Raw genomic sequence first — 463908 nt, forward strand, 5'->3', positions numbered from 1 at the left:
GCATTAGCAAACGTATTTCCAAAAAATGTTCTCAGCCTTGAAGTAAGTCTCAAAGAATCCTCCAAGCTATTATGGATAAAACAAGGCCAAAAATCATCTGCTGCAAGATACTGAAATGTTATCACTCACAATTTGTCTGAAGTATATCTGCGAAGAGGGCTGCCTGCCAGTAGGAGACTTTTCCACCAGAAAATGTAGTCTCATCTAAGCCTCTAATGTTTTGTAGAAAAAGCAAAAATTTTCTGTAGTAAAAAGTTTAACTGAATTGTTTCAACCTTCAGATTTAATTTTGGCAAATTTTGAATTTCTGTTATGTCTTTCAGATCAGATATTGTTTGGACTTCATAGTAATATAATGAATTAAGTTGATGATGATATCTTACGATGTCCTATGAAGTCCCCGAGTGTCTGAAGTTATTTCAGTGTTTTGACTTCTTGATACCAATTCAGCTGCATAAATGCAGGATTCTTGTCCTACTTGAAGTGCCCCAGACTTGGACACATGGCTAAAGTTGTGATACTTGAATCCTGGGGAGTACGCACCCTCCAGGATCAACACCCAAAAGCTAGCTGGGATCCCCCAGGGTTGCTCAGCACCAAGTGTTGACATTCAGGTACAGGACTGAGCCCCAAAGTGTCTATATTACAGTGGGCTGAATCCTCCTTATGCTTATTTGAGTGTATTGACTAAAACTGCAGAGATATGATGGAATTTTGGCCACCTAGTTCATGTGTAGGTATGTATGTGCAGGCATCCAAATTGTTATGTTTTAATCTGGGGCTGAATCCCACCCTTTACTACCTGAGCAAATATTTTTCAGAGTTGTACAAACCAGTGGAAGTGCATTCTGCTTTACCTATGATAATTTAAAAAATATATTTGAATTTTTAGCATAAGTCTTTTTGAAAATCTATGCATAGGATACTTTTCCTAAAGGGAGAAATACCACAAAAGAATGATGTGGAGGGCATGAATGGCTGGGAAAAAAAAATGTAAAAAATGCTGGCAATCAGATTCACCTGTTCTCTCAGGTGCTGAGTTAGAGTGGAAGGCGAAACCTGCATTTTGAATGGAAAGTGGTTCCAGTAACAGAGCAGAACGTTACTGGGAGCAAATGTCTTCCTGAAAGACAATAATGGACAGTGCAAATTATGACATCAGAAGCTCTCACAGTTTTGCCTTTAATTTAGTCCAGGAAAAATATTACCATTTCAAACAACCACATTTATGTTGAAGCCAACCAGCTACCACTTTCCCAGCAAAGCGGGTAATAGCAAGACCAGCTTTCACCACTGGGTCTTGTCTCCCTTGGGACTAGCCTTTGGAGAGGGGTGGGCTTCTTCAAAAGGGTGGGTGATTCAGAGAATGAGGTAAGTTTACCACAATACATTTTACATTTTCCTAGATTATCCATTTTCCAGAGCAAAAGATATCAAGTAGAGGCTTGCTAACTTGTTCTCTAAGAAACAAAACCCAAGCAGTTTGCCTTTTCAAATCCTTCCTGAGTTTTCACATGCTAGATCACACTCCAGCCTCAACTCCAATATTATACAGTTAACATAGTCTCAAGTCTTGTGTCTGGGAGAAGCTTAATTTTTTTACCTGACACTAGATGAAGAAGGATTGAGCAAAACTTCAGCCTCTCTCAACCAGCTAGTGCAACAAACATGGCATGCAGGAGCTAGTCAGCAAGCAGGAATCAGCGATCAACTAACTAATTGCTGTTCTTATCCCCTATCTCCCACTGGGCCATGAGATAAGTAGGGAAGGTACTATTATGGTTCAGGAGTTATGTCATCTGGTAGGATAAGGCAACACAACTTTCCTTAATCAAAGTGATGCCTAAAATACAACCTAGCCTACAGGGTATGGTGAAGATTGTGAGGATCACAGACACTGGTGCACTGGAGTAGTGGTGCCACTGACAGAAAACAGGGAAAAGCACAAAGGCCTGGCCTGTTATTCTTGACCCTAAATCACCTCATCACCACTCTTCAATCACCTGCAGTGGGAGGGGGAGTCAGGAGGACACCTCATGCATCCTCCTCCTGCTTGGGCTGGTGAAATGACCAGTGGGAGCAAACAGATGCTGACCCTGCCTCTGAACTTGGTCAACAGGAGCCCACCTACCATAAAGCTTCTTGATCTTCCAAAGAGCTGGAAAACAAAATCTTATCTTTCTAAATAAAGGACAACCATTTGTCTGACACAGTTGTGCACTCTGGGTAATGTTTTGAGCAAATGTTTAATTACAAAAGGATGGTGCCTAAATTGTCATAATTAATCTGAACCTGTGCTAGAGTTCACAGCAGCCTGTGCATAGATTCACACTGGTGAATCACTCTCATTGAAATACTCTGTGCTTAAATAGCAAGAAAAGCTGCTATTAGAAATCTCTGTAATAGCTTTTATGAAAGCTCTGGCTAATTTAGAGCCCAATTAAACCCAGAAATCCAATTATTTCTGAATAACATAATTGCAAGAAAGTAACTAGCATTGTAAGTATGCGCTAGTTATTATGGAAGATGCTTTAATAAAAGAAAATCAGTTCTCAGCAGCTGAAAAGACATGTTCTTAGTTATCACAAGGATGGTCTGCAAATTTCAGAATTTAATTTTCACTGCTCTGCAGCAGGGGTAAGTAAACCCTCTTGGTGCTCTGTGACTGTTACTATGTGCATTTCATGGGTCCAACTGGAGAGCAGATAAAAGATGCTGGAGCAGTCTCATTTACACAGATGCTTGAATAATCTCTATTGAATGAGGTCCTTACCAATCAGTAAAACCAAAGCCCCTCCAACCTCCTCTTTCCACAAAAAAAAAAAAAAAAAAAAAACCAAAAAAAAAAAAAAAACCAAAATAAGATTGCTGTGACTTTATGTTGTGGTTTGAGCTGAGAAGGCAACTGAGCACCATGCAGCTGCTCACTCCCCCCTTCCTTGTTCGTTCTAAGAAGGCGAAAATAAGCAAAGGCTTGGGATTTGAGATAGGACAGGGAGGAATGAATCACCCATTATGGTCATGGGCAAAAGGCAGACTAGTTAGGGGAAGAAAAAAAGAACATGGATTTATTACAGACAACACTCAACAGAGTAAGACAGTGAGAAACATTGCCACATCTTGAGAAGGACTTCCTGCCACCTCTCCCTTCTTCCCGGGCTCAGTTCTGCTCCCAGTACCTCTACCTCCTCCCCTCAGCAGCACAGAGGGCAGGGGATGGGAGGTGCAGTCAGTGCTGTTGCTTCTTCCACCTTTGGTGAGGGGAGCTTCTGGAATTTCCTCCCCCTTCTCCAGCATGGTTCCATCTAATAGGAGATGGAACCTCCTCAACAACTTCTCTGTGATTTGAGTCCCTCCCACGGGCCGCAGCATTTCCCTAGCTGTTCTAGTGTGGGACACCAACATTCTCCAACTGGAGTCAATCCCACGGGCTGCAGCCCTTCTCAAGTTGCTGTGGCGTGGGACACCCCTGCAAGCTGCAATTATCCCAGCACCAAACTACAACAGCAGGGGCTTCTTCTTCCCACAGGGTCCTGGCTGCCTTTGGGTGCACTCAGCTTAATTGGATTTATGGGCCTCCCCACAGGCCATATACCAGTGTCTGCTTCACCGTAGATCTTCATGGGTGGCAGGGGGGGCTACCCTGCCATCTCACCACAGGATACAGGGGGATCTCTGCTCTGGAATACCCCCCCTTTCCCCTCCCTCCACTCCCCCTTCCTTCCTCTGTTCCTCCAGTGACCTTGTTGTTCACATAGATGTCACAACTCCTCTTCACAAGTCCAACTCCTCCTCCCAGGTCCCTTCTTAAAGATGTTATGGCAGAGGCGCAGCTGATGGGCTTAGCCTTGGTGCAGAGGTGGGTCTGACTTGGATCCAGGGGAGCTTTGAGAAGCTTCTCACAGGGGTCACCACTGTAGCCCCCTCCCCTGCTACCCAAAAACCCCACTCACCACTCACTCAAACTCAAGACACTTTAGTATTAAAAAAGATAATGATTTCTATGATAGAAAACTAACCTGATAATGTTGAGTAATATTGGATGTAAACTAACAATAAAGATGATGCTGGAAATAGAAAGTGTCCATGTAAATAAGAAGCAGTTTGATAATATGGGCTTGGGCAGATCAAGATGGGAAACCAGATTCAGCTGGCAGCTACAAAGATATTCAGTAATTATTAATTAACTGTGGGTGTAACTGTGAGCTTGGTGACTTGTGCACATAAAAAGGTTGGAGAAAATATGGCAGACCAAGCTCCTACCACAGACTTACAGTTTTGCTACCGGTGGGAAAGGGAATCACTTATAGGCTGCCCATGGTGTTGCTGCTGTCCCAGTGGGCAGTGGTGGAAACCCACTCCTGAACCGCTGCCCCTGGAGCTCTGTGGCTGCAGCTGGGGAACTCATGGGGTCACTGACCTTGTAGCATGTTTGCCTAAGATCTATGAGGGCAACACTATAGCATCCTGCTGCTGGAAGGATGTTCTCAAGAGCCCTGATAGTAAGCCAGAATGGAGATATTCTGTTCACCTTTCTCAGCGTTGCAGGAGATGTTACCTACGGTTTTGTACATTAGGGACTTTGCATGGATATAGGTACAACTGAGTGAGGAGGAATTATGATGGTGGTGTAAAATACTTCATAAACCCAGGGGTAGGCCCTGGCATTGACATTTCCACAGAAGTAAGAGAAGTGGAGGTAGAAACTTCACCTAACTTAGATATTTGCAGTAACTGTACGTTTTTTTACCCCCAAAATCGCAGTTCAATTTCCAGTTCCTATTTAGGAGAAACTTCCCTCTTGAATCAACTGGAGTTTTGCTTGAGAGAAGATTTGCCATGTTAAAATTCAGCTTACTGATTTCATCACGATCAGTGTCCTGAAAGAAGACATGAATAAGGTGCTGACCCTAAGGGAAAGTGGGAGAGGGTGAAAGAATGCCCTACTGAACGAGTAAGGATTTTTAATTTGTTATATATGTTAATCATCTCATCTGCTCACTCATATGCAAAAAAAAATATATTTCAAGAAATAGTTGGGTTCCATTACACAAACACTTGCTAAACAAACAAACTCTTCAAACGGGTAGAGGGCTGGAGCAAAAAGGTTATCAGCTCAACACGTCTACTGTATATAAAGCTTTGCACACAGTGTCTCCCTATTTGGTGAAGGCCAAGGTCATTCAAGCTAAAAGACTGTTTTTTTACAGACATCTGAATTCTGAGCACTTAAACAACTATCTGCTCAGAGTTGACAGAAGGAATTTATTATTTCAGTTCTGGAAACATGATAAAAGAAATGAAATAAAGTCTAACTCCAAAGTGTAAATTAAGAAAAGAAAGCACTCATCTTCCAGCAGTGTATAAGTTCCTGTCTATTTGGCATGCTTAGACACAGTGGTTTTGCTTAATATATGTTGGGAAATAATTGCCCTGAAGGCAATCAGATATATAGAATGTAAGGCACTAGTTTTACATTTTTATTTTAGAAAGCTAGTAGACCTTTAGGATTTACAAAAATAACTTTATACTGCTTAGGAACAGAGCTCACAATCCCAATTCAAGACCATTTCAGTGCTAGAAAAACATTTTTTTGTTCATGATGCTTTAAGCTTGAGGGAATCTTTGAAAACTGCATTTGCAGATATAAAGGCTAGATGAAGGATTTCGCCAGGAATGATCAAATCAATGATCAGAAAAAGGTTACACAAATGGAGTGCATTAGCATTGTCTCCTTGGTAAAACAAACTGAAGAAATCATCTCAGTGAAATTGAATAATTTTACTAGTTCAAAGTATAATGTTTTGTGTGGTTGAAGGAACTCAGCCAGAATCTAGTTTCAGTGAATTATAGGTCTTTATAACCAAGTACTTTGTTGAATTTTTTTTTTTAATTTGGTGTTGGCATCATGTCAAATTTACATGTTTGAGGTATAATTAGCCAGTCTGATTACAAAAAAATCTACTATAATTTAAAAATATAAATTAACATAAAATGACAAGCATTAAAAGTTAATATCAACTCAATGTTCATTCTTTTGCATTCAAATGAGTCTTATTAAGTTATTAAGTCCATCTAAATATCGGTATAATTTTCAGCTAATACACAATGAGTTCCATAATCTGCCTCTCTCCCTAACCCTCCATTAGCTCTATTGTTTCTCTACAGTTTGTTACTCCAATAAACCATTTTAGAATTACATTATTTAATTTTTCATCTAAAGTGCATAACTTGAGTTTAGAAATACTACTTTGATGCAAGCTAGACCTCTGGTGACCATGTACTCTCTTGATTCCAAATACAGTGTTACATGGCCTTTCTTCAAAATGCACAGAAAGAAGCAATGTCTGAATTTAAACAAGCAAATCAAGCCAATTGGTTTAGAATTATGATGCTTGGTTTTCTAATGCATATTCAGACTGGTAGAAAAGAAAGTATGAAATTTAATTGTACCATAAAACTGTCAGGAGAAAATATATACTGAATACCAAGCAGGATTACATTTCTTCAGTAGTTATAATCTGTGGAAAACTTTTATTCAAAGAACTGCTACATTTTTTAATGCTGTATTTCTGGACAGAAAGCAGATTTTAGAACCTCGTCACTGAAAAAAAAGTGACAAAATATGATACATTTTGTTCAGTCTCTAGATTAGGATGCAGAATGTTTTTGCATACCCTCTGTGTTACTAATGTTTGTTTAGCACAAAAGACAAAATAGCAAAAAGGATAAAGCAGCTTATGTAGTGTTTTCTGTTTTTACAACAGTAGCATAAAACCAGTAGCAGTCTGCAAGCTACAAAACCAGAGAAGTATCAGCGGATATCTGGAAGGGCCCTTTGGAGAATTTGTATTATTTATGTGCCAGAGAGAATAATTATAAAATTTATACTGTACCCCATTACATTTGGAAACACACTTTTCATAATTCTTATTACCTTGCCAGCAATTCATTTTATGCACACACACGAACTCAGCCACTGAAACTATTTTTTATCTTCATACCTCTTTAAAAAAAAGTAAAATTATTGGCTGATACATACAAAATATAGTTCTTGTATATACACCATGACATGTGTACACATAAGTATCCACCAAAACATCTCTGAGAAATGAGTTTTCATTTTTTAGTAAAATGTTTTTTCATCTGTAAATAGACATGCTGCATGAATCTGACTTAAATTTCTGGGAGACCTAGGAAACAGTCCTGAGCTGAGCTGAATGGGCTTTAAACTGAGTCCTGCCTGTTACTACTGATTTCACCAGGCTGAAAACATAAATGAACCCATTAGGGAATCAGTAAGTTATATTTACTGATCATGCTTCCAGTCACATACATTTAAGTGCATAGCTAGTTACTGTAATAAACTATGATGGCAACTAATGATCCAAAACCATTAAAGAGAAATAATATTAATGATATTGTATCTTGTCACTGCAACACCACTAAGTTTAAGGGAAAGAAGATACAGTACTCCTCACTATTTCTCTAGGCATTTTTTACCAAACAAGGGACTCTATTGTGGAGTCAGTATTTTTAAGTTACTTGCATTTTTTTTTTTCTTAAGAGAGAGGTATAATTTCTGTACCGTTTTTGCATATGGCAGTATTGAGAAGAGGTTCTTTACTATCAGTGCCTTAATCTCAAAAACATAAGATCCAGTTTGAAAATCTGCCCATATTTATCTCAGCTGCATTATGTGAAACATTTCTCCTCTTCCTGATACAGAGAGATGGCAGCAGAGAAGTTGTGTTCTTTATTTTCACATCTTCTTCCAGGGGTGATTGAAATTGGGAGGTGCAGGTGTTCATGAAAGCGACCTCCGTGCTGTGGTCACAAAGAAAAATAATCTGAGTGGAAGTCTTTGATCCAGGTAGTGCTGACATGGTGCGGTTTTCCTCAAGTGTAAACAAAAAAACCCTCATGAAAAATTTGGTGCTTGAATTTGGAGGAAGAGGCTTTCGAGGAACTCTGTCATCTGTCTCCATCTGCCTTTCTCTTAGCCGAGAAGTCTTCCCATCACCTGTCAGTGACCTTGTGGATGACCCTTGTGAGCTGTGGAATACACCTGCAGAAGCAAAACCTGCTGACAAAAAAACCCGAACAATTTAATCAGTGATAATCCGGAACTCTCTGTCAGAGATCACTATCTTCATAACAAGGCACTTACTAATTTGCATAACTTTCTCCTTGAAATGATTTGTATCACTCGAACTCGCTTGCAAGCCATACTTCATCAAGTGCCTTGGGTCTTTAGACTCCTGTGGGATGTATTCAAGGGTTAAACTTTTAGTGTGGCCTTTGCTTTTCAGTATGCCAGAACAGAGACCGATCTCCCTGTCAAATCAATGAGGAATAATTCCTAATACTAGGACACATGGGTGCTTCTACCCTCTGGCCACTGGTTAAAATCCAGCACAGTACCCAGACCTATTTCGTGCCAAAGGCTGTTACTAAGTGACAGGGGTCTGGTGGCCTAGGTTTAATGAGCAAGTTGTATCGGCCCTTTTCTAGTGGGAGGGTGCTCACGTGGCTGCTAACTGATCTCCTCACAGCAGAAATACAGGGTACCTAAATGCCTCTGAGAGTAAATTACTGTTTCAGCCCCAAAGCAAGTCTTTCCATAGAATATTTTCTTCGAGGCACAGGCCGGTTTGCCCAAATCTTGGTTTTCTTATGCCTTTTCTGAAAAACAATAGGATTATCAGCTGGGTATTTTGTGAAAGCACTGAATAGATTTTGAAATAAAATATTTGCATTTTTCCAACGCATACAAAGGAAATAATATCTTATTGCCTTTATGCAGTTCACCTTTTATATTTCTGAAATATTTTTGCTGATAAACAGTCTTCTGGATTTTGAGAGGACATGCGGCCATATGTTTGTTCACTAAAGCCACTTGCTCCTCCAAGGAGATAAGAATCTAAGAAGCAAAAGGCACAGTGAGAACGAGGGCAAGACCAAAGTGAAATAATCAAGTCATGATGAGTTGTGTTTTCATCATATATCATGCTTCCTATTGTGTACGTGACTTTGAGGGCTTTTTCATAAAATATATAGGCACTAGCAAAAGTGTCCCTTATATGACAGGTGGAGGCTGAAGCAGGGAGATCGGGACAAGGGCTATGTAGATAAAGGCTGTAATTATGTTGTGTGATGTAGGAACATACAGAGAGTTTGTGCTAACAGGGGAGTTTGAGAACCTGCTTAGTGACTCCTCAAAGAAATCCATTCCTGCACACTATTTCCAGACAATCCTCCATGCCCCATGTCTGTGAGAGAGGACACACAGAAATATTAATTTTCCTTCCCATAGTTGGATCTAGATGCCTTTGTTTAGAGCTAATCTGTTCCATGAGTTTCAGCAGACTCAGTGCAATGTGGCACACCAGTGAACCAACACACTTGTTAGCTGGGAAAATACTCCTGTCTTCTCTAAGAGCAAACCACAGATCATTCACAGCACAATAGAGAGATAGAAGCTGCCTTATTTATTAAAAGTGTGGTAGTGTGCCTGATTACATTTACATTCATAGTTAATTCCTGGCACTGCTGAACATATGAAAAGATAATTATGACAATGGTGCCAGTTATTTTTAAATGGCTATATGAATATACATTTTTTAAATGACAACGTTAAGTGCATGTCTTTATCAAATGAAAAATGTATGTCTGCTATTCATTCATTAGCAAAAATTTGCATCCACAGTAAAATATTTGGCTTTGACTAAAAGAAGGTTCATTACACCTCCAAAGCAAAAGTGTAGAATGAAGTGGAAAAATTCTCTGAGTTTTTGTTGGCAGTGTGCTAAAACTGTGAGTAACACAGCTGGGAGTGCTGAGGACTCCAAAGACTCCTAGTGTCTATAACCCAGATGTTGTTCATGCCTCTGCTACTCCCGCTAGCAGAAGGTAAATGTGTTTGTGTAAGGAAAGGGCAAACAGACCACTGAATGTGTATTGAATTTTTAAAAATATATAATTGAAAATGTACACTGAGATCCATTTCAAAACATACTAGCAGGGCACTGAAAGTTATGTTCTGAGACTCTCTAGTTAAGCTTCTTACTTCTTAATCCACTGTCAAAAAGATTGCTGACCATCTTGCAATGCAAGAGTAAGAAGGTTGAGTGATAAGATTTCTGACCTCTCTGTCACACATGAGGACACTTACCTAGAGGGAAAAGGCTTGTATGTATTTAGCTTAGGAAGAGAACTTCATTGTCGAGGAAATGAATAAATGCATGTGTTTCAAAAGAGTGTAATTGAAATTTTGTGACTCTTGGACTGGCAGACAAATTAGTAAAAGAGAAGAGATGAACAGTAAGTGTGTAGGGTGAGGGAATATCATGCTTGGAGGCATGATGGAACGGATATCCAGCAGTGTGGTTTCTATTTGCAATGCTAGTTTCCTACTCTGAAGCCTCTGAGTAGCAATAACTTAAAAAATGTTCTTCAAAAATCTCTTTCTTCATGTACGCTGGACTGACACAGGGCAGGGAAAGTTAAAAAACTGTTGCCCTAACACACTGACTGACAGCATGCAATGTACCAACACCAATGTCCAAGAGCACATGCCCTTCAAAACTTCAGTAATTTGTTGGTTTTGAGTGATTCTATGAAAACTTTTAATGCTGGTGGATTTTTTTGGCAAATTCAAATTAAATATTTTTCTTTGCATTTTTTTTTTTTCCCAAACAGTCCTATGATGTACTTGGTGCTGCAGCAAGACTAACATTGAAAATGTAGGTTTAATTAGTAAGGGTGAACTTCTGCTACATGATGTCACTAACCTGTCTCTGTGATGTTTTATTGGTGTAGGACCGCTTCTAACAGCAGAAGGATATGTGCAAAGCCTGTTGAAGTCTGGGAGTATTAACAGGCACACTGAATGCAAAAATGATGTCCCTTAAAATGGGAGCTAGTAGGATACTTCCGAAGCAGTCATTCTGTGTTTTGCTGAAAGCTGGAACTTCTTCAGGCTAAGTGACAGTACGAAGAGAACACATCTTTTGAAAAAAAAAAAAAAATCTTCAGATTTCATTTCTATATAGGGTAATAATAACAATAATAACCTTCCAGTCTACTCTGGTGTACAAGTTACTTGCAGTTTTGCTAGTGATATTCAATGGCAATAGGATCAGCCTCATAGTGAAGGAAACCTTTACAATAGCAGCTAAGGGAAATGAGAGGAATGAACCATTCTGGTCCCTAAAGTCTTTAAATCCTCCAAACATTTTCTTTATCCTTGTTCTCTTTTGGGGGGATGAGGGGGGAGCGGAATTCATCCCTGTTCCTGGACTTGAAGTAGAGGTCAGCTGCCTGGGTGATTATACAAGGGATTTAGAGATCAGTCAGCATCCAAATTCAAGCTTCAGCATCTCAGTTCCTCTATGCAGTAAGTGATTTTTTTATATGAAAAGGCAAAAAGCTGTATCATTGAAATCAATGACAAAACTCCTGCTGCCCTCAGAGAGGCTGAATTTCAATCTATAAAGAGCTGGCATGTTTAATGCTACTGAAATGAAGAGTTTGAATAGGATTCTCCTAGTAAACTACATTTTATCTGATCCTGGACAGCATCATGAATAAAAATTAATGTAATGATTCAGATCACAAAGAAAATGAGATAGACTTAAAAATTCTGGGAACAATAAAAGTAAAGAAATACATTCCTTAAAAACACTTGACATCTGTCACTGGAACTATTCACACTCACTTGCTTACCTGTGCAGAATACCCCCCTCACCCAAGAGCCCTATAAATTTGCTTATCCTAAAGAAATAAGGAATTCACTTTTGATCAATGGCTTGAAGAACTAAGATTTTTAAAGTAGTAATAAAAACATGATGGCTGGCAGGTCATGGGCCTACAGGTAAATCACTTAACATGTGCTTTCCATTGTGTTCCTGAGCACAAGAAGCGGAGCAGGCGCATTGCCTCTCTGCACCCAGTGTTGATGCTTGGCTCTGGGGAGAGGAAGGACTATGGGACTCTGAGGTAGGATGGTGGGAACCAGGTCCCTCATGAGAAACAGGTTCTGCAGCTGGCCACTTGGGCAAGCAGGGCATGCATATGAGATCCTGACAGCTAGATTAGGAGGAAGGGCAAGGGAAACAGTGAGTAAGTATAAGCTGAGGACACATAGATGGTAGAAGGGCAATAGAATGCTTGTGAGGGTTTGGGGAAGCAGGGGCTGGAATTAGATGGGGCCCTAGATCCTGTTCTGAGTATTACAGGACAACAAACACATAGGTGCCAAACTCACTGGTCAAATGTGGGCATCAGTAAATACAAGGGCTGCTGGGTAAAGAGGGAGAAAACCTTGCTGTTAAAACAAGTACAGGTCTGTGCTGAGGGTCACACACACAAAACCACCTGAAATGTGAGAAGTGAGGTTACTGATACAAGCTGACAATCCCCAGACATCACACTGCCTGTGCACACTCTGGTATGTGTTGTGGGCTCACCCTGGCCAGCAACGAAGCACCCACACAACTGCTCACTCACCCCTCTCTCCCAGCAGAGCAGGGGAGAGAATAGGAAAGGCAAAAGCAAATAAACTCATAGGCCAAGATAAAGACAGTTTAATAAGTGGGAAAAAAGAGGCAAAGCCAAGTGATGCAAAGGCAATCACTCATCAACTCCCACCAGCAGACTTATATCCAGCCAGCCTCAGAGCAACATATACCTTGGAAGCCAAAGCCCCTCCACCTCTTTCTTCCTCTAACCCAGTATTATTACTGAGCATGATGTTACACAGCATGGAGTATACCTTTGGCCAGTTTGGGTCAGCTGTGCCAGCTGTGTCCCTTCCCAAATTCTTGACCATCCCCAGCCTACTCACTGCAGGGTGACAAGAGGGCAGAGTGGGAAAGAGAGAAAGCCTTGATGATGTGCAAGCACAGCTCAGCAATAGCCAAAATACTGATGTTTTCTGGACACTTTTTTAGCCACAAATCCAAAACTCAGCACCGTATGGGCTGTTATGAAGAAAGTTAACTTCATTCAGGGCAGATTTATTACAGTATGACATGATGTTTAATTGTATTATTCTGGGATTGAGCAAAGCCTTGCTGAATATCAAAATTGATCTTGATTCTCTGTGGAATAAATAGAGGAGACAATATTGTTGTAATCTAGAGCACAGTGCTACCTTCAAACCTGGCACAGGCAATGAGCCAGGAGATCTCAGGTGAGGCTGCAGTATGTCTGTGGGATTTCATGGACTAACTCTGTGCATAGCTACTCTGACACTTCCAGTTCACATCATACTTACTACATGTGCATGAACCATCTGTGTACCGCACATGTTGTTAATCTGGCAGACCTGGGGGTGGCCAGATTTCTGGCTAGTCAGATGAATTTACTGTGTAGGTGTTCCCATAAGTTGCCACATGTCTGGCAGTCCAGCAAATGCAACAATCTCTTTTCTCCCTCAAATTCTTCCCAGCTAAAATTTCCAGAAAATAACCACCATCTGCATCCACCAGTCTGATTCATGGTAGCCATGCTTTCAAGAACTTTTTCAGTTTTATAGTTTACTGTTTCAGGAAAATAGGTATATGAGAGAAGGGGGAAAAACATGTATGCTTTATACATAGAAACAGTGGTTACTCCAGTGTTTTTCAGTTGATGTGCCCAATTTTCTCAACAGAAAATTTTGTAGCAAACTTTTGTGAATGTGTGTGCACGTGTAATGGAAGCTTGAGAGAATAATACAATGCAACATAAGAAGAGTATAGATTACTCATCGCAAAGATAATACTAAGAAGATGAGACTATTTAGTTGTCGTATACTTGAAAACAGAAAAAAATACCATTATGTTGTGAAAAGCCTTCTAATTTTTTCTCATATGTTGCTTTGAAAATGCTCTATGGCCATCTCTGTGAGCTCAGTTGGATAGTGAAACATCCCCTGGGGTCTACTGCCCAGACACAAGAGTGCACAACAGTTCTGTAACACATTAACTTCACTTGTTGATCAATATGAAAGATCTGCTTCATTTAGCTTTAGAGTGAATAAGGGTGGTAGCATAGAATTGTACAACAAATTCCCACTGCTTTCTTCACCAGCACAAGCAGGACAGCCAAGGCATTGGGACTTTTTCACTTTCTCCCATGCACTGATTTTCCTGCCTGAGTTGCCTTGTGCCTGTCTAAGTAACTTTGGGAACAGCAGGGAAGTCCTGTCGAGGACTGATATGGAGATGCTGTGTACTTCCAGCAACCTGGGCTGTGGTGGGGGTTGTCCCTGTTCAGTGTTGGAAGCGAGACACAAGAAAGAGTTTACCCGTTGGAAGGTTGCAAGGCTGCAGCAGAAATAGGGACGGATGGACCCCACTATACCCAGCCTAAGAAATGCCTGCCCCTGCACAGCAAAAAAGACAAGTTAGAGCCAGCCAGCAAAACACTACATGACCCTGGTATAAAATTAACTGATATTTAGGGGACACATTGCAGAGTGGAAAGAGGGCTGGAACAGATGTTTAGTCCTGGATGAATTTATAGAAACAGTACAACGTTCTTGTTCTGTTCCTGTTAAAGAGACTTAGGCCAGACTAACATCTATTTCCCTCTTTAATTTCTTCTGCTTCTAACAGAATCAACCCACTGAACACTTGAAAATTGGCTAGCTGGGTATCAAAATTGGATAAGGGTGTCAATGACAGAGTCAGAGGCAGGTTTTTTTTTTGAGGACACTGGGTCCATGCAGTGCAGAGAATAACAGTGAATCAGGCAAGAAAGAATATACAGCTTGCTTAAAAGTGGAATCGTTCATTCATTTGCCTGGTCGTGACAGACATCTTGTGATGCAGATATGATCCTTCCCATCAACTTCAGCACTTCATCTGCACTCACTGGTTGACCGGTCTGTAAAACTCCTTCATCTTGGCTTCCGGAAGTTGGAGGGGTTTTATGAAAAATCAAAGCGTGGTCTTCCAATCAAAACTTGTGTCATGAGGTGCAGCAGGAAGAAAGAGAAACTGAGGTTGCACAGAAGTACCACAAATTTCAAAAGTATCATAAGTTTCAAACATGAAAAGGAAGCCTACAGAGGGTGAAAGCAAGGACAGGTAGACTGGGAAGGATACAGAGAAACTGTCTGAGCAGACAAGGATCAGGTTAGGAAGTCCTGGTAGAATTAAATCAGGCCAGGGCTGTCAAGGGCAACAAGAAAAGCTTCTATAGGTATGTCTTCTATAGACAATAAAAGCAAGACTAAGGAAAACGTGGGACCTCTCTGGAAGGAAGCCAGAGACCTGGTTACCTGGGATATGGAGAAGGCTGAGGTACTCAATGACTTTTTTGCCTCAGTCTTCACTGACAAGTGTCCCAGCCACACAGCCCAAGACATAGAAGGTAAAGGTGGGGACTTGGAGAATGAAGAACTGCCCACTGTAGGAGAAGATCAGATTCGAAACCATCTACAGAACCTGAAGGTGCCAAAGTCCATGGGACCTGATGAGATGTATCCATGGGTCCTGAAGGAACTGGTGGATGAAGTGACTAAGCCACTATCCATCATATTTGAAGACTTGTGGCAGTCTGGTGAAACTCCCACTGACTGGAAAAGAGGAAACATAATCCCCATTTTTAAAAAGAAGATCTGGGGAACTACAGGCCAGTCAGTCTCACCTCTGTCCCAGCAAGACCATGGAGAAGATCCTCCTGGAAATTATGCTAGGGCACGTGGAAAATAAGGAAGTGATTGGTGACAACTGGCATGACTTCACCGAGGGCAAATTATGCCTGACAAATTTAGTGGCCTTCTATGATGGGGTTACAGTGTTGGTGGATAAGGGAAGAGCAACTGACATCATCTACCTGGACTTGTGCAAAGAATTTGACACTGTTCTGCATGACATCCTTGTCTCTAAATTGGAGAGACATGGATTTGATGGATGAACTACTTGTTGGATAAGGAATTTTCAGGATGGTCACACTCAAAGAGTTGCAGCCAATGGCTTGATGTCTGACTGGAGACCAGTAATGAGTAACATTCTTCAGAGGTTGGTATTGGAACTGGTGCTGTATAACATCTTTGTTGGCAGCATGGACAGTGGGATCAAGTGCACCCTCAGAAAGTTTGCTGACAACACAAAGCTGTGTGGTACAGTTGACACACCTGAGGGATGGGATGCCATCCAGAGGAACCTTAAGAATTGGGACCATGCAAACCTCATGAAGTTCAACAAGGCCAAGTGAAAGGTCCTGAACATGGGTCAGAACAATTCCAGGCACACATACAGGCTGGGTGATGAGTGGATTGAGAGCAGCCCTATGGGGAAGGACTTGGGTGTATTAGTGGATGGAAAACTGACTATGAGCCAGCAATGTGTGCTTGCAGCTCCGAAAACCAACTGTGTCCTGGGCTGCATCAAGAGAAGTGTGGCCAGAAGGTCAAGGGAGGGGATTCTTCCCCTCTGCTCTGCTTTTGTGAGACCCCCACCTGGAGTATTGTGTTTAGCTCTGGGGCGCCCAGTATAAGAAGGTCATGGGCCTCCTCAAGAGAGTCCAGAGGAGGGTCATGAAGATGATCAGAGGGCTGAAGCACTTCCCTCAGGAGGACAGGCTGAGAGAGGTGAGCTTGTTCAGCTTGGAGAAGAGAAGGCTCTGGGGAGACCTTATAGCGGCCTCCCAATACTTAAAGGGGGCCTACAGGGAAGATGGGGAGGGACTCTTTATCAGGGACTGTAGTGGTATGACAAAGGGTAATGGCTTTAAACTGAAAGGGGTAGATTTAGATTAGCTATAAGGAAGAAATTCTTTATTTTGGGGGTGGTGAGACACCGACTGGAAAAACTAAATACCTAAATGGAGAAGCTGTGGCTGACCCCTTGCTGGAAGTGTTCAAGGCCAGGTTGGACGGGGCTTTGAGCCACCTGGTCTAGTGGAAGTTGTCCCTGCCCATGGCAGGGGGGTTGGAACTAGGTGATTCTTAAGGTCACTTTCAACCTCAACCATTCTATGTTTTTATGAAATCTCTTATTTTCTAATTTTTACAATTATTTTATTAGCATTTTGGTAATTATTTAACACCAATAAGGGGATGGAAGAGAAAGGGAGAAATGATAGGCTAAGAGGATCCAAAGGTTTGGAAAGGCCAGTTAGTTAGAAAAACTCCTTTCTGAACAGAGTTTAACATCGTTAGGAGCAGGTTGAGGGGCAGCAGGTGACAGCATTTTTCCTTGTGGGTGGAAGTCAATAAACACTGGTCATGCAGAAAACCAGTGTTTTACTAGCTGTGCTATACCTTCATTTGTTTGCATGTATTTTTCATACTGCTCATGAAAGTCCCATTTGAAAACACTTTTCAAAAGGATTAAAGCTCATGGTCATGGATTACTACTGCTTCATATCCAGAGAGAGTGAGTTATTGATTTAAAAAAATAGGGCTTTTGATTTCATTGAATGTGAATGTGTATTTATTAATATTTACACACTCCTCTGGGGGTGCCTGGTGCTGTGCAGACCACTGAGATGACAGGGTCCGTGCCCTAGGATTCTTACAAGACAGACAACACAATGAATTACATCTGCTAAGAAGGGTCACAGAGAGGGTGAAAGAGGAAAGGAAACAACAGAAAGCAAAAGAAAGGGAATATGTTCCATGAAAGAACCATTATTTACAAAGCATGGCCATCAGGTAATTTGATTCCCTTTGGCTTTTATTTTGGATTTGTTTTTCACTTTGTTTTATTATGTTTAATAATCAGGCATGGGTGAGATAGTGCATAACACTAGAGCTGAGATTAATGATGAAAGGCTAAGAGAAAGCTGTGGCTCTCGAGGAGGGATTTGAGGAAGAAAAGCATTTGGTTTTTCCCTCATTAGAAGCAGGCAGGCTCAGGCAAGGAAGAGTTTCACACTTGCGTTAAACTTTAAATTAACCACATGTGTAAGTCTTTGTGGGAATAGGGGACTAATTGGGTAGATTAGAATACAATTAACTGTGAAGTCTGGCTAGCACTAACTGACAGTGTCTAAAGAGTGGAAAAGCTGATAAAATCCTTCCTAGTTAAAAAATAGCTATGAAGACATTTGGGGAGGGAAGGGAAGGAACCCTTTGCCATTACAGGATGAATGCCAGCAACAGAAGTGCAGATTAACTTGGTACTCTGTATTGTTGCTGTAACCTTACTTGGCTATACTGATTTTTCTCCCAAGATCCATTTCAATTATCTCCTCCTAACTAAGCCCATTGCTGACCCACAGAAACCTTCATCATGCCCAGACTTCACAAACAGGAAGATGCTGTGCTGCCCTAGAGCTGGCAGGGCAGGGTCAGCTAAGGAACACCTTCTCCAAAATTTAGTACTATTTCATCACAGTATCTCTTGAAAGGTCCTAAATGCTTTTAATTAGTTTGGGAAATAGCCACAGTTATCCAAGCATTAGAGCTTTGTGGGCATGCTTGCTGAGCACTTAGCCATCTAACAAAACATAACTAAAAAGTTATGCCAGAACTTGCTGAGATACCAAGTAGTTTATTACTACATAATATTTAGTAATATGTTAAAAAGCAGCCCCTTTCCAAAGTATGTATATTCTACCTGTCAAAGATGTAAAAAAACCATCTTCATATTGTTGGAATTGCTTCAAATTTTATGAATTCTTAAAAGAATGCTTGGCTTTCCTAAGATTATCCATCAGAGGAGGCAACTTACAGAGGGGTTTTATGTCTGGTATCTGCAGAAACCTGAACTTTGTGTTGCTAAATCTTACACCATTTTCAAAACAGTTAGTGGTGAAAAGTGTCTAAACATTTTATCTTTTGAAGGGATGACATGGAAGAGTTGGACCCTGTATTTGGATCTATTTGACCTTCAGTGGTTAACTGCCCTTCACAATGCTGTGTGTAAACACCTCTGTGTCTGAAGAAGCTCTGACTGAGGGGGTGTACTGGGTTTGTGTGGCAAGGTTTTGGTAGCCGGAGGGCTACAAGGGTGGCTTCTGTGAGAAGTTGCTAGAAGCTTCCCCTGTGTCCAACAGAGCCAATGCCAGCCGGCTCCAAGATGCACCCACTGCTGGCCAAGGCAGAGCCCATCAGCGACACCAGTAGTGCCTCTGGGATAACGTATTTAAGAAGAGGGAAAAAAACTTGCACAACAGTAACTGCAACTGAAGAGAGGAGAGATAATATCTGAGAGAAACAACCATGCAGACATCAAGGTCAGTGAAGAAGGAGGGGGAAGAGGTGCTCTAGGCACCAAAGCAGGGATTGCTCTGCAGCCTGTGGTGAAGACCATGGTGAGGCAGGCTGTGTCCCTGTGTTAGCAGTCACAATCACAAAAGAACTTAGCTACACAAAGCAGATAAGCAGGCACTTCTTTATTCCAGTACTGAGGAACACAGGGGATAGCTCCACCAAAGACATGTTCACGGACAGATACAAAGCACAACATATTTATACATTTTTTCAGCTGTGTCATGGTTACATAAGATCAACAAAATTAATAAAGTTTAGTTTGACCTTAATAATGATTGGCTTTCAGTTACCTCACCTTACCTATGTTCCTATTCTACAGAAATCATTGGTCATCTTTACTGATTGACTTGAATAGAGTAAGGGGAGGGTAATGATCAGTATACTCATGTTATTTCCTGGAAATCATTATCATATGTAATTATCTCTAACGCATGCTTGGTTATGTTGGATGGGAGTCCTCTGGTGGTCGTCCTCACTGTATCTGCTGATTGAACTCCATCCTTGCGCATGCTCAATTCATCTTTGGCCGATGCTCATTTCTTCTTTGGCTGATCTTCCAAACCAAACCCAGTATCTTCTGGTACCTATTGTTTTGACTCAAGATCCATAACCAGTACCCATTGTTTTAATTCAGAGTCCATAACGATTCGTACAGTGTTCAAGGCACACACCATACTAGCTACCTATTCCTAAAGGCCTTAGTGTGCTTTATATTCTCATAGCTGCTAAAACTCCATTTTAAAATAAAAATCATATTCTAAACTAAAATCAAAATAATATTCTAGGATTCAAGCTATTTTATTAAGGTAACTGCAACACCTGCAGCCCATGGAGGTGCATGCTGGAGCAGATCTCCACCTGCAGCCCATGGAGAACTTCACATTGGAGCAGGTGGATGTGCCCAAAGGAGGCTGTGACACTGTGGGAAGCCGACACTGGAACAGGGTCGTGGCAGGACCTGTGGCCTGTGGAGAGAGGAGCCTACACCGGAGCAGATTTGCTGACAGGACTTGTGACCCCATGAGATCTGTTCCTGAAGGACTGCACCCCATGGAAGGGACCCAGGCTAGAGCAGCCTGTTCTTGAAGAACTGCAGCCCATGGTAAGGACTTCTGCTGGAGAAGTTCATGGAGGACTGTCTCTTGTGGGAGGGACCCCACACGGGAGCAGGGGAAGAGTGTGAGGAGTCCTCCTCCTGAGGAGGAAGGAGCAGCAGAGACAACGTGTGATGGACTGACCACAACCCCCATTCCCTGTCCCCTTGCACCACTGAGGTGGAGGAGATAGAGAAAATTATGAGTGAAGTTGAGCCTGGAAAGAAGGGAGGGGTGTGGGGAAGGTGTTTTTAAGATTTGGGTTTATTTCTTATTATCCTACTCTGATTTGATTGGTAATAAATTAAACTAATTTCCCCAAGTGGAGCCAGTTTTGCCCATGATGGTAATTGGTGAGTGATGTCTCTCTGTCCTTATCTCAACCCATGAGCCTTTCATTACATTTTCTCTCCCCTGTCCAGCTGAGAAGGGGGAGTGATAGAGCAGCTTTGGTGTGCACATGGCATCCAGCCAGGGTCAACCCACTAGGAGGAAGAAAAGCATATGGTGAAATGTCTCCAATGATGGCACTGCTTGAATTAAGAAACTCATTAATTCAACAGTGATAAAGCTTTAGATGCTTGGTGTTTAGAGAGAATAGTGTATGTGGAAGTTACTTTGAGCACCATATGTTAATGAGAATTTTTTTTTTTCCAAAATAATAAAAATAAAGCAGTACATTTAAACATCTGACCAATACAACTTTTGGACTTCTTAAAGACAAATTATTATGCCTGATCTCTGTTTTGCCTTTCTTCCTAAACATGCATTCAGCCGCATATATGACCATACAGATAGTCGCATACACAGGTGGGTATATAGGCATAACCAAGGACCATTATCTTCCATTCTTATATCCTGAGTTAAGGTCATAACTACCACGAATCTGAAGAGAGGACTATATTCACCTGCATAGACTATAAATCATGTTGCAAAAGAATAGTTATGCTTAAATAAAGCATAAAAATTACAATATCTGAGTGAAAGAGTCAAAATTACTTTTGTTGTCTCCTCTGCCATCACAGACTTGCCGTTATCAGTGGAAAACTAACCAATCCAAACGGACATTTCAAAATTAACCACTCCAGTTTCACAGTGATTTTAGGAAAAATAATTTGAAAAAAATTAAGATATTTCCAATACTGATGCCATTCTTTTAAAAATTTGGCTTTGTTACACTCCTAATTTGACAACATAATATTTGTAAAAGTGGAGCCCTAAGAGTTGTGCATTAATGGTGCTCCACACTTACCTTATTGCATATTGTCAGATGAAGAGTCTATTTCAAGGATATCTTTGTCCTGTCAAGTACTTACTCACCTAAGAAGTATCAGTGAAACCAAAGTGTCTCCTGCTTCAGTACAGGCTGAGCAATAAGGGTGAGGGCTTCACTGTCTGCTCCTGAGGACAAATTAATAAAAGGAGAGGAAGCAAAGTCTCCAGTTGCATTTATTTTATGTATTATCTGGATTTTATTATGGTTAAAATTCACTTAAGAAGAGTCATCTTTGATTTTTATGTACAAGATATAAAGAAATCCAGCACCATGATTATGTTTGTATTACATAATCTGAACACATTAATGAATGCAATGTCCATAAAGCTAAACTGCTGTTGCAGTGACTGCTCTTATTTTAGTGCACTTGGGTTGCTGTGTGCCTTATGTTCCTTTACTCCCATTTGTGCTTGCCAGTCTCAATCCTCTATACTTTCCAAATTAAAATAACTTCTCCCTTTTGCCACAATCTCTATTAACTACTTTTCATTAGTCTGCTTGGTATTGTATTACTTTAAAAAATCTCATGCAAAAGATTAATCTGATATGACTTTGAATTTTATTAATAGCAACAAAAGGCCTGAATATAACCAATTGTGTATGCTATAGAATATAAATTCCTATGTGAAAAGTATTTCATCACTGGATTCAGCTATAGTAGGTGAAATCTTGTGATGTATAACCTGGGTGTGTTCTTATTTAAGCAGGGAATTTCCATTGCTGCCAACAAAGGAGAAGACCTTCACAGTTAAAGCAACAGTAAAATTCTTGTCCCTCAATTTTTCAGTGATTTAAAGTATACTGAAATATTTTCTAAAAAGACGCCTTTTTACAACAAGCATTAAAGAAAACCCCAATTCTGACAGTCTTAAATAGGACCTTTTTTTGCTGTCATAAACATTAGTTCTTAATGTGAATTTGAGCATTTAGCTAATTTAAAATTTATTTTTAAACTGCTGAGAGGTTTATATTTGGAAACAGCTGCTGAGCATGGCCCTGTAGCTACCTTTAGCAATGTTTTATTATCTTGACTGAGTTTATAATGGTGATTCTCTGCTCTACCACTGACATCTTAATGGCTGCCTCACCAATACTGATGTTGTAGGACGTATATGGGACTGACTTTTACATCTATAATGATATGGTAATGTGAACCATTACAATGTCAGTGGTGGTTTATTGGTATTATGGTTTAAGATTATGAGGGTATTACAATGTCATTGCAAACAAATACTGCTGTTTTTAAAATAAGCAGATGAAACACAGAAAAGTGCCAAAATAGTTGTAATATTAAATTCACAATAGCAAGATAGTGTTTGCTTAAGGCAGCCACTACCCTAAAATTCATCTGTTATCTGCATAATTCAGCAATGCATACTGTGCAGTCATCTGCTGGAGATTCCACAGCATCAGGCAGAAATAACAAATGACCCAGGGTAAATACATTTGCCCATTTTGTGCTTTATAGGAGTCAGTCTAATTTTAGACCCTATCAGCTGGAGGATCAGAGCCTGTAGTCAGAAACTGTCTGATACTGGGGAGACTATCTGTGAATTTCCAAAGCCAGTGGAGTATAAAACAGAATGGTCTTAATTATTCTTTTTTCTCCTGTTTTTCCAGTTCTAAGAGGACAGTTAGAAACAGAAATAGGAAACAGCAGAAATCAGACATTATCTCGTAAGAGCTTTTGTAAATCAAACCAGCAGATCTGTGAACATGAACTTGGGCTAGACTGCAAACTAACCTGAAAATCATATATGGCTGAGGTTTCTGGAGGAGGATTTTGAAAAGCATTTCAGGCAAGCCTGTTCCCATGCAGTCCCTTTTTACATGCTGCATTGGGATTTCTTATCTAAATTTTTTTCCAGGAAAGAAAATGAAAAAGAACAGTTTTTAATTGACTAGATACTAAATACTTTGATTAACACTTCACAGGAAATTTGGAGCAGGCATAGTGAAGAACTCCCAAGAAAAGGTCAAAGAAATTAGTTTTACACTGATTTCATGTGTTCTGAGGGACATGGTCATTTTTGCCTCGAATATAGCAGCTTCATCTACATAAGCTAGTACTGTGTCACAACAGGAATAATCTATAAAACAAATCAGTTGGAGCTGCAGAACCAGTATCCACACTATTTACATTTTGGAGCATTACTGCAGATTAGTTTGGATCAAATTCTTCTGGTCTTGAGGACTGAACACTTGTTACTGGTTGGAGAGCATCACTTATACTTCTGGAATGCATCTTCTGGTCAATTTCATCAGAAATAAAACCAGTTCATGCTTGTGTGTGATAGCTTTGCACAAAGTCAAGCACATTTAAGTAGGGCTAATTGGGAGATTCACTTAAAAAATGTGTCCCTGATCTGAGTAAAACACTAATAGAGATACACCAAGTGAGTTCCATGTACCTGGCCCAGTGCTACAAAAACTCATTTTTTTGTGCCTTTGACTCTTCTCTCTCTCAGTGGCTTCATATCTCTGGTGGAACATAGCTTTTGTGGGAAGTCAGAGTTGATGAAACTATCTCAGCCCTGAATTTGAGGGTAGGGTTAGTTCTGCAGAGTTCTCCAAGTGCAACAGGAGAGAAGGCTGCAGGAGACAGAAATCATTATCATGTACCATGACGTATAGAACAAGGGGCAGAGGATTCAGATGAACATTTGGTGTTGAGCCTAACCCCCTATTATCACTAACCTTACAAAGCTCTGAATAATCCTGCTGTAGAACTGATCACTGTATCTTAAAAAGAGCTGAGATATTTATTATCTCTGTTACTTTTACTCAGAGGTGACAGCAGAGATCTACTCCTCTCATAGTTAGAAGGATTTTAATTTCTGTATGAAGTTTATTCAGGCCAGTATATACCCATTGTCCCTGGGTCAGTGTTGTGTCTGTGGAAATAATTCTTATTTCTCTCAGAAAGATTTGCAGAGAAGATTCATGTCACCTCTCAGCCTTGCAGTATCAAACTGCCATGGCCAGGCTTTGTCACAACCTATCAGAAGATGGGCTTTCTGTCCTTTGATCGCCTTTGCACTGGTGAGCCCATCAGGATGAATTTCCCTTCCTGGAGCATGACCCTGCTGGACATACTGATAGATCTTCAGATTCCTCTAGTGTCTTTTTTGTTGCCATAGCATACTAGCACTTCACAGACACCATGCATTTACCTAGTATGGCCAAGTCTTTCTCCTTCTCTCTTATTTCCAACAGGGGTGCTCCCAGCTTTTAACAGAAACTTTTTCTGTAATAGAATATCTTTACAGGCATAACCTTTCATGTCTATAATTAAATTTCCCATATTACTTAGGTTTTCAGGGTTACAGAGTCCCAGTATGGCACTGCACTCTGGACCTTTTCTGCAAAGTTTGCCTCAGCAAATTTTAGCAGCATGCACTTTATTTTCTGTGCCTTGTTCCTGCACAAAACTCCCTCCAGCCCAGGAGTTCATTTTCCTTTACAAACAGTATCATCTTTCCTTCAGCTAGTTAGATATGCAATATAGAAATCTCATATTAATGTTTGTCTTTTACTGTTTAATAAATAATTTTCCATTTGACATTGTAGCTTATACTTTTCTGAAGATTCTTGTTAACTGTATTTAATCTGTCTAAGAGTTTAACACGTAAACTGCTAAACAGATGATATTAACAAATTAAACTCTTTTCAGTCAAGTGAAGTTCTGTATGGAAACATGAGGCCCATGCATGCATCACCAGCTCTAGCCATGTCTGTGTTAGGAAATATATAGTCTACCAGTTAATCAAGGCAGCAGTGGACATTTTACTACTGACATGTTTTGCATATCTGGAAAGTTTAAAGAATCTGGAGGCCCCAGAAATCAGAAGAACTTTGTTGGTAGCCTGGTCTGAGAATGAAGGAGATGGTGAAGAAGGTTTTTGTATCATTCACCTGTGTTATCGGGGTCATCTCAGGTTCTGCTTGTCTTTTAAATTAGATATGCTTTTCCAATTTTTGGGTTGGGATATTGAAGGTATTTCCAAATTACTTATTAAAGGGAAAGTAACAAGAACAACAACAAACCCAAAGAATACATAATGTTACTTCTATATTAATCTCACTCTGACTATATTAAATGTGTAACAGTTCTTCCAAGGTCCAGAGTTACAGTATGGAAAATAACTGCAGAATTTGAAGAGTTCTTTTCAGCCTGGAAAGCAGAGCAGGTCAGCAGGTACTTTGTGATTCAGTGTAACAGTCTTCACAAATAGTTTACCACCATCAGGAGGGTTTTGTTAGTTAACAAACAGCAGCGCTCACTGCAGGCTTAACTGAAAGGAGAGTTATCTGTGTGTGTTGACAGAATCTTGGTAGAGAAGTCTGACATGGGTAAAAGGATGTTCCACCCAAAGCACAAGATCTTTTCATGGTGGCTTGACTGAGACCTGAAGATGGTGGCTGCGGGATTGCTCTGGAAATTTTCTGCTTGGGTCTTTGCAGTCTTGTTTAAAAAGGAGTTAAATTTTAGGTGGGAGTTTGTGAGATGGCACTGAGTAGTTAATTTTCATTATTAAATCCTGATGGACTATGTTATGATTGGAAATTAATCCTCAACACAGGACATATCAAAAATGTCTGTGAGCAGACATCACTCTTCCCTTGTGTGTCATGTTTTTTCTTTCGTCTCCCACAGTAGTTTTCAGTTCTTTAGAGGTACAAACTTGGTAGAGGTGTGGAACTTTGTAGACGTTTCACATATACAGCTCCTTCTACAGCATATAGAAATTAGTTTTTCTTGATCACCTTTTGCAAACTCCTCTGAAGCTGTGCACAGACTCCTAGAGGGTCTTCTAATCTGCCTGAACTAACTGTGATTAGTAATACAGGTCATTTAAGTTACGGGATCCTGTTATATGTAGATGGACACAGTCCCATCACAGGCTGAACATTTCTGTAATGCTACTAATAATGAGGACTGTAGTAGGAAAGGAAGATTCTTCATTTATACTTCTCTAAAAGCAAGAAAATATTGGACCTACGAGGCCAGCGGAACTGGACTGAACGTGCTTTCTGAGGATGGTACAAGATTTTTTCAGACTGATGAAGGGGGAAGAAGTGTTGTTACAGTTGCCATGAATCCAATGAAGGAAAGTTCAGAACAACAGCAAATTCTGAAAAGTGGAAATTGTAGTTATTGGGAGGAATTAGGCTAGAGGAGCACCGTGGAGAGGAACAAAAGGACAATGTGCATTGCTGTTCAGCAATGTGGGAATCCAAGGGTCTTTTTTCTGGTCAAGAGGTGGAAAATACACATTCAACAAAATGCTCACTGCCTTTTTCTAGAGTTAGATTAGCAATTGTAGCATTTCTAACAACCCATTTGAAAAAAAACATTTATGCAGCAAACCTCCAGGCAAGATATATAGAAACGACAGAGGGACATGCCAGCAAAACTGAAAAGAGAGGCTTAGAGGCTAGAATAGGAAACCTACTGAGTGGCATAATATGCCTGGCATGTAGATACATATGCATAGCTCCTCATCAGATCTTTCTCTTTCCCTCCATCTCAGCAAGGGGTAGCTAGTTATCTCACCCACTGACCTATGTCTGTCAGCAGGCTGCTTGGCACAGGCAGCTGGGAAACTAATTCTTCTCTGCAATAGGAGAGGTGGAAATGCTCTGAGGGACTGCGTGACACAATCAAATAAAATGCATGAGCAGAGGTAAGAGCCTGTCTGCAGTGTCTAGAAAAAACATCACCCGTTTCTTCAGTCCCTGTATCCAGCTGAGAGCTCTGTCAGCTCAGCTGGTGGCAGTGATCAACAGAAATTGCCAAACAAAGAGCAAAGGACACAGAGGAGGGTACCAGCAGGCTCTAATGTGGCATGTGCTTCTGGGGTGCCAGAACCCTACCATCCTACTAAATTCTCCATGAGACAAAAGTCTGATCTTGGGATCTTACAATCTCCTTTCAAAGCCCCAAGCCATCACTAACATGCAACCACGTTTTCACAAGTATCATTTACATTTGGAAGTGTTGCTAAGTTGCTCTGCAAACCCATCAACAAGATATTGCAACTAGCTTTTTCAAGAATATTAAATTTCCCTGAAAGAGCCGTCCAGCCTGTCTTGTTTTCCAGCATGAGTTAGAGAAGGAGAAGTTCAGTAATCTCAAAACTCCACTGTTTTATCAGCTCTGCTCAACTGCCAACAGCCAAGCTACTTCCAGGGCTCCACAAGACTCAAACCCAGGATCTAGACTGGGAAACCACCAGCTCATTTCACATACCAACAGGCCACAGTAAAGCCACTGGACACTAACAATTTTCAGTAACTACCAGATTGGATTAAATTCCAACTAGTGACCTAAAGGTCAAATGCCTTAGCACTCCTCAGGCGGACCCTTGTTCTTATTACTTCAGTGGAGACTGTATACATAACCATATTCTCACATGGCTAAGCATGCACAAATAAATCAAGAGCTAAAAGTACAGGGTCAGCACTCTGCTTCATCCAGGAGATGCAGCATCTCTCCATCAGAGAGACTGCTAGCTGGGGCTGCCAGACCCTAATGCAGCCAAAGGAGAGATGTAGAGGTCAGGGGAGCTGAGGACTTTCAATGTGGGTCTTTCAAAGCCTTCCAGAGGGTAGGATACCTAACTCTATATAATTTTAATATGAAGTGACTTTCCAAATCCCTCAAGATTAGCATTGTTGCTAATCTTCAAAGGAAAATGCCTTTATATTTAACTCCTGAAAGCCTTTGAGAGAGTATTTTGAGGTGGAATTGTCACGACATTAAGAGTATTCAGAAAAAAATTATCAGCTTTGTTGCAATAGCTAGCAACTTGCCTTGCGTATGTTTTTCACACTCTTCTACTCATTGTATTCATCTATTTCATAGGATGGTTAGGGATCTTCATTTGAGAATTTGGCTTTTTCTTGTATCAGTGATCTGTTCTTGTATTTACCTCTGGTGCATTCAGACACCTCTGGTCTTTTAATTTTTAGTTTGATACAGAGTGCTGAGAAATAATTCATTGTCAATGGTGATCAAGGCTTTGTGAGACAGATGTTCCAGGAACAGCAGACCTAGAAGAACATGAACTTTCTATAGTCCTATACATTTTTTACAGACTAAACTGTTATTCTATATTGTCTTTGATTGCTGGGCACTTGACTCAATAATCTGTGTGATCTCTCGCAGACTTATGTTCCAATATTCCCAGAAATGCATGATGATTTTAAATACCTGCTTCATGCCTGAAACAGCAAGCACTTCCTGTCTCTCTCATTTTAACCTATTAATTACGAGTTTATCAAACACATTGGTCCCATAACTCAAATGGCTAAAAAATTCAAGTTCCACGTTTCAGTAACAATATTAACTGTGAAGCTGGTGGTTAGTCTGGATAATGGCTGGCTAGTGAGAGCATTAACAGTCTGTGGCAAATCTTGTTAGCTCTAAATACCTTGAGAAAAGACACTAGACTGCTGATAAAGACTGCTTTGTCAAGAATTATTGATAAAAGGATTTTTAAGGAATAAAAAAATCACTCATGTGAAGGAAGAGGGTTTTTTTCCTCCATATAGCTTTTAGGATCATTGGAGATGATACTGAAAACTTAGGAAGTGGGAAGCTGACACTGACAGTCGTTTAATTTTAAGGATGCTGAGTAGGGCGGCTGGTGTTTAATCATGATGGAAGGTGGTCTGTGCTGTGTCAAAACTCACAGCAACATGATCCTCATCCTCTCTTCTTTTTTGCTAATAAAAAAATAAGTACATCAAATTTTTGAAATGAGAAGTTCATTGAATGTGTTGAATTGCTTGAAGGGTTATGTTTCTCTTCATTGTGGCTGCATATATCAAGAAGACATATTACCAGAGAACATCTAAGCTGAAGCCCAGAGAAGTCTGATTGTTGATACACAGCAGTGGTTTTGCTCCCTGGCACTTTCAGAAAGAGTAATTAACCCATAAAGGCTCAGAATATAAAAGCTGTATATAGAATGCAGCTAAAGGGAGCAGAATAGGCAGCAGATCGAGATCTTTATCTTACAGTTTTCCAACACTTTCTACATATTTTACTCTTCTAGACAACTGTGATCAGATGGTCTTTACACAGAAACAAGTAAGATGCTGTCATGAACATCACACTGTGCCCCAGAACCCAGGCAAACCCTTTATCCTTCAAACTGGAGGTGGTGGGATGTTTTGACAGAAACTTTTTGAAGAGGAAAGAAGAGAAGAACAGCAAAGCTCGTCTGTTTGAAAGCTGCTTTCAATGTCCCAAAGATTACAGGGACAGACATTTGCAGGAAGTTGTAAGCAGCCCTCTGCTGCCAGTCCAGTGGCCCAACACACCAAAGAGCAGGGAAATACTAGGGTTTGGCAAAATACTTTTTCTAAGGAATTAAAGCAGATACCTTTTCTGTTTGATCTCTGCAGTTGTTCTCCACCATTGAGTTTTCACAGTTAGTGGGTCAGATTACATTACATAAAAATCAGATTACATTACAAAAATTGAGACTGTCTAAATCCATAGTTAGGATTTGTAATCAGGTGCTATTAATAAAGATTGTTTAAATCTATCAAAGGCCCAAGAAGTGGAGTTCTGCAGTTGCTATTCACCACAGCAAGTTCTTGCCATTTTTTAAATGAAGTTTTCGTCTCTAATTCTATTTCTCCTTTGATAAGGCACTCTTACTGACTGTACAGCAGTACCAGTGGAGATGCTTCTGTCAAGATATTTGTTCAGGATCTTGCAGCTGTAACAAGAAAGTCCTATGATTGAATGGAGTAGGGGAGCTGTATTAACACATCTGAATGACACTTAGCAAAGCCTGCCACATTCTCTTATTGATGTGCTTACTAACTTCCTTGAATGTTATTGGAAAAGATACATGATCACTGAGGAATGAAAAAAGACATAACTCATTTAAAGCAGATCCATTGTTTTTGTTGCACATATTCTAACCCATTTCTTCTTACAGCCAAGAGCCACACACTTGCCCATGTCTTCTGTACTCATTGACTATGTCTCGGTTTCTCACGTAACGTGTTGCTTAAAGTTGTGTCTTACCGTTTTTCCTTGCTTTTTCTTTTTCTGAACCGTAGGCTAAATGCTACAACTTTTATTTTAATAAAATGGCTTCGGTGTTATTTCTTTTCATGAGAGTGGGTCAGAGATTTCTGGGTAAAATTGTCTAGCAACATGTATGAACAGAGACTGACAGAACTGGCTGTGTATCACAGAGAAATTGGAAGGGAAAAGGGGAGGCTTGCTTTGCTTTCAAAATATTTAACTGTAGCCATGTTTTTTTATATCAACTTTAATTTTGCTGGTTTGCTATGTTGAGGTACCAGACTACATTATAAAATGACAATTCATTCATGGGAGACACATCTTTGCCCACCATCACATAGCCATGCATCTTTTGTTTGAGACAGCCTTTGATCTCTCTCCCACTCTCAGACCTGATGAGCCAAATGGCCATGCCTGTTGGTACCATGATTTGTGGAGTAACTTTGATTTGTGAGCCCAGCAAGCTCAGGTAAGTTACAGAATCTGAACTGAGCCTCCTCTCTGGTGGTTATGGTGCCTGTGGTCCTTGGGGTCTGCCTTCTCCCCTCCCACAGCTGGCAGGCAGGAGGAAAGCATCCACAGCTTCAGCTCCAATCCTTCATCCAAGCTGCCTTGGGTGGTAGGGGGAGGCGAGGACTGCCAGTGTTTGACGCCATTGACACACATATGAGGGAAAGATGTTTTTGGAGGTTAGGTGAGCTGGTGCCATACTGGGGGTCATGTTGTCCCCTCAGACAGGGCAGCTCTGGGAATCAAAGCTTGCTCCAAGACACGTGTATCAGTTCATACTCGGAGGTTTTGTGGAACGTAGGAGAGGCACATTCCCAAACTCCAAGTCTCAGAATGCAAATTTTCAGTCTAGAAATGGGCTCAAGTTAAGTTGGTAGAAATAAATAGAATGAGTGCACAGGTGAGCCATGGTGTTAGACTATCATTGGGATCCTGTTTTGCTGCAGAACTAATTCCTCTTTCTAATATTAAGGGTCCCAAATCTTGTCTGTATATTGACTTATTCATTAATAGTTTGTGTGTATGAATAATTCACCATCTACATACTATAGCTCTACTTTAAATGCATTACAAAGCATATATTAGACAGAGATTGACCTCTACTGTGGTTAACATCGAGATTTATTGTTCCAGGAAGCTCCAGATATATTGACTTGAATCAAAGCCTGGAGGTTCAATTAAAGTTGATACTGTATTAACAAAAGGCCACAAGTCACATTTCTTCTGTACTCTGCTTTGTGAAGGATGTCAGTTCTCTTTCTTTATTTCTTTTTTTTCCACTGAGGCTGGAGTGTAACTGTAATCATAAGCTGCTTGCCTAGTTCAGCCTAGCTTTCCTGTTTTATTTACCTGCCTCTGGGATCCTTGCTAAATCATTATTAATGGGATGCCTTGCTCTAGCTTGAAAATAATATTTGTGTTTTCATCTACGCTAATAAATACTTTTCTTTCTAAATCCTTTATTTTGGTGTAATGTGTCAGAGCCTTTGCTTTTTTCCCTTAACCCAAGAGCAAGAAGATCCTATTCCAGTGTTCGGGAATGGAATTTCTAAAAGTAAGGCAGGAGCGGGAACAAAACACTTTGAATTTCCCTCCTCTTTTGTCTCTCAGTGTTGAAAGTAAATGAGGAAAGAAGATTTCAAGGAAAGGCTGGGGGTGTATGACCTCCTTTCTAGCTGCTGCACCTGATAATGTTCCAATTTTTCTAGTGATTATTAGTGTGACCTTCTTATTCCTTTCCTTTTCCTTCTAAAAAAAATGCTCTGGTATCTTTGCACCATCACCATGTGCAGCACATTTCATTGCTAAGCAACAATGAGCAGTGCACAGCCTGGCCAACATGTATGAACTTTCACTTTCATCTCCAAAGTAGAGGAACTTTCGCTTGTATCGTTGAAGCTGATCCTCGAAGGATGTGCTCCTGAAGTGGGGGAATGTGGGGAGCCAACACTCAGACTTGTGTGTGTGTGCACTCCAGCTCCACAGTGGTGCTTTCATGAGGAAGCCTTCCTTAATTAGACATGTGCACATGTGCTCCCACCCATGCACCGATGTGGAAGGAATATTAAGGACTAGAGTCACATCCAAAGAACAGAGACCATCCTGACTTGAGGATGGGAAGTGTCATGGGAAGAATAATTATGAAAACCAAGGAAGAGAGGAAAGTAAAGGCTGTTCCATTTCTTTCAAACCAAAGCTCTCCTACATATACCAGCTTGGAGTATGTATGAGACCTTCCTGTACTTCCAGCAGCACAGAGCTAAAATAGGAAAGGGAAACCAAGGTGTGTTCAATAGGAAATGGACTGAGCAGGATCTTCAAATTTTGGCTGGTAGCAGGAAGGTGGTTATGAAATTTACAGTTGCTGAGGAAAGCAGATGTTTCTTAGTGTATGAATATAAATCTCACCAGAGAGAATTTAGTCCTAGCAACAAAACACACAAAATCTGGGGTAAGGAGTAGTATTTTCATGTCAAATAGATGTTCTTCTTGAAGAATCTGCTGAAAAAAAAACCAGACTACAGGTCACTCAATGTTTTGAACCTTCTCAACTTTAGTCCTGGTACAATAGTATTTCCTCAGATTTCGATTCTGAATTTTTACATTTATTACACCACAGAGAGGTCACAGAGAAGACAATCAAACTGACTTTCCAGAGAGACTGTAACAGACTGATTCTGCCACCTGATTTTGGTCAGAGACTCCAACATAAAGGGGGAGTGAGTCCTGCATTGGCTGCAATGAGAGGAGACCAAAGTAAAGCAAACATGATACAAATGTCTCTGACCACACTGGTGGCTTCTTACACTGCTATGAATCCAAAGACATGGTGTTAACAATATTTCCAGGTAATCAGAAGTTGATACTAGCTAATAGAAGTGGGAGAGCTGCTGTAAGCAGTAGTTAGTTATCCCCATGAGGTCACTCACTGTTACACTTTAGCTAGAGTGCCTGAACCTATTAATAAATCTTACTCAAAGTTCAGACCCTGGTCTCTTGGCGTATGCTTATGAGTCTCAGTGGGAACTGGTGTAAGATACTTTGTATGGGACTATAGGGAAAAATTCAGCTTCTTGCCCAATATAAAGCAAGCGGGAGAAATTCCAGTACCTGCAGGACAGATTCCCGATAATGAAGGGTGTCTGATATATTGCTTGTTGTAATGGATGGCTCCAAGCAAACTATACTCAGACTGCTTTTAAGGATCTGGTTTAATTGCTTCATCTTGCACTCAGCTTGTGGTATATATGGCATTGCCCTGATTGTAAAGTACTAGGAGTAGATAACTGCAAACCACAGGCCATTATCTATAGCTTTTCTTCATGATGAGACTCTGCTGGGCAGATGGGGACTTTCAAATCCATTCCTTCTCTTCTGGCCATGACGAGTCCTCAGAGAGTATGTGCTTGCACTGCCTCATCTAGGATTTAAAGGTGGGCTATGGTTCTTGCTAACTACACCTAACTAACATGTTCTAAAAACCTGCCCTTCAGAAGGCAATGCCCCTTAACACAGTTGAAACTGGTGCATACTCTTGTTAATAGAAGAGGATGCACAGTAACTGTCCTGCTCCTTTCTGCCTCTTGAAAAATGTGAATGCTTTAATATCTGGCTCATTCTTTAAAGTACAAATACCGACAATTTAATTGGATGTGCCAGTACTTTAGATCTGATCATAAATATCCCAGAAAGCATGGCTTTTGAGCAGTAGAGTGCTGGATCTACAAGAGCATTGTATCTGGTCTTACTTCAAAGGCAAGAGAGTCTATTCTACAAACCACTATTACATTAGTAGAGTGATGGTATTGTTTCTATTCCTGGTAAAAAGCAAGAAGGTAAATGATAAAATCATAATTAGTTCCTTCAAACAGGTAGGTGACACAGCAGTTTCAAAGTCACTACCAGAGCCATGTCTGGTTGAAGTATGTTGTGGGGTTCTTCTGTGTTCAGTTTTTAGATGGAAATAACAGGCTACTCCCACTGAAATAAAAGCACAGATATAGTCTCAGGTACCTGTTACCTTTAGTGGAAGTAGCACACACCAAAAATCATTCTTTCGTCATGAACAAATAGTTGTGCTTTGAGAGTCCTGATTCTAAAAAGCCTTTGGCACAGCACACACTGGAGGCCTTCTGATGAGTAACTAACATTGTTCCACACTCCCATACAGAGCTCTGCTTGGGTTGCTGGCCCCAGTGCAGGGTCTGACATGCCAGGGTGGGCCTGAGGCCATGGTGGTTCATGCAGAGAATGTTGTTTTTATTAGAAGAAGCCAAGGACATTAATATTCATTTGCCCATGGCTGGGTGGGCTTGCCATGGTGTTGCACAACCTCAGTTTAAAATACGGTTGATAGGGAGGTAGCTTGCTGACCTGTGAAGGCAAAATAATGTTTGTCTAGCAAGATGTGTCTAGCAGGTGTATTAACCTTTTCCAATCCCTTTACAGAAAGTATGAGCCATAACTTCCTGCTCTAAATGTGAGGCTGTGCTTTGTGATTCCTGTATAGGAAGAGAACCCCAAGGGCAGAGATCGTAACAACACCCCAACTCTACATGGGTCAAATCCACAGTTGAAAAAAACATGCCCTACCTCCAGAACTGTTGGCAAAATGGAATCTTTAGAAAACAATATTACAAGCTCTTTTTTTCCCAGGCTCTGGAAAAATTGGGGTTGGAAGATCTCTGAACTAGAATTGTCTGATGGCATTTTTTTTTTTGTCAGGCTTTTCTCTACACATTGTTTTTGCAATTCTTTACTGAGACTTTTGAAACAAGCAAGCTATTAGAGCCTTAACTTCTTTGTTTATAATGGAAATGCTCACTGGCCCTTGACTGTAGAGATGCTCTTGCACCACTGTAATAAATGCCAGGCACATCTAACATATGTGCAATCCAGGAATGCTCTGGCTCCTTGCCAGCACACTACTTTATGCCTGGTATCTAATCCTACTGTGGCAAAAACAGTTGGGGAATTAGATATATTGTGAGCAGTTTTTCTTTTTAGTACCTATGTGTGTATCTGAAATGCTACTTGTCTCTACATTTTAATTGTTCCAAGGAACAGAGAGTAATACGTTTACTTAGCTCTTTTTTTTTATTTGTCTTTCTAAAGATTTTTAGTACTCTTCAGTTCTCCACTAGAAATTAGCAGGAAATCTTATGCAAGATGTGGCACAAAGCATCTGTGAACTTCTGTCCCCAGTGAAACTGGTGGCAGCCTTGCCATTTTCTTTCAAGGGGCTAGATTTCTCTGGGGGACTTTTCTGCCCTGTTTGATAAGCTTTTCAAATCATTTTAGCTTAGTACTTCTTTCTGGCTCTGGGAAATGGTGTAACACTTAGGGTGAACCAATCTAAATATCTGGTGTCCCTCCATCTTCATTTCCTGGTTGCAGGCTGTGCTCTCCCACTGATTCCCAAATAAATAGACAAGAAAAGTGACAGTCCCCTCTGCCCTCCAGGTTTCTGCCAGTTCAGTGAGCTGAATGGGCTTATTAAGGCTTCAAGAAGGGACAGGACAACAAAGGCAGGAGGTGGAGGGAAAGCAAGGGGGGGGGAGCAGGGACACTCTCTGAGAGGCATCTAGCCATTATGGCAGCTCCTTTGACACACAAAAGAGGACCTTTGGTTATTTCTTACAAGTCAAGACATTTTCACCTCCTTTAACTCATTCATTTGTGTAAGGAATATCTGAATGCTCTTAGCTATGTGTCCTTTTTGAAATGGGTGCTCAAGTCCTGAGCTTTGTGCTCAGGGTGCCCCACTCCTTTCAGGCCTCCTTTGATCTGCAGTATCCCATGAGGTGGGCAACCCCCAAGCTGGTGTCACCACTGACCCTTGGTAGCACACCAAGTCCTTGTCCCTTCTCTGATGTGTGTGCCAAAGCTGCGCACCACCAGAAACACACAGACTGTGTAAACTAGATATCTGTGTAGAAGCTGGGAGGTGGCTTGTGCATTTAGTACCATCAAGATACATCTGGGACTTCAAGGGAAGCTAGACCCTGTATTTGCGTGAATTTCACCCCTTTTGCTGTCTATATCCACCTCACCTTCCTTTCCCTGCCTTGTGTCTGGACTTATACATTCAAGGGTCTGCGGCCCTAAGAGAGCAGTCTGGATTAATTCTCAAGGGTTTATTTAATGAAATTTTTGGAACTACTTGACTGCTTTTGTGAATGTTTTACAAATGCTGAAAATGTTTCCAACCTAGCTGAGAATTTTCTGATGTGTTGACATTTGCAGTCTTTTCCATTAAGATGACGAAGTGTTGGTGGTTGTTACCAGCATCTAGAGATCTGTAGTTTCTTTATCTTGCCTGTAGCTTTGATCTACAATGGTACAGTTTAAATAGTGTTAAATCAACATATATAAATATACATTCCCCCTCTTGAATTCATAACTGTCATAATGACCTTAGCCTTGGACCTCTCCTGAAGTTTAATGACCAGTTGGGGTTAATGGCCCAAAGTTCCACCTCAGGCTATTAACACTCTCAGGCAGTCATTAATTCTCACGAAATGCTCAGGGTCTTTATTGCTGTTGCTTAAGTGATGCTCAAATGCCTGTGAATATTTACACCCCTGCTGTGGACATAAGAAATAGAAACCGTGCACTGTATTTCAGTTGTCTCACTGTTCAAAATGATCTGAATACCTGGTAGTAATCACTTTCACATCTGAGGTTAATGAAGTCATTCAATTGACTACCAACAGTAACAGTTAAAATTGTGGGTACTTGTGTAGATGTGTACTTTGCTTTAAAAATAATTAATGTAGTGGCAGACTCCATGCCTTGAGGAGCTTAGAGCCTGAAGTTCTTCTAAACATATAGTTAAGTTTATCTTTATTTAGCGTAGTTGCAAGGAGTATCAGACATGTACTTGCTGTTACACAGATACTTTTAAATATAAGCCAGTCTTGCTTACAATTTTTTTTCATCATAACACCTTATGTTTAATGCTTTCTGTGAGATGAGGTGCAGGGCTGAGCTAGTCAAGCTCCTCACCAGAGAATATCCTTTTCCAAGAAGACATCATGACATTGGCTGACAGGTTACTTAAGCAGTCAGTTTTTGAAGAGACAATGTTGCTTAATTACTAGGTATTATTATTTAGGAAGGAACATAGTACTGGGATTGACCTTGTGGGGCATTGAGTCAAGTTTCTGTTCTCTTAAACAGTGATGTTAGATCACTCACTGTTAATAAACTGACCAAACTCATCTTGAAGAGACTTAGAGGTTTTCATCCCAACATCCTTCTTATTGGTTATTTCAGAATCTCAGTGCCCTGGGGATTGGAAACCTTCTTCTAATTCCCAGTGTAAATGTATTCATGGCCAGTTTGGGTCTCTGTACTTGTGCCAGTATTGGCTTTTAGACTAAATAACTCTTCCTTTCCCTGGTGCTCACTTATTGGATGTGTTTACAAAGAGGTATGATATCCTCTCTCAGCTTTTATTTTCCCAGGCTTACCAGACAAGCTCTTGACTCTGTGTTCCCCTGAATATGATCCACACCTGCTCCTGTCTGAGAGTCCTGAAAGGGCACACAAGAGACCGGGATCTTCCCAATGCTTTGCATAGTGAAGCTCATGCTGCCTTGTCTCTACTGAGACTCTCCTGGTCTATCTAAAATTGCAGGAAACTAAAGTGTCAGCTCTTACTCAGTCTCTGATAAACTTGGATTTTCTTCTGTGTTGTTTCTGCCTTGTATGTTCATGTTATTACTGTAATTCTTGTTATTAGCTATTTGAACTGAAAGAGGGTAGAATTAGGTTAGATATAAGGAATAAAGTCTTCATTGTGAGGGTGGTGAGACACTGACACTGGTTGCCCAGAGAAGCTGTGGATGTCCTCTCCCTGGAAGTGTTCAAGGCCAGGTTGGATGGAGCTTTGGGCAACCTGATCTAGTGAAAGGGGCAGGGGGGGTTCAAACTAGTTGATCTTTATGGTCCCTTCCAACCTAAACCATTCTATGATTCTTTGATTCTATATACATCAGTTATATGTGCTATCTTGAAATTAATGCTATGAGGCATCATCCCATTTCCATTACCTTGCAAAGTTGTTTAATTCTTAGACCAAAACTGTACACTGCTTACAACAGGTGGGACAGGAGCTACTGTCCATCTGCTTGACAAAATATGAAAGGCTGGAGGAACATTTAAAGTGGCACCTGTTTAGGCCAGGATCTTGTTCCTGTTGTTACCCTGTGTGTCCTCTCTGCTGTTCATAGGGTCCTTTGTTTGCCATTCTACTTCCACAAGGTTGTATTCAGTGTGTAGTTTGCACCATGTTTGGAGATGACATCTGCTTATTCCTGTTCCTTCATTCTTTCTGTTTTATTCTTGAACTTCTTTGGATTGCATTACCCCTTTTTCACATTTTTTTTTTTTAAATCATGGATGTCTATATAGCAGTGGGTAGATATTCTAGAGTTTTCCTATAGTAACTGTTCATACTCTAATGAATTTTCCATAGTAAGTCATGTTTCTTCTGCATTTTGTTCATTAGAGATATCACTAATAGTGTCACCAAGAATGGCACATATTTTAGGCCCAGATCACTTGATTCTGTTTCTAAATCTACCACAGAGGCTTCCTTGTGACTCAGTCAAGTTACTTAAACACTAAATATAAGAGGAGGATAGTATTTCTATACCTTCAAAGACCATTTAGACACTAAGATCTATTAACATTTTTTAACAGTTCAGACACCAAGTGACCCTAAGATGTGCCTTCACGCTGAAAAGTTTGATTAATTTTCCCAGCCATACCAGTTGGTGTAATAAAAATTTTATCTCAACCAGCAAACTTGTCGTGCATGTATCCTTAGACCACCCCAGCTACAACAAAGTACTTGTATCTATAGTGTAACTGAAATAGGTACTTATTATGGGAAATATAGAGACATACACCAAGAAACAAGGAGCACCCAGCAAATGCACTCTATTTTTGTCTGAGACTAGGGCCATGTAGAAAAGCATTTTGCAATGTTGTTAATGTTCTGATAAAACACTCCAGTTGCCTAAATAAAGCCAGATCCTAAGGTGACGAGCACGGTATAAATACTTAGATAGAAAGAAGAGAAAGGAAAATAGGGTTTTTAATCTACTGTCAAAGTTTTAAAGGAAAAAATCACCCCAGAATGGAAAAGATAGTAATAGTAGTGGAAGCAGTAATCTGCTGCCAAGGGGCAAAATTAGTATTACAGAAAGGGACCTTCCTACAAAGAAAAGTCTTTTCTAGAGATTTGTTTCACCTGAATCCTTGGAGTATAACTATTCTAGGACAAAGTCTGTTATGATAGATAAGAAGAGCTTTATATTGCAGAAGACAGTGTGAGGGAAGAAGAAGGGAAACTAGGGAGTCAGCTATACTACCAATCACCTTCTTTTAATACAAAGAAAGTAAAATAAGTCAGTGAGGATGTACCAAAGATAAAGGAATATCAGAAAGCAGGAAACACAGGGGAAGAAATGTCTCCAAACCCCAGTGACTAGAGGGACAATAAATCAGTGTAAATATTATAATTAACCTAGCTAGGAAACCAGATAAAGTGAGATGGCAATAACAAATCCAACAAAGCAACTTGCACACTAAAAGAAGAATTAGGCTTATTGGGGCATGACATGAAACAGGATATTAGAGGGATAACAGAAACATGATAGAATACTAATTGCAACTGGAGTGCAAGTACTGCAGAGTACACACTGTGAAAGGGATGCAGAAAGAATTGTTGAGATAATGTGGTAGCATTATATATTAGGAATATGTCTGGCAGTAAAGAAATGTTAGTTAATAGTATGGATAAGAGAAGATCAGTTTGTGTCAAAATGTGTTAGGAAAGGATTCTGAAACAGACTGTAGTGGGAAAGGGATTGGGCTCTACAATGAACATTGGATTTGAGATTGCTTTAGCATCTTGACTGAGATAAGCTACCAGGTGATTGTATCATTGCAGGAGACTTTAAATTTCACAGTCATAGACTGGAGAATGGATGCTACATCCACAGTAGAACCCAGTAATTTCTCAGAGTGGAAGATGAAAAGCCTCCTTTTCCAAGGAGCTGTGGAACCGTTAAGAGATTATAGTATTTTATGTTGGTGATAGACAAGTAGCAAAGATATAGAGAAGGTAGTAGAGAAAATAGTACACTATTAACTGATGACAGTACTGACCAAATTTCAGTTTAAATGAAATGGCAGTACATACAAAGCCAAGTTGGTAGTTAAGGCTTTTAACTGTAAAAGGGCAGACTATATCATCGTGAAGCAGACTGAAGAGTAATGGCAGTGGATTGTGGTAGAGTGCTGGTCTGAAACTTGTATTCTCAGGCAAGAGAGCTCCAGACATCACTGAACAAATAATTCTAATAAATAGGTTATTGGGATTTCCTAAATATTCTGGGTTGAGTGAGTGGTGGGGTTTTTGTTTTGGTAGCAGGGGAAGGAGCTATAGGGGCAGCCCCCTGTGAGAAGCTTCTCGAAGCTCCCCCAGCTCCACGTCAGCTCCACTTCTGTTTGGGAAATTGAGCCAATCAGCTGCACCTCTGCTATAATGTATTTAAGAAGGGACGTGGTGACGGGCAGTCGGACTTGTGAGGAGGAGTTGCTGCAGCTGCGTGAACACCAAGGTCAGTGGAGGAACGGAGGAAGATAGGAGGGGGGAGGTGTGCCAGAGCAGAGACCCCCCTGTATCCTGTGGTGAGACGGCATGGTGCCCCCCCCCTGCCACCCATGAAGATCTACGGTGGAGCAGACATTGATTTATGGCCTGTGGCTTCCGCCTGGATTTAATCAAGGTGCTGTGCCCAAAGAAGGCCGGGGTCTCGTGGGAAAAGGTAGCCCTGCTGCTGTAATTCAGCGCTGGGAGGATTGCAGCATGTGGGGGAGTCCCACACTGGAGCAGCTCGGGAAGGGCTGCAGCCCGTGGGAGGGAATCCAGTCGGAGAAAGTTGGTGACCCATGATGGAGCAGTGTGGGGAACGCTGCGGCCCATGGGAGGGACTCACATCAGAGAAAGTTTGTGGAGGACTGTCTCCAGTGAGAGGGGGACCACAATGGAGCAGGGGGGACAAGTTCCAGAAGCGCCTCCCACTGAAGATGGAGAAAGTGGCAGCACTGACTGCACCCCCCATTCCCTACCCCTGCACCACTGGGGGAGGAGGTAGAGGTACTGGGAGCAGAGCTGAGCCCGGGAAGAAGGGATGGGTGGGGGGAAGGTGTTCTCAAGATGTGGCAATGTTTCTCACTGTCCTATTCTGTTACGTGTGGTTAGTGTCTGTAATAAATGTATGTTCTTCAAGAATCAAGCCAGAACTTGGAGGATTGAAAGTGAAAAATTAAAATACAAATTGTGAACATCTGGTATAATTTAGACCTTGAGAAATCAGAAGAAAGGATTAAAAATTCCTCAGCCATAAAGAATAAAGAAGTAGGAAAAAGTAAGAATCCTATTTAAAGCTATTTTAAGGGTGGCCCCCAAAACATTTAATACTTTGCCTCTGCCTCTGAAGATGAGCAGGTGGAATACAGATGAAATAGCAGGACTGTTTATGGGGAATAGAATTATGAAAAATGGAAATGGCCCCATAAAGGTTGGATCAGAACCTGTCAAGATGACATGCCCATCTGAACGGAGGCTAGTGAATGTGATACCTTCAGATGAAAAAAGGTGTTAAGGGGAAAACCTAGCAACTATAGACCAGCCATTCTCATATGCAAGATTTTAGGGAAATTTAAAAACACGGGGAGTATTAGTTGTCCTAAAATACAATATCAACTTACTAAAAGAGGATCAAATTTCAGGCTTCTTCAATAACTGATTATTTTTAGCCAAGGGAAACATAGTAACACACTAGCTGAAGCCTACCTGTTCTTCAGTAAAATATTTCACATAATTGCTAGGTATTCTGTGAGATGAGAATTAATACAAGGAGCAGTTCAAAGGGCAGACAGTGATGGATTATGCTGAAAGGGAAACTAGTACTCATGAGTGAGATTCCAAATGATGTTCCTTAAACACTTTTATTAGTGATCAAGAAGTGGATGTGCACTAATTAGATTTGTTGAAGGTATAAAATTGGGAAGCACCCACCCATATCAATAGGGCAAGTTCAGTAGGAATCTGGTTAACTTGCGGCCCACAGTAATAGGGCAGGATTAGATGAACTAGAACAAAATCCAACATCATGCATTTAAGAACCAATAACAAGATTGGTTGCTATCCACTGAAAATGGGAAGGAAAAAAAAAAGATGAATTTGTATTTGCCAGTCACAGGATGTCTCTGAGCCGTTGGTGTGAAAAAAAAAAAAAAAAAAAAAAAAAAGAGATATATTAGGCAGTAGCAGGAGAAATATTTCCAGTAGAGGGGGAATCACTGGCACACTGTAATATGTTACTTTGAATCACTATGCACGTTTTTGGTCACCTACATTCTAGAAGAAAAAATTCAAACAAAGAGATGCAGAAGAGTGCTACATCACAATACCGCAGAAAAAGAGAACTTACCATACAGGAGTAAGAGGCTTTTGTTGGGTTTGGTTAGTCAAACAAAAGAACAGACTTAGAGGAGATAGGATTACTGCTTATACATTCACTGAAGTGGTGAAACCAAGGAGGCTGTTTAGCTGACAGTGTTGAAACACACACACAAAAGCCCAGGAATAAATTTATGCTAGAAATTAAAAGTAGGCTACTATTTACCAGTGCAGTTTGTAGTGGATAAAATCCTGTATTTTTAAAAGATAGATCTTGATAAACGTAGGAAGGGGATTATGTGGGTTGACAGAAATATCAAAAGCTGGATATAGGACCCAGGAAGTCCCTCCCAGCTTATCCCTGGTTTTCCTAAATTTCTAAAATGAGTGAATTCTGCACTTGGAATGTGATCATTTGACCCGTAAAAGAAAGTTATAGAGCCCAGTTTAGATGAGCTTAGTTTAAGCCGTAATATATGCACACAGGACTAAAACTTGCTTATGCTGTTCTGGGGAAGCTGCACACCGAAATTTCTCTATGCAGGGTTGAAGGCAGAAGAATTACTCCATTAGAAACCACACTTTCTGGCTGCACATCCTCTCATGTGCAGATGGAGTGCAGAGCACTGTTTCCTAGCAACTACTAAGGACCACTGGCTTTATAAATCAATCTCTGCCAGGATATCGCAGAAACCACGATAAATGGGAAACATTTAGTAGTCAGAAGGCTTTCTACTTCCTCCACTTTCTGGTCTGCACAGAAAAGTCTTTTCAAGAAGTAGATAATATCAGAATTTCTTCATAAGTGAACTGAATTCAAATCCCTGTTCAGGTGGCTTGTTTTTCAGCTCCCCTGAGGTACATGTCCTCATGTCCATGAATGGTCTTTCTTTAAGATGTCAGTTACCGGGCTTTCTCAAAGATAAAATTATTTGAAACTTCAATTGAAAAAAAAAAAAAAAAAAAAAAAGAAAAGAGAAGAAAATTAAATGCAGATAAAGAGGGAATGAATAGCACTGTAAAGAACTCTAAAGAGCCCTGGGAAGAGGGAGAGTGATAACAGTCAGTCAAAGCTTGCAGATGCAACTTTTCCTTTCTATGCAATAAATTAACTACCAGTGTCATGTTCATCTGTAAAATTTAAGTAACATCTGATTGACAGCAACCTTCAATCCTTCTAATTTTTTCACTTGTAAGGATTTCTACTAATTTTTCTGTTTGTTTATCCTCTTAATTTTGCAAGCTTCCAGCATCTTCGGATGCAGCTAACAGGCTTAACTGGGATCTTCCATGTTAGTGCACTGGAAAATCCCATTTTCCTTTTGTGTAAAAGACAGGAGAGATGCTCCCCCTGTCTAGCAGCACTTTCATCAGGGTTTTGCTTCAGAAATACACCAGAGGTTTCGTCACTCTGGTAACACCGGAGTTACAAAATTAAAGTGCTAAGAAACTCCCAGTAATATGTAAGGGGAGAAATAGGCTCTCTTAGTGCATTTACCAATAAATATTACTAAATGTCTCATTAAATAAACAATTAATATTTTAGTGTATAATGTGATTATTATATGTTTCAGTAGCCTGATGGGACAATCTAACTTCTGTCTTTTGTAACAGTATTGATTATTTCATTTTTAGCACAGAGTTGTGTCTGCTGCAGTCACAGCATCAGTCTGAGAATGTTCTGTGTGACATTTTTTTCATGAACACTAGCAGAACAGGAGCAGCAGGTGAGTTAAAGGTTTGTTTCAGAAAGGGAGTACTCAGGATGTTAAACTTTGTGACTGATGATAGCATTTGACAAATCTGATGCTTAGACTATGAGCTCTTTAAAGTGGGAAATTGCTTATATATCACAGGAAACATTCGTGGTGAACGTTTGTGGTGCCATATAAATAGTAAGCAGTCATTCTGGAAGTAAAATTAGGATGAGCTAACATCTTGCTTTTCAATTTTTTCCTCTCTTTTTAGAAACATTTTAGAAGATTCTTTTTCACTAACTAATTCTGTTTTGTTGTAATTAGTAATGCATTGTTGTAAACTCACAAGATAATTCCTCTTTTATTTGTACTGTTTATAACTTCAGCTGAATCACTCTATTCAGAGTTGGGTTTGTGTTACACTGGCATCTCAGATTATTCTTTGCCTTTTTTGTTGCTGAGTTCTTTTGAAGCAAATGTGTTTATGTCCCCATTGTTCAGTCAACAAAGTATGCAATTACAAATCTTTGGTCTTCTGGTGTGTTTAGCAAATCTTTTCAATGTATGATTTACCACCTGTGGCTTTTCTTCATCTCTGAAAAATGCTATTATCTTAAATGGCCTATTTCTAATTGCAGTGGGTTTAATTGCTTGGATACACAAGGGTCTGTATTGGCTACTCTTGTTTTCTGGACATGTTCAGAAAAAAAAAGGTATCTATGTACAGATGCGTCTAGAAGGGGCAGGAATTTTACTGCATGTTTCTCCTTAGTAGCAATGGATGTCAGCAGGTTTATGATAACATTCCTGGAATTATTGCCCTCCTGAGAAGAATTTCCATTTCAGACCATCTCTATGGGATATCTCTATAAAGATGCTGCCCTGCCATATCTCTTGTGCTCTTTAAAACGTGTGATGTCACTGGAAAACTCTATCTCAAGCCAAATGTGCTGCTTCTGGTTTCAGAAAAGTGTTTGACTGTGTTGTATGTGACAATATTTCTTCATTTTAAGAAGGGAGATAAAAAAAGTAATTCAAAAGGAAGGAGGTCTTGTAAGCAGAAAACACCTGGAAGCATGCTCAGTTGAAGACCGTGTCTATATATTCTAATTTATTTTCCAATAAATGTATAGTGTCATAATTATTTGTAAAGTCATGTTACTGATTTGCAAACATTTGGAGAACTGTCAAATGTTTGTGTGAATATTTATGAGCCCTCACTGTTTCATCGCTTTTAGCACAGGTGGTAATTTGCCCCAAAATTCCTCCAGGAAATGTACAATTTACTGTTCACTGTTCATTCTTCTATTGCCTAAAAAGTTTGTCATCCAGTTAGGGAACAAAATAAGTAGCCTGTAATGCAGGACACAGAGCAACCCTTGCAGTGGACAGCTGAAATGAATAACTTCAAACAAGCCATGTGCAGAAAATTATTTCTCTAAGCAACTAAGCAAATATTTATCAACTGCAAGGCCTCCGGGGCACATGTTATCTTTTTTTTTCTATTTATTCATCATCTACCACAATGGAATTGAAAACCTTGTGAAGATTTTTAGGCATTATTGTAATAAAAGTATACAATATCAAAGAATAACAAATGCTATTTAAGAACTCTGTATCAGATAGTAGACAACTCAGAAATAGAAATAAAGCTATATTAGAAAAAAATTTCCCTAAAGTAGATTTTCTTCAAAATAAAAATATTGCCAAATCCTTCTTCTTTTACTCACATGAGTCCTCAAGCTGAAGAAAATCTTCTAAAGCAGATAATAATATTTCACTCCATAGACTGGGAATTTGTATTTTAACAAACCAGTATGGAGTCTACAGAACTGTGAGCTGTCTGAAATGAGCTCCAGGAAGTAGTTTCAACGATCAAAAAAAAGAAGACAGACCTAAAACTTTTGAAATGTATTTTGGCTTTGCATTTTAATTCTGAATTTTGATTTTTGTCCAGCCATTAGTGTTCAATGACTATAAAGTTAAAGAGGAGCAGAAAACTATTTAAAAATACTTTTTATGAATAAATCTCCTAACACACAAAGGAGCCTGCTGCATACTTTGGGCTTGCCTTGTAACTACTCACACACTGTATGTTGACCATGAGATTAGGTATACAAGTAAGTTACATCTTGTGGCTAAAAATGTTAGTAGTTAGTGATATTTAATTAATTATCTATCTCCTGTAGTTTATGAGCTGTCATAGGTCTATTAGATTTATTCACATGTCTTTGCAGCAAGGTAAAAAACAAATTTTATTTTACAGTTTTCTAGCAAACTTCCAAGACCTTGTTACCCCAGGCTGATTTAAAACTGTTGGGAAATTTTGTAATCATAGATGGCAAGAGTAATCAGTCAGGCTTTTATGAGTCTTCCAGAGAACCAGAACCCCCAGACAATGACATTTAAATATAATCACTTAAAAGATTATTAACTTCAACCTTTGCTTTGGCGGTCCCCAACCCCTCCAAAGGAACCTATGTTATGTCAACCTGGTCCTAACTATTCTGTGGAGATAATGTTCAGAGACCTTTGTTTCTTGTCTTTCCGATGTTTGACTGGAAGACAGATAGCACCTATGGTGGGGAACATTAAGGTCAAGAGATCTTGAGTCCTCCTGGGTCTGGCAGATGTCTGGTTTTCAGGCCTTTCCCACTCCATCCAATTGTGAGGTAAAGTCCCAAGGGTTTTCATTAAGTGAGTTTTTGTAAATGAGCTGGGTTTGTGCTCTTACCACTGCTGCCCCTGTAAAGATGATGTTAGCTGCAAAAGGTCCTTGTCTAGTATGTACTTGAGAACAGCAGTGAATAAAATTCCTTACAAAATGCTGCTTCTGTGTTTTTTTTTTGGGGGGGAGTTCATTTTCTAAAACTGAATTCAATTAATTTGCTTAATCAATTCAATTGCCTAGTCAATTCAATTGCCTAATTACAGGCAACGACTTGAGATGCCCTGGGGTACCACAGGCATCTGCACAGAATGCCGTGCTGAGGGCCCACATCTCTGCAGAACAGGGATAACCCAGGGAATCTCAGACACTACCAGACATTATGTACAGTTAACTGAGAGTCCTGATCAGCAAAAGGAAGAGAGTTAGAGAGGCTCTATTTGATTGGGTTGTTGTTATGTGGCCCCTGGGTGTCTGCCTTGGGGCAGAGTGAATTGCTCTCTGGGCTCCCAGGATCTCCTGGCTAGATCTCCAAGGACTTCAAAGAGAATTTATGTTCCAAGGTCACAACCCAACTCTACTTTGGTTCTCCCTGTGCCTTTCCCTGGAACCTGAACTTTGCTCAGTTGGTTGTTTGAAGGATACTTTTCTGAGATACTTAGAAAGGGTACAGTGTTCCTGCCAAAGCATAGTATTTCTGCATTCAGTTTAGGTGTACACATCAGCCCATCAACATCTTTTGGGCGTAAAAGTCTTACAGGGCAATTTGTCCTGCCTTGTAACTTCAGTTCTTCCATATCCAGTCCAGTGTACCAGCGATGTGAGACATTCTTATGCTCTTCAACATCAGCAGTAAACTTACTATTATTTGAGTTGCCTAGCCATGTACTCCTCCATGTTCCAAGGCCCAGAAGGTGATGTCTGTCATAGGCTGAGTACAGTTGTGAAAATTGCAGGAGCACACTGGATACTAGGAATATGCACATGGAACATGCAGGTTCTTCACGCACCAATGCTGTTGTTTACTAAGAGAAAAAACGTTGTCTAAAGTTGGGGCAGCACATTGCTGGTATCCTTAACTATGCTGATCTAACTGCTCTGTATGTTGTCAGGAGATGCACATCAGCTGTGCGAGATACTGCATCACACCCAGAATAGCTGCTGCTTCTGTACAGCCTGGGGGAAAATGTCACCTTTCTCACTAGCTTCCTCACACTTCTACATAGAGAGCCAGTGTGAGCTATTTTTGTAGGAGCTTCTAAATCCTGCTTTGGTTTCACACAGACAGACTGAGAGTAGGACCTGTTCCCACTTTACCCACACTTCTTAACAGCTTTGGAGACATCTTTTTTACTGTATACCACTTCCCATTTTTTCATAGAAGTGGTAAAATTCAAATCTATCCCTTTTTTAAGGGCAGGGGGTGAAAAAGCGAAGCAAAAATCATTTTGGAGCAGACTCCAAATTCACGTGAATACAGCACAAAGGCGGGATTGGAAAGAGGAAACATGTAGGGCTCTTCTCACCTCTCCAGTGCGATCTTAGTCCCACTGAAACTGATGGAAATCTGCCTGGCTTCAAGACTCATTGAACCTGGGCATACTGAAGAGCAATTAAAACTCAGTATTTTTTACAGAAGATGATCCTGCCCTGAAGCCATCAAACAAACCAAACAGAGGCTAGTAAATCCTCTCTTGTGTAACAATGGTTCTCTGCTTATCAACCCTTCAGAATTCCTGTTTATCAGCACCAGGTTGCTGCTGGACTCTTTTGATTCTGCTTGTTAGTGTCTGATCAGAGGCTGTCTTTGTCTAGATTTAATTATGCATGAAACCTGAACAAGCAGAAATAATGGACAGAATTTCTTCCATTGTTTTAAAAAAGGGTTGTATAATTTTGTGGGACAACAAGAGGAAGCACAATTATTGGCTTACTGTCAAACATAAGAAATACAACCAGGTTTGGCCATAAAAATAGGGCTCTTTCAATTTTTTTTACTTTTTTTCTTGTTGCTGCAGCTTCTGTTTTTAACAATCTCCTGGTGAGGCAGATAAGATGCTAATTCTATTAATGTTGTTATCAAAATTTGTAAGGTAACTGAAGCTTCCAGTGTAGTGATTTTTTATCCTAAGCAAGGTAGGTAGACTGTGTCTTTCATGTTCCATAATCAGCACTAGAAGAACATTAGACTCCTAAGGAGAAAATTTTCTGCTTACCATTTTTTACTTGCATAAAACTCTTGATCAAACAAGTGAAGTGTCTTTTTTTTTGACTGTGATCATTTTTAAATACTAAAGAATCCAAATAACAAATTTATATAAGCATGGACTCCACTGATGCCAACTTATGATGATATAAGAGCCTGTACATTTTAGAGAGGTCAGAAATGCATTAGTGTCCTGGTTGGGGCTGGACTAGAGCTCCCGTTGGTCTGGCAGCAGGAGGAGCTGCAGCCCCCTGAGACCCCAGGGGCTCCCCAGGCCCCAGTGCCCTCACCTGTGTGCGGGGGCGGGGGGAGCACAGCTGGAGGGCTGGGCCCCGATTGGCCGATAGTCCATGTCACGTGACATTGTGCTCACTATATAAAGGCAGGAGTGGGCTGGGAGGGGCTCTCACTTCTGGGAGTGTGGCTGTGGGGCCTGTGTGTTTGGGATTGCTGGCCTGGAGCAGGTGAGTGTTGGTCGGTGAGCAGCTGTGTTGTACATTACCCATTGGTGCTGCTGTCAGCGTATTATTCTGTTACTGTTATTAAACTGTTTTTCTCTCAACCTGCAAGTCTCCCTTTGCCCCTCTGATTCCCTCCCCATTCCCAAGTGGAGGGAGGGTGGGTGAGGGATTGTGTGGTGTTTAGCTGCTGACCAGGCTCAAACCACAACAATTAGATAGAATAGTGCTAACTCTGAAAAAATGGATCACATCATGTTCTCAAGCTCCCCAGTCTGAAGCAGAATTAAGAGTACCAAATCTCCTTTGTACATGCTTTTCAATCCTCTCACATCAGGCCTTTGCTAATATACATCCACTGATTTTATAAATGTATGTCAGTATTATCATAGGAAACAAAGGATCGTATTTAACTGATAGCTCTACTGGGCACATCCTGAGGGGAAGAAACAAACTCCAGGAGCTTTGAAAATCTTTTCTTTAAACTTGTGTTACATAGAAAGAACATACAAAGGTCTAAAGATTCTGCCAGATCTTGCTATATAGGTATCATATTCTACAAGAAAGGGCTTTGGTTTGAATATTTCAGTTTTGCTTGGACAGTCATGTGATCAAGTCAGAACTACTTCAGCACAGTCATGAGATTAGTCAGATACAACTGTTATTTGTAAAGGATATATGGTGCCTGCCAGATTGCAGGAAGCAAACACTGATGACAATTGCTAAAATCATAAATTGGATGTTATCAATGCTTGACATTTCCTCTGGGACTGGGGAAAAGTTCAGGAATATTTGTTGAGATCCTAGTGCAATCGCAAATATAATCACTGACATCCCCTCCAGATATTGATTAGCTGCAGAATCATCTTTTTTGTGCTTTTGTTGTATGAAGAAACTGAAAAAAATCCAGACAAATTTGTGCTGGTACTCCCCACATATGTTGGTACATGTGTTGGTTGACCAATCAAATTGCTTAAAATGCACACGGGCACACTAAATTGTTGTTTGTCAGCAAAAAGTAGATTAAAAATTCAGATTTTGTGGGGTTAATTCTCTGGATAGAAGGATGTTATTGACTGATTTTCTTTATGCCTATAATTCATACAAGGGATGCTTCAGACTCTGGATATTCTGTATATACATGAATCCAATCTGTGTCAGTTAGAGAGATGTAAAATATGTTCCCCACTATTTGTGGTCACTAAAGGACCACTTTTTATAAATCTGTTGTTGTAAGTTTCTCCTTGGCTTTACAAGTGGCCTGCCTTAATGTTACCTTTCATAATCACAATTTTCTAAATTAGTTCCCAACATTCTTCTTAAAAAGACTCCGTGACACTACTTTGCAAATATGGTAATATAGCAAATATAGTAATATAGCAAATATAGTAATCACAGTAGTATTTTAATAATGATGAAATTATTCCTGTACATGTACCAGTTTGGAACCTGTCAGACGGGAGGGACTCCTACAGTGGAAGGCGGCATTTTTACTACTGATAATGTTTTTTAGAGGGGTGGTACTACCATTTCAGGATATTCTAATTTTTGACATGCAGTGTGACCACCTTGTTGGTATCTTGTATTAAATAAAAACACTTTCAAGTCTATAATACATTCTTTTGATGATCCACATCAAAGTAGAAGATGAACACTTTAAGAATTGAGAGGAGGTAATAGTACAGATGAAATTGTTCTCATATTTCTTAGATGTTTTTTTCCTGAGTCTCAGTGAGGTGAATGTAATGATGAGATTATCTTTTACAATCACTATTACTTAGAATCTTGAGGTCTGTGCTGTATTTATCCCACTGTATTACCAATATACGATGATTTAGACATTTGTTTTGGCTTTTAATCTTTGCTCATATATATATATATATATATATACACACACACACACACCCCTCCAAAATAAAAACCAGTGGAGAATGCACTCCCATAAATCTGTCCAGACTTCCACTTTTCTGAGATATTTCAGAAAGATCTTGATGCTTGTAATCAGAACTAGGTTTGGATGCTGCCTTCAATCCATTCAACAAACACACTTCCCCCCTCCCCCCTTCATCCCCCCCTCAACCTTTTCCCACCCCATTCCCTTCTCTTTGGCTCATTTTTAAGCCTGAAGATTGCCAGGAAAAAGAACTCATCAGAAGATACCTTAGGAAGAAACCTGGAAGCAGAAGGAGATGCATTGTTAGACTAAGCTTTGGTTATTTTCTTTTACACCGAAAGCACACTGGTTTAATATATTTCATGTACTTGTGCTATAGTGAACATTGCATATTTTCCACTCCTCAGAGCTTCCCATCTCCATATGCTGCAAGGCACTTGTTCTATCTTTTCAGCTACTGCTGTCTCACAGTGCCTCCTTAACTCTGTTGTGTGAAGGCTTTGCTAGGCTAAACAAGTCTGGTGAGAAGTCTTGGGGCAACCCAACAGCTACCTGCAACTACTTAAAGCCAGTTTCAAATGCATCCTTTCCTCATTAAATAGTTAATGATATAATATGGGGGAGCAGCCACAAATCACAGCAGCTCATGAGGTTCAGTCTGGACATTAGGAAAATCATCGGGAGAACATCACAACACTGAACACGTTACCCAGAGATGCTGTAAATTTCTACAACTCACCTCTTAATGCTGTGGGAGCAGGAGAAGTAAGAACCAGTACCTTAGCATAGCACCCAGCAGTGTAGGTGGGAGGAGACCAGCAGCACCTCCTAGGCCAGCTGGCTGGGGGCATGTCACCATGCCAGGACAGTGTGGTTGGTGATAGAAATTGTAGCAGTGGACTTACAAAAAACATTCAGATCAAGTGGGGTTTTGAAGGCTATTGGATGGTTCAGAGATTTACCTCTCTGGGAAGGACAGGATCACTTGCACAGAGTTTATGTTTTCACAGGACTCTTCCTTTCAGTCTCACTTCTCTCTAGTTAACATTGAAACCAAAGAAAGGAAAAAAAAAATATTTGTACACTACATGAAGAAAGGCAGCATTTATAATAGTATTGCAATTGGTCTGGCTAGGCAAATTTTCAGTTAAGTCAATGCTATGTGGTGTGTTCAGTATAAAGAGTTCATGCTTTGAAACACAAATTACCTCTGTGTAATCTATTTGTGCAGCTCCATTGGTCAATAACTCCTATTTAACCCAGAGAAAATGTCCCACTTGAAAGGAATGATTTCAGTTTAGTTACTCTGGATTTGAACAGTGTATTTGAGATCAGAACCTGGCCCAGAGGCTATAGGAATAAATGGGACTGGGAAAATATATTGTTTTGAAAAGGAAAAGGCAATTTGATATACTGGGCAGCAGAAGAACTATTACTGTGATTGAAGAGTTTTTTCCTTCTAAGTTTGTGTTTGCTGGATGTATCATTTATTGCTGGGAGATGGTAGATTATTAGATTTTTCAAAATCATTTTGGTATTTTATTATGAAGCCAAGTTGCTCTTTTGAGACTTTCCTGGATATAGTGCATTGTTGTTCAGCACAGAAATTTCATTGGTTTGTGTTCTTTAGAAAAATAAACACATTGATATTATTACCAATATTGAAAAATGAAAGTTATACTGTATTGGGAAATGTTTCCTTCTAAAATGACATGTTCTTACTCTTTGAAAGGTAAAGTTAAAAAGTAAGCACAGATGCTTTTTTTTATAATTTAGGAAATTTTGAAGGTCTAATTAAATAACCAACTAAGTATTCATAGCTTTCTTCCTGTTCTATCCTTTTCAAAGTTGCAATTTTCTTGCCACCTGGTTATTTTTTCAGACTGCTTATTCTGTATCTGCTATTTTTCTTTGTATTTGCTCATAAGGCAGTAGGTTCTTCTGTAATCGACTAATTTTAATGACAACTTAAGAATATCACTAGATATTATTTGCGATCACACAATAAGCCTTTTAAGTTCTTGCCAGATGGAGCAAAGAAATCATTAGAAGTTATCCAGCAGACACGGGTGTCAGAATGCCATAGATTTATTTCTTTCATTTGCCTTTGGGTAAAAATAAACGCAGAACATTTTCTGTCAAAGCCTGTTTTGACAGAACTGGCCAAAAACATGTTGATGAACAGTCTTCTCTCAGAGACCAGTTTAATTTCCACTGAAACAGCCTGTGACAACCTATCCATTTCTAGTGCTTCTTTGTTGTATGAAAATTTTGAAGTGATGAGGTTTGACTTTCCTGTTTCATTTTGTGATACTTTTAAGTTCGTGCATTTTATTTTGCAGCTGAAGTGGTCTAAGAGTATGCATCCAGTTGTATATCATTGCTCAGTGAACATGCAGCATCTGGCTAAGCCATAGGAACTTGATTGTGTGTAATGAGCTCAGAGCATTTTTCTGTGGTTTTGGAGGACAAGAGCTTTCACTGGTCTTTTCACAGCTAGCCAGCACTGATTGTCCATCAGCAGTCAGGACTTGAAATGCTCTTGTTTCAAAGAGATGAGAAGGGCAGGTCATGAGTGTTTGGGGAAGGGGCCTGGCCATTCGTATTGCTTTCCGTCATACTGCTGCTTGGTGCTGGAGCCAACCTCTTTCCCTCTTTGAGGTAGGTCTCATCAATGTGTGTTCCTCAGTTTTAGGTGAAATCACCAAGAGGCAATTTGAAGCTTGCTGCTCCGTCATTATCTGGGAAGTAACACACCAGCTAAAAGTCAAAGTTTTCCAGAGTCAGTACGTGAAAGGGTTCCCTGATGTGAGATTGCATTCAGGCAAGGATCTGGAAACTTTACATGTATTTCCATGTAAGAGAAAAACTGCCAACCCCCACTGTTTGAAGGGGAGCGGTTAAAGCTGATTCTGAATTAGTCGTACTAGCCCCGAGCAGTCTGCCTGCACCAAGGGAGCCAGGAGAATGATGCTGGCAAGCTGTCCTGAGCAGCGAGACGGCAGCAGAGTGAGACTGCGGGCACAGCTGTGAGCAAGTGGGCCTGAAGAGATGCCACATGTTGGACTCTGGAGAGCCCTCGTGATGCTCTTGTCACTAGATGCAATGGGCTGAGGTGCTTGTGTGGGTAGGCACAGTCCTGAGCATAAGTCCCTAAATCCCTCTCAAGGCCAGGGGGACTCTAACTAGACTGTTTTCTCCCCAAAAGCAGACTTTGCAATCTGTTTCATGTTCTGTGTGTTCGTGCTTGGAGAGCAATCAGAGTGAACATGATAAAAGAAAGCCATTAGAATGGGCTAAGGGGCTACTTTCACATAATGTTAAAGAGTCTTGCTATCTTTTTATCTGTCTCTAACCACACGTGAATTCATGTAATATTTAAAGAAGAACTGCTAACTTTTGACACTGACAATCATTTATTTTTTCAAATATAGTGAAAGTTTCAACTGCCAATAGATCTTTAAGAGGCAGAAGGTAAAGGAGAGAAAAGGAGAGATAAAGGCATTGGAGAAAGATCACAAGGTTGATAACAGAAAGACCTGCAGTCGAACTTGTCTGTTTACACACTAAAAAAAAACAGGAGTGGTATTTGTTCCTCATGCTTCAAAGATTTTTATCAGTTCTTTGTCATTTCAGAAAAGAAGTCTCTGCTGCTTCTCCCAAGGCATGTCTGCAATCAGCCATTCCACTGCAGAACGTGAAATCACACCATCACAGAGCAAAAGAGAAAAACAAAGGTGAAAACTTGGGAAGAAAACTTGGGAGGGGTGAACTGAGAGAACAGCAGATTCAGTCTTTTCCTGGCTCTCTGATCTGCTGTTGTCTGCTTATCCAAGGCCCCCAGACAGGCATAACCTCAACTTACCTATGGTGCTTAAACAGTTTTTGCTTGATTTTTCCCTTTATTGCTCCCAGAAGGCTACCCTGTCAGGTGCTAGTCTAGTTGCTATTGCTGATGGTGTGTCAGGGTGCTGCACAGGGGAGCAGGGCAGGGCTGCATCTGTATCTATGTCTATATGATATTCGCCCTACTTGTAAGTAAAATAACAAAAAAGAGATTTGCCAGCTGGTGTGGAGAACAAATGGAGGCAGGATCTGCTTTCGATTGCCTGCGAGGCAGGACATTTTCCATTTGCCTCTCTCAGTACCTGGTGGTGGTCCTGCACTCACTACTGCTTCCCTAACCCAGGGCTCAGTTCTCTTCTGAGTGTGGCACCAGTATGGAACTAATTAGACTTCTTCCCTTTCATGGCACACAGATTAATTGCTTTGCCTTCCTCTCCCATGCCTGCCTCCCCTAGTTATGATCCCTTGCATCACTTCTTATTCTGCTGATCCCACTGATACTGCCACAAATTCATTAAAGTGACTTCCCATTTAATTCTATCTTCCTGGCTGTCAAGTCAAAGCAATGGGGGTGAGTTGAATGACCCCTTGCTGATTTTGCCATGGAGTCAGAATAATATGCGATAAAAAGATTTCTGGTAATAGATAATCTGTCTGTCTATAATTACAACATATTACCTAGTGGTACATCGAGTTTAGGTTTGGATGTCTGTGCAACGGCAGCTTCTTTTGGCAGTGGGCACCCATTTTACTTGTCCTTTCTCTCAGGTGTTGACTGAGTTACCGCTCTGTCCCTATGCAAGGACTGACGGTTTCTTACAGTTTCACTAAGATTTGCCCATAAGATGATGCCCACCATCACAAACACCTATTATTCCAGAAGACATAAGCTGACAAACTGCTTTTCAGAAATATCCTTGCTTTCTGAGAGACAGATGTGAGGGTCTGAAAAAATCATAGGCAGGGGAGTCCATACCAAAAACAACTTGGGAGAAACTAGGGTAATTATGGCTACATGGTTACAGTCTCGAAACTTACAGAACACTCCATAAAATAAAAAGCCAGTAATTTGAAAATTTCTTTCTTGTTAAAGAGAATGATATGGAATGATTTTCAAGAACTGTATTCATTAAGAATGAGGAGCACATTGTGCAGATGTGAGGGTGAGGGGCTTCAGTTTATATTTGCACTTGGAGTGACACATCATGTGCATTAACTATTTGCTGAGGTGGGGAGCAAACCTCCTCTCTGTGGAAGTGATGAACACCTCAGGCTGAAATATTAGCCAAAGGCAGGCAGAGATTATTGAACCTACACAGAGGATGAACAATGAGATGAGTGGGCTTTCGCAGGGCTGGTGGTGTGACCAGAAGGCTGGATAATCCACACCATTGCAAACACAAGTTGGCTTTTAGGAAAGAGAAATACAGCGCTACTCCAAACTCTCTTTGGAGAAGCAAATACTTATCTGCTACTACCTTCAGGGTTAATGAAGCCAGGATACTCTCACTGCAAATGATTTTTTCACATGTGTCAACACCACCACACAGAAACAGAAATGTCTGTGACACAGAGTCAGCCTCTGAGATAGGTTTTTTGCCTCTGGCAAGGCAGCCTGTGCCTTCGGTGTGGGACCAGCCACAGCGCGGGCGTTTGCTGGCAACAGCAGCCCCGATGGCATGTGTTCCCCACCACGGGAACTCCTCTCCAGCCCCTCTGGGGTTGGATCAGTTTAAAAGCATTTCCAGGGAGTGGAACTAGAGAGCAGGCACAGGCATTCAGTTCACTGCATTAAAGTTACACATCAGGTTTTCCTCCTGCAAATCTGAATATGTTTTTGCATTAAACTTTAGAGGATGACACCAATTCTGGTGTTGTGGTTGCTCTCTCCCAACTCCACATGTGTCAGGGAGGGTCTAGAGCACAGTGGCTCTTCAAGATTAATTACCCAGTATTGTTCCAGCTTTTTGTGAATTAAATCATTGTTCTGGAAGGCTGGAGTGTGACTGAGGCTTTGCAGCCAGAAACACATGGGAAAAAAAACCCCAAACCACTGAATTCTTCATCTCTTCTCCAGTTCTGAGTCTTGTGCAGTATCTAACTAAATGTTAGAGTCAAAGGTGGAACACCAATGCCATTTTAAATCTAGCCTTTTTTTCTGAAGCAAGTGTAGAGTTATATGTAGCGCATGTTCTAAGAGCTTCCACTGTAGAGGAGAGTATTACTGTTTACCCCAGTATGTTCAAAGTCAAAGCCAGCCTACATATGATGAAATGCTATATCAGTACTTCAGATTCATAAACCAGGAGTCTCTACAGGGAAACCTAGTGCTAAAAGAACCCACACTGAGATAACTTTAGTTCCATACTCATCCTTTTCAATCTCAGGATGACTGGTGTTTCCTTTGCAAACTGTTATGCCCGTTAGAGACAGCAACATCCCTCCCTTCTTATAACCACTCATTTTGGTGTTTCCACAGCTCACATGGCTTGGGTAAGACTGCCAACGTATCCAGAATTTGTTCTATTGACACAACAACATCACATTAGGCCCTTATCTTAGGCTACATGGAAAAAACATATTCCACATAGACAAGATTACTGACCTGCTGCAACACATTTTTATAGAATATTCCACTACACATTTCCACAGAAACAAGAGTTTTCCTTTCCCGCGATTAGCCTTTTCTCCATATTGAAAGAAGATCCACAGGGAAATGTTATTCTTCATTATTTTTATTTCCCATGAAATATATATATTAGAGTATTGTTCAGGAACTCTGCTAGCAGGATCAGTGCAGTATCAGTGATTTTGTATTGAGTAGTATTGACTAAACTGTGACCTGTTTTGTACTTGGTATTCTGGAACAGGATAGGATTTCCAAGCTATGTTTACCACAAAGCACATTTCATACCCATGACCATCCAAAGTGCTTCAAAATGGTAGTATCACCAATGCAGTGACTACACAGGCAATACAACAATGTATGCTTTGCAGTAATCCATAGGTCCATAGGTAGGCAAAGGAATTGAAAAATTTACTAAGGCAAAGGTTAGCAGATTAGTCCCTGAGAGTACATTCAGTCTTTTCCAAAAAATGCTGAGTACTTTCTAATTAAAACATGTACATTTTATAAGTTCCTACATGATTTTTGTATTCCACTAAGAAGCGGGAGCTTCACTGTGGAAGAGCAGTGCCTCTGTCAAAGCAGCCTCTGCTTGTCTTGGATCTGTGGGCACTGGGTGTAACCTCTCCTATGTGTACAGGAGTTGTACAGGTGATTTGTACAGCAACTGCTTCTAAAGCATAAAAACCCTCTGATGAAAAGCCAGGTAACGGATGAATAATTCAGATGTACATGATGTGCAGGATTGAGTACTTCTGACTAGGCTGTGAAAGCTACATTTCTCATAGGTCTTATACCATTTATATGACCTTGGTAATTTCATATCTAATTTTTAGAAGGAAAATCACTTACATAAGAAGCAACTTAATTGTGCATTTTTTTCCCCATGAAAATAATTCATTCCTCCGCATACTTTCAGTTATGCAGGTGAGCACTGCAGAAAAAAAAACTGTAGCTGTTGAGGGAAATATTGCAGACTCTTTTGCAAATACCTTTTTTGATCTGAGTTTTATCTCTGTGGTCCCATATCTGCATTCCATTGTTCATATTCTTAACACACGAAAGGATCTCTTTAGAAAAATCAAATTTTGGAAAAAAATATATTGTATCAATCAGTCCTGGGTTTTAAAGTTTCTAAAGCTTGACACCAATGCATGAAAGGAGGAAGAAGGGAAGGGAAGGGACATCAGAAAGAACCTTCTGGAAAGCCAGAGCTCCTCTGAAATCTTGTTTCCTGCTTCAGACAAATGTTTCTTTCACTCTCCTGCCTGGGCTGGATCAAAGCAACTGTTTTTTGGGGAAAAAGTGCAAGTTTTGTGTTTCCCCAGTCCCTAGAGCCTGAACAGGAGAGGAAAAACACCACCTTCTTTTTGCCTATCCCTGGATCTACTACCAACAAAGAACTTTGTTTCAATATTACATTCTGACCGATGATTGTCTGTGAAGTGGTATGTTTCTTCATGAATTATTTGACTTATGTAAATATTAACAAACTTTATTCTATATATAAAAGAAGACTGATAACAAAGACTGTGTATTATGCAAATATTGCACTACACTTGATCAATTTTAAACCCCATTAAAACAAGTGTTTTTTCTGTATATAGAGTAACTCTCTGAGAAAACTCTATTTTATTCATTGTATTTGACAGTCACAGTCACATAGTAAATGATCACATTATATGCAGCATCCTAATGTGCAGGATGTAAATGCTGAGGAGGATAATGAATAGGGCAATTGGAGAACAAAATTACATTTCCTACTCACGGCTCTGATCAGCCCTAGTTAGCATGCTCATAAGTAAAGAGTTAGTTATGGAAAGGTGGTTGATGATTAAATGAGTGAAGAAACACATTCATTTTGACCAGCAGAAGACTGGTGAATATATGGGTGCATTAGAAATCCCAGTGGATGGGATGCACAGGTGAATGCCGTGTAGAAAGGGACATGTCTTTTTATTAGAGCATACTGAATAGTTACAGTTCATTGAAAGGTCTTTTCTGTTGTCAGAACAGTTTCTGCATGCTACTCAGTATCTTTCTTCCCATGCATCTTTAACAGAATTCAGATCTCCTGCTTGACCTCCACTGAAATTTGCTGTAAGAGTCTTCACCTGATCATATTTCCTTGAGATATTTAACTTCTGGGGTAATGTGGAGAATCAAGAAGCGTCAGTGCTGTTCAGGGAGAGAAAACTAAACTAATTCTGTGTTATTTTGTCATTGTTATCACCAAAATTTTTTCTCCCACTTGTGAATAAGAAGTGTCTACTGACTTTACTGACTTCTAACTGCAATGCCTTTTCTGTGCCCTCTTTTTTTTTTAGTACATGATCTTTCCAAGTTCTCCCACACTTCTGGATTCTCTTTCTTTGCATTTTTAGCCAAGAACCAGCAATTCAAGCACAAGGTAAAGCTTTGAAAGGGGACGGGAAGCATGGTTCATAAGCCAGCTTCACGTCCTCATCAACAGCTACTGTACTGCTACAGCAACAAATTGCACGTCCTCTCAGATGTGGTGGACTTTGCATAACCTGAAACTGCTTTTGAGTGAGTGGGGATGAGGGGAGGGAATTGCAAAAACAACAAAAAAATTAATAGATGTCACTGGTTTTCATGTCAGCTCCAGAAACCACAGCTAGTTGTGGCACTGCAATGAGTGTGATGGCAGATTTCTATTGCATAGTAACCACCTACACCAATTTATTGCTCTCAAATATAAAAGAACTGCTTTGGAGAAGTGATGTATGTGAAATATGTGTTATGTACATTGTAACACTGGGCAGCAACCTTTAATGTGCTCCACTAATCTGGAAGAGTGTTGTACTTAATCACCCTCTATAATCCTGTACTAATGTTGTTAAGTTTAAACTGTGTTTTCATGATGTAGAATTTCCTGAGAACTCCACTGAGTGGGAAGAGCTAGAAAAGTACATCTGAATGAACTATTAGTATTGGTTAAAATGGGTTTGTTAAACTGCATTGATCCCCATTATAGACATTCTTATTCAGCAGCATTAAAACAGCCCTAATTCAATTCAGTTTGATTCACTTTGGCAGTGAAGTAGAGAGAACTGACTTGCATTGGTTAAGTGCCCAGACCCTGCTGAATTCAGACACTGAGCCTGTGCAGACCTCTTAGAACATACCTGCATAGATCTAAATACCTGTCCTAGGCTGAATAACCTTTAGGTCACCTTAGGCCATCTTTACATTTGGCATGTTTAGTGGGATTTTATCTAAGAATGCCTTTGATGATTGTCTGTTTGCATCAGAAAAGATTAACTGTTGAACTGCTATGACTATGATGTTTCTCTTACAGACTGTATTTTGTCTCATTGTCTTGTGAAATATGCATCATTGCTAATGGACACATACAACAAATATTTTTCTTGATTATTATAGGGGGATTAGGGTAATCCTATAGATGTTTATACTTAATATAAACCAAACAGGTGATTCTGGCAGAATTTGAGAAACAGACAAACATCAAGAAGGACCATGGAGCCTTCAAATATCTTGACTTTGTTCAGCCATTTTGGACTGCTGTGGGGTAGTTCTATGCCTTTACAAAAACATTACTGTAAGAGACCTCATCTCACAGTGGAGGATGCTGTGCCAGGACATTCAGATCACCCCTTCTGGGTTCACCACTTGTCCCAGGAGTCATTTTTCTCATCCGTTTTTCTTCGACCTGTAGATCACATCTGGCTGATAGTGCTGCTCTTCTCCTTCATGTTCTTGTAAAAGAAGAAGAGTTCCCTTGACTAGAGGAAGTAACAACAAGAAATTAGGGACAATCTGCTCTCAGATTGAATATAAGTCAGCAATATACTCTTGCATCAAGGAAAGATAAGGGTATCCTGGTCTGCATTAGGAGGAGTGTGGCCAACAGATCAAGGGAGGTGATCCTTCCTTTCCCCCATGATGGAGTACAGAAATGTGTAAGTAGCAGCATTCCCGTTATTGAAAGAGGTTCTAGAGTAGAACAGAGGCAAAGGCACAAGTAAAGGAAGGCCAAGAGAAGTGGAGTGGGAAGGGTTAGGTTACAGAAAGTAATGCAACATGGGGCATGAACAGTTTTGATACTGCAGTGGTATTGACGTTTATTAGTTCAGGTATCACTGGGATTCTAGAGATATAAAACAGCTGCTAGTATGGAAATGCTATATAACTATATGAATAAAAACACCTAATTCTCTTTCTGAAATATCTAAACAAAATAAATCCAACTCTAACAAGTGTGAAGAGGTGGTATATTTTCAAATGAAACTAAGAGCTCTAAAGCAAGTTGCTTTTAGTGCTAAATTAGTAGCTGTTAATGTAAAAATTTTTACAGTCTCCAATCCTTTTTATGTTTTGTAACAATAATTGCACTGCAGATGACAGCTAATACCAAGATGTTAACCACTTACTCCTTCTCTTTCTGATTTGTGTAAATTAAATTAGTCGCATAGAGTTATATTAATATTTCTACAGAATTCTTTCCTCTACAAAATGCAGAAGCTGTACTCATTTTTATTTCTGAGATCTGACAGCTACACCTTACATGGTGCCTTTGGGTTAATGTTTCATGGAGAGAAATATATTCTCTCCAATGAGTTTGTGGTGCTACCATTAGATTGTCCACATTAATAGAAACTGCATTCACACTCCAACAGAAAATATTCTGTATTATCATAATTTCTTGGCTATCCAAATAGGAAATGTGAGATAATCTAATGACTACCAAAACAGTTGCACATTTCATAAAACATTCCCTTACAGGAACACAAAATATTAAACATCACAGGCCTGATCCTGCCTCCAGAAAAGTCAATGAAGGGGTCATGGTGATATTGAAATTAAATTGACTTGGACTCCCAATTTTCATCTCATCTATCCTTTCACTCTGTGCCACATTGAGATGTGGGAACTTACTTGACTACAATTATGCTACCTCTTCTGACTGGAAAGAGATATTATCGTATTTTCAAACCTCCTCTGTCTGCAAAAGCTCCCTTTAGACTGAGTCCTGTCAGAGAGCATCCAAAAAACACTTTTCAGTCTTCCCTCTTAAACTCTCTTATGATACTTTCAACTAGTAAAGGGACACGGACAAGAAAACTACTAAAAATACCATTCTTATACTCCTCTGTCTTTGTAAACACAATATTGACCCATTCTTCAAGTAATTTTCAAGTGAGTGTGTATGTTTTCTCTTCTACAGTTTCTTGTACTAAAGTGATGGAGCAAATAATCCTGAAAATCATTTACGAAAGCATGAAGGACAAGAGGGTGTGTGGGAATAATCAGCATGAATTTATGAAGGAGAAATCATGCCTGAACAACCTGACAGCTTTCTGTGATGAGATGACTTGCTTGGTGAATGAGGAGCGAGCAGTGGATGTTGTTTATATTGATTTTAGTAAAGTTTTCAGCACTGTCTGCCATAACATCCTCATAGATGAACTGATGAAGAACAGGCAGCGTAAGTGGACAGTAGGTGACTTGAAATGCCATGCTCTAAGGGTTGTGATCAGCTGCACATGTCCAATTGGAAGACAGTCACGAGTTGTGGAACCCTAGGGTGGGTATTGGGGTCAGTACTATTTAACATCTTCATTAATGACCTGGGTGATGGGGAAGAGTGCACCTTCTGCATGTTTGCAGATGATACAAAGCTGAGAAGAGTGGTTGATAGACCAGGTTGTTGTGCTGTCATTCAGAGGGACATGGACAGGCTGGAGAAGTGGGCCAACAGGAATGTCCTGAAGTTCAGAAAAGAGAAATGTGAAGTCCTGCACCTGGAGAAGAATAAACCAAATAATCAGTATAAACTAGAGACAGACTGGCTGGAAAATAGCTTGGCCAAAAAGCACCTGGGGAGTCTGGTGGACACCAAGTTGAATATAAGCCAGCAATATACTCTTGCATCAAGGAAAGATAAGGGTATCCTGGTCTGCATTAGGAGGAGTGTGGCCAACGGATCCAGGGAGGTGATCCTTCCCCTCTACTCAGCACTGATGACGCCACACCCAGAGTCCTGTGTCCAGTTCTGCATTCTCTGGTACAAGATAGACATGGACTTACTGGGGACAGTCAAGCAAAGGGCCATGAAGATGATTAAGTGACTAGAACATCTCTTCTATGAGGAAAGACTGAGAGAGATGGGACTGTTCAGCCTGGAGAAAAGAAGGGCCAGAGGGATCTTATTTAGTGAAAAATGTTCATGTTGGGAATGTGCAAATAGATGGAGCCAGGTTCTTCTCAGTGGTGCCAATTTAATGGACAAGGGGCAATAGGCAAAAATTAAAATACAAGAAATTACGTTTCAACATAAGAAGGAGATATTTACAGTGAGAATGGTCAAACACTGGAACAGGTTGCCCAGAGAGGTTATGGAGTCTCCATCTTTGGAGATATACAAAACGGGTTAGACTAGATGATCTCCGGAAATCCTTTCCAACCTCAACTATTCCATGATTATGTGATTCTGTAATGATGGAAATTTCTGCCTCTATCTTCAGTGTATTTCACATGAAGAAAAATTTCCTGTAATATAAATTTTTTGTGATGTCTAGGTCTGATAATCCTAAATTGACAATGATAATCATACTACAAGACTTTTTTTTTTTTTTTTTTTTCACAGACAACAAAATAGCCATCATTGCCTAGTCATTAGACATATGGTGAAGTATTTTGAAGAAAACAGTGACTAAATGAACATACAAATCATGGTACCAAATACCTAAGTTACATCATGATCAATGCCATAAAACTTAATTTTTTAGTATTGCATGAGTCTCTGATAAAATTCAGAACGTTATACAGAAATGTGAGCTGAATCTTAGCCATGCTTGTGGTAATCTGGCTGTAGAAGACAGCAGTATATTTACCAGTCTTATCCTATTTTAAGTAAGTACCTCTACACATCTGAATGTTGTTAGGATTCTCAGCTCTCAAACTGGACAATTTCAGATGTCGATGATTAGTCTTCCGGATTCTCACTGTATAACTGAATTTCTTCTTGATGATTTACTCCATTCAGACCAGGGACTTCTTACTCATTCATGCTTTAACATTCTTTGTCTCCATGTGGAGACCTTCTAGATGTGTCCAAGCCATTTTGCCTGCAGTTACCCCTTTCTGTCTTTCCTGGAAAATTCTGTGACAGCTTGGAGGGAGAACTGTTTTTTAGTTCAGCATCTCTTGCTTGACTTACTGAAGGTTACTCTCCCTGACCAGGTAGCTTGGAAACCTGATGAGAACAACTTGCTCCACTGAGCCAAGTTACTGCACCATTAAGATCTGAATGATTATTTGTGGGGGACTCCCAGAGATAAGCTGGAGAGAAGCTCTTGTGCTTGAGTTGACTAAGCTGGTACCCAGGAATAAAGTAAGGTTGAATAAATAACTGTCAGTAAAGACTCCTTCTCACTACACTAACTGAATAAAATTATACTGTCAATTTATTTGTCTGCTTGCTGCTCTTCTGATCCCATTAAAGCTCTTCTCATGAATTAAAAAGACAGGATCACCTTATTGAATGGTGGGAGGCATGTTTTACCTGAGCTATTAATAACACCTTATATTATTAAAACCGGAAGAAATTTTGTAAGCTATATCACTATCACCATGGATGTGTAGTTCATCAGCTTTAACAGTAAATTAAAATATCTAATTTTTTCTAGAACTTGATTCTCTCTTGAGCTGCCCTTATGGGCCCAATTCACCTAATACAGAAATCAGGGTAAAAGTTCTGTTGTCCTGAATGGGATCTGGATCAGGCCTATGGGACTACTTGAGACAATACATGCTTACAAGATTAGGCCCTTTCTTGTTCACACCCATTAGTGCAACACTGCTGTTTCTTCAGCAAATGCTGAAGTACATCGTAACACTCCTATTTTCTGTGTAATTTATTTTTAATCCCAAGAATCTGAGAAAAGGTTTCATAAAAAATTATTTTTCCTCAAAATAAATTTCCAGAAGTAAATAGTTCTGTCAAAATCATTTTAGTTGTGGTTTTAACAATATCTTTTGCTTTCTTCCAAATTATTTTTTTTCCTTTTTCTGTATCTCAATTTGGTTTTAAAGGTGACAGCACAGGTAATTTTTAAAAGATGTAGAAAATGTATATGAGCTTAAGGTTATTCAAGGAAAATCTGAAATTAAAAAAGGAACTTCAAAGCATATCCCAAATAAACCAGATATTAAGGGGAAAAACATTAATAAGCTTTTATGATGACTTTAGTCCTTTTGTTTCCAAGCTAAATCACAGGTCTACCTAGTTGAAAGGTGAAGATGGCTCATCTGTTAAATAGCTATTGGAGTTGGATGATATATGATGATTAATTTTAATATGCAAAGTCTGTCCCAGGTGTACAGACCTCATAAAGCCAAAGATGACACAAGTGGGTTATTAGCTCCCATCATAGTAGTAAAATAAGCCAACTTGTGATCTAATTATAAATTTTTTTTTATATATCTGATTACAATGAGTCTTCTGACAGTATGTAAAGACAGAATTTAAGTATTCATGTTTTTATCTGTAGTCTTCCATTTGTTTTAATTTCAAAATGTAATGCTTGATTTGCCAGCAAATCTAGAAAATATGGTTCCAAACTCTCTATGATTTTTACTGTATTTCATGCTGAGGCTGCCCCTGGGAAGGTATTTATTTCTCTCCTCCTTGTCAATAATGAATGACCCTACATAGCAGAAACCTTATTAGAGTCTATGTTTAATGACTGCCCTAGTGATATGAGTGGCCTGATAACAAATTGAAATGTCAGACACTCTATGACCCTCAAATAATATTGAAATCTGCTAGCCCCTATTAAAATGCCTTCAAACTATATTATCCTGTCGTAATAGATCAGTTACGTACCCCAACTAATATAGTTATCATGTGGGACTCTGCAGCATGATCCTTTTAATCAAAGGAGTCAAAAAAGCAGTGGAACAGTAGGTAAAAATGAGGTATTGTCATAGCAAGTCATGATGAAGCTGCTTCATTAAGGCGGAAAACTGCCCGGGAAGAAAAAAGGCTGTGATTGATATTCATTCTGGTGTGTCATATTGTAAAAAGAAAAAAGAAACTTTAAATTTGAATGAACAGGATCTTCTCTCCCTCTCTTGCCATCTCCCTCCTGCTGTCTCCGTTTTAGTGGATTATCTTATTGTATAAGCCATAAGCTACTTTTACAGATCCAGGTGCCATACAGTGTGTTCTAGTGTTGCCATAGGGAAAAAAAAAGCACCCAAGAAACAGAAAGACTTTTTCATCATTTTTTCAAACAGCTCCTCTGGCACTTTTACATGAAGAGTGTGGCAGTAATTTTTTCCTGTTTACAAATATATACAATAAGGAGTATCAATAAAAAAAAAAGTAATATTCATCATCATAATTATAGCAAGGAAAGCAAAAGTAACAGCAGTGGTAATCACTGAAAAATCAGTATTACATCCTTCTTCCTTAGGACTTGCACCTCGCTGAATTATGTTAATATGTAGAGGTCATATTTACACATCATCAGTAACTGCACTTGGAGCACTAGGCATAGATTTACCCTTAAGATTAGAATGATAAAGAGATCTCTTTGTAATACCAGACTGTCTCAGAGCGCTTGATACTCTTGAAGCTAATGGGAACCTGTCTTTCTGCTGAGGAAGATGCTGAATTATTCTTGCCTGTGGGATTCTCTATCCCATTCCTTACTATGGAAAGGAAGATAGGCTTAGATGAGGAGTCTGACAAGTTATAACTTCCAGGTCTTCCACTTTTTAAAAGGAGGTCAGCTAAATTGTGACCTTCTGAGCCAGGGCATAGCTCTGGACTAGCACTTAGTATTTTTACATACATACACTGAGGATCTCAAGGTCAAATTTCAAACCTTATGATTTTCAAGCTGAAATACCTGTGGAACTGACCCTACAGCTACTCTACTGAAATGCATAGGAGCATCTAAGGGTTGTATTTCATAGGATACCTAAAGGGAACGCTTACTTGACAAGTGGGCTGCTCCTGGGACCTTTTGCCTTTCTCCTCTCCATTTCCAAATACCGTATCAGCCCTTCTGGTAAAGGATTTGTAGCTGATGTAGCAAATAATTCAGTGTCCTTCCTAGGGGAGTCTTGAGCAGTGTAAGGGAGATATGTAGGAGGTCTATGCTGAGCCTGAGTCCAGGTTTGCAAGTAGCTGAGTATGGGAATCCTCTGGGCTTCAGTACTCTAGGATTTAAGCTTAAAGTTTCTACACCTTAAACACCTAGATGAAACATCAGGATGGTAGTGTTTATCTATTAAGGATATGTGCATGAGCATGGACCACTTGCATGGAGAGGAGCATCAGCCTGCTTCTCTGGCTTCTTCCCTGACCTGCAGCAACCTCCAGCAGTGCCTTCTCCTATGTGATTTCTACACTGCCTTAGTGTCTCATCATGTACCTCTATGCTAAAGTTTTGGATGGACCTTTAATCAAACTAATGAATCATAACTCCCAGTTATCTTTCCTCCATAAACCATTTAAAATTACATCCCAGAGCAGGAGCAGTGGGCTCTCTAAAGCTCACACAGTTATAACTGACCCTGACTCATGGCTATAACCCGAAGGATGAAAGTTACAACCCGGCTTCAGAAGGATCCTCTGCAGGAGCTGAAAACTGTGAGAAGATTTTGGCAGGAGTTTTGTAGGAGGTGTAATTAAATTCAGCTCTTTTTGTGAAAAAAAAAAAAAAATAGCTTCATGTTTTTATCAAATAGACCTATCTTACAAATAAAAAGTTGGATATTGTATCTGATATTCCTGCAAATTCACTGTGGGCTTTTGCTGTCAGCCATAGCTTCTCTCCATTTCACCTATCATCAGTAGCAATAAAGACCTGCAGGCCAAATTAGCCCTCTTGGTATGACTGTGTAACACACTGGCTTCCAACTGTGCTCTCATCAACAATCCTGCAGCCCCCTTCATTGCAGTGGTTTTCCACAGGTAAAGCCGGCTGAGCTTAGTGACTATTTCACTGAGGATGTACAAAAGGTGTCAGGCCCTGTAGCTTACAGCTCTTATCTGCCTTACTCTATAGAGAGAACAGTAGGGAAAAAGAAGTAAGCTCTAAAAATCATTTATATCTTAATTGTCATGCATTGTATTCATATTTGATTAATTCTGCAGAATTTCTTTCAGTGGTTTAACAGACCTGAATTGCTTCTGACTATCTGAAAAATACATGAAAGCTTGATTTGCTTTCCCCCAGGTTCGGCTTTTGATTGTGAGCTGCATTTGGAAGGACTCTACCCTACAGTGAAACCTGCCGGAGGACAGAGAGCCGGTGTGGCCTCGTTGCCAGGCTGAGACCTCTGCTGCTCCCACAGAGATGGGTTTCATTCCTCAGCTCAGTTTCACACACTGCCCGGAGCTCCAGTGAGTTGCCTTTGGAGCTAAAGGCAAAGGGATCACTTGCTGGGCATAATGTTAAGCACATGCATAGCATAGAATCAACCTCAAGATTCCCATATTTATTCCACTGAGTCCAGAGTTGTTAATCGTTTGGATTTTCAAATTAAAATTTCAAATCGACTATCCAAGAATATTTGAGACAAAATATTTATAATAAATTTTTCCAGCTGAGATTTGCTTGGTGACATTTATCCATAACATTGGATATGCTTCCCTGTATTTCTGAGTACAGAAATAATTAGGCAAGACATAAACAGTGTCAGAAAAGTCAGAAACACACTCACTCATGGATAAATTTTTTTTCACACTGTTTGTCCAGCTTCACTGAAACTCTTGACCTGAGTAAACTTGAAAGTGCAAGATAAAATATGTTGTTATTTTGTTGTCATGTACCTGATTAGCCTGGTTAGAAACCAAAGAAGTTCATAAACATTCTTGTCTACTTTTGTATTCAGCATCCTGTATTAATCCACATCCTTGACCTGAACATTTATTAAGTATCCTCTAGATTTTGTCATGTAGTTCTTCATAAAGGGTAAATTCTACTTCCAAATGCCCTCTTGTTTTGGTAATTTTCCTTTCATCCCTGGTGGCCATTTTCACTCTTGCGATATCTATCGTGAGCTGGCATATGTAACCTTTGGACATGTAGAATATTAATCCATCTTTGGTCGCATTCCCTTGTGTATCCTTCCCCACTGATTTCTGATTTGCTTCCAAAATAAACTCTGAAGTAATTAAACATCTTTATTTTTATTACTGTGACCAGTTCACTTTAGTTTTAGTTAACAACACTGGCTCCATTAGGTTTTTGGTTGGTTTGTTTGTTTTGTTTTGTTTTGTTTTAAACATTTCTCTCATGCTTGGATTCTGGATACTTTAGAAATTTCTTCTTTTATTGCTTTTTGTTTTTATTTATCTGAATCCCCGTTTGCTTCACAGAAGTAAATATCAGAATACACATCTGTAACACAGATCTTCTAAACTTAGTATAACAGATATCAAAGGAGAAAAAGGCTTTTTCCATTTTCACCTCCCTGTCAGTGCAGAACTGCTTTTCCTGAGTGATTTTGCTAGACACCCCTACTCAAAAAGCATCCCACAGGTAAGGTCTTCCACTCTTTCAGAGACTACAACTACTGTACTGTAGTAAATAATAATTTTTGGTTCTTGCATCTTACTCAACATGACAACAGTAGAAGCTATTATTCCTTTTGCAGGATGTGATTGCTCTTTTTCCAGGTATTTGTAGGACTTTCCTTCACTGTGCCATATTCTGTTAGCTCATGTAAGTGTTCTTTGTTACTTTCTACCATCCTTGAATCACTATTGTTCTCTGAGCTCAGTCCACCTTGCCAGCCTTCAGATTCTGTTTCCCAAACACTAGAGACAATTTACACACCAGAAAAGATGTGTAGAAATTTCCCCTCACAAATACATCTGAGATAAGAGAATGTCATGTATATATGTCTTGAAGCTAAATTGGTATCCTGAATAAAACCCAATGGCATGAATCTCTCTGTCCATAAGCCAGTGCCTCTGCATAAGCAGCCCACAATTGTGTTACCCTTTTACACCCATCCTGTAGGCAATGCTCCTCTGTAATTTGCTGCCCACTGTCGCCTTGAGGTTTCTGCCTTCTATTGAATTTGTGGCTTCCCCCAGCCCAAGTTATTCTTCCCTTATGGCATGCATTAGCTTGCTTTTTTACAAGCTGAATCTCATTTTGCTATTCTCAGCCTGTATTTCACTGAGCTGCTTTATATTACATTTCTTGATCTTGACTTGTGTAATATCTCCCAATTTAGCATCATCTGCAAATTTAATGAATGTGGTTTTATTTGCCACCTTCATGATTATTTATAAAGATGGTAAGTAAATATTGGTCCTACTATAGGGCTGTGTGGGTCTGCACACCCTCCTTCACATCTGTTCCCCATTCCCCTGCACCCCAAGCTCTCTGCATTGCACTGTCTGACAGTACTCTCTCGTTTCAGCAGTTCCAGTTCCTTTGTGTACTTCTACATAAATCTGTGATACAGACTGTACCTCAGACACCCAGAAGATTGGAAGATCCAACAAAATGCAGTAATGAGTTCAATCTCACAGGTCTGTTACCCAGCTCTGATGTAATGTCAGATCGCAATACTGCAGCTCTGATATTGAAATCAGTGACAGTTTAACAGTGTAACGGGTTTTGTCTCCTCATTAGTTTTGCTAAACCATGATTTCTGCCCCCCCCTTCATCCCCCCCCCCCTCTTTCTTAGGTATAGAGTATAGTTTTTAGTGTGGATTCAGTTAGGCCAGGTTGCAGGTATCTTACACCCTCTGTACATGTATTCTTCTAGAACAAGCATCCTGATACTTCTCCAAAGCGTGAGATAACAGGGTGGTAAAAATTCCTTGTTTGTGTGTGACTTTGCTAACTTTTACAAGTTTCTGTAGCATGGCAGAATGTGGCTGAAAAGTAACCCTGTTCAGTGGCACAGAATCTAAGCATATGTGGATCTTTACTGGCAGAATAAGCTTTTTTTCACAGATACTGTCTTCAGAGAGTTTCCACAGGTTATGGCAAAATAATGTTGGGGGTTTGTTTTTCTTTTCTTTTTTTTTTTTTTTTTTTTTTTTTTTTGCATAAGATGTGTCTTTCCAAGAAGGCTTTATGCAAGGTTTGTAGGTACTTACAATTTCCTCTCTCAACAAATGTATCACCCCATATTTAGGCCAATAATTGATAGGAGGAAAAGAGAGAATAAGTAATAAATATGAAGTAATATAAGTGCCAGGCAGCAGTGATAGCTTCTTCTGATTCAGTTATCAGCATTAGGATCAGACTATTTTAAAACTGTGGAAGCCACAAAAGAAAGAAGAAAATGAGATAGAAGAAAAAAAAAAAGGCCAGGTGATCTGGTAGATGGGTCATTAGTTTACATCTTCAACAAAACGCATACAGTTTTCTGTTAAGGCCCACACATGCCTACACACATGCCTTCAGCAAATTATATTATCTCTCTATAAAATGGATCTGTGTCATTAAATGTATAGAATAATTTGAGACCTGTAGATAGTAGAATGGACAGGCAGTAATTTTGACATGAATCTATCTGCTAGGTGTTGCAAAGTAAACATAGACCAAGTTTTTAGTAAGTAATTTCTTCTCTTTTTTAGTAAATTAAGTTTTTATAAAGGCAATGTAATTAGAAATTACATTCAAGTCATGTTCAAGCAGATAGGCTTCTAGGTACCATCTGCAAAATATTCCATCCCACAGTTTCTCTCCAGTTGTGGTGCAGACTGCTACATCAACCAAATAGTCATGACTGGTGGAAAGTATAACAAGTCTGCATAGTTCTATGCCTGTGTAGCTCTTCAGGTTTCCTAACTGCAATTCTGTAGTGAAAAATAGATTAAAACCCAACAATATACTATCAGTCACTTAGGTGTACCTGGTTATTTTTAAAACAGCTTTTTCTTGCTAGTTTTCTTCCCAATTTTTTTTTTCTCATTGATATATTTCTAAGAGTGCTTCTCTTTTTCTTTGTACCTGCAGCTGGCATTTACCCTTACTTTTTCCTTTCTCAGCTGTGGTTGAATATTCTTGCTTCATTGACTCCTTCCTTTTTCATTTCCAGTTGACAGCATCATTGTAAAGGTGAACTAAAAAGAAAATTGGAAATTCTGTTTACTTCACCACTATGCACTGAATGCCCCACCTATGCAGTCTAACAGAGAAACTCATAATGAGAATACGCTGCACCAACAGACATGTCTTTTCTCTGCAGATCTCAACATATCTTGCAGGGACAGTTAATGTTTAGCATTACTGTTGTGTTGCTGTGCAAAGGTGGCCTTGAGCACATTGATACAGGACAAGATTCATAGGTGCCACTATATCACATAAGCATTTCAAATCTTATTTCTTATTTATCTCTACTTATCACTCTTTTTATTTTTGAGGTAAATCCTGATACTTTCCCATCAAATGCGTAATGTTTTTTCTGACCAAACTTAATGTATATGGTGAGGTGAAAAATACTTCCTGAGGCTATTTCAGTGGGTTGCAAATATCTGTCATAGAGTTATGTCCTGTTTCAAGGGACATGTGCATGGGAGGCAGCAATACTAAGTGTGTGTCTGATGGAGTTCAGGTGTAAATCATCAAGAAAATATCTGCTGCTTTAAAGTCTTGCCTCTGTTTTGGGAGTATTTCTGGAGGAGAAGGACAGAAAGGGGGTAAATAATATAAAGAATTATTTAATTTTTGCCCAGTCTATGAGATCTGTATCTTTCTGAGCAGTGAGAGTTATTTTTAGTGAGTTGCATCCCTGGTTCTTGGCAGCCATGGATCCTCTTCTACCCAGCAAAAACAGAGAAAGGAGAGAAACCACGCTTCACTGTTACCCTGGCCTCTCTTTGCTGGTTTCTGTCCCCCCACTGCAACAGGTTTAGGTTTAGTACAACTGCTTTTGGAGCCTCACACATTTTCCCCTCCAGGTTCCCAGCTCCACCATAACCCGAAGGAATGAACTTCAGCAATGAGGTTTCCCCATCCTGTATTTTATTATGTTTTTCATATTGTCACCTGTATTTACTCTTCATTATGATAGCTTTCTCAGTCTTGGATTAGCATATCAATGAGACATACACAGAACCATGGGGTGAAACCATGGCCAGTCGTATGGGAAATGCCAAGAATGGACCTCAACTTTTTCATCCAGAACCCATAGCTCCTCCTCAGTGTTTAAGTTTGTAGGCCTGAAAACAAAGGCGTTTTTTTTGCATAAAATAGTTCATTTTATAAAGCAGAAAAACAGATGCGTGGGAATGAGATGAGCTTTGGTATTTCTTAGCAGAAAAGCAAAGAATGAAAAAATTATTCTGTATTTTTTCCAATTCTAAATGTGTGAGTCTGTCACTGACTTTGTCTGCCAACACTTTAGCACAAGCCACCAAACAGCTTGTCCAAAAGGACAAGGCAATGCCCTTTGGTCACTATTGACTTGGCAGAATTGTAACTAACGGTCCAGAAGTGAGATTACTTGTCATATTACCCATCTATTAAATGACCATCTTCCCCCATTGTAATCATTATTGGATATCTATATCAACTGTTATCTGTTAATTTATAAACCTCTCGTACAACATCTGTTATTTATGAATGTGCTGATTTGTTTCTGTATGGAAATGCAGCTATTATATTAGCAAAAAACTTGCTTAAAAAAGACAGCTAAAGAAGGAATCAGAAAGAGGCACACTATAATTGTTGTGAATAAAGAGCAAATGGAGGGAAGTTGGGAACAGGCCTATCCTGTAATTTCTTGGTGACTGCTGTATCTTTAAGAGATGAAGCATCAGAAGAAGTGAATCAAAGTCTGGACACAATAAATATAGTTGTGGATTTACTAGCAGACACTGCTATTACCTGGGCTTCTGAGGAAGCATGAAAGGGGCCAGTAGAGACATCTGCATTGTTTGTGTTCAATGTCAATTCCATTTCAAAAGATCCAATATACCCGTTAATTCATGCTTTGGTTTTATTCTTGGAAAGTACATTCATAATGCACACAAGCAGTGCTTTGGGGGACAGATGATGCCAATTTATTGTATATTCAATGTTTTTGGAAGACACCACATGCATTCTCACATTTTTGTGTGGAATTATCCACTATGAGTTGCTGAAGTGACTGAGATTACTCAACTGACTCCTCAGAAAACTTCCACCCAGGATTCTGTTAGGTTGTGTTTGGCAGCAATTTCACCCTCAGAAATTGTGATGCCCAACACAAGAGACATCTAGTATTTAAATATTGCAGGATGGAGCCTCAATAGCAAACCTTTCCAACAGAATACCTATTGTTCTTGGCAATTCAAAATAATTGTCAAATCTGAAAGGTGGCATTGTGGTATGTCTCTAAAAATGGATGACTGCTACAAAGACTACTTAAGTCCTGTAAATATATTGGGCAAAATGGACATTTATAAAGAATATAATTTAACGAGGGTAAGGAAATTAAAATATGAAGATATAAGAAAATCTGATATACTTTGTCTTGATGATATATATCTACTCCTGGTTCTGCTTCCTGGACAGTGTTGGACCCTGTTCCTCTAGCCTACAATACAAGTTATCGAGGCCAGGATTTTGTCTGTTGAATTTTAAATATATTTGTTGAGTCAAAGAAAGGGTTGACTGCTTAAAAAGTTAGATTTTCAGTAGGGGCTTAGAGATGGGAATTCTGGAGTGTCATAAAACAGGTACCATTTCATTCCTGGCTAGCCTGATAGGATCAAAGTTAGGAAATACTGTGTCTCCTGAGGGAAAGTGATCTCTGCTTTCCAGAGGGGTAAGAGGCACTTTATGTCTTATCTTTCTTATCTGTCTTTCCTATCTCTAGCTATATTCATATGAACATGATATAGACCTGGGACTATTCTCATGAAATATACATTTTTGTGTCAACTTATTTCTCCTGAGTTGTATGATTTAACCTTGTTGGGGAGATATCTGTAAAATAAATTCCAGTATTTTAATAGATAAAGAAGGACAGAGTCTAAATATTAGGCTTACTATGTGTACAGGCACAAAAATAATGTTTCCTGGACTAAACTATATCTCTTTGCCCCTCAGCAGCTCATCTGAGAGTAATTGTATATACCTAGCTAAATCAAAAGAGAGACACAGCTTGATGCAAGAGATGGGATTAGAGGCTATGACTGAGGTATCTCAGGTCTCCCTGATCAACGCAAGCTATAGAGCAGGCATCAGAAAAGAAAGAAGGCAGATGAGGGAAGCCATGACTGAGAATAAACATCACAGATATAATAATACAGACAGGAGAGACCTTTTGCCATATGCCTTGTGAACAAATTCCATGCAAGATTATGTTGTGTATTTGTAGCAATGCTTGTATTTCTGTGTGAATAGAAATACTTCTTCATGTAGAGGGATTACAAAGGATCAAAATTACAGTTAAAAAAGACCAAGCTTTTCAGAAGGTTTAAAACCAGTAAAAATAGTTTATTCAAGCAATAATCCCCTTAGAATTGGTTATTACCACTATTAATGACTTGCTAGTTAAAATATTAATTGATCATAATCAAAAACTGCTGGTAATGATGGATTTCAAAGGCTATTATTGCTTAATTAATGACAGTTCACCTATCTGCAGTCAGTTTTGTAGGTATCCATTTTACTGTCTGTTTCAGGATACTAAAACCAGTTGTTACATGTGAAGGAAACACCATAGAGAGACAAAATAGCTGCTTACTTTCTGGTTGTTTTCTATTTTGTGGCCTGTCATCTAACTTGCATCTGAATTTACTTGTCTCCTATTAGTATATGGCTTCTTATTAGGAATTTTATGCACGTTGAAATTGCATGTTGAAACTATATTGAAGAGCAATGCATGTTTTTGTGAGAGAGAGGTAGATGGAAATTTAAAATACATATTTTAAATCATTGGTTTATAGATCACCTCTTTTCGCTCCCTTTGATCTGAATGACAATTTCTTTCACAATATCCCAATTTCATACATTAGTTTGTCATGTCCTGTTCAGGAACCTTGTTTGTCATGTTGTTACCATGATTGCGCTAGTTTGTAATTTACACATCATTTTGATTACAAAGGGTATGTTGTAGGAATACAACTGGTGGAAACGAAGTAAGCTGAAACGCTACATGGCAGGATGACTATAAACTGTGGAAGGTTGATAAAATTTCAATATACTTAATAATAAGTCTCAGACTTTGATTTCTTATGAGTCGCTGTGTGTCCACTGCTCCTTGTGCTTGCAGCTGTTACGCTTAGAAATAGGACATAATGCAAATCCTCTGTAACAGGCACTTTTAACTTCACTAGCCTAATTCCTGCTTGTCCCTGTAATGCCTCACACACTGAACAACAGCAGTGAGAAAACACTTCCATACAGGGACTTTCCATGGTCACAAAACTAGCTGTGTTTGTACTGTGTGGTTTGGACATCTTCAGCTCTTCTATGGCTATGGTTTCTCAGGAGCCATTTCTTCAAGCCCTTACAAGATTAATCTTATTCTCCCAAATGCTTCCAGGTCACATTTCTGGGATCTGTAAAGATGATCATTCCCTTGACCATAAATCTGACTGTGATCTCAAGCTTTTAGGTACTCAATAATGCTTTCAGTGAGCCATATTCTTCTTTAAAAACTGTAGCAGCTCGTGGAATTATTGACAAATTATTCTAGTGTATTTCTGGTATTCATTCTCCTCTAGTGGAGTATTCCAGAAAAAACAAAACTTGAGTGTATACCACTTCACATTGAATAGCTCTTTAACTTTCAGTTATTAAAATTTTCTTTTAAAGTCAGTTTTGATCAGTTCTGCTGAACATCTCTCCAGCCTGTCTTATTTCAAGATCCCATGTTGAGAGACTAAGAGCTTTGCTAAATGCACAGGGAGGACTGTGGCGCACACACAGATGGTAAAACCTCAGATGAAATGAAAATAAAATAAAATATTTAAATTAAAGATAATCTTTCATTGTCTAAGAAAATATGGTAACCATACAACAACACGATTGTTCCTTGCAATCCTGTGGGCTTTATTGCTTTCATTTAAAAAAATTTTAGGTTACCAAAAGATGATAATTTTAATTTGAGATGAAGGACTACCATCTGTGTACATAGTGGACTCCTCTCCCTTATGTATTATCTATGCAAATAACACCCATTTTATTGTATGGGGAATGAGGTGAAGATAATAAAAGTGAATAGAAACAGGTGCTGATCAAACCGATGTTATTTTAGTCTGACTTCCTCTACCTGACTCATCAATGTTCTTCAATGTAGACATACATCACTACCAATATTTTAAGTTTGAGCTAACACTACTGGCTTGCATTGCGTTTTATTGGGTGAACACAAAGGAATAGACATTTTCAAACTCCAGGGTTTTTTGTTGGACATATCTGGAGGTGGAAAGCTACTGCAGACTTCCAGAGGGTCACTTCACCTTTGTCTCTTGCAACAATCAGTCTTCCATTAATCTTACCCTTTAATTTTTTTTGTCTGTACCAACATTTTCAAATGAGTGAAATGAGAGGAACAGCACACATATATTGAGGAACATTTACACAGGTAACTCTGCTCTATAAAACAAGCAGTACCATATAATCTATATCTGAACTTCTTCAGATATAGAATAAATTATCTCAATGCAAGTCATGCAGAATGTAGTCTAAAGCTGATTTTAATGCTAAACTAAACCTCTTTTGAATTCATTTCAGTGAGATGGTTTAATTAACTAGTCCACTTCTCATAGCCCCGTGTACTCAATGCAAATTAATGGCAGTTGGAATACACATTCTCTCACTGTCTTGCTGCTGTTTGCTGCCTGTGAATCCTATCTCCCATCCCACACCTTGCACTTGCACAAATGATTAACTACCTCCAGAAGTCATTTCCTCCTAAGTGGCTTCACAGTATTTTTCTTCCATGGAAGGAAAATATGGTGGGTAAGCCAGCACAAAACCATTTGCAAAGGTGTCAGTACTAATGTGCCAGAGTATTGTTTCTGATAACTTATGCTACAATATAGAATACAAAAGAAATGTTATATTACCTATTTACTTCATACTGTATCACTTACATGAGGGCAGAGATGAGGTGTCTATTTTGTATTAAAAATATGCTGTTTGTGCTAGAAGGTGGGGGTAGGAATTTTAGACAGACTCAGAACTGAACATTTTTTAATATAGCATCTAGGTAAAGACAGTCCGAGAAATGACATAGCGTTCTTGCAGGGACAGCAAGCAGCCCCTCTTCTAAATGTGAATGGTGTTGAGGCCATGATATGGACTAAGTCACTCTTGTGCCCTTTGTTGCCGAGAGGGAATGCAGTGTAAAAGCTGGATTTTCTGCTTCATGAGATTCCCATATGAGCCTCATTTTTTTTTTTTTTTTTTTTTTTTTTCCTTCTTGCCAGAAGGGAATAAGAAACAGAACTGTTGAAAATCCTTTCAAGTCAAGTTCTGACAACACCCAACCTTCTCAGTTCTTACCTGAAGAGCACTGCCAAAATGTCAAATTGAGATGAAAACACGACAGGTCACTTTGGTGCAGGCTGTAGAGAGAGACCTTTGAAAAGCTGTCTTTGTTTCCACATGAGCATCAGACATGAAATCCTATTCTGCCTCTTAAGCTCTTAGTATTCCTGCAGACCCCTACAAGACAGTGCAGCTCTAACAACTGGGTGCTGTATTAAATCTCTAACACGAGAGTTACTGCCCAAAAGGACCTCACATTAAAAGGTCAAAAGGACACAGAAGGTGACATGGAAAAATGCTGCTGTACTTACTGGGACTGAAACAAGAGCCATCCAGATCCTTTCTTCCACCACCAACAGCGGGCAGAGGTTCTGATACAAACACGAGACCTCAGCATATTGCCAAGTGGCAAGGTCCAGTGCAGACGGTCTGCAAGCACTCAGCAAGAGGAAGGCAGCCATCAGTCTGGAAGCAGATAGCAAAGAGTCAGGAAAGCCACCCCATCGCTGCCCAGAGCAGCAGGGTGGCATGTTCCTGTCCTATGCTTCACCTTTGCTGTCAGATCTGAAACCTCAGAGAGGCTGGTGGAGAATGGGAGATAGTTGCTTACACAGGACAGATGATATGAAGGGAGAACACCACTGGCCTCATTAACACAAGGAGCAGTCCTAAAGGGTACTTTTTTTTTTTGGTAGAGGCTAATCCTGATTGGAAATCCCTACTGGAAACAGTGACTTACTGTGATTTGCATTTTGTAACGTCTGGGCTTCTCAAATGTCAATGCTATATTAAAAAGTTACTATACAACTGAAGAATTTCTCAGAAATTCTAGTTGAAAATATAGGAATGCTTTTCTGTCCAACTTTGCAGCATTTTCCAGATGTGATCCTTGTGGAATTATTTGCCAACAAATGTAACGTTTTGTCTTTAAGTGTGGAAATATCCTTCTCACATATGTCACAAGTAGTCACTACTCCTTACATCCTCAAAGTGTTTGTATGCAGCGTTATGTAAACTGTTACAAAGAAAAATGGTGTTTCAAACATGCAAGTGAATCTTATGCTTGCAAAAATGAGCTCCTACAGGGTTCAGCTCATTATAGACCCAGGTCATGGCCCCCTGGATGCTTCCTCTGCCCACCTGGCTGCACATTGGATCATAGGGCTGACTTCACCTTTTGGGAGGAGACTCAGCGCCGTCTCCTGCAAAGGTGTGGTTTTGCCCACATAGTCCCATCCCATTTGCACTGTTGCCCTAATGCGGTGAGAGGGCAAAGCTGGGGCAGCTTTGTGAGACCCTTTTGCCTCTTCTTGACTCCTCCATCCATTAAGCAACTCCTGCAAAAAGGAATAGCAATTTATATCATCAGAGTTGTTAAGAGAAAAATTGAGCTTTGTGTGTTATAAAGCTCTACCTATTGCACAGCTGATATGCAGTCCTGTACAATACTGCTAAGCACAGAACAATCCAAGGCTCATTTATGTCTGACATTTTTCAAGTATCTACTGCTGTGCAGTTCACTTAAGCCAAGATGGCATACTTATTATTATTACTAGTTATAACAATAAATTCAGCGGTGTTTTATATATTACCAACATAACTGATTGTCATGAAAGAAAAAAACAGCTGGTGAAGACAAATAAACCTAGTTGAAGAAAGTAAAGTTTATTAATTTTTAAATGTTTTTTCTTGAATAGGAGGGTGGGTTAACTATCTGCTGGAAAGGCAGTGTAAATCATTTCACATCATAACTTGTAGAAGAATAGAAAAGATGTGTCTCTAGAAGGAAAAGCAATCAACAGAAGGGGTGGAGAAAATGTATAAATCAGGATGGTTTATGCTTTCTTCCACCTTGTTGTAGATTACTTTTCCTTCTGCAGCATCCCTCCCTCCTTCTCCCCCTTCCTCTGTCCTTCACTAACAACTCAGCTTACCTCCACATATACCTTCTGACAACATTTAAATGTGTTATAAGAGTAAAAGCACGGTTTATAGAATGGGCTGAGTGTTGTGTTACCTCTCTTTTTGTTTTAGACAGAGATATGTCCAGCTCACAGGAAGTTTTGCATCAGTAAGAACTCAGATTGAATTTATATTTTTCTATGGAGCTATGGACTAGAGCTAGCTGAACTTTGTTTCTAAACTATCTGAATCCCAGTGCTATAGCATCCCTATACTGCTATGACAGCACAAGGCCATTTTGTATCTTCTGAAGAATGCTTGTAGTCTTTGACATGGACATCATCCTAGTCCAAGCCATAACCAGTGAGAGATTGCATTGCTGATATAACTGCTAATATGACTTGTCATGGGACAGAGACAAAATGTGGGACCCTACAAAAGAACAGCTTCTGCTCTTCCGGGGAGTATGTTTATTTTTGTGTCCATTACACTTAGGTGCCAAATTCCTGTTCTTCATATTTTTACAAAGTGTTGAAACACCTGTTTTGAAGAGACCTGCCACTGAGATTATACTCTCTTTTTTTTGCGATCTCAGTTTGAAAGGACAGTCTTAGTAGGATTCCAAGTCTTAGTTCTGTCTCTGAGTGATCTTATAACAATGTGTGACAGCTGCAATCCTTCAGTTCTAGTAACTAATTCAATTTCAATTTTGAGGAGAGAACTGCAACATTCACACATGTTCCTTGTGATCAAACTGTAATAAAAATCTTCAGCTCTGTCTTCATAATCCTCTTACAAAAAGTAGTGGATGATAGCACTCATCCAGATATACCATTATCAGGCAGAAATGCATGTTAGTGTTTCTGAGAGGAAGGATCGGGAGTTACATTACAATGCAAAGGCAAGGCCCATAGTGATGGATGTACTTGTGCTAACATGTCTGATAGAAACATGAGACTTATTTCAGAGGGGTGAATGCAGTCCATGAAAATAGAAAATGCAGTCTGTAAATAATTAGAAAGATTATCTCAGCTAGACTTTTTCTTTCCTGCAAATCTTGCTTAGGTGCCTTGTTTAAAGAGTGCAATCAACAAATTTCCAATAAAGTCTTATACCTTTGCAGGTGTCAGCCTAACAGATAAAATATATTGTACAATAAGGTCTGAAAAGGGAATCTAAGTTTCCTTAAGATTGTTTTGTTCTTTAATTCAGATAGCAACTTTACTTTTCAGTCCTGTTTATTGAAAACATATTTCACAGAGCAGCTTAGGTGATATCACAGTTTTATGTTGAAATGTGAACACAACTGCTGTAATGTGGCCTGATTTACTGAATGTCTACGAGGACAAGCAAAACCAACATCACATTTCATGGATTTTTTGTTTCCTGTGGGGAAACAAATACTTTAAAGAAAGTGATATACAGTGAAGCCACACATGGGACTTCAGAGTTTGGTCCTTTGTTATAAATCCTACAGTGGCTCCCTTACTCCAAGACGAAGAGGTCTAGGTGGCTGATGATATTTCTACAGACTGATGTGTTCATCTGTGCTTTTAAAATAGACTTCAAGAGCTTCATCACAGGAAAATCTGTGAACTTGCTGCTATTGGTGGCAGTTATTTGTGTTTCCTTCTGGCATTGTCATCTTAATCATATGGGATAAATCTCTGAATTTATATATATCAAGACCATATCATTTTGTACAACTGTTTCATCTTCCCTCCAAGTTCTTAAAACACTCTCAAACAAGGCTGAATTTAACCAGAAAGGAGGCAAGAGTTTCTATTCTCATTTTACAGATGGACAAATCAGGGCATGGTTAGGTTTCCTGGTGTACATAATGATGACACAAAAAGTTTTGACAAAAACAGGAAGAATGCAGACAAAGAGGAAAAGAACAGTTTTCATTTTACAGATACCTGCAATATTATTTTTTTGTCTTTCCCCTAGAGAAAAGAGCAAGGTGATTAAGAGAAAAGATAGAGAAATGTAACACAAATGTCTTTTTTTCTATATGGTATCCAAAATACCCATGTCATTCAATTTTTGGTTTACTTTTTAAAATTTACATTGAAAAAAAATAACATTACTAAGATACCGTGGGAGGTAAACTTTCCCATTAAGTATTTTAATGGTTAAAAATAAAAAGTGTAATGATTCATTATGTGGGTTTTTTTAAAGTATTTAACCCTTCCTACCACAAGAACTATGTAGCTAAGCACATAGGAAGAGACAATAGAGAGGAAAGGAATATTTCTTTTCTTTCTCTTTATATGCTTTCAGAGATAAGACATAAATTACAGTGAAGTTAACAAACACTGAGACCCTTTGGCATTTGACACAAGAGCCTTTTCTCTTTAATTTGGCATCCTAATAATGCTCAGAGTCCCTTCGTTCGAGCAAGTCACTGGCAGATGCTTTATTGGGTCTGTTGTTTCTCCTCTGGGGCTGTACATTAGGTTAAAATATCACAAATAGCTGCTATTAAAGTGTGAGTCACAGTAGCTATAATTTTTCATGACAGCCAAAGAAAATGTGACATGTTTAGGAAACTCTGTCATTGATGCTAACACTCAGATCTTCAGGCAAATGTTTAATGACATACTCAGCATGCTGTGCTAACTCCAGTATCTACCAAACAAAGGTTACTACTAGAGAACTATAAATATTCGGAAATGTCACTAAACAATAGGAGCTCTTTTCTTCCTGATCACCGAAGACAAGATAGAAATCAGACTGATATGAACTGTAAAAAAGGAAAGGCTTTTTACATAAGCAGTTATTTTTGTTTGGCTCCTGTAAATACCCTGTTTTAGCATATCTACCATCTGTGCTTAGTGCAGAACCATGCTTTCCTCTTTTGTTTTGATTTAAGTTTTTGTCTGGCAGTGAGTATCCAGGCTTACTACTGCTCAACTGCTTTTATTCTACTGTACAGGGAAGTAGGAGATAACTAACACACACATGCATACACCCTCTGAAACTGCACAGCACAAAGCAAGAAATCCTTTCTGCAAGCAGGTCCTGTGCTACTCATAACACTGCTAGTGAGCTTTCATAGTCGCATGACTCATCACCATTTACCTTCTTAAATTAGACACTGTATATTTATTCAGTCCTTATGACTACTGTTAGAAATGTGGCTATCTTAAGAATACCCAAATGACAAATAATATATTGGGAAGACCTATGATTTACAGATTTTAACATGAGTAATGCAAAGTGATGCACTGTGATCTAAAAGTCATAAGAACAATGTAAGTTTATGGTCATTTAAAGTCACTTCAAATTATCAGTGGTGTGAAGGAGAGAAAGGAAATTATTCTGTTTCATCCACAAAGACCAGCAAGTCTGTGAACAGCAGAATTAGAAGTACAGAATAAACATGACCAGGGAACGGTGCTATAATGCTGTAAAATGCCAGGGAAACTACCCACTCGGCTTCCTTCTGTTTCATGTGGGGGGCAATAGATTTTGCCTTTCACTGAGCGAGAGAGAATGTCCAGTGGTGAAGGAGATGGGCTTTCGACCTGTTCAAACGTATGATGAGTCTTAATCATGGTATTATGACAGGTTAAGAGTTTAAGCCTGGGCAGCTTGGAGATGATGAAGCTGCCTGGGGATGGGAACTCACTGCAGCATATTAGCACCTAAATCAGGGTTATGAGATCTCGGGCAAGGAAAGAACTGAACAAAAAAAGCAAGAGCAGAATGTACAGATATCCCTGTAGATTAAAGCAAAGGAAACAGTTTCATACATTTATTTTCTTGGAGGGCAAGGATTGCTGATTGATTTCTTCATCTCCAGAGAAAGTGACAGAGATTTCCACATTTTAATTTTGAGGGGAATAATATCACTTGTGCAGAATTCTCCTTTTTAGGCTGTCTCTACAGTTCCCTTGACAAGGAGTATGGGAGCTGTAGGATTCATTGTAGTACTGTTACAAACCCAAGCTCAGGGGAGAGGAAGGGCCTCTGCAGCAATATTTCCACCAGGTCAAAATGAGTTGCTATTGCAGACACAGCTTAGATAGTTGTCTGCTTTTCTGTGTTTCTGAAGTGCACAGCTGAGATACCAAACCATCCAAAAAGCAATGTGAGCTGAGATTTGTGTGAGTTTCGGTTCTCACTCAAAGCACAGTGTGAGATGATCCTCATGTTACAAGCTTCTCTGCCCTACATAGGAGCTCTCCTGGGCTTTTTCCCTTGGTGTCAGAGTTGCTTCAGTGCAAGGAAAAATGTTCACCAAAGGGCAAATTTATAGCAGATGACAACTGTGATGTTTTTCAGCACAGTTCTAACAGCAGAATCTGTAGTGGAGTCTTGGAGACTGTGGATATCTGTCTCCAGATGAGTGTTTTGGGAAATTAATCCCCTGTGAGCTTTGTGTAGTTTACACAGAGACATGCAAAATCTAGAGGAAAATATGCTTTAGGATTCATTTGTCTCCTCATTATGCAATTTCCTAATTACATATTTTACATCATGTTTTCCTGAACACTATAACATTGGATAACTACATATATACTTTTTCACTTTAGTCAGCGAAAGCACATCAGGCAGCCTCGTCACTGGATGGGACATTTGCTTTTTCAATCTGGGCAGGTACTGGCTTTAAAAGAAGCTGAGGAGAGAACAATTTCAGGCTGAGTACAACTGCTTTAAGGAGCTAAAAACTTTTGCAGTGGTAGTTAGAAGACAATGAAGAAAGGGAGAAAAAAAAAAAAAAAGGAATTTCTTCTACACTGTATTAGAAGCTGTATTAGAATTTCTTCTACACTGTATTATTCTACACTGTATTAGAAGCATGAGAACTAGGAGAAGGGATGAAGGTACAGACCATCTTCAAAGAAGTGCAGAATGTAGGGCCAGGCATTTTTCTGTATTTATATGGCAGGAAGGGCATAAATGAGAAGTAAACCTGATCATGGGAATTTGCTTCTTGGCAAAAAGAGAAGCTTGAGCCTGTAGATCTGGAGCTGTCTGACCACCTTTACATGATAAGTGGGGTTGGAACTGGTGATACATCTTCCTCCATAATTCTGTATTATCTGCATGTAGAAATGCCATGAGGGTGCAGCCATGAGTGATATGTCCCAAGCTGGACGGACCAAAGTGGCTGAACTCACCCTCTATTAAAGCCTGAAAAGTTCAGAAACCTAAAAGGATAAATGTATAGGAGAGGCTGTTCAGAGCAATGGTTATGTCTTGAGGGAAGCAATGGTTATCCAAATGGCATCAGTATGCCATTTTCAACAATTGTTAAAGAATGCAAAATATTGCAAAGCCTTACCTAAAAATATTTGATGATCCCTGATGCCAGCACACTTGTACAGAGGTGCAGTTCGGATATTACCAATGCCTTTGCAAGCAGCCAGAGAGAAGCACTGGGACCCCAGGAGGTCCTGGAGGCCTAACGTTGTGCTGCAAACAAAGTACAACAGAGGAAGATTGTCAGACATTAGAGAATTACTGTCTGAGCTAACATCAATGGAAGCTTTGATGCAAGCCTCTTTCAGGGAATTACAATAAAAGGTAGAGTGACTGAAGTTGAGGCAGGCTTAAACAAGCATTCAGATACAGTTACTGATACAGATAAGAGACTTCAGGATCTTGAAAGCAAGGACCTAAAAAATAGATAATTTGGAGAACTAAGAGAGAAGAAATAACACAGCATTGAAATAAATCCCAGACCAGACTGACATGAAGGAGGAACTCTTCAAAAAAAGTGTTAAATTCCCACAAAAAAAACCTCTTGAGAGAGGGGGAGAGAATTTCATGGGTATATGTAGGTGGGGCACCTTATATACACTGCAGCCAGCCGTGGGCTTTCACTCTAGCATCCATGGCTTTTGCACTATACTCTGTACCACACAGCACCAGTGAAAAGAATACAAGCACTTAACAGGAATCATTAAACTGTGAAAAATAATATATCCCACTTAGTTTCCATGAGAAACGAGCATGGAGTTCAGCAGAATAAGAGGGGAAGCAGTGATCAGAGAGAAAGGATGCCCAGAAACAAAGGGAGAATCCTAAGTAAGCCTAGTATTCAGCGTATGAGGACTTAAGTGCCACAAAATAGCAAGTCCAAAGAGCCAAGACACTGAGCTAGAAGGTTTCTGCTGAAGGTAAGGGAGCTGAGTGCCATGGTGCCATACTGGGACTTGAGTTCCCTGCCTCTGTGCTACCTGGGAGCCTGTAGCCAGCTCTTCATGACATATGCCCACCATTTTTCCAATAGCACCAAACATGGTTCATTTCTCTCTGCAAAAGTCTGACAGCTGAGAGTAGAGGAAAAGGAGGTGATCACATCCAACCGTATCTGCCCACAAAATGAGAACTGAGGTATTGCAACACTGCTTTTCCCAACCCAGAAATGCTGCTCTCAGCACTGCTTTTGATTTTCTATTCAAAAGTCATGATCCCAGGAGCAGTGATTAAAATGCTGGCCTCTTCACTCCCAAAGAAGTGAAGGTACTTTTAGGATACAGGTGCGTTCCTTCTTTCTCTTTTTCTCTTGTCCAATAAATCCTGAGATTTGAAGGAGATCTGAATCCCCTTGGGGAGACAGAGAAGTTGGGCAGGTTTCCCTTTTCCTGCAAGAATGTGACAGCCATTAGGTCAACACATACAGAGATTTCCTATTGCCATTGCTGATATAAAAGAAAGTTTGGAACATCTCTTTATTTTGTAAAATGTGTCATTCTGCCAGGATGTGTTAGACATGGTCTGAGAATATCTACCAAGTCATGCTTCTGAGGTCCTGGGCAGTGGGACACCTGGATCATATGCCAGCTAGTCAGTCCCATAAAGAAGGAAGAAGCTAGACACTACTGTAAATAGGAAGTAAAAATAATAATAATAATAAAAAAAAGTAGTTTAGTTAACCCAAGGAATACTTACGCAGAGACTATAAGAATTGCAGCTTTGCATGTTTTGTATCTATGAAGAACTTACATTTTAAGAGCTTAAAATCCTTCCTTGATCCTAATAGATGCATTACCACATTTTGTCCTCAGCAAAACAGAAAGAATCACCATTTCATACATTTAGCAGGGTATTCTGAGGTGATTGTTGTGGTTTGAGCCCAGAGGGCAACTGAGCACCATGCAGGTGTTCACTCACCCCTTCCCCCTCAGATATGGGAGGGAAAAAATAAAGTAAAAGGCTCAGGAATCATGATAAGGACAGGGAGGGGTGGTTCACTCTTGGTCATAGTCATAAAACAAACTCATTAGGGGAAGGAAAAACCCCACATCACTTTAATTCAAACACTGGCAAAACCAACACTTAACAGACAAGGTAGGACAATGAGAAGTGCCACCACATCCAAAAAACACCTTCCCCCACCCCTTCCTTCTTCCCTGGCTCAGCTCTGCTCCCAATATCTCTACCTTCTCCCTCAGAAGCACAGGGGGCAGAGGATGGGGGCTACAGTCAGCTCGCCACTCCTTCCTTCTCAGGAGGTTGGGTGAACACTGCACATTCCTCCCCTGTTCCACATGGCTCCCCTCTCACTGGAGACAGTCCTATATGAACCTTATCTGGCATGAGTTCTTTCCACAGGATGCACTCATTCCCATGCTGTTCTGGCGTGGGTCACCCCCATATGTTGCAATCCTCCCAGTATTTAACTACAAGAGTGTGGGCTGCTTCTCCCCTCAGAGTCCCATCCTCCTTTAAACACAGATGCCTGCCTTGATGTAGGCTCCTCCACAGGCTTCAGGTCGGCCTCTGCTCCACCAGGGACTTCCATGGGTGGCAGGGTGGGTGGCCCTGCTGTCTCCCCATGGTATACAGGGGTCTCTGCTCCAGCACACCCCCCCTTCTTCATTTTCCTTCCTTCCACTGACTTTGGTGTTCACATAGGTGTCTTTCTCACAACCCCTCCTTACAAGTCCCAACCCACTCTAAGGTTCCCCTTTTTAAATACATTATCACAGAGGTGCAGCCACTGTCACTAACTTGTTCAGCCTTGGCTGGAGGTGGATCTGACTTGGAGCTGGGGGAGCTTTCAAAAAGCTTCTCACAGTGACCACTGCTCTAGACCCCTCCCCTGCTACCAAAAACCTTGCCACTCAAACCCAGCACAGTGTGTTAAATAAGGTATACTTCAGAGGTGTAATCACCAAGCATGTTCATTTGCAAACGGTTATTCCCATCCAGTGAAAACTGATAGGATGGGTAAAGAAGTTTTAAAAGCTCAGACTGCACACTAAGGTTAACATCTGACATCGCAGTAATTCAGATAATGGGTGAAAAACAATTAGGAAATCTTAACAGAAATAAATGTGAAGGAATATGTGAGGAAATGGTAGAATGCTAAAAAGAGCAGGAAGAAAAGCATTACTGAGGCATTAGATAGAGTAAGGTTTTGGCTCACAACTCTGTTAAGTTGTTTTCCTGGAACCCCAGAAAATTTCAAAATCAATAGAAGCTCGTCTTTAATTGACTTGAATCCTAACAAAGACAAATTTGATTTTGCCTCTTGTAAGCCGGTGTACTTGCTCTGTATTGATGTTGAGATGTTCACCAATGTGCTGGCTAATAGGTTGGACTCTCTGCTGCCTGATCAGCTGGCAGAGACCAGAGAAACTGCTTTCAAGGGCATTAATTAGCAGTTAGTATATAAAGAGGTGTAAGCATATGAAAGATATGCCATTGTCATGTGATGTAAAGGAAGTCTTAAAAGAGGTTGAATTAGGTGATTTAGAGAGGAGTCCTGGATTGCATGGATAATGGGAAAACATCACAATTATTAGATCAATAGGTATGCTTCCATTATAAAACCCCGTTGGCTGGAGTCAAAGTTAAGCACTGTTCTTTGTATCTTCAGCATACACTTCCTTTTTGCAATGATCCTGTCACTTTTGCAGAAATTATCACAAAAATTCCATCGTGCAGGTATAAAATATAAGAGGTTTGGAGAATAAAGTCATGCAGAATATAAATGACATTTTAATGATGATTGCTGATCCACTTCTTGTGATGGCCATAGTAATGAAAGAAATTAGGAAAGAACTTGTTAAGTTTATAGAAGATTCAGGGCTTAGTCAATTAAACCACACTTCTAGTATTAGTATTTCAAACAAGCCAGGATACTCACAAATCATTACAAGACAAATGTGAAGTCAGTGAGAAAAATCTTAATCAACTCCTGAGGAGTTTCTAGCACTTCCCTCCTGTGAAAGACATGATGCAAATTACATTTCTATAGCAGAAAAAATGGGAAAATATTTAATATAAAGGAACAAGCCAATAATACTGTGAACTGCTAGAATAGCAGGAGTGAATCTCTCACTGTGTTACTTCAGACACTTCCACTGTCTCTCCTTATTCACTTGGAGAGGAGCTCTAGTCCTCCATTTTAGGTATCATCTAAGCAGACGAATAAGTCATCCTCAATTCAAATATTTAATGTAGGGCAGAACTGAGGAGGAAAAAAAAAGGCAATTGGAGTGTTAATCCTCACCAACTGTGAGTGCAGCCAGATCATAATGCATCCCTTTGGAAAAGCATCCAGTACATGAGTACCCAGCCCAGGTGATTTATACATCTGTTCCTGTATAAAGCTGATGCTCCAACAGCATAAGAGTGATAGAAGACAGTCTGAAACAAAACAATTCTTTCTTCTATTTATGTAGTCTATGCCAGTAGAGTGTAATTAAGATATGGATGTAGCTGGGCTCTAAACATCTCCCTAGTGGCTCTTGGAGGGCAGGCCGATAAACAGAATGGAAACGTTTGGTGTATTTTGCATGTAATCAAGACCAAAAAAAAAAAAAAAAAAAAAAAAGCCAAATATTTAAGATCTTTACTGGAAGCAAAAAATCTTCAGTGCTTTTATTTTGGAAACAGGAATGTTTTTCAAGCAGGGACATTGCAGTATATCCAAAATGCAACATGCTTTTCTGCAATCTGCCAGGCAGATGGAAATGGAGCCAAGCTGTCCATGCAGCCAGCTTGCTGTCAGGATGAGGGCCAGCAAAGAGCCAGACGTCTGTGAAACAGGGGTGACAGCAAGCCAGGGGTAGCCTATCATGAGACATCAACCATGAGGTTTCTCAGGAATTCTTGTTGCCCACCAGACCATTTTGATGGGGAACACAATGTCCCAGGAATATGGGAGTCCACCAGCTTCCCTGGAAAGCTCTAGAGACCTGGAGGATCTCTGACCCACTTTCAGAGCAGCCTGCCAAATCACCTGTTCAGAGGCAGTAGATGGAAATGCCCGTGGACTGTATTTTCAGCTTAGAAACCGGGTTACACACAAATTTGGGTGAAATTTTTTGCTACAGTCTTCACCAGCAAGCACTCCAGCCACACCACTTAAGTCACAGAAGGCAAAGAATTCAGCAAGCTGTGTGGTGCAGTCGACACACTTCAGGGAAGGGATGCCATTCAGAGGGACATTGACAGACTTGAGAGGTGGGCCCATGCAAACCTCATGAAGCTCAAGGCCAAGTGCAAGGCCCTGCACATGGGTCCGGTCAATCCCAAGCACAAATACAGGCTGGGTGATGAGTGGATTGAGAGCAGCCCTGTGGAGAAGGACTTGGGGGATATTAGTGGATAGAAAACTGACTATGAGGCAGCAATGTGCGCTCACAGCCCAGAAGACCAACCGTGTCCTGAGCTACAGCAAGAGAAGTGTGGCCAGCAGTTCAAGGGAGGTGATTCTCCCCCTCTGCTCCACTCTCATGAGGCCCCACCTGGAATATTGTGTCCAGCTCTGGGGCCCCCAGCACGAGAAGGATGTGGACCTGCTCAAGCAGGTCCAGAAGACAGCCATGAAGATTACCAGGTGGAACACCTCCCTTATGAGGACAGGCTGAGAGAGCTGGGGTTGTTCAGCCTGGAGAAGAGAAGGCTCTGGGGAGACCTTACGTCGGCCTTCCAGTACTTACAGGGGGCTACAGGGAAGATGGAAGAGTAGTGATAGTATGAGGGGTAATGGTTTTAAACTGAAAGAGTGTAGATTTAGATCAGATATAAGGAAGATATTATTTCCAGTGAGGGAGTTAAGACACTGGCACAAGTTGCCCAGAGAAGCTGTAGCTGCCCCCTCCCTGGAAGTGTTCAGGGCCAAGTTGGATGGTGCTTTGAGCAACCTGGTTTAGTGGAAGGTGTCCCTGCCCATGGCAGGGGGGTTGGAACTAGATGAACTTTAAGGTCCCTTCCAACACAAACCAATCTATGATTCTATGACATTCAGTGGCCTTGATATCCTCCCAACACAGGGGAAAAAAATCAACTTCAAAATGTCTAACCTGCTTTAAATTTCAAAAAGATACATGTTTTTAGAGAGCCTTGCCATTTTCATGTCTGGAAGTTGTGAAATGCTCTTCTCACCTACAGATGATATGTCTGACACATCATTTGAGGGATGCCTGACAGACAGTTGTAGTGACAGGTTTTTCAAGCTAGAACCTTGTCATTGCTCTGGATCTTCGTAGTGGTACAAAAAAGCAATGAAATCTGCTCTGTGTATCTCTATCCCACACAGAGATCCTGAAGTAAAGGGCAAATAGGAGAAGTGGTTAGGAACAGATCACCCTGCAGATACCAGTGAATCACAGAGGTGATATCAAAACTGCAGCTCTTATATCAAAACCTTTTACCATCTGTACCAAAATAACCTGGATGTCAAATAATAAATCAATAGTTTAATGTCTGTACTTCTAGCAATCTGCACTGCCAGCAGCTACATTTGTTTTCATTCGGGAAACAAATTAATGCACTCCCTGTACCCCAGCTAAAACTAGATTCAAACATTGCTAGCGATTACTCTCTATAGGGTCTGTACAGGCACAAGTTAAGATTACAGTCAAGGTCTAAGAGATGGGACCACAATGGGATGCCCTGAAGGCTTTTAAAGTTCTGGTCCTCAAAAATCTCAAGTGATCTGTCACCTACTGGAAATTTTCCTCAATAAGGCTGCAAACTGCCTGGAAGGGACTCAACAGCAAGGGACTCATTTTATGTCCCTTTGACCATCTGGATCCACAGAATAAGCTCATGTGTAGGACAGCATGTCTCACACTTACAGTTTAACCCAGTGGTCTCATGAGCTCACCAATTAGATAAGACACCCCAAACCAAGCAGAAAATTAAGCAGCATTGCCTTGGATTAAGAGTTCCGTAGTAGACATGTTCCCTGGGCACCGCTGTTCCTATTTTCAAGTGGAGTCTGGAGCCACAGCTCCCACATGGCTCCAGAAATATTTTTGTGGTCAGGGTATGTAGCCTTCTGTGCTGCAGGGGCTGGTGGACTGCATGTGTGCCTGTCCTTAGCCCTCATCTAAATGAATTGAATATTTATGGTGGGAAGAGAAGAGCTAAAGCATGAGAGGCGTTTCACACCGTCTGGCAGCAAGGGTATTGGGCTACCAGTTCGAGCTACAGAATTATTTGATGGGGATTAAAAACAGGGGGGCCTCCCAGTTTCTTGATGGGAGTTGGGAGCATGTCCCATTTGGCCAGTGAGTGCTGCTATACCATGCAAAGTACAGTATTTCTTCCTCACTCTTGTCCTGGGGCTGCTGCCAGCCTGGTGACAGGAGCAGTGACTTTGGCAGAGCAGTTGAGGTGGGAACTGAAGTCCCACGGGCAAAGGTACCAGCTGGCCCCAGGAGTCAGGAGGTGTCTTGGCCCATCTCTGTCCTTGTTACGCTGTAAGAAGAGTCAGCTTTAAGACATACCTTCTATTCAGTTTTTCCTCTTGACTACTTGAAACACACTCTTCCACCCTAAAATTCAGTCAGTGCAACATTTAAGGTCCTCGTGTGGATCTAGCCATAAAACTGTTGCTTTCTGGATAGTGATAATCTGCCAAATATTCTTTAGCACAGATATGATCAGCTCAACACTGTTTTCCCATGTGCAAGCAGGCTGAAATTGCACTTCTCTCATGCCATTTAACTTGTTAACCAGCTAGGCTTTTTACAAGCTTGTCCCTTAAGCAGAAACATTCACGCTGAGAGCTGAATCCTGAGTCTCAAATCATTTCCCAAGGCTTACTTAGTGCCCCAAATCCCAAATCATCTTGTAGCCAGTGTAACTGCTGTCAGTTGCCCCTGATAATTTTTTGCCCTTCAGTTCTTCATTTCATGTACATTTCAGAACAGAGGTGAAATGCGGGTGTAGGGTAAAACAAGTTTAATTTACTGTGACAAATAATGCAAGGTATTTCTTTAATGGATTATTCATTTTATATTGAATGCAATAATAATCTCAGTTTTTAAAATTTACCTGAAGCTGCAGTATTTCCAGTTTGCTGCATTAGAAAGTCAGAGAATCCAGGGGCACTTACTGCATAATTTAGGCCCTGTTTGTCACAGATTGCACAGGGTCTTATCCATTGGAATTCTGGGGAAACAGATAATTAGCAAGATCTATGGTAACTTCAAGGTGGTTACTGGATGGGAGCTGCCTTCAAGCAGACACTGAAGACAGGGGCAGTGAAAACCTAATTAGCATTCAAAAAATACTTTAAACAAGGGATGTAACAGACAGTCTGGGCAAAAAGGGGGATACTTACACTTCCATCTAACCGTATAGCTACATAAAATACCCATATATGTGATAATGGGCTATATTCCACACAAAAGAAGACAGCCACTGAATAAAGAAGACACTTAATTGTACATGCATCTTTCAGCATTAGCAAACTTCTCTTGAACTAATCTGTATCCCACAGGCCTGGTTTGGGGACTGAAATTATGACGAGTTTATGGATCAGTTTTATTCAGTGCTGGCTATTTCCAGAAGCCAGCAGACAATTAAATTTTATCCATATGTAGATATAGGAGAAGGTTTATGGTTAAAATGATAATTAATGCAACATAGTAATTAAGGTAATACCTAAAGATTACAAAAACGAATGCTACTGATAGAGATGAGAGGACTTCTGAGGTTGCAATGTGAAGAGAGAGCAGAAAAAATTCTGAAAGAATCAGCATTAGAGACCTGGATCACTCCCTTCTTTGTTCACAGCTACCACAAAATTCCATCTTTTATTTGCTTTGGTATAATATCATTATGTGAGATAGAATTAACTGGGGTAACAATTATAGACTATTGCTCAGTTTATGACAATACTCGTCTGACATTTTGCCACAGGTAGAAAAGGGATGAAAGATTTGACTCAAAGACTTTGACCATATGATTGACCTAAAACTACTGAGATTTACAGAATTGTTTTCATTCATATTGCAATATTTAGATCAGCAACTAGTTCAAGGCATACAAAAAATATGCCTACTCTCCAGTTGTTGTCATCAGGGCCCAGTATCCATGAACAGCTGCTAAAACAACAAGAGCTGAATTGGTTTTGTTTTCCTGCTCCTACAGGAATGGGATCCTAATCTCTATGCTTCCAAATGAAGATGCTTCTAGCAACAGGCAGCACTTAAAAATTCAGGACAGTATTAAATCCATTATAGTCAGCTGAAGTTCAGTGTGGAATATTTTTTTAAACAGCGGTGCTATAGGGAAAAATGGATGGACTATGTTTTCATGTCACTGCCAATACTGTCACGTGTTGATCTTAACTTACATGTTATAATTGGTTTACTCACCATGATTCACAGTCTGACCTAGATGACAGTAATGTAATTCTGGGCTTCAAGATCATCATATTCCCCTGCTTCAGGCCAAAGACAAAGAAGAACATTTGATTCCAAATCATTAATAGCTTTTGCTCAAAGGTCTGGTATATAAAAAAAAATATGCCAGACTGGCATTTATTTCCTGATTATATGTAACAAATAAACCCTCACCTGTTTAAAAAGAAAATTCATTTTATCTTGACATTAGAAAACTTCCTAAAGCTTTCTCATGAGGCTACACAAAGTGACCTCAGCTAAAGGTGGACCAACCATAGATAATTGAGTTCACAGGCCTTGCAATAGATAAGGCCTCTTAATTTTTAAATGCTTTTAGGCTAATTACATTATTTACTAATTAGAAGTGCTTGATATTTACAGTGATCATCATTCTGTGTGCACACAAGTTCATGGGGAATGACGAATCTCCCATCCCCTCTCCTTTCTCTGACAACCCTCAGATGCAGCTCCGCACACCACTCCCCTTTCAGGATCAGGGCTGGTTAGGGAAAGGGGGCAGAGGATAGGGCACTGCATTACTTCTACAGTGGCATTCCTCATTCCTCCATCCTACGTCCACACAGGTTTACCACCACTGTCCAAGTTTAATGTAATAATATGAATCTTATACCTGTAGGGAAATCATTCTTTTGCAAAAGACTAGATGGTGCAGACAGGAGAACATTAAACTGAGGTAGAATAATAAGGAAGGCTGGAACATGGTAAAGACTCTTAGTGTGGAGACATGTGCTCTAAGGGCTTCCTTCAACCAGTAGTACAAGATCATTACAGTTCCTAAGAAAACAAAAATTAAAAATGTTCTAATTCAGAAGCCATTGCAAAGTGAATTTATTTTCAACTTATTAATGAAAAATTAAGGTGAATTAATCACTGGACTGGAAGATTGTTCTTGCATAGAGACCAAAATTGTGATGATTACATTTATTGTCTCCAAAATGTAGGACAGATCTGATCTGGAACATACACATGGGGTATTTTTGAATGAGTCAAGGAGAGCAGAACTAACTGGAAGAAAAACCATTTCTGAAAAGTATAATTTAGATTTCTTCAGGAAGGTTTGTTATATGGCAAGAAAGCCGAGTCCACAGTCAAAAGAGAAGAAACTTTGACCCTAGATCCTTGTATTGCAGGGGTGAAGTGAGTCTATCACAAACGGGGGAAATCCAACAAAATCTAACACAAGAGAAAAGAAAGAAATGGATAATGATCAATATAATTTGTGAAGTGAACATAATTGATAAGAGAGGCTAATAGCATCATGGATTTGTCTCTGGGCAACATAAAACAAGGAGCTTTTTAAAAGTATATTAGGCATAAATGAAATCCCAGCAATAATACAAGCCCATTACTAGAGATGATAATGCCATTAATAATGAGACAGGAAATGCAGGAGTGTACAATAAATAAATCCCTGTTCTGTTTTCAAAATGAAACTAGAGGAAGTGTTTCTTTCACATGAAGATGATGAAGTACTCAGTTAAGAGCTGAGAAAGATATTAAAAAATCTCAACTGTTGTATAGGAGATAAATTGTTTCAAATCAGCAGGCTTGGATAACTTACACCTAAAAATTCTGAAGAATTACTTGAAGAGATTTCTGCCTGGAGCACCTGCAAAATCCTGGGAGGTTGGAAGCAAGTTGATCTTAAAAGAGTTATGAGGTTATCTAGGTGTCTCTAGTACAAATATTCTGTAGGCAGTCAGTCCCAGACAAAATAGTAGTAAACCAAGACAGGGTTCAGTTAATTACGACAACAAATACGATTCTGTAATAAACTCAATTAAATGTGTGGGAATTATCAGTTTATTTGATGTATCTATTCTGGTGAAACAGGCTTTTGTAAGGCACTTGACTTATTAGTGCCAGGCACAATTAATGTCATCACACAGCATCAGTGAAGTATGCATTAAATGGATTACAGTTGGGATAACAGACAGATTTGTGAAAGTTGGCATCAATAATTGCCTGTGAATGTAGGTGTTTCCTGAGGAGTTTTAGAGACTCTAGTGGTATTCAGTGGCATAAAAGTAAGCAAAAATACCACCAATGATAAAGTACTGACTAACATAAAGATTGGGTTGATCCTCCAAAACAAATCGAGGTGTAATACAACAAGTATGAAGTTATGAATAAAATATGCAAGGCAGATTTAAAGAGAATTAGAGGTACCTCAATAGAAGAAACTTAATTTTTTAATTAAATGTCACCTTGGTTTTCTCACATGCCTATCTGAAATTCATGTCTCCTAAAGTGTCCTGGGACAGGTGCAGGTCAAAGCACTACTCAGAATATGTCATCTTCCATCCTATCTCCTGAAAGCATTAAACAGGCAAATCGTAAAAATGCTTACTGTATACCTAGCCCTTGCAACCTAGTTAGACACAACAAAAAGATGAAAAGACAGCAATCTCTTCTTTCTAAAGGACTTCTGATGTGGGACAGTACAGTGCTGCTCTTTAAAACATGATCAGGATTCATCTTGACAATGGAGATGATTCAGCTGTGCCATCTTCCATCTAGGGAATCGCTGCCACCATTTCTTGTTTGGTTTCTGAGGCACTACCTAAACGTTTATCAGCAAACTAATATGGGTTATGTAAAAAGTATACTCAAACTCTCTTGATTAAATTGTCCCATCATTCAACAAAGAGAGCAAAAATCTCTGGGTCAGAAAGTTGGGATAGTTGCACCGTGGGGAAGTGCTGTGCTTTCTTGAGTGGTGGGAAGTGCAAGCTACAACCCTGTGCCAGCCATCAGAAAAAATGAAAGAGCAGAACAAACCGGGGACTGGAGTCCAGGACTGACTGGCACATTATATGTCTTGAGTCACCTTGTGTTTTTTACCTCTCTCTCTTGCTTTCACATTTTGAAGTCTTTTTGTTTGCAAATGGAGGTGTTTCATGAGGACTGTAGAGCTGTTCCCTACAGACAGGGGATGTAGGTCTAAATCAGACAGAGTAGGAAGGAGTTTAACCCCGTCTCTCATAGCCCAGGTTGTGCTGAGTGGCAGGTCCCCACGGGGCAGGGAAGAGGCAGTCAGCCATTGTGTTGTTCTTCCAGCTGTGCTGGAAGAGAAAGGCCAGGCTCCTGTTTGTGACATTGAACCGCAGACAACTATGCTGGACAATGTAATGAAATGTGGTCTTCACTCATATGTGGTGTTTGAACAAGAGAGAGGGACAAAATATGAGAGGCAGCCTGTTCTCCATGAACTATTTTGAAAGTGTGTTGCACTACCAAACTGCTTGCTAATTACCAGCTGACTTGGCTGTGCAAGGGCCCACCATTTACCTTTGTGTTCTGATGACCTGTCACAGGCAAGACATAGTAAACAGCAACTGGTGGTGGATCTGAATAGTGGGGTTTATTTACGAATGAGCAAGATTCAAGCTTTTTCCCTACCTGACTGTCTCACCCTCACTCTCTCCCCCCAGCATTACGCTTACGTGGTCTTGACTTCCCTTTCCTGCAGGGTAATAATTGATGGCCCAGGACCATTGGGCAGAAAGTCAGGTTAGCTCCTGTTATGCCACTGCTCATGAGAATTGCCCACCAAAGTCTCTGGGTGCCCAACGTTCCTCTCCATCCATTAACCTGATCTCCAGGAACTTCACCCTCTTCCGGGATCTTTCCTGCAGCCAACGTCTTCATCCCCATTCTGGGGTCACTTCTTTCCCAGAGCCAAAACAATCTGCGTGCAGGAGCACAACATTTAATCAGTGCCCTAATGGATGGTCCTGTCTTGTGTTTCTTTATGAATAGTGGTGTTCAAGGCATGCCATGTCTTTTTAGTCCAGGAATTAGAAAAATGTACAATTAGCCCTTACTAGCTGCAGCTAGCAAGTAGCAGGCTTCTGCTTTAGAGTTCAGAATTTCAGTCTTGAACATTCATTCACACACACATATGCATGTGTTTCCTGTCCACATTCACCTTTTAAGCTATTTTTTTTGTGCAACACTACCTAGAACAAGTCAAATTCTGCCTTCCATTGCATTCAGATTTTTCCTACTGCCTGGCTCTAGGCAGCTCTGTGGACAAAACTAAAATCTCAGCACTTAACCCTGACTCCACTCCAACACCTTGTGGCCTAAATCAGGTGATGTTGCTATGGAACTATAGGGAGAAATTCCCTTCTTTAGATCTGCTAAACTCAAAGAAGCAGTTCTGCAGTTAGCACAATCTGATCTAATCTTCAGATCATACATACTCATGGGGAGAGATGAAGAAGTAAGAAGTAGTGTTCCCATTTTAGCACTTATCACCAGTTTCTTGGGGAGAAATGAATGATAATTTTCTCTTTCTTGGTGCGTTCTTGTAATCCCCTTATTTCCTTTCATTATTTGTCAGTCCATCATTCAGAACATTTTTCATAATTGTATTTTTGATTCCAGTGGGAACTTTGATGAAGCTGTATGAAACATGTGCAACTATAAAATTTAGATGAGAGTTATGATGAATACAACACTCTTGCAAGTCTCTAATATTAAAAGTATGTCAAACAAAGATATCAGAAACTCAAAGAAGTATAGGTGATAGAATAACATTTCAACAAGCTTAACTTCCAATAACAAAATATAGTTTATATAAGGAAATCATCTTCCACTAACTCTCTCTCTCTCTCCACTGATATATAGGACTCATTAGTTGAGTTAAAGCTGGGAAACTGGCCAGCATGAAAAAATGTTTAGCATGCAGTTACATGTATTAGAAGTTTGCACAACTTTAGCTGTCATGAACAAGTTTTAATTAAAAAGAAAATCAAGAAATGAGTAACGCCTTGCCTAAATGTCTTCAGTGCCGATTAACACATGTTATTGAATTAACAGGTCTCATTAACAAATGCTAGTAAAATAACTGGTAGAATGACTCATGCCAGTGAGACAGATGAGTAAGTATCAATATCCAAATTCTGAAGAAAAGGAAAACAAAATCACAAGAAGCCTAAGGATCCAATCCAGAAAAGTTTGAGTTTTCTCTAAGTTTGCAGTCATTAAAGGGAACAGAAGATGCTCATTTCTTTGCTAAAATTAATTGCCACCAAATGTAACAGATGCTAAAATATCAATGGGTTCTAAAAGCAATTGAAAACATTAATGAAACAAGGACTATTAATTAATGACAGAGATGGGGTTCAGGTTCAGGAAATTTAAGAAAGTGAGGAAGCATCTTTCCCTGCTCTTGTATTTCCCTATTTATGAAGGATATCAGGTAGTCTGAACACTTGGTCTGACCCAATATAAGCATTCTTAAGTTGTGTTCTTGTGTTCTTTACCAACTCAGAAAATCTATGTGATATTTGAATGAATTTTACTTCTGAAAAGAAAAAAAAAAAATACAGATCAAGTGTCAACTGAGTTATCATGAGCTGTTTTCTGTTCTCAAAGGGACAGGGCTTTCTCTATAAATAATTGCACACGAAGCATGCAGCAGAGTAAGCTTCTTGGGAAATAAATGATCCAAAACCAGTTTAGCTATATCAGGATTACATACTCCAGGGATTTAGCTGAAGCAGAAAGATTTGCATGGTACGAAGCTCCTGAGAAACCTCTCAACAAAAACACGTTTTTCTTTCTTTCACACAGTGTGTGGTCCAGCAGCTGCTACTAACTGTTTGTATTTTTTCAACAGTCCAAATTATTGGAAGACACTAAGTAGACTGAAAGCCAGCTACATTTTTAATAAGCTCTGCATATTTTTTTTAAAGTGTAGTCTCAGAGGAAATGGTTGTTCAGAAGGGTTAGGCAGTGCTCCTGTTGTTGAAAAGACAGGAATTTTTACTGCACAGATGAGGACAACACTTCTGTTTTCCAAAAAGTGATGCAAGTATTCTCTATTTGCTGCAAATCTTGATGCAGGATAACATAATGAGAACTTTTGAAGCATACCTTCTGTTCCATTTTGTTACCTATTCTGGAAAGTACAGGCATGGCCAAGTTGGTCAACAGTGCTTGATGTATTGGCAGTTCTTTGACAGATCTGGATAACCAGTATAATGTGGGTATCATTCACCTCCATTTGCTTTAGGTCATGCATTATTCTCCAGTTCATAGCTTCATAAAGCTGTGGAATAGCCTTTCTCTAGGAGAACTCGGGAAAAAAGAACATAGTAAAAAGGGTTAGATGTAGCCATAAATATGATAAATGGCTTGCTAGAAACTACATTAAATGGCAGCGATATCAGCCCAGAGGTGAGTTCTGCAACATTCTTATTGCAAGCCTGTGTGGATGGATGATTCACTATGTGCTTGCTTTTCATGAACATCATTTAATGGAACGTCCTATGTCACTAGTCATTTGCACTCCAAATACAGAAGACTTGTGTGTTGCTGTTTAACATTTCATCACACTTTCCTCATTCTCCAGACCTCTATTAAATGATGGGAAAGGAAATCAGATATGGTACAAGTTGTGCCTCCCACTTCTTTCTGTAGCACTTCATCCAGAATCTTTTGTCTGTCCCTGTCAGATTTTTTAAAATTTTCTAGTTTTTGTCCAATGATGAGGTTTTCCCACTGTGCTTCTCTGCACTGTAATCCCCCAGACAGCAAGTCTGGCTACTCAGTTTAGTGCTGAGTCCTGCAGCAAGATCCTGAGTACTTGAGCACAAACTGTGTCATCATTTTGCACAGTGGCTCTGTTTCCACGGTACAAAACTTTAAGGAAGTCATGTTCCCATCAAGAATGCTTCTTGATGTATTTTTCCAGAGGATGTGTCTCCTAAATACAAACTACAAATATTGCTATACTATAGATAAAGAAACTCACATATTTTTTTAAAGAATGTTTACTGGACAATAAAATTGCAGAGAGGAAAGAATAAAATGGGAGGGCAAGCCTCAGTGATGAAACCAAACAAATATTAACAATTCTAGACTCTTGTGGAAAAAAGTTATAACAGGTAAGAAATAGCACTTTCTTTCACAGTGACAGCAAAAATTTGAAAATGGCAACAGAAAGTCTACTGTCAGGATGACTTTATTACCATAATAGATGAGTCTGCTCTATGAGATCATAGTCTATTTGAGGATTTTTGTCTCAGATTTGCTTGCAGCAATGCATCTTGTTCAGCCCCTCATCCCCGCTGATGCACCAAGCTTGACCCTGTGTCTTGGAAATGTACTCACTATCAGTCAAGCTTGTTTGCATTAATGTAGACCACTTTTATTTCTCATAGTAATATATTTCATTTATATTTATTGCATACTGCCTCCTTTAGTTGAGCTTTGACCTCAGATTGACCCAGATGTTTGTACACTGTACATGGAGGTACTGTTACTTTTGTGGCTAACATGGACTAAAGAGCAGACCTGAAAAGACACTTGGGGCCAGGATATGTGGGAAAAAACAGAACAGACATATCAAATTGCAGTTAAATCCAGCCACATTATTTACAACATCTCAAAAAATATTTTTACACCTCAGGGCATTTACAGCAATTATTCAATACAGAGTGTGTATTATTTTAACCCCTGATCATAACAGATTTGACAGCTTGCATTATAGCTTGAGAATCATCACTAAAGCTACCCTGGGACCTGCCTCAGTGTTTAGAGGTGACATGAGAAAGCTTCAGCCAGTAATCCCAATTTGCAAAACCAGCATATTTTATTTGGCTCCAATTACTTACCTAGCATACCTTCACTGATGTATAAATAAATAAACCAGACATGCCTTAGTGCTCACGGTGTATAGCTACATGAGAGCAAGCCTTGCAGGTGTTGGCTGACCCCTCCTGCTTGGTATGTGATGCAGGTCCTTATGCGAGAGTGCTGTGCTGGGCAGATGTGTCAGAGTAAAGAGGAGTAGAGAATGCTCCATGCTCTCTTTTGGGAAGGTTTCATAGCATTCAGTCTGTCAGAAGCCTACCTCCTGATCCTTTCAAACTATGGATATAACAGGGAAACTAGCAGCTAGCAACCAAATTACTGGGGTGTAAGGAGTTACCAGATGGCAGATAAGCTGTACTACCTAATGGCATGAACACTCCTTGTCTGTTACAAGTAAAAAGTAAAATGTGTTAGCTGAAATTATGAAGGTGGTTTGTACTAGAAATAAATAATTTATTTTACTGAGCCTCATCTCAGTTCTACTTACACAAAATGGCAAATGTGACCTTTGCAATGATTTAAGCTAATGCTTTTTTGTTCCATGTATGTATTAAGTGCCATACACATACACAGCCAGCTGCTGCAGCTCAGTGACAAAAGGGAACCTACAGAAACTAGCTATGGAAACTCAATTGCTTCTGATCATCCGCCCATACCTAGTATTTGGTTCAGCTTGTGTCAAAAACCACAAGAAAGAGACTTTGAAATTAAGAGAATTGAAGCCTTTGATAAGTTTGAATAGGATTTCCATGTCCATAGCCTGAATTGCGTATGGGTTCAGGGACACAGGCAATATAGCAGAAGCTGAAGAGCACAGACATGATATAATTTATTGAGCTTAATCCACCCAGTGTATGGGCTACAATGTTAAGCATTAGCTTTTTTTTTTTTCCTTTCTTTTTCATTTTTCTTCTTATTTTTTTTGAGTTCTCTATCTTGGCCATAGTAGGAGGTTTGCTGCTTCTAGGTTGGGAGATGGCAATTCGTATATCTAAAGTGGTTTTTATATTAGGTTTTCCACTCCTGTATGTTTATAGCTTTTATTTGTTGGTTTGAAAAGTCCTTGAATAAATACTATGTTTTTGGAAATATCTTAGTCTACTCAGACTCGAGTCCTTTCTCCCTTTGCACAATGGCCAATGTGGCGCATGACTACAGCTCATGCAAGGGCTTTAGACTTCACAGATGGACAGAATGAATAACAGAAGTAAAAAGAGAAAGTAAAAAAAGAGAGACTGCTACAGCACTTTTCTTAAGTGACATCCTTGGGGCCAGATTCTGTGTCACTCGGGATTGTGTGCACGTAAGTTACACCAGTGGAAATTGTAAAGCAAATGTAATTTGCTTCCCACTCTCAGTATGTTACACTTTACATTACTAGACACTGCTGAAGAATCTTGCAAGAGGGTTTTTTTACCTCCCTTAAGAATGAAAAATGGTCTTCTGAAAGAAATGGTAGAAGTGTCATTGCCTGGACTTCCTCTCATTAAAAGAGTACTGGGAAAGACTTGAAAATGTGTAGCAGTCTGGTGACCTGGGAGTCATCTCCAGCTCTAATTTCTGTGATCAAGGAGACAAAGGATATAGCTGGTATTGAATTATGCCTGAGGCACAAGGATTCCTGGAGCTGATCACCTCTCCCAGGAAAATGTCTGTCTAAAAGGTTTTCCAATACTGGCAATTTTGACATGTGAAATTCAGATGTTTCTCTGAAGTCTAGCTGATGTTGTTGATAATATTTATTATCACAAATGTCAAGGTACTGTCCTGGTTACTTTATTATTGAACTTTTCTTATGTGACCTTCCACAAGATTGTTATTCTACAGTGGTTTGTGATACTTCAGAAGGTCCAGCATGAGCTTCCTGTGGTGACAGGACAGTAAATGATTAGAAATCCTCTATCTCCACAACCCATATGGTAGGCAATACCAGGACCCTTAATATGACACATTTCTAGAGGTGCTTTTGCCCTGATTTTTCTCTTTAATCTTTGACTTAAGCAGCTCAGACTGAATGCTTAGGATGCCTTTCTGATAGGTTTTGGGGAGCTATATCTGAGTTCTTTCAAACTGGGGAACTCAGGTACAAAAGTTATAAAACTATGTCTGGATATACTGAATACATTCAGACGCTCCTTTCAAATCACATGAGAAGTAGGATCTCTTTCATTGCACACTTGACTCCAGACAATGTTGCTGATTTACTGTTTGATCCAACTTGACAAAGATTCAGAGACCCCTTGAACACTTCCTTGAAAATTCTGAGCAAACAACAGGGAAGGGGGGAAGGAAAATGCTTCTTTGATAACTATGTAATAAAATCATAGGTTCATAGATTCATAGAATGGTTTAGGTCAAAAGGGACCTTAAAGATCAGTTAGTTCCTACCCCCCTGTCATGGGCAGGGACACCTTCCACTACATCAGGTAGCTCAAAGACCCATCCAACCTGGCCTTGAACATTTCCGGGGATGGGCATCCACAACCTCTCTGGGCAACCTGATCCAGTGCCTCACCACCTTCACAGTAAAGAATTTCTTCCTTATAGCTATCTAAATCTACACTCTTTCAGTTTAAAACCATTACTCCTCATCCTATCACTACACTCCCTGATAGAGTCCTTTCTCATCTTCCCTGTAGGCTCCCTTTAAGTACTGGAAGGCCACTGTAAGGTCTCCCTGGAGCCTTCTCTTCTCCAGACTGAACAAGCCCAACTCTCTTAGCCTGTCCTAATGAGGGAGGTGCTCCAGCCCCTTGATCATCTTCGTGGCCCTCTTCTGGACTGACTGAAACAGGTCCATGTCCTTCTTATGTTGGGGGCCCCAGAGCTGGACACAACACTCCAGGTGGTGTTTGTGAGAGTGGAATAGAGGGGGAGAATGAGAATCACATCCCTTGACCTTCTGGCCACACTTCTCTTGATGCAGCCCAGGACACGGTTGGCTTTCTGGGCTGTGAGCACACATTGCTGCCTCGTAGTCAATTTTCCATCCACTAATACCCCCAAGTCCTTCTCCTCACAGATGGTCTCAATCCACCCATCTCTCAGCGTGTATTTGTGCTTGGGATTGGCCTGACCCATGTGCAGGATCTTTCACTTGGCCTTCTTAAACTTCATGAGATTTGCATAGTCCCACCTCTCAAGCCTCTGTCAAGGTCCCTCTGGATGACATTCCTTCCCTCCAGTGTGTTAACCACACCACACAGCTTGGTGTTGTCAGCAAACATGCTGAGGGTGAACTGAATCCCACTGTCCATCTTGCTGACAAAGATGTTAAACAGTGCTGGGCCCAGTACCTACCCCTGAGGAACACCACTCGTCACTGCTCTCACCTGGGACATCGAGCTGTTGACTGCAACTCTTTGAGTGTGACTATACAGATAATTCTTTATCCAACGAGTGGTCCTTCTGTCAGATCTGTGTCTCTCCAATTTAGAGACAAGGATGTCATGTGGAACAGTGTCAAATGCTTTGCACGAGTCCAGGTAGATGACGTCAGTTGCTCTTCCCTTGTACACCAATGCTGTAACCCCATCATAGAACGCCACCAAATTTGTCAGGCACGATTTGTCCTTAGTTAAGCCATGTTGGTTGTCACCAATCACCTCCTTATTTCCCATGTGCCCTAGTATAGTTTCCAGGATAATATTTAACAGTCTGGTGAAGAACTTGAGAACCTGTTTCCTCTTTGCTTTTATCTGAGAAGGCCATCTACACCTCTGCAAAGCTGGTGCTGAGCCCACTGTCCACCTTGGTAGTATTTGAACTTAGGCTGGCTTTGCTTGGGTTTCCATAATAAAGCAAAGTAGAAGCATTGGAGGACAAGCTGTTCTTGAAAAACAGCCTTAGTAACTGGGAAATTTTTTAATCTAGATTTGTTTTTCTCATGTCCCAGCAATAGTACAGCCTACTCTCTTACTGCTAACACTGGCTATAACAGATGGTTTTACCTATCTTTATGGGGTCTTCTCAGATCTGACAAATATCTTAAAATGAGGAAAAGTACAACAACCATCTATTATTTTATGGTACTTCCTTAATTCTGACCATTATCAAAGCTTCAGTAACTGGGTCTATCTCTTTTTTTGACAAGCTAATACAATCAACCCTGTTCCTTCAGCTCATCTACTATCAGTATGGGAATATCATGTTCCAATGAAATTGTTAACCATTAATAAGCACAGTGTTGAAATATTAACCCATTTTGTCTCTCCAGGGCATTATAATCAACAGATCAAGTAAGACTTAAAATGTACACGTGGAGATTGCTACAGTACATAGCACACCAAACAGTGACTTAAAACACACCCTGAAGAGACCCATTATTTTAATGTATAATATGTAACTCTTATATAATATAGAATAAGAATTAGAGACAGATTGTTTAGTGATCTTTCACAGGAAGATTTTAAAAAAATTATTTCTATTGTGCACCATCAATTGTTTTATTCTGCTATCTTGGAAGAGACATAAATTATGAAGGGAATACCATAATGAACTTCCCACATAGATGAGTTAAATTGGAAAAGAACTCCCACCAGTGTGCATTATGCAAATCTCCTTATTCACATCTCGTATGCTTCTGCATAAACACCAATCTTCTTGCCCTCAGTTGTCTTGCTTCCTTAGTCAGGAAGATAAATTCTGGTGCAAAGCATGAACTTTCAGTGAGCTTCCACTTTTCACCAAATCATTACAATAGCAGCTATTTAAAAAGCCTTCTTTTGTCAAGGAAACCAAAATACTCCACAGGATTCTTCCAACAGCCAAAGATGCTAGTTATATTTCCAGTATTGTGTGTCTGTCATTGATGTTCTCTCTGGAAGGCTCCCCTAAGGTATAAGCCAAAATCAGAACACCTGATGTGTTAGCTGTGTCATTTTATTGTTAGGTTTTGTTTTGTTTTAGAGGATGGTCGCTATTAATACATAGCTTTAGCAATCTCTACGTACCTCCCGGATGCTTTTTGTCTGGTTCCTCACAAAAAGTGGATGAGGTGAGCATCCTAGGGATGATAAACCAGAGATATGAAAAAACTATCTTGCTTGCCAGTTTGCATCTGTGCAAGTTACTGGGGCAGCCAGATAATCCTGCAAAAATTTAGGTTAATCATAAAGGAGATCACAGTTTGAATGTTTTTTTTTTGTCTTTCGTTTACCTGACAATGCTTTAGATGTGTTCAGTTACTGTTATTTCTAGAGTGTCCATGACACATGGCTCTGATAATTAAAAGAGATATCTTGCCCTTAACCTCTCATTTTCACAGTGAGTGTGTTAACATGAAACATTACCCAACTATTAAGTCTAGGTATTGATTATTTCAAGCTGTACATGGGCTAATACTACTTTCCTTGTGGACAGACTAATGTATTTGTCTACAACAAAGAACAAACAGATGTACACCTTTTCTTCAGAGCTCAGAGATTAATTTTCAGAAGGAAACTGGACAAAATGACTTGAACTGCTGTTAAGCAGTTTCTTTCTTCCTTTTCTTTCTTCTCCCACTGAGGATTATAACACAATACTTCCATTCTTGTCACACGAAAGGTAGGGAGCAGCTGCTTCCATGGAGGAGGAAACACATGCTTTGTAGAATAAAGAAAGCTTGTGCACTTTTTATTAAAAACTGCATTTTACAACTGAAACATAATCTGCAGATGGAACAGCTGATATGGCTATTTTGCTGGTTGTTAGAGAGTTTATACTACATTAAATTGACTCCCATGGGTTTAATTTTTCAGTGCTGTTACAACCACCAACCTTTCTTATTGAGAAGGTCAATAGGCACAATGTGAAGTCTTGTAAATCATTGCCTTGCTATTTTTGTAATATATAATGTGACCCTTTTCACACACCTTAAAAATTATAAACCAGAGCACATACTGTATATCAAACAAATAAATCAGCTGCTATAAATACAATCTTCCTTTTGGTTCTGGACAGATTAATTCTACTGCATTTCATATGTTTTAAATTGGTTTTGGCTTCGTAGTCAAGATCTGCTTTTGTATGCATAAAGCAGAGACCCTGGATTTAATATATTTAAAAAGCTTAATAGAGCCAAAATGACCCCAAAAGCATATTTTAAAATGATTCCACTAAAAGCCTTAATTACTATAAACATTATATAAATTATTATACTGAAAAAAAAAAAAATCTGGTCAGCTGATAGAAACTTTCGAAGTAAAATTTTGAGAAGGAGAAAGAACAAGTGAGAATTAAGCGTTATGGTGACCTGATAGCTTATTTAGTGCTCCAGGGATGTTTTTTTTCTCAGGTGTATTTACTAACCATGTTTCACATGCAAACTGAAAGTCTTGATATGACATCTGGGGAAAGTGAGTCACTGAGGAATTTGTTTTATAATGGAAAACCGTAGTGCTGTAAGAAGAAATTTGTTTTAATCAGGAGACTGTTTACCTAGCTACACAGCAAAGCAGCATATTTATAACTCATTCTTGTGTGGTTTCCTTCATGCTTATTACTATCTACATTAAAGTATATCTCAGGTCCATACCTACAATCTTCTTGCATGAGCCTCCTAACAAAGCCAATAGTGAGAAATAGATGTCCTTGGTCATGCTTGGTACCTCAGTACTTTTCCTCATCCTCAGGGGTTCAGCCTCCACTGTTGGAGGAAAAGACATTGATCAGAAGCATTTGAAGGGCAACATATATAAGAAAGGGAAATGATCAGAATTAAGGCAATTCAGCTTTTTAAAAGTAAGAGCTGCAAAAGCTCTGATTCATGTGAAACACTGTGTTTCTGCTGTGTCAACTCCACACTTCACAAGACATTTCTCAAACACCCCTCAGTCGTGGTCTACAGAGAAGTGACTTTGACCTTGGACACTGTCAATTTAGGTGGAGCAAAAGAGGAGATGTGCATGTGCATGACCATCTTGCAGGTACCTTTCATTTTCTGCTAACAAAATCCCTGTTGTGGAGCTGAACCAACAATGAGATGTCCCTTGAATTTCAGCTGAGCGAGTACCCTGTGAAGGCTTAGTAACTGTGAGCAGATCATCCTGCTATTGATTATGCTGAAAAAGTTTAAGGTGAGAATTTTCCTGTTTCCTATTTACATGTTTTTATCTATTTTATCATGTCTTGATCACCTTATTGTCCTGATGATCCTTTTGTTCTTCCTTCCTCTATCTCCCCTACCTCAGATTTTTACAGTATGTAAAAATGGAGCAAGTATTTTTTTCCTTGTTAAAATAAGCATTCATGTTTATTGCAGTTTTCAAGGACCTGGGGAAACAGTGCTCTGAACAAAACTGAGGTTGTTAGACCAGCAATGGTCCTATAAGGTCCAAGCCAGCTGGGAAGTGCAGTTTATTGGGGAACTAGTCTTTGCCCTAGATCAGTGAAATAAATGAGGTTTGTACTTTCATCCTTGTACGAGACCAGCCAAAATTTAACATGACATAAAATACTTTCCCATGAGAAACACTGGATATATCTATAGATTCTGTCTAGGCTGACAGTTAAGTTGTGATCTGTACAATTCCCTGACACAGACTTGCATTATTTTTTTAGAGAATACCTTTTTTTTTTTTTTTTTTTTTTTTTTTTGTGGTGAATTATAACTGACACTGTCCTACAAAAAAATTATGATCAAGTTGTGATGTAACTATAATTAGGGAAAATGGACTACTTCTTCTTTGTGGTGCGTTTGATGTAAGGGCCAAAAAAGTTTGAATTCAATGATCTCATGATCAAGTCAGGTCTGCTTGAATTGGATATTCTAGTCATTGTAATTCATGAAAATAATCTGTATGCTCACATTTACTTTTTTTTCAGGCAGCAAAATCCCTTTGATTTAGACATCTAAGAGTTTTCCTTTTCCTCCACCTCTTCAGGGAGCTTCCCCAAAAGAGTTGTCAGATCAGCCTTTCAATTCCTAGCATTTTCTCTACAGTTCTTCCAAATATGTAAAGTAGACCTTGATCCCAATCTGATTTATGTCCTATATTTCATCTCAGAACATGTTTAGAGGCTGAAGCTGTAATACAAAGTGATGGGAGTCCATGAGTTACACCGTATAATATAGACATGTAAATTTGTTTTTGTTCTATTCTAAAATATAGATTTTACAAAAAAAAATGAAAAATAACCCTCACTTTACTGAATGCAAACAGCTGAAAAGTAAGGCATAGCACCAAATATTCCTGGTTCTCAACCTCATCTGAAAAGTTCCTGAAATTTAAATGCCAACATCATCATTTTGAAATAAAGCTCCTTTTTTTTCCTTTTTTTTTTTTTTTTCTTGTGTCAGTTTCATTAGCTATCAGCATAATACATACAACACACAACAACATTTGTTGTATGAATCTACAACAGGAAGAGTTAGACACTTAACAATAATAGTATTTTTCACTTGACAGTGTACAAATTTTGGTTGCATACTTCGGAGCTCAGAGCACATGTTTTTATAAGAAATAGGAATTATAATGCATGCTTGAAAGAAGTAGTGAACGGTTAGGAGGTGTTAGTGAACAGAGGGCAGGTGGCCACAACCAATGGAAAAGGGATCACAAGGAAACAGTGACACAATATAAACACTGTCATGGGAAATGGCCCTTCCTATGCCCACACCCACCGCACCTGCAAAACTGGACTCAGCTTCATTGTCTTCTCTCTCTTTGTTTTCCTTTTTTAAGAACATCCCTCCTGCCCCAAGAAACCAAATCTCATAGCCCTGAAATCTTTTAAGCTTTTACTCTAAAAACTTTGTTCCAAATATTTTAGATTGGTAGCAAAGTAGTAGCTCAGTCAGTGACATAACTTACCAGTTTTGAATCTAAGATTAGTTGTGGGGGACTTGGACTAAAATGCATTTGTAAATATGTTAGGCTACAATAGAAAAAGCATTACACATATTAGAGCTTTGCACGAGACTTGTGAAAATTTTAACAATGTAATAACAGCATAATATCTAACACATTCCAGCGAGCCACAACATTTTAGTTGTCACATAAGGAATAAAAATATTAAATATGTGAACAGTTAGTACAGTAACATAACCACAGGTAAGCTTTTTTGGTAATATAAACAAGGAAAATCAGGACTGGATCATTTATTAACTGATTTGCCTTCATCAAATCTCCTTCAGAAATGTATTTCATATAATGAAATATATGCATTTTGTATGATAGAAAAATACATTACTTACAATGAAATAAGCACAATCCAGCAATACTGTCATGTAAGTAGTTATGATTTTGACTGTCTTAACTTCGACATTTTTAGATGTCAGCAATAATTACATGGTATATTAATTTATTTTCCTATGCTAAAGAATATGCAGTTGACTTTGAACGACATAAGCAAATCTGAAAGCTTGTTTAAGCTTTCAAAATATTTCAAAATATTAAAATATTCTGTTCTTACAGTTTTCAAAATAGAATTTCAAGAACATCGGCATTTTCCATTGAAAAAAGATGTTCTAATATATACCGTGATGTTACTAGATAATTATGTAATTTAAAATGTAGTTCAGAATCTGAACTAACCTGCCCTCTCTAATCCTTGATTCAAAGGATGTTGGATGTTAAAAGAATTTTGTTAGCTGAAGCAATGTCGTATTTATTGAGCATAATAGTCTTTTGGGATATTTCTCAGATGTTTAATCAAAATGGGAGCTCCCAAGGGCGCAGGAAGTTTCTGTTCTGACCCACTGGTTGTGGAAACCATGGTGAGATCTCTTCACTGATCCAGGCAATCATTCACAACATGCCTTTTCTGTGAGTGTCTGAAATGGTATAATGCTGAAAAAATTCTGATTACTCATTCTTTGATTTCCACTCCAGGGTTTTACAGTTATCAACGGTGCAGGGCATGGAGCGGCTGTGGCAAGGTGTGGGGCCAAGGGCATTGTAGAGATAGGTGTCTCTGACTCTTCATGCTTGTATTCCCCCTTTTCCCCGCCTCTATCTCTTTGTTGCTTGCACTCCTGAAGACCTACATTACACACTTAAATAATGCTTGGGAAGTTTTGTCGCATTGTACTTTCTCTTCCTGTGAGGAAATTGACTTTCCTGTGGATATCTGTCTTCCATTAGCAGCTGGATAAACAGGAGCTGGTGTGCAGTGGAGAAGAGGGCTCCTCCCTCTCCTACAGCATTTCCCATTTTTTGGGTGTCTGGTGTGACCATCAGTCTTTCTCCAACAGAACCTTTTGCTTTTTTGAATTCTGCCTTACGGTCTGCACTATATTATGGTGAGGTGTGATACAGCAGCAGGGTTTTCAGTGACCCTCATTCAGGATTGTGGGGAGGAGACCCCAGCAGACCTGTACCAGAGACAGACTGGTTACACTAGGCTGCAGAGCAAGTGCGATGTGTTCAGGTGGTCTCCCTCTCTCACTGAGAAGATTCAAATCAGTGCTGCATAACTTCATGCCAAATATTATTTAGGGACGGATCTATGCATGGCTGGAGTTCTGATAGCCTTCTCAAAAGCAATTTTTATTTTCTTTATTTTTAGATTCACAAAAGGTGCTCTTTGATTTATTTAGGTGCAATTTAATAAAATGTGCACAGATCTGTCTCTTTTCAAAGGCAAAAGATGGAAAGATGATTGAAATGGAAATCCCCACCAACTCTCCCTCCCCATCTTGGAGAAAGGAAACACCTCACATCCCACCCACTGGAAAGGTGCACGAATTCAGGTTGTATCCAAACGCACAGGGGCCTCTTGCTATAGAAGAGCCACTGAAATACGAGGATTCCACATGACCCCAGTTGCCATGGAAGATCATGAGGTGGAAGGTGGGATCCCAGACAGCCATATCCCAAGTTATATTTGCCTTTATCATGAATTGGAGCAACACTTCCCACAGCAGCCAAGAGTAAATAGGAAGCCAAAGTGTATGGCAAAAAATTGACTTCATATGTTCAGCTGGATGGTGGCAGCTACCAGCAGGGCAGTGCCATTTCGATCTAGGTCACTGGAAGGCAAAGTCAGACCCTGGCATAACGGGTACCAAGGGACCCTTGTCTTGGAGGGTTGTCTATGTGCCCTCTGGTCAGTGGTTAAAACAGCGGGCTTGCTGCTCCTGTCTTGTTCAGCCAGCCCCTGCCAGTATATTTTAAGAGTCTAATTTAAAACAAGAGACTTGAATTTGATTGCTTAAAGGGTGAATCAGGAAATTTTGATTTTTCAAGAGATGCCGAACAGCTGCAGCCTCTGCTGACTCTCAAAGGGTGGCTGCCACATGCAGAGCTGCAGAAGAACATTATCCTTGAAACTCAGCTACCTACTTACTGCACTGGGCTTGGATTTTTGATGCTTCATTTGGGGAACCAAAGTTAAATCAATACGATCTTTGACCTTGAACTCTGTGTTTCAGTTTTATCTTCCATGAGGCAATAATAAAACTTACCTATGGTATTTCAAATATAATGAAGAAACAGCTCTGAAATGCATTGTGAGCTACATCATTGCATAATTGTACATTTTTATTGTGTTAATATAGTCAACAATAATATAACATGCCACTAAAGGACATTTACTGTATTAAATCCCTATGATACTGATTTCTTTCCTCTTTCATGGGTAAGCTATGCATTGACAGTGTATGCATATGTTTAACAAAATGCCCTTGAGAAATAAAATAACATGTGAAAGTCATTTTTTATTTTCCAGTAAACTTCATAACACTTTCTCAGATTCCATCCTTAGGATGGCTTTCCAGTTTATCTTATGTGTGAGAAATGACCTTATAACCTATGTGTGACAGTTGTTTGGGTTTTATTAAGTGCCCTGCTCACTGGTAGCATTAGGGCATTACTCACAGATATTTGTGTGATACTATAGAAAGCCGAGGAAAATTATTATTCTTCTGCTTTTAACTATGGTGTCTTTCTTTTGCCCCATGTCACTTAGAAGTATCCTGAACCAGAATAGGTTTTCTTTTAAATTGGAAAAATAAAATTGGTGGTTTTTAATCTGTAGCTGGCTCTGGTGTTCTGTGCTTTGGAACAGAAAACATTCATTTCTGAAAACAGTTTGCCAGCCCTTTAATTGGCTTCTGTTTACAGGAATATTTCTATGTAGAAGCTGCTGCCTGTATGAAGAATGAAGAGGTAAACTGATTTCCATGTAGAGTTCAAGGAAAGCTGTCAGAAGAGGAGGAAACACATAGCTGGCATTAGCCCTCTAAAGAACTCCTCTGCTGGGAATCAGGGAAAGAACTAAACCTAGATGAGTTTACTAATAAAGTTAATTGAAAAAATATTCTAAAGGATTGTTATTAATATTATTATGAGAGAGGTGTAATATAACTTTTCCTATTTTCAATCTCAAATGCCAGCAGTAATGACACTTTCCATGAGAATGATATTCATTATAGTGCCCTGGGGCTGTGCACTCTCCTCACCTTTTTTATCTCTGACTATCCCAGCTGATTTTAATTTAACGTTAGGTACAATATGATTGTTCTTGAACAGGACACAAGCCACTGCACACATGCTGGTTCTTCTAAAAAAAGTTAGAAGTCTGCATCTGAAAATGCACCTTTGGTTAAGATAGTGTCCACAGCAATGAAATCACCAGATGTTTCATAAGCACCACTGATGTAAGAATATTGGAAAGGATAATGCTCCAAATCACAAATGGGAGCTTTGGCTGGAGACAAAATGAAGTGAACAATTAGTATTCCTGGCATAATGGGGTAAAACAACAAACACTGCAATAGAAGCTCCATATTATTAAAAGGTATTGTGATAAGGTTTCTTCTTCAAACACAAAGGCAGAATTATGCAGAGCAGGGTTTTAATCTAATTTATTTCCATGCCTTTTATTGACAAATAGCTAATGAAAATTATTCACATTTTCACTGTATCTTATCAAGCATTGTTAATAAAAAGGCCCACTGTTTTGCATGTGTGTTGCATCATTTCATAAAATTTTCAGAAGCCTATGACTTACTAAATAAAGTTGTCACTCAAGCCTCATTTTCCATCTGACTGCAACGAATCAAAATGGACACTGAATTAATGCTGAATATTGTCTATGTTTGATGAAGTCTCTGCAAGATCTCTGTTCTGTCACCTTTAATGCACTCTGTTTCAGGGACTTATCTGATTTCTTATTGTTTCCAGAAAAATATGACATATTACAAATCTGTGCCTGGCCTCATCTGATTTATGCCTTTGAAAGGTTTTTTCTAGAGTGAAGAGAATTTTAAAAAATTGGGAGATCCATCATTACTTTACCAGAATCCTAGTCAGAAGGGCTTGCAAAAACAGAAGAATAAGTACTATGTTTTATTTGTTCTGTGTCTGAAATAGTATAACTGAAGTGTTATTTTACTCAGTATTACAAGTAGTTGTCATAGGCTCAGGAAACAAAATCAAATTCAACCTAAAAGCACTGAGATCTTTTAATGAGATCTATGAGTGCAGAAGACATAGTAACTGCAGTACAGTATTTACAACTTCGCAGATTTGTATCTGCATTTCCATTTTGCATTCGTTAGAGAGCCATATAATATAGTGAGACAGCAATAAACCTGTATTCAGTTCCTTAAACTTTTTCTTTATAAATGATTCATGCAATTTGTATGTACAGAACCTCTCACACGTTTGCTACTAATGCGAGTTTTTCTTGGTCAACAGGGAAATGCCCACTGTTGGTTTCGGGGCTGTTCTTTCAGTGTGGCATGCTCAGCCGTGTGCTGGCAGAAGGACAGCCAGGTCACCTACTTCCCACAGGCTGCTCCTCACCCAGTGGATACAAGGTCTTACAATGCCCCACAAGCATTGACCTGGAGCTCAGGTGTCCTCCTCCCTGAGATGGGGTACCCTGACCACATCTCCCACTGCAAGTGATTAGCACATGGCTTGGGAGGTGGGAAAATTTGAGCAGCAGAGAAAATGCAATCCGGTCTCACAGTTTTCCTGTGGATGGGTTCAAGAACTGAGCTATCATGTAAGGACAACTTTCTTCACCTGGGTTTTGTAGGACAAGGCTGACACAACTGAATGTTCGAGGGGAAGGCTCAGCAGAGCCCAGAGGCATTTCCCTGACGTCCACTCCAAAGCACCTGCACCTCAGAGAAGGTCAGGGTTAAGAGGCACTGTTTATTGCATGACTATTGGCTAAGTTAGGCAAATCCCCAAACAGTGTTTTAGATTTCATGAATACCAGTAATACTTAGCTGCATGTTGCTGGTTGCCTGTGGGGAGGCGAGACCTGCCAGCAGCACATGGGAATGTACTCTTGAGGCTGGCACTCAGCATGCTACCATTCCTAAGTTCTTTTGGATTTGTACCCTTCTGTCTCCATTTTTTTCATCTTCCTGTGCCACTCAACACCAAATACCACAGGTTATTTTTAGACTATTTAATTTTTTGCTACTTTTTTTTTATATCTTTTTCCTCCCCCAACTTTGTGACTTTCCTGAAGAGCATCTGCCATGGGTATTTGGGTAGGTGAATTTCTTCTCTCCTATCTTCTTCCTATTCATCAGGCAGCTGACTGTTAGCGGGGTCTCAAAATTACCCAAACCCAAACATTAACATTCTTCAAGAACAAGTTACATGCAGGAAACCAGGATGCTCTGCTCTGTTTCAGTAAAATGAACTGTCTCCAATGAGATGGCTATAAACTGTAACACTATTTTTTTATGCTGTTGCATCCTGAAATGGCTCTGCACTGTTGATGATATTCATTTATTTATTTAATGATTAGAAATGCAAGGACATCTAATAACACATACAGTGAAACCCTTACAGCTCACGGTGCTGTGCCATCTTCGGGGCATTGTGCCTGCTACTTACAAATTATTCCCATCTCCCCTGAACACTCATGATGAAGTACAAGGTCTATCCTAGGCCACATAATTTTCAAGCATTTTAAAAGCATGGTGAAGTAAACACAACATTCATACTGCTGTGCATGGCTAGGATGAGTTATAACTGCAGTATTGGATCTATCAGGTGTACGAGTTACTCTATCAAAGACGATGCTTTGTTTTAGGCTTTTGTTTTATTTGGAGAGCTTGAAGTAGGAATCATAACTGGAGCTCTCAATTACTGCTGCTTTACAGAGTGTAGGCAATCTCAGCTAATAATAAAAATATTTGATGACGCAGGTCTTCTTGTTGGCTAATACACACAAAGGGGTTCGTTAACCATCCTGAGTTTTGCCTCAAGCTGTGTAAGTGCCTTGCAGAAGATATTAATTTCGTATGTTAATGTTTGTGTCATCAGATGTTCTTATTTACACATTGGGACCCTGCTAATTTGCACACTATGCTTAGAAGCATAGTTTCTATGTGTTTCCTGCATTGAAAATACAATCCTCTTACTTCCACTAGTGAAGCCATCTTCATAAGTGGTGTTTGGTCACATTTATTCAGAAAAAGTTTGGAACTAGCCGCTGTTTTGTTGGGGAAATTTGTCTTTGTTCAACATACCATGATGTTGATGAGTCCTGTGGCACCTGTGGAGATAAAGTGAGCCATTTTCTCACTTCAGGTGAATGTCCTACCCAAAGAACTTCAAGGGAACATGGCCAGGACTCTGCAGGCCTCATTAGATGAGAGACCTTGGGTGGAAGGGGTGGCTGAAGCAGAAGAGAAGTAGCGCTCTCCAATCACTGTGAGAAGAGCTCAGTTGAAAAGCAGCACGTTTTGGAAACCTGGGCAAACACTGCTTTTGTCATATCTTCCTGCAGTAAAGAACTGTGAACCCAGAGTATGTCCATATGGTCAACCTTGTTGATGCCACTAAAGGGACCAGAGCCCCTTAGTTATTGCACTGTGTGCCTGGAAATTAATCCACATCCTCTGAATCAGAACAAACTATGTGTGTCGGTTGGGACACAAACTTGGACACAGATCAGAGGGTGTGTGCCAGAGTCCTCGCCTCAAGCACACACAGATATGTGCAAATGTGAACCAATGCACAGGACTTAATTGGGGACTAATATGGACATATTTTGATGAGAATTGTACTGCTGTTACTCAACAAATGAGACAATAGGCACTGACTCTGAGGGAGGAAGGTGTAGGAGGAGTCAACCAGGAACAAAACAGTGCTACAGTCCATTAAGACATACGACACTGTGGATGAGGAACTGAATTTCCTGACTGGTGCAGGAGCTCTGTCTAGGCTGCAGGTCTGCATGTGTGTATACAGTGTGAAAGGATGCCAACAATATGGTCACACATCTTTTAAAAGGTGCCTTTTGCAAGAAGTTAATGAAGATTTGGACTACATGGATCTAGTGGGCTGGGTCCTAAGAAAGCAGTCTGGGCAGCTAAACTGGCAGTAACTATCTGGTGGCCCACGTAGACGTAGCTGCTTAATAATATATGCAAGGGACAAGCATACAGTTCTTCTGAGCTGTATTTGGCTATTGCCTTAAACTTTACAAGTGGTGCTTATTTATTGCTTTTATTACAACTACTTGTATAAGAAACAGTGGCTGGAAAAAAAAAGGTTTCTTACCTTGATTTGTAATTCTTCCATCACATCCCCTCAAAGCTATAAACATGGTCTGGAGATGTCTGCTCTCAGCAGATGAAACAACATCTACACATGATTTGATTTTTATTCAGTATCTGAAGTAGAACTTGATCTGTGTTTGATGTGGTTCTCACAAAAGAGAACTAATGTGCAGGAAAATGCACACAGAGCACTGGACACTGTTCAGATTTAATGTTTTCCTGTTTCTGATTTATTAACCTAGTACAGATGCACCTGTTTCTTTTCAGCAAAGTCCTATTTTCTCTCCAGTTTTCTACTTGCACTGCCAGGGGCATAAGAAGAATAGCTGGTTTGCCAAAATGTATACAGCACCCACTGGCTGGGGAAGGGTGAAGACCTAAAGCAGTCACAACGTCATATAAACACTGGTATATTACTGCATCCTATAGCAGTGACTAAAAGCATCACACTTTTATTTCAACAATGTTTTGTCAGAAGAGTGGACAAAATGTGTTATTTATGGAGAGAACAAAAAATCATAAGACACTAATTCTTCATGGTTCTTCCATGGATTCCTTGTGTAACCTCAGAGAAGCCACATGGACCATGGTTTTCAATCCTGGATTAATGAAGATCTCTCCAAAGCACCACTGGCTCTGCTTTACACTTACTTGACCCTACACTGAGTCTAACATGTGCAGTTCAGTACTCCCCAGCCTTACTGATTGCATATGGATAGGCCAACACATCCCCCTCATCTCACCACCTGTACAATCACATCCTTCTGCTGAGGGCTACTTGGAAAGAGATTTAAAAGACTGTTTTTTCTGGCAAGGAGCAATACGACAGCTGACTTAGAGAAAATGATTTCTCTTTGTGTAGTTACTAATCACCAGATCAGGAATATCTTCTTTACATCTGTCCACAGTGTGCTCACTGAAAACCAGCAGGATAAAACCAAAGTCTTCTGAGATTATATTTTAACGAATCCCCTTCTCCACAGTGTGACTGAAATTCAGCTGAAATTGCCACTTTCCCTAGTTGCAAGTCTGAATACCAAGGTTTGACATGGCTATCGCCCATACACAATCAGAAAATGCTTTTCTGCTTTAAAGTGTTGCACAGCTTGTGAGGAGACTTTCTATATCTGTCTGGAGATGGACTGTATCCTCAAATACTCTGTCTGAGGATGAGGGAACATGTGAGGAAAGCAAATGAGAGGTGCTAAACCTTTCAAGGGATTTAATTCAGTTAACATCCTTCCAATGTTTCAAATAACAGCAAGAAGAACTTCTGTGTGCTGGCCAGGGACTTGAGGGTCAGAGGCAATCCCATGACCATGTTCCCTCAGGGGGGGACCAGGGCCACTAGACCTCCAATCACCAACCCTTTACCACTTTCTCAAGGTTGGCGAGCATCTGCCTTCTGCACCAAATAAACCCGCTCAAAGATATTGCAACTAGCGTCAACAGTGAACAACACAAAGCAACAGTGCAGAATACGTGTTTTACACTTTACTATTCTCCAGATATTGCTCATACTAATGAAATTGCAATTCATTCTGAGTTGTAATATGATCAGTAAGCAAATTTACTGCAAAATTCGGTTTAAATAATACGTAGTTACTTTGGCTATTGAAATAAGAGCTCTGAACAATTAGTAAGCCTCCATAATATTCTTGTAGGAGAAAATACTAGGTTTCTGGAATATATGGATGTTCTGGGCTGTTGTGGAATAAATACAACTTTCCTCTAACATTTTAACTAAAGAGTTTCTGAAAAATAACAGAATAAACCATATTAAAAAAAACCTTTACCCCAGGCTATTATAATGAAGAAAAAGTGTTCCAAATGTGAACTAATGAAGTACAAAGTAATGAATATTTAATTTGTATAATTTACTGAATTGCAGTTAGGAATCCAAGAGACATTCTTCATAAACACTATGTTCATTAGGCCTTTACTGTAGCTCGCATGCAATCATTACATTTTTTTTCTGTATTACTATTACTATGGTATTACACAAATGTGAATGTACATCTCATGAGAGTGTCTAGAAGGTTCAAGAGAAAAAAAGGAAATGAGGAAGTCAGTGGTGTCTATAAAATTTAAATAAGCTACCTGTTTACAATGAAAAAGATAAAAGACTAAGCACAGCAGAAGAGCAACTGAGAAAAGGAACAGAAAAGGTAATTGAGTTTTACATTATGGGCTTCTTCACTTGGCAGTGTGAATATTATTGAATTAGCCCTATTACTATAAAGATTACACAAAAGCAGAACAGTGTGAAGGCTTGGTATGAAAATTTAACAATATCAATGGAAGTGAAATAAGCACTACCAAAACTGCACACAGGAATGTATCAGATAAAGAACATCGTGGGATTTTTTTTTTTTTTTTTTTCAATAGAACTGAACTATGGTGTGATATGAATTTTAATAGGAGCACACAGAAAAATAAAAATGTGAACAGAAAAAAAAGTCCATGCACAAAGGGAAGGATTTCATAGCCATAGCCTGCACAGTAAATATCAAGAGGTGAAATATTCGTATTAAAGGGAATGTCCTTCATACCATAGCTTTATTTAACAGACTATCCCTTGCCACATCCTCTCGGTCTCTAGCTTACCAAGTTGACTCTGGCACTAGGTTGCATATTTACCTGAAATACGTATTTCACATTGTTTTATAGATTCAAAGTGAGAATTAAAGGTCAGCAGATTTAAATTACTGAATGTGGATCTAAAAATTGTGTTTCTGTTTCACTGAAGAAGTTTGGACCAGAGCGGTCTTGCTTTGCTTCACCCTCTTTTCCAACTCTTCCTTCCTCACACTCCAACACAAATCAGTATCTGCTACCTATACAATATTTATTTAGTTACTGACACAGATTTTTCTATAAAGCATCTCCATAAGATGTTTAAATAATCTCTAAAATCATAACACAACACACTCAGTATTTCATTTTTCTTTGAGAAGGTAACAGGAATATCCTGTAAAAATATCTGACTTAAAATCAGGCTGCTTTTTCCACTCATTTAAGTGGGAGAGTGGGGCTGCTGGACAGGAGAAGTTACCCTGGTATCCGGAGTCCCCATCAACCATAAGAACTATTAGTGACTCAGGCTGTCAAGGAAGCCCAATCAAGTATTAAAAAGAACATGATTTTGACAAATTATATATGCTAGAAGTGCATATACACAGCATGCTATGTTCTGCACTTTGTCTTCCCCATCTCCGAATGAGAGAGTGAATTGCCCTTGCAATTGGTCACCCTCATCTATTCCCACATCTTGTTCAGCGCTGTAAGTTGGGCAGGGCAGCCCAACTGGAAGGAGTTTTGGACAGCTGGCAAGCACAGCCCAGGGGGATCTCCTGCCTGTTTGATGTAACTCCTGCCCACTTGAAGGCAGAGCAGGCGGGTAGTTGCGCAGCTGCCCAGGAGCTCAGCCCCGGCAACTTCAAGTGTCGGCATTGGAAGAGCCCAACAGGGTGCTGGACACATCTCCCTCTATTTAGTGAGCTATGTGAAGAAAGGGGGGAATGCAACACTGAAATGTGCAAATGATGAGCCATGAGAGACTGATGACAGAGGGTGAAGAAATTAAAAAAGTGAAATTAGAGGGAGATGCAAACTACCATCTAAAAATAACCAATGATAGGTCCTGAAAGTAACTGTATATGAAAGGACAATTTTCAGGTTTCAGCACAGATATTTCTCTTGTTGTCTTAGGGTAATTTAACAGAAAAAAATGAGTAATTCTCATCCATTTGTTCCTTGAAGAGACCAGCAGTGCTGTAACAGTAAGAAAGCTGAAGTGAGGCACTAGGATATGGAAAGCAGAGGTGAGCTGAGTGCGTAGTAGCTGCTAGAGCACAGGGACATGTCAGCAACCTCGCTGCTCAGAAGCATATTAGCCAGATGCTGAAAGACCAGTTTAATTTATTACCTTAATTTGTAGTGGACTCCATTTCCACATGCCTTAGTTGGTCATATCAATACCGGCCCTGTGAGGACAGTGCAGTTTTGCTTGGGCAGCCAGCTGCAGAGGATGGCCCCATGTTTAGAATCAGATGCTACACCAGAGGCATTAGCATGTTTTCCTGAAAGCCAAACAACATTTTTGTTTTATGAACTACAACATAATCCTATGAAATATTGTCCAGATTTCCTTTGTGTCATTGAAGAATTTTTGCAAAGATGGAGGCTGGAAGGTGACCTCCTTGTAACTCCATGGACCAGGTTTACCTGAATAGAGGTACTTTGTCACCACCCACGGATGTGTTGTGCAATGGGAGGAGTGGCTGTGACAACTTACAGTGTCCCGACTGCCTTATAAATTGCACCAAATCCAACTGCAACCCTGCAATCTTCTCTTCCTCCTCCTCCATTCCCGTTTTACACTCCCTCACTTTTTTTTTTTTTTTTTTTTTTTTTCTTCCTTGTGGTAACACCTTCTCCCCTATGCAGGTTTGTCTCCATCCCATTTCAGCTTTGTGTGTACATCGCTGGGGAAATAACAGCTCTGATCATTAGGTTAACAGTTCATGGGCTTAATTGGGGACCTGGTTCATGGGCAAAAGAGAAGTGAATGGCTACGATGTGAGCTGTGGATCCAGAAGATCCAACCTCTCCTCGCAGGTTTACTGCAGCACTCCACTAGTCCTAACAGCTGTGGACTGGATGACTTTACAGTGAGGAACATGCTTCTGGCTTTCCCAAAATGACCCAACAACAGCAATGTTGGTATTGAAACAACTGGTGACTGATTCTGCTTGACAGGAAGTAGGATATTATTCTTTATTGTTAAACTGTGGATGAAATGTAAATCTTCTCACTGTGTCTAGTGGCTCTTCAGGCAGCTGTGCGGTGCTCCTCAGGTGAGAAATCGTCTGAGAGTGGCCTTTGCTGTTTGGCCCATAAAATTGTTCAGGGTCATGCTGACAGTATGTGGCTCTCCCTTAAAACTGGATTTTTATAAGAAATGCTTGCCTACTATAGCTCCAGAAATATAATGAACTAGACCGGGGAGTAAGTCATTTGTATTGCTGCCTTTCCAGCCACAAGGGCTGGAGAGCTGCTAATTCCCTGCCTTCTCACCCCCCCGAAGCAACTGAGAGGAGGTCCACCAAAAGAAATGGGATGAGAATGCAGACTTGAAGGTAAGCCTGGCTCAGATGGGAAGATTAAAGGCAATTTGCTATTCACATCGAAATGACTTTGGAGAAATGTTCTATAAATATTAGAAACTTCATCAGTTTATTTTTATCACATGTAAGCATATTCCTTCTCCTTCCTGAACATAAATGAACTGGCTTAATCCTACTCTTTTTAATTTAATAGAATTATTATTCCTTTTGCATCTCCCCTGCTGCTTCATATCACTGCTGAGTATTTATTAAGGACTAGTAAAATTCATGGATTTTGCTTGCTTGACAGGTACAGAAAAATACAGAAAGTAGGCATATGACAAACTTTTGTGCTTACTCAACAGGGAATGCTATGGCTATAACACACTATTAAATTACATAAAAAAGGAGTAAAATTGTTGACATGAAGCAACAATTTTCACATCTCATGACCCAATCTTGGAAAGTGCTGATGTTATAGCTTTTGCAAAAAACCTGGGATGATAAGCATGAAGACAGTGGCAGTTTCAGTTGCACGATACCACATTATGGGAAACACTCGGAACCAGAAAACATAATTTTCAATCTGTTTCAATATGGGGATAAGTATAATAAGTTTTCTGTGGAAATACACACTTTTCATGGCAAATCGAAGCCCCTAGTCAACAGGTTCTCTTTATTCTGTCCTGTGCCTGACACCAATTTCCTTCTATCTTTTTTTTTTTTTTTCATTTTTCTTTTTTCCTCATTTTCTCATAATTCCTCCACATTTTTTCTCTGTTCCCAGGGACCTACTTATTAAAACCCTGTTCTCCAAAAGAGAAAATGGAGACCCCAGCTTCTCAAAGAAATCTGTACATTTAATTCTCATTGAAAAGGTGTGGGCTCATGTTAGTAAGTTTAATATTTGTAATTTCAAAATTTATATTGTAAAACTGCTCTGAAAAGTCATTATATTCATAGTGCATGGAAAATTCTCAGCTTATATTACTAGTAAGCATTTCTTGCAAAACAGTAATTTATTTTGATCATTTTGTTACAATTTTGTGATCACATCTCAACTATAGTGAGTAACTACCTATATAAACCCTTTAACATATCAAACAATAATATTTTGATTTTTTTCAAACATTTGATGATATGTAGGAGTCATCCAAATTGTGAAAAATATGCAGGGAGGCCTTCCATTCAGAAATAATTAAGCATGTTTTATTCAGGTGTTAGTAACATAAATGAGTCAAAAGGTGCAAATCACTTGTTCAGCTCAGTTTGATTCTGAGATTACACCCTCAGGCCTAGTCTCTGGCTCCAGAAAAAGGTTATCTTTGTTTCTCACAAAAATGTTAAACTGCCACATCAGGAAAGATAATGCCTACATAGATTACTTGAAAGATTTCTCATTGCTTCCAAAAGTGCTAAGTTTCGCTGTGTGCACTGTGAGCATTTTATACAGAGGAAGACACCAGGTTCCTAATTCTACCTGATTCCAGCAGAAATAAAGCTGCTAAAATGAACACATGGTACTTCATGCTGAAGGAAAGGTATTATTGTACCATTAAGAAATTATATCCTGCTGGCTCAGGAGAAAGCCTCCAAAATTACAGAAATAACAAAAGCAGACTGAAATTCTGTAATAATAGGATTTATGGCTCTATGTTTTATACCATGTGAGTATTTCATAAGTATAAACAAGTAAACTGGCATTCTGTGTCTCAAAGTGCCACTTTGCATCCATAATATAAGATTATTTGAAGATTCCTGCATATATTCTTGGCCTGTGTGTTTGTGTGTGTATGTCTGTGTATGTACACACATATAAATATATGTACGTTATACACATACTCTGTGTACAGTGTACATATACACTGTACACACACACTACATATATACGCTACATGCATATGTATATACATCCATAGATACTTAAGTTCTTCCCACCCTTAATTTTGTGGAATGCACTAAGTATTCTCTCTTTTTCTTATAAAGCATACACAAGCCCAGCCATCATATACAATACCATATTTTAAATGGTGATCAGTCACAAAAAGGGGGGAGAGTGCATGTATGCACAAATTGTATCTGGCAAATTAAAACCAATTCAGTGTCCTCATTGTCTCCATCAATGATATACAGAAGGCAGAAGGATTTGCGATCTGGCACTGGTAAAGACTGATTCAAGATATTTAATAACATGGGACCACCGTGTAAAATCTCTTGATCAGCCACACAGAGAAATGATAGGCACCACCATGCTGATGGCCTGGGAAAACCTCGTAGATCTATGGGGCTCACAGAACATGGGATGATGTCCAGGAAGAGAGAGGAACGACCCACATTATAGTCTGGTTTAGTTTAATCCACCTGGTAGTAAAAAGGTTTAAATACGTATTCAGTTAATACAGAATACATACTTTCAGTATTTACTGCTCTGGATGTAAACTTTTAGGAACAACCCAAGCAGGATGAAAGTGTAGGACTGAGAAACCAGTTTTGCAAAGATAATAATAATAATAAAAAAAAAGAGTTGTGCTGGAAAATAAGCAGAGAGAGTGGTGACATGTCCCTTATTTGCTCACCACCTGCACAGGCTATGTACAAATCTGTAATGGGACATATGGACCCTTGCGTATGACTTTCTGGAAGTGCAGAGCCTGAGCACCTGTGGACTTCTCAGTCTGGAACTGTCTCACTAACTCATCCCAATCACACTATGGATAATTTGAGTTGGAGCAGCAGCTGAAATACTATTTCACAAGGTAAAGAAAATGGGTGCAGGTCATGGTTGTTGCTGTGCTTATGACTGTCTTACTCTTCACCCTACTGAACAGTTATGGACATAGATGAGCATAAGGAGAGAAAATAAATTGTAAAAAACAACCCACCTCTTGCCACTAAGCAGATTCAACTATACTTTAAATGAATAAACACATTGAGAAATGTCACTGGAAGGAGGAAAGGGATAGTGAAAAGTGGTTTTGGGCAACTATAAAAGTGGAAACTTTATATAGGAACTTGAAAGCCAGGATTTTGAATCTGATATATTATTGGGACCCAAAGAAGAGACCCAGAGGTGAAGCAACAGAAAACTGTGAAAGTGACATTTTGGTTGGTCTGGAAGAAAGAGATGTCAGAGAGGCTAATAAGACATGTCCCAGAGAAGAGGGAGAAAGTCTTGTCACTGGCAGTGCTGGAGGTGAGGGGAGCAGAGAGGGCTTCAGGGACAGCCTTGAAAGTTCAGTTCTGGAGATACTGAGTTTGATATGGGGGTTATGATGGTGAAACTTCAAAGAGAAGGAGGTATGAGCCTGAGAGGGTGCAGATGCAGCTGAGTGAGAAGTAAATTTGAGAATTCTTGATACAGCCAAATGGATGAATTCACTCAGCAATAAAGAGTAGACTAGAGGACGATGGCAACCACAAAGAACTTGCGGTATTACTTATTTATATCTGGATATGTCTTTACTTCCTATGTATCAACACTTCATTTATCCAATGTGCAGATTAGTAGACAGTTAACAAAATTATGAGCATCACGGAAATTACAAAACAGAGTAGTAAATGTATGTCTTTACAGAGGAGACACAGACAGATGATTAAAATGACCTCCACTATCCCAAACAACGTAAAAGCTAGGCCTTTCTCATGCTATGAGCTTAGAAAGCTGACTGCAAACTTTCATGCAGACAGAAGTACGACATTTGTCCAGAAAATGCATGTAGAAGCACACTTGGCCCTGCCCCGAACTTGATGCTGAAGTAATTGCTTTCCTGATTTTCTCAGGACTGATTCTCTGAAGTACTGGCATTTTATTATATTTCTTATTTCAACAAGGCATTTAATAGTAAACAACTCACCACATGATCTCTGGTGAATATCAAAGTCTTATATGTAATGAAATAAATTAAAAACTGCCAAAAGTTAAAAAAAGCAAATATGTAAACCAAACCCTTGCCTTTGAAATTAACTACTTTCAAAACATATTTTACACCAAATCAAAGCAGGAAAGCAAAGCAAACAAGGAACCTGGAGAGACGTGAGAGGATGGAACTAGACCAAACGACAGATCACAAACCTGGGGAATCAAGTAATATGCAAATAGTGGTAATCACCAAGGATAACAGGAAAAGCATGATCAAAGCTAAACTCTTCTGATATGAATGACTCCTATGGCATGCTAGAAGTGCATTAGCACCCTGTAACCACAATAAAAGAGCCCAACAAAGTAATTTGTATCAAAGAGTAGCATGCAGAAAGAAAGAATACATAATAAAGTAACACATGGTAAGCAGGTTCCACCTCTTGCCTACAATTAATTCAAGAAAGTGAAAAGTGGTCTCACTGAGATGCATGACATTAAAGCAAAAATTAAGGAAAAAAAAATAACACACACTCATCTGCCCCAAACCAGCAGACAAGATTTTGCATAAAAGAGATGAAAACATCTGAAGAACTGAAAATATGATGAAGCATAACAAGTCTCTCAGGAGCCACAGAGCAAATTCATAAGTCCTACCGTCAGCACCTGTTATGTCCCCTTTGCAGTATTTCAAGTCCCATCCACACTCCAATCCCCATGTACTTTTATCATCCTTTTACTTCACTTACAGCCCCACCAGTACCCTAACAACCCCCTGAGAGCAGCCTCCCACATTTACCTAACTAACTTGTATGGCCCTTACACCTTTCAGCAATACCTCCACTACGTCCCATGTTCCTGGCATACTCACTTGAATAAGTTTTCTTGATCCCATGTGCTCTATGCTTCACGGAACCACAGAGATTGGAAAGACTTCTGTATGTCTCCAGACCAACTGTATTGCCCAAGCAGAGTAAAGTAGAAGAGGTTGTTCAGGACCATGTCCAGTTGGGTTTTGAATACCTTCAGGGATGGAGACTCCACAGCCTCTTTGGATATCCTGTGTCAGTGTTTGACCACCCTCAGAGTAAAAATACTTTTTCTTATTTTTAAGTGGAATTAACTGTACGATACCTAGCTTCGTCGCGTGACCCCAGTATGTCCCCCAGTGTGTCCAGCTCTGAGCCATGTCACATTCACTGGCTCAGAGAACCCTTAACCCCAAATCTACATGCCTTGCACCTGAATGCAGAGACTGACATCTCCCATGTCTTCTACCAAACGTGCTTTACTTGCTGGCCATGCAGAGGTTGGAACTCACTGCACCCCTGTCCAGGGTGCGACTGGCCATGTGCGTTGACAGCTGGCAGCCCTTTGGCTGCTAGGCAGACCAAATGTAACCATCAGGGCTGAACTCTGTCTTCCCTTGGTGAATAAATTTATAAGGTCCTTTCCTCTACGCAATCATCAGTTCAGATCTCTTGGGCATGTAATTGTCCCTTGGCTCAAAACTGACAGTGGGTTCAAAAACTTTTGACAGGAACTAACAAAGAAAGCCCAAACTTAAATGAGGGTGTTTATCCCTTCCTATTGACAATGCTTTTAAATTAGACTCTGAAGCTACTTTTATGTTTCTAAAATCAGGTGGGAGGACTTAAGCCTACAAGTAACATAAGCATCTGGCTATAGACTGCTTTGAGAATAAAGAGATGAGACTGGAGATGGTCTGGTGACCAAAGAGACATTTCAGATGTTCATAATAGATATTATAACCATCTTTCTTCATCCAGGAAAAATACGTGAGAGCCAATAATAAGATTATTTCTGAAAAATAAGGCATACTTAAAAAATCTTTAACCACACAATATATTACATAAGAATACAGGTGTTATGATTCCTGGGCATCGATCTTTTTAACAACAGAGCTTTCAGGGGGCAATGTGAGTTTTGAGCAAGAGAAAAAAAGTGTGATGCCAAATTCACTTGATAAATCAGTGAATGGCACTGAAAACCCCTTAAGCTTAGAGACCATTTTATCTCCTTCCAAGGAATCTACAGAACAAGATTCATATAAAAATAGCTCATAATAAAAAACAGGTTGCCTGGGGAAAAGAGTAAAACTCTTCTAAAATAGCATCTGATTCTATGAATGGAATGAACTAATTTAATAACGCTGAAAAATATTGCAGAAACCAGCTTCCAGCTGAGACAAGTTTAGTAAAGCTCCTCCTGGCTTAGTATTTTGGCTCACCTGGTGGAAATGCCGTGGGGGTCTCAGCTGGAGCCTCAGCTGTGCTAATGTGCAGGACACACATTGGAAGTCCAGATACCAGATGGGGGAATTTGCTAACTGCTTAAATCGGCTTTCATGGCTGGCCACCAGGCACAGGAGCATTTTTAGGTGTGTATTATGCTAAAAACCACAATAGCAATGGGGGAAAATGAAGAACATGACAACAAAGGTAACCCTATTCTCAAGCAAACATAGAGATGGTTGTTTTCTGTGTGATTGTACGATTTTTTGTGTTTGCCGTTGAAATCTGGCATGTAACGATTCTCATTTTAAAGACATTGTAAATAAAAATACACAGTGTGCATGCTACAATCACACACATATATACACATACTTTTAGCTAAAATATTGGAATGCAGGAAAAGCTATTGATATTTAACTGTTTTAGAATCTGAGAAAGCTACATACTGAAGTCATGCCCTTTGCTGCTTTAGCATTTTGAAGCTATTTTCAAAGCTACCTTTCATTGATTTAGGTGCCAGACATCTAACTATTTTTGAGAAACTTCTGGGTTTTCTAGCTTAAATCTTCTGCAAGGCTGAACACATATTTTGCAAGAATACTGCTGCATGGCCAGATGAAAATAATTGCACAGCTAAGACTATCTATTTCCACTCCAAGATTCATTCTTTCAAATACAGCCCTATGCTCACAGGTCAAAATAGCTCCTAAACCTGAGCTAGAAACCTGAGCAACTCCGAGTGCAAGTAGGGTCAGTCCATGATATCATATACCCAAATGTCAATTCAGTAGCCTTGGTGGTAGTACAGTAATTTCTGTTGCACTCAGCACAATGTGGCAGAAAGCCCTCCAGATCTTCTGCAGTCTTTGGAGGGAAGACAGACTTTCACTATTGTGAGGGTTTCTGAATCTCTTTTGGAGGACCTCATGGACAATTTTGGTCATGTCACACACAGAAACTAAAATGAATCTGATAATTCCAATCAGCTTATGCACACATATAGCCAGATGATGCATATTAAGTTATTGTCAAAAACTAGAAAACATGATAATATATTAGAAAAAGATGTTATACTGGGAAGACAAAAAATGAAAGCTGTTTCCACATCTTCCCCTTTACTATATAACTCCATACTCCATATCACTATACTTTGCTATCTTTACTATCTTTTGCTTACTTCTACCTACTTACTACTTTACTACCACTTTACTGTGTAACCATCCTTTCCAACTCAAGCCCCACCTCAAAATTCATAATGCATGTTAAGAGAATTTGGGTCAGCTGACGTCCTGCTCCCTTTACGGCCATCAGAATAAGAATGATGAATGTCAGTGCCTGAGGCTATGGTGGCATGTGGATTGCAGCTGATTCCAAATCTGAACATCAAGTTCAAGATTTTTAGAGCTATCTAGGGACATTTATCTCATGCCCAACTTTTAGCTAGAGACCTCTTGTATTCTTAGAACCAAGTTACCTTTCCTGAGAAAGGAAGGAATTTTTAATTTTTAAATTTAAGAGGACTTTTGTGCCTCTAAAATGGATTAAACCCTTAAACTGTGGTAAGCAATACATAAATTGGGTAAATTTGAGACAGAATAGCCATCTTATATATATTATAGAAGAAAGTTAATCAAGACCAGTGTTTTAGCACAAGAATTCAAAAGAAAGCTCTCCCTTTAAGACAAATTATTAACTTTTGTTGTTAACTAGTTTTGATTTGTGATTATATCCAAAAGGATACAATCATGTGGAGAAGAGGCAAATAATCCTCACGTAGTACAATTAAATTTTGATCAGCTGTGACATAATGACAAAAAGTCTTCTAAAGCTCTGGAGGTGCCTAACCCTTCTCTTTATTAAGTTAAGATAATCTACAATTACAGTCTTTAATTATTTGTAAGCGTTCTTTGTATTTTCTGTCTCTGTAAAAATTTCTGTTCTAAACTGATTCGCTTTTAGCATGAGTATTTTTCAAACCCCCTAAGTGAATCTTTTCATGTTTCCTTATTTTTATATGGTATTGAGCAGTTCAGTTACTTTATCCCATATCCCAGCATTTTGAGCACAATTTTGTAGCCTGTTTTGGAAGAGTATCATGGCCATACTCGGTGTCATTATGCCTGGAGTGATGTTCAAGTTTGTCTTTCTACTCACTAAGCCACTACGCAAAGGAGAAGTACCACCACCACTGCATTTTGTCTGAACAGCGATGTGACCCATCTCCTACGCAGGTGTCAATGCAAGGTGCTCAGAGTTCTGTGTCCCCGAGGACTGTACTGTGATGGGCAGGGACATGCTTTGCAAATGCAGCTGCAGGTAAGGGCATGTAGATGGGTCAGGCATGGATCTGGAGTTAAAATAGGTCTTAGGTACGCATACTCTGATTTAAACAAACTGCATCCCACCACCTCATCTTCAGTCTGGATCTACATGGCAGTACAGAGGAGGTTTGTGCTGCACCCCACAATTCACACACGCTCTCTGGGAGCATGACACAGCTCTCTTCCTTCCCATGCATCCAAGATTTCCTCCACAGGAAGCCAGGACCTGGGAGGAGAGCCCACTCATTCATCCAAGTCTCTTCTCAGCTGCCTCTGGGTATCTAGCCCAGCTGTGACCAGGATCCCAGCACAGACCGTGCAGTCGGTGACGAGGACCTGATTCACCCTCAGGAGAGGCTCATCTCTCTCCACTGAGAACACAGGGACCTCAGGGTACACAGGCTCCTATCCTAAAACCTTACAATTGTGTGAGATGAACTCAGACAATCTTAAACTGAAGCCAGCTGAGTACTGCTCACCATGCTGTAGTGGGGCTGATACAGAATACAATCAGGTTTAACTCAGCCTGTCAGATTAACAAAGCCTGTTTAAAAACAAACAAACAAACAAAAATCATTAGGAAACATAGTGAGATTTTATTTAAAATGCTGATGCTTTGCAACCATTTTACACCTAGGATATACATCTCAGACTTAGTAAACCTGCAGTGAACACTGCCTTCATGTTTAACAGGCACTAAACCGTTAGAATTTATTTATTTGTTTGTTTGTTTGTTTGTACAGAATGAGAGGTTTCCCTCAGTTAATACATGCATTTTCCCTTATTTTAGTACAGATGTTTTTATCTTCAGCTACAGGATAAAAGTCAGTCATATCATAAAAAAATCCTCTGTACGATGCATATGTTTCCAAGAGTGCCCAGAAATGAATTTTAATGTATAGGGTATTTGCATTTCTTCTTCCACTAAAGAAGGGCAGGAATATAACCTCAGCCTTATCCTGATTTATACTTTATGGGAATGTACGTAAAAGTGCATAAATACTATTACTGCAATTTTCTATCATATTTAAGGCTTTTTTTTTTTTTTCCTTCTTCTTACTAGTGCCTCCCAGTTTCATCTGCTTACTGCTTTCCTCATGAAAAAAATGAGCATGTTGATATAAAATATTACATCAAATATACCTGTGAACATGCACTCCTGTTCCTTGGATTTTTGAAAATAAAGAGATGTTTTCCAGCTTCTGCTTTGCTGCAGAGAGAGGGGATAAACAGCTTTGGTTAATATCTTTAAAAGTGCTGATAGAAGTAAAAATGTGAGCTGCATTTCTACTTCATTCATACATTAAAAAGGGGCTAGAGGGTACTCAGGAACAGAAGGAAATAGAATTAGAAGAATAGGATTGCTTGGCAGGGTAACTGGAGAAGTCCTGGACTTTGGGGTTGGTAATAATACTAGAATTCATGTAACTAACCATATTGCTATAGTCTGCAACTGTGAAAAGGGTTTTGGAAAAAAGGGAAGGGTTGTGTATGTTTTTCACATATAATGGCAGTTTATTTCCAAAGATTGCTGTTGAGGCAGAAACCATATTTCACATTAATATCACTTAATATGTTATTCATTGCCCTGGGCTCTGGAAACGAGCAGTGAATTAGGTCATGGTGAATAAATACCTATCAGTGTCCATCAAGTGACATTCCTCATCTCTTTTCCCTCTTTCTTCGTTTCATGCAGTATCAAAATCCCATTCTGTTGTATATCAGGCAGTACATGACAAGCAAACCTTTCTGGGGGCAGCTATAAATATACATCTCCCATTACAGCTAGAATCAACCTCAATATAAATGGTAAGGCTGATGTAAATCCCCCTCATTTTGATGAGGTATGTGCTGCATTTGGTCAAATGAGCACGTTTTAAATGACCTTGAACTAATTACCTCTCAATGACGTGGCACAAGGCCAAACCAAGGGACAGCTCTAGCTTCTGGAGCTGAGGGATCTCCATGTTGCACCCTGGTCCATTACTCCTTCTCCCTCCCCTTGCCTACAGCATGACCAGAACTGATTTTAGCAAATGCTGGCTTACAAACAATGGCTTCTGAAGCTGCTCATCAGCAACTTGATAGTTGCCCAATCCTTTTTTTTTTTTTTTTTTTAAATGATCCCATTTTCTTTTTTATCTCATGTCCTTCACCTCAGACAGTTGTTGATATACTGCTATTTTGATATACATTGACATATGGCTCCTGAAGTACTAAATAAGTGATTCAGGCTGCTGCAACAGTTAATTTATAGCCTACAGACACAACCTTAGCTTCTGATGACTCCCATTCTGTGTGCAGGTGACACCCTCCATCTCACAAGAGGCGGTTCCTCAGACCTCAGCACTACTAGATAATGGAGGTTTAGCAATCTACCTAATCAAAATCTGATCAGAGCATTAAAATTAATGGGATAGTGGAGTGTTTTAATGATAATTAGGGGCCTGTAGCATTTTCCAGGTTTTTAACAGCAATTCTGCTAATAATTACCTGTTACAGTCACTAGGGCAAGATTGGTGGCCTTCATTTAGCCATGCAAAAGTGTTATATGGCTTTATCGACCACTGATGTCTGTCCCAGGCTAACCACTAACCCCGTGGCTCCTGTGTTGTGTTCAGTGAAAGCACGGCATGTGCCCTGCACTGACCGTCAGAAATAAAACTCACCAAGGACTGACGAGGAAATAAATGAACAGAGGTTTCTATAGAAAGTTTTCTGGGGAACCAGAGATTTATGCTTGCAACCTAGATTAAAAAAGAAAAATTAGCTTCTTTTCTGTGTGATAATTTCAATCACCTAGTGAGGGGATACTGCCCTTTTTTTGCCTGGCTGGAATGAAAACTAGTTTTGGCTATATGGTTTCCCAAAAGGGGAAAATTCACTTTAAATATCTAGTTAGAGACCTGTTACTATTTTAGGGGAATGCCCTGAAGGCCTCCACCTTGTCCCTTCTATTTATGCATTTATACTGCTTTAGTTAAGACTGTGACAGCACTTCTGTCATAGCTACTGTATTTTCCAGAGACCATGGGATATTTTTAAAACTGTAATGTGGTCATAAAAATGTGCTTTGGGCTGCAAGCTGTATTACAAGATTTGAGCCAAGAAGCAGACTCATTTGACCAAATTAAGCCTTCCCATCCCACATAGTTGGGGTTTTTTTTTGAACTTCTACATAGACCAAGCATGAACGCATTTACTGACTGTGATAAAATTTTGCTGGACTACCTTTGAGCAAGAGTTCTTAGCAGTGCAGGGGAATACAGAAGATCATGTGTGAAGTCACTGAAGAAAAGTATCTGCCTTTCTTTGGTGCCAGGAAAATAGAGATAAAAATCAGCATCATGCTGACAATATAGCGTCACTGAGCTCTAGACTAAAAATCTGAGTCATGATTAACCTGGTCCAAGGCTGATGGGAAGAACATTAATGGTGGTGATATATTTAGACAGGTGGGATCATGGTCTTCCCTATATGTAGGTTTTGTGAGATATCAGAGGGGTGGTTTGTGCTCATGGCATCTGACTTGGCTTTACTTGTTTCATTTGGTGCACACAGTTTCTACCTGTGTTTCATGGGGTGCATTTAGAATAATCTTCCTGCCTGAAACATATAGTAAATCTCTGTATTATTCAGACAGGAATTTCACTTTTGCTGTGGCAAGAATTTTAATAAAGAAAGCCAAAATCTTTTTTACCCTCAGCCACAAAGGCTCTATTTTTTAAAGAACATGTGGACAAACTGACAAGGGAGAAATGGTCAGGAAAGTTGAAGTGAAAGGTGTGAAGACAACATGAGTAAGCTACAGTGCATTAAACTGCCATGTGGCTGCTTTTGCTCAGAAATAAAATGTCTTTAACTGGCTGTGGCTTAATCCTAAAAGATACTCAATGTATGAATGCTGACTTTACAAATTTAATTTATGCACCTAACCTCCTGTTGTTGTCCTTGTGCAGATGAGCCCAAATGAACACAGCTAGTGACTCCTCTTTTTTATACGAAGCTGGATCTCTGCAGATGCTTTTGTCAAACCGACATTTCTTTTTATTTTAACTATACTCAGATAAAGACTCAAACTTTCTACCTAGGTAAAGTTTCCACTAAATTTTAAGGAAGGACTAATGCAGACTTCAGATTCTGGTCTCCAGAAAGAGAGGGGTCTTTTTGGGTGGGGGAGAGAAGCCCTAAATTCTCTGGGTCAGTGGCTGTAAGAATGATTAGAAGTAGGAAATGAGATTACAGAATTAAATAATGGGTTTGGTAATGTTACTTAGTAAATAAAGTCCATTTAAAAAGCTGTAATGTTGCACTGAAAAAAATCAAGGTAAGTGTTCAATGAACAAGAAAGGTTTATATTTCCCTTCATTAAACATTCTGGGTTTCATCAGAATATGCAGATACTGGACAAGACTCAGGGATATTTTGGAGGAAGAAGTTTAAGGTTTGACTATGGCAGGCTAAATTAGTTGGATATTTCTAGAGAACTCTCTCTTTCTTGAACATGGGCAAACACAGTATTAACCAGCAATTACAGCTTCAGGGGGGCATGCATGAGAGAGCCACGACACCTAAGTCATGCCTGAAAATGCATAGTTATGCTTCAAGCCCATCTCCTGACTGAACAAGGGTGAACTCCACTGATATCACCCTGAAAGGCTGGAGTGGCCAAGGTCAAAACAGTACAAGGAGTAAGTGGTAAAGTTAGCTATGAAGCAGAGTGGTATAGGAGGGGCTAGCTGGTTTAGGTTTCATGTTTACTCAATATCAGTTACACTAGTATTCAGAATTTAATGTGACACACTGAATAATCACAGGGAGCCTCTCTTTTATTGTGACAGGGATGCTGGAGATAGCTGCACTTATATTTTCAATAATTTATGTTAGTGTGTGGCATCTCAGCAGTCTTTTCTACACAACATCTGAAGGTCTGAACAATTTTTTACATTCCATGGAATTATCTAGTGAGCACAAAAAAAATACAAGAGGATGGTGATTAAAGCTGGGGTAGCTCTAGCTGACAAATATATTACAGATAAATTGGTATTACTGCCCATTGTTTAAAGCCACTGGACACAAGGTTTGGCAGACTGATTTGACTGTGTTCTTTTGTCTTTTCCCATAGATAATTTTTATCTCGTCTTGCTTCAAAAGCTAACTCGCTTCCTTTGAAGGACAGTAAGCTTGACAGGGTTCAAGCTAAGCTTCTTGAACTTAAATCCAGCATGGCTATCCCCTGACTGAATCAGCTTTAACTTGAATTGTGTGTCTCTAATATTTCACATAATTTCAATTACACTCCACAGCAACTGAGAACTATGTGAATTCTTGTGCTAAATTTAATCAAGTGCTCCTCCAAGGTGGAAGAGAATGTATCTTTGGAATTAATGGAAAGAGACAAATGAAATCAATCCCTGGGATCTTGGTTCTGTCCACTTTGCACCAGAGGACATCTCAGAGAAAAGACCTTCAATAACAACTGAAGCCTGAACTCTGATGATGTGAGAACTTAAACCTGCAAGGTATGAAACCCATGAAGAATGGTACACTTCATCTGGACTGTAGAATCAACAAGAATTTAATAAGTTAATCAGATCATCACCGTTCAAGTGCACATAAATTTGAATTGTTTCCCCATTATGAAGTGCTTGTCTGTAAATTATTGCAGAGAAAGCCATTTTCCAATTAATGTTTGAGCTATTAGAAAATACAAAGGGCATTTTCATTAATTGGAGGCAGCTTTTCTTCCTCTCTCTTTATCATTACCTTTGTTTCTCAGAACCAGTTTAGCACTAAAATTTATTGATGTGTGTGATTCAGTGGCATTATTTGTTTAGAATTTGTCCTATACCTGGTGGAATAAACTCATTAAGTGTAAATGAATAGTTATGTAGTCATCATCTAAAATGAGTCACTGTAGTTCTCTGAAGTCATTACAATGCCTTTGAACACAGCTGGAAAGAAAGCCTCTGTAAAGGTTACATCTTCCCTCTCAGAGTTTAAGCAACATTAATTTTCATCCCTTCCTTGGAATGGCTTCTTGTTTACAGACACCAAGACTCATTCTTCAGGAAAAGACTGAGTGTCCCTCTTCTACCTGAGAATGTATCAAAGCCACTGGCAAAATGTTCCATATTTCTGCTGCCACAATGTGTTTGTTTTCACAGTATAGTAGAAGCTGTGATTCAGAAAGGAGAACATCAATTGGGAACGCAGCTGCTTTAAAATCATTGGTTTTGGAGATAAATGTGAGGTACAGCTTCTCCTACAGATGACAAACTTCATGTTACTGAAGGTCAAAGGAAGAAGAGGGCTTGCAGATTTCAGGACACACTGTGCAGGAACTCTATTTCAGTAAAACTACCCACAAGGACAGGAATCCCTTATTTCATGCTAGAGTTCCTGCAAGAGAATGTACTGTATAAAATAAATTAAGGCTAACTTGGTCATGGGTCTCTCTTTTTGGAGAAATAAATGTCTCCATAAGCTTTGCCTATCTGTTTGGATGCTTGATAATATAGGTAAACTAAGCTATGTTTTGATAATACCCATACCATCTTAAGCACCTACTTTGATGTCCAGTATGAGAGAGATTTGTAAGGTGCTAGCAATAACGTCATGCAACACAAGGGAACAGACAAAGCATTCCTACTGACTTCTTACTGACATCTGGAATATCTCAGTGCACCAAAGGCAAATCTATGTAAACTATTACAACCTATTTCAAAGTCAGAATGCATCACACTGCATTCAACATAAGCCTTTTGAAAATCCTATTGCTTGAGAGCCGTTTCACTGAGAATGCTGTATGATAGAAAAACCATAGGAAAAAATTCCCGCTAAAACTGACAGTATCTCATTATCTTGCTCACAGCTACTAACAGCCCAGTTACTTGAGTTTTTCATCAAAACAGCCTTAATATATTTTGTAAGCATGCTGTCTATGTTTCTTTTTCCTGCTTGCTCAAAGGCTGAGTTTGTTTGTCATGAGACCAGAGACACGTATGAAGGGAATATCTAAATGTTTATGGCATTTATAATATTGCCCCTGGGCCAATGCATGCCAAAATATGTTGGACTTCCTCCACCTGTTTTTACAATGCCTATGGAGCATGGGTATGGCTGCAACACTGTTTACACAAGATCTGAGCCAATGCCCACTGAACTCAGCAGGATTTTTTCTTTCAAGTTCTGGGGATTTCAGATCATGCCTACGGTAGTGGTTGTTTCACTTTAGGCAACTTAACAGGAATTAGTTCTAATTTCTTTTCCTTTTTTTTTTTTTTTTTTTTTTTTTTTCCTTGGCACTGGAATATAATTAAAGACTCAGGGAGACATTTGAAATGCAACCAGTGAGACATTTGATATAGCACAAGTAAAGTTTGCTTCAATTAGGAATGCAGAATTGTGTTACACAGCACATTAAATGGCACATTAGCAGATGTAAATGCTTCCATCAAATTAAAAATGGTTAGTTTACTTGTTAGATTATTTTTTATTATAGTAATTGTGTAATTTTCCGGTTTTCAACAGTACACAGAGAAGAACTGATCCAACTTTACTTGTGTGTTCTAGAGGTGGACAAATGTAGCTTTTCTGTCTGGAAGTACTGGACCACTGTATGTGATACAGTACATGAAAGCAGCAGAGATAGGAAAGGTTCTTTTAAATCACACACACCATTCCCTGAAAAAAATATTTAAGCATCTAAAATTCTAATTCATTTTAGATGTATTGTGCAAACGGCTTCAAATATTACTTCTATACAGAGCATCCATATTTTAAGAATTCACCATCTCCTGGAAGTAAGAAAATGAAAAGCAGTGCAGTTGAAAAGGTATTTACAGGAGAGACAGAAATGTAAAATGAGTACCCTCAACTTGTTTGAAAAATGCTGAATTATTCCCCAAAAGGTTTTCTGAGGGAAAAATATTCCTACAGAAAGGTAGCTCTCAAGTGCAGGAGAGCAAAGCAGGAGTCAGGAAATCAATGCAGAAAGTACTGCTGGAGCAGGAAGGGCTTGTGGCTGTGCCTCCATCTGCATCAGATTATCTCACCATAAGGGCCAGGAGATTTGTTTGTAGCAAAACTGTACCTCAGGCAAACTCACCTCCCAGAGCCAATTTGGCCTCCACTGGTGTCACTGGGAGAGTATGGGAAAACAATACACAGGATATCACTGAGTTACAGAGGTCTATTCTCTGCCCTATAATGGCACCTGGGACACAATTCCTAATGTTCCACCCCAGCTCTGCTGTTGAACCTGAATCAGAATATTTGAACTTAATTTCCATGGGGTAGAAGCTCAAAACCTGTCAATATGTCAGGTCATAACATTGCACCATGAGCCACCTGAGCTGATTACTTAGACTTCTTTGGCCTCTTAAGGGCAAGGAGAGCATCCTCTTTTTGACCTGGTTCTGACACAGATTCCCTTGTTTTGGAGGTACAATTAATTATTGCAGTTGCTCAGAAACCCCAGCTGAGATCACAGGCCTTGGTAAAACACGGTGTAGCAGGATCTCTGGAGCACTCCTGGGCCTTGGGAAGGTTCTACCACAGTGTCATTAGTGCATCTCCTACAGCAGTGAAACTCCTTGTCCCCAGGACAGGGTCACTTGGGAAATGTCTCGGGTATCTCAGCACTGAGAAGTGCAGAGCATAAAAGCCAAGGCACAGCTCTCTGAAGCCACAGGGATAGGCTAAGAATATAAGCTCCCTTTCCATTGAACAGCACGAGCTAGATGGTTACAGAGTCCATGGTGGCCAGGACACTGGCTGACACTCCATACATCACTGGAAACAATGAGGAGGCAGCCTTTCTGAAAATCTTGTCCCCCTGAAATGTTGTTGCTGTCTTGTAGACCTGAGTTAAATGTCTGAGACAGAGACTCACAGCCCAGAGCCATCTCCTACCACCTAAGCTCTGCCTCAAAGCAGTGCCGCAAGCTCTGGCATTAGAAAGCACAAGCCCTTGGCTGCAGGATTAAGTGAGGTTCCTTCTTGCTTGATGCTTCTCTGGCCCTTCTGCTCTTGTGCTGCTACCCACACCACATCCAGCCTCAAAGGGAGCCAGACACAGGGCTGTCCTACCAGTCTGCATGAAACAGTCATGATTCCACTTGGTGTTTCCGTTTACTTTTGCTTTCACAGTCCTCCAAGATTCCTCACGCAGCCATGAAGCACTGTAATATTTTCTTTCCAAGTTACTCATTCATTCAGATTTGAATGAACTCACTGCACGAAGCATCTCAGTCATATTCTCCCGATTTCTGACAACTTTTATGTTCGTTTGCCTTGTAGATACGTTAGTCAGAAATAAGAAATGAAGAGTAAACTCATCTTTTCAGAAGGATCATGAGAGAGTTCTCATTTCCTGATTTGAAGACTTCTGACCTTAAGCAGAGGAAAAGTCCCAGCAAAACCATACTTTTGCACATACATCTCATTCATCTCAGTGTGCAAAATTAGATCATTACAAGCTGCAGCAGCTTAATTGAGCAGCCTTTGAAACACAAAGGCCTCTGACTCAAATGGAGTTAACGGAGTTGTTTTATTTTTACCACTGCTCCCATAATATTTAAAGTCATTCATGTTTCCACAGAGTGTTTGCTGATGATTATGAGCAATGAAGCTTTGGATCCAGTTATACCTGCGCTTCCATCTGTTGTTGCAGAAACCAATTCTATCATCGTTACTTTCTTGTTAATGACCTACTTCTTGAACTCATTTAAGATACCTGTTCCCCTGCGCTTTTCTTCATCAATGGTGTCAGTGGAATAGCTGCTTTTATATTGAAACATCCTGAGCACAAAAATTGCCAGCTGAATTATGTCTGTCCTGGGTGTTGAGCTGGAAAGGAGAAAACACATTCATTTTCTGCAGCTTGCAATGAACTGATTCTCCAGTTGTTGAGGCACATTATCTGACAGCAACTCCTGGACTGGGAAGTTGTTTTTATATTCATTGGCACGTCATTAATGACAACCTTACTTATCTCTGGATATCTGGGAAAGGATCCTGTGTTCAGCCAGTTCTTGTTTCACTTGCATATTCCCAGTGAAAATGTCATTTGTTCCAACAATACAACACCCACCAGGAAACTGTTCAGTGGTATCTTTCTCCTTTTCATGTATTTTGCAAACTGCAGTTGAGGACTATTCCAGGAGTTGTTTCCTCCTCTCCTACAGTTTGAATGTTATTTTTAGGTTACTTAGGACATTTTCTTGTGAGCTGCAGTGATTGCCCAGATCAGCATTGCATGACATTTGAAACTCAGAGACTTGTCTTTACACATTATCAAGAAAACTCATGACCCCACCCTTTCTGAAAGTAAAATTCTCCTTTTTTTTTTTTTTTATTCCCCCCAATGCTCTAGCTAAATTACTGATGTCTCTATATTTTTAACCTTTTACCCAGTCTTAGTGTTTGTTCCCCTACCCTCTCTTTTCTCCTTTGTTCACAGCAAATGAGCTTTTTCACCTCGTCCTGTTGGTGTTGCATGGCTAGAAGACGAGTCCCCTGTTACATGCTCTCACCTTCTCTGCATGGAGCTTGTTTTCAAAAGGGACAGAGCAGAGCCCAGACCAAGGTAGGTGCAGGAACTGCAGCAAATAAAAATCTGCAATAGGGTCTAGTGGAGAAGGTGAATTGATGACATACCTAGTTGGTCAAAAGGGCCAATAGAAGTGTTAGGCAACTCTGCCCTTCCCCGCTTCCCCACTTATGGTAGATGAACACAGATCTCGCTGCCCATCATCGCTTCTGCCTGGTGCTGCACACTGCAGCTCCTGGATCACCACTCTCCATCACATCGTGTGACATGATCAAAGATGTAGCAAGTAGGCAGGTGTAGGAAGGAAGATCATCAGCACTCACCAACCCCTTCAAACTGAAATGCAGTCTGTTACTTTTACTTTCCCCCTACACCTTCATTAATGCCTTATTTCTAGTAAAGCAGAAGGGCAATACAGTGACAGAAGAGAGATGGTGACCTGTTTTACATGGTGAGGGGACTACTGTTATATCCCAATTTACTTTTTGGACATGTTGATCTGCAGTGCATGAGTAGACAGGAGCTGTCAATACTTTAACATCTGATGGGGAAACTGGAGTGAGCTTTGCTGACTGGAATACTATAATTGGGTAGCTGAAGGCATTTCTCCTCTCCAGGCAATAATGACAGGAGCATTTTGTGTGATCTCTCATCTCTTTGTTTCCTTCAAAGCAAAGAAGATAGTTGAAAGAAATACGTGTGTGTGACAGATTACAGTAATGTGGCTAAGGTTTGTAATCAGTTTATACATTCAGTGATATTAGTTGCAGCTGGGTGGAAGTGGTGGTAATGGTCAAGTTTTTTATGGACATTTGGTAAAATGTTTTGAACTAATAAAATTTTAAAAAGCTACTATTGACTTCTTAATTTAGTACTGTCATTGTACACAAAATAACAGCTATTACTTCAGTGTTTTTATTTTTGCATTTGAAAGTCGATTTTCAATAACAAAGCTGGACTCAGTCCAAGTCAGATCATATGTACAGTTAAAAACCTACATAATAAAAGGAAGAGATAAGACCTTTCATTAAAGATGTGCAATAGAAAGTCCTAAGGAAAAATGAAAAAATAATTTGATGTTTCTTCTGACCACCTTAATCCCCTTGTGGAGATTGTGCTTGTTTGACCTGTGCTAACTAGGTTTAGCTCACTTTGTTGTTCCTGGAATGTATTACTCCAAATATTAATACCACTACATTCACTTTACAGATACAACCTGCACCACAGTGACAAGAATACCCATCTCTTGCATCCTGCAGGTCATTTTTCTGTTTCTTATCCTTCTAGGTAGGCCTTTTGTTTTCTGTTTTATTATTGCACACTTGGACTGCACAAATAGTACAAGAAAAGCAATAGAGTGTATTGAAGCTTCAGTATTAAGCCAATAAAAACTGAATATGTGATGACTTTTTCCTTGTGTACAGCAGTGCTATTATTTCAAAGAAGCAATAGTAAACACAAATTAGAAGTGTCTTTAGCCTCAGTTAGTCCTGTTCTTGTAAGTCTAAAATGTACTAAAAAAGAATTGTTCGCATTTAAATCAGTTCCTATTTCAAAGAAGAGTTGTTCATAGACCCTAGATTTCTTAGGGTCTGAATGATATGGTAATAGTCTAGCAGCCAAGGTTCCTACTACCTGGGCAGGGGCCACAGCTGCTGAGCCCGTCTGCAGAGGGTAAGTGGCAAGGCTTTTCTTTCTTTCACAGTGGCCATCTTTTTCAAACACAGTTTGGGCAATCTGTAAAACCCATCTGCTCCTGTCATGGCTGAGGTTGGGGTCTTTCCTAGGAAGACACTGAGATGGTCTTGTCTGCCTGAAGTCAATTACTTGCTGTCTCAAATGTACACCACTGGCCCGTAAATTCACCTTTGCCGATGCATAGACTGCACCTGACGTTTCCAATGAATTGACTGCTTTATCAGCAAAAGGTGGTGTGCTGGGTTGGAGTGTCAGGATATTTTGTAGCAGGGGAGGGGGCTACATATGTGGTCCCTGTGAGAAGTGAGGCAGCCCCCACTGCTGTAGTCTGGTGTTGGGAGAACTGCAACACATGGGGGTGATCCATGCCGGAGGAGCATGGGAATGGGTGGATCCCGTGGAAAGAACTCATGCCAGAGAAGGTTCATATAGGACTGTCTCCAGTGAGAAGGGAGACATGTGGAGCAGGGGAGGAATGTGCAGCACTCACCCCACCTCCTGAGAAGGAAGGAGTGGCGAGCTGACTGTAGCCCCCATCCTCTGCCCCCTGTGCTGCTGAGGGAGAAGGTAGAGAAACTGGGAGCAGAGCTGAACCAGGAAAGAAGAGAGGGGTGGGGGTAAGGTGTTTTCGGATGTGGTGGTGCTCCTCACTGTCCCACCTTGTCTGTTAAGTGTTGGTTTTGTTACTATTTGAATTAAAGTGATGTGGATTTTTTTCTTCCCCTAATGAATCTGTCTTTTGCCTGTGACCGTAATGGGTAAGTCACTCCTCCCTGTCTTTATCTCGATTCCTGAGCTTTTTGCTTCATTTTCTCCTTCCCAGTACTGGGAGGGAATGGGTGAGTGAAAGGCTGCGTGGTGCTCAGTTGCCCTCTGGGCTCAAACCAGGACAGATGGTCCACAGAATGCTCCAGAAATGAAGACTTGAGGGTGGGAAGTAAATCTGAACTTCTGGCATAGCTCTGGTGCTGTGCTGGCACATCAGGTCGGGCACCAGGAGCCAGTGGATCATTAAAACTGGGTGTGGGGTGCTCCAGCCTAGCTCTGAACTGTCTAATTCAGCACAACAAGTTAAAAAAAACCCAACTGGTTGGAATGGGGTTTGTCCAGACAGTTTGCTCATACAATTCTCAAGGAGCTAAATTGCTTCAAGTATCTGGGTGAAAACCTTCAGATTTTGGACCAGGTAAACATGATGAATTGAATCAAAGGAGCAACTAGCACAGACAGATATAGGCATCCTTGAGCTTGCAGAAATACCCCATTTTCATCTTTGTTAATTTTCCAAGGATAAAATTAATATTTGCAACAATTCTGCAACTTTGGGCTTCAAAATTAAGCTACAGAAAGAAAAAGAGTATGTGGAGAAACAGCAAGGGTCAGCTCTGGATTTATATTACTTTTTGATTACAAAATGACACAGTAGGTAGTAGTCTAATGCATCTTTGAAGATACCAAAACCAGAAAGAGTTTTTGGAATCTTTTTCTGCACTGAAGATCAAGACGTTTTAAAAAACTTGCCTTATACAGTTTCCCCATACTGGGTTTGAAAGCCTTTGCTTAAGTTATTGACCATCTTTATAACGCTAATGACTATTAAAAAGACCAAACAGCTGCATTTGTTATATTTGTTTAGGTTGTAAATATGTACATCCAAGAAGGCTGACAGGCAATTTAGTAAATTAATAGTGATCAGGTTAATTTTGCAGTGTTTATTTTTTTTTTTCAGTTCATCATAATGTTGTGCAGCATTATGCGTAATTCCCTGTGGAAGGTACCAATCTCTTAGTACTCCGTTTCCTTACCCATTCTTAGTTGTAGACATTTAGTGAAAATAATAATAATAAGAAAACCAACAATATCCTTCACCACCCCAGTGAACACAAAAATTAATAATCTCAGAAAGTCTGTATTCAACCTGACATGGTGAGCCATGCAAATATGTTACAAAGTCTATCTTTACATTTATTTGCAAATGTGTATAGATATGCTTCATATAAATTAATCCTCTATTTCATTATAAGGAAGGAATTATGTCTGTGGTCAAAAGGGTGGGGTACAGTTAATCTGATTTAGCGCAGCATGTGAAAAATTAATTGAAAGTCAGAACTCCATAGTGTTTATTATAAAGTAATTTCACACCAGCTCAGGATTAGCATGGTAACAGGTGACAATAGGTCATTACTATGTTAATTGAAAGACAGCATGCTTTTGTAAAAAAAAAAAAATTAAAAAAAAAAAATGATAGAGACTAAATAAAATGAAAAAGTATTAGAATGCAGTATTTTATATAGGATTGGACTGTAATTCTGTGGGACGTGTCCTAGGGAGAAGATATCTTCCGAAAAGAACACGTTGGCTTTTTGGTGATAACCTTGCATTGTTCATCGTGCTGTGAAGCATGGCAGATGTTTGTGTGTGTCCCCTGCACAAGTTAAGCTGGCTGCCTCTCTTTCCACAAGAGCAGGCTGCATCTCCAAAACAGTGGCCTGACATTTTCGGCTTGCTGACCCTGCTCATTGGCCCAGGCACAGGGAGGCAAAACAAGGCACAAGGGAATTGGAGCTCATATATTTACCTGGCTTGCCCAAAGGCAGCGTGGGCCCAAACAAAGCCATTGGGAGCTGTGAGATTTTGCAGCAGTGTTTAACAGAAGAGAAAACTCTGGTTTTGTTCCTTGACGAGAGGATTAATAAAATAAAAAGACTTTCAAACCACCACTGGAAAATAGCCTGTCACTTCGATAGCACGCTGAAGCATGAAGCTGGGGCAAGCTCATCCTTTCACTTGAGCTACAATGCCATTATCCTGGCTCTGAATGGGGATGGGTGCCACAGTGCTTGGCTGCTCTCCTATTGTGCGACTTGACAGACACCGATGTGTAGGCATTTCCCATTATACACTGGGATCTGAGTAATCAGCCCAGAGCTGCCAGCTTCAGCCCGTCGAAAGAAATCAGGAAACTATTTTTCCCATTTTATTTGCATAATAGTGAAAGTTGTTAAATCAATTTGGGGGGCAGAAGATCATTCTACAGGTCCTCCAGTTGACTGGCTACAAAGAGCACAATATGCACTTGTGTGTAGGTGAGCAAGATGGAGAGAACTCTTTATTAACTGCAGTCACCACAAGACCTTTGCTAATGGCATGTTATAATTTAAACAAGGATCCTTTCTGAAACCAAAATAATATGAAGCTAGCTGACTTGCTCAAAGCAAATGGAAATTCAGAGGCACAGCTGGGACCTGAAAATGGGAAACTCTGATTTTATTTCCTGGAAGAAGAATTTAACCTCTTCGGATACCCTCACGCAGCCTGATATATGAGTTGATGAGGAATGTGACCTTTCTGCTCACCCTGCTTCAGGAAAGTTTGCAATCCAGCCTGACACAATCTGTTGTAATATGTTAATTTCAATACAGTTCTGCCACAAATACTAAGAGTGATCCCTGAGACCTTTACATCCCAGAATAGAATCCTTCCAGACTTCGCTCTCATCTCAAAACATCCCGATTAAGGTGCCTACTTATCTAATAAAGGTCAAAAGAAAGGAAAGTGTAAATGTTCTTTGAATACTTACTACAAAGGAAAGATCTCAGACAGAAGACAGTGCCCTTGCATTCAGTGCACGGTACAATGTCATGTGGTCTGCTGAGATTGACAGCAAATCCTGATTAGATCACAGTCCATCATCTGCAAATCTAAACTACTGCAGAGGTAATGTAATAACGCAATACAGGTACCCCTGTGGGTAGATGGGATAGGAACCAGCTCACCAGCCATACAGAAAAGCAATATAATAGAAATATTTGCACATGCCCAGCAGGATGATCTCTCAGGATAGTTAGGGCAAAACATGGCCTCAGGTCTGACTATAGCCAGGAGATATGATTTTCCTGATGATAAGAAAGAGTACTGACGTGGAAGAGTAAATGATCATATTCACCTCTACAAATACATTTTTAAAAGTATATTATGGCTGGTGGTTTCTTTTGTGACCGTGATGTAATTATTGCTCAATAGCAGCAGCCAAGCTTATTTTTAATAGTTTGTCATATCTTTGCAACTCAGTTATACTAAGTCAAAATCCTGAGTAGCCCACTTAGAAATTTGTAACATGCTTATCTGCTCTGAAGCTATTCCTCCACTGCAGCCAGCTCGAGTTGTGAGGACCTGCCTCAGTCCAGCTAAATCATAAGCAATAGTGCTGCACCCTGATCACCACACTGCCCCAGCTCAGCACCCCGAGGCCATGTCACTGAGCCACTCACTGCATGGGTCTTCCCCTGGGGACTACCAAAAAGGCACAACTGGCACATTCCCTCCCCTTCATTTTGCTGTGATGAGGAATTCTTTCTGGACAACATGCAGAAAACACACAATTGCTACAGGCAAGAGTAGAGCCAAGGGACTTTGAGATTACATTGGCACTGATGCTGCTTCAAAGTGCCACTGATTCCCTTTCTGACATGTTCTCCTTTTTCCTCTCCATTTAGTTAAAACAAAAGAAAACAAAACAGAGAAAGAAGAAAATGCTCAAACTCTCAAGCAAGAAAGACAGAGAGGCAGGAAGAGAGTATTATAAATGTTCTGACAAAACTGATGAGACAAAATTGGGAAAAACGGCATGTGAAGCTGCAGCAAATGTAATCTCAAAATGTTTCCAAAAGTAATTTTTCCCTATTCATTTGTTCTCAGCTGTCTCTGTTGTTTACTCTGTTCTTCTGTGATCTTTAGCAATAACAGTTCAATTTAAACTTTGTACAGAAAGGACTCTGTTTTCTCACCTTTCTGTATAGCTCAAGGATAGCTTACACAGCCATGTTATGGCTTTGCCCTTTCTAGATGAGGAATATGTTGATTTGGTTTCAGCTCATTAACTCCCTAAGGAATCTCTTCCAGCTTAGCTGTCCGTGAGGCTGGAATCACCTGTGCTACAGGATCAGGGGTTTTTTTCCCCTTTGAATTTCTGAAAGCATGTCCCAAAAGGCACAGACATTGCAAGAAAGTCCAAGGAGCTGCAGGGTTTACTTAACGGGAAATGAGAATCCTCTCTTAGGATAATAAAATCTTGTGTGTTGCGTTTGGTGTTCTGGGATTCATAAAGGTTATCAGTCAGGCGTTTATAATAAAAGTTCTTCCTGCTTTTCCTGGAATGCATGGGGAAGATGGGAGTGTTATCAGTCTGACATTTCTGTCAGAACTGGTATTTGAACCACTGGATGATTCTGACAAATGCCACCGCTGTCATCTGCTGCTCAGTTTTAATTATATCTGACTGAGGCTTTCAATGGCAGCAAGCAGAAAACTTAATTAGTTGGTTTAAAGGCTGATCTTCAGAGTTTGAAGAATCCAAACAGCTTTGCAGCATTTCTGCACATAGGCTACCATTTTCAGTCTGATGATGCAAGTCAGAAGAATTAATGGTCCCACTCATAGGAAGGAAAAACAGAGAAAGACTTACAGGAATATATGTCAACAAAACCCACTATTTTTATACATGACATGTCAGCGAGGCAAACTCGTGTCTAATAAACTGCTGTGCTGGCTCACAGGTGGGTCTCAGACAAATGGTAGCAGAATGCAGGTGAAAGATTGGACGCTCATGGGAACATACAGCAAATGAACATCTGTTACCTTAAACAGAATGTATACATTTATTCTGCAGTGGACTGCAAGCACTGCACTATTTGGAAAGACTCAAAGGCTGGCGTTGCCTCACACACAAATGCACTGTTCAAACAAGCTGCTTAAAAGAAGATTGCATTAACAATTTATGCCACCTCTGTGTTTGCTTTCAGAGTGTTAATATGATTATATTTCTACACTATATCCTGGAAAAACAAGCATTAGTAAGATGCAATGTCAAACTGCTAATACGATGCAATTAGAAGTTAATGTTACATTCACATACTGGTTGAAGGCTGTCTGTGGGGAAAAAAAACAAACTGAAAATACATTGTTTTGTTCCAGAAACCCCAGGGCTGTGGGATTGGGCAGTTAATCCAACAGCCCTCGTGGAGATGTGGACTGGTATAAAATGGGCTTTGCTTGTTGGTGAGGTCATGTGCTCTGCAATGGTGCTGCTGGTATCCTTTAGGATAATGCTGAATTTCATAATTTGAAAGGAATGGGCTGGATTTCATACAGAAAATGTGCCAAGAGCTCTGTGTCTGTGAGCTGCAGTCAGGAGCCAAAGCATTTGATGAATTATACAGCCCACAGGACTTGATCTTCTCTCATTGGCTTCCCCCACACTCGCAAGCTTTGTGCTTGTAATTTATCATTGATCACAGAAACACTGAATTGCTAAGGCTGGAAGGCACCTCTGGAGATCACCTTGTCCAACACTGTGCTCAAAGCAGGGTCAGCTAGAGCAAGTTTCTCAGAGATGTTTTCAGTTATGTTTTTAATATCTCCAAAGTTGGAGACTCCTCAATATGTCTAGACAACCTGTGTCAGTGTTTGATGACCCACATCATAAAAATCTTTTTTTTTTTTTTTTTTTTTTTCTCTTTAAACAGATTTTCCTGTATTTCAGTTTTTGGTCACTGCCTATTATTCTATTGGGTGGTTGATACCCCAGGACCATCAGTGTTTAAGAGGCATCTGTACAATGCCCTTAATAATATGCTTTAACTTTTGGTCAGCCCTGAACTGATCAGTCAGTTGGACTAGATGACTGTTGTAGGTCCCTTTCTACTGAAATTGTCTATTATTCTTTCTATTCTATTCTATTCTATTCTATTCTATTCTATTCTATTCTATTCTATTCTATTCTATTCTATTCTATTCTATTCTATTCTATTCTATTCTATTCTATTCTATTCTATTCTATTCTATTCTATTCTATTCTAATATATTCACTTTTGTCTCACAGTTCTCAAAAGCTTGTGTCCCATCACAGACCAGCTCCTTGTAAGGCCCTCCCATGGGTGCTATGAACCTGAGGGATGTCACCAAAATTCCTAGTAGCATACGTGCCTATCACTGTGTACAGCATGGACATAAATAACCAAGATCTGCTATGCATTATACAAAACAACATGAGAAACATCTTTTGGACAGGCTGTAAAACAGGGATTATGGACCTATTTTGATCTTCCTAAATTTGCCACATCAGAGATTACTCCTCTTGCTTGATTGACATGATATTTGAACATGAGCTTTTGTGTTTAGACAGAAGGGGTCTTCAAGAAAACATGGCCCTGCAGCACCAGTGGCCAGAAGCATTAATGATTTTAAAGATACACCCTATGTTAAGCACACCTTCTTTCAGACCTTCAGATGCACAGACAGTCTGTACAAAGCATGAACTCTTTAGGGGCATGTGGTGAGCAACTTAGGAACACTTTGTAGAGGGGTTTATATTTTTATGGCTTTTTACTTGCAAAAGCACATGTGCAGAACATGGTGCCCTAAGCTTTAGTGCATCCTTGGTATGGTCTTTGGTGGATAAGCAGAAAAGGAGGAACTGATTCACTTGGCCTCCATAATGTCTTCTTCCTGAGATTACACCCCACCTCAAACACACATATATGTGTGTTCACACACATGCACACACACGCACATACGCATGCACATATATATGCACGCACATACACACACACACAGAGAACACCCTTCAGGAGTGGAAACCCTGTTTTGAAACTTTTCAGTTCCTTTTTTCATAAAATTTTCTGAAATGCCTCAAGAGGAGATGACGGGCTCCTACCAGATGATTTGGTAATGAGGACTCAGATCACTTCTGGCTTATTATTTAGAACACTTAGATCTCAGTGGAGGAACATTTAATTTCACAATTCATTTGAGCTTTTCTGCTTACCTTTATCCTACCAATCCTTAGAGTTCTTGTGAGGATGAGAAGAAAACAGAATATTCAAGTAAGCTGTATATTCAAGCTAGGTTTTGCAGCTTTTAATGACAAGTGCAGGAAACTCCTCACACTGAATTCACAGATTGCCCGTAGACACGATCCCCAACTCCTCTGGGCTTCATAAGCTTTGGTGGTTTTTCTCATAAATCTCCTGCAAGCCAAGCAGCAGCATCCTCTTTCTCAAGGAAACAGAACTGGAATTCATTGAGATTAACCATGCTAAATTCACGTCCTAAACTGCATGAAGGCTTCCAGAGGAGCTGGTGAGTGAAATGGCCGTGTAGCCCAAGTGTCCTGCTGAGGGCCCCAGGATGCAGTGAGTCCCCTTTCCTTTTAAACACACTCATGTAAATGGCAGTATCTTCTTTCTGCAAAAGCCTCTTGTAGATGTGTCCTTTCAGTTGACGATGGCTGCAGCGTTTGCCAGATCAGACTCGGCCTTTTAGCTAAGCTATCATTCTCCATCATTCAGCTACCACTGTTATTTCTGTATTATAGACCCATTATTTGACACTGAAGATACCTGCTTAATATATTAGCTACAGGGATGCTGAGAATAGTCTGCTGCCTTTAGAAGGGAATATTGGATGCTTTTGTCTTTGAAAAGTCCCACTGGTCTTTCCTTTGTGAATGGCTGTAAATTGCTTACTGGAACTAAAATGCCACTTTTTGTCCAATTCTTTCTTGATTTTACCCAGGAGATACATAGCAGCAGTTGATTAAATTGCTTGGTGTTGTTCTGTGTCTAAAAGAGACACATGATTCTCTCAGCATATATATGCATTCAGTAGTCTTTAAAAGCAGGGAGAAAAAAAGAGTTTTTCATACTCAGTTACCTGTTGTCCATCCCTTTTTGGAGAGGCATTAACATATTTTAAGACAGACTTTTTCACTCTGCTAAAGCTATGTAAAAGTTAGAGGCCCAGTCTGACTTAGTTGAACAAGTGTCCTCTACAGGACACCTTTCCTATAGAGGGAAATCAGCTGTCTTTTGGAGTTGTCTCCTCTCTGTTCCTGGAGCTAACTTAAACTCTTAGCCTAGATGACTAACTTAACTCGTACCCCAATTTTGAGATCATTACAGTTAGGTGAGGTGATGTCCACTGAAGCCTGCAAAAGCTTTCAATAATTTTCTCCCTTCAGGCAAAACCTTCTAATTTTGGAGGCCAGACAGATCCTGAGGAATATTTTCTTGGCCTTGGAGAATCTAGAGATGATGATAGTGCCAAAGTAAGACAAAAGAAAAGGACAATAACTGTGATTTCATTTAGAAATTTTATCTCCTTCCCAAATCTTTTCAAGGCTCCCAGTAAACATCCACTTATTTGGGAGTGGGAGCCACTTTGGATCCACTTCCATTCCTCAGTTATCGGGAGCGCAAAAACTAGACTGGACATTATTTCTTTTCAAACCAGGAAAAATGGTGAGGCATTTGACCTTGCACTGAAAACTGAGATGAGGTAAAATATGAGCCATTCTGTAAATATAAAACCTTTTTAAAAAAATGATACAGATAACATGAAAGTATAAAAATTGTTACTGACATGAATAATTCACCAACTATTGCATGGTATAAGTCACCAACTAATGTGCATTACGTGCCATTTAATAGTGGATGTATCTGAAGAAATATGGAAATTGGAATACTTTAATAACTTTCTATATGAAAGATGATGAGACTGCCTAAATGATTAAGAGGAAGATATGTTATAATGAACTAAAGCCACTCGAGTGTAAGGTAATTTTAATTCAAATCTCCATCTGCTTATGTATAATTAAGACTCATTTAACAAGTTAATGCCTAACAGAGAGAACTGATAAGTTTGGTATTAAAGAGCTCAAGAGAAGTAAATTAAACTGTCGAGTTTGAGGAGCTTTCATTTGAATTCCCTGTACCTGAACCAAAACACAATCTTCCAGGTGCATTTCTCTACCTTCACCATGCAACCAGGTGCCAAACTTGGGGATGAAAAGGAGGTGACAAAATAGAGTATCTTCTTTATATTTTAATTTTTGATATCATGTCAATTCAGGAGTTTGACAGCATCTTTGCTGACATGAATATTTATACTGTTCAACCTTCTCACTATATAGTGCCTATACACCCTTAAGAAGACACTTTGCATGCCATCAAAAATATTTATGCATTGTAGAGATTGCCAGTAGGGTTAAATAACCTATGAAAATAAGAGGGTTATCTTTAATGTGCAAAAGAAGTAGTATTTTGATCTGTGGTAAATTTTATGTGGTAGTCACCCGCTTAACTTTCTATTTCATTCTTTCTTCAAATATCTTTCCTGCAAGGTCCAGTACTCAAAACAGTGGCTTCAACCTTTTCATCTTTCATCATGCAATTTTAATTTTCTTCGTTTGGCTTCTTACCCACTGTCAGAATGAGAGTTTCCTATATTCACTTCATACTTAAAATTCTCTGTGCTCTCATTTTTTTTGTCACTGGAGCCAGATGTCAGTTTTGATTTGCTCCTAGTGCTCAGCAATAAGTTAAACACTTTTGGGAATGTATTGGAAGAACAAATACCACAGTATGTTCAATGCTTATTGCAGTGCACATGTTTCCAAGTGAAGTAGAGCAGAGAATTAAAGCTATGAGGTTTGGTGACCAACAACCGATCTCAGTAAATGACTGCAATAAGACATTGTTGTAATATTTGAGGATTACTGTTCTGTTCATGGCCAAAACAGACTTTCTTAATCTGCTTTAGCATCAGTCTAAGAGCAGAAAAATTAGGGACTAAATTGTTTAAACTATATAAAAGAGTAGAAACAATGTCTTCTCAAATTAAATTTTGGGCAATGGAGGTCCTTAAAATTCAACACAAAGTGAAATGCTCCTTTATGTATCCACCCATAGATCAACAATTTACTATTTGTAGCAAGTTTCTTCATTATAAAAGCATTTGGGTTAATAAGCATTTTGTATGTTACTGTGTGTCTCACAAACAAGGGAACATGTTTTAAAAGGTCTTCCTTTCCTCCAAGGCTTAAAAATGCACGCAGTACAGAAACATCACCAAAGACATTTGCAGCACTTCAGCAGAATGAGCTCCAAGTGGCATAGGAAATGTACCAAATGAACCAAATCACCTAAAATTGACTAGAGATGGAAACTTACAGATACAGTCAGACAGGGCTTCCACTTGGGTTGATAAGCTGATCTGTGAGGAAATAATAACGTTTCTTTTAGTGAAATCCTCTCTCCAGTATTTATTACCTTTCAAGTTCAGAGAAGTCTTGCTTCTAAAAGGAAGAGGAAAAGAGAGGGAGAGATGGAAAGAGAGAGAAAGGAGGGAGGGAGGGAGTTGTCTATGTAGGAGCTGACATTAGGGCAAAATTAATGACATCTGAAAACCTGGGCAAAATCTACATGTGATGTAGTTTGTAACTAAAAAGTGAAGCAAAGTGCTTAGGCTCACAAATGCAGCAATAGCTATCCAAGGGGGATGCTCTTCTTTAAACAAAGAAATGTGCTTCAGATCAAAGGCTTTTAAATAATAATAAAAAAAAAACCGGCTCACAATCCCTCTGCAATATCCTTTCCCCTCCAGCAGGCATTAGCCAACCAGCCCCTCTTGGAGAGGAACACCATCCAGTTTATGACAGCTGCTCTGTTTTGCTTTAGCCAAATGTCAGTCCCCATCACACTCATTTTATCCTGGCTCCTCAAGAGCATTTAATCCTCTGAAGAAGCAGTAGGCCCACAAAATGGATATTAATAGATCACTTAGCACATACGTGTTTGTGATTAGCAGCTTAAAGGTTAAGAACCCAAGTAAAATAAAACCTAGAGTAATTTCAGTCTTGAGTCAGGAAGTATTTTATCACCAAAGCCATGTCATGCACCAAGGGTGTTGTTCTGTATTTTGTACCAAGAAAGGGGGGTTGGAAATGAACATCGGTTAAATTAAAGAAAGGAGAAAGTCAGGCATCATGATATTAATGAATAATTCAAACCACACAAGTTCAGCAAGCATAATGCTGAAGTTGCTATATCATCTCTTCTGAGATCCTTGTAGCCCTCTTACAGGGCAATGCATCAAGTACAGACTAGATTTCATCTCTGATTGCTTTTGTTCAATTCAGATAGCATTATCAGTTTCTTTTGAAAAACATGATAATCTGATATAGTAGGTTTAGTTTACTGTCATGATCATACCAAAAACATAATTTTCCCTTTAAGGATACTTACACTGGAGAGGAAGATCCAGGAATCCCACAGATTTTAACCTTACTTATGGTGAGCAATGCTCTTAAATCAGCTGGCAACACAAGATAACACTTTTTATAAGGCCATCTTTCTGGCTTCATAAGAAAAATTACCTCCCACTGGTCTCAGCTGGGTACCAGTGGGGGCAAGGATGAGTGGGACATTAATTCCTTCCCCAGCAGTGATGTGGCCATGACAACACACCTATGCAGCTCTTCTTTCCCGCCTATTGCTTGTTATCCTAGAGCTGCAACCAACCCTCTTCAGCAAAATCTGGTCTTGTTCCAGTTGGAAAGCATTTTTATTTTTATGTTTATGTTCCTTCATATGAAAAAAAAAAATAGTTCTCCAAACAGACAAGCCTTTTTTCTTTAAAGATTTGTGGCAACATGAAATGTATTTTGTTTCTTCTCTTTTAATTTGTCTTGGTGCTAGAATGTTATCTTCCTCATTAAAACTTAAGACATTTGTAAAAAAGTATGTGCAGGAATAAACTGTATGTGGGATGTCAGCCTTGGATTTCACTGCTGGGAGGAGGAAGTGCAATGAGGAGTCCTGCCCTGCAGAGAAACCAGCTGAGAGCAGCGAGGAGTAAAACGTTCGCTTGCCATTCAGCCCCTCTGCATCACCACCCCAGGCGGCCTTGCAGCCCCGCTCTGGGGTCACGTTTATTTTCCATGCTGGCAGGAACGATTGCGGCATTTCAGCAGGGCAAAACACATTTCTTCTCCCAAAGACTGCTTAGGGAAGAAAGGAAATGCCACTTCATAACTGTAGTTAAGAAAAGAGAAAGACAACTATAGGCTAGTGGAAACCTCCCAGATTAAGGATTGGGCAGGGACATGATGATTCCAGTAGGTCAAGGAGAAGGTGGCTGGGCTCTGATAGGCATGTGCCAAGCTAGAAACCATGTAATGGTGTGCCATCAGCAGTATTACTGTATCACCTCTCAGTCTTCTCTTTGTCTCTCACTAGATTTTGACAGATCTCCAATTTGGATTAATTTCCATTTACAGCCTATTATTGTCACTATAAATATTGTTTATTTGTTTCTCTATTCTCTATTACTTAACTCCTCCCTACCCCCATCCAGTTATGTCTTTTCTCTAATTAGACATGATTTTCCTACTTGTATTTCTCAGTGATGAAAAAATATTCCATTTTCTGAAGATTCATGCTCTCTGAATTTGGGTGTCATAATAGTTTGAGATGAGTTCTGAGTCATGATTTAGTAATGGGAAGAAAATAGTAAGTATTGTGTCTAAGGGAAAGGCATAAGAGTAGGCATTATCTGAAGCTGACGGCATCTGAACTCTGATTAGGAATGAGACCTGTTTTGACAAGTGTGATCATTGGAATGCAATGAAGGAATCACCCTAATCTCTGTGCTTTGATGGCTCCAGAAGACAAATGTGTACCTTTCAAGGCAGCTTAGGTTGGTCACAGACAATTCCCTGGCTCAGCTGGAGGGACAATCTGGTAACAGCCCCTTCAAGCAATACTGTATCACCCCATGATCCCTTCTGGCCTTGGATTCGACACTTTCTCTAACTTAATTGGCAACAGTGGAAGTATTTTTCATTGTACATGAACAGCTGTATGTTTAGTGAGGATTTAGCATGATGTTTCCCTGAGTCTGTTGGGGAGAATTTTCTTATTATCAAACTGTGAACTGTCAGCTGCATAATTTTCCTAAGCACTTAGGGAGCAGTGTTCTTATGGTATTTACATGCCTGGAGATGCAGAGAGCACTGCCTAATGCCTACTGGTGCCAAAAGTGGTTAGAAAACATATGACTGGTTTCCAGAATTAGATAATTTGGAAACACCATAATATGCCTTTCTGCATCTTGAAGCATATCTTTTAAAGCCTGAAGCCAAGTGACTTCAGCACCTAATCTTTCTATCAAAAGAGCTTCCATCAGTTGGGAACTGCTGTGAGTCATGCAATGAAAATGGGGCTATCAGGCAAAGTCTTCGACCCTGCTGACTATACAAGATTAGTAATTTCAGCTTGCCATAACTCACTGGGCTGCCAGCAGCAGCAGCTCAGAAGATGCTCGATGGCAGCCAAGGTGCTTCTGCTGCATGGAGAGACAAGGACTCCATCAGGCACCCAGACAGCAAGTTGCCTTTGCTCCTGAACCCCAGCCAGCTCCCTCTGGGTCTCTTTTAAAGGACTTCTTAACAATAAAGTTAAACCCTTAACTCATTTAGTTGCATTTTATTCTCTATTTTTCCTTAACTCACCTTCTATGAAAATGTTAGTGACAGCCACTGCTAGTTTTTCTTGCATGAGATTTGGCTCAGTTAGGCATATGCTGTGTCTGTGTTTTGTATGTATAGAACAAGTAGCAAGCTCAGTCAGAGAAAGGACCCACAGCAGTTACCTGACAGCACACAACACAGTAATATATCAATGAATCATTCAATCAACTAATAATATCAGGTAAGAAAAAGCCAGAAAGACTCACTCACTCCTATGTGTTCTGCAAAATGAAAAGCTAATTCATAAGAACTGGTCTACAGAATTGTATCCTGTGTTCTTGAAACCTCTATATCCTGTAAGTATCATGCATACTGAAATGACTCATCCTTTAAAGGCAAATGCTCAATTTAAATCAAAGAACTCTTATTTTTTTTTTCTTAAAGATAAGCAATAATTTATTTCTCTTTCATCTTCACAATTATCACATACTGCCCAGCTACATGACCAATGCCACTACATAACACAGAATTGCCCACCTACACTTTACTTGGACAAATACAATTGCAATTTACAGATTAAATGTACTGTACAACGTAGTTGGAAAAATGTAATTCTTATCTATATGATTGGATGTGGCATATGATTTATAAACAGATGCAATCTAAGATGTAAAACTTTAAAACTTGTTAAGCCAAGGGTACAGTATAAAGCATTTTGTTTTGGTATTGTATTGTTACTAAAGTAGAAAAAAGAGAACTAGAGAAATAAATCCAGATCTTAACTTACAGGATATGTATTAGATAAAGAAATTAATTGGCTTTTCTGCTTTTTTGTTTTGCTTTTCTTTTTCTTTTTTTTTTTTTTTTTCTACAAATTAATAATATGAATATATTGCAGGATAAAGAAAGACTGCCAGATAAGAAGGTACCGTTATATGAAAAACAAATGAAAAATTACCAGATAATTTTGCTTACAAAAAAGGTCAAACTATAAACAGTCACAAAATATATAAAAATGCCACATTGAACGAGGCAATCGTACTCTACCTAAACTGGTAGTATACTCTCTGATAGAAGTTGCGTTCATACAGTAGTAACTGATAAAAAGGCATTGTGCACTCTTGTGCCATCGGGAGATTTAGCACCGTGTGTCATCAGTTCTTGGATTGTCATCCAGTTGTCTAAGATTTTCTTGTTTCTCTTTTTCATCATCTTTTTGTGACTCAGTTCAATAATGTTAATTTCCTTTTTGCCCTCGCTGCCACTCTGCGGACTTTCCTTAAGACACTCCAGCCTGCTCCTCATCATGAACTCCCGCCTCCTCCTCTGCTCCTTAGCTCGCACCAAATGCTGCTTCCGCTCTTCTTTGCTCCAGTAGCGACCCATCTTCATCTCACTCATTGTATCATCATCTGTCGTCATTCCACTGCGCTCCTCTTTAATTTTTAAGGCACGTTCCTTCAGTATTCTGTCTCGAACTGGTCTCTTTGTGATGTACCTCGTCCCATCACTCCTTATTTTCACTTTCCATTCCATCTTGGGCTCCGCACACTTCTGTGAGTCTTTGCACATGCTCACCAGGCTGAGCTGGCTTTGGGCGTACTCCACAGCAGACTTCTGCTGGATCAGTTGCATATAGCTTTGATAATGCTTTGCATGAGCAGGTATATTCCCGTACCTGTAAGAAGAGCTGTGATATGGAGACAGGTAGGGAATGTGCTCACTGCTCTGCTTTTCCTGGTCTGTGAATTTGCTGCTTTCTGATGCCAGCACTGTGTTCTCAGCAACACTATTTTGCTCAGTGGGTTTGGTTTTGGCTGCGGTTGTCTCCCTGTTGCTTTGTCCTGAGGATGACTGATTAGCCACAATTGTGCTTTTCAGGTTTTTCCTGTTGGTTATGCTGATCATCCTCTGGAGAGAGTTATCAGGGGATCGCTCCACTGTCAGTGGAGTGCTTCTGCAACTTTCAGCTGTGTTGTAGGCACTGGAGCTATCCTTGTCAGACTTCTCAGGATGTTCCATGATGTCATCCAGTTTGCCTCTTTGTACATCTACGCTGGTGTTATAATTCCTGAACCCTTCATCATGTAAAGCCCAAATGTCTCCATACTGATCCCTCACCTTTTGGAGCCGGTGAGCTTGCATAATATTCTGACATTCGAGTTCAATGTTCCTCAGCTCTTCATTGAGTAGCTGCAGCTCATGCTCCACTCCATCTTGCTCTCTTCTGTTGCACTCTATCATGCTGCTCGAGTAATACAGGTCATACTCCCCATGGTTTCGAATCTTGCACTTCAGTTCCAGCAGCTGACGAAATCTTTCACATTCCTCCTCTGGGTTTCCTATGAAGTCAGATTCAATGTATTCCCCAGACACAAAGCTTTCATTGCACTGGAGCTCAACACTTCCTAACGTATCTTGGCTGTGGCCCAGCTCCCGTTTGCTCTGCAGGGTAGCACTATTCTGCTCCTCGGGTGCATTTTCTTGCTCTGAGCTCTCGTCATTACGCAGACTTTCATCTGTAGGTCCCACCCCACTGTCCTTCTCATGATTGTTGGATGATGAGGTTGCAGTGTCTGTAGTGCCATCCTCCTCTTCATGTTTCTTTGGCTAAAAAAATGAGCAAACCAAAATTATTATCAAATGCAGATCATATTACATGAGAATATTTTCCAGCTTTGTTTTGCTTAAACAGCTGGGATCTGATTTAAGCTGAATTAAACCAGATCACTAAACAGCAGTCCTACTGCTCCTAGCTTTTAAATATTTCTGAGAGTCATGCTGTGGTGGCCATACTGAGTGAAGTAGATGAATTACAGCACTAGTGACATATCTTCTAAAGTCCGGAAAGAAATATTTCCATCTCTAGCTAAGACATCTCTTTGCAGTGCTTAAAGATAATGATCACCAGATGGTGCACTCTTTGATTCTGGATTATGGCCAGAGACTGGTGGAGCTGAAACCTTCTCAAACTCGGGAAAAAGCTTCAGTACTGGTAACACTTCAAAAAAATAGAGCAAGTAGCCAATCAAACAATGACTACTCCAGTCTAAGAGGGTGCAAAAAAACTATTTTTTTTTTTCTTTTTTTTTTTTTTGTTAACCAGTGAACTCCCAGTTTGCTTCATGGAGATGGGCAGTGTTGAAGCCTGAAGAAGGCTAGCCTGTTCCACTACACCCTCCTATAGCTCTCTCTCACACTTCTTGCTTTCAGCAGTCTTTTTCTGAAAGACTGTTCATTCTGAATTCTAGGAATTTGCTCAAGTAGATCTCTCTCCATTGCATGCCTGGAGATTTTTGTTCCCTAGTTAGAGTTTATGTTCCTTAGAAATAAAAACAGCCTTTTACCATTGAGTGTAGAACAACACTGAGTGCTCACCACGGGCATAATGTCAAGCCTTTAAACTGTTGTTTTTCAATTCACAATTCACTGATTGCACCTAGCCTATTTATACTCTCAACCTATTTATATACTCAGAACGTGAGGTAATACCTCTCTGAAAAGATAGACACTTTTTATTTTTCAAACTGGACAAGCAAAGAATCACGCAGAGTGCATTGTATATGGCCTGTTTGCCAAATATCTAACTGTACATAGTACTAACCAAATGTAATTTCTTTTAGCAGGTATAATTACATAATTATGTATAATGGTAGTAATAATCAAGGAAGAAAAAAGGTACAGCGCACACAGTGAAAGGAAACAAACTCAAAGAGGCCACTGTCATAATTCCTTTTTTCTCTGCTTTGACAGACAGTAAAACAGGATGAAAATGTGTCTTCTATCTCATCCTTTCTCCTCTCTTCATGCACACCTCATGATCACACACCCTTCATCCAGTTTCCTTTCTTCAGTTGTTAGGAAAAAATGATGGTCTAGTCTCAGAAAAACAAAAATAACCTCCAGTGCCCAAATGCAATGTAGTTGTGGAATAAGATAAATATTGAAACAAACACAATACTAGGACAATTCAGTGTCTGACAGACCAGTTAAAAATTTTTAAAAAATGCTTTAGCAATTTGTTGTCAGACAGGACCTGCAAAGAAGATCTTCCTTCTAAAATCATAGCATACATTTTATGTTCATCCTTTTGCACATAAAATGTGCAGTTGATAACAAAATGCACAATAAACGTATAATTTTAATGTAGCTCTGGAAGCCACACCGGCAATGTGCCAATTACTATCTCTCACTCTCCCCAAATGGGGAGAAACTCCCCTTGAATTTAAATGTCACAGGACAAAATGTATTCGGTGTTATTCAAAGGATCATGCAAAGGTTCAATGTTTCATGATGTTGTAGGGTCAGAATTTTCTACAAACTAGATTATGAAACTGCAAGGGACAAAGGCAGGCTTCCAGGAAAATTCTGCAAGTTCAATGGTATCTATTTTCCCCACCTGAGATCCTCTCAGATCTTTCTACTTATTTGCTTAAAAAACAAGAGTATATTGTCACAGAAGCAGCAATATGAAGAGTAGTACTAATAACACTCTGAATAAATCACTGTTGTAGAATTGTTCTATAATTTCTCTATTCTTTCTTTCCTCAGCTTATGCATTGCTGTGAAGGCATATAAAGTACATCGGAATTTTTTTTTATTAAGGCTCTTGTTACATTTTTCCAAAGTGGTTGTAACACTTTAGTTCCATTTTCAGGAGTAGCTGGAAGAGTGGTGGGAATGCAATGTTTTTCCACATCACCTACTTTTTTAAGAGTTCCAAAATGTCATATTTTACAGAGAGAAAAAACCCAATGTCTGGAGAATTCTTCATGAAAACCAAGAGTAACCAGAAAGAAGAGCATCCCAATCAGCCAAGTGGCCAGGGCATTCACCAGGAATGCTGGAGACTTAGGTTTAATTTTGTATTTTTCTAGTTTACATCCTCCAGGTGAGTGCTGCTACATAAGCTATTCTGGTCCCTTCTCCCACCTGCTTCGGAGCTGCTCCATCTTGTATTCCCCTCTCCTGTCCCCAGTCTTTCAGCAGAGAAGTGACTCCAGTCTGGGTCACCTACACTGCACCCTGGTCACTGCGCCGTGCAAACCATGTTTCTCATTGCTCTGGAAAATATTTAACTACTGACAGGAGGGAGAACAACTCCACCAGACAGTGAGAGGGCCATGCTGCAGAACAGCCAGGAATTTGGGTGCCTGTCCCAAACGCAGGGCTCCATTCACACTAGCAAATGAGGAGGGGCATGATCTGCTCTCTAACCCAGAGGGTGAGTGACATAGCGCAACTGGAATCCATGTGACTAAACACATCTTAACCCCCTAAAGACGGTGGCTTATCCATAACGTGTTAGCATAGTTATACAGCTTTATAGGAGCTGTGCTCCATGATGCTTCCTGTGATGTCTCCAGCATGGTGCCACACCACTAAAGCATATATTTGAGCACTTCTCAAAAAAAACTCCTTAATGAATCTATTTGCGTAGGTATTAGAAACAGACTTTACAGTTTGGGCCCATGCAATCAACACTTTCAGAATTAGTGGCTCTTGTTTTCCACACCACTTTCATCAACAATTTAAACTTTGCTCCTTCAACTTCCACTTGATTTAGACTGAGTGATTAAACGCTTCCATCTACTCAAGTGACACTATCCATAATTAACACATATACACACACAAAAAAGATGTAAAAACAGCAAACCCCATCTTTCCAGTCCAAGAGAAATCAGGTGGGTGGGATTGATTTGTCCAGATGTAAGTGTCTATAGTACAGGCATGTAAATGTCAGGTAGTCACTCTGGGTTCCCCTACCTGTCAGGAAGAAACTAGTGCCTGTACAATCAGATTCTTCTTAACCTAAAGCAGACATCCGTATCACATAAAATTTTTCCACAGTATGTGGATACTTGCAGCTAGTTCAATTAAGAAAATAGAAAGTAATAGAGATATTTATTGTACCGCATGTTTTTGAGATATATTTTTTAAAAAAATCCACTATGACTCAACTAAGGTAGCCCCTGGCATTTCTGTCCTGGATTTGTAATGCTTGCCAGAGCTCCTAAACATGTGCAGACTGAGCAGTCTTTTACAACATGAGATTATTTTAATTTAGTTTTGAAAAGTAGCAAACCTAATTCCAGGTTAAGTCCCTTCTGAAAAACAAGAGATAGTCTCCAATTGTCAGTGCATTGCTTTTGTCAGTGTTATCTATTATCCATCCCAAACAAAGTGTTTGTTTTCAAACATGTTGTCAATCTCCTCTACAATTACTTCTGTTTGAAATACCAAAGGGCTCCTTAGGCCTCATCTTTGCAGTGAGATCTCAGATAATGAGAAGGCGAACCTGGCGGTGCGTACAATCAAGCAATAAATGAACCTCAAAAGATTCTGCATTTCAGCTCCAGCAAGCATTGATGCCTATAAAATAGCTAATATTGCAGGAATTCAGGCACTGTTCTATTCTCATTTTACAACTTATGATGTATGTTTGGACTCAAACCCCAGACTGCTACTAAAGTTTGAAGGCAGTGAGATTCAGCTGAAGGTTTTAATAAATGTAGCTGCTGGGCTCTCCTGTCAGTCTCTGTCAGTGAGAGGGAGAGTGACCACAGTGAGGAATCTCGAGTAGCAGACTAATCACGAGGTACTCCAGCCATGAGGGAAGATTGGGATTGATTTCTGTGGTGCGCTAAAAGGGAAAATGTTCTTCTGCAAACAATGCTGTTCTTTTAAAACAGGCCTCTCTCAATAAAGAATTTCCCCCAGATATTTTCACTGCACTTCAGCTTTGAATGAACTAGAATTACTTTTTTTAAATCCAATTCTTTCTCTTCTTAATAGGTTTTGATATATTCCACGATACTGATAAGAATTTCTGCATGGCAAATGTATGGTATTCTTCTGAAAGTTATCTCTACTACACAATGAACCACGATGTTGTAAAGGAGAAGGAATACAATGAGTTATAAAAAAAATGGAGAATTACATCTTTCCTTGAGGTTTATTGGACTATTCTATACAGAGAAGATACAATTCTTGACTGAATTCTATAGAGTAGCTCAAAAACATACAGAAAACACATGACTATCTACTTGATTTTTCTATTAAAAACTGTACCAAATTTTTCCATGACTGCTCATACTAAATGCTAAAAAGGCATTCTACAAGACAGACTCATATTTGGAAGGATATTCTACTGTAGTGTGTATTCATTCCTGCAGCTAGCAAGATTTATAATGAGAGATGATTATGAAGCCAGAGGACTGTGTCTTGGTTCACAAGAATCAAGGCTGGCGTTGGAGTGACATCTCCACGGCCAACCAGGGAGCTTGAAGATACTCAGCTTGGCCACTCACTGGAAGCCACAATGAGAGTGGTTTCATTGCTCCAGTGGATTATGTGATTCACCCCAGGAAACTGCTAGGTTTCCCAGCCTAACAAGGAGTCAAGAAGCAGGTTTCTGACTTGCCGAGTCACTACATAGAGTCTAGAGAGACAGCAGCTGTCACAAATTATTGACGCCCCATTACACACCAAGCTGCATTTGACTGGTTCGATTACTCATCAAAAGGGCAAAGAAATGTCTGGCTGTCCTAGAATTACTTCAAGCAAAACAATGTCAGACACCGACAGAGCACAAGTGATGATAATTTTTTCAAGTGTAGCTCTCTTCTATTGTAATATAAATTCTCAATAGCGGAAAAAAAAAAATATACTTAGTATAAGATCCCACTGGGGAATAAACAAACTCAGTGGGTTCTGTGAAACCACTTCACAGAACACCACTGTTTAATAATTATCATTATCCACGGCCCAAATTCAGTGAAAAAGCCAAAGCTTGACAAGTGCTTGGGAGTGGAAGGTCACAACTGTGAAGAGATTTCAGAGGTCCCAACACATCATGTGAGGGGCTAGTAAGGGTTTGTAGATAGACCTGGTCAAGAATTTTGACTAGAAGTGGAGGGTTGTATGAAAATGTCACTGTGCAAAGGAAATTGCTTTGTGAAGAATAAGTGTTCCTTCTGACAGGAATTCTTTTGTTATCCAAGATAAAATTTGTAGTTAAAAAAATAAACAAAACACCAAATATCAGTTCAAAGTAGCTAGCAGTGGAGTAGTTAGTACATTTAACCTGGGAAACTGAGGCTCGTCTCACTGCCTGGAAAAGAAGATCATAACTAAAAGGCCACTATAAATCCTCTTTCAAGGCTCCCTTCATCTCTGATCCTGGAATAAATAATGAAATGCTTATAAGATTAAGGATTTGTAATCTGATCTATCATATTCCAGATAATTGACTTTATTATTCTGTCAGTGTCTCTGTCCCAATGAATATTTAATTTATGTACAGTGAATAGCTTTAATGGGAGCTATCACCTAGTCAATAGCCCAGCGTCAAGGCTGAAAGGGAGGGGAGGAGGAAATAGGCTAGATGCATGTTCAGGCCCCCAGTGTGGACCAGGTGGAGAGGTATTTGGAGTCAGGTCTCCCATTAGCCAAATAAGGTCCCTGTTTTCCAGAAGAAGAAGGGCTCTCACAGTCTTTCTCCCTCTTTTCACTTCACAGAAAATTGCCTCAGGCTCTGCTTTTGAGCAATTCAGAATGGGGCTAAAATGGTAACTCACAAATTTCTGTGTGTGGAAAACCAGTTTCTCCCCAGCTGCATATATCAAGGCGATGAAGCTGGACTTTATTTCTTTGGCTCCACAAAGGTGTGCACACTGACAGATCATCTGATCCGGGAGTGGATAAGTTCACTTACGTTTTCCACAATAAAGTACAACTGAGAAGACCCATCCCTTGATGAAGCTGTATGGCTGGGGGTGCACATGCATCTTTGTCACTGTCACACCGCTTGCAGGTACAAGTTGGGATAGCAGCAAGCTGAGACTATGCTAACAATATGCTTATTTGTCTCCATTAACAAAACAAACACCGAGCTGTGCACTGTCGGTATGAGAAAAATACACTTGTATTACCAAAACACCTGTTTATTTTAAACATCTCTTCAATCTCGTTTTGCAAGCTCTCTGGTGCAAGGGCTGGCTCATACCTTGCATGCATACAACAAGAGGGGCACCTATCCCAGCTCTGAGGTCTAGGTGCTACACTGATACAATTCATTTAAAAAAAAAATTGACATAAAATATAACAACATAAACTCTGAACACTTCAGAATCAAAGAAGGAAAGTAACAGTATTCTGAGAGTTCAGAGAAAATGAGAAATCTGCACCTATCACAGCCTCCTAAACTGCTTGCTAACTTGTCATACTGGGCCCAAGCTTCTATTGTTCTCCTTTTCATTACCTACAGTGTACCAGAGTTCATAGCATTTTAGAGACAGAGTTCTGTCAAAGCCTTTGACTCCCTTTTACAGTGTACCATTTCATTCTCTATTAATAAAAAAGTATACCTAGCAAAATTTCAAATGATAGGTTTAATAGCAGTCCTACCTGCTCCACCTCGTTCGCTGTGTACTGCATTGCTTCATTATGCTGCTCTTCCAACATTTCCAAGTTTAACTCCTCTAAGAATTCATTCCTTTCATCATCCAGCCACCCTTCCTCCAGCTGCAAAGAATACATTAGTACATTATATTATGTTAGCAAGGACACATGCTAAAACAGGGTAAACCCAAATGGCAATGCTTGACTAGTTCTTTTTATCCTAATGATTCTCTTCAGAAAGCCAGGCGGTAGGAGTTCGCATCTCAAAAAGAGAAGAAGAAAAAAAAAAGGATAAAAAAAAAAATGGGACTCTTAGGCCTTTTATCCTTTCTTGAAACAGTATGACTGATTTTCTCTCATAATGAAGGAGACTGCACAGCACAGACATTATTTCCTTTCAAAAGGTATGAAAGGCGCAGCGCATAATCCTGAAGCTGTCATGTTCATTACCGCCAAGAGCCCCCGCGCTGAAAGAGTGGCAATGCTACTAATAGGGCCAGGAGGCAACCGGGCTCTTTCCTCCCCAGCCTCCATCCCAGCACTGTGCCCTGCTGCCACCACCTCAACAGAAACCTTCTCTTGCGTTTCTGTCACCGTTTTCCCATTGATCTTCCAGGTAAACAAACAAACAGAGGAGGGTGACAGAGATGCGGTGACTTGAAGGGAGGTTATTTTTATTCTCGCGGTGTGCCTCGAAGCAAGGCTTATCCGTTTGTTTGTTATTTTCCCCAAGTGTAAAATAATACTTTGACATTTGGTGAAGACAATGTTGCAAAAGGACAGGAGGGGATGCTATGTTTTCTGTCAAGGGAGTGTATCCTCTCTCCGCACCCACTTTGCACCCTTCACATCTTTCTAAACTGATAAAACAGGCACCCCTGGCCTAAGACACTATTCTTACCATTTTGTTCATTGTGCACGTGCGCACACGGCACACATCCATTTGTATCTGTAATCCCTTGCCAGATGACACACTGTGTCAAAAGGAAATATTGGTCAGGGACACTACTGGCTGTAACAATGAGATTGTAGCAGAAGAAAACACTTATTGTTTTGTCACTGGTGAAGGAACTAGAGGAAGAAGGTGACAAAAAGATGCTAAAAGGTAAAAGTCTAAGCATTAGACAATTGCAGGAGTACCGACTATTCATGTGTCCAGACAGCAAGAGCAACGTAACATGGGCCAACACCTACGGTAGAAGTACCACTGCCTCAAAGGCAGGAGAGCTCTGGCCACTGATGCCAGTCAGAAAAGTTACACCAAACTAGCAAGTAGTAGTTCAAAGCAACACAAGGAGTGACTGATGCTGTGTGGTACTTCTAGTTGAATACTGGCAGGAAAACACCATTTCCTTCACAAACTCTGATGTGCTTTAGCCCATACCAATGAACTCTTTCCTCTTATAAAGAACAAAAGCCTGTCACCATTTCTCTTGGCAAAGCCAGCCTCTAACAGTTTGAGATTAGAAAGAGGCTTTTTTTCTTGAGGACGTGTAATTTTTACTTTTGTCCTCAGTCGGACTTTCAAACCATTCTCTGAAACACCTGGTCCTGGCCACAAGTTTTGTTTACTTGCCTTGTTTGCTTTTTTCCCCCCCCAAAAAGCATGAACACAGCCTTCCTCTACCATAAAGGATGCAGTTCAATTTCCCACAGTTGAGGAAATTGCAGAGATTAACAAATCTGGAGGATAAAAAAATGAATCTCACTTGGGCAAATCTGCTGCTTTGATTGTGGCAGACCCAGTACCTAACTAATGGGAATGCTTGTTATGCTACATCTTTTAGAATAAAAATAATATATAGCTTAGAACACATGTGCACTACATACACTGTGTGCATATACACACATGTGAATGCACATGCCTATGACATTTGTTTACATACTGAACAGGTTGCACACTCCTCTAGTGTTCTGTTTCAAAACTTAATTATTCATCGATATTCACTGGCCAAATAAATGGTCAGAGGAGGCTTTCTTCCCTGTTACCAAATGAATGTGCCCAGCAGTCACCCTTCAAGATTGCAAAACTGCCATTATGTTTTGTATCTAGAAACAAAAGCCTGATTAATTCTACTGTCTTTTACCAGAATCAAAGCAACACAACTAGCAGAAATCAGTTTGTGGACAGCCTGATTTATGATATCCTACAGCTTTTTCCCCAGTTTTGTATGAATATGTTCTTAAAGCATATAAATTAAACAAAAAAACCCAAACCAAAACACAGTTTTATAATCTGAAAGGAGCACCCATATGGGAAGCTATATTGGTACAGCTAAGCAATTCCTTATCTCATACTGATGTAACTTCTTCACATTTACCAGTCTAAACAAATATAGAGAATGAACTTTCCCTGGGCATGTATTTTGTAAATGAGTGGGTTTCTGTTCCCTACTAAAAACCAAAATCTTAGGGAAAAACTGTATGAATATTTTTGAAATAGGTCTTTCAAACCTTCTTCAGCTTCCAGTGAGGGCTACAATTTTGCAATATAAACTGGTGCACGGCTTTTTTTTGCTGTACTATGTCACCAGTTTTATGGGAATTGTTTAGAATCCTGAAAAACATAAAGGAAATGAATGCTGAAATTGTGAATCTTTTATAACTACTGTGTTCAAGTAGAGATTTCAAGTGGCACTGAATTACACTTACTCAATTTAATTTATACAGAGTATGCTGCTAGTGAGATTGAGAATATCAGATCAATAGCATGAGAAACAAATGGCAACATAACCAACTCTGAATTGTTGGCAGATGGAGAGAACAGTGACAATATAATGTCTTCTTGCTTTGCAATGGCCTATAAACAGAATATAGAGGGAAGTACAAACAGTACTCTTCTTCCACTCTACCTCTCCTTTAGTCTGACGATCAACCTAACATCTGCCCCCTGCAATGATACAAAAAAATTCTGGTATGGCAAGATTCTTGGCATAATTTTATTTTTAAAACCATAGAAATGTTTCTAAAAGCTTCTGAAAATGCACCTCCCAAGATATAATTTGTAATGTACAAGCAGGTTTTTGTGACCAGGGTGCTTTGAAAACAATTAGATCCAGGTTTGCTGAATGTTACTGCTGAATGGTAGTGAAAGTTCCATAATTGGTGCATAAACAAACAGTTTACATGACTGTTTATAAGTGCATAGGATGAAAAGAGCCATCACCAATGTTCAACTATAGCTTTGTGTAAGTTCAGACGAATGAGAGAGGTAAGTATGGAAAATTTATCCCCAGAACAAGTAAGAATCATCTAATGAGTAATACATAGTTTTCAAGTTCTACCTCATATTTTACTAATATCAAATTAGTGCTGTCAGCTTTATTCTTATACCTTCTTACTGTGCCTGCTGGAAAGGAATTGCTTAGTTTGGGGAAAGCAAACCCTTGTAATATCACGTTATTCTCTTTGTTGGCTAAACAGAGTCAAAGCTCTGCAATTATCTGTTTCCTCATTTTGTCAGGAACTTTGGCATTCCTATTTCTCAGCAGTTCATTACTTACAGTGACAGTGAATGTACTGTATAACCCAGGTTCTGGCTCAGAGCATCTATTTAGTCTAACCTGCATCTCTGGTCTTGCAACCAGCAACACAATTTTCTTGCATTCTTCACTGGAGAGCAATGCCACTGCCTCTTCCCGATTCTGGACATCTTGGCCATTTATCTAGAAAACAAATGAAAGTGGCACATTAGTTTCTATTTCCACAAAGCAACACACAATAAAGGGCAGATATCAGCTCATTTGTGCTGAATGTATGGACAATGAAACTCACGCAATGGGCTCATCTTCAGCCCCTCAGTGGTAAGTGCCTTCACTCAATTATGCGCTTACTGTAAGAGCTGTATCGATCGTTGAAGGATGGCGGACACCAGAGGAAGCAGTTATGTTCATAAATGTCCAACCTGCGCCCTGGTAACATACATCTAGCAACACAATTAACCAGCCCCTGACAGGTGACGTTCATCTTTCTCCGTTCAGAGTAATGGAAGTGTCACTCCGAGATAATAGTGCTGGTGGAAGCAAGACTGGTAATGCTACAGCTGAAATCAGTCACACTGTATGCTGGTAGAGAGCCAATTAGAGAGCTACAGTATTATCTCTCACCAGGCAATACTCACAGACCACTGCTTATTTCTGCTCCATTTAATCATTTCATATTTGTGTGGACAGCTTGGTATCCAGAACCACACAAAACATATGTATCCCCCTTAAAAGGGGATAATCAAAATGAAAGTGGTTCTCCAATGAGAACGTGCTTTTCTCACTACTTTTCTCCTATTCTGTCACCTCATTAAAACAGTCATGTCCATGACTACATTGTAACAAACACACTTTGCATTGTCCAAAGAGTTTTATTGTTGGAATCAAACAGATTCTTATATTCCATGTGTATTTTCTTACTTTCCATACGTAATTGGTTTTGTCCAATTCACAGCACAAAAGGTGGATTATCCTCATTGTGGCAACAAAACACCCCGCTTGGTCTATTTGAAAATGGGTGAAAACAAAAGTGGAAGACAGAAAGATCTGAATATTTGGGAGAAACAAAATCTTGATTTCAAAGCAGCAGGAACTTCTTGGTTGAAAAGTAAAGAGAAAGTTGCCTTTCTGCATGTATGTTTGGCCTGAAAGCCTTGACTCAAAAACACAGCTTTAATTCAGATCAAAGAAAACCCCAGTGTATCCTGAGTATCTAACCAGCAATGAGTAAAATGTCTGAGACCTTTCAAAGCTTACATGAGGGATAGCTGTGGTCTGTGGGAGACCAGGCAACCATTTGGTAACGCATAGCTGCCCTAACCCAAAAAGCCACATAGGTGCAGGAACAGATCTCCAGCTTGTGCAAAATACCCCCCCCAGCCACGGTAGCTGCTTTGGTGATTCCTATCAGCTGAGCATCTGCCCACCTCCTGGCCCCACACAGCCTGGAGGTACCCATCCCAGCTGCACCATCATGGGGGATGAGCCAGACTTCATCCTGCCCCATGGCATTTCACTCCTGTGAACAGCATTTGTCAGCCTGGAGGTTCACTGCTAAAGACAGCAGTTTAGGCCAGTCTCGCTGGGACTGTCCTCATAAAACCTTTCCCTTGACTTTGTAATATTTCATGTAAAATACTCAGGCTGTTCTCAAATGCTTAAGGAGACTGTGAAAGTGATGGGAGGGGTGTGAGGTTTGTGTGAATGAGAAGGGGACAGTTTCTGCCTCAAAAATGTAAGGAAATCTGCTGTAATTTTGCAAGAAATACATAAAACAGAGCTTCCTTCCCAGCCTTAACCAATGCCATCTGCCACCTGCAGAAAATGCCCCCACTCTCAAGGATCCAGCTCTCTTCCAGCGTCAGTGTAATCCCCCCATAATGGCACTGTCACCTTCTATTTCTCTAAGTTATCTCATCAATAAGAGTAGATAGAGGGTCAATGTGTTTTCAGATATGAAAGTAAACCCCACATAACTCTCTAGGTGTTAACTTTAATGATCAAACTCATAGCTGTATATCAGCACTGACATTAAAGTAATGCTCCAGTCTACAAAAGGATGGCAGAATTACCTATGATTTTCTCTTGCTCCTGGAGTCTTTACTCACAATTGAAATTATTTCATCAGGAACTGGGGAACATTTGCCTGAACTGCTGTTAGCTCTCCACTTCACTCAGAAATTTCAGAAAGCAAGGAAAGGAGCAGAATTTCCTCTCCAGAAAATGAGCCACTTTGGTAAGCCTAGACCCTGTTGTGTGAACTAGATTCCCAAAGCCGATACCAGGAGAAGAGATACAGGTACACATTTTGGCAAAGACACCTTCTGCAGAAATAAAAAGACTGGAGGGAAGGAATAGGCTGATAATGTGACAACCTGAAAGCTCCAGTGCCTAAATTAATGAAGGACAACTATGGAACTTGTTACAGAAAAGTGACTTGTCACACCAGTAACTACTTCTGAGGCTTCAGTGGAAAAAGGGCAAAATACAAGAGGAATCGACTGAGAACCAGAATTAAAATGCTACAATACAGCAAAGGTTTTCCAGCCTACTGATTTTTGGTAGCTGTTCTGTGATTTTGTCACTAAGGTAAAAAATGTACTATTCAATTCCAGCTGAAAATGGAGACCCACTGCCATTCTAGCTATTTCCCTCCCTGTACAGGTACAGTGCCCTCCTCCAGAGCCAGCATCCAGTCACTCTCACCCACAGGGGCTATGCTGTATCACACAAACCTATCTTTGGGGCAGCTCTTTACAGGAGCAGGTCAATAGAAATGATGGGGGGAAAAAGCAGCCAACATGGTGGATTAGAAAAGAACTCAGAAAAACAATGCTTTATTGGTGGAGGAAAAAATATTAACAGAAGCCTAACGAACACCCTCCTCAAGTATGTTCAAGATTATCCTTCACTAACAGCACATTTTTTGTATGAAAACTCCTACCATCTATGCTCAGCACAATTGAGTTTTACCCGAATTTATGTGATCAGTGAATGATCGGCAAGTCTCTGACACCTACATTTATGTCTGCAGGATCCCTGTTTAGAATTTGAGATAAACATAGTGGAAATTAGATTTGCTAATAAATATGGCAAAAAAAAAAAAAAGACATAGGACATAAGGGCATGAGCCAGAACGAATTTGTCATTCTCATTTTTCAGTACACACACTCTAGCTCCCAGCTATTGTGTTAAAAAACAGACAGACATGGATTTTCTCATCGATCACAGTAACAAAGAGAACTACCTTCCCTCATTAACAGTCCACAGAGAAGATGGCACTGCGCGCCTGTCTTAAGAAAGAGTTTAAGGAAGAGTCTGTTGTCACATACTTGCAAAATGCGATCTCCTTCACGGATCCGGCCATCTCTGGCAGCAATGCTGTTTGGATCAACCTGCACAGGACAATATCCAGTAACTGAACACGGAAAGATTTTTACCAGAAATGACAACAGCTGCACAATTGCATAATTTGAAAAAGCACCATTTTTATATTGCACAGAGCCAATCTGAAGTTTCCTTTAGAAGCATATGAACTCAACAGTTGTTTAAATAATTGTATAAACTTGTTTCAGACAAAAGCCTAAAGACAGAAAACATTGGGAGCATATGATTTTCAGATGAATACTTTCCTATGCCACTGTCAGGCTTTAACCTTTAGCTGCCAGAGCACTAAGAATTAATGTCAGAGTCGCTCTTCTTGGGAAGTTCACTCTGGACTGAGGTGCTTCTGCAGCAGTTGATACCTCTATAAAAATGGGTCTGTCTTTGGGGAAAAAAGCAGGTTTATTTTTCTTTCCTGGAAACATTTACTATTAAATTATTATCTTGGTTATCAATCGGTTATTTCCTCTGGAATTTTGCAGCTCACAAGGAAACAGCAAAAAACCCCAAAGGACCTATATTGTATAGATCACTCACAGGTACTGTGTATCGTTCCTGGTCTGAGTCAGTTAATTTTAAGTTAGTTTAATCTAAATAGATGTTTAGGGTTCCATTAACAGTTTATCAAAGTCACTACAGCTCATCCCTGAGCAATGACCTACTGTTCATTGCAGGGCAAGTCGATCTATCACCTTTCACTTGATGGTTATCTTAAATCATTTATTTTGCCTCATCATGCCATAAGCTATTTTTTTCAAACCAAACACCCGAGTTAAGCATTTGGTTTGCAGGTTACATTCTACGGCTGTTAAATATTATTTTCTTATTGTGCATTGTCATAGAGGAAAAAAAAAAAAGATTCTGAAGTGCTTAATCAAGTGCAAAAGACATTACATTCACTTTAAAAGGTCTGAGAAATTTCTACCACATAGGAAAACCAGCACATTTCACATATAATCCTGGAGTGTAGTAAGAGATTCCCGCACTTCCTTTGTCCTCACAAGGTCAATCAGGCTTTAACAGCAGCACTTATACAACTGGTGGAAGACTTATTTTTGGGTAGTTTTATATTAATTCCTCATTCTTCTTCCAAGGCTATGCTTTCCAGCTTCTTTAATATTGCTGCTGGCCTGCAAATGTACAATCTTGCCTTCATCCCCGTTCACAGATATGTAGACGAATTCTCTCTACCAACCACCTCTGTCCCTGAGATTCACTCAGAATTTAGAATTACAGATTCATAGAATATCTCAATTTGGGAGGGACCCATAACGAACATTGAGTCCAACTCTCCTCCTTGCAGGACTACTGAAAATTAAACCATATGACTAAGAGCGTCACCCAGACGCTCCTTGAACTCTGACAGCGTTGGTGCCATGACCACTTCCCTGGGGAGCCTGTTCCAGGGATCAACGACACTCTCAGTGAAGAATCTTTTCCTAATGTCTAAATTTGGTTCAACATGTCACAAAAGCAACAGATTGGGAACACAGTTCATCCAGGACAATTACCAGAGAGCTTGGACTCATGAGAGTTCTGCTTTATCCAGAAAAACAACCCTCTTTGAATGGCTAAGACTCAAAGGGACCTAGTGTTCCTGGAATTCTTGTGGACTGACCATGGGAAACACTAACACCGTGTGATATGTGCTGGATGCCAGGTCTTCATGGTAAAGCCAATGAAAACCTGAGGGTTTATCCCGTCCCAGTATCCAGCATTCTATTCTTTGTTTGGCACAAAAAAAATTACTAGTCTTTCTGACATACTCCTCCCACAAGCTACTCTCTCTACCCACCTGTGGTAAGTCTGTGTGTACCACAACTACAACAAAAGCACAAAAAAAAAAAAAAAAGATTATTCACTGTTACAACTAGAGAGGCCATGGCAGGGGAAGAATGCAAGCAGGGTGTGGAGAAGGTGTTTTTCTCCTCAAAAACTCTGCCCGATTTCCATCACAAGGGCAGATTTCTTTCAAAATTCAGACCATGCTCAGACTGCTTCGTAATTCCCTAACTATGATGTAGTTAAAAGCATTCACATTAAAGAAGCTCACTGGTAACAATTACACTACTTGGGCAACATAATTTAAATCGATAACCCAAATGAATTCAAAGTGAGATGTGCTGGCTGATGGCCGACACTTCTGCATTCTGGTCTCAGAGCACTTGCTCTTACATTCCCTGGCACATTCAGCCCTCTGCCACAAGCATCTCCCATGCTCCTCCCCATTGCCACGTCCTTACCTCGCTGACATAGATCCCTGTGTCCTCCTCATCATCAGTTCTGTAACAGACAGTCAGCCCCAGCTTCTCCTGGCTGCTAATGCGGCACAGCTCCACCTCCTACAAGAAAACACACATGGTGGCTTTTGCCAAGGGTGGAAAAAATCGTGTAGCACAAGGGAGCACCAAGCTGCTGCCATACTCCTACTATAGGTGTAGTGGTTTGAGCCTGGTCGGCAGCTAAACACCCCGCAGCCGCTCACCCACCCTCCCCCCACTGGGGAATGGGGAGGGAATCAGAGGGGCAAAGGGAGACTCGCGGGTTGAGAGAAAAACAGTTTAATAACAGTGACAGAATAATACACTGACAGCAGCACCAATGGGTAATGTACAACACAGCTGCTCACCGACCAACACCCACCTGCTCCAGGCCAGCGATCCCAAACACACAGGCCCCACAGCCACACTCCCAGAAGTGAGGCCCCTCCCAGCCCTCTCCTGCCTTTATATAGTGAGCACAATGTCACGTGACATGGACTATCGGCCAATCGGGGCCCAGCCCTCCAGCTGTGCTCCCCCCGCCCCCGCACACAGGTGAGGGCACTGGGACCTGGGGAGCCCCTGGGGTCTCAGGGGGCTGCAGCTCCTCCCGCTGCCAGACCAACGGGAACTCTAGTCCAGCCCTAACCAGGACAGTATGACATACTCATACTGTATGACTTGAGCCACAATATTTTGTGTGCATCTTTAAGAGGGAAAATGTTCTGTGAATAAAGAAGGAAATCCCAGTACATTGCAGGTTCAAGGTATATAGCAACAGTTCAGTAAGACATGACAAACTTTGATAAATATAGCTGTGCATTGATTTTGCATTTTTTTTTTGCTTTTGGATAATAGAAGCTGACTTACAGTATATTACATAGTCATTTTAGTCCTATCACATCAACTATTGATTTATAGGATATAAGACAGACTGGCCACTCATCAATCAATCCATCACAGAAGTGCCACTCCCTTCTAGCAGCAATCCAAGCCATAAAGCAAACACACCACCTTCCATTAATAGCATAATTCCTCCCCTGGCCAGTTTAGTGGCATAGCTACATTGCAGAAGCTGTTAGGTAACAGAAGGATACTTCAAAGAATCTCCTGCGGAGCTGAACAGCCGTGGCATCCTCCTCAATTGTGAGATGATGCAGAAAACATATTTTTAGTGCCAGATGTCCCAGCAGTGGCATCTCATGAAAAGTGCAAGTTTTAGGGCAGATGGCACAGTGATAACTACTACATACACTCATCTGAGTTAAGCATCTTTAGGGTTTCACAGGGGAATCATTCACAAAACCTCAAAGCTGCACTTGGTTTGAACACTGTGAAACAAATAATTTTAATAAAGCACAATGAATCCGCTACCACAGAGTATTAGCTTGGCTGCAAATGGGAAACTTTACTTGATATATATGTATTTAAAGGGAGTCTGCAGGTGACATTTGGAGCTTAACAGTTTCTGCTTCTCATAGCTGTGCAAAAAAAAAAGAAGAGATACAAACCCACGTTTCAGTTCTCAGCCTGTGATACAGAGCTTGTTCCTCCCCACCCCCAGAGATGTCATGCAGATTAATCCATAAACAGGTACGGGGTGAACAGCAGTGAGGACTCCCCACTGAGTCTGAGTGAGTTGTGGGGACCAGGTGTCGCAATACCACAACTTGCAGAAAAATCTGCAGTTCACACACATGGGTTAGCCGATGAACCCCATGCCATTTTCATTTCAGCCAAACATCTTTCATGAAGTGCACTGCTATGGCTCGCTCCCCTGCTCCCTCACCTATATACACATCTACACGGGTTCAGTACCTGCATAAAACCTATAAACTTCTCCCTAGACTGTCTTAATGAAAACTAAGAAAATGTAGAAAATATCATGAAGCCTGTAGTATTCTTTAGTTTTTCTTAAGTATGGCAGGAGTTTTAAATAGGGTGGTAAGAAGTGGAATTGGTCACCAGTACACGTTATACATCAGGTTTGAATGAAGAAACACGGGCCATGTTTTATTAGAGAAGAGAATTGCAGTGACCTGATTTTGGCATTGGGAGCAGAAGTATGTGTACTGGAGGGAGGCTTATTCAAAACCCATAATAATTGATGCCTCCAGAGGGAAAGAACACTTGACTAGAACTGTAATATTAGGGAGAAATTACAGTAACAAAACGGCTTCAATTACAGCAACAAGGTATACTTTTAAGGAATAAAGAAGCTTGTGGACCCTTGGAGGCCTATAAGAAAACCTAAATACACCACAAAGGACTGAGACTGGGACCTTTAAATCAAGGCAAATGAGGAGCTGTGCACAAGCTGAAATCCATTGACTTTCATTGTCCTGCTTGCACAACCTCCTGTCTCCCTATGTTGAGTCTGGACAGGGCCCCAAGGACTGTTCTGAACATAATTTCTTTGGTCGGGAATGACCTTGAAGTTCTTGTGGATAATTTGTCTCAAAATGTTACCACAAAGCTGTACAAATGTTTCAGGCTGCAAACAAACAGAATCCTTTCAGTGCCGCGAATGAGCAGAATAATTTAACCATTTAGAGCATGAAAGAGCAAAGGAAAATGAGGATGACCCTAGAGGCTCCATCCTGGGAGTCCAAGAGGTTTTCTAAAACTGTCTCTGGGAATCAGCTGATGACAAGTATCAGTGACTAATGCTTTCTGGCTCAGAAGCACCAGACCTGGCTGTGCATTGAGTTGCCTCAGCTTTCGTTTCTCTGCCCAGTAACAGAGTTTAGAGCTGAGATCTGTTCTTTGTATTCTTGGGTCTACCTCTTTCCTACATGACTGTATGGGGCTTAGCCTGATGACTGCGCATGGCTGTGGCCACTTAGAAACTGTAGATACCTATGGCTGAGATATGGTACTTAGTGTTAAAGGCCCAATAAACATTTTATGTTTTTCAGTCTAGACTGAAGTACATACTCAAGTAATATTTCATTCAGCATGAGGGAGAAGTTGGATGAAGTTTCTTGCTTTGCATTGGAAGTCATTCCAGATAACTATCTTTTTCCCACTGCACATCTGAAATACTAACCTCATGGCATCTTCTTTTTGACAGCAAACACAATACATCCTGGTCACATTCAAACAAATCAAGGTTGACAAAACATCTTTGGAAAATTTAAAAATAAATTTTGTAAAATATTAAATCATCTTTCAGAGTAAAAGCCCACAAATTTGATCTTTATATAATAAGCACATCTGAAACAACTTCAACAGAAGAACATCAACTGAGACACTAGAGAACCTGGACCAATATAGTCAAATGCATTTGACATTGCATTTTGTGACAGATGCTTTTTAGTGTTTGTTTTTTTTTTTTCCCAACTGGTCTTTAACAGAAGAAACAATAAGTTTGGCAGCAGTAATGAATTTCTAAGAATGTAATTTCCTTCTCAGATACATGCACACATACACACATACAGTTGCTTTATTTTTGGGTTTTGTGTGTATGCTTGTATGGACTGAACTGACAGTCTTCAAAATTCAGCATTTTAAAAATCTGTGAGAAACAATACTTGGAGATTCATGAAGTGCGCCGACAGGCAGATGGCTGAAGGAGAGGGACTGAGGAGAGAGCTCAGGAGATGACAGCCTCCCCCCCTCTTTTGGGCACTCTGGGGGCAGCTGCCTCTCAACACGAAGAGTATTCTGCTGCCAAGTGACAGAATTCAGTGCCAAATTGCTAAATCTTTGACTTGCTGCTTATTTTCTCTGTATAGGCAGAACAACAGTTCAGTGCATTGTCATAGTGCAGACAATTCTTGTAACCAAAAAAATTATGGCAAAACAAGCTAAAAATAGACATGGAAATTAGAATAAGGACTATCCTCCCTTGAAAGACTGGGATGCAAATTTTCAAAGTAGCTCATTTCTTCAGACATAGAAAAGACAGAAAAGAGGTGCAGGTCATGCTCCTGAAGGACTGAAAAATGGTTATAATGGTCATCCTCTAAAGTGATAGAGTAGTGGCTGTAGCCTCTGGCTCCCAGTTAAAGGCCATCATTCACTTCAGTGATGGAAAACCAGTTTACAGGCTGTCAGCCTCAGGAGACATAAGACCAAACAAGGAGCTGTCACCTCTTTGGGGAGGGAAGGCTAGGTTAATACTGTCATTTCTCTCAAGTGGTAGAGAAGTAAATTATAAATGTCATCAACTGGGCTGTTGGCGTTCTAGAATTGCTGAAAAGAAGTTAAGGGCTATTAAAGGAGACCTTGTAAAAGTTTGCATCAGTTTGCGGTTATAGGGGGTCTTTCTACTAAAAGCTAGATTACAAAAAGTAAAGCTGATGGTTTGTTAGAAAACAGATTACGAACCCTTCAGTGACCACTCTTAAACAGCTTTTCAGGGGCAAAAAGAGCTTTCAACTCTTCACATTTTCCCTCCACACACTGGAAAACAGATTATAGCCTAAGAGCGAAATTGGTAAAGTTTCCTCTTGCTGTACCCAGAAGATGTTGATGAGTTACTCATCTGATGACCCTGCACTGGAATAAGTGCACACATGGAAAGCTTACTCTGCCCCATTTTTCTTTGCTGACCACTCTGCCAGTGGTCTCTACTGAGCCATGCACACCTTTAAATCCTTTGCCCAATTTTTGTCAGGATTAGCTACTCCCTGTTCAACACTGTTCAACCCGTTTATAGTGTGGTTATGCTCTGTCCCTGTCTCATCACTGCCTGTCAGCCTCCCTCACCTCCATTTGAACCATCCCACCCTGGCACTCCTCTCCACCAACACAATCTTTCTGTCCTCATCTTCAAAGCCCTTCTCAGTTTACTCTTTCCTTAGGAAACCCTTCACCCATATTCACAGACAGCAGCCTCACTCACACTTTTCTCCCATTTTACCCCCAAACATTTCCATTCTCAGTAAGTGCTCACATCCACACAGCCCTTGCAGCACCTTCCTTATAACCCATCCTGTTATCTGACCAATAGAAATCTGTAAAGAAATTGCTGCCCGGTAAGCAGGAAGTCCCATCTACTAAAGTGACTGCTTCACTATGTATGAACCGTGCATGCAGCTGTGCACTACTGAAATAACCTATTATTACTGTCACTTTGTTCTCCTTCCTCTCTCTCATCCGCCAGTCCTTTGTTTGTCTTGCCTTCTCACACTTCTGTGTGATGAGAAGAAATTTTTGTACAGGTAGGAAATAAGGCAACCAAGAAATTAGAGCTCAATACAAATACAGCAAGCTGCCCTGTTCCCAAGGTAGGAGACTCTCAAAGCCCATTCAGGAACTTGCAGTGTTTGGAGGCAACTGGTTGGATTTGAAACTCAGAATGAACTTAGATCTGATGTGTTCCTTTCCCAGGAACTGGTGGGGAATAAGTGGGTTCAGGGAATCCCTGTGATAATAATATTTTTGTTGAATTTTACCTACTACATTCACAGAATTAGTGAAGACACTGATTGGTATCTTTCCACAGAACCGTAACTCTTGGGCATCTCTAGTGTAATGGAGATTTAAGGAGAAAAACAGTGTCCCAGCTCTATCAGATTTGGAGTCCAGTTGCTGGACACTGTAACATGGTGTCACCTCATTCTATGTCAATTTTTCATTTTGGTTCTATCATGACTGGCTGTGAAATGCAATAAGACCAGTTAACTTTATGTACTGTAGACCAGTATAACTAACAAAAGTTAATCAATTATTCAACATTATTCTGTAGTATGACAAAGGTAAACTCTACACTTGGCTACCTCATGGCCAAACTTGATGTCCTAGGACTGCGAGTCTCCTGAGACTATGATGACAAGGAAACTTGTTGATACCCTTTGCAAATTATTTGTGTACAGAAACACACTGACCCATCTCCAGAATGGAAACCTTTAATAAGGAAACCTTAAAAAAAGTTTACCATTGCAAATGACAGAGGATGAACTTATTGATAAAAGTAACTGTTTGCAAGATCAAGAAACGTAAATCTTCAGAAAAATCACTGAATGCATTTTAGATTACTGTGCATATGTTTGAGATTCTTCCTTGGATGATGCTCTATACTGAGGAAGGGAAATTTCCCTATCTTCTCAAATTCATCATAATTTTGAAAAAAAAAATAGTAAGATATTGCCTCATAAGAAAATTTTTTATCAGATTTCGGTAAGTTTTCTGCCTTTAAGTTCATATTCCCTCTTCAATTGTAACTGCTTTGGTGCAGTCACATCATAGAACTTTTTGTGACTTGTTTTCCTTATCTATAAGCAGAAAACAATGCAAACACCACCAGAGTATCAGGACATAAAAGAATAAATGATTGCAGAGTGTTTGAAAGGCACTGTAGAAATATTATAAATGCTTCCCCGTCTGCCTTTATAGCAATTGTTGCACAACACTAAAAGGACCAAGAAAGACTATCTAAATCGTAATAGCTATTGAGTTCCCTTCACCCGTACAGTATATCAGAGTAATAGGTCCCATGAACTCTGGTAACACCATTAGAAGGGATAGCATGGAATCAAAACACAACAGTATTTTTCCTAAATGGACAGTGTGTGATCATTTCAGTTAACATTTAAGTCCTCATTACAATGTCAAAATCATCTCACCATTGAGACACAGTCAAATATCAAATTAATTTTAATTAGTGTTACTCTCCTGTGTAACAGAACCTGTGATTTATAGTTCAGGGTTTGTATTTTTGTGACATGGTAAGATAGAGGATCCTAAACATGTTCTGTTTATGATACAATCAACTATTTAATTTCTTGGCATTAACTAGAATCTACCTTGTCCCATTTAACTCCATTATCTTTAGAGGAAAAGAATGTCAGCTTTTCATGCTGCTTATACATCAGTATAGTCTAGCCTGTAAAACCAAAACATTGTGTTTTCTTCCCTCTCACCTTCTAACAACTCTCCTGTATGGGGAAAAAAAAAAAAAAAAAAGACAGAAAGGAGAAGGGAAGTTTTGTTATTTGTAAATACAAAATTGCCAGGTTTTACATTAGGAGCCAACTCACCAGCACACATATAGCTTTTAGAAAAGGAAGTAGCCACAGTATACAGGAGAAGGATTCCTACTTACCAGAAGAAAGATAAAAAGCTGCCAGTCTGGAAAAGTCCTTGTGTGGTGAAACAATGTAATTCAGATATGCTTTATCTTCATCCCCCAGTGTATGAAAGAGCTATATCTTGGCTCAAGTCCCTAAGGTGGCTGACAAATTCCATCTACAAAGCGCACAGTAATGTAATGTGTTCTAAGGCAAAAGAATTCAAAGATAAGATGTCTATGGAGGTCTGTCTCTCTGGGTTCAGCAATTTTTCTATATTATAGGATGATTATTAGTACCTCTTAGATCAAAACCAGATTATGAATTGTTACTAGTTGCTATTATTGCAACATCAAGGAAAAAAAATACAAATAATAAAATGTTATCTTCATAGCCACCCAGAACACTGCAATTATCACCAATTAGTGAATTACTGCCCATCACTAAATAAGTGGCCACATGTGAGCTGAAACACCTCTATGTTCTACCCCCTTACAGATCATTATCAGGCAGAGTTTAAAACTCTTTATACAATTTTATATGAGTTTGAAACTCTTTATACAATCATATCTGAGATGACCTAAGACTTTCCAAATGCTAATACATCATGGTTTAGCTGATAGGTTTTATGATTACGTCCTTGCTTTCCTCAGTTTCCTTCACAGGCACTTATAAAGCAGTGTCTTTGTGCCAGGCTAGTTATTTTATGTTGTAGCCTTGACTGAACTTTTGGAAGACATCAGGACCTACTGAATGCAACGAGTGATCCCAGTATCTGATGAACCAACATGGAGAAGTACAGTATTTACCATAAATTTTAAGAAAAAGAGAAAACCAAAATAAGAAAGGAATAGTTACTTTTATCTTTGCTTTTCCTTTTTACCTGTAGTAATAGCTGAGAAGCTGTTTTAATGTTCATCTCACTGATGATATAATTGACAGAATGATTAACTGAATGAATGAAGCACAAAAGACTGAGAACGGAGTACTTGCAGAATATCTCAATAAAGAATTAACTGAGAAAGTACATTAAAGCCTGACTTATTTTAATAAACTGGTTATACTGGAAAAAAAAATCCTCATCCATCTGAGCTAATGTCACTTCTGAAGCATCAAACAGAAGTGCACAAGGACTACAGGGACTATACACATCTTAAAATTAAGACTCAATCTTCAGTATAGTCCTGTGTCTGCATGTCTATAGGTGAGATCAACCTCCAGTTTATTTGCATAGCTGAATTTTGTCTGCTCTTCACACTTTCTGTCAGGGTTACTATAAGAAGTTTGTCCTGCAAACTCAGATCAATTTTATCAGCTTCCTAATATGGGTTTCTGCAAGCTATGGAAACAAAGCAAAGCTTGCTCTCAACCTCATAACTGTGTTTAGTAATCCCAACTCTGCAGTTCTTATCTCATCACTGGGCGTGGTGTAAGCACCTGGATCATTATCAGGCAGAGCTCCAAACAGCCACGAATCCTGGCAGCATCTCACTAATCATATTCACTTTCTTGGTCTCCTTCTTCACATGACTGGAAGGATATACCTTTTCCAAGCTGTCAAATCATCAGTCATTTACATTGCTACTTTCTATAATATTTAATCTTCATAATGCCACGCACTTGTCATCACTGGCAAATAATTTTGTTCGTGAAATAAAAATAAATAATACAAACAGAATCAGAGCTACCCATTCACTCTTTTTACCGGAACAGTTCAATCTGATGAAGTCCTAGGAGGGTAGAGAGCTAACAGTGGAGCTACTATAAAGAAAAATTAATCTCAAATTCAGAAGTGATGAGAATGGTATTACACGTTATGTAAAAGAATATGTTGCAAATGAGTGTGGGTATAAAACAGAGGACATAACAGCCTGGGTTTGCAAGAAAAAAGCATGGCCACAGAATAAATGGTGTTCTTCAGACTTCCTTTTAAAACACCATTTATTTCACCTCTGAATTTGTACCATGCAGTAGGAGTTGTGACTGTTACATACAAATGATGCGGGTATGTACAATGGGTAAGACTACACACTTAAAACAGACGCTTGGCATTTCAAACAAGTATCACATTTCGCCTTACCCAAATTATGTTTCCAACTCTCTTAGCGAGACTTTGTTTAGCAGTTACGTCTTTAACACTGACCAGAAGTAATTTGAGGAAACTCAGAAAAAATATGTGTAAATCCTACCATCAGTAGAAGTCATTAAAACAATCTATTTTAAATATGATTAATTATTTTTTTCCTATGGGCTACCTACCTCTGTTTAGATGAAGAGAGTCTGTGGTACCATCAATGTACGTTTAACAAAGTAATTTCATCTTAAGGTAGATATTTTGTTTTCAGGCTTGGGGTGGGTGTTAAGTATTTAATTGTTTACTTGTGTGTGCATGTGTCCGTGTGTGTAGAGGGGAGGTAGTATGCGTGTGTAAATTTACGTATATGAGTATATAGGTACATACAGTGTGTGTATATCTGTGTGTAAGGGCATGCCAGGCAGTTCAGTTACACTGCAAGGAGTCTCCCCCAGCAATCACCAAACAATTAATTTAAGAACATGATTGCAACTCGTGAAAACACAATGATAGGATATACGCTTATAATGAGAAAGCAAAAGTGTCAGATGACCCCACAATTCACAGAACCAGAGCAGTGACATTTACAGCCATCTCTGGACTATACCTTTTAATGACAAATCTTGTAGAAGACTAATTATTTATTAACTGCAAAAGAGACATGGCAAAAGGAAACAAGAATTTTCAGTTTGCTAGAAAAGCTCCTGTGTTATAAGCTAGATCAGTCAAACATAAAACCCCTTTCACTTTACTTCCATGACAACTGCATGTTTAGGGTGGGCTACTGTAAAGGAACAGCTCACAGGAGAGACTATACAGAGGAAACATCTATCACTGCAGCTTTCTTAAGTGTACCAATAAAAAAAGACCAAAAATGCCTGGGATTAGGGGGCTGCCAGACTGAAGGCAAATAATACCGCAGGCAAACAAAGGCTTCATAGACCTGAGAACTATCCTAAGGCCATCAACAGTTATACTCTCTTGTCAAAAGGATTTTCCAGGAAATGCGTTAATGTCGACATAACACAGGCTAATTGTAGTCTATGTAGCAGTAGTATTCATCGTGAAATAGAGTGCAATGAATCTGCCCTCCACTTCACAGGTCACTGAACCGTCCTGTTGCATTCCTTTCACAATGAATAAACTTGTATTTAAATCTCTGTAGTGGATTTAATTTAGAAACACTGGCCACTTCCACCCCAAAAAGAATGCTTCCATCAGAAAAGCAAAGCTCTTAACCCTCTTCACATTGGTACTTTCACCATGGAAGGTAACAAAGCATTGCAGGATTTTAGCAGATTATAGTTCACTTTTAGAACCCGTTCTCTGAATGCCTATGGAGCTTTGGCAGAGTTCAAGATTTTGCTTTTAAAACGACTGACATTCTTGAGTTGTGAAAATAGCTTAAAGAAATAAGTTCTTTTTTCCCCTCTCTAACACTCTCCGTATGTTCTGTTATGCAGATTTTACATAGACAGGCACATCCACAATGTACTTGGGGGCTATTTGGATGGAAATAGAAAAGCTATGGAGCAAGACAGAGCCAGCCTAGATGTAAACAAGCTGGAACTGCTGGCAGCTGTGCTGTTACAAATAAAATTGCATTCCCCACTGTCTTCTCACTTATCAATTTTGACAGAAGACTGTCCTGACTTCTCATAAACAGCATCGAAAAGGAAAAATCACATTGGGTGTCAGATTTGCCAGAATGGATTTGGTTGGTAGCTTACCACAAAGAATCAGAGGGTTATCTCCATTCCATATGGTGGGGAAAAACAATGCTCTGTTCAAGGGGTGGGGGCTCTACCTTATAGGCTAAAGTCTCATTTAATCCTAATTTTTTAAAGTCTGGTTTAGATTTAAGAATCTCTGACACAAGATTTGTTTACATCAAAGCAGAAAGAAAAAATATCAGCAAGCATTTCTCAAATGCATAATCCAAAAGCAAATACAACACAAAAAGAGAAATATTTAAGAACAAAATCACTTTTCTGCTGATCCCTGCTTTATAGCTACAGTTAAAGCCACATGCTGTTTTGTGTCCAGATAAAGAATGCTCTGGGACAGCAGGATGCTGTAGACAATGATACCAGTGTTTAAAAAAGAAGAAAGAAAAATATAAAGTAGTAGCAGAAAAAAAACAGAATCTGCTGACATATAGGCACCTATTAATAAAATATCATCTTGCAACTGTGGGAGCAGAATTTGGCCCTGTAGCTGATGAATCCTTTGAAAATAAAGAAGCTCCACTAAAAATGGGAATTCATTCTCTCTCTGCAGCTCTGGAGAGAAAATTTTTGGTGCACACTGAACTTCTATTTAGGAAATCAAACAATGGAGTAACTTAAGGCATGGCAAGCCTGCCAGTGCATATTCAGCAGTCTGATGTGTGATGATCAGTAACAAGTCTGATGGCTGTAAGTAGGAGGAGGAAGACACCCGAGTGTCAGCTGAGACTCTCAGCGGGTGAGGATGAGGGGCGGATAGCAGTCCTGGAGCAGATGGGGGAACGGGTTGGGCTGGATGAACGATGGAGCTGGACTATGAATGTGAGAAACCTTTGATCACTGTGCTATGAACAAATTTAGCATTGCAGTGGGAGGAAGGGTCTAAGCATATGGAGATGAGATAAACACAACTTTTAATTCTGTAGGCCTTGCAGGTTTGGTGTGGCCTTTCTGACTTGCTTTTAAAGGGTATTTTAAGCCTTGAGCTTAAAGACACATGTTGGACTTCACAGTGAGTGTATCTCACATAAGGAAGTCAGAGAGGGGTTAAAAAAAATCCTCTACAGATTACAGGCTTCCTGGCTGCAAAAGGCTCAACAGCTGACAGTATATCCTCCAGGAACTCACAAACATCCACTTGAACCTGAGTTTTCCCCCTTAGCTAGCATGCACAACAACAAATCTTCAGATCCCTGTCAAAAAAAAGAATCCAAAAAAGTCAAATTTTGTGTGAAGTATTGAACATGAAGTACCTTAAATGCTATTAAAAAACATTTTTTCCTATTGTCAGGATGATCACACTGCAAAGTAAAATGTCCTCAGCATACTTTGCTATTTCAAACAAGGTCTTTTCTCCCTAATTTTTCCACTACCTACTCATTCTCTTTACTTCCGTTCTTTCCCTTAGTGCAGTATGAATGATAAATTATTAGAAGTACTTAACTATATGCATATATTTTCATATGTTATATATGCATATATGTTTTCACCTGCTAGAGAGCCAACACCCCTTCTGGTATGTTCTGCACTTGAGAAAACCACAGATTCTAGCTTTCTGAGCAGAGAGATCCATGATGAACTGCTTATATATAGTATTTCTCAGCAGTCAGCTATGGTCCTCACTTTTGGTCTTTCACTCAATGTAAGTGTGAAGTTGCAGGGATACAAGAAGAGTTTAAAGTATAATTAGCTGATGATATGCAGTGAAGGGTTTCCTTTTCACTAGATTCTACATTCTAATTTTTTTCTCATTGAACGAAGTAGGTGGGAATAGCACAGGCAAGGCAGAAACTAAACCTTATGGTAAAATGAGATAAGCAGACTGGAGTAGTAACTATTCCATTGTGCAGTGTCTGTGAATATACTAAACTGTCACATTGGCTCCCAGCCACTATATTCCAAAGGAGTCCTCTGCTTTTGGACAATTTTGTCAATAAATAAAAGAAAGAGATTATTACATGTATTTGAAGAAAAAATTTCTGACTTTTCATTAAAGCTCCTATCCTGGGTCCCATACTGAAACTCTTTGATGTTCAACATCGAAAAATAAGAGATACAGTTAAGGGATCGCTGGTCTGAGCCATTTAAGGGAGGGGGGACCAGGGGAAGAAACCCCTCAAAACTTTACCAATCTGATTTTTTTTTCTTTCCAGAATCTTCTACTCAATCTCTTTTCCAGTGAAAATGACTTTGACATAAAATGCTAGAATGGACCTTCTCTTAGTTATCAGCTAGGAATACAGCACTCCACATCTGGCTAGAAGTCCATTAACTAATTAGGGTGCTGGAGCACATCTCCTACAAAGAGGGAGGCTGGGAGAACTGCATTTGGTTAAGCCTTCTGAAGAGAAGTATCTTCCTAATAAGGACATCTTACCGCTTCCTTCAAGTATCAAATGCAAGAGTCCAGAGAAGTCAGAACCAGACTCTTCCCAGAGGTGCACTGTGACAGCCACACAAGACAACAGATATGAGTTGCTACTCAGGAAATTCCAATTAGTTATTTAGGGAAGTGCTTCTTACCATGAGGGTAGTCAAACACTGGAAGAATTGTCCAAAGATGTTGTAGACTTCATAGTATAAAACATAACCAACTAGTAACTCTAACAACTATGTAACAGCATTCGCTTCTTTGCCCCTCTATGACAGGCTCTCTTTGCAATTTCTGGACTTGCCTCTACTAGTGGTACTGAAAAGCAACTTGGAAAATTCAGTGGTGATGTCTACTGAAGGGAATGGGACAATATTAGCGCATGACATCAGTGCTAAAATCTTTACAGTGACTTCTCCTACATGTCTGTTTGCCATTCATTGTGCTGTAGATTAAGGTCTGGAAGGGGTCCAACATCCGCAGAAGCTCTATGTACTTGGAAACAAGTCTCTGCACTTGAGACTGTCAAGATCCATCCTTCTCTGTTCATGAACGTCCTCTTTGATACACCATGGACCTTCTCGGGAGAAGACTCCACTGTCTGGAGTTTTGCTGACTCTAATGGTATAAAAACATTCAAATCTGACATGCTTCAAAGGGTAGAGGAAAACTTACTGAAAGTAAGAATTCTGATAAATTCAGGAACTAAAAGGCCCCAGAAGATAGCTATTCCCTTTCCAAAAAAAACCCATATGCTGTAGTTGGTCCTAGACCTGATTCCTAACTCTCCCAAGTTTATTAAATTGCCCCTACGTAGCTTATAGATCTTTCTAAACTGCAGCAATTCCCTTTTTCTAGCCAACAAACCTTAGGTACACAACGTCCAGGGGTTTATGAGTTGTCATAGCTGCTGTTCAAATCAGCTGAGAATCACTTGGCATAATTAGCTTTCACTTTTTACAACAAATTTCACCTATAGCCGGTAAAATCATTCTTTATTTTTGCCGTATTTCAAAATGTTACTGCCCAACACTTGGCTCTATAAACTTTATTATTACTGCTGCCTGCCTGCTTTGGGCCTGAAACATGTCAGAAGATTTATCTGTCTCATCAGCACTTTCTAAACACCCAGGCAGCCAATCGAAATGGGGAGGCATAACAGATGTGCCAACATCTGTTGCTGTGAGCATTTATCTGGACAGCACAACATGTAGCTGTAGAGTCAAACTCCTAACCAGTTACAATTCCACACATTTAGACAGCTTTGATCTACAACTGTGTAAAGGCTATTTTGGAATATTAATTAAAATCAAGCTGAAAATGTAATTTTTCAATTTTAGACAGCTGTGAGAAATATACCTTCCTGTAATTCAGTTTATGCCTTTCAGACATAGGATAGAGAAAATACTATGAAAAAGCTAAATTTAAAGTTGAGCTTATAAAATTAGAAATTCTTAGAAAGCACTAAGCTAAAATCCCACCCCATCCATGCTCTTGTTTACTTTGAGATACATACATATTAAAATTGCAATTTAAAAAATATGCAAATTTAATCACATACATGTGCCTATAAATCAAGCACATGAAGTGATAGGCAATGACTTTTAAAACACATTTTTATTTTTCTGGCACCAAAATGAGGACTATGGGCACCATATCCATGCTGAGTTTCAGCTGTTCAAACTTCTGTTGCACATGGAAATGTCCTCCACCCCCAAATACATACTTGTATAGATTGATGAAATCATGAGATGAAATACAAAGCAAACTCATCATCTGCTTTTTTGATGCACAATACAGTTTAACCTGTATTCCTGCTCACCAAACCATGCCCTCCAGGAATGACTATCACATTCTCTTTGAAGAGCTGCCTCATTAAATAAAAAAGCAAACTTCCACAGAAAAGACCTCTCCTGCTTTTTTGATTTCTCCTCTGAAGGCCCAGCATGCATAATATTGAAACCTTGTTTAAAGTCCATTTTCTTGTAAAAGATTCCCTCTTGCTAGGGGGATTTGGCCCTTGCTTCCTGTGTTCTTGAATTTCCTAGGATACTAAACTTTAAAATAGTGACATTATAATAAGCTGGTTAATATGACTTAGGTTATTTTTAAAAGAATATGTAAAATAAATTATTTTCTCCCATATTTTGCCTGTATAGCTAGATTTCATGACTCTAAGAGAGACTACATGAACTTTCAAGCAGAAGGCATATGAAAAATAGCATTAATAAAACCCTTAGAAATATTTTCACTCTGAAGCGTATATGGAGGTATGTGGTATAACAGTATAAAAACTGTCTAAACGAAGCATTTCTTCAAAACAGAAGATTTATAATCCACAGATTTCCATAAATACAAAAAACACCTTTCCCTTCCTTTGCTGAGTGAAAAACACATACCATATGCTGTAATGTTGCCCAACAATAAAGTGCTGCTGAACCAAGCTCACTTTTCTTCATTTTCCTGGAAAAACATAAGCTCTGACAACAAGGAAGAATTTTTATTAGCTTTCAGGTGAAGTGAGGAGTAACCCTGTGTTTATTTTATGAAATCAAGAAACAAAATTAATAACAATGACTTGATCTATTTTCCTCCAGTTTTAAAACACAATAAATGGTAATAACTTTGATAAATTTACCCATGTCAGTTTTGTGTCTTTTTCTCCCCAATCTCTCATGATCATCTGTAGTTGAGGACGCAATTCAAATCCCTAAACTGGAATATTCATTACTTAGGGGAGGTGAGACAACAGGAACTTCATCTGCTTTGAATGTCAGAATTTTGTGATGACATACAGTAACACACTCAAAATTAACAAACAACTGTGGCAGAAACTACCCTGACATCCTTTTCCATCTAAATGATCCAATGACTAGCAAGGAAGAAGAGTGATTTAACGGCCAAAAAAGAGATGCATTACAAGTAAGAGCTCCTGGGTTTTACTGCCAGTTCTGTCCCTGACTGACTTGGCAAGTCTCTCAATATGACTGTCCTTAATTCACCTGCTTGTGAATTCCTGCAGCAATACAGGACATAGTAACACTGAAGAACCTCAGTGGAATGGCATTAAGTTTAACTAATTTATACTTGAAAAGTGACTTCAACTCTTAAAAGACAGATGAAAAAAGTAAAAGAAAAGGACTGCTCCTTTGGCCACTCCTTTGCTTGTTTACAGTGTACAATCGGCCATAGTTAGGGAGAAATTACATATTTATTATTGTCTATGTGTAAATTATGCTGACTTAAATCCCCAGGAGTTTTATAAATAAAAATGCCAGTGAAATACATAATCCTGTGCTGTAGTACACCAAATGCATACTGAAAGAATCTTCTTTTAATTATGACACACTGTTATTCAAAGAATTACAGCAAAAAAAAAAGTATTCCAGTGCCACTTCTCCATTTTAACTGTGACCTGTTCATTTTCGGGCTGTAGTGACAGTCAGCTGGATCACTGGCCAGGTGTTAGCAGCTCAGAACTCCTTTTGAGTTAAAAGGAAAAAAATCTCAAGGAAGGGTTTTAGAAGCCCTGATCATTGCAATGTTTTCTCAGGTCCAGCTGAAACAACTCTAAAAATCTATTTACTTGTCCAGGAGACTTCCTCACAAGCTTTTCAATTAATAGCTTTAAAATACAGTCCTTTTTTTTTTCCCTCTGGATTTGTATGATACAACATGTAGAAATGGAAAAAAAAAACAAAAACAAAAACAAACACCCCAAGACTCCACAAACCAGAAACACTCTCCCAAGCAGACAGGATCACAGATCACAGGCACACACATAGCTATTCACTTCCTTTATGATGCTTCCTAACAGCAGATGCTATATAATATTAAGAACTGGCACAAAATATGAGAATAATGGTGTCAGTAAATGTCTCTATACCATGGGGCATCCATGATTCAGCCATAACTGCTAGGCAGTTACAAACTGATGGTCAGAAAATAAACATAATACATTAAGTCCCAGCTTATCTAAGCCTACTCTGAGCTGTCAGATCATTCCCTCCACCTCAACAGCAGCTGCATAAGGTAGAGCACCTGGTGAGAAGTATCTGCTTTTCCATTGAAAATCTACACCACGCTTACCAGCAAGCCTTTTCACATTCCCCTTACCACACCAGTCAGGTCTGATGACAATGGGAAGACACAACCTTGTCCACCATTTCAGCTCTTCTACACTGCAACACCCACGTCTCTATTAGGTTCTTTATTTCTTTTAAATTACATCTGGTGGTTGCTGAATTAAAAAACTGTGTTTTGTTCACTACAGGCTCTTTTTTGATTCATTCTGAGTTTTAAGAAGTTCAGGAAAAAAATAATCCATTTGCAGTGGGAAATACAGAAGAAACAAGCACAACCTGATAGCAGGTCACAGAGGTATTATAGTGGTTCTGCCCCTTAACATCACTGTCGTCCTACCTGAACATGGCTGGAACTTGGCTTGAGTGATCCCTACAAAAAAAAAAAGGTTTCTCTCTCTCTCACCCCTTTATACTATTAAATAAACCCACAACTTAATAGCTGCGCAGACAAATTCCATGCAACATGTAAGAAACTTATAGAAAACTCTTATCTAAGAAATGTTTTCCATTTTGATGGTTTCACATCCATCTTCTGGGTTAGCTTTGTTGTACAGAAACACTCAGCCTGTACAGAGAGCCTGACTGCAGCAATTGGAAGTGCTGGCAGTGTGTGCACAGAAGCTGTTTCCATTAAAACTGTTTATTCAGGTGTTAGCAATTGAAGCAGGAGCTCCAATTGTGTTGCCGCAAGTGCCTGTAATGCTCACATAGGGGTGTTTGCAGGCTATCACTGCTCTGAAGGGAGCTGTTACAGGGTATCAGCTCAGTAATCCTCATTTTAAAAAGGCCCTAAATATGTATTTACAAGATAGACAGTTCTGTTTGGTTTACTGGTTAAATAATCCATGTGTTGAAAAGGCCTTAAATACGAATTTACAGGGCAGGCAGGTCTCACTTGGCCTATTACAGCAGTGGCGGGCCTTTCAGAAAGGCACCAGAGACCACACTTCAGTGGCCCATGAGAGCCTCAACCCATAAATACTTATGCGTTCAAGTAACTTTATTCAGATAAACAGCCTCACTCAGGCTGCTAATATGAATAAAATTACTCTTTCTTTTGTTCTAACGAAAAAATACCAATAAAATCGGTCACTTCAAAAACATTATGTCACAGAAGTGGAAAATCTGGATTTGTGCCTCAAATACCTTCTCTCATCACAGTGGGATGAGTGTTACTGGAAGAGAAAACCAATGTGTTACTGCTTCATTGCATCTGCTGCAATGCTGAGGTATGGTAAGAGAAACAAAGAGAACAGGTTAAAATTCTTCCCTATGGGAGTTTTAGGTGTGCATTGAGAAAAGGTCTACACAAAACCTTACTTGTGGCCAATTCTCAAAGTTTTCTACCTTTTATTTCTTCAAGGCCCATTTTTAGTAATTCATGAAAACAGCCGGCAGCATCTGATCCAGAAATGCTCAGGTCAATAGGAAACCTAAACAATTTCAGTCGGATTGGATCAGGACAGTGGTAAACTTAAAGGACTACTCTACATTTACAGTTAACAGATTTATGAGTGCAAATCCTTATCAAAACATTTAAATGAGCTGAGCATAACCATAAACTAGCACTTACATTCAACATGCATATACACACATTTATTTCCTCATTCTGAATGAAAATCTGTCCCTTGGGTCTACAAAGCAGAACATGAACTTCAGAGTATCCATTTTTGCCCCAAGGTATTAAGTAACCCTCAGAGCACTATGGGTTGCTCCACTTAGGAGATATTGATGATGGAGTAAAGCAATTTTCATATGAATCTTCTAATTTCCAGAAGTCCTATTTTCCAGAGAATAGAAGGAATCAGAACAGCAGGTGTGTAGTTTCTAGCTCAAACTCCATGTTTCACAGAAGCATCAGGTGGGAAAAATCTCACATGCCTTTTTCGCAAAATACTATGCTCTTTTGTGGCTGCTGTTTCCTGCAGGATCTCCGATCCTTTCATTGTCTGGACACAAAGGGCTTCATAAAAACTGACCACAGAGGATGTCACTTGCACATGCCTCATGTTGATTTAGTGACATGAACTGACTTCCTGAGCAAAAAAGTAAAATAAAGAAGCTCAGTGGTTTCTAAGACCTTAAGTGAATAGCATTGAAGTACCTTGTAATTTCATATATAGTCAACTCAACCCTTGCCAACTTCTCCCAGGTACAGATCTTAATACTGCCCCAATCTGTCAGCACTAGTACTTACATGCATTAAAACTGGAGTCATCAGACAGAGGCAAGCTAACACAATGCCTGCCATTCTGCCTTTTTCACTCTGAAAATACTAATCCTGGCATGGTGGATCATTCATGTGGTTTTCCAGGCTCCTGCAAACTATGTCATTGGACTTAAGCACTCACTTTGCTTAAAAATTAGAACAATCAGAGCTGGAAAGTCTTTTAGGTAATCATGTGGGTTTCCTTTGCACATCCACATCAACTAACACCCAACCTCCCTCCAAAAAAAACCCCTCAATTCTGACAGCAAACTTCAGTCTACTCTTCCTTATATATAATAAGTTACCTCAACTCACTTCTACTCCTCAAGGATGTCTATTTTTGCTGCTTGTAAGAAGAATTCAGCTAGAAATAAGAATCCTTTCCTATCTCAGATATATGAGATTTTAAAAGCTGTAATTCCACAGAGATATTGGCTCTCTCAGCAGAAACCAGTAACTTCCTGGTTTGCTTTTGCTCAAAAGCTACTTCACTACCTAGATGGTGTGAAGGTCTCTGCCCTTGGATAAGGACCTGTTGACTAAATGACACTACCTGCTTGTAGTATCTTATTTTCTTCAGCTCCTCCTATTGAAAGGCATTCTCACTAGACTGAGTATGTAGGAGCAGACACCAGTGATGCTTTCTTTTGTCTAGCTTTGTCTTTACAACATTCTGTGGGGTTTTTTTAACCTATTTTTTCACTGTTTCACCATTAAAGTGACTGTCCCCTCAATTTCTGTATTACTGCCAGCGTTCCAAACCATGTATATAATGTTTCTCTCTCCTGGGTAGTAGGTTCAGAAATGTTATTAAAGTGCACATCCATTAGCTTATTTACTCCTCTCTAGCACCAGTATCCTGTGCTCTTCTTATAAGGACAAATTTTATAGCCATGTTTAACACAGACTTACTGTGGGTTCTGATGCTTTTAGTCCTTTCAACTTGTTGGTACCAGTGAGTGTGATGTATACTCTAACATCACATGAAGTAATTCCAGCAGCACAACAGCCACTCACAGCCAGACTGGGTCAGTTTGTCCTGAATATCTTTGGTTCTTTTCCAGTGACATTCACTGCAAGTCCAACTGAGCATTTACAGTTCGATCAATTTCTGCTTTATCTTAAAAGTCATCATGGGTATATGGATATGCCAGAATTGCAAATCTTTTGATCTCTTTCTGCCAACACTGAATGATGCTGGCTTTGACCCCTGTCTCAATATCTACCAACAATCTAGATTCCTTTTAGGACAAGTTTTACAGCAGCAACATAAGGATGCTCAGGTTGGCTATCAGCAATTCCCCAGCTTCATCATCTTCCCAGCCATTTGTTTAAAGTATGGTACTGTATGGAGCCTAATGAGCCTCCCACGGACTTCATCCTTCCAAGACAGTTGTATCATACTTGAGTTCATTGTGCTGCAACAATCTGAGTATAACCCACTGGGTTTTTCTAGCTTACAAATGGAGTAGAAGGGTCTAGTGTCTAATCCTACCAAATCCACTAGCAAGTATGGGTCCGTATCCCCAGTGCTGGCTATCATATGTGATTTTCCTGTTTGTTTCTTATTGTGGTAACTCAGGTACTTAAATGCCAACATATACCTGTAAGCAAGTTCCAAGGTGATCAACGTTTTCCGGGACATTCCCCATTTTGGAAAACATTTCTGTTTATAGCACCTCAGTTGTTGGTCCTATTATTTCCTTACTTCCTGATTTGGCTGAGTATTTTGCATTTGTGTATCAGAACCGATGCATTCTTCACTTACAAACCATTTCTAGGAAATAACAAGGTGTTGCTCTAGTTCTTTTTCTGCTCACTGTCTTGTTTCAATCCCTTTCTGAAGTCTCCAGGTTTGGCTTTAAAACCATTTAAAAATTATTAAGTTTGCCATTGAGACCTGTGAACCGCTTGTCTATATTCTTTTAGTACAACAGGAATGCTAAGGTAGAGTTTGGAAACTGGACCTAACACCAGGCAGGTTTTCTGCTCTGTGTGATTAGCTAAGGTTCAATACCAGAAAGTTGTTACAAAGGAAGAAACAGTGATAAAATCAGGGACCACTGATACAGTCCTCCTTCTACAGAAGGCACGGTGATAACAATAAACCTCTTTCTCTTAAACACAGGAGAAATCAAATTGTGGGAAATGCGATTGCTCTGTGCTTCTTCCACCCAGCCTGCAGCCCGCAGGGTGGCATGAGCAGAGCTTCTGCATCCTCTCTTCTTGCTGCTTTCACCCTTAGATGATGCTGGATGGACAATGCTGATTTTATAAATTGCCTTCCCAAGTGCTTGAGCTTTCTTTCCTTCCCTGATGCTGCTGCCACAGCATGGCAACTTGTAGAGCTATGCTGGAAATTTTATCAGGCAGCTGGGCTAGGTTAACAACAACTCTCCTAAAAACCTATTTTTAAAAAGTATTGGATTACTTCTCACATCTGTTTCACAAAAAGTAACACTGACTTAACTGAGGGGCCAGAAAACATCAGGACAAGGGTGGGACTAAGTGACCACAGCACGATACACCTAAGTCAATACTGTTGTAGAGACCTTGACAGCACTGGACTGTAGACTCTGCTACACTCACTGTCCTGCTGCTTCCCCCCTGGATTGTCAACTGCAGCTAGTAAATCCCTTTTCACTCTGTCATTTCTGAGACTTTTTTTATATATATATATATATATATGGATATACTATTTTGGATATATATATATTGTCCCCCAGATACGTATCTCTGGGGACAATACTCTAAATTTTTCCAGCTACCTAGTTATGGCAATGGATCTTAACAATGTCTTATAAGGACCTGAAACAACAGATAATACAACCAATGAGTAACCTAAATCATAATATTACCAATATGGGCTTAAATTTTGGGAATCTCCTTCATGTTTAGAGCTCTGCTAGTTAAAGAGTCTGAGATGTTCTTGTTTCTCCTTCAAAACTTTCATATTTAGTAGGAAGCATTCTTCTCAAAGGAAGCTAGACAGTTCCTTTCCTATTTAAATTTCACATGAAACACTTTATTTCAGTCCCTCAGTGAATTTGCCTTGGGCAACTGAATCACAGCTGACAGCAAATTAATGATTATGATGGTGTGATTAGTAGAGATTACAGGCAACTGAGAACCTGCTCAAGCATTTGCTGTTGTCACAATTATTATTAGGGATTAATAATGGTCATAAAGAGGACTTGATTCCACCAGGTAGACTCTTTAAAAATGGTTAGCATTTTAGTATGTCACTGATATTCTGATTAAATGATGCAAATTATTTTTATCTAAGTATTTTTTTAATATTCTTACTAGATGCTTATATTATTAATTTACTTAAATATTACTAGAAAAATACTTTCTATTACATTTAAGGACAAAGTACTATAAATAAACACACTTGGCAGAGAAATTTAATATTATATTACTCATGGGGAGTCAAAACAGAAGTTAAGCTCTCAGACTGTTGTGCTGTGAGATATCACACCAAAACCCAACTGGGAAGAAATAATGATTTCACTAATACCCAGCAATGATTTTTTAAGGAGTTCAAATAAAAGTTTGCTTGCTCTGATTGAGATTCACTAAGAAGATGTTATTTGATTTTTCTTTCCTGGGAGAGGAACTTCAGATTCCCCAGGCTGCTAGAAGAAAAGAACAGTGGGCTGCACTTCCAATAGAACAACTTAGCCGCTAAGACATGATAAAAGTGAACACACTGCATATTTGCCAAAGCTTTTGCCATTCATTTCATTTCCAAATGTCAACCAGTTATATGAAACCTTTAAAAAGCTTTCTTAAAGTAGAGCAAACAGGAGGATAGGATATTTTCAATCTTCTATTAAAGATATTTAATTATTTATAATCACTCATTTAAAATATGGTAACTTGAACTTATTCAAAGACTCAGCACTGTTTAATAATAAAAAGAACTATCTGCTACTTATGCGTGTCCCTACAAATATTTTGTTACTGGATGATAGTGGAAAACATGAAAAGCTAATGACTGGCCGACAAGAATAATATTTAGACATTGAAATGAAAATCTAATGAAAAGCAACATCACCAATCACATGTTATGATTTTTGGAAGCCTTACATAATGATTTTCCAGTGACTCAGAAACACATTCACCATTGTCACCGGAGACTACAATGCATTAACAGCACAGGGAGATTTGTGGTACAGAGTACGATTTCTTATAACTCAATATTTACAATGTCAAATATCAAAGAGCAAGTAAGAGAAATTATATTAATTTCCAAAGTTGCAGCCTGATCTTACAGTCAAGTACACACCCAAGTATCTGGAAGACTGATCCCTGAGGCATGAGATACAAGGCCAATTAATTCTTAAAATGAGGGGAAAAAAAAGCAATTAAGCTTCCAGTTACCATTTCTCATTTTGGAAAGGCTTGATTTAAAGTGTTAAAACTGCAAAAGCAAAGCATGAGCAGTGAGTTACAGTCTCTACTGCACAAAGGGGGAACGTGTGTAATAAGCCTCCTGGACTTGTATGTAGCCGACCACTGCAGAATTCTTCTTTCACATTTCACGTGTATAGTCTAACCCCAGTAAATCCTGTGACATTACACAGGTATAAAATAAAATAGTCTTTGGTGCCGATTTTTTAAAAAGTATTCCCACTCTTATTTTTCTCAGAGGAGCCTGCTATATCAGCTGTGTAAATACCATATCTGTAATAACAGAAAGAGAGGCTGCAGTGTGCCAGTGATCTTACCTCATACTCAAAGTCCTCTGCTCTATCTGCATCTGCAGGCAGGCTGGAAAGATACTCATTACCTTCATAAAATTCATGCTCCACTGGGTGAAGAGAATGGCAGCTATGTGGAATAAAGCAGTACAACAACAGTAGATGAGACAGTATTTTTTAAAAATTAAAAAGTGATAAAAAACCCCCACTTCTCTGTAAATTTCTCATCTCTGGAATGCTACTCTGAATGGCTTGACAGCCTGGAAGGAACTGTACCAAGAAGTAACCCAGGCTGTTTTCTTTTCAAAAGCTCATACTCTGGCAGAGTTCACTTTGCTGGGTTCATCTTTTATCAGATTTACACAGGGTGATTTCTTAAAAGGGTCTGGTTTGGGCCAAACTACTTAGTTGTGACAATTTGGGATTCCTTATGCTTATAAAGGCACCTAACCCCAGATTCATGCACTGAGTCATGGCCAGAGGCAACTCACTAATTATCTGGTTATAGTCTTGAACATCGACAGTCTACAATCCACACCAGGCTCACAAGTTGTTCAAGAACTTACATAAAACAACTTGCATTATCCTCTTCTGTTAAAGTGATAACAGGTTGGTAAAGTGCATTTGAGTAACTGCATGCTTAAAAATGTCAGTGAACTGCACTGTTAAATAGGCTTGGAGCACAAAGAATAAGGTCTTTACAATGTGAACTTAGGTACAGCCTTAGATCCAAGGTTGGATCCCAACCAGACAGCACCCACTGTGGAGCTGTCTTAGCAGAGGTAGGAAACTCTTCCCCATGCTGAGGGCATGGGACCTTCAATCACAGTAGCACACAGTTTAGTACAGTAACAACTCAAAAATATACACATACCATGTTCCTAGCTGTGCAGCAGTAAGTGGCAGGCTCAATTCAGCATTTGGCTGTTAAGTTCTCTCTGACATAATCACCTGCCTAGCTTCCCCAGAACTTCTAAAAATGGAGCTGCATCAGAGTCAAAAGTGGTATGTTCTCCATTAGCATCTATCTGCAGAGATGTACAGCATGCCAGGGCTATCAGCTTTGCTGGCTACAGACAGAGGGCCAGGGTCAACCACTAGATGATGTTACTCATGAGGTGGAGTCCAGGGAGGAAGAAGCCTACATCCTATTTCTGTATAAGCACCACCTGCTGGTGTTTGCATTCAAATCAGTTTCAAACAATTCAATTGAGGGATAATTTGATTCATATCATTTGCCATATGACAGGTGAAATTGTATTTATGATCTCTGTATTTTTGGAATTGTTTTGCTTTTGATAAGGGGACCTTTAAATTAAATATCTTTTTTCCTTGATTTTTTGGTAAGAAATTTGGAAGAACAGAAATCAACAAGACAGCTCTTTCTAGGCCTGAGGAAGCCTTTCTGGTACTTTGGAAAACATAAGTCTTTTTCTTCTTGACTAGGGCTTAGTTTTGGATGAACAAACACATGAACACAAAATAAACATGGCCACGATTCCTTCCTATAGCTCTAATCCATGAGTTAGGAAAACTGCCACTGAAGCCTGAATGAGACAGCGGTTATCAACAACGTTTATAATTTATTTAAAGTGTTCTTGAGAGTTTTTCAAGAGAAGGCTACAAGCCTACCACTGCAGTGCCTCAATCCCACAGGTAAACAGCAGGAGAAGATAAGCCATACCTGTCTGAAAGTAGAAAAGGGCAGATATCAGGAACTGGCGGTGTGGAAGGCCTTAGTTTGGCCAGAGCCATGATGTGCTCGAAAGTGATGTCAGTCTGAGTGCTGGCATCCACAAGCCGAACATCCTGAGAGCTACCATGAGCTTTGCTAATCGGGGCTCGTCGTAAAACCTGAACTACAATTGGCTCCTTGGCATTGCGAAAAGCTTCCACTGCCTCTTCATGAGTGGCCTTTGAGAGGTCCTTCCCATTGACCTAGAGAAAATCAGAAAAATATACCAAAGGTTACTCAAAAGAGAAAAGGCAATACAAAAATATGGGTGTGAAATATAGAGGATGAATTATTTGTGTAGTACATCAGACAATGTGGTGACATTGACTGGACTGTATTTGGCATCCATGCAAGAAGGAGTATAAAGCTGGGAGGAGAAATAAATTCTTTAATCTTTGCTAGAAATTAGAAATGGTTTGAACTCTTTCAAAACTCCTCCCATGGAATCTGAACACAGCAAAGAAACTACAGTACTTAAAAAGGACATTTAAAATTATTTATCTCATGCTATTTTATTCACTTCATAAAATACAAGTAAAAAATAAGAGATGCCTTTAATTTTCAATTTCAGCATTGTCTGTGGCATGCAAGTGTTTTAAAGGATTTCTGGCACAGCATTGTTATTAATGCAGATGTCAATAAACATGTCTCTGATGTCTAAAAAGAAACCAGGCCAATTTTCAATGTTTTGTCACTTATCTGCTATGGCCATTATACCATCATTAAGACCAAAGATAGGAAGATTTGACTAACACAGTCAGCTGCTGTTTTAAGGAAAGAGAAATCTAGATCAAACAAACTGAAGAAATAATTTGCTACAAACATATGAATAATAAAGCAGAGAAAATTATGCTGCGTTTGCAGCAGAGCTTGACAAAACTAAAAGACTGTGTCAAGGTTTCTCTCTATTACAGGCAAAGCAGCAAATTCTTCCCAGTCTAGATGAGGCCTTCGGGTATTAAAAAAGGTTACTGCAAGGCTGGGTGATGCCAAATTCATATGAATTCAGGTGTTTAGGGCAAAATTCCCAAGTGTCAGCCCACTAAAAAATGTGAGGGTTAATTTGCCAATGGCAGTCAGTAGCTAAGCCCTTGGACACTGGGGCTGTGCAACATCTGTATATAGAAAATACCATTCTGCTGTTTCCAGAGCAATGGGACTGCTGTTGACTGCTGCACAGGAACTTACTGTTGTGAGCTACTGTGGAGATGACAGGATCCTATGCTAGGGTAGAAAGGCACAGTTTTCTAGTAAGAAATGTTAGTATCTGAAGGGTACCGAAACCTGATTAAAATTTATATCCCTGGGAAAATCTCTACAATGTTGGCAAATCAGAAATAGGATTCTACTTCAAGTTCATGTCTGAATTAAGTTTGTTATACAGACAATGAAGTTGTAAAACTTCTGCTTAATGAACTAAGTCTAAACCCTCTCCAGAAATGGGGAGGACCCCAAAACTGACTTGTCCCTAGTGTCTGCAAATGTTGCTTGTAACCAAAATTTCTCTGCGTCATCACTCTCTCATTCAAGATAACTTTCTTGTCAAAAAGGAAAAACACGTGAACAAGAACAATGGCAGCAAACTCAAAAGAGCCATTCAGCAGCCTTCAGTAGCATTTTTGAGCCTGCCAGGAGAAGCATTTGCAATTAAAAATGTCATATTAGAGGCAATATGTGTAACCGTAGCCCTGTCTATTTATGTGGATGGCTGTGATACTGTTGACCACTAATTACATGTATTTATCAACTTAATACACTTCAGAGTACATGCTCGAGTACAAGGTGGAGCCAGCTTTCCTCTGACACAACTTCCAAAGAAGCAGTGCTTTCACAGCCATGTTACACATGAGGACATGTAAAATAACCAAACCGTAGCATAGTCACTAATGCAAAGGCCAGTTGATCTTTCTAGCTAGACCTGACGTTGTATGTGGTGATACGAAGGCTAGAAATTATCTGAACAGATTTCTATACACAAAAAAAAACTCAAAACTCCCTGTGCTGAATGCCTGGGATCCCCAGAAGTACCACACCACTGCAGCCCACACTGTGATCAAGTAATACGAACAACAGCTAGCTTGGTCACCTAAGTTTAATGCATATATATGGTTTCTCTGATGACTGAAGACCAAAATGTTAAGATTTTATGTTAAAATTTTGTAGTTTAAATTATCATCCATCAAATTATAACCTTGGGTTACATTAATCTGAGTTACATGGAAAAATATCAGTGGTATATAAGAGGAAGGGCCAGAACAGTAAAGGAACAAGTTATGTTAAAAGAAAAAAGAAATTTCCCCAAGGGGTGAGCTTTTGAAAGGCCTCTTCAATAGCACAAGTTACACTGCCAGGGTATTCAGACTCAGCCCTGTCTAATAGAGGCAATTAGAGATAAGGTTTCAAGCCTGGATCTTCTAGTCACTCTGCAGTTCCAGACTCTGCTTCATTCTTGCTTCTAACTCAGATCCTATCAAGGGCACAACTTTCCAGTTTCTGCAGTTTTTGTAACAAAAGTGTCCAATAGGCCCTCTGAGTAACTCTCATTCCTAAGGCCATAGGAACAGAAAAATTACTTTCCTGTCTCCCCAAACTCTTTTAATACTTTTAAAGTTTCAAATAACTACATGGTGTTTCTCCTAAAAGAAAATGCTTGGAAATAAATACCACATAGCTCTGTATAAATCTTTTTCCCCTAATGAAGTATAAAACACACAATCCTTCTGTATCCCAGCTGAAACACATGTTTTTTGGCACAAGCTGACCATTTTATCACAGATCTGCATCAGCAAAGCAAAAAGATATTTGGATAGCATACAAAATATCTTATTAGATTTTTTTGCAAAACCAGAAGCTCTGTTTATTCACATCAGTCAATATTTATCACTTATTCTGAGGAAATATACAAATTCACAACAGTGCCATTTGCATGCAAACTTTATTTCTGAAGAATAATAATATTTTAAAATCACATGAGTGTGAAAAATCACAAAAGATACACATTTTCATTTATCCTGGAAACCAACAGCTGACTTCTATTTTCATTTAATTGTCTATTTCATTTAAAGACTTTAAGAACATTCCATCCTTTATGTTGGTTTCTTATGAAATACAAGCACTATGGACACCCAATACTTGTTTAAATTGTCACTTGAAGTTCATCAACTCACTTTGTCGATCTGCATAAAGGTCACCTAATTTATGAATGCCTCCTTTCTCAGAAGAAAATCTATAGCTGAATTACTCTGTGCTGGCAGCTGTCCTGCCCACTTGGGGCTGCGAAGAGAGAATTTATTTTAAAACCTAAAGCCAATACTACAGATGGGTTTGGAAGCTCTCTTCATGTGGCTTCTTTAAGGGTTTTCTGTCTCCTGCATTATCCCCCAACTTAACACTCACATATAGTTACCCTGGGAGCCGTAGACAGCTGAGCCCTTATTTACAGCAAGCCACTTACAGGTTCTTAGTGGATGATTAAATAAATTCCTTGCCTCTGAAAGGTTACTTTCAGTGGAATCCAGGGTACTATTTTAAGTGGAGAGAGAAATCAGTCACTTTTAACAGTCAACACAAAGACATGGGAATACATTTGTTGTAGCAGATGGGCTAATTAATCCACAAGCAAGTTGTGAATGTTAAGTAAAGAATATATCTTTTCTCATGTAAACCATCCTCCTGCCCTGTTTGATTAAGCTTCTGTTTAATGAACATTCTTCCCCCAGCTTTTAGACATACTGCAAAGTCTGGGCCACTTGTCAACATCTCCCCCAGAGTGACTGGTGGCCACTGCCTGGATCCTGGCCATCCCTTTTGGATTCTTGCTCTAAATCCAGCCACATGCAAAACTTCATCAGTGTCAGAAAATAAACAAGCAAACAGGCTTTGTCTTTTATGCACAAATAACTAACACTGGCCAACTGCCACTTCTAACGCCGGCACCGCTGTACATAGGCTTATTCCCACTCACACAGAGGTGGACAGCAGAGAAGGAAGGAGGGACAGGACTAAATAACAAAAGAGTAACTATAACAACATGTAGGCAAATGGGCTTTAGGTTCCAGGATTCAAATGCCTATGACTGAGACATGAAATAGCCTTGACTTCTAACACTTTTCTGCTCTTGACATTTTCTTTTAACACTGGCCAGAATTTTTGAATCAAGAGGGCCGGAAGTGTTGATATATTTCCTGTAGTTTTTACTTCTTTCATATTAATAGAAAAAGGAAAAAAGGAAAGATGTGTAGTCATAAGTATGCAACTGTCATAAAAGGTGTCACATTAGCAGCTCATGAGATAACCTCCTATCCTCAGCAAATACACTGCATATCCAAGTTGAAATTTAAGATCAGCTCTGCTGAGGTAAAGTCCTGGGAGACCCTCCATTTAATCGGTAAAGGCAAAGGGAAGAATAACCAGAGCATTCTGATAGAGCAGAGACATCCAGACATAACGGTTTCCCAGCAAAATGACAGAAATGCTGTCTGACGTGATGATGGGGTCCACACAAGGCTCACTGTCCTAGGAGATTTCAACACCCATGCAGAAGATGCCTCTGACCTGACAGGTGCTAATCACAGCAGTCTCTTCACCTCCAATCCTTTGCCCTAAATACATCCAGGATACCACATCCTGGGTGCATCCTTGGATGGCAAACTGGTGCAAAGGATTGAACACTGTCCCTTAGTTTGACTAGTCCTTCTTTAGGACAGGAATTTGAGCCCTCCCTAACTGCAAGACATAGAAAAATAACAAAAACATACCACTTTCCTCCCAGACTTTCAGACATACAGACTCTAGAAAATGTCTACCACTGAGGGCCACCAGCTGTGAGGCTCTCCGGGCAGGACAGGGGGGCACAGGACATGTGAGCTACCAGTGCCACATGTGCTGGAGGAGACACTGCAAGTCCTCTGCTAACACAAATGTGATAGCTCATCTACAGAAAGGGCATTCGACATCCTGGTCTTTTAGGTTACAGTTCACTACTAACCTGCATTTCTTCAGCAAGTTAATCTGAAAGGTAGCAAATTCATCCATTACCCGATACCACTATCTCAGTCAGGGTTCACACAAGTTCAGTAAAGAGACAACTTCTGTTATGCTGGTTAATAACATTTCCCTTCTTTAGCCAGATGAGTTAAGCGACGCTTGTTCCCGTTTGATCTTTTGTTGCCCTGATCATGAAATCTTGTCATCCCTCCTAAAAGCTACACAAGCTGCTGAACACGCAGGCTCTGGCTGCTTCCCTCAGGCTGAACAACAGGCTTGTAACGAGAATCACATCTCTATTACCTGTAGAGCTGAGGTTTGGTTTTTTTGATAGTTTGTGTAGCTGGTTCAGCAATCCTGAATAGACCCAGGCAATGTCCAGTACCGCAGCCTTCTGTGCATCTTCCTATGCAAAACCAGCACCATCTCCATTTCCCAGTATTTAACAGAAACAAACTGTCACTGAAAAGCCTATGGCTAACCTTTAATCTAAGCAAAACAAAATAAATGCTACAAGGATTGGGAAAACAAGAATATACCTATCTCCACTCTGTAAAGCTTCCCTCCAGAGGGAGACAACCCAGTGACTTCTGGACAATTTTGATTATCTGAACAGCAGCTGTTAGAAAAAAAAAAGCACCCTCTTTCAATTGACCTCAAGATGATGCTTCATTTTACCAGAGTTATCTACTGCAATCAGTGCATCTGTGGGCAGGTCTGACAGCTACAACTCCTATGAAGGACATAAGATATTCCTGAAAGACCCCAGAGCTGGACGCTGCCTGGAAGTATTGTCCAAAAAGCTAACCTAGGGAATTCAAAAGATTTTTAAACTGGATTGGAAAAAGTGCCCCAGGTATGTACGGGGAATAGAGAAATAGTTTTCATCACAACTGCAGCAAACTAGTGAGCAAGGTAACCAGTACAGAAGTGCTTCCACAACTTCGGCTCTCCAACAAATATAAACTCTAATTTAATATCTTTTTCTCTATTATTTTGCCTTCTCTACTCAGTCATTTCTAACTAAAACGAAACTGCTACTACAAAAAGTGTCTCCCAAAACTTTGTGTGCAGAATCATGCCCCCTGTTTTAAAAGAAAAGTCAAGTCCACTGTAAACAAAGAAATCACTGAAGATCCCTCCCACAAACCTCCTTAGAAGGAGGTTTGGGGTTTTAAATCCCAAGTTTATTGACTGCCTAATTGCATTTAAGGTATTGAGTATAGAAAAAGGATGGTGTTTCAGATGCATGCCTATAGCCTGCTTCCAGCTGGCTGGGTTAGACACAACCATCATTCACCACAAATGCCTTTGAGCATTTCAATCTCCTCTAAGTGTATGGAAAGTCCAACCTGGGAGACACCTGACATTTCCATGCCTAAAGTCTTATGTGGATCTGGACCCTCACCTTGGGACATATTTCAGAAGAACATTTGGTTGCTGCAGTTCACACCTCCAGGATAACTATGCCTGCTCCAACAAGTTTAAAAGCACTGCTGAGTTAAGCAGTTTTAATCTGTGGCTAAAATGTGACCTGAATTCCCGTACTTCATAACATGTGGCTTGGCAGTCTGCATAACTGGAGAATACCCGCTCCACCTCCTCACTGTGTGTTAGAGCAACGTACATCTCACAAAGATTCTTTCAAGTCCTTTAGTGCTGATGTTCAACAACATCACAACTGCTCAAAAAGCTCAGCTCAGAAAGAACAGTTCAGAAAGCACAGCGACAGTTCAGAAAAGATTCACTTGAGTTTTGAAAGAGAGAAGGTACTATTATCTGCAATTCTCTTGGTTTGTGTTATGTGCAATTTTCTTTGTTTGTGAGTGAAATGAAAACACCAAATTAAATTTAAAAATCACTGCATTAGTTTCACAGCGAGCTGCCCAGAGACAAGTGCTGGTAGACATGCATTTGTGAGCAGCTGTTACTCTCCTTTTCTGACTCCCTCAATCTGTCTGGCAGACCTGTTACTAGTTGCTACGGCCATCTTTCTTGCATCCTCTTCCAGCTGGTATTCCCAGTCTCATTCTCCTCTTCCTTGCTTTGCTACCTCTGGTCTCTCTCGTCTCTCCTCTCTCCTAGGCTGTCTGCTCGTCTCACTCTGCCTTTTTTTCAGTTCAGACCCTTCTTTGCTCCCCAGGGGTCTCCTTTATCTCGTGCCTGCCAATTCCAGCACCGTCCATCTTTCCTTTCCCAAACCCTTCTCCACGAAGACCTGCCACTGCCCTCTCACTGAACCTGTCCCCTTCCCGCGGGGTGGGAACACCGGCACTTGCCATCCTCCCACAGTGACAGCTGGACAGTCTGAACACTCATGAGGTCTGCCTTCGCCAGCACCTCCTGGTACCAACACAAATGCTCAGCTAACCCAGATGGTGATGTAACAAGGCTGGAGTGTATTTACTATGTAAATTGCTTTTAATATTGACAAACAGTTTTTCTGATGATATTAGGATTCTGCCTGAGGGCAATAAAGACTAAACTAGCTGTGGCATGCATAAAATACGTTGAGTTACTTCTTGATATAATTAGGCCATCATTTATTACATTAATCATTGCAAACTTCTTCTATTTGTGGATAGGACATTACATAAATCTCTCATGAGATCCACCACACACAGCAACCCTTTGATGGTGGGGAAAATTACAATCAAAGGCCAGCGTGTGTGCTCAGAACAAATAATTTTTATCTCCTGCACTGAATTTCAGCCCCTGCACTGAATGCTGTATTCTCCTGTGAACTTCACGGTGTCTCTGCTCTACCACAAGCTCACTCTCCAATTTCTCTTCTAGGGAAGAGGCATTTCAAAAGGTAGTCGCCATTAAAGTTTTAGAAGGTCAAATTAACGACAATCTTTAACCATCTGCAGTTCCCAAAGAATAATGGAAGAGGCTGAATGGCAGATTTCAGGACTCTGTAAATAACGTGTAGTCACTTTTTTCCTTTTCAGGGAATCATATTCTACATTTCACTACACAAAAAAAGTCTCTCTTTCACCTCTAAAAAAAACCCGCAGCCTTCCATGAACTCAGCCACAGCTGGCATCACCACATGAATGCTACACTTATCACTGTCATAACAATTCATCCACATACAGATACCTGAAACTCCTGGTCTCCTCTGAAGTGAGTAGTTTAAAAAGATAGATAGCTGCCTTCTGGCTAATTGTAGGAGTTCTTTCATTACTATAAAAAGATTTTTTATATCTCGAGTGACTTTATAAGCAGTGAATAATGAGACTTAAAGTCTTTGGGAAAGAGTCCACTGATCAAATGCTAGGACAACTTATGGGCACAGTGACCTTTTCCTCAGTAAGATACTCCAAACTGCTGCTGTTGGCACATTATTAAAATTCCCCGTTTAAGGCATACAGTTAAGCACAAGGCAGATTTTATTTTTTATTTTTAGATTTAATTTAAGGTAGCACAGCAAGGGCTAGAGCTCTCCCAGAGCTGAGGACTAACTCCTGCCCGCTCCAGCTGTGCAGGAGCAGGACAGATGGCTGTGGCAGTGCAGGCAGCTGGCCGGGTCTCACCACCCTGCTCCCAACCGCGGTGCCAGCGCCGGGAGCCTGCTTCCCCTGCGCACAGCAATACTCGCCCCAGCAAGGGAGCACATTCTTGCCAGCACGTCCACCAGCAAGTCCCAGAGCACTGGGCTGGCTCTTACAAAGCTGTGGAGAAGAGCAGCCAGCAGCACATTGCCTCCGGCCTCCCTGGTAAGTAGTTTTGCCTTGGCCAAGAAGGTGCTCCACGTGCCAGCATTCCACACAGCAAAACAGCCGCGATGTTAAACCCAACGTTAGAGCGCTGAGACTAGCCCCATCCCTGACTGAAACCCTGGCCAGCCCTGGGTGCTGCCACACATCTAACCCAACCCCGTGTCCTGCTGGGGTGCCAACCACATGAAGTGCTAAGGTCAGAGTGCTCCCCAGCATCTGCGCTTGCTTTTCTTTAATGAACATACAACAGACTTGCTCTACTTTAACATCCGTTTCTCACTGTGTATCTGTTTTAATTGTCATCTTGAATGAAGAGAAAAGGCTCCTCCTCTCCAGAAATAAAAATTTAATTATTTTTCCATTCTTCATTCATGCTGCCTCAACACGAATTTGACACTGTAGTTCTCCACTGGTTTTCATGGCTTTACTCCAGAAGAAGCATATTGGCAATTTTTTTTTGGCATAATAGTACTTGCAAAAATGCCTTCCAACTTTTTACAGGACTAAACATTTAAAAAATACTTTTGACAAGTTCACATGTATTTAGATTTGCTCCGCAATAGATTAGAATGAAGTTTAACTTCATCCTGCATCTGGAACACAGCATAAGGCAACTTCCTTGATCTGTTTTTCAAAGGATGAGAGGAATCATTCATTTGATAAAACGAAGCAAGTGATGGGGCCTTACCTGCCATTCAGAAGTCCACCAAATGCTTTTGTACCAGAAGGTTCCTAGTAGCTTTTAGGAAAGCTTAGCAATGATTTTTATTTGAACATCAAGAGAGCAGGTAATATTAGCGATAGTGCGTTTGTTCATGTTTAATTACACACAATAAACACAAAAGAAATTATAGTTAGATGCACAGAAAAGGGATCTTATGAAACATATTTGTGTCTGTTTCTTCCCTTTTGTTTCTCTCTCCTGTACTTCAATCTTTTGAAGACTATTTAGTCATGTAGGATTACTTTATTTTGCTACTCAGTGATGGCCTACTGCACTGACACAGAAATATTTTGAGTTTCTAAAGTTTAATTGTCACATTCCTTTTTAGCAGGAAAAATGGTAAGGGATGTGAATTAGGGCCAGCTTAATTCTATCTTATTTATACAGCACCATGGCTGTGTACGCATCTTCAGTAGTAAGATGTGCAGCTCCTTCCTGGCCGAAAATCAATTACAGCTGCTGTTTCTGTCCCAGTGTTTCTATGCCTGGTCTTCATTCTGGAGTGTCTCTCTCCTTCCTCACTCCATATCACTGCCTTCCCTCACCACTTCCTTCCTCTGTTTTATTCTATTTGCTTCTTTGGCTTCCTTCCCTTATCTTTCTCTAGCTCCTTTGACTTCCTTTACATTATTGGGTTTGGTCTCTGCAGCGTCAGCAGCAGCAGCCACTCTTGCACAGCTTTAGTGCATAACATCTGCAAAGGGAACCTTCCCCTGCATGAAGTCGACATGTGAAGCCCCTCCATATCGGTTTCAGGACAGAATGAAATAGCTGGCTTGTTTCTGCCACAGACTCTCAAAAAATCAGCAAAGGGCAATTACCGAGGAAGTTCACACAACACTCATTGGTTTCCTCTTCCCAGTCAATTCTGGTGTATGGCAAGACTGTGTCTGAATTGCTGTTCCATCTCTCCAAGACACAGAAAGGCTGTTAAGGACCAAATGCATGAAAAATACAGCAGGGAGCTTACAATACAGCTGGTAGCCAAGGCTGTGTAGTTGACTGGCCACTGCATGAATCAGATTTGTACCGCTGCCTTCCAATACTACAAATATTATTGAAATCCAAGCAGATTTTGAAGAATCTCTGTGTTAACTATTCAGATCAAAACTTGGCCTTTGGATACACATGGGCAGTTCTTGCTGCTTTCAATTGCCGTGCACTGACATCAGATGGTTCAGTTTAGCATACAAAGCAGAAAAATCCTTTTGACATCATGAACAGAGTAATTCTTTCTGTTTGGAGCAACAGAGATAGCCTTTAATATGTAATGAGATTATCTGACAGGCTTTTGATTATCTTATGTAAAAGCAGTATGAACAATTGAACTAAAACACTGAAAAAAATGCAGCAGTCCACACTTCATAATTCCTATACTTAGGTATTTAGAAAATAATGTCTAGGTGCAAGGACTGTGTCTTTTTGGTTATACAGTATCAAGCACCACAGAGGCCCAGAGTAAGTAAGGCCTTCTAGATATTGCTGCAGTAAAAATAATGATTATACATCTGTGCTGAGAATTTGGGCAATGAATTATAAGGAGACATGAATTAAAATAGACATGCTTGAAAATAAAGTTTATGGCCTAGACAATGAAAATACTTTAACCATGGCACAATGTGGGATATCAAGACAAAGGCAATGTCATCTTTGTTTTGTCTCAGGAATAAAGTCCTTCTAAAAAATGTGTTTTTCTTTTTTGAAGACATTTCATAAAATAAAAAGGTAGACACTCATTAAAGAATAAGCAACTTTATTTTTTACATTATGTATTAAAAGAGAAGAGTTAGGTGCATATAAATTCCTGGTGGCAATATACAAATAATACACGAAGGGTTATTTTATAAAGGTAGATATAGGTAATAGCTGACTATCTAGAAATGTTTTTGATTAGCTTTAGAAACAGCATAGTGTTTGTGAAAACAAAGTTCCTGAACAAATGAAGTCATTTCACCAAATCAACAACATTTCTGAACTGAAATTCTTAATTAAACCTCACAGACTTCTGCCTTGTACTGTTTATTTACACTAACTTCTGCAACCATTTCCAGCAGGTGGCAAGAACATGTGGCCAAACATAAAATTTCTATGCCAGGCAGAAGTATGAACTGGGAGAGGAGTGGCTGGCAAGCAGCCCTGCAGAAAGGGCTGTGTGGGTGCTGGTTGCCAGCAGGCTCCATATGAGCCAGCAGTGTGCCCTGGCAGCCAAGAGGGCAAACCCCATCCTGGGGTGCATCAAACAGCATAACCAGCCGGGCAGAAAAGGTGATCATCCCGCTGTATTCAGTGTTGGTGCGGCCTCACCTCGAGTGCTGTGTGCAGTTCTGGGCCCCAAATTTAAGAAGGATGTGAAGGTCCTTGAATGCATCCAGAGGAGGGCAACAAAGCTGGTGAAAGGGCTGGAAGGCTCCTGTGAGGAGCAGCTGAGGACTCTGGGCTTGTCTAGTTTGGAGAAAAGGAGGCTGAGGGGCGACCTCATTGCTCTCTGCAGCTTCCCGAGGAGGGGAAGTGGAGGAGGTGGTGCTGATCTCTTCTCCATGGTATCCAGGGACAGGAGGTGTGGGAATGGTTCAAAGCTGCACTGGGGGAGGTTTGGACTGGACATTAGGGAACCATTTCTGTACCAAGAAGATGGTCAAACACTGGAACAGGCTTCCTAGAGAGGTGGTTGATGCCCCAAGCCTGACAGTGTTTAAGAGGCATTTGGACAATGCCCTCAATGACATGTGTTAACTTTTGGTTGGCCCTGAATGGTCAGGCAGTTGGACTAGGTGATCACTGTAGGTCACTTCCAACTGTACATATTCTACTCTATTCTCTGCTGTTCTAAAATATTCTATTCTATACTCACAGAAACCAAAATATAATGTTGCAACATCACAGCTTGTAAAATTTTAATTTGTACTTTAAGTAGGAGGCAGACAGGGAGGAGCAGCATAAGCTTGCAACTGGATGGGTATCTTGTAGCAAATTGCAAATTTCAACCAAGTCCTAATTCTAGTTGTTCTTACAGCTCAGATGCACTTGGATTCAAGTGTTTCTTCTTGGCTTAGTTGTTTGAAAAAGTTATGTTTTAGAAAGGCTCAGTTGGAGAAAATCATATTTTTTTGCCTTAAATTTAAAATCAAATAGGCTCCTGTTTCAAAATCCACATCGTGTAGATTTGAGATTGAGAGTAGCTTTCATGTTACTGCTGATAGATATATTCTTTAAGAAAACCAGGTTCCTTTAAGCTTTCATGGTAAGGTGGCTTTACAAGCTAGTCAAGTAAAATGCCATAGCATAAAGTTATTGGTGAAAAGAACCGCAGCTGAAAAGCAGAGACTTCCAATAAATTGAGAAATGTATGATGCCAGTTCAAAATGGCAGGGCAAAATTTAAACAAACCTTCCCCACCCAAGGAGAGGCAGACAGGCATAAATCATTCCCAGCAATCAATTCTGCTATTTGAATTTGTCCTGACACTTGTTGGGCTCGGCTGCTGACATGGAACTGTGGCAGAAAGGCCAGGCCACTGGGGAAATTTGGCCAGCTTCCACATCTGAGAGTGAACCACCCGACCGCAGGTCTCCAATACTTGTAGCACTGTTCTTTGTTCCAAGCATAAACCCTTTTGTCCGCTATGTTTCAGGTCTGCCTCCAAGATGTCAGGATAAAAAAAATTCTTTGATTACTATTAGTACAAGTGGCGGGAAATATTGTGTGAAGTTCCAGCCAGGAATTGCACAGGTAGGTTTCAGACAATTTCAGGTAGGCAGACAATTTAAAAATAAGCCTTCCAAGTTAATATTCATGGCTTTGTTTCTCACTGTGACTACTTTGCAGTTAATTATTGATATTCTGTTAGACAACATGCAAAACATCTGAGAAAATGGACTGCAGGTTTCGAGTTCTGTGAAAATTCAATATTTACATACATAGGAGACAAATCTGCTCTTAATGGAGATTTTCAGAGATGATTATTGTAGGAAAGAATTTGCATACTGGCCTTGAGTGCTTTCATTATTACCCAATGGAAACACCATCATGCTCAGTCATCAGGGCAGAAGTCTCACTAAAACACAGTTAAGGTAGCCAGTGCTATCTTACACATATCCAGAACATGCATTTTTTTTTCCTCACCTCCCTCTCCAAAACTCAGTCTTAGAAAAACCCAGAAACAGCGAGTTTAGGTACCCAGCCATGCAATTTTAATCCCTGGCTTCCCCTTGATGCCTGCCGTAGTCAGTGGAAATGAGCTGCAGGCAAACCATCCCATCCAGCACGTCGTACAGCTCTATTGAGTGAGAGAGGGATTACTTAGAGCAGCTTGTGATACTGTGATCTGAGAGGGCAATGCTGTCCCATCCTCCTGTGTGATCAGCAGATGAGGTGCCTGAGTACCAAAAAGGAATAAGTATCCTCATTTCACCCTATGTTGTTTGGGTAGGAGGAGGCACAGAGCCCCTCAGAGGCTGTCAGGCAGGAGATGCACCCGGTCTGTGGGTCAAGCGAAGAGCCATTGTGCACAACAGGCTGGAAGCAAACTCAAAAGGCACTTCTGAAGCTGCCACTGAAGCTTTGCTGTTAAACAGACAATTCTCCCCACCAGGTCTTCTCTTTTACTCCAGGCCCAGGATAGTCAGACTGACTTCTTTAAAAGTAAGGAAACCAGTGGAACACAAGACGTTCCCTTTCCCTTCAAAAATTAGGACAGTAAGGATTGGGGGCAGTAGCAGCTGCATATTGACACGGTAGCTTAACAAATAAGTCATTTGCCTAGAAACTGGGAAAGTTGAACTCAGCATAACTGAGTATGAAATCATGTCTCACTCTGCAAGGGAGGCTTTCTATCAGGTTACTGGACATTTTGGAATGCAAGAAATTGCACACTGCTTTCTGAAGCTATAATTTGAAATACTTAAATATCATCTACCAGCTATTAAATAGGGCTGGGGTTAAGAAGCTAGTGTGTGTAGGTCAAGACTACTCTTTTGAAATGCTCCCCCTGTCCCAGTCAAACGGGTATAACAGCTACATTCAGAAATTTCCTTGTAGCAGAGCAAATGAGAGAAATAACAGGTCTAGTCTCAATCTCTGGTTCTCTTCTTACTACATTCTGGTTACTGTATTTTCCTAAACCATGACTCATTATGATGTTTATCTTTTTTTCCCTCCACCTTCTTGCCTCAATATTTAGCCTGCTCCCCTCATCCATTTGTCCCCAGGGTTCCCAGATAAACCTCCCAGTCCTGCTGAAGCCATTGGTATTTTAGAAGACATTCGACGTGTCATTAGGAATTGGCAGGTAAAGTTTGCTGGTATTTCTGCAAAGGTCACTAATAGAAGATCACTACAAAGATAAACCCTTCTGAAGCTCCAGCAGTAACCTCTCACCAGCCTTTCATTTTCCTTTTTAACACTGCATGTAGATAGATATTCCTCCAAAGTCAACTCTATATTCTCCTTATGACCACTTATCTAACTGCTTCTGTTCCACTTTAGCTAGTATTTTCCTTCTAATACCACATCAGTTATTTTTGTTTATCTGAAGTCCAGATAAAGAGGTCCTACCACATACTTTTCATCAAGATAAAGCATTTGGTAATCAAAAAGTCTATCAGGGTTAGCCTGGCTCTGTAACCATCTACCTCTGCTTGGTCTGCGATTCATTATATCTCACTTACCCTTTGCCTCCCCTGTGTGCAATCATCCTTTTCTTCAAATTGTACTTTAACACCTTCCACACTGTGTATGCTGAACTTGAAGGCTAGCAAATCCCACAATGATCCTAAGCATAGATACACCATTCAATTTTATTCCACCATTTCCTGCATGCTAAATTAGTTTAACAAATCCCCCTATTCATCCTGGCTACTATTTCTCTTAACACTGCTGTCCCTTGCCTCACAGTTATGCCAGTATAACTACTTCTGGGAGCTATGCTAACAACTGGATCACTGAAAAACCCCACTTCAGAAATTACATATTTGCAGTTAACCTTCTCTGATGCAGACATACATTAGGCTCATGTTTATAGTGCAAGAATAACTATTTATGTTGTTTTCAATTTTGCCACCAAGTAGTAGACATATCCTGAATAAGATGCAGCATCAAGTGGATGAAGTATAAACAACACAATCAGAACTGAGCTCCGATTCCTGAACACACGAAAAAATGTAATGTGACCGTTCAGTATCAAGAAAATTTACCTTTCTGGGGGTATACATCTTGGAAGCCTCAAGCCACCTCAAATTTGGGACACTAACCCTTAAATGATCTTCTGTGAGGCACACTGACTACGAGGAAAATTCAAACTGAACTTCAGAGTCTTTAAGAGTTTCCCATTTAACTGCACTCAACCTTAAAAATAGAGAGAGTTGTGCTTCACCATAATAAAATCAACAAGGACTACACTTTGGATATCCTTTGGTAACACAAAACGTTGACAGCATGAGAATAAGAAGCAAATCTCCATTATTCACTTCCATCTCAGTTTCATCTATAATAGAGCCAGTAACGTGCTTCAGCAGTTCACCAGACTCTACAAACAACTCTGACACAAGCTGAAGAAAAATCTATATTCCTCTCATATCATCTAACTTTCAGACAAAATCCATGGCTACCTGTTGTAGCCATTCATTTTCTGCATGCCCATCTGAAGACATAGACCAGCTGCTCATCAGTGGGTGAAAGTCAGCAGTTCCGCCAAACTAACAGCAGGTTTTCCAAGCTTTAGGGAAGACCAGCCTTCAAGTAACTTGGGTGGTATCATCTAAACCAAATCAGAGAAACCAAACTGCTTGTCCAGCCAACTGCTGACTGTGTTGACACCAATCTCATCCACTCACACTTAAATCCAAAACAGATACCTAGAAGAAAAGGGAATCAGTGGTACATCTGCCTCTTCACAAATGCCAGAAGACATAAAAACTGGGGTGATATGGTGAAAAAAAACACAGAGAAATATAGAAGTATAAATATTTTTCCATACACAGAGTGTAGGTAGGGTTACCTACATGATAGCTGCAAATACTTATCCAGGCCAAAATATACACATCTTGAGCCATTGTACAAGTACAATTACTCACATAATTTATGCAGGAAAAAATGTGTTAGCTTTAATTTGAAATATAAAGCATAGGAGAAGACAATCAGACCACCAAATGTAGACACCTAATTTAACTGACTTGTCCTTCTATAGTCAAAGACAAGAGATGGGAGGAGGGCAAGTGAGAGATGTAAACTAGCTGTGAGTAAGCTGAGTCACCCTCTGGAAATAGCCACCTCTCTCCAATGACAACAGAGAGTCTAGAGAAATGTGCTGGTTATAAATTTCAGCACCTTGGATGATGTGTGAATATCCTTTTAATTTACTAGATGGCATGACCTTAGTTTTGGAGAATTTACAGACAAAAATCAGGCGTTAAAATAAAATGAGTGAAGACAGGAAGAGAACAGATTTTTAAATGCTGAAAAATTATAAATGTATTTTACTATGGCTTTTGGTAATCTAGGGCGAACATCACTATTACTAGATAGCAGTATTCAAGGGTGTTGTAAACACATTTCCCAGGATGACGGTCTGATTTATAGTCTTGGCCAGAAACTATTATTCCCATGTCTTATAAAAGCAGCAAAAAGTGTTCACTCAGCGTGGTTTCAAGTTACACAAGAACAACACAGTGGAGACTCCACTGCTGCTTGATGCCTTCTGTGTTGCCATAAGTTAGCTCAAAGATAGTTTTATTTTTTAGAGTAATATTTTACAGGCTGTTAATCCAGGAAGTGGATTATTGCCTTTGGATATTTTCTGAAAAAATAAAATAGAAAACAACTGAGGTATTTCATTCAGTATAGTTGTTGTGCATGGGCAACCATTTATTTTTCTCCCATAATATATTAAGCTTCTCAGCACTCAGACTTCCTAAAGCATCTTGACTAACATAGTTGGCTGTAAGCCCCTCAGAGCTTTTGTCAATTATCTGTGAATTTAGAGGGTTTTACACAGAAGATCATAATGAGCTGGGTTTGAAAGAGGCTGTAAAGGTGTGAGGTATTTATCCTGAAGCCCAGAACAGCTATGATGTAGACACCTATTGTGCCAGCTCTTGCACTTAGACAGTGAGTGTTTTTTTCATTTAAAAGTTATGTTACAAAAAATGGAAGCAGAACCTTGAATTGGACAGTGCAGGACTAAGAATGTCCAAGGTCTGCCTTTAGCACTAGCTTGGCCCCGTCACCTTTGCACACTTGACTATATTTTGACTTTTTCCCTGCCTGGTGTTACACTGAAGTTAAAACAGTAGAGTTCTACTCTGACTTAAATAATCAAGCATTGATTTTTTTTTTTTTTATATAGAATATAAGATTATTTGGTTTTGCCATACACACAGAGGACCATCTCCAAGCATGATGCACACGCGTTACACTACACCTCAGAAACACTGTGCAGCTGAGTTCATGTTTGCAAAGCACTTCTGAACCTCAAAAAAGAGCACACTCACAAAGCCAACTGCAATAAGGACAGATGTTGAAGTTTGATAAAAGCTACAGCAACAGCACAAAGCAATAACAGGAGAAAGTTATGACTGTCATTTGACTGTCGTTCATGTATCTCCAAATGTCGTCAATGTTTAAGACTGGTATTGATGCATTACCAAGAGGGGAATCACAGAATAGTGTTAACAGAAATAGGACAGTTCTTGTGCCAGAGTATCTGCATTTCCAATCTATCTGACATCTGAAGCTCCCCATTTAAGGTCTGGTCACCAGTTGGCAGATACAGATGTAAATGGCTTGCAGGTACAGCTCCTGGAAAATATGATGGCTGCAAAGAACAACTCCCAGTTGTGAGCGCTTTGCATGGCTTCATCCAGCTCTGCTGCCAGCACGTTCCCTCTGCAGCAGGCTGGCACACTGCTGGCACCAGAAACAGCTCTGCCCTCTGGTTTCTAACTCTCAGCTTCAGTAACAGTGCAGATACAGGCAGAGTTAACCACAAAACTGGAGTCTCTGCGTACTTAACTTGCACACTGCAGCACATGGATACAGCTGGGTCAGGACACTACTATGTTGGTTTGCTTTTAACTTGTGACATGTAGCATATGCCTGTTTGTGCCTGAAGTCTGTTCTTTGTCACATGGCATGAGAAAGGCTTTTAAACCACTGTTCACAGGACATTTGACACATTCAGAAATTCCCTTATGTGTCAAAAGAATGGACTGGAGAAGTTCTCAGGATAACTAGAAAAAGTTAGAATATATGTTGCTGTATACATTAACTAGCCTTCTGGAATACACATGTGAAACAAAGCTTGTGACATGTAAAATTAATCTTAATTAAAAAAAAAAAAAGAAAAAGTTTAGTGAAAAAAGTTAGGGGCATATTTGATGGGAGGCCAGAATATTGTTGCCTGAAGAAGAAAGGTATTTATAGACCAAGATGTGCAAAACTGGAACATTATTTTTGCCAAGTACAAATTAAGCTAACGTACCATTAAAAGCTAGTGGCTCATATACATGAAAATATGAAATTAGGACACAGACTGTGCTATGACAAACTATTTGTGCAAAGACATGATAGGGATGATCCAGTATCCAGATATGAGCTCGAACAGCAACTTGCTGCTTCTCCTGTGGCATATTCAGGATGAGTTTTCTGAATACTAATGTTACTCCAAACAAAGGTGTGCTTTTTTTTCAGCGAAAGGAATTAACAACAGGTAAAAAAGAGCAGAAAGGTATGAAGCCTAATGAGAGGTAGGGCAGTACTTCTGGAGACAGTATATGTCGTTTTGTTATGATGCACAGCTCTTCCTTATATTGGATCTTATATTCCTCAGTCTGAAGCAACTTCATCAAAGCAGTCTAGAGGAATTTTGCTGCCTTCAGGAGAAGGAAAAAGAGTGAATAAGATAGAAAAGCACCTTAGATTCCAGAACGGTGTAATTGTAAACTAAAGTTCCATCAGAGAACATTGGAGATCACCTTTACACTGCTTGGCTCCACTTTCAGCTACAAAATCAGATTTTCTTCCATGCTGCCTCCACCTCCCTCCCCTGTAGGCTCTCTCTGACCTTTTTGTTAATAAATATTTTTACTATTAAAAAATCACTTGCAACATTACCTGCTCCTGTTCATGGGAACCTACACAGAAAACAAAGACAATAAATGAGAATTTAAAAAAAACAAGAGAATGTTACTGTGTGATCACGCACCTTGTGGCAAGTGATCACACCACTTGAGGCTCATGGGTCTGATAAAATGATAGCCTCACAGCTGGATTGTCCACCAGGAAATAGACGATCTGAATCCAAGGTCCTCCACAGTCTGGAGGGCTCAGACCTTTACAGGACTTTGCACTAACCACAGGGCCATAAGCTAGTGTGATCTGGGTAGCTCTGCTGCTGCTAAAGGAAAAGGACAAATGCAGAAGTGGCTGGTGTGGGACACAAGACAAGGCACCTATCTGAGCAAAGTGCACTTAGACACATGCTCTTATCCCCTCCTTGCTCATTGCTGTGATCTGCAGGGCTGTCTTTCCAGTCTTTGGAATGATATGTGCTCCAGCCAGTGACAGTACATCCCTGACCCAACCCCAGTCTTTATTTCTTTAATTTTTCACTGGTGTGACGTAAAGGGTCCGTTACCCTCATATATGCCCACACACACTCATGGAGCTGCCAAATTTCCGGGCATTTGGGTTCCAAAAGACAAACACCCTGCCCCCTTTAGGGAAAGTTTCACTATCTACAAACTAATTTCTCAGAGATCTCCACTGAAAATATTTCAGCAGTAACAAGAGAGATTTCAAGAGTACTGATGGCACACAGAAAAACAAAACCTGTTGATTTTGGTATGAGCTCTTCGTTTTCTTGGTCCCATTGGAAAACTCAACCCTAACTTTATTCATAAATCATGAAGGAAAACATAGCTCTAAGCCACCTCCTAGCCACACAACAGTCAGTTCATTGAAACAGGAGTCGGATGCAAGCTGCCAGACAGCACAGAGGAATTTAGGTGAGGTTCCCAAACTTTGAGGACAGCCAACAAGGAGCCTGCACCTCCAGAAACAAAGACAAGCTGAACACTGAGAAGCAAACACCTCCATCTCTGTAAGTAAGTCTCTGCTGTGGCTTTTTTTACTGTGTCTGGTTGGTACGCCGTTTTCCACATTTGCTTCATCAAAACAATTATCATCTGCAGCCTTTCGAAATTATTTTCCAAAGATAAAACAATTATGCTAAGGACTAGTAAAGCTCTCCACTGTTCCATATTTGCACAAATTACCTTGTATTTCAGATGATTTTATGTACATTTAATCACCACAGATTAATTAGACGGCATACAGAAACCAGGAAAACACTGAAGCGCTAACTTCAGTTTAAGTGCACATGCAGCTAACTTGTGGCTTTTTAGAACAATTTTAATTAAAAGTACTACAAAAACCATCCAGCTGAAAATATTGGGAGCTTTGGGATGGGCTTAGCATAGCTAATTAATTGTATATTTAATCAAAGCAGCCTTTGGCTGTAGTTAATAATCTATTTTCCTCTGGTAATAAATAAAGTAATTCTGTGAAACAGAATATATAATTTGCAGAATGTAATATGTACAAAAGATCCATACTGAAAAGAGATCACTGCAATCCTAACCTTAGGAGGGCAGGTTGTTTTCCTTTTAAATATGCAAGACTATTTTGAAATAGCTTTAAATGTCATGTCATAACAACAATTTCTGAAAAAGATGCCCCAAAATCCAAAGCGACATTAGGTTTGAATGAGCCTGACTTTTCCAGTGAACCATAGAGGGAATGCAAGAAATGTCCCACTGGCTCAGACCAACTACCTCCATCTAGGTAGCCTGCTTCCAGCAAGGGCAAGGTGAAATGCTGTTAAGAGTGAGCGTAAGAGGCCAGCTACTTTTGGCAGTCCATTCACACGTACCCTCCCGGGAGCTCAGAGAATTTTACAGATCATCTTTTAAAAATGTCAGTTGCACAGAGAACCTGAATAAAAGCCTTTTTAACTTTGTTTCTAAATAGTAGAGTATAACAGCTGGCAGATTTCCAGCCTCAGCCATCCTGGCCAAATGCTGGATTTGATCCATGCAACCAGATGAAAACACTTCCATTAATGCAGCATAAACCTTCCAGCTTGAGGAGTCACAGAAACACTCATTCATCTACTCACACAGTGAAAGCCAAGAGCTGCTGCAGCATCTTTTCTACTAGAGACTTCCTTTCATTTATATGACATGAATTCCCAGTTGTGCTGCTGTAACATGTTTTTCATGTGGTCCTGCACTGAATTATCTCTACTCCTTTATTGAGTAGATGCAAATTTAAATAAAATAGTTACATTAATCTAACATGATGCATCTTTCGCTCCTAAAATACCTAATGTTCTAATATAAATAACAGCTTTGACTCTCTGCTTGCTTAGTTAGATCAGAATGCAAAGCATTTTATCTGCATTAAAATATTTCATTTATTTGTAACAGTAAAAATACTTTTTTTTTTTTTTTAAGTTAACACAAGAGGCTGACTAGAAAATTATCAGTCTGATGCACCCTCTCAATACAATTAAATTGGCAAACAGATTAGATACTGATCTGCTAGCAAACATATATTGATGGATACCAGCTTATTGGCAATTAGTGCTGAAATGGAAATGGATGCTTCATTTTTAATATATATTATATGTATATACACACACTGCAACCTCTGGTCATTATGACTGGACTACAGTATATTTCTAGATCCTTGCCTTTCTTTAAACACATGCAAGTACAGAGGATCTGCATAGATTTTGTAACATTACAGGGAAGACTAGCTGTAAGCACTTGTCCTGTAGGAAAACCTAATGCTGAAGTTCTCTTTCACTGTCTTCTACTTTCTGTACATCTACTACAAGTATATTCTCTTAAGTACATTCTCTTCATATCTAGGAATCAAAACCTGCTCTTCAAGATACTCATGCAAATACTATCTTCTTCAGCATGTTGCAGATTTAAAGTTGTAAATTAGCAGTAGACAGATTTCTGGAAGCCTTTCCCAAGGATCTCAATTTCATGGCCTGTTCTTTCAGTGGGACACCAAAAACCTTAAGCACTCTAGTCAAAGTGTTGAAACATGGCTCTGAAGCCACCTTTACATCTCAGCTGTACCTTGTCTGGCAAAGGTATAGCATTTAAATTATCTTCTCTTTTCAGGAAAAGTGGGAAATGCATTTAAATATAAAACTCTCTTGTTGCCTTCCAAGAGTTACAGTTAGGCCTCTCTCCACAGCAAACAGGTCCTAATCCCACTCAGCTAGTCCATTAGATTTATCTTGCCCATGCAAAAATGTCTCTAGAACATGAATCTGCAAACTGCTCTAATTACAAAGAGGTTTACTCTGAATATTTACTTTGTAACTTGCATTCTCTAATAGCAAACTATTCTCAGTATTCAGCCACATGCTCCTTCATTCTGTTGGAACTCACTGTTGCTAGTTGCACTTCATTCGGCATGCCTTTCATTGCCCAGCATACCATCACCATTTTTCAATACATCCTCAAATTATATGATAGTGAATACCTTTGGAATAAAGACATAAATACATATGTTGGTTATGTGCACCAAGAATATGCAGAAAAAATCACAAGTCAACAATTTGTATTTAGGCTCCATCTTGATGACAAGCTCTCCTAGTATTTTCCACACAGCCCTCTTTTTGAAAGGTGTCAGTCTATGTATGCGTTAACCTTACTCAGACAGTTTGTTCTGTAAACAGCAAAGAGAAGAAACTGCTTTGTAGTTAAGACATATGTTGGAGGAGAATCAATCATACTGTAACCATGGAATTTGAGGTATAAAAATCTTCATTTCCACCTGTGAATCTTCCACAGCAAGTCACTTGCTGCCAAGGTGTAATACCTTAGGCAGGCACTGATCAGAAGATAAAGATGATATTTTATAGTCAAAACCAGCTGTGTTGATCAACAACTGTGCATGTAAGAAAAGCTGTAAGGACAGATGAGGCAGTATGTTCACCTACACACGGTATTAATAACAATTCATATTCCACATCCCAAAATGGTAGAAATCTTCATATCTATAACACATACTATGTGTGTCCTCAAGCTTTGCCTTCTATTCTTTTACACAGTTGCTTCACACTTCATATTTTATGGGGAAGGAGACAGGAAAGTGGTGTGCTTAATAAATGGAACCCTTTCTACCACAGTATAAATCATTTGTATCTTCTGCTCTGAATATATTCTCTACCTCAAACTTAGTGAAAATAAAAGTGCATCAAAACAGTAAAAATGGCAATCTGATTGATGAGCAAAAATAATCAAAATACTGCTTCATATATTCTAGTGCTAATGCATATCTTCAGGATCTGGTTTAAGAAGGTACCAAAGCAACTGTGCATTAAAAAAAAAAAAAAAAAAATCAAAACAGGTGGCTTTGAAAACATCAAATATGCAGTATGTCTCATTTCTATCATAAGAGATGGAGTTGGGCTTGATCTCATCTCCACTGTTTTCAATAAATGTTCTAATAACAGAGCATTTCTCTGTTTCAATGACACACAACACAAAGTAAGTCATCGTGTTATTGCTACTATTATCTAAAGACATCAGAGTAAAGTACGTAGAACATGATAATATATCTCATACAAGAAAAGGTCATGCAGTGGTACCACAATTTGCTGATCCTAAATATATGTACAGTTGTATCACCCTGCATTATAGTCACATTTCTGATGTATTGCCAGAGTGCATGATAGCAAGTTTATGGTACAATGCCAATTACATGACACTGTGGGAGAACAGACAACTGTTGAACCAGCATAAAGTTAGAATGGTGCAGACAGATGATATCTGATTTGGTATTAAGCATAAGCCTGCTGCTTGTAGGAAATTAGCCAATCAACATTTTTTCAACAAAACTGGAAGATGCATTTTAACCCAATCAATGATAAGTGCAATGCAGTCACAGAACTTGCTCTCTTGTATTTATGAACTGTAGAGCTGTATTTACTGTATCACTGAATGGCAGCCCAAGAGAAATGGGGAACATAAATGGAATTTAGCCAGGCAAGCCTTTCTTCTCATCCAAAACAGACACAGCAACTTTAAATTAAATGAGGACTGCAGCAGTTGCTCTGATTAAACTGAGCTGTATTAATTATACAAAGGCTAACAAAAGGGTAGTTAGCACATGTAGAGTAAGAGGTGGTGTAAGCAAGGAGTAAAGAATCCAGAGAAAACAAGGCATCAGAAGGTTGGAACAGTGAAGTGTTATCTTAGTCAGGCAGAGATTATGAGAAAATAATATAATTTGCCAAAATGTCTCTATCTAGTTCATGATTTTGGTTATGAGTGATGTTTGTCTGTGTCACAGGCAGAACTTCCTCTTTTCCAGGTCAAGTTATACAACAGATTTTATTTCATTTGCTGAATAAGTTATCATAGTAAATGTTTCTTATTGATTGATGGAGATTGGATCCATCATTAAAATGGATGAAAAATTAGATATTGTTTTTCTAAGACTCCAAAAGTGTAGTTGCTGTGAAAAAGAAATGGAAGAAAAAAAAAATCAAAATCAATCTGTTTATATTACAGAACAATACCAGTTAAAGCTGGATTTAACTAATTCTAAGATATTATTGACAATATTGGCACAAGGTAATGTCAAACCACGTCACCAATTAAGAAGAGGGAAAATAACTGCAAGACTTGAATGAAGTATACAGAGATAATTAATCCTCTAATTAGGATGCTAAAATTAGTTCATGAATTGAAGGGTGAAATGTTTTCATCTGCACTTATCTATGCAAAAGAGTTTCCATTTTTTTACTTTTTAAGAAATGATTCGTCTTTTCCATTCTTGTGTATCAATGCTTTTTTTTTTCCCATGGATGTATGATTAGGACTGTAAATCACATGTGAAAGCCTGATTCTGAAAAATTTCCTGTCGTAATTTAGGGATGTACACGCTCATATAAATTGGACAAGCAGACACATCACAAAGGTGCTTTGGATTTTCTGGATTTAGCGCTGAACTAAGCTTCTTGAACTCATGAAGAATTTAAAGTTTTCTAGGATATGTTTGAAGGTCAAATCCTTTGCAGATTTTCTACTTGGGAAGAGTTAGCTTTTTAGCACCACCTATTATGCAGAAGTCTTGCACATGTAACCTTGTGTCCTACACCCAAGCATCCTCTGCCAAAGACAGAAGCTCACTATTGAGACTACTGAGCATAATCAACTTTTTGCCACTCTTAAAAAAAATGAAAAATAATTAAATGTGAACCTAGGCCTTGAAAACCTCCAGATTAATCACCAGTAGTTCCAGTAATGTGAGTCAAGGCTAGAAGTACCATCATGTTGCTAGAGAAGGATGAGGATGAAGAGAAAACAGAAAGGAAAGAGATTAAAACAACCAGAGTATCTGATGTGACTTCATGCAACAGGGAAAGAGGTAACTCAATGTTACCTGGCCCCTCTCAGGGCCACAGTAAGCCCATTTTTCAGTCAAGGAGAAGAGACAAGGGATTTGCTGCATCATTTTTTTAGAATGAGTCACACTTGGGAAAACCATGCTAAATATCCCAGACTTCAAAGCTGCTATGATAGCGCTTTGATCAAGACAAAGTAATACTAAAAATGCAGAGCTTACCACATGTTAGAAGAAGATCTATGTCCAGCCCCTGCCACCACCCATCCTGGTGGCAGTGGCCTGGCTAGTATATTGTATTCAATCACAGAGCATCCCACGGCTCAGTGTTGTAAACCAGAAGGTTGGCTGGTGTGAACCGGTCTAGATAGTAACATTTAGACGGAAAATGGCAGGTTCACAATCTAAAATGGAGGAAAAGTATACATCGCAGAAAACTGACAAGCTATTCACAAGGCAGAGTGATGGAGAGCAAGGGGACGCAAACTGCTAGCCTTGCTTCTTCAAAACAAATCCAGGAATAAATGCGTCTCAGCTCTTAACTCTCACAAGTTTCAATCACATCTATAGCTATTCTCTACATTAGATAAGGCACCAGGATCAGTTACAGTACATTAAAAAAGAAACCCTGTAGAGAAAGGCAAAGCTTGTTCATTCTTTGCTATGGACCGCTTATAAGCTTGTTTTGCTGCTCACATCATTGTTAAGAGTTATTTTACCTTTTTTTTTTTTTTTTTAAAAAAAAGTTGCACGACTTTTATTGGCGAGTAAAACAATAACAGCAGGATCCAACTCCTATCTCCACAACTCTTTCATCTGCTTAGCTGACTGTATTAGCCACTTTCTCTGAATGGAGAACGGGGGAAAGTTCAACAGCACACTGACATAATAACGAGGACACAAAATATAGATGAAAAGAATACACATCTAAATGTCTGATGAACTGATATTAGCATATAAATGCAGTATACGTACAACAGCAGCCTTTGAATTAAACCACAAAGAACACTGTCTACTTGATTAGTTGTTTATTTTTTCTTTTGAGGGGACACATCAGAGCCACAGATTGATGCTTTAATAAGGAACCCAAAAACCTTTAGTGGAGATTAAAAGGGCTAGTGGTTAGATGTCATAATTCATGGATACTGATTGCACAGGACTTTGACAAGAACCATTAATTGTCACTGTGTAGCTACTTTCTGAAGTCACATACTCAATTTAGTTCTAGTTCTTACAAGATGTGGTAGGATCATTAAAGGAAGCTTGAGGCTAAGCACTGATAATGGGAGTATTTTAATATTCTTGGTACTTTTACAAAGGAACAGCATGTCATACATCAGTTCTATGTATTGCGCCTAAATTCTCAGAAAAAAAAAAGTGGATTTTTGTTGCCTCCACTGGTATCTAAGAAAGTGTGGTGTTAGGGTTTCTGCACTCTTTTGCAAGCCTGAGGCACAGCAGGAAAATAAAAAAAAAACAAAACAAAACAAAACAAAAACCCACATAAAAAACCAACCCACAGAGGACTTTCATATTTCCTTTGTTTGAAGTCTGGCTCACCTTTTGGAATGCCTAATGTTCTACGGTAAAAGTCACTGTTCATTTAAACTAAAAGGAAAACAATTAAAAGCAAAAGGTGCCTTCTTTCTTCCTCTAAAGACTTCAGAAGTTCTAGGAGGTAACATAATTTTTTTTCTCCAATGACAGTCAGGATGGATAAACCCCTAGATTAATGTAAAATACGACACAAGCTTTCCCATTATCCCTTCTTTCTTTTCTGCAGTTGCTTCAGAGCAGCAAAACAGAAACACAGCAGAATAAACAGAGGCTAAATGTGGCCATGCGGGCAGGAAAACAGATGAACACTTCAACACTAGGCCAGGTCTCAGTGTTCTTAATTAAGGCAATATCAGTGTTTAGGTCAAATAAATAAGCATAGAAGAGACATGGAAACGAAGGAGGTTACCTCAGGCCACTGTGTCCATCCTGCCTGGAAACATTGGTAGGTTTATCCTACCACAGTCTTATACTACCATAAAAACATGAGATAGCATCCATCTCACCTGTCTTTTAGATATCCAGAGCCGTATGTCTAGTGGCTGCAGGCTTCCTTTGAAGTCAAAGTGGGGAAGATGGCATCTTCAAGACAATGCATCTGATCCCATTTTATCTCTGTTGAGGAAGAGGTCAGCTGCTCTCTGATGGTGCATGTTTCTTACCCTGTTTTTCCCAAGTCCAGGCACATGGCTGAAACAGGGCAGATGCATCCCATTCAAGCTTCTGACTGAAAGTTTGGTCAGGATTAAAGGGAGGACAGATGGGAGCAGCCTCACATTCACAAACCCTGGTCCTCATGGGCGACTTCAACCGTCCTGCTATCTGCTGGAGGGACAACAAAGCAGGACACAAGCAATGCTGGAGGCTACTGAAATGCACTGATAACTTCTTTCTCCAAGTGACAGAAGAGCCAACAAGAGAGGTGCTATGCTGGACCTTGTTCTCACCTACAAGGAGGGGCTGGTGGGGAATGTGAAGCTCAAAGGCAGCCTTGACTGCAGAGATCATGAAATGGTGGAGTTGAAGATCCTTAGAGCAGCAAGGAGGGCGCACAGCAAGCTTGTTCCCTTCAGGAGAGACCTTGGTCTCTTCAGAGATCTACTTGGTATAGTACCATGGGATAAAGCCCTGCGGGGAAGAGGGGCCGAAGAAAGCTGGTTAATATTCAAGGATGATCTCCACCAAGCTCAGGAGTGATGCATCCCAACAAAGAGGAAGTCAGGCAAAAATGCCAGAAGGCTTGCATGGGTGAACAAGGAGCTCCTGGACAAGCTCAAACATGAAAAGGAAGCCAACAGAGGGTGGAAACAAGGACAGGTAGCCCGGGTGGAATACAGAGAAACTGTCCAAGAAGCCAGGTATCAGGTCAGGAAGACCAAAGCCTGACAGAATTAACCTTGACCTGGAACTTCAAGGACAACAAGAAAAGCTTCTATAGGTACATGATAAAACGAAGACTATGGAAAATGTGGGCCCTCTCTAGAAGGAAAAAGGAGACCTGGTTAACCAGGATATGGAGAAGGCTGAGGTACTCAATGACATTTTTGCCTCGGTCTTCACTGACAAGTGCTCCAGCCACACCACCCAAGTTGCAGAAAGCAAAGGTGAGTACTGGAAGAATGAAGAACTGCCCACTGTAGGAGAAGATGACTTTTGAGACCATCTAAGGAACCTGAAGATACATAAGTCCATGGGACCCGATGAGATGAATCCGCAGATCCTGAGGGAACTGGAAGATGAAGTGGCTACGGCACTATCCATCATATCTGAGAAGTCGTAGCAGTCTGATGAAGTTCCTGCTGACTGGAAAAGGGGAAACATAACCCCTATTTTCAAAAAGGGAAAAAAGGAGACCTGGGGAACTACAGGCCAGTCAGTCTCACCTCTATGCCCAGCAAGATCATGGAGCAGATCCTCCTGGAAACTATGCTAGGGCATATAGAAAATAAGGAGGTGATTGGTGACAGCCAACATGGCATCACTGAGGGCAAATCATGCCTGACAAATTAGGTGGCCTTCTATGATGGGGTTACAGCATTGGTGGATATGGGAAGAGCAACTGACAGCACCTACCTGGACCTGTAAAAAGCATTTGCCACTGTTCTTCGTGACATCCTTATCTCTAAATTGGAAAAACATGGATTTGATGGAGGGACCACTCAGGGGATAAGGAATTGGCTGGATGGTCATACTCAAAGAGTTGCGGTCAATGGCTCAACGTTCAAGTGGAGAGCAGTGACGAGTGGCACTTCTCAGGGGTTGGTGTTGGGACTGGTGCTGTTTACCATCTTTGTTGGCAACATGGACAGTGGGACTGAGTGTACCCTCAGCAAGCTTACTGATGACACCGAGCTGTGTGATGTGGTCAACAGGCTAGAGATGAGGGGTACCATGCAGAGGGACCTTGAGATGCAGGCCTGTGCAAACCTCAACAAGGTCAAGTGCAAGATCCTATACATGGGTTGAGGCAATCCCAAGCACAAATACAGGCTGCGTGATGAGTGGATTGAGAAGAGACCTGTGGAGAAGAACTTGGTGGGTAGTAGTGGGTGGAAAAATGACTATGAACCAGCAATGTGTACTCACAGCCCAGAAAGCCAACAATATCCTGTGCTACAGCAAGATAAGTGTGGCCAGCAGGTTGAGAGTAGGGATTCTTCCCCTCTGCTCTACTCTCATGAGACCCTACTTGGAGTACTCCATTCAGCTCTGGGGCCCCCAACATATGAAGGACATAGACCTGTTGGAGCAAGTCCAGAGGAGGCCATGAAAATGATCAGGGGACTGGAGCACCTCCCTCATGAGGACAGGCTGAGACAGTTGGGGTTGTTCAGCCTGGAGAAGAGAAAGCTCCAAGGAGACCTTATAGTGGCCTTCCAGTACCTAAAGGGGTCCTACAGGAAAGATGTGGAGGGACTTTTTACAAGTGCATGTAGTGATAAGACAAGGGGTAATGGCTTTGAACTGAATGAGGGTAGTTCTAGATTAGATGTAAGGAAGAACTTTTTCACTGTGAGGGTGGTGAGGCACTGGCACAGGTTGCCCATAGAAGTTGTGGTTGCCCCTCCCTGGAAGTGATCAAAGCCAGGTTGGATGGAGGTTTAAGCAATCTGATCTAATGGAAGGTGCCCCTGCCCATGGCAGGGGGGTTGGAACTAGATGATCTTTATGGTCCCTTCCAATTCAAACCATTCTATGATTCTGTGATCCTATGATTCATTCATTTCTTGACAGCTTGGTTGTTAATGCAATGAAGTAGTATTTCATCCAGTGGGTAACTGGGCATCAGCCCCCATGGAAAGGAAAATATACAATAAAAGAACCCAAGAAGAGTACAATAAAATAATACTACTAAAAAGCTACCAGATGTTTTCTTTCAGGTAATCTTAGTTTCTCTTATATTTTGCTAACTGGATGCAGACGTTTGCTAATTAAGATCACCTTCCAGAGTTTCAATGGCTTAATTTGAATACTGTCATTGTTCACACAGGAGTGCCCCCAGTCTCACTTCAGAGTGATGCTGATCTCAGGATCTCGTATTATACCTCTAACAGCCACAGGGCTTTTGTTTTTTCTTTTCTATTTCTTTCCCTTTTCTTTTTCAAGAGAGAGTGTGAGCTATTTCTCAAAGTGAGACAGCAAAACTGGTAATATTTCAGGAAGCTTCAAAACTGAAACGAATTCACCCTTCATAAAAAAGGAAACAAAGCCCAAGGAGAAGGTTCAACACTACAATTTCCCCTGAGGTTAGCCAATTAATTTTGGTTGTGGTATATTTGGAAGATTCAAATCCTGCTTTGTTTACAACCCATTCTATATTATTTAACACATTATCGCTGTTGACATCACATTCATTAAGTAAGCACAGAGACAGATTGTTTCAGCTCTTGAAAGCAGAGTGAATAAAAGACCCCACAAGAACAGATTTCTCTCCCTCACACATTGCAAACACCAGATCAGAGCTAGAAGTATTTCCTGTCACAATTTCATCAGGTACCAATCTTTCAGCATCTGAGTAATTTCTGTTTTGATTACACACAGCACATGATGAATTAAAAACTGCCAGAAGTCTTACAAAGGCGCTCCTGGAGCGGGTAACCCCCTTTCCCACTCTCTCTCTGAGATCGCATGCATCACAAGGGAATTTACTAGACCAAGGGGTCACAGGAAACTTGTGTGTGAAGAGGGAATCGGCTCTCAGTAGCCCCTGAGCAGCATCAATTCCAAACTGGCGTCATGTCCTGCTTCCTGTGTCTGAAGGAATTGATTTAGAGCAGTAAGGGAGACAGATATGTGGGAGAAAACCACTGCTAAGCACTTTCTAGACAGTGAAAACTATCCCATTTAAATGTTTACATGTTGATACCCTGTCAGGGTCTCCTAGGACAGCTAATCTTTTAGCTACTCTTACCCATTCCATGGCTCCTCACTCCTCAATATATTCTTAATGCCGACAACGGAGAAGCAAGTATTTCCTTCAGTTCCTGCAGACCATGAAGGCTGCTGCTGAGAGAACAGCCCGCTTGGAAAGATTTGCTCAACAGCTAAAGCAAGCACGTTGTTGGGTTACACTGTTCTCACTCGCTCCCACCCAGCACAGTCCATCCAGAGCAGAACTGCTAATGTTCTATCTCCTGCTGCAAAAATACAGTTTCTCTTCTGTTCTCTTAATGAAGATTTATCTTTCCACATACTGATTCCAAGAATCAGAATAACTGTAGTTGTTTCTGTTTCACAGATTTTGCATATTTCCTTTTATGCACCTTTATGTCCTAACTCAGCCTCCTTTTCCCCAGCTAACATGCTGTCTCTTGCCCAAGGAAATCCCTCCACAACCTCCATATCTCCAGATGTTAGATCGTAACAGATGTACTATGCATAGTTCATTTGTGTCATATATATAGCCTATGGGAGCACCTTGGAATGACCACACATTTTTCAGGTGTGCTATTAATATAAAATAAACTATTTTAACACATCCTTAATCTTTCTTTAATAATCCATCCTAAGTAAATTATCTTGAAGCAATGCTGGACTATGATTGATGATGCTCTCTATAAAATCTCACTGTTGGCTCAATACAAAAGAAATACTCTACTAATAATAGAAAGCTCTCCCTGGATATTCAAACTGGCTTCTTGAAGAAACAACGGGATCGAAAAGAGTGAGTACTGATATTTCTGCAACTAGTTCAGTGAGTCTCGTGTATCTGTATGAAACAAGATAGATGCTTTCCTCTGCCTGCTAACAGCTCACCCTATGTATGTATCACCAGAGTTATCGCTAAGTGCAGCATCACTGTACATGAAGTACTAGCACTTCCATGCAAACAGCCCTTATCAGAGTTGTATTTGCACATCTATACAAGGTGATTGTTGTAAAGGCATGGACACTTACTGGAACAGCCTGTGCCCTATGCTACTTGAATTATTGATCAATTACAAACAGATTACTAACAACTATGAATCGTTAAAGCCTTATAATAAATCACACAGACAAATAAAACATGCCTAGGGTGAATAATCTTCTCTTTCTCTCTTCCTCTTTCTGAATTCACTACTAGAAGCATGGCACTAACTTATTTATAGCAAGGCTACCTTATAAAAACCAAAAGGGCAATATATTCAAAGAGCTGGTGGTCTTTTGAAGTAAAAAGAGCACCTCCTCATGCATTATTATTATTTTAGCTGCCAAAATAGAGACTTCTAATAAGTTTATCCTACAAAATACTTAGATCTCTGAAGAAGTTCATCATAAAAATTTTGCAAGCATGATAACAGATTGTCTTTTTGTTCCTTTTAAAGCTTTTTACTCCAGCAGCTTTGAAAAACACAAAATCCTTGAAAAATGCAGTGTTGTTATCTAGTAATACACATCACAGTGCCCTAATTCAGTAAAGACAAGTGAATAATAAAAAGAAATAAATTTTATTGATCGTGTAAGGTAGATCACATAGTAGCTGAGAAACTATAGCTTTGCTGAACTATATTTCGACACTAATCTGTTTCTGATTTCACAAGGACTTCCTACATTTCATTGTAGCTTATTTAGCAAACAGACTCATTCCTTACCCAGAAGGAAAACACTTGGATTGTGGTTCAAAGGTTCCCAATTTCTTAAAGAAATGGAAAATGCGGAGTTTAAAAAATGCTAACGATCCTAGTTTGCTGGATCTAGGCCCTATTCCTCATGCCATAGGGCATTACTTCTCCATCTATTAGAGGAGAGTTTTCTTTGCCTGATGTTTTACTTTGCTCTACTAAAGAGTAAGCTAACTGTTAACCACTGAATAAGCCACAAAATTTGGGGTAGACCTAGACAGTCCCTAAAGCTTTACCAGAACAATCATCTGTATATAGAAAAGGGGACGTGTAAGATATCAAATTAAAAGGCTAATACTCCAGATGAAGTAGTCAGCTTTCTAATTTCAAATTACAAAGACAAGTTTCTAACCTGGTTGACTGGGACTGAGCTGGTGAATACCTGAAATATAAACTTTGACATGAACTCACAAGGACCAGTCATTCTTACTCCCACCTAAACCACATCAGGTTTCAGTCTGTGAAGGCCAGCATTAACTAAATCTAGCAGAAGTCACAAATCTCTTATTTCTCTAGGGCACAATGCTGATTGCTTAGAAACTCATCATAACATTTCCATTTGCATTTTACTGTTTATTTTCTCCAGAGCATAACCCAGGCTCAGTGAGCTTCTCATTCTTGAAGCTCACATAGCAGTCTCTTCAATGCAAGACACCCTTCTCTTTATTCTACATTACCTCTAAGTTTTTAAGTAAGCACCGGTATGGATCCCACTACAGAAATTGAGTTTGCATTGTCACGTGCATTGTTATGCAGGCTTCTATGGTTTACAGCAGAACAGCAGTATCTACAGACCTCTGTCACAGAAATTGCTCTAATTTCGTGGCCTTCCTAGATGCTTCAGGGGCTTTGTCCATACAGAAGTCCTCCTGGACTTTAAAGCATTTTTAAACTCAGAATAAATATGTATGTTGTAGTCCCAACAAATATTTAGGCAAGCGTGACTGTTTCACTACTTGTTCTGCTAGTGCATGTGCAAGAGCCAGACTCGCTGGTGTCAGAGCTGGAGCTGTCAATACTGTGACTGCCAATGCCAAGAAAATACCACACCAAGGCTGCTGGGAATATCAAAATACAAGAAGACTTGAAATCAAGACTTCACCAGAACAAGTAAAACTATAACAGAAGCCTTCTACAGCAGTGAGGCTGATACCCTGTCTGCTGATAAAGTACTCCTTGCCTGATCTTCAGAGGGTTTTGAGGAAGCACTGGGTAGTACTAATTTATCTTGTCTTATCCTAGTCATGATCATCATTTCTGTATCCAAGTTGATCTGTACAGGCTGGTTAAGTAGATGCAGGTTGACCTAAGTGGCTCTTTTGGCTCTTGAAAGGGAAGGATTTGTACAGTGAAGCATCCTGCAGGCAGGAGACCAGTCTGCTAAGAGCAGAATGAGTGGGAGGTCTGCCAGCAAGGCATGTGGCTGGGCAGGCAGTCAGGGGCTCAGTAAGGAGATCCGTACCAAAAACTGTGAAATAGGTTAAAGGAGGAATGAAGCATACTGCTCTCTTGATGCTATAGATAGTAAGATAACAGTGAGTGGCTACGACCACCTTGGGTTTTATGCTATTCTCAGGGACTGCAGCAAAACATAAGTGCTTACATTGCCACTCAGACACTACTGCCCAAAAGTGTCTGCTTTCTTGTAGGCACAGACGGACATGTGCAAGTGCAGGTAGATTTCCACTGACATGTTCAGAAAGAAATGAAGAAAGTTCATCAGCATTATTAATTTTTATATTATAAACTTAATAGCTATAAAATGTGGTGGATTTATCAGGAAATTGCTGTCCTGTCTTCATATGAATGCATAACCAACAGTCTGTGCCTAGAAGAGTTTGCATATCAGTACATATATTAAAAAAAAAAAAAAAAAAAAAAACCACAAAAAAAAACAAACAGAAGAAAAAAATAAACCAAAAAGAGCAAAACAGATTGACAAGAAGACTGTGAAATTTCCTTAATCAGCATGTTATGTCATCATCTCCTTCTAACTTACTACTAATGTTAAATTATAACTCTCTTTTTGAGACTATAATTAGTGCCCCTTTAATGAGCTATAGAAATAAGTGCAATTTCAAGGATGCAACAAAAGGCAAAAAAGCTGCTGAACACTGGAGCAAACGGGACCTTATTTTTAACCAAATGCTCCTGATTCTTTGACTAAAGGAAAACAAACAAAACCCAAAACCCTGAGCATCTTTAAAAGTGTCACCACTTTTATTCTAATTACACTGAAAGTCTGGCAAGCTGAGTCAAACACACTTCAGTAATCCCCAAATGGATTCCTTTAGTTACATTTCAGTAAATCCCAAGTGGATTCCTTTAGTTAATTGAAAAAAAAAAAAAAAAAAAAAAAAGAAATATTTTATCATAATATATTGCTGCTTCTTAAGAAGAATTTTAAATTTAGGATTGCTAGTTAGTCTCAAAATAGCACCAATTATATTGAAAATCCGATTTGTACAGAAGAAATAGGAGCTTTTGTCCCTCAGAATTAGTGGCTGCTCTAAGATTTCTGAAAACTACACTTTCCCTACATGAGGGAGTCCCCAGAAAGTGGTTTTAACCAAACTGAACTGAAATAATTTGTAACTTCAATGCTTTCTTCTATACCCAGAAGCCTTAAACTCAGGCCCATATCACAAGACAGGTTCCAGCACTGTGAGAAGGCTAAGGGAGACCTTACTGGTGCCACCGACAGCCTCGTAGGGAGGTACAGAGAGGACAGAGCCAGGCTCTTCCCAGCGATGCACAGCAGCAGGACGGGAGTCACTGGACACAAGTCAAAACAAGGGAAATCACAGGAAAAAATTAATCAGGAAAAATGCTTTGCCACAAAGGTGGTGAGACATTGAGTCAGGTCCCTCAGGGAGGCTGTCCAGTCTCTATCCTTGGAGAAGGCCCTGAGCAACCTGCACAAAACTGGCCCTGCTCTGGGAGGGGGCTGGACCGGACAGCCTCCAGCTGTCCTCTCTCACCTAGCTAGTCTATGATTCTGTTCACAGCATGTCACAGGAAGGAAAAGAAATGAAGACAAACAACTTACCAGCCAGCTGGGCGTTTTAAGGAAAATAAAAGGGCCCTTACCTGAAAAACATAACAGAAAGCAAAACCTTAATAATTTATCAAAATCACCAGGGTAATGAATTGTAGTAACTTCTGCTACATAAATAGCATACACAATTATGCATTCATGACATTGCAAACATTTCCCCCCAATATGCCCACACTCTGTAAAAGATAAGCTAGAGCTATGCTAGAATGCGTACCAGGGGTCTGCACCCCCTGCAACTTACACCCACAGCTCAGAAAAAGTAAGTTTGTCATCTGTAGGCTCTGTGACCTGAACATTTTTATACTTACTTCCTTACTATTTCAATTTCATCAGACATGTGCCAACATTTCTTGTAGACAATTTCACCTTCAGTCCCTGCTGAGGATCTGTCCACTAATGACCATAATGAAACATGCTTTGTGTGAGAGCCTGTTCATTTATTTTCATTCCCGTGAGTGCCTTCAGAGACCAGTGTTGCAATCACGGCTACTTACTATTTAATTCCCAGCCAAATTTATGGCCAAATTGAAAAATGGATGCAGGCTGCCTGATGCAGGATGCTTTTGTCTGAAGTGTCCTCACGGAATCATTATATTTGCATTAATCTTTAATCCGCAATTAAACAATCAGTTCTATGTAAAAGATAGCTGCAAACAGATCTCCTGAACGTGTGCTAGACAATACATCTTAATGGGCGTATGTGTGACGTGAAGGGTCTGGGGGAAGAAAAGTCAGCAATTAGGACAGCATCCATCACTGGGCCACAGGTCAGTGAAAGGTTAGAGGAGAACCAAACCTCCTCGAGGTGCTGAGCATCCATCCCCTACCTGCCCTGCTCTACGGCCGTGCCTGCAGCCGTGGGGAACATGGAGAGAAAAGCCAGGTGGGGGTGAGAAAAGAGATACAATGGATTAAGGCATGGTTTCACGGATAAATCTGTCTTGGCAGAAAATGCAACTTGCTTTGAATCTGTTTCTTTCCAATTAAGAGCCCTGCTTCCAGCTCCGGCAGATGCTTAATTGGAGACTGAGGCTGCCAGGCAGGGACCAGCGCCACGATCATTAACAGGTAGTTTGAAGCCATTAAGGTGCTCCTGCTTGTCAATTCCCCTCTCATATACCACTGACATAAACAAATGCATCTTCTTCCTCATGGCAGCCAGCTCACATCATAGGGAGGGGTGCATGCATGTGTGCTGCAAACTCACCTTTTGTTCCTGGGACCAACAAGTTATTAAATTAGCACCCAAGGCGTCTGAATCAGCAGGGAATACAAAGGGCCTTCCTGCCTGGTGTCAATGTAATATTAGAGTGGTACCAAATGGCTTCAACAATAGGTACGCAGAAGGGCATCTGTTTCAGATTTGACTAAAATTGCATAATTAGATCTTGGTAAGAGATCCGTCTGCTCATGCGTCGCTTTATCAAATGCTCTTGCCTGATCCAAATAAGGAACCAGCTCTCAGACCTCAGTGGACACCATTTCTGATGCAAACATGGGCACCACCTCATGAAACTCTACACCTGCGCAGAGCCTTCTGTAGGAATAGATGATTGCATCAATACACCAGGTTTTTAATTACAAACGTGGAGAAACAAACCTACAATGATAACTGTGAATGCTGCCTTATTACAAGACTTTTCTCCCTTGCAAGTTTTAGTCTTAATAATTCACTCACTGGCTTAGCAAAAAAAAAAAAAAAAAAAGATAAAAACAAAACCAAAAAGTCACTGGATGCATGTCAAGCAGTGAGATTCATTCTGTTTTCTTTTACAAGGATATCCTGACAAAAATTCACAACTGTCCCACTTAATGATGTAAAGAATTCACTACCATGTACCATTTGCAGCTTACAAATCAGCTGATCTTGACAAACATACACTAATTAAGGGCAAGGAAGTAAAAGGCATTTATTAATTGCAAGGTCTGAAGCACCAGAAAACTGATTAAATATATGTTGTTAAGGAGTTAATAAATGATTTAACTCTGCTATGCCATGCTCTATGTACACCCAGGGCTATAGTAGCTAAATGGCAATTCAATGCTACAGTCTTCCGTTATTTCCAGTGGGCTAATAAGACATGCAATTAGACTGTTGTCTTCCCTTCAAACCGCTGTATTAACATACTCACTTGTGCAAATGAATAAATGATACCCAGCAGGTGGGGACAAAACTACCATATATAAAAGATTTTGCAAAAAGAAGACCTATTCATTTAAAATAGTTGCAAGAGAAGCTTCAGTCAGCTGCTACATAAAAATAGTATTTTACAGCTCCACAGTGATCGCAGAAACTTCATAGCTATGGTCCACCAGCAGGGAGAAGAGTCCTACTTAAATGTGCAACCTTTTTAATGGATTCTATCCCTAAGGTAATACAGACCACTGATGGACTATGACAACTGTAAAATGTTTAACCGAGATCCCTCTTTTCCGACTAACTGACCCTTCAACAACATGCTACTCACGGTTCAAATGAGTAGGATCATCCTGACACAAAAACCTAGGGCCAGATGCCCTTAGCCAAGTTTCAGATGGGAAACGTATGGAGTCATCTTCTGTAAGGTCACACAGATGCTAACGCGTTTGCTCCCTGCCCCAGATGGCGGGCGGGCGCTCGGGGGCGAGCAGGGAGAAGGGCAGCCACAGCACCCTGCACCCACATCCCCAGGGCAGGGCAGTGGTCCCTGCCCCAGGGCTTGCTGCCACGTCTGCCTGCTGCCCGACAGATCACCGGGCTTCCTATGAGCCATGGGATGGGACTGTCTGGGGCTTGGTCACCCCCCTGCCTATCACTGGCTCTAGGCCATGAGCAGTTCGGTCAGACAAAATCGAGAGTCCTCAAATTCTACCCTGTCAGAAGAATTCGCTGCTCAGGTTGAACAAGCATAATAATATAAATGAAGCCATATGTTTACTACTTGCAAATTCCCTTTCTACCTCCAAGTGATGCTATACAGCACCCTTCCACATCATGCTTCTACACCGCTTTACAGAATACTAAATGAAGATACAGCTTTTACTAAAATTTTAAAAACTGTCCATTTTTTCCTTTGCTGCTATAATATCTGCAATTGCAGAAAGGGATCAGAGAATGAAGCGATGTTTTGCAAGTTCTCTATGAAGTAAAAATCATCATCTCTCTTCTTTTCTCCATCCTCACAGGTACACGAGCACAGCACACACAGAGGATGTAAAATCACTGAGAAATAGGCTTAGACAGACTTCAGATGATCATCTAATCCACCTCTGTCTCAAGGATTTACTTGAGAGGAGTTTAATCTGTTCTCAAAACCTGCTACCAACAGATGCCTCCTAGCAATTCCAAGCCATCCTTCTTACTCCTGTAAGGTTTTTCTTGGACTCAAACACAAACCTAACTTGTCGCAGTTTAAGCATGCTATTTAGTCTCATCCTTCACAGGCATGGAGAAGAGATACTTCTATATGTACCTTTAAAAAACACATCTCTCCTGTCCCTAAGGATAACTTGAGCTTCACTTTCATGCCAACACTTAGGTGTGACTTCAGCTTTATAATTCTCAGTTACTTGCATATTTATTCTCTCTCTTTCCCTCTCCTGTTTTCCCCTTCACATAAATTATGAAGCTTTACACACTGAGCCATGCTGCATATCCTTAGCAATAATGGGCTTGCTCCAAGAGTACTTCACTATTCTGACAGTGCCAAATTTAAAGCAGAGCATGTGCTGCTTTGCATCTGTCAGTCACACAGCACTCTCCTTCGAAGCCTATCAATAAGCATGAAGTGACGGGTGGTCATCTGAACAACACTTTTTGCTTCCATATTCAGCTCAGCAGTCTACACAATTTTAACCAGGAAGCTGCAAGGATAAGGAGAAAAAAGATTTTTTTCCAATCAGGTTAAAATGTTTCAAGTGGCCCATTTTCGCTTTCTGTGCACTTCTGAAAGATGACTAGAAGTCAGTGTGAGAGATTAAGCTCTGTTGGAGGTGTTCATAATATATTAATAAGCAAGAATGCCTCAGTTTTGGTTTGACACTGGCAATAGACTAAACTACAAAAGGACATTCACACAGAGGTGAGAATGAAAACTGAAGGTAGTGACAATGGATTACCCTTCAGTAGTAGAGTACCTTGGAAAACTGTAAGAATGATGTTTTATTTGCAAAAATACTGTAAATCAGTTATTGCTAAACAAATCCTCAAAATGAAAAAAACACTTCTATGCATTTAGCATTTTAAGCTCTAGCAGAGTCCCAATAAGGCCTGGGAGTAAGTCATAGCAGTGCTGTTCTGATACAGTCTTACAGCTTTGTTATGTTGTTACAGTTATAGTCACATTTTGGAGACAGCAGGAGGCCCTGTCAGGAATCACAGCCCCACTGCACCAAACCAGTGTACAACTGGGATTTCCTCCTCTGCCAGTTTTCCAGAAGGCTAAGCCTCTTCAGATAAATGAGTTGATCCTATCTAGACATTAATGATTTAAATAAACATTGCTTCCTCTTCGAGGGCAAACTTTCTACCTCTGAACCCACTTTCAGAAATCATGCATAATTGTATTTATCTAACTGGAAATAAATCTACACACGCTACAGGCTTTTAAAGGCAGAAAGCATACAACATGTCACAGATCACATGAATAATGGCCACTGGAAGTCAGGCTCCTCAGACTCCAGCCAATAACCCTCTCATTCTGCGATGGATTGAAAAGTCAGTATCTCAGTGGGGAAAATGTTTTGTCAATTAAGTTCTTTTTATTACTTCTGGAAACAGAAATTGTGAAGTCAGGTTTCTAGCTGAAATGCTTCCTACTAATGAATTATTTTTTTGCTGAAGTATGTCAAAGCCAAAAGGTTTCTTAAAGGATTGGGATAGCTCAGATTTTTCTGTTTGCTTTGTTATTATTTCCTTACTGTGCTCCCAGCTGGGATTGGAAGACTCACTGGAATGAAACTATATGCAAGATGCACTTGCAAAAATCTGATGACATAACAGTATTATAAAACACTGGCTTAAAGCATATTACCTCCTTATAGCAATTACCTCCTTTAAGTATTTCTGTAGGCTGATCAAATACGTATCAAACTTCATAACTCATTTGGCTTGGATTCGGATCATATCTTACACTCAGTAATTGAACATCTGAAACATAATCTACATGCTCACTGACAAAAAAAAACCCAACCAGCCAAAAAAAATCAAGCCCCCAAACCCCCTTGCTCTTCTGTATATTTATTTCATAACTGTAAGAGAAGTAGAGAAAATTATTAACTAACTTTTATAGCAGCAGTAACAGAACATGATCATACAACACTAAAACCTGAATCAGAAAATTATTATGTTGATCCTCAAGTCAGTGAAGGATTGGTTATTGCTATAGGTTGCCCGGAGTCTGACAGGGCCCTTGCTAATGCAAACCTTGGCCATTTCATCAGGCTGTGCAAACATGCTCCTGGCTTACATGCTGTTGGGAACTGTACACAATTGCTGGCTTTCTTAGGAATGATGAAACCCCAAAACTTCTTGGGTCTGAGACTCTTAATGCTTTTTAGCTCTCTCCAGGTGTGGTTCTCTTGTCTTTCAACTGACACTGACTTTCCTTACAATTTCTCAACAGTATTCCAGTAAGGAAGTACTCCAAACAGAAAAAGAGACTAAAGCCCTCATAAGAGTTACACAGGTACTTTGCTAATATTTACCACCTTTCCACCTTCTGACACTTAGCAGATACATTTTCTATATTTTGCACTAGCTATTATTGGCTAGTGGAAACACAGAGCATATAAACATATATGAACCGCAGACACATAAAAAGTGCGATACGCATGAGTTCAGGCCACTTAACAAGCAAGGAAAAATGACCAAGGAAATAAACACTAGAAAGGAAAAAGGACACTAAAGAAGGCAAAGGTTATTTATTAAATCGAGGGTGTTCTTGGCTTCTGTATCAGAGGACCAAGACCATGCATTGTAAATGGATGCTAATTCTGCAACTAACATTCAGATATGCTATACAAGTCCTGTATGTCCTGTGTTTTTTTGCATTGCAAAAGCAGATGATACAGGCCAGAGATCTGGTGGTAGATCATAACTTGAGTTGAAGCTGAAGCCTGCCACTATCTCTGGGTCATGGATTATTATATTGTTTGCTTGTGCTAGGCTAAAGATTGAAATATGCTTTACTTGTATGATCTCTCTCTGTCATTAGAAGTAATGACTTTTTTTCCCTGGGGAATGAGGCATGAAGAACAAAACATAGTACAAAATGTATCCATATACTTTTCACTGGAAAACACTGAATGAAAGTGAAAACAAAACAAAAAACAGACACAAGGAGATCTCTGATTGATGCTAATGTTTTATACTACACCTTCAAGAATGTCATGAGGATTGCTCTGCTGATGTGTAAATGCTGCACCTACAAGCATTACCTATGTATAGAAACTATCACCGATTACCATGAATTTTCTCCAGCATTTGAAAAAAGTTAGTCACCAAATGCAAGCAAGAAAGCATGATATATACAACGATGTCAGTTCTGTCTTGTATTTTTCTTTTACTTGTATACACTCTCCAAAACTCAGAGAAGCCTATTTTAACAATACTGCCATAAGTTCCCTAAACCAAACAGAAGTGAGGGATGGATGCTCGGCTCACTATTCTCTAGGCTTCCTTTTCTTCTGCGAAATTTGAAACTTCCTAACAACCTCTCCTCTTCATACAGTCTACTGTCACCCTTAGATGTCATTGAAACGATACTAATAATATTTGTAGCTGGGTATGACACTCAGCCACCAGGAGCAAAGCTATTTGGCACTGTAATGCAAATGACTGCATTCATCAAATGAGCTTTGTTAGTTATTCATTGTGTTCCTTATCGTTCCTTCCCCAAACCCCAGTGCCTCTGTGGCGTGCACCGAGGTGTGTCCCCAGCAGCATCCCCGCTGTAAAACCCACCCTTATCAGGCAGAGCAGGGTGCTGCGGGAGTGACCTGCCAAGTCACCACGTCCCTTCTCCTCTCCCTCACCCTTTTGTGCCCAGTGTCGCTTTTTGTCCTCATCCACAGGATCTGTCTCCCCCTGCTCTGCTCACTGTGCCAGACCCTCTCCCGCAGCTGGAAGAATCATTTGCAATGAAAGGGACTCTTCAGAAATCTGTAATTCCCTCCTCCTTCTACCCCATCTCCTCATTTTCCTCTGAAACCGATTGCTCTGACCAACCTTCTCTGCAGGGTTGGGCTTTTCAAAACAACTACTGCAACAGAACAGCCCAAGCCATCGTGCATATCTCAGCAGCCCAGCAGGCCTGCACAGACAGAAAATGGTATTGACAAGTTTGGAAAGGGACAGACGCTGACTCTGATGCAGGCAGGCACTCGGGGCTTTTTTTTCATTAAATCTTTCACTGCTTAACACAGTTCAACATATCATTCTGTACCTCCAGAGAAAAGCTTCTGGGGGCTGGAGCCAGAGATTAATCCCTCTGTAATTTCTACTGCTGCTGGCAGTACTAACTGCCAAGGGATTTTGGGGAGAGATAATGGCACTGTTAGCTTGTAACCTAGGTGTAAAAATGGTCTTAATAAAACCGGGATGGTTGAGGCCCCATCAATAACCGCCACGCACCAATTTTATTGGATGTAATAGATGCAATCCATTTGATGTGATACAGGAGGCTCATCCCAATATGGTAATTAATAGAGGTTGGAGAGCGACTCATAAAATTGTCTACCATAACGGCGAATCATCCAGGACAATCCAGTCAGTTTAACCTCTAAAGCAAGTGTAAAGATGTAAAAAGAGCTTTAGTAAGAGGACTGGTCTGGATCTTCCTTCACTGTAAAATGCAATTAAACAGGATATAAAAACTGTGTATAATTAAACCATTTTGGAACGATTCTGTCAGATATTCTATAATTAATGTTTGTATAAGAACAGATTTTCAGTTTTGCAAGAATCAGCAGATAATCAGCAGTTGATTGTTAACCTGCAAATATGCTGATCCAAGCATAATTATTTTTGCACATGTACCTACCCTTCTATGAAAACATAAGCAAGAGATATTTTCTCTACCCAAAGAGCTGTTGTAACATCACAGGGCATAATCCCCAAACAACTTCAACTGTATTTTTTCTGTTTATCTTTAGTGGAGTTGTTATTCTTTATTTGTGGGAGGAGAGTAGGAAAAAAAAAAAATGGGGGGGGAGGGGCGGTTGAATAAGGTGGAAGCCGTGATTTCATGTTCTTGGCACCCTGTGTGACCATGAGCAAAACTTTTTTGTGTACCTTTTTTTCCTTCCTTGTCTGAGTTCAAGTTTACTCTGTTTGACAGATAGCTGCTTTACTACTGTGGTTAGAATAACAGTCTACAGTAGTACTATTACACACTCTGTGTAATGTACCTATAGATACTTTATGAACTAAGTGCAAGGTGTCTGTAAAACTGTTTTGGAAAAAGGAGAGTACATAGATATTTGTGGAAGTGAAAGGCTAAAAGAGGAACAGAATACTAGGAATTCATCAGTGTGACAACGAAAATAGATATTTAACACCATGAGACAGATGGTTTTCAATTGAAGCTCTCGTGTTTCTGGTCATCTGTTCTCTCCAAATTTCATGAACCCTCTCACCTTCCTAAACCTTCAATGTGTTTTGCACTAATGGAGCAAGAGTGCACATCAATAGGTAATTCAAATTATTAACATATTGAGGGTTTATATTGACTGCTATTAAACTTAGCTGTGGATTTTCTGTATTTCAAGTGAAGATTTTGGAAATACAATAGGTCAGAAATAATGAACTAGATCACGGGGTTTGGTATGCACCATTAGAAAGAGGCTTTGCAATGGTAACGGTCAAAGAAATTTCTCTTCACGTACAAGAATTTCCAGCTGACTCTACCACTTATTTCCTTAAACCTCACTGCTCATCCTATCCTATGGGAGTGATTGGACTTATGAGAAAGCCATGGTAGTTGCATGAACAAGATGGTGAAGAGTCCTGCTTAATCAGGAAAAAAAATTTAGACACAGCTCTTCATCTCTCTCATTCTTCACAAGGTTGAATTCTGGGGGGAAACGTAGTGATAACGGATGAGGAAAAGGCTGAGGTACTTAAAGTCTTCTTGTCCTCAGTCTTTAATAGTAAGACCTGTTGTTCTTGGGGTACTTAGCCCTCTGAGCTGGAGGACAGGGAGCAGAATGAAGCCCCCATAATCCAATGGAAAATCGTTAGTGACCTGCTACACCACTTAGACACACACATCTACAGGGTAGGAGGGGATGCACCCAAGAGTACTGAGGGAACTGGCAGAAGTGCTTACCAAGCCACCTGCCATCATTTATCAGCAGTGCTGGTTAACTGGGAAGGTGCCACTTGACTGGAGGCTAGCAAATGTGACACCCATCTACAAGAAGGACCAGAAGAAGGATCTAGGGAACTACGGGTCAATCAGTCCAACCTTGGTGCCAAAGAAAGTTATGGAGCAGATCATTTTGAGCACCATCACGCAGCATGTACAAGATGACCAGGTGATCGGTCACAGTCAACACTGGTTTATGAAAGGCAGATCCTGCTTGACTAACCTGGTCTCCCTCTATGACAAGGTGACCTGCTTAGTAGATGAAGGAAAGGCTGTGGATGTTGTCTACCTAGATTTTAGTGAAGCCTCTGACACCATTTCCCCCAGCATTCTCCTGGAGAAACTGGCTGCTCATGGCCTGGACAGGTATGCTCTTCGCTGGGTAAAAAACTGGCTGGATGGCTGAGACCAAAGAGTGGGGGTTAAATCCAGTTGGCAGCTGGTCACAAGTGGTGTTCCCCAGGGCTCAGTGTTGGGGTCAATTCTGTTTAATATCTTTACCAATGATCTGGACGAGGGGATCAATTGCACCCTCAATAAGTTTGCAGATGACACCAAGTTAGGCGGGAGTGTTGATCTGCTTGAGGATAGAAAGGTTCTACAAAAGGATCTGGACAGCTTGGATTGGTGGGCTGAGGCCAATTGTATGAGATTTAAGAAGGCCAAGTGCCGGGTCCTGCACTTGGGTCACAACAATCCCATGCAATGCTGCAGGCTTGGGGAAGTGTGTGGAAAGTTGCCCCATGGAAAAGGACCTGGGGGTGTTGGTCAACAGCCAGCTGAATATGAGCCAGCAGTGTGCCCAGGTAGCCAAGAAAGCCAAAAGCATCCTGGTTTGTAACAGAAATAGTGTGGCCGGCAGGACTAAGGAAAAAATTTTCCCCCTGTACTCAGCACTGGTGAGGCCACACCTCAAATACTGTGTTCAGTTTTGGATCCCTCACTACAACAAAGACACTGAGGTGCTGGAGCATGTCTGAAGAAAATCAATGAAACTGGTGAAGGGTCTAGAACACAAGTCTTACAAGGAGAGGCAGAGGGAACTAGGGTTGTTTAGCCTGGAGAAAAGGAGGCTCAGGGGAGACCTTATCACTCTCTACAGCTACCTGAAAGGAGGCTGTAGTGAGGTTGGTGTAGGTCTCTTCTCCCAAGTGACAAGTGATAGAACAAGAGGAAATGGGTTCAAGTTACACCAGGGGAGGTTTAGACTGGATATTAGGAAAGATTTCTTCAGTGAAAGGGTTATCAAGCTCTGGAACAGGCTGCCCAAGGAAGTGGTTGAGTCATCATCCTTGGAGGTACTTAAAAGACATGTAGGCGACTAGGGACATGGCTTAGTGGTGGACTTGGTAGTGTTAGGTTAGTGGTTGGACTCACTGATCTTAACAGTCTTTTCCAATCTAAATGTTTCTATGATTCTACGAATACTCAGTAGTAAGGAATCAGCAACCGGTTTCCAAAAGTTGCTCCTAGACTTTGATAATATCTCTTGTTATTATAGAGTTTGTTCCTATTTACTATCTTAACTTACTTTGATATGGAGAGCAGTTCTAATGTAGCAGAGAATCCAGGTATTTACAACAGTAATAAAGAAAGATAGTACGTAAGTCATGCCTCTAAGTTCTGCTATGCCTTTTCAGTAACTGTCATTTACAAAGATTCTTTCCTCTCACTCCCTCATCTTTTTCCAATCATGTAAAATTCACCACCCAGTAGAAGGCCACCCAAAGCTTAGTTTTTCATGCTCTTCCTCTAGGACTAATAGACCGTTATCAGAAAAAAAGTGCCAAATGCCTGCTGGCACATTCAGTCACCTGCCAGGAGCTGGAGATGTAATGTGCTTCATCCCTACAGGTTGTTGTGGTGAGCTAGGACTGGCAGAGCATTTTGGGAAAGCTTGCTTAGGTGTATCTCAAAAATAGCACTTTCCACTCAGATTTGGTTGGCTCCATCTAACAGGGTTTAAGACTGAAGGGTCTATAAAACACTAAGAAAACTGATGAAACTGCTTGAAATTCAGTTCTGACAAATACCTAACTCTTGATAGGGCCTTTGAAAATCCTGGACAAAAAATTGAAAGCAGGAAAAGTGACAATACAGAGGTGTAGGATCACATTAAACTTATTCTATCAAAGATGCGCAACATAATTTGTATATGTATAAAGACGACTGAGTAGAACAAACTACTCATCAACCTATACAATATTAATCATGTCTGTAGTATGTCCAGTGGCTTAACTCACAGTACATTCTACACAAAACATCACTGCTGGTGAAACATATAGGAAAAAGGAAATGTTGTTTATATCCCTGGTATGCTGAATTAGTGAATGATACAGAAAACATAACCTAGCTGCACATTTCTTACCCTTAAAAGGAGATGTAAATGTATCATAGTGCAGAAAAATCTAAAGGCGTACTTACAGACATGGGAAGTAAAAAGCTGAAGCGCTAGATATTCTATTAGCAGGGGGAAAAAATCTTTCAATTGGCCACAAACTCCGTAGCACAGAAGATTAAATTTTAGTAGAAAATTATCAGATCAGCAGAAAATAAAATTGATCGTTCCCATGCATACTGCAAAAGCAATATTTTACTGAGAAGACTGAATCCCTCAAATACAACATAAAAGCTTGCCATAATGACAGATAGTTCTATTACAAAAGGTACTGAGTGCATAATTAACCACTGCTAATACCTATCTGAATATTTGAAAAGAAGAAAAATTTATTCAAGTGGAATATAAACTATTCATCAAAGCTGCAAAAAATATATAAATGAAATTGCTGTAGTGAAAACATGCACTAGGCAGGCTATGTTTATGATCCCCTGACAGAAGATGTATAAATAGGAAAAATTTACCACTCATTCACTAGGGGCTAATGAAGCAGAACTAAGATCACACGTATACCATCACTCAAGTGCAGGACATTTGCAACTTCTCAATTTTATATGGAACTGCCTGTTCAAGTCACATATGCTGTAACAAAGGTCATTTTTTTTTTTTGTTTCAGTCTAAACAGTAAACTGTAATTGGCTCAGAAGTTTCATTTTTCTTAAGCTAATGTTAATTTAGTGAGTATTCTCTCCACATTCCTAGATGTAGGTGATGGAGGATTATGCTTTCTCAGCCCTCTAGTATCAATCAGTTACATATAGCAAGGCATAAAAAGTAATACTTAATCGAAGTTTCCTGCTCTGTAAAATTATTTATGTTCTTGGATAAACAGCCACTGCTCTAAACTTTAGGGTTTTTTATAACAGTTTTATAACAGAAAAATCTAACCCTGTTATGTCCATACTATCCAAACTACCATAACTATTTAGCTGCAAATGTGGAAACAGCTACGTATCTATAATTTAAGAAAACACTTCTTAGAGCTAAGACATTTGTAAAGGATAATCAGAAGTTTATACTCTGTAGACAGGTGCAAGTAAGGTCTAAATTCTCAAACAACGGCAAGTTTCCAATCTCTGAATGTTCATTTAGAGTAACGCAAGCTGCGTTACTTTGTCAGCCAATAGAGGCATATGGACAATATTCCTGAATATACTCTCAGCTCTGAAAGCTGTAACATTTGCCACTCGCAAGTGTAAACATATTTATGAATTTTTAGCATCATTTTATTCTGATGACTTTATTTATCTGCGTCATGTAGCATTTTCTAGAAGCTGTTTGTGAATGAAATATAAATTAGCAGTCTTCTCACAGAGAGATTTGCAGTATTTCCCATTAATTTACTTTCACAGAGGTCCTAGCAAAAATGCCGTCCTGTAATTTTAGCCAGTGGATTATCCCTAATACATTATTTTCTTCCTAATTTATTTACACAGCATATAATGCACTTAACAAAGATCTTAGTGTATCAGGTGCTCTGTGAATGCTAAATAGATCAAAACCTACAGGCCTGTTTCTAAGAATTGGAAACAAATAGTACCTTGTGCTTCCAGCAGCACGTTCAGAAAATAATCTCTGGAGATGAATTCTGCCTCTGTTCACCAAATGGGCCCAAAATAATGCCAATCTATAGGAAGCATGACTTTTTCCTGCTGTAAATACAAATCTCCAATACACTTAATGTATAGAAGTGTCCTTACTGAAAGGCTTAATTCTGCATATTGTTTTCTGTAAGCAGACTTCTACAGATGCCTGAAATAACAAAGGGAAAAATATCTTACAGCACCTAAAACTTTGGCCACGTACCATGTATCTTTTACTTCACTCTGCCTACAGTTATCTTCCTGTAAAGGGATGACCAATACAGCTCTATTCTACAAACGCAGCCATGCGACTAGCTTACTTACAGATCATCCTCAGATGCCGTAAGGGAAACCATGAGAGTGCCCTGTCGTTACTGCAACCAGTGGCATGTCCTGCTGAGCAGAAGCCAGGACAATCCTCTCTTTCTTCTGCACAGGCTGAACAAAAACCATGCCAGTATGGGGAGGCAAGGCAAACTTCCCTGGAGCAATGCTGTATTTGCTTCTTTAACAGCAAGGTAAAAGACGTAAGTGTCCACTAGTAAAAAAGCCAGCCTAACACTGGAACAATACTCACAGTATTTTTACTGTGAATTCTAAGTTTTACTCCACATTGCTGTACATATTAGTAATGCCAGTGCAATTTGTATTATTCAAATGACTATACATGTGCTGTGGAGTGGAAAGAAAGCTAGTCTATCAGAATGCTGAGCTTACTACTATCGAACACATCCGTATCATACATATAAAATCTTCTTACAGGAATTAAAATAGGAACCATAAAAGACCTTTTGGTTGAAACGGCTTGAGGAGCCATCTCACAACACTTCGTATGCCTGGTGCATTTCACTGTGGACAGATTTGCAAATAAATCTTATAGAATGCCTCAAATCTTTCATTCTTTCCCATCTTTTAGTTGTTGCTGAGGTACAAGCAGCAACACCTATGATACTTTATAATTTTGTTTCACAAATGAACAAAGATTGATATGGTAGTCAGAGAATCAAATTAGAAGAAAGAGACAGGAGTAAATATTCTGGTCAGTGCTGTACAGTGTTCCTGTGCAATAAAAGGAAATCCAATTTTCTCATCCTTCCTCTTGCATTCAGATTTTTCTCACTGCAACAAAAGTAAGCAATTCTCAGTATCTTCTAAATAAAAAACATGGGTACAATAGCTTTTCTGAAAAAATCTGTAAACTAAGGCTTAGAGTAGCTTCCAGCTAAAGTCTTCTGAGGTATGGGGAAGTGGGAGGCTGAGATCTATCCCCTTCTCAAGTCACACTAGAAATTAACAGCACTGTTATCTGAATTATGACCTTTTTGCATAGTGCTAAGAAGTGGTTTTCTTTGGCAACAGAATTTATTTGTTGGGATCTATTCCCAGCAGCTGCTGCAGTCACTGCAATCAAGAAGGCTAAGCCAAGATTCCTATCCCACTTCCCACCTTTTTCATATTCTACTGAAGACACACGCATGGGAAAAAAATCACCATTGCAAGGGTGCAAATTTCAAAGCATCATCTATCTGTTGCATACTTTTGTCCTAAATAAAATACAGTGTGCATTCTGCCACCAGTCCCTTTTCCCCAAGTCATTTCAGCACAGAGTAAAACAGTGGCAACATATCCCTGTGCATAAAGTTTATGCCCCTGTTTACTCTGGGGTTACTTGTTCAAGTGCCACTAATGATAAGGGTGACAATGCATTTGAATAGTCCAGAGATGTCCTGCATAAATAAGACCTACCTAAAGGTTCACTGCTTTTTTGCCTAACTTCTACTCACTTCAGGAGTTAATTATCTGTAAGAACATTCCTCTAAATTAATGAATCCACTCTCAGCTGGAGGTCAAGTAAGCAACGAAAAAGAGCAGGAGAACTCATAGAGAAAGTACTAAATTCAGGTTCTTAAAGTCTTATTCGCCTATTTTGATCTTAATCAAGGTCCAATTCGAAATTATAGATGTGAACAATTGTCTTTAAAGTATGGAAAAATAATAACCTAAGTGAATCCACTGCCAACATAAGAATATTATATGCTTCATAATACACCATCTCCAGCCTGAGAAAGATGTTGGACAAAGCAACAGGCCTTGAAGCCTATTAGAAAGCTCAAATAATTATACATAATGGTGTAGAAAACAGTATCTCAAGACTTGGAGCTCTCTGCAGCACTTCCCAGCCCCCAAGCCAAACACACTTTGTGAACTTCAGACAGAGCACCAACTAAGCCTGAATTGCCAAGACGAAGCATTAACTTCAAGACAAAGACACCCAAATTCTTGTCACAGAGTTTTACAAATCCAGAACATACTTGAAGTTTGCATGGAAATAAACTGTAATTCATATGAGTACCACTACAGAAGTGAACAGCTGCTTTCAGCATTTGCTGAAGCCTCTACGAGAACATCAGGGAGCCTAAAGGGGCCCATTATTTGCATTTTTGGGGCACACAAAAGCCCAAATTTGAAAAAAAAGAAATTACAGTCTCATTATTATGCAGAAATGGGAAAGAATGGTTGGCTGCTGTATTGAGAAGGCTGTATATAAGCTATAAATAATCAGACATACCAATCACTCAGAAGCCTTCCCTTCTGATTTTCTTCTGTGTTGTTGTATTTACAGACAACCAAAGACATCTATCCACTCCATTCAGCTGGCTAATGGCCCTCGTCTAACTCTGAAACACTGGACTAGCACTTTGGTAAGCCATCTATATCCATGAAATAAAGATAAAGCCAATACTGCAAAGGCTCTTGTATTTCTAGCCTCCCTTTAATTGCCCTGCAGAACTTAGCATAAGGTGAGCAAGCACTTATCACCAAGTAGAAACTTGTGACATCCCACACAAGAGCTCTCCCAGCACACAGGAGCTGTGGCTGAGCAAAGCCCTGTGGGTCCTTCCTCAGAGTAAAGGTCTGGGCCTGTCAAACATGCCTCCATCCATTCCTGGGAGGGTATTCAGTCATTCTAGCAATATCTCATGGGCAAGATTACAAGAGGCAGCTGATGTATCTAAAAGAGTCTGCATGTTCACTTATTGTCACAAAATTAAAGGAGAAAATATTGACATAAATTTACTGCTCTCAAAATAATATCAAAATAACAAAGTAAAGGATTTACTGCTAATAAGGATTAATAAAAGTAAAGTAATATAGTTAAAAGCAGAAATAAATGTTCAATTTACTCTAGATAGCAATAGAGTCTCATTTGCTCTTTCAAAGGCATAATCAGTCGAAGGGCACATTTTTCTTCTCTTTGTTCTTTCCCATCAATTTTAATGGGTGCAGAACATCAGTCACATGAAATGTAATGGGACAAGAAGATGGATGAGTACATTTGAAGCTACTAGTCACAGAACAGAAAACATCCTGACAAAGTGACACTGGCAGCATAGGGTTCAACAATAGAGCCTGGACAATATTTAGTAAGTGAAACTACAGTGCTACATGATTTGGTATTCTCACTGGGCAAAATCCTTCCCCTGTCACTATTCATCATGTTCCCACAGGTCAGACTTTCAAAGACATTCTCCTACTGAACAGGACCAAATGACATTTTTAATTCAAGGAAATACGTAAATCTGGGGACAAAGAGGTCATTTGGAGATAAATGGGAACAACCTCTTGTATTAAGAACTTCAAACTACTTCATCAAGGAGGTTTGAAATGGTTTAGAGTAAGATTCACACCTGAGAGTTGAAATATATTATGTTCAGAAGGGAGGAGACTTTATAACTATGCTGAACTTATTGACAGAAACAGGAATCCACTACTGATGAATAAGTAGCAAAAATCACATAGTTTTACTAGTACCTGAAGAAAGCAATACCAATAAATCAGTATTTAGAAATTGCTCCATACTAAAAAGCCTCTAATTTGCACAATGCAATAAAATATATCAATTAAAAAGCAGCATGCCCCATTAGTTACCAGAGAAGAGCTTTGAGAAAATTGTAAATAAAATTCCTATCAAAACTGACCTTTAATGTACAGCAAAGGGAAAAACAGTCCATCCAACAAACCAAACCAAACCCTCTATGGACTTTGAGGAAGCGTGGGACTCCAGAGTTGTTGGGGGATGCAGGCAGACCTACACTCTACTGCAATGATCCACTTGTGTTACAACTTTACCAATAATTGCTAAGTGGATCGATCTAGCATTTTACAGTACTTATTGTGATCACCATCATCATTATTAGACAATACTAATCAGCTTTCTTCGTTAACCATTTGCTGAGATCGCTACAGTTAATCTTTAATGCTTTAAATAATACAGAACTTTATGCTGGAAAGGGAAAAAAGAAACCAGGACTTCTTCAGATATACCCATGAGAGATGGAATTAGTGCCACACTTCCAAGTCCTGCTGCTGCACTAAATAGGTCCCATGGCTCAATACGCCACAATCACCCATCCACTGGTGTGCGATGTCCAGAAAGTAACAAGTCAGCTTTTGGCAAATTCTCTTAAAACAGGGCAACATTCCTCTCTGGCATCACAACATACACTGTGAAGGTGATGATGTATTCTTCTTCTAACAAGTACTTTGTTGGAAGATGTTTACACAAACGCTCCTTGCTATATATACTTTCTTTCTCTCTCCCAGGATGAGACCGCTCTCTAAAAAAACCTCTACAAGAAGTGTATGCTGGTAAAGAAAAGTATACAAAGGGAGGAGTTTCCCACAGTAAGTCACATTTCTCAGAATGGGAAATCCAGAGAGGATGGAAATTCCACATCAGGAGAAGGTTTAAGATTTCACAAACAGTACACCCAACTCTGGAAAGAGCAAAACATTTTAACATAAGAGAATGCTTGATTCAATTTTGGCTTCCAGATTTCATATTAGATGAAATAATACACCATTTTAAAAACTACTGAATATAAGATGCTTCAGAAGTTAATCAAGCTAAATATTTCATTATGATGATATATAAATAATGTTCAGACATTGCTGGAAACGTCTTTCCCATGTACTTCCTCCAAGACCATGTTTTGATGAAAGATTTAATTTTCCTATGAAGCATTTTGATTTTGATGAAATTATATTCCTCAGTGAAAAACAATGTAGACACCACACACACTTTCTGGAATTCCCCATTTATAAACTTGTGGATATATGCCTTTCCTGAATGTAATAGTAGACCACGTGGCACATTAAATTAAAAAAATGCATAAAACCATATTGCAATGAGAGATGCCACTCCTTTTAGTAACTCTGAACTCTGAGAAAGCATTCCAAATGCTGAACTTAGCTACTTACTGATCCTTCCTTCCATCTTTTCTTGCCATTAAAATTTGTTTTGAGCTGGAAGGTCATGTGACTACGGATATCCCAAGGGATCTGAATATTTCACATTCTAGCCATGAGGAAGTTGAAAGCCTGAATAATGATTATTCCTTGAGCAGCTTTCCCTGCAAATCCATCACTATAATATGCAAAAATCACAATACAATCAAACATATTAAATAGGTCAGTCAATTGTTCTGTTATATCACAGGTAACCAAAGATAGTATTTTTCTCTTATTATTTCAATTGTTCAGTCCTTATAAGGATTTAGCAAAGTTCACCCATTCCCATGCTCCTCTTGGTCCTCAGGACACGGGTCCTTGCACTGTAGCTCATTATCTTTCTGACATTAGAGAGCAACTGAACACCTAGTAAGTTTGTGGATCTTTCCCAGGAGCCTCACCAGTTTGCTGCCTGTGGACACAGAAGCTGCGCTGACACTTGCAAGCAGGATGGTCCCTGCACGCATGTTTGCAGAAGCAGGAGCAGAATTTTCAGTCCAGCGGCTGGAGTCTCAAGTGTGCCATGGCGTGCTGACACAGCCACGGCTGGCTCCTGTTGGCACGGATGTCTGTGGACAAGCCCTGAAAGTCCAGAGCCAAATATTGCCCTCCTCCTTAGGGCCATGCACAGCTGCTAACCCTACCTGGGTGGGTCTCAGCCTCACCACTCAAGCAATGATGCCTACCCTAGACACGCAGAAGAATACCAAACCCTCAAGAATTTAAACTGTTTCTAAACATTAACTTTCAAGCTCATCCCAATTCCTTTCAAATTTCCTAAACTGTAAACGAAAACTGATTGAGATTTGCAAAATTTTCTCACTAATCATAAGTAAGGCTTCTTTTAATTAAAAGTGTTTTTTTTTGAAACACTATGATTCCAGGAGCTAGGGTCAAAAAAACCCCAAACCAAACCAAAAAAAAAAAAAAAAAAACAACCAAAAAAACAAATCAACCCCCCAAATACTAAGAGATATGAAACAAAACAGTAAAAATTCTCCATCTGGGTGAAGAACACAAAAATTAAGTTGTATCTGGACACATTAAAGATGCTTGGAGACTTTTGCAGATTGAGTCCTCTCAGATTCAACTCTGACATTAACACATACGAAGCACAGGAATTCTACATATGATGTGATAGTTTGAAATATTACTCATTCCACCGTGTTTATGTTGTTTCAGAGGTCAAACTTCATGGCCAAAACCTCTAGGGAATAAGCTGCTACTGTACACAATGAGACCACAAAAGAAAGGAAAATGAATGTTTGTTTTGCTTCACTTTGCTGATTATCAGGGTTTGCTTATGACACGGAAAAAAAAAAAAAACAAAAAACAAAAAAACAAACAAAAAAAAGCCCACAACAAAAAACAATAATAAACTCCCTTCAGCCTGGAGGGAAAGGAATTATTTTTTCCACCTGAGAGATGAAGGATATGTAGAATTTCCTAACTTCTTCAAAGTGAAACAATAAAAACCCACAACAGTGAGCGTCATGCAAGTTTATATCATCTTACTATGTAGAAATGGCCAAATATCCACACTGTCCTCTACCTGTCTACACCAGTATTTTAAACTAAAAAATAAAATACTAACAACTATAAGAGAGAGTTTTCAGTGTGTTATATGAAGACAGTGCAATTCCATTTCTAAGTTCAGTGCACGGTATAAAAGTATTTCTAAAACGCTCTTTCTGAACCGCTGCTTATTAAAAAAAGAATTACACATAACCCTTTAACAGTTACTGATCTAATATCATCTCTTAACAAACTGATTTTTGTTAGAATGAGCAAAGTAAAGCAAATTACAAGCTTACTACACAGAAAATAGCAAGTAACTGTCTTCACTGCAACCACAAAGTAAGTGTATGAAGAATAATCTGCATCTAAACTTTTAAATTCTTTCATGTCTTGATATTTTGAGGTGATGCTTGCAAGCTAAGAAATCCTCTTGGCTCTTGAAAAAAAAAAGATCTACCTAACAGTATCATCAAACTACTTTACATGAACCTAAAAGATGAGAAAAGCCTTTGTGTTTGAAATTAGCCAGTGGGTTGAACATTAGGGGGCAGACAGAAAAGAAAGTACTATTACAAAAAGCTCATGTCCTTTAAAATAATAGGTCAATCACACTCTGAAGTTAAACAGCCTTAAAGCCAAAGATCCAAGCATTTTTCAGCTTCTTTTTAAAAATTATTTTTATGAGACCTCATCAAATCCCTAGTGGTGGAAGAACTGCTGGTTATCACCAAGCCCTGCTGTACATGTCTCCATTAAGCTCTTAGCTCTTGAGAAACGATGAAACAACCTACCGTCAATTAACTCTTAACATATACTTGGCAGAGCGTTTGGCTGACATTTTAAAGCCTCTCCCCTTCAGTGAACCACAAAACAAAAATACTGAACCCCTAAAATAAGCTTGTTCGGTGGTTATGAGTCTGTGAATGTTCAAGGTAGCAAGACTGGCTTCATCACATCACTGATGTATAAGACTCACATAAAGATATGTTTTGCTTCAGGCCTGAGGCTTATATCCATACCAAATCACATCAGGAAGCAAGCCTCAAGAAAGGATAGCTCTGCAAAAAATGTATAAAAATCTGATCACCAGAAGAATCCTTAATCCCCATTGTTAAATTTAAGATGCGAGGAACAGCAAAATGACAGAAAAAATCATTCTATTCAGTACCTCAACCACTTTTTTTTATTTTCATGGCATTGCATATCCCTGCAGATTACTGATATAATCTTGGTACGGTTCTTCATAGCTGCCTCTGTTGTACTCATCCCCTGAATTCTTATCTCACATACTATTGTCTGCTTTCTTATCTCAGGACTCTTTCTTTATCCTTCCTCTTGAGGTATGCACAAGAACTATATACCTTTTACAAAATAGTAAACAAGGACAGAAAATGAAAGCCTGGCCTCAGTGAAGTCAGTGGCAACACTTCAGAGTTTCCTGGATTTTATCAGAAGAAAAAAAGCGTGTTTTACCAAAGGCAGTTGCCATGAGATCCAAAATAACGCTTATGTACTTAAGCATATAAATCAGGTGTCAAGTTCAAAAGAATGATCCCCAAAAAACCTGCTAACAGGTTTAAGTTTTTAGGAAATCTAATGACAACTTCCTCACATGCCTAGATGTATGCATGGGTGTCTTCTCTACAGCCACCATCTGTCCAGATAGACAGAGCTGGTTATTTTAAGCAGCCTATGTGTCCCCAGACCCAAATCCCCATGACACCATCCTCTAGGACTCCTCAGGGAGCCTTCACACCTAAACACAGCTCTGTGGTGAGAGTCTAAATGCAGACAAGAGGTGGCCTTTCAGATGTATCTTCCCTTTTAAGAAACTGGCACGTGGTGACTCAAAGCACAAAGCTGAGGCATGGATGCCTTGGGCTCTGGGGACAGTTGCTGGGCAGCCAACACTCCCCAGGTCCATGGACCAGGACCCAGCGTGGGACAGTGAGGTCCTCCACCAAGAGCAAGAGCTCAGTTGTTAGCAATGCCACAACACTGGTGTCTCTTTCTGGGTACAGCCTACAGAAATGTTATGGCAATAGCATTAGTTATTTAGATGAATGCTGCTCAATTATCGGTGTAAAGTAAATAAGCAAAGAAACAGAAGAACCAGGAAAGCTGCGCCTGTTAGCCACAAACACCATCTCTTATCTGTAGGAGAAGTAAACTTTTATGAACTCCGTTTTTAAAATTTTTTCAGTTCAGCACAAGTTCTTCAAGCAAATTCCAAGCAACTTTCTAGGACATGGCTAGAAACATATGGCAAGCTTTACTTGATTATACTTTTACCATAAATACATTGCTCTACTAGTATGAGACAGTGCAGCTTTGAGGGGAATTACACTGAGCAGAGCTCTAAAATTGTTCAGTTAAACTGAGAGGAAATGGTATTCCTACAAGTTATCTGAGTCCTTCAGCACCTCAACATTCATTTTTCAACTTTTCAAACAGACAAATCGGTATTCAGAAGAGGTGCTTAGAAAAGATAAGAATCAGGGGGGTTTGAACTTCATTGTTTAAAAATTTAGAGAGGAGCAAGAAGAAAAAGCTAGGAAATGCAGTGAGATCAAACCAGATCTACTTTTGCTACTGATTTAAATCAACTCAGATAATTCAACTAATTTCCAGACAATTAAATTTAGAATTTTCTCCTGTCGCATTCTCTAGAGGTAAAAGTGCCCTGCCACAGAGCTTCTAATAAAAATAGATCTTAGATATAAATGGACCCAAAAACGTGTTTGTGCTGATGCAGCACAAGGTAGTACTTCCCCATTGCCGGTGAAATTCATGAGGAACATTTGGAGGTGGCACTGATATACAGCAAACAAAGGTGATGTAAAAGCTGCTGGCAGGTATTTCCAGAACAGAATGAGAGCTAATGACAAACACCACACTGAGGAGTTGTCATGTAAATACCTGACATGGCATAAAATGAATACTGGTGGCTGGAGGTTGGTTCAGAAAAAAAAAAAAAAAAAAAAAGAATCACATCATATAGTCTATTTTATCCTCTGAATAAACACAAACTTCATCAAGACCAGAAAAGGCAGGTCCCAGTGACCAGGTACACTCCTTGGACATCAATCATCTTTCCTTATTCCAAGACCAGCTATAAACAGCAGCTCCTGGAAATTACAGATGTCCCTCTGCTGTTTCAGTGGGCAGGCTTGATGTCTCTCTTGTGAACACCTTTGAATCTGAGAAGATGCACCACTAAAACTCACTACCTCAAGTGGCCCAAGGGATATCACAATGAACAACTCTGAACTGGTGAAAATTTGAGCTGTATGGTAATTATAGAAACCAACATGAGAAGCAAACTGCATAATCAGAGGATTTAAAAATGCTGAATACAGACTCTACTATCATCTCAGGTCAAATGTAAAATATAAGTGTGCAGCCTTCTGGTTTTAATCCCAGCTCCACCACTGACTTTGTGAGCCATCCCAGATTGCCTCTGTTTACCTTTCTAGCTTTTCTCCTTTCTCCCTTTCAATTCTAAGCTTACCTGAGCCAGGAGAGCTTCTTAACATATAACTCAAAAAAGTTCACACTGGTTTTTGGTTGATCTCCAAAAGCACTGTGTTCTGTCTCTCTCCCTCCCCTCTTTTTCACTGGGTTAACTGCACATTTTGAAAACAAAACATAAAAATTCCAGCAAACAGAAATTATTTCCAGAAGATAGCCACAGAATTCTGTGAAAAATTTGCATTTCTATGAGTTTCACACAAGGCTGTTGAAGATCACTGCTGACAATTGATCAGATGGTGCTTCAGTTTCATTCCCTCCAATCCTTGGCATATTTCTCTTATCCTTTCCGCTAAACTGGAAGTCTCCTCATCAAGCAGCTAACAAATGATGTAAACTCACTTCTTTCACCCCAGCAGTGCAAGAGAAAGTAATCTGAGAATGACAGAGGTCTGCTCCTAATGGACACAAGCACACACCAGGTCCCACCTTCTCTAAGTGACTTGACGTAGGCTTCCTGGCTGCACACTCATTAGCTCAATCCTGCTTATACAGCACTCAGGAAATAACAGTAAAGTGCCCCATGAAGTAGCATGTAGGGCCATAAATTTCAAATTGAGACATCTTCCATTTCTCCACTGGTAGGCATATGGAGAAGAGGACCTGGGGGGATGCTACACCTGATACCTTCTCATGGTGAATTCAAGAAGCAAAGCTGACCCATTCTCACGTCCTGAGGACGGGTGAAGAGGCACTCAGAAGTACAAGAGTCCTTCACCAATGCATAGTGGTATCTCAAAACCTTTAATTCTTAAAACATGACTATTTGACTTTTTGTTTTAATGCCAATCTACACATGCAAGACACAGTTATCATAGTAAGTCTCCATCACACAAGCAAATGCTGTTTTCGGAGAGGGCCTCCATGGTCTCTGAACTGCTATCTCAGCGAAAGGCAAATGAGCCCGGAGGAAGGGGGTGGGGGGAAGAGTGAGGAATTATACATATTCTAACGATGTCTCCATTTCCCAGCAGCTCTACAACAAAAAGCTATCTGGTGCTGAATCTGACCTCACTACAAGCAGGAGCAGAAAACATGTCTCACTGGAAATGCTTGCATCATTTTCCTCTGCAAACATACTTTTCCTTGTTTACTGTATTTTTAAGTACATGAGTGCACAGACCACCCACAGTATCAGGTAGCCTCACACAGGAAAAGTGAGAGATGAGGCTAAGATTGTTTCCTTATATGAATATAAATTAATCTATCTGATCCACATATGCTAGTGAGCCACAGCTCATCCTCAGTCAGTTCATGTCCCTGACAGGCTAACTTGTCCCAGGCTCTCCAGAAATCATGCAGATGAAAGAACCAAAGCTGTGGTATAGGAATTACAGGACTGGAGAGTTAAAAAGGGATTTGCAAATCAAGTAGTAATGCCTGCCTTAGCTTAATTTAATTTATCATATTCTACTGCTGTTCCCCCCCACAGCAGCCAGTCAGTATTGTACACAGAAGCAGTTATTGTGTGAGATACTACCCGATCTCTACTGTAGCACCTGGCTAAAAATATGCTCAGTATCCTTTGGGCTCTGACCTGCATACACTGAAACAAAGATAGGGATGAACACAGGATCTGGCACTGAGCACACTAAGTCATTTCCCTGCTCTCCTTCTGCACCTTATCAGTGACATTTCCTTAACAGCACAAGATGCAGCACCAGGCTCACTGTATTTCAAGTCCCCAAGGAAACTAGCTCAGATCCTCCCAGGGATTACACTTTATCTGGCAAGCACCAGAGTAAAAAGTGAAAGCATTAGTTCATTTTGCACCTTGGCTGTTCACATCCACAGACACTCAAACTTAACAGCAGAGAAGATAACGGATAAAGGGAAGAATTCCTCTGTAATCTCTTAAACCCCCCACCTTTGGGTTTGCTGATCATTTCAGTAACGTTTATTACTATGCAACATTACTGCAAGGAATATTTTGAAAATGCATTAGCTCTAAACCAGGCACAGCCCCTATTTTCCCTACATACATGCAGCCCTTTAAGAAATGTCTAATCTCCTTCATAGCACAACCTGCATTTTTTATTCTCTGGCACAGAAAAGCAGACACTGAACCTACTGCACTCTCTCCATTTTACACCTTCAGAACAGTTTGGCAATCCAGAGCTGGGGAGGGCGAAAGGGAGGAGAGGGAAATATGCTGCTACACTTATCCCTGTGCTAGTGCTGTAAGAAAACATCATGAGGGGATTACGACTAACTATTGAACTAAAGGGAAGTGTTCCACCTAGAGACCGTCTTCCTCAGTCAAAGCAACGGGCAGGTTACCTGCAAACGGACACTCTTTTAGGATTGAATGCGCCTGCTGGTTCTATGGTAAAAATGATGCAGAGGTATTGCCCCCAGTAGTAATTAACAATGTTAATCTTCTTCTTCCTCTCTATGGTGATAAAAAGAGTAATTTTTATATTTAATTAATGCAGAGGATCATTTTGGAAACTGGCTAATGAGGCTCTGATCACATTACCATGAAAATGTGCATTAACACCGCAACTGAGGAGGCTGCTTCATGTGTAGAGAATCCACTTTGTAATTAGCCCACTGTGAAATGAATCACGTCAGGAGGAACTCGGAGGGAACCAGTCGGCAATGGGCACTTAGCTGCTGCTGTGCCAATAGACCACCAACACTGTAAGCTCTTTTTTTCTCCCCTGCGTTGCCTGTCAGCAGCAGCACAGTCCAAAACTACAAGCCTTCAGCCTCTGTCAACGGCAATGTGTCAAAGCCAGGACAAATTATAGAGAGGGAGAGAACAGATGCTGACAGGCACTAAACTTTAGTATGCAAGGGTCTGCTGTGCCAAGAGCAAAAACCAAACAAAAAGCTGCAAATCAAATACTGATTCAATAGGATGCAAGCAAAAATTATAGGCTATTATGGTAAGTGCTTGTTTCGTCTTTTCTCATCTTATTCTGAAGAAGCTGGGAACATGTTAGCAGCACACTACTATACTGCTATTCACACTGCTATGATGCTGAGAGAAACACCAAAATATCTAAATAGGATTAAGATCTTTGTCTAGTAGTAAACAGAAATAACACACAGACAATGAATGAACAAACAGCACACCTCACCCGTGGAAACCCTGTTGTATTCAGTACCTGTTTAAAGGTGACAAGCACGTTTCAGAATAATTTCCATTTTAAGTAATCGATCTGAAAATTTAACACACTTCTTGGTCAGCACATTCATATCATAAAAACTTTGTTATTTAACTTAGAAATACCTGAGATCACAGACTTACTGCTTTCAGAGGCAGCAGTGCAACTTATCTGAAATCAGTCTTACTACTAAAGGCAAGGACTCCCTGAAAACATCACTGATATGGTTCAGTGAGACTGCTGCTATATGACTGACATCTTGGCAGAAGATGCACAAAAATGTTAAAAGAATCCCACAGGAAGTCATCTGAAGGGGGAGTGGCAAATGAGCAGAAAACAACAGGCACCCAAAATACTAATAATAACCAACACCCCCCAAAGAACTTAGCTAGCAATCTTGCAAAGGAAAAAAAAAAAAAAAAAAAAAAAAAAAAAGGCAAAGCAAAACAAAAGCATCTCTACTTACTCTCTGTAAAGAACACACATTTTTACTCTGGAGATGCTGGTAATATCCTCTGCACTCACCTGTGAAACTTCATAGAGCAGTTTGTAGTGCTCCTCTCTCTTCTGAAAAGTGCAGAGATTGCAGCCCATCCTAATACGCAACACAAGAGCAAAGCCTCTAATTTCCCCAGCACTGAAAGGCAAATGCACTGACAGGGAATCACCCTCCAGACTTGACTACTGTTTTTCATCAGTCACTCCAGCCCCGAAACACAGGCACACCACTGTTAGCTGGAAGCACAAGACAGGGCAGTGTGTAGCAGCATGCTCTTCTTCCCTTTCCCCAACTATCTTATACTCACGTATACACACACACAGAGTTTCGACTCAGTTCATGGCAACACTCCCCCTGTCTCTGCATCAGTGCACATGACTACACAGATTCTCACTCATGAATATTAATAGCCTCTCATTGATTATTTATGACAGAACGTGTTAGCGGGGAGGGGTGTCATAGCTGCTGCTGATGACAGATGAATATTCACTAATTAAGGAGCAAATGTACTGTGGTTAAACAAAATTCACTTGTGTCAATACCATCTCTGTTTATTAAGGTTAGAGGGACTAAGCCTCACATATTTCACCCACACTTGCCTTAATTTTTACAGTAATTGTGAGACTAATTCATGAATGGGGGTGGGAAAGGCACAAGCCTAGTCTTATGTTAGGTCTCCACCTTGTGCAACAGGGATCATGGAATATATTTAAAATATTTGCAAGCATTTTAAGAGAGTGCTTGTGAAACCTGAGCTGATGTTGCTAAAAATTTAAAGTGAAAAAGGAAGGAGAGAAAATTAACCCAGATGGCTGTACTGCTAGCTTCACCTTTGACACTGACAAATTTAGCAAAATTCCAGTGTACTCATAAAAGGCATGAGCCTATAACAACTCATCATATACATCCATTATATGTGGAAATGCAGGTGTGCCTGATCTGGTGCTTTTTACATATAGACACATATTGTACTGTTTATTAAATAATCTTGCATTCAAGTCTCTTCTGGCATGTAAAACAAATTAATAGTAATTATAGCCCAAATTTCTAATAAGCTAAACAGATATACCCTCTTGGACTCCTACATATCAAAGCTTTTATTATAACATGTCATTATATCTAATTTTACCATTTGGAAATTAGATTTTAATGGCTCCACAATTCTCAATGTGTGTATGAAGGCAAGGATGCATTTAAAATTAAACCCACATGTTAAATGTTAAGGCCAATGGAAATCACATTTAATTCCAGGCTGATATTAATTCCTATATTGTGTATCATGTAATCCATTGGTAGTTATGCAAAATAAAAAGCCCAAGCCATGACAAACCAAGAAAGAAAATGAAAAAGTTGGTTTTGTTTTATCACTTTCTCAGCAACTCTGCTAATCAAGAACTATGTCCTTGTTTCAAATCATCTTTAATCTGGAGGGGATAGCAGGTGGGATCCAAAGCCAAAATAATTACTTGGAAACCAATGAAACCAGATAGTTAAGATTGACACTGGGCCCTAAAGAGTTGTAATTACTAAGCACTGATGTACAACTACTATTTTCTTTTTTTTGGGTGCAGTTTCTTAAAAGTGCTTTGTCAAACATTTAAAATCAATAACAGGAAATGATTCTAATGAACACTAATTGTTAACAAATTGGCTTTGCATCTAGCAGCACCTCAAACACCACCAACACCGGGTAGCAAGCAGATCAACAATCATGTGCTGCTTATCAGTCCTGCCCCTTGGGAAGTAATAATCCAATTTTCTAGGCCTTAATTTTACCTAATAGCCGGGATGAAAGCCAAGCAGAGAAACCTAGAGGAAAAACTGGACCACTACTGCGAACTCTGCATATTAGTAAAGTTTGCTAGAACCTCTATGTAAGTTACAGAAAGGTTGAGACTAAATCTTAATTAAATTTCAACTCCTTTAATAAATGAGCAGAGTCAGGAGGAATCAAATAATGACCATTAACAGTGCAAGCTCTTCTCCTATCAGCTTCCAGCACTGTTCTGAAACGTAACATTAAGATTAGTTTTTATTTGGTGGAAGAACCTGAGCAGGCAGGTTTGGTTTTGAATTTCCCCAAAGTCCAAGGGTTTCAAAGCCGAACCACAGAGGCGGGTTCATCACTGTTAGAAAGAATCTGCCTCTGTTCTCCTCCTCCACACTCCCCTGAAATGCTGTTCATGCTGAGAGGTTTAAACCCATGAAGCAAACATCAACTCAATCTTTGAAGGTTTCTATATTTTGAGGTGCAGAAGGATTCTCAGATGTGTAAATTTTGAACTTAAGAAAGTCAGATCAATGAACTAGACAACAGTCACGCAAGGACAACCATGCCATCTTTCGATGAAAGTGTTCACTCCTTCTACAGACACAACTACTTCTTCTGACACATACACAGTCTGAAAGATAAACCACATTTATAAAAGGACACATGATTTACCCTGATATATTTTTGATAGCCCCTTAAAATTAGTTCTTAAAAAATGTGGGGAAAAAAGGATGTATTACTACAGGAATCCAGTTGTATAAGTACAAGAAACAAACAACAACAAAAATCCAACATACAAAATAACCAGTGGAAAACTACAGTTAATCTTTCAGCAGTTTCCCCTGACAGTCTCTTTTTTCATTGCTCTTCCTCTGGTTGTTTCCTTCTCTGAAGCCGACATAGGCTTCTCCATTCATTTATCAAGTGCCTGCCCTCTGCCCATACAGAGAGTCAAAGGGTTCTGTCTTCTGCTTCTGTGGCCTCTAACAGGCACAGTCTACAGGGCTGAACAGATTTATTTGAGAAGGAAAGGTTTACTTCCAGGTTCTTACACTCGAGCTAAATATGCTGCTTTGATTTTACATGTGGTCAAAATACCAAACTTTGTGCAGCACAGAATGACATTCAAGGCAAAACTTGATTGAACGAATGACTAATATGAAATATATGATGTGCTTTGGTCAAGTTGAATTTGATGTTGGGGAGAAAGCAATATCATTCTTTCTTTCCTTCCTTCTCTCCCTCCTCTTAATCCTCTTCCAACATCAAATTTGTAGCTAAAGGGACCAAAAAGGTACTAAAACATAATGAAGTAATTCTTATTCTACATGTAATTCAAAGATATTTGAATAATTCAATGCTTTTCTTGATTGTGGAGTTCTCCATGTTCATCACCTATAATTTAATGTTACCATAAAGACTAAAATCATAATTTACAGTCAAACCAGGAATGCAATAATGCAAAGGGATGGAGTTTAATTTCAAGAGAGTTACAGCAAAATTTCTGTTAACATTTTCAAACAAGGTGCCCTTGTTTTGGTCCCCTAATTCATTTTAAGTATCTAGGAGATGACTTACACATTTGGTATATACAGTTTCCGCACTGAGGTATAGAGGTGTCTCATTATAAGCGTACATGCTTGAAAGTTTATCACTGCAAAAAATTCAAGGCAATGACACTACAAATTAAAGGCCACTCACTCCTTTATATCTACTTTATCACACAGCCAAAAGACATATAATAAAGTATATTATTAATTTTAAGTGAGGATAGTGAAGTTCTCAGTCCAAACTCAGTGGTGAAACCCAGTGAAGCAAATGTTGGATTCCAAGTTTCCTTTGCATGCCCCTGAATTCACACTCTCCTCCCGAATTTACCAACTTCACTGCATTTCCTCTATAAATTTTCAAAAATTCCCCAAAATTTAGCTCACAGAATAGATGGCAATGCAATTTATAGTCTTAGAGTTGTATACCTGTAAAACAAAAATATCATAAGAAAAGGGTAGTTAGAGAAACCCTGTGCTTAACCCCACTGTCCTAAAAAAAGGCTCAAACTCATAAGACTTGATCTAAGTCTGGCCAGATCTTTCAGTTTATAATGATAATTAGTGTTTTTTGTAAAGCCTCAGCTGCTGGAATCAGGTATGCATCACTCAGTTTGAGTATTATAAAAAGAAGGAAATTTCCAGCTCTATGATTGCAGAGAAAAATTTAAAAGCCTTTCAATAAGTGTAACCCAAAGACTCAGAATTTGCATTTAGGCTAACCAACTTGAACTCTAAAATAATATAATGTATATTGCCTAGTAGACAAAATGAAGGTGCAAACTATGGAAGTATAGTCAATGAAATGGGCTTAGGCTTTAATGAAATGGATTTTTGCAAATATAATAAAATGGAAAAATTAACTACACTCCCTACAAATAATATATGAAAATCTAACTCGAGGTAAAAATGCACTATATGTTTTCAACAGACATCTGAACACACAAAATGCATCATTAGAACACACAAAATGCTTGATTAAAAATGAACTTTAAGGTCCTAGGAATACATAAAAACATCAAGTGGACACTGTCAGTTAAATTGAGAAAATCGGTCAATGCTGGCCCTAATAGTCTTCTCTAAACTAAGGACTTCATTAACAAATTCTAAAAGAGACTGGACATTCTCTTGACTTTCTCTACTTTAGCAGTTAATTATAAGGAAACTATCTGACACACCTTTACTTTTTTTTTTTTTTTTACCATGTGATCATCTGAAACCTGACAGATAGCTGTTTACTGTACTAAAGAATTTTAACACTATGGAGTGTACAGAGTAGAATTACTCATAAATAAGCTTCAAAAGATTTAAATGAAATGACAACATTTTATTCAGGATAGCCAAACCTACAATGGCTGAACAGAGTTGTGGAAAAATATTCTGTTTATAGATTAATTGCGATATGAAGTCCCATGTCAACAAACATTAAATAATGGACCTAGGGAACATTGCTAAAATATCCAGAGTTGCAGCCTCTAAAGTAGTTATTTCTACTCAGAAAATAGATCTGGAGTTGTGCATAGTTTCCTTGAAGTACAGGTTCAGTGGTTAACCACAGTAAGAAGTCAATCAGAATGTGAGAAATTTTAAGAAAAGACTGACAACGGAGCAGAAACTATCATCACAAAACTGCACAAACACCAGCAATACCCACATTTGAATATAGCTAGCAGTCCTGGTCTTTACATCTCTAAATCATTTAATGGAAATGGAATAGCTATGAGAAATAGATGAGAAACACAGATGTGTAATAGTTCACTTTCCATGCATCTTTCATCTTAATCTATAATTTTTTTCCCTCGTACGGAAGCCATTCCTCCTCACAATACACAATGAAATAATCAGGCAATACATTTAAAGGAACAAAAGGAAGTCAGGATTTTTTTTTTCCCAAGTAATTTGACTGTGGAACTCATTACCAAAACTCACTGGAAGCAAAAAGCGGAAAAGGGTTCAAAAAGGTATTAGGCAACTTTACGACAGATAACTGTCAGTAGTCATCTGCCTGCTTAGGAAGCCCGTAATTCACCAACTCCTGGGAGCTATGAGAGAGAGTACAGCAGCAGGATTTCCCTCCATGCATCCCCTTGCTGATAGCTTGCCTGTGTTTTATTGTTGGCCTCTTCAGAAATCTAATATTAGCAATATGATCTCTTTACTAATTCAATTCTAAAGCTCCAAACTTACCAGTTCTTGAATAAAAAGCTAGAAGATGTACTAAACTGAAAGCTCCTTAGCTAACGTTAGTTGGTAACACACCATATAGTCCAACTGCATTACAAGGCTTTATCAATGATCACATGATGATTCTGGACTTCAAACATGTTTATAAAAGTACATTTTATTATTGTCCTCAATGGTTTCAAAGCTTTTCAAGCTACCTCTGGTAAAAAAAAAGCAAAGCAAAACAAAACAAAACCAAAAAAAAAACCAGAATTTTTCCCCACTCCTGAAGATTAAATCCGAGCTTTTTTTTTTCACATCTGTGAAGGAAAGAAAGACCATCTGGAACTAAGATATTACATGCCAAGATCAAGCCCAGACCAAACAAAGGCAAATATCAATGAAACCCCTCCATGAGAAACTGAGCTCACAGTACAAAACTCTAATTCAAATGCTGAAGCAGCAGGAACTGGTTCAGAGGATGAGAGCAGCGGTAAGGACTCCTCGGGCTCTGTTCTCTCCTCTGATACCTTCATGATTAGAAAAGCTCTTCCTTTTTATATTCTTGTAAAATAAGTAACACCTGTCTTTCAAGAGCATTAATTCAATGAACCTTTTAAGACTTTTCAGAGCTTTTCAAAGAATGTATTATGGGGGGCTGTTAAACCCCTCCAAGTTCTTCTGCTGAGACCACCCTCACAGCCTCCAGCACTCAAATGTAATTAAAAAGGCTTGTGTGGTTTCTTAATTAAAAGTTTTAAGTAATACTCATGGTGTGCTTATCAGTATAAAAGTAGAAAAGAAAAAATTACACATGACTTGAGGAAGTCCCTTGCTAAAATGACAATCACAGCAATTTGATGGATTAGAAAAACTAAACAAGAGATATACTTAGGCCAGGATGATGGCTGAACATGTCTTCATCCCAGAGTATATCTAGAGGTAAATTGGACTATTTCCTTTTCAGATGCCTTCCAGTTTAAATACCATTAGTTGGATAAATCTACAATAATAGTTTTGGCACATCTGAGTATTTCAAAATCAAGGTAAAGATGCTGAGAAGAGTAGCCTGTCATGAATAATGCACTACCACTAGAAAGACATATTTACCAATACAGACACTTCACTGTTCACTTTTCAAAGCTCATACAATTGCCAATCTGAAGAACTGTTGAGGGATACATGCAGCATAATAGTTTATTCTGTCCTGCCCCATGTAAATGGCCTACAGTGTTCTAGAAAAACACCCCGGGATTAGGGAAGTTTTCATGGCCTTGAATGGATTTTCACGGTATCGAAGCTCAAAAGGAGACTTGTACCAAGTCAGGCCATAAAAGCAACTGCTTTCTTCCTTTGCCAAAGCATAAAGATGTTGTAATATAACTGTCAGAAATTCATTACTACAATAAAAAAATAATTTTGCAACATAGAAATGACCTAAGTCTTTAAAGGAGTAGTGAGGCAGAGGGGAGTTGATTGGTTTTGTGTAACTAATCATGACTTCATCACCCTAAAATCAGTATTAGTTAGTGTATGAGATTGAATCTCAAATCTGGCTCCCAATGCACACCTGATAGAATGATGGATGCAGGAGCAGCACCACACAATGCTGCAGGAGGAACCGTCCACACCACGCCAGTGTCTGAGAGCTGGCTAGTTTGATTTAAAATTACAATTTGAACTGAAATCAACTCTGTTGACAGTCATTAACTGACTACCATAAAAGCACCATTAATTCTGTTGTAGTCAGCAAATGCTTTGTAACGATCTAAAACTAATGCGGCTCCCCCTCCTATAAAATCCCCACAGCATCAAAGGTTTGCTTTGTACACTGTTTGGGCTTTCTAAAGCTTAAAATCACTGCCAGTGCACCTGCTTTCTAGAAGATCATTAGGTAAAAATCCCAACAAAGCTCAATCAACCTGGCTTTAGTTACCTTACCGTCTGCTCTAGAAGAAAATTAATGTTATTAGACATGTCTTTCTCTGAAAATTGCTGGTGTTTGGTTTCCATGCCAGCTGCCTGGGAGATGAGTGGGTCTGCTGACCCGGCTGGTTGCCTGGGCAGAGCCCGGTGCCAGATCCCGGCCCCCAAGCCGGCGCCACTGGGACCCCGCACCAGCTGCTCCGCCAGCATCAGGGTGTCCCAAGCTCCTGCAGCACATCAGACCTCAGCCTTGCCAGCATGGCCCTCCCCAGACCCCAGCTCCCTGCAGTGCTCACCCAGGCCACCGTGAAACAGCAACGCCAGATCTAAGCTCAGGTATAAGGAGTTAGGAAGAAAAACGATAGAAAGAGTGAAAAAAACACCTGCAGAGCCACAGTGATGGAGACAAATGAAATCCGATTAACAATGCCTATTTTTTCTTCTATTTTGATGTCCTGTGGAAAAGAAATTAGCATAGCAAATCCTGCTTTATCTCCGAACAAAATTTCAGATCCGTAGTCTGAAATCTGCTCTTTTTTTCCTGGAATAAAAAGTCAAACCCAAGAGCTTGTCAGCTTCAGAGGGGAGATTTGTCACACTTAGCTTCCTAAAACAGCCAAAGGACATCGTACAGTAGAGGAAAAGCACTGAATCGTATTGTAGTAAAAAAAAAAAGTGCAAACTAAAGTGAGGTGCTTACCTAGTATTTGGCACAAAAAGCATCTGAAACCCTACAAACACCAAAATCACCTAAAAGAAACCTTCAGGTGGGAAGCAGGAGTTGTAGAGGCATGGGTCTCGTTCACTTTACCAAGACTGAAGCAGTTAAAAGCCCCTAGTGTGTGCTGAAGATGAACCCCTTAGCACCCTTCTTCACCAGTAAGTATTAATAGATTAAATAGTAGCGACACCAGTGCAATTTATCTGGGATGAAAATCCTGCGCAAATAAACTTTCATACAGTGAAAACATTATCTCCCCGAAGTTCTGCATTTTCGATTTCAAAATATGGTCCTCTTGAAATACATGCCTGAGCTCCCTCATGTATTTTGGTCATCGATATCAGTCATAAATAAAGATAAAGCAGAGTCTAGAACAGAGAAATAAAATGAGAAATGAAACAGAAATCTCATGCTCTAACAATCTCTGCTTTCTAACTCTCCACTGATGTTCTCTCCAGTCCCAGGAATGGGAAAGGGAGGATCTTTAAGGGTCTCTTCCAGCCCATTCCATTCTGTGATTTATCTGAATGTATTTACTTACTAGGAAATGTCCACCCTGCTTTGTTCAACAGTGCAGTGAGTGCCCTTGGTATCCTTATACTTTACGAAAAGCCAACAATGCATTTTCTTCAAAATAATAATAAAATAAGATTATATTATTGAATGATAGATATTTTACGAGATATTGTTTGGAGTTCCCTATCTCAAAAAGTTCAAGGCAACTTGCACAACCTTTGTCAGCTCCTTCAACAAGCCAGATCCTGTACTTATATTTGTAAGAGTTTTAACAATGCTCACAGACACATACTTTCCCTGTGCCCCCACACCAACCCATCCACTTGCCCACTCAGACCAAAGCACTTTGCTGTAATACAAAAATGGATAAACCTAATCTCATATACTCCAGAGACAATTTCAGTACTACTGAATCATTTAACCTCAAAAGGAAAACAACAGGCTTCAGGCCAGGTAGGCATCTCCTGTGGCTAAATCTGTTCACGTTTCTACTTGTCCATAAGAAGTCAGCCCCCACATTTTCAACTCATTGTCTTCAGAGAGGAGAGAAAGATGCTCTCATTTACTACAGGGGAGGAAGTGACATCTGTGAAAAATGAATTTACTTATCAGGCTTCAAACTACAGGCAGTATGTATGTGAGTGTACACTGGAGGGAAAAATAGCACATTTCTGAAACTCACTCGTGTTTCATTTTTACAGAATTACACTTCTCACCTTATAAAACAGAAATATCTTTCAATAGAATGGGAAATATTTAACCTTCTCAAAGTCAACGCTTATTCTTTTCTCTGTGATTACTCCTGTAGAGATATGAAACAAATCACAGGGGGAAAAAAAAAAAAAAATCAAGGAGAATAATGGATTAAGGGGGTGGTGGTGGTTTGTTTTTTTTTTTTTTTTCTGCAAGACCTTCACATCTAGTCTGAATCTCTTTCATTTCTATTCAGTTCCTGTGCAGGACACTAGGATTATATGTATCAACTTAATTCAGTGATAAGAAAATCCTTACTATAAATCCTACCATGTGGGACAAATCTGTCAAGATCTTGATTATCAAAACAAATGAACAGACAGTAAAATGTGACATACATAGCATACACTTTACATGATAAATTAGCCCTTGCACAACTGACAGACATACTGTAAGGGGATGTTAAGGTTGCTATGGCAAACAATGCCTTTCCTCCCCCAGCTCCTGAATTGCAAGTTTTCTGAAAGAGTCATTGACTTCTAGCAAAAGACAACAAATTTTCTATGGATAAACACTACCTCAGTGTAACAAGACATATTTCTCTGTCCCACTGTGGTCTTCTTCAAAACTTACTGCCTTCAAGAGTGACCTCGCTGTGGCACTGGAGTGACTAGCCAGAAGCTGTAAGGTTGTTCTCTTCCCCTTCAGCAGACGCATTAGGGATTTACTGTGATGCTTCAGGGATCCAAATAGTGATGGTCAAATAAATTAGGAAACGTACCTTATCATGCAGTGAGCAACAACGTTTCCAGCTCAGGGAAAATAAGACAGAATCCTGTCTCAAGCTAGAAACATGAACTACAATTTCAACTATTTTAGCTACCCTAAGGGTTGAATGCTACTCATCTTTCAGAATTGGGTTATCATATAAGAAGAGAGTTTTTTTAAGAAACATTCCCACTTCTGGTTGGAATAAAAATTGTGGGGAAAAAAACCCATGATTTCAGCATAACTCTCATCCAAAATGGTGTGTGGAACTACTAAGGCAGAAAATCAGTGATGAATTTAAAGAAACGAAGCAAACACTAGTGAGAATTTAGTAAAGCATACTTAACAGCTATTTCTGTCAACGAGACATAAGCGTGCACCCAAGAACTCTCCTGCACAAAGACCAAAACACTAGAGAGAGTAAAAGGTATGAGTACATTCCTGACGCAAGGTATTCAGAACCTAAATCAGGATGGGCTTATCCTTGACACAAAAAATACCTGAGTCTTATACATAAGCCCTGAGAACTTCACTGATTAAACCTCCTGGAAACATGTCAGAAATTCAAATTAAATTAGCTTCTCCTGTCTTTCTTAGCAAAACTCATGAACACAGCTGTGTTTTTGTTGACCTCAAAGAGGACACCAGCTGACCACAAACTCTTGTCTGGCTGTTAACTTCTCTGATTACAGAGTGTCTTCCTTCTCTTGAGTTATGAGAGATATGTATATTGATCACCAGGTGATAGGGTGCAGACACAGCTATGACCACATCAAGATCACCATGTGAAACGTTCAGGTTTCCATACATCTAGGAAGGACTGCAGAAAGCACCTGTGTCACCTTTCTACTGTAATTCATCATATAAACATTTCAGAAAAGGTCACAATTCAACTGATAAATTAATCATTTAGCTGCCCTTCCAATCACATGGTATCTTAATGGCAAGTTAAGTGACAATAAGGATGAGAAGCAAAGATCTTGAAAAACTGTCATCCTCCGATAGTTTGTCTAAACCCTTTCTGTACTACTGCTGAAGAGGAGGCCAATTTCTATGAAGGTATGTTTTCTGTTTTAAAATATTTTTTATTCCTTCAGGCACAAGCAGAAGAGAAAACAATTCTGAGCAAGTAAACTAGATTATTTTAAAGTCATTAACTTGTACCAAAAAAATCTACACATCAGTAAACTATTTGCATAACAACAGAAGTCAAATTTCATATATATTTTTTCATACAGATATATTGAAGTACGTCGCAAAGTCAGGTAATGTTATCACCATTTTAAAAGTGTGTGAATAGCACAAAAATCTAGCAATGCATAATACTGAAATATGACAAATAATTTTCAAAATTCAGTACCAGTGTGGAAAGCAACAAAAAGTTTTGTGGTGAGGAAGCTCCCCAGCACCAAGCACATGACAACAGAGCAGTAACACACCAGAGGATGGCATCTAATAAATTTCAGCAATTGTTTAGGATAACAAAAACATTTTGAGATCTTTGTATACCTTGCAAAGAAACAAAAATAGTATGACATTAAACTCAATTTTAAACAAAAAAACTCTTTGAAGGTAGCTCTTCCACTTAACTGCAGAGAACACACAAAACAAAATTCTCACTAGATTCCAGCCAGCAACACAAACTTTTGCAGATTTATCTCATTTTCTCCTCTTCTTCCTCTACTGTATTGTGAGGTTTCATTCTTGCATATCCTGCTCCATATTTTCTTGTTTCCTATGCCCATCTTAAATTTTGCGCCCTGCCACAACTCTGCATTTATTTCCCCATTCATCCACTCCTGATTCATTAGAGGTCCCTGCTGCCATGCACTGCTTTTGTCCACCACGTCCTGCTCCTTCCCAGCTCTTCCCTACCTAACTTCCCTTCATCTTTGCCTTCAGAATTTCCCCAGTGTTCTCCCTCTTGTGCATTCTCCCAAGAGGTGAACTCTAAGATAACCACTCTTGCCGCGTACAAGGCCGTGGAGGAGACCTCCTCAGATTGTGCCCAGTGGCTGGCACACAGGAGAGCTGGCCAAAATCTTGGAAGCAGGCCGGGCTCAGCCACGCTTGCCAAGGCTGCTCCCCATGACAGTCCCAGCTCAGGTGTTCAAGCAACATCTGCATGCCTGCTTCCCTGCGCACAGCAAAATAAACCAGGATGCCTGGGTCACAGGTTTAATTGTTTTGTTTTTTTTTTTTTGTCTTTCATCCTGCTTCAGAAGTCAGTCCGATCAATGCTATTTCACACTCTCCAGTGCAAGTTGTAGTCATCTAACCCCTGACTAAAAATAGATTAATCAAAGCAGCACCAGGGGAGGCAATATTTATCCCCTGCAACACACAGGGAATGTCACGTTACAACTTCCTCCTGGCTTTCCTCTTCTATTAGGAGAGGCAGGGAAGGAGGAGAGGGAAGGAGGACTCACACGGCTGAAACGAGCACCAGCACTGGAAACTGATGTTGTGTATTTATTCGCACACATTAAGTACAGAAGAGGCAGTCACAGTTCGTGCTCCCTCGGCACTCTTGCAAATTCTCATCCTTTCCATCTTCCAGTGGGTGACAGAAAACAGTTACTGACAAATACTGAGGGAAAGCACAAGACCTAACCAATAAATAATAAATGCATCCATATCTCTACAACTCCTTCCTTGAAGTCCACACTAAGTAAATATGAGAATCCCCATAAGAAGTCATGGAAGCTGCCAATTCAATTCGTAAAGGTGAATAAATGAACTTTCATACTACTTCCCTGCATTCATTTAATAATCTGAATAAAAGTTGCCAACAAATAACACAGCAGAACATGTTCATTTGCCCACACAAGACAGCGTTTCCCTTGCCAAAATCACTGGGGTGTGAAGGGAGGTAACCGGAGAGGATGTGGGAGCATTGTCCCTGCAGCGCACACACAGGAGGTACCCAGCAGCCATGCACGTGAAGAAATAAGGCTTTGTCATTTTGTCACACAGGTGTGAAGATTAATTCCTATACAAAACCGACAGCTACAAGGATTGCTACATGGATGTGGTGTGAAAAGTTACTTGTGCCACTTCAAGCACCTACTTGTTTCCTCTCCAGCCACCTGCTCTTCTATCTTCTCAGCTTGTTATCTTGATGTACTTTTCTTGAGGACAGTTTCTCAGTTCTCTTCAGTGGTAGTCTATTAAACAAGTTCTGTTAAATGATGCAGTTTATCTTAAATACACCTTAAACACAGTTTATTTTAAACATGTTTTTAGCAGATGTTTTTAAACCAGATAATTTTGATAGAACTGTTCAAGAGCAATTACAAACAGAGGTCCAGTTGGACAGTGGCCCCTCACGTAAAATCTCTGGCAAGTAACACTGGGGGACAGCTTCTTAACTTGTAACAGCTATAAGAAGAACAGTTCACCTTAACATGCCCAGAATTACAGGTGTGGATCTTAATTTTTTTTTCTAGATATTACAGCAAGTCGACTCACACTAAATAAACATGTAGTTGGTGTATCAAGCTTTGTTAAGGCCCCAAGTAAGGCTCTTCTCCAGGGATTGGGGCCCCACCTCAAGTACTGCGTGCAGTTTTGGGTGCCTCAGTATAAGAAGGACATCAAACCATTAGAGTGTGTACAGAGGAAGGCAACAAAGATGGTGAAAGGTCTCGAGGGCAAGACTTATGAGGAGCAGTTGAGCTCACTTGGTTTGTTCCACCTGGAGGAGAAGACTGAGGGGTGACCACAGTCTACAGGTTCACCAAGGGAGGCAGTGGAGGTGCTGATACCCTCTCTCTAGTGATCAGCAATAATACACGAAGAAATGGTCTCAAACTGTGTCAGAGGAAGTTCATATTGGACATTAGGAAAAGGTTCTTCACTGCAAGGATGGTCGGTCACCAGAACAGGCTCCCCAGGAAGTGATCACGGCACCAACCCGGTCAGAGTTCAAGGAGCATCTGGACGATGCGCCTAGTCATATGGTTTAGTTTTAGATGGTCTTGCAAGGAGCAGGGAGTTAGACTTGATTATCCTTATGGGTCCCTTCCAACTCGAGAGATTCTATTGCTAACCCCTGTGGTGCCTTCTCCAAATCGTCCAGATTGTTTTTCCATATGGAATCAAAAAATCCCCCTGAAAGGGCAAGCCACATCACAGCTTGACTACTGTCAATCCTGCCTGCTGTTGATTGAATATTTCCATTTTGAGTAATTTTGCTGAGATAACATATTTTTAATCACTTCCCATTCAAGGTGCACATCTTTACCACCAGAGACTGAGACATTAAAAGCTCATCTGTCACTCTCTCCTATCATTGGCCCTGCTCCCACAGCCCCTTCTTAACACATCCAACTTAATTCTTCCACTTGCACTTCTCTACTGATATTTATGAATCTCTATAATTTGGGGATAACTATTCTATTTATTATATGTCAGACGACTTCTGCGATCTCATTCATATATCTCCTTAAATCTATTTCCTTCAGGGAGTCTCTTCTTTATCGAGTCCCTCAAGGAAATTTAGACTCCTCCTCTGCCTGAACCAAGTTCTTCAGTTTCTCCACAGCTGAGCTGTGACATCTTCAACTCTGACACCCTCCTGAACCTCTATCTTCTTTTCTGAACCCAGTAAGCTGGAGAACATCAAAAGAACAGGTTTCTTCTCCCACTTTCAAACCAATCTACTCCAGGAAATTATTTTTCAAACCTGACATAATACAGGAATCCAAGCCACTCTAAACTTAAATTGCAAATGGACAAATGAAATACACCATGCTTCTGAGACTTAACTAACACAGTTCAGAGCCAGGAATTGGGACCTGCAAATATTTTTGCTGATCTGAACAACAGAAAACATTTTACGTAGAAAGCACACACTGAGCCTGTAATTGGATGTGCTGTAATAAAACAAGTTTTCAAAAGCTGCAGAAGCAAATGCATACCTCAAGAAACCACAGCAGGGTATCAAATAACAAAGAGCTTGAACTCACCAGCCTGGAAGCTCTCAGTTTGACCTCTGGGTACAAAATAAGATGGACCATGATGCCTTCTCATTCCCCGTGCTAACACCTAAGGTATCACTTCACATGACTACTGACTACTACATTTGCAGAGCGAACCACCAATTTCCCTTCAGAAAGCATGTCCTCTTTGCAGAAAACCATGAAAACTGACCTGAGAATTCACATTCCCCAGCACAAACCAGCAGTCTGTTTCCAAAGCTTCGGCCTGTGGCCCTGCATGCGTCTGCCCTGCACCGTCTGCTAATTGGACCTAAAATATGCTGGAACAGTCAGCTGGAGAAAAGTCGCCTTATCTTTGTGCTCCAAAAGAATTTTTAAAAGGCAAAAGAAACTCCTGTTGTGAATTATGAGAATAAGCATCTTTGAAATATTGCTAATTTAGTGATAAGAATTACCTTTCCTTCATGTCTCTAATACCCCAATCAGCAAGGACTCCTCCTTTCTCTCCAAGCCTCAAATTAACAGGTTTTTTATTTACAGTATTATTTTCCAGAGATATACATTAGCACATTTTTTCAAAACAGATAAACATTGCCAAAGTAATTACTAAACACATCTTTCCCTACATACTCAACCAGGGGCTCAGTTCTGAAAACTTGTGCTATTAATAAATGACACACTGCAGTAAACTAATTGTATGTAAAGTCAACGGGTGCATGTTTAAGAATTTTAATTACTGTTCAGTGATTGCTTTATATTCAATATGTAACATGCAGGTAACACAGCCTTTATGATGATAAGCAGTTTAATTAGAAAGTCAAGATAAGAAAAAAATGCCTTTAAGTTACTGAATTTGTTCATGCTGGCCATGTGATAACTTGAGCACATAGTTTCCCTTGGTATTTTACAATATGAAATGCTAATTCTACCTAAACCTTTGTTTCCTCACACTGTAACGACCTCTTTATATGCCATTTACTTCTCTCTCTTACGGGTGTCAACAGCACAGTTTAATTAGATCACGAACCCCAACCTATCTTTAATCTCTGAGGGTGTCCATGCAAGCGAGCGATGCCCCACGCTCCGTGGCCAGCACGAGTCTCCCAGCGAGCCGAGACAAGCCTGGGCTGCGCGCTGGCAGCGGCACGCTTACCCTTTCAGCAAACTGTCTCGGAGGATGGCCATCGATTTCCTAGTTATTATGAACATGAAATTATTGAATGACAGATGATAGAGTGTTAGGTCCTACAAGTATTTTCCCAAATGGGTTATCTAGCTGGCGTTGCCATAGCAACGAGGCTGTTTGACAGTGCTTATGACAAAGAAGTCTTTGCTCAGAATTCAGCTACAAAACAGCTCCTTGCTTCCTACCTTATCCTCTCCGGCCCTATCCAGCATCTCCTCAATGACTCTCCAGACCACGCATCCAGCCGCCTGCTCCTACACCAACCAGGGTATGCCACTGCCGCCAGCCATCAGCCCTCCAGGAGAGCACCCTGCCCACGGCAGGGCATGACACTTTTGCCCAAGATAATGTTGATCCTCATAAGATAAAGCAATAGGTCTGGCAATGCTGAATCCATGGGGAACGCAAGTTCTGCATCAGGACACACAACTGAAAGCCTAAGAGGAACCACACTCACAAATGAGCCATCATCTTGCACATCTAGAGGTTAAATAATTTCTTGCCAACATGTCACTACTGTTGCAGGGATACAGTGAAATCCTCCTTTCCATCTTTTTTTTTTTGTTGTTTTAATTGTAATAAATTAAGATTGGTACAGAATGGTTTCTTCATTCACAGTTAGCTTCGCAGTCCAAAGCATGGTTATGCTTGCTCCCCCTTTCCCCAGAGCAGCACACATGCCCCTGCACTGTGTCATCCTCCTTGCCAAGAAGGAATTCACAAGCAATGCTCTCTAAGGAGCACAGAACCACAACTCCACATCAAAACAACACAGCAGGGATGTTGCAAAGGCTTGGATCAAACAAAAAGCAAAGCACAGAAAAGAGTTACACCTCTGGAATACCTGCTTAAGCTTTTCTTTCAATTATAGTCCTCCTTCACCTTCAAGTCATGACTCCTGTTTTTTTTTGTAAGTCATTTTTCTACTGGCAGGATATAGCCTAAATAATCTAAAATAAAAGTCAGCTACCCACCTTCTCCAAGTGTTACTATATTTCCTCAACTTTTATAGAAAAAAACCCTTTCCTAGAAAACAAGCTTCTGACTCCCAAAGAAAGATGCTTCAACCAAAAAAAAAAAAAAAAAAAAAAAAAAATTCTATGTGAATCCAAAATTATGGGCAATAATATCACTTAAATTGACTCACCCACATTTTAATTCACTTGTCAGTTTTTCAGAAAGATGATGACAGGAGAGGGAATTACTGAAGGACATTTGAATTAAATTACTGAAGCTCTGAATTACTGAAGCTCTGGCTGGTTGAAGCGAGGTACCACAAAGCTGCAGCCAGGAAGGCTTGTGTGCTTGAGTTTTGCTGCCCAGATTGGTAACTGCTTTTCACCATACACAGTCACCACCTTTTTTCACCCTGTGCAGGCCACAATGAATTTTGCTGCACTTTGTTCCCCTGACGAGTGGAGATGAGCAGGATCTCAGCTGCCATTGTTTGAGTTGCAATATAGGGGTGGGAAAAGTGTTATAAAATGTAACTGTATTTTCAACAGGCATTGATTTATCATGGATGAAGGTGGAAAAGTACACCTGGGAAAGCTGGAATAAGGCCCCATTGTGAAAATATAAATTAAAAATGTGCCCAAATATTTCCTGATATCTTTACCAAGTGAGACTTTTTTCCTCCAGTCTCCAATAAAAAAACTGTCCCAAAAGGTGTGTTTTATGTCAAGATGGAAAAGCACACCAAATAAAACCTTTTAAAGCACAGAGCATTAATGGGGGCAAGTAATGACCAATCCCCAGGAGAAACTGAGGACTAGGAATGGAGTATGAAAATTGAGATAAGTTTCTGCAATGAAGCTTAAATGCTTGGTCTGTGCCAAGTATCTTGTTTCTGGCCAGAAATATTTCAGGTGTTAAAATATTTTTTAAGTTCATTAAAAAAATATATTCCTGGTACAACCACATCTGCTCATAACAGCACTTTTATAAGACAGCTTCAATTAGAGTTGGCTCTTGATGAGCCTCATCTAAGCTGTGCTGCATGGAGCAATAAACAAGGCACTGAAAGCACATGGAGAGCTGCAGCTTCACGCTGCCACCAGCCCCCACTGTCATATTTCCTCTCCTCCCATCCCCTCCTTCTAGCATAAGCAAAGCTGTAAATGTTTTAGGGCTGTTTGATAGTCCCTGAGAAAAACAGGGAGCATATGTAGTGTATTTTCACATAGAAAAAAAAATGGAGATCCTAATTTCTAAAGTGTGCCTTCTGTCCAAAGTATACCCTTGACGCTAACTCGGCTGTGATGCAAATCACTTTACACAGATTACTCAGCCATAGATGATACCAAGGTACCATCAGAAGGGTATTAGTCAACAATTTCTCATGAAGTCCAATTACATGTTTTCTATATAATTCCCTGACTACTCACTAAAATTTTGCTGATATTAGCCCATCCAAAAGGCATTTCAGGGACCAGGAGCACAGATAATATCCATTACAAAACCATTCTGTGGTTTCTGTCAAATCTAAGTTAAATGCACAACAGGGACTGGAAAGCTGCTACAAAACTGCAGATTCAGGATCTATGTGAAACAAAGACACTATGTCAATACACTCTTCCTTTTTAAACGGAAAGACTTTCAAATATGTGAAGAACGAGCTGAAAAGGATGCATCTAATGGTGTAATACCCCACCAATTCTGAGCACCACTGTGACATAACTGTGAGGACCTGCCTGAACCATAGACATAATTGGTATCATCTGGCCTTTTTCAAATCCGTCATGCAAATACAAACCCAGGATCAAATGCATGGAATTTTTAATAGGAAGAAAAGGCAACAAGTTTTTTGGCAAAACCCTCTCCCGTTCTCCCAATCAGATTTTCAAAACGTGTCTCATCTGAAGACATTTAAATGGCTAGATGGTTCAAGGCACAGGTAATGGCTACAAAGCCCTTCACCTGCAGGTCACAGGTTTGAATTCAACCCCAGCTGGTACTGACTGAATGCTATTACGATAAGACAGCTGTTCAGTGGTCTGTCCGAAACAAGCTGGTAGTTTCAGTCCAGTTCCTCCTGGGCAGGTGTTTGCATCATTAAAATCACACCACTTCATTCAATAACCTCATTGGCAGTGTCAGTAAAGAGGCCAAGGACAGAGTGGATGTGGGGACTGGATACATTCTCCTGAATGAGAATCAGAAGAGCTTTGGCTACTTTAGGATTGATGTATAGTGGTGAGTAAGAGAGAGAAACATGAGCTACTACTAACTTAACTGAATTTGTTCTAGACACAAAATGGGAGTTCTCCACCTTACCATAAGCATTTCAGCCAACTATTTCTTAAAAATTTCAATTTTTCTTAAGAATTTCTTATTTCATATGAATTCTCATATCATGAAAAATATCTGAAAGGCTTCAAGGTGGAAGCAAGTCCCTATCAAGAGTTGAAAAGACCAATATTTTGTGAGGGAGGGCATTTGTTTTGTTTGTCATACTGTCTTTATACACTGTTTGCCAAAGGACTCAAATCGTTGTTAAAGAAAAAAAAATTTGAAGAAAGCGAAAACTATGAAGCCTTGGTATAAGCATATTTCTTATTTGTGGGATCTCCAGGGAAACAGTCATTGCTTTATTGATTTATGCTACAGAAACTATCTAAAAGAGCACAGCACTGGAACGAAATTTAATGTAATGAATCAACCTAACTACTAGCTTTAACTGTAGTCAGTGCAGGCACCTCATAGTCAGTGTCCCAGAAAGCAGGGGATCAGCTCCAGTATTTTTAGCTACAATTAACTACTGTGGCAAGCTGCTCATCAGAGTACCCTGATGGAAAACCATTCCAAATATTTATAGATTCTCTGACATTTGCCCTTTGGGTTCATGTAGCAGGGAGTATGTTCCTTCTGTCTTGATGAGCACTTCTGGGCCCAGCTATTCATAGGCCAAAGAAAGACTGAAGGAGCTGACTGGATACACACCAACTATGCCCAGTCGGCAAAGTTTTTAGGAGTAAGAGTTTCAAGGATGTGAAAGAAAATAGTAATTTGATTATGCTTGGCCAAGTTAGTAGAGAAAAAACGTATAGAGAACAGCTTTACAAAAGAGAGATTCAGTGTGTTCCTGAAGCCCTAAGTGAGAAAAAAATTACACTGCTATATTGAGAAAATGGGTGCTAAGGAATATCCCTTTTTTGCTTCACTGAAAGTCGCTTAAAGTGATCTTATTTGATGATGACAATGAAAAGTGAATGAAGAAAGTGAAGGACTACTTTCCTCAAACCTTTTCATTTTAAAATCCCGATTACAGTCTTAGTACAATGCAATACTGTACAAACACACTTGTTTAAAGATAACACTAGGTAAGCTTATTTTGCTATGGGCAATCCAACCAAGCTTTAAAACCAAAAAGAATACATTTGCTCACCAGGCAGATTTTTCTTATAACACAAACAGCAAATTCAATCTGCTGTTAAAAAAAATTACTCCATTCTAAAAGCAATTAAGAAGGGCATTTTCCCCCCAGCTTGACTTGTCAATCCTATTAGACCAAATTCTAATTAAGGGTGGAAAAGTGGCCATTTTATCTGCCAAATTAAAATAATTCAGTGCAAGTTAATGAGGACTGGCTTATAACTGATTAGTCATTTTGATTCTGGCATGTTACAGTGGTAGAAATTACCTTCAAAAGATACAGTAGGATCAGCAGTCATTTTCATACATTTGATAAACAAACAGAGCTTTCCTTTGTGACCAAATTAGGCATGAAAATATCTGAAAACAGGAACAAGATAGGTACAACAGCTTACAGCTAGCTTGGAAAACACAAACTACTTTGAAAAATAATAATATCTAAACTATTAAGACTTGGAAATCTTTCCTCCACATCATGCTTGCAACAAGTAGACTCTGACTAATGAAGCCAAACATCACTATGAGAGAGGTGAGACCATTCTCACAAATCATTACCCACATGAGTAGCTTTTCCTCACCACACTACAGTGCTGCACAAGAGTGCTGACATGAAGACTTTCAAAATCAAGTTTTTACCTGTCATCAGGTATGTTTTTTGAAACTAAGCTCATTACAGTGCGCAATGACAAATGCTGCACAAGAATAACAAATCCTACTAGCCCTTCACAAGCAGGTAAGGAGCCTCTCACATGGTTCAGAAGGCACCCCAGGGCCACCTCATTGTGCACGCAGCAAAAATACCTTAAAATAGGTCACCTACATCTGGTATATTTCTTACATCCTGGACAGCTACGGAGTTGTGTGGGCATTTGCATTTCTCAGTAATCATTTAAAAGCATTCGATGCTTTCATAACAACTGGTATGTTCTACTTCTGTGGCACCTCACCTAGCCTTGACAGCCATACAGAAATTGAGTGATGACATTTCATTTTCAACATTATGTGTAAAGGTAAAAATAATGTCAAGCAGAATCCTAAAGCCAGGTCATTGGATGCCTGAAAACATCTCATTTTCTCATATGGACACAGGTACCCAAATGATTGACTGGCTTCAGAAAAATAAATTAAAAACAATTAAGTCAAGATTGAACTGGTCATCTGACTACCTCAAGAAACCAGATTTATGATCAGTTTCATTCAGGTGAAGCAGATAGGTCTTTTCACATACTTGCCAACATTGCAACAAAATTACTTTGGCTGGAAAAGCCCCAAAGACAGCAGCATAGTTTATTGTTAACATCAACCACTAATGAGACATTACTTGGCTGATATTCTTCATGCTTTAATAGTCTTGGTATTGTGACTTTAAGTAGATGACCTCCTCCAGAATCCAAAACAAAACCTGGAGAACAGAGGCATAAAAAAAGAATCTCCCTTTGGATACCAGAAAGCTAATCTTTGTAAATTTAGGCACTTAAAGATTCAGAAACATACTCTAAGTTTCTTAAGCACCTCACCAGTTCCTCCCGAACTAAAGTTTATCACCCAGTGCCTAAGTGACTTTGAAATCAGACCACATCAATTAGTTGCTTAAAAACTATAATGGTAACTCAGTAAACAACATTCCAATACTTCTTTAAACCGTCAATTTATATTCTACCTGAAACAAATCAGTGTTCGCTCTTGTTCCCTCTCTGAAATAATTTAAGGCAACTGCTGTATTGATACTTTATAATATTTAGACTTGACATTGAAAAACACACAGTCTGCACTTATTGACATACTGTGGCACATGACACCTAATTTAATGCAAGTCACATTGACAAAAGGATTTTGTTGGGATCTGCATTGTACATTTTTATATTCACCTACACTTCTAGTTTACAAGGAAGCCACAATCATCAGTGAAAATTAATGAGGAGGTAAGAGAATCGAAAAAACTTTGGATGTCTTCTGTAGCCTGTTTACATGCAAGTTTCATGATGACTTAAAAAAAACCCGAAACAATCTAAATCCTTGCATAGGATTCTTTTGGTATTCGGGACTGTAGTTACATATAATGTTGTAACAAGCTTTTGTTCTTAGATGTATGTCCACAACCAGCATAGGAAGATGTCCATCATGTTAACGGTATCCAGTTCACTGCGAGTGGAGCGAGGGGCACAAGGCCACGGTGGCACCCACTGTCCCTCAGGGCAGAGCGCTAAGCAGGGGAGTGCCACATGCCCTCCCACCTGCCAGAAACCTGATAGCCCATAGGCTCTAGCCCACTCGCATGCAAGATAGAAATGAATTTTGCCACCTCAGTCAGGACATTTCCTAAGCACCAGCTTTCAATTTCAGCTGAGGAAACAGATATTTCTGGTTTAAAACTGTGCAGTAACTTCATTGCTCTTTAATTTTGCATAGTCCCTTTGAAGCGCTTTGCTACTGAACAGCCTTTAATATGATTTGAAGCAGATACCACTCCAGGGCTTTCTCATCTTCATCACTTGTTTGTTTTGACCTTGACATTTATTCAATTAGAACTGATATGCCAATCATGCACAACCCTTCTTAAAGTCCATTTCCATACACCAGTGAATACACCCATCCAGTTAGCAATGATCTTTCCACATGCCCAAAGTGAAAACGTACAAAACCAAGGAGCATATAAAATAGTCAAGATGCCTGTCACAAGGCATCTACTGTTTTCTTTCATATCATTACTCTCAGTAAATGGAAATGAAGAGCAGCTATAAAGCGCCTTTTGGCAAATAATCAGCTCCAACATGGCCTAACTCTGTCAGATTAATCAGTTTTTGGAAATTTGTTTCAGTGGAGGAATGCCTCAAGTTCAGGAAAGCAGGATTCATCTCCTGATTATCATGTCAGCTCCTCCACCTCTGGAGAAGAGAGAAGAGCACACAGTCCCTATCGCATCTCTGTCACACGCTCAGTGCTGGGAGAGGAGGACTTGTTAAGATTGTCAAGTACCATTCACGAATTTATGCCTGTGGAGTTGTTACTCCTGGAAGAGAACCAAATAACTCATACTTTTTGAAAATTGCTTATGACAGCTTTTCAGTCTGCTTCAGGCTGGCTCTCTGTGATGATTTGTATTTTCATATACTCCTCATACATTAAGAAATTTACACCTGTCAGGTCCTGACAGAGTGTCTCCATCTTCAACCTTTTCGGGGAAAATTCTTTGCTTGCAGACATTATCCAAATAAGTTTCTATCAGAAGTCTGGGTGACATAACAGGTAGAGGTATAAGAAATATGCAGCAGACAAGCAGAGAATTTTAATGAGAGACATGGACTTCTGCACTAGCATAAAAGGGATCGAAATTACAATACTGATCCCTGACACTTTAAACTCCACATGAAGCCTGTGGGTAATCGTTAGAAGACTTAAATACTGGTTACAAAACTTTCTCTACTACCCAGGTTGATAACTGAATTTTTATTTCCGTTTAAGGAATCATGCTTGGGGTCAGACAAAGCAGCTCAGTGAACAAGAGTCCTTGTCAACAAGCAGAATAATGGTCATTCCTGCTGCTATGCTTGTTGATAGCAAAATAAATGTGTGTTCCCCCTAGCCACAGTGGCTGAAAGAGAGGCTGCAGTGTGCATGGGGTGCAGGGGGACCCTCGAGCACAAGAGTTCCTTTGGGTTCAGCCAAGCCCTGACCTGAAACTCCCCCAGAAACCTGACACTGGGAAAAACACTTACTACTCATCACAGAAATTCTACACTTTTGAGAACCTTTCAGAAAAAATGTGAGCTTTGTGGCTCAGGTTCAGTGCTATGTCAAGTCACACAGTGTTAAACCCAAGTATTTCGGTGAGAAGACACGTTAGCAGTGTTGCCAGCTCAGACAACACATGCTCACCCTATGGCCAGCAACATCCTGGCACAACAGCTCCTTCAACAGGCATGCATGTGTCTGCAAACCCTTCCCTTCATCTCCACCTTCCTCCAGCCCCGCAAGGTTTCACTCTGCGACTGTGCTGCAAATACTTAATTTTCACAAGGGACGATTAATTTACAGGAAGGCAGGGCAACACGCTGGTGGGAAGTCACATCATTGCTTGTGTAAGAAAAGTATCACGGAATGGCTGGGCAGGACCATGCCTCCACAGTTGGGGATGCCTTGTGTCAGAAGCCAACATAATTTGGTGCAGTCAAGTGGGGAAGGGGAGTGAGTGTCCCTCAGGGTTTGTTTCTGGCCTCCTATGAGTGTTAGCTGATTGAAGACCCAAGGCAGGATGACCAGACAGGGCTCTCTGCTTCCCTTGCACTTTAGTAGCAGGGGAACGAAGGGGAGTCAGCAGCACTGGCAGTTTTGTTATGCTCCATTCAGCAGCAGCAAAAGAGAGCACCCGCCCTGTTCCCCTGTCCCCCCTGCACCCCTCTCTCTCTCCACCACAAAAGGATTCAGTGAGTAAAAACAAAGGGAAGAAGATGTTGCATCTGGCAAGGATGGTGGGGCAGCACCATGCCTCTCCTGGCTTCCTCCCTAGGAGAGCAAACATCTGTATTCTCCGTAACATCGTGAGGCAAGTTATTCCACACCCGTCCTCACTGTAACTAACCATAGTAGCACTGCTAGGCAGTAATACTTAATTACCATTGCTTTTACAGTTTAATAAATGGTTGGATTACCAACACTAAAAAGACACAATTTCTCAACTGTAAATTAATGTTATTCAAATTAACGTTGGACCATAAAGAGGGCTTTTAATGTCACTCATCCATTCAACATTTACTGCCCCTATTTTGTAACTAATGTGCAAACTGCTGAATTATTGGATTTCTTCAATCTTTTAAAATTCTTTATTACTCAGTATCTTCTGTTGTACTTTAATGATCTTTCATGCCCAGCTTTTCCAAATAAAGGGCTCTGTTAAAAGAAAAGGCCCGGTTAACCACTCAACAGATTAATTTTCCTCCTTGTGCAACTCTGACTGCAAGCCTCTCTTGTCCCTTTGATTGCAGAAGGAACCAAACTTCTGATATGTATATTAGCTCTTGAAGCATCTTTTGTTTAGGCAAGATGTGCAAGATTGCTAGTTTCCAGCAAGTTTTAAAGGTAAAGGTAGCTATAACATAAATGCACCCACTGCTGGAGTTAGAGGAGACACTCACATATTTGTTTGAAAGTTTCCAAAAAGGTCACTTCAGTCCTAAAGGCAGTCAAACCAACCCCTTTAACGGCACAGTCAGCTACTGCTGGCATTATCTTTTCCAAAATGCCACTTTTAGGTTCAGGCTACTGAATGCAGAATTCAGCTTTATTTTATCCAGAAATGCTTAACACATTTAAACTTTTTTTGTGTGTGTGCACAGATTTCCCAAGTTATTTGCCACATTTAGATAGTCTTTTTATGAAAACACTGCTTTATCTAACTTGGGACAGTATTTCATCACAAGCAAAAGGAAGCATTTCTTTGGGGGTTCATTTTTCTTTGAAAAACCTAATAGAAGAGCAGTTTTCTCCTTAAAAGACAGCAGTTGCCAAGTACTGATCTAAAGGGTGATACATATCTGAATGCAAACACAAACAAGCATAAAATTATATCATCCTGTATCAAGTAACTGATTGCAATTAATTTAATTAAAAATTAACAAATATTTGTAAGTGGAGACAAACTTTCTATTCAAAGATACAACAATCTGTCAGCCATGGCACAGCTGATGAACACCTGCTCTAACTCTATATACAGCACAAAGCCTAATCATTTTGTCATTCTTGCTTATCTAGGGGAGACTCATCACAGGATTTGAGGATGTGCTGACATAAAGGCTGTAAGGAAGAAGAGGAAATCATCTGCCTGGCCTGTTTGTGCTGGGTCAGGAGGAGCTGGACCCACACACAGCTTCTCCATTCTGACACTGGTGTGAAAAACTCTGGAAAATATTTTGAAATTGGCCTGAACAACATGCAGTGAGAAAACTGGATGAAGACAAAAAGACATGAAAACACAACAAAACAAGGAATAGAAGAAGTGTAAGTATTGTGGGATTTTATCCACTTTTTTTTTTTAAATGACATCTTTATTTGTACTGTGAAAATGAATGAAACTCCCTATTAATGTCATAAGTGGGCAGTACTATACTGATGAAAAACCCAAACACCATGAAGACAAAGAAAAAACAAACCCACAAATATGCAAGGAAACCAAGTGAAATGAAAAATATTGGCAAAATACAGAGTAAGAGTAAATGCAGCTATGGTCAAATTAACTGTGGCTGAAAGAAAGAGCCAAATGAACAGAAATGCATGAGACACTTCAGACACAAGTTAAAAATGAGTGCTGCAAGTGAAGTGATGGTGAATGAGAGCAGCTAATTGGGCATGCTTGTTACATAGGAGTGCAAAAATCCGCATTTGTCACTATTAGTGAATGACTGGTGCACATGCACATCATAGCAACACTCCTTTTTAATAAATTAATATCTTTCCATTTCAGACACTGAAAACTTGTCCCTGATTTTTGAACGAAGATGAGCTTCCTTTTACCTCCCAAAATATTAAAAGCAAAACCCCCAGAACAGCTATAGTGCAGTAGTTTGAGAGTGATCAGTTCATCTACACAGACTGAAAGGCAGTTTGTAAGCCACCAGCATGAAAGGCAAGAAATAAATATAGCTTGTATTTTTTGACTGAATCTACATAGACTTCAATTAATCAAGAGATTTAAAGTAGCTTTGTGTTTGACTAATTATGAAGGAAGATTATGACAAAATCATGGAGTGGATCCTCCTGGAAACTATACTAGGGCACGTGAGAAACAAGGAGGTGATTGGTGACAGCCAACATGGCTTTACTATGGGCAAATCGTGCCTGATAAATTTGGTGGCGTTCTATGATGGGGTTACAGTGATGGTGGATAAGCGAAGAGCAACTGATGTCATCTACCTGGACTTGTGCAAAACATTTGATAATGTTCTCTCTAAACTGGAGAGACATAGATTTGATGGAGGAGGAATTTGCTGGATGATCGCACTCAAAGAGTTGCAGTCAACAGCTCAATGTCTGAGTGGAGAGCAGTGACAAGTGGCGTTCCTCGGGGGTAGGTACTGCGACCAGCACTGTTTAACATCTTTGTCAGTGACATGGACAGTGGGATTGAGTTCACCCTCAGCAGGTTTGCTGACGACACCAAGGTGTGTGGTGTGGTTCACACGCTGGAGAGAAAGGATGCCATCCAGAGGGACCTTAACAGGCTGGAGAGGTGGGTCCGTGCAAACCTCATGAAGTTCGACAAGGCTAAGTGAAAAGTCCTGCACATGGGTCAGGGCAATCCCAGGGGGTTGGAACTAAATGATCTTTAAGGTCCCTTCCAACCCAAACAATTCTGTTATTATGATTCTGTGACTAAATCCTCATGTCCTCCATTCAACTAACTCCACTACTTTGTTACTTATGTGCTCAACTACTTTATTACATCATGTCTGGATTGAGACTGTTAAATTCACAAGCATTACACGGTGCTTCTTAAGCTTTTGGTAGCTTAATAAAAAAATTAGTCAGGAGTTTAGCAGTAGCTGGTCATCTCAAATTATTCCTCCTGTTTCTATTCAATTAATTCCATCAACCAATACACAGTAGCTGAAAATTATCTCAGCACAAAAAAATCCACTGCTTAAAGGGGAAATGAGAAATAATAATTTATTTCATCATAGTATCATTAATTACCATACACTAATTCAATATGCTGGGTTTGGTTTTGTTTTTTTAACCAGCCTATCAGACAGCTGAAGTAGTTTTGAATCTAATATTGCTCCAGTGCCAAAAATCATGAACAACGTCTTTTAGTGAGCTTAATAGGTAACTCACTGGAAGAGAAGAGCAATCCAAATCAGTGTTGTAAGCATCCCAATTTAAATCTGTTTCCCTAATGGAAAGCAATTTGTTTACTCCCAAAGTCATAAAGTCTCTTCAGGCTGCAGAAAGAGTAGGTGCAAGAGATTCTGGCGGTACGGTTCCCTCCTCAGAGGCAGGCACGTGCCCTAGTGACAGCTTCATCTCCGGTGCAACCCAAGTAAAGCATCTTGCACTCACACTTTTGCTTTCTCCATTTCCTTTCTGAACTGCCTTTGACCAACAGGCTATACTAGAGCCTTACAACTGGATGCTTGAAATCAAGAGATGCTGGGCTGGTATTGGGCTCTATAGTGCCTGCAATGGGGCAAACCACAGGCAACAGACACATTCCCCAAAACACACATTGTGCAGAAGGAGCACACTCCAGCAAGACCAGGAGTCATCGCTGGCATTGAAGCGGGGAGCATCCCCCATAGCCACCACCGTGCCCACAGACTCCAAGTGAGCCTGGCCCTGAGAGTCACCGTACTGCCCTGCCCAGGCTTCCTTGCAAGGAAACACTTCCCAGCAACAGAATGAAAAATTGCCCTATGCTGCATTCCTGTAAAACGTGATGCACTAGGCATCTGCAGCACAAGGTGATTGCTTTACTGCAGCTTGAAGTACGCTTGTTAGTAAACCATCAGCATACTACTTCTTCACATATAAGTGCTGCTTCTCATTACCGTGCCACTGTGGTGCTACACTAACAGAAGGCAGGGTAGAAGCTGACAGTCCGGGTGCAACATGCATGAGATGTGTACTCACAATGGATAACCTACAAAATAAGGGGGACATTTGCATGGTCAGTTCATGTGTGGAAAATGAGAAGTCTGATTCACCACTTTGCAACTCCAGTGCTGTGCCAATAAGACCTACTGGAAAGTTCTCCTAGACCACACCTCCTAAACTCCACTGTAATGCTGCAGTTTCACAGTTTACAAAATTAAATGGACAGTTTTGATGAAAGATGAAGAAATAAGGACACAACGATAACATATCTGCTTCCACCTTTTGTGATATTTTCATGTTTTAAGTAAAATTGTCTGACACACGTCAAGTCAAAATCGGATGAAAGGTATAAAAACCCAGGAAAGGGAAGAGAGAAACTACTATAATATGGCAGTGGACACCAGCACAGCACTACCAGTACTACTTCAGGAGTAAGTCTTTAAAGGCACAACTCAGGATATTCCACGATTATGAATGTCTAGTAGCTTCAGTGTCCATCATCCTCCTCAGGTCAAAAATGACCAGGGGATTCTTCACCTTTTTTTCCTGCAGGATTGGTTGCAGCATTTTGTCTGTTCCTCATGATTTCCTCAGATAGATTTATAGCAGAACTTGTTCCCTGACAGACGTAAAATTATTTTCACTGAACGTGACAGAGTTTTACCAGGAAAAAGGAACTGCCTCTGCTTTGTCAAACCTGGACATTAATACGAGGGGTACACAGCCCATTCTTCTTGCCAGTGTCTAATTATATCATCTCCAACAAAAAGATCTCAAGCAGCTGGAACAATATTTGAGATCCTCTCTCTCTGCCCTTAACACCTAACAGGACTGCTTACATGGATCAGCGTTTACTCCCTTCCTTGAATGTCATGCTATTGACACTGAACTGCCACACAGTTTTAACAAATGGAGAAGCAGGGGAATATATAACAAAAGGTCATTAAATCCCCAGAGTACTCCAACTACCCGTTCACCAGAGAATAGGAAGCTCCTCCTGCTGAGAGCCAGGCCATCAATTCCAGAGGAGCAGATGCCCTCAGTTACAGCAAGCCCTGCTCTCATGGCTGGGTAGACAATCTTCCCAATGTGAGCATCTATTCACCACTGGATATGCAGCCAGGCGAGCATGATACCATTGCTCCTCCTCCTAACTTCCCAGAGAAGCAACAGAGAGGAGTTATCAAACCTGGGAATGGCAGAAGAATTGCTCTAATCTGGGGATATCAGCCTTGTTCAATAAAACAGTGCTCAACAGACACAGTTACTGGGGAAGGACAAATGATTTTGGGTATAATAGCAGGCCATTTCTCCTCCCAGGCTAGCCAAGTATTTGGAAAGCAAAATGTTAGACCTTTTAGGATTGAAGAAAGCAAGGAAGGAGAAAATAATGTTTTCCCTTTCTCCCAGGAATCATGGTGGGGCTAACTGTCCCAAGTCAGCAAAAGTATATAAAATCTTTAGCTATGCACAGGAGTCCACAAATAAAAACTTAATAGAAATTCCTGCACCCATCTTATTCCTTAAAATGGAAACAAACTATTCAGAGTTCATCTTCCTTAGGAAGCTTTTTCACTGCTCCAGTCATCAGAAACTTTATTTTTCTGCCTAGCACATGCCTGATTTTTTTTTGTTGTTTTTTTTTTTTTTTTCCAAGCTTCAGGAAAGCACAAATGCCTCTTTCTTCACAAGGTGAGTTATATCTACTATCTTTTCAGGAGATAAGCAGAGAGGCTCTCTTCCTCATGCAGAGCGCCACACAAAGGGGTTTTACAATCAGATATGCTCAGAAGGAAATACAGTGTGAAAAATACAAATGGATAATAGTTTTCCCCTCAGTTTTAAGTATAGTGTTAAAAATGCCACGTATTTAAAGGTAATAAAGCAATCACGATCAAAATGACTGTGTCTTTAGCTCATACTTTTTCTTTATACTTTGCCCTGATTGAAATGATAATCTTATCTTTGAGGCTGATCCCTGTTTAATATCAAATGAATCAATCTTCTATTCATTCCATCTAAAATGGACTTGGTAATTGTTAATAGGAGATTCAAAGCAAACAGCAAGATGTCATTTGTCATTTCTCTTTTCAACACCAAACAAGTGACTGGCAACTGAAAAAATGGATTATACAGAGTGTTGGCACTGGCATCATTTACACTTCTGGCCTTTACACAATGGTTGCTTTCTGATTACAGAATCATGGACTGCATAAAATAATTTGCCAACCACTTTTGTGTGACTACTTTTTTTTTTTTTGTGACCACTTGTTACTTTTCTTTCTAATATATTTTTAATTAAATAAGCCAGGTTCTTAATACGATTTAATATTATGTATCATATCTTTTTGCTATGAAAACTAAGAGGTAGATGCCTAAAATTTACCAATAAACATTCCTATCATGACAATATTTTCAGATAGATTTTTTTTCCCCTGTGGCAAGTTTCTGTGGTCACAGAATCTTTCTTTCACCAGACCAATATTTAAGCTTCTATCTTTCTTTGTCTGCTATTTCTGCTCTGTCAAACCTAGTAATACCCATTTTATTACTAAAGTCTTATAAAAGAAACAGGTTACCCAAAAAGGAAACATTATGGTCTATCCCATTAAACACAGTAAAACTTTAAATCTCACATAAAAATAGGTCATCCAATTACATGGTAAAAGCGACATTTTTTCATTGTCCAGTACACAATATATTTACAGGAAAATTACCAGAAACCCCTCAGCTGTATCAGATCTGAACCTCATATTTAGATGCAGTCATATATTACTGCTGATAATGTGATGTCAGTGAATAGATTGGAATTTTTCACTGTCCTTTATCAAGATAAATTGTTCTGTCAATAGCAAATGGCTGGCAAGTATTAACACTCTGCACACTATATGACTTTTCATTCCAAGCAAAAATTGTGTTTAATGCTTTTGCACAAAATCTATGGCCGTGACTATCCCTATTACCTATTTAACTACCTTTTAAAAGGAGGATTTATTTCTGCAAATTAGGATCTGGGTAACAAGACGGTATCATGCATCATAAACTTTAAGTCAATACAAGGCAGGACACTTGCAGTTCGAATGGGGAAATACCTTTCTCTCATCACTTGGTCATCCAATATCATTACCAAGCTGTGGTGGGAGCAGCTGCTCAGAGCAGAACTTTATCTTGGCGTTCTTCCACCTACACTGCCACCACGTCCCACAGTACCAATTTGCTCATTGGCCTATTACTTTCAATAGGTATTCCAGTAATTGGCTATTTCACACTTGTAAGGCTTGAACTGGCAGAGTGCAAAGGGCAGGCAACCAGCCTGTCAGGGTCCTGCAAGCCGGTCGTCCATCAATTATCATCAGCTTCTACAAGAATGAGCAAATGCTCTGAAACCTTGTTGGCTTGGATCAGCTTTGCTATGAGTGTAATTTATCCCCAAACCATGTTAAGTTCCTCTCTGAAGAACAAGGAGGTTGCTATGGAGTGAGTAACGTGTTTGTTGGTTGGCAGATGCCGAGGTGGGAGGCGGCAGGGGGAAGTTGTTGATTATCTGGAGGACTGTAGCTTCTGCTGGGTTCCGTGGCCACCTGCTGTCCTACATACACTCCCTTTGCCAAGAAATACTCAGACAAATACGGTTTGTTTTAGAAATTATGACTTCAAAGAAAAAAGGTCCTGCCTACAGCAGCCTGGAAAGGCTGGGCACACCTAAGCCACTGGTATTTCAGGCAAATTGTTCTACATCAGCATTTAGGCTAGAGAGAAACACATCTGGAAGAAAACCTGGGTTAAAGCATTCAGGTAGATTAGAAAGTTATAGTGATTGTAACACTAACCACTTTTACGCTTTAACCCAACAGCCTGAGAGGCTCCATCTGCAACAAAATCAGATCTGAGCTCTCACATTTCCTGCAACATTTTATTCTGCATCTTCCAATGCCAAGCTTTTTCGTTACCACTGATCAAAAGGAAAAAAGACATACAACATTTTTGCCAATCTTATTTCCTATTCACGAGATGTCCTAATTCTAGGTAATACTATTTAGCATAGGGTAGCTAAGGTGTATTGTCTACCAGCTTCTTGTACAAACAACACAGACTACTCCTTCTCAAAGTCCAATTTGATCTGTTGACCAGCTAATTGACAAAGTGGTCTCTTGTCTATCAACTAACTGCCTTGAGCAAAGTAAATAAACCACAGATTTTTAAAAAATAAACTAATCTATTATATGCGTTAATAAAATCCCAAGTACTTAAAAAAAGATGAGAAAAAAAAATCACATATGTTAAGAGCAAAGTGATTTAGAAAGCTGCTAAGGATGTTCAAAAATCAATTCCAAACTTCGAGAGGACATGACTAAGGCTCTTAATAAATCCACCTCCAAATGGATCTAAGAGTTACGCACCCTCACTAGTTGAATAAATGAAGTGACACTGAAGCATATCTAATTGTAATACATCACAAGATAATCTGTCAAGCCCCAAGTGTTCAGGTCCTGTCACCCTTCTTCATCCATTATTTATACACAACCTTCATTGCCAGTGAAATCCCTATGAAGTATAGCTTGGCATCCAAATGCAGCCGTTTTAGCCACTCAGCAGATACAGTTAGGAATCAAACCCATGCAAACTCTGCAAAATAGCTGTTGCTCTGTTGGAGAGAGAGTTCAGACAGGAACAAACGTGCAGAAGCCACAACCATTTTCAGCTTCGCTTAATGGACTGAAGAGCTACACACCTCTGTGCCTTTGCAGTAGATGCTGTGGTATGCCCTGATGCCAAAACTTGCTTTATACCCATTTCAACACGATACTTGGGGCCCCTCTATCCTTTATTTCTTTATCCTATTTTAGACAAGAAGGCTCGCCTAGAAATACATCTCAGTGCTCTTAACAGCATCTGCTGTGGTAATAGGCAAGCAAACTAATGGAGCAGTGCAATAATTTTTACTCTAAACTTGCCAAAGATGTGTGAAGGGCAAACCGTTGGACATATTTACATACATTCATGATCCAGAAAGTCTCAGTTCAGCAGCTGCTGCAGCAAAGGCAATCCTTCCCTGTTAGCCTGCTCAGCGAACACAGTTCTGCTTCGCATCCTGCTGAGAGTGATGGGCGGTTTGCAGGGGAAGCCTTGGGAGCGATAGCTGGGCTGGGGATTTTTTGCTGACTCTCATTTTAGTAACTGAAGTCGTAAATTCTTAATCACCTCTTTACTGCAGAAGAAACCGGGGTTCCTCTCTTTGTTCCTCTTCTTCCCCCAAGACACACACAAACTCTTCTTAAATGCAAGAATAAAGATGCACATTTCACAGTACTTCAGTGGTTCAGCCAGGACCTCTGCTTAACTCATGAGGCTGCAATAACATCCCCAATCTGCTTCAGGCATGCAACACTAGAAAATTAAAGGTCCTGTAAATTACATGGCTATATTCCTCCCACAGCCCAATTACAGGCTTTATTATTTGTCAATAAAGTACCAAAAAAAAAGGTATCCTTCAGATAAGGCAGCTGTTGCCATTTGGCTCTGGTGAGCCTTTATTTATGTTCCGTAAGTTTGCAGCATGAAAGTTGCTGATAGGCCATGTGCATTATTACCACATGCTCCATGGAAACTGCTTGTGTCCCCAGGGCCAAGTCCTCAATAGCACACGTCTTTTCCAGTAGGAAATCAGTCTATTCACACACGGCACAATTTGTGTTATTGGTTTCTGCCTTTGTAGCTCCCAAACAGGAGACATTGCCTCTTGGTTAACACAGCATCCTCCAGCAGCCACAGACCTTTGTCCTGAGCCAGTACCTGCTCTATCTGCCTCTTGGTATGATGGCTGGTATGTCCAAGGATGGCCAAAGATATCAGTAAGATTCTTCCCTTGTATACTCAAAAGGAAACAGGACCAGGCCCCTGAACAATGCCTTCATCCTGCTGAGAGTTGCTATCGCTTATTCTTATGCTAAAAAGATTGGCTGCTGTTGCCTCTGATGGCCATATTCCCTCCCAGCTGCCCAGAAGTAACCCTGTGCAGAGCTGAAGCCTCTCTCTTCTTCCTCATCACCCATTTGCATTGACTTAATTAAAGCATGATTTCTTTTTTTTCAAATGTGAAGAACAATGGCTTATGGGCTGACACTACAGCTGTATGTTTGCATCCCTAGGAAATGGTAACAGCCCTCAGGAAGTGATACATTAAGAAATCAACACAGCACTCCCATGGCTTAATGTGCATGATTGTCTCCCCTTCCCCAGCTTTTTTAATTTCAGGCACTTCCTATTTCCTATTCGGGCTTCTGAGTGATATGAGTGTGTAATTAGTGAAAAAGGACACCTACAAGGCACTCTTCAGACACCAAAAAAAAAAAAAAAAAAAAAAAAAAAAAAATCAAGCTATGCAACTCTGCTTGCTGTTTCTTGTAATTACAACATTAATGTCTTACTTTTGGGGGAAAATAAAATTGCTGTATTTCACAGATGATGGCAGAGCTAAAAATTAATTTAAGATGATAATGGTACATGAAAATAAAAACCTCTTCTGATTGAATTTCAAGGACTCTTCTGTTTAACTAGCTTCAAGAGTCCTTTTTTTGATCATAATAAAATTATTTGCCATATGGTTCAGATGCTTGTGATCCTCTCTCAATGAGAGGATTATGCATGAGATATAATGCCTACTGTAGCTGCAGCCAAGCACACAGCTGGCTCTGATAATGCCAACAAATGGCTTCATCTATCTCAATGTCACGTAGGAGCTGGTGCGATGTGAATCAGCCCAGAGTACAATTAAAATCTACATCATCTGTGAGAAAGGTGATGGAGGTTCTGACATCAGAGCTGTGCCAGATTCATCCTCTTTCCATTTTAACAGAAGAAACATGTTGCCCCTTTCACCCTGTCACACTAATGATGTGCTTTGCACGTCCCTTCCTGTGCACATTAAAGGTAGTAAATCAGGGAGACTCCTATTTAAAAGCTTCACCTTTATCTGACATTCAGTAACGAGAACAATTTCTAAATTTAAGTTAAGTGTATTCCTTGTTCCCCTCTCTTTGATGAGATAATGCCATTTGAAGTCTGTGAGTGAAATATGCGTAGAGGAGTTTATGATCCATATGGCCCCAAATTGTGACAGTATGCAAGAATTTCCTTGTTTTAGTTCCACAATATTTAGTCACACTAATAAAACCAGGCTTGCACATCCATTTCTTCCACCAAACCAAATTTTATTGCAAGAAATGGCCATAACTCACAACAAACAACCTTGATATCAAGGCACTGATGAACCTCTTCTTTTAGGGTTTTAAAGCTAGTGGGGGACTTGTGCAATGATTTTGGTTTATTGTTATATACATTAAAGGGAAAACCCACAAATATATTTTATTAACATTTTCAACAGCTTAACGTAAATATGAGACATAATTACTTATGCGTGGATCTCAAATTTTATTACAAGTCAGGGTTCTATTAAAATATTTTAAGCCTTCGGATGTCAGAAATGTAAAAGCTTGTCTGGTGGAAGATGGCAAGACACTAGCTAATACTGTTTTATTCTTTCCGTCAATTTAGCTGGAGCAGTTTGTGTGGCACATTGCAAATGGTATTGCTAATCAATGCAATGTAGGCACTGGAAAATGAAGATATGCAGTTTCACACTCACTCATGATCTTTACTGGGTTTGAGATGTAATCAAAGTCTATTTAAAAATCTTTAATCACACAATATACATGCAGACCATTTTCAACTATCTCCTGGTTAGGACTTAAGTCAAAGTCCTAGTGCATGCCACTTAATTACACTGACAAATGTATTTTTAAACGCTCATGTTTTGTACTAAATAAGACAAAATACATCACATTTGACTTTCCACTGTGTTACTCTAGCTTAATGCCATTTGTCGTAATGGTGTTACACTATGATAAAACTGATGATACACAAGTATTAAAGTATTATGTTGCGCACCAACATCAAAAATCTAAATCTGGGAACATAACGCTGAGCCTCTTTCCATATGAAAATGAGCACCTTGTTGCTTTCTGTTAAGCAGTCAATGATAATAGAAGGCTTTGCCTATGCACCACCCTGCATATCTGTAACACTGCTTTATTAAGTTGCTTTGGACAAAAAGACAGCAGCATCCCCTTCCACAAGAACTTACATGATCCAAGCTTTGGAGAACCATCCAGGTGACATAAAGTTTACTGTTTAATACAGCAAAAGTTTGAAAACTTAAATTATAAAGAACTAAATCAACTCAAAGCTTCTAAGAAATTCATACGAAGGCAGATGTCTCAACTTAGCAATGCATTCCTTGCAGTTCATGTAAAATGTCATTGACCCCAACAGGGAAAAAGAAAAAAAAAAAAAAAAAAAAAAAAAATCCAAGCGAAATTTTTACTGCACTTGCTATGTCTGCCCATATCTAAACCTACTGAGCTACAGATAAATGAAACAAAAAGCTGGGTGCCAAGGCTTAATGCCTCACTGAATGTTAGTTCTCTCAGCCTTTACTTGCGTTTTTTTCCTCATCAAATAATAACAGCTGGTATCCATATAACAATGCACCCATTTATATTTCAGGTATGGGCTCTTCATAACTTGTACCACCAAAACTCTGCCTTTGAAGATAACACACCTGCAATTATATCCAAGTTCAGCTTCCTTCCTTTACCTGAGTATATAAACACACAGGAGCGTATGTCCAAGTTTGAAAATAAATTGCAATAGGTCATAAAAGCAGCCATTCCAAATGACAAATTGTTATTTTCAGTGCATACTTCAATAGCTCTGAAATAAGGAAATCAAACCACAGAAAAGATAAAAAACATAGAGCAAGAATTCATAATAACAGTAAAGGTGACAGATACTCTCCAAAAGGCAAAAATCTCCTCCCATGAGATAAAAATACCACTGGAAACTATTCACACACTTCCTCTGCACTTCCAAAGATTGTACTATGGCTACCCCAACTCAGCTTGAGAGAGTGATATACACACACATATATATATATACACATCTCTGCAGAGCTCCCACAAATCCAGAGGTTTAAGGAAACCTTACTTATACAGAAATTTAAAAACCTGATATACAATCTTGAAAAACAAGTATTTGGGTGATGTATTTCAAGAGACAGGCACTCTTAAAATAACAGAAATAACACTTTTGGAAAACTAAATCTGGGAGCTTCCTAGTAGCAGCAGAAAATCACATTGGCTAAATGTGATGCTGTAAAGAAGACACCAAAGTTATAATTCAAATACAAGTGCAACAGAGACACAGACAGACAGACCACCATTCTCCCACATTAAAAATCTAAAGATTAAAAAGGCACTGATTTAATGACTCAACTAGTTTATAAAACAGATAAAATAATAATTTCAAATCACACTGCACAATTTCTAGAAGCAAGACTTCAAAAATTTCCTTGTCTCCGGTAAAGTGGAAATTCTTGATGGTGCGTGGCTTGGCCTAAGCTGTCAATATATTTTTAGTATGTAATACTTAATAGCACTCCACGGTATGATAATACTTCAAAGAAAATTAAGACAGAACTAATCTCAGCATTAACTACAGGAAGAGAAAGAAATAAATGAAGAAAAAAGGAAATTAGATTGACTAAAGGAATAAAGGTTATGGTAATTCCATCCTTTAAGACTTGTGTGTAGTTTTACCTTGTCAAGGTGCACAACAAAACTGAATTCTGAAAGCTATCACATATACTGCCAGATCCCTGAGCTTCCACTGTTTCGAATAACCAGTCTCAGGAAAAGCCAAATAAAAGAAGTTTGCTTCTGTCCAGAAAAAGCAGATAACTTTGCTAAATCCTCCCATTCCCAAGATACACACATACAAAAGAACAAAACCTAGAAGAAATTAGAGTGAAAATGTATAAAGACATGCAGAGAAAGCAGTATCAGATGTCAAATGGTAAAAATCTTATTCTTTAGAAAAGAGACTGCAATTACTGACTCAATAAGGACCTTGTAGAGCTCTGTATTGGGTTTGCATGGCAAGGTTTGGGTAGGGGTGAGGGCTAATGGGGTGGCTTTTGCTAGAAGCTGCTAGAAGCTTCCCCCATGTCCAATGAGGCCAATGCCAGCCAGCTCCAAGACAGACCCACTGCTGGGCAAGGCTGAGCCCGTCAGCGACGGTGCTAGTGCCTCTGAGATAATGTATTTAAGAAGGGGGAATAAAACCTGCACAACAGCAACTGCAGCTGGAGAGAGGAGTGAGAATATGTGAGAGAATCAACTCTGAAGCCACCAAGGTCAGTGAAGAAGGAGGGGGAGGAGGTGCTCCAGGCACAGGAGCAGAGATTCCCCTGCAGCCTGTGGTGAAGCCCACGGCGAGGCAGGCTGTGCCCCTGCAGCCCATGGAGGTCCATGGTGGAGCAGATCTCCACCTGCAGCCCGGGGAGGACCCCACGCCGGAGCAGGTGGATGTGCCCAAAGGAGGCTGTGACCCCGTGGGAAGCCCACGCTGGAGCAGGCTCCTGGCAGGACCTGCGGCAAAAGGAACACATGCTGGTTTGCTGGCAGGACTTGTGACCCCATGGGGGACCCACACTGGAGCAGTTCCTGAAGAACTGCAGCCCGTGGGAAGGACTCACATTGGAGAAATTCATGGAGGACTGTCTCTTGTGGGAGGGACCCCACACTGGAGCAAGGGAAGAGTGTGAGGAGTCCTCCCCCTGAGGAGGGAGGAGCAGCAGAGACAGGGTGTGATGGACTGACCACAACCCCCATTCCCTGTCCCCTTGTATCACTGGTGGGGAGGAGGTAGAGAAAAATCAGGAGTGAAGTTAAGCTCAGGAAGAAGGGAGGGGTGGGGGGAAGGTGTTTTTAAGATTTGGTTTTATTTCTGATTATCCTACTCTGATTTGATTGGTAATAAATTAAACTAATTTCCCTAAGTCAAATCTGTTTTGCCTGTGACAGTAATTGGTGAGTAATCTCTCCCTGTCCTTATCTTGACCCACGAGCCTTTCATTGTATTCTTCTCTCCCCTGTCCAGCTGAGGAGGGGGAGTGATAAAGTGGCTTTGGTGGGCACCTGGTATCCAGCCAGGGTCAGCCCACCACAAGACAAAGTTCAGAACGTAGTAAAGTATCTTCAAGTCACAATAAACTAGACCACTAGTGAAGCATCGAGTCTGGAGAGAAGAAAAAAGGAGAATCACAAATAGCTATCTAACATATGATGTTATTTTTATTTTTCTCATAGTTGGCATATCTCTCCACTTGTGATATTCTCTAAACTTACTGTTCTAAGTAATTTAGAAGCAACAAATTGTACAGAGACTGATTCTTATCTTAGCATGTTGAGTAGTCCAGTTCAGTTTCAGGTTAATTCACTCTCAAACATCCAAAATGTTTTGGTGCAAGGTTTTAACAGTGCTTGCCACTGTTGATATAATCCACTTCTGTAGACTGCTGAGGTCTTCACCACCAGGTGAGCACCCATACGCAGACAGCAACGAGAGCTACTAACACAATCAAACTTTTATCCATTGAGTAAAATGTGGTATTTTAGGATTTTTTTTTTTGTTTAAGATCAGAATACAATTCTATTTAGGATGTGAAATATTTCTTCACAGTTACTTAAATCAAAATATCTACAGGTCTGGGTCCTTAAAGGTGCAAGAGGTTGTGATAGAGGAGTGGATATATGCATTTAGGTTATTGCTCATCTCCAGACATACTGCTCTCTGTTTTAAAAATCTCATTAGAATCTCAAAGAGCATGAGAAAACAGAAAGAAGATGGGGAAAAAAAGTTTATTTTTAAGCTAGCTCCAGTGCACCTTCAAGCTTTGATATCTTCCGTTCACCTTCTATTTCCATTTTTCATTTTCCTAGAACCAGCTGTCTATTCATAAAGCCAGAAAGATATTGCTTAATATAGTATCAGTATTCCTGCTACAGCACCCACAGATTAGAAAAGGTTGTTGAAAAGCAAATGCATATATGCAAATGTTTTTTTATGTTAAATGGAAACATTCCAAAACCTCAAATGATCCATGTGAAATTTTAATTATAACTTAACAGCTGTTTGAGCTAATTGAAGGATATCAGAAAGGTGATTTCCTTCTGATTGTAATTAAAGAGTTAAGCCTAATTTACTGTTGTCAGAACAAGACTAAATACCAATCTGGTCTCTCTAATTACATAAAAAGGTAAACAGGAGAACTCCAAGACAGACATCAGAACCCTTTCTTCCACCTCAAACAAAACCCCAACACACACACACACACACACACACACACCCCTCTTCCCCCAGTAAAAGAAAAGTAAAACAGGCAAGTTTCAGAGATCGCTTCTGCCCTGTATCTTTCTGGCAATAAGATGGGCAATGACCTTTAAAGCAAGTGAGCAACTCACTCTAATTTTGCTTTACCACCCTTTTATTAATTTTGCCTGGAAGCTATTTTCATTTCTATTTCCCTGGCTTCACAGCCTTATTGTTTAATACTGTGCCTATGAATAAAGGTAAACATGTGTTTTGCATTCACTAATGAGGTATTATTTAGTTGTCACCAGTAAAAGAATAATGCAATACAGACATAATGCTGAAATACTTGTTGGTCTATGACAACAGAACAGGTTTTTTTCCTGTAACTTTGAAGGAAAGTAGAACAAAAAATGGTTTTAATCTTTATCGTAAATATGCATTGTAATACTCATACTTTTTAAACAATGCATTTAACACAATGATCTTCATAACAAATATAAGCCTTCCAAAAGTACCTGAACAAAAATTAGAAGCTATTTCTATAAAAGTTCAAAGATTTTGTTTTCTAAGCAATCCACTGATTAACAGACAACCTATACAGATCATGGGAACTTTTCTACTCCACCTTTTTCTATCTCCCTTGCAACACAGATGCCATTACTGAAAAGAAACATGGAAGATTTATCAGACACATAAAGCCTAGCTACGAGTCTTACTAATAATCAATGTGAAGTTAATTGCTAAAGTATGAATTATGTAAATGTGTGTATATAGATATCCACATATATATGTAAAATTTACTAAAGTACATTATCTCCAAGACGTTATACTTAACACCAAAGAATTCCACAGTGATATATTCAGGTATAGGAGCAGAAGTGGTGAGAGATGAGTGAAACAGTGCAACTTGGGAATGCTATCTCCCTGAAGAAAAGCATGTATGTATATTTAATTCACATTTGCACCAGACCTGAAGCTCTGCGTGGCTCATGTGCAGTCAGAATCAGACCTTAGCAAAAATGAGCAGCAGGATTCCAGGAGAATAACAAGCAGCTCCACTACATGGGATGTTAGCAGTAGATCAGGAAGCCAACTGAAAAATGTGAAAATATTTGTAGATGTTTGAATGACATGAATCAAGGAAGTGACAATGCAACATGGAAAACATTTTAGAGGTCTTTAACAAAGGCCAGCGCTGGTGGGAAGGAAGACAGGCCAAGCAGTTTTAGATCTGTGCACAACCTAGGCTAAGAGTAAGGCATCTTGAGCGAAATACAATCTGTGGCCAGAGAGCTACATTTTTCAGCTCAGTTCATTAAGGCTATTTTAAACACACACAAACAAAATCCAGAGGGACAATCATATACTGAAAAATATTAGAGATGAACTTGCAGTAAGCATACTTTCTGCATTTTGCTGCACAAGAATCCTTACATCAACTCCAATTGCACTCTAAGCACTAAACATTCTGCTTTTACGCTCAATTAATGTGACTTAATCCAGCCATAAGCAGAATATTTCAGACAACTAGATTGTGCTGGGATTCCCCTGCCTCCTTGTGCTCTAGTGCTTCTCCTGACCTTGACAAATCTCTTGGTTATCCTCCATACAACATAATTTTCTACATCTTTCTAAATGGCCAAAAAGAGACAACATACAGCAAAAACTTAATGAGAGTTATAAAAGCACACTTGAAAACCATCTCTGACTAATTAACTTCAAAGAAGACAATAAAAAAAATAGCACTTTTATTCTCTACATAATATTACAAACATAAATTGCACACACTATCTCAGCTGCTGTGCCCTCTGTACAAAGCAGGGCTTAACTCCCAGGTCAGTGGGAACAGCTAAAGATGTTCCTCCACCTTCCTTCCACTGCTTTCTCGACAATACATTTGTGCTTCACCCTATTCCCAGATGTTGTGAAAAATCTTAATGCGGATTTATCTCAGGAACATCTATAGAAATATTTACCTTTACAGGTATCATCCCACTGGTTTACTTCTCCAGATAAGAAGCTACTAGAATCAAATTATTTTACTACTCATCTTTCTCTGTCCTGTCAAAAGCACGTTTAACGCAATCTATGTGATGAATGTGGCCTCATGAAAAGTGGGAGGGAAAATTAATTTGGGGGGTCTGACAATGAAAAGATCATTTGTCATTACTGTGCTGAGCTGTGCCAGCAAACGACTAGAGCCCTGCAATGTATTGTTAGATCCCAGTGGCTGCTGCCCGTTTTCTGCCCCTTCCTTTAAGCAAACTCCTCCTTCCAAATGCTTCGGTTCGTTCTGAATGCAGGTTATTAGCAATACTAACCAGCCAGAGTGGCAAGCTTGGATGCATTGGGGGTGGGACGTGAATTTGTAAGAACTAATTTGTCTAATGTTCGGTAACAAAGGCAAAGCGTCTGTGCTGTGAATTAATATAGCATCAATCACTGACTAACTGCTTCAGCACATGTAATGAGAATATTCTCAGGCCAACCCCATGGTCTGCACAGACAGCTGGGGAGATAATAACCCGAATGGAATTTTATTTTAATATAACTCCCATCTTCAAAGCAAGAAAGAACCAAGGGAGACTATCCTTGGTGTCTATATATGCTTTTTATATATCTGTATATACACACACACATGCATAAGCCTTTCAGAAGAAGCTTAGAATAAAACTATTTATTTTGAAAAATAATGCCTGGTATTAGAAATAGAAATATGTCTAGTTGATTGTAAGGTTCCTGGCTGAATAGCCCTTTTCTTTTAATTCTCCCTGAGTTCTTTTACCTTCTCTCTAGTTGATGTTTTTAATGATGTAGTTAGCTCATCTTATTACAATTTTAGTTTGTATAAAAATAAAGAATGCTTGAGAGCAGTTTAAAATCCAAAAGAGGTTTTTTTCCTCCCTTTCATTTGCTGATTGCATTAAGGGCAGACACAGAAACGTATATTTTAATACTTTTACACTAAATGAAGCCACAATTTAAAAAACACATCCACTCGCATTTCTTTAACAAGGACATTTACTGTTTGCATAGTAAAACCTCCCATTGTTTTCAAAACAGAAAAAAATGCAAATACATCTTTTGACATTAAAGACATTTTTTAAATCATCACCAATCAAAAATGCTTCTAGTCTAGGATCACCTGGAACAATTAGTGGGTGCACTGGGCAACTCACTGCACTGCCACCACTGGAAAGAATGAATTCTCTGTATAAAAAGATTTATCAGGGAGAGTTTAGGAGTGTCAGGGAAGCCCAAAGTAGAACCCCAAAAAAATAACAAAGAAATAAGACGATGACGACAAACCTTTATTATGAAGTTGAAAATGAGTATGTCATTTACAATTAAAAGGTTCACTGAACTGTGCATGCCAAATGCATGCTCCAGCACAACACATCCAGTCTATCTGATCTTTAGTATTCCAAACTTGAGAAGGCTGCAGTGAAGCAACGAGGATATTTTATCCAGTATTGATAATGAGGAGGAAGACAGCCCTTCTCAACTCAGACATGTCAAAGAATAAGAAGCTGTTCCAGGTCATTACCAAAGCACTCTCGTCACCTCCCCACCACTGCCAATTTACATTATTACTCTGTTAAATATTTTGCTGCCTTCAGCAGTGTACAATAGCCTCAGAGACATCTAGAATGCCTCCTAGATCAAACCGTAAGCTTTCAAGGGTGAAGGGTATGCTGCCATCCAGTCTAAATGGCTTGGTATTTCACCCATCTTGTACTGCATACATTGTTAGTCAGAGGTCTCAAATAACACACACAGACAAAATGAATTTTAAACCTGTGCGTTCAAGGCAAGTTTAAAGACCATAATATCCTCTTTGACAGACAAGTCCTGCACTGCCACAACCCTATCTCTAAGCCACCATGACCCCAGGGCAACAACAGGAGGGAGTGAACTGTGGCCTAGTGTTTCTGATCAGGACAGTTTTGTGGAAATACTATGATGTGACATTTTGGAAAAAATATGATATGATATAACACAGGGATATAGTACTTAGAGTGGCCTGAAACAGAAAACCGAATTCAGCTGCCTTTGTCAAAGCAACAGAGGAGCTGAGGGGGAGCCATGGCTGCCCAAAGAAGAATATAAAGAAAACACCTCTTTGTTTATTAGCAAAGAAAGGATGACCTGCAGACATCATCCCCAACAGGCTCTAGTGTAACCCCTGGGAAAGGCTAAGGTTTGTGCTCCCATGGGCAAGAGATACTGGAACTAATTGCAAGTGCAATTTCATTTAAACTCCTGTAAATAAAAATGCATTTATCAGGACAAAAAAAAAAAAAAGTGTGAAATAGAAATATATGTATATATAAAAATATATTATATATATACACACATATATATAAGTATAGAAATAGCCACACAGCATTCTGACCAAGCAGGACAACACTGTACTGGTTAAATTGAACACAAAGAAAAAAAAAAAAAAAAGAATTTGTATTATTTAGCTGTGCAACAATTACTTAGTTGACAAGATCAGTGGGGAAATTATTAAGCATGTACTTGAAATGCTCCTTTACCATTTGCATGTCACATAAAAAACATTTTTGATCATTTTTATACATAAGAAGTATTAAGCCTTTAGTTAGATAATGTACATATACACTATTTTTGTTGCTGGAGGAAGTAGGTCCTATAGCTCCAATCTGAATTAATGGAGAATACAAGACTCTGACTCAAGACATGAAATAAGCAGTCCATACCATCAGTCCAGGATGAGTCCTAGGAAGGAACTGTGATTCCAATACAGAATTCTTTCCATTACTGTAACAGAGGAAGGAAGTCCTTCACTGCAACTAAATAGAGACTGTAGTGTATTTCCCTTCTCTTCTAGTAGGTTGAGGCAGGTGCAGGGAATAAAGGCTGCATATCACAACAGCCTCCCTTCTTCTGCCCAGCTGGAAGGAGAGCTACATGCAGCCTCTCTCAGCCCACACTTCAATTCCCAGGACAAGAAAGGACTGGGAAGATTCTGTCTCCCTGGTCTTACAAAATGGTGTCCCTGGAGTTCTTTTGCAATTTGGTTCCTGATGAAAAAAAAAAAACAAAACAAAAAAAAAACCCACCAGTGACGCTGAGGGGAAGCTCTGAATCACATACTGAAGGACTTCCTCTCCTTACATGTCCTACATTGTTTCAATCCTTTTATAGACAAAAAAAAAAATAAAGAAAAGTTCAAAGGGAATATGATTTATTATTTATTTAAAGGTATAAACAAGAAAAAGAGCCTGTTATTCACTTTAAGTGTATCTTTCATCAGTTAAGCGACAACAATTTGAAAAATTATGATGGTGAATGAATAGCAGCTATTATTGTCAGTATAACTTTCCCTGTCAGTATCCTATAAAGCACGTTGTACTGTTGACGCCACCTTCAGACTATTTCTACAGGCCTACTCATGAAAAAACATAAAACTTTACAAACCATCCACTATTGGCACTGAATACATACATGTATTTTGTTATGGCGTGTTTCACACACATGAAGGCAATAAAGTTAGTAATAATTACTTCATGTTAATAAAAAATAATCTCTACAAGTGCACACAGATTGTGGTTTTGTATGCTACTTGCTTGTATGAAAGTTATAGATAGGATTACATTGTCATAATTTTTATGGGGGAAACAGTATTTAACAGCCTTAATCAAAAGTGGGTACACCAACATTCGCAATGATAATTGATGTGAAAAAAGGAGTCACACATTCAGACAGCATAAATCATCAATGATTTATCTTCTGCTGTTGGATATTTTTGTTTTGTTTGGGGAGGTTGGGTGGTCTGGAGGTCAGCTGACTGTGTGGAATTAAATCCAACTCCTAATCTGGTGAGTTATCTATGGTGTGCAAGGCAGACACCATCCATTATGTAGCATCAGTGAGTGACAGTATGAATAGCAGTCTTTGCCAGTTAAAGCCGCGATAAAACCTGGATTCTGAGAGAAGTTCCTGCTCTGGAGCGATCTCTATTGTTCCAGCCATCAGTTTTGGCAGTAAGACTGATTTAAAAGATAAGACAACAATGATGCTGGAGTTTTACACAGAAAGCCATCAGCAAATAATCAGTTCTTCTGCATTTAGAAGGACATCTATCAAGTTGATTATTATTTCAATAAGACTCAGTGGCATGTTTTTAAAATGAGTAACTTAAATATCCAGAATTTCTTGGAGTCAGAATCTGATCCAAGGCATAGCTATTCTATATTCAGTACCTGCATCCCCACGAGTCACTATTTCCACGAGTAACTGTCCGGTAACAGCCCTGATCTCAACCTCACCTTGTCTGTAACTTCATTGCTGCTGATGGACACGTTTGCTGAACACCAAGTAGCACTCTGCTGTTAACCCAACTTTCTGCCTGCCTGAATACTAAGCGCACCTATTTCTCTCCCGTAAGGCTGCAGGAAGCGCTGAGCAGGACTGCAGAAGGCTAGGCGTGACCACCACCCCCGCACACGAGTGAAGAGGACGTGCGAGGCTGGCTTCCTGGCAGAGCACGGGTGGAGCGTGGCCGTTCAGCACCACGGAGAGCGCCGGGTGCCCCGTGGGGGCTGGGGACACCCCGGTGGCCACCAGCCCAAGTATTTCCAGAACATCCTCAACAACAACAACAACAACAAAGGATATGCTTTCTCAGTTCTTTTTGAAACAGTTTCTGAAAGAGTAGTTGAAGTAACCCAAGATACTTAAATTTCCAGCAGTTTTCAATGAGCTTTCCATGAGTTCCCTCCACCACAGACTATTATGGAAAATAACTAACTGTAGGACAAGGGATAGTCTCCTGGAATTGATTGAAAAATTGTTAAGTGATAGGAAACAATGGGTAATAGCAAACGGCTGCACCTCAAAATGAAGACAATGTAAGAGTAAATGCTCTTGGGGCTGCTATTGAGATGAGCACTATTTATTAATGATGTGGAAATGGAACTGCACAGCAAGTTAGGAACTGTAGCAGTGCAAGTTTATTCGGGTTTTTAAAGTAAATACTGGGAAGTTTTACAATTACTATCATCAACTAGTAGAACTACAGTGATACTACAAGTAGAAAAATTAAAATTCATTACTAGAGAAATTAAAGTTCATTAGGAAAAATGAGGCTAAGTATGAGGAAACAGATCTCAGTGTACACTATGGGACTTTGAAGTATTTTTTTTACAAATGGAAAAATGAAAAGCAGGCAAGTTTTTTGCAAATATTATATATAACAAGCAGTTGTTCCATTTGCCTCTCAACATACAAAGTATAGCAACTGGCCTTTTTTTTTTTTTTCCTAGTAAATATGTAAGAGAAAGCATCTGTCACAACAACTGACTAAATTTAGCTTAAACAGACATAAGGTCATGCAACTAGAAAGAAGTTCATAAACAGTCTACAGAATTCCCACAATGTATCATGTACTGATTACCAGACACAAAAGATCTGTAAAAAAGACTGAAAGACCATAAATTTCAGTTATTTTAGATTTGTAGTTATTCTACAGTCATTAACTTAGAAACAAAATTCTTCAGAAGACAGACTATGTTTTCTTTTACTAAATTTTTTTGCACTGTAAGGAAAAATGACGGACGAATTTTGGCTATGAAAACCAGTGGAGGGATATACAACTTAAAAACATAGGTCTCAGATCATACAAAGGGTAAATTTTAATGTCCCTCAGTGTGTCCAGTTAAAAAATATAACAGGAAGAAAATATCACAGAAAAATAATTGATTGGTTCTCAGGTTGAAACAATAAACGCAAGGGAATAAAAAACCCCACAAAGTTCAGAACTTTATAGCACCCAAAGTGATATGCAACATAAAGACAATTTCATACAGGTAGTCATAATTAGGTAGGATATATTAAAATCTGATCAGGTTCCTCTTTTTTCTCTATCACATAAAATAAAAGGAGTTTTAACTGAAAGAATGGTAAATGCAGAAACAATATAAAGAAACAGTTCTTTTACATAGTCATTGGAAGTGGCTGCCAGATCAGATCCTTGAGATAAAAACCATAGCTACATTTTTAAAAAGAAATGAATAATTTTATGACTGCTAATAACATTTGTAGCTATGCAAGCTAAGATAATAAGGGTAATCAAATCTCATGCTTCAGGGTGTAAAACAATGAACTGCAAGGTTTAGAAATAAATGTGCAGTGTCACACAAATGGATAAGACACATTAGCAAGTTGGGAAGAGATTTACCTTCTTTTAAAATATCAAGAAATAGCCACTGCCAGAGGCATGGCACCAGACTACAGGGACCTGAGGTCTGATCTGCTGTGACAAATCCTTTGTTATTACGAGTTTGGCTTTGATAGACAATAGATTCTCCTGAGTTTTACAGTGCTGAATTCAAATTAAAAGCACATGCTCTATGAAAGCATAGCTTGGAGGAAGGATCTGAAGGACAGAACTGTTAGCCAGTAATTAAAACTTCTGTACTGTGCTTTCTGGCAGCAATTATTTTAACATAATTCTTAACAGAGTCCATTAAAGAGGAAATGCCAATTAGCAATAGCTTATTGCACAACAAAACAATGACCACCAATATAATTTACTACCATAAACTACATGGAGAATTAACTGCTGAAAACAAGATTGGATGTTTAATTAAAATCGGGAGAGAGGGAGGAGAATCTACATGCACAAGTCTGATGAAACTTCAATTCCTACACAGAAAGATCAATGCAGAATCATGTTAAACTATCCAGGCTACGCATATTATTTGAAGACACTTTTCAAATAAGAGTGAAACAATGAGGGCTTGCATATGTTTTTTCAGATTACCTGTTCATACTTGCCAGCCAGCCAGTTACCCATTTGGAGAGAGAGAAATCTGTGGGCACACCTTTATTCCTACACTTCGCATGAACAAGGAGGGGGCCACAAGGAGAGGCAAGGAGGGGGCCACAAGGAGAGGCAAGGAGGGGGCCACAAGGAGAGGCAAGGAGGGGGCCACAAGGAGAGGCAAGGAGGGGGCCACAAGGAGAGGCAAGGAGGGGGCCACAAGGAGAGGCAAGGAGGGGGCCACAAGGAGAGGCAAGGAGGGGGCCACAAGGAGAGGCAAGGAGGGGGCCACAAGGAGAGGCAAGGAGGGGCCCTGATCTCAGTGAAACAAAGCACAACTAATCTGGGTCCTTATATAGAAGACAATTTGCTGCTCTACGGTTTTCTAGCAATGCTGCAGAGGACTTCCCCAAATTACTGACTCACTTGTCAGGCCCAGCGCGAGTCCTGTTTTGTCCCTCATCCAGTTGTTCCATCAAAGTGGAATATGGATAACACAGAAAACATGCAGTCAGTGTTGTGTAAAGAAAACCTATGGTTAGGAAGACCTTCTTGTGCAACAGAAGCCTCCAAAGGACTAGAAAAATGTGCTTTTTTTAAGCTTCTAAAAGTGAAGTATTAACTGTATGTTTAGCATAGATCTGCTAGTTGTCTCCGCTTCTTAGTTCTGACAAATAAGAATCAACCTCTATATTCTTACCTTACAGAAAAGGGTGGCAGCAGGAAGAAGAAAATTACCTTTAGGCTGGAGATTTAGAGGGCCTGCACTGCAATCCATTGTTTTAAGCTGATAAAACATACTGTCACAGAAACCTGGTATGCAATGGCATTGATGCACTCAAAAAGATAAGACAGATGAAAGGAGAAACGTGAGGTTCACAGTCATAAGAGCTGCACTGTTCTGCAATCAAGATCTTCAGCTATGTGGAAACACAGTTTGGCAGAATCATCACCTAAAAGATTGCAGTTCCCCATAAGAAGACTGAAAGGAAGGAAGAAAAAGAAAAATTATGCTCCTGCTTTCCTCCTAGAGGATGAAACAAAATTGGAATGTGACATTTTTTTTTTTTTTTTTTGGTAACATGAGACTTAGAGACCATCTGCAGACAAATTTCTCCATGAACTTTTGAGCGTAAGTCTGATGATCCCCTGAATTCATTTTACTTTGTTATATACCCTCTTGCTTTCTCAACTTCACGTTTTAAGCCTTATTTCAGGATGGAAAAATGCAATCTAATTCTTTGGCTCCTTATATTGACTCTGAGAATTAATTATCTCTTGCTTCAGTAAACCAGAAGACAATCTTTGCTTTTAAAAAGACAATATAACTCAACTGTGCTTTGTCTGTCTACCTCAGAGTGAGCTCATGCTTCTCAAAGCCTCAGGTTACACATAGCACTGCAGAAGACGATATATATTTATTGATGGACCACCTGATTGATCTGTTTTCAACTTTAGATGGGGTTTAGCCTTCCTTTGGAGAAAAACTGCCCCCTTTTTTTTTTTTTTTGATTCCTTTAAACACATTGTTAGTGGATCTTCATCACAGTTAATTGCCATAAATAGAAGTGAAAAATCAAACCTGAACTGTGAACTAGATAATGGTTATAAAGTATCTTATGTATCTGATTTGATTGCTACAGAAACCATCTAAGTACCTACTTGACCTCAGTTTCTCAGATGATGTATTAATTCCTTTATCGTAAATTCTTATTGTACCTAGAAGATTACCTAACATATTACTGAAAAAAGCACAGCAGAAAGATTCTTTAGATTTTTCACTTTTAAAATAGCACTAAAAACCTTTCTTTTATTTCAAAGTAATTATTGGCATTAAGCTCTGGAAATATATATAATAAATAAGTGAAAGACCTAGGAGTTCCTTCCCAATCTAAAGTTTTCTGACATGTTTTCTTAGTAGACTCTGTCTCCAGATACTTAGAATTTTGTAAAACTGTTCTTTTCATCAAAACTTTCCAAAAGGGTTGTCTGACTCAGTTTCTGGTTCAACACCTACTACATTTACTTTACATTCCAGAAATACATCTTCTCAGTAATCAACATAAGCAATGTTCAGGAAATTCAGCTATTAGACTTGCTCCACAACTCTATGTTAAGCAAATATATAAAGCTTGTAATACTTTTACTACTATTCAGTAGCAAGCATATAAGGTTCTATAAAAATAGATATTAGACAACTACAAACATTAAGATGCTACCACTAAGATGTTGTAACAAACATTAAGATGCTACCACTATATACACAGTAAACTAAATATTATACCTGTGTAACAACACACAGCATAGACACTCTGTACGCTGGTGTGAACATTATAGCTTCTTAAGAACAAGGTTGTTAAGAAAGGTACAAATCCTTCTTTTCTATTTTAAATTGAAGGGTTGCTCCTAATGAGCTCTAAATTTTACTGAAATATAGACTAGCAGATAAACAACTAAGCAGAGCAACAAGCTTTCTCCTAAAAAGAGATGGAGCTCTATCTAGGATTATTCAAATTATTCTATTTATGACAGTTCTTATTTACATTTTCTTGTATGCCTGTCTAGAAAAATGTTTTAAAATTTGAGTCAGCAAACCCTAACCTGGGGAATCCAGTTCTCCACAAGACAAAGACTAAGGGAAATCAGACAGTTTTTTTCTGGCAGTTTAGTCTGAGTGCTGAAACGATGCATCTGACTAAGCAATTAAAATAGCACTGCGCTACTCAGAAAGGGGGTATTCTGACCAGAGATACTACACCTCAAAAATAAGCTTCTCAAAAGCATTCTCAGAGATTTACGTGCTGTATTTAAGGAAATACTCCTTTGAAGACTTGGCTAACAAATATATTACTCTCAGGCACCAAACCTTTCACTCCTTCTGCATAAACCCATCCCTCCTGGACTATAAAAAGCATCAGAAGGCACTGTGTATTCAAAAGCCAGTTTTTATCTCTAAAAACCCATTGCATGCTTCCTTCTAAAAACAAGCTGCTCCTACTTCAGTGTTTTGCTTTTAAATATGCAGCTATGTCCATTATGTCCAAACATATATATATTTGAACTATTCTAGTTACAGGTACAGGCTGGCAAAGCTCTTTATTTGCTCAAATGTCCACTGTCCATCTTCTGATTACGTATTAGTATACTTGCTTGATAGTTCCATAGGAGATGAAAGCATAGAGCATTGAACATTTTTCATTTCATTAAACTTGACGAACAAGCTGCTTTTTGTCCACAGCAAATGACTTTCCACTGATACCACTGCGCAGAGGAATTAAACTCATCACCTTCCTTCACTCAGACCCTTGACTTTCCTAATTCTTGGGGTCTTCATGTCTTAGGAATCTCTCAGTGGGGGGAGCCTTCAGTAGGCATTGTGTACCAGCTCACTTACTCTATCCAGACCTGGTAGAGCAGCAAGCTTGGAAGAAGGTATAGAAATTAGGTATTTTGTGATATCCTCAATGAAACAAAAGATTAGACATGAAATAAGGCAGTTCTGCTCAGTTATATAATGCATATGTTTTTATATTTTTCCTTAAACTCGGTTCTTATAATCGAACCTTAAAAGATACATGCTCTCATTTAAACTCCTGGAGGAAAAATGTGTAGGTTACTCTTACTTGGCAAATTTATACATTTTGTCTTTTTTTTTTTTTTTAAATACCAAATGAAACGTAGATATTATCACTGCCATATAAAATATTTCTTTATCCTGACCAGAAAGCTGTTGTCAAGGGTTGGCAGAATGCTATACCACCAAGTCTTGCACTTCTGCTTCCAGAATAGAAACGTAGATAGCACTGAGTTTCACAGATTTAAGAGACAGAAGTTCTGTTTAAGCTATATCTCTATCCTTGTATATATTATGACATCATAATGGCTACATCAGCTGTAATAAAAAATGAATTCCCTTGACATATATTACCCGTAAGTGCAGTGTAGTAAATAAATGATTCATGCAAGTTCAATTACAAGGGTATGATGTCTATAAATGCTAAGTACCTGCAAGACAGCAACAGTGAAGGAAATGAACCCATGCAGTGCTGAAAATGCCTTCCAGCTAAAATTTCTGACCACACCTTTCATCTTTTTTTACATGCGTTTTACTAAACACGCTCACGATAACAATCCATTAAAAGGTTACATACAGAGTTGTGTTTCTATCATTACTATGGATAAATCTAAAAACAGAACTAGATTGCTCTTTTGCTGCAGAGGCGGTAAGGAAATCTTTCTAAGTGTTGGAACTCCCATTGAATTTAAGACTCCACCTCTGCCTTCCTATGAATTAAATCACTAAGCCTTTAAAAAAAAAATCTCCACCTATGATGAATTATATATGTACAGTCTAAAATTAGTATATTTTATGTTAATGTATTTTGTTTCTTAAGTATATATATGATGACACAACACACACAGTTCCTTATATTTTACAATTATGTATAGGAAACTTAATGGCTTATATAATTAGAACAGCCGCTAGCTACATAGGTGGTCATACTCAACTCTAAATCATATAGAGTTGATAATCTTGATAATCTTTAGCAAATGAATTCCTAAGTCTATATACATCCTACAAGACAACCATTCATAGTAGCAATTTTGGTGACAGTATTAGCAAAATCTAATTTCTGAATGGATTTGGAGTAACACACTCATTGTCTTGTGCAGGTTTGCAGTAGTCCATTCACCCACAAATTAAATGAGGAGTGTCACTTGAACCACCTAATCATCCTCCTAAATTTACTCCCCATCTCTACTAGGAGACAGCAGTAGATGTTTTAAAGAGGTCTTCCAAGATCATCAGAGTATGGCTGACAAGACACTGCCAGACCTGGTCTTATCCCAATATGTTAAAAGTTGGAATAAGGAACACAGCACATAGCTTAAATATACCTTCCACAAGTGTATACTATCATAATTAGTAGCAACCTTGGATATTTTGGATAGTGACTTAAGTTACAAATGAAGTGTGGAATTTTGTTAAACTCTGTTTTCACAGCATCCTAAGAAACAGGTTCCAGAGCTAAAATACACACTGCATTAAAAAAAAAAAAAAATAATCCTATCTTCAGCTTGAGTTTCCTGCCTTCTGATGTTCCTTTGCTTTTGTGTTATGAGACAGGAAAATTTAAATTCCCTGGACTACCTTCTCCAACTCATTCATCATTCTTTTCATCTGCCTGGGGTTTAACTCATGCAAAATTCCTCAAAACACTTGTCCTGTACTGGCAATGCAGCCATAGAGACTTGTGTGCCATAGATGAATGTGAATTTGTATTTTTTAGGATTCTGCTTTCCAACAAACAGCATATTCTAATGTGTTCTATATTATTGAGTATAATTGCATTTTCAGTGCTATTAGAAAAACAGACAATAAAATGAAATTCCCTTTCAGACAGGGCACTGAAGTCTCTATGTTTCTTTGCAAGAGTCTTGCAAGTCTAATTTTATAATAGATTCTTGAAATGTCTCTAGCCCAACACAAAGGGCAGACACCTGTGGGGTGGATCAAAACTTTATAATGAAGCAAAGGAGAGATACAAATGTCAGTTTGCTTATTTCAGTGTTATGGCCATGGAAGTAGTAAAAATAATTTCTGTAAGCTGTCTAGCAGAGGATTCTCTCATTGTGATAAAATAAACGTGTGAGAGTAAGGACAGAGTTCAAAATGACACTCTGCAAGGAAATAATACACATATTTACATTCAGAGCATTTGAGTCCACAAGGGTGGAGACTGACATTCTGAGGCCATTTTTACCACAAGCAATAATGAGGAAAAACACCTCTCCTAGGTTTCAGGCTTATTTGATATGAGACAGCTGCTGAACATGAACAGAAAGTTGCAGTACATTTTGTTCAGTTCTTTACCATATGGCTGTAAACTATTAGAATTTACAGCATCTGCTACAAAAAAAAATAAAATCTTAGAACAACAAATCTTTAAGCCATTATAAGTAGAGGCTGCTAAATCTCTTGCCTAAAAATAATACACTTGAGTATGTAATTCTTCTATGCTGTACTGAAAATTTACTGGGAAGGATTATTCATAAAATATCAATGCATCATTATTTATTAATGAATTTAAAAGTGACACCATCCTCCCAAAACCTTCTTTTCACACGTGTACAACATGATTCTAACCAAAGATGAAAATAAAATATAGGAGGCAAATGACCTAAACTCCTCCTTATTTCACAAACACTTCGTATACAACAGCTAAATGATCTGAACTGCATGGCAGTGAACTGTTTTTATACAAGAAACATGCATCAGGACCTCTGCCAAATTTTATGTAGTAGTAATAACAACGTTGTCTGATACACATATTTCTTCTCAACTCTTAAATGGATTTAAAGGTTGATCCTTATACTCACCTCCCCTGAAAATTGTACCATATTGCAGCATTTATCTTTATGGATTCCAGCAGCGATTTTTAATTTCAGGTTTTTTTCCTTTCTTTTTAAAGCATTAAACACTACTGTAGAACTGCATTAAAAATAGATATACACTATTAACTTAGACCACATGAGTAAATAAAGGCTACCACTATCAATACTGCATGCTGATGTTTTGTTGGGGTTTTTTTAGATGATGGAAAAAAAAATAGTCAATTTTATATGGGCTTAACTTTTAGTTTAGTACTGTGATTAATTTGGTGTTTGTCTAAGAATATGAGGCAGGGATACTTGGAGAGATCACACAACTTCACACAACTGGCTTTTATTAATTCAGTGTTCTCCACGCAAGTTCCAGTATGTGTCATCAGATGCACAGAGTTAATAAAAAACACAGATACAGATGTCATCCACTCCAAAAAGTATATTCACTACACACACTCATATTCTTCACAAGTATGCACTTGGACTATGGCAAGCAGCTCAAGACTCAGAAGTACCTTGGAATCTCCAGGAACTTCTTTGCACAAAACGGGTATGTACACAGTCCTACACCACATCCTGAACTTCTCAGTGTGCCACAGCTGTATGTCCTGTCACTTTTTCCTCACAAGGATACAGGAGCAGGGTACCGAGAAGGTTATGTGTAGTCAGAGAAGGAAAGGCAGAGCTGTTTATACACCTCTCTGTCTTGATAAAGATGCACCAAGACTGCTCCAAACTGGGTTCTTGCTACCAGCTGTGGCAATACTGCAGTTCTGAATCCAAAATCTGAATTACAGTTCTTCTCCAAATGTCCACACTCAGATTCTATTGAAACACAGTAAAAACAGGTCTATCTCTCAAAAAACTGTTCCCATAACTCATTCTAGGAATAACCATAATTTGTGAAATGGCAAACTCTCCTTTTCAATCAGACCCAAACCATACCAAGCACACACTGCTCTAATGGAGAAGCAACATGCCTCAGCTATTTTACTTTTAGAGGATGTACCTCTTGGGGTCTCCCTAAAAAAAGTCAATGAGAAGGAGCTAAACTTAGCTGCTCTGACGCATCTTCTGGAGGAGTCGCTCTCTATCTACTCACTGTAGAGAGCAACTACGATGATCAATCTCACTTGGTGACTTTTCAGTGTAAAGCTGTAATATGAATAGCTTTTACTGTAGCTTGGACATACTGGAACGAGTGGACTCAGAATATCTTAGCAGATCAAGGCCACAGAAATCTTCATCCCCTGCATCTCCTTATTCTGTAAGTACTGTCTGCTAGCAAGTGTAGCTTACGCTCTCCCAGAAGTGTATATAACCAAATAAAAAGTTAAGATTATTTTGAAGAAGTTCTATCAGCCAGAATAGTCAATATTCTAAATAATATCCCTCTAAGATTTTTCTTTGTCAATTCTTTAATATCCTGATCCTTTTTTCTCACATTTGGATAGCTCTTACAGTCTACACTGTACTTGTGTAGATGGAATTAAGGCAGCAAGAGTAAGGCTAATAGATTTTCCAGGTTCTTCTGCTGACTTAAAATTCAATGATCAAGTTGTTCACAAAAGAATACTTTAAAATTTCTAGTAAAATCTTCTGAAATTAAGATTTACCAGACATATTTAAAAGCCAAGATTCCAAACAGCAAACGTCTGGCAATATTAACACCAGAAATACTGCAGGGGAAATAAAATGGCACTAGACTGGATTTTTCACATGTTGGCATCAGTGTTCAGATTGCCCAACGATTCAACTAATCTTTTTAATAACATCTTGTAACAGGCAATTGTAAAGGTGATCCAGCTGTTGCTGTAATAGGCAATCTGACTCCTGTCCGATATAGCAACTGCTTTCTGAACCATCATTATATCTGTAAGGGTATCAGTTTTGAAACTAGCAGTTTATTGCTACATATGACCCGTTTCAAATGTAATAGATATTCTCTCATGCCCATCAGATTTGCATCTCTATTTTCTTCTTATCCATTTTTCTTTTGCATCTCGAAGTGACCTTGTACATTAGCACTATTCAGTATGGCAGAGCTTCACATTAAAACATCAATACCGTAAGTGTGGATTTGCCATGCAGTTCCATCTCTGAGTAAAATATGCCAGTATTCCCACCACTGGAAATAAACACCAAAAGCAATACTTTTCCATACAGCTTTCCTTTTATTTTTCAGAACTGTACTTCTTAAGACAGACCAGCAGTTGACTGATTACTTAGCAACCTCACTGAGTCTGATAGAGTCACGCTGTGATAATGGAACTATCAATGCAGTTATAATGTACTTACACTCTGCAGATAGCTGTTTCAAATGGAGCAACATTCCCTTCCAGCCCAATGCTTCTCTGCAAGGCTGGAGGGCCTGGTAAAGATTGAATACATACCTTTCAAAACAGCAAGTTACAAAGAGGTTTTACTGACCACTGATCTTTTGTGCTACATTAAATATTGTCGATGCCACTTTTTTTTTTATTTCTTCTCATTTAACAGTAACTTTTAAACTGGTTTTCTGTGATGAAATGCAAAGTAATAAACATCTTTCACGCAATTTTCTTCTTTATATTACTTTGCAGTAAAAATATAGCTAGTAATTAGTAAATTACCATGTTCAATGCTATTAGCATGTTATACATGTAAAGATTTTTCACATAAGTATTTCCCACAGCAGACCAGCCAGTCTGTATGATGAGGATATCATTTATATCACAGAGGTATTCATTTAGTTATAAAACATTGTGACAAAGGGTAACATTTACAAAAGTGCATGAACAGCAGATGGTTCTAAGACTCAACCTCACTGGCTATATCTGAAACACATTCAAACAACCCCACCCCAAAACAAAACTACAAAAAAAAAAAAAAAAAAAAAAGAGAACACACAACCAGACCCACTTCTCCTCCTTATTGCAAGGGGCATGGATGGCTCAGCTCAGATCCAAACAACTGTACTCTTTTCATCCTCAAAATAGTGGCTTCATTCTCCATGCCTACTTGGAAAAAGCCCTGTTTCAGGAGCAAGATGGTCTGCGAAAATTCTAGCTGGCACAGGCCAAAACTGTACCATATAACAGTGGAAACAGTAGTCAACAAATAAATGAAATACACAATCATGGCACAGTGCTCAGGCCATAGCCCTGTTTACTTCACTAATACAGTCATAGTGGGACTCACAGAAATCTAATAGACAGAGCTTTAAAGTCCTTTAACACATAAAGAAATAAATAGGCATTGCAGACAAACCTATCTGCACCTCTCAGTACCAAAGTTTTATTAAATGCCTGTCCTAAACATCTTCATCCCTCCAGTCTAACCTTTATCATTTAGGTGCCTAAATAAGCAACATACTCATCTAGATGTCACAGCTAGTCTGTAGAGAGAGACGGGCATCTCTGGGGATTATTTTGTGTTTACCTCAACTACAGTGTTCTAGCAGAGATGGTTGTTGCCTTACAGACACTACATGGAGCGCAGTTTAAATAAAAGACAAGAATGTCTTAATTTGGCTCGTGAAGTCATACAAAAGGAACCATGGCTCAACAGAACTTAAACTTGATTGAAAGCTTTATTTACAGTCACTTTCACTTTTATCTCAGTAGCAAGTCACAGTGCATACGAGAAAAGCATCTTCAGTGTAACAGTTCTAACAGACCATAACACAATCTTTTTAAAACACACATACCCCCTCCCACAAAAGGAAGAAGGTCACTAGCACAAAAGAAGGAAAAAACATACCTGTATAGATTTTGCATTGCCATAGGATCAGAAAAAAAAAAGTCAAAGAATGTATTAGTAAGTTAGGTGTTCTCAGGTTGGCCAGGCCTGGTGGTGGCCACTGTACATTATATAATGAACCAACTGAAGTTCATTAAGAATTTACAGAAAATGAAGAACTTTGAGACAGAAGGGCAAACACAGGACCTGTCCTTATAAATGGAAAAAGCAGTCAGCCTACTTTAAATAACTAGAAAGACATTGAAATAAAAGATTAAACAATCAATTTTTAAAGACCTTACAAATAATGTGATAAGGAACAGACAACACGAATTTTCCAAGAAGAAATCAGTCAGGGCAATCTCACTTCCCTCTCTGACAGACCAACTGGTCTAGTGGGTAAGGGACAGACACTAGATGTGATATAGCCTGACTTCACTAAAGCAGTTGATGCTGTCTCACATGTCATTCCCAGAAGCAGAAGAGGGAAATATGGTCAAGATTGCACACAACTTAATCGATAGCTATCAGTTGTTCTTTATCAATCTGATAAAAGATATTAAGGAGATCTGCAAGGATTTGTCTCAGGAAAACCTGCCATTTTCATGTATGGCCTGGATGACAGAATAGTTTGCATGTGTATAAAACCTGCAGATGTTATTGAGGTGACAAAATTGTATGGTATTTTAAGAACAACTTTAAAAATTTGAATTACTTTGATGAATTGGACAAATGCACATGCACACAAATATATTGGGAACAACTGGCTAGACACCAACAGTACAAAAGGTCTGGGATTATAGCATTTTACCAGAAGAGACACAATAATAGCCTTCCAGTATGGGAAATTCTTACAGATGGGTGACCATTAATTGTTTTCTGTGTTCACCAATCATAGAACAAGTTGCAATCATCTTAATCTGCAATCTGTGAGAGACAACTGGAGAAAAAACAAACCAAAGCCATAGCTATAGTAACAACCCTTTGCAGTGTTTTTCGTCTAGAGAGATTGGGAAAATCTCATCACAGGACGTTTTCCAGACTGGTTAGTACCTGTCAAGGATGGTGATATGTGTCTCATCCTACCTTGGAATAGAGACCTGGATGAGATAAACACTCGAGACCTCTTCTGGGCTTTCATATCCTAATATATCAGAAAACTAAGCACAGTGTCATGTATCTATAGCTGTTCTTAGAGCGGGCTTTCATTTAGGTTGGATATGTGTCATCACCATCATCATAATTGCTTTCTTCCTTTTCTCCCCCCACAAGCCAGTGAAAAACAAGCAAGATAATAGAAGTCACATTTGTATGTGCATCTTCAAATTATCGCTAATTCAAAATTCCATTTTAGCTGCAGAGGGTCACTGTCTAGGCACAAGAGCATACCAGAAAGCAGAGTGGAAACTTGTTAAATGTAGCTGGAAGATAAAGTGAGTTGTGGGTTTGGGCTGCATTAAGAATTAATGAATAGACTTGACTGCAGGATCAAAAAAAATACACAAAAATCCTTCAACAGCGAATCAGTATAAAGTCAGCAAGGAAATTAAATGAAGCTTGCAGCATTTCTCTATTCAACTTACATTTAAACAAAAGGCTTTCATTTTATGGGTATCAGATTGGAGCTTCTAGAAGGAAGTCTTCTGTAAAATTTATGTGAAGGCTTATGGCAAAATGTTCATGCGTTGCACTGCTTATTTTTTCAGATGAAAATATCTGTGTTAAACTCCTGCATTCAGATAATAAATATGTTGACAGTAAAATGGGAGGGTGTTTATCTGTTCTGTGATGGACAAAAATGTACTCTGAACAAACAGCTCAGAAGACTGACCTTGTGCCAGCCACATGTGAAGAGCAGCAGCTCACCTGACAGGAACACTCTTGTTCACAGGGAAGGGGGGAGAGGGCTTTTCCCCATCAGGGTAAGTTTTAAAATGGAATATTGATACATACCGAAGAACAAGGAACTGAGGGAAAAGACTTCATGCACTTATGACAGCTGCTACAATACCCCGCTATTTTCTGATTTAGTTGAAATTGGACAATAAATCAATAAGACTCTAGCTGATTGTTACCTTCAGTGAAATATGAAGAAACATAACTTAAACGGTGATTTTTAGGGGTAATTCTCAGGAGCTTTTATGACACACAAGTGACGTTTATTTTCTTTTTCCCCATGAAAAATGTTTCAAATCTGTGTATAAAATTGGTAAAGCTTTCAGCCAAACAACCTGCCTTTGTCCCTCTCTTCAGCTGCTTCTGTTTTCAGTCATATTGATATTATTTTGGGGCACTGTTTTCTGATTTGAAGTCATACTGACTTTCACTGGAACGATTATAGTACAGACAGTAACACTGTTCATACATGCAGCTCAGCTAGATCCTGCCCTCTACATGCTTTTTATAAGCAGATCTCTGCACTGACATGCCTTATCCATTAAATCAGACACTTTGTGTGATAAATAACAGAAGAATTTTGCTTTTGCTAGAAGTTAAAAGTAATTAAGCAATTACTTTTATTGAGTTAGGCTAAAGCTGTTATTAAAAATTAGTGTTGTTAAAATTATAACAGTTAAGCAAGCCTTTTTTGATCACAAATTAGGCATATGGTTGGGCACTGTGTAGAATTGGGCAAGCAAAAGGATGGGGGGGTGGTCTGCAGTTAGGTATCATGTAAAGAGGAATGGAAGCCAGAAGAAAAAGGGTTAAGCGAATAACTGATGAAGAGGAACCTGGACTTCACTCCCCCACCAACCCCCCGAAGAGGTCCGCCAAGAACAGCTGTAAATTCCAAAGAAGATGGGGGGGGTGGTGGGGTGGTCCGGGTATTAACATTTTAAACACGACTACTCAAAATAAACCTATGCAGTTCTGCTGTCCCATCACCTCCTTCGGTGATATAAGCAGACAGGTAAATTTTAGATTTACATTTGGAATGGAATGTAATTTTGAAATAGAATGGGACACAAGATCAGTATTGAGTATCATTATCTTTATAAAGAATTAGATGCAGCTTAAAAACGAGAATACATGTCAGACAGACAGTTCATGTACTTAATACCCAGCTGAACCCTCTGCCATACTCACATATACCCTTAAGTAGGTGTATTTAGTGTAATGCTGACTTCATTTTCTTTAATTTTTTGTTAAACTTTGAATATGACTTGGCCTGATCCAACATCATAGCATACTTGATAATACCTGCAAAAGATAATCTATATCTAGTAAAGATTCATGATTTTTCTTTGTGTGTAGTTAACTATAGTCAACAACAGATGACCCTTCAGTCCCATAAATTCCCAGGAATACAATTTGATTTATCAAGTCATCTCTAGACTGACTTGGTTAAGTACTTGGCAGGGTATTAGCAAAAGTTGGACTCAATTCAAGCTTCAGAAGCTTCAGTTGCTTTAATCAATACAGAGTTTGAAAGCTTTCATTCGAGGTGATAGTAAAAGAAGAGCAGAAGTAGAGACCTGACAAAAAAAACAATCAGCTGTCTGCTGTCTTAGTAGAGAATACTAAAGATAGTAAAAGAGTGGCAAACAACACTAATGATACAGAAAAACTCTGATTAAGAAATTAAGGTTTTCCTGTAAGTGTACTGACAGGTGGGATGCAGGTAATTAATTAACTGTAAGATATGAAGGAATAATTATATGGGTAATTTTGATCATACTCTGCAATGAACCATGGCTTTATAATATTTGAAAATCCTACATGTACGCCACTACAGACATATGTACAAAGTCAAATCCTTAAAAATTAATCCCAACCTTAAAAGAGAGCAAATTTTCTATTAAGCCACCAATCTGAATTTACAATAATCCACAGCCGCATTCTGGAGAAAAGGTGGCCAACATTTCCCTGGACAGACATAACTTCTAAATTTCTGACTAAACAGGGAACACAACTAAACAAAAGCAGACAGAATATACAAGTGAAGTGACACACACAAAACAATGTCAAACAAGCTGAAGATCTTCAGAAGGCTGCTATTGTCCTCAGACAATTTGCTTTACACACCCAATACTCACTGGCCACCTTTGTTCTAGGTTATCAGACAGAATTTGTAAAGACATGAGTCAATTCACAAGGTCAGATTTACTTTGTGAAAAAAAAAAAAAAAATCACAGGAGAGGATAATTGCATTTTTCTTACGCATTCTCTCTACACTTAACATCTTGATTGCTTTAATGTTTTATGAAGAAATTGTAAGAGGGTATTAACATTCTTCTGTATGTAATGTTATGCCCATTTAAGCAAAAGGTATGACTTAACTGTTTTAAAACTCCACAATCAGTTAAGTTAAACAAAGGCAAGATTTGGAGATTGTTCACATTTTGGTTTAAACCAGGACAATGTACAGTATTTTATACACCACAGTAATTTTACTAAGACAGTTTTAATATTAATAAGGAACTCCTGTGAGCACAGAAATAAATTGAAAGAACAGAATAAAGAACAGAAGAATAGAAGAACTGAAGCTACACTATCTTTCTATATATGACAAAGTTTGGCCCCAAGCAGCCAGTAAATTGCAAAGAGATCCTACTTTTCATGAAAATATGAGCACTTTCTCTTAAATTAGTTGTGAATTTATTGGTGCAAAAATTTGCATAGTACACGAAAGTGAAAATGTCCATCTAGCCAACCACCAGTGGGTAAAGGGAAGAAGAAAATTGTCAGTTTTATCTGCTTAATGTCAGCATCAGTGAAACTGAAAGTGTAAGCTGAAGGCACACAATCATGTAATGATTTCTCAGTGCACCCAGGGACACCAGTTTTCAAATCAAATAGGAGCAGACGGAAAGGCAAACTCCTCCCAATACGGAGTAAAATGTTCCATTTTAGGATGGCTTCAGATTCACAAAAATTTTTACCTGTTTTTAAAAAACAGTTCAGCTAAACCAGTGTAAATGCATGTTCAGCATCCTGTGTTTCACCTCTCACTGTGCATATGACTGCCTTTTGGATCTAGGGGGAAAAAGGGGTAATACTTGGTCAGTAGTTTTGACAGGCAGTTCATCAAGAGTTTTCCCCATTCTGCCCACCAAATCCTGGTTGGGCAGGTATGGCCAAGAATCATGTGAACATAAAATCCAGACACAATCAGCTGTCTGTAAAAGAAACAGAGAGGAAAAAATGGCATTCCTTACACCTCGTCACAAGTTGGGACCATGTACTTCACATAGCAAAAACAAACACAAGGCAGACAAAAAACAGTGAGAGGACACATTACAAAACACGTCAACAAATTGGATGTATTCAAGTGTGCACGACTCTAGTTAGATGCTGCAATGGCCATGAAGAAAGAATGATCTAATCCTAAAGAAATATGAATAGTAATGATCTTAGCTGCAGCACTACGCTTTTTCCATTTGTGTGGATTTATCATCACTGTTTGCCTGATCTACAGAAACACTGATACTGAAGCAGAAGGACACAAATGCCCAAGACATATCTTCCTTCAAGTGGGATGTTAACACAGATGGGAGTGCTTTTTTCTCCCAGCTTTGACAGGATGTTTCAGAACAGGAAATGTCACAACAGCCGTTTCCTTCTGAATTTCCTTTTACCATCAGAAATAGGAAGGGAAGGAAGATATTTTCAGGATTCATCTATTTCATGGGCGAACAGAAAGCCAGCATTTAAAAGTAGGCAAAAAATAGTCCAAATAAACCACAGTACTTTAGGCACTTCAAAGTATCAAAAATTAGTTTTCTCCAAACCTTCTTCTCTCAGGATAGAGAAAAGCAGACTGTGTCTAGTAACCTGCATAACTCAGCTCTCACCATTTTGAATGTTTTGTTTGGAGAAGATACTTAAATTCTTCTTTGAAACTTTCTAAGAATGGTTATGGAAAAATCAGCAAGAAACAGTAGTTCAAAATGGCATCAGTTTGGACAAAAATCAAGTCAACAGGACTATTAATGTAGTTGTTGAGAATCTGACAAAGTGTCTGAGACATAACATATGCAAAACAGTCTTTTTAATGGCCACTAGCTGAGAAATTATAGATTTCTGAAAATGTCCTCTGAAATTAAGGTATGGACTTATGGGGACTCTTCACAGGTTCTGAGTATTTTTTTGTTGCTCTCCCCACCATATTCTTAATATGGTACCTGGCTAAAGGAATCTTGCTATGGGGTCATTTTCAAAGGTATCATAATGATGACTGAAAACTGGAAACCTATTGGTGTTTTTCCCAAGGCAAATGCTGCATATAACAGTGTGTGCATAATGGATTTTTATTTTAATTAGAGGTTTTCTAGAGCTTCTATTCCAGTTACAGAACTGTCTTGACTGTAAAACATCATTAGAAACTGATTGCTGGTTTTGGAAACTAGTGAAACAGGTCAAGTCACAATTCATTGATCTATCTGGCATGGACACTGCCTACATGAGGCATAATTACCTAGGAAAGGTATTAGGTCAGCTAACTGTATGTATATGGAAAGGAAATTGTTCTTAAAGAGGTCAGCAGAGGGTCACAACAAACAGCTCAACGATTAAAGGAAGATACACATCCAGTCATTACATTTACTAACACAATATCAACCCATTGTTCTGCACAGCTTCCCCATTCAGTACATCATTAGGAACCAATACTATCTACCTATTACACTGTGTTATTACTATGTGGAGATGGAAAATATAAATTATGCAATATAACAATAAATAAGAGCTCCTAAATGGTCTTTAACAATAAAAACTGCTGACCTTATGCACAGTTGAGTCGCAAATCCAGCAGAACAACAAATAAACAGATAAATACTGCTAATAGGTATAGTTTAAAAAAAATATATATATATATAATGCGAGACCATAACCTTCAAAACTATTCATTCTCTTTATTTGTTACATTCCCAGAAATCATCTATGTGGTTATCTGGTTTAGCTCTTTGAAGCTGAAACTTGAGCATGCAGAGCTTCTCCTCCCAAGATCTTTGAAGGCAAAGAACATGGCCCCAGTTCTGCACAGAGGAGGTGGGCACTTAAGGCTCAGGCTACATTGCAAAATTGAATGATTTGAACTGCACTGGTTGTGCTGGACCAGGCTAAGCGGAAACATCCAAATTGGTCTTGTGGGCATTAGTAACAGATCCACTGAATAACTGTTCCCTGGCCATGCTGAGTAATGTTAGAAGATTTATTTATTTATTTTTATTTATTTTTTTTTTTATTATTACAGAAGTAATTCTCTAACTTTGAACTCCTGCCATTGAGTCCACCTTCAACAGCTGCAAGCCGGGTGGGATGGGGAGGAGAATTCAAAAAAAAAGTAAAATTCGTTGGTTAAGAACTGTTTAATAATGAAAATGTAATAACAACAACAACAATAATAATAATAAAATATTATAATGACAAGGAGTATAACAAAAAGAGAGATAAATAAAACCCAAGAAAAGACAAGTGATGCACAAGGAAATTGCTCACCACCTGCTGACTGGTGCCGGAGCAGTGATCTGCCCCTCCTGGCCAACTCCCCTCAGTTTATATACTGAGCATGATGTGCTATGGTATGGAATAGCCCTTCGGCTAGTTCAGGTCAGCTGTCCCGGCCAGGCTCCCTCCCAGCTTCTTGTGCCCCTCCTTGCTGGCAGAGCATGGGAAACTGAAAAATCCTTAACTTAGAATAAGTACTACTTTGCAACACTAAAATATCAGTGTTATCAACATTCTTGCCACACTAAATACAAAACACAGCACTGTACCAGCTACCAGGAAGAAAATTAACCCTGTCCTAGCTGAAAGCCAGACAAGCTCCTAACAGAATGGGTTGGATAATAGGACAAGAGGGAATTTTAAACAGAAGAGCCAGCTGAACCCTTTCAGCAGCCTACATCCTATCTGGTCATAGCTCCAGTGTGTACCAAATGATGTAGAATGAATGGTTCTTACACCTATAGTAAGAGCTATGGTATAGTCTTTTTTTCCACATGAAAATATAAAATGTACTAAAGTCTTAAGTGAAAAGACACTTTATAGAACAGTGTATTTCTCTAAATAAGCAATAGTTAAGTGTTATATCATGTTTTGATGGGTACAGGAAATGAAAACAAGTCTAGTCTATGCTTGTCACATGTTTTAAGTGGAAAATTGTCCTTTTTGTAACAATGCTTTCTGCCACTCTTCATTTCCAAGTCTCCACACTGTGTAAACTACAAAGGATGAATCCCTTCAGCACAGCATTACTTAAACATACTTGCACAGAAATTGAGGTCAAAACAATCTGGTGTTTTAGTCAAAGAAAGTTCTGTTATCAAAACACAAAATATACTTAAACAATAATGCTCCATCACTAAGGGTCTCACATTATGAAAAGCTTCAAGAAACTCCTGTTACTTCCTACCTACACACAATACTAGCTGTGACTCTGTTGGGTCATTGTTTCCACAAAGGCAGTGCTGTGGGAGTTTGGAGAATTCAGAGCAAGAGAATACAGAGAAATTAGAACTAAGAGAAAAAAAATAAACAAAACAGGCTGCAGAAATTAATTACAAAGCTTCAGGGTAAGTTTTTCTGGTGATACAATACATTTACACATCTTGAAATAATTCTAAAGACTTTAAAATTGGTTTTAATGAAAGAGATGGAAAAAGAGAGGTTTTTAACTCATGTATTTGAGAAGAGGACTAGGGGCAATTAATGACTCTTTACAAGAACTGTTAAGCGACACTTGAAGAATGAATTAGAGAACATATAAAAATACTGTTAATTTTTTTCCCAAAAAAGCTCTATCTTGACTGTAATGTTTTTCGCTGTTAGTCACCTTTCTTTCAACTATCAGCCAGAAACCATCAGGTGTTGCAAGTCACTTTACAGTGAAACCCAAATATATACACCAGTTGTGTAGTGATTTAATTCACTTGCCTGCATAAATATGCTGGATCCAGTAGTGAGAAAAGAAGGTGGTAATCTAACAGCAAAGTGAATACATCATTTTAAAAAACTAATCAAGTCTGTTGTTCATATTCAGAGTTTGAACCCAAAATATTGTAACAAACAAGAATTTCAAGAACCATCTTGGATCCGGTGGAGCCATTTCTCTGTACCAACATCACCACTTGGAACAGACTCGTGGGCTATAAACTATTGATTAGCTTGCAGATGAAAGAGGCTAAGTGTTTAAGTATCGGCACTTTCGCACATAAAAGAGGTTAAACCTGTAAATAGCTATTTGCAAATACCATTGAATGAACAGACCCAAATTACTATTACAACCGTATGTGTAATTTGGGAAGTGGTCCATTGACTTCCTATTTAAAAAGTTTGACTCTAATTATATGTTGCTATACAAAATCTTTCACATGCTCCTGCTGAAAATTTAGAAGTGTTTAGGGATTAAGAAATACTTCTTTTACTCATATAATATATGATTCCTCTCAGTCTACTCCACTGCAAAGCGAGTGTTTATGAAGGAGCACTGTTGTGACACACTGTGCTGCCTATCTTTATTTCTGCATTTGTGTTTTACAGTTTTAGGTACTTTTCCTCATGCAAATAGTCATATCAGGTCATTTGTATGGAAAGCTTCAGCATAAAATTTCAAAGGATGGGAGGGTAGTCATAAAACAAACAACTCTAACCAAAGGAAAATAAATAGCAGTGAAGTCAGAAGTGAGGATTTGTCATTGTCAGCGCCCAGATTTACATATAATCCAAGACGAAGTTAAGTTGCGAGGCAGATTTTGTAGCATTAAAGTTCTGTATTCATGATTGTTATGGTCTGAAACTACTCTGAAACAATCTGACATAGTGTCTATAGACTTCTTTCCATAAAATCATTCTGAAATCAAGTATAAATAGTAAATATTTACTAAATGATATCCATGTGGAAAAGAAACTTCTAGAACCCCAGACACGGAGGAAGGTCTGAGTATTGATGACACATCACAGTGAAGAAGACAGGAAGCATTTTCACCTCCATAAATCCAGAAATGACATCAGCATCGGGGGACGATGTCGGACTGTCCTGCATCATGGGGGAATGCAGAATTCTGCATCAGGTCATGGAGGAAAAAGGGCACACAGAGAACCTAAATTCAGTATGGTGAGCTGGTAAACATGGTGGCTAACAGAAATCTTCTCATTAGAGCCAAGAGATTTAGGCTGTGTCTTTTGCATTGCTGTTAGTCTCTGAAAAAGTCTTATCCACTGTTATTGCACAGGTGTCAACTCCTGCTTAATACCCTTCCCAAGAAGGGAAGATGCTGATCCAGGGACCCTGTCTCTGCTCTGGACAGCTGGCCTCTGGGGAGGGTTTTCTTTCTCTTTTCTCTCTATTTTTGCCCATAGCGATTTTTCATTCATAAAAGTTACATCAGTGACACCAAATACACTTTATGTCTTAGGGAGACATGTGGAAAGACTCTGTTTTCATTTGTGCTTATTCCTTTCCTCTTGCATTGCATTTTATTGTGAAGAATACATATAGCAAGTAGAGTATTTACAGTCTGACAAAGGCAAGCTGAAATGGCACATAGATGTCAGAAAAAAACTAACGTGCCCAAGTGCCAAACTCTTCAAACTCTGATCTGAAGATTCCAGGTGTTTTATTCTCCATAACAGCTTTACGGAGCACCTGTAAGAACAGGTCTGTCTATGATAAAGCTGTTCATGTGTGATAACGCTCTGCAGCTTCAGTTTTCAGCATTAAAACTTAACATTACTGGCTTCATTTTTGCAGCACTGCATTACTCTGTACGACACACAAGATGAACAGACAGACATGAAACACTTGAGAAATGAGTTTTAAGAGGACAAATGAGATCAAAGAACAGAGTCTACATAACGTTTTGCTGAAAGCACATTCAGCCATTAGATCAAACAGTCTGTATCACATTCTCCTGTAACTTCCAAAGCAACTTTCTGGAAGGGATGAAGCATTTCCTACACTTTGTGATGTATTATGATAAAGTCAGCCTGATCTAAAAGATCAATTCTTGTTTCACCAAAAGCCCACAGCCATAACTAGAAACTTCAAAATGTGTTAGCTATACAGAAAGCATTAAAAGGTATCCTGAAAAGGAAAAATCAGAAACTGTCAAGCAAAATACTGTGGCAAAAGTTTGTAAGGGAAGGAATGAATGCTTCAAAGCCACCTCAGTGATGCTGTGATCATACAGTGAACCAGCAGATGCAGGTAGGACCTCAGTATTTCCATCAGACATATGGGCTCTCCCAACAAGCACCTTTGTATGCTGGACTGAGCACACCAGACTGCTGCATGGAAGAGACTATGACTTGGCCCCAGTAGTTCTTTTTACCAACCCAAATACAGCTTTCTTTCATCAATTCCCATTCCCAGTAACAAGGAAATTGGTGTTTATTTGGACAGAGGATAAATCAAAATGAAAGACAGGATTGTTCAGAGTCTTGAGGCTTTAGGGATATTTTCCCACGTAGACAGAAATGATGACTGACAGTTATTGATATAATCACTAAGATTTGCAATATAATTTAATTTTCCTGTGCATCAGCTTCCCTTTATTTTCAGAGGAAGCTCCACATACCAGGAACTAATAAAGCTTGTTCTGCAAATTCTTCATTTTCCATTATCAGACAAGACGGACTACAACATCTCATTGACTCGGCCAGATTCTCCCCTGAAAATTACATTGAACATTTAGAACCAAGAACTTCACTTTAGACATGTGGATCCTAAAAAACAAATGAAATTGCAATATAGGACTGTGGTGAAGAGCCAGTGACTGTTGGGTAAGTTGAGAAAAATACACAAATAAGAACATGCTGTCAGAACTGAAAAGGCTGAAAGGAAAAGTTGCAGCACACCACTGCTTTAAAAACAAAACCAAAAAAACCCTATTTAGTTTGCTTTTCTGCAAGACAAAGTACACTGTTGCTTGTTAAATACACTAATGGAACTGCTTATTATTATTTAACTTCTGAACAAGAAAAAGACCATTAGTCACAACACTGAGTAATCACATCAATTTGCAAAAGAATCTTTTTAAAGATATTGCTGTTCTTCAAAGTACACAATACTGTCTAAGAACAATTCCAGAGTAAAGTATCACTAAATCATTTGAAGCTGGAAGGTTTACAGATCAGCTACCATAAATATGAGCCTAATTACACCATCCAGAGCTCTACAAGAACAGAGCAATTATTCTAAAGGGATGTAGCTCAAGAGCCACAAAATCTTCTGAGGAAAACTTTAGCTGACGACTGGGCAATGTAATACTCTAGGGAGCGTATAACTTCTCTGAGCAACCTGTTCCAGTGCCTCATCATCCTCACAGTAAAGAATTTCTTCCTTAAATCTAGCCTGAATCTACCCTATTTCAGTTTAAAACCATTACCTCTTGTCCTATTATTACACTCCCTGATAAAGAGTCCCTCCTCATATTTCCTGTAGGCCCCCCTTAAGTATTGGGAGACCGCTATAACATCTCCCCAGAGCCTTCTCTTCTCTAGGCTGAAGAACCCCAACCCTCTCAGCCTGTCCTCATAAGGGAGGTGCTCCAGCCCCCTGATCATCTTCATGGCCCTTCTCTGGACCTGCTCTAACAGGTCCATGTCCCAGACTGGGGGACTGTCCTCAGCTTGGGGGCCCCAGAGCTGGACACAGTACTCCAGGTGGGGTCTCATGAGAGCAGAGCAGAAGGGGAGAATCACATCCCTTGACCTACTGGCCACACTTCTCTTGATGCAGCCCAGGATAAGGTTGGCTTTCTGGGCTGCAAGTGCACATTGCTGGCTCACAGTCAGTTTCCTATCCATTAATACCACCAAGTTCTCTGCAGGGCTGCTCTCAATCCACTCATTGCCCAGCCTGTATTTGTGCTTGGGATTGCCCTGACCTGTGTGCAGGACCTTGCACTTGGCCTTGTTGAACTTCATGAGGTTTCCACCGGCCCGCCTCTCAAGGTCCTTCTGGATGGCATCCCTTACCTCCAGTGTGTCTACAGCACCACACAGCTCGGTGTCATAGGCAAATTTGCTGAGGGTGTGCTCAATCCCACTGTCCATGTTGCCAGCAAAGATGTTAAACAGTGCCAGTCCCAACACCAACCCCTGAGGAATGCCACTCGTCACTGCTCTCCACTTGGACACTGAGCCATTGACCGCAACTCTGAGTGTGACCATCAAGCCCATTCCTTAACTACTGAGTGGTCCATCTGTCAAATCCATGTCTCTCCAATTTAGAGATAAGGATGTCATGAAGGACAGTGGCAAATGCTTTGCACAAGTCCAGGTAAATGACATCAGTTGCTCTTCCCTTGTCCACCAACGCTGTAACCCCATCATAGAACGCCACCTAATTTTCCAGGCACGATTTGCCCTCAGTGAAGCCATGCTGGCTGTCACAAATCACCTCCTTATTTTCCATGTGCCCTAGCACAGTTTCCAGGAGGATCTGCTCCATGATCCTCATATTATCAACCCCTACAAAAACACTACAAGGTATATCCAGAAATAAAGGACTGGTCTTCTAATCACTTGGGATATTAAAGTCCACTAAAACTTTGTAAATACAACAAAAAAATAGGAGTCAGTAATTCATAAAGGTTTCTTCCGTAGGAAGTGTACAAAATGAGATACTAGAATAACACTACACATAATATTACACAGTTTGGATAAATGTAGTTTAATTTTTTTCTGATAATACCTTATAACATACTGTCTATACACTGTAGCATATTTTGTACAGATGATAAAGCTTATGACATTTCACTATACTTTCTGCTGTCAAATCTTGGCTAGAAACTGGGAAGAATCCATCTTTTAAAATCTAAATAATGAATTTTGCATATTAGGAAACCATGGATTAGAAAGACTTTGTTAAGAACACCACAACACATAATGCTCTGAAAATTCAACTGAAATTAAACTTGAGATAACTTCCATATTTTAGTGAAGTTTACACAAGTAGTTTTTTCTCTAGTCTTGCATAATTAGCCCAGGTCTGCTTCTGCCTACTCTGTGTTGCCTTCATCTGGGCTGTTTGTAGCAACGATTGGCTGATATGCACAGAAGCTTAGGGAAAAGCATCTTTTTACAAGAACTGCCTAAACCAGTGCTTAGGCATGTCAAATGAAAACAAAAGTGTAATTAAATTCTTTGCCCCCTCCAAAAGATGCCCAAACAGCTGAGAAGCTTGTCATTCAGCATTCTCACACAGCCCTTCAGAGACACACGGAGCCATATTGCAAATAGAGACACAAAACATCAGAGAAGAGCTACAGTTCCAATTAGGACGAAATCAGCCACTCTAGGCAATAAAACAACAGGAGGCATCACAACATCGATACCTGAGAAATACTGCCACTTGTTATCTAACCATATCGCTCACTCAAAACATTACCCTGGAGAATCAGAACCAGCCTAAACACTTCAGAAACCATCTAGAGCCGTATGGCACTGCATTCTTTCATACCTCAGGAGTAAAAGTTAGCCAGAGCCTTCTGACAAACTAAAATGATTTATTATCACAAAGCAGAACTAATGCATTCTGCTTTACAACTCTCCTGGTAGTCTAGAAGAGACGTTGCATTTATTACCTACAGTACATAATGCCTGCTGCAGAGCTCTGTATTATTCATAAGACCGGCTTTTTTGTGCCATCATAATGCTGATAAATTATGAAAAAATGCATATTTTATTTCAATTTCGAACATATTTTTGTACACATATCAATCCATCACATTGCTGTAGAAGGAATAAGCATTATTGCTGACAGCTGTTGACATGTTCACCTCAACAGAGACAAAACAAAAGGGCTGTAGAGATTGTCCTCACTCACAGCTATCATGCCACTTCCATCACTTAATTTTTCATGGTTTAATATTTGGAGAAGGCTATGGAAAAAAAGTCAGTGCTACCAGAATCAGGGAGTGCCAAGGGATGAAACTGTACAAAGGATAAAAAAAAAGCCAAAGGTAGAAAGTGGTATTAACAATTTTCCTTTCAAAGGTAGATTTCTGCTAACAGAGTGGCTCTCTAAGATGAATTTGATTTCCTAGATCAAGGTGAAGTTAATTTCTACAGGAGCTGATACAGGCGCTGCTGAGTAACAGAACTACAGGTACAGGTGGGACTGAAAGGAAATGAGGGTTATTTCAGCTTCTCTGTCTGGCCATGGTCCATTTCTTCCTTCCTCAGCTGAAGGCAACATGAGTGTATAGCACAGAGGACCCCTCTCTGCCGCTGCTCATCAGTCCCAATTAAAACCATCTTGCTAAAAATGTTACAAAAACTGAAAATACAATGCCCTGCCCACAAACCTATTCAATTATTCACAAAGGCATCATCTATCTTAATAGATAGATATAAGCCAGACTATTTGCCTATTATTAAATTGTTTTACATGAGCCTTGACCTGATGTTAGCATCTCTAGTGCCTTCCACAGAACGTAGTTAACAGGAATAGCCCTATAGGTACTAGGGTATCATAACAGTTGTGGGTTTTTTCTACCACTATTGGTTATTACCACAACACACTGAACAGATGAGCACAATCATCTAAACTATTACCTTAAAAAGTACCAGCTCTCAAACCCCAAAACTGCAGTTCATAAACTGTGCTCTCTTCTGGAAAGCTTAAATCTTACTATTCCCTATACTTTATACTATTCCATTTTGTTTTTAACTTGAAACAACTACTATCAATACAAAATGCAAGTCAGTTTTCTGCTACTTCATTTTTATTCATTAAAATATGTTACTAATATTTACTGAAAGATCACAGCACAAACCCAACAGAAAGTGTGCTATTTTAATCTGTGGCATGCCCATAGTGTATATAAGGTGCCCTTTTATCTTCACACAGAAATTCTGTGCAAGAGGCCTGATATACGGCCCCCGTTTTTAGATCTGCAAGACCATTAACATAATTGGCTCTGGAACATATGAAGGGTTGTTTGCCTTAAAATCCTAGCAGCAGACTTAAATATCTAACTAATATCCACCTTTTACTCAATGGACTTTCTAAAAATAACATGCTCTCTCCCTGTATGAAGAGGAATCTGTACCCCACACTCAGTGAGTTGCTTAAATCATTAAAGGGGAAATTGATTTCCTTTAATGAGTGCTGCCTGCCCAGCGCTGAGCATGGATGCAACCCTGCCACAACCTGAGCCTCAGTATGACCTTAGTTTCTTTGAAAGTCTCAGCAGCATCTCGAGCAGCAGGATCTCTTCCATCTCACGACCATCCTGTGCGACTTGGCACAGCTGAGATGGGCCTGGCAAGTCTATTACCACCCACCTGCACAGAGCACCCTTCCTCTACCAAAGGGACCTGCACACCATCTGCTCCCAAATGCCTCACCTCACCCTGATACAAAGATTTCTGACTCAGAATATTCCCAAGTAAGGTCAATCTTCATAAAAGTTCCATAAAAGCAACCTACAGGAATACTCCATAGCCTTAAAGGCACCTGCCCATGTTGGAAGCATATCGCATTAATCAGATAATACATCAAAAGCATAAATGCACCCAAGGCAGCCTGGGCTGCACCCAGTATGCGGCTGGATGGGATAGACTAGGATATCCTGCCATCTGCTGGGAACTGGCGGCTTGCTGCATCTCTTCAACCTGTTTATCACCACATAACATAATTACATACTTCTGAAATCCAAGGACACCAAAAATAAAGTTACAAAAAACGTGCAAGTCATTCCGTGCATCACAGAGGTCATTTGTGAAATACACAGCATAGTATATACTTTGAAATCGTATTTGTTTACCAGGATCTCCTCTGATGTATGCATCATTTCATACAATACTATAATAATTTCCTCTAATATCAACACTGTAAATTTTATCAGTCACAACAATTCTCACTTAATTGAATTTGTTTATTATTTGCATAATAAACATTTAAATATGCCAGAAATCTAGAAAGATTTGTTGATAAACCATCACTTCGTAACTTTTAAGAATTTCCTTATTTTTAGCTTTTATTCCAAGCATTTTGGTAATTTGATGAGTTAGAGGTTGGGTTTTGTTTCAGCTAAAACCCCAGGAGATTTCACACAAGAATTTGAGCCTTTTCACTCTTTTTGAGCAAATTTCAACTAAACAAGTTTGAGAAAACTTTACAGAAAAGAACGGGGCCAGGGAGAGGGGGTGGAAACCAACTTGAAAACACAACTAGGAAACACTCTCATGTTTTTAAAGGCAGTAAGTTTGGATTACCCATAGTGTAAGGAGTGAGACAACCACCAGGGACGCTCCCTACCTAGAAGTGTTCAAGGCCAGGTTGGATGTAGCTCTGAGCAACCTGATGCAGCGTAAGGTGTCCCTGCCCATGGCAGGGGGCTTGGAACTAGATGAACTTTAAGGCCCCTTCCAACCCAAACTAGTCGATGAACTTCATACTAGTCAAGTTGCAAAATCTTTAGCACCACTGTAATCATCTACTAGCTCATGACCCTCCAAAGCTGACACAGACAGTGGAGGGCCACCATAGCACACTCCAACCAGACGCCCTGCTAGAAGTGTGGAGTCCCGGGTGGCTGAGGTGCTCCTCCAGTGCTCCACATCTGCAAGCCAATTCAGAATAGATGCTTCCAGGCTGCACTGAAGAGAGCTGTGAATTTTAGCTGGCAAGATAACACACATACCACCTTAAGATAACCACATGGAGAAAGATCCAGGATACCCACAGATGTTACAGCACTGTGGTTGCTGCAGTGGGGTCATACATCCTTCTCTGTGTAGGCAAGACCATCTTACTGCCCTGAGAGGTGCTGGGGATGAGGAGCAAGGTGGGTCACCCAGAGAGGAAGGAGCACACCAATATGCAAAATACTTGTCCAGTAGTATTTTTCAATCAAAAAGTTTGCTGGGCAAGGCAGATAGGAACACAAAGCGAAGGTAAGCAGTTTTAACAAACTCTTGCTGAAACTGCAATATGGAAAAAAAGCACTATTTGTGCATGCTGATCTGTTAAACCTGTTGACTTAATACTTTCCTCACTACAAAAAATATTTTAAGATTAAAAAAATAGGAACAAACACAAACTTCTCCCTATTGCAGCAGCAAAAGTACAATTTATAATCAATGATGAATGTAACACATCATTTAAAGAAGGTGACACCAGAGTCCTCAGTTGACTGACCATACATAGGTTCTTCATAACTTTATAAAAACCTCCAGAAGGCACATAAATCTTTCTGCTTATGTCAGTGAAGGCATGATGTCAAAATAGTCCTGTGATTTCTAATACTTCTTAAAACACTAGTCTATTCAGAAAAATGCACAATTAAATATTACAGGCCATGCCTGTAAATAGGCACACTGCTATGTAATCCTACAAGAGGAAATAATATGAATACTCATAATACATTACAAATAACCTGACTACCATGGAACCCCAGCCACTTAACAAATCTACTATAAAGAGATGGATTCATAGTGATTAGTTCACACCCACTCAGAAAGGCTGCCAACTAAAGGAGAGAAAAAAAAAAAGTTTAGCTGCACTGGGGAGTAACACAGTAACAGTGTAAAAAGCAAGGTAGACTCAAATACTGGAGCCAGTGGAAATTAGCAGCTGAGGAGAGTACAAGTGCTTGAGATGGAATCTGGCCAGGACACTGGCGATGATGCCTCTGGTCCAGAGAAACCTGCTGATCTAATCACCATCGCAGTCTCCTGTTTAGTTTTACATTTAATGTGAGAAGTGACACCTCTAACCGTAGAGTGCTTCCCTCTCACTTGCCGGCTTAAAGGAAACAGACGGCTTAAACCCCAAGCTTAAGCATTACACAAAAAGCTAAGTGCAAGACAGCAGTTTAAACGTATTTCAAAAGGAATATGCTGAAGTTGTGCAAGTCCCAAGCTCCTGTGTGTCAGCATTAATTCAAACCGCACTTTAAAGCGCCACCAGCAAGTAGGCAACAACAGGGTACAAAAAAAAAAAAAAAAAAAAAAAAAACAAAAAACCACGCACCTACAGAAAAACACATCATAGGGAAAAGAGCACGACTTTACAGATGAAGCTCAAAATGATGAAGAAAGGCAGCCTGCAGATATGCTCAGTATAAAAACAGACCAGGAAATTATTGTAATTTTGCTCACTTAGGTTGACCACAAGACAAACTGATCATATTTATTCTGGAAACTAAAAAAAAGAGAGTATCAACGCTTCTGAGTGACTGGTGCTAAATTATTGTATTTCCTGCCCTTTGAACTGCAAGTAGGACCTTTTAGAAGTCAGAAATAATCAAAACAAGAACCACCATGCACAACATACTTCCAACAGAGACTTTTTAATACATCAGATATATGTGAGCCTCCAGCACGCAACAAGATTCATCCACATGGTTAAGAGGTGATAAGGGTATCTGCCCATAAGCACTGACAGCTCTTCTTGTGTCCAGTCCCTGAGGGCACTAGGGGGGGTCTGACCAGCCCTGACCCTCATCCCTGGGGGCTCCCCCATCTTGCCCATGGCCTAAGACCCCATTTCAGCCCAGCCCAGGGCATCAGTCCCTGCCCACGGCCCCCTCTGCTCCTGGCTGTTTCAGAAGACCCCAAACTAATAAACCCTCTCAGCAGCAGGGATTGTGAGTGAGCAAAGCACAGACCATCACCGCAAGAACAACTGCAGAAAATCCCAAATCAGCTATGACAGACAGTATCATGGGTTGGGGCTCCAGCACTGCCGCTGCATTCTGTAAATGTCACTGCTCTTTTTCAATACACTTTTATATTGAGATGTAATTAATGATAGTTAAGGATTTAAAACAGAGGGGAAAAAAAAAACAAAACAGAGAAGGTACAAAATTAATTTTTTATGAAAATATTATTTCAGACATTAAAAGAAATTTAATTTATAGAAAAATTTCACCTAACTTTTTTTGTATGAAACAATTTTGGATATTGAAAATGAAACAAGTATTTCTAAAAGGATAGTGCTAGAACTCAGTGATAATTCTTGTTTTTGTGCTAGACATATGCTTTCTTGTATGCTTCCATGTATTATAACAGTTCCTTTACATATTTGCAGATGTGCATATAAGCAACAAAGAGATGTATAGATATTTGTAAGTTATCTGCTTTAAGAGGCACTTAGAGCAATGACGCCTTAAAGCAATTTCAAATAGTTGCCACAATTTAACACTTATTTTGCTAGACAAATAGCCTATTATTGGCAAGTTGGTTATTCTTCTAGTACGTCAACCAGGTCAGGCTTAAAATCAATACATGGCACTTGTCAATTGTGTTTCACATGTCTTCAGCCTGATTAGGTTCATTAAAAAAGAACAGACTACTCTAACAGCATTCATTGTAAATCAGGTTATAGTGTCAGGAAGCAACAATCTTACTTCAAAATAATGAGCTTAAATTCTTAACTAGAAGAGTCATACAAAGCTCAGCTGTAAAAATCATAATGCACATAGTCTTTAGTCTAAGGCGACCTTCAGCCTACAAAACCCTGAAACAATACTGCCATAAGTATTCCATCAATCCATGTTTAATATCAGTCACAAGAGGAAAAGTAAGACCACTGAAGCCCTTCTTAAAAAGAAATCAGATTATATCCCATGGTTTTGTCCCACTATTATATACACTAACATTGGCACAGAACTAATTTCACCTTCAACCTTCCAGAGTTCCCCAGCAAAAATAAGAATCAGCTGATCAAGTTCCATAAAATAACCTTTGAAACATACTTCTATTTCTTCTTAGCAATATGAACTGATAAACATTAGTGCTTCATATACACTCATGTGATGCATTGAGCTTTAAAAATTGGCTCAGAGTATGTGTTTTATGTCCATTTGTTTCCAACGCAACTGGAGAAGAGAGAGCAAAGCTTACCCTTCTGCATCTTCAGTCATGACCTGCATTCCAGCTAGAACCATGAGTGTGTCACCCCTGATTTATGTTCATTAATCACAACAGCAAATGCAGGTGAGCACAGATCTGGGTTCCAGGCTGCAGTCTGTAAACTGGATCGATCTCAGCTGATTGGCATTTGAAGTCAAACTAGGAGAATGTGAAAAAAACAGATGCTGGTTCGGAATGAGAAAAAGGGAACAAAGGGCCAAAGGGATGGGGCTCTAATTGGCATAACTAAAAAAAAAAAACAAAAAAAAAAAAACCAAACCAAAACACAAAAACAAACAAACCAGGTTGAAAAGCCTTTACATTTTTGAGAGGAGAAACCAATTGTTTAGAAGCACAGTGAAGTCATTTACAATGTTCTAGCTTTTTAGTGGTGGCTGTACCCAAGAGCCAATTAAGTAAATGTTACTGCAGGATTGCCAGAGTTCCCATTTTTTGAATTGAATTATTATTGAACTGTAACTACTGGCTGAAGCAAAGGCTTTAAAGACTCAGTGTAGTTCCTATTTGTTACCATGGAAGCAAGGGAGAATGATTTGCAACATATTTCAAAAAAAAAGGTCCTTAATGCTATTCATTAATGGCAATTATTAACTTCTAAAGACTTACATATCACAAACATTCTTTTTGTCTCTGTAAGATATCAAATAAGTGAACAGACAGGATGATAGAAGTACATTTGAGAAAAATGCTGACCACTCATTAATTTATTCAACTGAGAAAACTGAAACACAAGACACAATGTAAACTGCCTAGAGGCCTAGCAATTTTCCTACCACCGTTGAGAAGGGACCAGTTATATATTACCATCTTTTTCATACACTTTGTGCTCCACTGGCTTGATCTGTCTAAATATTGTACACTTTTCTCTGCAGCATTCAGAGGATAGGGTGACCTAGAATTTCACTGGAAATGGCAAAGTAATGTTAGGTAACCTCCACCAGTACTGCCACATTGCTCTTAATAATGCAGTTAATAGCTTGTGTCAACACGGACTATAATATACGTTTGGAATCCTTCATTTTAATCTGCATCTTGCCATCCTTTAGATATGTGGATGCAAATGATATAGGAATTAACATACTGCTGTATACAGCTGAATGTTCAACATGAATGAATTGTTTGTAAGACAAGCTAATGACTAAATGATACTGACTTGAGAAACAGTAAAAAGTCAGTTTCAGGTAAGTCTTTATGTCATATCTTACCAGGCAATCGGATTTCAAACAGAAGCAGATTTCTCCAAAAAAAATAAACAGAAGCTCCAAACAGTGAAACAAGTGGAAACATTTTAAACCATTCAAGAGGAAAAAAAGAAAAAAATCAAATGAAATATAAAAGGACAAAAGTCTTTTATAGAATCTTGGTACTCAGTTATCTAGTCAGATATTTAGACATATTTATGTATTTATTTCTCTGCCCTGCTTACTGTTCACCTGCAGTATATTATAATCACCAAACTGCCTTTTTTAAAAAGATATGCACAAGCCAAATGATGATGAGAGGCATTCATTCCATTCCCACACCTGCCCATATATAGGAACGTAGGGCCAATGCAGACCTACAGGAACAAGGACAAAAAGCCTGAACTGAGTAGGTTTCGAAACAAGAAGAAAAAGACATTCAAGTCATTCTCTTTCTTCCTTCAGTTGGCAAACACACAGAGCATTTTAGAACCAAAGGTTTTACAATGTGCATTGCCTAGCTCTGAAGTTTTACAGGAGAAGTGCAGTATATTGCCCAGGCTTCCCAGGGGACATGCAGAATTTCACATACCCCCATCTAGCAGGACGTGCAGCAGAAGGCAGAACATGTTCAGGAGCACAGACCGAGATGTCCCCAAGCTACAACTGCCACCAACCCAGAATCTCTTCTGCGGGTCCTTCAAGAAGAAACCCTTTAAGTGGCACTTCCCCCCATGAAGCCGTTCTCAAAAGGCAAAAAGCACTTTTGTGTGTGTGTGTGTTTGAATTGCACTGAAAATGATAATGAAACTTATTTGACATAGATAAAGACCACATGGATGGCACTAGCATTATTAACTTCTTGGTGCTTAAATTGTACAATTTTCAGATGACCTCCAAGAGTTGGACCTCTTGATCTTGCGGCTTCAATCTGTCTTGCAGAAGGCAGCATGTATAGTAACAAAATTCGGTAGTTACAGCCTCCCTTTGATGTTGTAGGTAGTGAGTATGCAGTAGTTCTTCTTCAATGTTAATGAATTGGTTGTAACCATTTTAAAATTTAGATTAAGTAGCCACTTTACCAATGTGACCAGGGAAGTAAGTTTTCACATCAAAAGATTACCCAAGGGGTCTAATCATTAACCAGTTAGTAGCCTGCAAACATTACCCTGAGTTATTTTAATGACCTCCAACCCCCAGAAAGAAGGAAGAAAGCACACCCATGAAGTTGGTGTCTCTCGTTAGAGCACTGTAGTTTCTTCTGCCTTTTACTATATCAACAAAGTCTCAACAGTGAACTGGCATAGGTAGTGACTAATCTTTTAGCTAGATTGTCACCATTTGTTCCACACTCTGTTTTATTGTAGATCAGGAACCCAAGAACATGAACAACTGTACCCTTCCCCACAGATTTTCCAATTTTGGCGTCAGTGGAGACCTTCAAGCAAAGTGCTGGTGTAAACAGGGAACTCTTTATAGAAACTACTCAATTGTCAAATTTGCATTTTCCCACTCCATAATCCCCAGGAGAGGGGAGGGGTTGGAAAAATCAGGCTTGCTAAATTTAGCAAGTATGAGAGCATTTTGCAAGAATGACTTTTTTTTTGTCTCCCTCAGTTGTTTCGAGGAAAAAAGGTGGGGAAGAAGGGAATGATTGAATTAAAATAAAAAAAAAAAATCTGCTGTATGTGTTACACATTTTTCTTACTTTAAATAATAAGCTGGAGGTGTTCTCCTGTGAGAACTCAGTAGTTTCCTGTGTCATGTAGCCTTGACTTTTTATAATTATTTTTTTCCCAAGACTTGTAAGCAACAATTACCACCACAGCTATCTAAAACGATTAACCATGATAACCATCTATGCCAGTACAATCAATGAGACCGAGCCTGAGCCAGTCATTCACCCACAGATTTCCCTTCCCCACCCCAGTTCCTCATCAGCTGGGAAAGTTACTTTTTCAGAAAACCATTCCCAGGGGTGGCCCCAGTAGCATGCCAAGGAGGCCACCCACTTTGAACTATTTCAGACCAGAACATATGGCACAGGTAATATGCTATGCAATGAATATATAAGTTCCTTCTTCATATCTCACATATTATCACTCTCAGAGTAATCGCTAACTATCAAATTACAGTGAAACAGAGCTAACTCCAGTTTCTGGGTTACTTGCTCTACCTGTGCTTCTCTTTGATTTGGATCGAGAGAAAGTGCTGGAGCCTCATTCCAGGCAGGCAGCAGCGGATCAGCCTTGTGCTCAGCCAAGTCCAATGTCACCAGCAGTCTTTCAGCTTACAACTCAGTAGTACCTGGGCTCATGAAAATGGAAAGGGGTCATATATATATATATATATATATATATATATATATATTAAAAAAAATAAAATAAAAAAAAAAAGACTGACGTTTTACAAAGTAGACTTTTAACTTTCAGTAACTTAAACCTGGCTAATCAATCATACTATAAACCCCTGACAACAGACCAACAATAGCATTTTCCACTGGAAAAGCTGAGCAGTATACTAATGTCATTTATCTTGTTAAGATGAGATTCTTTACATCATATAAAAACAGCTAGTCACACCTTGTAAAAAGTCTCTAGGTAAATAAAAACCTAAGGCAAAATTCTATGTTATCTGGATCTTTTGTGAACAGTCAATTGAACGCTCGAAACATTTTTTTTTCTCCTGTGCTTCATCTATTTAAAAAACAAAAAGCTGTGCGTTGTGACCCACCATGCTGAGAATCAGAGCTCTGCTCTCCTACCTGTGCTCTGAACGCCCGAGGGACTGGTCCCTCTCCCACACCTCTAGGAAGCAAAGGTGTGACCTTGTCGGACACAGCAGATCCATCTGCAGTTTGGAGCACTTTGCTAGACTTTGCTGTCCACTGGGAAGCTGACAAAATCATCAGAGAAAGCACTTCTGCACAGAAGTCTCGCAAAGGGTGAAAAAAAATAAGAAAAAAACACCTTTTACTTTTAGGTGTGATAATTAGCCATATCTACAAGGCAACACACTAGAGCTGCATGTTCCTTTCCAGAGTGTGCAGACCCTCTGGGAAACACATGCAAACATTTTCATAATGGCACCAGCACTAACCAGAGGCCACTGATAAAAACAGCACTGATGAGAAAATGAATAGCTTTAGGACTATTTATATATGCTGGCTCTGTGCAGCTCTGGAAAGAAAAAAAAAAAAAAAAAGGACTCTAAAAAAAAAAAAAAAGAATGGGGGAAAGCCAGAGTTCCTCATCTGTGTACAATTAATAAATGACTGGATCATTCAAGCATGGATTTTGGATGGATGTCCTAGCTCCATTTCAGTACATTTCTCCACTTCAGAGCAAAATAAAGCAGCTCTGCAGTCTCACTCCACAGTGAATAACCACCGTTTGCTGCAGAAATTAACATATTATACTGCATTTCATCTTACAGTAATATTAATTACTACCAGTTTGCTTCATATTTGAAAAGGAAAATTTGATAATAAAAAGTTTAAATTTGGTGACATAGTTAGATTACTTTTGCTGAATTTCCAAATGAAAAGCAATGCCTTTAAGCATAACACATAAATTGACTATCTTTATTAATTTACAATATAAAAGATGTTCTTGAAATATGAAATGATACAATTATCACTGATTGATACACCACTGCGAATGCCATACTTTCTCCATGGCTTCCTCCATCATAATGTATGCCTTGCAAATCACTTTAAATATGCACATTCACACTTAGGAAATTTAGCAACTTAAAACTTCTCCAGAACTGCCTTTGAAGTCTGGTAATCACATCTGCACTTTTGAACCCTATATAGGAACTTTCCCAATCCACTGACTTCAATTAAGTAAATTGCTTTCCTATCTGTCAAGGAAGAAAAATATAGGTCCCTAATAAAATCTGAAATACAAAGTTTGTTTGCCCATCTCAGCATAAGAGGCACCATACCATGTCAAACCAAAAGCTGATCTAAGTCAGTGTTCTTTTTCCAGTAGTGGTTGCTAACACATGCCTAATAGAGAAAATATAAAGAAGTGTTTTTACTGGCACACCTTTTCACACTTCCAGCAGTTATCAGGAGATCGCAGAAAGATCAAGACATATGAAGTTTACAAACCGTTTCCTTCCACAGTGCATCTATAACAGTATATTTATAGGATAATATTTTGTTTAAGTGCTAAAATTGGAAACATCATTCTGAGGTTTTATGATTTACTATCTTTCTAAAATCTGAGAGACTAAAGGTACTAAATGCCTGAGTTCTTAAAAAACATCTATTAAGCGCTCTGATTTCAATAGAATTTTTGCCTTAGGTTACTTATTTAAAGGTAATTTACATGCTTAGCTTTTCCTCAAAAAGGTTACAAAATTCTTGCCTGAGAAATTTGGCCATAACCAGATGGTATGCAAACTTTAGAAGGAGTAGATGGAATTTGCTTTTTGCTCTTCCACATCCTTTTGCTACTTCTCTAAACTAGGCACATTTTAAGGAGGTTCTATTGTAACATGCAAATCCATTATATTTACTCAAATGTCGTAACAAGAACAAATAAATTATTTTCCTCCTTCTACTGCTGAGTTAACACATATTCTGCAATTAAAACAGCTTAATTTCAAATAGAAAACTAAGTTCAACCTTATCAAACTTGTACCTATTTTCTAGCTACTGCTGTCTCCTCATCGACGACTTCTTTGCAAACAGAGCAATATTAGATTGCCCTCTAATGGATTACCTGAACAACTGCACAATCATGTTGCTGTTAAAAGTCTTTAAGACGTAAACAAGGTTGCACCAGAAAAGGGAAAATTCACGCTGTTTTGTTTCCACTTTTGTTTAACTATCTTTTTAGATTTTAATTAAACTTTGACAAGTTTTAATTGTCAATTTATTCATTTTACTGTATTCAGTTGCAAAATGAAGCAACGTGTGCTGCATGGTCAGGTTTTAAAGTAGTCTCAGACTGCAAATTGAATTTGAAATCTAGAGTCAGAAAGCTGCTTATAAAATACTTAAGTAGAAGCTGAGTCAGCATAGGATTTCTCAAGAAAATGTCATCAAGAGACTCCAACTTGACTTTTGGAATCACCTACCCAGAACCGGACGCTAAACTTGCCGACTCCACCACTGTCCTCCTTTGTCAGAAAGATGATAGCCGGCACAACTGCTTGCCTTTCTGCCCTTTTTTTTTTTTCTCCCCTGAAATCAAAGTGCTTATCTCTTTCAGATGGGAAACAACTACTTTTTCCAAAAAAGGAGACTTTGTAGAAGAGATCTAAATGTATCTAAATGTGACATGGAAAGTAAACAAAGGACATATGGATTTTTACTACATAACTATTTGAAGATATTCTATTCTTAAAGCTTATAAAATAATTGAACTGAAGATTTCACTATTTCCAGCCTAAATACCAAATTTAAAATACCATGTTGTGGCTCAAAGGGAAAAAAAAAAAAAGTCTTCATGCATTTTAATAAAGACATGCACACGCACTCCCCTAAACCCAAGTGCAGCCTTCTTTGTCAGAAGCAAGAAGGAACTGACCACCTCGGAGACATCCTATCCCACAGAGCAGTATGAGGCTTGTGTTACACAAATATAAATGAAAGGCTTCCTTCACTAAGCACTCTTCTCACTCCATATTATCCACAGATCTTATGGTGGGTGTAGATGGGGCAGCCATCCTGAGCACGGAGGAGTGGCAGATAGCTTCACGCAGTTCAGGGAAGTGAAGACAGGGAACGTCTCTCTGCCTGGAGCTCGGCAGGTCCACATCTGTGCCGAGGACTGATGTGGTACCTTTAGAGATATGGCCCACCCCTGCAGAAGTCAGCCCTTAGAGGCCACACAGCAGTGGCCACAAAAAGGGTATCCACACTGACCTCTCTTGGCACATGCTGCTAGCACATCTCTGCCAGCATCTATAATACACTTTATATCTAATAAGATATATATACAGATGCTCCATACCTCCTCAACTCTTTAAAATACATATGCACCTTTAGGTAAAAGGCAAGGGGATTTTTTTTTGTTCTTAGTTTTTCAGACATTTTAATGCTGCTCCAGTGATAATTTTTAATTATCTTAATTCTCAAAATGCTAAATATCCATTGTGTATTTCACCAATTAAAAACAAACAAACAAACAAACAAACAATAGTGAATACATTTCAATTTAATGAAGTATTTAACATATTAAAAGAGCAAGAGCGCACAAGTTTAAGCACAGCATCTATCATCCTTTAGTTGTCTAGCTTTATCCTTAAAACCACCAGAATCAACATTTGTAAATTAAAACCATTTATCTTTAAAGTATGAGGAATAAGATCGGGTGAACATGAAGAAAATGGAGAAGACGTGAATCTCTGAACATTACTGTGCAAGCAAAGCTCTTCTTCCTGAGAGTAGCAGGATAAAGAGGGTTCAAGGAAAAAAAAAAAAAAAGACAAAAGGCATTTCTGGATTGTTAAATTCATTAAGTACAAGCAAAATACAGACAAGTGTCAGCATCCAACAGTGGAAGAACAGCTTAGATCTACATCATGAAGCTAAAACAAGTTGTAGCAAAAACTATGGATTAAAGACGCTTGAGTAATCATGTTTCATTTGCTGCAAGAGTTATTTGATTTTGATGGTATCGAAGAAAATTACATTTTCTTCTTTTCTTCTTATAATGAGGTGCAAGTTAATTAAGTCTGAAAACACAGATATGTACAAACAAACAAAACAAATAAGCTTTTCTGATAATATCCAACCAGTGTGCCATGGAACAGAGTTTTCTACTTAAAGCCCTAACCACTCTGGGACTTGCTCACTAAAGCTTACAAAGGTTAAACATCCCCAGAAAAGCTATGTAATTTCAAGTAACAATTCTTGCCCTGTTCTGGTTGAACTGAGATTTGAGCTATTATATTTAAAACAAACTAAAATGAAAGAGAAATCCACTAAACTGACTATGACATTTTCACCTATGAAACTGTGTCTAACCTATGCTCCTGAATATAACGACTTCTGGCACTTGCCCTCAGAAACAGAAGCTATTTTTACATCCAGACCACCCAGCATCTGACTATCTGATTATGGCAGAAACAAAGACTGTAGTACTGGAGATGATATATATTTCCATATTCAAGTGCTCAAAAATATGCTTACCCAAAGAAAAGTGCATTTCAGGAAGGTTATTTCTTCCTTTGCCCTTCTCATAAAGTTGTAACTTAGACTAAAACTAATGGAACAGTTTCTAAATTACTGAGGTTTAACTAAGTAAGACAGCTGACTAACACAAAACATGTTATGGTGAAAAGTATTATTAAAAAAAAAAAAAAAAAAAAGCACTAAAAAAACCCACACAAAGAGAACAGGGGTAAAAATTACTATTCTCCCTAAGAAAAATTAGTAGGCTTGAAAATTAATTAATGAAGCAATGAAACTTCACTAGGCAACAGGTATCTATTTGGGAATATTCAAAGGCTGAAAGAAAATGTTGTCAAGCACAGAACAATTTGTGTGGAAAAAAGAAATTATGAACTGGAAGTCAGTATTTAAAAAGTTATCTTCCAAGTATGTTTGAGACTGAGAGCAGCAAAGTCCATAAGAAAAAGGGAACTCTAAAACACATAGAATCACGACAGTTAATCAGCTTTTAAGGAGAAATTTTTAAATCCTGCCTCGAACCTCAAAATAGACAACTCACTATCAACTGAAAGTATAAAGGGAGAGATGCCAATATCAAACAAAGGTATTATTTGTTACAAACTCCACAGAGAGTGGGGAAGTTGAAAAAAAAAAAAATGGAGGCAGAAGCATAGCAAGGCTAACCAATGTGATAATCCTGTGGCTGCAACACAAAAGTGCAAAACAAAGCAGGGAAGGTTCAATGACCTGCTAGAAAGACTGTAGAAAGGTCTCTGACAACAGCCACTACAAAGGTAAAAGAGAAGTTTCAAAACAATGTAGAAAAATATATAGCTCTGGGGTTTTTTTATCTGTTACACAAGTCACAGAATAAGTGTTATCTTTGTCTTAAAGGATTAGTAATCAAGAATGATTCTGCAGGGGCTTTGTGTCAAGAGTGGCTTCAGATGATGCTTCTGTCTCTCAGACTTCTTGTTATTCTTTAAAAAAATAAAAGAAAGAAGAAAGAAAGAAAAAGAAACAGTGATTGCATAGGTCTTTCACAGATCAATAGGAAGCAGAAATGTTTATTCTGCAAATAGTAGAGGAAGCTGTCTGACTCCAGGGGAAATGGTGAATAAAGTAAATGGATCAAGAGAGTACTTTTTCTCTGTGCTCTTTTAGCTACAGCACCATTTGTCTTTCTTTCTAAGCAGCAGACTATTCTTCTCCTAATGATACTTTAAGTTTCTTTCAAACTGAAGGGAGAACTTTTGAAACCATTATGGATTACTGTAGAATCTGGTTCAGGTTTGGGATGACCTAAATCCCATGTGTGGGACAGTTCACCCGAACAGCTGGCTCCAGTGGAGCCAGAAAGTCCCAAAGGGTCATTAATTCACACTGAAGATGAAAAGTAGTACTTCACCTCCACATCTCTGTGAAGGCACCCAACACAGTCAGATGACCTTAAAACAGCAGCTGCCACTTTCAGTGAGAGCCTACCACATCATCACGTGTGTGTTCTATAGACACTGCATCTATACACTACAGCTCACACAAATCCAGCTCTGAATGTGCCCAGTTAATCTCAAGGAACTAAGCCCACTGAAAGCTCTTGCTGCACACCAGGTACTTATTTGAAGTTACTGTCTGTTTAGTGTTTGCTGACAGTAGTACAAAAAAAAATCCTGTAAGTTTGCAGTCGATTTCAGTTTAAAGCAAGGTGAACAGATTTCCCAAGTACTAACAAGAAGAATAGGGAATGACTGGATGCTTTATCACAAGCACTCTAATGCCTTAAGGATGGAAACTGTAACAGCAAAAAAACCCAAAACCCTGAAGGTTAATTTGATCACGTGACTATCAATTTACACTTCTCACTAACCTCTATCAGAAAAAGCAATTACTCTGCAGAGTAACTAGGTGCTCAAATAAATTACTAATTGTACCATATGTGGGTGGGAGATACTATCTCCAAGATTTTGCTCAGGTTGCATCCATTTTCTCCTGTTAGAAATGCATTCCTCCACTTCTTCCACATCATTTCTAGATCCGTATCTAATGGTGCTACTAAGGGGAAAAAAAAAATAAAAAAAAAAAAAAAAAAAAAAAAAAATCAACCAACCAGCTTGACCTCATGGATTGCTTGATTGCTTCAGCATCCCTGTATGTAAAGCTGGTAATGACATAAGAGGGTGCTCCAGAACAAATGCTTACTCAGGTTGGGAGGAAGCTTCTGACTTGGTTTCACCTCAGCCACCATCTTCTCAGTGGAGAAGGGAAATGACTATTTGTTCAATCAGATGATGAACCTGGAGAGTCTTTACAGGATAAGTGAATGTTAAGTATCACAAATTATATTCCAGCCATGAAATTCCAAAGAGCTAAAAGAAATCATTTATACAGATCCAAACAGGAAGGAGCAATGTGGTTCTGGCAATGATTCTTGCAAGTCTCAGACAGTCAAAGATGCAAAGCTACATCATCGTGTGATGAAAGATAAATGATTGGAAAAGAAAAGACATCCAAGATAAGTTATGTACCTGTAAAGAGTTGCCAGGTAATAAAAAAAAAAAAAAAATTAAAAAAAAAAGTGCATATTTCTGAGGTGGGGAGAAGTGGTAGAAGCTGTTGGCAATAATGTAGCTTTGAAGGAAGTTTTCTAGACAGATCCTTGTTTTAAAACTCTTAGTTTCAAAGCTGCAAAATTTTAAAAACCTATTACACCTCCTGGACTTTAATATTTAAAAGCATGAACAAAAAGCTTTTGTTGCCTCAAAGCCAGTTTGCAAGAGCACAAGCTCTTACACCAAAGTGAGTGAAGACTCCCCTCCTCTCCCTATGGGGGCTCTTGCCCCACTCTCACACTTTTCATATGAAGACACTCACTCTCTCACTTGCTTTCCTCCGTTTACAGCATATTTACATATAATATTACAGTTTCCCATTTACAGCACACACATATGAAGTGCCTTGACTCTTCCTCTACTTTTACTGCATAACTTTTCCAATAATTGTAACAAATTCTTACCGACTGTCTTCACTTTTTATTTATCATGTTCTCCTCCCATCCCTTCTCTCTGTCTCCTTTTTCTCTTTCATTCCCATCTGGCTACACATCCAATGTGCTGTCAAAGAGAGAGAGAGTGCAAGACAGAGTGCACAAGAGACAGAGAAAAAAAAAAAAATACAAGAGAGCAGTAATTTCAACCTTTCCCTGTTTACACCCACTCAGAATGTGGATAATACATAACTTTCCAAGCCTGTTCCTTTGGCTTTGTGAACTACCTTTTTTGCAAAGACTCATTTTGCATCAAGCAAGGTGTTTCTAACTAACCATGGCATCATGGTTAACTCTTTAAATCTCTCCTTTGCAACAGTAGAGCAACTTTTTTTAAAACACAACAGAATTTAGGTATCTAGCCTGCATTGATGTCTTATTGCGCTGTGCTCCAACATTTTTCCCTTGTAATTTGGCTTATACCTGAACTGCAAGCTACAGTTGAGACCACATTTTTGCCCGGACCAACAGTGTTAACTATGACTTCAGTTCCAATAAATTACAATAATAAGTAGTAAGAGTTTTTCATTTGTTTTATATGTAAGGCTATTTGTTTTCCCACCAATTCAGTCTCAGCTAATGAAAATCAGAGACAACCTTAATAATTAAGAAAAGTATTCCTAATTTCCCAAACTATTAGAGCTTCTTATAGAAGGGCACAAACTATACTGAAGTTCAGCAACTGCTGCACAAAGAAAAAGAGACAAGGAAGATGCAAATCCACTTCCACCAAGCTACACCCTACTGTGAAAAAACAATATAAAGTTGCATTCAGACAGCTGAATAAGTAACCCAAACATGCACAGATTTCCTATGTGGGAAATCTTGTTTGAGTAGATTCATTCACATGAAGTGGGCATACATGACACAAGAGTGAAGAAGCTTTCAAAGTCCATTTTTTAATAGAGGAGTAGCTGGGTTTTCTTAGTAACCTTAAGTATCCAAAAAGTTTTTGTAAAATTTTTTTTGTCTTCATCCCAATGATACACGAAAGAAGAAAGAGAAGGCAGATACACGTTTGATGGAAAAAGTAATGTAAGCTACCAATGTAAGTCTCTCCATACTCAATGTACTTAATCCTTCAGGATGAAAGGTGCTCTAGGGCTCACAGGCTGCGACGTGCCTGAGCAGGTATGTTTTGTTATTGACAATGAAAAAGTGTTAATATATTTATTATCCTTCAAAGTGCTAACATTATTCAAGGTCTGTATGCTCCACTATTTCGTACAATAAAAACATCAGCTTTCTATTAATGTTTTCTTCTGGTAGAAGTTAAAAGTCAACATGAGAGATTTAGAGTCTGACTTTTTTGAGAAGAGAAGGTGCTCGGTATTCTCATGAGACTAAGACACACAGGTTCAATGATCACCTGACTAGTCAAGAGAAAGGAGATGATTTTTTTTTTTGATGGGGGCTGCATGGGCTGAAGTGCTGATGGAGGCATTGCAAAGAAGGGGGAAAAAAAGTAGCTGCAGTCAGGTTTTGACCCTACGGTTCAAAGAGCTAATCATCTCTAGATTTGGGAACAACCTATAAAATCTCTAGTCAAAACTCCTATACCTCTACTAAATTAGAAGACAGGAAAAAAAGGCTTTCAATTGCCCTCTGATGTGATTAACATTTTCTCATATTTTGTACTTGGCTATAAAGTTTATAGAAAATATTCTTCACAACAATTAAAGGATTGCTTTTCTCAACAAAGCACCATACAGACAATACAAGCTTGAAACTTTAGCAACATTGCACTATCCCAGGTTAATTTTCAGAGCTGGTAGCCACAGCAGAAGATAAACTCTCTCTGTTACCCTGAGGAACATACTCCCAACCAAAAGATCTGTCTACTGACATTTTCTCAGCATGGATAGAAAACTTTCAAGTTGCTGTGCACCTCTGAGCTTGAAAGCCAATGGCAGTAACTCAAGAAAATCTGTTCTGCTTAACACTGAGGGATTCGCTTGATAAACCAAACTGTTTTTTTCCAAGCTGGCAAGCATCAATGAGCTCTTGCTGATTACACTAACCCAGATACTTCTACAGGCAATGGTGTTCTAGCTATATCAAAATTACAGTAATTCTGACAATATTAATAAAAATATTAATGAACAAAATTGATGCAGTGAAAAAAAAACATAATGCTTGCTAATACCTGCCAACAAAAGCAACCTTATATCAAGTATGTCTCATTGTTAAAGAGGAGCCAGAAGATCAGGTGGACTGTTGCTGGGTTCCAAGAGCACTGTACCATTACTCATTGCAGTCTCTTAATATAGGTTATCTCCTGTTTTCAGTAATGACTTCAAATGACTTGGCTGTGAATTCCTATCATTAGCTTTTCCATGATGAAATCAGTTAGCATAACACCAGTAATTAGTCCCACCTTCAGACACTCTTGGAAATAATTCTTTCTAGACCCACCCATCAAATGCAAATACTGAGACACAGCAATCACTTTATCATTTTGTTTTTGTCAGCACTTTTAGTACCCCTTCAAATTACATATGAAAAGACTTGACTGTCTTGACTGTCAAGAGCGCTTTCATTCAACAACTTTGTTTTCCTTAGCAGCTTGCCCTGAGGATACAAATTCCCAATGATGTGTCAGTTCATCAAGATTATGTGGTACAATGCAGTAAACAGTCATTTATCATCCATGTCACCAGGCTGCAAAATATTTCTTTCAAATGTAGTATTGACAAATACCACAAATTATAGCGGTTTATCCTGGTTTGTGTTGCTGCTGCTTTGCAAATTCTGTCAGCTTCAATTTCTGGTCATGAATATCAGCCCTTGTTCTGGCAACATATGCTATAAAGAGCAACTAAGTTCAGATAGCAGCTAAGACAACTGACAAAATGACTTATAGCCATGAGACTGAAGAGGCAGCATGTTTGTTTATGTGGGCCTTGGCTTAACCCTCCAATCACTCAAGGAATTTCAGACATGATGTTATGCATATGTGGAACGACATGTTAGAAGCAAATTCAGAATAAAGGAAAAAAAAAAAGACTGAATCAGAAGCTTCTGAGTACAAAGCCATTAGTCCAGAGAAGAAGCTACACATGAACAAAACCAGTAAATGCATATGTGGTCTATAATACTGCAAACACAGGGGACAGATTTTTCAATCAGAATAACTATATTTCTGTGTATATTTATTTGAGAATAATTTTGTTGAGCTCAGTAACACTTTTAAAAAATGCTTATGTTGGATTTTGCACCATTTTATACTTGTAAGAACCTTCTGTAATGTTTAAGAGAGAATTTAAAGTATGCAGGGAGCCTGTTATTTAAGTCTAGCCTCACAGTGAAGTCCAGTTCCTGCATCCCCACCATGGGGATTACTGCCCAAGAGGGCACTGACTTCTGGCTTCTTAAACCACTTTGCCTGTATCTACAAAACCATAGCCATGAATGTCTCAGTAAAAATTAATAAAATCCAAATACCATAATTAAGGTTATAAAATAAGGTATAATTAATTAAATATATACTTGCACGTTCTAATTCCAGTGAGACAAACCTCATTTGTTTTCCCAATTTAGGGAACATAAGGGAAATCTCATCTGCTGACCTTCACTGACATTGTGTTACTGAATACTGGGGAAATATGCAATAGCTGTAAGAAACACTATGCCACTGAAATGACATAACCATGAATACTGATGGAAATCAAACCAGCAGATCTAAGTCAGGAGTCTGGGATTTGATTAACTGCATTTTGCTTTGAACTTCAGAGATGCGAAACTATGGTGACAAACAGGGCCCCTTGATGTGGATAGAATCCCACAAGATACAAAAGACACAAGTGTGTTGTTACTTCTTTCACACAGTTGGAAAAAAATTGCTACCATAGGCTCCAACTGCTTCTAAGAATTAAGAGCAAGTCTTATTTGAAAATGTGTAAAGAAAAAGAAAAAAATTAACCCAAAACCCAACCCAACCACGTGTTTCAGCCAAGAAAGGATCCTGATGAATTCAGACTTCTTAATAATTCTAACAGTACTGTTTAAATTGCTTATAATGCCTTTGGACCACATTTTTCCTGCAGTAAAAGCATAAAGTAAGTTAATAAAAATTAATGACTAATAAAAGTAAATTGTAAACTAACAAAGCTCCATTTATTGCTGTCTTCATAGCATACTTCTACAGTGTTCATAAAAGAGAAATCTTATCATTATGGCTTCAGAGTTAAGCCACACAGGATGCATTTCCTCAAGTTATTTCAGAGGACATATCTGTAACTAATCGATTGCCATTATTCTGAAAATACACAGCGTAGGCAAGAGCACTGATAATACACCAAGCTCTGGCAGCTGCCACCATGGTGTGGAGACCCTGACCTTGTGGGGCCCTATATCTAGGGAAAAAAATGAAATTCAGGAACAAAGGCCCAGCAACAAAAACCTAACTGGGGCACACAGCTAGTGATCAGATAGACACCGTTCAGTCAAGTGAACCCTCACAGCAGAAGCAAGCAGCATATGAAGTTGTCTAGAAAAGCAGTTACTGAAGTCTGGGAGCACCCATAAAGCTGATAAAGACAGTGTGGCCCACTGTTGAAGGTACATTTGCTAAATCCATTAAAGTCATGCAGGTGGAGTAGCACCTTGTTTACTTTGGATTACTGAATCAAAAGGCATAAAACTTACTACCTGCTTGACAGAAAATCATTTAGTTAGCCTACCCATTTTGCCAATTAGTATTCTGAACTTCTTAATATATTTTGAATAGGAATTTTAACTTGGATCACTTCTCTCTTTCCTATTAAAAAAAAAAAAAAGCAAACAAAATTGATGTGAAAACTGTACAGCTAATTTAGTTTAAATGCTGCAACATGAGAGAATATGAAAGGATCACACTGAAGACTCTCAAACGAGCAAACTCAGCAAATCTGTCAGTTAAAGCAATTGACATTGCTTTATGGACTCCATGTGAGATAAAAGTTTTTACGGCCTTGATATTCTCACTACTAGTAGCTTTTATTAGCAAATTATTGATGGATGAAGGTAAGATCTCCCTGTGTTGAGTTCTAAATATTACAGTGACAGAGATTCTACCACCTCATCCTGTCTTCCGGAGCAGATCACTTCTACTGGCATCAAGCAATCAAAGGAAGATTCACCATCTGAGATGAAAATGCAAAATGGTAAAAAAGCTTGCAGCAAAACACCATTTTTACTTCAACATCACTGAAATGTTTCAAAACATTCACATAAAGAGCATGAGTAAAATGCATTTTTTGTATTTAATCTATGACGCATAAATACTTCCTGACCATCACCCTATGAACATCAGTCTGAAATCCAGGTTAGGGTTACCTCTGACATGATATAAATCACCTTGTTTTATGCTATATTATTCATTTATACTAAATTTCCCAAAATTATTTTACTCTGAATACACATGTATACATACTTCCCTTGCAGTAACATAGTGGTCTCTGCTTTGTTTATGCTCTGCCTTTCTGTCAGAATACAAACTTTCTTCCATCTGTTGGCATCTTTAGCTAATTACTGCTTATCAAGTGTGTTATAAGCCACTTCAGTCATCAAAGAAGTGCATATTGCATTCATTAACACAACTTACCTCCATCACCTCTGAGTACTTGACAGTATAAAATAACAAATAAGAATGTCTAAAGAGGTAGTGACTAATTTAATATTGGATCTGCCCTTGCCTAAGGCTATTTTAACCCATTTTATATAAATGGCTACACATCTAAATTGTATGTTCCCTGTTCCATCCTGAAGCATTTATACATATGGAACAATATTTTAAGAGTTTGTAAAAGTTGTGTTTAGTCAAGGTAGTATCAAAGTGCAACTTTCCCTACACCATGAATACAACACAATACATGCAGATGCATTGCATCTCCATCTCTGCAGAAAGACTTCTGTATCATCAAAATTCTATGACATCATCCAGCCTTTCTTAGCCAGCTTAAAGTTACACTTATGACAACTTTCAAAGGGTTTTAGCAAGAATTCAACGGTATCTCATGCAAACACCAGATGTGACGATCTGCTAAACTTGAACAAGAAGGTGAACTTTCAAATGACATCCCTTCTGCCATCCTGGAGAGGTGCAACCCACTCGCATCTTTCTTCGTTAACTGCCTGCTCCATACAGGTCACTTCCTGCTTCACTCTGGCTGCCTAAAACAACAGTCCTGCCCAGCTCACATCTGGGAAATCTTTCAGCAAATGGATCAGTGCCAGCCACTCATGCAGCTGAAATATCCAGTGACTATACAAGCTCTCTAACCCTGTGAGCTGCAGCCTGCCTTCTGCCATGGGTTGCAAAACAAGCACTTTCCCAGTGAGTTTCTGCAAGCACAAGAGCTAATGTTTCTCCCTCTAAAGGATCCATGCTTCTTTTCAATTTTGTTACACGAGTTACGGCACTTTTCTCCTTCATTTAACCTGCACATATATAGAGGTCGATGCTATTAATTGCAAAATTACTTTGAATTCAAAAAAAAAAAAAAAAAACCAAAACCAAAAAAACACAGTACATTTTAATTACAGTAAGATTAACTCTGAGTTAATCATGTTGAAATTACATTTCAGTGAGCAAAACTCTTGTTTTCTTTAATAAAAACAAAAAAAGTAAAGCTACAAGACCGTTACTGCACTGGAAACAGCCCTTCATCCTTGCAGACTTCTATTAAATATAGCAGTAGCAAACTTTACTCTGTTCTTAATCAGGTCTTATTTGCGTATCTATTGTTGTAAATTATCTCAGCAATGAGGGAAAGAAACAGAACTTCACAAAACATCCAGGTTTGAATACTGTATATATACCCAGGCAGAAGCTACAGTGCTGCTAGAAAGCCAAGGGTGAGAGAGGACAAGATGGAGAAGACATGTTCCTGAACCTGCTGTTTTCCAAAGGCTTTCACCAGGGCCCAGACAACTGCTGTCCTGGAGTTAGTACCCGGCTGTTCTAGAGTTACTATGGGAAGCAGCATTATATCACATATAAGACTCACCATGTATGTAGAGTACTTAGGCACATTGCTCAACATATGATTAAAAACATACCTAGTTGTAGCAGCAAGAATAATCATTTAAGTTTTTAGATGACTGTAGCAGGAGCCTCAAAGCCTCTACAAGGCCATTGATTCACTCACAGGCGAACACAAAGTTATTAAAATTGAGCTAGAAATACCACAACAGGGAATTAAGCTACAGATTTGGCCAGTAATGAAAGGAACAGTGATGAACAGCGATTAAAGCACAGGCCTGAGCTGCAGAAAACATGAATGCTCAGCTCAGCTGTTTAGTTGCCAGATGATGTGACCCAGGTTACACAAAGCCCAACACACACCCTTATTTGTTCCAAGTACACAAAGGTTAAGTGGAGCAGCTCCTGCCTGCCTGACCCCTAAAAGTAGGGGCATTTCTGCCATACAGCACATCATTTTGTCTCACTCCCCTTGTCCTGACCAGCAAGGCCCAGGGAAGCCAACCAGTGGCCCTTCACATACGTAGAGAAAATGCCATTTTGGTTGGAGACATGCAACTCAATGGGGATTCCTGGAGCTGCAGACCCTCCATGTTCCCACCTTGAACCAGCAATGCTCCTCAGAAGGCTGCCAGGGAAGAACGAAACTCGGGAGACAGCCTTTACTCTCACGAGTAGCCCAACAGCTTCATTTTGTATCGCTGAACAAAGAGAACCTCTGCATCCTGTTTGCCTGCCTCCACACTCTGCCAGGAGAAAAACACCGACCTGTCACACAGGGACCTTTTGATATTTCATTCAAGTACAATGAGATTTTCACTTAGTAGGTGCCAAAGTCAGAGATTTATTGCTATATTGTTCTGGGGAATAATATTTGAGCAGTTCAGCAAGATTTGGGAAAAAGAAAGTTGCTGTGAGTATAGAAAACCTCTTTGTATGATCGCCTCTATCATTGCAAAAGGCTTCAAAGGATAAAAAAAGAGAAAGTCACGAGATAAAAACTGGATAAAATTATCTGAGTGTTTAAGAAATTTTTGTTTTTTCTAAAATTCATTATGCTGTTTGTGAGAGCGTGAGAAAGAAGGTAGGTAGGGAGTAGGGTTAGCACTAAGCAATGGACAATAACAGGGGTGGGTAAGGAAACCCTCAGAAGACAGGAGACTAGTTCAAGATAAAATAACCTGAAAGGTCACAAAGGCCATGAGAAAAATCAGAGATCTCCATGTTGGATTTCCTTCCAAAGTATCCGAGCAGATTAGACCAAAGGACTAATGTGAAAATCCCTATGGAGTACAGGCAGAAAGCAAGAGCAGAAGAGGCTCCAATGCTCCACATCTCAGGCCACTGCACGTGTTTAATTACCCAAAGTGAAAAAATGCACTTACAGCCATCACCCAGCAAGGGGCAGGGGTCAGATCCTGACCAAGTGCTCCTGCCACACCCCAGTCTGGGCCAAGGGCAAGTCTCCCATCCCACAGCCATCGACATCCAAAACGCTGCCACACACCAGAGTGACTCGTGGGGAAGGAAAAAGGTATGACACGCTCCTGCAGCCATATGAACTATCTCACAGAGTTATTTCCAAAACTATTTTGAAACCTGTGCTCTATGGAAACAGCTAATATTATGTGCTGAATAGAAGGGAGCACCTCTCCAAGGGACACGTGTCCCTCACAGCCCTCCCTGCTACTCTCCCCAGGGCTGCTCTCGAACGGCTCAAGTGCCTCCATCACAAGGAGCCCGGCTATAGCCCTTCCCACTCACCTGGTAGCAGCTCCATCGGCCACGGTCACAGAAGAGACCATCTCCCTTGTGGCATGATGCCTTCCTGACAGTCGCCTTGAACGGGAAGGGGGCTGTCGCCATGACTGGCTCTCATACACACTACCGATATAGTGCCTACCCATACCCACCTGTATGATGGGTTTTATTAATCCCTCTGAAGTTGCCCCTGCACACACATCCAAACACAGCTGAAAATGGCTGGAAAAAAAATCAAGTCTTTACCACAACTGGCATACTGTACAGCAAGAGAGTCAGAAGGGGACACAGCAAAGTAAATACACTAAAAATGCCATACCTTGCCCGAAGAAATTGGCATTAGTTGGGCATCTTCATGTTAAAAAAGTCCTCACACAACAAACTAACAAAAAGCAGAAAACCCCAACAAGTGGCTGGAAGACAGGCACGTCTCAGTTCCCACAAACAGAAGAGAGAAGGAAAAATATGATCAGACATTTCTGTGCCAGAAGGAGGGTACCATGAGCAGACATATTCCAGATGGGATCACCTGCTGGGTTCCACCAGCACACCCAGTCAAACCGCAGACCTTAAAGAGGGCAAGACAGTGAAACCATTACCACGGCTCCAGGATCTCCTCTTTCTTTGTCCACATCTTGTGGTACTCTTTCATTACTCCCATACAATGGCCAGTAAAAGTTCAGATGTTTAATTAGTGAGTGTTGAAAAACTGCCAGAAAGATCTTGTAAGAATATAGAAAGAAAAAGGCTCCTTGTTGATGAACTGGCAGAAACACTGCTTTATGCACCTAGCTGTGGAATCCCCATCACGTTGGAGGTGCTGCTGCATATTACAGCAGAAACCAAACCACAAAGTCAACACAAAAGCATTACACAGACTACAGATGCTCTACAGATTTTCAAATGTTAACTTCCAATGTAGGAGTAGCAATTTTTCTCTTTAAAAAGTCAAAATATACCTATGTTCCTAGCAGTAAGAATAATAAGGAGGATTGATGACAGGGCGCTCAAATAGGGAGGAGTGGGAAAGAAGCCAGCACCTTTAGAAGAAATGGTCAACAACAGACAAAAGAGTCCAGAGGGAGCGTAAAGCAGCAGGGTTTAGCAAAGCCTAAATTGCAGTGAGTTAGCAGCTGGCAGGGCATAATAATAACCAGGAGATTAATAGATTTTTCCAGTATGAGGTCAGAAAAGTACATAAAATAACATTACAGTGCTGGCATTTTAGAAAAGAGAGTGAAGTAACAGGTATTAAATGAAGCCACAGCAGTGGGGGGTGGGTGCAAGACAGGGTCAAAGTCCTGGTGACCCTCTGACAGAGTCAAAGTCCTGCTAAAGCTCCTGTTGCCACAAACTGTTCAAGCACCTACCAATATCTCCTAATTTTCAAAAGTAACAACAAGTTATGGGTACCAACTTTTGTCCCAAGTTGGAAAGCACATTCTGTGGCTGTAGAGGGACAACATACTGCTGTCTTTCCCTGGAATTTTTTACAGCACAGAAAAATTCAAAGCAAGGATGAAAAATGAGCAGGCTGCATTACACATTTAGCAGAAGTCAGTAACAGGAGTAAGTACTAAAAACTAAACTAGGCATTTCTGCAACAGGAACAGAGCAAACAGAAGAAAATATTACTCCCTGACCTTAAGACAGGCTTGGTACCAGAAACAACGCAAGTGCTATGTCACTGCTGACTACATGGATTCCTATACACTCTCTAGTACTTTTATTACAAATTCTTTTTGTATTAAAACCTTTACTCCTCTGCACTGTGGTACGTAAAAGCTGTAAGCTCTTTTGACCACAGTGCAGAAATTTTTCACTTTTGACTGCTACACTTCATGCCCAAGATTTTGGCCTTCACCTCCTTTTTTTTTGATCAGAAGTACAGCAAGAAATTTTGTTTGAACCCCCAAAACCAGCAAAAAGTAAGAATTAAAAGATAAGATTGCATCTTATTTTTAATAATGGTGAAAATGTTTTTCAACTCATTACTTCAGGAGTTGAAAATAAATTGATAGATTCATGACGGCATGGATAAATTCCATGTTGCAACTCATGTTGCATTGTTGGTCATGTTAGAGCAGAGATACAGATGTGTAAGTTCCTTCCTTTCTTGATACAGAAATCTTTTGTTTGCCTCTCACCTTGTTCATGAAGTAATATCCAAGCACTATAGAAATAACAGCAAAGGAGGCTGTAGAGAAGAGGGCAGCTAAATCTCTACAGTGATAAAGCAAATATCAATACATGAATTTTGTTACGTTTACAATGCCACAAAAAACCCTCATATTTCTAGACAGGTTTTAGTAATAACTATACTACTATATTATCAATGTCTTCGTGTCTTTTTGCAGCTTGTACAGTATTCAGGCTGAATATGCACGCTCAGAGTGTTGCAAAAAAGTGGAGAGGCAGGATGCGTATTAGTAGGAATTAATTGCTGGGATGCTTCTAACTTTTTCATGACTAATAAAGATAGGCATACTTGCTGTTGCAAGTAAAGAACATGATGTTATTAGAAATTGGCACAAGGAGTGCCTAAAACATCCTCTGGCAACTCATTAAAGAACTGGATTAGTCCTAAGAAAAAAAAAAAAAGGGTCAGCGATCAACTCCAAAGACATAAACTCAGCCTTTTCTATCGGTGTATCAAGAAACTGATTACCTATACAAGCACAGATGAAGAGGAATTAGCCACTGAGTTATGAAAGAGTTGTAAAAGTAGCAAAATACCTTGCAAACATCCAAATATGAAGCAAATTTATGAAAAAAGCAAAGACATAGCAGGACATCTCACCATCCCTTATGGCAAAGGGCACACAAATAGTCAGAAATGACTGAACAGGAAAAGGCAGCTTACTTTCAGGCTAAGATCCTAGGATCCCTCAAATTATTGCCACAGGCATGAATTTTCTAGTAAAAAAGAAGGGGTAGAGCCTATGGAAATGTTAGCACCTCATTAGCACATTGCTTCTATGTCAAATAACCCATACCCATGCCCACTCCCTTCTCTTGAAACCAGAAATGTATTCTCCCCAGCTCTTACTCCCACACCCAATTTATTAGCAGTGTATTTATGAAATGTTGTGCATGCCACAACAGTATCCAAGGGATTTGTCTGTTGGTTGCAATTGCTGCCTGTATGCACTGCCCAGATGAATGGAAGCTCTATGAAGGTGTCCTCTGCAGCACGGTGCACACCTAGGGAAGCTGCTCTCCCTTCCTGGGCACCTGCTACTCAGCAACACTACATCTGTATAATAAGTACAAGGTTTCTGATTTGGCTACTCCCAAAATAATTAAGGCTCTAGGAAGAAAAAATTTTGTGTCAGCAGAGAAAGTTGTTCTTGCAAGTCTCTGGGAAATGAGAATGACAGATCTCTGTGATATACTCAAGACAAAAGATGAACTTCATATCGCTTTCAGAAAGAGTCACTCAGACACAGCTGCTGCATTAACTGAATTAAAGATCCATGAATGCAATATCCAGGATTCCCCAACAAAGTAATATTTACTACACGGGCAGAGGTTCAGAAAAGGTAGTAGTGTTTCAGAAATTTACATTCTCCTGACTTTTTTTTTTGTGCTGCTAAAACTATTAAAGCTTTATGAATCCAGGATGCTTTTTTCTCCCCTCATAGTTACTAAATGTGAAATAAATATATATTTGTAGGGATTTCAGCGCTACGCTGTCTGAATGTTTGGCAAAGCACCATCAAACACTGCAAGACACTGAGCAAGGCTCTCTCCACTTTGAGGGCAGATCCACAGCACTAATACACATCAGGCTCTCAGAGAAAAACACCGGAAATAGTAATTCACATGCAGTCTTGTAGGACCAGAATAACACTGATGTTTTTACCTGCATCTCAGAGTATCTTCAATTGAGCTCTTCTATTTAACAGAAGTCTGGCCTTCAAGATTATTATAAAAGAGGATTGTAGAAGGTGAAATTAAGGGGGAGGAGGGAAGCGAGAGATTGACATTACAATAGGCAATTAAACCTGCCAGGTAACAGTTCAAGATAAACCTGCACTGTCCACGGCAAGCTAAAGGCTTCTAACAGCAAGCTAAAGGGTTCTAAAATCACTCATCACTTACACTGGATTTATTCATGCCCTTCCTCCAGTACAGTCAGGCAACCACAAGCTATTGCTGCAAAGTGGCTGGTCTCCCCAGCTAAGATGCAAAAACTCCTTTCTGGGTTGAAACACAGAAGTTGAATTAGTTCATTTGGAACATCTTTAGTCTTTACAACATTTTGGCTGAGTAGAGGTTGTATCCACCTCAGGTGGTAGGAAATGTTTAGAGTTCAAATACCATCCATACCCTTAAATCTAAACATGTCTTTGCATGCTTGCCTTCTATCAGTGTATTCCTAGGTGAGTTATTAGTTCTTTAAATTCAAAAGGTGTGGTCTCACCTGCTCCTTGAAAGCCAGATATCATATCTCATTTTCATAAAAACCTCAGTTTTTTGTAGTGGTTAGCTGTGATAAAATCCATTTAAACAGAGATAAAAAAAAAATGATCTTGAAAGGGGCAGTAGTTAAACATACACCAGACAGTAGCAAATCACTTCAAGGGTACATTTCCTCTACAAGCACTTCTAGTTTTCTAAGGGGTTCAGCATACCTATGTGTTATTTGATTTGCCCTAATACAATTTTCACTTTCCTGACCTTTTGATCCATTGCTAGATGCATGAAATGGGTATTATTTAATGAATGAGATTAAACACATGCTGCTGCTTATTTTTCAGTGTTCAAAACTCTTATTTGAAACTGAAATAAAAGGGAAGTTGGGAATAAATTCTGCAGTTACACTGAATACCAAAAAGCAAGAAGTGGCTCATGGAATGGTAAGGATAGAGGAAAACTCATTAAAAGAATTCAGTAGTGCTACTGCTGTCATGCATAAACATAGGTTGACAGCTTAAGCATTACTTGGCTGGATTTTTAGCCTTTTGCAATATGCTCCTGTAGGTGTAAAACCAACAACTTTGCACAGAATTTAAATGATACAGTAGGTATTTCTTAATAAATCTTCCAATTCAAATGGTAATTCATGCAATAGCCAGGTCCTCGCTTCACTGCTTTTCAGGCAGTCAAACCTTCACACTTATCTATTTTATTTTTATAAACCTATAATAATCCATGGAAGACTATACGGCAATAAATCTTCCTGTGAAATAACTATACTCATACAGACATGCACAAAAAACAAGAAAAAAGTTTATATTCCCCTTCAGTTCCCTCACTCCAAACAGTAAATACAATACACGACAACTGGTCCTGTGTTCTGAGCACTGTTTTCAAATAAATTTTTCTTTGCCAAAAAAATTACAAATTATTTTTGCAAGCACAAGTAATGAACAGTAAATTGATTTCTGCTTTGCTTTTAATTTCCAGAATTGACCTGTGGCACTCTGTTTCTTTGACAAAAAGAGGAAGATAGATAATGGGCATTTCTTTAGGCTCTCTCACATCTATCCCTGTTATCAGGACAGAAATGGAGATCGTTCAATATGTTTGTTTAGTACAGGAGATTTCCAGTTCTACAATAAAAATAAACATATTCTTTCAGGCTAACTTTAAAGGTTCAAGACACTTGAAAAGAAAAAAAACCCTCAAGCCCTATGTTAAGGGAAAGTATGTTTTCAGCTCATCACAAGCAAAGCTGTTTATATGAAAGCCATGTAGTTCAGCCAAGCCTTCTAGCTGATTTTTTCCCCTTCTTCTATTAATTAGCTCTTAAGTCAGTAATCAATTTTAATTAAATGTGGAAGCTGTGATTTTAGGCAATGTTCATGTGCTAATTGAGATTTCGTTAGCTGCAGTCAAACAAGCACAAATGGGCAGCTGAAATACAGCTGCAGGACTAAGAGCCTGCCTGTCAGCTGAGCCCCTCTTAGCACCTCTAGTCCTCAAACCAGGAGGGTCCCCATTTTCCTAAATGCATGCTTATACTGGGAGGGACAGAGGGTGTGGACAGGGATAGCATACAGCCACTGCATATTTTTAATGTGACAGGATAGGGTGGGAAAAACCTTTTTCCTTAGAAAGCATTTCCAGGTAGCCTAACCTCTCACCTGCTGCCAGATAGTTCTTCCCCCCTTTATCAGATCTCCTTAGGCAATTTGCCTACTCCTTCTCTACCAACATAGCAGTCCATCCACACAGCTCTTGCACGCAAAAGCAGGCGAGCCAGCTAACTTGCTGTAGTGGAAGAGGTGAAACCAACCCTAAAGCATGGCTCCAGGAGGCTGTCCTACACCTGCTGATGGTGTACACCGCATCTTCAACGCTATACCTGTGACCAGTGTTCCCCAGATCCCCTGTGCTCTCCAAAGCAACATTAAACCAATTCCCCAACAAACCAAAGATGATGCCTGGAAGCAGACAACTTAAGCCAAGAAGCTGGAAAGCCAGGTTAAGAGGCGATCCATCAAATACCAGCTTTGGTAATTTGATTAAACAATGTCAACTACCCTCTTATGCTTCTCAAGATCTATTTTATGTCATTTCAAGATGTGGTACAAACTTAAAGGCAAATATTCAAAACGACAAACACAGATCAACTGCTGAACAAAAAGAGCTCCAATTCAGTAGTCCTCTAATATAAAAGGAAAATGAAATCTAGCATATTCTGTCCAACTCTGCAAACCACTGCCATTTGAGAAGAGTGAAAAAAGACAACCCCTGTCCTCCCAAATCCCACAGCTATAGTCCTATAACTGAAGGCCAGATTATACCATTTCCTTAGCTCCTGGCTACTTGAGTTTTCAACTTCCCCCTTCCCCCCCCCCCCTTCTTTTCTCAATATAATCAATGTATAAAATTCCTATACTAAAAGTTGAAAAAGAAACTGAAGCCCACCCAACTCCAAATTCCACCATCTGGTGGAATTTCACACAGACCATCAAGAATAATTTTTATATTCATTACACAAATCTTTTGCACAGTCTAACTGAGGACAATTGGAGGTTGTTGAGCTCCACAGAATTAACAGGAAGGAAAGAGAAACACACTCTATCAGGAGTTTTCACGGATAGTTACTGACAACCATGTAATGGAAAGACTCACAATCTCCTGTCTATTCCAAACACCAGAAGGGAAGGAGGTTGTGTATATGGTACAAAAGCCTTTATTAACTACCCACAAGCCAGTTCCCAGTACAGCTCATTCATCTTGTCCTAGTTCCCCATCTAAGTCATCACTATGCTTTATCTTAGCCCAATTTCCTTGCCTAGACAAACTCAGACCCAATTCTCAATTTTGCAAGAAGAACAAAAGAACTGGCCTTGTTTGATGTACCTAACAAAACAAAAGCTCTCAGGGTTAAAAACACTTTGCAGCAACAAACCCTAGAAAGACAGGATTCATTTAAGCTACAGGCTAATGCTGACAATAATGGCTATAAAAATTACTTAATTTGGAAACTGGTAGACCATCTATGACTACCACACAAACAAGATTCTGCAACAGCTTTGTAATGGGAGTATTATAGACTAGGTAATTTTAGGCTCCAACTCCAATAGTTAAAAGGATATTGTAATCTGACAGCCCGAGTCCAGTCCATCATTGTCTTAAGTGCCTCATGTTTCCAATAATGAATAACATTCAGCTTTCAAACATGCAGAATTTAATGATACATTTAATCGAGACTCTTTTTTTCTAACCAGCTGACTGTACTTACTAACAGAAGCCAGAGGAAACCCTCAAAGTATACTGAAAACTCCAGCTCACAACCAAGGTCAAACTGTAAAATGCCTCCAGAAACAAAGACAAATTCAAATCATTTAGTTTATCCTCTGCAAGAAGCACATCTGTCCTGTCATCATGAAAAACGCTCTGGATAGGTGTGCCTGAAAGGTTTATATAGAGCTGTGCATTTATATAACCCTCTAACCTCTTTCAGCTTAGGCTAGAAAGGTCACTTACACAGACCAGTAGCTGGCTTCAAAGCTGATGGCTGAAAAAAAGGTGACAGCAACATATCCTTCTTTACCCTCACAGCATGCCCACTCCAATTACTCTTATATTTACTGACTTCTGTGCTCGCTCACATTTCATTTTTCCTTTCTTTGATGATACAGACATCCTGGCTCCATCTGTCATAGGGTTAAATAACCATCTCTGATTTCAGTAGATTCTATGAACTGCAGAATAGAGCCCTGAACCAATCAAGATTTTCAAGATCTCTATTTTTATACAAAAAAAACAAAAAAAAAACACCAAAACAAAACAGAAAAGCCCCACCAACAAACAAATGAAAACACAGAAAAAAAAAACAACCAACCAAACAAAAAAAACCAAAACTGGTCCCTTCTAAGCTGAAGGCAAGTGGAGTTTAGCCTGAGTTTCAATGAAAGTAGAAGCAGACTTACATTTATCTTCATGACAGTTCCATACAGCAAGTGTTCTCTTCTGCTTTTTAAAAACATATAATCACAGTATGTTATTTTAGGAAGAGAAAGCCAAAGAATGTTTTAACTTATGTAGACTATTATTCATTATTGCTTAGAATATGGCAATATGTTGTTTCTAACTTCAGGAAACATAAATCTGATAATGTGTTTGGCTACTAAGCCATTCCGAAAGCATCGCCACACAGAAGACAATGCTCTCTAATAGATGTTCACCGTAACAGTCTGGTGAGCTAGGATACGCACCCCTAAAACCATCCACTTGCCTGTCTCTTCTTAATCATATTTTACTGTTTCTACTAACTATGCACTTTCCCATCAGTCCAATTTTTCATAGATTAATCAACATGACATTACATCTTAGATATTCCAGTACAGACACAGATGCTCTTAGTTCCGTAATAAAGACATCCTGCCATCTATCCAGATCTTGATACTCACATTTCACTAAAATGTATACATACCATTTTAAACCATGAACTGGGAGAATAATCCATCATAAGCACTTACAGTTTTTGGAATAGAGAATCTGGATGATGTTTTCAGTGAATCTGAGGGCATAATTTATAAACTGCTTTCCAGGATTTTTGTACTGAAAGATATACTCCTGCCCAAGACACTAAGTAACATCAGCCTCATTGATAATCAGTGCTATTACTCTTTTGCTGTCACTCTCCATAAGTGAGTCAACAGGAGGCTGGCTAGGCAAGCAAAATGCATTGCTTGTACAGATGCTGGGCATTCACAAACCTTCCCAGTGCATCCTTCACAACAGCTAGTGCTGCAGGATGGTAGTCCCTTTGGCTTTTCTCCTTCCCCTATAGTTTTGGTCAATCGTATCAATGAAACATCAGCCTTAACAATAGTGCTGAAGTCAGCAAACTGAAAAAAAACAACATTAGGGTTCTTTCAAAGTTTGCTTCAAGACTCAACAGGTGTTATATATAGTGAAATCTTTGTCACTGCTCATCATTCTCCAGCTATCACCAGGAAAAATTCCCTTGCATGTTGACCGGACAGTCTACTTCAATACCAGTATCTACAGTCAAGTTTTTAGAAGTTAAAGATCAATTACATTTTAAAACACTGTACAGCCACATCTGGCTCAGCAGAATGTAAAGTATAATTTGTGTGTAGCCTTCCCAACTGAAGGAAGTCACTGGGCCTGGTTTATCTGAAATAGGCTTTGGACACTGCTAAAACATAACAGAAAACAGACACCACACAAAACAAAAACCTCATCTAGAAAAATAAAACACAAAACAAAACCAAAAACAAACCCTCAGAAAATTATCATCATCTTCATCAGCAAGTCTTAAAAAGCAGTTTTTATCAAACATGTCAGAAAAGGAAAGAACAAAAAAACATGTTTTAATACTTTTAGTAATACTCCGATAGAGAAAATGGTATTTTTTTTACCCAACTTAAAATAAAACAAGAAAAAAAATGCCTAGACATACTGTGAGGTTAACTAGGAAAATGTAATTCTTTGGCACTGGAAACAGTGGCCTACAGAAAAATAATTTATTTCAAGGTTATCGTACGGTTACAAAATGAAAACAGGGTTTGCATATGCTCACACGGTAGAGGCAGAGCTGGAGCAGGAAGCCCAGCTGTTGCAGTAGAATGTCAGGCTCTTGTGCAGATACACCCTGGGCAGCAGTGGGACTAATGAGTGTGATTTGACCAAAACCACACCACACACAAAGTGTTCCTGAAAGAACCATGCTGACTGAAGCCAATGGTCCATCAAGCACAAGGTCCCTTCTGAAGCTGATGAGTGTCCATAGCCAAGGGAAGAAAGCCAAAGCATAGCAAATGCATACCTTCCCCAGTATGCTTTCCCAACTTCTACTGGGAAGAGACTCGCAGTGGGGTTTACCGTCTTCAAGGGTGTTTTGCTCAATTGAGCTGTTGATTGCTTTTCATTTATATCAAGTGAAAATAAATGTACTAAGTAATTTATAATGATGGTTTTGAAAAATGCTGGAATTAAATTTTGGCTATACTCTAGTCAAAGCCTTTGGTGTTTTCATGTTAAAGTTTTATAGTTTGGTGTATAACTTGAAAATCTTCATTGAACAACAGACTAAATGCCTCAACACAGCGAGTTAACAGGCTCATAACAGGCTGCTTTCTCCATAAATGCTGTATATGAAAAACAGGAAGTGGAGTGACCAGAAAAGAATCAGAGATTCTTATTTGCAACTTCAGGCCCAGAAAATGCCAACTGTAACTTCCCAGGTAATGCTTGACACTGCATACACAGTGAAAGAAAATCCAAACTCTCCACAGATTTTGCTTACTAAAACCCAGTCATCCTGCTTCATTTAACAGCAAGATTACTAGGAAACATTTCATATTGCTTACTACAGGGATAGAATGTTTTTCCTCAAAATACAGATGTGCACCAGACCAAATTTTGCATTTCAAAACACAAATTTGCAATCACTGACATAAACCCGAGTAACCCATACCCTTCTTTCAGACTGGTTACAATCACGTCTGTCAATTTAAATGTAATGGTCTGAAAATTGCTGGAAGTTGTTTTTTCAAGCAAATGAATTTTCAAATAATATCTCTACTGTGTCTTTAGATCCTTTGTCCATTCCAATCTGGGAAGACAAACTCTGAGATATCAACTCTGATAGCAATTATATCAGTCTGAAATATGTCACTAACTACTCCAGAGGGTCACTGAATGCACAGTGAAAGTATTTTCTTTAAACACCTTGAGTCTGAGGAAGACTTTAAAAGAAGCAAAGTTTTTAGGCTTCCCTACTGATAACAGAAGCTTATTCTTACAACTAACTCATGCAATGGCAACTTTCATGCACCAGATAAAGGCAGCCCGCACACATATTTGGATGAAAGCAAAGATACTTCAGGAGGAAAAACAAATACCTTCATTTTTGTGTTAATTAGGAACTTAACTCAAACCACATTCTTAAATGCAGGCATCTACAAGATGTCATTCCAGCATATTCCCTTTGTTGCATTATCAGAAAATTTATCAAGCTGTCCAGATAATGCCATTCTGATCTTTTTAGTGTTATCTCAGGTTTTCAAAATGTTTATAAAAAAAACATGCAGTCAGTCAGTCAAACTTTTGACCCAGCAGTCTGGCACCGTTAACTGAAGTTAACCCAAAAGCATCTAACTATGAATTTCCTTACTGTATTGCAAGATCATTATTGTGACAAGTAAATGGCAAGATCTTGATGAATGGCTGCCACTGTTCAATAGTTGAAGAGAGCTTGAAAATACCTTATCTGTGCTCCCGGGTACAGGAAGATTAAGGAAAGGGTGGATAATAACCTTTCGTATTACCTTCAAACACAGGATTCAGCCTGTCTGGCTCCATGCTTTCTTATTGCTTCGGTCCAGGCTATTGTCTATTCTCACAACATTTATAAAAAAATAAAAATTTCAGACGTATGAGTTTTGGCTCATTTTAAAAGACAACATTGCCATTAATAGCCTTCTGAATGGTCCACAACATTATAAAACCTTTAACTAAATTGCAGTTATAAAAGTCAACAAACATATTATGAATGGTACCTATACATAATAGGTTGATACCAACTTCTTTGTTCAGGTATTTTAATATAAATCATTTCTTTCACTATAATGGTTAATATGGAGAGGTAGGACTTAATCACAACAGGTAGAAGCTTATCAAAATTAATCACAAATTGAATTTGTAAAGATCACATTAAGAATAAAGAAGTGCATATATTTTTCTTTCTTTCTGATCTGTAAAGAGGATCTGAAGAGATTTTCCTATGTACTATTATTTTCTGGATTTCTTTACCTTAAATATACCATCTCTTTTCTGCTGGGTTTTGCTCAATGACTTTCAGAAACAACTATGAAGATGTAATATATTCAGAGTCCTTTACTGAAGAAGTGGTTTGGTTGGTTTGTCTATGGGGTTTTTTTGAACTTCCAGAAATCTTTACTATTTTTATTAATATCTACTTAGTTCACATTCTGGATAAGCTGACCAAGAAGAGGTACAGGTTATAAAAACATATACTTCAGGTAAAAATGGAGGAAAGGCTACAACACTTCCAGTCTTTCAGTACAGAGGAGGAAGTATTAGATATTGCTCTTTCCAAATGGAAAGAACAGACATACATTCTTGCCTGTGAATGGAAGCTTTTACTTCATTATAAATCTACTAAAAGCAATATAAAGACCAATCCTTTGTTCTTCCTTCTTCTTAACCTTCATCTTTCTACATTTAAAGTAGTATATCATTACAGGATCAATTGTAATGATGCTTGGGGCCCCAATTTTGCAAAATAAACTTAGGGAAATATTTAACAGTGAGATTGTTCATGCCCCAATACTGTAATTAGACTTACCTGCTTTTAAAAGCTATGCATGTGTATGTACAAGATTAGGGGTATACCAACAAACAGGATTCTAATCACAGAGTAAAGTCTCAGAGCAGCTACAATCAGTGACAAAACTCTTGTTCTCATTTACAGTCCAGAATTTAACCCATAAACAATGACATGTTTTACACTGCATGGTTTTCACAGTGATTTTACATAAGAGATCCATGAATTTAAATATATACATATTTATATATATAAATATATACACACAGTTTATAATATATTGTATGTACATATGGACACCATAAGGTGTCAATATCAGGACCGGTACTGTTTAATATCATCATCAGTGACACAGGGGGACCAAGTGCATCCTCAGAAAATTTGCAGAGGACACCAAGCCGAGTAGTGCAGTTGACATCTGAGGGACAGGGCCATCCAGAGAGACCCAAGCTCAAGAAGTGGGCCCATGTGAACCTCATGAGGTTCAACAAGGCCAAGTGCAAGGTCCTGCACATGGGTCATGGCAACCCCCTGTATCAATACAGGCTGGGGGATGAAGGGATTGAGAGCAGCCCTGCGGAGGACTTGGTGGTACTGGTGGATGAAAAGCTGGACGTGAGCCAGCAATGTGCACTTCCAGCCTAAAAAAGCCAACTGTATGCTGGGCTGCATCAAAAGAAGTATGGCCAGCAGTTCAAGGGAGGTGATTTTCCCTCTCTGCTCTGTTCTGGTGAGATCTCACCTGGAGTACTGCTTACAGCTCTGGAGCCCTCAGTACAGGGAAGACATGGACCTACTGGAGCAGGTCCAGAGGAAGGCCACAAAAATGGTCAGAGAGATGGAACACCTCTCCTGTGACACAAGGCTGAGAGAGCTGGGGTTGTTCAGTCTGGAGAAGAGAAGGCTCTAGGGAGACCGTACTGCAGCCTTTCACTACTCCAAGGGGGCCTACAAGAAAGATGGGGACACACTTTTTAGTAGGGTCTGTAGTGATAGGACAAGGCATAATGGTTTTAAACCGAAAGATGGTAGATTTGGACTAGGCATAAGGAAGAAATGTTTTATGATGAAGGTGGTGAAACACTGGAACAGGTTGCCCAGAGAAGCGGTAGATGTCCCATCCCTGCAAACATTCAAGGTCAGGTTTGACAGGGCTCTGAGCAACCTGATCTAGCAGAAGATGTCCCTGCTTACTGCTGGGGGGGTTGGACTAGATGACCTTCAATAATCCCTTCCAACCCAACCTATTCTATGATTCTACTTAACATACCCATATGCATACTCCATATATATACTGCATATTGCGTATTTACATGTGCATTTTCCTACAGAACTAAAGACTGGAACAGTAATTTTGTCAGTATTGGCAAGTGAATCTGCAAATAATTACCCAGGCCTAACATGTTTTCTTTACATGCATAAGCAGTGAAAGTTGGGAAGCATATCTGTTAAGGTTACCTAAGTTTTAAAGTTGGTACACACATAAATATGATAGCTATATTGAAAAGCATACAGGCAATACACCTGTACCCATTATAGCCAGGATAAGCAAGTCAATCTGGATGCCCCCCATAGCACTCTTGTTGTATTTTGCAGCACCAGTAGTGAAAACACAGAAGGACGCCAGGAAGCTTTTGGTCTGCTTTTTAAACATGGAAAAAAAGAAAAAAAAATAATTAAAGACATCTTCTGTTTGTGGCTAAGCACTGACATGGACCTTGGGAATTGCTACAGCATTTGTCTAAGTCCAAAACCACTACGTGCCTCTACCACAACCAAGGCTAAGGGCATCAGGCAGCAGCTGCCTGCACAGCCTTGGAGACAAACACTCTAGGGTCTCCCCTGAAAAATGGTGGCAACTATTTAAAGGTGGGATAAATTGCATAGTCCCAACAACTGACAGCCCTTTCCAGGAGCAACAAATCAACCCACCAGCCAGTGGGACTCTCCTATGTGGTACAACAACCCATAAATGAGGAGTAATTCCAGGGAAACCATGTAGGTTAGATGCTGCGGGTACCCCAGGAAACCTAATGAAGGGTTCAGATATGGCAGGCTGATGGACCCGGACGGGGAGGTAGCTGAGGTCAACAGGGAATTGGTCTTGCCTCACCAGTATTAGTTCTCCCATCTGCTCTCCAAAAAGTTATTTTTGTTAAATGCATTCATTAACCTATTTCTTATCAGTGGGTAAATCTGATTCACTGAGTGACTAAGCAACATAGCTTTGCCTCCCAGAATTTTGGATGTCCACACCCAGAAATCAGTTGTTTCATAATTTTCAAAGGACCGCTAGGACCTGAAACTAACCCTTGTCATTGACAATCAGTGCTGGCCTACATTAGCTTTTCAGGTAATATATCTAAATGAAAGTGCTCAGCTTGATTAAGCATTAAAACTATTATTAAATGTTATTATCTGGATTTTCCATGCTCTTACAATATTTTCAAAATTCTAATCAGCCATAAGCCAATATTAAACAGTTGGATTAAGAATCCAACTGTCTGCACCAGCCCAAGGAAACTCCTGACAGAATCAACAAACAGTAATTATGCATCATTAAACGTCAATGGCACCTAGCATTATTGAATAAACTAAATTGAAAAAGAAGAGGTAGGAAGGCATGTCTGTATTAGGGGCAAGTCATGATCTTGAACTGGAGTCATGCTCCATGGTCTGTAGATCTTGCTGCTGAAAACTGTCTATTTTTTTTAAGGACAAAATACATGGGGCAAAAGCTCTGATCTGACATGAAGATCGGTAATACTTAATCAGAAGCACAGCTCACGACAGCATAATTTATATCACTGCTTCTTGAGCAGTTTCAGCATTTCCATTAGATTCAGCAGATGAGCAGGGCATGGGAGGCCAGAGGAAAGAGCCATCATCATCTGGTTCTCACAGCTGCTGCACAATACATTAAATGAGAGAACACTATTCATGAGGTCACTACAATTTAAACAGTATTTTACTGTGCATTAACCGAGTTTCTCCATTTTTGCATCCTTTTATCAGTCTCACATCTGCTTTCAGATTAGTTTCATTCTGCTGTTCCCCACCCTTACTTTTATTGTTAACATTACGTATGTAAAACCATGGTTCTGTACACTTTTGATTTTCTCTCTTCATACATGTGAGTCCCCTGGGAGCAACCACAGAGGGACTCTAATGGCAAGGCTGCTGATGGCACGGGTGCTGTCCTGGAGCACGGCAGCAGCTGTTCTGGAAGCTTTTCACACCACCACAACCACTACACGGAATATTTCACACCTACAGGCAATTCCTACAAGTCAGTCACCTGTAATGCTCAGCACCAAGTATGAAACCACACAGACCTCAGCAGACTTCCCACTGAGCAGGCTAGTCTATGTGAAAGTCAGGTACAAAAGACTAAGGTACATGGTACAGCTTGCGTGTGTATATAAATACATGCATTCAGATAATTATGAGCACTATTTTTCTGAAGGTGAAAGTAATTATATGTTTTTTCCATATTTGTCATTTTCAAAACAAGTCTCTGAATTCAACAAAGCTTCCACAATAAAAAAAATACATATACTTAAAACTCTTATGTTTCATATTTAATTTCTAAAAAAATAAAGATCAATAGCAACGTCTGCAGAAATATTTCCTTTGAAATTTTCTAATAGCAATAAAATTATTCATAGTATAAATACCTTCTACTGAAAGGGCAAATTCATTCATCAATAAATCATTTAATCATTCAGAGGGAGGGAGCAGAATGAATAAAATGTATATATGTATATAATACTATGGCTATTTAGCATTTTATTGCAAGCCAACTAATACTTCATGCAATAATCACTCTAGAATTAAGTGATTTTTTTATTAGAAGTAAGGAGAGGACAGTATTTTTTATTTTTAAAAATCTTTTTTACAAGTCTTCTAGCATAGCAAAAAGCTTATAGAAATATCCTTACTCACTGTACAAGGTCACTGTATGAAGGCACTAAACTGAAAAATTATTCAGAAGCACTCTTATCTTCCATAAAATGCATCATCTCAGTATTTAAATTTATTTCCTACCCCTGGACTTTAAGTTATGCACTACTGGTTTCAGACTGTGTTCTTCCTAAGACTCATTATAATCTCCATATTGGAGAGCAGTTTCTCAGTCATTGGTACTACAAGGAGGACAACAAAAATTACACTTTAGCCTCATATTTCTCAAGCAGAATCAGTCCCACGCAATACACTCTCAAACCTGCCCCAGACAAAGACACTATTGGGAGCTCAAATTTTGAGGTCTCCAAGCAGCCAAAAATATTTTTTATAGAATCACCTCCACCACTACTGCAAATATTTGTGTAAGTATAAGCACTAGCCTTTAAGCATACAATATCCTGTTGCTTTAAGCAGCAGCACGTAACACAGCATCGGGGAGAAAAAAGGCAGAGCCTACACCTAACCAACAGTCCGTATCTTGTTGATGTCCTCTGTTTCTTAATGCATCTGTTCAGGTACAGCAAGGAGGTTGTGTGAGTATTTTCAACTAGCATTCTGTGGACAGAATCACTAATAAAATACCCAGCTTGTCAATGGGGAGTAGCTGTGCCTCTTCTCTACTTCAGAGTGCTCTTTATTATCCATTGATCCAGCCCAATAAGAAAATCAAGGGAAGTCTTGCTGTAAGGCAAGGCTCCTACTTGGGGAGCCAGAACAAACTACATGACTTCAGTAGTTTGAGCTGGCCTCTAATACTGTGATAGTTTTTCCTGGCTAACAGACAAACCTCAACACAGTAACACACCTTGTGTTAGAGCACTCAACAGTACCTAACTTAAAACTAGCAGACCTCCTAACAGATGACAGAGATATGAAAACCTCTACCATGAGGGCCTGACATCCCAGAGGCCTCAAGGATGACAGGGTCTTCAGTCCCACACACAAGAAGGTACACCTCAGTTTCACATTTCCCAGCTCCTGCCCACTGGGTAGCTTTCATCTCAGCTCTAGCTTATTGCATTTCAGCACTTCCCTGCTTTATAAACTGGGAGATTGCAACTCTTACATTCACAGGGGATGTGATGACCTGAAGGCACTGTTAACTGCCTTTGGCTGTGATTCCATCTTCACTGTTTTGCATGGGAATTTACAGACATAGCATAAAACCAGTTTAAACCATAATACTTTGGTCCTTTTCATGTAACATAAATTATTATTCTAATCAGCAAGATTTTAGGGATTGACATTATGGAGATACAGGTGTCTGCAATGTAAGTGTTCCTTAATTTTATTTTGCTGGATAAGCTGGATATTTACTGTTTAAAAGTCAGCATGGAAAAAAGCCACCACCTTTTGGCTCCAACTGTTCAGGCACAGATCCCTGTCAGTTGGTTTTCTTTCAGAGGAAGCATCTCTGAATTCGTTTATAGGACACAGACTCTATCAGTTGCTCTCCAACCTGCCTCTGTACTAACAATGTGACTCAAACATTATCAGGAACTAACCTAGACCCCTCCACCTGGCATTGTTGAAAAGCCTTTTTCACTTCTTGTGCTTCAACTTAGCTTCTGAGACCAGGGAGAAAACAATAATGTAAAACATTTATTAATGTCATGATCTTAACACAAAACCCTGACAACAGTTAATACACAGTAAAACAAAGTCTTTGCCAAGCAATTAAGCTGACAGAAGATAAGCAGATGACAGGAATTAAATTAATTAATTACTGACATATAAGCTCCAGATGAAAGTGGAGAGTACCTGACCCTTTTCCAATCCGTGCAGTACAGTCCCTGTTCTTCATCTCCATCTCCATCTCCTTCCCTGCTCTTCACACAGGATCACGACCACCTTCTTCTTATTGACCTTACTAACAGCAGCTCATGGCTTCAGTAACCTGTCCCTGAACTTTTAATATCTCCTTGAATGGCATTATCAAACAGCAGCAAAAGAATACATCCAAACTGATTGCTTTCACATGATTGCAGCCACTGACCCAAGAGCTAAAGGCTTCTGCACCAAGACCGTGAGAAAACATGAAAGATGCATGAGCAGGGTGGCAGAGAAACAGAGAATTAATTTCCAGAAGATAAAGGGAGATACAATAAAAGTGTCACTATTCCTGTAGTTCAACTAACTGTCATTGATATGCAGTGATCTTAGTATTATGTGAAAAACAGAAGTGATAACAGGTGTACAAGAAGGAAGCAAAGTTTTCAAAATATTTTCAGCAGAATTTTACAGGGAAATACCATTTTCTCTATTCTCAAAATCAAGTAAAAAGTATTTCTGAAAGTAAGTCTTTGGATAAAAGTATGAAGTAAGAAGGAAATATATTCTGTCCAGAGCTTCAGCCTATTCACTTCAGTTCTCACTGACTTCACTGATTTATTGGCTTTGGCAACTATTGTCTCAAGATACTCAGATTCTGGAAAAACCTGCAGAGCCAAAGTGAATACAACCAGTTGTCTCTTTTCAGTACAACTGTAGGCAATGAGCTGAGTGCCTGACACACATTTGTTTAAAAGCTGCATCTCACAGAAACTATTCCTTCTGCAATATACTGTGCTTGAGAGTTTTTACAATGCTTTGAGTCACTTCCCTGAAATTGAAGCTGTTGATTTATCTTATGTATGAGATCACTCACACCTTATGAGGACGAATTGAAACAACTAAGCAAGCACATTTTTGCTGGGTTAAAATACAGACAGACAAGGAAGAAAAGAACACATATATTTCTACAACTTTTTTATACCGCAGTAGCCAAAAGATCTTCCAAAATCTTATCTCCTCAGCAACACCCTCCTTGTCTGACAAACAGGAAAGCCTAAATCTTTTTTCCTCCTGCAAATTATGAGCATGTGGAAAGGGACAAAAATAGGTATCTTGCTTCTCTGCAATGACAGTGAAATGCGACTCTACAGATGGATTTTCTATTGTTCAGGAAAAAAAGTAATAAAATACTTTCCAGTAATAACATGTTTGTTTAACAAAAGTCTACAACTTCAGAATATCAAATGATGTGCCTTTAACTCGGGTATTAACTGTCTAACTTATGGTTGTGAAAGACGGAAACTCACTGAAGTACAAATATGCATCAAAACATATGTTTAATATACTAACTTCAAAAAAAGTGGTTGTCAGAAGCCATTTCAATTCCCCAAGATCTTCTGCCCCAGTTTTTCCCACTCATCCCACCTTCTAAAGTTCACCTTAAAATCCATCCACTCCAAAATACCCCAGCTTCTCCCATCCCTCTCTATTGCAGGCTCCCCATACCTACTGCAATATTTCAGCATCTCAAGTCCATCATACTCACACCTCACCTCCCCTCCTCTGCCAGGCCATGAGCCCCTCCACCACCTTCCCGTTAGCTACTGAGGCCAGTGGGGTGTTTCTCTGGCCAGAACTTACCCCAGGTCTCTGCTGGGCAGGTGGCAGAAAAAGAGCCAGATATGGCCTCTAATAAATAAATACAATTCTAAGGGGAAAAAAAAAAAAGATTGTATCCTGAAAAATACAATAGTATCAAGCTACATTGGGCATGGTAAAGATGCAGCATAGCGAAACAACATGATTTTTATCTGTTTTGTAAGTGCTATCCCAGTGCGTAGAGCAACGATTATTGGCCTGTCAGGGAGAGAAATATATTTTTGACACTCAGCTGTTTGGAAAGATAATTAAATTTGGAAAAAGTTTCACTCACCCAAACTGAATTTCTTGGATAAATACATTTAAAATCAGTAGGACACACAAGCATTTATTTTTTGCTTTGTTTTCCAGTGCCATAGGTTTTGTTCTCAACTGTTGTAAAATCTATTTCCCAGTTGTGACTGAAGTCATACAGCTACAGTAACATCTATTTGAATCAATGCACAAGCTTATTCTTTGCATTTGCTAAAGGCTTTCAATTAGTATTGAACATTAGTATTTAACTGAACAACATTATTTGAGAGAAGAAAAAAAAACAACTGCTCTTTTCAGGGAAAAAGAAACAAACAAACAAAACAAACACAAACCTCAAAAAAAACAAAATACCTTTGACCTATCATGCAAATTGACATAGAAACATTTTTTTCATGAACTTTAAAAATAAGTGCGAAGATTTACTCCAGACTGAACTACATCAGCCCAAGATGATTTTGGAAAGATTTGTATACACACACATTTGTTTTATATTTAGAGATCACTATGGATATATCAAATTAAATATTTAAAAAATGTTGATGTGTGTCCGATTTAACACCAGATACACACTTGTAGCTTACTGTAGTTTGCTCCTCTATACAAGTCCCAAGCACCAAAATTTACACAGACACTCCAGTGAAACTTTTCAAAGATCAATACTGACCTGTAACCTTGGAAAAATACATGTGCTCTCTGTAAACGGATTGAGCATAGCCCTGAAATCAACTGTTTATTTTGTGTGCAGCTCCCAGTTGAGGAGCCAGACACAGATCTTCAGGGATTCCCTTCTTTCTTTCAACTAGGCATATTACAAACAGCTTCAGTTTAGATTGCTCAAGCACACACTTAAGGTTTGACTATACTATTAGAGAGCTTAATCAACAGCAGCTTACAAGAAGCCATTTGCAAATACAGAACACGTCACACAGATCCACACACCACCTGTGTGTGCTGACAAGCACGGTATTTACATTATAAATCAAATTTGTCTTACCAGTTGATGACTTCTGAAGGCCAGAGGTCTTTTTGCTCCACTATGGACATAAAGCCACACGGCAGCTTACCTAGTCACAGATGGCAGCGTACTGTAAGACGCTGGTGCTGTGATCTGCCACACTGGTGCACGTCACAGATGCTACCCTTTCCTTGGCAGGACAAAGAGAAGAGGGGAGGATGGGGAACCAGGACAGAGATTAGACACCGTTCAATCCTGGAAGATCTGGGAGCTGGCCAAATAGCCACAGTGATATGGCTATATTCACTTTGCCATACCGAGTCCTAATTGCCACAGCACATCCCAGTATTAATGAAAGCAGCAGACAACCTCAGAACCTAGCTACGGAGCTAATATTGCTGTCCTGTCTCATCAAATTTAATAACATCAACTTCTACTATTAGCAACTCTTCTAGGTGCTGGCTGAGTCAGCTGCAAAAAAATTAAAAAAAAAAAAAAAAAAAGAAACCTGTGTTCACTGTGGACAATAATGACCGCCCTTTCAGAACTAGCCCCTTGGTTATCCACAAAAAGAATCAACCAACCAACCATCACACTATCTCAATTTCGAGCAATAAAATTTTGATTTACCAGAATTTTACAAATCAGTGTAAAAAGCTCACAACTTCTTGAAGCACTGCTGCAGGAAGGAATGAATATGTGCACACAAGTCTCTTCCCTTTCCCCCGCACCCCCATTCCTTAACAGTATCGCTTTGAACTGCACGACACAGAAGGGAGGAAAAAGAAGTCATCATTCACTTTCTTCACCTTGATGAATGATCTCTCTTACTGGAAACATACTTTACAGTGCCTTGGTTGGAGACTGCAAGCTGTATTGTAGTATTCATAGAAACAATGTGCATTTGAAAAAAATTCCCTCTGAAGTGATTACAGTTTCAGACCATGAGAAAAGAGACTCTAGTTTCTTACTCACAGCAGCTTTTATAGCTTAATCACTTCCAAATCCTCACATCTAAAGCAGTAGTTTGAGAAACTATAGCAGTTGCCTTCTGAACACAGGAAGACACAGCTCACAGATTATAAAAAGAAATTTTAAATCTCATCCCAAAAGCACAGCTTTATGGTCATATAATAGATGAAGTTGGAAAACTGTTGCAAGGAAAAGTTAAATGACATCCAGAATGCACAGTTTAACAAACGTTAAACAAAAAAAAAAAAAAAAAAAAAAAAAGACTGGAAAAATCTGTTCAATAGATAAAACTTCAGATATTCCTTTTATACTATCCCTTTGCACCTTCTGTACTAGCCCATTAATATTTTCACTGTGTCAAATAAAATGTTACAAACCTTTTGACTAAAGAGTATTTTAAGAAACTCAGGATTTAAAAGAGCTTTTGAAAACCACCATACTGAACATTAAATATTTCTCACTTTCTTTTAGTCTGACTCATTGAGACTGTTAATTCACAAGGCAAGGATTATACTTTACATCGGTGTTTGTGCATCTGCTGCAATAGTGCTCCCTGTTTTCTCTGTAGCCTCTCAATGCCAGTTCACTACTACTAGCAAGAATAACTTATTCACTACAGTCCTACATAGCAGGGATACAGGACCATTTTGGTTTAATTTTTTAAAATTCTATATTTGTATTTTCATATTCAGACAATAGATATATATATATAGTATACTTGGACAGGAGTGAGGTTTTCAGATTTGGAGTGGGGTTTGGTTTGGTTTTGGGCTTTTTGACAGAAGCACTAGGAAAAAGTACAACAGCTTTCTAAGATTAGCCAATTACTTAGGCATGAAACTTTTAAAAAGTCCCTATTAGCTTTTAAACAACACCCCACCGCCCAAATTTCACCAAATTCAGAACCAGACACAAGTGTGCCATAGACCAATAATCACCAAATGGAGACCGAAAAACAAATCTAAAAAACAAACAAACAAAAAAACAACAAAAAATTAAAGCAACAAACTTCCCAGATATTTCTACAATCAATATATCCTTTTAACTGTAGCTTTTAATGCCTCCCCATAAAGGCATCCTCAGAATCGATGTATCTCACATGTTTGCATCCTAAAACCTGATATGCTCATCCACTGCGCAAATACACTTGTTGAAATGGAGTGGACACACCCAACCATGAAGCACCAGAATAAACTCACAGACATATCAATAAAGATGACTAACAATAGGGAAAGAACATTTTGCAGGAAACAACCCTCACATCTCGATTTCTCAGTCCTGGTTAAAAAACAAAACAAAACAACATGAAAAAACCCCATACAACAAAATCCCCCAAAATAAAAAATATATATAAATCCTCCTATGCCAGTTTTAATGAAAGCAGCTTTTGCCCATAAGCCTGCCCATCTTTTACAGCTTAGTTTGATAAAAGACACTGCCTTCCTTCCCTCGTGTACTTTAGATCTCCGTACAAAATACTAAACCCAAAAGCAACAGAAGTTCAGATTAAAATTTCTTACTCTGAGCAATGAGATAATTCATATTGTTCTCTTGCCAAAAGAATGTCACCAGTCTCTCAGTCTTTGTAAAGTCTGTTTCTCTGAACAAACTCCATCTCTCTGAAGACTGCCGAAAAATGAAGCATCGCTCCACTGCTTGGATGGCTGGCGCTCTGAACTATTTCAAACACACATCTGCATCTTCACTCACTAAGACCCATCACCAAGGCTCCACAAACAGCTACTCAGATTCCTCCCGAAACTGCCAAAATCAGAGTTCACCGACTTCTAAAAAGGCACAGGGAACAGTCAAAGCTGAGATCTACGAAGCGCTCTCAGCTGACACAGATGTTCACATCATTTCTTCCGCCACAGCAGGGTCAGCTAAACCAGTGGTACACTGACCACCCCCTTAGGGGATACAGATTGCCTTCTAACACTCAGGTTTATTCTATTTCAATCCCAAAGACATAGGGATTAATGAGACTGGATATGCCGTGAAACCATATGTAAAATGATTTGAAAGCTGGTCTCTGAATAGGCAGGGCTTAAAGGAGCTTTTCAAGTTGAGTCTCTTCTCATGCTAATTCCTGGCAGATTTTGAGTAACAATGTTCAAAATTTAGCAATCAAAATATCTGGAACATGGAATAAGGCTTAATCTTGTTGTTGTATGCCTATTTTGGTTTGTTTGTTTAATGAAAACTATAACATTGAGAGAGTCATTAAGACTATGGAGTTGGAGCAGGACACATAGGAGTACCACAGCATGGTAGGTAGATTCCAAGCCCAGTTTTGCACCTGAGTTTCTCTTTTCACACTTAAACTGGCATTTTATATATTATAAACATGAAAAGTGATTCCTTGTACATTCAAGGTCCCATTTAGGTTAGTGAAATATGCAATTCCAGAAGAACAGAATATCAGACCTATGTGAAACAATGTGAGAAAGTGAATGAAACAAGTTACATTCTTTCCTCTTAAATTTTATTCATTCTTGGAGGACACAAGATTCAATAAGCTTTGTTCTGGCTTTACAGGGAAGAACTCTGTACAAAGAGACCTTTTATTCCAACAGTCTAACCTCAAAAGCACTAAAAAGCAATAAAAAGAAGTTGGTTCACATGAGACTTCCGAAGAGTTTAAGATGTATCACTACTACTTTATTCTTTGAGGGGTCAGATAAATCTCATCCTAACTCAGATGCCACTAAGTTAAATATTTCACGCTGATGTAAAGATGGGTGCCTAACTCATCTTCAGTACTTATAGAATGAGAAAATGTTGACATTTAGCATAAGATGATATTCAACTTGCCTAGTGTCCTGTGTGCTCTAGATTCTCTGACACTATTTTTAGAGTAGCATTTCTTTTTTCAGGGTTTTGTACACTGTTGAACACACAATCAGTACTCAAAAAAGTATACATCAGGCAGATGGCTTGACACAAGCTGGTTAGCATCACTTGTTCTCCTACTTAGTAATATGGATTCATCATGGTTTAGCCAGTCACTTATTGATAAAATGTACAAGATATGATCTTTGGGAAAACTCCGATCACTTAAAATCAGAAACAGCAACATCGACAACGGTGCATGCAATTTATAATTGGACTCCACTATTTTGTGGTAGTGTAGCACACATTTCTCTATCCACTCCATTAGCTTCTAAGGTCCCATTTCATCTCTAAGCAGATGAACAAAGGAAAAACTTAGAAACTGGGCATAGAGTTTAGGCTTCTCTTCCCAGAACAGATCTTTAATAACACAAGGTAGCATAGCCCAACACCAAGTACTTTGAAATGACACAGAAGTATGATATTAGTATTGTACATGAAACAGAGATTCTGGTTAAGAAACCAGGAGGGGATATTTTTTGGTTTTAAAGTACATAAATAAAAAGGGACAGGAAACTTCAGATGAAAAGGCATCTAAAATTACTAAACTGCCCTGTGCCTCTGTCCCCACTGATTAAGAGACTAGGGTAACCAGATGAAGCATAGGCATTTAACATTTTTATTCATCTATGTTTAGAAAACAAGGAATTGAAGTTACTTTTTATCTTCTGATAAAAGATTTAAGTTAAAATATACAGGAATTTCCAACTATCCCACTGGCTTACAATTCATCAATGTTTATCTCATTGAAAATGCTCTCCAGTGCTCTCAATTCAATACTTTTCTCCTGTTTCTTTAACTGCAAAAGTAATTATAAATCTCTACTGCAAGAAAAACTGAAAGCTGCCCTTCTAACAACTAATTAGGAAGAACTGCAACCCCACTGCAAAGCCAGTCAGTAGGAATTAGTGGCCCAAGAGCTCCAGGTGGAACTGAGGTCTCCTGAGCTGAACCTATACCGTTTTCCCCAAATTTTTAAATTAAAAAGTAAATTGATAACTATGGCCAATCAGATTTGAGAATTCAAAGCAGAGCAGTTAAAATAGCCATGCCAACAACTAACATGCTGGCTTTCAAATTAGTTACTTTAATGGCTAGTATAAACGGTTTCCTATATGATATGTGCTTCAAAGTATACATGGAGGTAGATCCTTGAACTACAGAAGTTAAAAATCACAGCATGCACGACACAAAAGAGAAAGAGACAAATGCAAAGCAATACACACAGAAAGAAGTCACTAACGCACAGAGTTCTTTATTTTGTACTGGAACTCCCCAAAGTACTTGTTAATTATGTCAGCAGAACATCTGTAAATGGACTGCAGGACTAACATAAAACACAATTTTAAGCAATCAGATTAAAACTTTGTTCTTAAATTGCTCTGCTAAATTAAGACATTAATAGCATTTTCTGAACAGTTCATTCTCTGAATTGTGTTCTGAAATGTCAATGTCTTCTTTAATCTTTATAAAATTGTCCATGGTTTGTGTTAATTAAAAGATAAAACCTCTGGATTAAGTGATGAATACTGATTCTTTAGATTTCCATTACCTCATAGCAGGGAGGAGGAAAAAAAATATAAAAAAATCCACTCTCTTAGTACAAGTCACAGTACTCAAGTGACTCAGAAAAGAATGCTGAAAACAGTGGCCTACATTAAATTAATGAGAAATTCTAATAATAGTAATAGTAATGTACCAAAAAATATATGAACCGTTTTTGGTTTTTACAGGTTCTTTTTATATTGAAAAAAGAGAAATGTTATTTCTAGTCCCTCATGCTCTTCCTACGCTTTTTAAAATAAAAATTAAACACACAGAAATCATTAAAAAATTAGACACTTATTTTAAAAATAAATTTTAAAGTATTTTGAATATTTGAAAACAAGGAAGAATCCCTATGCTTTTAGAAATTATCATACTTATAAGGAAATCATTCCTGATCACCACTCAAAAAAACCCCCAACATATATTAAAAGATATGCTAGCAAGTGCATTATAACTTTAACATCAGTCTTTTGGTCACTAGAAAGTAAATTTCTGTTAAGAAACTTCTCAAAACAGTCAGTTTTCCATTTAACCACATGAGCATGCTAAAAATTAGTTGTGCTGAGCACTTGGAGATTTCCTGGAGACATTAAGAAAGCAAGATGCAAGGGACACAAAGTGCAAGTCAGAAAGTGCTGTTACACATCTGGCACTAGCACAAGGTGCCCAGTTTGGATCAGGGCTCTAAGCACTGCAGGGGAAGTGAAGGATTCAGCTTTCTGCTCCAGGATGCTGGATGTTGTACCACTCAAAAATGCAATTAATCCGTTCAAGAAGGGCACAGCAGCCTGAAAGCTCCTGGAACATTTATCTTTCAGGCCACAGTAGCAGCTACCATCAGAGTAGGCAACGGTATGTGCTGAAAAAGTTTGCTGACAGCACAAAGACCATATGGCTCCATCCTTGCCATGTGCCAGAGTCTAGCCCAGCTCAATCAAACTGTAACAGAGAAGTGTAAGGATCCAGATGTTTTAATTCATGCAAGACAGCAAAACCCTTCCGTTTAAAATAGCATGCCTTCTTCTTGCAAGCTGCTGGAATGACTTCAGATATTAACCCACTTGATCAGCATGTTTAAAGAAATAAATGTAAGATTGAAAGACTGTACTCAGAAACAGATGGGCAAGCTCTGAGCCACTGGGTCCCTTAAATTTTGAATGCTCCAAATGGTCAGGAAAAGAGAGGAAAGGAAAAAACCCTCATGTTCTAGATTAACCTATTTTGGACCTTTCCCTACATTAGATGACCACTTCTAGACACGCAGATTCATAATTTATCCAATTTTAAAGAAGCTAAACTATTTAATAGGTGTGAGGAATAGAGTGATGTTCAAATACATTTTCATACTTAAAAACCAAGTAGAAAACAGCAGGATGTCAACAGTTATGAATTAAATTTTTCCATCATTGCCCCTTTCCCCCTACGCTATTTCCCAGACTTGATACTTGAAAAGACAAATTACTGAAAGAAAATATTATGTAAATCATTTCCTGCAAATAGTATACGTAAACTTACTATGTAAATAAACACAGCAGCCATGACTTATTTTGTCAACAATATTTCATAAAGAAAATGCCTTCCAAAATAATTTTAATGAAGAAACAGCGTTGAGTCATTCCGCGCTCCTTTCCTGCCACAGCAGTGATTCAATCAAGCTGGGTCTACATACAAAGTTGTAAAATTACATTAGATTTGCAATTCCAAACAAGACATACATTTACTAAATTGTCTGTGTATTAGTAACAAATGTACTTAGCTTAGTCTATTTGATTTTACTTAGCAGAGTCTTTGATGGTGGTTTGAAGAGACCACATCTGCTCTTGCCAATTTGAAAATTAGTTTTTCCATTACTGTATGGTTTTAAATGCTGCAGAATTTTGCATTTTGGAGTGAAGTTGTTTCCAAACAACAACCTTTTTTACATTATCACTTCAATTTTCAAAGCATTTGGAAAGCACAATGCTGTACATGCTTCTGACTACTCCTCTTCACAAGTTCTAAGGAGGAGCATTCTCCCATTCAACACACTACTGCGTTTCACAGCTCCTTAAAAATTAGGTTATTAATTTTTAAGTGAAGCTATGAATAATTACTTAATTTTGAGCATTTCTGCACTGGCAGACACTAATGGCTTTTTTCACTCAGCCTCCAATTATAGAGAACAGTGATTAGCTACTCTGTACAAACATAATTAGCTGATTAAGAAAAAGGGCAAAAGAGATCAAAGCTCTTGAAGCATATATCCTTGGATTGCAACAATCAATTCAGTGACTTAAGAGGATAAAATATTGCATTCACACAACATATGTAAGCTGTCATCTCCTCTAGCTGTGAAGTTGTCTCAACCACAATAAAGAACAACCGTCATGAAAGGCTGAAGAAGGCTCTTTTCACTTTCTGAAAATGCTAAGAGTTTCTGAGGTGCCAGCAGCATGTGCTGTGGGAGACATGGCTTCCTTGCACATCCTTTGGGTCTAAGTAACAAACGCAGCGTGGTCTCAGACTTTATCAGAGCTTTCCATAGCTGGGCTTACCATCAATTATTCCCACTAGTCTTCATCGTATGAGCCTCATAGGGTTAACTCCCCCTGATCCATCCTGAAGTGCTCTCTGAAGCTTTTGACTCTTTCTATTCACTACATAGTTGACAAGGTTAAGGAAACTCATCAGAAAATGGCTTTCCTCCTCTCAAACCTTCTACAGTTCACCAGGTTAGGATACTTCAGCTCCATACTGACCATAAAGTCCACCATACCTATATAACAGATGTGGTCCAAGACCAAGGAAATGATACACAATCATACCTACAGCCTAACTGTCACACAGATTCAGCTTGTCAATAGAAGAGAAACCACCTTCTGCAGGGCTAACTCAAGATCATGTCTGGAGCAAAGACCAAAGAGCAAGGGTCTTTATCACAAAACCTTGCCAACTTCAGCGACAAATATGAAGATACATTTCCATGACCTTGTCTTCCCTTACATAGACACCAACCTGTAAATATGTGTGAATGTGATGATTTGCAAAATTACTAAATGGAACACTCCCCAGCACATGCCTTTCTCTTCCCGGGAAGGGGATGAAAGCAGAAGCATTTGACAGATGTTAGTCAAATTGTTTAATGCATTCCTGAAATTGCTTATGTACACCTCTAAAACCTCATATAAACAAAAATATCCTCCAAACCTACTACCTCAGCTGCATATAAAACTGCACTGCTCCTGCTGCTCGGTGAGATGGAAGTGTGCTAAAGTTCCATTGTTTTGCGAGGTTTACCTTCAAGCCTAAAAAAAAAGTAATATTGGGAAGGAGGAAAAAGATGACATGCAGCAAAGACAAGCTCAAACAGGGCATCTAGGAAGATGTTAAGTTTCAACTTGTGAAGTTTCTGACACGTTATCCCTCAGGGGTGAGATTAGACACTTTATGAAGGAGATGGGTGTGATCGGTCCTTCACACGGTGACTAGGGATCAGTGGTGCATGGTAGCAACACTGTTTATAGGATCTTGCAGGTTCTTATATTAGTCAGCTCTTCCATGAGTTATCCAGAATGCTTCCTACCCAACAGTACAGCTGACTTCTCAATTGGGCTACTGTCCCACTCTGCAGACACAGTACAGTTATCATAGTACTGTTCTGCCTTATTTCCCTATCAGAGTTCATGGCAATGTGTATAGATGATCCTATTCTACAATTCAGTTATCCCTATTCTTTCATCCCATCCATTTCTCCCACACTGCCTATTTATGCGGAAGCACTGGAAAGCACTCTTGTGGAAACATAAGGTTGGTGCTCTGTATTCTTTAATTGTAAAGCTCAGTTTCCCCTGTTTTTCTTCTTTCTTGTATATTCTCCTTCACTCTTTCCCTTCTGTTCCTACAGTGATCCAGCTGTAGTAGAGATCCACCACAGTCAGAACAAAACAGAAATACCTCATTGGAGAGAGAAGGTTATGCACATTCATGTGCACGCAAGATCACGAAGCCTCTCCTATCATGCCTAACCTAAGCCACCTAGACAAAGACCCAACATGGCAGGAGTAGCATAAAAACCCAGTGTAAAAGACGATTTTCACCACTTCCACTTAGCTTGCTCTCTGGGTCACATTTCAGAAATACTCCCACACTGCTCCTTCTGCCCGATCTGCCTTGTGCCTGGTTCCAGCCACCCCCAGTATCTCCTTTGCTTTGCTTACTGGGAGACCCTTGCAGAGAAGCATCCAGGCATATACAAAGGTGCAATACAACAGCTAGCTGCATACCGAAAGAGCTATGATTCGCAAGCCAAAGAGACTTTCTGAAAAGGGCAATACTGCCTTATCTCCTGAATATACCAATTCTGCAAATAAAGTACTTGGGGAGTTCATCTGGTGGTCATATTCCAACCACATGTTTGGCATTTCCATTTTTTTTTTTTTTTTTCAGATAAAAGCACTGTGAGCATACATATTTCCACAAAAACAACATAACACAATACTTGCACACGTGCCTGGTTTGTCTGTGAGAACAAGCTCAAATGAACACAGCTGGGAAACCCTCCTACAGGCTTGCACCTCTCTAGAGCTGGGGCCACACCAAGTTCTCAGAAGCAAGAAATTCCTCAGTTTATACTTCAGATAAAAAAAAAAAATCACCTCTTAAAATCCAAGGCATTTTAGAATTTTTCATGATGCTGCTTTACACAAGTATCAAAATAATATTTTGCCTGTTTATGAATGTAAGACTCCAGTCAAGTAAGGGATTAAATACTGAATTTCTGATCACAAAACATTAAGTCACTATTCACTATTACTGTATTGACACTAAAGTCTCCATTTCTTAAATATCATTTTATTTCACCCCTTTCTTTAGGATATAAAGTATTTTGTGAAGTCTTATTAAGATTTGCAAGAAAAAATTATATATAGAAGTGTAATTATTTCAGTAGTCCATTATATAACATATTTCACCACAAAAAACACAGAAATTTTAGGTCACAAAAAAACAAACGACTCATGTTCTCTTTTTAAAACACAGACAGTAAATTGCAGGAATTCTAAGTGCTTTTTAGAAGGAACATAACCTGTTTTCCTAAACACGGCATTTGCATTTCAGTGAATAGAGTTACGCAGGTACCTCTAAAGACCTATAGTGAGTCCAGTCAAATTTAGGCTACTAATATTTGGGAACTCAGGCAATGAAGTATAAAATTCAGGCATTCCAGGATGTCTACAGCAAGGTGGCAGCTTCTAGCACAGACAGTACACTGAACACCAAGTTCCTGCACTGAGGTCAGATCCAGCCTCCACAGATTTCCCGAAGTGGGCATCAGCAGCAGCAAACACCTTTTAGATAACACAGTAGCTAGAGCAAAGACCTTGAGGAGAAAAATGCCAGATACTGACATTTAGTCAGTCAGGGAACCCCATCTTTCATATCTAGAAAAGTATCCTAGCTAGAGGATAACCTGGTTAACAGCATTTGCTTTCTCCCCTCTCAAAGCCAAGACACTATGAAGTTAGAAATGCAAGTATCTATTCAAGAAAGTGTCATCTAAGATGCAAAACTACAAGAAAGAGGAAAACTCTCGTGTGCTGGGACAAACGCTAACATAGAAAAGGGCAGGACCAGTATTCCAGATAGAGCTCCCTAGAACCAGCACCTATTTCACAGCAAATTATCATTGGACAACCCTGACTCAAATGCCTGCTGCCACCTAGCCCAGTTTGAAGAGGATGGGTGGAGGCTGGTCTCACAGAGAGTACCCTCTGCCCTAGTAATAAGGGCAATTACCTGGGTAGGTAAATTCAGTTCTTCGCATGCAGGGCAGATCTCTGCAACCCAGATCTCTCACTTATGGGAGAAGAACTCTAATACTTTCTGTTAAATAAAAAAGTCAGTGGGGGCAGTGGCTCCTATTCAAATGAAGTTATGTACAGACCTGGTCACACCTGACTTTTTAAAAGTTTCTTCAGACAGATGAAAGAATTCAGGTGTCCAAAAGCCTGTATCTCAACAGGTGAAGGAGGGGTGAAGAGAGCCTACAGACATTTATAAGCCTATGGTATAACTAATTTATTATACTAGGGATCTTTCAGACTAATTAGGATTTACCTAATGAATGCAGGTCCAGACCTGGTTACCTGCAACATAATATTATGAATTCGTTAAGGATTTAAGAAAACTTAATATAGCTAAGGCTACTCTGGGTATATTTCGGTACGCTGAAATTCACACCACTTAAATTACCTACATAAAAGTTTCCTCAGCCACCACCCAGATCTTACTGACCACATCATGTGCAGCTTTGGTTCAAAGCCATCCTAAATCTACTAGCTCTGATCCCAGCAAGACAATTTTTAAGCTCACTACTTCTACAGACATAATCTGACAGTGGAGATTCTTAGCCAAATAAACATGACTAGTATCAAAGATTTTGCTTGAGCAACATAGTGAGCGTAATGACAGAAACATGCAGAAGATAAAACATCACAAGGCTGACACACAGCACAGTCAGCAGTCTGGCAATAGTTAAAAAAGTTTCTGTGTAGGCGCTTTGCAGATGTAAGTTACTTCTGCCAGGATAAGCCTCGAGACTTCATCTTTATTGAAACTGGCTTTGCTGACATGGACTTGAAAGCCATTGTGTGTGTGCTCTCCAAAAAAGTGAAAAGAACAAAGGGAAACATGGAATAATGGATGAAGTCTTATTTATTATATGCTTATGGAGCTCAGGCTGCATAAATAAAATACATAGTCATGGTCTATATGCATCTAGCTCATTTTTCAAAAAGACTTAAAGATCCCAGACTAAAAATGTTTTTCTTTCCCCTCTTCTCCATCATGCCTGCTTCTTAGCCATCAAATTAATGAGAATCAACTGACTAAAATGTAAAATGGCCAATATTCACATTTCACTTGACTGTAAAAGAACAGAAGCCTTTCCCTTGCAGTGCAAGGAACAGAAAAACACTTGAGCCTTCCAGACAATGAAGTGCTTACAGTTGCTTATATGAATATGCCAGTCTTCAGCTTAAGCCCCTTTTACTCGCACACAAGGTTTTTCATGGCTATTTTGTTATTTGCCAAACCTACTACAGAAGGTTCAGCCATGACTATAGGGCTTTGTCTCATAGGCAATGTGAATTAACAGCAGATTTTCTTCCTCAAATTGATAAGATATTGCTTGGGTTGGGTTGGGGAGGGTGGTGTGGGGAGGAGGTGTGGGGGGTTTTTTGAGGTGTTTTCTTTATGGATTCAGGAAGTCAATCTGGATTGTAAATTCTGTCCCGGTCATGTATTTTATGTACAATGCTGAAGTGAAAAGATAAAATCAGCATATCCCACTTTAGTAATGCAATGGTATTTTGAGAGATGCTGTGACTTACAGAATGAAAGAGGACTTAAGAAAATCAATCACTGACGTTTTTCTAAATTTGGGCTCAAAACCAGAGGAGATGGCATATCAATTTCTGTAAAATTTAGTATTATACAAAGAAAAGAAACCCAAAACAAGTATAAAGAACTAGTTCTGAATGGCTTGTTAGCTAGGCATTAACTAGTATACTTGGAGTGCTGGCCAATGTGGTGCCATTCTTATGTGAAGTTGAACTGACTGCAAACTGAGAGCGTAAAATTTTCCTCCATAGAGGAAGAGCTACTTACAGTGTCACTGCTCAGAACTATAAATATGTATTAAAAAAGCAGCAGGTAAAACACTTCTGTGTATCAACAACACTGCCAAGGATCGTAGCTGTTTTATACTGCCTTGAGGAGGCTATTAGTGTTAGACAAGATGCGCCGTGAACTTACTCAGTAGGCAAGATTTGCATGAAGTGAGGGGGAGATGAAATGATGCATAGCTGTGTAACTGTGAACCATTCTAAACATAATTTGTATTTTCTCCCAGCAGCAACCAGAATTCTTTGAACCAGAACAAATTAATAGACAGTCCTGTGTGTGGCTTGCTGTTTCTCTCTTCCTCTTGGGATTCACATGCAGGGTGGAAAGGAAGACAGAGATCCAAAAGTCAGAGATGTGGTGGCTTTGTACCACTGCTCATATCCAAGGCTTTCATGTTGAGAGTCACAGATATCAATGCTGCAACTAGCTTTATGAGGTGCTTTTTATAGCATGTGATCATTGTTTAGTCCTGGAACACATGCTGCGCTGTGTTAATTTAGGGAACTAGATTTTTGGATAAACACTTGAAGGCAGCAGAAGACTGTGACATCTAGAGGAACCTGCTACATAGAAGTAAGTCATGAGGAAGAGTTTCTCCTTGATGAACAAATAATGATCATTTTTGGCTTGTAATAAGATTCCTGAAAGTATACAATTGCCAAAATGCTGCTTGTGCATATCCCTGTCCCAGGCCAGCTTTACACTGCATAAACAAGTCTATTCTCACAGATGAGTTAACCTCGAATAAAGAGGGTAAAGTCCCTGAAATCTTCTCAGCAGAACAGTGGAAGTGATCAGTGAGGGTCCTGTGATCGTACTCTGTGAAGAGCTGCAGCCCCCTGACACTGCAGCTCTTGACATGACCTTGACAGGCTTGAGAAGTGGGCCCGTGCAAACTTCATGAAGTTCAACAAGGCCAAGTGCAAGGCCCTGCACATGGGTCAGGGCAATCCCAAGCACAAATACAGGCTGGGCAACGAGTGGATTGAGAGCAGCCCTGAGGAGAAGGACCTGGGGGTATTAGTGGATGGAAAACTGACCACGAGCCAGCAATGTGCGCTTGCAGCCCAGAAAGCCAACCGTGTCCTGGGCTGCATCAAGAGAAGTGTGGCCAGCGGGTCCAGGGAGGGGATTCTCCCCCTCTGCTCTCGTGAGACCCCATCTGAAGTACTGTGCTCAGCTCTGGGGCCCCCAATGTAAAAAGGACATGGACCTGCTCAAATGGGTCCAGAGGAGGCCACGAAGGTGGTCAGGGGGCTGGAGCATCTCCCTCATGAGGACAGACAGAGAATTGGGGTTGTTCAGCCTGTAGAAGAGAAGGCTCAGGGGAGACCTTAGAGTGGCCTTCCACTACTTAAAGGGGGCCTACAGGGAAGACAAGGAGGGACTCTTTATCAGGGAGTACAGTGACAGGATGAGGAGTAACAGTTTTAAACTGAAAGAGGGTAGATTTAGATTACTTATAAAAAAATAAATTCTTTACTGTGAAGGTGGTGAGACACTAGAACAGGTTGTCCAGGTCACAGGTGCCCCCTCCCTGGAAGTGTTCAAGGCCAGGCTGGACGGGGCTTTGAGCAACCTGATGTAGTGGAAGGTGTCCCTGCCCATGGCAGGGGGGTTGGAACTAGATGATCTTTAAGGCCCCTTCCAACCCAAACCTTTCTGTAATATTACACAGGGTACCTGGGGCTGTCACCCTTCAGCTCTCCCTGTCAGCCTCACCCATCACCATCCTGCCAGCCTACAGGCATCTGGTTCAGCTTTCAGGTCCTCAAGAACACAATATGCTCACCTGAGGATAAAGCCCTAATAAACGCCAACTTTTTTCTGATTAAAGTGTCAAAAAGGCTCTATGGCCCATATTCTGGGCACATTGATCTCAAATCCCTCCCAGAAATCAAGTCTTTTGTGTGGCATTTTTACACTTGGAATAAATACCTTAAGAAAGAAATCTGATTTCTCCCCTTGGCACCCTTTCAAATACCATAAAAATTATTTGTTGAAGTTGCTGCCATAGATAATGATGTATATAAAGTAAAAGGCAGCACTACTTATGCCTGCCAGTCTTGGTTCACAATTCCAGCCACCAATGCCATAGGACCGTGAAATCCATTTGCTGCACTAGGTTACCCACAAGATGGTCATCTGAAATGTGCACAACTAACTCACTGCAGTCAACCACGTGCAGTTCACATTTGTTAAACATCTGATAAAGCACTGAAACAAATTGCCTTCTTTATTTAGCAACACGCCTTGAGAACAGATTTTCTCCTGATTTAATGGGACAGTTCTGTCCATTATCCCATTAGCTACACATTGCTAGAAACACCTCGGGCATCACATTACCAAACAACTGACTGAAGCTATTAAAGGCTCTTCGAACAACATGGGTTCCTTCTGCTCTTGATTACTAAAAAATGGTCTCATAAAATATCACCCATTAGATCAGATCACCAAATGAGTGAAAAGCAAGCAATAATAAGAAATACCACTGCCTATCTACTTTTCACCAGAGCTCATATTCTGTGTATCTGCCAACGTTTTTGAAACAGTTACACCATCCAACTTGTTTCCTCACAGCAAAAGCTTTCATATTGATCTTTCACAACAAACCACAGCACTGTTGGCAGGGTGTCCTGCTGCAAGAAGACATCAATAGCTGTGCATAGGCAAGGAAAAATTCAACCTTTTGACTCCCGCTGCTTCCTGTATCTAGCATGGAGGAATAATTACCTATTTGCATTTCATCTAAAAAGTCAATGTTCCCATTTCTCCTCTTCTTTTTATTTTAGTCTACCAAATTTTGAAACACTGAAACATTTAATACAATATTTGACCTAACCCTGAACTTTTTTAAATGCCTGCCTGAATACAAAAAACTATATACAAAGATGTTGTATATTAATATGGCAAAAATGGTGCTCCCTTCAGAGCTGTATGAGTACTTACACTAGATTGGATCTATCGTTTCACATGCAACTGAAGTCTGTATGTCCTCAGTAGCAATTCAAATATCAGTATGATTTTATGCAACCAGAATTTTTCAAAATAAAAATCAAGCATCAATTACGGTGGCATTCTGAAAAATGACCTCATGTCTAATAAAGGCTGGTTTGTGACTTTATTCTTCCTTCCGTCAAAACCACTCTATTTTGTCTTAAAAATCAAGACACTATAAAAGAACAATAAAATAAACAGGAAGTGTTGAGCAAATGCATAATACTATATAGCTGGCCAGTCTGTAGAAAATACAATGTGATAAGTTAAATAGTAATGTCAAGAGAAAGTTTTTCAGCCTAAGGCTGCTGTTACAAAAAAATCAGATGCAAAAGCTTTGTGGATATCTTGAGGAGATCAGAGTTATGTTGCAAGTTTAGTACTGCTCACCAACTTCGTTTCCACTAGAGATGCATGTATCTGCCAGCTAAGACCATGAGCTTATTCTTCCAAGAAAATATATTAATTTGGCTTCACATACTGCTCTAGGCTCCCAACATTAAGAGCAATGCCAGCACTCAAACACTCTCTGCTTACGTTTCTAGTTCTTAACGGTGATATAATGCAAGAAGCCAGCAGCGGCACTCTGCATTTGTCTTCCAATCCACTTGTTTTCTGTGTCTTTGTTCAAAATCCCATCCAACTGGCAAGTTCACACCATGCTTCTAAGCCTCCCCTAAACCCAAGGCTGGAGTGATGCATCCTAAACAATCCCAGCAGCTATTGGTACGTGCTGTCATTCAGAGAGTTGTATTAGAGCTGCAATGTGAAATGCCGTTTTGACAGCACCCTAAGGAGTCTATTTCAGTGACTGAAACTGTTCCTCTGAGATACCTTCGAGGGCTAATTACAGTTACACATGTAGGCTAGGCAGCAACCTATTATTCAGACTAAGTTATTGATTTTTTTTTTTAATTATAGTAATTTTATGGGAAAAAAATGCACATAACACAGGAATAAACTTTAAAATTTCCATGACAGCATATTACATGACTGGGAAAGAGCTACATAGGTCCTGGTGAGAACAAGAGAAGACCTACTTCTGATCATACAGCAGAAAGTACTTTCTCTAATTGCTTAAGGAGTTTCACAGCACTGCTTAGCAGCATAGCTTCTCTGCAGTGTCCCAGAGTCACAACAGTAATATTCCCTACACAGGGCAAAAACAACGTCACTAAACCTGTGAATTTCCATAGACTCATTTGCCTTCTTTCTCAAGTTAATGAAAAGAAATACAAAATGCCTCTCTTGATTGCTATTTCAGTGTCTCTACCTTTGCTTCACTTAAACCAGCTTTATCTCAACACCAGGACATTTATTAGTTGTTGGAAAAATCCATCATGCATCTTCATGTCTGAGAAATGTTCGAGCAGTTCAGTGTAAAAGAATCATGTTTTTACACAGCTAAAGAGGAAAATTACAATGTATTTAGTGTAAAAACCATCAAATCCTTGATTAATCTGATAATATAACAGACTAATCCACTGGTGTTTTGTTTTTTTTTTTTTTTTCTTACCTCAATAATCTTGTCATGAATTTGCAGGCCTTCTGCTTTGTCTGCAGGTCCATTTTCCAAAATCTTTGACACATAAATTCCCTCAGCAGATTCCTCCTGATTGTTCTGTACCAGGTGATAGGAAAGTTGCAAAAAGGGCCGCATTAGTACAAGAAATTATATGGCACTAAGATCAGCAGCAATGAAAAATGCAAATCCACCTGAAATATGCAGCTCACTTTTCTAGCTAAGAAATAAGCTCCTTGGGATTTTTTTTTTTTTTTAAACTTGTTTAACACAAACTAGTCATTAATCAAGAGGACAGAATTAATGAACTATCACAGCATTTTTTATAAGATTATCCATTTACCTTTGGTTATTTTAGTCTAAATGAGACACAGCATGCAATGGTAATCAGATCCTAGCTAAAATATTTAAAGCAGACCTCAAACTTTACAGCAGACAGCAACTAGTACATAAATGCACAGAGGAAGATATTCATAAAAATGGATACACAAGTGTTTCTCTCAGGAAGGAAAGGGCTCCTGCAGTACTGCTGCTTGTAAATTTTTTTTTTCTGCATTTGAAAATAAAGCTCCAAGGAACAATGTGACATTAACTAGCTGGCATGTAACAGTGATAGGATTTGGCTGGAATTGGTTAACCTCATAAATCCTATTCACATGGGAGATTGAGAACTTGCTCAACTGTGAAATTCATACAGATCAGCTGTGGACAAAAAGAGAACCCACTCCAAGTTGATCTCTACACATTTCTAAGTACAACTCACATGGAGGTCAAATTTAAAGTTGATACGCTATCTACCAGAGCTGGAATGATACACCTGATGTTGTTGCACGTGCTAAAATTACTTCACTTTATTGCATGATAGTTTAAAATAGTTTAAAATCATTATTAATAAAGAAAAAATGCCACGCAGACACAGCGTACTTAAAGTATTTTTAAGTATTCATACAAACAATAACCTAGACAGCAATAAATTAAGTAATCTTCTTCCAGATGATTTATGCTTTGGATAGCAGTTTATATGATGAAACCCTGACAAACAGTATGATTTGTATGTGTATAGGTTTCTAAGTCTAGGTCCTATACACCCATGGGAAAGATTTTTTATGATATTTTCTATCAAGAAAATGATAAAGCCATAACAAAAAATGGAGCCACTGTAAAACATGCTTTACAGTATGTGGCAACTGGCCTATGGAGACTCAATCCAGGTAGACTTCAGGTTAACAAATACTTGTTCAACACGATGTTAGTCAGACTATGATTTCATAAACTCTTTTTTTTTTTCCTCTTTGTCACAGAGATTCATTGGTGTCAGGTAAGAAGCAAAGCGGAAACTTATTATCAGTTCCAGCAATATTTTGAAATGATGAACAGACCTCTACTGAGTTCCCATATAAGCCGTGAGAAATTGAAGTCTGATAAAAGAAGCACAATAGCCATTCATGAAAACACAGATGGGACACTGTTTGTTTTTTCCTTAAGAAAACAAAAGGCTAGAATACAGTACCTTCGCCCACATAAAACTGAGTTTTTTTCCATAAGAAATTTCACTGGCTTTTTCAAGAGTAATGTACGACCCGGTAAGAAGAAGGGTATTTCAGTCTGGATTGTGGTCCCCATTGGTAGCACACGCTGGTATCCACCAGACCTGACACGAAAATGCAGCCGCGGCACACCGAGCTGAAGCACCTCGTCACACAGCCCCCAGCCTGCGCGCCAGGGGCTGGGGGGGAGCTACGGGGATGATCAGTTTACCCGGCCTTTAGCTGAGTCTGCGGGTGTCTGCAGGAGCCCCAAGTCCTGCCCGCAGCACACCCCTTCCTCCAGCCCAGCTTTGCCATGGTGTCCTCGGGGGGGACGGTCCTCCCAGCCAGCCAGAGCTGGGGCCCAGGACAAAAGTAGGGATCAAAGCAGCCTTGCTCCATTAGAATAATGAATCACCTCCCAGAAACATATACTTAGTGAAATGAGTCCTTTCCTGACAAAATAAAATACAAGCTTGTGGTGAGTCGTTCCTTTTCTCTCCTCTTCCCTCCAGATAAAATGTGAACAGTGGGGAAGCCTATTATGGACAGAAATGAAACAAAGCCAACGGAAAGTACTTATGTACATTCTCCAACTCACCAAGAGTCACCTGCTTTCCAATGGGAAAAGCGTGCATTGTACTTATAAAACACAGATAACGTGGTGAAGGAACACATTCCCACGTAGGTGACTAATATGATGACACCAGTGTTCTGCTCTTCTGCTGCAAGAGCCAACACTTCAACCAAGGGCACTTTTCCCCTGAACAACCTGAATGTACAGATCGCCTTCGTGAACTCTTTTGTCTTGATACCAAACAATTCCTGTTCCAGTATTTAAGTTTTTGAGCAGAGTTTTTAATTTTCAGTATTTGGGTCAACTCAATCCTTTTTTCCTGTTATATACTTTGGCTCCAGATATGTTGAGCAAGACCTTATGCTGGTATCTGGGAACTGCCAGTCAAACGTCTCTAATATTCACATTTATCACAATGAGAACAAAACAAAACAGAATTTCCAAACTAAACTTCAAAGACTCAAACATCCCTCAGAACCAGCTCTGCCTCACAGCTCCACCAACTTCTCCATTAACTACCAGTGTTAACAGAAGAACATGACTATTTCCTTCTCTCCAGTCAGCAGTTCCCTCCATGAACGTTGCTATGAACCTTCATATATTTATCATTTACTCCTTAAACTTCCAGAATATTAATTCAAAAAGCCTAATAGCTTGTAACATATAGTTTGTTCCATTATGCACTGTCAGCATGTAAGCACTTCACAGAAGCTCAGCTGCCATCTCAAGAAAGCTGAACACCATGCCCCCTCTCCCCTGCAGTTTTCCTACAGCTGTAAATAACAGAAGTCACACTGCAATCCAAACCAAAGATTGTCTGGACTTTGTTAGTAGTATACTCAAAATATGGATATAATCAAAGCACATGTATCTGATCTTATAGCTACCTGTTGTCTCATTCTTCCACTAGAAAATCTAAGAAAATCTTTCTTTGGATTTACAGCACCAACATTTGATAACTGCTGGTCTTCATACTTACCCACAGGGAACAGTAATTCTGCAGTGCAGACAGTGAATTTCTTAGGCTAATGGGAACAGACTCTTTGGCACCACTAAATAGAGCTTGAGAGCAGAAGATTGCCAAATATACAGGGTCCCATTCCCCTCCTCGATAATAGTAGGAGGTTACAATTCTCCCACTTAACAAGAACCTGATCAGTGCATAATTATTACCGAGCTTTTTTAATCAACTATTAATTTTCCAGTTTAACAGGTTTCTTTAGCCTTCATATGTAATGACAGTCCTGATTAATGCTTTTGGAAGGATGAAGTTAAAAAAAAAAAAAAAGCAGCACATTCTTATGCATATTCCTTTGAATATGCATTCATTTCCAATGAACTTTCTAAACCTAGACTGATGAGACCAGATTGATTTAAGATACACGACTGATGAAAACTGTTTCAGTTCACAAAAGAAAAATGAAAGCAGGCATGTGAGAGCAGGACATGTACTTAAACTATCTTAGCTACAGAAGCAAATTTCATCTCTCCATTATATGAAAAAAAAAAAGTAGCAAGCTGTTTCCAAAAATTCCAATGGCTTAATCCTGCAACAATGACTCTTACAAGTAGTCCCAGAGATTTCCATTGAACAGTTTGCATGAATACACATTACTCATATGGGAACTGAGTGCAAGCCAGACTGAAGTTTTAAAGCAAAAACAAAGGGAACAGATTTCCTGAAAATGAAAATAATCCAATTCTCACAAGATTATGTCTTCAAAACAATGACTCCAATTACACCTGATAATAGAGAGTTCTTCTATCTATGGAGCTGATTCCATGCCTACTGTCATCAAAAATAACTCTTTTATTACTAATAGTGTATGTAGTAACACAAAGCGTGGTCACAATAACCTACAGTTACTTTTCTCGTTACCTGATTGGGTCGTCCCCCTATAATATTGAATCCCAAAGTATCATTTTCTCGGTGTAGCATGATCGTTAATGGTTTGGGTTCTCCTCCCTAAGAAGCAAGAGATGAAATATTGTTAAAGAAGGCAGTCTCAAAAAGAAGGTCTTAAGTGAAAGCACTAGTGTACAAAAAATTTTTAGCTGGAAAATATGTAAGATAAAGCTTAAAGGAAAATTAGGCTGAAAAGATAACAAATGACTTTGCACTGGAAAAAAACCAAAGAAGTCACTCACCACTGAAAAGTAACAGGTAACACCTGATTATCTTCACTGCTGAACAGAAAAAAGTGCAGGGTTTTGGTGGGATGAATGCTCAGCGTGACTGAAAAAGTCAGAGCTCTAAATGTCTGGAAGTCTCCAAAAAAATAAAATCCCTATGTGTGTCAACCTTTCAGACATTAAACATATAGGTTAAAATACACAACATTACAATTTTCAGACCCCCAAAGTCATATCAGAACACGTTTTGAAGTGTTTTTCAGAGAAGAAACACACAGAAAATGAAACCCGACTCTTCATCCCAACCTTTCACTTCTCTCTCAAAAAGAAAGAATCCAAAACCACGTTTGTGAGAAAGCAGTTTTTTTCTAAACGATGTTTAAAATATAAAGCAAACATTCAGAAAGCAACGGAGTCAAAGCTAAAAATGAAAAAGAGAAAGAAACCTTTTTATTCAGTGAAAAAGGTAAATAACTTTATTAAAAAAAAAAAAAAAAAAAAAAGAGAGAAAAATATTTGGAGGCTTTAGTACCGCAAGTTAGCTTATTCTAACCTTGTTCACATACGATAACAGTTACTTTTCAGAAGCCATATTCCCCACAAAAAAAGAATTTGCATTCATCCAGCACTGTTAGGTGTTCGTGTTTGCCAATCTCTATATATTAGTTGATTATTTTAAATTTGACACCTAAATAAGGTACAGCTTTCTAAACATTCAAATTACAACACCTACTGCTGAAACCCATATTTTATTAACTGTGACAGTGAAATGTTTTATTGCCGCATGATACATTTGATTTTAATGAAGTCCATTTTTAACTTTATTGATATTTTTTCTTCCAAATGCCTGTTTTATTCATTACCCTGGTCCCATCTGGAAAAGAGCTGCAGTACACACAGCATCACCTACTGGCAGCGCCCAGAAATGGCAGATGCTCCGCTGCTACCCAGGAGCGATGCCTCCACGCCTATCCCCACATCTCCTGCCAACTCCTTCCTGAAAATTCAAATCTCTCTCCTCCCTTCTACAGCCTTCTACATTTCTCGCACACCCCACACTCCTTAAGAGTCACTTCTGCCCCCCTCTTCATATGACCTTATCCCATGCCAAGAGATCCAGCAGATGTATGAGCACACCTACCAGAACCAGCAGCCTAAACCTCATGGATTAGCTAACCGAAGGAAACTTTGAAAAAAGAGAAACAGATTAAATATTCAAGTCTCCAAACACAAAGTAGCTCAGTGCCACGAAGATCCATGTTTCAAGGCACGCAGGTGTCCTGTGAACAACATCCCCTTTCCCATTTCCCATGCATCAGTCAGGTGCCCAGCACACTATGATGCTTCAGGAATGAGTTTGACTGCTCTGACCTTTTCCACTTGGGATGTTGCTTCCCAAAGGTCCGTGAGGATTTGGGTAATAAGAAAAATTCATTGCATTAAAACACGCCTCAGCACAGCTGCAAGCAGCAATGCCAGACCCTGCACAACGATCTTCCAGCCACAAGCTAACTCTTAAAAATAAAAAAAAAAAAATAAATAAAAAAAAATCAACTCCCTTACAGTGAGTTAAGCCAGCTCACCAGTACTCTCGGGTGCTTTATTTAGCCTAAAGGAAGCGAGTCGCTATCTGAGCAGTGTCATCAGACCCGAGAAGAGAGAGAAGCACGGCACCGGTCTCTGCTATCGACAGCATCAACTGTTACTCCTTTTTACCAAACGACAGAGACTTTGCTGTCCTTTCACCACTGTTCCCAAAGTTTACAATAATTCTATGCTCCCAGTTTTTAAGACAACCTCTCGGCTGCTCAGCTAAAAGTTACCAGCCAGCTCCGTGCCCCTGAGCTGTCCCACCTGGAGCAAAGTGAGCAGCAAGAGCAGCCGGGGCGCTGCGAGGCGGTGAGGCCTGATGCGGACACCCTGCCCGCGGGAACCGGGCCCCGTTTGCCGGCTGCAGCCGGAGAGCGAAACCCTCTCCCCTCTCCCCCCCCCCCCGCCCGCTTCCCGGCCTCTCCGGCCAAAGGAGCGAAGAGCGGGCACCGCCGGTCCCGGGCACCGCCGGTCCCACCGCCGCCCCGGGGCTTCGGCCGCCGCCGGCCGCCGAAAGAGGGACCGACGAGAAGCGCGTCCCCGGGGAGGGCTGGTGGCTGCGTCTCCTCGGGAGCGGCGAGGGCCGGGCAGGAGCCCTCGTACCGCCCGGGAGCGGGGATCGGGCCGCGCGTCCCGGCGCGGACCCGGGGGGGTGACACTAGTGGCCGCGGCCCCCCCCGGGGACACCGCCTCGCACCGTCACCTCGGGCGGCCGCTGAACAAGTTGGGCACGGCCAGAAGCAGCTCCGGGGAGAGCATCGCCGGGGCGGGGAGGGGGCCGGGGCGTGCTGCCCCGCCGCACTCACCGTGCCGGGCTGGCCGCCCGCCAGGTCCCGGGCGATGCTGCTGATGTGGCTCATGTACTGGCCGAACTTCGCCTGGTACCGCCGCGCCGTCAGCTGCACCTCGCTCTGCAGCGCCGAGAGCTGCGCCAGCAGCGACTTCTCCCTCCGGCTCCAGCTCAGGGCCTCGCTCCTCAGCTCGGGACCGGGCTCCGGGGGGCGGCCGCCGCCGCCCCGCCGCGCCCGCAGGCAGCGGTGCCCGCCGCCCCTCCGCGGCCGCGGCGGCCCCGCGGAGCCGCCCCCCGGGCGGGCGTGGGGGGGCCCACCCCGCGGCTCCGGCTCGGCGGCGGGGCCGGGCGGCGGCGGCGGCGACCCGTAGCGGCAAGCCGCGACGTGGGCGGGCAGCTCTCGCAGCCGCACGGTGCGGCCGCAGCCCCGCGGGCTGTAGTCGCACTTGACCTCCAGCTTCTGGACGAGGCTGCGGAGGGGCAGGACGGGGCGCAGCTCGGCGGCGGCCAGCGGCCGGCAGCGCAGCGGGCAGCGCCGGCGCCGCGCCGCCCAGGGCAGCAGGCAGCCGGCGCAGAAGACGTGCCCGCACGGCGTGGACAGCGGCTCCTCCAGCACCCGCCCGCACAGCTTGCACTGCAGCTCCGCCGCCACCGGCGCCGCGAAGCGAGCCGGGTCGAAGCCCATGGCGCGGCCGGGGGAACCGCCAAACTTTCGGCGCCGCGGCCCCGGGCCGGCCCCGGCGGCGCTGGAGCCGCTCCCGGCGGGCGGAGCAGCGGGGCCGCGCCGGGGGGGAGGCGGGCGGCGGCGCTGAGCTGGAGCTCCCCACGGCGCTCCCCCCCCCCCCCCCCCGCCCGCGTCCCCGCCACACACACGCACACGCAACGCCCGCTCGCGTTCACGCCCTCTCCCCGGCGCGGCCGCCCCACGCCCAGCCCCGGCACCACCTCCGCCCTCCCGGGGCATCCCCGCTGCGCGGCGGGGCGAGACGCGGGGACCCGGAGCCGCCCGCCCGCCCCCTCCAACCTGCGCCCCCCGCCCCCTTCCCGTGCGGGCACCGTCCCGCCGGCCGAGCCGTGGCCCCGGCAGGTCACTCGCGGTTGGGTGGTGGCCGTGGGGGTGGGAAGTTGACAGCCTGCGAGGCAGCGAGCCGCCGCGGCTCTGTTACCGCTGCTCGCAGCGTGCCGGTCAAAAACGTACGCGTGTGAGTGTGTTCAGTTCTCTCTAAAAATCTTGCTCTTCTCCTGAGCTCCTGGTCTGGGATACCCACCGGGGCACGGAAAGCTGAAGTCCCCAGGACTGACGCTCTCTTTGTTGCCGCACCAAAAGTAATACAGGCGGGATAACAAAATTGTTTGTTGAGCTCCCTTAAACAACAACATATGTACAAGCAACACTTTTCGTTTTAAGAAAAGCTAGAACACAACAAAATCTGGAAACACATAGTTAGGATCGATAGCCAGCCTGGATTCTACCCCTTCATTGCTGCACAACCCACAACATACACTGAAACATGAAACCCCAAACACATTCCCCACATAACTTTACTATTGAAAACACAGGGCCAGATTGCTGCCCCTCAGCCCCATGGAAAACCTCCTGGAGAGAAGAGGGGGCTGGAGCCCTCTGAGGGGTTTCTTCAGTGGGCTCCTTCACATGTGGGTCAGACACCATCGCTCTCAGAGAGGATGGTTTGGCCTGGCCAGGCCCAGATCACAGGGTATTTTCTGGACTGAGGACTCCTGGAGGCAGAACCGGGGTGTGTCCTCACCAATTCTGCAATTCTTCCCTCAAACTCTGAATCCCAAGAGCCAGGGCTTTTGAGGCCCGCTAATTAATGGTTCTTTTCCATGACTAAGACAACAACACGGGGTGAGGTGTGGGGGGGTGTGGGGTGTGTGTCAATGCAGCAGAGGCAAACACTCATCCCTTTTTCCCAAAGCAAGAAGGGAAACTGCACATACCTGCCCCTAGAACTGTACCTGGGACCACAGATCTAAGATATGTCTACCCATAATTTGCTTAACAGTAGTTTCTCAGCACTTTTAAACAATAACAATTGGCGATGCCTTGCAGAACGTCTACAGACCCAAATATTACTGAGAAGCACCAGCAGCCTACCATTTCTGACTTGCCACACAGAAACCTACAGTTTCAGTTGGATTACCATGGCTATAAAATAAATAAACAAGTGAACTGCACCTTCAAATTGTCTCTCAGCTTGGAGAAAATGCACTACAACACATTATACAATATTTCATTGCCTATCAAAGTCAAATTCTCTCACACAAAAAAGGAAATCAGACACCCTGAGCAATTGATTACGCTATCTGTACTGGTTTTTGATCATCTAGTTATATCCATTGATTTTAGTTGCTCTGCTCATAGGGTCAGAATCAGTGTCGTTCTGAATGTTATAAAAGATTATTAAAAAATATTATTCTCCTCATCTGTCTTCAAATTTAACTATTCATTTGCCCTCATTATTTGTTTATACCATCTCTTCTGTCCCAGTGTCTCAATGTATCTTCTTGACCTCCTTATATAGGGCCCAGAATCTAAGCTCTGAACACAGGCAGTAACATCTACACTCATAAATTAAACTGGGCAAAGAACAGGCACCAACACTGGCACATGATCTGTTGAACTGGTGTTGCCTCTCTTAATCCGTTGGCATGGCACTTGGATTGGTTTTGGCCAGAGTGCAAGCAGCCTCCCAAACCACACTCGGGCACAGCACTGGGGCTGCAGGGGCCAGTCCCAGGAGATAGTTTGGGGTGGCCACCCTGCTTCGGGGGTGACAGCTTAAGGGTGAGGCTGTGAGTCCTTCTGGGGTCCCTGGCACATTTTATTCACCAGTACAAATGCAGCCAAAGGGATGATATAGCCAGGTTTGAGCCTCAGAGCCTTTAAGCTTCTTTTAAATTAGGTGATTAATTAAATGAAGGTTTAGGAATCCCATGGTAGGTAGGCACACTTTTTTAAAAAACCTGCCCTTTCTGGACCACTTTGGGCATCGGTGAAATGTCAGCGCACCGGAAAAATGGTTCCAGGCAGTTGTGTCCTTTCTCTGTTCATGCTGGGGTAAGAAACTATCTTTCTTTGCCAAGATGTCGGCATTGATGGCAGCACAGGCGACTGGGTTTATATCAAAAACTAATTTTCCAGTGCAGGAACCTGTAACACAGACAAATGTACAAAACTCATGTAAAGGTAACAGCTGTCTGCATACCAGACCTCCACGGAAATGGGTACACATGGATAAATACATACGAACATTACCGATGTGCCTACATGGGACTGTTCCTACAATTAGTACTATTAGTTCCAACGTAATCAGGACATGAAAAACACAATCCTCATCCTTTCCTAAACTGTGCTTCAATATAACAACATAATGGCAACATAATTATAACTTTGCTTATCCGAGGTCTACAGCTCCAGGTTTCATACAGCCACTCCAGCCGTGGCTTTACTGCGACAGTCAAAGAGGGAAATGCAGATTTAGTGAGGCGGGGAGAGGCTGAGGAGCACGGGAACAACAGTGCCCTCAGGAACATTGCCCACAGCTGCGACAGCTCTGTACAGCTCCACCACTCGCTCTGGGACTGCACCCAGTCATGGATCAAATAAATGTACAGTGGCTTGTCTCCAGGACAGACCGTATCTTCAACAGCCTCCACCATATTCCCTTTTGTTCTGCCTGGTAAAGCAGAAAAAGTAATCTGAAATAGGAAAGAACTTGCTTTCTTAGTCACACATACCTAGACACACGCACACAAGCATGCTTTGAAGAAGGATTTGGTGAGGGTAACTGCTGCTGAGGGTGTTTTTTATCAGCATGGAAAGCCTGCTGCTCCTGGGCACTAGAGATGGGAGGAAAAGCTATTTCAAGTATAAAATCAAGGCTTATTTCTGCCCATAGCTCTCGTCTCACCCTAAGAGGATCTGCAGTTAAAATTGTGAGCTGTACAGCTGTTCCCAAATCTTCTGATGAAAGAATCCTGAAATAAGAATTACTGCTCTGAAATCCTGAAGGTAACTGGAGCACTCTTGGCTCTATTGAAGTCAATGGGGAAAATCTGATGAACCTTCAACTCACATATGTGGGAATCATAGAATTGTAGAATGGTTTGGGTTGGAAGGGACCTTAAAGATCACCTAGTTCCAACCCTCTCACCGTGAGCAGGGACACCTTCCACCAGACCAGGTGGCTTAAAGCCCCGTCCAGCCTGGCCCTGAACACTTCCAGGGAGGGGGCAGCCACATCTGCTCTGGGCAACCTGTGCCAGGCACTCAACACCCTCACGGTGAAGAACTACTTCTTAATATCTCATCTAAATCTATTTTTTGTATTTCCCCCTGCATTTTCATAATCATTTTGCCCTATTATTCATCCATGGGATTTCAAATGAAGGTTCTTTTCCCAGTCACACTAGTAAAACCCTGTAACTAATTTAGATCCAGGAGGACTCAGCAATTCCACTTTGAGAGCAGGATTTAGATCTGAGCATTTGCTATTAAAACCTGTTATCATCAGGAGTCTGGAAAGAATGAATGACATTGCACTTTGGCAAAGAAAGGATTATAAGCATAAAGTTAGCCCATATAATTCATGTTTCATTGTAGAGAATCACCTCAGAAGTCTTTTTCCCCATTTATTTTCAAGTCAGCAAGCAATTTTTCTGCACCACAGTTTATCATTGCAGCGTATTAAGAGAGTTTGAGGAAGTGTCCATAATACAGATGAGTAAAAATGTCTGAAAGCTCACAGTTATTTGCTGAAACTTGAACAAGTACTCGCATTCATCAGTTAAGGAAAGAAACTTCCAAAAAACTGCAGACATTCGGTGAAGAAGTTTACATATAGAAAATATTTGTGATCTATATTGTTCACCAGGACAAAGACACTATATGGTCTCTGCTTAATTACACCTGACATCAAACGCGTCTACCATCTACTTTGACCACTAGAAAAATGAGAACAAGTCTTAAAAAGCAGTAAGTAGGAGGTCTGGATTTTGGACCTTCCTCTTTTACCCACCAAATGGCCTTAAGCAAATCCTACAACTACTTTTCAGTTTTCGCTTCACTTACTGCTAATGCTACCCAGCTGAATTCACCGCACTCGATCGAAGTCCCTATGCAATGCCTGTTGCCAACAAAGCTGCCGTGTTAAAGCACCAGTCCTTAGGGCGGTCAAAGGAGAAGATCCTACACGAGAGGTGGGCAAAGGCACCTCCCAGAATGTGCTGTGCAGTCTGACTGGGGATGACTGGGGAGGTGTGCTCTGAGGTCCCTCCTTGCGGACCGAGCCTTGCAGAGAGAGGAGGGAAAGGAGCAATGAGATTGTGTGTGATCTAAGAGTCAAGCTGCCCAGTGCTATAAAAGCTAAATGGTCCTCAGCACACCTGTTAAGCCTTTTGGGAACTTAACTGTTGGAAATTAAGGATGATACTTACTTCAGACACTTCCAGCAGCTGAACAGTTGTTTTTTCAGTTGTGCGTTTCTGCTCAGAGTGCTGTGGTACAAAGTCTATAGTACTGAAAGGTGGCTTCTCCACATCTTCTTAAGAGATTACTTTAACAATAAACAGCTGTGAGGGTGGAAAGTGCTGCTATCCCTGTTTTACAGGTGAGGAGGTAGATAACTAAAATTCTTTAGGTTCTGGGTCAAAATGGCTCACATAAACTGGAAGTGTGTGTCAGAGCTGGGAGCTAGGACTGCCCTCTTCTTTCTCTTTAGGAGACTATTGACAAGGCAAGGCCTTCTAAACTGGAAGCGCAGGTCTGTGTCAGACACCTGGCCTTCACTGAGAAGTTTATGATGGTCAGTAAAGCCAGTAGTGAGAGCAGGTGGTAGCTCAGACGGGGAGAGCAGAAGGAAAGCTGAGAGATATGTTCTGACCCCAGGAGCAGGGGGAGAAGGGGAATGCAGGTCTCTGGATTGCAGGAGTGCATGGGGATATGCGTTTCTTCAAATCTTTAACTGCAAACTGCACTAGGAAAGTCAGGAGAGGACTACACAACCCATAGGACAAAATAGATTGATACATTTGCTGAAGGTTTGAGACAGTGCTTTTTCTTAATTCCCACCCTGCCCCTCCCCCCCCTTCTTTTTTCTTGTTCAGTAGAGAGCTCCTTTTCAACATGGCAAGAAAGAAGGAGCAAGAAGAGGTGAGACCCAGGCTGAGAGAAAACAGGTCTGCCAGTGTGTTAACCTCTCACTGTTGTCAGGCCTGTACCGTGTTCCTGCAGCCAGCTGGATCATTGCTCCGCGGCCCGGTAACTCCGGGCTGTGCTGCCTGCAGCACCCCTGCCTGCAGCACCCCTGCCCCGCGCTGCCCCCAGCACCCCTTCCCCCAGCACCCCTGCCCCACGCTGCCCCCAGCACCCCTGCCTGCAGCACCCCTGCCCCACGCTGCCCCCAGCACCCCTGCCTGCAGCACCCCTGCCCCGCGCTGCCCCCAGCTCCCCTGCCTGCAGCACCCCTGCCCCACGCTGCCCCCAGCACCCCTTCCCCCAGCACCCCTGCCTGCAGCACCCCTGCCCCACGCTGCCCCCAGCACCCCTTCCCCCAGCACCCCTGCCTGCAGCACCCCTGCCCCACGCTGCCCCCAGCACCCCTTCCCCCAGCACCCCTGCCTGCAGCACCCCTGCCCCACGCTGCCCCCAGCACCCCTTCCCCCAGCACCCCTGCCTGCAGCACCCCTGCCCCACGCTGCTGGCGCTGCCTTTCACACCACAGCCAGAACCGTGGGTCCAGCTGCCGCCTAAGCAGAAGGCACTAGCAGCAGCGATAAATGTAAAGGGACATGGGAGCCTTGCCTTGGGTGTTTCTAGCTCATTTCCCTTTCCCAACCCAACTGTTGCAACCCCCAGATGTCCTAGTTTCTAAATTTGTCCTTGCAGAGCCAATGCACAATGTGCTTACCTGCTGCAGACACCCTCTCGCGGTGCAGAGCTGCTCCCTAAGGGTATGGAGATACTAAAAGCTTTCTGTCTATTTTAGCATCCATTAGCTCAAGGAAAAAAGTCTAAGGAGATGATTTTTCACATTATGAAACCTCAGCAGTTTCTGTCACTGAGTAGACAGCCACTGTTGCCAGGTTCAGATGAGACAACAGAGCCCAAACTGGTTCAGAAAGAGAGCACCTTCTCGCTCCTGGCGACAGTCCCTCCAGAGCAGAGTTAAGTTCTCTTGCCCTTGCAGTACCTGATCAACCAGCAAGCACAGTGGCAGTTCTTAGGGCTTCCTTTTCAAGCAACAAAATATCTTAAAGATGAAAAATCAGTCACCTTACCCAATATCAGTAAAGTCAAGTACATTATAAGGTACTGAGGCAGAAGCAGAACCTTGGTTTCTAACAGGAGATCTCAGTGAAAGCTCTGATAGCTGTTCAGATTAGTAAAAATGCTTCAGGATATTACTACCCTTCTGGGTTTTGCCAGCGTTACATCACATAACGTTTAGAAAAGTGCCTTTACCTATATATTTCATAGTATTATCTTGCACATCTACTGATAAGGGAGAAAAGAAAACCATGTTCAAAAGCATATATGAAAAGCTCAGAGTGTGGTATGACAAACTAAAAAGAAAAAATGTGAGAATTTTGTGGTAGGATTTTCAGAACTCTTATGTAAATCTGTGGATGTAAGCCTTTGAAATTAAATTTAAATATCATCACCACCTGAATGTGGCTGGCCTTAGTCTAAGCCAGGTTAGCAGCCTGAGAAATGTGCACACAGAATTCTGATTACTTTATGCATTTTAACATGACACAGACTGGAAAAAAAGCTATTAGTAAATCAAAGAAAACAAGTCAAAAATTAAAGAAACCATTTTTAAATTGTAGCTAAAATATAATTATAAACAGTGCATGGGAACACAGGAATCCGTGCACCGTTTCAGTGTTACTAGCCTCTTACCAGATGCAGTACAAAAAAAAACCAGATTGGAAATGTGGAACCAATAGACACAAAAAGGAAATGAAAAATCAGTATCTTAATGTTCATATGGGGCTTAAGATGAGCATATGAGAATATGCTTCTGCTTCTTTCATGTTATTTATTTGTTACCCTTACTGTCACATGCACTTCGGAGTGTCCTCTTCAACCCCCATGCCTGTTGTGTCCATGTACAAAACAGGTTAAAAGGGACCAAGGAACACTTTAGTCTGTTGGTGTTCCTCACGTATGAAAGCTGCGATACTCACTCCAAATATTTAATTGATCCCAAGGTCAGTCCCTTTGAGACCCAGCTTACATTAACACAAATAATGCACTGCTAAAAAGAAAGATTTCCTCATATAATTAAGTATTTTAGTGCTCTAGCTAACATGATTCCTAGATATACTTCCCTTCTTCCATTAGAGACTTATAACATTAATGTCTCGTGTTTGCATTTGACAGTAGAAATAATATGAAGTAATTATTTACACTAGGAAATCTTTTAAAATATCAGCATTATATAGAAGCAAATATTCTGAACAGTGAGAAAGTGTGCTTTTGGATTTTGTAATTTTTCCAGCTCTTGATCCGTTTAGTCTGATGAACAGTTTTCCTGGGAGTTATGGACGGTGGCTGGGTTTTCTGATGTCCAGTAATGGTGGGGTTCACATTGCAGTGTCCTTTGGTAGGAAGGGGTCTCTCCTCTAACAGTTTGCCAGGTTTTAATAAACTACTAGGAGCTTTCTGTCTCCTACAATTTTGTCAGATTTGGTTGATAGAAACAAGGAGTTCAAACGGCATTAAGGGTGGGGGGGACCCAAATAGGTATGCACACACACACACACACACACATGCTCTCACACAGAGAAGGCTGATGCCATGTCTCCTTTTCTCAGGACACCAAAAGAAGTAGGCTTAATATGACTGATAAATCCATACAGGTAAAGTCTCAGTGAAAATACTGTGTCTGGTTGTGATAGTACTTGAGGGAGTAGAATTTAGCTGAGCATCTCCTGAGAGAACATTCACAAAAGATGTTGATCCCTCCTGTTTCTGGAAATATCAAGAGTGCTACACTAGTAATTTTTGACCTCATGCTTTAATAGTTTTCATCCTAATGAGGCCAAAAAATGGAAAAGAAAGAGATAATTAACTTCCTGATGCTTGAAATTATTTTTTTACATTTTTAATTTGATCAAAAATTTCTACTCATCTTTTTGTGAGAGACTCAGACCTGAGGGAACAGAGATGACAACATTGACAACATTAAATCATATTTGGACAAGTTAAATCTACATTGTTCCTAAGCTGCCTATCATCACGAATTCATGAACATTAATTCTGGTGTACTAACGCAACTTTCTAATGACTACCTATTCCTGCACTGAGGATTGACATGTACAGCCTGATAGTCTTGTTATGGGGTGTTTTGTCAGTGCTAATACAGCTCCTGCTTGCTATATTACCTCATCACCATTGTATTAACCTATACAGGTTTTCAAGAAAGACGCCTGAGTTTTAGAAATGCTGAGCAGCCAGATGCTTCAGTGACATCAACAGAAGATAAAAGTGGTCAAAATCAGGTGCACTTTTAGAAAGGATGAATGTGCTGTATCACAGCAGAATAAGATCAAAACAATATCATTTAGTATAAGAGCCTGCTATTTACTTCTGAGAGGCTCCCCACCTAAGTGAAATAAGCTGGATTTGGCCCTTGATTGCTCTAAAATGGATCAAGGGACAGCAAAATATTTTATATTAATTTGATATTTTGCTATCAGGCTTTCCTCTTTTAAATAGAAACAGGGGATACATAAGATGAGGATTGGGAGAATTTAGGATTTCAGCTTAAATGGGAAAATCTAGATGTTAAGTATGTTATCTGATCTATACATAGGCATGGCTTCAAATTTATTATAGCTCATTTTAAAGCCAGAAAATTTGCCAAAATTAGTAATGATTCAAGCTGTAATAAAAGATGAAGTCTGTGCTAGATCATACGTATTAATATACCGTCAGCATAAAATGCCAATTTAAATTCACTGATGCCAGTCTCCATCCCATGAGAATCTGAAGCAGCATTAACAGCTTTTGTGAAAGGCTCTCATGTTTAAATAAACCAGCATGGTGATAGGGAAGAGGAGAGACACAGAAAATAACTTTTTCTGTAGCAATCAGACTTTAAAGTTTCCAAGTTTTCTTGATCTCTACAACATCAGAATTTATCCAGCTGGATGTCTGAGCAAGCAGTCATTTACTGCTGGCAATGTTAAAAAGTGCCAGTCCCCTATGAGGCAAAAGGTAGATGAACATGGTCTTTTGGCAGCCTGTATATTAAGACCTACCTATTCCCAAGTTCTCTATCAAGGACGTCACTGAGATTGGTAAAATGTAATTGGATCTGATTTTGTACTGTCTGGGAATTCTGAATTTCAGTACATCACTCTTCAGGCTGGTTTTGCAAACACAGTATCCCGAGATTCCTTAACAAATACTACCAACCCTCTGCAACACCCACTGCCTTCAAGCAGTGTGATTCAGACAAGTAGGAGCTTTTCTTTCCATTAGTCCCACTTTCAACTTCATTTTATCAATGAAATGGCTCTCTCCTTTCCTTTCCACACATATAATCCTCTCCTAAAGTCCAGCTTTTAGTGATTAATAGCATTATGAAAAGTCTGGCTAACCCTTTAGCAAGAACTGTCAGAGCGTCAAGGCCAGCTCAGGGCTGACTGTCGTTATTCCTGATTCTGCCATTGATGTGCTTTGAGATTGTTAATAAGTTAATTAACCTCTCTGACTCAGTGTAAGCACTGGTGTAATGCACACAGTAATGCTTACCACAGAGTCCCGCAGATGTAAGGTGTGGTAAAAGGGTAGAGGACTATTATTGTTACTAACGATCATTAGTTTGAAACCATAGCCAGGCAAAACCAAAAATAACAAGGCCATTGCAATTAGTTGAAAGGTAGGGTTATGATATTTAATTATCATTAAAAGGGTACATGATGAAAAATACATTACGTATTTTCAGTAGTACTACTTAGAGAGAGAGGAGAAAAAATTTTGTGGGATATCTACACTAAAGACCAGGAGTGACAGCTCTGAAAAATGAGGATCACTAAGCCTTCTGACTTTTTCTCCCAGCATACAACTTGTTTTTCCTACTGTATTGGCCACTGTGGCTATTAGAGTAAGTCTATTTTCATGTGTGATAGACTTGTGCACTGAAAGATAACAAGCGACAAGTCCATAAATTTATCTGTTCTTTTGTTGTTGCTGTTATTGTTCCTATTGTTTAATGCTAATAATATGTATTATCTAGAGAACCTTAGGTTTGGGTCAGAGCACTTTTGTACTATGTGCTGCACAAGTACATTAAAAGACATTAATGTTCTCAAAGAGATAGCAAAAATAAGATGACATCTTTACACAGCACAATTGGTTATACTTATCTTTCCATTTCTTTTAAACATTGCCCCTGGAATATAATTAGATAAAGAAAAAAAAAATCTCTTCCAACAGTTAAGATATTAGTGATCAGAACTGGATATTGGCAGTCTCAAAGAAGACATTCTTTTCCAGCTATCAAGAATTTTCCTTTATTGACTTGTATCTTTCAGCCTATCAAAGAAAACTTTAATTTGTAGCTGAAATCCTGATCCTCTGATGAATCATGTTTTCTTTTGAATGCAAAGGGCGTCTGTCTGGCAAAGTTGGCAGCCTGATCTCCATAAATATTGTTCTATTGATAAAAAGAGGAATTGCATATAGAGACTATCCAAAATAAATATTTTGCAGGGATCCTGAATGTCTGAATACAATAGAGCAAAGGAATGTTATCACATTTTAAATAATTCAGACATAAGCTGAAGCGAATATTAGTTTTAGTTGAAACACTGTCAAATGCAGTTTGCACCTTTTGTTTCATTTGGGAAATCAAAATGGACACCTGTTTAGGGGTTGCTGTTTCCTTTTTATCATCTGTAGGGATTTGCCATTGATTTTGTTGGGAGCCAGTCTGAGCTTCTTAGTTTCTAGGCGATTTAAAACAGAATTTCAGTGAGGTATTCAGAAGCACCAAGCTGATGTGCTCCTGCCCTTTGGGTGGAGGTGGATGGAAAAAGAGCCCTTTGTGCCCACCCTGTCAGAAGCCTTTGGAGGCTCAGGGCAGCTGCCTCTGTGTGCCAGTGGGGCAGGCATGCAAGTGGAAAATCAGCTGTGCATTGCAGGCAGCAGACAGGATCAAGGGAAACCTATATGCCCCCCCCCTTCATGTCAGGAAAGCAGAGAGACACAATTTCTTCCCACAACGTTATCCCTTTGGGGGCTCTCTTGGCGTGGTGCACCTCCCCACTGCCCCCATGCAAAGCTGTGCCCCCCAAAAATGAGAGACGTGTTGCTGTATGCTGGCATACCTCTTCCTTCCTGCCCTGTTTGCTCCTACAACAGCTACTTACATAAAGCAGAAAGGGTGTGTGTGTGTGGAGGATTACTGCATGAGAGTCCTCAGAAGGGCTCACGAGTGGTGCCTCAGCACCCTCAAGTCTCAGCAGAAAATGGTCTGACACAGAGGCGTGAGCCAGCTCGTGCTCAAGCCAGCAGGACTGTACCTCCGTGTATCCAGTGTCATCCTCCCGCTGCTCCTTCCTAGGGGGAGCAATGGGGGAATTTCTCTCATCAGAGACTTTTTCTTCTTATCAATGAATTGCACTATATTGCTGCTGTAATACATAGCCTATGAATAACAGAAGACATATATTTTTATTGGCTCATCTATTTAAGAAAAGAGAACTCCTGTCATCAGTGCTGAACTGTATACTAAAATTCGAGGATAATATATGAGCTACTATTTCTTTACTCTGTAACTCACAGCACTGCTGTGACTGCCATGCAAGGGAACATTTGTATAGTGTATGTGACAGATATGCCAAAACTGGCTGTTTATCTGCTTTTGTCTTCCTATGAATCATTCGTCTTTCTGTATACCTCCTGAAAAGGGTCTCCTGTTTCAAACTGATTTATTTTTTTAAATGCATGTTTACAATAAAATCATAATAAAACAATACTTCTGCAATAAAAATAGCGGTATTATTTGCTTAGAAGTTGATTCCTCTGTACTGGACCCTCAAACTGAACTTCCATTTTTGCTTATATTCTAGATCACGGAGAAGCTTTGCGTCTTACCAGCTTTCCTTGCTATAAGCACATTTTGGCACTCTCACCCTCTCAACATGTTCAAAAGGGTCTACTACTTTTAAAAGGGGGTCACAGCAGTTACATCCTCTCTGCCATTTGTAGGAATCAATCAAAGGCCTTCTTGGCACAAACTGAACCTTAAACATGCATATTAGTTGCTAAAAAAAAAAAAAAAAATCAAAAGAGTGAGAGATGGAGATGGCATTCTGCTCTGTGTTGACCCAAAAGGTTTCTCTTAAGGTTCAAAGAACATTTAACACCACCCAGGGAATTAACAAAACCCAAGGAATCAGCCACCCGCGGGCAATTCCCCCATCGTTCTGAACGCCCCGGCGCTGCTCTCGGAGCACACGGAAATGCCCGTTTGAAGCCATGCCTGGCAGTGCAGGGCTCAGTGTGAGGGCTGAGGCTGGAGAAGGTCCACCCGGGAGCTCAGCCCTGGGCAAGGGTGGCTGTGCCACACGCTTGGGCAGTGCTGCGGCACAACCTGGTGCCTGAGCCCCCCCAGCCACAGCCTGCCCTGGCTCTGCCTCGCCGGTGGAGCTCACGGTGGCTTCCTCGCCCTGCTTCTTGCACAGACAAACAGCACACCTGAGGGAGAATAAAGGACCGCTTGTAAAAGGAGTTCAGCAAAAACCTGAGACAAAGAAAATAAATAGTGGTTCATGAAAATGTCATGCGACCAAAACCAAGGGCACAGAATTCCTCAGACAATCTAAGAGAAATACAATTGTGTTTTGTTACAGTGCCATCTGCTAGAGTGCAGGTCTTGAAATTTGTTAGAGGAAGGCTGTGTAATCAAAATATAGCCTCTTGTCTCGGCTCAGTGATTTAATACCATTGCTTTTGGGTACAAAACATTCTCCAAAGTACTGCTGTGCTGCACGTTACAAGAATGCCTTTCTGGTGTATCTGTCAGAGGTCTGATTTCTAAGCACAAGCTGAAGTTACTGGGGAATTTTGCTTAAAGTCATGCAGCATACTGTGGATGTCTGCATAACAGTTTTTGCCTTCTTCACACTCCTCTTTTTCTGCTTTTTGTTCTAATTCTTACAACTAGAATTGCTGAAGCTGGGATTTGGGGGAAGGCTTTTGGTAAACATCAGAAAAATACTCATTAAATTGGGAGAAACTTTTGCTTCATTTAGGTCTACAATATTAAATTTAAGAGGTATACTAAACCCTCTTTTTCTCTGGGACTTCAATGGTTTTTCACTGGCAAAAAAGTTTTGCACCTGTACAGAGTTACACCCTGGGACAAAGTTTTAAGGCTATACTCACTATTATACCATGAAGCCACAGAAGACTCTACATTAGTGCATCAGAAATTCACACAATGATCGGTATTAAAAACTTTCAGTCCTATCTTAGAAGCACAGAACCCAATCCAGCTACCTGAATGTAGGCCCCTCGTGCCACTTGCATGTCCTACCACGTCCCACATGGTGCCTCGCCTGTCTCTCATGTGGGGGAATGCAGGTTCCCAAGGTCTCACAGCCAAACCTGGCAGCCCCTTGCAAATGTCCTGAACATGTTTTGCATCTTAGGACATGTAATCTGTCCACTAATGTCTTCACATCTAATTCACTTCAAAACTCTTAAATACATTTCAAAAAAATAAAGATCAACTTCTTGACTTCGTGTGTTTTTTAGCCCTTTTGAGTAGAGATACCACTCTTAGGAGTTTGTTCAGAAGGAAGCTCCCACAGCTGTCACAAGTGCCACTGTATTCACTGGAAAACTTTGTTTAGTTTCAGTGAGCTTCGAACAGAGCTCACCAAGCCATTATTTCTCTTAAAATGGCAGCTAGAGGCCTCAGCTGAGACTGACAAGTACTGAATAAGAGACAAGAACTTCCCAAAAAGTTTTTAAATTAAAACCATCAAATAGATGTGATAGACAATGGGAAAATAAACTGCATTTTTAAAAATTATACTGATTTTATAGATTTTTTTTCTACAAAAAATGTATGTGGTGGAATCTGAAAAGGAGCCTGCTGTCCCCAGGTCCCAGGTCAGCACTTTAACTACAAAGACATTCTTCTTCACCTATCAATTGTGAGATAGGTAGCAGAGATTAGGTTAAAGACCATTATTAAGAGCTTAGGAGTTAGAAAATGCATGACCTAATGCCCACACAACTTATAAGCAACAAGGCAGTGCATGTGCCCTAGGATGCCATCTTTCATCACATGCTCATGTCCTTTTTTCCTTCCCACAGGTCCTTTCTTGGTGCAAAAAGCTGATTGTACTCAATTAAGAACGCACAAGATTTTATTTTCTCTCCATAGTTCAGTGCATGGCCTAAGCTGTCTTTCTTCTCCACTGATGAAGCTGTGCTGTAAAAGTAGGATTATTCACATCCTCAAGAGCACTTTACAATGCTTTTCACTGCAGTGTGTACGTGCTTCACCGTCATCCATGACCTAGTTTCTCAAAGCTCCTCTGAGACACAGACTTTGTATTTTTCCCATGTTTCAGATTTGGAAATGCAGTGCAGAATGACTAATGTCAAGTCAAACAGCATATGCACACTTGGGGCTGCAAGGTCCTTGGGTGTGCTCTGGGAGCTTGGACAGGGAGAAGTCTCATCTCTGGAAAATTTAGTTGGTGAACTCCAACCACTTTCTAATGAGAGGTTTTGAACCATGATATTTCAAAGGCATGTCACTTGGCCAAAGGTGAATTTTCATAGTGACAATAAACCTGATATAATACTTATCCTTTTATGAAACTTCATATCCCAGCTCCCTATGTTAGAAGACACTATATTTAAAATAAAAGATGCTGTGTAGTTTTGAGACAGGTAGAAATATATTCTTTATCCCATACCTCATGCTCAAAACTGGCAGTATGGATTTAGCTGAAATATGCTTTGGGGAAAAAAAAAAAAAAAAGAAGTTAAATGGAAAATTTAATTCCAAATGGAGAAAGCTTGGAAGACTTGTGAGAAGCTGAAAACAGGGTATTAAAACAGGAAATGTGCAACCTCAGGAATATGCTGCTGGCCTGACTGCAGACTCAAAGAGCATCCAAAACAGAGACATAACATTAAAAGGAGTATACTGTAAGACTGAAAAGAAAGGAAGCCACAATAAGAACACCTAAGAAAATAATGCCTGTCAAGAAATAAAGCATGTTTTACAGATAGCAATCCCAAAGAACACTATAGTGTGTATTTCTCTGATTATTCTTACTCCAGACTTCTGGCACCATGGAAATATCTTTTTCTTGTTTTCCACTGCCAGCTTGTACGGAAAAACAGCTTACTGGTTACATAAAATAGAGGTTATCAGCAATATTGCTAATTAATGTTGTAGTTGCCAACTAAGAAGTTAAACTCTGACAAATATGACCTAATGTTACACAAATATGCTTCATCAATCACGGTTAAAAAGATACACAACAGCCAGTATTTTCTTTGGACTAGTAATAGAATCTATTGGCAGTTAGTGTAATTAAAGGGTAGTAAGCAGATTAAAATGTTTGGGGGTTTACAGCCTTCTTGTCTACAGAAAAAGGATGAAAGTGTTTTTAAAATGCCACAGCTTTGAACTGGTGGTTATTTGAAAAGGGAAGAGTTTAGTGGGAGCCCAAGGATCTACAGGCAAATCCAGGTTCAGCGTGGGGAGATCTCAGCTCTCTGGGCACAGCCAGGCTTTTGGATGCCCTCTGATGGATGCTCGCTGTTGCGGACACTGATCTTGCTCACAGTAGCCAGTGGTGCTGTGCTACAGTTCTGGCATCCCCCTGGGTATCTGTCTGGTGGTGTGACATACAGAGCTATTCTTTCTTTGCCCCACTGTGTCCTGTAAACTTTGAAGCTGATGTGGAATATTGGTAATGTGGAGAAGCCTGAAGAGCTATTCAGGAGACGGGTTTGCTTGGCCTCTTCCCTTCAAACGGAGCAGAGGGAAGTACAGTTCATTGTTTAATTTATTAAGTGCAGAATTTTTTGAATGATGGCTTGTAACAGATGGGAGCTGAAGACTGCCAAGATGAATAGGGAGCTTCAACAGCAACCCAAAATGAGATATTCAGCAGATTATGTTCTTAGGCTTAGGTGCAAAGACTAAAGAAGGAAAAAAAGTCTTGCATGGGAAAATTCACTTTACTGATCTAAGGAAGCTAAATCAACATTTTTACAATTCTGTTTCAAAAAAATGAAATCTAATGGTGAGGATGAACCAAACATTCTTAAATATTCACTCTAAATGCCAATTTCCCACATGCCATGCAAGAGAATGGATTGACCATTTTTTTAATGCTGCCAGAACAACGTTACTCATCCATTTTAGTACAGGCTCAGTAAATCAAGGATACATTTCACAGTAATATTTATTTAAGCAGCAAAACATTACTCATTGACATAGAGAACTAAAGTTCCATTTATGCTCAGCAATTTATCATTAGACTCACTGGATTCACATACCATCCCAGCAAGATAAGGAAGGCTATGAAAAAACCTGTTATTTATAAAAAGGAAAATCAAAATCAGAATATTAACTAGAGTGCACTGCACTGTGATGGAGGTTTTGTTCTAATATTGGCAAAAGAGAACAGCACTATAAAAGCAGAAATGATACATGAAACGAACATGGCTGGAAGTAGTGGCAGTGAAAATTGGCTCTGAACCTTTCATGAACCCATAGACTTCAGTGGCCTTTGGATGAGGCCCAGAAAAAAGCCACATTTTTATATGGCAGAGAAATTTGATAAAGGCACAGTCTGAATCAGAAATAGAGTTGTGGGGAGCTATGCAGAGTAGACCATGAAGCAGAAATAAAAAGTATTTGTACAGTCAAAGGAACAAGTATAGTAATTGCATTCACTCACATTAGATCCAGTTGACTGATTTCCATTTAAGGAAGTTTGAGCTAGAAAAAAATTAGGAATCAGAATTGAAAAAAAATCCTTCAGGCTCTGGGTTATATATCTAAGATGAACCCTGAAGGCAACAATACTTCTGTTATGCTTGGCATTTGGCCCATGCTTTGCGTTTCAGTTGGGTTTCACTAATCACAAATCCTCAAGGGTATATAACTTCTCCTTCCTTTCCTGGGATCATCTGGCTGGCTCCCCATTATGCTTCCAGCACAGCTAAGGTCCATGAAATGCCATGCACAAACACTTTGGCTCTTCACGTCTCCTCATGAACATGGGTAAGAGCTGCTGTTTCCATCAATGTAGGACTGGGTCTCCAGTGAAAGAGGTTTCCCTTGTTCCTGATGAAATGGTGAAAGGCTCCTGTGAAGGTGGCTATGCACCAGAAAGAAATGCACAAATGCATAGTGTGGGTCTATAAATGCAGCTGCAAAGCTACACTGCAAAACCTCTTCATATCCCCATAGGTACTAGAGCTCTTCAGATGCCTTGGATGTTTAGTTTTTCCCAGGATTGTTTGAATGAAATGTATTTATCCAAGTGAGTGATTTCATCAGCAGAAGACAGAGTGAATCCCTTCTTTTGTTCCAAGAAGGATGTGATTCGTCTGACCTTGTTTTCAGCTTTGATAGAAGGAGAGATCCTGTCCAGCTCCTAGAACAGCCAGCAGATGCGGGGACTAGGGCACCCTTTAAGGACCTGAGCCATATAGGTGCAAGCCAAGAGGAGAAATGTGAATGAACCTCTTATTTTTTCATCATTAAAGTAGTGACTAGAAAGGGAGGGAGAATAATAGTACACGATGTCTAGCTGGAAGAGAGCATTAGTGGCTGCAAAAGCCAACCTGGTTGTACAAGTTGCAGCAGTAAATGCCAGATTTAAGACACATTTCAGTGCACAGCAATTCTTTTATCTACATATTAGGTATTTTCCTGATGACTGATTCCTGAGTAGGAACAGCTTGTCTTGAGCTAGCCATAGTTTTACCCGCTCCAGAGGCCTTCCCTCTTCTTTTCATGGACATTGTGGCAGTCCTGCAGGGACAGCAGAGACCTAGGCAGGAAAATGTGAGAGCACATTGAACATTGTGTTGTACTGGCCTACATTTTTTTGTCCCACTGCTGATTGTTGCATTTGCTACGGGCATTTTCCCCAGATACTGGAAGAGATCATGGAGAAAGAAGAGGGGAGGGGAGGAGAGTTGTTGTGGATTGAGCCTGGTTGGCAGCCAGTCACCACACAGCCACTCTCTCCCCCTTCTCTTCCAGCAATAAGAAGGGACAGAGAGCCAGGCTTGGGGTTTAAGATAGGACTGGGATGGAGAAAAATCACCCTTTATGGGCACGAGCAAAAGGCAGACTCATTAGGGGAAGAAAAAAAAGAACATACATTTATTACAGACACTAACAACACTTAACAAAGTAGGACAGTGAGAAACATTGCCACATCTTGAGAACACCTTCCCCCCACCCCTCCCTTCTTCCCGGGCTCAGCTCTGCTCCCGATATCTCTACCTCCTCCCCCAGCGGTGCAGGGGCAGGGAATGGGGGGTGCAGTCAGTGCTGCCACTTCCTCCATCTTCAGTGGGGGGAACTTATGGAACTTATTCCCCCTGCTCCATCGTGGTCCCCCTCTCACAGGAGACAGTCCTCCACAAACTTTCTCCAACATGAGTCCCTCCCACAGTCCGCAGCATTCCCCACACTGCTCCGTCGTGGGTCACCAACTTTCTCCAGCTGGATTCCCTCCCACGGCTGCAGCCCTTCCCGAGCTGCTCCGGCGTGGGACACCCCTACATGCTGCAATCCTCCCAGTGCTGAATTACAGCAGCGGGGCTACCTTTTCCCACAAGACCCCGGCCTTCTTCATGCACAGCACCTTGATCAGCCAGACAAAAAAAAACACAGGCCATAAATCAATGTCTGTTCCACCGTAGATCTTCATGGGCGGCAGGGGGGGTCGCCCTGCTGTCTCACCACAGGATACAGGGGGGTCTCTGCTCCGGCACACCTCCCCCCTCCTTTCTTCCTCTGTTCCTCCACTGACCTTGGTGTTCACGCAGCTGCAGCAACTCCTCCTCACAAGTCCCACTGCTCATCACCACATCCCTTCTTAAATATCCCTTCTTAAATACGTTATTGCAGAGGCGCAGCTGATTGGCTCAGTTTTTGAGCAGAGGTGGAGCTGACTTGGAGCTGGGGGAGCTTTGAGAAGCTTCTCACAGGGGACCGCCCCTATAGCCCCCTCCCCTGCCACCAAAAAAACCACCACTCACTCAACCCAGGACAGGAGTAGAGGGAAAGGAAGAGGAGAGAAGTGGGTAGGGGAGGGAGGGGAACGGGGAAGGAAGCAGAGCGGAGCAGAGTAGAGAGGAGAGATCTGCAAAAAAGTTATTTTATACTTCAGCAGATGCCCAATGCGGTTTGTACTACAGCGTTGCAAACAACTGTGCTGTCAATGATGCTTTGGCCATTCAGTGGTAATTCAGAACACAGGTGTGCTTAATTTAAGCAGCTCCTTGTTTTTTCTGCTGGTTATCTCAAACTCATTTCTGGGGTGTCTGGTTTTCCCCATGCACCTCAGGGAAAAAACAGTCACATACAGGATTTTGGATTCTGCATCAGAATATAGCCACCTAATTTTTAGGAGATTAAGCCTCTCTTTGAGAAGCTGGACAATTGTAAGTGGTGAAGAGCAAATAACATCCTGTATTTGCACATGGATGCCAAACAAATGCCTTATTAATGGTAAAACATGGGTAACCAAGAGTGTCTCATGTTATGGGGTCAAGATTTCTTGGAATAAAATTGTGCTTCCCAAACTACTTCCTGTGAGAAGCTTTTTCTGAAGAAGAATGTGAACAATGACTTATGTGTCTTTAGAAACAAACATTAATGGGTAAATTAGAACATTATTAATATGTAAAAATGAAATTTTATCTCTAGCCTTTCTTCTTCATGTTTCTGCAATGATGTCTTCTTTTACCTAGCCCTCTAAAAATAGTACATCATTTGTGATGTACAAGCAAGCTACTTTCACAGGCTTGAAGGGAGCAGTGACTATGGGCATGCAGTAAAAAATTGTCAAGCTAGAATGGCCAAACCGCCATAATATTCTATGTATTATACATTAACCTACTTTAACTGAGAGGCAAACCACATGACATTAAACTAGTCTAATCAAGGTTTGAATAGGCACCCAGAAATAACTGCAAACTGAAACATGACATGTGTGTACCAAACTTTACTGAAGTACCTATGACAAAAATTATGTTTGCAGACACAACAGATTTGCACAAACATCTAGAAACCAAATACTTTAATAATTACCAAATGTTATTCAAAACATTGTTGATATTCTAAAACTTGTGGCTGGGAAGAAAACACACGTTGGGCCTTATCCAACACCTGGTTGATTATCTCAGCCTCAGGATAACAGAAGCTATGTTTTAGATAAATTTGCAGTCACTTTAAGATAAAATGGTACAAAAAAAATATAAATTTAATTGCTACAGGAAAAAAAAAAGTACACTCGATCAAAGGATGGCTTTGCCCAGTCACTGGTATGTAGTCTCATCTTTCATATTTAGGTATCTGTGTTTTCAACCAGTAGTCAACTCAACACTTGGCCACAACTGTTGTTCCTATCCTTCATAATAACTGCCTTGGGAACCCTTATGACAGGATCTGCCCCTGCAGTAGACTAAAAGAAATACTCCAGATATCCCAGAGGAAGTGTTACACCTTTGTCAGTATGGTTCACATATGGAAGTATGTCCAGAAGGTGGAAAAGAAAATCTTAGTGGTTTTCTCCCGTTCAGTATGTCACATTTTGGGTGGGTTTAGAAGCAGACACATTGCAACATAGTGCTAGCACTATACTTTATGTTTGACAACGTTTATTAGTCCTGAATTAAATCCAGCCTGTTTTCTGTGTTGGTCAGTCATATGTCTGACTGGCTGGATGGGTCTGTGTTTCTTTACAAGAGGATTCGCTTTATTTTGGAAAGAAAAAAGAGGCTGTGAAAAACTTTGAGGACAAATCTTTGCTCTGCAAGTTAAAATTACTAATGGAAATATTTTTATTTGTTAGCTAAAGCTAAATTTTTAATGTCTTATTTTGTTATTCCAGATTCTTGCAGGCACAACATTTTTTTTTTTAATTGGAGAAAGAAAAGACATGTTTACAGCAGCATTATTATCTAGACTGAGGGTTCAAAATTTTATAAGAACATTTCATCTATTAAATCAGAAATCATTTGACTAAGGATATAATTTTAGAAATAGTTAAATAAATGCTGAGTAAGCAGCAAAATATCCTATTTCATTTAGCCATTGCACGAAGACATGTCACACATTTAGATGACACCTTTTCACTCTGCTACCGTGTTGTGCACTGGTTTCCACAGGCAGACTGGGGACTGAGGTGGGGATGACAGACTGCTTTATCTCCTTCACTTCAGAAAACAGAAACCAGTTGACAGTATATTCAGAGAGAGAGAGAGAGAGAAAGAGAGAGAAATTGAGAGAGAGAGAAATTTGTTTGAAAACCACCAATGATATTATGAAATATCAAGTTCTAATTCACATGACTCACACTAACTACTCTCCCCAGGCTGGCCAGATGACAAAGCACATTATAATTATGTGGCTAAGATTGAAATGCTCTTAAAGCCTATGTAACTAGTCTAATGGACTCCACTAAACCCACCAAGGGCACTAGACCTCACAACTAAAGACTGTAGTTAGATATTACAAATGGCAAGGCTGTAGTCCAGTGAAAATATGGTGCTACTTGCAAATTGTTTCTCCCTAAAATGATTGCTCTGATGAATGCTCAAGGAGAGTGACATCAGTTAGTGGTCACCCATGACAGTTTCATTCCTTCGGCCATTTCCTATCGCTTCAACTATAATGAAAAAGGGTTTATTTCCTTGCATAAAACTCCAATTGAAATGAATAGGCAGGGGAAATCTTTTCTAAAACTAGACCTCTCACTCATTGAGTAAACAAGAAAATTCCTTGAAGGACGTATTCATAGCAGGATTATTGTTCTCAGCATGGGTCTTCAGCAGAATAATTTCCTACTGTATATGAAATAATTTGGCCAAATGAGGACAAAAGGAGAGTACAAACTGCTGGTTTCACTGGCTGGACTAGATTAGCCTTCCTGATTAGCCTTGTCTGTGGTTTTGCTCCCCATTCCATGCTAAAATGAATATGCAGATCTATGATGTGAGTGTATAAATGTCTTCCCCCAAAACAAAATTTGATTTTGAATAGTCAGTTCTCAATGCACTGCAAAATCACCTAGAGAGTCCTCAAAAGGAAAGATAAAAAAGAAAAGAAAAAAAAAAACAACAAAACAAGAGGAAATATTTTCAATGTCGTAAAAATTAATCTATTTTAAGTGCAGAATAGAAGCACAGATCCAGAAAATGATTCCTACAAATTTCTGCTTCCCTTTACTCACTCAGATTTTTTCTATTCTTCTTCCATTTTCTCATCCTTACTTCTTAGTTTTAATGAGTTTATTTACTTTTTCCTATAGTTGTTTTGCCTTTCTTCATACTAGTCACTGACTGTCCTTGTTCCAGTCTTCAATATGCCCAGTTCTTCTTCCCAGTTCTCTCTCTCCCCTTGTTCTTCTGTGGCTCCTCCCTTTTATGTCATATTTTCCATTCCTCCTTTGCCAGTGAGGAGCTCTGAGCTATGGTCTCCTCCCTGCCACAGAAGAAAGTAGGAACAGGAACACATACAAAGGAAAAGAGTCTTGTGGAAAAGAGGGGAAAATGGAAGTCCCACCATTGCCTTGTGCTGCTTCCATTCAAGAGCTCGCTGCTTAGAAATTCGTACTTCATTTTTCCCCCTCCACTAGTATGTGAGGAAAAGGGAGTAAGAAATCCCTTGTGGAGCACCCAGACCACAAAGACAGCAAGAAAAAGAAACATTACCTTCTAGCAAAAGAACAGATGCTCATGCTTTCCCTTGGACCTTTAGAAAGATTATACAGTCACATCCATTGGAGAAAATCATTCATCAGTTTTCTGCCTATCTTCAAATCACTCCCAGTTTACCCTGATTCTTTGGATTAGATAATCACCTGGCCCAGGCAGCCACCAGGAACTCACCCTGCCATCGCAAGTCCCAGGTTTCCTGATGAAGAACTCAAGAAAGTTACAATATCAGTCTTAATTTGGTTTTTATTTCTTTCATTATTTCCCTTGTAATGATTTGAAAAAGAGCTCTTGAAGAGCTTAGATGTTTCTTGCAACTTAGTTAAAATGCCTGACCTGCCACATCTATTGCTCTTCCCACTAGTCTATGATGTTTGGTCTACTTTGTGAAACGTAGCAGTTATCCTAATCAACCTATGGATTTATTTTTGGCATTCAATCAGGACTGTGTATTAAACTTGTGAGATTAGTAAGGAACAGTGCCAGTATAAAACTGGGCTGTTCTGTTTCCATGAAATCACTGAGAATATTTTTACTCAAATACAGTTTACACACATTCATGGCTATTGAGTAATATTTTCTCCTTTGTTTTTAATTTTGGGGAGAGTGTTTGTATTTTTGGTTCATGCTTCTTAAGTGAGGTTTCTAGGGGTTACAGTCACGGGCTCACTGGCAATTTACCAGGATGTTGTCAGAGGCTGAAGAATAAACCTTGCCTTCAAAACAATGCATCTTTTGGCTGGATTTTATTGTAATCAACATTGCAATGCCACTACTTGTTTTTCCTCAACTCATCAGTACAGAGCTGTTGAAAATAGCTTGATGCTTCTCCTTTGCCTCCTGACATTAATCATGGTTAATTAAGTGACAATAAAGTTTGGGTTAATGCAAACAGGCATTAATTCTTGTCATCTCCCTGTTCTCAGGAGTATTCAAGTTGGACAAGCAGAGAGAAACAACATTGAAATTATATCCTGAAAAAAAAACATTCAATTAACATCAGCGTTGGAGGTCTTGTCAGAAATCTGTTATAATGTATGCCCCATTTTTTCCCAATAACTGCATGCAGGCAAATCCCAGTGTCTGCTCAGAGTTAGATGTAGGACTGAGGTCTACTTTTACAAGCGCTGGGATAAAAGCTTTTGTATCCTTACTGCTGAATGTATGCCAGGCAGCGTCAGGCAGCAAATGTGCCAGGTTCATTTTTCCAGAGACTCTTATCAGAAACACTGAAGTGTTTCTTTATGCTGCTCAAACGTAGGGAACTCAATCAAATTGGGGGCTTAAGAGCAAACAAAATTTCCTGGGTGGCAAGAAATTGATTTAGGAAGAAGGGTTTAAGTAAGTAGTTATTTTCTTTTTTTTTTTTTTTTTTTTTGTGTGAATGTGTGTGGTTGTTGGGGAAGAATAACAATTTAAAACTCAGCTTAGAAAAATGTGAATAACTATCACTAGATGAAACTACTGCTGTTCCAAGGTGTGTTGGCAATAGTCCTGAAATGCCTCTTTCAGCTGAGTGAGGTGGTAGTTAGCTGCTACCTGCTTATACATCACTTAGAGCTCATTGCCTAGGCTCAGAGGATTAGCAAGTTGATCTCTTTTTCGAAGGATATGAAATAATATGAGTTCTGTTACTTGTTTCAACTAAACTATTCACAGCTCTGTTTCCAGATACAAGACCCACACAGTATCTCCATCTTTAAATATGCTCTCCATGGGTTCAGTTCAGCCCAGCCATCTGCCACCACCAAACCAATGCTTCTTCATCACCTACTACCCAGCCCTGCAACATTACTGCCACTGTCACCACTCTTCTGAAGCTTGCTGCTGCTGTGTCCCCACCACAGTCACCCATTGCTCTCCATCCCACGGCACGGTCCTCCTGCAACCCTCAGAGCACCCCTGCAGCATGGAAGAATTATGGCCTGCAAGAGGACTGTCTCCTTCCACAAGAAGGCACTAGAATTTGGGATTGGAGTTGCCTTTTTTTACAGTAAAGAGAGGCAATCCCTCCATGTGACACTTTGGAGAGATGTCGCTTGTTCACAGATTGTCAGATACCAACTCATACATTACAGTTTTGTGAACATTAAGTGAAAAGTTTATTTGTAGCAAAAAGACACACACTCAAGACTTGAACTGTCCAGTCATTGCCCTTCCAACAGGTCCTTGGAAAGAGTTCCTACATGTGACACTGATCATTTCTACTGAGAAATTTCAAGTGCTTTTCAGGTTTGATGTGGAGGCTGCAGCTATCACTAATCAACATTGCAATACCACTGATTGTTTTTTCTGAAGTGCCCCTTGTCAGCACCTTCCATCCCCTCAGTCCTCATGTGAGAGCTAGGGGCTGGGATCACATTTGGGGGAGCTGTGAGCACCCACCCTGTGGTGCCCTCGGGGGCTCTTGGAGGGCATAACACTGCTCCCACAAAGCAACCTCAACATTGGCAACACTGACACCTCAACAGCCAATTTACCTTTTCTGGGGTCCCCACCCTGGGGGTGCATTTAGTTTCTCTCTGAATAATACCTGATAACCAGGGGCAAAGTGCCAGTTAGCATCTCTTGGTAGGCTCATAGATGACTTGAGTTGGAAGAAAAGTGTCTCCCTACATGAAGTCATGGAAGGCCATTTACAACAAAGAAATGGTACCCACTGCATTTTAAGTTTCTCATAGCAATAATTTTAATAAATCTTTTAATTTGGGCACTCCTTTACATACAGTGCTGTACACGTAAGTGCTGGCAGGTAGAAAAGCAGGCTTATGTTGGAGTCACAGGAAGAGAACCTGAATTATTTACGAGGGGAAAATTTCTTAGTCTGGGAATCATAGTCAAATGAGGAAAATTAAAAATCTCAACTACTGCACAGTGTAAAGGCTATAAACCTAAGATCTCCCTACCCAATTTTTTATGTGGCTAAAGGACATCTGTATTCAGCAGATCACAAAAATAATTAATATACAAATGGATGCAGGTGGACTTGCTTTTCCCTGATCTGGCTCCTTTAGCATTAATATATGCTAAATACATGATCTGACACAGAAACTTAACTTGTTCTCTGAATTAGTTATCACTGTCTTATTTTTGGCACATAGTGGCTTTCATGCTTCTGCTGCTTCTATGCAGTATTACTGCACTTTTATTATCTTCATTTTTTGAGCTTGAAGCAGTACAAACCTGATGGGTGCAATGACTCAGCTGCTTTTCTCCTCTTACTGCTGTGTACAGCATGGCAAAACCAGATAAAGAGCATGTTTCTTTGTAGATACATATATGCTACTATTGCATAATATAGATAAATCGTTACTTACACTCTTCATCTCTGCCCACTCAAGAAATTTAGTTTAAAGATGTATTACCGTATCATAAGAAAGAAATAATAATGCATTCTTGTGTTGATATTACAGCAACACTTCTGGAAAAGACAGACTTTACATTCTTAGACTTTACATTCTTAGACTTTACATTCTTTCTGTAAACAATTTGTCATAAGGACAATTCTCCTCTATCTCCTCAGTTTATTGGTGTTCACTGCTCCAGATAAACAGTTTTTATTAGAAAAACAGCCTTGGCCCTCACATCCTGCTCCCAAAATGGAGGCCCGACCTCTCCTAAACTTTTGGATATAGAAAGAAGTGTAATTGCCCCAGCTTTCAGAGCCAGATTTCACAGAGGACCCTATATACACACATAGAATAATGTGCTATAGTTTTCCTTTCTCATGGTAAGCAACTAAAATAAATAAAATTTGTTTCCCCATTTATAATATTGTACAGCAGATCTGCACTTACTTTTGATAATCTTTCCTCTAGCAGATGCACTGAGTCCTTGAAGAAATCAAAAGCTGCCAAACATCAGCCTCTTCCCTGAAGTGGCATGAGTGGGAACCACTTTGGGGGGAGAAAAACACTGCAAAAGGAGAAAACACAGCTTGTATCTCTTTCTTTTTTACCTACTAGTCACTAGACCTGAGGTAGAGATGACAACACTGGGTGCACTCCTTGAAAAACTTGATTAAGAAGTGGTCAAATTGTGCTAAAGAGGTCCTCCAATAATTATTTACATAAAGGCAACACCATCTTACCTGGTAAAAGCTATTTTTCATCTGTTAAAAGTCAAAGGAAGAATTTAGGAAAGAATTAAATTTTGCATAATTTGCTTCCTTGTGTTCTCTCATATACACATTCAGCCAAGTTCATTAGTGCATACAAGGTAGCTTTCCTTTAAAAATATTACAAAAAAGTCAATTATGACTGCTAGCTGTTAAATAAAGAGGTGACACTTGGGAGCAATCTAGATTGCATGATAAGCAGAGTTCATTTGAGCAATATTCACTTTAATACAGTTAACATAATGTCATTAACCTTGACATCAAGAAAGTAGGTTACTGTTATAGAAGGGGCACTGTATTTTGAAAATCAATAATGAAGTCAAGGATTTAAGGGTCATCATTACCAGGCAACTAATCAGTTATTCTTAATGTGAGGCTGATCTTGATTCCACCACTGCATTTGTGTGGAATGTGAAATTAACTCTTTAGGTTGACAAGGTCTGACTAAGTAGAAACTCCAAATAGAAGGTAGGAATGAGTGAGAATCCTTAAAAATAATGTATTGCTTTAAACCACCATCATTTTTATAGTCAACTGTCATTGCCTGGCCTCCAAGAATCATGCAATCATGTCATAAATGCAACTTGCATTAAAAGGTAAACAACCCTCTACCAGATATTGCTGTCTAGTTCTTATTTGCTAGGGGAAAAAAAATCTGAAAGCATGAACCCTGTTTTTTTTTAATTAAATCTCATCAGGCTTAGACCTGCCAAGCTGCCTATACACCAAATAAAAACAGTCAAGCCATTTTCATTTTAGAACGTACAACAAGATTGAATAGCTAAAATTAAGACACTTTCGGATATGAAGATGCACAGTTTTATCACCGAAGGTGTTTCAATCATCGGTCTGAGTTGGAGAAATGAAGACTAGTACAAGAAAGTTGTGCTGAAGTGGTTTGGCTTATGCACTTAGATGGTCAGTAAACTGGGATAGTCCTAACACTAAAATTTATAGTTTTAAAGCTGTCCATGTTTGGTTTCTTGGCTCCAGTCAGTGGGATAACAGAAGTTCATCATCTGTGTTAGCTGTTAATCAGTCACTACTGGCAGTTGTCAGCTATAGCTACAGCTGTGTCTCTCTCTCAACTCTTGTAACCTGAACAGTCCTGCAAATATTCACAGCACTTTTATCCTGGCATGGAATGGGACTTGCTCTCTGCACAATTTGTTCCTGCAGTTGCTGAAGGTTGGTGCAAACTCCCTTTTTCCAATGTAAGTGAAACAGTCATTTTAGCTTTGTTGATGGGAAATGTATTTCTTCAGCAGTGTTCTTTTTTCCTAAGGAAAACTCTAGGTGACCAGAGGTGGACTTTTCCCTACCAACTTTTCTTCCTCTCCAGTTCATGGCCTTGAAGATGGGGATGTGTGCTGGCTCTTCCTGGCCATCACAGCTCCTTCCTGCAAAGTCTCCCCTGGGGGCACCATGCAGCCTTTGCACCTCTCTCCTCAAGTAACAGACAAGCTCTAACCCCGTGGTGCTAAAAGAGGAATTAAGGGGGCACAGCCCCAGGGACATCATTATTTTTTCCCCAAAAGGAAGACCCCTCCTGTACTTCATACCTCCTTCTGGTCCTCCAGGAGATCCTCCTACCAACTCCCAGTATTCTCCAGGTGGAAAACTACAGCCTACTGCTTCCTTGTGCCTCCAAAATAATTTGATTTTTTCTTTGGCTTTTTCACCAGAGACAAACCTTTGCAAGGCTTACAGCTTTCCTGGCATTCCATTGTTTTGACCGAAAGGACTTTTTTCCCCTGGCAGTCCTTCCCAGCACTCTTCTGCCTTTAACTCTCTGCTTCTGTGCCAGGATAGCTTGCAGGAGTGGGGCCTATATGAGGATATAATCGCTTGGGAAAGGAATGTAATTAAAAGCAACATACAAAGCAATTAAAAAAAAAAATCTTCTGAGGACGCTTAGCTGGCACAGTGAGAATCTTGCTGAGAATATTTAATTGTTCGTGTTATTAAGTGCAGACAGGTTGGTTTTAATTCAAAACAAACATGGTAATTAAATAAAAAACTATATCAATACAACATTATAACTACAAAGTTAAAAAAAAAATGAAAACACGTAGGAAACATAAACATTCAGGCTTTCAAAAAATGGGAAAGACTTACCAGATTAACCAAATAATTAAAAAAAAAGTCCTAAAGTTTTATATCAACTACAATATAAGGAACCAGATGTAACACTGATTCAGCTGCCTTGATTATTCATATTTTTTTATTCCTGTTTTTCCAGTTAAATCTGCAACAGAACATACTGCATTTGATGATATCAAGTGTGTATCATAAGAAACACTTCACAGCTGAATTTACATTTGTTACGTTTTCTTTCCTACACGTCCTGTCTGCTTATCATTTCATTTTTGAAGCGTTACTATGCTGACATATTAATGTAAGGTTTAGTCTCTTTTCAGAGAGCATATCCACTTGTTTTGATATTTGATGGAAATGTTTGATAGAAATACTGTCAAACATTAGATAGACTTATGTGAGGTAATGCCCAAACTGATCAGAAAAATTTAAAGCTACTTTTTTTTTTTTATATATATAACTAAGAAGAAATCCCAGATTTCTTGTGAAAGAAAGTACTTAGCTTTATCTAGTAAATCTCTCCTGTGAATGTTAACCAATTAACCTATTCTTATCTGAGAGAAGTAAGAAGCATTTAGCCCTTCTTGGTAAATGTGGAACCTAAGTATGGAGTTTAATTCACTACCATAAAACCAAAGAAGGAAACTCCTTCAGAGCTATTAATAGATTTTAGGAGCTCTGGATTTTTACCACCTGCTCAAACCTATAGACAAAATGACTCCACCCACTCCAAAGAAAATTCTTAGTATCTCATTCTCTGATCCGGAGTATCATATTTTTCCCAAAGCTGACCAGTTCCTCTTTTAGTAGCAGTTCCTGAATTCCTTTATTTCCCGTTTTACCCTTACTGCCCAAAGCATGCATTCAGACAGTGCCTAAGCCAAGTCTCAGCACAAAACAATTTTTCTCTTGCGTCGAAACTGTGTTGGGGAGGAGGGAGTAGAGGGTGCTTGGATGACAGCGTTGACACTCAAGCTACTGTGGAGATTCACAAACACGATGCTCTAATAAATAATCCCTGCTGACAGGTTAGAAATCAAAGCTCATTAGCACAGAGGAGGGAAGACAAGCATTTTAATGCCTCTGGATTCTATCCAGTGCAATTAACACCACATACAGTATATTGTTCACCTAAAGCCATAAATCACAGTACCAAGTGTCATATTATACACGGATCCTGAAACCACAAGAATGAAAATGAGGAATGGCTTAGAAAAAATCAGGGGATATCACATTTTTTCATATGACCAATTGGAAACTAAACCTAGTGATGAAAATACTTTCAAATTCTTTCAAGATGGATGGTCCTCATAAATATGTCTGAAGGACTCCATTTGCCTGAAAAAACTACATTGCTGTAATGCCTGTGGGTCCAACCCTGCCAGGGCAAGTAATTAAGAGTAAGACAATGGTATTCCTGAGGTTAATATGGAACCTTACATGCATTAGTCTGTACAGGACATGGTATAATTTTTGGTAGGACTCTTACTGAAGTGTTTAAGGAGAAAAATAGTGACACACACCCCCCCCCCCAAATTCAAAAGATGTCAGAGCCAAATCTGAAGCTGAACATGCCACCCAGGTGCAGATTAAATAAACTAGTGATTATTTCAGAGTATTTCTATTTCAAGGTAGGCTGGACCCCAGGAGGGGGAGTTGTTAGAGTGCTGCTACTGTTTAAAGTCAGCATCACGTTCACTATAATTTTTTTAATTTTAACCAGTTGACGCAGTTCTGGAGGAGACAAACCTCTTTAAAAGTCCTGTGCCTCATCTGACATATTTCCATGCAGACTGTCATCTTTCACTAATATATAATGCAGAGCACTAAATACATTGCACTGATATGTTTAATTATACCTCTTTTTTTAAGCTCTCCCTTCCTGCTTAGGATATTAGGTATGCACACCAACCAGCTGAGAGAGCCATCAATTTGAGACTGAAGCACCAGATATTCAAATGTTGGAAAGGGAAAATGTTGTTCTGATAAACTTTGAAGCCTAAGCGCTGAACCATGTCTTTTCAGATTGTATCATCGGTGAAGTGGCGCATGGAACAGTTGCTGCAGTGCTGGTGATAGCACCAGGGAGGCACAGGGCACCCCAAAGGCCAGCACCATGCTCAAGCGTACAAGGGACACCATTTCATCACTCATGAGGCATTGTGGACCTGCAGCCTCTACCTGCTCAGCCACGTCCTGAAGCCCTCATGCAGGCCCTGCAACAGGTAATATTCTGCAAAACGTTTCTTCTGCCACCCAGACCCCTTGCTCTACACCTCCCGCTCCCTTATCCCCCAACTAGGAGGAAAGCAAGATGGCATGCAGCCCCACAAGTCCCACATGAGCTATGTCACTTCCCCCTTCCCCATCCCCACCCCGCAAAACATGTCCACCTGCAAGCAGATAACAGAAACTGTTCAGAGGCCATCCCAGGACAGCACAGTTGTTCCTTAGGGACAAAAAGGACAGCACACTCAGAGCCACTGCTTATGACCCCCTCTCTTTGTCAGACTCACCTCTGGCCTGGCCTGGACTCTCTATCAGACCCAATCCAGGTGAATCTGCTTCCCAGGAGGGCTCATGCCTCTGTGCAGGTGCTCCCTGGTCGCATGGAAAATTTCTCAATGATCTGGGCTTGGCTGGGTGTGGAGGAGAGCACAGACCTCTCCTGGGGAGCTCCTTGATGTAGTAGGAAATAGTCTTGGCACTGGCCACGTGTGAAGAGTGGCTCTTTCCGCTCTGTAATTACCATTTCAAGCCGTGGGCCAGGAGAAGTGGGCTCTTGCTGCCAGTTCCCTCATGTACAGCTCCTGCAGAAAGGAGCTATGAAACCATGTCCACTGCCAGCTGGGTGCCTGCCTGCTCCTCTACAGTGGAAGGAGATTACCCTGGGAGGAGTCCTGCCGCCTGCCCCTCGGCTGGAGAGTGGCCATGGGACTGCAGGCTGCCTGCCACCCCAGGGAATTTAGCTATGGGATTGGGTTTCATTTCGCTTGCTCTTTTCCTGCCCCATGGCTCCTGTGCTCCTGTCAGCAGAGGATGCAGTCTGACAGGAGGATGGGGACATGTTCCTTCCCTGTGCCTCCCCTTGGGAATGATTTACTGGCTAGTGGTTAAATACAGGGATTATAATCCCTTTGGAGACAGGGAGGCTGCAGCTCAGATCCTGCCTGAGGAACAAGCTGGTACCACCAGCATGGAAGCAGCCTCAGCACTTCTGCCCCTGTAGAAGACCATTACCCCTGTCATGAACATGAAGGTCTCCATGTTCTGTGGACAAAGGAACTGAACAGAGCCCTGAAATAGGTGCTGCAAGGCCAAAGGGTGGTAGAGATTCAGGTGCACTCATTTGCCTACTATGTCCTAATGGTTTTCTCTGTCCCGATCCTTGTTTGATGTGTGAAGCTTTTTGAATCAATATTTGAAGGCAAAAATGTGTCTTTGAGTAGAAAAGGTAAGTTCCTTACTTAGGTGGTCTAGATTTTCCTGCCAGATACCTCTTTCTTTAGTTACTGACTGTTTTAGCTATCTGCTTCATGTATTACAATCTTTGTCTTGCCCTTGGGCAACAGCAAAAGTAAAATAATAATCAAATTTTGTGTCAACAACTTGTTGGAAACAAACATATTTCTAACATGTCACTATTTTTTGTCAGGTGGAGAAGAAGAATCTACAGCAGGGCAGTGACAGTGAGCCTCCCACATGCCTCCCCTATTTTTCATGTTCCCCAGGTACACATCGTTACAAACAGGAAACACATAGCAGAATAAGGCGTTGCAGAAATTTGACCTTTGTGCATCTTCTGGAGTGTTTTCCCCACTTCCCTTCTATTTCAACATATTAGCCAAAGCACCCAATTACACATCTAAATGTCCTCAACTCGTCAACAGAAATTTAATAAATTGGCTCTTGAAAGGTATGGCAGTAGTTAGAGCAGAGCAAGATTCTTACCATAGTTTTCTAATCGAGTGTTGTCTGTGGGCATGTATTCCCAGTCCTACCTTAAGTGCCTCTGAGAAAAGACATACCACTGTCCCACTCTCCATAAATCATCAATTATCCAAGCCCTACAAGCAGCATTATTAAGATAGAAGAGAGCAGTTTCCCACAGATATGCTTCTCATTTGATTCTCATGCAAAAAGTTTTCAATTAACCAAGCAGGTATATACCATAGGAACACATGAAGACTCCTTGGATTACTCTGCATAGGTGGAGGGGCCTCCGCATGGGACTGGTAGTGTGCTGTCAGTCATAGCATCAAAGTCCAACCCAGCCTTCATACCACAGTGATTAACGAGGCATTTTCTGAAACCACTGGCACACTCTGAATGACATGGTTGGCCTTCAGCCACTTCTCTGACTTTCCAGCCCAGGTAACCACAACATTTACAGCTGCAGCCCCAGTGATCATGTAATCGAGTGTGGACAGCCTGTGGCACAAGTCCAGTGCAAAGGTTTGGTCATACTACCATGACATAGTGTACAGCCCTTACCACATCTCTTACAGCTTAAAAATCATACAAATTATACAGAAAGAGATCATACACTTGTCTTAGTGTATTTCTGGAAGCCAAATGAATGTGTGGCAGCTGCAGCTGCAGAAATGACTTGTTAGTATTAAACAGAAAGTTGTGGCCTAAGTCCTTACAGTGCCCTTTGCTTCCCTCCCTACCTTCTGCTCCTCTCCTCACTTGGAACCTTCATTTAACCTTTTGCAGTAGCCACCACTGTCAGTTTAAGGGTTTTTTTTCCTTATCTGACAACCTTTGGGTAGTCAACCCATTCTGTCTGTCAATAACACAGCCCTTGGTAACAGACTGCCCCAAATTTATGGAAATCCATGTGGAAGAAGCCACAATTACTGTTTCTTAGCTGATCCACATGCCTGAGTCTGCTGTGACATCTCTGTGGGCGCCTATATTGAAACCAAAAGAAAAGGTCAGACTGCCTTGTCCTGTTTGCTGCCCCCAGGACTTTCCTGGCAACCTTGAAGTTTTGCCTGAAGTAACTCAAAACAGCTTCTCACACTGTCATATTTGTTCTGTGGGGCTCACAGCAGTTATCTGGCAAAAACAAACAAACAAAGACATTTCCAATAACAAATTAAATAAAATAAAACAAGTACCAACAATCAAAGCTGCATGGATTCTGTGGGCAAAACTCATAACAATTTATTGACTGTTTACATTCCTTTAAAAAACTCACCACTTATTCTACAGATGTGTTTTGATGGCAGCAGTTTGGGCAGCAGCCAATCAAGGATAAACACAGAGAGTAGATGCTTATAGAACGAAATGAAGGAAGGAAAGGAAAAACCCTCCCATACACACACAGAAAACCCAAAGGAGTTTACAACTAGATGAGGTAATGAGGAGAGTATTTAGAAAAAGGTATGCAGTCACTGGGCATTAAGAATGACTTTTCCAGAGGGACCCACCACAGCACCAGGAGACAAAAAGCATGCCCAACCAGCAGGGCGGGCAAAAGTGAGCTCTGCCTTCCAACTTGACCCAACATGAAGCCACAGGCCGGTGCTATAGGGCCGTGTTAGCATGGCAGCGTAACCACACCGAGAGGCAAACGCAAGGAGAGCTCTCAGCCCAAACCTGGTTTATGTCTAGAAAACCTGGGTTTGTCTATGCCTATGTACAGTCCTGGCTAAAATAACTTGGCTATGCTGAGCCCATATAGCTTGAACCACAGGCTCCTCAAGGGTCACTCTAGTTGAGGATGAACTGGTTGATGAATTGGTTAAAGGTGGAGAACTCCCAGAATACAATTATTTCATTACCAGACTGAGAGAAGGTGTATTTAGACATTCGAGGTCCTGAACATTGTTAAAATTTCTCCAAAACGAACAACTTTGCCCATGCCCTTCCCTGATGGTCATTTCCTGCTTCTCCACTACCTCAGCTTCCCCCTGTCCCACAATATTAGTGCTAAACCCCTGAACCGGGACCACAACCCTGTGCTTCTCTCCATCCTGTCTCTCATGAACACCTCATTCCCAAAACTAGCCTCCAAGATCTCCTCTGACATCTGTGTTGCTCACCTTCCAAAAAAGTGCCCTAACCAAAGCCCTTTCTCTCCCCACCTTTCCAAAGAGCTCACTTAGAAACTTCTCCAGAAGTGACGGTTGTAGAGAAGCTTCCTTGGCACACAAGGCCCTGCAGATTGCACACTGCCAGTACCAGCTCCTCTGGGCACACCACCTAGGAGCAGCACTTACTCTGCTTGAGAAATGGAGAAAACTTCCTGAGGGAAAAAAAAAGATTTTTAAAGATGCCTGGATAGCTAGCACCCAAATGTGTCTGAACAGACACCCAAAATTAAGATTGGGTATCTATAAGCAGATTTTTCATCTGAAAATACCCACTAGTATCACAGAACAGCTAGATGAAGATATGTTTGTAAGAGAAACCGAAAGGTAAGATGCTGTGTGAGTAGCCTAAATTTCAGAAGGGCCAAGCACCCAGTAAATTCCACTGAGACCAACATTGTTTAATTGTGACTGTATATAGTACAAACTCCAGTAAGAGAAACAGACACAGAAAAGGCAAGGTTACAACTGGCTTTGAATGGGAAGGCTGATTAAATGCATTTTCCTCAGTCACTGATGTTACTTGTCACTTTGTCTACCCATTACTCACTCCTGTATATCATGTTTGTGTTTGCCATGCTGAAGCACACAGTGTTATTCAAATAATCCAGATGCTGAACCGTGAGCAGGTTGCATTTTGTTGGCAAGCTGCAGAAGGAAGAGATACAATATGCTATGTATATATAGGAAGTTCTTTTTCATAGTTTGTCATTCTGTGTAGGGGAGAACAATGAACAATCTCTACCTTTTAGCAATAACTCACATGCTTTTATTCAGTTGTGTTTAAGTCTTTCAGGCCCTTATCTATGCAGAGTAATAATATTAATTTCTCACATTGCTGAATTGTTGCAGGGTGAAATATGCTACACGTAGTGAAGTGCTTCCATACTGTTGTAAAATGCTAATCGCAAATACCCAGATATGTAACTGGTTACCAAGTTACCTAAGTTAAAAGTCACCAACCTGGCTTACAAAACCTACTTATCTAATTATTATAATCTAATTGAAATACAATATAACCCCAAAATAATTTTCCCCAGGATATTTTAAGATCAGTGACTGGTGTTACCTGGAGACCACATACGACTCCTGATGGCTGCTAGGATGTTCACCATGTGGTTAGGCATGTCTATTTAGCAGATGGGGTGTATGTAATGCAGTACAGTGCTGCTGTCTGAGTTTGACAGTCCCTGTAGTCTAAGCTGTAAATTCAGCTCTGGTCCCACCACTCCTGGAGTTTGCTGTCCTTAAAAATTTCTGACACAACAGTGTCCCCACTACCACCACCTTCCCCTGCCCACTGCTGACAGTTGATCAGGAAGGCTCTGGTTAGGTGCTGCAAAGGCGCTGACCGTCCACCTTTTCTTGACACCAGAACTGGAAGGTACCTGTGGTTATTCACATTAGCATCATTACAGATGAGTTTAATCTTGCTGGCTTATCCCCCCTCTAGCTACATATCAGCTCCGAGTACAACATCTAATAAAAATCCAGTATTTCCATGGCCCTCACCACTGTACCTCAAGCATAAGTAGGAGGCATGCAGGGTGTGAGGAATGTATTCAAAGTACATACATTTAAATGCCTAAATGCCTGTGTTTGCCAGCCTTGCCTCCCTGGCCTCCCTTGATAGTCAGTGCAGACAGAGTGTCTCCCGCAGCGGGCAAGTCAGAGCGTATAAATGAGGCTCCTCTGAGTCACCCCCAGAAAAGTCACCCTCATCCACTGACTCTGAAAAGGGGAGAGGGAGACTCATTTCCTAACATAGGCAACCCAGTTCAGTGCCTAAACCTTGGCAGTGTCCTCCATCTTCCCTGGATGTTTTCCTTTTTTCATTTCTCAAGGGAACAAAGAATAATGAAAGAATTGCAGATATTACAAGCAATTGAGCTAAACCCAGATTAGCAAAAATATACTGTTGCCACATTGGCTTGGTGGAAAAACAAGTCCTGACCAGGAATGTGTGACAACAATGTCTAAATCTGAAAGATGGACTGGGAAGATACACGGTGAAACCAACCTTCCCAACTTCTAATGAATCCTACTGCATGTATAGACCCATAAGCAAATGTTCCATATATGGGAGAAAACTGGTTGTTTTCCAGCGCATCCTCAACTCTATGTAAACCAGGAGGAGAGCGACTAAAGTAAGATCCAAAATGAGATACCAGATAGTTCTTTCATCCAGTTTTAAATATATGAATACATAAATCAATATGCATGTTTATGTGTCTGGCTCCAATTAATAAGCACCCATCCTGTGCCTCAGGCTTCCTGACAAGCATCAGAATTAATAATTTAATACATGGAAGAATGATAATCTTGTGGTTAAGTCATTTGAAAGTTGGTTTCAGTTCTTGGCTCTGCTATAGATTTCCTGTGTGTCCGTGGGCAAGTCACTTAATCTCCTTGGCCTAGTACCTCAAAGGTATGTAGGTGCCTGATCCCACCAGTTAGGCGCCACTGATATCTTCAAAAAAACATTGCTCAGCTGTTACTTCAGTTGGTAGCTGTCTCATTTCTGTCAGTAGGCATAAACAGGGGTTGCTGATGTCATCTCACAAGCTAATGAGCCACTTTGAGGCCTCATTCAAGTTCAAACACCTGGGTCCCCAACTTGTCACGGCTGGGAAAGCCAGCTTTCAGCTCAGGGGATCCAGAGGGGAGGTGCAGAGGACGTGCCTGCCTAGCTAGAAAGAAACAAGCATTTTTGACCAGGGAAAGCATTGCCTTTTTGCAAGGACTTTGGCTCCTGGCAGTTCCTTTCTCAGCTGGGAAGGATTTTTCCCATCCATTACTTCTCTGGACCATTAATTCAATCCTGCACATTCAATTAGGTAGTGGGAGATTATGGTATGGGGGAAATTAAAGAGAGAGGGGAGGGAAAAGACCCCTCAGAGAAGGTGACACATTTCTTAGCCTGTGCCAGGGTAATGCACCCTCTGCATCCCATGGGAGGGGAGCATCCATGTCCGGGCAGTGCCATCCTCCCCACAGCAGCCCAGCAGTGCCTGAAGGCTGCGCCTCTTCATTCGCCATCTCTTTTTTGCTGTGAGCACCTGTTGCCTTCCCTTTCCCTTTCTCCTGGTGCTACTGACTTTCTGAGGGGCAATGCTGGTGTTCATTACTACTGAAGTCCTCACAACAACAGCAACGGTCCAGTCAGTGCCCTGCTGAGTCCTGCAGGGAGCTAGAGCTGTGGTCTGTAACTCCCCAGAGCAACTAAAGAAAAAGCAAAACAAACCAACCAACCAAAAACTCAAACAAACAAAACAAACAAACCAACCAAACAAAAAAACACAAAAACCCCTTGCCCTCGTGACAGATTTGGGGGGCATTTACCAACTGAATGATAGGAAAAATCATATATTCCCCCTATCTACAGTTATTACATGAGGGTGCGGGGCAGCTTGGCATTTGGTGGCCAGAACTGTGTCTCAGAGCCCCCCTGCCCATCTTTCCAGTGGAACCTGGGGACCTGACCAGCACTGAATAAATCTCAGTGGACCATGCAAAAGGGGGTAGCTGTAGCGAGGCACCTCCACATTTTGTTGTTACTTCTCAGTATTTCTCTGGAGGAAGAGCGATGTTTTCAGACTGTTGGGAGTTTGAGAATTTGAGGACTGGATTTAAACAAGTCAGTCGAGTTGTTCAGGTCTTTAGCATATGTGCTAAGATCAGCCAGTTGTACTTCACTCAAAGAAAGAATAAGAAGAGAAATTTTACATGTCAGGATAGGAGTAAACAGAAAATACAGCATTGAAATTAATTCAGTGGTTTCAGAAATTCTTTGAGCTAAAATTTCACTTATTCTGTTAGTTGATTTAAGACATTGCAAACCAATGAAAGTGGTATAGAAAATTAGAATTTCCATATGTGCTTTAATGCTTTCCATAACAATATGTAACTGCTAAATCTCATGAATCATACATGAGAAAAGCAAAGATCTCTGAGCACAACTGAAAGGCACTGAGCTACCAAGATAAGGAGGTTTTGAGCTGGTGAAAGTTGTTCCCTGGGGTCAGTGTTCTTGTGGATGTGCAGAGCTGCCTCTGGTGCATGTGTTGTGGGGCTAGCAGCTCCAGTGAGGAGAAAGCAGATCCTAGTGCTTATTTCTCCTCCTGCTGAAAGTACAGAGCTCTCTGTCGGGCTCTTTTGCTGGCACAGACTCACGGGATGATCCTGCTCGCTACTCCTGCCTGCAAGGAAGATTTCCCAGCATGGGGGATGCAGACCTTTCCCAGGAAAGCTGTGCCTGTCCCTACCTGTATAAACAGATGCCAAACCAGTCCCGTTTTCTCTCCCAGTAGCAATAGCAAGTGGATGCTTCAGTCTTGCCTTGCTCCCTGTTGTGCAGTCGTAGCCTCTCCCTTCTTACAAAACAGTAGCCAGGGAGGCTCAGAAGAATTACACAGCAAATCTCAACTCTGCCCAGGAGGGCAAAGGCTTCCCCCAGCCCTGCAGGTCAGGCTCTGCAAGATTTCAGCTGGGATCACAACTCTTCTGGCTCTTGTCTAGATTTAATCAGGCTGGAATGAAAGCCAGCTCTACTGAGTTCAGTGCAATGTTAAATAGACTGGGATTTTACAAATTAACTCCCCTAACACACATTACTGGAGGGAAGTTAGTTCAGGCTATCTCCTATCCCTCTGTGTTGTTGAGGGGTGCAGTGCTGCTGAAAATTCAGGAACTCCTTTGCAGCTTTTAAAGTTACCCTGCAAGTGCTTGGGCTGCACAGACTGGGACATTAATGTAATGAACAGAAGAAGGCAGGAGATACACAAAATTAACACAACATTTAGAAAAAAAAAATATTTTAGAGAGGAAAGCAATTTGTCTATACCTGTGCTGTAGGCATCCTCTAGAAGCAATCTTCCCAGCCCAAATCTGCATTATCATCAGTCATTATAGTCAGCACCTGCCACAAATGCCTCCAGGCAGGACCAGGTTTTGTGTTGTCCTTCTGGGGAGGTTTCTTAATAGATAATGTGATGAAAAGAGTATAAAAGTGTGTGATTTAATTCTTTTTCCCTTCAGCCACATCATTACAATGGTTGATTTTTTTGACAGTTGATCTAGCATATAGGCACTGACTAAGTAAATAGTGGATGTAGCCAAGGAATGAATCCACCTGTAGGTGGAACACTGACCACAAAATGTGGTGGAAAGATTCCCATTTTAGCTCTTGGACTATTCTGGGTTGAAGTGAGATTTTCTTCCTCTTATTATCTGGTAGAAAGCAACTGTTTTTTTCCATCACACATTATCATTTAAAAAAGAGCATATAGCCATTGCTCTCCATGCTGTGGTTTACAGGCACATAAGCACGAAACACTTTATGAGCTTAATCACTATTATACCTAATGATAAGCATTTAGGAATAGTTTATTAACATCTGGCAGTCATCAGCTTGTAATGAGAGGTAATTTTAATACATCCATTCCAGAAAATTAATTTTTGATGCTTAATGGACAAAAACATTAGCATCCATAATTAAGGGATTTTTTTCCAAACATCTTCATTCTACATATATTACTTGCTTTCATATTTTTCCGATGTGAATTACTTTTAATTTCTTGTTGAGTACACACTTTATAAAGGAAATTAATGGAGGCTTCCTGTTATGAGCCAAAGGAAGTAAAAAATCCAAACAGATGGATACTTTAATGGGTATCTTCACAAATCCACATAATGCTTTTTCATGTGCCTTTAATCAAGTGTACATTTGCATTATCCAGATTTTGCTTGCAGTTATACCACAGAGAAGCTGAGTGATTACATATTTGATACAGCTACCATTTAACCCCTTTACACAGCTCTTTCAGCATATTGGACACAAAAATTACTTGCAGATCCTGTCAGTGTGTCTCATAGGAAAGCAGGATCAGGAACTAGAGACAAGAGACCAGATACTGGGGAAGAGGGTCACAGTGCCAGCCACAGATAAACCAGTCGCTGGTCAACAGAAATATCCTGCATAGCCTCTTATTCATAACTAGTTGTCCCCTTGAGCAGTGGCACAGGACTAACTGCACTGTTGTTTAGCACAGGTCAACTGAAGAGACCACACAGTCACCCAGCGATGGCTGCATTGCTGTAGAACAGAGCTCAGACCCAAACCTCGCAGCCCTGTTTGAGAAAGAGGCACCCTCTGATAGCAGTTGGTACTGATGGTGATAACTTTTATTCATTAATTTCTCCTAATGCTTACAAACTGTATCCAAGACCTATGAATAATTTGGGTTTGTTCATTTGAAGTCCTCTCCTCCATGATCTATTCCATCCTTGCTGCTCATCAGTGAAGATCAGGCATACTCACCGCATCCACTTATTCTAGGATGTATTCTTATTCTGCTCTCTGGTGAATTTTGGCAGATCTGTAATCTTCACATCATATCACTCTTTACTAGTTTTGATGTAGAAGGGAATAAAAGCTTTCACAAATACTTCTCATTGCTTTCTCATGCTGTTCCTAGCTTCACGAGTAGTAAACATGCAGTGGACATGATGTTCACAGACATAATGCACTGGAGATCTTTCTTCCTTGTCTGTGATCACAAGAGCAGACACATTTGTTGAGGCTTAACACGGCAATCCTGTCCGCCTGCTCTTGCCTCAAGCTCTGGGGCAGGGGTACTGTGCTCCTCCTGGTTTGACATCCCCAGGAGATCCCTGGATCCCTTCCAGATCAGCTATGGTACACTGCAAAGAAAAGTCCTTTCTGGACTAGGAATGGCTCATTCTACATTTTCTCCTTTCTCCTTTGATCCTTCCTGGTAGAGATTGACTCAAGAAAAGAGGTGAACCCGTCAAAGGAAATAGATCTAGCATGTTTGCTGAATGGGTCTGCGGAATTTGCTGAGATGGCTGTCCTGAGACACGCTCTTTTTTCCTACCTGTTCTTTCAAAACCTCTCACTCAGTTAAATTCATAAATGATAAAAATGAAAGGGAAAAAGCACAATTACTAATCAGTCAGACAGATCTTATTTTCACTGATCCACTCTCAGTAGCCATGCTGTGTCACTGTTATATATGAGGCACAATAACACTACTAGCCAAGGTACATTTTACTTCATTTCAGAACCACATGTATTTCTAGGGCTCTCTATGGCAAATCTGCCAAATTCAGCTGCTTCAACACATTAGTTGTTTGAATACCTTGAATAGTTTCTGGCACTGCTATGGGAAATATCTCTGGCAATGGCAGAGCATGGCGAGGCTGGTGACCCATGGGGCATGCAGGGAGCAGGGGGCACTGGGGGCTGCCCCAGCCCTGGGGAATTGGGCACCTCCCTGGGATGGGGACAGGACAGGGATGGGATGGGACATGGACCTGCAGGAGAGCCTGGATCAGCAGGGCCCATGGCTGGGCAGGGCAGGGCTGTGAGGAGCTGGAGACCAGCCCTGATGCAATATTGCTGAGGCAGGGGCTGCCCTGGTCCTTCTATCTCCTCCTTTGTCGATGTGTTCATGGAGAATCTACTCAAGGGATGAAGAGCTGCAGAAGGATGTAACCTTTTTTTTTTCATATTTATCCCAATAAATCAGCAGAGAACACTAGACTGATGAAAAATTAATAGTTAGTAGGCCAGGCATATGAAAGTCAGAAACCATACCGCCACTTTCCAGAAATAAATGTAGAAAAGGAAATGCTTCAAATACATATATTATATTTCTGATTTTAGAAAAGGATCTTCTAGATGTGAGGTTTTATATTGTAGTTTTACAAGTGTGCTTTTTCGAGAGATTTTTTGCATCCTGTGTTTACTTGCATTTTTAAAGGTCATAAATGGAGTTGACTTCCTTTGAGTTTTGATTTGGTAAATTAATTCTCGATAGACATCACAGCTTCTGGCATAACATCAATATTATTGTAGTTTACATGCAATTATTCTCACAGTATGTTCAAATTTGTTAATTCCTGAGAAGCTAATACTGTCAACAACACTTTGATTTTATTGATATAATTAGAAATATTTTTTTTACTTCTCTGTTTGTTATTTTTCCGGTGTCATATTTCACAGTACTAATTCCTTCACTTCAGTTCCTCTGAGTTTCATCTGTGTTAGGGTGGCATAAATTCAATTTCTCTTGAGCAGACATCCCACGGAATTTTACTTGTGATATAATAAGGTTCAAGTATTTCACTGGTGATTGATCTATGTTTCTCAGCATTTCAAGATCTTGCTGAAAAAGCCTGTATGTTGGCCACCTTTCTTAGGGCAGCTAGCCTCCCTCAGCTTCCCTTATAGGAGGTAACCAGCTATCCAGGTGGATCCAACTTAGCTTCAGCAATGAGCTCAGGTCTCCTACGGGAGCTTTGCTTGTGATGGGTGAAGGTGAGGGTGATCAGCCTGTCTCAGGGCTGAACGGCTCATTGAAGACTGCACGGCTGGCTTCCCATACACAGTGTTGGTAACAGAGGTACCCAGGCTGGGGTGGAGTAAAGTTGGCTGTGGTGACTAAACTCTTCATTACTGAAAATACCATCATCCAATGTAAAGCCAAATTTATGTATTTCCCCTCCATTCTGCTGTGCTGTATGTTGGAAGAAATGCTGGCATCCCACAATCTATCAGTTACATTATGAAATTAGATGAGAAATTGTGTGTTAGTCACCAGGTAATGTACAACACATGTATTTTTGCTTAACTTCCAGAGCACATGGCTTCAAATCCTTTACGGTATCCATGACTCTGATGCCAAGACTTTTTAAATCACTGGAATATATCCTTGATCCTCCAAATCCAATTCAGAGGGTTTGGAATAAGCTTGTGCAGGGCCTGGCAGAAGTAAAAGTCATGCTGGTTTTACGTCTTTCTTGTATCAGAACTGTCTGGGAAATCAAGTGCTTGCAAGATCTACTGAATACATGGCTAGTTCTTGAGGGACTATGTTTTGCTTCAGAGGTTGACCAGGGATATTGCTTGCTGATGGCTTTATATTACCAATTTTCAATTTCCTAGTTTGGTTTTTCTTTTGAGAAGAGGAAGAGAGGAAGAAAGAAAGAAAGAAAGAGAGAGAGAAAGAAAAAGAGGAAGAAAGGAAGAGAGGAAGAAAGGAAGAGAGAAGGAGAGAGGAAGGAAGTGAGGAAGAAAGAGAAAGAAAGAGAGAAAGGAATGGAGAAATAAAGATTGTGGCAGGTGCACCCGCCCAATGGAATTGTGGCTCCCTGGCTGTTGGACCTTTCCTGTGCCCTTGTTCTCAGGGCGTTACGGCAGTTGGGGTCTTTGGCCAAAAGGGGCTGATATTGACCACAGGTCAGATTCGGCTCGGGTATAAACGGAGTCCCTGGAAGAGCCATTTTGAGATAGTCCCGCCCGGCGCAGCGTGCTGCAGGTAAGGCCTCTCCCCTTGGGTTGGGACGGCACCCAAGGAGACTACTCGGGGTTCCTACAGGTTGGGATGCTGCCCTGAGATGTTCCTCGAGGTTGAGAGTCCTCACCTTTTATTAGGTGAGTGACTGAGCATTTTGGGTTGTCGTTAAACCCCTGGTTGGTGTTTTGGTTTGTTGTTAAACCCCAGAAGATTGTGTGGTGATAGTTTGTTCTCCTCTCATGGACATTTGGACCTGTTGTTTGTATGTTTGTGGAATGTTGATTAAGTGTGTATAAAAATAAATTTTGCTTTTTTTTATTGTTAAGTGGTTTGGGAGTTTCTGCAACAAAGAGAAAGAGAGACAGAAAGAAAGAGGGAAAGAGAGAGAGAAAGAGAAAAGAGAAAGAAAGAGAGAGAGAAAGGAAGAAAGGAAGAAAGGAAGAAATGAAGAAAGGAAGAAAGGAAGAAAGGAAGAAAGAAAGAGGTTAAGTATTTCTGATTATGGAAATAGCCACTTTAGTTTATGTTGCTGGAGGGCTGAGTGCAGGGACAGCGCTGTCCAGAAGCCACCAGGTTATCACATCACAGCAAGGGTATTCTGGAAGAAGCAAGGTAGAGAAAAAACTGTGTTAGCTAAGTTCATGCCCTCTGTGACCCTGTGTTCCTAACAGAGTGAAGGCTTCTAGATTGTTCAGTACTGATTAAAAAAAGACCAAGTCAGTGATTATGCTGTTTCTATATTAAAAATCATGTTTTCCTACATCCTGGAATCAATAAACCCCAAAGGAGCTGGTTATTGTGTTGTATACCAACACACAGTTACTAACAGTGAAAATTTGTGCTACTTTCTAGGTCATTTGTATTAGAACACGTCTGGCTCAGTCTTGACAGTCTGAATTATTGATTCTTCCCTTGTTTAAACAGAATTATTTTCCCCTCTTTTCTCCTGTACTGCTATCTGTATCATCACACCACAACATCACAGAAACGTCAGTGCCACAGGTTGATGATGGAAAACTCTGCTGAGCAAAACCCAGTGGAGTCATTCTGCTTACTCCTTCTTGGTTCTGGGAGCACAAAGTTTAAATTGTCTCTATGAAAGCTGCCACAACAACTGCAGAGCTCATGTCTGTTGTTTTATTGTTTTGTTTTGTTTTGTTTTTTTTCTTAATGCATTATTTTTTGACAGATTCTGTTACAATCCCAGCACATGCTTTAACCTACTTGTACAAGGCTCACATACATAAACACACTCACCCCCTATAGACCCCTTTGCATCATTCCACAACATACTTTTTACTGGAGATCAAATCAGGGACTGAAGCTGGCTGAAGGGTCTTTGATTTGATTCCAGAAGAGACATAATGTTGGACTTGGCACAGGTTTCGGAGGCCTGTAGTAGCACTGTGGTTCTCTGACACGACAGGTACAGAAGTGCTTCATGGAGAACTGGCTGATTTTTGACAGCTCTCTGAGCTGCAGGTCAATCCATAGGGAATCTGCTCTGCATTAGAGTATTCTGCCAGAATAAATTAAGATTGGCAATTAACTGCTTCAGAGTGCTGTCACGGAGATCTGACTGACGCATATGTCTCAACATCTATAGCTAAAAATCTCTTAGGCAGAGAAAATGATACACGATTTCAATATTATTGGCTAAACATGGAAAACGACTAAAAGCAGTTTAATGACGAGATGTAAGAGGTGGATCAGCAAAAGTCTCATCACACACAGCCTTACCCTAAAGCCCTGCCCCTGTTCCACTTTGAATTGGAGATACAGATAAGTTAGTAGTAGGAACTGAGCTTTTGCAGAACCTACAGCAATCCTGAAGGTTTTGAATGGAACAACTGAAAAACCCCATGCAGCTGGTAGTGCCAGCGCTGGGACACGGACACCTCAGTTGCTATGTGGTTGCAAGGGGCCCTGGCACAGCTCGGCACTGGGCCATCGCAAAACCAGTCCTGGGAGAAGCACCAGCTGGGGACAATGCCTAATGGGTGGTTTGTACACAACAGCCCTGGTGTAGATAGTACAAGGTTTATCAGCATGAAAACACCATTTGGCTCCAGCAGTACAAATCAGCTGCTGCATCCCATGAGTGCTACCGTCCCGCGGCAGCTCACAGGGAGCTGTCTGGACAGGATAAATCCTTTGAGTTGCGTGCCCCTGGGAACTCTGTGCTTTTATATCTTTCTCCCTGTGAGAACCAGAAATGAAGGCCACTGTGCAGCTAATCCGGTTACTGGCACGGGGATCCGAGCCACCGCCGCCGGGTGCCCCCCAAGCCCGCTCGCTGCAGGGCTCGCCAGTGAGGGGAGCGCTGCCTGCCCAGTTCGGCTGCCAGGCGCTGAAATCCTCCCCCTTCACACGACACAGGCCTTGATCTGGGAAAATATGTGCTTCTCTCCTCTTCTTGGGGTGTGAGGAGAATTCAGTGTCTTGTGCTGAATGCATCATTCCTGAGGCCG

General features: G+C 39.9%; 1 protein-coding gene across 2 annotated transcripts; it reads right to left on the reverse strand.

The window, feature by feature from the left end:
* Positions 1 to 161143: 161143 nt before the first annotated feature.
* PDZRN4 (PDZ domain containing ring finger 4) lies at positions 161144 to 416554 on the reverse strand. 2 transcript variants are annotated; one of them, XM_042793387.1, is made up of 10 exons: positions 415833 to 416554; positions 413183 to 413269; positions 409195 to 409299; positions 205090 to 205343; positions 203433 to 203535; positions 179200 to 179298; positions 176905 to 176967; positions 173654 to 173755; positions 170097 to 170213; positions 161144 to 163298 (listed from the first exon to the last, which is right to left on the reverse strand). In XM_042793387.1, exons 1-10 carry the CDS (start codon positions 416499 to 416501, stop codon positions 161772 to 161774), a joined length of 3126 nt encoding a protein of 1041 aa, XP_042649321.1. In that variant the 5' UTR covers positions 416502 to 416554; the 3' UTR covers positions 161144 to 161771. The 2 variants fall into 2 exon arrangements, with proteins under 2 accessions (XP_042649321.1, XP_042649322.1); XM_042793388.1 differs by lacking the exons at positions 409195 to 409299; positions 413183 to 413269; positions 415833 to 416554 and adding an exon at positions 269030 to 269098.
* Positions 416555 to 463908: the final 47354 nt, after the last annotated feature.

Source organism: Tyto alba, unplaced genomic scaffold (assembly GCF_018691265.1).
Source record: "Tyto alba isolate M040663 unplaced genomic scaffold, T.alba_DEE_v4.0 Super-Scaffold_2, whole genome shotgun sequence".
Classification (NCBI taxonomy): Eukaryota; Metazoa; Chordata; class Aves; order Strigiformes; family Tytonidae; genus Tyto; species Tyto alba.

What these genes read in the sequence shown, in the direction of transcription:
- PDZRN4 (XM_042793387.1), bottom strand. Translation starts at nt 416,501, where the DNA reads ATGGGCTTCGACCCGGCTCGCTTCGCGGCGCCGGTGGCGGCGGAGCTG. An exon ending in TTCATGACAAGATTATTGAG is followed by an intron (nt 205,344 to 409,194) that starts GTAAGAAAAAAA and finishes GATTTTCTCTAG; the next exon opens with GTCAATGGGAAGGACCTCTC. An exon ending in AAGGAGATCGCATTTTGCAA is followed by an intron (nt 173,756 to 176,904) that starts GTATGTGACAAC and finishes TTTGTTTTCTAG; the next exon opens with ATAAATGGCCAAGATGTCCA.